Source organism: Hemiscyllium ocellatum, chromosome 8, assembly GCF_020745735.1.
Source record: "Hemiscyllium ocellatum isolate sHemOce1 chromosome 8, sHemOce1.pat.X.cur, whole genome shotgun sequence".
Lineage (NCBI taxonomy): Eukaryota > Metazoa > Chordata > Chondrichthyes > Orectolobiformes > Hemiscylliidae > Hemiscyllium > Hemiscyllium ocellatum.
Genome location: NC_083408.1, coordinates 117589832 through 118166547, shown reverse-complemented (window position 1 = coordinate 118166547; position 576716 = coordinate 117589832). Strand labels below are relative to the sequence as shown.

General features: G+C 45.1%; 3 protein-coding genes across 11 annotated transcripts; 2 read left to right on the top strand and 1 right to left on the bottom strand.

Moving 5' to 3' along the window:
• The first annotated feature begins 17480 nt into the window (after window positions 1-17480).
• Window positions 17481-90024, top strand: tgfb3 (transforming growth factor, beta 3). Of its 3 annotated transcripts, XR_009644947.1 has the most exons (8): window positions 17481-18326; window positions 38964-39124; window positions 55306-55435; window positions 60221-60325; window positions 68454-68646; window positions 70244-70397; window positions 76038-78090; window positions 89849-90024. XR_009644947.1 is itself a non-coding variant. In XM_060828612.1 (7 exons), exons 1-7 carry the CDS (start codon window positions 17981-17983, stop codon window positions 89858-89860), a joined length of 1101 nt encoding a protein of 366 aa, XP_060684595.1. In that variant the 5' UTR covers window positions 17481-17980; the 3' UTR covers window positions 89861-90024. The 3 variants fall into 3 exon arrangements, 2 of the variants coding, with proteins under 2 accessions (XP_060684595.1, XP_060684593.1); XM_060828612.1 differs by lacking the exon at window positions 76038-78090; XM_060828610.1 differs by lacking the exon at window positions 89849-90024 and having other exon boundaries at window positions 76038-78158.
• A 15807-nt stretch (window positions 90025-105831) lies between these two features.
• ttll5 (tubulin tyrosine ligase-like family, member 5) lies at window positions 105832-492254 on the bottom strand. Of its 4 annotated transcripts, none has more exons than XM_060829527.1 (31): window positions 492150-492254; window positions 479775-479999; window positions 463511-463617; window positions 460810-460892; window positions 449543-449649; window positions 447807-447937; window positions 444175-444257; window positions 443262-443331; window positions 438588-438672; window positions 427848-427949; window positions 421319-421410; window positions 418988-419095; window positions 364436-364517; window positions 337461-337522; window positions 328305-328396; window positions 321809-321925; window positions 320622-320713; window positions 316430-316492; window positions 314660-314692; window positions 308521-308675; window positions 306427-306769; window positions 306167-306287; window positions 304966-305112; window positions 301836-301930; window positions 297059-297192; window positions 289057-289461; window positions 287497-287693; window positions 271265-271431; window positions 160736-161000; window positions 134821-135050; window positions 105832-107686 (listed from the first exon to the last, which is right to left on the bottom strand). In XM_060829527.1, the coding sequence occupies exons 2-31, from the start codon at window positions 479840-479842 to the stop codon at window positions 107608-107610; spliced, it is 3915 nt and encodes a 1304-aa protein (XP_060685510.1). In that variant the 5' UTR covers window positions 479843-479999; window positions 492150-492254; the 3' UTR covers window positions 105832-107607. The 4 variants fall into 4 exon arrangements, with proteins under 4 accessions (XP_060685510.1, XP_060685513.1, XP_060685511.1 ...); XM_060829530.1 differs by having other exon boundaries at window positions 160811-161000; XM_060829528.1 differs by having other exon boundaries at window positions 479775-479994.
• A 5932-nt stretch (window positions 492255-498186) lies between these two features.
• vash1 (vasohibin 1) lies at window positions 498187-568912 on the top strand. Of its 4 annotated transcripts, XM_060829525.1 has the most exons (11): window positions 498187-498709; window positions 515924-516012; window positions 523564-523620; window positions 541014-541088; window positions 543425-543806; window positions 544415-544530; window positions 549979-550326; window positions 552509-552607; window positions 555039-555117; window positions 565655-567447; window positions 568724-568912. In XM_060829525.1, the coding sequence occupies exons 1-7, from the start codon at window positions 498437-498439 to the stop codon at window positions 550046-550048; spliced, it is 1062 nt and encodes a 353-aa protein (XP_060685508.1). In that variant the 5' UTR covers window positions 498187-498436; the 3' UTR covers window positions 550049-550326; window positions 552509-552607; window positions 555039-555117; window positions 565655-567447; window positions 568724-568912. The 4 variants fall into 4 exon arrangements, with proteins under 4 accessions (XP_060685508.1, XP_060685507.1, XP_060685506.1 ...); XM_060829524.1 differs by having other exon boundaries at window positions 552509-552582; window positions 565655-568912; XM_060829523.1 differs by having other exon boundaries at window positions 565655-568912.
• The last annotated feature ends 7804 nt before the right edge of the window (window positions 568913-576716 follow it).

Sequence of the window (576716 nt, the reverse complement as noted above, 5' to 3'; positions counted from 1 at the left end):
CAGCCGTCTATCACCACCCTCTGTCTCCTGTCGGTAAGTGAATTTTGGATCCATCTTGCCAAGTTATCCTGGATCCCATCAGTTTTTATCTTCTGTATTAGTTTCCCATGTGGCACCTTGTCAAAGGCTTTGCTGAAATCATATAAACTGTATTATGTTAACTACATAGAACTCATAAGATGGCAGATTTTGGAAAAATACAGATGTAGCAGGGTTGTTATGGGTGACTTCAACATTCCCAATATTGACTAGAACCTCCTTAGTGCAGACGGTTTGGATGGAGCCATTTTTGTCAGGTGTATTCAGGAGGGTTTCCTGACTCAGTGTGTAGACAGGCCGATGAGGGCAGAGGCTAGTTTGGATTTGGTGCTCGGCAATGAGCCAGGACAGGTGTCAGATCTTGCGATGGGAGAACACATTGGTGACAGTGACCATAACTGCCTCACATTTATCACAGCCATGGAGAGGGAAAGGAGCAGTGACCGAGGGAAGATATTTAATTGGGAAAAAGGAAATTATGATGCTATCAGACAGGAGTTTGGAAATACAGATTGGGAGCAAAGGGCACAGCAGACATATGGAGACTGTTTAAGGAGCAGTTGTTGTGAGTGATGCACAAGATTGTTCCTCTGAGACAGGCAAGAAGGGGTAAGATTAAGGAGCCTTGGATGACAAGATCAGAGGAACTTCTCATCAAAAGGAAGAAGGCAGCTTATGTAAGGTGGAGGGAGCAAGGATCTCGTACAGCTTTAGAGGATTACAAGCTTACTAGAAAGGAGCTCAGAAATAGACTGAGGAGAGCCAGGATGGGGCACGAAAAAGGCTTGGCAGGAAGGATTAAGGAGAACCCAAAGGCATTTTACTCATACATGAGGAATAAGAGAATGATCAGGAATAAAATAGGGCCGGTCAGTGATAGCGGAGGGAACTTGTGTGTGAAGTCTAAGCAGATAGGGGAAGCCCTAAATGAGTTTTTTGCTTCGGTTTTCACCAAGGAAATGGACCTTGTTGTGAATGACAACTTTGAGGAGCTGGGATACAGTCTTGAACAGATCAAGATTGGTGAAGTTGATGTGCTGGAAATTTTGGAAAACATTAAGATTGATAAGTCCCCAAAGCCAGACCAGATTTATCCTAGGTTGCTCCGGGAAGCGAGAAAGGAGGTTGGTAAGCCACTATCGAGGATCTTTGCCTTCTCGCTCTCCACGTGAGTCATAACGGAGGATTGGATGGAGGTGAATGTTGTTCCTCGACTCAAGAGGGTAATAGTGATATCCCTTACGTCTGTGGTCAGCAAGGTTTTGGAAAGAATTCTGAGGGATAGGATTTATGACTATTTGGAAATCATAGTGTGATTAAAGGCAGTCATCAGCTGATGCCTCAGCTTATTCAGTTTTTTGAGGAGGTTTTGAGACAGGTAGATGAAGGTTGGGCAGTGGATGTGGTGTATATGGAGATCAGAGCTGAAAATGTGTTGCTGGAAAAGCGCAGCAGGTCAGGCAGCATCCAAGGAGCAGGAGAATCGACGTTTCGGGCATGAGCCCTTCTTCAGGAATGAGGAAAGTGTGCCAAGCAGGCTAAGATAAAAGGTAGGGAAGAGGGACTTGGGGGAGGGGCGTTGGAAATGCGATAGGTGGAAGGAGGTCAAGGTGAGGGTGATAGGCCGGAGTGGGGTGGGGGCGGAGAGGTCAGGAAGAAGATTGCAGGTTAGGAGGGCGGTGCTGAGTTCGAGGGTTGGGACTGAGACAAGGTGGGGGGAGGGGAAATGAGGAAACTGGAGAAATCTGAGTTCATCCCTTGTGGTTGGAGGGTTCCTAGGTGGAAGATGAGGCACTCTTCCTTCAGCCGTCGTGTTGCTATGGTCTGGCGATGGAGGAGTCCAAGGACCTGCATGTCCTTGGTGGAATGGGAGGGGGAGTTGAAGTGTTGAGCCACAGGGTGGTTGGGTTGGTTGGTCCGGGTGTCCCAGAGGTGTTCTCTGAAACGTTCCGCAAATAGGCGGCCTGTCTCCCCAATATAGAGGAGGCCACATCGGGTGCAGCGGATGCAATAGATGATGTGTGTGGAGGTGCAGGTGAATTTGTGGCGGATATGGAAGGATCCCTTGGGGCCTTGGAGAGAAGTAAGGGAGGAGGTGTGGGCGCAAGTTTTGCATTTCTTGCGGTTGCAGGGGAAGGTGCCGGGAGTGGAGGTTGGGTTGGTGGGGGGTGTGGACCTGACGAGGGAGTCACGGAGGGAGTGGTCTTTTCAGAACTCTGATAGGGGAGGGGTGGGAAACATATCCCTGGTGGTGGGGTCCGTTTGGAGGTGGAAGAAATGACGGCGGATGATACGATGTATACGGAGGTTGGTGGGGTGGTAGATGAGGACCAGTGGGGTTCTGTCCTGGTGGCGATTGGAGGGGCGGGGCTCAAGGGCGGAGGAGCGGGAAGTGGAGGAGATGCGGTGGAGAGCATCGTCGATCACGTCTGGGGGGAAATTGCGGTGTTTGAAGAAGGAGGCCATCTGGGCTGTACGGTATTGGAACTGGTCCTCCTGGGAGCAGATGCGGCGGAGATGAAGGAATTGGGAATATGGGATGGCATTTTTTACAGGGGGCAGGATGGGAGGAGGTGTAGTCTAGGTAGTTGTGGGAGTCAGTCGGTTTATAGTAAATGTCCGTGTTGATTCGGTTCCCCATGGTAGACTCCTTCATAAAGTCAGGCGGTATGGGGTACAGGGAGATTTGGCTGTCTGAATTCAGAATTGGTTGGCTGACAGAAGGCAGAGAGTGGTTGTAGATAGAAAGTATTCTGCCTGGAGGTCAGTGGTGAGTGATGATCTGTAAGGTTCTGTTCTTGGGCCTCTGCTCTTTGTAGTTTTTATAAATGACTTGGATGAGGATGTTGAGGGGTTGGTTAATAAATTTGCCAATGACACAAAGGATGAAGGAGTCGTTGATAGAATCAAGGGCTGTTACAGGCTGCAGTGCAACATTGACAGGATGCAGAGCTGGACTGAGAAATGGCAGATGGAGTTCAACTTGGCTAAATGCGAAGTGATGCATTTTAGAAAGTTGAACTTGAATGCTGAATATTGGATTAAAGACAGAATTCTTGGCAGTGTGGAGGAACAGTAGGATCTTGGTGTTCAAGTGCATAGATCCCTCAAAGTTGCCACCCAGTGTATGGGATTTTTCAGAAAGCATATGGTGTTTTGGTTTTCATTAACAGGGGGATCGAGTTTAAGAGCTGCAAGATTTTGCTACAGCTCTTCAAGTCCCTGGTGAGACCATACTTGGAATATTGTGTCCAGTTCTGGTTGCCCTATTATAGGAAAGATACGGAGGCTTTGGAGAGGGTGCAAAGAAGGTTTACCAGGATGCTGCCTGGACTGGAGGACTTGTCTTACAAAGAGAGGTTGACTAAACTCGGACTTTTCTCTCTTAGAGAGAAGGAGGAGGAGGAGAGGTGACCTGATCGAGGTATATGAGGTAACAGAGGCATGGATAGAGTCGATAGCCAGAGATTTTTCCCCTGAACAGGACTGACTGGCACAAGGGGTCATAGTTTTAAGGTGTCGGGGGAGGTATAGAGGAGACGTCAGAGGAAGGTACTTTACACAGAGAGTTGTGAATGTATGGAATACATTGCCAGCGGCGGTGGTGGAAGCAGAGTTATTAGGGACATTTAAGCAACTGTTGGACGTGCACATGGACAGCAGTGAGTTGAGGGGTGCTTAGGTTATGTTATGTTATTTTAGATTTGGATTAATCCTCGGCACAATATCGTGGGCTGAAGGGCCTGTTCTGTGCTGTACTTTTCTATGTGCTATGTTCTACATGAACTTTTAAATTTATTTCTTTATTTTTCTGCTTTATAAGGACTGTAATATTGAAATTATAACTTTATTTCTTTTTTTTTCTATTTTGTACCTAGGTACCTTTGTACCTACAATGGCATCAGGGAATGGTGACATTGTGTACTCTGCACTGTACTCCTACATCCCTGAACTTGAATACACAAGACAATAAAATCTAATTCTAATTCTACTCTCATATGCACACCTGGCCACCTCCTCAAAAATTCAATCAAAACAAATTCTGGTTCTGATCAAACCTTGTCTCTCCAAGTGGAGTTCAATTCTCTCCTTCACTATTTTCTCCAATAGTTTCCCTACCACTGATGTGAGACTCACTGGTCTGTAATTCCCTGGTTTATCTCTACCACCCTTCTTGAAATGTCCTCCAATCCTCTGGCACCTTCCCTGTGACTAGAGAGGAACTAATGAGCTTATAAAGCAGTCAGGGCCATAAGAAACTAAGGAGAGTTTTGGACATAGCCCAGTTAACCTTGCAAGCCAACCTTCCATACACTGACTCCATCTACACTTCCTGCTGCCTCCGAAAGGCAGCCAACTCATTCAAAGGGTTGTTTGTGTGTGGAATGATCTGCTAGAGGAAGTGGTAGTTGCAGGTACAATACAACATTTAAAAGACATTTGGGCAGGTACAGGAATGGGAAAGGTTTGGAGGGATATGGACCAAATGCAGACAGATGGGACTAGTTTAGGTTGGGAAACTTGGTGGGCGTGGGTGAGTTGGACCAAACGGTCTGTTTCCATGCTGTTTCTATGACTCCATCTGGGGAATTACAGAAGGTCAATCGCAAAGCTGCACAGAGACCAGTCACTAGGTTCAGTCACTCAACTTTCCAAGTTGATCGGGGGTGGTGGTGGGGAGCTGTGTGTATCAGCCACAATCAATCCTGGGAGGGGGTCTGCTCACTGAAAGTCAAGTGTGTTTGTCAGGGCCCATCAGGCAGCGAAGTCGGAGAAGTCAGTTATGGGTATTGAAGGGAATGTGCTGGGATACAGAGGACACAGTAATGGGGAATAGGGAATGGGGACAGTAGAGCATTGGAGAACATTGGTTCCTGTAGCGGGAGAGAGACGGTATCATCAATGGTCATCACAACTGCATCTTCAGTATAGGGAGAGTTCAGCACAGTGGGCGGCCTGGCTAAGTTGTAGGGCTGAGGGGGTCATTGTTAGGGGATGATGAAAGAGTTGGATGGGAACATGTGGAAGCTCAGAACTAATGAGAGTGCAAGGAAGAAAGGAAGCTGAGGGTTTTGGGGTGTGGCCTTGGTTATCAGACTGACCCTGTGACTCTAGGTGAAAGTGAGGATTGCAGATGCTGTAGATTAGAGTTGAGAGTGTAGTGCTGGAAAAGGTCAGGCAGCATCCGAGAAGCAGGAGAATCGCCGTTTCAGGCAAAAGCCCTTCATCTGGAATGAGGCTAGGAGCCTCACTGTGACTGTCACTGACCAGTGCGGCCACTGTTGACATCCATCATTATCCAAACTGAATGTGCACAACGGAAATGGCTAATATAACACTCCTGTTTAGGAAGGGAGAAAGGCAGAAGACAGGAAGCTATAGGGTAGTTTCTTTACTCAGAGAGTAGTAGGGGCGTGGAACGGCCTGCCTGCAACAGGAGTAGACTTGACGACATTAAGGGCATTTAACTGGGCATTGGACATACGTATGGATAATAATGGAATGGTGTAGGTTAGATGGGCATCAGATTAAGACCATAAAACCACAAGACATGGGAATGGAAATAAGGCCAGTCGGCCTATTGAGTCCACTCCATCATTCAATCATGGCTGATGGGCATTTCAACACCACTTACCCACACTCTCCCCATAGCCCTTAGTTCCTTACGAGATTAAGAATTTATCAATCTCTGCCTTGAAGACATTTAACATCCCGGCCTCCACTGTGCTCCGTGGCAATGAATTCCACAGGCCCACCACTCTCTGGCTGAAGAAATGTCTCCTCATTTCTGTTGTAAATTGACCCCCACTAATTCTAAGGCTGTGCCCACAGGTCCTAGTCTTTCCACCTAAAAGAAACAAATTCCAAGCATCCACCCTTTCTAAGCCATGCATTATCTTGTAAGTTTCTATTAGATCTCCCCTCAACCGTCTAAAGTCTAATGAACACAATCCCAGGATCCTCAGCCGTTCATCGATTGTTAGGACTACCATTCCAGGGATCATCCGTGTGAATCTCCGCTGGACACGCTCCAATGTCAGTATGTCCTTCCTGAGGAATGGGGCCCAAAATTGGACATTATTCTAAATAGGGTCTAACTAGAGCCTTATAAAGTCTCAGTCGCACATCACTGCTTATATATTCCAACCTCCTTGAGATAAATGACAACATTACATTTGCTTTCTTAACCACAGACTCAATCTGCAAATCACCCTTTAGAGAATCCTGGACTAGAATGCTCAGATCCCTTTGTACTTTGGCTTTATGAATTTTCTCACCGTTTAGAAAATAGTCCATGCCTGTATTCTTTTTTCCAAAGTGCAAGACCTCGCATTTGCTCACATTGAATTTCATCAGCCATTTCCTGGACCCCTCTACGAAACTGTCTAATTCTTTCTGCAGCCTCCCCACCTCCTCAGAACTACCTTCCTGTCCAAATAACTTTGTATCATTGGCAAACTTCACCAGAATGCCCCCAGTCCCTTCATCCAGATCTTTACTATATAAAGTGAACAGCTGCGGCCCCAACACTGAACCCTGCGGGACACCACTTATCACTAGCTGCCATTCCGAAAAAGAACCTTTTATCCCAACTCTGCCTTCTGTCAGACAGCCAATCCTCAATCCATGTCAGTAGCTCAACTCGAAGACCATGGGCCCTCACCTTGCTCAGCAGCCTCCCGTGAGGCACCTTATCAAAGGCCGTTTGGAACTCTAGGTAGATAACATCCACTGGGTTTCCCTGGTCTAACCTATTTGTCACCTCTTCAAAGAATTCTAACAGGTTTGTCAGGCACGACCTCCCCTTACTAAATCCATGCTGACTTGTTCTAATCCGACCCTGCCTTCCAAGAATTTAGAAATCTCATCCTTAATGATGGATTCTAGAATTTTACCTAAAACCAAGGTTAGGCTAATCAGCCTATACTTTTCCATCTTTTGTCTTGATTCTTTCTTGAACAAGGGGGTTACAACAGCAATTTTCCAATCATCTGGGACTTTCTCTGACTCCAATGATTTTTGACAGATTACAACTAACGTCTTCGCTATTTCCTCAGCTACTCCCTCAGAACTCGAGGATGTAGCCCATCAGGGCCAAGAGCGTTATCAATTTTTAGACCTTTTAGCTTTTCTATCATTTTCTCTTTTGTAATGGCTACCATACTCAACTCTGCCCCTTGACCCTCCTTAATTGTTGGGATGTTACTCATGTCTTCCACTGTGAAGCCTGACACAAAGTACTTATTAATTTCACAGGTCAGTGCAACATCAAGGGCTGAAGGGCATGTACTGCACTGTAATGTTCTATGTTCTATAGGCTGGTCAGCCTAGTAAGATCTTAAAGTTCATTATTAAGGAGGATATTGTGGAATACTTGGAAGTTCATGGTAAAATAGGGCTGAGTCAGCCCAAAACATCGATTTTCCTGCTCCTTGGATGCTGCCTGACATGTTGTGCTTTTCCAGCACCACTCTAATCTTGACAGCATCATCCAGGGGAGGTCATGCCTGACAATACTGTTAGGATTCTTTAAAGAGGTAATGATCAAGTTAGACAAAAGAAAGCCAGTGGACATGATCTATTTGGATTTCCAGAATGTTTTGGCAAGGTGCCACACAGGAGGCTGCTAAATAAGATAAGAGCCCATGGTGTTAGGGGAAAGATACTGGTATGTATCGAGGATCAGCTGACTAGCAGAAGGCAGAGAGTAGGGATAAAGGGGTCTTTTTCAGGTGGTAGCCGGTGATGAGTGGATTTCCACAGGGGTCAGTATTGAATTGCAACTACACATGTTATATATTATTATGTGGATGAAGGAACTGAGGGCATTGTTGCTACATTTGCAGATGACACAAAGATAAATGGAGGGACAGGTAGTGTTGAGGAGGCGGGGAGGCTGCTGAAGGATGTGAACAGGCAAGGGGAATGGACAAAGAAATGGCAGATGGAATATATTATGGCAAATGTGAGTTACACACTTTGGTAGGAAGAATAGAGATGTAGACGATTTTCTAAATGGGAAAAGATTTTGGAAATCTGAAGCGCAAAGGGATTTGGGAATCCTATTCCAGGATTCGCTTCAGGTTAGCATGCAGATTCAGTTGGCAGTTTGGAATGCAAGTATAACGTTAGTATTCATTTTGAGACAGCTAGAATACAAGAGCGGAGATGTACTGCAGAGGCTTTATAAGGCTCTGGTAAGACCACATTTGGAATATTGTGAACAGTGTTGGGTCCTGTATCTAAGGAAGGATGTGCTGGCGTTGGAGGGGGTCCAGAGGAGCCCCATGATGATACTCGTGATGAAAGGCTTGTCATATAAGGAGTGGTTAAGGACTCTGGGTCTGTACTCAATGGAGTGTAAAGGATTAAATTAGGCAATTTAGCCCATCAAGTCTGCTTTGCCATTCAATAATCGCTGATATGTTTCTTAACCCCTCTCCTGCCTTTTGCCCATGACCTTTGATCCCTTTACTCATCAAGAACCTATCTTTCTCCACCTTGAATTTAATCCATGACTTGGCCTCCACAGCCCTCTGTACCAATGAGTTCCACAGATTTACCACTCACTGGCTGAAGAAATTCCTCCTCATCTCAGTTCTAAAGGGTCATCCCTTCACTCTGAGGCTGCGCCCTCAGATCCTAGTCTCTCCTACTGGTAGAAACATCTTCTCCACATCCACTGTAACCAGGCCTCTCCGTATTCTGTCAGCTTCAATGACATCCCCCTCATCTTTCTAAACTTCACTGAGTACAGAACCAGAGTCCTCAACCATTCCGATATAATCCTGTATCTTGGGGTTTTATGGCCAATGGCTGCGACCAACCTGCAATGGGCAGAGTTTGTGTTCATTTTCTGACTGAGCATGTGGGCTCCAATTGTAAGTGATGTGAGACTCTTCAAGGACCAGTTGCACAAATCACTTACACAGTTCAGCCTGAAGACATTGTTATCACAGAGTGCTATATGTGGACTGCATGCAATAACTAACTGTGCGATATCAGTCTTGATCACAAGAACACCTGACCATACCAATGGTCATGACAGATTGCTCAGAGCCATCTCTGTGAAGCAGAAGTGATCACGGATGACCTTTCACCTGTCACTTACTTAGATTACTTACAGTGTGGAAACAGGCCCTTTGGCTCAACAAGTCCACACCGACCCGCCGAAGCGCAACCCACCCATACCCCTACATTTACCCCTTACCTAACACTACGGGCAATTTAGCATGGCCAATTCACCTTATCAGCACATCTTTGGACTGTGGGAGGAAACTGGAGCACCCGGAGGAAACCCACGCAGACATGGGGAGAACGTGCAAACTCCACACAGTCAGTCACCTTGAGGCGGGAATTGAACTGGGTCTCTGGCGCTGTGAGGCAGCTGTGCTAACCACTGTGCCACCGTGCCGCCCACCCACAATCCGGGCTGCACAGGAACTGGGTTCTCAATCCCCCTCACATTGAACTGTAAGCATTGCTGACATGTTCTCATTTGTACATTGCCTTGGTGATGCCGGGGGAATGGGAACAAGGTTTCCTTAAACCTTCCCACCCCCCACTTCCAGTCTCCCAGTGTATTTAAGAACATGTGCTGCATGCATTGCAATAGCTACCCTATGTCTAAGGTACATATTATGTGTTGTCTTTTCCAGCGTGCTCCATGTCCCACTGCCTGGAGGACTGCACTAAATGTCACTTGTGAGTGATGTCAATGCTGGTTAATCATTGCACTAACAACCTGCTCTGTTTCTGATATTCCCCGTGGACAGTCATTAGAATTGTGCCTGATGGTTCCACTGTCGCTGCGATGTTACACAGGTACAGAGAAACAAATGTGCCAATAAGCCCATGTGCAGCAGCAACCTCCAGCAGGTAGGACAGCCTCAACATGAAGGGGTCACAGCTGAAGGTCCCCTCAGGAGTTAAGGAGGACCAATGTCTATGGTCCTTGATGCCATTTCCTCCAGATGAGCAAGATGCAGTGTCGGTGCAGACTGAGAATGCCTGGGTCATTGTCACTGAATGATCATAGAATCCCAACAATGTGGAAGCAGGTCATTCAGTCCTTCGGGTTCATACCATCCCTGTGAAAAGATCCCACACAAACCCCCTACCTTAACCCTGTAACCCTGCATTTCCCATGGCTAACCCTGCACATCCCTGGACACTATGGACAATTTCCCATGGCCAATCCATCTAACCTGCTCAGCTTGGACTGTGAGAGGAAACCCACGCAGACCTAGGGAGAATGTGCAACCTCCACACAGATGGTCTGCCTGCGAGTGGAGTCCAACCTGGGTCCCTGGTACTGTGAAACAGCAGTGCTAACCACTGAGCCACCGGGCCACCCTTGTTCTCTCTGGGTTTTTTTTCACTCCTTCAGTCTTTATTTACAATCTTAGTCATCCACCTTTTTATCAAATGTAAGTGATGGGGAGGTGATGGCCTAGTGGTATTATCGCTAGACTATTAATCCAGAAACTCAGGGAATGTCCTGGGGACCTGGGTTGGAATCCTGTCACGGCAGATGGTGGAATTTGAATTAAATAAAAATAAACGTGGAATTAAGAGTCCACCTTGAAATCATTGCCAATTATCTGAAAAACCCATCTGGCTCATTAATGTCCTTTAGGAAAGGAAGCTACCATCCTTACCTGGTCTGCCCTACATGTGACTCCAGACCCCCAGCAATGTGGTTGACTCTCAATTGCCCTCTGAAATGGACTGGCAATAGCTAGTTATACCAATTGCTACCAATTCTCAAAAAAATGAAACCCAAAGCACATGGACTGCAGCGGTTCAAGAAGGCAGCTCATCCCCACCTTCTCAAGGGGCAATTAGGGATGGGCAGTAAATGCTGGCCCAGCCAGCCAGTCCACGTCCCAGAAAATGAATAAAAAACAGCTGCATGTTATTTATCCAATCTACATTCGGACCATGTTGAGTATTATTTGCTCACTTCTTCCATATGGGTTTAAAACCTGTTGGTTCGTATTCATCTTTTAGGAGTACTTTGCTGGATCATATTTATTCCAACATCCTCCAAATTCTTCAACAAAGGCCTTCACAATATCATTGTTTTTAATAATGATTACATTTTTTTATTTCTAAAAAAATGCCTTCCAAAGATCCAGTTACAAGGATCGACCCATCAATTCCACCAAATTTGTTGTGTATATAGTTTGCATCCTGATCATGTCAGATTTGTATACCAGCTCTCCTGAAGGCGCTGACCTGTTAGCGAGCTAGTGCCATGTAGTTTGAGTCAATGATAGCCCATACCCGCACCCCGTGGCTGTGCACTGCCAACATTGAGCTGCTGGAGATGGTCAACATGCAGACATCGAGTGAGTGGCGAGCACGGAACACCGGCCAGTTCAGTGCACTCTCCCAGTGCAATAGGCACCATTACAATGGCCAGGTCTCCAACACAACAGTCGATGCACGCACATCTCTGGTAATCTGGGCTCTACTCATGACATCTCAGATAGCCTCGCCAGCCTGATATAACCATTAACCCACCAATCTGCAGCACACACAAACTCTGCACCTGGCACCCAGTTAATGCCAACTGCTGGCGTGGGTGGGTGCTGTGATCTGGTGGTGTAACTAGCCATCTTATCCCAGTTTTGATACAATGGGCTGCTTGCAAGAACTACCAGTATGACACTCTCAATTCTCCCCTTCCCAATATGTCAATGCTGTTACCAAAGGAGTTTGTGCCAGATCACATTCCCTCATCTCATTTCCCAGTGATGAGTCTCAGCCACTGGGCCTGGCCAAGGTAGCTGGCTTTTCCCCTAGGCACTGGGTGTGACAGACAGTGCTCATCAGGTCATACAGCATGGAAACAGACCCTTCAGCCCAAACAGTCCATGCTGAACATAATCCCAAACTAATGTTATACTGAGGGCACAATATCATAAGGTGACTGACTTCTTCAACAGAAAGGGATTCCATTCCATCTGTTTTCAACTCCCCAAGCTGGTTCAGTGTGGTACGTGCTTGATGTGGGAGGTCAATGACTCTGGTGTGTCTGGCTCGTATAAGTGTGGAAAGTATGTGCACATTCAGCTACTGACAGAGCATATTGCAGAACTGATGAAAGAACTCAAGGACCTTAGGCTCATCCGAGAGAATGAGATCTTTCTGGACAAGGCCTTCAGCGAGGTTATTACACCAATTGTACCAGAAGAGAGCAGACGATGAGAAAGGCAGAGAGGAGACAGGTGCAAGAGACCCCGGGGGAAGTACCTGTCAGGAACAAGTTGAATCTTTTGGAAACAGTAGAGACTGATGACACTACCAGTCGCGAGGCGGCCAGGTCTGTCAATCAAACGTTGGCGTGGAGGCAGAACGGAAGAGTCGGACATCGCACAGAGCCGTGGGAATAGGGGACTCCATAGTGAGAGGAACTGACCGGGGTTTTTGTGGCAGCAGGCAGGACTTAAGGATGGTGTGTTGCCTTCCTGGTCCCCCCAGGTCATCTCCTCTGCACAGAAGCTCTTCAGCCACGTTCTCAAACAGACTCGCTACCACAGCCACATCTCCTTCCTTAGCACCTGCCTACGGAACCGACTGATCCCGCACGGACACAGGATGCCTTCCTTGAAGAAGCTCTCTTCCTCCCTCTACAAGGATCTCAGTGAATCTCTCTCTCACTGCACCCCCCAGGTCATCTCCTCTGCACAGAAGCTCTTCAGCCACGTTCTCAAACAGACTCGCTATCACAGCCACATCCCCTTCCTCAGCACCTGCCTACAGAACCGACTGATCCCGCACGGACACAAGGATGCCTTCCTGGTGCCAGGGTTAGAGACATCACAGACAGAGTGCAGGAAATCCTCAAGGATGAAGGTGAAGAGCCAGAGGAGCTGGTACATGTTGGCACAAATGATGTTGGGAAGAAGAAGAGGAACATACTACAGCGGGACTTTGGAGAACTAGGGAGAAGGCTGAAAAGCAGAACGTCCAAGGTGGTTATCTCTGGTTTGCTTCCAGTTCCTCGGGCTGGTGAGACCAGAAACAGGGAGATAATTGGCTTGAACGTGTGGTTGGGGAACAGGTGCAAGAAGCAAGGATTTAAATGCATGGATCACTGGGGTATGTTTTGTGGTAAGCATAAATTCTACAAGAGAGACGGTTTGCACCTTAATAGGTTAGGGACCAGCATTCTGGCAGGCAGGTTTGCTACTGCAACACAGGTACATTTAAACTAAGTAGCAGCAGGGGGGAGACAAAATGGATGTTTAAGAAGGAAATTAGTGGGAAAGTTAGAACAAGGGAAGTCAAGAAAGACAACTGTATCAATGAGGCAGAAAACTCAGAAAGGGATCATGCTGTAAGGTTGAGTGTAATAGGGGTTGATGGGAAGGGTGAGGGCAGTGACAAATTAAAAATACTGTATATGAACACACGAAGCATTAGAAATAAGATGGATGAGCTTGAGGATCTTTCGGAAATTGGCAGATACGATATTGTGGGGATAACTGAGATGTGACTTCAAGTGGACAGGGCCTGGGAAATGAATATTCAAGGCTACACATGCTATCGTAAGGACAGACTTACGGGCAGAGGGGGTGGGGTGGTCATGTTGGTAAGGGATGATATTCAGTCCCTTGCGCAGGGGGACCTAGAATCAGGGGATGTAGAGTCAGTGTGGATAGAGCTGAGAAATACTAAGGGCAAAAAGACCCTCTTGGGAGTTATCTACAGGTCCCCAAACAGTAGTCTGGATGTAGGATGTAAGTTAACTCAGGAGCTGAAATTTGCCTGTCGCAAAGATGTTACTACAGTTGTTATGGGGGATTTCAACATGCAGGTAGACTGGGAGAATCGGGTATTGGACCTCAAGAAAGAGACTTTGTGGAGTGCCTCAGAGATGGATTCTTAGAACAGCTGATGCTGGAGCCAACCAGGGAGAAGGCAATTCTGGATTTGGTATTGTGCAACGAACCAGAATTGGTCTGGGACCTCGAAGTGAAGGAGCCACTGGGAAGTAGTGATCATAATACAATAAGCTTCAATCTGCAATTTGAGAGAGAGAGGGCACAATCGGAAGTGACAATATTTCTGTTGAATAAAGGGAACCATGGAGCTATCAGGGAGGCGCTGACCAAAGTTCAATGGTGCAATACCTTAGCAGGGATGACAGTGGAGGAACAATAGCAGATATTTCTGTGTATAATGCAGAAGTTGCAGGATCAGTTCATTCCAAAAAGGAAGAAAGATCCTAGGAGGAGGCATGGGCGGCCGTGGCTGATGCGGGAAGTAAAGTTAAAAGAGAAAAAGTATAACATAGCAAAGATAAGTGAGAAAATGGAGGACTGGGAAGCTTTTAAAGAACAACAGAGGATTACTAAGAAGGAAATACGCAGAGATAAAATGAGGTACGAAGGTAAACTGGCCAATAATATAAAGGAGGATAGTAAAAGTTTTTTTAGATATGTGAAAGGCAAAAAAATGGTTAAGACTAAAATTGGGCCCTTCAAGACAGAAACGGGGAATATATTACGAAGAACAAAGAAATGGCAGAAGAATTGAATTGGAGCTTCAGATCTGTGTTCACTGGGGAAGACACAAGCAATCTCCCTGAGGTAACTGTAGCTAAAGGACCTGAACTGAAGGGAATTTATATTTGCCAGGAATTGGTGTTGGAGAAACTGTTAGGTCTGAAGGTTGATAAGTCCCAGGGGCCTGATGGTCTACATCCCAGGGTACTGAAGGAGGTGGCTCGAGAAATCGTGGATGTGTTGTGATTATTTTCCAGAGTTCGATAGATTCGGGATCAGTTCCTGTGGATTGGAGGGTGGCTAATGTTGTACCACTTTTTAAGAAAGGTGGGAGAGAGAAAGCAGGAAATTATAGACCAGTTAGTCTGACCTCAGTGATGGGAAAGATGCTGGAGTCTATTATAAAGGATGAGATTACGGCACATCTAGATAGTAGTAACAGGATAGGTAAGAGTCAGCATGGATTTATGAAGGGAAAATCATGCTTGATTAATCTTCTGGAATTTTTTGAGGATGTAACTCTGAAGATGGACAAGGGAGATCCAGTAGATGTAGTGTACCTGGACTTTCAGAAAGCTTTTGATAAAGTCCCACATAGGAGGTTAGTGAGCAAAATTAGGGTGCATGGTATTGGGGGCAAAGTACTAACTTAGATTGAAAGTTGGTTGGCTGATAGGAAACAAAGAGTAGTGATAAACGGCTCCATTTCAGAATGGCAGGCAGTGACCAGTGGGGTACCGCAGGGATCAGTACTGGGACCGCAACTTTTTACAATATATGTTAATGATATAGAAGGTGGTATTAGCAATAACATTAGCAAATTTGCTGATGATACTAAGCTGGGTGGCAGGGTGAAATGTTAGGAGGATATTAGGAGATTACAGGGTGACCTGGACAAGTTAGGTGAGTGGTCAGATGCATGGCAGATGCAGTTTAATGTGAATAAATGTATGGTTATCCACTTTGGTGGCAAGAACAGGAAGGCAGATTACTACCTAAATGGAATCAATTTAGGTAAAGGGGCAGTACAGAGAGATCTGGGTGTTCTTGTACACCAGTCAATGAAGGTAAGCATGCAGGTACAGCAGGTAGTGAAGAAGGCTAATAGCATGCTGGCCTTCATAACAAGAGGGATTGAGTATAGAAGTAAAGACGTTCTTCTGCAGCTGTACAGGGCCCTGGTGAGAGCACACCTGGAGTACTGTGTGCAGTTCTGGTCTCCAAATTTGAGGAAAGACATTCTGGCTATTGAGGGAGTGCAGCGTAGATTCACGAGGTCAATTCCTGGAATGGCAGGATTACCTTACACTGAAAGACTGGAGCGACTGGGCTTGTATACCCTTGAGTTTAGAAGACTGAGAGGGGATCTGATTGAGACATATAAGATTATTAGAGGATTGGACACTCTGGAGGCAGGAAACATGTTTCTGGTGATGGGTGGGTTCTGAACCAGAGGACACAGCTTAAAAGTACGGGGTAGACCATTTAGGACAGAGATGAGGAGAAACTTCTTCACCCAGAGAGTGGTGGCTGTGTGGAATGCTCTGCCCCAGAGGGCAGTGGAGGCTCAGTCTCTGGATTCATTTAAGAAAGAGTTGGATAGAGCTCTCAAGGATTGTGGAATCATGGGTTATGGAAATAAGGCAGGAACAGGATACTGATTAAAGATGATCAACCATGATCATATTGAATGGTGGTGCAGGCTTGAAGGGCAGAATGGCCTACTCCTGCACCTAATGTCCATTGGATCTGCATGGGTTTCCTCCCCAGTTCAAAGAGGTGCAGGTTAGGGTGGATTGGTCATGGGAAACTGTCCTGTTGTGTCCAGAGATGTGTAGGCTAGGTGGGTTAGCCATTGGAACTGCAGAGTTATGGGGATAGGATGGATCTGGATAGGATGCTCTTCAGAGGGTCAGTGTGGATTTGATGGGCCAAATGGCCTGTTCTCACACTGTAGGGATTCTATGTTATGTTTAACTGATGTGTGATCAGTGGTACCATATCTTCAGCATCTGCTCCAGGCACCCTGGGACATGCAATGATGCCCATGTCCTTGAGAATCCTCATGTTCCAGCTTGGTTTAAAGGTCCGGAGGCCACACAAGGATGGTCACTGAGAGACCTGGCCTTCAGCCAGGGCCCTTGTGGTGGAGAATCCCATGCCTCCCCCAGGGGTGGGGTTTCAATGCTTGAATCTGTCAGGGTTGGGGGAGGAGCGTCCGGCACAACTCAGACACAGCCAGCTCCATCAATCCGACCGTGCTGTGCTCAATGCACATCCACCTGGGAAATCTTCACTCCATTCTGTCCCTGGTCAGAATCACCTTCCTCAGCTGGTACAAGACAGCAGCAGGATACTTACTTCATGGGGTGAGTGAGAAATAGTTGTGTGAGAACGCACTCCAGTTCACAGACAGAATACTCCGAGACTTGCTAAGCTTTCCCAGCAACTTTGTTTCTGATTTCCAGCCTCCAGATTCATTCTTTCTGTATCCTGTCTGTCTGTCTCTCTCCGTCTGGTCTCTCTCTCTCTCTCTCTGTCACTGTCTATCCAATCTGGTCTCTCTCTCTGTCTCTCTCGCTCTGTCTCACTCTCCGTCTGGTCTCTCTCTATGACTCTGTCTCTCTCTCTGTCTATCCGGTCTGGTCTCTCTGTCTCTCTCGCTCTGTCTCTCTTTTTGTGTCCGGTCTGGTCTCTCTCTCTCTCTCTCGTTTTTCTCTCTGCATCTTCTCTCTCCACTTCTCTTTCTCTATGCTCTCTTTCTCTCTGTCCGGTCTGGTCTCTCTCTGTTTGAAGATGGCGCTTTGAGCCGGGATTGAGCTGAATGAACCAAGCCGCCCAGAACGTCACTGAGCCTGCTTATAAAACCCAGCAGGGGGAGAGGAGAGAGGGACAGTGGAGCCGGACTGAGAGGCAGACAGTGTGTGTATGTGTGAAAGAGGGAGAGGAACAGGCTGCCTGCTGATCTCACTGGGGAAGGGGTGTATAAATATCCAGAAGGTTTCTAGATCCACCTTTCCCAAAACAGAGAAAGGGAGAGGCAGAGAGGAGCAAGGAGCGGATCCACACTCGGAGAGAGCGGAACGGCTGGGAAGTTTGGAAGCTGAGTTTGGAAGGATATTGTGGGGAAGCGAGAGAACAGCACAAAGTGTTCCCGGAGCAGGTCCAGAGAGTACCCCGGGGCTGGAGAGTGTGTTCCCGGAGCAGACCCAGAGAGTGCCCCGGGGCTGGAGAGTGTGTTCCCGGAGCAGACCCGGAGAGTGCCCCGGGGCTGGTGAGTGTGTTCCCGGAGCAGATCCAGAGAGTGCCCCGGGGCTGGTGAGTGTGTTCCCGGAGCAGATCCAGAGAGTGCCCCGGGGCTGGTGAGTGTGTTCCCGGAGCAGACCCGGAGTCTCCCCCCTGCCTGGGGCTGGAGCAGCAGCATGTGTGTCCAGCGGTTGGTGCTGCTCTTGAGCGCCGTGGACCTGGCGGTAGTGACCGGGGCACTGTCCACCTGTACCACGTTGGACACCGAGCACATCAAGAGGAAGCGGGTGGAAGCGATCAGGGGCCAGATCCTCAGTAAACTGAGACTGACCAGTCCCCCGGAGGATCCGAGTCCGGCAGAGGTACCAGCCCAGGTTCTGGCAATGTACAACAGCACCCGGGAGTTACTGCAGGAGCTGGCCAGAGACCGGCAGCAAGGCTGTGTCACCCACAACACCGACTTCGAGTACTATGCAAAGGAGCTCTACAAGTTTGATATGATCCAGGGGCCTGCCGTGGACAGTAAGTGTGTGGACATGGGGAAAACGCCCCAAAGTCCCTCTCCCCACCAGTGGGTACAGACCCTAACCCAAATTGGTACACACTCAGCTCATCATGGTCCAAAGTGTCAGGGAGCTGCAGGGAATGTCACACAGGACCTACCCCCTGCATCCAACAGCACCGTTGGGTGCCTCTTGAGTGGGGGTGGGGGGTGTTACTGCTCACTTGGCAAGTGTGAGGATTTTTCTGCACCCCTCTCCCCCCCACACACACACACACAATCACCAGCCCCTCACCCAGGTCTCCTCACACTCCCTCACCCTCTCATTCCCCTAACCTTCCCCTCCCCTCTCTGCCTTGGTCACCCTGTCCCCACTCACTCAGATAATTGGTCAGTCTTGCTGGGTAGTAGCTGGGCATTATGGTGGCCAGGCACTCCCAGCATTCCTAGTGCCAGGGAAAGGCCTCTATCAAAACTGCAGGCCTCATGATGAGAGAAGAGAGCTGGAAGATCCTGATCCAATAGGCTGCCAACAACAATATCATATCTAAGGCCTATGCTGAAAGTCATCACATTAATCATGCTAATGTGATGACTCCACAGGAAAATCATGCATTTCTCGAGCACCTTTTTCCACCTCCGGATATCTCAAAAGTCTTTGCAATCAATGAGGTGCCCTTGGCACCTAGTCATTATTGGTGTGTAGAAGAGGCAGAAGCAGAAATGTGTGCAGCAAGGTCCCACACTCCAAACTGAGAATGACAGGGTATTTCAGCAGAGTCAAAAACTCATCCTGACCATGGTTACCATAGGAACATCTAGCTATTCTGACATAGTTCCTTGGGAATTCTTTAATATATAAATTTATTACAATCACTAGAGGTCAACCAACATTAACTTCCAGCTCTGCCTGGAAATAGTGTCATAGAGATGTACAGAATGGAAACAGACCCTTCGATCCAACCCATCCATGCTGACCAGATATCCCAACACAATCTAGTCCCACCTGCCAACTCCTGGCCCATATTTCTTAAAACCCTTCCTATTAATATACCCATCCAGATGGTTTTTAAATGTTGCAAGTGTACTAGCCTCCACCACTTCTCTAATAGGTGATTCCATACATGTCCCTTTTAAAAGTGCTGTTATTTTAACTTTTTTTCTCCAAAGTTCTGCTGTTCCAAAACAATGCAACAGCATATAAAACAGTGACTGCTGCTCCTGGAATTCAAGGAAATCACCTCCAACACCTAAAATACCTCAAAAAAGGAACAGCTGTTACAGCCAGAATTTTTTCTCATCTTCCATCTTGGATTCCCCAGGATCCTTCTCTGTCATTAATGAAAATATTCAATTTCACACTGAATAGGAGAGTATCACCCATAATCCTCCACCACATACTCCCAGGACAGGAACAACATGGAGTCAGATACAGAGTAAAACTCCCTACACACTACCCCATCAAACACTCCCAAGACAGGGACAACACAGGGGTTAGTCACAGAGTAAAGCCCTTCTCCACTGTCCCCATCAAATACTCCTGGGACAAGGGACAGCACGTGGTTAGATACAGAGTAAAGCTCCCTCCACACTGTCCCCATCAAACACTCCCAGGACAGGGACAGCATGTGGTTAGATCCAGAGTAAGGCTCTCTCTATATTGCCGCCATCAAACAGTTTCAGGTCAAGTGTAGTATTGAATTAAATCTAAGGGATAATGATAAAATGTTTGTTTCTCAGTGAGGATCCTGCATTTGGCCTGGGTAGATTTCTCAGGATTTGTGCCTGATGATTTGCTGGTAAATTATAATATTTTATTAATTTAGTGCAGTGTGTATTCCAGGTGTGAGTTCCTCATAAGAAGGTTCTCAGCCCGAGCTCCTCGTACCCCTTGAGAGATTATGCGTTAACCCCAAGCCCAGTTTATACAGACTGAGTGCGACCCTTCCTGTCACTGTCCCCTCTGTGACAACTTTAATGCTCAGGCCCCAGCAGAGGAACCCAGCAGCCAGCAGAGGGAGCAGACTGCCATCAAACAGAGCTGAGTGTGCCTGGACCATGCTGCTGCTTCATCCTGTTTACAAACAAGCTGTAGCCTTTCTCCCTGCCAAGCTCCAGATAATCAAGGCACCAAGTGCCTCACAGAAAACCCTGGCTCTGAGAACCTGCATGCAAGAATGTATTGACACTTGCATAACTCTCCACACAAGGTCCCTCCCCGATTGAGGAGCTCCCTATATAGCACCATGAAACATCCAAAGGCAATGACACAGTAAACAGCAGCCTGTCCAATTGAAAACTGAATGCACTCCTGTTGAATCCTTGAGCAGTATTTCTCACAGGTTGCCTATTTTGCTTCCTTGCTGACTCCTGACCCAGATCTGCTCCTTGTCTGGGCAGACAGAGTGGCAGAGTTATCAATGCCAGTAATATCCTGAGCGCAAACACACAACTGATTTTGGCTGTTTGCAGGGGTTTTCTGGTCGGGGCTGAATTAGGGGCAGTTTCAATGTTTAGGCTTGAGAGTGGCAGGAATTCTCTGTGTAATAACCTGGGCTATTAACAGTTACAGGAGGCATGAGAAGGATCATGTTAAGCTAAGTGCAATAGTATTGTCACTTCCCTTAGAGAATGCTGGATCTTCACTGGATTGAGGGAGAGGGGCTGTACTTCTGATAAAGAGTCAGTGATTACTGCAACACTGAGTAAGGCTCCTGACCCTGGTCAATGCAACACTCCATCACTGCACTGAGTTAGGCATGATCATTGGGAGCAGTTCGACTGTCATCATTGCTCTGTCACTGGGCCAGAATTCTTCAACAGGAGGTTGTTTATGGTGTGGACTGAAGGAAATTCAGAAAGTGCTGGCAGAAAGCAGTCAGTTTTTGTAACCCGAGTTCAGCTAGTGTACATTCTCTTTGTTAGCACTAGTCAGTCTCCTTCCTGAGCAATGCAATCAGCATAGACTGATTGATCCTTGGGTGGACTGAGCCTAGAGGATGCAAGATCAGATATCCTTGTCAGAAAATGCCCTTAACGCAACTATCATGCTCGATGAATGACCTTCCCTCCATTATAAGGTCAGAAGTGGGGATGTTGGCTGATGATTGCACAATGTTCAGCACCAATCGTGACTCCTCTGATACTGAAATAGTCCGTGTTCAAATGCAGCAAGATCTGGACAATATCCAAACTTGGGCTGACAAGTGGCAAGTAACATTTGTGCCACACAAATGCCAGGCAATGACCATCTTCAACAAGGAAGAATCTAATCGTTACACCTCAACATCATTAAATCCCCAACTATCAACATTCTGGGGTTGCCATTGACTAGAAAATGAACTGATCTAAGCATACAAATACAGTGGCTACAAAAGCAGGTTAGAAGCTAGGAATACTGCAGTCAGTAACCTCCTGATTCCCCAAAAGCCTGTCCATCAACCACAGGGCACATGTCAGGAGTATGATCCAGTACTCCCCAATTGTCTGATTAAGTGCAGCTCCAACAATATTCAAGAAGCTTGACACCATCCAGGACAAAGCAGCTGCTTGATTAGCATCACATTCACCAACACCCATTCCCTCCATCATTGACGCTCAGTAGCAGCAGTGTGTACTATCTAAAAGATGCACTGCAGACATTCACCAAAGAACCTCAGACAGCACCTTCCAAACCAACAACCACTTCCGTTTAGAAGGACAAGTGCAGCAGATACATGGGAACACCATCCCCTGCAAGTTCCCCACCAAGCCATTCACCATTCTAACTTGGAAATATATTGTTGTTCCTTCGGTGTCACTGGGTCAGAATCCTGGAATTCCCCCCTTAAGGGCATTGTGACTTTACCTACAGCACATGGACTGCAGCAGTTCAAGAAGACAGCTCACCTCCACCTTCTCAAGGGGCAACTAGGGACAGGCAATAAATGATGGCCCAGCCAGTGACTGGTACAACCCATGGAGTGAAGTAAAAATATTACTTGTGCGCTTTGTGTGGGTGAAAATCACAGCTCTGTCTAGTTAATGTAACAGGTTACTTAATTTATTATATAATGGTTAAAAAGTAAACCCTGACCCTAAATCTTAACCCTAAATTTACCCTAATTCTAACCCGACGATGACAATTTCATCCTTTGGAAATTTTGACCAAATCCCATGACCCCTTAACACCAGCCGATATCACCCTGGATCATGTAGCTGCTCCTTTGAATTTGACTCTTGAGTACCAGATATTATTCTATTGTATCTAGTCTGCACTGCTATCAAGGTCAGTTACCTTGGCAGTGTGGCTAAGTTGGGACTGTTTTCCTTGGGGAGTAGATTGAGGGAAGATTTGTTCAAGGTATTTCAGGGTCTTGGCAGGTAGAGAGGGAGAAACTGCTTCCATTGATACAAAGATTTCAAGCCGAGGACCCAATCTCTAGTAGTTTGTAAAAGACGCAGGAGGGGAGATGAGAAGCAAGGCATTGCGTGGATCAGGTCTGGAATGTGTTGGGCTGAGAGCGTGGTGGATGCAGGCTTGGATTCCGAAGAGAATTGGATGATCGTCTGAATAGGAGAAAAATTGCACAGCTATAACACCAAAAGACATTGCAGCAGAATGAGGCAATTTGGCCCATCAAGTCTGCTTTTTTGAACTCACCTGCGTGACATGGGCATCACTAGCTGAGCCAGCATTTATTGCCATCACTAATTGCCCTTGAGAAGGTGGGGGTGAGCTGCCTTCCTGAACCATGTGCTGTAGGTAGAGTCACAATGCCCTTAGGGAGGGAATTCCAGGATTTTGACCCTGCAACAGTGAAGGAACAGTGATATATTTCTAAGTCAGGATGGTAAGTGGCTCGGAGGGGAACCTGCAGGGGGTGGTGCTCCCATGTATCTCCCTCCCCTGTCCTTCTAGATTGAAGTGGGCGCGGGTTTGGAAGGTGCTGTCTGAGGAACTTTGGTGAATTTCTGCAGCGCATCTTGTAGATAGTACACACTGCTGCTACTGAGCATCAGTGGTGGAGGGAGGGGATGTTTGTGGATATGGTGCCAATCAAGCGGCTACTTTGTCCTGGATGGTGTCAAGCTTCTTGAGTGTTGTTGGAGCTGCCACCGTCCAGGGCAAGTGAGGAGTATTCCCTCACACTCCTGGCTTGTGCCTTGTAGATTTGGGGAGTCGAGAAGTGAGTTACTCACTGCAATATTCCTAGCCTCTGACTAGCTCTTGTAGCCACTTTTAAAAGAAACTTGATAAGTTTCTGCTCAATTATAACCCACCAGGTTGTTGTTAATGGGGAATCCAATGATGGTATCACCATTGAATATCAAGGGACAGTGGTTAGATTGACTCTTATTGTGGGTGGTCATTGTCTGGCACTTGTGTGGTGTGAATTTAACTTGCCACTTGTTGGCCCAAGCCTGGACATTGTCCAGGTCTTGTTGCATTTGAACATGAACTGCTTCAGTATCTGAGGAGTTGTGAATGGTGCTGAACACTGTACAATCATCAGCGAACATCCCCACTTCCAACGTTATGATGGAGGGAAGGTGATTGGTGAAGCAGCTGAAGATGGTTGGGCCTAGGACACTACCCTGAGGGACTCCTGCAGAGATGACCTGGAGCTGAGATGACTGACCTCCAACAAACACAACCATCTTCCTATGTGCCAGGGCTGACTCTAACCAGCAAAGACTTTGCCCCCTGTTTCCCATCAATTCCAGATTTACCAGGGTTCCTTGATGCCACACTTGGTCAAATTCAGCTCTTTTGTCTGTATTTGAATCAAGGCTGTCATGAGGTCAGGAGCTGACCGGCCGTGGCAGAACACAAACTAGACGTCACTGAGCAGAGACTGTTGATTGTACCTCCCATCATTTTACTGATATCAAGAGCAGACTGATAGGGCAGTCATTGGCCGGGTCGAATTTGTCCTGCTTTTTATGTACAGGACATATCTGGGCAATGTTCCACATTGTTGGGTAGATCCCAGTGTTGTAACTGTGCTGGAACAGCTTGACTAGGGGAGCAGCAAGGTCTGGAGCACAAGTCCTCAGTAATTAGGTTCTCTACAGTAGTGGAAGCAGGCCCTTTGACCCAATAAGTCCACACCACTCCTCTGAAGAGAAACACAACCAAACCCATTCCCCTACCCTATATTTACCCCTGACTAACACTGTGGGCAATTTAGCATGGCCAATTCACCTGACCTGCACATCTTTGGATTGTGGGTGGAAACTCGAACTCCCGGAGGAAACCCACACAGACATGGGGAGAATGTGCAAACTCCACACAGACAAATGGAAATCGAACCCAGAACCCTGGAGCTGTGAGGCAGCAGTGCTAACCACTGACCCACCATGCCACCCATAATATTGCTGGAATGTTGTCAGGGCCCGTAGTCTCTGCAGCTTCCAGAGTCTCCAACTATTTCTTGATTCACATGGAGTGAATTGGCAGGAGCCTGGTCTCTGTGATGCTGGGGACCACTGGAGGAGGTGGAGATGGATCATCCACTCAGCATTACTGGCTATAGATCGCTGCCAAAGCTTCAGCCTTATCTTTTGCACAGATGTACTGGGCTCTTCCTTCATTGAGGATGGGGATTTTTGTGGAGCCTCCTCCTCCAGCAAGTTATTTAGTTGTCCATCACCATTCATGACTGGATGTGGCAGGACTGCAAAGCATAGATCTGATCTGTTTACGGGATCGCTTAGTTCTGTCACTTGCTGCTTATGCTGTTTGCATGTAGTCCTGTCTGGTGACTTCACCAGGTTGACACCTCATTTTCAAGTATTCCTGGTGTTGCTCCTGGCATTGAACCAGGAGATCAATACGATTATTACTGATCTGATCATCTTCAACTCCATTTTTCTGCCTTTTCCCCATTACCCTTGGTTCTGCTTACCGATTCAAAATCTATTTATCTCAGTCTCCAATATACTTAATAACCCAGCCTAAGAAACTCTCTGCAGTAAAGAATTCCAAAGGGTCAGTACATTCAGAGAGAAGAAACTTTCCTCCTCTATCCATCTAGCATAGATAGAAGCTTGGCTGTTTGGCAGAAAGCAGAGTGTGGCAGCTCAGGATGGCAGCTGATGACAAGTGGTATCCCGCAAGGCTCAGTGTTGGGCCCACAGCTTTTCAATTTATACATTAACGATGTAGATGAAGGAACTGGGGGCATTCTGACTACGTTTGCACACAATACAAAGATAGGTAGAGGGACAGGTAGCATCGAGATGGCAGGGAAGCTGCGGAAGGATTTGGATAGGATCGGTGAGTGGGCAAAGAAGTGTCAGAATGGAGTACATTGTGAGAAAGTGTGAGATCATGCACTTTGGTCGGAAGAATAGAGACATGGACTATTTTCTTACATGGTGAGAAAATTCAGAAATCTGCGGTGCAATGAGACCTGCGAGTTATAGACCAGGATTCTCTCAAGGTAAACTTGCAGATTGAGTTGGTAGTTTGGAAGACAAATGCAATGATAGAACACAGAACAGTACAGGCCCTTCGGCCCTCAATGTTATGCTGACCTTTTATCCTACTCTAACACCAAACTAAGCTACATACCCTTCATTGTACTACTTCCATGTGTCTATCCAAGAATCGCTTAAATGTCCCTAATGTCTCTGAATCTATTACCACTGCTGGCAGTGCATTCCATACACCCACTCTCTGTGTAAAGAACTTACCTCAGACACTCCCCTATACCTTCCTCCAATCTCCTTAACGTTATGCCCCTCATGATAGACATTTCTGCCCTGGGAGATATCTCTGGCCATCCACTCCATCTATGCCTCTCATCAACTTGTACACCTTTATTAAGTCATCTCTCATCCTTTTTCGCTCCAATGAGAAAAATCCTAGCTCCTTCTACCTTTCTTCATGCCCTCCAGCCCAGGCAGCATCCTGGAAAATCTCCTCTGCACCCTCTCTTAAGCATCTATATCCTTCCTGTAATGAGGCAACCAGAACTGAACACAATATTCCAAGTGTGGTCTAACCAGGGCTCTGTAGAGCTTCAGCATAACCTTGTGGCTCTTAAACTCAATCCCCCGATAATGAAAGCCAATACATCATACACTTCCTTAACAATCCTATCAATTTGGGTGGCAACTTTGAGGGATCTATGGATATGGACCCCAAGATCCCTCTGTTCCTCCACACCGCCAAGAATCCTGCCTTTCACCCTGTATTCTGCATTCAAATTCAACCTTCAAAAGTGAATCACTTCACACTTTTCTAGACTGAACTCCATCTGCCACTTCTCAGCCCAGTTCTGCATCCTGTCAACCGATCCCTGCGGAACACTGGTCACCGAGCTCCAGGCTGAATATTTTCCATCTCCTACCACCTTCTGTCTTCTATGGGCCAGCCAATTCTGAATCCAGACAGACAAATTTCTCTGTATACTATGCCTCCTTACTTTCTGAATGAGCCTACCATGGGGAACCTTATCAAATGCCGTGCTAAAATCCATGTACACCACATCCACTGCTCTACCTTCATCAATGTGTTTTGTCACATCCTCAAATAATTCAATAAGATTTGTGAGGCATGACCTGCCCTTCACAAAGCCATGCTGATTATCTCTAATCAAACTATGATTTTCCAAGTAATCATAAATCCTATGCCTCATAATCCTTTCCAATCATTTGCCAAGCACAGACATAAGATTGGCTAGTCTGTAATTCCCAGGATTATCCATATTCTCCTTCTTGAACAAGAAAATAACATTTGCCACCCTCCAACCCCTAAGGCGAGCTCAGGGAAGACAGAAACCTCCAGTGGAGCAGAAGGGCAAAAACTTGCTTGATCTTGATTTTCAGTACGCGTACAGACCGTGAAAGCGGGGCCTCACGATCCTTCTGACCCTTTGGATTTTAAGCAGGAGCTGTCAGAAAAGTTACCACAGGGATAATTGGCTTGTGGCGGCCAAGCGTTCATAGCGACGTCACTTTTGATCCTTCGATGTCAGCTCTTCCTATCATTGTGAAGCAGAATTCACCAAGCGTTGGATTTTTCACCCACTAATAGGGAACGTGAGCTGGGTTTAGACTGTCGTGAGACAGGTTAGTTTTACCCTACTGATGTTGTGTTGTTGCAATAGTAATCCTGCTCAGTACGAGAGGAACCACAGATTCAGACATTTGGTGTATGTGCTTGGCTGAAGAGCCAATGGTGCGAAGCTACCATCTGTGGGATTATGACTGAACGCCCCTAAGTCAGAATCCTGCCTAAATGTAACAATACCCTGGCGCCGTGGATCACTGGTTGGCCTAGGATAACCAACTCTGGTTGGTGCGTATTGCCATTCGATTCTGGTCTGGAGTGCGGCCGTATGGGCACTGCCTCTCTCCTTTAATCGCATCTCATGTTCATGGGGAACCTGGTGCTAAATCATAAATGATTCTGGCTCAGGGTTTCGTAAGGAGCAGAGCAGCTACCACGCTGCGATCTATTGAAAGTCATCCCTCGAGCCAACCTTTTGTAAAAATTTTATTTAAAAAAAACAGCACATTGGATCAGTGGTTAGCACTGATGCCTCACAGCGCCAGGGACCCGGGTTCAATTCCTGCCTCAGGCAGCTGTCTGTGTGGAGTTTGCACATTCTCCCCGTGTCTGCGTGGGTTTCCTCCGAGTGCTCCAGTTTCCTCCCACAAGCCAAAGATGTGCAGGTTAGGTGAATTGACCATGCTAAATTGCCCATAGTGTTAGGGGCAGGAGTAAATGTAAGGGAATGGGTCTGGGTGGGTTGCTCTTCGGAGGGCTGGTGTGGACTTGTTGGGCTGAAGGGCCTGTTTCCACACTGTAGGGAATCTAAGAATCATCTGGTACTACTCCAGTGAACAGTAAGGATGCAATGATCATCACCAAAGGCACAGTAATCTCTTCCCCCACTTCCTGTAGAAATCTTGGGTATATCCTGTCTGGCCCAGGGGACTTATCTATCCTTACGTTTTTCAAAGTTGTCAGCACATCCTCCTCTTAACATCAACCTGTTCGAGGATATCAGACTCGCATCTTCCACCTCGGAACACTTCAAGCCAGGGTATTAATTAGATTTCACCAGTTTCCTCATTTCCCCTCCCCCCACCTTACCCCAGTTCCTAACTTCTAGCCCAGCACTGTCCCCATGACCTGTCCTACCTGCCAATCTCCCTTCCCATCTATCAGCTCCACCTTCCCCTCTGACCTATCACTTTCATCCCCACCCCCATTCACCTATTGTACTCTATGCTACTTTCTCCCCACCCCCACCCCCCTCTCGTTTATCTCTCCACCTGGAGGCTTCCTGCCTCTATTCCTGAAGGGCTTTTGCCTGAAACTTTGATTTTGCCTGCTCCTCGGATGCTGCCTGACATGCTGTGCTTTTCCAGCACCACACTAATCTAAACTCTGGTTTCCAGTATCTGCAGTCCTCACTTTTGCCTGTTCAAGGATATCAGCCTGTTTCACACTGTCCTCACAAAAGTCAAGGTCCCTCTCAGTAGCGAATACTGAAACAAAGTATTAATTAAGGACCTCTCCTACCTCCTTTGACTTTAGGCACAAGTTTCCCCCACTATTCCTGATCGGCCCTACCCTCACTCTAGCCATCTTCATGTTCCTCACATAGCTGTAGAATGCCTTAGTGTATTCCTTAATTCTATCCGCTAATGCATTTTCATGCCCCCTTCTCACTCTCTGAAGTCCATTCTTCAGTTCCTTCCTGGCTACTTGAAATCCTCTAAAGCTCTGTCTGATCCTTGCTTCCTCAACCTTAAGTAAGCTTTCTTCTTCCTCTTGACTGGATGTTCTACATCCCTTTCTTGCCACCCAAGGTCCCATCACCCTACCACCCCTTCCATGCCTCAGTGGGACAAACCTATCCAGCACTCGCAACAAATGCTCCCTGGACAACCTCCACATTTCTGTCGTGCATTTTCCTGAGAACATCTGTTCCCAATTTAGGCATCCCAGTTCCTGCCTAATAGTAGTGTAATTCCCCCACTCCAACTGAATAATTTCCCATACTGTCTGCTCCTATCCCTCTCCATAAGTATAGTAAAGGTCAGAGAGTTGTGATCATTGTCACTGAAATGCTCTCCCACCAAGAGATCTGACACCTGGCCTGGTTAGGTGCCAAGCACCAAATCCAATATGGCCTCCCCTCTATTTGGCCAATTGACATATTGAGTCAGGAAACCTCCTGGACACACCTGACAAGAACTGGTCCAACCAAATTATTTGATAGCATTTATTTTGCAAGGACTTGAATAGACAAGTGCAGCAGGTAACCAGGAAAGCGAATGGAATATTGACCTTATTTCAAGGGGGTTGGAGCATAAAAGTAGGGAAGTCTTACTGCATCTGTACAAGGGGATGGTGAGACCACATCTGGAATACTGTGAGCAGTTTTAGTCTCATTATTTAAGGAAAGATATAATTTCATGGAGGCAGTTTAGAGAAGGTTCACTCAGATGATCCCTGTCTCGAGGGATTGTCTCATGAGTAAAGGTTAAAATGATTGAGACTGTACTCACTGGAGTTTTAAAAAATGAGAGGCAATTTCATTGAAACGTATCAAATTCTTAAGGGCCGTGACAGGGTCAATGCTGAGAGGATGTTTCCCCTCATGGGAGAGTCCGGGACCAGAGGATATAGTCTCAGAATAAAGCTGCTCCAGTTTAAGACTGAGATGAGGAGGAATTTCATCTCCCAGATGGTTGTCAGTCCTTGGAACTCCTTAGCACAGAGAGCTGTGGGGGCAGAGTCTTTGTGTACATTTAAGGCTGAGATAGATAGATCCTTGATCATTTGGGGATGAAGGGTGACGGGAAAGGGCAGGAAACAGGATGTGAGGAATGTTAGACTGGCTGTGATCCTACTGAATGGTGGGACAGGCTCAAGTGACTGAGCAGCATCCTCCTGTTTCTATTCTGATGACCTTATGGTTCCCTAAGAATGTTGTAAGTTTAAATAAGGTTGTCTCTTGTTCTTCTAAACTTCAAAAAATACAGGCCCAATCTGCATGGCATCTCCCCATGAGATAGGCCCAATCTCCTCCGTCTCTCCCTAAAGGACAGGCCCAACCTCCTCCACCTCTACTCATGGGCTGGTCCCCCCATACCTGGGATCAGCTGAGTGAACCTTCTCCTCCAATATTGGTCTATCTTTCCTTAGATAAGGGTCCCAAAATTGTCACTCTAGCTAAGGTCTGTGAAGTATCTTTTACAGTTTTCACAAAAGCTTCCCATTTTTGTAATCATTCCCTTTGATTTACCTATTAAAAGCAGAATTTGGATGCTATTTTATGATTTATGGATGAGGACTCCCAGATCTCTCTGTGCTCTAGCTTTCTGAGTCCTTTCCCCATTTAAATAATATTCAGTTCCTTTATTTTTCCAGGCAGTGTGCATATCCTCTCATTTTATTTCATTTACCAAAATTTTGTCCATTTGCTTAACCTTTCCGTAATTCCCACCAAACTGTTTGTGCTGTCCTCCTCACTTACCTTCCCAGAAACTTGGTGAAAGCGAATTCCCTTTCCCCATTCAAGTCATTAATAAATGTTGTAAATAACTGCAGCCTCTGCACTGATCCCTGTGCCACTCCACTAGTTACAGATCGCCATCTCCCTTCTCCAAACTCGCTGTCTTCCATTCGGTCACTGATCTTCTATCCACTCTCCGATCCTACCTCCATCACCCTGACTCCTATCCTACCTCCATCACCCTGGCTCCTATCCTACCTCCATCACCCTGGCCCCTATCCTACCTCCATCACCCTGGCCCCTATCCTACCTCCATCACCCTGAATCCTATCCTACCTCCATCACCCTGACTCCTATCCTACCTCCATCACCCTGACTCCTATCCTACCTCCATCACCCTGGCCCCTATCCTACCTCAATCACGCAGGCTCCGATCCTACCTGCATCACCCTGGTCCCTATCCTACCTCCATCACCCTGACTCCTATCCTACCTCCATCACCCTGACTCCTATCCTACCTCCATCACCTTGGCTCCTATCCTACCTCCATCACCCTGACTCCTACCCTACCTCCATCACCCTGGCCCCTACCCTACCTCCATCACCCTGACTCCTATCCTTCCTCCATCATCCTGGCCCCTATCCTACCTCCATCACCCTGACTCCTATCCTACCTCCATCACCCTGACTCCTATCCTACCTCCATCACCCTGGCCCCTACCCTACCTCCATCACCCTGGCCCCTACCCTACCTCCATCACCCTGGCCCCTATCCTACCTCCATCACCCTGGCTCCTATCCTACCTCCATCACCATTGCTCATATCCTACCTCCATCACCCGGGCTCCTACCCTACCTCCATCACCCTGGCCCCTATCCTACCTCCATCACCCAGGCTCCTATCCTACCTCCATCACCCTGGCCCCTATCCTACCTCCATCACCCTGCCCCTATCCTACCTCCATCATCCTGGATCCTATCCTACCTCCATCACCCTGGCTCCTATCCTACCTCCATCACCATTGCTCATATCCTACCTCCATCATCCTGGCTCCTATCCTACCTCCATCACCCTGGCCCCTATCCTACCTCCATCACCCTGACTCCTACCCTACCTCCATCACCCGGGCCCCTATCCTACCTCCATCACCCTGGCTCCCATCCTGCCTCCATCACCCTGGCTCCTATCCTATCTCCATCACCCTGGCCTCTATCCTACCTCCATCACCCTGGCCCCTACCCTAACTCCATCACCCTGAATCCTATCCTACCTCCATCACCCTGACTCCTATCCTACCTCCATCACCCTGGCTCCCATCCTACCTCCATCACCCTGGCCCCTATCCTACCTCCATCACGCAGGCTCCGATCCTACCTGCATCACCCTGGCCCCTATCCTACCTCCATCACCCTGGCCCCTATCCTACCTCCATCACCCTGACTCCTATCCTACCTCCATCACCCTGACTCCTATCCTACCTCCATCACCTTGGCTCCTATCCTACCTCCATCACCCTGACTCCTATCCTACCTCCATCACCCTGGCCCATATCCTACCTCCATCACCCAGGCTCCGATCCTACCTGCATCACCCTGGACCCTATCCTACCTCTATCACCCTGGCCCCTATCCTACCTCCATTACCCGGGCTCCGATCCTACCTCCATCACCCTGGCCCGTATCCTACCTCCATCACCCTGGCCCCTATCCTACCTCCGTCACCCTGGCCCCTACCCTACCTCCATCACCCTGGCCCCTATCCTACCTCCATCATCCTGGATCCTATCCTACCTCCATCACCCTGGCTCCTATCCTACCTCCATCACCCAGGCTCCTATCCTACCTCCATCACCCGGGCTCCTACCCTACCTCCATCACCCTGGCCCCTATCCTACCTCCATCACCCAGGCTCCTATCCTACCTCCATCACCCTGGCCCCTATCCTACCTCCATCACCCTGCCCCTATCCTACCTCCATCATCCTGGATCCTATCCTACCTCCATCACCCTGGCTCCTATCCTACCTCCATCACCATTGCTCATATCCTACCTCCATCACCCGGGCTCCTACCCTACCTCCATCACCCTGGCTCCTGTCCTACCTCCATCACCCTGGCCCCTATCCTACCTCCATCACCCTGGCTCGTATCCTACCTCCATCACCCTGGCTCCCATCCTACCTCCATCACCCTGACTCCTATCCTACCTCCATCACCCTGGCCCCTATCCTACCTCCCTCTCCCTGACTCCTATCCTACCTCCATCACCTGGCCCCTATCCTACCTCCATCACCCTGGCCCCTACTCTACCTCCATCATCCTGGCTCCTATCCTACCTCCATCACCCTGGCTCCTATCCTACCTCCATCCCCCTGGCCCCTATCCAACCTCCATCACCCTGGCTCCTATCCTACCTCCATCACCCTGGCCTCTATCCTACCTCCATCACCCTGGCCCCTATCCTACCTCCATCATCCTGGCTCCTATCCTACCTCCATCACCCTGGCCCCTATCCTACCTCCATCACCCTGACTCCTACCCTACCTCCATCACCCGGGCCCCTATCCTACCTCCATCACCCTGGCTCCCATCCTGCCTCCATCACCCTGGCTCCTATCCTATCTCCATCACCCTGGCCTCTATCCTACCTCCATCACCCTGGCCCCTATCCTACCTCCATCACCATGGCCCCTATCCTACCTCCATCACCCAGGCTCCTATCCTATCTCCATCACCCTGGCCCCTATCCTACCTCCATCACCCTGGCCCCTATCCTACCTCCATCACTCTGCTCCTACCCTACCTCCATCACCTGGCCCCTATCCTACCTCCATCACTCTGCTCCTATCCTACCTCCATCACCCTGCTCCTATCCTACCTCCATCACCCTGGCCCCTACCCTACCTCCATCACCCTGCTCCTATCCTACCTCCATCACCCTGGCCCCTATGCTACCTCCATCATCCTGGATCCTATCCTACCTCCATCACCCTGGCTCCTATCCTACCTCCATCACCATTGCTCATATCCTACCTCCATCACCCGGGCTCCTACCCTACCTCCATCACCCTGGCTCCTACCCTACCTCCATCACCCTGGCCCCTATCCTACCTCCATCACCCAGGCTCCTATCCTACCTCCATCACCCTGGCCCCTATCCTACCTCCATCACCCTGCCCCTATCCTACCTCCATCATCCTGGATCCTATCCTACCTCCATCATCCTGGCTCCTATCCTACCTCCATCACCCTGGCCCCTATCCTACCTCCATCACCCTGACTCCTACCCTACCTCCATCACCCGGGCCCCTATCCTACCTCCATCACCCTGGCTCCCATCCTGCCTCCATCACCCTGGCTCCTATCCTATCTCCATCACCCTGGCCTCTATCCTACCTCCATCACCCTGGCCCCTACCCTAACTCCATCACCCTGAATCCTATCCTACCTCCATAACCCTGACTCCTATCCTACCTCCATCACCCTGGCTCCCATCCTACCTCCATCACCCTGGCCCCTATCCTACCTCCATCACGCAGGCTCCGATCCTACCTGCATCACCCTGGCCCCTATCCTACCTCCATCACCCTGGCCCCTATCCTACCTCCATCACCCTGACTCCTATCCTACCTCCATCACCCTGACTCCTATCCTACCTCCATCACCTTGGCTCCTATCCTACCTCCATCACCCTGACTCCTATCCTACCTCCATCACCCTGGCCCATATCCTACCTCCATCACCCAGGCTCCGATCCTACCTGCATCACCCTGGACCCTATCCTACCTCTATCACCCTGGCCCCTATCCTACCTCCATTACCCGGGCTCCGATCCTACCTCCATCACCCTGGCCCGTATCCTACCTCCATCACCCTGGCCCCTATCCTACCTCCGTCACCCTGGCCCCTACCCTACCTCCATCACCCTGGCCCCTATGCTACCTCCATCATTCTGGCTCCTATCCTACCTCCATCACCCTGCTCCTATCCTACCTCCATCATCCTGGATCCTATCCTACCTCCATCACCCTGGCTCCTATCCTACCTCCATCACCATTGCTCATATCCTACCTCCATCACCCTGACTCCTACCCTACCTCCATCACCCTGGCCCCTATCCTACCTCCATCACCCAGGCTCCTATCCTACCTCCATCACCCTGGCCCCTATCCTACCTCCATCACCCTGCCCCTATCCTACCTCCATCATCCTGGATCCTATCCTACCTCCATCACCCTGGCTCCTATCCTACCTCCATCACCATTGCTCATATCCTACCTCCATCACCCGGGCTCCTACCCTACCTCCATCACCCTGGCTCCTGTCCTACCTCCATCACCCTGGCCCCTATCCTACCTCCATCACCCTGGCTCGTATCCTACCTCCATCACCCTGGCTCCCATCCTACCTCCATCACCCTGGCCCCTATCCTACCTCCATCACCCAGGCTCCTATCCTACCTCCATCACCCTGGCCCCTATCCTACCTCCCTCTCCCTGACTCCTATCCTACCTCCATCACCCTGGCCCCTATCCTACCTCCATCACCCTGGTCCCTACTCTACCTCCATCATCCTGGCTCCTATCCTACCTCCATCACCCTGGCTCCTATCCTACCTCCATCCCCCTGGCCCCAATCCAACCTCCATCACCCTGGCTCCTATCCTACCTCCATCACCCTGGCCTCTATCCTACCTCCATCACCCTGGCCCCTATCCTACCTCCATCATCCTGGCTCCTATCCTACCTCCATCACCCTGGCCCCTATCCTACCTCCATCACCCTGACTCCTACCCTACCTCCATCACCCGGGCCCCTATCCTACCTCCATCACCCTGGCTCCCATCCTGCCTCCATCACCCTGACTCCTATCCTATCTCCATCACCCTGGCCTCTATCCTACCTCCATCACCCTGGCCCCTATCCTACCTCCATCACCATGGCCCCTATCCTACCTCCATCACCCAGGCTCCTATCCTATCTCCATCACCCTGGCCCCTATCCTACCTCCATCACCCTGGCCCCTATCCTACCTCCATCACTCTGCTCCTACCCTACCTCCATCACCTGGCCCCTATCCTACCTCCATCACTCTGCTCCTATCCTACCTCCATCACCCTGCTCCTATCCTACCTCCATCACCCTGGCCCCTACCCTACCTCCATCACCCTGCTCCTATCCTACCTCCATCACCCTGGCCCCGACCCTACCTCCATCACCCTGGCTCCTATCCTACCTCCATCACCCTGCTCCTATCCTACCTCCATCACCCTGGCCCCTATCCTACCTCCATCACCCTGGCTCCCATCCTACCTCCATCACCCTGCCCCTATCCTACCTCCATCACCCTGGCTCCCATCCTACCTCCATCACCCTGCTCCCATCCTACCTCCATCACCCTGGCCCCTATCCTGCCTACATCACCCTGGCTCCTATCCTACCTCCATCACCCTGGCTCCTATCCTACCTCCATCACCCTGCTCCTACCCTACCTCCATCACCCTGGCCCCTATCCTACCTCCATCACCCTGGCTCCCATCCTACCTCCATCACCCTGCTCCTATCCTACCTCCATCACCCTGACTCCTATCCTACCTCCCTCCCCCTGACTCCTACCCTACCTCCATCACCCTGGCTCATATCCTACCTCCATCACCCTGGCCCCTACCCTACCTCCATCACCCTGGCTCCTATCCTACCTCCATCACCCTGGCCCCTACCCTACCTCCATCACCCAGGCTCCTATCCTATCACCATCACCCTGGCCCCTATCCTACCTCCATCACCCTGGCCCCTATCCTACCTCCATCACCCTGACTCCTATCCTATCTCCCTCTCCCTGACTCCTACCCTACCTCCATCACCCTGGCTCCTATCCTACCTCCATCACCCTGACTCCTATCCTACCTCCATCACCCTGGCTCCTATCCTACCTCCATCACCCTGACTCCTATCCTACCTCCATCACCCTGACTCCTACCCTACCTCCATCACCCTGCTCCTATCCTACCTCCATCACCCTGACTCCTACCCTACCTCCATCACCCTGCTCCTATCCTACCTCCATCACCCTGACTCCTATCCTACCTCCATCACCCTGACTCCTACCCTACCTCCATCACCCTGACTCCTATCCTACCTCCATCACCCTGGCCCCTATCCTACCTCCATCATCCTGACTCCTATCCTACCTCTGTCACCCTGGCCCCTATCCTACCTTCATCACCCTGGCCCCTATCCTATCTCCATCACCCTGGCCCCTATCCTACCTCCATCACCCGGGCTCATATCCTACCTCCATCACCCTGACTCCTACCCTACCTCCATCACCCTGGCTCCTATCCTACCTCCATCACCCGGGCTCCTATCCTACCTCTGTCACCCTGGCTCCTATCCTACCTCTGTCACCCTGGCCCCTATCCTACCTCTGTCACCCTGGCTCCTATCCTACCTCGCGTGTCGGATCTTATCAAACCTCTTCTGAAAATCAAAATATTTTACATCTCCTACTTCCCCTTTATCTATCCTGCTGTTCATCAAAGTACTCTGGTGAATGTATCAGGTTTGATTTCCCCTTCTTGAAGACATGCTGACTCTGCTTGATTCTAATATGTATTTCTAAATGCTCTGCAATTACATCTTTTGTGATTGACTCTTAACACTTACCCACTCAGTAACAGCAGTATGTACCATCTACAAGATGCCCTGCAGAAATTCACCAAAGATCCTCAGGCAGCACCTTCGAAACCCATGGCCACTTCCATCTAGAAGGACAAGGGCAGCAGATACATGGGAACACCACCCCCTGCAAGTTCCCCTCCAAGCCACTCACCATCCTGACTTGGAAATATATCACCGTTCCTTCAGTGTCACTGGGTCAAAATCCTGGAATTCCCTCCCTCAGGGCATTGTGAGTCTACCTACAGAGTGAGTTTGTTTCCATGCTGTACATCTCTGTGATTCTATGACTCTTCTGATAGAATCAATGAATTGACAAAACTGGAAATGGATTTCAGTGCCGGTGAATGTGAGGGCATCCACTTTGTACTTAAAAGGATGAGCCAGAGTGTGTTGTAAATGGTGAGACGCTGCAAACAGTGAAGATCCAAAGTGACTTCCCCATCTGGTACAAAATTTGTTAAACTTTATAAACAGAATGCCAGACTTGTGCTATAGTTGTGCAACACCATGGTCAGAGCAACCCTGGAGGTGCTACCTGTAATTCTGGGCAGGACACCTTCAGTAGAATGGAATCAGGGAATGGCATACTCATACATAGAAGACAGCCATTCAGCAGTTTCATCTGTGCTGGCTCTTTGAAAGGCAACTAGCTTCACTCTTATCTCCTTGTGGGCCAGTTAGCTTAATGGCTTCTTTTATTCATTTTGTGTGGGCCAGCATTTATTGCCCGTCCCTAGTTGCCGCTTGAGAAGGTGGGGGTGAGCTGTCTTCTTGAACCACTGCAGTCTACCTGCTTCAGCCATATTGCTTCCATTGACATCTATTTTTGTGTCATTAATACACTTGTAAATCTGGCTTTCCATCCTGTTGTCCCAGTTGTTGTTGTTGAACAGTATCGAGTTGAAGCTGTAACACGGATCCTGACAGGCACTTCCTGTCAATTCCCGAAACTGCCCAGACTTACAACTTTCTGTCTCCTGTCACACGGCCAATTTCTAAACCTTCATCCTTGCCTTCTGTTCAGCCTACACCTTTAACAATTGTAACTTTTCAAACTAAATTCCAGCCTATAACTCGCTCCTAGTGTCTATTATTTTATATATCAATCCTCACAAATCCCTTGATTAGATTCTAGTCTGTAACTCCCTCCCAGGTATCTGTTATTCTGTATATAAACCACCCTGAACCCCTCGATTAGATTCCAGTCTGTAACTCCCTCCAGGGGCATCTGTTATTCTGTATATAAACCACCCCGACCCCCTCGATTAGATTCCAGTCTGTAACTCACTCCCGGGTATCAGTTATTCTGTATATAAACCCCCCCCCAAACCACTCGATTAGATTCCAGACTGTAACTCGCTCCCAGGTATCTGTTAATTTACATATAAACCCCTTCGATTGCAGTGCACCCTGTAAATCAGACCATTTGAATTCTGTTCTGTATAATTGTTCTGCTTGTGCCCAGTTCGAGGACATGGTCACAATGACACGAAAATGATGGTTTGTTTTTCCAGATGATGTCAGTTCATGCCGTGGGATCACTTCTAAGGTTTTCCGATTCAATGTGTCCTCCATGGAGAAGAATGTTTCCAACCTATTCCGGGCAGAATTCCGAGCTCTCCGTGTTCCAAACACCAGTGCCAAACGGAATGAGCAGAGGATTGAAGTCTATCAGGTAGGGACACCGATGGTGCGCATTATTCCTCAGTCATTGCGTCGTAATTTCTGTGATGAAGATGTTCAGTTGTAAGGACATCACTTCTGGCCTGCTTCTCTCCTACTTAAGCAGATGCTTTCAGTTAGTGCCCAGCAACGGGAACTTTGGTACATTATCCCTTCCTCCCTTCATCATAAGAAGGGTAGGAGGTATATTCTGGGTAATGACCATGGTGGGGAAGTTGCTGGAGAAGGTATTTATATTTAGAGAAGAATGAGCTTCTCAGTGATAGGCAACATGGTTTTGTGCGGGGGAGATTGTGCCTTACCAACTTAATAGAGTTCTTTGAGGAAGTGACCAAGTTGGTAGATGAGGGAAGGGCTGTTGATGTCATATACATGGACTTTAGTAAGGTGTTTGATAAGGTTCCCCACTGTAGACTATTGGAGAAAGTGAAGTCACATGGTGTGCAGGGTGTTCTAGCTAGGTGGATAAAGAACTGGTTGAGCAACAGGAGACAGAGAGTAGTAGTTGAAGTGAGTTTCTCGAAATGGAGAAAGGTGACCAGTGGTGTCCCACAGGGGTCAGTGTTGGGGCCACTGTTGTGATATACATAAATGAGGGCATTGTTGGCATGATCAGCAAGTTTGCAGATGACACGAAGATTGGTGGAGTAGCAGAAAGCATAAGGGACTGTCCGAGAATACAGGAGGGTATAGATAGACTGGAGAGTTGGGCAGAGAAGTGGCAGGTGGAGTTCAATCCAGACAAATGTGAGGTGATGCATTTAGGCAAGTCTAATTCTAGAGCGAATTATACAGTGAATGGAAGAACCTTGGGAAAAGTTGATGGGCAGAGAGACCTGGGAGTGCAGGTCCACTGTACCCTGAAGGTTGCTGCACAGGTGGATAGAGTGGTCACAAAGGCATATAGTATGCTTGCCTTCATTGGACGGGGTATTGAGTATAAGAGCTGGCAGGTCATGTTAAAATTGTACAAGGCATTGGTTTCGGCTGCATTTAGAATATTGTGTACAGTTCTGGTCGCCACATTACCAAAAGGATGTGGACGCTTTGGAGAGGGTGCAGAGAAGGTTTACGAGGATGTTGCCTGGTATGGAAGGTGTTAGCGATGAAGAGAGGTTGAGTAGGTGAGGTTTATTTTCACTAGATAAAAGGAGATTGAGGGGTGACTTGATTGAGGTTTACAAAATCATGAAGGGTATAGACAGGGTGGATAGAGACAAGCTTTTTCCCAGGGTGAAGGGTTCAATAACGAGAGGTCACGCTTTCAAAGTGAGAGGAGAAAGTTGAAGGGGGATACACGCGGCAAGTACTTCACACAGAGGGAGGGGGGTGTTTGGAACACATTGCCAGCAGAGGTGGTAGAGGCAGGCACGGTAGATTCATTTAAGGTGTGTCTGGACAGATGCATGAGTAGGTGGGGAGCAGAGGGATACAGATGCTTAGAGATTGTCCGACAGGTTTAGACAGTGGATTTGGATCGGCTCAGGCTTGGAGGGCCGAAGGGCCTGTTCCTGGGCTGTAAACTTTGTTTGTTGGTTTATAACAAGGGAATTGGAATAATGCAACTTTTAGCCCGATGGAAACATGCAGGATTCACAGTTCCGAAGGAGTCCATTATATTGTATACCCTTCTGCTTGAAACATTTACTCCATTTTCCGAACCATTCTGAAATGGTGTCTGCTTCGGTCCCTCCACCCTGTGTCCAGTAGGTCTGGACTCTAACTGATCTGTTAGCCTCAGTACTGTGTTGGCTGGTGCAGACACATACTGAGATGTCATTAGTTGCAGCTAATCTAACCATACTATATGAGTCAGAAAACACTGGCAGTTTTAGAAATTGTATTGAGTGTAAAAGCTTTGCAATTATCAGTAAAAAATGGCAATGAACCTACAGGAATTATTTGTGAGAAAGATCTGTTTATCAAGTGATGAAAATTTGGCCTGTCTGGGACTCCAATCCATGGTCATTTCTCACTTGGTTTTCAAACCGAGCACCCTTCACCACCTTCCCATGTAATGAGCAATGACCAATGAAAATGCTGACAAAGCCTAAGGCTAACTATCTGAATAAGTGGACTGTCAGTGATGGAGTCCACACAGCCAGTCATCCCAAAATCTATCAGCATGGAGTGGATATTGTACGTGCAGTCTGAGGAGAGAGGAGAAGTGCGAAATGAATATTTTTCCTCAGTATTCACACTGGAAGAAGACAATGTGATCGAGAAGAATACTGAGATACAGGCTACTAGACAAGATGGGATTGAGGTCCATAAAGTGGAGGTGTTAGCAATTCTGGAAAGTATGAAAATAGATAAATCCCCTGGGCCGGATGGGATTTGTCCCAGGATTCTCTGGGAAGCCAGGGAGGAGATTGCTGAGCTTTTGGCTTTGATCTTTATGTTGTCATTGTCTACAGGAATAGTGCCAGAAGACTGGAGGGCAGCAAATGTTGTCCCCTTAAGTAGAGACAACCCTGGTAATTATAGACCAGTGAGCATTACTTCAGTTGTGGGTAAAGTGTTGGAAAAGGTTATAAGAGATAGGATTTATAACCATCTAGAAAAGGATAAGTTGATTAGGGATAGTCAACATGGTTTTGTTGAGGTTTTTGAGATAATGGCAAAACAAGTGAATGAGGGTAAAGCTGTTGATGTGGTGTATATGGGTTTCAGTAAGGGGTTTGATAAGGTTCTCCATAGTAGGCTATTGCAGAAAATACAGAGGAATGGGATTGAAGGTGATTTAGTCACTTGGATCAAAAATTGACTAGGTGAAAGAAGACAGAGGGTGGTGGTTGATGAGAAATGTTCATCCTGGAACTCAGTTACTAGCAGGGTACTGCAAGGATCTGTTTTGGGTCCACATGTTTGTCATTTTTATAAATGACCTGGATGAGGGCGTAGAAGGATGGGTTAGTAAATTTGCAGATGAAACTAAAGTTGGTACAGTTGTGGATAGTGCAGAAGAATGTTGTAGGTTACAGAGGGACATAGATAAGCTGCAGAGCTGGGTTGGCTGGTAGCAAATGGAGTTTAATACAGAAAAGTGTGAGGTGATTGACTTTGGAAGGAGCAACAGGAATGCAGAGTACTGGGCTAATGGTAAGATTCGTGATAGTGTGGATGAGCAGCGAGATCTCAGTTCAGGATTAGTGGTGCTGGAAGAACACAGCAGTTCAGGCAGCATCCAAGGAGCAGCCTGAACTGCTGTGCTCTTCCAGCACCACTAATCCAGAATCTGGTTTCCAGCATCTGCAGTCATTGTTTTACCTAGAGAGATCTCAGTGTCCGTTATTGGTAGAGGGATTGAGTTTCAGAGCCACAAGGTCATGCTGCAGCTGTACAAAACTGTGGTGCGGCCGCACTTGGAGTATTGAGTACAGTTCTGGTCACCATGTTACAGGAAGGATGTGACAGCTTTGGAAAGGGTTCAGAGGAGATTTACTGGGATGTTGCCTGGTATGGAGGGAAGGTCTTACGAGGAAAGGCTGAGGGACATGAGACTGTTTTCATTGGAGAGAAGAAGGTTGTAAAGTGACTTAATAGAGACATATAAGATAATCAGAGGGTTAGATAGGGTGGACAGGGAGAGCCTTTTTCCTCGGATGGTGTTGGCTAGCACAAGGGGACATAGCTTTAAATTGAGGTGATAGATACAGGACAGATGTCAGAGATAGTTTCTTTACTCAGGGGATAGTAGGGGCATGGAATGCCCTGCCTGCAACAGTAGTAGACTCGCCAACCTTAAGGGCATTTAAATGAGCATTGGATAGGCATATGGACGAGAATGGAATAGTGTAGGTTAGATGGGCTTCAGATTGATTTCACAGGTTGGCATAGCATTGAGGGTCGAAGGGCCTGTACTGTGCTGTAATGTTCTATGTTCTATATCTCGGGCCCATCTTTCACAGTCTGAATGAAATATTATCTCCACAGTCCTGCTCACTCACATGTTTGAGAAGAGGGAAAACGTGGGGCTAGTTTACAAATGAGGAATTTAGAGAGCTACAGAGATAGGGCTGGAGAGTGGGACGACAGAGAGTGGGCTGGATAGTTCTTTCAAGAGCCAGTACAGACATGATTGGCCAAACGGCTGCTTTCTTTACTGGAAAAGTCTATAATTTGTTTGACATCAAGGGTTGGGAACTATCTTTGTCTTTAGTGTATTCTGGGGACTGGACTTACTGGGGCAAGGCCAGGATTTATTGTCCATCCTTGTAACTGATCGCATTGCTGTGGGTCTGGAGTCACATGTCAATCAGACTGAGTAAGGGCGGCAGGTCTCCTTCCCTGATGGGGGAATCTGGTGGAGATGGTGGTGGAGATGGTGCCTGGTTTAGTAATTCACAAGGACCAGCCTTACCTGGGGTCATTGGTACACACCCAATTGCAGCTGTTGGTTCGATTCGAAAAAAATAGAACAGAAGAACAGAAAACAGTACAGTACAAAATAAAAGCCCTTCAGCCCACCATGTATGCACCAACCATGCTGCCATTCTCAGCTAATCCCATCTGCCTGCACATACTCTATATCCCTCTATTGTCTGCCTGTTCATATGTCTGTCGAAATGCCTCATAAACTTCCCTAATGTATGCACTTCTCCCACTTTCCCTGGCAGCATGTTCCAGGGACCCAACTACCTGCTGTGTAAAACCCTTCCCTCAGAGATTACCTTAAAACTTTCCCCCTCTAGACCCATGCCCCTAGTATTTGACATTCCTACCCTGGGTAAAAGATTCCGACAATCCCCTTTTCATACCTCTCATCATTTTATAAACTTCTATCAGGTCACACACCTCAGCCTCCAACACTCTAACAAAAACAATCCAAGTTTGTCCAACTTCTCCTTATAGCTAATACACTCCAATCCAGGCAACATCCTGGGAAACCCCTTCCACACCCTCTCCAAACCTCCACATCCTTCCTATAGTGTAGAGACCAGAACTGCACACAATACTCCAAATGTGGTCTAACTAAAGCCTTGTACAGATGTACCATGATTTGCCAACTTTTATACTCAATGCCCCGACCAATGAAGGTAAGTATGCCATATGCCTTCTGTACCACCTTATCCACTTGTGATGCCACTTTCAGGAAACTGTGGACTTGCATCCCAGGATCCCTCTGTATATCAATGGGTCCTGTCATTTACGGGATACTTTCCTCTTTGAGTACCCAAAATGCATCACATCACATTTGTCCAGATTAAACTCCATCTGCCACTTCTCCACTTAATTTTCCAATGATCTGTATCCTATCCTTTGATATCCTTCCTCTTACCCACAATTCCACCAATTTTTGTGTCATCTGCAAACTTACTAATCAGATCACCTACATTTCCCTCCAAAACAGAGGTTCCACTATTGGTCCTGCGCAATACCACTGGCACAGATCTCTCGTCAGAAAAACACCCTTCCATAGCTGTCCTCTGTCTCCTATGACCAAGCCAATTCTGTATCCAACATACCAACTCACCGTGGATCCCAGGTGACTCAACCTCTGAGCCAGCCGATCAAGGGGGACCTTGTCAAATGCCTCTGCAAAGTCTGTGAAGACATCATCCTGTGCCCTACTAGTATTCCAGCTGTGGTTTGACTGTTGCCCTTTATATATGTAGCAAAACCTCCCTACTTTTCTACTCCATTCCCTTTGAAATAAAGGCCAACGTTCCATTTGCCTTCCCTATTACCCACTGAATTTGGATGATAGCTTTTTCTGATTCATGGTTGAGGATTCTCAAATTCCTCTGTGCTATAACTTTCTGCAGTCTTTCCCCATTTAAATAATTTTCAATTCCTATATTCTTCCTGACAAAGTGTATAACATCACATTTCCCCATATTATATTCCATCTACCAAATGTTTGTTCACTTCCTTAACCTGTCTATATCCATCTGCAGATTCTTTCTGTGATTGTCACCACTTGCCACCTATTTTTGTTTCATCTGCAAACTTGACAATAGTATATTCACTTTCCTCTTTCATGAATATAACATAAATAATTGTGGCCCCAGTTCTGATCCCGGTGGCACTTCAGTAGTTACAGATTTCCATTCTGAAAATGCTCCCCCTTCCTTTATTCCAACTCCCTGGCTTCTATTAGTCAATCAATCCTCTGTCCATGCTAATATCCCAACATGTTACTGAATAGCCTAACATGTGGTACCTTTTCAATACTTGCTGAAAATTCAAATATAGTACATCTACTGCTTTATCTAAACTGCTTGTTAGCTCTTTAAAGAATATTAGTAAATGTCTCAGACATGATTTCCTGTTCATGAAGCCATGCTGACTCTGCTGAATGATATTGTGTACTTATAGTTGCTCTGCTATTACAGCCTTTATTTCAGACCCGAACATTTTCCCAAAAACTGAACTGGCCTATAGTTACTGTGTTTTTTTAAAGTTTTCTTCCCTTTTTAAGCAAGGTGTTACACTGGCATTTTTCCAATCTCTGGGACTTTTCTCAGAATCTACGGGCTCCTGGAAGATTTCTACCATGTATCCACTACGTCTTCCTTTAACATCCTAGAATACATCCTATCTGATCCATTTGTTTTTAAAGTACTTGTTCCACTAGTGATAACTATTGTTTGTATTTCATTTCCTCCTTTTTCCCTTGAATATTTCATAAATTTTGGCTGCTATTAATGCCCTCGACTATGAAGACTGATGTAAAATATTTATTCAACCTCTCTGCCATTTCCTGGTTCCCCATTTTCATTTCCCCAGTCTCAGTCTGTGTGTTGTCTTTGGACACTCTCTTTTTTATATATTTAAAGAAGTTCTTGCCATCTTGATATTTCTTCCAAGTTTACCCTTTCCTCATCACTCTTTTATTTTTTTGGTTGTCTTTTGTTGGTTTTTATAACATTCCTAATCTTTTGGTTTACCACTAATCTTTGGTTCGTTGTGTATTTTTTCTTTCAATCTGATGCTCTGCTTAACTTTACTGGTTAACCACAGTTGGAGGAAGGTTTGTGGTGGAGTTTCCCAGGGTTCAGGTATGGGACGCTTGTTTTTCCTGATAGACTTGAATGATTTGGATTTTGGTGTGATGGGGACAGTTTCCAAGGTCGTGGATGACACAAAACCTGGAGGAATTGTAAACTGTATGGAATTTAGTGCGGAACTCCGAAAGAACACTGACAGGTTGGTGGAGAGAGTCAATGAAGTATGAGGTGATACACTTATGTCAGCAGCGCATGCAGAGACACAATACAGAATTCTATTCTAAAGAGAGTGAAGGACCAGCGAGATATGAGTGAATCTGTGCAGAAGGCATTGGAAGCAGCAGGACCAATAGAGAGAGCAGTTAATAAAGCATAGAACCTTTTAAAAAGGGGAACAGATTACAGGAACCAGGTGGTTACGCTGAAATACTCAATATACTTGTTAAACCGCAGCAGGAACATTGTGTACAATTCTGGGTGCCCCATTATAGGATAGTTGTGAACACTGGAAAGAGAGAGAGAGAGAGAGAGTGCAGAACATAGAACATTACAGCGCAGTACAGGCCCTTCAGCCCTCGATGTTGTGCTAACCTGTGAAACCAATCTGAAGTCCATCTAACCTGCACTATTCCATTTTCATCCATATGTTTATCCAATGACCATTTAAATGCCCTTAAAGTTGTCGAGTCTACTACTGTTACAGGCAGGCCATTCCATGCCCCTACTAACCTCTGAGTAAAGACTGGGTTGAGGGATAAGGAACCTCGGTACTGCAGTCAGCATCCACAGCCTCTCAGTATTCTTGTAGTGCCCTCTTCACCATGTCACCCTGTGATCTCCTTGTATGGAAGAAAAGATTTAATAGACTAAATGACCTGCTTAGCCTAATTGGGACTGCACAGTGTCTCAGTGGTTAGTGCCGGTGCCTCATATGTCATGAACCTGGGTTTGATTCCAGCCACTGTCTGTGTGGAGTTTGCACATTCCCCCTGTGTTTGTGTGAGTTTCCTCTGGATACACCACTTTCCTCGCAGTTCAACGATGTGCAGATTAAGTGGATTGACCATGGGAAATACAGGGTCACAGGGATATGGTAGGGCGGTTGGGTCTTGGTGGGATACCGTCAGGGTTGGTATTGACTCAATAGGCTGAATGGTCTGCTTCCACACTGTATGGATTCTATAAATCTAATTCATATATTTGTAAACCAGGTGGTCACTGAAATAACTTCACAGAGACTGATATCTCATTGCCAAGTCACCCTTTATTTACAAGTATGAATACCTGACACTGATCCAGCTCCCTCAGAGCCTGCTCTTAGATTGAACAGAACGTCGGTCAGCCAGGGCTCTCTGATTCGACCAGATTAACAGCCCCAATCAGGGAACTCATATTCTATGAGGCCCACCTGGCTGCCCTTGTTACAATCACTAGATTGTAACAATTTGTAAAATGTTTGCCATCATCAGCTGGAAAATGGCACAGACTGATGTAACCCAAAAGGCAGTCTGGTATATTGGTAAAAACACGAATGGATAACAGTTGTTGCATGCTATACTGGGAATCTGCATTTAATCTCAATTGCAGGTCCATATTTGTGAAGGACAGCTCCCTCCACTAACTTTGTATCTAATTCCTCTCTGTGAGGGACTGGGTATTTATCCAGCTGTGAAAAGTGGTTTACCATTTGTTTAAAATCCCTACAAGGGTGAACTGACCTGTTGTCCTTCACAATCAATACGACCGGTGTTGCCCATACGGTAAGCTGGACTGGTTTGATCTTTCCTTCACTCTCCAGCCTTCCAATTTCTGCTTCTGCTTTTGCCCTGGGTGGGCGTTGCAGAATCATGGAATTGCTTCTTGGTCAATATGCAAGGTGGCCTTGGCCCATTTGACCATCCCTAGACCTTCCTGAGAAACGTCTGGCTGTTTAATTAGGAGTTCACTCAGGCAATCATTTTCTAATTGAAACATGTTGAACTAATCAAGGTCATGGAGTCACAGAGATGTACAGCACAGAAACAGACCCTTTGGTCCAACCCGTCCATGCCAACCAGATATTCGCAATTAATCTAGTCCCATTTGCCAGCATTTGGCCCATATCCCTCCAAACCCTTCCTGTGCATATACCCATCCAGATGCCTTTTCAATGTTGTCATTGTACCAGCCTCCACCACTTCCTCTGGCAACATCCTTGTAAATCTTTTCTGAACCCTTTCAAGTTTCACATCATCTTTCCTATAGCAGGGAGACCAGAATCAAACACAATATTCCAAAGTGGCCGAACCATTGTCCTGTACAACCATAACATGACCTCCCAATTTCTATATTCAATGCACTGACCAATAAAGAAAAGCGTACTAAATGCCTTCTTCACTATCCTATCTACCTGTGACTCCATTTTCAAGGAGCTATGAACCTGCACTCCAACGTCTCTTTGTTCAGCGACACTCCCTAGGACCTTACCATTAAGTGTATAAGTCCTGCTAATATTTGCCTTTCCAAAATGCAGCACCTTGCATTTATCTAAATTAAACTCCATCTGCCACTCCTAAGCCCATTGGTCCATCTGATCAAGATCCTGTTGTAATCTGAGGTAACCCTCTTCGCTGTCCACTACACCTTTAATTTTGGTGTCACCTGCAAACTTACTAACTATACTTCCTATGTTCAGATCCAAATCATTTATAAAAATGACAAAAAGAGTGGATCCAGCACCGATCCTTGTGGCACTCCACTGGTCACAGGCCTCCAGTCTGAAAAGCAACCCTCCACCACCACCCTCTGTCTCCACCTTTGAGCCAGTTTTATATCTAAATCACTAGTTCTCCCTGTATTCCATGTGAATCTTTGCCAACCAATTTCACCCCATCAGGCTTGGACCCCAGCCTTTTATGACACTGAGTAGGAACTGAACCAGCTGCTTCTCAGGTGGGGCCAGGACTAGAATTGTACCCTTAACTTGTAAACGTTCTCAGCCTATCTGTTGTCTTAAGCAAACTTCAGGGTTGGAGTCCAGAATGAACTTTAGTAAAGACTGGTTCCACAATCACTGATATAATCGCACCGGTACTGACCTCCACCCAATCTGGTCACCACTTAACCAGATACTTATTTTGATTGGTTCTGATTTGGATGTTACCAAGCAATTTAAACTATTCCAAACCAGGTGTGGGTGGTGTTTCCAGGGTGTGCACTCTCCTGGATACCGACCTATGAGTCATCTTACTCAATTCAGGCTTACTGAGACTCTTGCTGTCTCGAGCCCACATTTCGGCATCAACTATCACGGATTGTTGGCTGGATCCTGAAGTAAAGTTTGACCATTTGGCCGAGGCTTGGCTTTGTTTTGGGGTTTTGCTGTGGACAGACCTAGAGTCCCTCTGTTCAGGATATGACCTAAGGGAGGCTATGCTTTCACTCAAATGGTGTGCCCCAAGCTCATTCGGATTGGTGAGTGTGTCCACTTCCATTGGAATACCCTGTAACTCAGATGCTCCACTTGCTGCATTTTCTAATGACAAAGCCAGTTTAGATTAGACTACTTACAGTGTGGAAGCAGGCCCTTCGGCCCAACAAGTCCACGCCGACCCGCCGAAGCGTATGCCACCCAGACCCATACTCTTACATTTACCCCTTCACCTAACACAACGGGCAACTTAGAATGGCCAATTCACCTAACCTGCACATTTTTGGACTGTGGGAGGAAACCGGAGCACCCAGAGGAAACCCACGCAGACACAGGGAGAACGTGCAAACTCCACACAGAGAGTCGTCTGAGGCTGGAATTGAACCCGTGTCTCTGGCGCTGTGAGGCAGCAGTGCTAACCACTGTGCCACAGTGCCGCCCACAATCACTAATATAATCGCACTGGTATAGTGATAGTGAGTGTTTGAAGTCTAGTTGGGCTTCAGCTTGTAGGTGCTTTTGTACGGTTGCATTATCAATCCCTCACACCAAATGGTCTCTCAGCATCTCATTAAGGATTAAACCAAAGTCATATGCCTCTGTTAGTCATCTTAACTTCGTCAATAATCCTGAAACAGATTCCCCTCGTTCTCTGCTGAGTAAAACTGATAGCAGGTCAGAATTGAAGGCGGCTTAGCTTTGTAATATTCTTTCACCTATTCCATCAACTCCTAAAAGATTTCTGTATCTAGTGCCTTTGGAAATGTTAGGCTCCTAATAATTGAAAAAGCTGCAGGTCCATAAGCTGTCAGGAGAATTACTTTCTTCTTTTCATCTGCCCCAATGTCATTTGCCTGGATAAAATAATGCATTATTTCCACATAGAGAGGCTGGTATCCCGTCACCAAGTCCCCCTTTATTTACACAGGGGGAGAGCCGTTGACACTGATCCAGCTCCCTAAGAACCAGCTCTCAGAGTGAACAGAACCCATGACACTCTGTTTATATCTCTAAGCCAGGGCTCTCTGATTAGACCAGATAAACAGCCCCAATTATTATAATCACTAGTCACCTCGGGTGGTTTTTATAAAAGATTTGGAGTCATAAACTCATAGAGATGTACAGCGCAGAAACAGACCCTTTGGTCCAACTTGTCTATGCCAATCACATATCCTAATTAATTCTAGTCCCATTTGCCAGCACTTGGCCCATATGGATGTAGGTTTGCTCATTGAGCTGGAAGGTTCATTTCCAGATGTTTCGTCACCCTACTAGATAACATCCTCAGTGGGCTTCTGGGCGAAGCACTGCTGATGATTCCTGCTTCCTATTTATATGTTTGGGCTTCTTTGGGTTGGTGATGTCATTTCCTGTTCTTTTTCTCACGGGGTCGTAGATGAGGTCTAACTCGATGTGTTTGTTGATAGAGTTCTGGTTGGAATGCCATGCTTCTAGGAATTCTCATGCATGTCTCTGTTTGGCTTGTCCTTGGATGGATGTGATGTCCCAGTCGAAGTGGTGTCCTTCCTTATCCGTATGTGAGGATACTAGTGAGAGAGGGTCATGTCTTTTTGTGGTGGATTGATATTCATGTATCCTGGTGGCTAGTTTTCTGGGTGTTTGTCCAATGTAGTGTTTGTTACAAGGTATTTTGTGAATGATATTAGTTTTGCTTGTTTTCTGCATAGGGTCTTTCAAGTTCATTAGCTGCTGTTTTAGTGTGTTGGTGGGTTTGTGGGCTACCATGATGCCAAAGGCTCTGAGTATTCTGGCAGTCATTTCTGAGATGTCTTTGATGTAGGGGAGAGTGGCGAGGGTTTCTGGATGTGTTTTGTCTGCTTGTTTGGGTTTATTGCTGAGAAATCAGTGGACTGTGTACATTGGGTACCTGGTCATTTTGAATACACTGGAATGGTGATTTTCCTCTGGTCTGCATAGTCCCTCTGTGCTGCAGTGTGTGGTGGCTCACTGAAATAATGTTCTGACGCAGCTTTGTTTGTGGGTTTTGGGATGATTGCTTCTGTAGTTCAATATTTGGTCTGTATGTGTTGTTTTCCTTTAGATGCTGGTTTGAAGTTCCCCATTGGATGTTCGCGCTACTGTGACATCTAGGAATGGCAGTTTGTTGTTGTTTTCCTCCTCTTTAGTGAATTTTATGCCAGTAAGGGAATTATTGATGGTCTTGAAGGTTTCCTCTAATTTGTTTTGTTTAGTGCTGACAAAGGTGTCATCCACGTAACGGACCCAAAGTTCCATTTGGATGGTTGGCAGAGCTGTTTGTTCGAGACTCTGCATTACTGCCTCTGCTAAGAACCCTGATATCGGAGATCCCATGGGTGTTCCATTGGTTTGTCTGTAGGTTTTGTGGTTGAAGGTGAAGTGGGTGGTAAGGCATAGGTCCACTAGCTTGATGATGTTGTCCTTGCTGATGAAGTTGATGGTGTTTGATGTATATGTCTTTGGGTCTTCTAATAGTGTAGTCAGTGTTTCCTTGGCCAGGTTGATGTTGGTGGATGTGAACAGGGCTGTTACATCAAAGGAGACCATTATTTCATCCTCTTCTATCTTAGTGTCTTTGATGGCCTTCAGGAATTCTTGGGTGGAGTGGATGGAGTGGCGTGAGCCTTCTAAGTGTTTTAGTCTTTGGCGTAGCTCCTTGGCCAGTCTGTAAGTTGGTGTTCCAGGTAGTGAGCTATGGGTCTGAGGTGGGGGGGGGGGGGGGTTGTGAATTTTGGGTAATCTGTAGAAGCATGGTGTGTTGGATCTGTCTGGTTTCATTTTTTGGAAGTCGGTCTTATTTATTTCTCCAGATTTCTGAAGTTTTTTGAGTAGGGCTGTGATTCGGTTCTCTAGTTGTAGGGCCAGATCTATCGCCACTTGTTGGTAAGTGTTGGTATCTGCAAGTAGTGCGTCTGCTTTCTCAATGTAGTCTTTTTGATTTAAAATGACTGTCAAGCATCCTTTGTCTACAAGTAAGAGAACAATGTTTTTATTTTTTTAAGTCTTTTCTTATCCCTCTAAACCCCTCCTATTCATTTACACATCTAGATGCTTTTTAAATGTTGTAATTGTACCAGCCTTCACCACTTCCTCTGGCACCACCCTCTGTGTGAAAAAGTTGCCCCTTAGGTTTCTGTCCCCTCTCACCCTAAACCAATGCGCTGCAGTTTGGGACACACCCACCCCAGGGAAATGACCGTGACCATTTACCCTATCCATGCCCCTCATGATTTATAAGGTCACCCCTCAGCCTCCGACGCTCCGGGAAAATACCCCCAGCCTCTTCAACCTCTCCCAATAGCTCAAATTTTCCAACTCTGGCAACATCATTGTAAATCTTTTCTGAACCCTTTCAAGTTTCACAACATCCTTCCTATAGGAGGGAGACCAAACCTGCATGCAGGTTTCCAATAGTGGCCTAACCAATGTCCTGTACATCTGCAACATGCCCTCCTAACCCCTTTACTCAATACTCTGACCAATAAAGGAAAGCATACTAAACTCCTTCTTCACTATCCTATTTATTTGCAACTCCACTTTCAGGGAGCTATGAACCTGCAATCCAAGGTCTCTTTGTTTAGCAACACCCCCCAGGACCTTACCATTAAGTGTATAAGTCCTGCTCTGATTTGCCTTTCCAAAATGCATCATCTCACATTTATCGATGTTAAACACCATTTGCCACTCCTTGGCCCATTCAGCCCATCTGATCAAGATCTTGCTGTACCCTCAGGTAACCTCCTTCCAATATTGCTGTCATCTGCAATTGTTCACACAATGACAGAGTCACTGCCCATGCCAGTGATTATTGCTCACCCGTGGGGCAGTTCCGAGTTAACCACATTGTTGTGGGTCTGGAGTCACATGTAGGCCAGACCAGGTAAAGGTAGCAGATTCCTTCCCGAAAAGGGAGGTGTTTACAACAATTGACAGTGATTACATGGTTATTATTAGTCTTGTATTTTAGTCCATATCGTTAGTAAATTCAGATGTTACCATCTGCCAGGGTAGGAATCGAACCTGTGTCCTCACAGCATTATCCTGGGTTGCTGGATTACTAGTCATTTGACATTCACTGTACCACCACATCCTCACAATATCTGTTGGCAGAGAGGCTGGCTATGACAGAAAGCTGAATGAGCTATTTCTGAAATGGTAACAGTAAACAGGTTACAGTGCTGGGAAAGCAATGCCCGGATCCAGTGAGAAACAACCACCCTTGAATGGGATCTTCCCAGGCTCTGGGTGATGGTGAAGTGAGTGGTAGAGTCAGCATGGTGTTCAGTAAGGCCCATCTCAATATTGAGATCATCTCACCACATCTTCACCCGGGTTCAATTCCCGACTCAGGCGACTGACTGTGTGGAGTTTGCACGTTCTCCCCATGTCTGCGTGGGTTTCCTCCGGGTGCTCCGGTTTCCTCCCACAGTCCAAAGTTGTGCAGGTCAGGTGAATTGGCCATGCTAAATTGCCCGTAGTGTTAGGTAAGGGGTAAATGTAGGGGTATGGGTGGGTTGTGCTTCGGCGGGTCGGTGTGGACTTGTTGGGCCGGGGGGCCTGTTTCCACACTGTAAGTAATCTAATCTAATCTAATCTTGTAGCCCTTTCTCAAATGGGGTGGTGAAAGTCTCGAGAGACAGCAGTGAGTGTCCAGCTGATGCTTATTAACGCTTGTTAAACACCTTGCTGACAACCCAGCTCAGCGCAGATAGTGACCTTACCAAACTCACCAAACAAACTAGCCAACAGGAAAACTCCCGGGGCTTCTCGTTAAGCTCAGCTTGCTGCTTGCTGCAAAAGAGCTCAACTAAGTGTGTTATACCAACTGGGTTCCAGGAACATGCCTAACTGGGGGAACCACTAATAGAGACTTTGGGCAACTTCAAACAGTTATTTTACTGATTAACAGTTATTAGCTGATCATGGTTATTAGTTATGGGAAAGAAAAACAGGATGGCAAGGTGGCTCAACGGTTAGCACTGCTGCCTCACAGCACCAGGGACCCGGATTCAATTCCTGCTTCAGGCAACTGTCTGTTTGGAGTTTGCACATTCTCCCCGTGTCAGTGTGAGTTTTCTCCTGCAATACAAAAAGATGTGCAGGTCCAGGTGAATTGGCCGTGCTAAATTGCCCATAGCATGAGGCTCATTATTCTGGGGTAAATATAGGGTAGGGAAAAGGTCTTGTTGGGTTATTCTTCAGAGGGTCAGTGTGGACTTGTTGGGCCGAAGGGCTTGTTTCCATTCTGTAGGGAATCTTATCTCAAGATCTTCCAGTTGCAGACTGAGCACCAACATCTCAAGCATGCTACTGAAGATTCTTCTCATGGACCAGCTTTCATCATGTAAATGACCTTGGTCAGGAGGAGGTCAGGGAAGAATGGCATTGGGCCCAGTGTCCTGACCCAGACCCAGGAAATCGGAGCAAGTCAGTGATGTGAGGAACAACCAATGAAACGTTTGACCTGACTGAGCTACAGCAGTAAGGATCAGTTAACTGACCAGCAAAGGGAGAGAGGGGACCCAAATCTGGGAAGTATTGTGGGAGAGGAAAGTAAGGCACCTGGTAACTAGGCCCGGAAACCAGAGAAAGGAAATGCTGGGAGGGGGGCCAGGGATGTGTGGGAGCATCTGGAGTGCACCAACAAAAACAGGAGAAGAATGAGGAAACCCAGCTAGGGGTCTAGAGTACCAGAGAAAGGAGAAGGCAAATCAACATCAAGGCACAGGGGGATGAGGAAACTTGCAGTGTATGGAAGGGCCGCACACTGATGAGAACAATCTCAGCCAATGTTCACTGTTGGTGTTTCAGATTCTGAAGCCTGATGATCACATTGCCAAGCAGCGATACATTGCAGGGAAAGTGGTCCTTACAAAGGGTATCAGCGAGTGGGTCTCGTTTGATGTCACTGAGAGTGTGAAGGAATGGCTAATTAACAGAGGTGAGTGTTACATCAGCATATTGAGAAAATCAAACAGATATCATTAACGAAAAAAGTGTTCACGAGTCTCATTCTTGACAATTGAAGTTGGATGATGTTGGATCAGAGCTGAAAATGTGTTGCTGGAAAAGCGCAGCAGGTCAGGCAGCATCCAAGGAGCAGGAGAATTGACGTTTCGGGCATGAGCCCTTCTTCAGGAATGTATTCAGGAATGAAGGGCATGACCCCTTCAGGAAGAAGGGCTCATACCCGAAATGTTGATTCTCCTGCTCCTTGGATGCTGCCTGACCTGCTGCGCTTTTCCAGCAACACATTTTCAGCTCTGATCTCCAGCATCTGCAGTCCTCACTTTCTCCTCGATGATATTGGATCATATCTAGGTTATGTTGGATGATGTTTCCTTTCATTTAGGCCTTTGGTGGTTTTTAGGAGCACTGTGTCAGATCATATTGAGATTGTGATGGATAATATTGGGTCAGCATTGGATTGGTTTTTAAAGTCATAAGTCACATGACACCAGGTTATAATCAACTAGGAGAAAGTGAGGACTGCAGATGCTTGAGATCAGATTCGAGAGTGTGGTGCTGGAAAAGCACAGCAGGTCAGGCAGCTTCCGAGGAGCAGGAGAATCGACATTGCAGGCATAAGCTCTTCATCCTGAATGAGGCTTGTGGGCCAAGGGGGCTGAGAGATAAATGGGAGGGGGGTGGGGCTGGGGATAAGGTAGCTGGGAATGTGATAGGTAGATGAAGGTGGGGGAGAAAGTAATAGGTCAGAGTGAAGGGTGGAGCAGATAGGTGGGAAGGAAGGTGGACAGATAGGACAGGTCATGAGGGTGGTGCCGAGTTGGAAGATTGTAACTGGGATAAGGTGGGGGGAGGGGAAATGGGGAAACTGGTGAAATCCACATTGATTGCTGTGTGGTTGGAGGGTCCCGAGGTGGAAGATGAGGCATTCTTCCTTCAGACATTGGGTGGTAAGAGTTTGGCGATGGAGGAGGCCCAGGACCAGCATGTCCTTGGCAGGGTGGGAGGGGGAGTTAAAGTGTTCAGCTACAGGGCAGTGGGGTTGGTTGGTGTGGGTGTCCCAGAGATGTTCTCTGAAAAGTTCCACAAGTTAGTATTCTGTCTCTCCACTGTAGATGTGACTGCATTGGGCACAATGGATGTAGTAAATGGCATGTGCAAATAAAATGCTGATGGATGTGGAAGGCTCCTTTGGGGCCTTGGATGGGGTGAGGGGTGAGATGTGGGCACAGGTTTTGCACTCTTGTGGTGGCAGGGAAAGGTGCCAGGAGGAGAGGGTGGGTTTGTGGGGGCGTGGACTTGACAAGGGAGTCATGGAGGGAATGGTCTCTCCGAAACACAGATAGGGATGGGGAGGGGAATTTATCTCTCATGTGGGGTCTGACTGTAGGTGACGGAAATAGCAGAGGATGCTGTGATGTATGCGGAGGTTGGGGGGTGGAAGGTGAGGACCAGGGGTTTTGGCCTTGTTGCAATTGGAGGGGTGGAGTTCAAGGGTGGAGGTGCGGGAAGTGCAGGAGATGCACTGGAGGGCATTGTCAACACATGGGAGGGGAAATTGCTGTCTTTGAAGAAGGAGGCCGTTTGGGATGTTCTGTGGTAGATTTGGTCCTCCTGGGAGCAGATGCGGCAGAGGCAGAGGAATTGGGAATATGGGATGACATTTTTACAGAAGGCAGGGTGGGAGGAGGTGTAGTCCAGGCAGCCGTGGGAGTCAGTGGGTTTCTAGTGGATGTCCGTGTTGAGTCAGTCACCGGAGATGGAGATGGAGAGGTTTAGGAGGGGGAGGGAGGTGTCCAAGATGGTCCAGGTGAACTTGAGGTCGGGGTGGAAAGTGTTTGTGAAGTTGATGAATTGTTCAACAATATGGCGCCGATACAGTCATCAAAGTAGTGGAGGAAAATGTGGGGAGTGATGCCAGTGTGACTGCGGAACATGGACAGTTCCATATTCCCGACGAAGAGGGCCCATACGGGTGCCCATGGCTACCCCTTTGCTCTGGAGGAAATGGGAGGATTGGAAGGAGAAGTTTTAGAGGGTGAGGACCAGTTTAGCCAATCAAATGACACTGTCAGTGGAAGGGTACTGGTGGGATGTCAGGAGAGGAAGAAAGCGAGGGCTTGGAGGCCCTGGTCATGGCGGATAGATGTGTACCGGGAATGTATGTCCATGGTGGAGATGAGGCGTTGGGGGCCGGGGAAACAAAAGTCATGGAGGAGGTGGAGGGCGTGGGTGGTGTCCCGAACTTAGATAGGGAGTTCCTGGATTAAGGGGGACAGGACAGTTTCAAGGTATGCGGAGATAAGTTTGTGGGGGCAGGAGCAGGCTGAGACGATGGGTCAACCAGGGCAGTCAGATTTGTGAATCTTCAGTGGGAGGTAGAATCGGGTGGTGCAGGGTTCACGGACGGTGAGGTTGGAGGCTGTGGCTGGGAGATCCCCAGAGGTGATAAGTTTGTGAATGATCTGGGAGGTGATGGTTTGGTGATGGGAAGTGAGGTCATGGTGGAAACCAGAGATTAGATCAGAGTGGTGCTGGAAAAGCGCAGCAGGTCAGGCAGCATCTGAGGAGCAGGAAACTCGATGTTTTGAGCAAAAGCCCTTCATCAGGAATAGAGGCAGGGAGCCTCGGGGGTGGAGAGATAAATGGGGTGGGGGGGGGGGGGGGGGGGAGCTGGGGAGAAGGTAGCAAAGAATAGACACTCATTGAGATTCTTGTGGAGAGAGGAGGAGAACTTCTTCAAGGTCGGCATCCTTGCAAGAGAATTCGCAGCAAGGTTAAAATCATCTAGGCAAATGTGAGGACTGTAGATGCTGGAAAACAGCTCCCTGGAGGCTCCGTGTATCCATTTATGATGAAGGGCTTTTTGCCCGAAACATCTATTCTCCTGCTCCTCGGATGCTGCCTGACCTGCTGTGCTCTCCAGCACCACTCTAATTTAGACCCTGGAAGTGAGGTCATGGTTGAGGGGCCAGTAGGAGGAGGGGTCCTCAAATTGATGCCTGGCTTCAGCAGTGTAGAGGTCCCTGCGCCAAACTACCACTGCGTTTCCCCCCACACCCTCCCCTTCTCTGCAGGTTTGATGGTGAGGTTGGGATTGGAGTGGAGGGAATGCAGGGGCTGCACGTTGCAAGGGTTCTATGTTCAGGACACCACTCATGCCCTCCACCTCCTCCACAACTTTTGCTTCCATGGCCCTCAACGGACTATTTTTACCGATACAACTTTCACTGACAACAAGACATTGTTTAGTTGAGGGGGTGAAGGATGTTGTGTGACTTGAAAGGGTTCAGAAAAGATTGACAAGGATGTTGCCAGGGTTGGAGGATTTGAGCTACAGGGAGAGGCTGAACAGGCTGGGGCTGTTTTCCCTGGAGCGTCGGAGGCTGAGGGGTGACCTTATAGAGGTTTATAAAATCATGAAGGGCATGGATAGGATAAATAGACAAAGTCTTTTTCCTGGGGTCAGGGAGTCCATAACTAGAGGGCATAAGTTTAGGGTGAAACGGGAAAGATATAAAAGAGACCTAAGGGGCAACTATTTCACACAGAGGGTGGTACGTGTATGGAATGAGCTGCCAAAGGAAATGGTGGAGGCTGGTACAATTACAGAGATTAAAAGGCATCTGGATGGGTATATGAATAGGAAGCGTTTAAAGGATATGGGCCAGGCATTATGCCCGAAACATCAATTCTCCTGCTCCTTGGATGCTGCCTGACCTGCTGCGCTTTTCCAGCAACACATTTTTCAGCTCTGATCTCCAGCATCTGCAGTCCTCACTCTCTCCTATTTAAACAGGTCACCCTGTTCCCTGGCCGACATCTCTGTCTCAGGGTTGCTGCAGTGCTGCAGTAGCACAAGTTGGAAGAACAGATCCTCGTTTTCTACCTGGGGACCCTACAGCCCTCTGAACTCAGTATCAAGTTCACTTTGTTTTTGATTTCCAGCATCTGTAGTTCTTTCAGTTTTTATGAATGACAGGGTTGTGTATACATGCCAAAAACTCTGTGATTGGTTCTCGGGTAACTAAGCAGCTTGGAACAGGGGACAAGTTACAGAGAAAGGGGACTGTTTCATTCTTTCCCAGCTCAGGAGCAGTCACTCTGTTCTCTGCAGTGAAAACTGACTATTAACCTGAAGAAAACCAGGTTAAGTGATGGAAGGTGTCACCAACATTGCTAGCTCAGCCATATCCTGCTCAGTGACGCCCAGTTTCAGTTGTCTTTCTTACAGCAGCTGTTGTAACCTGTGACTTGGAACCGATAAGTGAGAGGCTTTCCTTATAAAGCTACGTTGTGTCTCTTACCCACCAGTGGAACATCCAGAGGGAGATGACTGAAAGCAGCGTGCTAGCTAGCAAACAGACTACCCCAGTGAGGTGGGGGAGACACAGACTGTCCCAGTAAGGGGAGTGGGGGAGGGGGTGGACACACAGACTGTCCCACTGAGGGAAAGGGGGGGGAACACAGACTGTCCCAGTGAGGGGAGGGGGTTGGTAAGCACAGTGCCCCATTGAGTGGGGGGAGGGTCTAGAGAGAGGGGGGGTCAGTTTTTTTTAAACACAACAGAATCTCAGGCCTTTACGAAGCAGTTAGTCAGAATTCTCTAGGGTGAGTGCTGTAACTGCATGTATCCAGGCAGATTACGTTCCTGGGCTGACCATTATGTTGGATCATGGCACTGTTGTGTTTAGTTTGAGCAGTTTTCTGTTCCACCTTTCTCTGTCCATGGTGGATACTAACAGGCTCTTTGTTACAGACACGAATCTCGGTTTGGAGATTAGCGTTCACTGCCCATGTCACACCTTCCATGCCAATGGTGTCATCTCCAATGAACACGAGGTCCTAGACGTCAAGTTCAAGGGTAAGAGGTTGGAGACTTTAATTTCTGCCTTGATCATTCCCTGTTCATAAATCCCCTATCATTCACTTCCTCAGGTCTGTAATCCTCGTGTTCATCTCCAATCACCAACATGTCAATCAATTTTCCCAGGTTTGAGAGACATTGAGCAAAGGTAGGATCGATGGATATGGAGTGTCGGTGGGATTGAGAGATATGCGCTGATGGAGAGATAAAGGGGAATGGAGGGATAGTGAGATTGAGGGAATGGACTGATGGAGGGATGGAGAGGTAGAGGGAGATAGAGTGATGGCAGGACTGAGGGAGAGGGAGTACGGTGGGTGTACAAACTGACACAGTTTTATCTGACTGAGCTGACTTGATTGTGGTCTCAATTCTACATTCCTGCCTTTCCTGATAACCTTCTAGCCCTTGCTGGAATCATAAATTTACCCTCCTCTGCCTTAAAAAAAATTCCAATACTCGGCTTCCTCTCTTTTCAGAGAGCGCTCCCAAAAAACACATGAACCTGTCAGAGAAAAAAGATCACCTCATTCCCATTTTAAATGGGTGAGCCCTGATTTTTAAACTCTTATCCCTTGTTCTTCATCCTCCCAGAGCCAACATCCCTCCCACATCCACCCGGTCCAGTCCGCTCAGGAGATGTTTGAAATTAATCACCTCGTACTTTTCGGGTTTTCACTGCTCTGCAGAAAACAATCCTAGTTGCTCCCCATTCACCGACCTCTGTCATCCCTGCTCCGATACTGGGAAATGCTCCTTTGCTTCCTCTCCAGGCTGCCATGTCCTTCCTAAATTGTGGAGTCTCAGGTTCCAGACGGTGCTGTAGTGTCCTGAGAGCAGTCAGGGTTGAGAGGAAATCCAACAGATGCATTAGCAAGAACATAATCTCCTGGTTAAAAGGCTGATACCCTCATCAGAGCAGACCCACGCTGATTAGGAAGTTCTCCTCTACATATTCTAGGAATTTTTTATCCTCTTGGGGATAAAAATTAGGGGAGGAGAACAGTAATTAGAAAGTGATGTTATCCTGCATCAATGCTGTCCTATTCCCTCTGTCCTGAACACATGGTAACCCTGAGTCCAGTTCCTCTTCTGTTGTCAGATTGTTGACAGTCTTCCTCTGCAGAAACCATCCTTCCTCCTCATGAGTGCTGAGATAGTCATAGAAACATCGAAAATAGCTACAGGAGTAGGCCATTCGGCCTTTCGAGCCAGCACCACCATTCAATATGATCATGGCTGATCATGCAATCTCAGTGTCTCGTTCCCACTCTCTCTCTATACCCCTGATCCCTTTCACCCTAGGGGCCCAATACAGCTCCCTCTTGAATCTATCTAATGAACCAACCCCAACAGCTTCCTGTGGGAGAGAACTCTCTGAGTGAAGAAGTTCTTCCTCGTCTCAGTCCTGAATGGCCTACCCCTTATCCTTAGACTGAGACCCCGTCTAGACTTCCCCAACATCGGGTACATTCTTCCCACATCTAGCCTGTCCAATCTCATCAGGCTTTGATATGTTTCTGTGAGATTCCATCCCCATTCTTCTAAATGCCAGTGAGTACAAGCCCAGCCCAGTTGATCCAGTCTTTCCCCATCTGTCAGTTCTGCCATCCCAGGAGTCAGTCTGGTCAACCTTCGCTGGACTCCCTCAGGAGCAAGGACGTCCTTCCTCAGACTCAGAGACCGAACCTACACACAATCCTGAAGGTGTGGCCTCACCAAGGCCCTGTGTAACTGCAACAAGACCTCCTTACTCCGATATTCTCATCCTCTTGCTATGAAGGAGAACATGCCATTAGCTGTCCTCACTGCCTGCTGCACCTGCCTGCCAACCTTCAGCAACTGTCCCACCATGACACCCAGGTCTCGCTACAACTCATCTTCTCCTAAACTGCCATCATTCACAAAATAATCTGCCTTCCATTTTTGTGATCAAAATGGATGACCTCACATTTATCCACATTATATTACATTTACCAAGTATCTGCCCATTCAGCCAGTCTGTCCAAGTCACCCTGCAGCCTCTTAGCATCCTCCCCACAGCCCCCACTGCCACCCAGCTTAGTGTCACTGCAAATGGGGAGAAACTGCATTCAGCTCCTTCATCCAAATCATTCAGGTATATCGTATACAGCTGGGGTCCCAGCACTGAACCCTGCGGTACCCCATCATCACTGTCACTCTGAAAAGGACCCGTTTATTCCAATTCTCTGCTTCCTGTCTGCCAGCCAGTTCTCTATCCACATCAATACATTACCTTCGATACTATGAACTTTAATTTTCCGTACTAATCTCTTGTGTGGAACCTTGTCAAAAGCCTTTGAAAATCCAGAAAGACAACTCTACTGATTTGTCCTTGTCCACTTGACTGGTCACATCCTTAAAAGATTTGTCAGGCATGATTTGCCTTTCGTGAATCCATGCTGATTGGGACTGCCTTACAAATGCTTAGTAATTACATCCTTAATGATTGACTGCAGCATTGTCCCCACGCTGATGTCAGGCTCACCAGTCAATAATTTCCCATTTTCTCTCTCGCTGCTTTTTTAAAGAGTGGAGTTACATTAACCACCCTCCAGTCCATTGGAACTCTTCCAGAGTCTACAGAATGCTGGAAAATGGTCACCAATGAATGCATCGCCTATTTCTAAGGCCACTTCCTTAAATATTTTGGGATGCAGAGCGTTAGGCCCTGGGACTTGTCAGGTTTTAATCCTTTGAAATTCATAGAACATAGAACATTACAGTGCAGTACTGGCCCTTTGGACCTCGATGTTGTGCCAATCTGAAGGCCATCTAACCAACACTATTGCATTTTCATTCATATGTTCATCCAATGACCATTTAAATGCCCTCGAAAGTTGGTGAGTCTACTACTGTTGCAGGCAGGGCATTCCACACCCCTATTATTCTCTGAGTAAAGAAACTATCTCTGACATCTGTCCTATATCCATCACCTCTCAATTTAAAGCTATGTCCCCTTGTGCTAGCCAACACCATCCGAGGAAAAAGGCTCTCACTGCCCTATCTAACCCTCTGATTATCTCATTTGTCTCAATTTCGTCATCTCTTAACCTTCTTCTCTCTTATGAAAACAGCTTCAACTCTTTCAGCCTTTCCTCATAAGACCTTCCCTCCATACCAGACAACATTTGAGTAAATCTCCTCTGAACCCTTTCCAAAGCTTCCTGTAATGTGGTGACCAGAACTGTATGTAATATTCCAAATGTGGCCGCACCAGAGTTTTGTACAGCTGCAGCATGACTTCTTGGCTCTGAAACTCAATCCCTCTACCAATAAAAGCTAACACACTGTACGCCTTCTTTACAACCCTATGAACCTGGTGCCAACTTTCAGGGACCTATGTACATGCACACCAAGATCTCTCTGCTCATCTACACCTCCAAGAACCTTACCATTAGCCCAGTACTCTGCATTTCTATTGCTCTTTCCAAAGTGAATCACCTCACACTTTTCCACATTAAACCCCATTTGCCACCTCTCAGCCCAGCTCTGCAGCTTATCTATGTTCCTCTGTAACCTGCAACATCCCTCGGCGCTGTCCACAACTCTACCGCAAACTTTAGTGCCATCCGCAAATTTACCAATCCATCCTTCTACACACTCATCCACATCATTCATAAAAATGACAAACAGCAGTGGCCCCAAAACACATCCTTGCGGTACACCACTAGTAACTGAATTCCAGGATGAACATTTCCCATCAACTACCACCCTCTGTCTTCTCTCAGCTAGCCAATTTCTGATCCAAACCACTAAATCCCCCTCAGTCCTATGCCTCCATATTTTGTGCAATAGCCTAACGTGGGGAACCTTATCAAACCCCTTACTGAAATCCATATACACCACATCAACCACTTTAACCTCATCCACCTGTTTGATCACTTTTTCAAAGAACTCAATAATGTTTGTGAGGCACAACCTACCCTTATCAAGACCATGTTGACAATCCCTAATCAAATTATTCCTCTCTAGATGATTATAAATCCTATTTCTTATAACCTTTTTCCACAATCGAAGTAAGGCTCACTGGTCTATAATTACCAGGGTCATCTCTACTCCCCTTCTTGAACAAGGGAACAACATCTGTATCCTCCAGCCTTCTGGCACTATTCCTGTAGACAATGATGACATAGAGATCAAACTCACAGGGCCAGCAATCCCCTCTCTGCCTTCCCAGAGAATCCTGATAAATCCCATCCGGCCCAGGGGACTTATCTATTTTCACACTTTCCAGAATTGCTAACACCTCCTCCTTATGCACCTCAATCCCATCTAGTCTAGTAGCCTGTATCTCAGTATTCTCCTCGACAACATTGTCTTTTTCCAGTGTGAATACTGACGAAAAGTATTCATTTAGCATTTGCCCTATCTCCTCAGACTCCAGGCACAATTTCCCCCTACTGTCCTTGGTCGGCCCTCATCTTACTCTCGTCATTCTTTTATTCCTTGATCCTATCTGCCAATGACTTCTCCCATCCCCTCCTGCTCTAAGTTCTCTCTTTAGGTCTTTCTTGGCTAACTTGTAACTCTTGAGTGCCCTAACTGAGCCTTCACACCTCATCCTAACATAAGTCTCTTTCTTCCTATTGATAAGAGATTCAACGTCTTTCATAATCCACACCTCCCTCGCTCGACCACTTCCTCCCTGCCTGACAGATACATACATATCAAGGACCTGCAGTAGCTGTTTCTTGAATAAGCTCCACATTTCAATGGTGCCTATCCCCTGCAGTTTCCTTCCCCATCCTATGCTTCATAAATCTTGCTTAATCACATCACAATTGCCTTTTCCCTAGCTATAACTCTTGCCCTGCGGTATATACCTATCCCTTTCCATCGCTAAAGTAAATATAACCAAATTGTTGTCACTATCACCAAAGTGCTCACCGACCTCACCTGGCTGGGTCCATTACCCAGTAGCAAATCAAATTGGTCTCGCCCCTTGTTGGCCTGTCTACAATATTGTGTTAGGAAACCCTCCTGCACACATTGGACAACAACTAACCCATCTAAAGTACTCAAACTATAGTATTTACAGTCAATATTTGGAAATTTAAAGTCCCCCATAACTGTTTCTTTGGCTCCTATCCAGAATCATCTTTGCAATCCTATCCCCTACATCTCTGGAACTATTCGGAGGCCTATAGAAAACTCCCAACAGGGTGACCTCTCCTTTCCTGTTTCTACCCTCAGCCCATACTGCCTCAAGACGGGTCCTCAAACATCCTTTCTGCCACTGTAATACAGTCATAGAACACAGAACATTACAGCGCAGTACAGGCCCTTCGACCCTCGATGTTGCGCCGACCTGTCATACCAATCTGAAGCCCATCTAACCTACACTATTCCATGTACATCCATATGTTTGTCCAATGACGACTTAAATGTACTTAAAGTTGGCGAATCTACTACCGATGCAGGCAAAGCATTCCATACCCTTACTACTCCCTGAGTAAAGAAACTACCTCTGACATCTGCCCTATATCTATCACCCCTCAATTTAAAGCTATGCCCCCTCGCGCTCACCATCACTCTGTCCACCCTATCTAACCCACTGATTGTCCTTGACTAAGAGTGCCACACCTCCCTCTCTTTTACCATCTTCTCTGTTCTTACTGAAACATCTAAATCCCAGAACCTGCAACAACCATTCCTGTCCCTGCTCTACCCATGTCTCTGAAATGGCCACAACATCGAAGTCCCAGGTACCAACCCATGCTGCAAGTTCACCACCTTATTCTGGATGCTGCTGGCGTTGAAGTAGACACACTTCAAACCACCTTCCTGCTTGCCGGTGCACTCTTGCAACCTTGAAACCATATTTTTGACCCCACTACAATCAACCTCCTGGACGCTGGAACTACACTTCAGGTTCCCACCCCCCTGCTGAATTAGTTTAAACCCTCCAAAAGAGCATTAGCAAATTTGCCCCCCAGGGTGTTGGATTTCCCCCCAGGTACCCCTCTGGTTCAGGTGATGACCATTCTGTCTGTGGGAGTCTCACATTGCCACAAAAGAGCTCCAATTATCCAGGAATCCAAAACCCTCCCTCCTGCTCCATCTCTGTAGCCATGTGTTCAACTCCGCGGTTTCCCTGTTCCTCACCTCACTGGCATGTGGCACGGGCAACAAACCAGAGATAAAAACTCTGTTTGTCCTAGCTCCAAGCTTCCACCCTAGCTCCCTGAATTTCTGCCTTAAATCCCCAGCTCTCTTCCTACTTGTGTCGTTGGTGCCTATGTGGACCATGACTTGGGGCTGCTCCCCCTCCCCCTCACGGATCCTGAAGACACAATCACGAACCCTGGCACCTGGGAGGCAACACACCAACTGGTGAGTCTCTCTCTCGTCCCCCCAGAACCTCCTGTCTGTCCCCCTAACTATGGAGTCCCCAATGACTAATCCTCTGCTCCTCTTCCCCCTTCCCTTCTGAACAACAGGGACAGACTCTGTGCCAGAGACCTGTGCCCCATTGCTTACCCCTGGTAAGTTGTTTCCCCACTCCAACAGTATCCAAAACAGTATACTTGTTGTTGAGGGGAACGGTCACAGGGGATCCCTGCACTGCCTGCCTGTTCCCTTTCCGTCCCCTGACTGTAACCCATCTACCTGAGGTGTGACTACCTCCCTGTAACTCCTCTCAATAACCCCCTCTGCCTCCCAAATGATCCGAAGTTCATCCCGCTCCAGTTCCCTAATGCAGTTTTCGAGGAGCTGGAGTTGGGTGACGTCCCGCAGATGCGATCAGCAGGGACACTACTGTTGAACCTTACCCCCCACATTCTGCGGGAGGAACATTCAACTGCCCTAACCTCCATTCCCATTGTTCTAAATTCCCAACGAGACTACTGAAAAATAAAGAATATATTTAAAAAATTATATTAGCAATCCGGCGCACAGAACAAGTTTTTATGGTTCAGGAAGGAGAATGGGTGGGAGGTAGTACCTAAGTAGTGTTTTGGGTAAAGCAATTGCCCAAATAAATTACTTCACTTACTCAGCAGTCCCACGTCTGCTCCTGCTCAGCGTGCGCTCCACCAATCGTGAAGTAAGTTTTTAAAGCACTCATTTCCCATCCCGTCAGCCTCCCTCTCTTTCCTCACTGCTCCTGAAGAAAATGGAGGCCTGACTCTCGAAGTAATTCCCTTTTAAGTGGGAAACCTACCTCCCAGCAGCCCCTGCTCCTCTCCTCCGCTCCCCTCACTGTTCCCAATGAAAGAAATTCCCCAATACCATTTCCTGACTAATAACAATTTCCTTCAGTTGCTCCTTCAACATTGACTCTCTGACCCTGAGCATTTCCTGAAGGCTATTTGTATTCTCCTTAGGGAAGGCAGACCCAAGGTATTTGTTCCCTTGGCTTGAATACCTCTACGGAACCACTCTCAATCCCACGCATAGTTCAGAGGTGTCCCCAGTGCACCATCTCTTCAACATGTCTTCATTTTGTCATAATATTGAAATAAATAAGCACTTGTAAGCTTGAATAAAAGTCTGGTTAGGCCTGACAGGACGGTCTCTTCCTTTTCCCAGAGGGAGATCTGTTGGGATCTGGTCTGCAATCGGGTGGAGAGTGAAATCCTAAAGCAGAGGCATTCTTTGATTTGCTTTATTATTGTCCCATGTACTGAGACAGAGTGAAAAATATTGTATAGTGTGCTATTCAAACAAATCATACCTGACATAAGTCCATCAGGGTAATAGAACAGAATGCAGAATATAGTGTTACAGCTACAGAGAAGGTGCAGAGAGAGAGCAGCTCTAATGTGTGAGAGATCCATTTATTAGTCTGATAACAGTGGGGAATATGCTGGTCCGTGTTTTCAAATTTTGATATCTTCTGCTTGGTGGAAGAGAGTATAACCGGGGTGAGAGGAGAAAGAAGCTGTTTATGTTAGCTACTTTCCCGAGGCAATGTTAAATATATTCCCAGAAAAGAACAGCAGTGTACCCGAACAGAAAAAAGTTGCAAGATAATGGGGCAAAGGATGAGGTACAGGACTAAGTGGTTCAGCCTTCTCAGAGAGAGCTAGCAGGCAGAATGGCGTCTTTGTGTTCTAGAAGATTCTCTCCTGAATGTGCTTTTTGTTTGTCTCCTGTACAGGGATTGATGACTATGAATTCTCAGACAGCGGGGACTTGGGCAGACTGACCAAGCGGAAGGAACCGAAGTTTGTGCACATGGGTCCAACAAACCCACACCTGATCCTCATGGTGTTACCCCCACACCGGCTGGACAGCAACCGGGAACACAGCCATCGCAAGAAACGGGCACTGGACACAGCTTATTGCTTCAGGTACTTCACAATGAAACCCTCACTCATTTGCTCAAATACTCTGGTCAAGAATCAATACTCCGTCTGATTGGTTCAAGTGTTACTGCAAAGAGTTAAGTCCTGAAGTGATTTGAGAAGAGTTATAGCACATCGTTTCAAAAGGTCAGCAGCGACTTGGAGACTACCTGGCCGAGGGATAAAAGTGCCACACTGTCGGAGGGTCAGTGCTGAGGGAGTGAGCACTGTCGGAGGGTCAGTGCTGAGGGAGTGCCACACTGTCAGAGGGGCAGTGTTGAGAGAGTGCCACACAGTCGGAGGGGCAGTGCTGAGGGAGTGCCACACTGTCAGAGGGGCAGTGCTGAGGGAGTGCTGCACTATCAGAGGGGCAGTGCTGAGGGAGTGCTGCACTGTCGGAGGGTCAGTGCTGAGGGAGTGGGCACTGTCGGAGGGTCAGTGCTGAGGGAGTGCCACTCTGTCAGAGGGTCAGTGCTGAGGGAGTGCCGCACTGTCGGAGGGTCAGTGCTGAGGGAGTGCCACACTGTCAGAGGGGCAGTGCTGAGGGAGCGCCGCTCTGTCGGAGGGTCAGTGCTGAGGGAGTGCCGCACTGTCGGAGGGTCAGTGCTGAGGGAGTGTCGCACTGTCAGAGGGGCAGTGCTAAGGGTGTGGCACTGTCAGAGGGGCAGTGCTGAGGGAGTGCCACACTGTCGGAGGGTCAGTGCTGAGGGAGTGCCACACTGTCAGAGGGTCAGTGCTGAGGGAGTGCCACACTGTCAGAGGGGCAGTGTTGAGAGAGTGCCACACAGTCGGAGGGGCAGTGCTGAGGGAGTGCCACACTGTCAGAGGGGCAGTGCTGAGGGAGTGCTGCACTGTCGGAGGGTCAGTGCTGAGGGAGTGCCACACTGTCAGAGGGTCAGTGCTGAGGGAGTGCCACACTGTCAGAGGGGCAGTGTTGAGAGAGTGCCACACAGTCGGAGGGGCAGTGCTGAGGGAGTGCCACATTGTCAGAGGGGCAGTGCTGAGGGAGTGCTGCACTGTTGGAAGGTCAGTGCTGAGGGAGTGTCACACTGTCGGAGGGTCAGTGCTGAGGGAGTGGGCACTGTCGGAGGGTCAGTGCTGAGGGAGTGCTGCACAGTTGGAGGGTCAGTGCTGAGGGAGCGCTGCACTGTCGGAGGGTCAGTGCTAGGGAGTACCGCACTGTCTCAGGGTCAGCGCTGACGGTGCGCCGCACTGTCAGAGGGTCAGTGCTGAGGGAGTGCTGCACTGTCAGAGGGTCAGTACTGAGGGAGCAGTAGCCTGTCAGAGGGTCACTTTGGGGCAATTCCCAACGGGCAATAATTGCTGGCCTCCCCAGTGACAATCTCCAGCGCATCAACCTAACACCAACAGTGATCTCCCACCCACCCAGGAGGACTACTCAGTCAATGGCCACGGGCTGCAGTTGGAGCCCAGTGCTGCTGGGACCATTCAGACCCACACCGGCCAACAAGTGCTTGACAGAGCTGGGGTTCCTGGTTCAGAGGCAGGGTCACTCTATTCTGCACCACAACTCCTCGCTGGCCCATTAACACAGAAACATGCCCCATAAACTGGTGGCCTGATTGGTTTTGTTTTTTTTCAGGAACGATGAAGATAATTGTTGTGTGCGGCCTCTCTACATCGATTTCAGACAGGACCTCAGATGGAAATGGATACATGAGCCCAAAGGATACTACGCCAATTTCTGCGCAGGTCCCTGCCCGTACCTACGCAGCACTGATACCCAGCACAGCACGGTAGGATCTCCTCCGTTACCTGTTAAAGGTAGTGCGTTGTCCTCACCCCACACTTCAACTTCCTTCCAACATTCATTGACGCCCAAAGAGTGGGCCCAGATAACTTGCTTCTGCACCAGAACAGTTCTGTCATTTCCTTTCCCATTTCCTGGTGACTCCTACATTCACTGACCCTTCCCCCAGTTTCTGAAAACGGAGTTGTACATTATAACAATGTGGAGTCGAAGTGAGGAAGCAGGATATTGGGCAGGGCATGTGGGATATTGGGCAGGGCGTGTGGGATATTGGGCAGGGCATGTGGGATATTGGACAGGGTGTGTGGGATATTGGGCAGGGCGTGTGGGATATTGGACAGGGTGTGTGGGATATGGGACTTGGCGTGTGGGATATTGGACTTGGCGTGTGAGATATTGGACCGGGTATTTGGATTATTGGACAGGGCTTGTGGGATTTTAGACAAGATGAGTGGGATATTGGACAAGACATGTGGGATATTGGACTGGGCGTGTGGGCTATTGGACTGGGCGAGTGCAATATTGGACTGGGCGAGTGGGATATTGGACTGGGCGTGTGGGATATTGGACTGGGCGTGTGGGATATTGGACTAGGTGTGTGGGATTTTGGATAGGGCGTATGGGATATTGGGCAGGGCGTGTGGGATATTGGACTGGGCGTGTGGGATATTGGACTGGGCGAGTGGGATATTGGACTGGGCGTGTGGGATATTGGACTGGGCGTGTGGGATATTGGACTAGGTGTGTGGGATTTTGGATAGGGCGTGTGGGATATTGGGCAGGGCATGTGGGATATTGGGCAGGGCGTGTGGGATATTGGACTGGGCAAGTGGGATATTGGACGAGGCATGTGGGATATTGGACTGGGCGTGTGGGATATTGGACGAGGCGTGTGCGATATTGGACTGGGCAAGTGGGATATTGGACTGGGAGAGTGGGATATTGGACTAGGTGTGTGGGATTTTGGATAGGGCGTGTGGGATATTTGGCAGGGCGTGTGGGATATTGGACAGGGCAAGTGGGATATTGGACTGGGCGTGTGGGATATTGGACAGGGTATTTGGAATATTGGACAGGGCTTGTGGGATATTAGACAAGACGAGTGGGATATTGGACAAGACATGTGGGATATATGACTGGGCGTGTGGGATATTGGATTGGGTGAGTGGGATATTGGACTGGGCGAGTGGGATATTGGGCTGGGCATGTGGGATATTGGACTGTGCGTGTGGTATATTGGACTGGGCATGTAGGATATTGGACTTGGCATATGGGTTATTGGACTGGGCATGTGGGATATTGGACTGGGCGAGTGGGATATTGGACTGTGCGTGTGGGATATGGGACTGTGCGTGTGGGATATGGGACTGTGCGAGTGGGATATGGGATGGGCGAGTGGGATATGGGATGGGTGAGTGGGATATGGGATTGGGCATTTGGGATATTTGGCTGGGCGTGCGGGATATTGGACTGGGCGTGTGGGATATTGGACAGGGCGTATGGCATATTGGACAGGGCGTATGGGATATTGGACTGTGCGAGTGGGATATGGGATGGGCGAGTGGGGTATGGGATGGGCGAGTAGGATATTGGACTGGGCAAGTGGGATATTTGACTGGCAAGTGGGATATTGGACTCGGTGAGTGGCATATTTGGCTGGGTGAGTGGGATATTGGACTGGGCATGAGGGATATTGGACTCGGCGAGTGAGATATTGGGCTGGGCGTGTGAAATATTGTACTGGGCGAGTGGGATATTGGACTGGCCGTGTGGGGTATTGGACTGGGCGTGTGGGGTATTGGACTGGGCGTGTGGGGTATTGGACTGGGCAAGTAGGATATTGGACAGGGTGTGTGAGATATTGGACTGGGCGAGTGAAATATTGGACAGGGCATGTGGGATATTGAACAAGACAAGTGGGATATATATGACTGGGCGAGTGGGATACTGGCCATGGCAAGTGGGATATTGGACTGGGCATGTGGGACATTGGACTGGGCGTATGGGATATTGGGCTGGGCATGTGGGATATTGAACTGGGCGTGTGGGATATCGGGCTGGGTATGTGGGATATTGGACTGGGCATGTGGGACATTGGACTGGGCGTGTGGGATATTGGGCTGGGCATGTGGGATATTGGACTGGGCGTGTGGGATATTGAACTGGGCGTGTGGGATATTGGGCTGGGCATGTGGGATATTGAACTGGGCATGTGGGATATTGGGCTGGGCATGTGGGATATTGGGCTGGGCGTGTGGGATATTGGGCAGGGCGTGTGGGATATTGGACTGGGTGTGTGGGATATTGGACTGTGCGTGTGGGCTATTGGACTGTGCGTGTGGGCTATTGGACTGGGTGAGTGGAATATTGGACTGGGCGTGTGGGATATTGGACTAGGTGTGTGGGATTTTGGACAGGGCGTGTGGGATATTGGGCAGGGCGTGTGAGATACTGGACAGGGTGTGTGGGATTTTGGACAGGGCGTGTGGGATATTGGACAAGACATGTGGGATATATGACTGGGCATATGGGATATTGGACAGGGCGAGTGGGATATCGGACTGGGCGAGTGGGATATTGGACTGTGCGTGTGTTATTTTGGACTGGGCGTGTAGGATATTGGACTGGGCATATGGATTATTGGACTGGGCGTGTGGGATACGGGACTGGGCGTGTGGGATATTGGACTGGGCGTGTGGGATATTGGACTGGGCGTGTGGGATATCGGACTTGGCGTGTGGGATATTGGACAGGGTGTGTGGGATATGGGACTTGGGGTGTGGGATATTGGACTGGGCGTGTATGATATTGGACTGGGCGTGTGGGATATTGGACTGGGCGAGTGGAATATTGGACAGGGCGAGTAGGATATTGGACTGGGCATGTGGGATATTGGGCTGGGCGTGTGGGATATTGGACTGGGCGTGTGGGATATTGGACTGGGCGAGTGGGATATTGGACTGGACGTGTGGGATATTGGACTGGGCGTGTGGGATTTAGGAGTGGGCGTGTGGGATATTGGACTGGGCGTGTGGGATATAGGAGTGGGCGTGTGGGATATTGGACTGGGCGTGTGGGATATAGGAGTGGGCGTGTGGGATATTGGACTGGGCGAATAGGATATTGGACAGGGCATGTGGGATATTGGACTGGGGCTGTGGGATATTGAACTGGGCGTGTGGGATATTGGAGTGGGCGTGTGGGATATTGGACTGGGCGAAAAGGATCTAGGACTGTGCGTGTGGGATATGGGACTGTGCGAGTGGGATATGGGATGGGTGAGTGGGATATGGGACTGGGCATTTGGGATATTTGGCTGGGCATGTGGGATATTGGACTGGGCGTCTGGGATATTGGACTGGGCGTATGGGATATTGGACTGGGCATGTGAGATATTGGACTGGGCGTGTGGGATATTGGACTGGGTGTGTGGGATATTGGACAGGGTGAGTGGGATATTGGACTGGGCGTGTGGAATATGGGACTGTGCATGTGGGATATGGGACTGGGCGAGTGGGATATGTGACTGGGCGTGTGGAATATTTGACTGGGTATGTGGGATATGGACTGGGCGATTGGGATATGGGACTGGGCATGTGGGATATTGAACTGGGCTTGTGGGATTTTGTACTGGGCGAGTGAGATATTGGACTGGGTGAGTGGGATATTGGACTAGACAAGTGGGATATTTGAGTGGGTGTGTGGGTATTGGATTGGGCTGTGAGATATATGACTGGGCGAGTGAGATATTGGACTGGGCGTGTGGGATATTGGACTGGGCGAATGGGATATTGGACTGGGCGTGCGGTATATTGGACTGGGCAGGTGGGATATTGGACAGGGTGAGTGGGATATTGGACAGGGCGAGTGGGATATTGGACTGGGCGTGGGGGATATTGGACAGGGATTGTGGGAAATTGGATGAGATGAGTGGGATATATGACTGGGCGTGTGGTATATTGGCCATGGCAAGTGGGATATTGGCCATGGCAAGTGGGATATTGGACTGGGTGAGAGGCATATTTGGCTGGGTGAGTGGGATATTGGACTGGGCATGAGGGATATTAGGCTGGGCGTGTGAAATATTGGACTGGGCGAGTGGGATATTGGACAGGGCATGTGGGGTATTGGACTGGGCGTGTGGGGTATTGGACTGGGCGTGTGGAGTATTGGACTGGGCAAGTAGGATATTGGACAGGGCATGTGGAATATTGGACTGGGCGAGTGAAATATTGGACAGGGCATGTGGGATATTGAACAAAACAAGTGGGATATATATGACTGGGCAAGTGGGATACTGGCCATGGCAAGTGGGATATTGGACTGGGCGAGTGGGATATTGGACTGGGCGAGTGGGATATTGGACTGGGCGAGTGGAATATTGGACTGGGCGAGTGGGATATTGGACTGGGCGAGTGAAATATTGGACTGGGCGTGTGGGATATTGGACTGGGCGAGTGGGATATTGGGCTGGGCGAGTGGAATATTGGACAGGGCGAGTGGGATATTGGACAGGGCAAGTGGGATATTAGACTGGACGTGTGGGGTATTGACCTGGGCATGTGGGATATTGGACTGGGCGTCTGGTGTATTGGACAGGGCGTGTGGGATATTGGACTGGGCATGTGGAATATTGGACTGGGTGTGTGGGATATTGGACAGGAGAGTGGGATATTTGACTGGGCGAGTGGAATATTGGACAGGGAGTGTGGGATATTGGACGAGACAAGTGGGATATATGACTGGGTGTGTGGGATATTGGCCTTGGCAAGTGGCATATTTGGCTGGGTGAGTGGGATATTGGACTCGGCGAGTGAGATATTGTACTGGGCCTGTGGGATTTTGGACTGGACATGAGGGATATGGGACTGTGCGTGTGGGATATGGGACTGGGCGTGTGGGATATTGGACTGGGTGAGTGGGATATTGGGCTGTGCATGTGAGATGTTGGGCTGGGCGTGTGAGATATTGGACTGGCCTTGTGGGATATTGGACTGGGCATGTAGGATAATGGACTGGCCGTGTGGGATAATGGGCTGGGGGTGTGGGATATTTGACTTGGCAAGTGGGGTATTGGGCTGGGCAACTGGAACATTGGATTGAATGAGTTGGATGTTGGGCCACAATGTCCTTCTGGAGGGAATTCCAGGATTCTGACCCAGTGACAGTGAAGGAACGGCGATATATTTCCAAGTCAGGATGGTGAGTGGCTTGGAGGGGAACTTGCAGGGGGTGGTGTTCCCATGTATCTACTGCCCTTGTCCTTCTAGATGGAAGTGGCCGTGGGTTTGGAAGGTGCTGCCTGAGGGTCTTTGGTGAGTTTCTGCAGTGCATCTTGTAGATGGTACACACTGCTGTTACTGAGCGTCGGTGGGGGAGGGAGGGGGTGTTTGTGGATGTGGGGCCAATCAAGCGGCTGCTTTGTCCTGGATGGTGTCAAGCTTCTTTAGTATTATTGGGGCTGGACCCATTCAGGTAAGTGGGGAGGATTCCATCACACTCCTGTCCTGTACTTTGTAGCCTCCAGGATATTAATAGTTGGATTTTCAAGGACAGTGCCATGATTGAATTTCAAGGCGATTCTCTTTCCTTGGAGATGGTCATTGCTGTTTCTTGTCCATTGTAGGTGCTGGGATTGTACAACACATTAAACCCAGAGGCTTCAGCTACACCATGCTGTGCTCCTCAGGACCTCGAACCTCTCACCATTTTGTACTATGTCGGCCGAACACCCAAAGTGGAACAGCTGTCCAACATGATTGTCAAGTCATGTAAATGTAGCTGAGATCCCTCGTGTTGAGTGTCGCTACAGTTGGGTAATGAGGTTTGCATGTTTAGCTGTGCAAGGGTTGTGTCTGAGAGGTGTGTGTGTGTGTGTCTGAGAGACTGTGTGTGTGTCTGAGGGAGCTGTGTGTGTGTGCATGTATGTCTCATAGAGCTGTGCGTGTGTGTCTGAGAGAGCTGTGTGTGTATGTCTGAGAGAGCTGTGTGTGTGTGTATGTGTGTGTATCTGAGAGAGCTGTGTGTATTTGTCTGAGAGAGCTGTGTGTGTGTGTGTCTGAGAGAGCTCTGTGTGTGTGTATGTGTGTGTGTATGTGTGTGTGTGCGCGTGTGTGTCTGAGAGAGCAGTGTGTGTATGTCCGAGAGAGCTGTGTGTGTGTATCTGAGAGAGCTGTGTGTGTGAGTGTGTGTGTGTGTGTGTGAGAGAGAGAGCTGTGTGTGTGTGTGTGTGTGTGTGTGTGGTGTGAGAGAGAGAGAGCTGTGTGTGTGTGTGTGTGTGTGAGAGAGAGAGAGTTGTGTGTGTGTGTGTGTGTGTGTGTGAGAGAGAGAGAGAGAGCTGTGTGTGTGTGGGGGTGTGAGAGAGAGAGAGCTGTGTATGTGTGAGAGAGAGCTGTGTGTGTGTGAGAGAGCTGTGTGTGTGTGTGTGTGAGAGAGAGAGCTGTGTGTGTGTGTGTGTGTGAGAGAGCTGTGTGTGTGTGTGTGTGTGAGAGAGAGAGAGTTGTGTGTGTGTGTGTGTGTGTGTGTGTGAGAGAGAGAGAGAGAGCTGTGTGTGTGTGGGGGTGTGAGAGAGAGAGAGCTGTGTATGTGTGAGAGAGAGCTGTGTGTGTGTGAGAGAGCTGTGTGTGTGTGTGTGTGAGAGAGAGAGCTGTGTGTGTGTGTGTGTGAGAGAGAGCTGTGTGTGTGTGTGTGTGAGAGAGAGCTGTGTGTGTGTGTGAGAGAGAGAGAGAGCTGTGTATGTGTGAGAGAGAGAGAGCTGTGTGTGTGTGTGTGTGTGAGAGAGAGAGCTCTGTGTGTGTGTGTGAGAGAGAGAGAGCTGTGTGTGTGTGTGAGAGAGAGCTGTGTGTGTGTGTGTGTGAGAGAGAGAGAGCTGTGTGTGTGTGTGTGTGTGAGAGAGAGAGCTGTGTGTGTGTGAGAGAGAGAGAGAGCTGTGTGTGTGTGTGTGTGTGTGTGAGAGAGAGAGCTGTGTGTGTGTGTGAGAGAGAGAGCTGTGTGTGTGTGTGTGTGTGTGTGTGAGAGAGAGCTGTGTGTGTGTGTGAGAGAGAGCTGTGTGTGTGTGTGAGAGAGAGAGCTGTGTGTGTGTGAGAGAGAGAGCTGTGTGTGTGTGTGTGAGAGAGAGAGCTGTGTGTGTGTGAGAGAGAGAGAGAGAGAGCTGTGTGTGTGTGTGTGTGTGTGTGTGTATGTGTGTGTGTGTGTGCGCGTGTGTGTCTGAGAGAGCAGTGTGTGTATGTCCGAGAGAGCTGTGTGTGTGTATCTGAGAGAGCTGTGTGTGTGTGTGCGCGTGAGAGAGAGCTGTGTGTGTGTGTGTGTGTGTGAGAGAGAGAGCTGTGTGTGTGTGTGAGAGAGAGAGAGCTGTGTGTGTGTGTGTGAGAGAGAGAGAGAGAGAGCTGTGTGTGTGTGTGTGTGTGTGTGTGTGTGTAATGTACACGTGAGCAGCTTAAGACTGCAAAGCTGCTCTTCTGTTGGTGGAGGCCGGAGAGGAATGGTCCCTGGCTGAACTGGCAGGAGAATCTCGACATAAAGGGGAAACGTCTCAGAAAGAACCTCAAACTGATTCACAGCAGCCCAGAGTGGGATGGAGTGACTGACCGCCCAATCACAGGCCGTGTTCCTGGTTCTTTGAGCTGTGTCCTTGTTGTGGATTTGTGTGGACAGCAAACAGACAGAAGCTGAGGCTGAAGGTGATTAACGTTGTCAGAAAGAAAGGCCAGTGAATTTGCAGAATTCAGAGTGAATTCAAAAGACATTAATTAGTAATTCTTTTTTGCGCTGTGCGCAGTCTTGGGAGAGGGAGGTTGTGGTATTGGTGAGGGGTGGGGTATGGGGAGGTTGGTAAGCAGAGGATTAAATCCCCAAGTTAGTGAGTAGCCAGTGGGAGGATTCCCACAGCCATCTCCAGCCGTGCTCACCAGGGCGAGTGTGTACATGAGGAGCCAGCCGTGTCTACATGTGGGCAGTCGTGTTAACGAGGGACTTGTTTTTTCAAACAAATTGTTAGTCATTTTCACGAGGTGCCAGGCGTGGGCATGAGGGGCCACAATCCCAAACATTCCAGGGAACTTCCAAGAATTCCTGTCCAATCCAGATTGGAATGATGAGGGTGTGTGTGTGTGTGTGGAGGGTGAGGGACGTGGGACTAAAGATCTGCTCACCCATGGCTGGGGTTTTTGGGAAATGATATGGACCTTTTCTGGAACATTCTGTTTCCAGGCAAACTTCATTTCCAGCTGAAAGTGATGATCATCTCCCTGTCACATGACCAACTCCGTACCTTCTGAAATCATTGAATCAGATGTCAAATACTTTGACCGACAGAGACCTCTTCCCCACCCTGACCCACAGGGACCCTCTGACCCATAGCGAGTCCCTCTTCCACCCCCTGACCCACAGAGAGACCCTCCCTCACCCTGACCCACAGAGGGCCAGGGTGGAAGGAGCTACATTTGTTGATAAAACCTCACTAGGTGGGAGAGTGAAGTGTAGAGGATGTAAGGAGTCTAAGGATTTCCGCCTGTTCAGTGACTGACAATGATCTGGTAAATGGAGTACATTGTGGGAAAATATGAAATTGTCCATTTTGGTGAAAGCATGAAAAAGGAAGCAGATTACCCAAGATTACAGAACTCCAAGCTGCTGAGGGATCTGGGTGTTGTGGGGCAGGAATCACAGAATGTTAGTGTGTAGGTGCAGAGAATGTTGTTCTATTGTGAGAGGGATTGAAAGTAAGAGTAGAGAGGTTATTGAGGTTATGCTTCAGTTATACAGGACATTGGTGAGACTGCATAGGGGTACATATTGGCGATACATTTGTATGTATTCCCTATCACTGAGACCCTGACCCACAGAGACCCCCTACACCCCCCATCACTGAGACCCTGACCCACAGAGACCCCTACACCCCCCATCACTGAGACCCTGACCCACAGAAACCCCCTACACCCCCCATCACTGAGACACTGACCCACAGAGACCCCTACATCCCCCATCACTGAGACACTGACCCACAGAGACCCCTACACCTCCCCATCACTGAGACACTGACCCACAGAGACCCCCTACACCTCCATCACTGAGACACTGACCCACAGAGACCCCTACACCCCCCCATCACTGAGACACTGACCCACAGAGACCCCTACACCCCCCATCACTGAGACCCTGACCCACAGAGACCCCTACACCCCCACATCACTGAGACCCTGACCCACAGAGACCCCTACACCCCCCATCACTGAGACACTGACCCACAGAAACCCCCTACACCCCCATCACTGAGACACTGACCCACAGAGACCCCTACACCCCCCATCACTGAGACACTGACCCACAGAGACCCCCTACACCCCCACATCACTGAGACAATGACCCACAGAGACCCCTACACCCCCACATCACTGAGACAATGACCCACAGAAACCCCCTACACCCCCATCACTGAGACACTGACCCACAGAAACCCCCTACACCTCCATCACTGAGACACTGACCCACACAAACCCCCTACACCCCCATCACTGAGACCCTGACCCACACAAACCCCCTACACCCCCATCACTGAGACCCTGACCCACACAAACCCCCTACACCTCCATCACTGAGACAATGACCCACAGAGACCCCCTACACCCCCCCATCACTGAGACCCTGACCCACAGAGACCCCCTACACCCCCCCATCACTGAGACACTGACCCACAGAGACCCCCTACACCCCCATCACTGAGACACTGACCCACAGAGACCCCCTACACCCCCCCATCACTGAGACCCTGAACCACAGAAACCCCCTACACCCCCCCATCACTGAGACACTGACCCACAGAGACCCCCTACACCCCCCATCACTGAGACCCTGAACCACAGAGACCCCCTACACCCCCATCACTGAGACACTGACCCACAGAGACCCCCTACACCCCCATCACTGAGACCCTGAACCACAGAGACCCCTACACCCCCATCACTGAGACCCTGACCCACAGAGACCCCCTACACCTCCATCACTGAGACCCTGACCCACAGAGACCCCCTACACCTCCATCACTGAGACACTGACCCACAGAAACCCCCTACACCCCCCCCATCACTGAGACCCTGACCCACAGAAACCCCCTACACCCCCCCATCACTGAGACCCTGACCCACAGAGACCCCTACACCTCCATCACTGAGACACTGACCCACAGAGACCCCCTACACCCCCCATCACTGAGACCCTGACCCACAGAGACCCCCATCACTGTGATCCTGATGTACCTAGAACAGACTGTATCATTAATCATTCTGAGTGTTGAACGCGGTGGGAATGCAGGCATTAGCAGTCCCCAGTGACTGGGTGTGTATCTCAGTCAGGAATGATGTCTACCTGATGGTTTGATTGTAACAATGCTGCCTCCAGGGAGCCTTGCCCTGACCCTGACCACTCATTTCAGGAGTGTGTTTTGCTGGATGTGTGATGGCCCTTAATTCCCTCAGCACCAGTTTAAAATGGCTCCTGATGACAATACAGAGGAAGAGGATGGCACTCGCTTTATTATCATCTGTTGGACTACTGTCCAGCCAGAAAGGCGGCTGCTTCTCATAGCCATGTTAATGTTTACATTGTGACAGGGGCATTTAATTTATGACTCCAGTTATTTTTAATATTTGGTCTCTCAGTGAACACCCACCGTCTCCTTTCAATCCAAAGTGCTCCAGTCATTAAGAGTTTCCTGGTCCCCACATCCCGAATATACATTTTATTTTTTCTTCTTGTCTGGGATGTGGGTGTCACTGGCTGGGCCAGTGTTTCCTGCAAATCCCAATCTGCCCCGTGATCTGAGAGTCTCACTCATTCCAGACCAGGATAGTGGATGTCCCTCCCTACGGGGTATTAGTGAACCAGATGGTTTCCACTGTAATGTTTGCAGCATCACCAGCTTTGAAGTTCAGATGTTCAGTTTTAGTGAATTCAAATGTCACCATCAGACGCCAGAGCCTCACTCTGAGTCTCTGGGTTATTAATCTACCATCACATCACAGCCTCCCATTCTCCAACACTCCCACTTCTTTCTCTCGTTTTATTTGTGTCTCTTTGCTTCCAAAGTGTTTAACTTGATATATCAACTTGCCTCGCAAGGTTCCAGCTCTTTGCTCTGCTCAGTGTCTCTGCTTGTGACTCCTTTCCCCAGGTCTCTGCACAACTCTCTATTGTCTATTCAGAGCAAGTCTTTGTTTCTGTCAGTCTGGGCGGGGACAGTCTGACCTGTGTGTCTCTCTGTGTCAGTCTCTGAAAGGGAGCAATTTGTTCTTATTTATTACTGTATAGCATATGTGTCTCAGTGACAGCTCCAGTACACCTTGCCTTCAGTAAAAGGAAACATTCATTTTTAAGATATTTTCTTGGAATTGTGAACATCATTAGCGAGGCCAACATTTTGGATGGCCCCTAGATGCCCTTGAGAAGGTGGTGGTGAGCTGACCTCTTGAACTGCTGCAGTCCATGTGATGTAGGGACAATACTGTTAGGGAACAGAACCCAGTGACAGTGAAGGAATGGTGATAGGTTTCCAAGTCAGGATGGTGAGTGGCTTGGAGGGGAATTTATGGATGATAGTGTTCCCATGTATCTGCTGTCCTTGTCCTTCTCGATGGAAATGTTTGTGGGTTTGGAAGGGGCTGCCTGAGGATCTTTGGTGAGTTTCTGCAGTGTATCTTGTAGATAGTACACACTGCTGCTACTGAGCGTCAGTGGTGGAGGGAGGGAGGGGGTGTTTGTGGATATGGTGCCAATTAAGCGGCTGTTTTGTCCTGGAGGGTGTCAAGCTTCTTGAGTGTTTTGGGAAATGCCCCCATCCAGGGCAAGTGGGGAGCAATCCATCACACTCCTGACTTGTGCCTTTATTCCTGATGAAGGGCTTTTGCCCGAAACGTCGATTTCGCTGCTTGTTGGATGCTGCCTGAACTGCTGTGCTCTTCCAGCACCACTAATCCAGAATCTGGTTTCCAGCATCTTCAGTCATTGTTTTTACCTTGTAGATAGTGAACAGGCTTTGAGGAGTCAGGGGTGAGATACTCACGGCAGGATTCCCAGCCTCTGACCTGCTGTTAGAGCCACTGTGTTCATGTGGTGAGTCCAGTTGAGTGTCTGGTCAATGGTAAATACCCAGGGTATTGACAATGGGAAAATTCAGCCATTAATGGTATAAAATATATTCCACCATTAATGGTATAAAATAGCTTAGGTCCTCTCCTTTTAGAGGTGGTCATTGCCTGGCACTTATTTTCTGGAAATGTTAGTTGCAGTCGATCGGCCCAAGTCTAATTAGCATCCAGTCAGGATGCACATGAACACAGATTGCATCTGCGGGTTGTAACTGGTGCTGAATGTTGTCAGTGAACATCCCAACCTTCTGATTTTACAGTGATTTAGGAGCATGAGTCAGCCGTGGTCATTCAGGCCTGCCTGCACTCAGTGAGATCACGATGGATCTACATGTGGTCTCACCCCTCCTTGTCCACCTCCCCAAGACTCCCTGGTTAATCAAAACTCTGTCTAACTCAGGCTTCAAATAATTCACTGACTCAGCTGTAATTAGATTCCACAGTCCCTCGGAGAGAAGACTCTTCTCTTCATTTCCATCTTAAAAGGGAGACTCCTTTGTTTTAAAACTGTCTCCCTTTGCTCTATTCTGGATCAGTGGTGCTGGAAGAGCACAGCAGTTCAGGCAGCATCCAACGAGCAGCGGAATCGACATTTCGGGCAAAAGCCCTTCATCAGGAATAAAGGCAGTGAGCTGGAAGCATGGAGAGATAAGCTAGAGGGGGGTGGGGTGGGGAGAGAGTAGCATAGAGTACCTACCTCCCTTTGTTCTAGTCTGTCCCATAACACAAACATCCTACACTTAATCCCATCAATTCCAGCTCTTAGGTAAAAACAATGACTGCAGATGCTGGAAACCAGAGTTTAGATTAGAGTGGTGCTGGAAAAGCACACCAGTTCAGGCAGCATCCAAGGAGCATTAGCTCTTATCCAATGGATAAAGGCTGTACACAGCAGGAAAAAGGAAATGATTCTCTTCGATCTGGTACTGGTACTGTACAGCACTCAGCTATCAAGGTTCACTAGTTTTCCCTTGTTTCCTGTCAGACTGGCATCATTCTGCGAAGACCCGGTGTCTGATTGGGAAGGGCTGACATTTGTTCTTGGTGGATGAATGTAACTATAGCAACATATAGTATGATTTATTATCAGGAGTGTACCTCCCAGAGATCAGCATCACTCCATTATAATCCAGAATGTGTCTCTTAGTTGCTGCTGCCTTGTTTTGTGGGAATACACTGAGCAGGGACCAGTTGGAAAGTTCGAGGGCAGCTGATTGATTTAGGGGGTGTAATCCCACTCCATTTCCTGACCCTGCTCACCCTTTCAACACCGACCTATTGGGCTCATGTCAGGCCCACCCTCCGTTTGGGTATGAACTGCTTCTGTGTTTTAGGTCACAAATGGTGCAACGTTCATTGACAGTCACAGCACAGAAGGACATTCAGCCCATCATGTCTGTACTGGTCAACAAAGTTCTGGCTGCAATTCCTTTTCCAGCTCTTGATCCATGGGCCTGTAGGTGACAGAGACACAAGAAGGCAAAATCCTGCAGCTGCTGCAAACTTGAAACAAACACAGAGAGTGTGGAGAAACTCAGCAGATCTGCTCCGATGTTATCAAGAGTTTATGACTCAATCATGCTTTCAGGTTCAGACTTCCAGCACTGTCTGAGTGAAAGAAATTCTCCTCAACTCTCCCCTTAGTCTTTTAACTTAAATCTCTCTCCCCCCTCTTTTATTGACCCCTCCTCGAATGAAAACATGCCTTCCTATCCAACCTATTTAGGCCCCTCATAATCTTAGACACTTCTACTAGCCCTCTTGCTCCAAAGTAAACGATCCCATCCGATCTAATCTTTCCTTATAGTTCTGACCCTCCAGCCCTGGCAGCATAAATCCCCTCGTACAATTACACCCTTCCTATAATGTGGTGACCAGAACTGCCTGCAGTACTCTAGTTGTGACTGGACCAGTATTTTGTACAATTCCAGCATAACCTCCCTACTCTGGTATTTCATGTGTTCGCTAATAAAGGTAAGTATTTCATTTGCTTTCTGAACCTGCTGGTAACCTCTCATCTTATTACCCCTCCCAGGTACATTCTGTCACATGTTTTAAGTTTGAATTCCATTTGCCACATCTCTGCCCACCTGACAACTCCGTTGATATCCTCCTGCAGTTTATGGCTATTTTCCTCACTATTACAGATCAATGTTTGTGTCATTTGTCAACTTCCTGATCATTATCTGTTACATTTCAGTCCAAAACATTAACGTACATCACAAACAGTCGGGTCCCGGCACCTTACCCTGTGGAACCTCACTGCAAACCTCCCTCTACCACAACTCTTGCTTTCAGCCTCACTCCATTTTGGATCCAAAGGGTCACTTTGCCTTGGATCCCATGGGCTCTTATTTTCTTCATCAGTCATTCATGAGGAACCCAATCACAAGCCTTGCTCAAGCCCATGTCGACCACCTCAGACGCATTACCCTAATCGACATGGCTGGCTACTTCCTTAATACGTTCAATCAAATCTATCAAACATGACCTTCCCTTAACAAATCCATGCTCTCCCTGATTAATCCATGCCTCTCCAAGTGCAGATCTATTCTGTCCCTCAGAATTCTAATAACGTCCCCACCACTCAGGTTACTCTGACTGGCCTATAATTTCTTAGGTTTATCCCTCCTGCCCTCTTTTAATAGTGGACAATATTAGCAGTCCTCCAATCCTCTGGCACCTGATCTGTGGCCGAACAGGATTTGAAAATTACTGTTAGGGCTCCTGTTGTTCCTCTCTTGTCTCCTCATCAGCTTGAAATGCATCTCATATGAGCATGTAGGTTTATTCACTTTTAAAACTGCTATACCCACTAGTACCTTCTCTCTCTTTCTGTCTCTCGCGGACACATGGGCTCACTGTTAATTTCTTCTAACATTTCACAGTCCTCCACCCTGATGTCAATAACAGTGTTGTCCTTTTCTACTGTGAAGACCATCACAAGGTCTTCATTGAGGATCGTGCCCAGGTCTTCTGGGTTTACACATTGGTTAGATACATGGTCCCTAATGAGCCCTACTCTATCCTGAGTAATTTTCTTGTTCAGGATATAGTTTAAAATTACTCTATGGGTTTTCCTTTCCCACCAATGCTTTCTCATTTGCTTTCTGACTTTCCCTAGCCTGCACTTGGTATAGTCCTCCAGAGGCTCAGCTGTATTAAATGCTCACTGTCTGCCATAAGCTTCTTTGAATGTAGGTTTGCTCACTGAGCTGGAAGGTTTGTTTTCAGACGTTTCGTCACCATACTAGCTAACATCTTCAGTGAGCCACCAGTGAAGCACTGGTGGTATGGCCCACTTTATTTATGTGTTTAGGTTTCCTCGGGCTGGTGACATCATTTCCTGTTCCTTTTCTCAGAGGGTGGTAGATGGGGTCTAACTCGATGTGTTTGTTGATAGAGTTCCAGTTGGAATGCCATGTTTCCAGGAATTCTCGCGCGTTTCTCTGTTTGGCTTGTCCTAGGATGAATGTGATGTCCCAGTCGAAGTGACGTCCTCCCTCATCTGTATGTGAGGATACTAGTGAGAGAGGGTCATGTTGTTTTGTGGCTAGTTGGTGTTCATGTATCCTGGTGGCTAGTTTTCTGCCTGTTTGTCCAATGTAGTGTTTGTTACAGTCCTTGCACGGTATTTTGTAAATGACATCAGTTTTGCTTGTTGTCTGTATAGGGTCTTTCAAGTTCATTAGCTGCTGTTTTAGTGTGTTGGTGGGTCTGTGGGCTACTATGATGCCGAGAGGTCTGAGAGGTCTGGCAGTCATTTCCAAGATGTCTTTGATGTAGGAGAGAGTGTCTAGGGTTTCTGGACATGTTTTGTCTCCTGGTTTGAGAAATTGGCAGACTGTGTTCATTGGGTACCCGTTCTTTTTGAATACACGGTATAGGTGATTCTCTTCGGCTCTTCAATACCTGACGATGTTACCTAGTATGGTGACGAAACATCTGAAAACAAACCTTTCAGCTCAGTGAGCAAACTCGCAACCAGAGCCTCAACCTGAGCTACAAATCTTCTCAAAACTCGCGATAAGCTTCTCTTTATTTCTTCATTTGAACCATTGTTTTCCTGGACAAACCAGGGCTCTGCACTCTCGGTCTAACCCTTTGTCTTTACACAGTTTACCTGCCCTGTCCTCTGGCTATTCCTTCCTTGTATGTCTCCCACTCCTCTGACCCTATTGTATCATTAACTGCTCCCAGTAAACTTGGGCCAAGTTATGTCTTATTTCTTAGTAAATTAGCCTTTCACTATTTTAGGACTTTTATTCCCACCTTTATTCATAAGTTATCCCATAACTTTCCGAAATCTAACTGAGTTATGGTCATTATGGTCAATAACCCAAAATCCCATTTCCCCGTTCCCCCCCACCCAAAATGCCTGCTCCCTGCCTGGGCACATTTCTAAATATTAGGTCCCAATCTTGCCCCTCCCTCAATCAGCTATAAAAGCTGTCCCGATGTAATTTAATAATTTTTCTCCCTCTCTTCTGTGCACTTCCAACCACCCAAACCACTGGGATCACATTAAATCCCCTAGTTACCTCCTATTGTCCTTACATCTCTCTAAAACCTGATTCTATTTTAATCCTCAATCTCTCCCTGACTACCTGGGGGTCTATTGTATATGCCCAACAGTGTGTTTGTCTCTTCTGTGTTTATTACTCCTATCCATATGGCTTCAATCAATAATCCTTTCAAATATCCCTCTCCTCACTGCTCGAATTGATTCATTGTTATTGCAACCTCCAGCTTTTCCCCTCGTTCTCTGTTTTGTATTAACATCCTGTAACCAATTGAGCTCCAATTCTGCCCATCTCACAGCTAGCTCTCAGTTATAGGAACGCAGGAGGTAGCTATCTGTGCCCGATATCTTCCATCAGCTTCACAAATCTCACCTTTTGTCCAGCCTTCACCTCCTTCCCTGGTCTGGTCTCCTCCATGTCACTGCAGGCACCAGTAACGGGGGTGACTCTGAATTGTTCTCTGCTTAACAAGCCATTCAGATCCAGCGCCTTTAGGAGTGGATAACAAATGCTGGCCTTGTCAATAATGCCACATCCCATCAAAGAATACATTTTAAAATAGCCCTGCATGATGCCTTGGGTCTCAGATGATAGCCTAGGAGAAAGTGGGGACTGCAGATGCTGGAGATCAGAGCTGAAAATGTGTTGCTGGAAAAGCGCAGCAGGTCAGGCTGCATCCAAGGAACAGGAGAGTCAACATTTCGGGCATAAGCCCTGAAGAAGGGCTTATGCCCGAAACATCGATTCTCCTGCTCCTTGGATGCTGCCTGACCTGCTGCGCTTTTCCAGCAACACATTTTCATCTCAGGTGACAGCCCTCAAACAAATGCATGTAGTTCTCTTATAATGCCATACTCACTTTATAATAGCATGCAGTGACTGCACCATTTAAACTAGTGGGGCCCAAATCTATATAGCCAATACAGGTAAGCAAAGTTTATATTCTACAAACATCAGTCTAAATTCGGCCATCGTGTTATATCCGATTCATGTTGTAGAAACGTGCTATAGGAGAACCATCTGTACAACCTTTTCCCGTTGTGTGAGGTATAACACCAGCCAGCAGAAGTTTCCTCCCATTTCCACTGACTTCAATTTGTCTGGCTCCTTCATACACAGTCGGCCACATGTTCGGACAGTGCAAGCACACCTTATAAAGGTAAACAATTGATTCATATTTCCCAGACATGCAGGGAATTCAGCGAGGTGAAGTTTTGCAGGTCGCTGAACGAAATAATTCCATTCAGCATTCTCCATACAAGAAAAAGGGTGTGAAATGACAATTGAAATTGGCTGGAACAGATTAAGTAAAGTTGAGTTGGCAGGTTTGAGTTATGAAGCTGACAGTACTGGGCAGGTAAAGGAGTTGGAGTTATTGTCACATTGTCAGAGTGATATTGATAAATTACTTTGAGTAGAGTAACTGTTGTTCTGTCAGCAAACAAGCACACAGCAGGTTCCTTTAAATGACAGCGAGGTTAAGGTCAGTTTGCTTTGTTTGGGGGATTGGCTAAGGCATTGGGAGAACAGCCTGTTGTTATGGTAGAGAATTGTAAACTAGAGGCAGAACCTCATTTTAATGTCACCTCTAATAGATATCAGCTGTAACAATGTGTTACTCTCAGGATTTGTTTAGATTATGTGCCAAGTCCTAGATTGGGGTTTAAATTCACAGTCACCTAATGCAGAGAGGCAAGTATCAACAATGAGTTCTGAAAGGCTTTTTTAAAATATTAAAATTGCATTAAATTAATTCTAGAATTAAAACTATGGGTTTGGGTGAGGCATTGTAGCAATTAGTTCCAAAATACAAATAATGGCAAGTGAATCAGTTACCTACGTTCAGGTAACCTGTCTTGGAGCCTTTAAAGAGTGTTTTTGAAGGAGATTTGCCCAGTGTTAACAGGGCCCTATTTCCCATCCATTCTCTGCCTATGAGAGGCTAGTTCTGACCTGCAATCTGAAACTCCTGCAGTCTCTGATTTATGTACATCCACAATAACCACTTGGGACACAGGTCCAGGATTTTGAACCAGTGACAGTGAGGGAGCAGTTAAATAGTTCCACATAAGCCTGGATGGTGAGTAGTTTGGAGGGATCTTGCAGAAGGTGATGCTCCCCCAGGTTTTACTGACCTTGTCCTTGAAGGTGGTTGGAATGGCACGCTTGGGAGATGGTCCGGAAGGAGCCTCGGTGGGGTCTCTGCAGTTGAATCCTGGAAACAGTGTGCCATTTCAGCTGTGGTGCCCTGGCAGGGAATGTTTACCGTGGGGGATGAACAGTCCCGCAAATTAGCCTGAGCTTGGCAATTCCTGACCGTTTTAGCTGGACAACAGCATTGCAAGTGGAGTGAGGGTGAGCACAGATCAGTTTGAGTTGGGGATCGCGGAGGGAATTTGCCTTTCTGTGGGAGGTTAACTGTTTCAGTAAATGTGTATAAACATTTCGTGTATAAATGGGAATAATAAGAACACAAATCTGTGCAGTTAATCAAGACGGCCAATTGGCAGTGAAATGAGAAACCCTGTCTCGTTTTAATCTGTGTGACGGTGTAGGACAGGACTCTGGATTGGCCTTCGACCTGTCACCCTCAGGCATGTGCAGTTCAACAGAAGAGTTGCACATTCAACCTGATAATTTATTTTTAGTCTATTTTTCCATTAATGAACCAACTTTTTTAAAAAGCAGGTTTGTTGTATGTGAACTAGCTGTGAATAAAGTGTAACTTGGATTAATTTTCCAGTTTTATTTTTGTAGCTCATTTCTTTTCAAAGGTATACATCTGAAACCTGAAACAACGTGAGAAGTGGGAGGGCGTGAAAGGAACCCAGTCCCTGAACAGGACGCAGGCCACGTGTTTATGGGGCACAGAGTGACCACACCCAAAGGATAATAACCCACATTGAGCAAGTCTTCACGCTTTATTCTCAGCTTTTGACTTGCATTTCCTGGACAACCTTCACACAGAGGGGTCACTGCTGGGAGTACAGCCAGCTTACACACAGCATGACCCCTTCAACAGATGAGAACGACCAGATCATCAGCTTGGTCAATGACTGGTTTTGTCAGGGACACCAAAGAAACCAACTACAGGAGAACATCGATTATCCGAATGAGATGGGCAGAGAGTATTTTGTTTTGATAATTGATCGTTCGGATAATCGATCTGATCGTAAACAAGCAATAATTTATGAGTGCCAGTTATCGAACATTTCTCGGTTATCTGGCAATGCTGAGTTGCTGAATGCCGTTTTTCCGGAACCTTGAGATCTTGTTTGGATAATCCGAAATTCGGATAATCAAGGCTGTACTGTACTCCTGTTTGAAATAGTGGCTATGAGTTCTTTTAGATTAACCTGAGAATGTAGACTGGGCTGCAGGTTCAGGTCTGATCTGAAAGGAAGAAATTTTCCCAGCGCAGCACAGCCCTCCCTCAGCACTGACCCTCTGACAGTGCGGCGCTCCCTCAGCACTGACCCTCCGACAGTGCGGCGCTCCCTCAGCACTGACCCTCCGACAGTGCGGCACTCCCTCAGCACTGACCCTCCGACAGTGCGGCGCTCCCTCAGCACTGACCCTCCGACAGTGCGGCGCTCCCTCAGCACTGACCCTCCGACAGTGCGGCGCTCCCTCAGCACTGACCCTCCGACAGTGCGGCACTCCCTCAGCACTGACCCTCCGACAGTGCGGCACTCTCTCAGCACTGACCCTCCGACAGTGCGGCACTCTCTCAGCACTGACCCTCCGACAGTGCGGCACTACCTCAGCACTGACCCTCCGACAGTGCGGCACTCCCTTAGCACTGATCCTCTGACAGTGCAGCACTCCCTCAGCACTGACCTTCTGACAGTGCAGCACTCCCTCAGCACTGACCCTCCAACAGTGCGGCACTCCCTCAGCACTGACCCTCCAACAATGCAGCACTCCCTCAGCACTGACCCTCCAGCAATGTGTTGCGGTCCCTCAGCCCTGACCCTCCAACAGTGTGGGCACTCCCTCATTACTAACCCTCCAACAGTGTGGGCAATCCCTCATTACTAACCTTCCGACAGTGTGGGCACTCCCTCAGCACTGACCCTCCGACAGTGCGGCACTTCCTCAGCACTGACCCTCCGACAGTGCGGCGCTCCCTCAGCGCTGACCCTCCGACAGTGCGGCACTCCCTCAGCACTGACCCTCCGACAGTGTCCACTCCCTCAGTACTGACCCTCCGACAGTGCGGCACTCCCTCAGTACTGATAACACCATAAGATGTAGATGCAGCTGTTACAGATTCATAAACATTTTACAGCACAGATCAAGACCCTTTGACCCAGCATGTCTGTGCTGGTCATCAAACATCTGTCTGGTCTAATCCCATTTTCCAGCAATTGGCCTGTCACCCTGAATGGTGTTTCCAGTGTTCATTTAAATAAATCTTAAATATCTTCAGGAAAACAAATTTCCTCAAATTCCTACCCCCCTCCAAACCTCCTGCTCCTTTCCTTCAAACTGTGCCCCTAGTAACTGACCCCTCTACTGAAAGGTAACTTTCCATCTACCCTCTCTAAATCCCTCTGGACTTTGTACTCTTCAATCGGATCTTCCCTCAGCTTGCTCTGCTTTAAGGAGAACACCCCCAGCCTCTCGAATCTCTCTTTAAAGCTGAATAGTTCCTGTCCAGGAACATCATGGTGAATATCCCCTGCATCCTCTCTCATGCAATCCCATCCTTCCCATAGTGTGGGACCAGAACTGCACAGGGTATGCTAGCTGTGACTTAACTGATGTTATCTACAGCTCCATCACAATCTCCTTGATCTTGTGTTCAGTGCCTTCAGTAATAAAGGCAAGTATCCCATATCCACTTACCTACCTGTCCTGCTGCCTTCCTAGTGCATCCTGAATGCCTGAAGAAGGGCTTATGCCCGAAACATCGAGTCTCCTGCTCCTTGGATGCTGCCTGACCTGCTGCGCTTTTCCAGCAACACATTTTCAGCTCTGATCTCCAGCATCTGCAGACCTCACTTTCTCCTCAGTATAGATGAGTTGGGCGGAAGGGTCTGTGTCTGTGCTGTATGACTCTGTGATTCTGATTCCCTTATACTTCCCAGGATCCTACCATTCACCATGTGCTCCCTGGCCTTGTTAGTCTTCCCAAAATGAATCTTCTCACACATTTCAGGATTTAATTCCATTTACCACTGTTTAGCCTGTCTATATTGTCCTGCAGCTGCTTGTGGTCATTAATGTACGCGACAAACAGCAAAGGATCCAGCACCCATCCCTTTGGTACACCATTGGGCACAGTTCCAATCAGAAAAACACCCTTCAACCATCACCCTCTGCTCCCTGACACTAAGCTAATTTTGAATCACATTTTCCAAATTGCCCAGGATCCCATGAATTCTTAGCTTTTTAACCAGCCTGCCATGTACGAACTTGTCAAAAGCCTTACGGAAGTCCACATAAATCCACTAAATGCACTACCCTCATCTACACACACAGTCACCTCCTTGGAAAAAATCACATTTGTTCGAGATCACTGCCCCCTTACAAATTATCTTTAATTAATCCTTGCTTCTCCAAGTGGAGATCAGTTTTGTCCTTGAAAGTTTTTTCCAATAGTTTCCCAAACACAGAGTTTGGACTCACTGACCTGTGGACTGGTTTATAACTGCCACCCATCTTGAATAGTGGTATCACGTTAGCTTCCCTGTGGCCAGAGAGGATTTGAAAATTAATGTCACAGCCTCTGCAATCTCCTCCCTTGTCTCCAACAGCAGCCTTGGGGACTTATCAATTTCAAAACCTGATAAAACCTTTCATTCATCCCCTGTCAATCCTAATTGTTCGACATAGGTAGGAAGAGGGGTGGGGAGGTCATTCAGGAGCTCAGGGAGTTAGGCTGGAAGCTAAAAGCTAGGACAGACAGAGTCGTCATCTCTGGGTTGTTGCCGGTGCCACGTGACAGTGAGGCAAGGAATAGGGAGAGAGTGCAGTTGAACACGTGGCTGCAAGGATGGTGTAGGAGGGAGGGCTTCAGGTATTTGGACAATTGGACTGCATTCTGGGGAAGGTGGGACCTGTACAAGCAGGACGGGTTGCACCTGAACCAGAAGGGCACCAATATCCTGGGAGGTAGGTTTGCTAGCACTCTTCGGGGGGGTTTAAACTAATTTGGCAGGGGGATGGGATCCGGACTTGTAGTCCAGCAAGTAGGCTAGCTGTTTGTCAGGATGTCCAAGAATGTAGGGAGGCTGTGGAGAAGGTAGCACTGACAGGGAATACTTGCGGACACAGAGATGGGCTCAAGTGCGTATACTTCAACGCAAGGAGTATCAGAAATAAGGTGGGTGAACTTAAGGCGTGGATCGGTACCTGGGACTACGATGTTGTGGCCATCACGGAAACGTGGATAGATGAGGGACAGGAATGGTTGTTGGAGGTTCCTGGTTACAGATGTTTCAGTAAGATTAGGGAGGGTGGTAAAAAAGGAGGGGGGGTGGCATTGCTAATTAGAAATGGTATAACGGCTGCAGAAAGGAAGTTTGAGGGGGATCTGCCTTAGGAGGTAGTATGGGCTGAAGTCAGAAATAGGAAAGGTGCAGTCACCTTGTTGGGTGTTTACTATAGGCCCCCCAATAGCAGCAGAGATGTGGAGAAACAGATTTTGGAAAGGTGCAGAAGCCACAGGGTAGTAGACATGGGCGACTTCAACTTCCCAAATATTGATTGGAAGCTCTTTAGATCAAGTAGATTGGATGGGGCTGTGTTTGTGCAATGTGTCCAGGAAGCTTTTCTAACTCAGTATGTAGATTGTCCGACCAGAGGGGAGGCCATATTGGATTTGGTACTCGGTAATGAACCGGGACAAGTGATGGGCTTGTTAGTGGGTGAGCATTTTGGTGATGGTGACCACAATTCTGTGACTTTCACCTTGGTTATGGAGAGAGATAGGCGCGTGCAACAGGGCAGGTTTTACAATTGGGGGAAGGGAAATTACGATGCTGTAAGACAGGATTTGAGGAGCATAAGTTGGGAGCATAGGCTGTTAGGGAAGGATGTGGTGGAAATGTGGAACTTTTTCAAGGAACAGATACGACGTGTCCTTGATATGTATGTACCTATCAGGCAGGAAAGAAATGGTCGTGTGAGGGAGCCTTGGTTGACGAGGGAGGCTGAATGTCTAGTAAAGAGGAAGAAGGAGGCTTACATAAGGTTGAGGAAACAGGGTTCAGACAGAGCAGTGGAGGGATACAGGATAGCCAGAAGGGACCTGAAGAAAGGGATTAGGAGAGCTAAGAGAGGGCATGAAAAATCCTTGGCGGATAGGATCAAGGATAACCCCAAGGCATTTTATGCGTATGTGAGAAACGTGAGAATGACGAGAACGAGGGTAGGTCCGATCAAGGACAGTAGTGGGAGATTGTGTATTGAGTCGGAAGAGATAGGAGAGGTCTTGAATGAGTACTTTTCTTCAGTATTTACGAACGAGAGGGACCATATTGTTGAAGAGGAGAGTGTGAAACGGACTGGTAAGCTAGAAGAGATACTTGTTAGGAAGGAAGATGTGTTGGACATTTTGAACAACTTGAGGATAGACAAGTCCCCGGGCCTGACGGGATATATCCTAGGATTATGTGGGAAGCAAGAGAGGAAATTGCAGTACCGTTGGCAATGATCTTTTCGTCTTCACTGTCAACGGGGGTGGTACCAGGGGACTGGAGAGTAGCGAATGTTGTGCCCCTGTTCAAAAAAGGGAATAGGGATAACCCCGGGAATTACAGGCCAGTTAGTCTTACTTCTGTGGTAGGCAAAGTAATGGAGAGGGTACTGAGGGATAGGATTTATGAGTATCTGGAAAGACACTGCTTGATTAGGGACAGCCAGCACGGATTTGTGAAGGGTAGGTCTTGCCTTACAAGTCTTATTGAATTCTTTGAGGAGGTGACCAAGCATGTGGATGAGGGTAGAGCAGTGGATGTAGTGTACATGGATTTTAGTAAGGCATTTGATAAGGTTCCCCATGGTAGGCTTATGCGGAAAGTCAGGAGGCATTGGATAGAGGGAAACTTGGCTAACTGGATAGAAAACTGGCTAACCGGTCGAAGTCAGAGAGTGGTGGTAGATGGTACATATTCAGCCTGGAGCCCAGTTACAAGTGGAGTTCCCCAGGGATCAGTTCTGGGTCCTCTGCTGTTTGTAATTTTTATTAATGACTTGGATGAGGGAGTCGAAGGGTGGGTCAGTAAATTTGCAGATGATACGAAGATTGGTGGAGTTGTGGACAGTGAGGAGGGCTGTTGTCGGCTGCAAAGGGACTTAGATATGATGCAGAGCTGGGCTGAGGAGTGGCAGATGGAGTTCAACCCTGCCAAGTGTGAGGTTGTCCATTTTGGAAGAACAAATAAGAATGCGGAATACAGGGTTAACAGTAGGGTTCTTAGTCAGGTGGAGGAACAGAGGGATCTTGGGGTCTATGTACATAGATCTTTGAAAGTTGCCACTCAGGTGGATAGAGTTTGTAAGAAGGCCTATGGTGTATTAGCGTTCATTAGCAGAGGGATTGAATTCAAGAGTCGTGAGGTGATGTTGCAGCTGTACAGGACCTTGGTAAGGCCACATTTGGAGTACTGTGTGCAGTTCTGGTCGCCTCACTTTAGGAAAGATGTGGAAGCTTTGGAGAGGGTGCAGAGAAGATTTACCAGGATGTTGCCTGGAATGGAGAATAGGTCGTACGAGGATAAGTTGAGAGTTCTCGGCCTTTTCTCGTTGGAACGGCGAAGGATGAGGGGTGACTTGATAGAGGTTTATAAGATGATCAGAGGAATAGATAGAGTAGACAGTCAGAAACTTTTTCCCCGGGTACAACAGAGTGTTACAAGGGGACATAAATTTAAGGTGAAGGGTGGAAGGTATAGGGGAGATGTCAGGGGTGGGTTCTTTACCCAGAGAGTGGTGGGGGCATGGAATGTGCTGCCTGTGGGAGTGGTAGAGTCAGAATCATTGGCGACCTTTAAGCAGCAATTGGATAGGTACATGGATGGGTACTTAATCTAGGATAGATGTTCGGCACAACATCGTGGGCCGAAGGGCCTGTTCTGTGCTGTATTGTTCTATGTTCTATGAGTATATGTGCATGATAAAACAGGGCAGAGTCAGCATGGTTTCATCACTGGGAGGTCATGCCTGGCTAATCTCAAAAGAATTCTTTGAGGAGGTAACGAGTAGTTTAGACCAGGGAGAGACAATGAGTGTTACGTCTCTGAACATCCAGAAGGCCTTTGATAAGGTGTCACACAAGAGGCTGCTGAGTAAGAGAAGGGCTCATGGTGTTAGAGGCAAGGTACTGGCATGGATAGAAGATTGGCTGTCTGGCAGAAAGCAAGAGAGTGGAGATAAAAGGGTCCTTCTCAGGATGGAAGTGGTGTTCCGCAAGGGTCAGTGTTAGGACCACAACTTTTCACTTTATACATTAATGATCTGGAAGAAGGAACTGAGGGCATTCTGGCTAAGTGTGCAGATGGTACAGAGATAGGTGGAGGGGCAGGTAGTATTGAGGAGGTGGGGAGGCTGCAGAAAGATTTAGACAGATGAGGAAAGTGGATAAAGAAGTGACAGATGGAGTACAGTGTGGGAAAATGTGAGGCCACTTTGGTGGGAAGAATAGAGACATGGACTATTTTTGAAATGGGGAGAAAATTCAGAAATCTGAAATGCAAAGGGAGTTGGGAGTCCTGGTCCAGTTTCCTTTTTAAGGTAAATTTGCCGATTGAGTCGGTAATTAGGAAGGCAAGTACAATGTTGTCATTGATCTTGAGAGGACTACAATATAAAAGCAGGGGTGTAGTTCAGAGGCTTTATAAAACTCTGGTCAGACCACATTTAGAATATTATGAGCAATTTTGGTCCCCTTATCTCAGAAAGGATGTATTGGCCCTGGAGTAGGTCCAGAGGAAGTTCATGAGAATGATCCAGGAAGGAGGAATGCTTGAGGATTCTGGGACGATGATCCATGGAATTCAGAAGAATGAGGGAGAGGTCTGATGGAAACTTACAGAACAGCCTGGACAGAGTGGATGTTGGGAAGATGTTTCCATTGGTAGGAGAGACCGGGATCTGCCTTAGAGTAAAGGGAAGGCCTCTTAGAACGGAGATAAGGAGAATCTTCTTCAGCCAGAGAGTGGGGAATCTCTGGAATTCATTGCCACAGAAGGCTATGGAGGCCGGGTCACTGAGTGTATTTAAAACAGAGATAGATAGGTCCTTGATTGCTAAGGGGATCAAAGGTTACAGGGAGAAAGGGGGAAAATGGGGTTGAAAAACCTATCTGCCATGATTGAATGATGGAGCAGACTCAATGGGCCAAATGGCCTAATTTCTGCTCCTATGGCTTATGGTCTTCTTATGGTCTATATCACAGTCCCCTCCCTGATTTGTATACCTACACTATCCTTCTCTATGGTGAAGACAGATGTCAAGTACTCATGTAAACATTCAGCTCCACACACACACATTTTGATCCCTAATGGGCCCAACTGTTTCCTGCTTATTCTCCATAATATCCTTATTAAATGCCTTTGGACTTTCCTTAATATTACCCACCAGTGTTTTCTCACAGCCCCTCTTTGCTCTCCTCATTTTTTTTAAAGCAACCCCCTACATTTTCCATACTCCTCCACAACATCCACTGTTTGGAATTTTTGGTATTTACGATGAACTTACCTTTCCCCCCGTTATCCAATCCCGGACATGCTTCTCTGGTCTTGTTGGATCCATCCTTCCCCTTTACTGAAACCTGTTGGCCCTGCACTTTCACGATTACCCTTTTGAATGTCTCCCACTGCCCGGATATGGATTTTCTTGCAAGGATTTTCTCCCAACGTTAACAAAGAACAAAGAAAGTTTACAGCCCAGGAACAGGCCCTTCGGCCCTCCAAGCCTGAGCCGATCCAAATGTACTGTCTAAATCTGTCGGACAATTCCTAAGCATCTGTATCACTCTGCTCCCCACCTACTCATGCATCTGTCCAGATGCAGCTTAAATTAATCTACCGTGCCTGCCTCTACCACCTCTGCTAAGAGAAAGTGAGGACTGCAGATGCTGGAGATCAGAGCTGAAAAATGTGTTGCTGGAAAAGTGCAGCAGGTCAGGCAGCATCCAAGGAGCAGGAGAATTGGCGTTTCGGGCATAAGCCCTTCTTCAGGAGAAGGGCTTATGCCCAAAACGTCGATTCTCCTGTTCCTTGGATGCTGCCTGACCTGCTGCGCTTTTCCAGCAACACATTTTTCAGCTCTACCACCTCTGCTGGCAACGTGTTCCAGACACCCACCACCCTCTGTGTGAAGTACTTGCCGTGTGTATCCCCCTTAAACCTTCCACCTCTCACCTTGAAAGCATGACCTCTCGTTATTGAACCCTTCACCCTGGGAAAAAGCTTGTCTCTATCCACCCTGTCTATACCCTTCATGATTTTGTAAACCTCAATCATGCCCCCCCCCCACCCAATCTTCTTTTATCTAGTGAAAATAAACCTAACCTACTCAACCTCTCTTCATCGCTAGCACCTTCCATACCAGGCAACATCCTCGTAAACCTTCTCTGCACCCTCTCCAAAGCGTCCACATCCTTTAGGTAATGTGGTGACCAGAACTGTACACGGTATTCTAAACGCATCCGAACCAATGTCTTGTACAATGTTAACACGACCGGCCAGCTCTTATACTCAATACCCCGCCCAATGAAGGCAAGCATACTGTATGCCTTCTTGACCACTCTATCCACCTGTGCAGCAACCTTCAGGGTACAATGGACCTGAACTCCCAGATCTCTCTGCCCATCAACTTTTCCCAAGGCTCTTCTATTCATTGTATAATTCGCTCTAGAATTAGTCTTGTCTAAATGCATCACCTCACATTTGTCTGGATTGAACTCCATCTGCCACTTCTCTGCCCAACTCTCCAGTCTGTCTATATCCTCCTGTATTCTCTGACAGTCCCTTATGCTTTCTGCTACTCCACCAATCTTTGTGTCATCTGTAAACTGACTGATCATACCAACAGTGCCCTCTTCCAGATCATTTATGTATATCACAAACAACGTGGCCCCAGCACTGACCCCTGTGGGACACCACTGGTCACCTTTCTCCATTTCGAGAAACTCCCTTCAACTACTACTCTCTGTCTCCTGTTGCTCAACCAGTTCTTTATCCACCTAGCTAGAACATCCTGCACACCTTGTGACTGCACTTTCTCTATTAGTCTACAGTGGGGAACCTTATCAAACACCTTACTAAAGTCCATGTATATGACATCAACAGCCCTTCCTTCATCTATCAACTTGGTCACTTCCTCAAAGAACTCTATTAAGTTGGTAGGGCACAATCTCCACCGCACAAAACCATGTTGCCTATCACTGATAAGCTCATTCTTTTCCAAATATAAATAGATCCTATCCCTCAGTACTTTCTCCAGCAACTTTCCCACCACTGACATCAGGCTCACTGGCCTGTAGTTATCTGGAATATCCCTACTACCCTTCTTGTACAGGGGGACAACATGAGCAACCCTCCAGTCCTCCGGTACCTCACCTGTGTTTAAGGATGTCATAAAGATATCTGTCAAGGTCCCAGCTATTTCCTCTCTCACCTCCCTCAGCAACCTGGGAGAGATCCCATCCGGTCCTGGGGATTTGTCCACCTTAATAACCTCTAGCCTACCCAACACATCTTCCCTACTTATGTCAACGTGATCCAGACTAATCAAACTTCTATCACTAATCTCAAGATTCATCATGTTCCTCTCCTCAGTGAACACTGATGCAAAGTAATCATTCAGAATCTCACCCATTCTCTCAGGTTCGACACACAGCCTTCCTTATCTTTTAATGGACCAATCCTTTCTCTAGTTACCCGCTTGCTTCTTATATAAGAATAAAATGCTTTGGAATTTTCCTTAATTCTGCTCGCTAAAGCTATTTCATGACCCCTTTTCACATGCTTGATTCCTTGTTTAAAACTTGTCCTACTCTTCCGATATTCCTCCAGGGCCTGTTTTGTTCTTAGCTGTCTGGATCTTATGTACACTTCCCTTTTCCTCTTGGCTATTCATACAATTTCTCCTGTCATCCACGGTTCATGAATCTTGCCCTTCCTAGCCTTTGCCTTCAACGGGACATGCCTATCCTGCACTGCCATTAACCTATCTTTGAAAGCCTCCCACATCTCAAATGTGGACTTCCCTTCAAATAGCTGTGTCCAATCCACATTTCCCAGCTCCTGCCTAATTTTGATATAATTGGCTTTGGCCCAGTTTAGTACTCTTCCCTGAGGACCACTCTCTTCTTTGTCTACGAGTATTCTAAAACTTACAGAATTGTGGTCCCTGTTCCCAAAGAAACCCCCACCTCAACTTCTACCACCTGTCCTGGTTCGTTCCCCAGTACCAGGTCCAATATGGCCCCTTCCCTCATCGGATTATTGACATACTGCTCTAGAAAACTCTCCTGGACGCTTCGTACAAATTCTACTCCATCCAGACCTCTGACGCTAATGGAATCCCAGTCATTGTTGGGAAAATTAAAATCTCCCATCACCACTACCCTAATGCCTCTACATCTATTCATAATCTGTTTATCTATTTGTTCTTCTACCCCACGCTCATTGTTGGGAGGTCTGTAATACAGCCCCAACAATGTAACTGCACCCTTCTTATTTCTCAGCTCCACCCATATTCTCCCCATGTCTGCGTGGGTTTCCTCTGGGTGCTCGTTTCCTCCCACAGTCCAAAGGTGTGCAGGTTAGGTGAATTGGCCATGCTAAATTGCCGGTAGTGTTAGGTGATGGGGTAAATGTTGGGGAATGGGTCTGGGTTGGTTGCTGTTCGATGGGTCGGTGTGGACTTGTTGGGCCGAAGGACCTGTTTCTACACTGTAGTAATCTAGTAATCTAATAATACCTCACTACCCAAGACCGCCATTGTGTCCTTCTTTAGCACAGCCGTGATATCGTCCCTGACCAGCAATGCAACTCCACCCCCTCTTTTACTTCCCTCCCTGTCCTGTCTGAAGCATCTATATCCTGGAACATTTAGTTGTCAATCATCATGCCCTTCCTTCAACCAAGTCTCTGTGATGGCAATAATGTCATATTCCCAGGCACCAATCCAAGCCCTAAGTTCATCTGCCTTACACACTATACTCCTTGCATTAAAGTAGATACATTTCAGGCCACCAGTTCTTTTGCGCTCACCTGCTCTCTGCCTGCTCTTCCCTTTATTAATGCTCTCTTCATGATTCTTACAGTCTCCACCTCACTGCCTACTTGTTTTCTCTCTGGTTACCAGTCCCCCTGCCACATCAGTTTAAAACCTTCCCAACAGCAGAAGCAAAAACTCCCCCAAGGACATTGGTTCGGTCTGGTTCAGATGTAGATCGTCCCTTTTGTAATAGTCCCACCTTCCCCAGAACCTGTCCCAATGTCCAACAAATCTCAACCCCTCCCTCTTACACCATCTCTCAAGCCACGTGTTCATCCTGCCTATCTTCTCATTTCTATGCTGGCTAGCACGTGGCACTGGTAGTAATCCCAAGATCACTACCTTTGAGGTCCTCCTCTTTAACTTCTCTCCTAGATCTCTGTATTCTTCTTTCAGAGCCTCATCTCGCTTTCTACTTCTATCGTTAGTGCCCATATGCACCAAGACAACTGGCTGTTCACCCTCCCCTTTTAGAATGCTCTGCAGCCGATCGGTGACATCCCTGACCCGAGCACCTGGGAGGCAACATACCATCTGGGAGTCCTGTTTTCACCCACAGAACCGCCTATCTACTCCCCTGACTTTATCTTATGAAAATTAACCTTCTCCCTATTTCCAGTCCATCTTTGTCTATATTTACCTGAAATCTGTTGACCATTTACCAGGATGTTGCCTGGGCTGGATACTCTCAGTAATGAACAGAGATTGGACAGACTGGAGGAGGGAAGGCCGTGGCCTGGTGGTTATTGCTGGATCGTTAGCCCAGAGACCGGGGTTCAAATCCAGCCATGGTAGATGGTGAAATTTGAATTCAACAAAAATCTGGAGTCTAATCAAGATGACTATGAATAAATTGTTGGGAAAACCCCATCAGATTCACTAATGATCTTCAGGGAAGGAAACTTGCCACTTTTACCTGGTCTGGCCGAGATGTGACTCCAGACCCACAGCAATATGGTGGACTCTTAACTGCCCTCTGGGCAATATGTTGGCCTAGACTGTGATGCTGTCATGCAGTGAATAATCTTTTTAAAAAGTAGAGGGGACATGATTGAGATATCTAAAATGATGAGGGAGATAAACAGGAAGAAGCTTTTTCCTGCTCTGCCATTCAATAAGCCCTATGACTGATCTAAAACCCTCATCTCCACTTTCCTGCCTTTTTCTCCTGTCCTTTGGTTCCTTTTATGGTTCAAAATCTGTTGTGCAGTTTGTTAGTTGATGCTGTGACTTTGCGCTCAGCCAGGCAGAGAGAGAACCACGTGTTTATTGACTAAAAGACTGAAGCTTCCCCAGCAAGCACGACATTGCTAAATGTCACCTTTCTTGCCTGATTGCTATCACTTCCTCCTCTTGGTGACCATGACCCTGACCAGAAACTGTCCCCATCTTGTATAATTTCTATAGTGGGCCTTGACCCCAAGACCTTGTGGTAAAAACAATGACTGCAGATGCTGGAAACCAGATTCTGGATCAGTGGTGCTAGCAGAGCACAGCAGTTCAGGCAGCATCCGAGGAGCAGTAGACTCAGAGACGGAAGTGCCAGTTGTGAGGAGCAGCTGATCTTGCTGAAATAATCCCATGGATTGTATGCCCCTCGGTGTAGTCTGGCTTTTTCAAATTCACTCGTGGGCCATGGGTGTCACTGGCTGGGCCAGCATTTGTTACCCATCCCGAGTGACTCTTGAGGAGATGGGGATGAGCTTCTTGAACTGCTGCAGTTCACATTGTGATCCACATTTATCTCTGTCCAGTGACATTGATTCACAATGGGATATCTGAATTCAATCAGGATCAGTTTTCTCAGTGATATCAGTTGCAGAGGGAATTCCTCATTCAGCAAGATGGGTTTTAAAAATCAATTCAAACAAGTTTGAGCAACAGCTGAAAAACAATATTTTATATCATTCAACAGTTTGCAGCTCCTCACCCAGACCAGTTCTTAGCTGAAGATGAGAATTTGACTCTTCTTTTGCCCCATCCCCTTTTCTGTTTCCTTCCTCACTGAAACCATCGTTATTCACTGCTTTCCACTTACAATGAAAGGTTGGACTCAAACTGCTTCCTTGACCTTTTGGTTTACAGCAGTAGCTTAATCTGCCGTGTTTCTCCAGCATTGTGCTTGGTTTGGTAAATGGATTTTCATCAAATGTTCCTTATTGCTCCTTTAACAAACCAAGAGTTTTCGACACGAATGTTGTGCAGTCCTTGCGCAGGGCTTCAGGTCGTCAAAATCCAGCGATTACGTTGTGAGGGTCAGTGCAGTTCCACGCACCACACATGGCTAATTAATATTCCAGATGTGGATTATTGGGAATCCACATGTGACTAATTGGGAATCCAGATGTAACTGAATGTGATTCCACATGAGGCTAATTAGGAATCCAGATGTGGATAAATGGTTAAATGTATCTATCATCAGGAAATAAAATTAGTGGCAACAGTTTGAGGCGGGTGACCACAATCTACATTTACAGAACTGATCTCCATTCAGCCAACGTTTCTCCAATAATCCCTCAATGGTTGTACCCACCAATAAAATCTGTCAATCTCAGTCTTGCGAGTTCCAATCATCAGCTCAGCTTCTCTTTACGGAACTGTCTTGCGAGGGGAGAGAGAGAGATGGAGTTTCCAATCTCCAGCCCTGTTTCTGTGAAGAAATGTTTCCTGAGATCATCCTGAAAGTTTTGCAGGTAATTTTAATGTTCTGGGTATTCCCAGCAGAGAACATAGCTCTCACTGCTTACAATCTTAAATGCCTGGGTCATTTTCAACATCTCTAAAGATTATGTTTTTATTAAACCCTCCCTCCACAAACCACATCATAGATTAGCTGTTCTTGTCTTTTGTTATTTTCTGCACTTAAATAACTCAGAGACAATGGATGTGTGGAGGCACAGGGGATGGGGGAGTTACTAAGTGAGTATTTTGCATCACTGTTAACTGTGGAGGAGGACATGGAGGATATAGAATGTGGGAAAATAGATGGTGACATCTTGGATTACGAGGAGGATGTGCTACATGTCTTAAACAAGTAGAAGTGGATAAATCCCCAGGAGCTGATCAGGTGTACCCGAGAACTCTGTGGGAAGGTAGGGAAGTGATTGCTGGGCCTCTTGCTGAGATATTTGAATCATTGATAGTCACAGGTGAGGTGCCGGAAGACTGGAGGTTGGCAAACGTGGTGCCACTGTTTAAGAAAAGAGGAAAGGAAAAGCCAGGGAATTACAGACTGTGAGCTTGGCATTGGTGGTGGGGCAAGTTGTTGGAGGGAATCCTGAGGGTCAGGATTTACATGCATTTGGAAAGGCAAGAACTGTAAAGGGATAGTCAACATGGCTTTGTGCGTGAGAAGTCATGTCTCATGAGCTTGATTGATTTTTTTTGAATAAATAATGAAGATATTGACGAGGGCAGAGCAGTGGATGTGATCTATATGGACTTCAATAAGGCGTTCGACAAGGTTCCTCGTGGTACACTGGTTAGCAAGGTTAGATCTCACGGAATACAGGGATAACTAGCCATTTGGATACAGAACTGGCTTGAAGGTAGAAGACAGAGGGTGGTCGAATGCTGTTTTTCAGACTGGAGGCCTGTGACCAGTGGTGTGCCACAAGGATCAGTCCTGCATCCACTTTTCATCATTTATATAAATGATTTGGATGTGAACATAGGAGATATAGTTAGTAAGTTTGCAGTTGACACTAAAATTGCCTGAGAGTGTAACGAGATCTTGATCAGATGGGCCGATGGGCTGAGGGGTGGCAGATGGAGTTGAATTTAGATAAATTTACATCCAGAACCTCAACCTGAGCTACAAATTTTCTCAAAACTCGCTAAGATAAGATAGTGAAGAAGTTGTATGGTATGCTTTCCTTTATTGGTCAGAGTATTGAGTACAGGAGTTGGGAGGTTATGTTGCGGCTGTACAGGACATTGGTTCGGCCACTGTTGGAATATTGCATGCAATTCTGGTCTCCTTCCTATCGGAAAGATGTTGTGAAACTTGAAAGGGTTCAGAAAAGATTTACAAGGATGTTGCCAGGGTTGGAGGATTTGAGCTATAGGGAGAGGCTGAACAGGCTGTTTTCCCTGGAGCGTCGGAGGCTGAGGGGTGACCTTATAGAGGTTCATAAAATTATGAGGGGCATGGATAGGATAAATAGACAAAGTTTTTTTCCTGGGGTGGGGGTGTTCAGAACTAGAGGGCGTAGGTTTAGGGTGGGAGGGGAAAGATATAAAAGGGACCTAAGGGACAACTTTTTCACACAGAGGATGGTACATGTGTGGAATGAGCTGCCAGAGGATGTGGTGGAGGCTGGTACAATTACAACATTTAAAAGGCATTTGGATGGGTATATGAATAGGAAGGGTTTGGAGGTATATGGGCCGGGTGCTGGCAGGTGGGACTAGATTGGGTTGGGATATCTGGTCAGCACAGATGGGTTGGACCGAAGGGTCTGTTTCTATGTTGTACATCTCTATGACTCTAAGATTGCTCAACATAAAGACTCAGATCTGAAAAACATTACATTTCATTTTAATACATTGCTGTAAATTTCTTTCTAAAACAGCGAGGCCTGTCTTGATCAGAAAGAAAACCAAATCCAGAGGGTCTTTACTGAAGCGCTGACAATGGATTCCCCTCTGATCATAAAAAACAGCGAGATATCGCCCAACCACATTATTATATACACACTACTCACACAGGAACACACTTCAAAAATTAAAATGAACAAAGAATCATAAATACCCACATTAAAGTTGCTTTCTGCAGCAAGGTGCATTATACAGTAGTACTGTGAAAAACCTGGGGGTACATTGGAGCTATGGGGAAGGGACCTACTCTCTGCATCTTTTAGCTGTGCAATACCCGTGTAAAATAATGCATGCACAAACACAGTCCTTCCCCTCCAACTCCGAGTGTGAAATGAGGAGTGGGGGACCCGTTCACATGGGAGTGGTCTTGGGAACTGAGAGGTAACTGAAGTAGGCAGAGTTCCCATACCAGAGCAGTGAGTCACGGCAATGAGTTAAAACATTTTAGTCCAGCATAGGGAGAGCTCATTACATATGTAAGGGACACTTCTCAATTCACATCAGCAGACCGGGGAACCCCTCAGCTCCATCTCCCCTCCACTGTTGGATCTTGGTAGACTTGGTGCATGTGGCTTTGAAGTCCAGTACAATCTCCTCAAGAACAGGGCAAGCAGTCAACACTGACCCCTGACCCTGTAACTTCCCCTTCAATCCCTAAGGGCATTGTGGGTCTACCTACAGCACAGTGATTCAACAAGGCAGCTCATCACCACCTTCTCAAGGGGCAACTAGGGACAAGTGATAAATACTGGCCTAGCCAGTGACATCCATGTCCCAAGACTGACTGATAGAAGAATAAGCTACTCTGCTGCTGGGATCCCATGAAACTTAATGTTCTTATCCTATTTTGAACAACAAAAGCACGGACGAGGAACATGCAGACACTGCTGAGGACACTGCACAGTCAGAAATTCTTTAATGATGTAGGGAGATGCCACTCACTGCTCATGGCTCGGCTTTATCAAGGTGTGCAGAACGTGGGGACTCTCAGGAGTAAGCCCATGTATTGGTGCTCCCACCACCCCCAAGCTGTGCCTCTGCTTGAGGTGAGCACTATTTTGTGAGGAGCTATGCTGATGGCCTCAGAGTGGGCAATCCCTGGGCATCTGCAGCCTTCCTTCTGGTGACGGAAACTGTGTATCTCTGAGAATAATGTGTCTCTGAGAATAATGTGTCTCTGAGAATGGCCGGTCTCGACGGGCAGCTTACATGGCTCTCACAAGGTGTAGTGGAGGCAGCACTTGAACAAAATTGAGATGGTGAGTGACAGTGTTGGCTGGGTGTGGGAAACCCTCCTCACTTGGTATGTGCAGGCTCGGTGAGCAGTGGCCCATCTGGAGCAGTTGGCAGTGCTGCCGTTCCTCTGGCAGGAGAACTGAACCTTGCTGCTAGCTCTTTATTTCACAGCGTCGATGGGGCTTTCTGTCAGGCCCAGGCGTGGTGCTGTTGGTCCACAGTTTGTACGTTTCCACACCCTATCACCTCCTCAGTAATTATGCCAAGGCTGCCAATTATTAATCTCTGAGTCCATCTCCACACTGGGAGGTGTTGAGGGGTGTGGGAGAGGGCAGCACTGAAGACAGGTCTCTGATGTGGATTCTATGATCTTTGTATCATTAGATTCCTCAATGTATTTGTACCAGGGGGTTCCTGAGCCCCATGTGTCAATGGATTCATGGAATCTAGTCTGTGAGGATCAGCTGGTCCATTCACTCCTGGGTTCTGACGGGGGTCTCGATGTAAGGTTGATGCTCAGTCTGCTCGGTTTGGCTGAGCTAGAAAAACACAAACAGAACATAATGTTTTCACAAAATACAAACTCGCCAAACTCCAAGCTACACATCAGAAACCCACAATTCACACTGGCAAAAGATCAGAACTGTAGGTCACAGTAGTTGTACATAGAATCCTTACAGGAGAAAGTGAGGACTGCAGATGCTGGAGATCTGAATCGAGAGTGTGGTGCTGGAAAAAGTCAGGCAGCATCCGAGGAGCAGGAGAATCAACGTTTCAGGCATAGCCCTTCATCAGGAATGAGGCTTGTGGGCCGAGGGGGTGGTGAGATAAATGGGAGGCTGGGGGAAGGTAGCTGAGGGTGCGATGGGTAGATAAAGGAGCGGGGAGAAAGTGATAGGTCAGAGATGAGGGTGCAGCAGATAGGGGGAAGGAGGTCAAGAGGGCAGTGCCAAGTTAGAGTCTTGGGACTGGGATAAGGTCAGGGAAGGGGAAATGAAGGAACTGGTGAAATCCACATTAATCCCGTGGGGTTGCAAGATCCAAGGCAGAAGACGAGGTGTCCTTCCTCCAGGCGTCGGGTGGAGGAGGCCCAGGGCCTGCATGTCCTTGGTGGAGGGAGACGGGGAGTTAAAGTGTTTAGCCACAGCCACAGGGTGGTGGGGTTGGTGGGTATGGGTGTCCCAGAGACGTTCTCTGAAATGATCTGCAAGTTGGCATCCTGTCTCCCTGACATAGAGGAGACCACACCGGGTGCAACGGATGCAGGAGATGACATTGGGAGAGGTAGACGTAAATTTCTGATGGATGTGGAAGGATCTTTTGGGGCCTTGGACAGAGGTGAGGGGGGTGACGTGGGGGCAGGTTTTATATTTCTTATGTTGGCTGGGGAAGGTGCCAGATTGGAGTGTGGGCTAGTGGGGGTGTGGACCTGACGAGGGAGTCTCGGAGGGAATGGTGTCTCCAAAACGCTGACAGGGGGTGGGAGGGAAATATATCCCTAGTGGCTGGCTCTGTTTGTGAGTGGCAGAGGGTGTCTTAGGGATTAGTTTGAGGTCCTCTGTTTGTAGAGTATAAAACTGATCTGAAGGAAATTGTGGGTGGAGGGATAAGTAAGTTTGCAGATGTCATGAGGATTAGTGGAGTTGCTGATAGTGCTGACGATTGTGAAAGGATATAACAGGATATGGATAGATTGGAGACTTGAGCACAGAAATGGCAGGTGGGAGTTTAATCCAGACAAATGTGAGGTAATGCATTTTGGAGGATCATATTTAGCTGTATCCTTCAGAATCCCGGGGAGACTTGCATTAGATTAGATTAGATTAGATTCCCTACAGTGTGGAAACAGGCCCTTCAGCCCAAACAAGTCCACACCGACCCTCCGAAGAGTAACCCACCCAGACCCATTCCCCATGTCTAATGCACCTAACACTATGGGCAATTTAACATGGCCAATTCACTTGACCTGCACATCTCTGGACTGTGGTGCTCATTTAAGGTCCACTGAGATTATTTCTGCTTCACAGAGATGCCTACCTTTAGGTTTTAACAATCAATATTTAGTTAGCATTGCCTGTGACCAGCATTTACACCCAACACACGTACCTGGTGCATTCATTTCTCATGTACAATGGTATGACTATAAATGATTTTAATCCGCCCTTTGCAAATGCATATTGATGAAATTACCCTGTGAAGGACAGCCTGGTGGCTCAGTGGTTAGCACTGCTGCCTCACAGCACCAGGTATTCAGGTTCGATTCCAGCCTCGGGTGACTGTCTGTGTGGAGTTTGCACATTCTCCCTATGTCTGTGGGTTTTGCTGGTGCTCCAGTTTCCTCACACAGTCCAAAGTGTGTGGGTTAGGTGAAAATAGCCATGCTATATTACCCACAATTACCACTAAGTTACATATTGTGTAGTTTAGTTGCATTTGCCATGGGAATTGTGGGATTACAGGGATAGGGTAGGGAGATGGGTCTGGGTGAGATGCTTTTCGGATGGTTAGTGTGGACGTGTAGGGCTGAATGGTCTGTTCCCAAACTGAACAGCCTCCTGTACTCAGCAGTGAAGCCTGTTCTTCTCTTCAGTAAACCGGCCCTGGCTCCGCCCATTCCAGGCAAGTCACAGCTAATTTTCACTTTCCTATATCCCATTTAGCGCTTACTGGATCCTGGAGGGTATGCAGGTCACACATAACATCTTGAGTCCCAGGCGCAGCCCGGCCTTCAAACCCTTTATCCTGAAGCTCCATGTCTATTTTTAACACACAGCTTTCGGACAGCTCATCTGTACTAAACCCAGTGTCTCAAACTGGCACAGCCACTCTTGACCTTACCCCAAGCTCTTGCATGACAGTTTAGTTATGTTCACCATCGTGTTGTACAGTGCCCACTGTTGAGCCCATGCTGGTGTGACTCCCTATCTCCCTCCATCCTACACCAGCTTATGTCCTGCCTAGCACTACCAGCTCCTCCGTTTGGATATTGAAGGTTCCCCCTTCATATAAATCTCCTGGATTTCTCACCATAGCCCACATAAGGAGATCACATCCTTTCATCATCCTGAATACTTTGATTAAATCATTCTTTACCTCAACTTAACTCAAGGGAATCCAAGACAAATTTAACCCTTTCAGCTCCAGGATCATTCTAGTGAATGTATGATGCACACAACCCAAGATTAATATCTCCTGCTGAGGGATGAACCGAGACTGAATGCAGTTAATCCTGACAAGCCTTGATCGAGGAACTAGACCACTGACATGTGACTTGAATTCCAATGCTCTTAAGATACAGGCCAACATTCCACTAGTCTATTCAATTATTTAGCTAACCATGCACTAGCATTCAGTGATTTCTATCCTTGGGTCCTTAACAGTTTCTGCTTTTCCACGAGTTGCTGACAGAACAGAGGAAGTCAATCCGGGTGTTCCCCAACTGGAAACCCTGGATAAATCAGGACATACAGAACCTGCTAAAAGCCAGGCGTGAGGCCTTCAGATCAGGAGACCCAGTCAAATATAAGGAATTCAAGTATGACCTTCGCAGAGCCATTAAGACAGGCAAGGACCAATACTGATCCAAACTAGAGACCCAGACAGACACCCGGCAACTATGGCAGGGACTGAATGACATCGCAGGTTCTAAAAAGAGACAGTGCAAGACAGCAGACGATGACCCATCCCTCCCAGATCACCTCAATGCCTTCTATGCTCGCTTGGAGCAGAAGTTTGACGGAGAGGTAACACCTATTCCGACAAGTCCTGACGAACCTGTCCCAACAGTCACTGCATCAGAGGTCAGGTCAGTTTTCTTTCGTGTGAATCCAAAGAAAACGATGGGACCAGATGGAGTACCAGGCCGTGAACTCAGAGCATGTGCAGATCAACTGGCAGAGGTCTTCTCAGACATCTTCAACCTCTCCCTGCAGCAGGTCACTGTCCCTGCCTGTTTCAGGGGGTCAACATCATCCCTGTGCCTAAGGCGACCCATGCAGCATGTCTCAATGACTACCGCCCAGTGACCCTAACTTCGGTGGTCATGAAGTGCTTTGAAAGGCTGGTCATGGCATTAATCAACTCCAGCCTCCCCACTACCCTTGACCCACTCCAATTTGCCTATTGGACCAACAGATCTATGTCAGATGCCCTATCACTTGCCCTTCACTCCTCCCCAGAACATCTTGACACCAAGAACAGCTACATAAGAATCCTACTCATTGACTACAGTTCAGCCTTCAACGCTATTATCCCTTTGAGACTGATTACTAAACTTAGTGATCTCGACTAAGCCCCACTCTCTGCAACTGGATCCTCAGTTTCCTGACCCACAGGCCACAATCAGTGAAGATTGGGGACAATATTTCATCCTTACTAACACTCAACACTGGAGCCCCCAGGGGTGTGTACTCAGCCCCCTACTGTACTCACTGTATACCCAGGACCGCGTCGCTAAATACCAGACTAATATCATTTACAAGTTCGCTAATGACATCATCATATTCGGTCACATCTCAAATGGCAACGAAACAGACGACAGACGGGAGGTGGAAAACCTGGAAAAATGGTGCACTGAGAACAACCTAGCTCTCAATGCTGGCAAAACCAAGGGATTCATTACTGACTTTCGGCAGGATGTCACTCATGCCCCCCAGCACAGAGGTGGAACAAGTGGAGAGTATCAAGCTCCTGGGAGTGGTCATCCACAACAAGTTTTCTTGGACTCTTCATGTAGACGCACTGGTTACAAAGGCCCAACAACGTCTCTTCTTCCTCAGGCAGCTGAGGATATTTGCCATGACGGTGAATACCCTTCCCAACTTTTATAGGTGCGTCATTGAGAGCATTCTGTCTGAATGTATCACTACCTGATATGGCAACTGTACCATTCAAGATCGGAGACGGTTACAGAGAGAGGTGAACTTGGCCCAGACAATCACAAAGGCCAACCTCCCATCTATAGAATCCACCTACCAGGTCCACTGTCAGGGAAAGGCCACCAGCATTCTCAAAGATCCATCCCACCCTGGCAATGTTTTTCTACAACCTCTACCATCGGGGAGAAGGTACAGAAACCTGACACACACACACACACACACACACACACACACACACACACACACACACACACACACACACACACACACACACCAGCCGGTTTCAAAACAGTTTCTACCCCACTGTTAGAATACTGAATGGACTCACAAACTCTTAACATTTGCCTGTCCCTGTGTTTTTGTTTTTTGCCGCTGTTTCCCTATTATTTACTATCGATGCTACTTAACTCTGGGATCTGCCTGTGTTGCTCATAAGACAAAGATTTTCACTGAGCCTTGGTACACGGGACAATAAATTCAATTCAATTCAAATCAATTCAGAACCGTATCTCATCACTGGCTCCAGGAGAGTTACTCTCTCTAATGTTACTCCTGGCTGCAACACTGAACCCATACCTTCACCCCCCCTGATACAATCGATGGGCTTTGGAAGCTGACCATCACCAGGTATTGCCCCCTGACTGAGACGGGCTCTTTTGCTTTTGTTGACCCTGTTAGTGTCAGTTGTAGAATTCTTCAATAAATCAATACAAACCTTTGATTTCAATGTCCACACTTCCAGCTGACACACACAGTAACAGCCGTGTGTACCCTGGATATTACACCAACTCACACACAGTAACAGCCGTGTGTACCCTGGACATTACACCAGCTGACACACACAGTAACAGCCGTGTGTACCCTGGATATTACACCAACTCACACACAGTAACACCCGTGTGTACCCTGGACATTACAGCAGCTGACACACAGTAACACCCGTGTGTACCCTGGATATTACACCAACTCACACACAGTAACACCCGTGTGTACCCTGGACATTACAGCAGCTGACACACAGTAACACCCGTGTGTACCCTGGACATTACAGCAGCTGACACACAGTAACACCCGTGTGTACCCTGGATATTACACCAACTCACACACAGTAACACCCGTGTGTACCCTGGACATTACACCAACTCACACACAGTAACACCCGTGTGTACCCTGGACATTACAGCAGCTGACACACAGTAACACCCGTGTGTACCCTGGATATTACACCAACTCACACACAGTAACAGCCGTGTGTACCCTGGATATTACACCAACTCACACACAGTAACAGCCGTGTGTACCCTGGACATTACACCAGCTGACACACACAGTATCACCCGTGTGTACCCTGGACATTACACCAACTCACACACAGTAACACCCGTGTGTACCCTGGATATTACACCAACTCACACACAGTAACACCCGTGTGTACCCTGGACATTACACCAACTCACACACAGTAACACCCGTGTGTACCCTGGATATTACACCAACTCACACACAGTAACACCCGTGTGTACCCTGGACATTACACCAACTCACACACAGTAACACCCGTGTGTACCCTGGACATTACAGCAGCTGACACACAGTAACAGCCGTGTGTACCCTGGACATAACACCAACTCACACACAGTAACACCCGTGTGTACCCTGGACATTACAGCAGCTGACACACAGTAACAGCCGTGTGTACCAAATTGACCATGCTCCTGTCAAACCTTTGTAACCCGCTGGTTCTATCTCCGTGTGGGACACTAGCACCAGGTACATACTAACACCATCGTGCCAGTTCCTTTCCAGGCCATTCCTGACGTGAAAAACATATCGCCATTCCTTTACTGTCACTGGACCAAAATCCTGGAATTCTCTCCGTAACTGCATTGTGGATCTACCTATACCTGAGGCAGCTCATTCCCATCTTCCCAAGGGCAACCAAGGTTGGGCACTCAGCTCCCAGGGACATTCAACATTCCATAGGAAGCTGCCCTTTTCTGGCAGTCGATGAAGTCATTTGCATGGATACAGTGCTATCTTTTATCGGTTTACTGCTGCTCATATTTCTGGATTTTCTGAATGTGGCCCTGTATTTTTTGTGAACTGTTCTGGGAAAGGTCTGTCCTTGAAGAGTTCATTGCACACTTGCTGCATCCTGCCATATTACCAGCTGCGGAATGGAAACTACGCGTAATCCTCCAGCACTTCCACCTCTCGCTGTAATAAGCGCAGTAAAGCACTGCCACTGAATCCTTGGGGCAGGGAGTGTAGCTGCCTTGTTGTGAGCTCCGTTAGAATCAGGCACCTGACCCCTGCAGTCCCTTTCCCAGCTGCTCCACTGTCATCTGATACCCTGAGACCTCATCTGGGCCCTCAGCCAGCAACTCATTCAATATCCAAGGAATTCCTCACACTGGCACAAGGAGACATACAACACTGAATGATAGACAGAGTAGGCTAGGAAAACAGAGTTCCTTGTTTAACCTTAGGCCATGCCCTCTACAAGTATGGGTGGGAATAGCGCAGCAGTAAGAGTATTTGCTTGCCAAAGATCACTGTTTAAAACCCATCTAAAGGAACAAATCTGGGACACAAAATCTAGTGACCAGTATATGAGTAACCCAAAAAAATCCCCAAAAGAACTGCAATGCTGTGAATCAGAAACAAAAACAGAAATTGCTGGAAAAGCTCAGCAGGTCTGGCAGCATCTGGGGAGAGAAATCAGAGTTAATGTTTCAGGTTGAGGGACCTTTCCTCAGAATTCAGTGACCATTCTGAGGAAGTGTCCTTCGTCCTGAAACATTAACTCTGATTTCTCTGCACAGATGCTGCCAGACCTGCTGAGCTTTTCCAGCAATTTCTGTTTTTGTTTAAGAGTAACCCATTTCACCTTGATCTAAAGATTCCAATCAGATCCAAATGAAGATGGAATGCTGTTATTTACTGCAAGTTGATAAGTCCGGATATTTCGCTGCAGTTGTGAAAAGCGTCGGTGAGGCCACACCCTGGAGCATTGATTGCAGTTATTGGGTCATACAACACAGAAACACACCCTTCAGTCCAACTGTGTTTGTGACGTCCAGGTATCCCAATCTGACCAAGTCCCATTTGGCCCATGTCCCTCTAAACCCTTCTTACTCACATATCCATCCAGATCCCTTTTAAATGTCATTGCACCAGCCTCCACCACTTTCTCTGGCAGCTTATTCCATACACACACCACCCTCTGTGTGAAAAAGTTACCTTTCAGATCCCTTTTATGTCTTTCCTCTCTCACCTTAAACCCATGCCCTCTTGCTTTGGACTCCCCTAACTTGGAAAAGATACCTTGGCTATTCACTCTATCCATGTCCCGCATGATTTTATAAACTCGATAAGGTCAACCCTCAGTTTCTTACGCTCCAGGAATAAAAGCCCCATCTTGTTCAGCCTCTGCCTATATCTCAAACTGTACAATCCCAGCAACATCCAATATCCTGTACAGCCGCAACATGACTTCCCAACTCCTGTACTCAATACTCTGACCAATAAAGGAAAGCACACCAAATGCCTTCTTCATTATCCAACTACCTGCGACTCCACTTTCAAGGAGCTATGAACCTGCACTCCAAGGTCTCTTTGTTCAGCAACACTCCCGAGGACCCTACCATTAAGTGTATAAGTCCTGCTAAGATTTGCCCCACCAAAATACAACACATTTCATTTCCCTAAATTATACTCTATCTGCCACCCCTCAGCCTGCTCTGGTCTCCTTATTTAAGAAAGGTTGTAATTGTGTTAAAAACAGTTCAGAAAAGGTTCACTCAACTGATTCCTGGGATCAGGCATTAACTTACGAGAAAGGGTTAGACAGGCTAGGTCTTTATTTTGGAGTTTAGAAGAACACAAAGTGATTTTATTTCAACATACAAGACCCTGAGGAGCCAGGGCAGGGTGTTCCTCCTTCTGGGAGAAACTATAACACAACATAATCTAAAGAAAGGAATCTCATATTTAAGATAGAAAAGAAGAGCACTGTTTCCTTTTGAAGACCACTAACTTTGATCTCATGTCTGGAAATCAGCTGTTTTGTCCATGTTTGAATCAGCACTGCAGTGAGGGCTGGTGCTGACGATTGCAATGAGAAGCCACTGTTAAGAATGCGGTGGTAAGTAGTTTTCTTGAACTGCTGGAGTCCATGTGTTATAGATGCACCTTAATGGAATTTTAAAACTTTAACCCAGTGATTGTGAAGGTATGTTGATATCTGATGTGTGACTTAGAGGGGAGCTTAAAGATGGTGGCATTCCCAGACGCTTCTTGTCCTCTTCTGCTAGAGGGGTCAGAAACTGCTAAGGGAGTTTTGAGAAGTTGCTGCACAGTATCTTACGGTAACGACTGACACAGGAATCTCACTGCCATTTCCTCCAAGGTCAGAGCCTGACTGCCCTTAATTTGCATCGTAAGGTCCTCCCATATATTACAGTAACCACCCTGCACCCACTCTGTGTTACTGGACCCTCATTAATGGAAGTTTCTGAGTCGGTAATCCCATGTGCGCACAGATTTCCGTCAGTTTGAAAGGACCTGTCACTGAAACCCTGTTACTCAATTTTTCAAGTCCACAAAGGGACAGCTCTCCCTGTGCTGTCGAGGTGGTGCACTGGATTTTGTGCAATTCATTTCAGATCGGCAGGGAGCTAAACGACCATAGGAAAGGAAGGCAGAGCACCGTCCCAGCTCCTGAAAGCAATTCAGAAAGAACGCCAGGACTTCAGAACACTAAAGCTTGCACTGTCCAACCCTGACCAGTCTCTTTCCTTTATATCATTGCTGGGAACCTATCTTGTGACAGTGCCTGGGACATTTTAAGGCTGGACACACAACCTTCAGCATTGTCCCGAACCTAAGCTAATTCATCTGAACATATTTACAAATAGCAATTAACAACTCATGATGTATCCTGACTTTTCCAGCAATCTGTAAATGAAACATGAAAGTTATTTTGCCTCTCCAGCATTTCAAGAATAGTTTCCAGGTTACTGCGAGGAAGCAACGTGGGAAATAATCATGGAGGTATTTTTTAAAAAGAAATTGTGTTTTTTTGGGATGCATCTTAGACTTGAGGGAAGTAGGGATGGTATTTGCAAAGGTTCTGATCTCCATCTTCCAATTTATCACAGATATAGCATCAGTGCAAGTGTTACACAGTGGTTCAAACCAACAGAGATCAAGCCAGCAACAACATGGGAAGTAGTGGCATAGTGGTCATGTCATTAATCTAATAATCCGAAACGTCACACTCATACTCTGGAGACACAGGTTTAAAACCCACCACGGGAGCTGGTAGAGTTTGAGTTCAATAACATCTGGAATTAAAAAGCCTAACAGTAATTATGAACCTACTGTCAATTGTTATTAAAAACTCATTTGGTTCACCAATGATTCTTCCAGGAAATTTTGATATTCAATGGTATTACCATCACCAAATCCCCCCAATATCAACAGTCTGGCAATGCATATCAATCTTCTGGAAGGACAAGGGGCATTTAAGTGACTCTTGGATAGGCACATGGAAGTTAGTACAATGAAGAGTATGTAGGTTAGTCTGATCTTAGAGTAGGATAAAAGGCCATCACTACATTGAGGGCCGAAGGGCCTGTACTGTGCTGTATTGCTCTATGTTCTATGTTTTAGATACTTGGGAACACCATCCCCAGAAGTGCCCCTCTAAGTTATTCACCATCCTGAATTGGAAATATATCGCCATCCCTTCAGTGTCACGGAGTCAAACTCTTGGAATTCCCTCCCCACAGGCACTGTGGATGGAAGTACATCCCAAGGATTTCCAGCAGTTCAAGGAGATAGACCAACAGCACCTTAAAGACAACTGGCAATAAGAAATAAATGCTGTCTCAGCCGACATCATGTGAATGAGGAAATAAATGAACCTTTTCTTGTTATTTTGGTTGACGTATAAACAATGGGCTGGGTATACAAAAATGGTCCTTTGCTCTTTTTTAGCTTACTTACAGCGTGGAAACAGGCCCTTCGGCCCAACAAGCCCATACCAACCTGCCACCCACCCAGGCCCATTCCTCTACACCTAACACTACGGGCAATTCACCTGACCTGCACATTTTGGACTGTGGGAGGAAACTGGAGCACCCGGAGGAAACCCACGCAGACCCAGGGAGAATGTGCAAACTCCACACAAACAGTCGCCTGAGTCGGGAATTGAACCCGGGTCTCAGGCGCTGTGAGGCAGCAGTGCTAACCACTGTGTCACCGTGAATCCCAGAATAATGCTCTGGAATCTTTTATGTTCATCTGAGACATCAGGCAGATTAACATCTCATCTGAAACCCAGCATCTCACAATCTTTTTTAATTTGCCCATGCAAGGTCAGCATTTATTGCCTGTCCCTAATTACCCAGAGGACAGTTAAGAGTCAACTACGTTGCTGTGGGTCTGGAGATACATGTAGGCCAAACCGGATAAAGATGACAGATTTTTTTCCCTAAAGTACATGAGTGAACCCAATGGGTTTTTCCAACAATCTATAATGGCTTCATGGTCATCATTAGACTCTTAAATTCAGATTCTTTATTGAATTCAAATTCCACCATCTGCCATGTTGGGATTTGAACCTGTGTGAAAGGTGCAGCAGGTCAGGCAGCATCCAAGGAGCGGGAGAATCGACGTTTCGGGCATGAGCCCTTCTTCAGGAATGAGGAAAGTGTGTCCAGCAGGCTAAGATAAAAGGTAAGGAGGAGGGACTTAGGGGAGGGGCGTTGGAAATGCGATAGGTGGAAGGAGGTCAAGGTGAGGGTGATAGGCCGGAGTGGGGTGGGGGCGGAGAGGTCAGGAAGAAGATTGCAGGTTAGGAAGGTGGTGCTGAGTTCGAGGGTTGGGACTGAGACAAGGTGGGGGGAGGGGAAATGAGGAAACTGGAGAAATCTGAGTTCATCCCTTGTAGTTGGAGGGTTCCTAGGCGGAAGATGAGGCGCTCTTCCTCCAACCGTCGTGTTGCTATGGTCTGGCGATGGAGGAGTCCAAGGACCTGCATGTCCTTGGTGGAGTGGGAGGGGGAGTTGAAGTGTTGAGCCACGGGGTGGTTGGGTTGGTTGGTCCGGGTGTCCCAGAGGTGTTCTCTGAAACATTCCGTAAGTAGGCGGCCTGTCTCCCCAATATAGAGGAGGCCACATCGGGTGCAGCGGATGCAATAGATGATGTGTGTGGAGGTGCAGGTGAATTTGTGATGGATATGGAAGGATCCCTTGGAGCCTTGGAGGGAAGTAAGGGAGGAGGTGTGGGCGCAGGTTTTGCATTTCTTGCGGTTGCAGGGGAAAGTGCCGGGAGTGGAGGTTGGGTTGGTGGGGGGTGTGGACCTGACAAGGGAGTCACGGAGGGAGTGGTTTTTTCAGAACGCTGATAGGAAAGGGGAGGGAAATATATCCCTGGTGGTGGGGTCCATTTGGAGGTGGCGGAAATGACGACGGATGATACGATGTCTATGGAGGTTGGTGGGGTGGTAGGTGAGGACCAGTGGGGTTCTGTCCTGGTGGCAGTTGGAGGGGCGGGGCTCAAGGGCGGGGGAGCGGGAAGTGGAGGAGATGCGGTGGAGGGCATCGTCGATCACGTCTGGGGGGAAATTGCGGTGTTTGAAGAAGGAGGCCTTCTTGGGCTGTACGGTATTGGAACTGGTCCTCCTGGGAGCAGATGCGGCGGAGACGAAGGAATTGGGAATATGGGATGGAGTTTTTGCAGGGGGCAGGGTGGGAGGAGGTGTAGTCCAGGTAGCTGTGGGAGTCAGTCGGTTTATAGTAGATGTCCATGTTGATTTGGTCGCCCGAGATAGAAATGGAAAGGTCTAGGAAGGGGAGGGAGGAGTCTGAGACAGTCCAGGTGAATTTGAGGTCGGGGTGGAAGGTGTTGGTAAAGTGGATGAACTGTTCAACCTCCTCGTGGGAGCACGAGGCAGCGCCGATACAGTCATCGATGTAGCGGAGGAAAAGGTGGGAGGTGGTGCCAGTGTAGCTGCGGAAGATGGACTGTTCCACATATCCTACGAAGAGACAGGCATAGCTGGGGCCCATGCGGGTGCCCATGGCAACTCCTTTAGTTTGGAGGAAGTGGGAGGATTGGAAAGAGAAGTTGTTCAGAGTGAGGACCAGTTCAGTCAGTCGAAGGGGGGTGTCAGTGGAAGGGTATTGGTTGGTGCGGAGGGCGGAGGGCTTTGAGTCCTTTGTGATGGGGATAGAGGAGTACAGGGACTGGATGTCCATGGTGAAGATAAGGCGTTGGGGAACGGGGAAGCGAAGATCATGGAGGGGGCAGAGGGCGTGGGTGGTGTCCCGAATGTAGGTGGGGGTTCTTTGACTAAGGGGGACAGGACTGTGTCGAGGTATGCAGTGACGAGATCAGTGGGGCAGGAGCAGGCTGAGACAATGGGTCGGCCGGGTCAGTCAGGTTTGTGGATTTTGGGCAGGAGGTAGAAACGGGCGGTGCGGGGTTGTGGGACTATGAGGTTGGAGGCAGTGGATGGGAGATCCCCTGAGGTGATGAGGTTATGGATGGTCTGGGAGATGATGGTTTGGTGGTGGGAGGTGGGGTTATGGTCAAGGGGGCAGTAGGAGGAGGTGTCTGTGAGCTGGCGTTTAGCCTCAGCGGTGTAAAGGTCGGTGCGCCAAACTACTACTGCGCCTCCCTTGTCTGCTGGTTTGATAGTAAGGTTGGGGTTGGAACGGAGGGAGTGGAGGGCTGCACGTTCCTAGGGTGAGAGGTTGGAGTGGGTGAGAGGGGTGGACAGGTTGAGGTGGTTAATGCCGCGGCGGCAGTTGGCTATGAAGAGATCGAGGGCGGGTAAGAGGCCAGCACGGGGTGTCCAGGTGGATGGGGTGTGTTGGAGGCGGGAGAAGGGGTCGTCAGAGGGTCGGCGAGAATCCTGGTTGAAGGCAGCGGAAGAACTGCTCGATGTCTCGCCGCGTGTTGAACTTGTTAATCCGAGAGCGTAGGGGAATGAAGGTGAGGCCCCTGCTGAGGACTAATCTTTCATCCTCAGAGAGGCACAGGTCTGGAGGGATGGTGAAAACATGGCAGGGCTGGGAGCTAGGATCTGGTGTGGGGCTGGAGCTGGGATTGGGGGCGGGGTTAGGCGTGGGGGCGGGGTTAGGCGCGAGGGCAGGAATCAGGGCGGGGATGGAGATTGGGGCGGGTCGGGGTTAGGTGTGCAGACGGAGATCGGCGTGGGGGTGGGGTTAGGTGTGCAGACGGAGATCGGCGTGGGGGTGGGGTTAGGTGTGCAGACGGAGATCGGCGTGGGGTCGAAGACGCATGCGGCATGGTCGTTACAGGATATTTACTATAGACTGACTGACTCCCACAGCTAACTAGACTACACCTCCTCCCACACTGCCCCCTGTAAAAACGCCATCCCATATTCCCAATTCCTTCGTCTCCGCCGCATCTGCTCCCAGGAGGACCAGTTCCAATACCGTACAGCCCAGATGGCCTCCTTCTTCAAACACCGCAATTTCCCCCCAGACGTGATCGGCGATGCTCTCCACCGCATCTCCTCCACTTCCTGCTCCTCCGCCCTTGAGCCCCGCCCCTTCAACCGCCACCAGGACAGAACCCCACTGGTTCTCACCTACCAACCCACCAACCTCCATATACAGTGTATCATCCGTCGTCATTTCCGCCACCTCCAAACGGACCCCACCACCAGGGATATATTTCCCACTCCTCCCCTATCAGCATTCTGAAAAGACCACTCCCTCCGTGACTCCCTCGTCAGGTCTACACCCCCCACCAACCCAACCTCCACTCCCGGCACCTTCCCCTGCAACCGCAAGAAATGTGAAACTTGTGCCCACACCTCCTCCCTTACTTCACTCCAAGGCCCCAAGGGATCCTTCCATATCCACCACAAATTCACCTGCACCTCCACACACGTCATTTACTGCATCCGCTGCACCCGATGTGGCCTCCTCTATATTGGGGAGACAGGCCGCCTACTTACGGAATGTTTCAGAGAACACCTCTGGGACACCTGGACCAACCAACCCAACCACTCCGTGGCTCAACATTCAACTCCCCCTCCCACTCCACCAAGGACATGCAGGTCCTTGGACTCCTCCATCGCCAGACCATAGCAACACGACGGTTGGAGGAAGAGCGCCTCATCTTCCGCCTAGGAACCCTCCAACCACAAGGGATGAACTCAGATTTCTCCAGTTTCCTCATTTCCCCTCCCCCCACCTTGTCTCAGTCCCAACCCTCGAACTCAGCACCGCCCTCCTAACCTGCAATCTTCTTCCTGACCTCTCCGCCCCCACCCCACTCCGGCCTATCACCCTCACCTTGACCTCCTTCCACCTATCGCATTTCCAACGCCCCTCCCCCAAGTCCCTCCTCCCTGCCTTTTATCTTAGCCTGCTGGACACACTTTCCTCATTCCTAAAGAAGGGCTCATGCCCGAAATGTCGACTCTCCTGCTCCTTGGATGCTGCCTGACCTGCTGCGCTTTTCCAGCAACACATTTTCAGCTCTGATCTCCAGCATCTGCAGTCCTCACTTTCTCCTTTGAACCAGTGTGCCCTGAACATTAGCTGGATTTCAGGATTAATGGTCTAGTGATAATTCCACTGGGCCTATGTAATACTTCTCCAGCAGTGCCATAGTGTGTCAGCTTGGATTGCTGCCCTGAAGTCACTGGAGTGGGGCCTGAGGCCGTGGCTGAGCTGGAGAAAGCCTCTCAAGCTGACACTTGAGATGGTCAATATCAAGTTCTTGGAGTGTTTATAATTGAAGAGGCAGACATGTTCTCTATGGCCTGGAAGAATGAGAATGCCCTGTTTCCATGCAGTCTACTACAGCTGTGAGGAAGAGAATGACCAAAAGCCATCCACATCTGCTATTGAGATGGAAAGGTCACCTACAGGACTGGAAAGGAGCTGGCAGTTAGAGGTTAAATGCTTGACCAGGCAGGTGCTGTAATTCCAGGAGAGTGAAGTGTATAACAGATCGTGGTTTACCACAGGGCATCACTCTGCTATTTTCAGATCTCGGAATGGGAGACTATCTGCCACTCGACACCTTTCACGGCTCTGTGTCCATTCAATACAGTCCAGTCTCAGAGTCAGACTCAGATTCAGAATCAGCTGGCTGCAATCCTCTCTCACTGTTTCCTTCTCACAGACCCAGCACCAAGAGAAGCCTTTCTATTCTTAGCTGGCCAGCACAAAACCCTACCTCCCCTTCCTCAATGCTTTTCATTCAGGAGGTACAGTTAGAGTATGAATGCAACACAAATCAGATCAAGAAAGGAACATGTATTCTCAAAGAACTCTCAAATGAATTAAAGTGCAATAACTTTTGTTATGTAGCAAATGTGCCAAATAGTTAAATGGCAAGATTTCACTAAAATAGCAATTTTTAAAAGGTTGCCAGGATTTAGACATTGCTGAATGGGTCGGAATATGCTCCCTGTCTCTGTTTGTCCGTGAGAAGGTGGGGGTGAGCTGCCTTCTTGAATCACTGCAGTCCATGTGCTGTAGGTTGACCCACAATGTCCTTAGGAAAGGAATTCCAGGATTTTGATCCAGCGACAGTGAAGGAACAGTGATATATTTCCAAGTCAGGAGTGACTTGGAGGGGAATTTAGAGATGGTTGTGTTCCCATGTATCTGCTGTCCTTGTCCTTCTAGATGGAAGTGGTTCTGAGGTTGGAAGGTGCTGTCTGAGGATAATTGGTGAGTTACTGTACTGCATCGTGTAAACAGTATACACTCCTGCAACTGAGCATCGGTGGTGGAGAGAGTGAACATTTGTGGGTGTAGTGCCACTCACGTGGCTGCTTTATCCTGGATGGTGTCAGGATGTGGGTGTCAAGGTAAGGTTAGAGCGACAGCACTTCACATCCAGGCTGCATTTGACTGAGTTTGCACAACTAGAATCAATGGGTATCAGGGGAAAACTCTCCGCTGGTTGGAGTCAGACCTCGCACATATGAAGGTGGCTATGGTTGTTGGAGATCAGTCATCTCAGCTCCAGGACATCTCTGCAGGAGTCCCTCAGGGGAGTGTCCGAGGCCCAACCATCTTCAGCTGCTTCATCAATGACCTTCCCTCCATCTTAAGGTCAGAAGTGGGGATGTTCTCTGATGATTGTACAGTGTTCAGCACCATTCACCAACTCCTCAGATACTGAAGTAGCTGTCAGTCTTGCTGAGGGTTAGCAGCACATTCAGTTTTAATTTCAGATTTCCAACATTCACAGTATTTTGCTTTTATTTGAACATTGGATTTTCTGTTTGAGTGTCTTAGCATGTGGCAACTTTACTCATTATTATTTCCCAGGAGCTGGTGTTGCTGGCTGGGTCAGCGTTTAGTGTTCATTTCTAATTGCCCACAGGGCAGGTAAGAGTCAACCACATTGTTGCGGATCTGGAGTCACGTGTAGGCCAGACTGGGTGAGGATGGCAGATTTTACTCTCTAAGGAACCAGATGAGTCTTTACAATAATCAACGTTAGACTCATGATCATCATGAGCGTAGCTTTTCAAACCAGAGTTTCAAACCAGAGAACCAGTGAATTCCAATTGCACTGTCGGCTATGGTAGGATTTAAAAGCATGTTCCTGTGGATGGGAAGCTGGGGCTCTGGATTCTGAAGCTAGTGACATTCCAGCACCTCCTCCTGAAACCATGCAATGTGTTTGGTCAGTGCTGGAAGTTTCACTTTTCCTAGCTTTTAGTTGGATGTTAAGTGAAGGCGGCAGTATTCCCACTCAAACCAACTCAAATGGCCTGGGTTCACACTGGGATGATTAAGCAAACAGAGTGTACCACTGTCTGGCAGAAGCTGGGGCAGGAATATTTTAAACATCAGATGATATTGCTCTCTGTAGTGTTTTCACACATGACAACCCACTAAATAAATCCATGGAGATAGCATTTGTCTCCACTCTATTCCTGTTAGCAAAAAGAAAATGACCCTGACGTCAGTGAGAGTGGTTTCTGACCGGAGTTGTCAGCTTTCCTGACTGGAAGATATCCTGATGAGCCAGCCTGGACTGCAGGAGCATCCGTGAGAAGGCCCACATGCAGCTGCTGGACAGAGGCTGGGGTGGGGGAAATAGCAAGGGACAGGAATGTGATCCCTGATCCCAGGGAGGGAGTCTGACCCCTGACCCCCAAGGATCCAATCTTGGTTGGTTGAGGTACACAGGAGAGGAGGCATTCAAGAGGGCGTGTGTGGGATGGGGCATACAGATGTACAGGAGGTCAAGTGCTCACGGCACTGGGAGGTAGAGGAGTATGGGAGGGGGTATACAATAAAGAAGGGTGACTGGATGTATAGAGGGAGTGCTGAAATGAGGAGGAGAGTAACATGAAGGAGGATGGAAGCTTTGTGCACAGGAGAGTTAATGTACATGTAAGCAGCTTACTATTCACCCCTGGCAGGGTTAGTGTTTACTCAGTAGGACTGGAATCTAATTTCTAGTAAGTGCCTGAACTTCTCTGCATTTTTGTGGTTTGTGCAGTGTGGCAGTGCCTGAGTGTGGGAAAAAGGGAAACGTCAGCACAAAACTGAGCAGACTAAAATGTAAGAGGAGGTAGGGATTCCTCAGGAATGAAAGGTGCACTGCAGCAGCGAATAATGGGGGGTCCTGAAAGTACCCTCAGCAGGAAAGAGAAGGGGGATAGCCCTGGGTTGGGGGACAGGATTTCCTTCAACTACATTCAGAAATACTCTTTCTCAACAAGACTGTTGTATAAAACTCACTCCAAACCCCTGCTTGGTGCCTCTAACAGGCACTGTTAAAGCCTTGTGAGTAAATTAAGGATGTGAACCCCAAACTGCTACTGCCCTGAACTCAATGGTTTCCACTATACATAACATGACAGTGAACTAAGCACCAACATTACAGGAATAAACACCCTCATACATTCGATGCTGAATAACCAACAATGTTGACAGCTGTAAACATTTGTTCTTCTCAATTCTCATCCTCCCATTCACCTCTCCTCCTTATGCTCTAAGCAACCCACATTTTATCCTTTCCAATATTTCATAACCAATGTACATTATTCTCTATAACATACCCAGCATGCACCATTCCTTAGGATGGTGTGTGCATATTCAATATTCAACATACACAATGCATCTTTATAACTGAAAGGGAAGAGTGCACCCACTGAGCCAAGGCTGACACCTACAGTGTACATAAGCTAACACATACTGTACCTCCTATTGCTTACTTACCATTCAGAGTGACACTCAATTTTGTGGACATATTAACATCAGTGACGCATCTAGGCAGCAGGCTGTGTATCAGAAATACAGCCAATACTCTAAATAATCACCTCATCACACTGAGACTACCAATGGAGAATTGTTCCAACTGATATACCATATGGAAGGTAACATTAAGGCTTTACTAATCAGGGTATAGAGTACAAAAGGAAGGAGGTAGGCACCGTGGCACAGTGGTTAGCACTGCTGCCTCACAGCGCCTGAGACCCGGGTTCAATTCCCGACTCAGGCGACTGATTGTGTGGAGTTTGCACATTCTCCCCGTGTCTGCGTGGGTTTCCTCTGGGGGCTCCGGTTTCCTCCTGCGGTCCAAAGATGTGCGGGTCAGGTGAATTGGCCATGCTAAATTGCCTGTAGTGTTAGGTAAGGGGTAAGTGTAGGGGTATGGGTGGGTTGCACTTCGGCGGGTCAGTGTGGACTTGTTGGGCTGAAGGGCCTGTTTCCACACTGTAAGTAATCTAACCCAGAGGTGATGTTGAACTTGTAAAATACACATGTTGGACCTAAGCTGGAGTATCGTGCACTGTTGTGATGCCACATTAGAACATAGAATATAGAACAGTACAGCACAGAACAGGCCCTTCAGCCCACGATGTTATGCCGACTACTGATCCTCATATGTGACCATATGCACGTCCAGCAGTCTCTTAAATGTCCCCAATGACCCTGCCTCCACAACTGCTGCTGGCAACACATTCCACACTCTCACAACTCTCTGTGTAAAGAACCCGCCTCTGACATCCCCTCTATACTTTCCTCCAACCGGCTTAAAACTATGACCTCTTGCATTAGCCACTTCTGCCCTGGGAAACAGTCTTTGGCTATCGACTCTATCTATGCCTCTCATTATCTTGTATACCCCAATTAGGTCCCCTCTCTTCCTTCTTTTTTCCAATGAAAAAAGTCCGAGCTCAGTCAACCTCTCTTCATAAGATAAGCCCTCCAGTCCGGGCAGCATCCTGGTAAACCTCCTCTGAACCCTCTCCAAAGCATCCACATCTTTCTTATAATAGGGCGACCAGAACTGGATGCAGTTTTATAGAGCTGCAACAAGATCTCACGACTCTTAAACTCAATCCCCCTGTTAATGAAAGCCAAAACACCATATGCTTTCTTAACAACCCTGTCCACTTGGGTGGCCATTTTAAGGGATCTATGTACCTGCACACCAAGATCCCTCTGTTCCTCCACATTGCCAAGAATCCTATCCTTAATCCTGTACTCAGCTTTCAAATTCGACCTTCCAAAATGCATCACTTCGCATTTATCCAGGTTGAACTCCATCTGCCACCTCTCAGCCCATCTCTGCATCCTGTCAATGTCCCGCTGCAGCCTACAACAGCCCTCTATACTGTCAACGATACCTCCAACCTTTGTGTCATCTGCAAACTTGCTGACCCATCCTTCAATCCCCTCATCCAAGTCATTAATAAAAATTACAAACAGTAGAGGCCCAAGGACAGAGCCCTGTGGAACACCACTCACCACAGACTTCCAGGCAGAATATTTTCCTTCTACTACCATTCGCTGTCTTCTGTTGGCCAGCCAATTCTGTATCCAGGCAGCTAAGTTCCCCTGTATCCCACTCCTCCTGACCTTCTGAATGAGCCTACTGTGGGAAATCTTATCAAATGCCTTGCTGAAGTCCTTATACACCACATCCACAGCTCAACCCTCATCAACTTTTCTAGTCACATCCTCAAAGAACTTGATAAGGTTTGTGAGGCATGACCTGCCCCTCACAAAGCCGTGCTGACTGCATTTAATCATGCCATGCTCTTCCAGATGGTCATAAATTCTATCCCTCAGAATCCTTTCTAACACCATGCAGACGACAGACGTGAGACTTACTGGTCTGTAATTGCTGGGGATTTCCCTATTTCCTTTCTTGAAGAGAGGAATTACATTTGCCTGTCTCCAATCCTCAGGTACGACTCCAGTGGAGAGCGAGGATGAAAAGATCTTTGCAAGTGGCAAAGCAATTGCATTTCTCGTTTCCCAAAGCAGTCGAAGACAAATCTGGTCCGGGCTTGGCGACTTGTCAATCTTAATGTTTGACAAAACTTTCAGCACATCAGCTTCCTCTATCTCTATCCATTTCAGCATGCACACCTGCTCTCCAAAGGTTTCATTCACTACAAAGTTCATTTCTTTCGTAAAGACAGAAGCAAAAAACTCATTTAGGACTTCCCCTACCTCCTCAGACTCCACACACACGTTCCCTATGCTATCCCTGATCGGCCCTACTCTTTCTTTGACCATTCTCTTATTCCTCACATAAGTGTAAAATGCCTTTGTTTTCTCCCTAATCCGTTCTGCCAAGCCTTTCTCATGCCTCCTCCTGGCTCTCCTCAGACCATTTTTGAGCTCCTTCCTCGCCTGCCTGTAATCCTGTAGAGCTGAGCTTGACCCTAGCTTCCTCCACCTTATGTAAGCTACGTTCTTCCTTTTGGCGAGCAGCTCCACTGCTCTCGTCATCCAAGGTTCCTTTATCTTACCACTTCTTGCCTGTCTCAGAGGGACATATTTATTCATCACTTGCAACAACTATTCCTTAAACAGTCTCCACATGTCTATAGTGCCTTTACCATGGAACAATTGTTCCTAATTCATGCTTTCTAACTCATGTCTAATCGCATCATAGTTTCCTCTTCCCCAATTAAATATCCTCCCATTTTGCCTAATCCTCTCCTTCTCCATAGCTATGTAGAATGTGAGGCAGTTGTGGTCACTATCACCAAAATGCTCTCCCACCACAAGATCTGATACCTGCCCCGGCTCATTTCCGAGCACTAAGTCTAGAATGGCCTCCCCCCTCGTCAGCCTGTCAACGTACTGAGTTAGGAAACCCTCCTGAACACACCTTACAAAAACAGCTCCATTCAAATCTTCTGCTCGAAGGAGGTTCCAATCAATATTGGGAAAGTTAAAGTCACCCATTACAACAACCCTACTACGTCCACACTTTTCCAAAATCTGCCGACCTATGCTTTCTTCAATCTCCCTGCTGCTATTGGGGGGCCTGGAGTAAACCCCTAACGAGGTGACTGCCCCCTTGATGTTCCTAATTTCCACCCATACTGACTCGGTAGGCAGATCCTCCTCGACGATGGAAGCTTCTGTAGCTGTGATACCTCTCTGGTTAGTAATGCTACATCCCCTCCTCTTTTTCCCCCTTCCCTATTCTTTTTAAATGCTCTAAACCCTGGAACATCCAGCAACCATTCCTGCTCCTGAGAAACCCATGTCTCTGTTATGGCCACAACATCATAGCACCAGGTACTGATCCATGCTCTAAGTTCGTCACTTTTATTTTGGTCCCCTTCCAGTTCAGATGCAACCCGTCTTTCTTGAACAGGTCCCACTTTCCTCAGAAGGCATCCCAATTATCTACATATCTGAAGCCCTCCCTCCTACACCAGCTGTGCAGCCATGTGTTAAGCTGTGCCCGCTCCCTGTTCCTCGCCTCGCTATCTCGTGGCATTGGTAGTAAACCTGAGAACACTACTCTGTTTGTCCTGCTCTGCAGCTTCCACCCTAACTCCCTGAAATCCCTTTTTATATCCTCGATCCTCTTCCTGGCGATATCATTGGTGCCAATATGTAACAAGATTTCTGGCTGTGGGCCCCTCCCCTTTTAGAACCTTATACACCCGATCGGAGACGTCCCGGACCCTGGCACCAGGGAGGCAACATACCTTCTGGGAATCCCGATCCTGACTACAAAATCTCCTGTCGATTCCCCTAACTATTGAGTCCCCTACCACGAGTACTTTTCTATTCTGCCCCCTTCCCTTCATTGCCACAGTGTCAGGCTCAGTGCCAGAGAACTGACTGCTATGGCTTTCCTCTGGTAGGTCATCCCCCCCCACAGTATCCAAAACGGTATACTTATTGCTGAGGGGACTGTCCATAGGGGATCTCTGCACTGTCTGTCTGTCCCCTTTCCTCCCCCTAACTGTAACCCATCTATCCTTGTCCTGAGCCTCAGGAGTGACCAACTCCCGGTAACTCCTCGCACTACCCCCTCAGCCTCCCGAATGATGCGTAGTTCATCCAGCTCCAGCTCCAATTCCCTAACAGGGTTTTCATTACAGGGGAGATGGGAATGTATTGGAGAGGGTGCAAAAGTGATTTACAAGAATGCCTCTAGGATTGAGAAATGTCAGTGATGAAGATAGATTGAAGACGTTGGCACTGTCCTCCTGGGAGAGAAGGCTGGGAGGAGATCGGAGAGAGGTTTTCAAAATCATGAGTGGGCTGGACAGAGTAGAGAAGGAGAAACTGTTCCCGCTCGTAAAAAGAATAAGAATAAGAGGGGCAGAGATTTAGAGTGAGGTGCAAACAAAGCAGGGGTGAAACAACCAATTAGGTCTGGAGGGCACTGCCTGGAAATGTGATGGAGGCAGGTTCAATTAATACATTCAAGAGGGCATTGGATGTTTACTTGGACAAAGAACAAAGAACAAAGAAAATGTACAGCCCAGGAACAGGCCCTTCCGCCCTCCAAGCCTGAGCCGATCCAAATCTGCTGTCTCAACCTGTCGCTCAATCCCTAAGCATCTGTATCCCTCTGCTCCCCACCTACTCATGCATCTGTCCAGACGCATCTTAAATGAATCTCCCGTGCCTGCCTCTACCACCTCTGCTGGCAACGTGTTCCAAACACCCCCCACCCTCTGTGTGTGAAGTACTTGCCGCGTGTATCCCCCTTCAACTTTTCACCTCTCACTTTGAAAACGTGACCTCTCGTTATTGAATCCCTCACCCTGGGAAAAAGCTTGTCTCTACCCACCCTGTCTATACCCTTCATGATTTTGTAAACCTCAATCAGTTCCCCCCTTAATCTCCTTTATTCTAATGAAAACAATCCTAACCTACTCAACCTCTCTTCATCGCTAGCACCTTCCATACCAGGCAACATCCTCGTAAACCTTCTCTGCACCCTCTCCAAAGCGTCCACATCCTTTTGGTAATGTGGCGACCAGAACTGTACACAGTGTTCTAAATGCAGCCGAACCAATGTCTTGTACAATTTTAACATGACCTGCCAGTTCTTATACTCAATACCCCGTCCAATGAAGGCAAGCATACTATATGCCTTTGTGACCACTCTATCCACCTGTGCAGCAACCTTCAGGGTACAGTGGACCTGAATTCCCAGATCTCTCTGCCCATCAACTTTTCCCAAGGCTCTTCCATTCATTGTATAATTCATTCTAGAATTAGCCTTGCCTAAATGCATCACCTCACATTTGTCTGGATTGAACTCCATCTGCCACTTCTCTGCCCAACTCTCCAGTCTATCTATATCCTCCTGTATTCTCTGACAGTCCCTTATGCTTTCTGCTACTCCACCAATCTTTGTGTCATCTGCAAACTTACTGATCATACCAACAGTGCCTTCTTCCAGATCATTTATATATATCACAAACAACAGTGACCCCAACACTGACCCCTGTGGGACACCACTGGTCACCTTTCTCCATTTCGAGAAACTCCCTTCAACTACTACTCTCTGTCTCCTGTTGCTCAACCAGTTCTTTATCCACCTAGCTAGAACACCCTGCACACCATGTGACTTCACTTTCTCCATTAGTCTACAGTGGGGAACCTTATCAAACGCCTTACTAAAGTCCATGTATATGACATCAACAGCCCTTCCTTCATCTAACAACTTGGTCACTTCCTCAAAGAACTCTATTAAGTTGGTAAGGCACAATCTCCACCGCACAAAACCATGTTGCCTATCACTGATAAGCACGTTCCTTTCCAAATATAAATAGATCCTATCCCTCAGTACCTTCTCCAGCAACTTTCCCACCACCGACATCAGGCTCATTGGTCTGTAGTTACCCGGAATATCCTTACTACCCTTCTTGTACAGGGGGACAACATGAGCAACCCTCCAGTCGTCCGGTACCTCACCAGTGTTTAAGGATGTCACAAAGATATCTGTCAGGGCCCCAGCTATTTCCTCTCTCACCTCCCTCAGCAACCTGGGATAGATCCCATCCGGTCCTGGGGATTTGTCCACCTTAATAACCTCTAACCTACCCAACACATCTTCCCTATTTATGTCAACGTGATCCAGACTAATCAAACTTCTATCTCTAATCTCAAGATTCATCATGTTCCTCTCCTCAGTGAACACTGATGCAAAGTAATCATTCAGAATCTCACCCATTCTCTCAGGTTCGGCACACAGCCTTCCTTCATTATCTTTTAGTGGACCAATCCTTTCTTTAGTTACCTGCTTGCCTCTTATATAAGAATAAAATGCTTAAGATAACATGGAAGGGAAAGGGGAAAAGTAGGAGCTGGACACTAGGTAATGATGCTCATTTAATCAGCAAGTTCCAGCATGGTACACTCGATCACTTCCTTCTGATTCTGTCCACTGAGGTCAGGAGAGGGTGAGGGGTGCAGCAGTGCCTGGCACTGGGAGCTAATCCTGCAATGTTGTAACTTATGTCTCAGGTTGGATATTATGCCGACCAGATATCCCAACCTAATCGAGTCCCACCTGCCAGCACCCGGCCCATATCCCTCCACACCCTTCCTATTCATATCCCCATCCAGATGCCCCTTAACTGTTGTAATTGTACCAGCCTCCACCACTTCCTCTGGCAACTCATTCCATACACGTACCACCCTCTGTGTGAAAAAGTTGCCTCTTAGCTCTCTTTTATATCTTTCCCCTCTCACCCTAAACCTATGCCCTCTAGTTCTGGACTCCCCATCCAAAAGACTTTGCCTATTTATCCTATCCATGCCCCTCTTAATTTTATAAACCTCTGTATAGTCACCCCTCAGCCTCTGACGCTCCAGGGAAAACAGCCCCAGCCTGTTCAGCCTCTCCCTGTAGCTCAAACTCACCAACCCTGGCAACATCCTTGTAAATCTTTTCTGAACCCTTTCAAGTTTCACAACATCTTTCCGATAGGAAGGAGACCAGAATTGCATGCAATATTCCAACAGTGGCCTAACCAATGTCCTATACAGCCGCAACATGACCTCCCAACTCCTGTACTCAATACTCTGACCAATAAAGGAAAGCATACCAAACACCTTCTTCACTATCCTATCTACCTGCGACTCCACTTTCAAGGAGCTATGAACCTGCACTCCAAGGTCTCTTTGTTCAGCAACACTCCCTAGGACCTTACCATTAAGTGTATACGTCCTGCTAAGATTTGCTTTCCCAAAATGCAGCATCTCGCATTTATCTGAATTAAACTCCATCTGCCACTTCACAGCCCATTGGCCCATCTGGTCAAGATCCTGTTGTAACCTGAGGTAACCCTCTTCGCTGTCCACTACACTTCCAATTTTGGTGTCATCTGCAAACTTACTAACTGTACCTCTTATGCTCGCATCCAAATCACTTATGTAAATGACAAAAAGTAGAGGACCCAGCACCGATCCTTGTGGCACTCCACTGGTCACAGGCCTCCAGTCTGAAAAACAACCCTCCACCACCACCCTCTGTCTTCTACCTTTGAGCCAGTTCTGTATCCAAATGGCTAGTTCTCCCTATATTCCGTGAGATCTAACCTTGCTAATCAGTCTCCCATGGGGAATCTTGTCGAACGCCTTACTGAAGTCCATATAGATCACATCTACAGCTCTGTCCTCATCAATCCTCTTTGTTACTTCCTCAAAAAATTCAATCGAGTTTGTGAGACATGATTTCCCACGCACAAAGCCATGTTGACTATCCCTAATCAGTCCTTGCCTTTCCAAATACATGTACTTCCTATCCCTCAGGATTCCCTCCAACAACTTGCCCACCACCGACATCAGGCTCACTGGTCTATAGTTCCCTGGCTTGTCTTTACTGCCCTTCTTAAACAGTAGCACCACGTTAGCCAAACTCCAGTCTTCCTGCCCCTCACCTGTGACTATCGATAATACAAATATCTCAACAAGAGGCCCAGCAATCAGGTCCCTAGCTTCCCACAGAGTTCTCGGGTACACCTGATCAGGTCTTGGCGAATTTATCCACTTTTATGAGTTTCAAGCACTTCCTCCTCTGTAATCTGGACATTTGCAAGATGTCACCATCCATTGCCCCACAGTCTATATCTTCCATATCCTTTTCCACAGTAAATACTGATGCAAAATACTCATTTAGTATCTCCCCCATTTTCTGCTGCTCCACACAAAGGCCACTTTGCTGATCTTTGAGGGGCCCTATTCTCGCCCTACTTACCCTTTTGTCCTTAATATACTTGTAAAAATTCTGAGGTATTCTGAGGTAAGGTTTAGCAGGTGTATCCATAAAGACTGAGGGAGGTAACACAGATCCATGATATTGGGAGTGTGACAGGCGGGTGGGAGACAGGAGGGGGAGGGTGGAGGGGAGAAGTGGAGGGGTGAGTTTGGGGTGCAGGTGATATCCTCACATGGTCCAAGTACATTAATAGTTACGTTAGCAGAACTATCAGGAGTGAGGGCAAGGTAGGGGATCAGAGTGGATGCTGAGGTTCCTACCTGGATACCCTCTGGGTGAATGCCTTTCTAGTTGACCCTTGCTTGGTACTTGGTGGTGGCCTGGGTGGGAGGAGTGGAGGACCGCTCTCAGAACCCTCCAGCTTCTGTTGGCTGACTGGCCACTGAGTGCAAACTTTGCTGCTCACAGAGGTCTGCCCCCCTGCTGCTAGAGCTGCTGACCATTGTAGGCTAGGTTCCACAGCCTGCGACTGGTTTTCTGTAAGGATTGCCTGAAACATAAGGAACATAAATAAAGTGACAATAATTACACACGGTTATAAACAGTCCACTCAGACATGCACATGTATCAATAAAATGCAGTCATATATAGCTATGTATACAATTACATATAAATGTCACAGAAACACAGGATGCTTACAACAACATCGGAGGCCATTTGGTCCATTGAGATCATGCTAACTTTAGAAATAAGCAATCGACCCAATACCAATGCCTCACCTTTTCCCCCAATACTGAACTTCCTTCTTTTTCATAAAAAATGTGCAAATCTCTTTTAAATAAAAATTGAAAGAACTGTGGATGCTGTGAGTCAGAAACAAAAGCAGAAGTTGCTGGAAAAGCTCAGCAGGTCTGGCAGCATCTGTGGAGAGAAATCAGAGTTAATGTTTCGGGTCAGGTGACCCTTCCTCAGAATCCCATTCTGAGCTATTCCAGCAACTTCTGCTTTTGTCTGCCTTGATTGAAGCTGCCTGTGTGTAATAAGCCCCATCTTCTCCAATCTACCTTCATCACTGAAGTTCCTCACCCCTGGAACCTCTGGAACATGTAAACCTCTAATATGCCCACTCGAGTGCATTCACATTCTCCTGTATTGTAGTGTCCAAAAATAGCCACAATAGTCCACTTGAGAGTGAACAAGTGTTTTATATAAGTTCATCATAACCTCCTTGCTCCTGTCCTCTATACATGATACTGTGTACTTTATGAACCTTTCCCTCTCAACTTGCCCTGTATCTTCAATGACTTATGCAAATACACATAAAGATCCGTCTGGCCTGCACACTCTTTAGAATTCGACCCTTTGCTTCCTCATGTCTCTCATTTTCACTTAGAACAAAGAACAGTACAACACAGCAACAGACCCTTCGGCCCACCAAATCCATGTTGACACATGACTAACCACCTTTTGTTTCTACATCATCCGTATCCCTCTATTCCCTGCCTATGTCTCTGTCAAGATGCCCCTTAACCATTGGTACACAGCTATGCATCAGACAGCGCATTCCAGGCACATGACACCTGCTAAGTAAAAGAAAGCCTCTCATATCTCCTTTTAAGTTAACCCCTTCTCCCTTAAATCTATGGAGCCTAGTGATTGGCATTTGTATCCTGGAAAAAGAGATTCCAACTATCCATTCTATCCATGCTTCTCATCATTTTGTAAACTTCTATTAGGTCGCCCCTCAGGCATTGATGTTCAAGTGAAAATAAATCAAGTTTGTCTAATCTCACCTCATAGCTAATACCCTCTAAACCAGGCAACATCCTGGTAAATTGCTTCTGTACTCTCACCAAAACCTCTACACCGTTTCTGGTAGTGTGGTGACCAGAACTGTATGAACACAGGAAGAGGTGGATGCACAGGAGGCCAGGGTCAAATGAATGTAATGTCGCTGGAGGGCAGAGGGTGCAATGTAACTGTGTCAGGATCTGGTGACATTGGCTTGTTACTGCAATACTCCGCTAGCTCCTGACAGCCTCAGTCTGATGCCTCCAAACTGCACCTCTCGTTACTCCAACTTCAACTTTAATCTCACTACTTCGCTCCCACCCCATCTCTTTGCCTTCCTTGGAACAGTGGGTATAATTTATTGGTAACTATTCGATAGATTGGAAGAATAATGGCCTGCCTCTGTGCAGACACTTTATTTTAATTGGGTGTATGTCAAACTGACAGCAAATCTTTCTGACATACACAGAGCTCTATTTACACATCCAACAAAACAACAGTGTGACTTGGTCACTAGATTATGAATCAGTTCATTCAATGTTTTACAGAGGAAATGACGCAACTGATTGATACCAGGGACATTGATATGGGGGAAGGGATTCACCGAGATACTTATTAAAAGATACAGGAAGTAAACAGAGAACAGAATTGGACTGAATGGGACAATAAGGTTTGTGTGAAATGAGCAGGACTGATTTAGTAGGCTGGAATGGCTCATGTACAAAAAACCAGCAATGGTCAAACGACTTGCTTCTAAGCTGGAATGTTCTATACTTCTCCACTGTTCTAAACTGAACGGAACACATTCCTGTAAATATGAAGCTGCCATTACAGATTCTGTAAAAGCCTTCAAATTCCACAAAGCAAGTTGACTGTACACAACAGAGCTACCCAATGCTGCAGCAACAACATAGCAAACTGCCCGAGATAATCACTGAGCTCAAGGAAGATGAGTACATGTGAAGACAGTTATTCTAACATTGCAATATGGCAAGGCACTGATTGAAGAAACTGATTTTCTAAGTGCAGAGTGATCGACTTTGTTGAATGTGGTAAGGAAGGTTTTGTTTTCAGCTGGGCAGAGATTCGGAACAAGCATGCACCACAGCATCTGGAGCCAGATACAAAGCACATTCTGTTGAGACATGCTGGTAAATGCTGAAGTAAAAACAGACCCTGCTACTGTAAAAACAACACACAAAGGCTGGGGCTCAAGCCAAAGCCCCACAGGCATTCCTACTGCTTTTGTATCAAGATGTCGGAGAGTTAAATCAACACATGCACATGGATAAATCCAACACAACAGCATTCCTGATCACTACCTTTAGATTTGCAACCCCCAGGTTGTAACAGTAACTGCAATTTGAGCTACACAGATATCCAATCACAGCTAGTGCCTGCTATTGGCCATGATGGAGTGCAGCACTGTCAAATGGTCAGTGCTGAGGGAGTGTGGCACTGTCAGAGGGTCAGTCCTGAGGGAGTGCCGCTCTGTCGAAGGGTCAGTGCTGAGGGAGTGCTGCACTGTCGGAGGGTCAGTGCTGAGGGAGTGCTGCACTGTCGGAGGGTCAGTGCTGAGGGAGTGCTGCACTGTCGGAGGGTTAGTGCTGAGGGAACGCCACACTGTCGGAGGGTCAGTGCTGAGGGAGTGCCGCACTGTTGGAGAGTCAGTGCTGAGGGAGTGCCGCACTGTCGAATGGTCAGTGCTGAGGGAGTGCCGCACTGTCGGATGGTCAGTGCTGAGGGAGTGCCGCACTGTCGGATGGTCAGTGCTGAGGGAGTGTCGCACTGTCGGATGGTCAGTGCTGAGGGAGTGCTGCACTGTCGGATGGTCAGTGCTGAGGGAGTGCTGCACTGTCGGATGGTCAGTGCTGAGGGAGTGCCGCACTGTCAGATGGTCAGTGCTGAGGGAGTGCCGCACTGTCGGAGGGTCAGTGCTGAGGGAGTGTCATGAACCTACAGTGTGTATGTGCATTTGAGACAAAATGAGTGCATGTGCATGCATGTGTGTGCGTGTGTACGTGCACGTGTGCAAGTGAGTGCATATGTGAGAGTTTCTATGATGGTAGGGTGATGCCTCAATCAGTGAATGAAAGATTGAGAATGATGTAGACACAATGATTTGTCTTCAGAAAAGGGTCAGAAAGAGTCAAAAGAAAGCTGAAAAAACAACTCATCAGGAAGTGTCATCTGGAGTGCTGCCAGAATTCAGCTTCTCTGGTTTTATTTTCTTCCCCAGTCAAATAACTGTCTGCCTGTTAGCAAGGCCTGGATAAGTAGGAGTCGAAATCCACCATTCAGCCCATCGAGTCTGCCCCACCATTCCACTGGATCATCATTGATTTGATAATCCTCATGTCTGCTTTCCTGCCTTTTCCTTATAATGCTTGATTCCTTGTTGACTGAATTTCTGTCTCTCTCAGCCCTGAATACACTTAATGATCCATCTTTGACATCTCTCTGTGGTAAAGGATTCCACACATTCAGTACCCTTGGAGAGAAAAAATCCTTCCCATCTCTGCCTTAGGTTAGACTCGCCTTTTGCCCAACAATTCCACACCTACCCTTCGAGGAATAACCCACCCAGACCCTTCCCCTCTGACTAATACAGTTAGTAAGTTTGCAGATGACACCAAATTGGAGGTGTAGTGGACAGCAAAGAGGGTTACCTCAGAGTACAACAGGATCTGGACCAGATGGGCCAATTTAGCTCAGCCAATTCGCCTAACCTGTACTCTTTGGACTGTGTGAGGAAACCAGAGCAAACCCACACGGACAGTTGCCCGAGGCTGGAATTGAACCTGGGGGCCTGGCACTGTGAGGCAGCAGTGCTAACCACTGAGCCACCGTGCCGCCCCACGTGAATCCTTACTCTGAGACTATATCCTGTGGGCCGAGCCTCTCCCACAAGGGGAAACAACCTTTCTGTACTTACCTTGTCAAATCCGAGAAGAATCATTTATGTCTTTCTAAACTCCAATTAGTACAAGGATCGGTGCTGGGCCCTCTATTTTTTGTTTTTACATAAATGATTTGGATGCGAGCATAAGAGGGCTACCTTAGATTATAACAGGATCTGGACCAGATGGGCCAATGGGCTGTGAAGTGGCAGATGGAGTTTAATTCAGATAAATGCGAGATGCTGCATTTTGGGAAAGCAAATCTTAGCAGGACTTATACACTTAATGGTAAGGTCCTAGGGAGTGTTGCTGAACAAAGAGACCTTGGAGTGCAGGATCATAGCTCCTTGAAAGTGGAGTCGCATGTAGATTGGATAGTGACGAAGGCATTTGGTATGCTTTCCTTTATTGGTCAGAGTATTGAGTACAGGAGTTGGGAGGTCATGTTGTGAAACTTGAAAGGGTTCAGAAAAGATTTACAAGGATGTTGCCAGGGTTGGAGGATTTGAGCTACAGGGAGAGGCTGAACAGGCTGGGGCTGTTTTCCCTGGAGCGTCGGAGGTTGAGGGGTGACCTTATCGAGGTTTACAAAATTATGAGGGGCATGGATAGGGTAAATAGACAAAGTCTTTTCCCTGGGGTGAGGGAGTCCAGAACCAGAGGGCATAGGTTTAGGGTGAGAGGGGAAAGATATAAAAGATACCTAAGGGGCAACCTCTTCACGCAGAGGGTGGTACGTGTATGGAATGAGCTGTCAGAGGATGTGGTGGAGGCTGGTACAATTACAACATTTAAGAGGCATTTGGATGGGTATATGAATAGGAAGGGTTTGGAGGGATATGGGCCGGGTGCTGGCAGGTGGGACTAGATTGGGTTGGGATATCTGGTCGGCTTGGACGGGTTGGACCGAAGGGTCTGTTTCCATGCTGTACATCTCTATGACTCTAAGAGCATGGGAATTTTAAAAAGAAATAGAGTATAAATTTTTGAGTTATAAATTCACAGTTCATATTTGTTTCTCGTAATTGGTTAAAAACAGTTTGATTACAATAAATTGTTACTTTTCTGTTAATGAAAAGAAAACCTGGAGTGCATATTCCTTTAACCAGAATTACAGATAAAATTCAGCGATTTGATGGTTTAATCAAATTTACAGACTTGTGATAACTTCTGAAATAGTGGGGCTTAATTTTCAGCACACATCTCCTGCCCTGACAATTCACCATCAAAGATTGATGTACACTCTTTCAAACTCTGCTGCTAACTCTGCATAATCCAAGCCTATCGCTTCTGCCAAAATGCAACCTCTCACAGTTCCCTGTATTACATTCTTCCTGATATTTTCCTTCCCACCCTGCTAGCCTATCTACATTGTTTTGAGTTGATTTGTATCATCCTCATTGTTTATCATTCCTCCAAGTTTTATGGCATCTGCAAATTTTGCTCAGTATTCCCAAGTCCAAGTCATTTATGTACAACTTCAGGGACACCAAAAAAAGCCCTTATCAACAATCATTCAGTCTGAAAAATACCCCCTGAGATGAGGAAGAACTTCTTCAGCAAGACAGTGTTGACTCTGTGGAACCCATTTCTGCAGAAGGCTGTGGAGATCAAGTCATTGAGTGCGTTTAAGACAGAGATCAATAGGTACTTGACTAGTTACAGGATCAAAATTGAGTGAGAGAGAGCTCAGAAGAGCCAGGAGGAGACATGAGAAGTTGTTGGTGGATAGGATCAGGGTTAACCCTAAGGCTTTCCACAGGTATGTCAGGAATTAAAGAATGACGAGAGTTAAATTAGGGCCAATCAAGGATAATAGTGGGAAGTTGCGTGTGGAGTCAGAGGAGATAGAGGAAACACTTAAATGAATATTTTTCAACAGTGTTCACTATAGAAAATGAAAATGTTGGCAAGGAACATACAGAGATACTTGCATCTGGACTAGAAGAGATTGAGGATCACAAGGAAGAGGTATTAGAAATACTGCAGAGTGTGAAAATAGACAAGTCCCCTGGGTCAGATGGGATCTATCCTAGGATCCTCTCGGAAGCAAGGGAAGAGATTGACGAGCCTTTGGCATTGATCTTCAAATCATCATTGTCTACAGGAATAGTGCCTGAGGACTGGAGGATAGCAAATGTGGTTCCCTTGTTCAAAAAGGGTAGTAGAGACAACCCTGGTAATTACAGACCAGTGAGTCTCACTTCAGTTGTTGGGAAAGTGTTGGGAAAGGTTATAAGAGATGGGATTTATAACCATCTAGAAAAGAATAATCTGATCAGGGACAGTCAGCTCGGTTTTGTGAAGGGTAGGTCGTGCCTAACGAATCTTATTGAGTTTTTTGACAAAGTGACCAAACAGGTAGATGAGAGTAAACTGGTTGATGTGGTGTATATGGATTTCAGCAAGGCGTTCGATAAGGGTCCCCACAGTAGGTCAGGCAGCATTCAAGGAGCAGGAGATGTGACGTTTCGGGCATGAGCCCTTCTTCAGGAATCAGAAGAAGGGCTCATGCCCGAAATGTCGAATCTCCTGCTCCTTGGATGCTGCCTGACCTGCTGCACTTTTCCAGCAACACATTTTCAGCTCTGATCTCTAGCATCTGCAGTCCTCACTTTCCCTACAGTAGGCTATTATACAAAATGTGGAGGAATGGGATTGTGGGAGACATAGCAGTGTGGATCAGTAATTGGCTTGCTGAAAGAAAACAGAGGGTTGTAGTTGATGGAACATGTTCATCTTGGTGTCCAGTTACTAGCAGCGTACTGCAAGGGTCGGTGTTGGGTCCACTGCTGTTCATCATTTTTATAAATGACCTGAATGAGGGCTTAGAAGGGTGGGTTAGTAAATTTGTGGACGACACTAAGGTCGGTGGAGTTGTGGATAGTGCCGAAGGATGTAGTAGGTTGCAGAGAGACATAGATAGGATGCAGAGCTGGGCTGAGAGGTGGCAAATGGAGTTCAATGCGGACAAGTGTGAGGTGATGTACTTTGAATGGAGTAATCAGAATGCAAAGTACTGGGCTAATGGTAAGATTCTTGGGAGTGCAGATGAGCAGAGAGATCTCAGTATCCAGGTACACAGATCCTTGAAAGTTGCCACCCAGATTGACAGGGTTGTTAAGAAGGTATACAGTGTTTTGGCCTTAATTAATAGAGGGATTGAGTTCTGGAACCAGGAGGTTATGCTGCAGCTGTACAAAGCTCTGGTACAGCCACACTTGGAGTATTGTGTACAGTGCTGGTCACCGCATTATAAGAAGGATGTGGAAGCTTTGGAAAGGGTACAGAGGAGATTTACAAGGATGTTGCCTGGTATGGAGGGAAGGTCTTACAAGGAAAGGCTGAGGGCCTTGAGGCTGTTCTCGTTAGAGAGAAGAAGGTTGAGAGGTGACTTAATAGAGACATACAAGATAATCAGAGGGTTAGATAGGGTGGACAGGGAGAGCCTTTTTCCAAGTATGGGGACGGCAAACACGAGAGGACACAACTTTAAAGTGAGGGGAGATAGATATAGGACAGATGTCAGAGGTAGTTTCTTTACTCAGAGAGTAGTAAGGGTATGGAATGCTTTGCCTGCAACGGTAGTAGATTCGCCAAGTTTAAGTACATTTAAGTCGTCATTGGACAAGCATATGGATGTACATCGAATAGTGTAGGTGGGATGGGCTTCAGATTAGTATGACAGGACGGCACAACATCGAGGGCTGAAGGGCCCGTACTGCGCTGTAATGTTAAAAAAAGGCAGGAGAATAGAGATTGAAGAACGTATAAAGCCATGATCGACTGGTGGGATTGGCCTGATGGGCTGAATGGTCTAATTCTGCTCCTGTATTTTATGATCTTACGGTCAATTATGAGTATATGAATCGGGAGCAGATGTAGCCCTTTGGCCCCTCTATCCTGCTCTCCTGTTCAATAAGATCATGGTTCACTGTGACTGTGACCTCAAATAACCATTCTCATCTACGTGATTACCTTTCAGCTCTCTCACTTCACAGGAATCTATCTGACTTGGTCTTAAAAATATTCAAGGACTTTGCTTTCACCACCTTTTTGGGAAGAGAGTTCCGAAGACTTACCACCAGCTGAGAGACAAAATTTCCACCTCACGGTTTTAAATGGGCAAACCCTGATTTCTAAACTGTGAGCCGCGTTGTCATTTCTCCCAAAAGCAAATAAAAATCCTGTTTCCATCGATCGCTCAGGACCTTTATCTCAGCTACCTTGCCACCCAAGTTAACACTGACCTTCCCGTGCTGCGAGGAGGTTTGCCAAAGAGGTACCTTACAGAAAGTGAAGACAGTGGGTCAGACTCGATGGAATGTCAAAGGATAAGGAGAATGAGCAGGTGGAAGTGAGGTCTGCAGATGCTGGAGATCAGAGTCGAAAGTGTGTTACTGGAAAAGCACAGCAGGTCAGGGAGCATCCTGATGAAGGGCTCCAGCTCAAACTGTCGATTCTCCTGCTCCTCGGATGCTGCCTGACCTGCTGTGCTTTTCCAGCAACACACTTGCGAGAATGAGCAGATGAGCAGAGTCTGACTGGATGTGATATCGGGCAGTGAGAGGGAGAGTAAGACGGCGCTGGAGAGAACATGGTTTCTCATGTCGTGATGAACACTGGGTTTGTTCCTTTGCCCTTGTATCGTACTGGTTTTCTTGTTCATATCATTCAGGAGTGAAATTTATCATTCAATGGGAGTAAGTGCTTTCAGAACAAGCTGACAGAACTCTCCATGCCAAGTAATGCTGTTCAGACCAACAGCAATATATAGAGATTAGCAACAGGAAATATGGGATAGAGTCAACAGGTCAGGTGTGGGGAGAGAGAAACAGTTAGGATTTTGGGACCGTGACCTTACATCACACCTGAGAAAAGTTAGCAATGGTTCGAGCAAATCAAAAGAGGGAGGTGAAAAGATGAACAGAGGAAAGCTCTATAAGAGGGTGGAAAGCAGATTAAACAACAAAAAGTTCTTGCTAGTTTTTTTCCCTCTCTTTATTAATTCCTTTATTTAGCGTTTAGATACCTGCTATTCTGGCCTCATCTATACACACCTTTTCTTGGCCTGACTTATTATTACTCCCTTTAGCTTTTGTAACACAAACATTTTTCTTATTAAATCTCTGCTGCCCTCCACTCTGTCACAGACCCCTGATTCACATCTCTCCTCAGGTCAACTGCTAAAACCTATTGTATTGTGAGTTTGTCTTTGTTCTGATGAAGTTCACAGAGCTGAAACATCTCATTCTGTTTTGGCCCCGAGCTGCTGCCAGGCCCTGATGAGCACTTCTAGGACTTGTACTTCCATCACAGATTTCCAGATTCCATGGGTTTATCACTCTGGCACTATTTGAACCTTTTAACAATTCTTTCATGGGATGTGGGTGTTGCTGGCAGGGCTGGTTAGGGACATTGCCTATCCCCAAACTGCCCTCAAACTGGGGAGGGGGGGTGGGCTCACTCAGCCCTTTCAGAGGGCAGTTACGAGTTGGCCACAAACAAAACCGGAAAGTGCTGGAGAAACACAAGTTTGGCAGCATCTGTGGAGATAGAAACAGCTATCCTTAGTAGCCACACACACAGACGACAAACAACATGAATTCGACTGGGACAACACTATTATTATAGTGCAAGCCAAACAGAGAACAGCCAGGGAATTCCTAGAGGCATGACACTCACCCACTGATTCTATCAACAAACACATCGACCTGGACCCAATATACCGGCCACTGCAGCGGACAGCAACTGACAACCGGAAGCGGCAGAGACAAGCCACTATAAATGCCAGAGGAAACATGACAGAAGCGCTTCACAGGAGGCTCCCAAGCACTGAGGATGTCACCTAGAAAGGGGACGAAACGTTTGCAACAAAAACTCCCAGCTCAGCGAACAGAACCACAACGAGCACCCGAGCTACAAATCTTCTCCCAAACTTTGAAGATAGAAACAGAGTTAGTGTTTCCAACTCATCTTTGTTTTATTGAAGAGTCAGCCACGTTGCTTTGGGTCTGGAGTCACGTGGATGCCAGACTGAGTAAGAAAAGCAGATTTCCTTCTTTTGAAAGAAGGACATTATTGAACCAAATGGATTTATACAACAATCAATGATCATAGTCACCATTACAGTGACCAGATTTATAATTCCAGATTTATAAACTGAACACAAATTCTACCAGTTGCTCTAATGGGGAGTGAACCCGTGGCCCAGAGCATTAGTCGCTAGATTAGCTCTCCTCTAAGAATGCTATTCCTGATGAAGGGCTTATGCTCGAAACGTCGAATTCTCTATTCCTGAGATGCTGCCTAACCTGCTGTGCTTTGACCAGCAACACATTTGCAGCTGTGATCTCCAGCATCTGCAGACCTCATTTTTTACTCCTCTAAGAATGGTCATTATCAAGCTAGGGTTGGGTGATGTGTGAGAAATTTCATCCGGTGGTTATTGTTGCAAATTCAGTCTCGTTAAACATGTCATAAGTACTTCGAGGTGCACTTCTGCTGCCAAGGCTTACAAAGTTTTGGGTTAAATGCTGAGAAATGGGACTACAATAGTGATATGATTGTTTTTGGAAGAAAGTCCTTCACCTACCTGATGAAGAGCTTCCACTCAAAAGGTCAACTCTCCTGCTCCTCTGAGCTTGCCTGACCAGCTGCATTTTTACAGCACCACACTCTTCAACATATGATTGTTTTTGACCATCACAGACTCAATGGGCTGAAGGGCCTTTTTCTATGCTGTAGACCTCCATGACATTCTTCCACCAGTCTCCCCAACACATATCATAGAATGAAGCAACTGTTCCTGGTATCTCTTCCTTGCTCCAAGCTGGACCTGTGCCTCCCTATCTCCCACTCCCTTGTGGGCACTGAGTCAATCATGGACATGACTTCAAATAGTCACTGAGCGTCTACACTGCAGAACATGGTACCTGGATCCACACCCAATGCTAGACTCAGATTGAAAAACTGTTTATTTTTCAGCTCCAAGCAAAACATTCTTATACTTTCAATCCATTACAGAAACTCTCTCCAATAAACTAATCTCCTTGAACTTTGTGTGAGCCAGATGGATGAGTGCCAAAGGGTTGAAAGACAATCATTGAATACTCCAAGATGAATGAACAATGGGAGGTCTGGGGCTCTGTTAGGACATCGTAAACTTCACATTTTCCAATGTAATATTATCCATACTTTTCCTCACAACACTGCTATCCAATATCTGCAATTTCACTCATGGGGGAGGGTACATTCTGGTGTGCACTTTAATGTGGGGGGGGGATTGAGATTGATAACATCAGTGGTACCTCTGATGTATAAATGGGGAGCCGAGAGCATTTTGACAAGGCATAGCTGCCTCTGCGAGCCTGACTCTGTCCACAGAAACTACATTCACCCACAGAATGCTTCATTGCTAAACATGGATTAGCTGGGCTGAGGTCAGTGAACAGCATCAGCAACAGAAAGACTGGTCAACGTGCTGTTTCGCCTTTCTATTCTTGGTCCAGTCTGTTTGAGAATTGCCCGTTCAGCTGGGAGAGAGTGTCCGGCTCCTTCTTGTTCTTTATTCTCTTGTCAGATAGCGTGGAAAAACAAGGAGGCAGAGGTGCCCTTTCATGCTCCGAGTGAGAGAAAGGGGCCGATTGAAACAGTTGACTCACATCCCATCACTCTCAGGGTAAGTTCCTCAAGCAAGGCACAGCTTAAGGTCATAACCTTCAAATAAAAAATTAGTCAGTGGCACTGGCCAATAAGAACATCAATGTACTTACTATTCAGAACAGGAATGCCTCTGCAGTCATGTAGAGATTGATCCCAGAGGAGCCAGAAAAGAATGTATTTTTATTGAATTATATAATTAAATAAAGCAGGGCAAGTCAATCTCAGTGCTTAGAAATCCAAGCATACTCCAAGCTAAGAAGAATGATGTCTTCATGTGTTTCTTTGAGTTTAGGTCTAAGATGAGTGGGGGTGATGTACTAACTTGATTCTCAGCCACTTGTTTCAGAGGTTGTTGCTGAGTGGGGCACTCTCAGCCTGTCAGTATGTTCCAGACCAGAAGGCTGGAGAGGAGCAGCCATGGGCAGAACCCCAAAGGCCAGCAATCTCTGCATGAACACTAGAATTTCTCAGGGTTAAAATAGAACATGATGGAAATGCACAGAGGTTCACATCGCAACTAGCAGAGAAACAACTGGTTCACATTTCTACTCATATACAGATGACCTGTCCCCCTCCCTCTCCCGAAGGGGCTGACTCTCACTGGGGTATGGGGTCTCCCTCCCTCTCCCGAAGGGGCTGACTCTCACTGGGGTACGGGGTCTCCCTCCCTCTCCCGAAGGGGCTGAGTCGCACTGGGGTACGGGGTCTCCCTCCCTCTCCTGAAGGGGCTGACTCTCACTGGGGTACGGGGTCTCCCTCCCTCTCCTGAAGGGGCTGACTCTCACTGGGATACGGGGTCTCCCTCCCTCTCCTGAAGGGGCTGACTCTCACTGGGGTACGGGGTCCCCCTTCCTCTCCTGAAGGGGCTGACCCTCACTGGGGTACGGGGTCTCCCTCCCTCTCCTGAAGGGGCTGACTCTCACTGGGGTACGGGGTCCCCCTCCCTCTCCTGAAGGGGCTGACTCTCACTGGGATACGGGGTCTCCCTCCCTCTCCTGAAGGGGCTGACTCTCACTGGGGTACGGGGTCCCCCTCCCTCTCCTGAAGGAGCTGACTCTCACTGGGATACGGGGTCTCCCTCCCTCTCCTGAAGGGGCTGACTCTCACTGGGGTATGGGGTCTCCCTCCCTCTCCTGAAGGGGCTGACCCTCACTGGGGTATGGGGTCTCCCTCCCTCTCCTGAAGAGGCTGACTCTCACTGGGGTACGGGGTCTCCCTCCCTCTCCTGAAGGGGCTGACTCTCACTGGGATACGGGGTCACCCTCCCTCTCCTGAAGGGGCTGACTCTCACTGGGGTACGGGGTCTCCCTCCCTCTCCTGAAGGGGCTGACTCTCGCTAGCTTATGGGTCCCCATCTCTCCCGAAAGTATTAAGTTTTGTTCCTATAAGATTCAGGTGAGTTAAGTGAGCATGGGAAAACAGGAGCAGGAGCTGGCCAGTAGTACCATGAGCATACTCCACCATTCTACACGCCTGGTCATCCATCTCAATGCCAGATTCCAGCTCTATACTTTCAGTTCAGTGATTTCAGTCTTGAACTAACTTGGTGACTTAGCATTGCAGAATCTCTACAGTAAAGAAAGAAGCCATTCAGCCCATCAAGACTGCACCAACACTCCAAAGAGCAAACCACCTAAATCTAGCCCTTTACCCTACATTTACCATGTCTAACCACCAGACCTGCACAGTTTCACTCAGCTTAAAGATCCATGGAAACTACGAGGCAATTTAGCATGGCCAATCCACCTAACCTGCACATCTTTGGACTGTGGGAGGAAACCAGAGCACCCGGAGGAAACCCACACAGACAGTCGCCCGAGGCTGGAATCAAATCCGGTCCCTGCTAACCACTGAGCCAACACACTGCCCATAGTTACACTGTCCACTGGGAGAGAGAATTCCAACACTTCACCACTGTCTCAGTGAAGAAGTTGCTCCACCCCTCCATTCTAAATGGCTTTTACTGTATTCTGAAATTATATTGTCTCAAAGCCTTCCGGTCAGGGGCAGAACTCTTTCCACATCTAATTGTGCCTAGGCCTTTTAAGAAGTTTCGATGAGAACACATTCTCTTTATCTAAACTGTAGTGAATATAAACCCAGTCTACATTCTCAGGAGTCAGTCAGGTGAATCTCTGCTGCATTCCCTCAATGAAAAGTATATATTTCTTTCGACGAACAAACCAAAAACTAGGAGGGATCCAAATGGAGTCAATCCTGCCCTGCAAAGGTCACAACTAAACCGGGAGCTGCAAATAAATATGTCACATCTACATATTGAAGTAATCTGCTTTTCTCTTTGTTCCGTTACTCACAAAATATGTGGCCTCATGTCCGCACTCCAATGTGTGTTGTTCCTAAATATTCCATCATCTCTGTATTTCCTACTGTACTAGTAGCACGTTTAAGTTTACTGGAGCACATGGCTCACCTATGTTTGAGATGAAAGTTAAATGCCCACTGAATTGAAAACAGGGATATTGGTAAAGGCTGCTGGCTGATGTCCAGGGTGTATGAGATTATGCTGTTGCTGTCCATTAACTGTGAACATGAACACTACAGCTTGGCTCAGCAACAGCCACACACTGTTTCTGTAATCTTTAAACTAAAACTAAAGCCTACACTGACTGACGAGCTCCTCCAGCTGCATTCACCACCACACACACTAGTTGTATGAAATAAACTACTCGCACAGAGCTGGGAAACATCAGAAAGGAAATAAGATTACACACAATGAACAATGACAGTGAACCTCATTTAACAGATAGCTACAACACAACTGAAGTTATAGTAATGGGCACTAGGACAGACAATCACAGGACTCAATACTGAGCTCCTCCACTGCCAATGCAATGTGCTGCAGTTTGTATTATCCAGAAGAGCAGGAACTCTCTCCATAACTGAGACGGAGAAGGGCAGTAATGTCATGGGAACATCATCTCTAATTCCTCCTCCAAGCCACACACCATCCTGACTTGGAAATATATCACCGCTCCTTCAGTGTCGTTGGGTCAGAATCCCAGAATTCCCTCCCTAACAGCAATGTGGGTCTAGCTACGGCAGTTCAAGGCCGCAGGTCACTGTCATCTTCCCAAGGGCAACTAGGGATGGGCAAAACTCTGTCTTTGCCAAGGAAACTGCCAGAAGGTTATTGTTTTAAAACATACTCAAACACCTCAAAATTACTCTGCACTGTTCTGCAAATTGTGGAGGTCACGTAAAGCAGGAGAGATCCTGACACTCAGCACGAAACTGTCAATCGGAAACAGATTTTCCTTTGACTCCCTATTGTTTTTCAAGGGAAAGCAGTTTCCTGGAACGCCTCCGCACATTATTCTGGCTTGAATCCAGCGTAATACTGGTGTAATACTCGGACTCTGTTAAGGAAATGCAATCCTGTGGTTATTTAATAATAAAACTGCACGGGCCAAAGGCTATTCTATAAACACACTTAATGAATTCCAGGTCAGACTGGCGACATACCTGCTATCACGAGCCCACATCGACTCGGCAGCACACGTTATCTGCTGTTGGGAGTCACATGGAAATGTGGATGAATGGTGGGGGCTTGTGTACAAAGAACAAAGAATGTTTACAGCCCAGTAACAGGCCCTTCGGCCCTCCAAGCCTGAGCTGATCTAAATCCACTGTCTAAACCTGTTGCCCACTTCCGAAGCATCTGTATCCCTCTGCTCCCCACCTACTCATGCATCTGTCCAGACGCACCTTAAATGAATCTACCGTGCCTGCCTCTACCACCTCTGCTGGCAACGTGTTCCAAACACCCCCCACCCTCTGTGTGTGAAGTACTTGCCGCGTGTATCTCCCTTAAACTTTTCACCTCTCACCTTGAAAGCGTGACCTCTCGTTATTGAATCCTTCACCCTGGGAAAAAGCTTGTCTCTACCCACCCTGTCTATACCCTTCATGATTTTGTAAACCTCAGTCAGGTCACCCCTCAACCTCCTTTTTTCTAATGAAAACAAACCTAACCTACTCAACCTCTCTTCATAGCTAGCACCTTCCATACCAGGCAACATCCTCGTAAACCTTCTCTGCACCCTCTCCAAAGTGTCCACATCCTTTTGGTAATGTGGCGACCAGAACTGTACACAATATTCTAAATGCGGCCGAACCAATGTCCTGTACAATTTTAACATGACCTGCCAGCTCTTATACTCAATACCCCGTCCAATGAAGGCAAGCATACTATATACCTTTGTGACCACTCTATCCACCTGTGCAGCAACCTTCAGGGTACAGTGGACCTGAACTCCCAGGTCTCTCTGCCCATCAACCTTTCCCAAGGCTCTTCCATTCATTGTATAATTCGCTCTAGAATTAGACTTGCCTAAATGCATCACCTCACATTTGTCTGGATTGAACTCCATCTGCCACTTCTCTGCCCAACTCTCCAGTCTATCTATACCCTCCTGTATTCTCTGACAGTCCCTTATGCTTTCTGCTACTCCACCAATCTTTGTGTCATCTGCAAACTTGGTGATCATACCAACAGTGCCCTCTTCCAGATCATTTATGTATATCACAAACAACAGTGACCCCAACACTGACCCCTGTGGGACACCACTGGTCACCTTTCTCCATTTCGAGAAACTCCCTTCAACTACTACTCTCTGTCTCCTGTTGCTCAACCAGTTCTTTATCCACCTAGCTAGAACACCCTGCACACCATGTGACTTCACTTTCTCCATTAGTCTACAGTGGGGAACCTTATCAAACACCTTACTAAAGTCCATGTATATGACATCAACAGCCCTTCCTTCATCTATCAACTTGGTCACTTCCTCAAAGAACTCTATTAAGTTGGTAAGGCACGAACTCCCCCACACAAAACCATGTTGCCTATCACTGATAAGCTCATTCTTTTCCAAATATAAATAGATCCTATCCCTCAGTACTTTCTCCAGCAACTTTCCCACCACCGACATCAGGCTCACTGGTCTGTAGTTACCCAGAATATCCCTACTACTCTTCTTTACAGGGGGACAACATGAGCAACCCTCCAGTCCTCCGGCACCTCACCTGTGTTTAAGGATGTCACAAAGATATCTGTCAGGGCCCCAGCTATTTCCTCTCTCACCCCCCTCAGCAACCTGGGATAGATCCCATCCGGTCCTAGGGATTTGTCCACCTTAATAACCTCTAGCATACCCAACACATCTTCCCTATTTATGCCAACGTGATCCAGACTAATCAAACTTCTATCTCTTATTACAAGATTCATCATGTTCCTCTCCTCAGTGAACACTGATGCAAAGTAATCATTCAGAATCTCACCCATTCTCTCAGGTTCGGCACACAGCCTTCCTTCATTATCTTTTCGTGAACCAATCCTTTCTCTAGTTACCTACTTGCTTCTTATATAAGAATAAAAGGCTTTGGGATTCTCTTTAATTCTGCTCACTAAAGTTATTTCATGGCCCCTTTTAGCTCACTTGACTCCTCATTTAGGTCTGATCCTACTCTTCCGATATTCTGTTCTTAGCTGCTAGGTGCTGCATATTGGGAAAGCAAGGACTTATACACTTAATGGTAATAAGGTCCTAGGGAGTGTTGCTGAACAAAGAGACCTTGGAGTGAAGGTTCGTAGCTCCTTGAAAGTAGAGTCACAGGTAGATAGGATAGTGAAGAAGGCGTTTGGTATGCTTTCCTTTATTGGTCAGCATATTGAGTACAGGAGTTGGGAGGTCATGTTGCGACTGTACAGGATATTGGTTAGGCCACTGTTGGAATACTGTGTGCAATTCTGGTCTCCTTCTTTTCAGAGCGATGTTATGAAACTTGGAAGGGTTCAGAAAAGATTTACAAAGATGTTGCCACGGTTGGGCTATAGGGAGAGGTTGAACAGGCTGGGGCTGTTTTCCCTGGACCGTCGGAGGCTGAGGGGTGACCTTTTAGAGGTTTATAAAATCATAAGAGGCATAGACAGGGCAAATAGACAAGGTATTCTCCTTGGGGTGGGGGAGTCAAAACCTAAAGGGTATAGGTTTAGGGTGAGAGGGGAAGAGTATAAAAGAGACCTAAGGGGCAACTTTTTCACACAGAGGGTGGTACGTGTATGGAATGAGCTGCCAGAGGAAGTGGTGGAGGCTGGTACAATTGCAACATTTAAGGGGCATCTGGATGGGTATATGAATAGGAAGGGTTTGGAGGGCTATGGGCCGGGTGCTGGCAGGTGGGACTAGATTGGTATTGGGATATCTGGTCAGCGTGGATAAGTTGGACTGAAAGGTCTGTTTCAGTGCAGTACATCCCTATGACTCGATAATTCTCTGCGAGCAGCATGAAGGGAAATGATATATTGGCCATCATTGGAAGAGGATCAGAGTTCATCAGTGGAGATGTCTCACTGCAGTGGGGAGGTGGGGGGGGAGTCTCACTGCAGTGGGGAGGTGGGGGGTGTCTCACTGCAGTGGGGAGGTGGGGGGGGAGTCTCACTGCAGTGGGGAGGTGGGGGGTGTCTCACTGCAGTGGGGAGGTGGGGGGGTGTCTCAGTGCAGTGGGGAGGTGGGGGGAGTCTCACTGCAGTGGGGAGGTGGGGGGGGGAGTCTCACTGCAGTGGGGAGGTGGGGGGGTGTCTCACTGCAGTGGGGAGGTGGGGGGTGTCTCATTGCAGTGGGGAGGTGGGGGGAGTCTCACTGCAGTGGGGAGGTGGGGGGTGTCTCAGTGCAGTGGGGAGGTGGGGGGAGTCTCACTGCAGTGGGGAGGTGGGGGGGTGTCTCAGTGCAGTGGGGAGGTGGGGGGGTGTCTCAGTGCAGTGGGGAGGTGGGGGGTGTCTCAGTGCAGTGGGGAGGTGGGGGGGTGTCTCAGTGCAGTGGGGAGGTGGGGGGTGTCTCAGTGCAGTGGGGAGGTGGGGGGAGTGTGTCTCAGTGCAGTGGGGAGGTGGGGGGTGTCTCAGTGCAGTGGGGAGGTGGGGGGTGTCTCACTGCAGTGGGGAGGTGGGGGGAGTGTGTCTCAGTGCAGTGGGGAGGTGGGGGGTGTCTCAGTGCAGTGGGGAGGTGGGGGGTGTCTCAGTGCAGTGGGGAGGTGGGGGGGGTGTCTCACTGCAGTGGGGAGGTGGGGGGAGTGTGTCTCAGTGCAGTGGGGAGGTGGGGGGAGTCTCACTGCAGTGGGGAGGTGGGGGGTGTCTAAAGTCTGGTTGAAGATTTGTAGCTCTGTGTTTTTGATGATTACAAAGATGCCTAAGAGATAGACCACGGAACGAGGACATGCCACAACCAAAAGGACTAGCCACACTACCATACGTCAGGAGCGTCTCAGAACTGACAGCCGGACTACTGCGACCCTTAGGACTCATAACAGCACACAAGCCAACTTCCACACTCAGACAACAACTCACTAGAACAAAGGACCCATTAGCCAGCACGAGCCAAACTAACGTAGTTTACAAAATACCATGCAAGGACTGCACAAAACACTATATAGGACAAACAGGAAGACAGCTAACAATCCGCATCCATGAACATCAGCTAGCCACAAAACGACACGACCAGCTATCCCTAGTAGCCATACACTCAGACAACCAGGAACATGAATTTGACTGGGAAAACACTACCATCATAGGACAAGCCAGACAGAGAACAGCCAGGGAATTCCTGGAGGCATGGCATTCATCCACAAACTCCATTAACAGACACATGGACCTGGACCCCATATACAAACCACTACAGCTGAAACTGACACCCGGAAGCGGCAAGAACATCCATCAACAGACACATCGACCTGGACCCCACAAACAAACTACTACAGCTGAAACTGACACCCGGAAGCGGCAAGAACAAACACTATAAATACCGGAAGAAACATCAAAGCAGCGCTTCACAGGAGGCTCCAATAGCACTGATGATGTTCCCTAGCCAGGGAACGAAACGTTTGCAGCAAAAACTTCCAGCTCGGTGAACAGAACCACAACAACGGACACCCGAGCTACAAATCTTCAACCAGACTTTAAACACTTACGGGCGAGAAACGCTGAGACAAGCCAGGAGATGGGAATCCTGCGCTAACCGCCTAAGCGCAACACATGAACAACTCCGGTTCCTCCACGAATGCAGAAAAAATCAAATCCTGCCACAATGTGTCAAGTACAGACCTCCAGTAAATAATCCACAAGCCAGGGAAACAGCCAAGAAGAACGGATTCAGGATGGTCCAGGTAATGATCACAGACGCTCACAACCGACTGCACAAATACAAGCAAGAAATTGCGCGCCAAAAGTCGTTAATTTTAAAAACCACTAATCAGGAATGGACCCGGACCATAGAACAGGCTATCACTGTAGGACAGAACAGGACAACACTTCGCAAAAAAATGGCACTAAAAGAAAAAATGGACAAACTAACCCACAAACAGGAGGACACTACAACACACACCTGGGTTAAAAACCTCTCCCACAGACAGCTCACAGACATGGAAAGAACTATACTGGCCAAGGGACTCAAATACAACTACAGGGATGCCAACACAGCAGACTTCCTAGCAGCACTAGAATGCACACTCAGGAACAATGGACTGACAGAAGAGACACAACAAACAGTGAGACAAACGGTTGTACCTATGATGATAAGAAAACGACATACACATAATCTCAACACCAAGGAGAGGGAAGCACTGAAAGCATTGAAAAATGACAAGAACATAATCATACTACCGGCAGATAAAGGCAGAATGACGGTCATCTTAGATAAATCAGACTACATCAATAAAGCACAACAACTACTCGCAGACACCAACACCTACCAAATGAAGGATTCCGACCCCACACCACAACTCACCAATAGAATAATCAACACACTAAGGAATCTACAAAAAAACGGACAGATAATCAAAGCGGACCAGCAAAGAATGAAACCTGAAAGCAACAACACCCCCAGATTCTACGGACTACCCAAAGTACACACACCAGACATCCCACTCATACCCATAGTATCACTACCAGGGACACCAGCATACAAACTGGCCAAAGAACTACAACAAAAACTGAAACACCTAGTCAGCGGATCCAAACACTCCATACAATCAACACAGGAATTCTTGGACATCATCAGGAATACACACATAGACAAAGAAGAAACCATGGTATCATTCGACGTGACGGCACTGTTCACATCAATTGACAAAACCCTAGCCAGAGAAACAATAGCCAACCTACTGGACATACATAACAGAACACAGGAGGCCGAACCTATCAACAAGGACGGCATACTTAAACTACTAGACCTGTGCCTCACCACACACTTTACATTCAACAATCAGATATACGAACAAATCAACGGAACACCCATGGGATCACCAATCTCGGGACTCATAGCAGAGGCAGTTATGCAAAGGTTAGAACATACAGCCCTACCACAAATCCAACCCAAACTCTGGATCAGATACGTCGATGACACCTTTGTAATCATCAAAAACACAGAAATAGAAAAAACACACCGAATCATCAACGCCACACTCACAGGAATCCGATTCACGAGAGAAGAGGAAAAGGATAGCCAACTCCCATTCCTAGACGTGTTAGTAGAGAGAACACCCAACGGAGAATTCACCACAAGGGTACACAGGAAACCAACACACACAGACCAAGTCCTAAACTATGAAAGTAACCACCCCAACACACACAAACGAAGCTGCGTCAGGACACTATTCAAAAGAGCCACAACACACTGCAGTACACCAGAACTGCGAAAAGAGGAAGAGGAACACCTATACAAGGTATTCGCCAAAAACGGATACCCACGCAACTTTATCACCAGATGCCTAAGAGATAGACCACGGAACGAGGACATGCCACAACCAAAAGGACTAGCCACACTACCATACGTCAGGAGCATCTCAGAACTGACAGCCAGACTACTGCGACCCTTAGGACTCATAACAGCACACAAGCCAACTTCCACACTCAGACAACAACTCACTAGAACAAAGGACCCATTAGCCAGCACGAGCCAAACTAACGTAGTTTACAAAATACCATGCAAGGACTGCACAAAACACTATATAGGACAAACAGGAAGACAGCTAACAATCCGCATCCATGAACATCAGCTAGCCACAAAACGACACGACCAGCTATCCCTAGTAGCCATACACTCAGACAACCAGGAACATGAATTTGACTGGGAAAACACTACCATCATAGGACATGCCAGACAGAGAACAGCCAGGGAATTCCTAGAGGCATGGCATTCATCCACAAACTCCATCAACAGCCACATCGACCTGGACCCCACAAACAAACTACTACAGCTGAAACTGACACCCGGAAGCGGCAAGAACAAACCAATATAAATACCGGAAGAAACATCAAAGCAGCGCTTCACAGGAGGCTCCCACAGCACTGATGATGTTCCCTAGCCAGGGAACGAAACGTTTGCAGCAAAAACTTCCAGCTCGGCGAGCAGAACCACAACATGAGGGGAGTCTAACTGCAGTGGGGAGGTGGGGGGGTGTCTCACTGCAGTGGGGAGGTGGGGGGTGTCTCACTGCAGTGGGGAGGTGGGGGGAGTCTCAGTGCAGTGGGGAGGTGGGGGGAGTCTCAGTGCAGTGGGGAGGTGGGGGGAGTCTCACTGCAGTGGGGAGGTGGGGGGGGTGTCTCACTGCAGTGGGGAGGTGGGGGGTGTCTCAGTGCAGTGGGGAGGTGGGGGGGTGTCTCAGTGCAGTGGGGAGGTGGGGGGTGTCTCACTGCAGTGGGGAGGTGGGGGGTGTCTCAGTGCAGTGGGGAGGTGGGGGGTGTCTCAGTGCAGTGGGGAGGTGGGGGGGTGTCTCAGTGCAGTGGGGAGGTGTCTCAGTGCAGTGGGGAGGTGGGGGGGTGTCTCAGTGCAGTGGGGAGGTGGGGGGTGTCTCACTGCAGTGGGGAGGTGGGGGGTGTCTCAGTGCAGTGGGGAGGTGGGGGGTGTCTCTGGATTCTTGTTATCTCATTTCTGAAGACTTCCCATTTTCCAGCCGTCCCTTTACCTGCGAACATCTGCCCCCAATCAGCTTTCGAAAGTTCTTGCCTAATGCTGTCAAAATTGGCCTTTCTCCAATTTAGAACTTCAACTTTTAGATCTGGTCTATCCTTTTCCATCATTATTATAAATCCAATAATATTATGGTCGCTGTCTCCAAAGTGCTCCCCCACTGACACCTCAGTCACCTGCCCTGCCTTATTTCCCAAGAGTAGGTCAAGTTTTGCACCTTCTCTAGTAGGTACATCCACAAACTGAATCAGAAAATTGTCTTGTACACACTTAAGAAATTCCTCTCCATCTAAACCTTTAACACTATGGCAGTCCCAGTCAATGTTTGGAAAGTTAAAATCCCCGACCATAACTACCCTATTATTCTTACAGATAGTTGAGATCTCCTTACAAGTTTTTTTCTCAATTTCCCTCTGACTATTGGGGGGGGGGTCCATAATACAATCCCAATAAGGTGATCATCCCTGTCTTATTTCTCAGTTCCACCCAAATAACTTCCCTGGATGTATTTCTGGGAATATCCTCCCTCAGCACAGCTGTAATGTTACCCCTTATCAAAAATGCCACTCCCCCCTCCTCTTGCCTCCCTTTCTATCCTTCCTGTAGTATTTGTATCCTGGAACATTAAGCTGCCAGTCCTGCCCATCCCTGAGCCATGTTTCTGTAATTGCTATGATATCCCAGTCCCATGTTCCTAACCATGCCCGGAGTTTATCTGCCTTCCCTGTTAGGCCCCTTGCATTGAAATAAATGCAGTTTAATTTATTAGTCCTCCCTTGTCCCTGCCTGCCCTGACTGTTTGACTCACTTCTGTTCTCAGCTGTACCCGTCTCAGATCAATCTTTTTCCTCAGTACCTCCTGCATCCCACCTCCCCTACATTACTGGTTTAAATCCTCCCGAGCAGCTCTAACAAATCTCCCTGCCAGTCCCCTTCCAATTTAGGTGCCAGCCGTCCTTCTTGTACAGGTCACTTCTACCCCAAAAGAGATTCCAATGATCCAAAAATGTGAATCCTTCTCCCATACACCAGCCATACATTCATCTGCTCTATCCTATTCGTACTAGCTCGTAGCATTGGGAGTAATCCAGATATTATTACCCTTGAGGACCTCCTTTTTAAATTCCTGCCTAACTCTCTGTAATCTCCCTTCAGAATCTCAACCTTTTCCCTTCCAATGTCGTTGGTTCCAATGTGGACAATGACCTCCTGCTGGCCCCTCTCCCCTGTGAGAACATTCTGCACCCTCTCTGAGACATCCTTGATCCTGGCACCAGGGAAACAACACACCATTCTGCTTTTTCGCTGCTGTCCACAGAAACGTGCCTGTACCTCAGACTACAGAGTCCTCTAACACAGTTGATGTCTTGGAATTTGACATACCCTCATTGCAATAGAGCCAGTCTCAACACCAGAAACTTGGCTGTTCGTGCTATGTCCCCCTAAGAATCCATCACCCCCTACATTTTCCAAAACAGCCTACTTGTTAGACTCTTGCACTAACTGCCTACCTCTCTTACCCTTCCTGGAGTTAACCCATCTATGTGACTGTATCTGAGACTTTCCCCCCTTCCTATAATTGCCATCCATCACATACCGTTGCTATTGCAAATTCCTCATTGCCTCTAACTGTCTCTCCAACCAATCCATTCAATCTGATAGGATTCGCAACCAACAGCATTAATTGCAGATATAATCCACAGTGACCTGTAAACTCTCCTTGAACTCCCATATCTGACAAGAAGTGTACATCACTCGACTAAAGGCCATTTTTGATCCTTCACAATCTACAGACCCAGAAAATAACACCGTCTTATTCCTCTACAAAACACTGCTCCAGATTAAAACTAGTCACTTATCTGCTTCTGTGCTGTGACTGCGCCCAAACAGTCCCTCCAAGAGCAGTTGTGAATTTCACTGCTTGTTGATTTTCCCAGACGCTGTCCGATGTCCAGCGAATTCAAACAGCAAAGGCAGTGACTGTGCAGGTTCACTGTGGTGCCAGTTTCTTTCTCTCTCTCTCTCTCTCTCTCTCTCCTGCACTGACCTCACCATGTGCTTCCTTTGGCTGGACCTCTCCCTTTAAAACTGCTGTTGTTTTGACTTTTTTCCTCCAAAGTTCCAAAACAATGCAACAGCAAATAAAACACACAACACCAGGTTATAGTCCAACAAGTTTAATTGGAAGCACACTAGCTTTCGGAGCGATGCTCCTTCATCAGGTGATAGTGGAGGGCTCAATCCTAACACAGAATTTATAGCAAAAATTTACAGTGTGATGTAACTGAAATTATACATTGAAAAATTAATTGTCTGTTAAGCCTTTCATCTGTTAGAATACAGTGTCGCTCCGAAAGCTAGTGTGCTTCCAATTAAACCTGTTGGACTATAACGTGGTGTTGTGTGATTTTTAACTTTGTACACCCCAGTCCAACACTAGCATCTCCAAGTCATGGTAAATAAAACAGTAATTGCTGTAAAACAGTAATTCGAGGAAATCACCTCCAGTACCTAAAATACTTCAAAAAAGGAGTAACTGTTGCAGCCAGAAATGTTTCCCATCCTTCATCTTGGATTACCCAGTGTTCTTGAAACCCCAACTTCCTTTTATCTTGAAGGTAAATGGATAGCTTAAAAGCACAGTTGTTTATAAATGAGCTGAGATGCTGACTATTTTGCTGGGACTGTGAGATCTAGCCTCTCCACTGTTAACACAAAAGCGATTTCCGTTGTTTCAAAGAGTAAACACCTTGCAGCTTGAAGCCCCCTTTACACTGCAGTGTGAAACCACCCAGGCTTGGTGTCAGGCAGACTGCAGAGTTAGGATCATTCTCATCAACCAATATTAAAATATAACCATCACATAAGGCTGGGAATTGAAACAGTAACCCCAGACCCACCTCGCCACCAGGTTTGGCGCTCTGGCCCAACTGCTTGTTTCCCTGGTGCCGATTATGCTCTGCCCACTCTTTTACCTGCTGCCGGGCACGACTGGTATCCAGGAGCTGTCGGGAGTGCTGCTGTTGCTGTTGGAGATGTTGGAGTGCGTACTGAAGTTGCTGGCTCCCTGATGTGGGCTGGTATCTCTGCCTTGGAGTCACTCCTGTCACTGTGTTATATGCACACTCGACCTCCTGATCCCAGCTCAGGTTATCCACAAAACCCCTGTGTATGTGCATGTGAGAGAGACAGAGACATTACCATGGTTAGTAATTGGCCAGATCTGGGAGAAGAGACAGTAAGTGTGAATGAATTAAAGTATGTGTTTATCAATTCCGCTCTCCCCCACCCCTAACAATACTGCACCGCATCATGGCATGGCAATCAGTAACTGCCTTCACCATCACCCACACCCTGAGAAACCTTGTTGGTGATGAGGTGTGGGTGTAGTTCAGTGGGGTGGGGGATTGGTGGGGGAGATTACTAAGTGGTATCTACCAGCTGGGCAAGGTTGGATGGAATAGTCAGAGATTGAGTGAATACATCCTTCCCCTGCCCCTTCTGATGGTCAGGAATTGACACAGGATCGAGAAAAGGAAATCTGAAGTAAAATTCAATTTCAGGAAGTGGGTGTCACGGCAGGGTCAAGTTTTCTGAGCCAGAGAATCATGTTTCCAAACCCACCCAAACTTGAAGAGTCACTTCAGCACAAACTTGGGCCATAGAATCTGAGCACAATTATACCATTCAGCCCATCAGGTCTGGGTCCATTATTTGATTATGGCTGATTTGTTTCTCAATTCCTTTCTCGCGACTTCTTTCTGTAATCTTTCATTCTCTTACGAATCAAGAACCTATCTATCTCTGTCTCAAATATACTTAGAGTGTCTGACTGGTATTCCTCATGTAATGTTCCTCTTCATTGCACAACAGCACTGAGTTAGCAACTGCAATAAGGTACAGGACCCCTCCCTCTCCTGAAGGGGCTGACTCTCACTGGGGTACAGGGTCTCCCTCTCTCTCCTGAAGGGGCTGACTCTCACTGAGGTACGGGGTCTCCCTCCCTCTCCTGAAGGGGCTGACCCTCACTGGGGTACAGGGTCCCCCTCCCTCTCCTGAAGGGGCTGACCCTCACTGGGGTACGGGGTCTCCCTCCCTCTCCTGAAGGGGCTGATCCTCACTGGGGAATGGGGTCTCCCTCCCTCTGCCGAAGGGGCTGACTCTCACTGGGGTATAGGGTCCCCCTCCCTCTCCTGAAGGGGCTGATTCTCACTGGGGTACGGGGACTCCCTCCCTCTCCTGAAGGGGCCGACCCTCACTGGACTACGGGGTCCCCCTCCCTCTCCTGAAGGGGCTGAGTCGCACTGGGGTACGGGGTCTCCCTCGCTCTCCTGAAGGGGCTGAGTCGCACTGGGGTACGGGGTCTCCCTCCCTCTCCTGAAGGGGCTGAGTCGCACTGGGGTACAAATCTGGACAATATCAAGGTTTGGGCTGACAAGTGGCAAGTAACATTCGTGCCACACAAATGCCAGGCTATGATCATCATGAATAAAAAACAACCTAATTACCACCTCTTGATATTCAATGGTGTTAGCATCACTGAGTCCCCTACTGCCAACATCCTGAGAGTTATCTTTGACCAAAAACTTAACTGGACTCATCACATAAACACAGTGGGTACAAGAGCAGGTCAGAGGCTGGGAATCCTGCAGTGAGTAACTCACCTCCTGACTCCCCAAAGCCTGTCCACCATCTACAAGGCACAAGTCAGGAGTGTGATGGAATACTCCCCACTTGTCTGGATGGGGGCAGCTCCAAGAACACTCAAGAAGCTTGACACCATCCAAGAAAAAGCTGCCTACTTGACTGGCACCACATCCATAACCATCCTTTCCCTCCACCACCAATGCTCAGTAACAGCAGCATGTACCATCTACAAGATACACTGCAGAAACTCACCAAAGATCCTCAGACAGCACCTTCCAAACCCATGATCACTTCCATCTAAAAGGGCAGGACAGATAGATGGGAACACCACCCCCTGCAAGTTTCCCGCCAAGCCCCTCACCATCCTGACTTAGAAATATATCACCGTTCTTTCACTGTCACTGGGTCAAAACCGTGGAATTCCCACCCTAAGGGCATTGTGGGTCAAACCACAGCACATGGACTGCAGTGGTTTAAGGAAGCAGCTCACCCCCACCTACTCAAGGGACAACTAGGGACAGGGAATAAATGCTGGGTCAGCCAGCAACACCCACATCCCACAAAATAATAAGTTAAAGATCCCCTACTCCCCTGAAGATGATGACTATCACTGGGGTACAGGTTCCCTCTGCTCTTATGCAGGTCAAATAGCAGATAATGGCATGATTTAATATTTTACCTGAAAGACAATACCTTGATCCTTTAGTCCTGATTTTAACACAGCAGAGCGCTACCTCAGGAAAACGGCTAATGTGACACCCCTACTCAAAGAGGGGGAGGGAGGCAAAAAGTAGGAAACTATATTACGATTAGCTGATTAATATCTACCATTGGAAAATACTGGAATCTATCACTAAGGAAGTAATAGCAATGCATTTTGAAAATCATAATCAACATGGCTTAATTAGATTAGATTACTTACAGCGTGGAAAGAGGCCCAACAAATCCACACCGACCTGCCACCCACCCATACATTTACCTCACACTACGGGCAATTTAGCATGGCCAATTCACCTGACCTGCACATCTTTGTGACTGTGGGAGGAAACCGGAGCACCCGGAGGAAACCCACGCAGACATGGGGAGAATGTGCAAACTCCACACAGACAGTCGCCTGAGTTGGGAATTGAACCCGGGTCTCAGGCGCTGTGAGGCAGCAGTGCTAACCACTGTGCCACCGTGCTGGCTTCATGAAAGTGAAATTGTGCCTGATTAATGTATAAGAGTTTCTCGAGGAAGTCTCAATGAGAATGATACAGGAGAACCATTGGATGCCATTGAGTGTTCCAGCACGGAATCAGACCCTTCGGTCCAACTCGTCCATGCTGACCAGGTATCGCAACCTGACCTAGTCCCATTTGCTAGCATTTGGCTCATATCTGTCTAAGCCCTTCCTATTCATGTACACAACCAAATGCCACTTAAATGTGATAATTGTACTAGCTTCCACCGCTTCCTCTGGCAGTTCGTTCCATACATACACCACCCTCTGTATGAAATCGTTATCCCTTATGTCCCTTTCAACTTTTTCCCCTTTTACCTTAAACCTATGCCCTCTAGTTTTGACTTCATCCCAAGGAAAAGAATTTGGCTATTTACCCTACCCATGCCCCTCATGATTTTATAAACCACTATAAGGTGACCCCCCCTCAGCCTCCAATGCTCCAGGGAAAAAACCCCACCTATTCAGCCTCTCCATACAGGTTAAACCCTCCAACATTCTTATACATTTGTTCTGAACCCTTTCAAGCTTCACAAAATCTTTCATATAGCAGGGAGACCTGAACAGAATGCAGTATTCCAAAAATGGCCTAACCAATGTCTTGTAAGCCACATGACATCCCAATTCCAATACTCAATGCACTGATCAATGAAGACAGATGTGCCAAATGCCTTCTTCAGTACCCTGTCTACCTACAACTCCACTTTCAAAGAACTGTGAACCTGCAACCTCGGTCCCTTTTTCCAGCAACTTTCCCCAACACCTTACCATTAAGTAATTTGTTTTTCCAAAATGCAGCACCTTGCATTTATCTAAATTAAACTCCATCTGCTATTCCTCAGCCCACTGGCCCATCTGATCAAAGTCCCGTTGTACTCTGAGGTAACCTTCTTCACTGTCCACTATACTTCCAATTTTGGTGTCATCTGCAAATTGCTAACCATCCTTCTGATTTTCACATCCAAATCATTTACATAAATGACAAAAAGCAGTAGACCACAGGTCACAAGCTTTTAGTCCATAAAACAACTTCCATCAATAATCCCTGTCTCCTACCTTCAAACCAGTTCTGTACCCAGTTGGCTAGCTCCCCCTCCTGTCTTCCATGTGATCTAACCTTGCCAACATTTACTGCTCTGCCTTCATCAATCTGCTTTGTTACTTCTTTAAAAAATTAAATCAAGTTCATGAGAGGTGCTCTAATTGAAACATTTGGGATTTTTAATGGGCTTGACAGGGTAAAGTTTGAGGGGATGCTTCCCTCTCATGGGAGAGTCTAAGACCAGAGGGCACAGTCTCAGAATAAAGGAGCACCAATTTAGGACTGAGATGAGGAGGAATCTCTCCTCTCAGAGGATTGAGGGTCTTTGGAACTCCATGCTACGGAGAGTCGTGGAGGCAGAGTCCTTGTGTATATTTAAGGCTGAGATAGATTCTTGATCAGTAGGGGAATCAAGAGTTACTGAAAAAATACAGTAAAGTGGATATGAGGAGTGTCGGATCAGCTGTGACCGAACTGAATGGCGAAACTGGTGTGAGGGACTGAATGGCCTGTTTCTGTTCGTATTTCATGTGGTGCTATGGTGTTAGAACTGACCCTCTGATGGTGGGGTGCTGCCTCTATCTGCGTGGCACTCCCACAGTACCTGTACTGACTCTCTACAGTTTGGCACTCCTGTTGTACTGATCCTCCAACAGTGCGGCACACGTCCTGTACGGACCCATCAACAGCGCAGGACTCCCTCAGTATTGACCCTCTGACAGTGCGGCACTCCCTCAGTACTGACCCACCAACAGCGCAGGACTCCCTCAGTACTGATCCTCTGATAGTGCAGCACTCTCTCGGTACAGACCCACCAACAGCGCAGCACTCCCTCAGTACTGATCCACTGACAGTGCAGCACTCCCTCAGTATGGACCCACCAACAGCGCAGCACTCCTCAGTACTGACCCCCTGACAGTGTAGTGCTCCCTCAGTACTGACCTCCAACAGTGCGACACTCCCTCAGCGCTGACCCTCCGACAGTGCGGCACTCCCTCAGCACTGACCCTCTGACAGTGCGGCACTCCCTCAGCACTGACCCTCCGACATTGCCGCACTCCCTCAGCACTGACCCTCCGACTGCGCGGCACTCCCTCAGCACTGACCCTCCGACAGTGCAGCGGTCCCTCAGCACTGACCCTTCGACAGTGCCCCTCCCTCAGCACTGACCCTCCGACAGTGCGGCACTCCCTCAGCACTGACCCTCCGACAGTGCGGCACTCCCTCAGCACTGACCCTCCGACAGTGCGGCATTCCCTCAGCACTGACCCTCCGACTGTGCGGCACTCCCTCAGCACTGACCCTCCGACTGTGCGGCGCTCCCTCAGCACTGACCCTCCGACAGTGCGGTGCTCCCTCAGCACTGACCCTCCGACAGTGCGGCACTCCCTCAGCACTGACCCTCCGACTGCGCGGCACTCCCTCAGCACTGACCTTTCGACAGTGCGGCACTCCCTCAGCACTGACCCTCCGACAGTGCGGCACTCCCTCAGCACTGACCCTCCGACTGTGCGGCACTCCCTCAGCACTGACCCTCCGACAGTGCGGTGCTCCCTCAGCACTGACCCTCCGACAGTGCGGTGCTCCCTCAGCACTGACCCTCCGACAGTGCTGCTCTTCCTCAATATGGCTCTAGATAGGTGAGTCTGAACTATAATAAACTGAATTCCCTGAAATGATGTTTAAAATATCACATATGAGCATGAGACAAAGAGTGTTCATGATTGAATCAACTGTACAAATATTTTTGGGATCTTTTTGTTCAGTGTAGTGAACCATGAGTGGAAGCTGAGCATCTAGAATGGGGAATCCAAGACTTTAATATTTGGTGATGTTTACCCCATCTCCCCACCTACAAATCTGTCTTATCTCCAGTCCCCCTGACCCTATCATCTGGTGACGTTTAGTGCTTGGCTTTTATTATTGTTCTGAATCAATGTGGTAAATATCGGGGCGGGGGTGGTGAGAGTGCAGGGTTGCTTTCCTTTTTGCTAACATACCCACACCTGTACCCACTCTTGATGGGCAAGTCTTTTTTTGGAACATAATCTCAAAACAAAATCACCGTCACAGAAAAGTTGAGAAACAAAGGACTCCGGAGCTTCTAACAAGAGTGAGTTTTTCAGATGGAAAAAGCTGCTGAGAAGACAAAAGTGTGTTTCCTGTGCCAAACATATTGAACTGGTTTAGAGACCGATCTATGAGGAAACCATGGGATATTACTTAAAGTGATTCAAGAGAACGGGCTGCTTTTGAACTCACTGAATTCCCTGGCAGGTATGATGTGTCAGCAACATGGAATCATAATTCTCCTATTTGTTTCTCTTTCATCAGAAGGCAGTGGGGAAGGGGGGGGCATGGGAAGGGAAGGATTGGGAAGTGGAAGTACAGATGGGAAAAAGTAAGAGAAACAGAATGAAGAGAAAGGGGGTGGGGGTGGGGAGTGGGCTAGGGGTGTGGGGAACTGGGGAGGTGGGCAACAAGGGGAAAGGAGAATGAAGGGCTATGGGAATAAGAGGAACACAGGGGAACTGAGGTTTGTTGAGGAGGAGAGGAAATATGAGTAGAGAGTGGGGGGGGGGTTATTGGGGAAAAAGGGATGATTTAGCTAGAATGGGCAAAGAAGGAAGAGATAAAAGAGAAGAGGAAATAGGCAAGAGGAGAGAGGGAGAAAGGAAAGAGAGAAGGGGAATGGTGAGGGGAAAGAGAGTGGCAGTTGGTAGAGGATAAAGAAAAGGAAGGCTGGGGGAGGGGACTGGGCGAGAGAGAGGAGGGAGGGATTGTGGGCTGTGGATGGAGATTCAAAGAGTTGGCTGGTGCTCACGTTGTGTGGAATATAAACTTAGTGTATGCAGAGGACTGGCAGAGGGCCAGGATTGCTGTCAGTAAGTGAAGTGGATGGAATGCAGTAGGGTTTTTTTATACTTCATTTCTGTTATTATAACAAATGGGCGTTTGAGGCCAAACCTAACACACTGAAAAGTTAGTGCATCCAGGGCCTAGAACAAACTAATTGTGAGGTGATTCATTCTTTATGACTTTAACAGACACCCCTTCACCCCACTCCCCCATCACTGCTTCCTTTCTTTACATAAGTGAAAATTGCAAATTCCATACTTAAATCTTTTAGTGAAGAACCAATTTTAAAGAGACAATGATTGTTTGTTTTCTTTTTGCTTTCTTCTGAGCAGCTAAACTTGTGCCTTTCTGTTAAAGCTGGTCCCCTTGTCATCAGCCCCGAGGTAGTGATAGTTGATTCTGGGTGTAAGGATCCAGGGTTGGCTGAACTGAGCTGGAGGCTCCACACAAAAAGGACTGATGGAGTTCTTTTTTTAATATTAAAACTTTGATGTCTTTCCCTTTTAAAGAAAATCCAAATGAAACCCTGATGTGAGGGCCTTGGGTCAGTAACTTTGCTTGCTCAAAAAACAAAAAAGGGAAAAGTGCAACAGATTATGGGAAGTTGTCAGTAACGTACTGTTAAGTTGTCTTGGATATAAGCTCTCCGGCATCCAATTACCTCCCTACTGATAAATACTGCTTTCTTGTAAATTAAACAAATGAACATTTCAGTCACGTGTGAATATGTTCAGTAGTATTTCTTGGGGCTACATATCTATACCATTTCAAAAACTTTACATCTACATACATAGTCTGTCGACATTTCCATAGTAAGTTTCTCCCTTGATGCTGAGAATGGAAATTCCCAGTATAACTGAGTGTAGTCCAGTGCCAGCACTGGCAGAAGGTTGTCACTGCACTATCACAAGTTTACATGGGTACTTTCCATTATAAATGAGAACACAGGGGTCCATGAAAACAAGGACAGAAGGTATGAAACTAAAATTGGGGGTGAATACCATCGGAGGGATCTGAGTGGAATTCTCATCTGGGCCCACATCCATTCCATATCCAAAGGCTCCACAGTCTTCATTCTTCATCTGCCATTCTCCAGCTGGTCACTATTATGTTAAACATTTTATGTCTGTAAACATTTGTTGTTAGAATTTCTCTATCTAAATGTACACCTATGTTTGTACCAGAGACTTGCCCTGCTTGTACAGCACTGTGCTACCAGCCCTGTTCCATTGCAAGGGAAGTTAGTTGCAGCATAACATAATTACAGAAATATGCAAACGTTACATCAGAGAAAGAGATCATTTGGTCCAACTAGATTATGGTGATGTTTACCCTTTGTCTGGCCAAATAATTTTCACTGTATTTGTGGGCATATGGAGGCCTGCCTGTGTGTGTGTGAATATCTGTATCTGCCCATACTTACGGTTATAGCTGTGTATATCTGCGCCTGTCTATATATATTCATAGATTTGCAGCCTGTCTGTCTGTGCACACCTGCCCCAGAGTCTCGGCCTGGGCACAAATATATCAGCTCAACTGGTCCTCCTGCTTGTGAGTCAGCACATGACCATGTGGAATCTATGTGTGTGTGTGTGTGTGTGTGTATCACTGTGCTTGGCTGCATTCTACGTGGTATGACGTCAAATACAGTGGGTATCCAAGAGACTTGGGAGTTTGGGGTCCACAGATCTTTAAAATGCTAATTCAGGTGCAGAAAATAATCAAGGAGGTTAATGAAACATATACAATATCCTAGCTCCACCTGGGAGTACCGTGAGCAAATCTGGTCACCACACCTCGGGGAGGACTGACCTTGGAGGGAGTACATTGTAGGCTTACAAGAATGATAACTGGAATTCAGGGATTCAGTTAAGAGGAGAGACTGTACAATTAGAACCTGACATATATTCCCCTCCGCTCCCTTGTCAGCTTTCACACTGACCATTCCCTCTGGGATACCCTAGTCTACTCTGTCACTCCAACACCAACTCCCCCCCAAAGCCCCCACCCCACCACAGCCCCATGGAACCTGGCCCTGAAATCACAGAAGTCTTAACACCTGTCCTTGCACCTCCTCCCTCCTCAGTACCCAAGGCCCCAAATACACCTATTTTACCTGGACTTTACTCAGTCTAAGCTACTATATTCGCTGCTCATAATGCGGTCTCCTCTACATTGGGGAAACCAAGTGTAGACTGGTTGACTACTTCACAGAACACCTACATTCTCTCTGCATTCTCACGCGATGAAACAAAGGGATCGGTTAAAGTGTGTCTGCTTTAACGCAAGGAGTGTGAGAAAAAAGGAAGATGTACTTAGAGCATGGATCAGTACTTGGGGCTATGATGTTGTGGCCATAACGGAGACATGGGTTTCACAGGGACAGGAATGGTTTCTTGATGTTCCAGGGTTTAGAATGTTTAAAAAGAAGAGGGAGGGTGGAAAAAGAGGAGGGGGTGTAGCATTGTTAATCAGAGAGTGCATCACAGCGACAGAAACGAAGGTTGTTGAGGAAGGTTTGTCCAGTGTCAGTATGGGTGGAAGTTAGGAACAGCAAGTGAACAGCCACCTCATTGGGGGATTTCTACAGACCAACTTATAGCAGTAGAGAGATTGAAGAACTCATAGGTGGGCAGATTCTGGAAAAATGCAAAACTAGCAGGGTTGTTGTTATGGGTGATTTCAACTTTCCCAATATTGACTGGAACCTCCTTACTGCAGATGGTTTGGATGGAGCCATTTTTGTCAGGTGTGTTCAGGAGGGTTTCCTTCTCAGTGTGTAGACAGGCCGATGAGGGGAGAGGCCATTTTGGATTTGGTGCTCGGCAACGAGCCAGGACAGGTGTCAGATCTCGCGGTGGGAGAACACTTTGGTGACAGTGACCATAACTGCCTCACATTTACCACAGCCATGGAGAGGGAAAGGAGCAGTTACAGAGGGAAGATACTTAATTGGGGAAAAGGAAATTATGACGCTATTAGATAGGAGTTGGGAAAAACAGATTGGGACCAATTGTTCCACAGGAAGGGCACAGCAGACATGTGGAGACTGTTTAAGGAGCAGTTGTTGTGAATGATGAGACAGGCAAGAAGGGGTAAGATTAAGGAACCTTGGATGACAAGATCAGAGGAGCTTCTTGTCAAAAGAAGGCAGCTTATGTAAGGTGGAGGGAGCAAGGATCTAGCACAGCTTTAGAGGACTACAAGCTTACTAGAAAGGAGCTCAGAAATAGACTGAGGAGAGCCAGGAGGAGGCACGTAAAAGGTTTGGCAAGAAAGATTAGGGAGAACGCAAAGGCATTTTACTCATATGTGAGGAATAAAAGAATGATCGGGGAGAAGGAAGGGCTGATCAGGGATAGCGGAGAGAACTTGTTTGTGGAGTCTGAGCAGATAGAGGAAGGCCTAAATGAGTTTATTGCTTCGGTTTTCACCTGGGAAATGGACCTTGTTGTGAATGAGAACTTTGAGGAGCTGGGATACAGTCTTGAACAGATCAAGATTGGTAAAGTTGATGTGCTGGAAATTTTAGCAATCATTAAGATTGATAAGTCCCCAGGACCAGACCAGATTTATCCTAGGTTGCTCCGGGAAGTGAGAAAGGAGGTTGCTAAGCCGCTGGCGAGGATCTTTGCCTCCTCGCTCTCCATGTGAGTCATACCGGAGGATTGGAAGGAGGTGAATGTTGTTCCTCGACTCAAGAAGGGTAATAGTGAAATCCCTAGTAATTACAGACCAGTCAGTCTTACATCTGTGGTCAGGAAAGTTTTGGAAAGAATTCTGAGGGATAGGATTTATGACTATTTGGAAAAGCATAGTGTGATTAAAGGCAGTCAGCATGGCTTTGTGAGGGGCAGGTCATGTCTCACTAATCTTATTGGGTTCTTTGAGGAGGTGACGAGACAGGTCGATGAAGCTCGAGCAGTGGATGTGGTGTATCTGGATTTCAGCAAGGCATTTGATAAGGTTCCCCATGGTAGGCTCATTCATAAAGTCAAGAGGTATGGGATACAGGGAGATTTGGCTATCTGGATGAGGAGGTTGAGGGGTGGGTTAGTAAATTTGCAGACAAGACAGATGTTGGAGGTGCTGTTGATAGTATTGAGGGGTACTGCAGGCTGCAGCATGACATAGACAGGATGCAGAGCGGGGCTGGGAAATGGCAGATGGAGTTTAACCTGAACAAATGCAAAATGATGCATTTTGGAAGGTGGAACTTGAATGCTGAATATAGGATTAAAGACAGGATTCTTGGCAGTGTGGAGGAACAGAGGGATCTGGGTGTGCAAGTACATAGATCCCTCAAAGTTGCCACCCAAGTGGATAGGGTTGTTAAGAAAGCATATGGTGCTTTGGCATTCATTAACAGGGGGATCGAGTTTAAAAGCCGCGAGGTTTTGCTACAACTCTACAAGTCCCTGGTGAGGCCACACTTGGAATATTGTGTCCAGTTCTGGTCGCCCTACAATAGGAAAGATACAGGGGCTTTGGAGAGGGTGCAAAGAAGGTTTACCAGGATGCTGCCTGGACTGGAGGGCTTGTCTTATGAAGAAAGGTTGAATAAGCTGAGACTTTTCTCTCTGGGGAGAAGGAGAAAGAGAGGAGACCTGATCGAGGTGTACAAGGTAATGAGAGGAATAGATAGAGTCAATAGTCAGAGATGCCAGGGCAGGATTGACTGGTACGAGGGGTCATAGTTATAAGATATTAGGAGAAAGGTATAGAGGGGACGTCAGAGGAAGGTACTTTACGCAGAGAGTTGTGAATGCATGGAATGTGTTGCTAGCTGTGGTGGTGGAAGTGAAGTCATTAGGGACATTTAAAGCAACTGCTGGACATGGACCTGGATAGCAGTGAGTTGAGCGGTGCTTAGGTTAGTTATTTCATTTTAGATTTGAAATAATCCTCGGCACAACATCGTGGGGCGAAGGGCCTGTTCTGTGCTGTTCTTTTCTATATTCTATGTTCTATGGTGCTTTGAGTTCATGTATCTCTGGACATTGGAGTGTGTGTAGGAAAAAGAAACAGTGAAACTCCCAGCTAACCTTGGAGGAATCTGTGTGGGAGAGCTCACAACACAGGGACAGATAAAGGCATAGATTTTAATGTGAAACCTTGCTGTAAGTCTTCAGTGGTGAGTAGAGTGGGGTCTTTCTTGATTATATGTTTTATTGAGATTCGTCTCTTGATTAAATTTTAAAAATATAATCCAGAAGTACTAAGTTAGCCTGGGGCACTGTTTGTTAGTGCAAAAGGATGGTGCTATTTTCTGGGTCTGTAGCTTGTGAAGGAGCAAAGATGGCCTTTAGCAGAGTGATATACTCTTTCTATTTATAATCCCAGATATAATTTTTCTGGGAGTTTAGAGAGAGTTTCCATGTTACTGATGATCATGTCTGAATGAAATGTCTTTGGTTGCGAATCCTATCAGATCGCATGGATTGGTTGGAGTGGCAATGAGAGGCAATGAGGAATTTACAAAAGCTAGGAGGTGTGATGGATGGCAGTGAAAGGAAGGGAGAAGAGCCACAGACACAGTCAGGTAGATGGGTTAACTCCAGGAAAGGTAGGAGGGGTAGGCAGGTAGTGCAGGAAACTTCTGTGGCTATCCTTATTTCAAACAAGTATACTGTTTTGGAAAATGTAGGGGGTGATGGACTCTCTGGGGAATGTAGCAAGAGCAGCCAAGTTTCAGGTATCAAGGCTGGCTCTAATGTAATGAGGGGTATGTTGGGTTCCAAGCGATCAGTTGTGATAGGGGACTCTCTTGCTCAAGGCATAGACAGATATTTCTGCAGTGAATAATCAGAATGGTGTGTTGCCTCCCTGGTGCCAGGATCAAGGATGTCTCAGAGAGGGTGCAGAATGTTCTCCAAGGGGAGAGGGACCAGCAGGGGGTCATTGTACACATTGGAACTAATGAATAAAAAGGAAAAAGAATGAGATTCTGAAGAGAGAATATAGAAAGTTAGGCAGTCATTTAAAAAGGAGGTCCTTGAGATTAATAATATCTGGATTACTCCCAGTGCTACGAGCTAGTGAGGGTAGGGATAGGAGGATACAGCAGATGAATACATGACTGAGGAGCTGGTGTATGGGAGAAGGATTCACATTTTTGGATCATTGGAATCTCTTTTGGGCTAGAAGTGACCTGTACAAGAAGAACGGCTGGCACCTGAATTGGAAGGGGACTAATATACTGGCAGGGAGATTTGCCAGAGCTGCTAGGGACGACGTCATTAATTGGTGTCTGGACTGACACCAATTGTTAAAGTTAACCTGAGAATGTAACTTTTAAAAAAAGTTTTGTAATTTACATATGAAAGAAGTGAAACTATCATGGTCATTCTAACAGATGAGAGACTTAACAAACAATCAAGGTATTTTTCAATGTATAATTTCAGCTACATCCCACTGTAAACTTTTGCTATAAATTCTGTGCCTTACAATTGTGTCTTCCACAACCACCTGATGAAGGAGCGTCGCTCCGAAAGCTAGTGCTTCCAAATAAACCTGTTGGACTATAACCTAGTGTTGTGTGATTTTTAAATCCGAGACTGGTACAGTTGAGAAAAAGAGCGAGTCAAACAGTCAGGGCAGGCAGGGACAAAGCCAAGAACAAGGTAGAGTGATAAATTAAACTGCATTTACTACAATGCAAGAGGCCTAACAGAGAAGGCAGATGAACTCAGGGCATGGTTAGGAACATGGGACTGGGATATCATAGCAATTACTGAAACATGGCTCAGGGATGGGCAGGACTGGCAGCTTAATGTTCCAGGATACAAATGCTACAGGAAGGATAGAAAGGGAGGCAAGAGAAAAGGGGGAGTGGTGTTTTTGATAAGGGATAACATTACTGCTGTTTTTAGGGAGGATATTCCTTGGAATACACACAGGGAAGTTATTTGGGTGGAACTGAGAATTAAGAAAAGGATGATCACCTTATTGAGAAACAAATTTGTAAGGAGATCTCAGCTATCTGTAAGAATAATAGGGTGGTTATGGTAGGGGATTTTAACTTTTCAAAAAACTGGGATTGCCATAGTGTTAAGGGTTTAAATGGAGAGGAATTTGTTAAGTGTGTACAAGACAATTTTCTGGTTCAGTATGTGGATGTACCTACTAGAGAAGGTGCAAAACTTGACCTACTCTTGGGAAATAAGGCAGGGCAGGTGTCTGAGGTGTCAGTGGGGGAGCACTTTGGGGCCAGCGATCATAAATCTATTCATTTCAAAATAGTGATGGAAAAGGATACCAGATCTCAATGTTGAAGTTTTAAATTGGAAAAAGGCCAGTTTTGACAGTATTAGGGAAGAACTTTCAAAAGCTGATTGGGGTCAGATGTTCGCATGTAAAGGACAGCTGAAAATGGAAAGCCTTCAAAAATGGGTATCTTTCAGTAAAAATGAGTATTTTATTCAGTTTAGAAACAATTTGGGGTCGGCACAGTGGCTCAGTGGTTAGCACTGCTGCCTCATAGCACCAGAGTCCCTGGTTCGATTCCAGCCTCAGGTGACTGTGTGGAGTTTGCAAATTTTCCCCGTGTCTGCGTGGGTTTCCTCTGGGTGCTCAGGTTTCCTCCCACAGTCCAAAGATGTGCAAGTCAGGGTGAATTGGTCATACTAAATTGCTCGTAGTGTTCGGTGCATCATTCAGACGGAAATGGGTCTGGGTGGGTTACTCTCCGAAGGGTTGGTGTGGACTGGTTGGGCAGAAGGGCCTGTTTCCACACTGTAGCGAATCTAAAGAAAAATGAGATAACGAGAGTCCAGAGACTGTACCTTCCTGTTAGGGTGAAAGCAAAGGCTGATATGTGTCAGGAAAGCTGGATGACTAGAGAAATTGATGATTGCTTAAGAAGAAGGAAGCATATGTCAGGTATATATCAGGAGAGATTGAGAGAATCCTCAGCACGGTGGCTCAGTGGTTAGCACTGCTGCCTCACAACACCAGGGACCCGGGTTCAATTCCCGCCTTGGGCAACTATCTGTGTGGAGTTTGTACATTCTCCCCGTGTCTGCATGGGTTTCCTCTGGGTACTCCAGTTTCCTCCCACAATCTAAAGATGTGCAGGCCAGCTGAACTGTCCATGCTAAATCATCCATAGTGTTAGGTACATTAGTCAGGGGTAAATATAAGACAGGGGAATGGGTTTGGGTGGGTTACTCTTCAGCAGGTCGGTGTGGACTCGTTGGGCTGAATGGCCTGTTTCCATAATGTAAGGAATCTAATATAATAATAAGAAGAGAGTATAAAGGCAGTAGGAGTATACTTAAGAGGGAAATCAGGAGGGCAAAAAGGGGATATGAGATAGCTTTGGCAAATAGGTTTAAGGAGAATCCAAAGAGATTTTATAAATACATTAAGGACAAAAGGGTAACTAGGGAGAGAATAGGGCCCCTCAATGATCAGCAAAGCAGGAGCGCAGGAGATAGAGGAGATACTAACCAAGTATTTTGCATCAGTCTTTACTGTCGAGAAGAATATGGAAGAAATATAATGTGGGGAAATAGATGTGAGGTGCTGCATTTTGGAAAAGCAAATCAGAGCAGGACGTATACACTAAATGGTAAGGTCATAAGGAGTGTTGGAGAGACCTTGGAGTGCAGATTCATAGCTCCTTGAAAGTAGAGTTGCAGGTAGATAAGATAGTGATGCTTTCCTTTATTGGTCAGAGCATTGAGTACAGGAGTTGGGAGGTCATGTTGCGGCTGTACAGGACATTGGTTAGGCCACTTTTGGAATACTGCGTGCAATTCTCGTCTCCTTCCTATTGGAAGGATATTGTGAATCTTGAAAGGGTTCAGTAAAGATTTACAATGATATTGCCAGGGACGGAGGGTTTGAGCTATAGGGAGAGGCTGAACAGGCTGGAGCTGTTTGCCCTAGACCACAGAGGTTGAGAAGTGACCTTATCGAGAATTGTAAAATCATGAGGGGCATGGATAGGATAAATAGACGAGGTCTTTTCCCTGGGGTGAGGGAGTTCAGACTAGAGGGCATAAGTTTAGATTGAGAGGGAAAAAATGTAAAAGAAACTTAAAGGGTGGTGCATGCATGGAATGAGTTGCCAGAGGAAGTGGTGGAGGCTGGTACAATGACAACATTTAAAGGCATCTGGATTGGTATATGAATAGGAAGGCGAGTTTTGAGAAGATTTGTAGTTCAGGTTGAGGTTCTGGATGTAGGTTCACACGCTGAGCTGGAAGGTTCATTTTCAGACGTTTTGTCACTATACTAGGTTACACCTTCAGTGAGCCTCCGGATGAAGCACTGGTGCTTTGGCTGCTTTCTATTTATGTGTTTGGGTTTCCTTGGGTTGGTGATGTCATTTCTTATGGTGACACCATTTTCTGTGGTAATGTCATTTAAGGTTCTTTGTCACGGGGGTGGTAAATGGCATCCAAGTCAATGTGTTTGTCGATAGAGTTCTGGTTGGAATGCCATGCTTCTAGGAATTCTCATGCATGTCTCTGTTTGGCTTGTCCTAGGATGGATGTGTTGTCCCAGTCAAAGTGGTGTCCTTTCTCATCTGTATGTGAGGATACTCGTGAGAGAGGGTCATGTCTTTTTGTGGCTAGTTGGTGTTCATGTATCCTGGGTGGCTAGTTTTCTGCCTGTTTGTCCAATGTAGTGTTTGTTACAGTTTTTGCACGGTATTTTGTGAATGACGTTCGTTTTGCTTGTTGTCCGTATAGGGTCTTTCAGGTTCATTAGCTGCTGTTTTAGTGTGTTGGTGGGTTTGTGGGCTACCATGATGCCAAGGGGTCTGAGTTCCGAGATGTCTTTGATGTGGGGGAGAGTGGCTAGGGTGTCTGGACGTGTTTTGTCTGCTTGTTTGGGTTTGTTGCTGAGATATTGGTGGTCTGTGTTCATTGGGTACCCGTTCTTTTTGAACACACTGTATAGGTGATTTTCCTCTGTTCTGCGTAGTTCTCCTGTGCTGCAGTGTGTGTTGGCTTGTTGAAATAATGTTCTGATGTAGCTTCATTTGTGGTTGTTGGGATGATTACGTCTGTAGCTCAGTATTTTATCCGTATGTGTTGTAGGCCAAGGAGCTACACCAACATTTCGTAGAAGACACACGCTACTCCATCCACCCCACCCAAGTATTCCTGAAGACCATCAAAGACACCAAGATAGAAGAAGATGAAATAATGGCTGCCTTTGACGGAACAGCCCTGTTCACATCCACCAACATCAACCTGGCCAAGGAAACACTGACTACACTATTGGAAGACCCAAAGACACATACATCAAACACCATCAACTTCATCAGCAAGGACAACATCGTCAAGCTAGTGGGCCTATGCCTTACCACTCACTTCGCCTTCAACAACAAAACCTACAGACAAACCAATGGAACACCCATGGGATCTCCGATATCAGGGTTCTTAGCAGAGGCAGTAATGCAGAGACTCGAACAAACAGCTCTGACAACCATCCAACCCAAACTTTGGGTTCGCTACGTGGATGACACCTTTGTCATCACTAAACGAAACAGAATCATAAGATGATGAGAGGCATGGATATGGTGAATGCACTCAATCTTTATCCCAAAGTTCGGGAATCAAGAACTAGTGGGCATTAGTTAAAGGTGAGAGGGGACAGAATAAAAGAGAAATTGAGGGGCAACGTTTTTAGACAGAGGGTGGTACGAAATGGAATGAGCTGCCAGGGGAAGTGGTTGAGGCAGGTACATTAACAACATTTAAAAGTCATTTGGGCAAATACATGGATAGGAAAGGATTTGAAGGACATGGGCCAAGTGCAGGGAAGTGGGATTTGTGTGGATGGACAGTTTGGTCCGTGCTGGAGAACTTTATGACTCTGTAACAGTTAACATTGAGAAAACCTAGAGGAGTCCAGAGGCTAGCTGGAGGAGAGAGAATGAGAGAGAGAATTGATGCCTTAATGCATTTTAAAGACAAGAATTAGTATTTTAGATTGGAGAGAATGTTACTTCCATTCCTCTTTGCCCAATCTGATGCCCTCATCTCAAATAATTTATCAAACAAAAACAGAAATTGCTGGAAAAGCTCAGCAGATCTGGCAACATCTACGGAGAGAAATCAGAGTTAATGTTTAGGGTTGAGTAACCTTTGCTAAGAACTGATGGTAGCTGAAATTTTTTTTTATGCAGAAGGTGATGTGTGTTTAGGGGGGAGGGGAAGAGGGAGTGTACAGAGTAGGTGGGGATAGAGCCCAGAGAGAGAGAGAAGAATAGTTGATCAGACAAAGGAGTGGATAATGATCTGGCTAGGAGGGGGACTAACTACTAATGGGAACTGTTCGTGGTTAACCATAGGTTGTGTGTAATAGCAGACTGTGTGATAACAAGACCTGGTGTATGGGGGCTGGGGTAAGGACATGGGAGAGCTCAGCTTTTCCAGCAAGTCCTGTTTTTGCTTCTGATTTATAACATCTGCAGTTCTTCCAGTTCTTATTAAATAATTTCTTGTCCAATATGCCTGGATATCTGGCTAGTTAGAGTCATACAGTGAACCTTTCAGCAAACCAAATGTCACACAATGTTATTTCAGCATGCTTAGCAAGTCATCTTTAACTTAAACTGAATATTTCTGCTTGACTGGGTCTATGGCGGGTGGTGAGGAAACCATCAGGAGGGAAAAACCTAACTGATCTGGCCCTCACCAATCTGCCTGTTACAGATACATCTGTCCGTGACACTACTGGTTAAGAGTCAGTCATTCGGGAAACAAATACAGCCACTGAGCATATTCTCCATGGGGTTGCATTGCATCATCACCATGCAGAACTGAACAGACTTCAAATAAATTAAGCAGCTCAAAAGTGGGCATCCACAAGGCACTTCGTGCCTTGGGCAGCAGATGAACTGTACTCCAGCGCAATCTGAAAGCTCATGGCCTAGCATATCCCCATTCCACCGTTACCATCAAGCCAGGGAATTAACCCTGGTTCAAACTATGCCTGGTTCAAGGTGGGCATGTCTGCACCAGGCATAAAACTGAGGTGAATCTACAATACAGGCCTATTGTATTCCAAACCGGAGATGGACAATCAAAGCTCTGCAGTCCTGCTATAACCAGGTGTCATGAGAGAGTCAACGGAACACAGTGGATTGGTTGCGGCTTGGACATATTTGAAAGACAATATCTATCATCAAAACATACAAATATCCTGCAGCTCTATGACTAATTCTCTATGAGCTTCATTTCTGATGAAGAGCTTTTGCCCGAAATGTCAATTCTCCAGCTCCTCGGATATAAAGTCATAGAGATGTACAGAACGGAAACAGACTCTTCGGTCCAACCCGTCCACGCTGACCAGATATCCCAACCCAATCTAGTCCCACCTGGCCCATATCCCTCCACACCCTTCCTATTCATATATCCATCCAGATGCCTTTTAAATGTTGCAATTGTACCAGCCTCCACCACTTCCTCTGGCAGCTCATTCCATACACGTACCACCCTCTGAGTGAAAAGGTTGCCTTTTAGGTCTCTTTCATATCTTTCCCCTCTCACCCTAAACCTATGCCCTCTAGTTCTGGACTCCCCACGCCAGGGAAAAGACCTGTCTATTTATCCTATCCATGTCCCTCATGATTTTATAAACCTCTATCCAGTCACCCCTCAGCCCCAGCCTGTTCAGCCTCTCCCTATAGCTCAAATCGTCCAACCCTGGCAACATCCTTGTAAATCTTTTCTGAACCCTTTCAAGTTTCACAATATATTTCTGACAGGAAGGAGACCAGAATTGCACGCAATATTCCAACAGTGGCCTAACCAATGTCCTGTACAGCCACAACAAGACCTCCCAACTCCTGTACTCAATACTCTGACCACAAAGGAAAGCATACCAAATGCCTTCTTCACTATCCTATCTACCTGTAACTCCACTTTCAAGGCTTTTTTAGGATGCTGCCTGATCTGCTGTGCTTTTCCAGCACCACACTCTCGACTCTGATCTCCAGCATCTGCAGTTCCTCACTTTCTCCCATTGTTACCAATCAGATAAACTGCTGGAGCAAATTTGAATGCAAGTTATTGGAGGAAAGTGGATGTGATATTCCCAGAGCAATGAGATTGGTCAGTTGGGACTACAAGATTTTTCTTGTCCTGTACTCTCCTGACGGTGGGACACCAGCATCTTTTCTTCAGCCTTTATTCCTAATTGTTGAACATTCCGTGGATGCACAGAACATTGCTTGAGTTTTCCATTGAGGGTGGAGTCAGGGCTGGGAGCCGTGGATGAGTTGACCCATACCATCACTCCTGGGGAAAACACTCCGTGTATTTTGCAGCTTAGATTGAATGGAAAATGTGGAGTACCAAACTGCAAAACGAGTGATTCCTACTGCTTATGGCTCATACCCAAAACATTCAGGAAAGCATGTTAAGAGAAAAAAAACCTGCAGAAAGCTCTAAATGAAGCTCATAGAGAATTAGTCATAGAGCTGCAGAATATTTGTATGTTTTGATGATAGATATTGTCTTTCAAATATGTCCAAGCCGCAACCAATTCACTGTGTTCTGTTGACCCTGTAATGACACCCGGTTATGGCAGGACTGCTGACCTTTGATCTGATCTGCCCTGTCTATTGCATTGTCCATCTCCGGTTTGGAATACAATAGGCCTGTATTGTGGATTCACCTCAGTTTCATGCCCGGTGCAGACATGCCCACCTTGAACCAGGCAGATTTTGAACTAGGGTTAATTCCCTGGCTTGATGGTAATGGTGGAGTTGGGATATGCTAGGTCATGAGGTTTCAATTGTGCTGGAGTACAGCCCTCATTCCTGATGAAGGGCGTATGCCTGAAATGTCGATTCTCCTGCTCCTCGGATGCTGCCTGACCGGCTGTGCTTTCCAGCGCCACACTCTTGGTCATAATTGATAACAATGTCCATTCATTTGCCCCCAGGTAACAGCAGCATCCAAACTCAGCACTCTCCGGCACTGTTGCTAAAATCACTGCCATTGTTGCATGACAATCCATTCCATATTTCCACCACCATTTGTGTAAAGGTGGTACATCTAAAGTACAGTAACAACATTTCTGTTCTTCCACATATGATGTTAATTGGTCTACAGGATCAGCCATAATCATAGTGAATGGCTGACCAGGCCCTTAGAACCCATACAGCCTATTCCTGCTCCTAGCTTCTCTGATTCTTCGGAGAATCTGTGATAATGTGAAATACGCTGGAGTGAATTAAATTTAGAAGGTCATTTTGAAGGTGTATCTCTTTCTGCCTGATTTCCCTGCCTGTTGATCCTTTATATGTTGGGTGGACAGACCAAGGTTTGCCCCAATCATATTTATCCTCCTGTAGCCTTTTGGGTCGATAAGATCCCCCGAGCCCTTTCTCCTGCGTTGGTAAACATTTGCAGCAACTGCAGCCTCTCCCCATAACTGCAGGACCTAATCCCAGCTGTCAAAACAAGCTGGCCATTTTCATGTGAGTGAGACTGTGTTTCTTTTAAACCATGTCTGGACTCAGACAGTAAGAAAGAAGCGAATAAGATTATACGTTGAAGACAAGAACGTTTCATTTTCCCTAAACTCTGGTCGGAGCGCAGCTCAAGCACTGTGCCCACTCTCCTTCCATCGACCAGAATAGGAGCCCATTCCATGATGGGAAGTTTTGGAATCATTGGACCAAGTGATCTGTTCCCACATATCATCTGCCATTTCTCAAATTACTCACATACCTGTTTTTTGTCCCAAAAAGCTATTTTTTGTTATGTAAGAGAGTGATCGATGAAGCGAAGGTCACTTTGGAGTAGCGTTCTGTGAAAACGTGAGCCGTGCCTTAGAGTGAGAGTCAGCGGGAAGAGGGGGCACACCACTGTCAAGGCCCTGCCTGAATGGTAGACTCTCACTGGGAGCCATGAAGGCTGTGGTTTAGGGTTGGCCTGGGTATTGGTTCTCTCTGAATTGTGGCACTGTATTTATCAGCACCTACGTGGAGACCAGCCCATAGTCTGAGTGACAGCAGCTGAGCGTGTCAGCCTCTCACTGAAACCCCAGGGGCCCAGAGCTCAGACCCAGTTGAACTTTCAACCTCGCGTAGCTTCTGTGAGCCAGAATTTTTTTTCCCCACCCTTCAGCCATGTTCCCAAAAACCCACTCTGTGGAAACATAATCCTTTTGTTTTGTGGAATTTCCTGTCGGCCTTTCCAAAAAAATATTCTCCATTTGCTCCCTGGAAACACTGCAGTTTAAGCAGTTTTCCTGAACGCTTTTTTCTCTTCTGCCTTCAGCACAGACAGAATGTAATTTGCACCTTCTGTTCTTCCCCTGCTACCACCACCCCCTGGTCCCCCCTGCACCCTGATCACCCTGCAACCTACCCACCACCCCCACACCCCTGCCAGGGTGTCTGGAGTAACCATTATGTGACAGCTTCCAGCTAATCACTCTCATTCCCCTCCCCCGCTTTCTCCCTGACAGAATCCACAGCTTCGGCCCTCAGCCATCGTTTCGCTGCACCACCCCCTCACCCCGTCTTGTGCAAGTCTAGACAGTGACAGAGAGAAAGTGAAGCGAAGGCGATTTGTCTGCATGTTTTCACTCTACAAACCTGAGCTCATCAAACTCTGCTGCCCATATCATAACTCGCACCAGAATTCACTCACTCATCACTCCCGTGCTCCCTAAACTAAACTGGTTTCCAGGTTGTTCATGCCTCAAATTTAAAATTCTCATTCAAATCCCTCCATGTGCTTATTCATGGGCAGCAAGACTCTCTAACCTTCCTCAGTTTATGACAATCTGACTGCAGCTCAGCTCTATGAAGTCATTAATAAACATACTTTCCCAGATGTCTTTTGGCCGGTCTCGTCTTCCCGTCTGGTGGTGTCCATCTGACTGCCATTCTGGAACAGCCACCAAGTGAAGTATCATCCTGATAATGTCGGTTATTTCTCTATTCTCACCATGTTGCAACAGTTCTCTTGGTACCTTGGAATCCCAGACTTGACATACATCTGTACACTGCTGACATTGTCTCTGCTGATAGTGTCAGGCTCCCTGTACCACCATTTCACGTGGGGACACCTCCCAACATGTATGTGGGAGGTATTCATGTGACTCAGTCAACGTTGTCTACCTCATACGCTGCAGGCAAGGATTTCCTGAGGCATGGTACATTGGTGAGACTGAGCAGATGCCACAGCAACAGATGAAGGGGCACTGCACAGACAGGAGTGTTACCTCCCAGTTGGAGAACACTTCAGCGGTCCTGGACAGTTGACCTTGGACCTTCGGGTGACCATCCTCCAAGGCGGACTTTGGGATAGGCAACGACGAAAAGTGGCTGAGCAGAGGCTGATAGCCAAGTTTGGTACCCATAGGGAGGGCCTCAACCGGGACCTTGGGTTCATGTCACACTACAAGTGACCCCACTACACCCCCTCTCTCTCTTTCTTTCTCCCTTACAGACACAGTTAAAAATCACACAACACCAGGTTATAATCCAACAGGTTATTTGGAAACACTAGCTTTCGGAGTGCTGCTCCTTCATCAGGTGGTTCCAAATTAACCTGTTGGACTATAATCTGGTGTTATATGATTTTTAATTTCATACACCCCAGCCCAACACAAGCACCTCCAAATCATTCCTACAGATGTATGGAATCCTCCTAGCTTCTGTATCCCAACACCCTCAAACGAAGCTACATTAGAACATTATTTCAACGAGCCAACACACACTGCAGCACAGAGAAACTACGCAGAGCAGAGGAAAATCACCCAAACAGTGTATTTACAAAGAATGGGTACCTAGTGAACACAGTTCACCGATTTCTCAGCAACAAATCCAAACAAGCAATGAAAAATATGTGTGTGTGTGCATGTGTGTGTAGGGCAACTTTTCCTTTTCTTTATATGGTACGCTGACAGACACATCTCACCATAGCTTGGCACGGTACTCTGAAACTCTTTGCAGAGCCCAGCCCAGCCCTTCCATCTGTAGCATGGTCCATATTTCCTCCCTAAACCTCTGAAGGAAGGAAGGAAGGAATCACTATGTACCTGGGCACCTTTGTACCTAAGATGGCACCATAAATCACAACTTGGAAACTTTTCACTGTATTTATGTGAGTACACATGACAGTAAAGCTAATTCCATTCAATTCGATTCACCATGTAGGTATCGACCTCACTGACAAGGTTTTCTCCTGTGCTCCTGATTTCTGTACATTGAAAAGGTGACCCATCGTATAAAATGAGTTACCACTCCAAAGAAGCCCCATTTGTCAGAAGGTGGGTTACTGAGGTTTCTGAGTCTGTGCATGTGCTCACGCTTGTGGATGTGATGGGGTGGGCAGGTGTCTTTATGTGTGGGTAGTTAATGTAGTCCGTGTGTTTGTGTACTAGTATGATAGAAGTCACACACTATATAGTATATCTCTGTATGTATGTGGGAACTTACAGCGTACATTCTATGTGGATGTGTATCAATGTCTGCAGTTGTGAGAAGTCATCCTGTATATAGTCAGACTGTGCACTGGGTGTTTTGTATGGCGTAGGGGATGTTTGTGTGTGCAAGTTACACAGTGTACAGTATTTCTTTGCATTCATGCATGCACGTGTGTGCTGTGTGAGTGTGTGTGTCTATGTGTGTACAGAATATTACAGTGTACAGACTGCGTGTGAGATGAAAATAAACAATGTTAAGGTTTAGATGTGGGCAAAGAAAATGATGCTCTGAGACACTGAATACAAGGCCAATATGACATTTGCTAGCTCTCAGATTATTATTTCAGCAATGACTTTTCCAAAGTGCAAAGCCAAGTTGCCGTTTACGCCCATGGTTTTTCCTAAATCATTATAAGATAATAAACTACATTCAAAGAAAAATAAATGTTGAAGCATATCAGATCAATATAAACCTGTGACCAACATTGCAGGAATTTGGCTTCCTGAGCTCAATGCTTCCGTTACAGATTGAAAGCTCACCACAAAAATTTCAATTGTACTCCATGTGCAACACAGAATGCCTGGTGAATACTCAATATAATGCTTGAATAGAAACCAGCAGCCAGTGTGTACGAGAAACCAGGGAGAAGGGGTAAGACCAGCAGCTATTGTGAACAAAACTGAGAGAAGAGATGACAGCAGCAGCCAGTGCTGGCTGAGTGAGTGACATGGCGATTTTAAGTTTGCTGATGTCACTCAATTATTTAAGAACAGTGAGAGACAGCGAGTATAAATATCTCAGATTAACATTGGTTGTGCAAAACTGCTGAAATCACTTTTTCACTACAGAGTATTTAAATTGAGCTAGCCAGGAGGAGCCACTTTTGATTTATTAGAGGTAAGTCATCTCTGCTTAATCTTTTTATTGTCAGGAGACACTCTAACTAGGAAGTTTTTGTGGATGCCATATGGAAAGACAGAACACAAAGAAGTCACAGAGAATACATACAGAACAGAAACAGACCCCTCAGACCAACCAACCAGCTTACCCATCGAAACTAGTCCCTGCGTTTGGCCGATGTTCCTCCAAACCTTCCCTATTCATTTACTCATCTTTTAAATGTTGTAACTGTACCTACATCCAGTACTTACTCTGACAGAGCATTCCACACACAAACCATCCTTTCTAAAACTTTCTCTGCTCACCTTACAAGGATGCTGTGTAGTTTTGACCTCCTCAGCCTAGGGAAAAGACCTGTGCTATTCACCTTATCTCTGCCCCTCATGACTTTATAAACCTCAATATGGTCACCCCTCAATCTCCTATGCTCTGGTGAAAAATGTCCCAGCTTATCCAGCCCATTTTTATAACTCCAACTCCATTCCCAGCAACATCCTGATAGATTGTTTCTGAACCGTCTCCAATTTAGTAATATCCTTACTACAGCAGGGTGACCAGAACTGCACACAGTACTCCAGAAGAGGCCTCACCAACATCCTGTACAACCTCAACATGACAACCCAACTCCGACACTCAAAGTCAACAACGAAAAGAGAAATTGCTGGAAAAGCTCAGCAGAACTGAGGAAGGGTCACTCGACTTGAAACATTAACTCTGATTTCTCTCCACAGCTGCCACCAGACCTGCTGAGCTTTTTCAGCAATATCTGTTACAGCATCTGCAGTTCTTTTGGTGTCTATACTCAAAGGTCTGAGCAATGAAGGTAAGTGTGCTAAACGACCTCTTAACCACCCTATTTGTATTCCTGATGAAGGGCTTTTGCCCGAAACGTCAATTTTCCTGCTCCTCGGATGCTGCCTGACCTGCTGTTCTTTTCCAGCACCACTAATCCAGAATCTGATTTCCAGCATCTGCAGTCATTGTTTTTACTATATGTCTGTGATACAAACTTCAAAGAATTATGTACCTGAAACACTCAGTCTTGCTGGTCTAAAACACTACACAGGGCCCTGTCAGTAATTGTATAAGCCTGCCCTTGTTTATTTTTACTAAAATGGAATATCTCGCAGTTATCCAAATTAAACTCCATCTACCACTCCTCAGCCCATTGACCCAATTAATCAATAACTCTTTGTACCCTGAGATAACCTTCTTCACTGTCCACTACACCATCAATTTTGGTGTCATCCACAAATTTACTGATTATGCCACCCATATTCTCATCCAAATGTTTATAGAAATAACAAACAAAAGCAGACACAGTACCAATCCCAATGGGACAGGCCTCTGGTCCGAAAAATAACTCTCCACCACCAGTAGGAGAAAGTGAGGACTGCAGATGCTGGAGATCAGAGCTGAAAATATGTCGCTCTGATCTCTGAAAACGTCGACTCTCCTGCTCCTTGGATGCTGTCTGACCTGCTGCGCTTTTCCAGCAACACATTTTCAGCTCTCCACCACCAGTGTCAAGCCAATTTTGTATCCAGTTGGTAAGCTCTCCCTGCATCCACTCTCTGCATGGAAAAGTTGCCCCTTAGGTCCCTTTTAATTGTCTCCCCTCTCTATGGCTTCATGAAATCAAAGCTGACATATTTATAAAAGATCTTTGAGGAAGTAGCCAGCAGGATGGATAAAGGGGAAGCAGTGGCTATGGTGCATTTGGATATCTAAAAAACATGAGATGAAGTACCACGTTTCAGACCACTAAGGTAAGAGCCCATGTTGTTGGGGGTAGTATATTAGCATGGATAGAGGATTGGTTAGAAGGCAGAGAGTTGGGATAAATGGAAAATTTTCAGGATGGTAGTCCTTAACTAGTGGAGTGTCACAAGGGATCAATGCTGGGGCCACAGTTATTTACAACACAGTACATATTAATGACTTGGATGAAGAAAATGAGTGACACAAGAACAGGTGGGAAGGCAAATAGTGGGGATGACATATCAGTCTGCAGAGAGATACAGACAGATTAAGCAAGTGGGAAAGAACTTGGCTTTTGAAATATAATGTGGGAAAATATGACATTATGTACTTTGGCAAGAAGGAGAGAAGAGTGGAATATTATTTAAATGGGGAAAGACTGCAGTGAGCTACAAATCGAGGGACTGTGGAGTCCTGGTTAGAGGACTTGACTGGAAAGGTTATTTCCCTCTGTGGGACAGTGGAGGACTAGAGGGAATACTCTCAGAATGGGGGGGTCACATGCTTAAGACATCAATGATGAGGAATTTCTTCTCTTGGTGGCTAGTGAATCAGTGGTACTCTTTACAGTTGAGTCTGTGTTGTTAAGTACATTCAAGTCAGAGAGAGACAGATTTTTAATCAGTAAGGGAATTAAAGGTTATGGCATCAAGGTAAGAGGGTGGAATTGAGGATTATCAGATCAGGCATGATCGATCAGAGATAAAAAGCGCAACAAGGAACGGTACAGTGCCTGATCTGGCTCTTTGGAAAGAAGCTGGACAATTGCTTGATGTGGCAGTTGGGGAACATTTTAGTGATAGCGACCATAACATGGTATGGTTCAAGATTGTTCAGAAAAAAGATAACCTACTAAAAAAAGGCTTTGGACTGGGGAAGGCAGATTTTACAAACATTAGGCAGGATTTAGCCACAGTTAACTGGGAACAGCTTCTTCTAGGTAAGTCTACAGCAGAGCAAAGGGGGGGGCGGTGGTATTCAAAAAGGAGCTGGGGAGAGTACAAGGCCAATATGTACGTTTTAGAGGGAAATGTAGAAGCAATGAGTTCAGAGAATCCTGGTTGTCTAGGACAATTCAGGAACTGGACAAGGAAGAGGAGTAGGGTCTTTAGCAAATCCAAATGGAACAATTCAGCCGTAGTCCTAGAGGAAAACAGGAAGTGCAGGAGGGAACTTGAGAAAGTAATTAGAAGAGCGAAAAGGGGACATAAGAAAGGACATGCAATCAGGATTAGGAAGAGTCCTAAGTTATTTTATAAATACATTAAAGGGAAGACATTAGCCAGAGAAAGAGTAGGGCCCATTAGGGACTAAGGGAGCAACTTGTGTGTGAAGTTGCAGGAAGGGTGTTGAATAACTACTTCTCTTTGATCTTTACTCGCAAAAGGTTCAGAGTTCAGGAAAATTGACTGTGAGTAACTTGCACTGATCAACATAGGAAATGGAGAGGTTTTGGAGGCTCTGTCGGGCTTAAAAACGTACAAATCCCCTAGCCCGAATGAATTGCAGTTCAGCAACCTCCTTTCTCGCTTCCCGGAGCAGCCTAGGATAAATCTGGTCTGGCCCTGGGGACTTATCAATCTTAATGTTTTCCAAAATTTCCAGCACATCAACTTCACCAATCTTGATCTGGTCAAGCCTATATCCCAGCTCCTCAAAGTTCTCATTCACAAGGTCCATTTCCTTAGTGAAAACTGAAGCAAAAAACTCATTTAGGGCTTCCCCTATCTGCTCAGACTCCATGCACAAGTTCCCTCCGCTATCCCTGATCAGCCCTACCTTCTCCCTGATCATTCTCTTAGTCCTCATGTATGAGTTAAAATGCCAATGAGTTCTCCCTAATCCTTCCTGCCAGGCCTTTTTTGTGCCTCCTCCTGGCTCTCCTCAGTCCATTTCTGAGCTCCTTTCTAGCAAGTCTGTAATCCTCTAAAGCTGTGCTAGATCCTTGCTTCCTCCTCCTTACGTAAGCTGCCTTCTTCCTTTTGACGCGAAGCTCCTCTGTTCTTGTCATCCAAGGCTCCTCATCTTACCCCTTCTTGCCTGTCTCAGAGGAACAAATTTATGTATCGCTCGCAACAACTGCTCCTTAAACAGTCTCTGCATGTCTGCTGTGCCCTTTCTGTGCAACAATTGCTCCCAGTCTGTACTTCCCAACTCCTGGCCTCTCCCCTCGTCAGTCTGTCTACATACTGAATCAGGAAACCCTCCTGAACACCCCTGACAAAAATGGCTCCATCCAAACCGTCTGCAGTAAGGAGGTTCCAGTCAATATTGGGAAAGTTGAAATCACCCATAACAACAACCCTGCTACTTCTGCATTTTTCCAGAATCTGCCCACCTATGAGTTCTTCAATCTCCCTACTGCTATTAGGGGGTCTGTAAAAAACCCCCCAGTGCGGTAGCTGTTCACTTGCTGTTCCTAATTTCCACCCCCATACTGACTCAGTAGACAAACCTTCCTCAACAACCTTCGTTTCTGTCGCTGTGATGCACTCTCTGATTAGCAATGCTACACCCTCTCTTCTTTTTCCTCCCTCCCTCTTCTTTTTAAATGTTCTAAGCCCTGGAAAATCGAACAACCATTCCTGCCCCAGTGAAACCCACGTCTCCGTTATGGCCACAACATCATAGCCCCAAATACTGATCCATGCTTTAAGTTCATCACTCTTATTTCTGACACTCCCTGCATGAAAGCAGGCACACTTCAACCAAACTCTTTCTTTCATCACGTGAAAAACCTTCCTGATAGATTCACTGTATCCTGTCACTGCCCCATCTACAACTACCCCCCCTCTCAGATATGTAGCTCTGGCTCCCAACCCCTTGCCAAACTAGTTTAATGTGTGGATGAGGGAAGTTTGATTGATGCAGTTTATATGAAATTGAAAAGGTCCCATATGGGAGATTGATTCAGAAGGTTAAACGGGATGGAATTCAGGGAAATTCGGCAAGATGGATCAGAAATTGGCTTAGTAATAGGACACAAAGGGTATTGGTAGAAGGTTATGTGTGTGACTGGAGGACGGTGTCCTATGGTGGACATAAGGATTGGTACTGAGACCCTCATTCTGTATATACATGAATGATATAGATGAAATGCGGGGAAATGTTAAGCAAATTTGCAGATGACACCAAGATTGCTACGTGGTTAATAGTGAAGAGGATGGCTATAGGTTACAGAAAGGTTTAGGTAAAAGTGAGGACTGCAGGTGCTGGACATCAGAGTGGAGAGTGTGGTGCTTCAAACGCACAGAAGGTCAGGCCTCATCTGAGGAGCAGGAGAGGTTACGCTTTGGGCAAAAGCCTTTCATCAGGAATGAGGCTGGGAGCCGAGGGGGTGGTGAGGTAAATGGGAGGGGCGGTGGGGCTGGGAGCCGAGGGGTTGGTGAGGTAAATGGGAGGGTGGTGGGGCTGGGAGCCGAGGGGTTGGTGAGGTAAATGGGAGGGTGTTGGGGATGGGAGCCGAGGGGATGGTGAGGTAAATGGGAGGGTGTTGGGGATGGGAGCCGAGGGGATGGTGAGGTAAATGGGAGTGGGGTGGGGCTGGGAGCCAAGGGGGTGGTGAGGTAAATGGGAGGGGGGGTGGGGCTGGGAGCCGAGGGAGTGGTGAGATACATTGGAGTGGGTGGGGCAGGGTGCCGAGAGGGTGGTGAGGCAAATGGGAGGGGGTTGGGCTGGAAGCCGAGGGGGTGGTGAGGTAAATAGGAGGGGGCATGGGGCTGGGGGGAAGGTAGCTGAGAGTGCGGTAGGGAGATGGAGGTGGGGTAATGGGGATAGTTCAGAGAGGAGGGTGGTGCGGATAGGTGGGAAGGAAGATGGACAAGTAGGACAGGTCATGAATGGGAAGGTTGGAATTGGGGTAAGGTGGGGGAAGGGGAAATGAGGAAACTGGTGAAATCCACATTGGTGCCCTGGGGTTGGAGGGTTCCGAGGTAGGAGATGAGGCATCCTTCCTCCAGGCGTCGTGTGATTAGGGTGTGGCGATGGAGGAGACCCAGTACCTGCATGTCCTTGGTGGAGTGGGAAGGGAAGTTGAGGTATTCAGCCACGGGGCTGTGGGGTTGGTTGGTGTGAGTGTCCCAGAGCTGTTCTCTGAAGTGCTCTGCAAGAAGACATCCTATCTCCCCAGTGTAGAGAAGACCGTATCAGGAGCAATGGATACAATAAATGACATTGGTGGATGTGCAGGTGAAACTTTGATGGATGTGGAAGGCTCCTTTGGGGCCTTGAATGGAGGTGAGGGAGGAGGTGTGGGCGCAGGTTTTGCAATTCCTGTGGTGCCAGGACAGGGTGCCAGGAGGGGAGGGTGGGTTGGTGGATGGCGTGGACCTGACAAGAGAGTCGCGGAGGGAATGGTCTTCACAGAAAGCGGACAGGGGTGGGGAGGAAAATGTACCTCTGGTGGTGGGGTCCATTTGTAGGTGGCGGAAATGGCAGAGGATAACGTGATGCTAACCACGGTTGGTGGGGTGGAAGTGAGGATCCAGGGGTGTTCTGTCCTTGTTGCGATTGGAGGGGTGGGGTTCAAGGGCAGAGGTGCGGGATGTGGATGAGGTGTGCTGGAGGGCATCTTCAACCACATGAGAGGGGAAATTGTGGTCTCTAAAGAAGGAGGCCATCTGGTGTGTTCTGTGGCTGAACTGGTCCTCCTGGGAGCAGATGTGGCGGAGACAGAAGAATTGGGAATAAGGGCTAGCATTTTTACAGGATGTAGGGTGGGAAGAAGTGTAGTCCAGGTTGCTGTGGGAGTCAGTGGGTTTGTAGATGATGTCAGTATTGAGTCAGTCACTGTTGATGGAGATGGAGAGGTCCAGGAAGGGGAGGGAGGCGTCTGAGATGGTCCAGGTGAACTTAAGGTCGGGGTGGAACGTGTTAGTGAAGTTGATGAATCGTTCAACCTCCTCATGGGGACACGAGGTGTTGCTGAAGCAGTCATCAATGTAGCGGAGGAAAAGGTGGGGAATGGTACGGGTGTAACTGCGGAAGATGGATTGTTCCACGTAGCCAGCAAACAGGCAGGCGTAGCTGGGGCCCCATGTGGATGCCATGGCTACCCCTTTGGTTTGGAGGAAGTGGGAGGATTCAAAAGAGAAATTATTGAGGGTGAGGACCAAATGAATGAGAGTGTCAGTGGAAGGGTACTGGTGGGGATGATAGGAGAGGAATAAACGCAGGGCTTGGAGGCCCTGGTCAGGCTGGATGGAGGTGTAGGGGGGCTGGATGTTGGGGGCCAGGAAAACAGAAGTCTTGGAGGAGGTGGAGGGCATGAGTGGTGCCCTGAACATATGTGAGAAGTTCCTGGACCGGGGGGATAGGACAGTACCGAGGTAGGTGGAGATGAGTTCGGTGGGGCAGGAGCAGGCTGAGATGATGGAATGGCCGGGGTAGTTAGGCTTGTGGATCTTGGGAAGGAGGTAGAATCGGGCGGTGCGGGGTTCCTGAACTATGAGGTTGAAGCAGTGGGTGGGAGATCTCCTGAGGTGATGAGGTTGTGTATGGTCTGGGAGATGACGGCTTGGTGATGGGAGGCGAGGTTCTGGTCGAGGGGGTAGTAGGAGGAGATGTCTTTGAGTTGGCACCTGGCTTCAGCAGTGTAGAGATCAGTGCGCCAAATTACACACACACACCCCTGCCCTGTTTGCTGGTTAGCTGGTGAGGTTGGGGTAGTGGAGGGAGTGGAGAGCTGCTTGTTGTGAGGGTGAAAAGTTGGGGTGGTTGAGGAGGGTGGACAGATTGAGGTGGTCAATGTCCCTATGGCAGTTGGAAATAAAGAGGTCGAGGGCAGGTAACAGACCAGCACGGGGTGTCCAGTTGGATGCGGGTCTTTGGGAGGTGGACGGGAGTCTTGGTGGAAAAAGTGTAAGCCTGGGGGTGGAGGCAACGGAAGAAGTGTTCAATGTTACATCATGCGTTAAATTTGTTGATCCGGGAGTGGAGGGAGATGAAGATAAGGCGCTTGCTGAGGACTGATTGTACAGAAAGATATAGATGAGTTAGTCAAACGGGCAGACCGATAGCCAATGGTATCTAACCCTAATAAACGCAAGGTGATGCACTTGAGAAGAAGAAGCAAGATGAGGGAGTATTTCATGAACGACAGGACACTGGGTAGCTCAGATGACAGAGGGATCTTAGGGCAATTATTCACAGATCCTTGAGTCGGCAGAGCAAATGAATAAGATAATTAGGAAGGCACTAAAACAGAAATTGCTGGAAAAGCTCAGCAGTTCTGGCAGCATCTTTGGAGAGAAATCAGAGTTAGTGTTTCTGGTCCAGTGACCCTTCCTCATTTATGACTCCTTATTTAGCTAAGAAGGCCTATGGGACACTTGCTTTCATCAGTTGTAGCATACAGTATAGGAGCCAGGAGAAGTAGTGCTGGCCAGGCCATAGCTGGAGTACTGTGTGCAGTTCTGGTCACCTCACTCCAGGAAGGATGCGATAGCACCAGAAGGGGTATACAGGAGGTTCACCAGGGTGAAGAAATTGAACTATAAGAAGAGAAGAGTTAGGCTTGGATTGCTTTCTTTAGAGCAGAGAAGATTAAGGGGGGATAATGATTGAGGTGTACAAGATCATGAGGGGTGTGGACAGGGTGAATAGAGAGCAGCTGCTCCCCTTGGTTGAGAAGTGGGCGGCACGGTGGCACAGTGGTTAGCACTGCTGCCTCACAGCGCCTGAAGACCCGGGTTCAATTCCCGACTCAGGCGACTGACTGTGTGGAGTTTGCACGTTCTCCCCGTGTCTGCGTGGGTTTCCTCCGGGTGCTCCGGTTTCCTCCCACAGTCCAAAGATGTGCGAGTCAGGTGAATTGGCCATGCTAAATTGCCCGTAGTGTTAGGTAAGGGGTAATGTAGGGGTATGGGTGGGTTTCGCTTCGGCGGGTCGGTGTGGACTTGTTGGGCCGAAGGGCCTGTTTCCACACTGTAAGTCTAATCTAAGTCAATCACAAGGGGGCACACTTTTAGGGTAAGGGGCAAGAGATTCAGAGAGGATTTGGGAAAAAGACATTTTCACTCGGGTGGTGGGAATCTGGAATGTACTGCCTGGGAAGGGAAATGGAGGCCGGAAACCTTACAACCTTTAAAAAATATTTGGACAAACATTTGAAACATCATAACGTTCAAGGATGTGGGACAAATGCACGATTAACGTTGCTTTAGTGCTGGTTATGTCAGTGCAGATTCGATGGGTAGAAGGGCCTTTTTGCACGGTGTGAGTCTATGAATCTAGCTATGGTGACATTGATTGGCTAAGCAGACTCAATGGGCTGAATGGTCTACGTCTGCTCTGCAATCCATGGTCTTTATTACCTGTCTATCTGTCTACCTGCCTATCTCTCACTAAGCCAGGGGTCCCTGCAATCAGGAGCGGGAACCTTGGCTGATTTACTCCATAACCTCTCTCTCTCTAACCCAGGAGACAACAAGTAGTAATCAGGAGTAGCAACACTGATTTTCCTCACGCACTGACCCATATTCAGCCTGTTCAGAACAGGAGACAAAGGGACAAAAATAAAATAGGGAGTAGAAACAGAAATGCCTTAAGATTCAGGACGGGATTACCATTATCTATCCTCCATGGCACAGATTTTCTCCCATTACTTCAACAGTGTTAGGCAACGTGGCTTTTGCACTATATTATACCCACATTACTTTGGGATTGGTGCCACAGCTGGGAAACACCAATGTTCTGTGTGCAATCTGCAAGGTGTCAGAGCACCACGGACTCTCTTCAATATGCTCAGTGACTGAAATAGTGCAGGGCTGGAAAGTGCTGACACACTTACTTCAAGTATACTTCCCACTGGCTGTGCTGCCTAACCTAGACTGTGCTGGACTGTTAGTGCAGTGTTGGGGTCAGGCTGGGGTCTGTTTCTCGCAGCACTGAGGAGCATTGTGCTGCCGTTCTTTCCACAGACAGTGTGGCTCTGTTTCCTGCACTTCACTGAGAAGAGACAGCAGCACTCCCCCCATTCACCCTCACACAATGAGCTGGCCAGCAGAGCAGCACAGGAAAAATGCACACAGCAGATACCAGTTCATTTTCTCTCCTTCGATGGGCACTTTGAATTTCCACTAATCATTTCCAGCTCCTCGACATAATGCAACAAAGATCACTTGTGGATTTTGAGAGAGAGAGAGAGAGAGAGAGAGAGCAGGGTTCCACTTATATATGTGCCCACAATGCTCACAAGACTAATAAACAGCAGCTTCACTGCTACCAAGGCACACGGTCCTTCTCCACAAACATTTAACTGCTCACTCACCAAGTTTAAAGCTTCCCAGAAAAAAGGAACTGGTCATAACTTGTAGCATGAAATATAAATGAGTTGTCACCTAGTTCATCTATTCCTGTCACCATCCCTTGAGAGCAAAGTCCCAGTCCCATATCCTCTCTATCACCAGGAGTACCTACTTTCACCTTCATAACATTATCTGCTTCCTCCCTTACATCAGTTCATCCTTTACTGAATCCTCATTCATGCCTACATACCTTTCATTTTACCATCATCTTCCTAGGCACATGGGTGATAGTAAAATGAAGGATATTTGCTTAGTTTGATCTGGGTTGGCACAATATCAAGGGCCAAAGGGCCTGTACTGTGCTGTACTGTTCTATTCTCTATGCCAACACTAATTTTAGACTCAGTTATTCCAATGCATTCCAGGCTGCATCTCACATTCCTTCCTCACAAATTTGACATCAGCCAAAACTCTGCTGTTGTGTTCCTATTCAGTCCCATTCACCATCACCTCTGTATCTGTGCTTTGTGACACCGGCTACTGAATTTAAGCATTCTCATCCTTGTTTTCAAATCTCTCCGTGGCCTTGTTCTTTCCTAACTCTGCAGTCTCCTACAATCCAAAGATCCTCCACCACCAGATGGATTAGGTAGGCTGAATGGCTAGTTGCTTTGCTGTGAATTCTGTGTAACTCAATCACCTCATTAGCTCAGTCTCATGTGTTTGTCTTTTTAAGTTTCTGTGAATCATCTTGCACAATTCTCTTCATGAAAAATAAAGTAGAAATGCAAGATCCAAGAATTGGGTAGAGCAGCACAGGAAAAATGCACAGAGCAACTTGGCTTTTGCACTATATTATACCACGCTGCATTGGAAGCATTGGGTGGAGCACCTCACCTTCTGATTAAGCATTTCTTATAGCCCTCTAGATTCGATACTTCAACAATTTCAGAACATCATCTCTGTTCCCTTTATTATCAGGCACTGGCTGCTGGTGATTACTCTGCTTAGAAAAACAGGTTGTTATAACACCAGAACCAGTTGCTCCTCCAAGAACATTTTGTGTTTTTAATGGTCTCATTATCATCTCCTTTCCTGATGAAGAACTTATGCTTGAAACGTTGATTCCCCTGCTCTTCAGGTGCTGCCTGGCTGGCTGTGCTTTTCCAGCGCCACACTCTTTGACTACTATCTCCATTGGCCTTGTATCACAGACTCTTCTCATTTAATCTTTTCTACCTCCCACTCTATCACAAACCCTCTCTTTTGTTCTTTCCTCCCTTTCCACTTTTTCCAGTTCTGATGAAAGATTTCTTTCTCCATTGATGTTGAGTAATTTCGAACATTTTCTGTTTTTATTTTTGATATCCAGCATTGACAGTCCTCAGGTAGACTGAAACCAGGTTGAGCGGGCAGGTGGGCGGCACAGTGGCACAGTGGTTAGCACTGCTGCCTCACAGCGCCAGAGACCCGGGTTCAATTCTCGCATCAGGAACTGTCTGTGTGGAGTTTGCACGTTCTCCCCGTGTCTGTGTGAGTTTCCTCCGGGTGCTCCGGTTTCCTCCCACTTTCCAATGAACTGGCCATGCTAAATTGCCCGTAGTGTTAGGTGAAGGGGTAAATGTAGGAGAATGGGTCTGGGTGGGTTGCTCTTCGGAGGGTCAGTGTGGACTTGTTAGGCCGAAGGGCCTGTTTCCACACTGTAAGTAAGTAATCTAATCTAAATCAGCATACAGCAAGGATGTCACCTGGAGGCTTGATTTTCATGGAAAATAAGAGCAGGAGTAGGCCAGTTAATCCCTTGAGTCTGCTCCTGTGATCATGATATTTGGAGGAGGCCCAGATTTGAATCCTGCCATGGATTTAAGTGTCTAACGATGACCATGAAGCCACTGTCGATTGTCAGAAAACCCCATGTGGGGAAGGACCATCCTGACCCGGTCAGAGACAAAAAAACTGCAGATGCTGCAATCCAAGGTAGACAACCAGCTGGCTGGAAGAACACAACAAGCCAGGCAGCGTCCAGAAGTGGAGAAGCCATAGAGTCATAATATAGAGTTTGCTTTCTTCACTGCCAGCTGCACCTACATGCTTACCTTCAGTACCTCGAGCAGGAGGTCACACAGGTCTTATTGTTGGACATTTCCATCTGCCTTCCTGTTTGTGCTCCCAGAGTGGATAACCTCACATTTAGCCACATTAAACTGGATCTGTCATGCACTTACCTACTCACTCAACCTTTCAAATTACACTGCAACTTCTCTGCATCCCCCTCAAGCTCACCCTCCCACCAGCTCTGTGTCATCTGCAAATGCTAAGAGATTACATTGAGTTCCCTCATCTAAATCAATAATGTACCTTGTGAATAGCAGGGGTCCTAGTACTGTTACCTGTGGTAACCCACTAGTCATACTTACACAGCATGGAAACAGACGCTTCAGCCCAACTTGTCCATACCGATCAGGTTTCCCAATCTAAAGCAGTCGCATTTGCCTGCACTTGGTCCATATTTCTCTAAACCTTTCCTATTCATATATCTGTTCAAATATCTTGCTGTAACTGTACCTGCTTCCACCACTTTCTAAAAAATTCATTCATTGGATGAGGGTGTCACTGGCTAGACCAGCATTTATTGCCCGTCTCTAATTACCCAGAGGGCAGTTAAGAGTCAACCACATTACTGTGGGTCTGGAGTCACATGTAGGCCAGACCTAAAAGGGAGTGAACTGCATGAGATTTTCCTGACAATCAACAGTGGCTTCATGGTCATCTTTACATTCTTAATTCCAGATTTTTATTGAACTCAAATTCACCATGGCAGAATTTGAACCGGTGTCCCCAGAACATTATGTGGATCTTTGGACTAACAATCCAATGATAATACCGCCAGGCCGTCGCCTTCCCATTTCTTCCTTAGGGAGTTCATGCCACATAGTCACTGCTTGCCATTCAGAAAGGACTCATTTATTCCTATCCTTCATTCCCTGTCCGCTAACCAGTTTCTGTCCATCTCAATACACTAGCCCAAATCTCCTGACCTTTAATTTTACACATTAATTTCTTATGCAGGACATTGTCAAAAGTCTTCTGAAAATTTGTTATGGACCAGGCCAGACCTCTCAAAACATTTGAAGAAAGTAGCCTGGACTCTAACTTTGCTAGTTGTTTTAAGTAGGTGTAACACAGGTTTTCCAGAAGGGATGCAGCTGGTCAAACCTCTCAGTTTTAAACAAAACAGAATTTATTGACAAGATTATGGAATAAAAAACAAACTAATGAGAATGGAATATAGAATACTTTAACCTATCCGAAAACCCAACAGATTATCCCAACTTAATGATGCTGTTCTACTTGTAAAAATCCACATAAACACCTCTTGGCAAAAAAGGTAAAATCAAATACAGGGTCTTACAGAGGAGGTGTCAGAGGGAGGGAGAATCAGCATAGACCTGACTATTTGGGTCCAGCAGATTCACAACTGGCTGCTTGTTCAAACCAAACCAAACCAGAGAAAAGTTGAGCTAGGAGAACTGGCCCCTCTCCTTTCATGGTACAAGTGTCTTTTTTAAAGCTTGAAAGCCTTCTGCCTGAGGCAGCATCTGTTAGCTATAATCAAATTAGCCCTAAAACCCATCCAAGCCAGACCTTTTGAAATCAGTGCTTTTATGACCTCTCTGAAAAAAAATGCCAAGGACAGCATAACCTTGTTAAAGGAGCAGCAATGTCAGAAGTTCAAATAAACCACATCTACTGGCTGTCCCGATCAGTTTGACTAGTTACATCCTAAGAATTCCAGTCGTTTTAGCTAGCATGATTTCTCTTTTGTAAATCCCAGTCTGATTCTACTACTTTTTCGAAGTACACTGCTATTAAATCCCTGATTAGAGACAAAACAAATCTGCGAATGCTTGAATCCAAAGGAGACAGGCAGAAAGCTGGAAGAACACAACAAGGCAGGCAGCATCGGGATGGAGAGGAACACAGCAAGGCAGGCAACATCAGGAGGGAGGGGAACACAGCAAGGCAGGCAGTATCAGGAGGGAGAGGAACACAGCAAGGCAGGCAGCATCAGGAGGGAGAGGAACACAGCAAGGCAGGCAACATCGCGAGGGAGAGGAACACAGCAAGGCAGGCAGCATCAGGAGGGAGGGGAACACAGCAGGGCAGGCAGCATCAGGACGGGGAGGCAGGAGGCTGGAAGAACACAATAAACTAGGTAGCATCAGGAGGGAGAGGCAGGAGGCTGGAAGAACACAGCTCGCCAGGCAGCATCAGGAGGGAGAGGGAACACAGCAAGGCAGGCAGCATCAGGAGATGCAGAAATTGACATTCAGGGCCGGGGTGGGTACAGGGAGAGCTGCAGGTAAAGGGGCTGGTTGGGCGGGATGGTGCCAGCGCTGTGGCAGTGAGAAAGGGACTTACTGAGTGTAAGTCTGAGGGAGGCAGAGAACGTCTTCAAAGTGGGCATCGTTTGAAGAGACTTCGCAGTGGAAGAAACTTGGCAAGGGGAAGTTTGGAGGACGGACCTCGATGTCATAAAGGCTGAATGTCAACTCTCCAACATCACGTCCCACCTCCTGCTTGTCCACGACCACACTGTGACCCATCAGGCCAAAATCATCCGCATCGTTCATGCCCTCATAGCCTCTGGTGATTTCCCCTCCACTGCTTCCAAACTCAGAGAACCCAGCCCCGCACTCACCGGTTCTACCTGCTCCCCAAGATCCACAATCCCAACTACCCCAGCTGACCCACCATCTCGGCATGCTCCTGCCCCACCAAATTCACCTCATCCTATCTCAACTCCCTCCTCCCCCACTTGGTTCAGGCACTTCCCACCTGCATCCACGATACAACCACGTCCTCCACCTCTTCAGCAACTTCCAGTTCCCTGGCCCCAGCACTTAATCTTCACGATGGACATGCAATCCTTATACACATCCATACCCCACAAGGCTGGCCTCCCGGCCCTCCGCTTCTTCCTCTCCAACAGACCCAACCAGTTCCCCCACCACCAATACCCTCCTCTGCCTCGCCAAACTGGTCCTCACCCTCAACAACTTTTCCTTTAACTCTTCCCATTTCCTCCAAATCCAGGGGGTGGCCATGGGCATTCGGATGGGCCCCAGCTACACCTGCCTATTTGTTGGCTGTATCGAACAGTCTGTCTTCAGTACCTACACAGTCACTGTGCCCCAATTTTTCCGCCGTTACATCGGTGACTGCATCGGTGCAGTGTCCTGCACCCAGGCTGAACTGGAGCAGTTCATCGATTTCGCCCACAACTTCCACCCCACCCTCAAATTCACTCGGTCCATCTTGGACACCTCCCTCCCCTTTCTGAACCTCTTCATTTCCGTCTCCAGCAACAGTCACCTGATGGATGTTTACTACAAACCCACAGACTCCCATAATTACCTGGACTACACCTCCTCCCACCCAGTATTCTGCAAGAACTCCATCCTGTTCTCCCAATTCTTCCATCTCCACTGCATCTGCTCAGATGAGGAGACAATCCATTCTCAAGCATCCCAGATGTCCGCCTACTTCGAACAAGGTGCTTTTCCTCCCTCTGTCATCCAGATAGCCCTCCGTCACACCACCTCCATTCCCCGTTCCACTGCTCTAAACCCCCCCCACTCCAAACCCAATAAAGACAGAGTGCCCCATGTCCTCACCAAGCACCCTACTAGTCTTCACATCCAACATGCTGAAAATGTGTTGCTGGAAAAGCGCAGCAGGTCAGGCAGCATCCAAAGAGCAGGAGAATTGACGTTTCGGGCATAAGCCCTTCTTCAGGAATCCAGAAGGGCTTATGCCCGAAATGTCGACTCTCCTGCTCCTTGGATGCTGCCTGACCTGCTGCGCTTTTCTAGCAACACATTTTCAGCTTTGATCTCCAGCATCTGCAGTCCTCACTTTCTCCTCTTCACATCCAACATATCATCCTTAAACACCTCCACCAACTCCAACTAGACCCCACCATCAAGAACATTTTTCCCTCCCCACTCCTCTCTGCCTTCCATAAGGACCGTTCCCTTCGACAGTCCTTAGTTAGCACTACTCTCTCCACCAACACCCCCCCACCCCCACCAAACTCCCAGGTACCTTCTCCTCCAACTGGAGTAGATGCAAAATGTGCCAGTATACCACCCCTCTCACCTCCATCCAGGGCCCCAAACAGTCCTTCCAGGTGAGACAGAGGTTCACCTGCCTCTTCTCCAACTTAGTGTACTGTATCCGGTGCTCCCACTGTGGTCTGCTCTACACTGGGGAGACCAAACGAAAACTTAGGGAATGGTTCACCAAGCAATGCAGCTGGGCCCACAGCGGCCGACCAGACCTCACAGTCACTGCCAAGTTTAATTCCCCTTCTCACTCCCTTTCCAACATGACCATCCTTGGCCCCCTCCATTGCCACAATGAACCAAACCACAGATTGAAGAAACAACTCATCTTCCGCCTGGGCAGCCTACAGCCCAGAGGATTCAACACTGAGCTCTCCAATTTCAAATTATCTCCCTTCCCATCCCCCAACTCCCTTCCCAGCCCTTCCCCCTCCCTTCCACTCCTTCCTGCCACCAACTGGATTCATTCCTCCCACTGACCAACCAGGTTGTACCCTCCACCAGTCTTCACCTATCACCATTTCACCACCCTGCCCCTGTAACGCCCTTTATCTGCAGCTCCCATTACACCCACGCCCAGTCCTGAAGAAAGGTTGACTTCTCCACCTCCTGATGTTACCTGGCTTGATGTGTTCTTCCAGCCTGCTGCCTGTCTACATTACGTCCTTGATAACAAACTCAAGTATCCTCCCCACTATTGATGTCAGACTCTGTTTTCTCTCTACCTCCCTTTTTAAATAGAGGGATTATATTAGCTACCCTCCAATCTGCAGCAACTATTCCAGCGTCTACAGAATCTTGAAAGATGACCTTCAAAACATCTGCACTACCTCTTGGGGCACTTCTTTAAGTAAAAAGTGAGGTCTGCAGATGCTGGAGATCAGAGCTGAAAATGTGTTGCTGGTTAAAACACAGCAGGTTAGGCAGCATCCAAGGAACAGGAAATTCGACGTTTCGGGCCAGAGCCCTTCCTGATGAAGGGCTCTGGCCCGAAACGTCGAATTTCCTGTTCCTTGGATGCTGCCTAACCTGCTGTGCTTTAACCAGCAACATATTTTCAGCACTTCTTTAAGTACTCAGGGATGTAGGTTATCAGGCCGTGGAGACTTATCTGCCTTCAATCAATTATTTCTTAAATTTGAAGCCTCTGAAATTCCCTCTTTAAACCTCTCTGCTGTTTTCTTCTTTTAAGAGGGTCCCTCAAACCAAGATTTGGAGGTGCCGGTGTTAGACTAGGGTGTACAAAGTTACAAGTCACACAACACCAGGTTATAGTCCAACAGGTGGTTGTGGAGTACACCCAGAATTTATTGCAAAAGTTTACGGTGTGATGTAACTGAAATTATATATCGAAAAATATCTTGATTGTTTGTTAAGTCTCTCATCTGTTAGAATGACCATGATAGTTTCACTTCTTTCATATGTAAATCACAAAACTTTTTATACAAGTTACATTCTCAGGTTAACTGTAACAATTTGTTATGATTGCTTGTTAAGATTTAAAGTAGCTGTTGAAAAGAAAGGGGAGGGGGTGGGGGTGATGTACTGCAGGGATCAGGAGAATTTTATTTAGATAGTGAGTTGCTATGATATGGAATGTGCTGCCTGAAAGGACAGTGGCAGCAGAATCAATAGTAACTTTCAAAAGAGTTTTGGGTAAATAACTTGAAAAGGAAAGATTTACCGTGATGGGGGAGGGGGACATTCGGAAAGCAGGAGTTTAATTGGCCTCCTTCTGTACAGAAGGAGTTGACTTTTTTCTTTATGTCTTTGGAGGTTTCGCCACACTCTTCATTCTCCACCCACCAAGACAGCCACAAGCGCACTGTTCCAAGTCAAGAAAACACTAATTTGCAGGAGTGATTCTAACGTTCAGATATTTTCAGGGAAGGGTTTTGAGTTGTAAATAGCCCAGAACCACTGCTCCTCTATGCTGCCACTGGGTACATAGCATCATGGACTCTGGGTAATACAAAGACCAGCTTACAACTGTGAGGGGCTGCTGCATCAAAACCCCAGGCGAGATACCAAACTGAAGCTCAGTCTGCCCTCCACCTCTTAGAGGTAGCATATTGGTGTGGATAGAGAATTAGCAATTGGGCAGGAAACAGCAAGTGGGAATAAGGGATTCTTTTTCAAGTTGGCTACCTATGACCCAGTGGAATCCACGAGCTCAGTGCTGGGACCACAACTGTTTACAATATACCTTAATGACTTGGAGGAAGGAAGTGAATGCACTGAAGCTAAATTTGCAGTCGATACAAAAATAGGTGGAACTGCAAGTTGCGAAGGGAATATGAACAGTTTGCCGAGATAAATTGATAGGTTAAGTGAATGGGCAAAAACCTGGCAGATGGAACACAATTTGGGAAAATGTGAAGTTCATTTTGGAAGGGAATACAAAAGAGCAGATTATTATTTAAATGGAGAAATGCTGCAATATAAAGGGATTTGGGGCTGGCACACAGATGCAGCGGGGAATCAGTAAGGCAAATGGAAATATTTCAAGGAGGTTGGAGTATAAGAGTGGGGAAGAGTACAAGGTGCTAGTGAGACCACATCTGGAGCACTGTGAGCAGTTTTGGTTCCATATTTAAGGAAAGATATCACATAATTGGAAGCAGATCAGAGAAGATTCACCAGGATGATCTCTGGTATGGCAGGATTGTTTTAGGAACAAAGGTTAAACAGGTTGGGACTCTGCTCACTGGAGTTTACAAGAGTGAGAGGAGATTGCATTGAAACAGTTCAGATTCTTAAGGGGCTTGACAAAGTAAATGCTGAGAGGATGTTTCTCCTCATGGGAGAGTCGAGGACCATAGGACATAGTCCCAGGATAAAGGGGCACCAATTTAAGACTGTGATGAGGAGGAATTTCTTCTCTCAGAGACTTGACAGTCTTTGGAACTCTTTTCCACAGAGAGCTGTGGGAGCACAGTCCTTGTGTATATTTAAGGCTGAAGTAGATCCTTGATTAGTTGGGAATCAAGGGCTAAAGTGGACATAAGGAATCAGCCATGATGCTATCAGAAAGTGGAGCAGCTCAAGGGGCCGAATGGCCTACTTTCAAAAGTATTTCTTATGTTGTTATGGTCTCTCTCAACTGAATTTAAAGGATCACATGGCTACTATTTTTAAGAGCAGGGCATTTTCCCTGCAATGTTCTGTGATATTTATCGTTCAACTAGAATTACTAAAACATATTTATATGATTATTTATCTGTTTGCTGTTTGTGAGATGTTGCTGTGCCTGAGTTGACTGCCACGTTTCCAACATTGCAATAGTCAGTCACCTCAGAACTAATTAATTGGCCGTCACATTCCCTGGGATACCCTGAGGTGATGAAAGGTACTATATTAATGAAACACTTACTTTCTGCTTTTAGCAGTATGATCTAATCTTACGTGGCAGAGTAAAAGGAGGAAGAAATACACTGAATTTGCAGGTTTTTGACACATAATCATTGAGTTTTCCAGTGAATCAGCTTCACTGCAGCAACTCTCTATACATTCACAATGTCTCTGACCAGGTCATGAACACAGAAAGGGCCAGAAGGGAAGGGCTTGTTGGGTTCATGCACTTCTGTGACCTTATCCTGAATCAAGCAGTGATTGGATCAAAGTATTCTTTGCTCAGTATTAGAGCTCCCACAAAAAGAAGGTTGGTCATTTTTAATCAGTCCTGTACTGATTGGAACAAGGTCAGATAAGTGGACCTCACAGAATATGCTTTACCTGATTGAGGCTGTTAACCTGGTCCAATCAGAGAGCCCCAGCTGACAGATATAAACAGGAGATTCTCACACCTACACACACATACCATGGGTGCTAGGGAAAGGGAAGAAAAAAGAAACAGGAGTACATGAAAAAAAAGAAAGAAAAAAAATAAAAAAAATAAAAAAATTTTTAAAAAATAAACAGGAGATTTCTGAAGACCTCCTCGTGGGTCTGTTCCTGGGCCTGGCCAAACTGGCCATAAACAGGTCCAGGCAGCGGGCCGTGGAGGGGGTTGTTAGGGCCGACTGCCTGCCCCTCTTCCGCGGTTACGTTAGGGCCCGGGTGTCCTTGGAGAAGGAGCACGCGGTGTCCACCAACACCCTGGAGTTGTTCAGGGAGAGGTGGGCGCCGCAGGGAGTGGAGTGCATCATTTCCCCCTCCAACGCTATTTTAATTTAGTCCTTGCCCTCCCCTTCACTGTTTTGATCACACAGCATTGCCCTTTGATGTGAAGGGCACTGCTTGTCACAGGCCACTCGGGTGTTTTCCTACTTTTCCTGGTGGTGGAAATTGAATAAAGATTTGTACACCTTGTCTCTCACTGTGTCTCACAGCTGCACACACACACCATGGGTGCTGGGGTTAAAAATAATAAGCACTACCGCAGTTAGGCGGTAGTGTGGGGGTTAATAAAAAAGAGAGAAAAAAAGAAAAAAAAAGGAAAAAAAAAATAAACAGGAGTGTCGCAGCATCACCCTTTGATGTGAAGGAAAAAAAAATAAACAGGAGATTCTCACACCTACACACACATACCATGGGTGCTAGGGAAAGGGAAGAAAAAAGAAACAGGAGTACATGAAAAAAAAGAAAAAAATAAAAAAATAATAAAAATTTTAAAAAATAAACAGGAGATTTCTGAAGACCTCCTCGTGGGTCTGTTCCTGGGCCTGGCCAAACTGGCCATAAACAGGTCCAGGCAGCGGGCCGTGGAGGGGGTTGTTAGGGCCGACTGCCTGCCCCTCTTCCGCGGTTACGTTAGGGCCCGGGTGTCCTTGGAGAAGGAGCACGCGGTGTCCACCAACACCCTGGAGTTGTTCAGGGAGAGGTGGGCGCCGCAGGGAGTGGAGTGCATCATTTCCCCCTCCAACGCTATTTTAATTTAGTCCTTGCCCTCCCCTTCACTGTTTTGATCACACAGCATTGCCCTTTGATGTGAAGGGCACTGCTTGTCACAGGCCACTCGGGTGTTTTCCTACTTTTCCTGGTGGTGGATATTGAATAAAGATTTGTGCACTTTGTGTCTCTCACTGTGTCTCACAACTATACACACACACACCATGGGTGCTGGGATAAAAATAATAAGCACTACCGCAGTTAGGCGGTAGTGTGGGGGTTAATAATAGAAAAAAAGGAAAAAAAATATTAAAAAAAAGAAATAAACAGGAGATTCTCACACCTACACACACATACCATGGGTGCTAGGGAAAGGGAAGAAAAAAGAAACAGGAGTACATGAAAAAAAAAGAAAGAAATAAAAGAAAAAAATTTTTAAAAAATAAACAGGAGATTTCTGAAGACCTCCTCGTGGGTCTGTTCCTGGGCCTGGCCAAACTGGCCATAAACAGGTCCAGGCAGCGGGCCGTGGAGGGGGTCGTTAGGGCCGACTGCCTGCCCCTCTTCCGCGGTTACGTTAGGGCCCGGGTGACCTTGGAGAAGGAGCACGCGGTGTCCACCAACACCCTGGAGTTGTTCAGGGAGAGGTGGGCGCCGCAGGGAGTGGAGTGCATCATTTTCCCCCTCTAACTCTATTTTGATTTAGTCCTTGCCCTCCCCTTCACTGTTTGTTCACACAGCATTGCCCTTTGATGTGAAGGGCACCGCTTGTCACAGGCCACTCGGGTGTTTTCCTTCTTTTCCTGGTGGTGGATATTGATAAAGATTTGTACACCTTGTCTCTCACTGTGTCTCACAGCTGCACACACACACCATGGGTGCTGGGGTTAAAAATAATAAGCACTACCGCAGTTAGGCGGTAGTGTGGGGGTTAATAAAAAAGAGAGAAAAAAAGAAAAAAAGGAAAAAAAAAATAAACAGGAGTGTCGCAGCATCACCCTTTGATGTGAAGGAAAAAAAAATAAATAAACAGGAGATTCTCACACCTACACACACATACCATGGGTGCTAGGAAAAGGGAAGAAAAAAGAAACAGGAGTACATGAAAAAAAATAAAAAAATAAAAAAATAATAAAAATTTTAAAAAATAAACAGGAGATTTCTGAAGACCTCCTCGTGGGTCTGTTCCTGGGCCTGGCCAAACTGGCCATAAACAGGTCCAGGCAGCGGGCCGTGGAGGGGGTTGTTAGGGCCGACTGCCTGCCCCTCTTCCGCGGTTACGTTAGGGCCCGGGTGTCCTTGGAGAAGGAGCACGCGGTGTTCACCAACACCCTGGAGTTGTTCAGGGAGAGGTGGGCGCCGCAGGGAGTGGAGTGCATCATTTCCCCCTCCAACGCTATTTTAATTTAGTCCTTGCCCTCCCCTTCACTGTTTTGATCACACAGCATTGCCCTTTGATGTGAAGGGCACTGCTTGTCACAGGCCACTCGGGTGTTTTCCTACTTTTCCTGGTGGTGGATATTGAATAAAGATTTGTGCACTTTGTGTCTCTCACTGTGTCTCACAACTATACACACACACACCATGGGTGCTGGGATAAAAATAATAAGCACTACCGCAGTTAGGCGGTAGTGTGGGGGTTAATAATAGAAAAAAAGGAAAAAAAATATTAAAAAAAAAATAAACAGGAGATTCTCACACCTACACACACATACCATGGGTGCTAGGGAAAGGGAAGAAAAAAGAAACAGGAGTACATGAAAAAAAAGAAAGAAATAAAAGAAAAAAATTTTTAAAAAATAAACAGGAGATTTCTGAAGACCTCCTCGTGGGTCTGTTCCTGGGCCTGGCCAAACTGGCCATAAACAGGTCCAGGCAGCGGGCCGTGGAGGGGGTCGTTAGGGCCGACTGCCTGCCCCTCTTCCGCGGTTACGTTAGGGCCCGGGTGACCTTGGAGAAGGAGCACGCGGTGTCCACCAACACCCTGGAGTTGTTCAGGGAGAGGTGGGCGCCGCAGGGAGTGGAGTGCATCATTTTCCCCCTCTAACTCTATTTTGATTTAGTCCCTGCCCTCCCCTTCACTGTTTGTTCACACAGCATTGCCCTTTGATGTGAAGGGCACTGCTTGTCACAGGCCACTCGGGTGTTTTCCTTCTTTTCCTGGTGGTGGATATTGATAAAGATTTGTACACCTTGTCTCTCACTGTGTCTCACAGCTGCACACACACACCATGAGAAAAGAAAAAAAAAAGAAACAAAAAAAATTACCCCCTGTGATGTGAAGGGCACTGCTTGTCGCTGGCCGCTTGGGTGTTTCCTTTAGAGAAAAAAGAAAAAAAATAAACAGGAGATTCTCACACCTACACACACATACCATGGGTGCTAGGGAAAGGGAAGAAAAAAGAAACAGGAGTACATGAAAAAAAAAGAAAAAAGAAAGAAAAAGAAAAAAAATAAAAAAAGAAAGAAAAAAAATTAAAAAAAATAAAGAGGAGATTTCTGAAGACCTCCTCGTGGGTCTGTTCCTGGGCCTGGCCAAACTGGCCATAAACAGGTCCAGGCAGCGGGCCGTGGAGGGGGTTGTTAGGGCCGACTGCCTGCCCCTCTTCCGCGGTTACGTTAGGGCCCGGGTGTCCTTGGAGAAGGAGCACGCGGTGTCCACCAACACCCTGGAGTTGTTCAGGGAGAGGTGGGCGCCGCAGGGAGTGGAGTGCATCATTTCCCCCTCCAACGCTATTTTAATTTAGTCCTTGCCCTCCCCTTCACTGTTTTGATCACACAGCATTGCCCTTTGATGTGAAGGGCACTGCTTGTCACAGGCCACTCGGGTGTTTTCCTACTTTTCCTGGTGGTGGATATTGAATAAAGATTTGTGCACTTTGTGTCTCTCACTGTGTCTCACAACTATACACACACACACCATGGGTGCTGGGATAAAAATAATAAGCACTACCGCAGTTAGGCGGTAGTGTGGGGGTTAATAATAGAAAAAAAGGAAAAAAAATATTTAAAAAAAAATAAACAGGAGATTCTCACACCTACACACACATACCATGGGTGCTAGGGAAAGGGAAGAAAAAAGAAACAGGAGTACATGAAAAAAAAGAAAGAAATAAAAGAAAAAAATTTTTAAAAAATAAACAGGAGATTTCTGAAGACCTCCTCGTGGGTCTGTTCCTGGGCCTGGCCAAACTGGCCATAAACAGGTCCAGGCAGCGGGCCGTGGAGGGGGTCGTTAGGGCCGACTGCCTGCCCCTCTTCCGCGGTTACGTTAGGGCCCGGGTGACCTTGGAGAAGGAGCACGCGGTGTCCACCAACACCCTGGAGTTGTTCAGGGAGAGGTGGGCGCCGCAGGGAGTGGAGTGCATCATTTTCCCCCTCTAACTCTATTTTGATTTAGTCCCTGCCCTCCCCTTCACTGTTTGTTCACACAGCATTGCCCTTTGATGTGAAGGGCACTGCTTGTCACAGGCCACTCGGGTGTTTTCCTTCTTTTCCTGGTGGTGGATATTGATAAAGATTTGTACACCTTGTCTCTCACTGTGTCTCACAGCTGCACACACACACCATGAGAAAAGAAAAAAAAAAGAAACAAAAAAAATTACCCCCTGTGATGTGAAGGGCACTGCTTGTCGCTGGCCGCTTGGGTGTTTCCTTTAGAGAAAAAAGAAAAAAAATAAACAGGAGATTCTCACACCTACACACACATACCATGGGTGCTAGGGAAAGGGAAGAAAAAAGAAACAGGAGTACATGAAAAAAAAAGAAAAAGAAAGAAAAAGAAAAAAAATAAAAAAAGAAAGAAAAAAAATTAAAAAAAATAAAGAGGAGATTTCTGAAGACCTCCTCGTGGGTCTGTTCCTGGGCCTGGCCAAACTGGCCATAAACAGGTCCAGGCAGCGGGCCGTGGAGGGGGTCGTTAGGGCCGACTGCCTGCCCCTCTTCCGTGGTTACGTTAGGGCCCGGGTGTCCTTGGAGAAGGAGCACGCGGTGTCCACCAACACCCTGGAGTTGTTCAGGGAGAGGTGGGCGCCGCAGGGAGTGGAGTGCATCATTTCCCCCTCTAACGCTATTTTGATTTAGTCCCTGCCCTCCCCTTCACTGTTTTGATCACACAGCATTGCCCTTTGATGTGAAGGGCACTGCTTGTCACTGGCCACTCGGGTGTTTTCCTATTTTTCCTGGTGGTGGATATTGAGTAAAGATTTGCACACTTTGTGTCTCTCATTATGTCTCACACCTGCACACACACACACTATGGGTGCTGGGGAAAAAAATAAGCACCACCGCAGTTAGGCGGTAGTGTGGGGGAAATTAAAAAAAAGGAAAAACAAAAATATATAGAAAAAAAGAAAAAAATAAACAGGAGATTGGGTAAAAAAAAATAAAAAAAAATTATTATAAAAAAAGAAAGAATAAACAGGAGATTAACTTTATGATTTTGGCATTGTCATCTTTAGTCAAAGACATCAAAGCCTTTGCTTCAGTTTGGAGGATAGAAAACTCTAGAGAAAAAAAAATAAACAGGAGATTCAGCATCTCCTCAGTTTAGGGGACTGACTCTGTGCTGGTTGGTGTTACAGTTGGTTTCTGCTTCTCTCTTTTCTGGAGGGGGAAAAAAAACCCTGATTCCTGAACTGGCATTCCTTTTAGTGAGGGCTGATTGTTAAACTCCTGATGCACATAATGCCGGAGGGTGGGTAGGCTGTTCTGAGCACAGTCGTCCCGATAAGGGGTAATCGGGATGGGCTGTCCGAGAGGTGGTCGAAAGGTGTGCCAGGATAGCCCACTGGTTGGAGGCACAACAGGGTGGGTGAGAGCCAGAAGGGGGGTAGCCATCCTCAGCGCTGTCACCCCGGGCAGGTACCAGGGTGGGCTGTCCCAGGGGTGGTCGAAAAGTGTCAGGGTGGACCGAGAACTGGAAGGTGGGTAGGGGTGGGCTGCCTGAGTGGTCGGAAGGTGGGAGGGGTGGGGGCTTGCTGGGTCTGTATTGTCTGCACTTTTGTATGTAACCGTATTGTCTAATGTACAATGTCGTTGTTGATGTCTCTTTATATTTTTGTGAAACTGGGATTTGAGGTTTGTCCTCATGTCCCTGTAAACTGTTTGAACGGTGGGGTTTGGGGCCTGGCTTTGCTGCTCCTCTCCCTTGTGAAATTGCTGTCTCTTGTATACAGCTGTAAATGTAACTTTGTTGTTAACTGTTTTTGTAATTTTGTTTAATAAAATAAAAAGATAAACAGGAGATTCAGTATCTCCTCAGTTTAGGGGACTGATTCTGTGCTGGCTGGTGTTAGTCAGTATGTTACTGTTGGTTTCTGCTTTTATTTCTGGGGTGGAAACCTGTATCCTGAACTGGCTGAATTGTTTGGCTGATTTGTTAACTGGCATTCCTCTTGGTGAGGACTGATTTGTAAAACTCCTGATGCCCATAATGTGTTTCAGGTAAAACTCAGTTCTCATGAGGGGATTGTTGTTTCACTGGCTGGTTATAGCCTGTTTCTCTCTTTCTTTGCACTCCTTTTTGAGAAAAGGACAATGTTAACTTTATGGTACGGCTTAGCCCTTGGCCTCTAGTTTGCTTTTTGAATGTGTCTTCACTTTTTATTGGTTGGACTGAGCCTTTATGGAAGACATTCTACCAGAGGAGCTGTTCCTGTGGGGAGGCCTAGCCCTGGGACTGGGCCTCTGAAGATTGAACACCTGTGTGTGTGCTGGGAGGTGAGCAGTTGCTGTATCCTGGAGTTTGGGAGAACACCTTTTCCTTCCAGAGTGGATCAAACCCCTGTGAGTTAACTGCACCTGTACAATGTTCCTGTGAGTGGGCCTGGTTATCCAAGGCTGGGCCAGGACTCCATGGAGACTGAACAACTGTGTGCTGTGGGGTGTGCATTTGCTGCCTTCAGGAGTGGACTTTGCGGACTCTGTTTTTAGCAACGGACTCTGCAGTTTGGAGCAGACTCTATATTTCTGACAATGTACGTCATATACTGGAGTGGACTCTTCCTAGAAAGGTCTTCTATATTTTGAAGACTGTATAGATTTGGACTGTGTACCAGAAAGGACTCTGTTTTTTTGGTAATTAACTGTATTGTGGTGTTTCCTGGATCTATCACCCGCACTGTCTTGTGTGTCCCTGGGTCTGGCAGGCCTTACTGTGAGCTGGGAGGCTCATGGGGTAAAAACAATGACTGTAGATGCTGGAAACCAGATTCTGGATCAGTGGTGCTGGAAGAGCACAGCAGTTCAGGCAGCATCCAAGGTGCAGCGAAATCGACATTTTGGGCAAAAGCCCTTCATCAGGAATAAAGGGCTTTTGCCCGAAACATCAATTTCGCTGCACTTTGGATGCTGGGTGGCTCATGGGTCGTCCTGAAAGCTGTCACCCTGAGAGCCAGAGGGTGGGTAGGCCATCCTGTGAACCTGAAGGGTGGTAGGCTGTCCCAAAAGCCAGAGGGTGGGTAGGCCACCCTGATGCCAGTCACCCGAGAGCCAGATGGTGGGTAGGACGTTCTGAGCGCTGTTGTCCCGATAAGGGGTAATTGGGCGGGCTGTCCTAGAGGTGGTCGAAAGGTGTCAGAGCAGCCGAGCACCAGAAGGTGCATAGGGGCGGGCTGAGATCCGAAAGGCTTGTGGGCTACCCTACACGTTGTTGCCCCAGGGAAGGGGGTGGGCTCGCCTGGAGGTGGCCAAAAGGTGCGCCAGGATAGCCCACTGGTCAGAGGTGCAACGGGGTGGGTGAGAGCCCAATGGTACGTAGGGGCAGACCAAGAGCCAGAAGGCGGGTAGCTGTCCTCAGCGCTGTCACCCCGGGCAGGTACCGGGGCGGGCTGCCCCAGAGGTGGTCGAAAGGTGCTGAGGGTGGTTAGTGAAGCCGGAAGGTGGATAGGCCGTCCTGACTGCTGTCACCTTGGGTGCGTACAGGGGCAGGCTGTCCTAGAGGTGGTTGAAAGGTGTGTCAGGGCAGTCCGAGAACTGGAAGGGGCAAGGGGTGAACCGAGAGCTGGAAGGTGCGTAGGGACGGGCTGCCTTAGAGTGGCTGGAAGGTGGGAGGGACAGGGGCTTGCCAGGTCTGTATTGTATGCACCATTTATGTAACTGGATTGTCCTTATGTGAAACTGGGATTTGAGGTTTGTCCTCATCTCCCTGTAAACTGTTTGAACAGTAGGGTTTGGGGTCTGGCTTTGCTGCTCCTCTCCCTTTGTAAAATTGCTGTTATTTACTGTTTTGTAATTTGTTCACTGTAAATGTTCACTGTTTTTTGTAAACTGTTTTGTAATTTGTTTAATAAAATATTATAAACAGGAAAAATAAAAATAAACAGGAGATTTGGTCTCCTCAGTTTGGGGGACTGACTGTGTTGACTGGTGCTACAGTCAGTGTTACTGTTAACCTGGTCCAATCAGGAAAGCCCTGGCTGACATATAAACAGGAGATTCAGCCTTCTCAGTTTAGGGGACTGACTCTGTGCTGGCTGGTGTTACAGTCAGCATGTTATTGTTAGTTTCTGATTCCCTTTTCTCCTCTGGAAGGGGAAACCTGATTCCTGAACTGGCTGAATTATTGAGCCAGTTTGTTAACTGACATTCCTTTTAGTGAGAACTGATTGTTAAACTCCTAATGCATATAATGTGTTTCAGGTGTAACTCAGTTCTCATTAGGGGATTGTTGTTTCACTGGCTGGTTACAGCCTGTGTTACTCTTTTTACTCCTTTTTTTGAGAAAAGGACAATGTTACTTTTATGGTAGGGCTTAGCCCTTGGACTGTAGTTTTCTTTGCTTTTTGTATGTATTTTCACTTTTTAATTGGTGATTGGACTGAGCCCTGTGGAAGACATACATTCTACCAGAGGAGCTGTTCCTGTGGGGAGGCCTAGCCCTGGGACTGGGCCTCTGAAGATTGAACACCTGTGTGTGTGCTGGGAGGTGAGCAGTTGCTGTATCCTGGAGTTTGGGAGAACACCTTTCCCTCAGGAGTGGACCAAACTGCTATAAGTGAACTGCACCTGTACAATGTACTGTTCCTGTGAGTGGGCCTGGCTCTCCAAGGCTGGACCAGGACTCTGTGGAGACTGAACACCTGTGTGCTGTGGAATGTGCATCTGCTGCCTTCAGGAGTGGACTCTGCCCTTGGTTGTGGACTCTGTGTTTTTAGTAACTGACTGCAATTTGGAGCGGACTCACTTACGACCATATACGTCGTATACTGGAGTGGACTCTCCCTGGCAATGGATTCTATATCTTGAAGAATCTAATGTATGAATTTGGACTGTGTACCAGAAAGGACTCTTATTTTTATTGTGGTGTTTCCTGTATCTATCACCTGCACTGTCTTGTGTCCCTGGGTCTGGCAGGCCTTGTCGTGCGTCACCCTGAGAGCTGGAAGGTGGGTAGGCCATCCTGTGAACCTGAAGGTTGGTAGGCTGTCCTGAAAGCCAGAGGGTGGGTAGGCCACCCTGATGCCAGTCATCCCGAGAGCCAGATGGTGAGTAGGCTGTTCTGAGCGCTGTCGTCCCGATAAGGGGTAATCGGGACGGGCTGTCCTAGAGGTGGTCGAAAGGTGTCAGAGCAGCCGAGAGCAAGAAGGCGCGTAAGGGCGGCTGAGATCCGGAAGGCTTTTGGGCTACCCTACACGCTGTCGTCCCAGGGAAGGGGACGGGCTGCCCTAGAGGTGGTCGAAAGGTGTGCTAGGATAGCCCACTGGTCAGAGGCGCAACAGGGTGGGTGAGAGCCCAATGGTACGAGAGCCAGAAGGCGGGTAGCTGTCCTCAGCGCTGTCACCCCGGGCAGGTACCGGGGCGGGCTGCCCCAGAGGTGGTCGAAAGGTGCAGAGGGTGGTTAGTGAAGCCGGAAGGTGGGTAGGCCGTCCAAACCGCTGTCACCCCGGACGGGTACTGGGGCGGGCTGTCCTAGAGGTGGTCGAAAGGTGTGTGAGGGCGGACCGAGAACTGGAAGGGGCACGGGGTGGACCGAGAGCCAGAAGGTGGGTAGGGGCGGGCTGCCTTAGAGTGGTTGAAAGGTGGGAAGGGTGGGGGCTTGCTGGGTCTGTATTGTCTGCACTTCATGTAACTGTATTTTTTAATGTACAAATGTTATTGTCACTGTCTTGATAAATGTGGAACTGGGATTTGAGGGTTGTCCTCATCTCCCTGTAAAATGTTTGAACGGTAGGGTTTGGGGCCTAGCTTTGCTGCTCCTCTCCCTTGTAAAATTGCTGTCTCTTGTACAGCTGTAAATGTTTATTGTAAACTGTTTTGTAATTTGTTTAATAAAATAAAAAAAATAAACAAGAGATTCAGCCTTCTCAGTTTAGGGGACTGACTCTGTGCTGGCTGGTGTTACAGTCAGTATGTCACTGTTAGTTTTTGCTTCCCTTCCTTTTTTTTTGGGAGGGGGAAACCTGATTCCTGACCTGGCTGAATTATTATTGAGCCAGTTTGTTAACTGGTATTCCTCTTAGTGACGACTGATTGTTAAACTCCTGATGCACAGAATGTGTTTCAGGTGTAGCTCAGTTCTCATTAGGGGATTGTTGATTCACTGGCTGGTTACAGCCTGTGTGTTACTCTTTTTTTTTTCTCTCTCTTTTTACTCTTTTTTTGAGAAAAGGACAATGTTAATTTTATGGTAGGGCTTAGCCCTTGGACTCTAGTTTTCTTTGCTTTGTGTATGTGTCTTCACTTTTTTATTGGTGGTTGGACTGAGCCCTGTGGAAGACATACATTCTACCAGAGGAGCTGTTCCTGTGAGGAGGCCTAGCCCTGGGACTGGGCCTCTGAAGCCTGTGTGTGTGTGCTGGGAGGTGAGCACTTGCTGTATCTTGGAGTCTGGGAGAAGATCTTGCCTTCAGGATGGACTAAAACCCTCAGACTTGACTGCCCCATTACAATATACTGTGTTCCTGTGAGTGGCCCTGGCTCTCTAAGGATGTGCCAGGACTCCACGGAGATTGAACACCTGTGTGCTGTGCATTTGCTGCCCTTGGGAGTGGACTCTGCCGTTTGGAGTGGACTCCATTTTGGACAATGCACCTCATAAACTGGAGTGGACTTCTGGGAAGACTCTATTTGGATTGTGTACCAGAAAGGATGCTGTTTTTCAGTAATTAACTGTATTGTGGTGTGTGTTGGGTCTATCACCTACACTGTCTTGTGTCCCTGGGTCTGGCAGGTCACCCTGAAAGTTGTCACCCTGAAAGTTGTCACCCTGAAAGTTGTCACCCTGAAAGTTGTCACCCTGAAAGTTGTCACCCTGAAAGTTGTCACCGCAGCAGAGAGCCAGAAGGCACATAGGGACAGGCTGAGACCCAGAAGGCTTGTGGACTACCCTGCATGCTGTTGTTCCTGGGCTCTCCTAGAGGTGGTTAGAAGGGGTCAGGATAGCCCACTGGCCAGACAGTACATCGGGGTGGGTGACAGCCCAATGGTATGTCGGGGCAGACAGTGCCAGAAGGCAGGTAGCTGTCCTCAGTGCTGTCACCCCAGCCAGGTACTGGGGTAGGCTGTCCTAGAGGTGGTTGAAAGGTATGTAGGGATGGGCTGCCTTAGTGGCTGGAAGGTGGGAGGGCTGGGGGCTTGCTGGGTCTGTAATGTCTGTACTTTCCTGTGTAACTGGATTGTCTCATGTACAAATGTCATTGTTATCTTTTTCTAGTTTGAAACTGGGATTTGAGGTTTGTCCCTATTTCCCTGTAAGCTGGTTGAACAGTAGGGTGTCGGGTCTGGTTTTGCTGCTCCTCTCCCTTTAAAATTGTATACAGCTGTAAATGTTAACTGTTTTTCTGTAAACTCTTCTGTAATTATTTTTTTTAGGTTAAATAATCAACACCTGCACATGCACAACTATGGGTGCAAGGGCATAAATAAGCACTACGGAAAAAGGCAGGCCTGTCAGGGAGTCTGTTTACTCTGAGGGAGATGGATCAGTGTCAAAGACTCTTCACATCTAAATAAACAGTGACTTGCCGATGGGAGACCAGCCTCCATGGGGTTATTTCACTGTAATGAATATTGCTGGAAAAAAAGCTTGAATCATTGTTTGTTGTTTATGTTAAGATATTTAATTACCCAAAAAATAAAGTCAAGGACTTTCCACATGCAAATAAAGGGTGACTTGTTGATAGGATACAGGCCTCTGGAGTTATTTCAAGTACCACAGTGTAAGTTGGTACAAAATGGTTTGCAGATCAGTTGCAACATTGTCCTATTTTGCCACTTCCAATCTTCTGACTTATGACTGAGGCATTTTGTTGCAATGTAGCTGAAGAAGTTTAAGCCTGCACTTAAACAGGGAACAACCTACTCTGGGGAGAGTATAGGGAGTTGTTCTCTGTATGACTACCCTCAATCGCAGGGTTATAAAGAGAGAACTACTCTGTATGATAGTGAGTTGTGCTTCCAATCTCATCCATCACGAGTATACTTCTATCTCCGTCACATCTTAGACTTTGCACTGAAACTTTTCCTTTGTCATACCTGGACTTGAGTATTTGACTATTCTCCTGCCACTTTTGTCATCCTCTGCAAAATTTATCTCCTCTAAAACTTTAAGATCTGGTGGGGGATTAAAAAAACCTACTCTCCTATCACTGCTGTACTCAACAACATACCCTTACCCCAACATCTACATTCCCCTGCTCTTCACACATTCCCTCCACACTGGATTCTACCAGTGACACTGTACCTTCAGCTGCCTGACATCTGGAATGTGAGGCCACCTACGCCCCCGCCCCCAAAACCCGTCCCATACTCTGCTTCCTTAGGACCTTTCAAAACCCATCTCTTTTCACTTCTAATATTTCTTTCTTTGTCTTGCCACCCCCAAAATATCTGCCAATCATCATGAATTGGTACATTCCCTAAAGCATAGTCTCTACCAATTAGAGTCCACTTGCTAAACCATCAAACACTCTGGTTTTCCTCTTGAATTTGTATTCTTGCAAATTGGTCTGATACCACATGAGCTTTTCATCTCAAAATGAATGTTTTGTTTTAGTAATACTCATTACCCTGCTTAATCACCCACCTTCTCTCCTTCAGACTTAATTATATATGGCTGGAAAACAGCCTCCAGGTTCAGAGAAAGGTGAATTTCACTTACACAAACAGCTAAATGCAATCTATAAGGATGACAGAACACTCTTTCCCAGCCTGGAACTATCAGGGTAAAGACTGTATCCTTCTGTTTTGATTGGGATTGAAACTATTTCAGTAGGGGAAGGCAAGTTTTTAACTACACAAACTTACTCAGAACCCACCACATCAGTGAAAAGATGCCTTCATCCTTCAAATGTCAGTGCGACACACAGAGAACACAGAGTCCGCAGCCTTGCACATCACTGTGATAATAAGGTCAGCTCATGGGGCTGAGCCTCTAACAAAATTCATCACCGATCAGGGATAGTGTTCCCTTCTCTTTATTCAGGGTTGCAGTTCAGCTCTCACTGGTGAGAGTGAAGGATTAATACCCTGAACCATGAAGCCTCTCAGAACTAAGACATCAAAGACCCGAACACTTCACTGGATTTAACTCCAGTCTCTTTGTAGACAGAAGCTAACTGGTTGACCTGATATGTTTTAAATCAGTGTATCATGGCTCAAAGAATGTTTTATCCAGGTTCAAAGAATATGCTGATCTTTTCTTTACGATTCAACCATAATCTGCTTAAGAAATCTTCACTTTTATCCAAAACTATAAAATCCACCTGTCACTCAGCTCTACAATAAGATGCTGTGTTGGTGGGAAACTAGCTCATTCTCTCTGTGAGGTGCACCTTCCAACTGACTTTCTATGCACTGTCCACTAACTAGATAAATCTATGAACTGCAGGACTAACACAAGCAATTTACATAATCTCAGTCTATTTAAAATCAACCCATTGAGCCCTGTGTCCATTGTTATATAGCATAAGCAGAAGTAGGTGAGATATACCCATGGGGCACATTTATGTTCTCAGTGATACAGGATTAGGGATACAGTCTAGCAGCATGCTCTCTTCACTGATCTTACTGTCTTTTGGAGTTGACAGTGAGGGATTTGCCACAACACATCTTTTCAAATTAACAAAAATATAAATGACTGCTATTAATCTACTGATGGGGTGCGGGTGTTGCTGACTGGGCCCAGCATTTACTGCCCATCCCTAGTTGTGCCATGAGAAGGTGGGGCTGAGCTGCCTTCTTCAACCGCTGCAGTGCATGTGCTGTAGGTAGATCCACAATGCCCTCAGGGAGGGACAAGGTCAAAAATGAAATGACATCAGTTATAGTCCAGTTTGAAAATGCAAGCTTTTGGTGTGAAAGAAGAAGGAGCGAGGCTCTAAAAGCTCGTGTTTTCAAATAAATCTGCTGGCTTATAATTTGGTGTCGTGTGATTTTTGATCTTGTCCAATCCAGTCCAACACTGGCATCTCCACATCTTAGGGAGGGAATTTGACCCAGCGACACTGAAAGAACAGTAATGAACTTAAAAGACTCCATACAGACAACGAGCAAAACTAATGTCATTTACAAAATACCGTGCAAGCACTGTAACAAACACTACATTGGACAAACAGGCAGAAACCTAGCCACCAGGATACATGAACGTCAACTAGCCACAAAAAGAAAAGACCCTCTCTCACCAGTATGCTCACATATGGATGAGGAAGGAGACCACTTCGACTGGGACAACACATCCATCCCAGCACAAGCCAAACAGAGACACACACGAGAATTCTTAGAAGCATGACATTCCAACCGGAACTCGATCAACAAACACACGGACTTGAATCTCATCTACCACCCCCTGAGAAAAAGAACAGGAATGGCATCACCACAGGAAATGGCATCACCAACCCGAGGAAACCCAAACATATAAATAGAAAGCAGGAAACACCAGTAGTGCTTCGTCCGGAGGCTCACTGAAGATGTTACCTAGCATGGTGACGAAACATAGAACATTACAACGCAGTTCAGGCCCTTCGGCCCTCGATGTTGCGCCGCCCTGTCATACCAATCTGAAGCCCATCTAACCTCCACTATTCCATGTACGTCCACATGCCTGTCCAATGACGACTTAAATGTACTTAAAGTTGGCAAATCTACTACCGTTGCAGGCAAAGCATTCCATACCCTTACTACTCTCTGAGTAAAGAAACTACCTCTGACATCTGTCTTATACCTATCTCCCCTCACTTTAAAGTTGTGTCCCCTCGTGTTTGCCGTTCCCAAACTTGGAAAAAGGCTCTCCCTGACCACCCTATCTAACCCTCTGATTATCTTATATGTCTCTATTAAGTCACCTCTCAACCTTCTTCTCTCTAATGAAAACAGCCTCAAGTCCCTCAGCTTTTCCTCATAAGACATTCCTTCCAGACCAGGCAACATCCTAGTAAATCTCCTCTGCACCCTTTCCAAAGCTTCCACATCCTTCTTATAATGCGGTGACCAGAACTGGACACAATACTCCAAGTGTGGCCATACCAGAGCTTTGTACAGCTGCAGCATAACCTCCTGGTTCCAGAACTCAATCCCTCTATTAATAAAAGCTAAAACACTGTATGCCTTCTTAACAACCCTGTCAATCTGGGTGGCAACTTTCAGGGATCTGTGTACCTGGACACCGAGATCTCTCTGCTCATCTGCACTCCCAAGAATCTTATCATTAGCCCAGTACTTTGCATTCCGATTATTCAGTCCAAAATGAATCACCTCACACTTGTCCACATTAAACTCCATTTGCCACCTCTCAGCCCAGCTCTGCATCCTATCTATGTCTCTCTGCAACCTACTACATCCTTCGTCACTATCCACAACTCGACTGACCTTAGTGTCGTCTGCAAATTTACTAACCCACCCTTCTAAGCTCTCAACCAGGTCAGCAGTGGACCCAACACTGACCATTGCGGTACAACCCTCTGTTTTCTTTCAGCAAGCCAATTACTGATCCAAACTGCTATATCTCCCACAATCCCATTCCTCCGCATTTTGTATAATAGCCTACTGTGGGGACCCTTATCGAACGCCTTGCTGAAATCCATATACACCACATTAACCGGTTTACTCTCATCTACCTGTTTGATTACTTTGTCAATAAGATTCGTTAGGCACAACCTACCCTTCACAAAACCGAGCTGACTGTCCCTGATCAGATTATTCTTTTCTAGATGGTTATAAATCCTATCTCTTATAACCTTTTCCAACACTTTACTAACAACTGAAGTGAGGCTCACTGGTCTGTAATTACCAGGGTTGTCTCTACTCCCCTTCTTAAACAAGGGAACCACATTTGCTATCCTCCAGTCCTCAGGCACTATTCCTGTAGACAATGATTTGAAGATCAATGCCAAAGGCTCGGCAATCTCTTCCCTTGCTTCCCAGAGGATCCTAGGATAAATCCCATCCGGCCCAAGGGGACTTGTCTACTTTCACACTCTGTAGTATTTCTAATACTTCTTCCTTATGAACCTCAATCTTTTCTAGTCTAGATGCAAGTATCTCTGTATCTTCCTCGCCAACATTTTCATTTTCTATAGTGAACACTGTCGAAAAATATTTATTTAGTGCTTCCCTTATCTCACCTGACTCCACACACAACTTCCCACTATTATTGTTGTGGTTCTGTTCGCCGAGCTGGGAATTTGTGTTGCAGACTTTACCCCTGTCTAGGTGACACCCTCAGTGCTTGTGTTTGTTGATAGAAATTGACCTGGACCCAATATACCGGCCCCTGCAGCGGACAGCTGGAACTGACAACCAGAAGCGGCAGAGACAAACCACTATAAATGCTGGAGGAAACATCCCAGAAGTGTTTCACAGGAGGCTCCCAAGCACTGAGGATGTCACCTAGACAGGAGATGAAATGTCTACAACATAAATTCCCAGCTCGGCGAACAGAACCACAACAACGAGCACCGGAGCTACAAATCTTCTCACAAACTTTGAATTCCCACTTGATTGGCCCTAATTTAACTCTTATCATTCTTTAATTCCTGACATACCTATAGAAAGCTTTAGGGGTAACCCTGATCCTATCCGCCAACAACTTCTCATGTCTCCTCCAGGCTTTTCTGAGCTCTCTCTTTAGGTCTTTCCTGGCTTCCTTGTAACCCTCAAGCGCCCTGAGTTTTCACATTTTGTCCTAACATAAGCCTTCTTCTTCCTCTTGACCAGAGATTCTACTTCCTTCGTAAACCACGGCTCCCGCGTTCTATATCTTCCTCCCTGTCTGACAGGTACATACTTATCTAGGACACACAGGAGCTTCTCCTTGAGAATGAACCTTCCAGCTCAGCGAGCAAACCTACATCCAGAACCTCAACCTGAGCTACAAATCTCAAAACTCGCGAACAATAATATATTTCCCTGTCAGGATTGTGAATGGTTTGCAGGGTAGCCTGCAGGGGTGGTGTTCCTGTGTATCTGTTGCCCTCGTCCTTCTTGATGGAAGTGGTCGTAGGTTTGGAAGGTGCTTTCTGATAATCTTTGTGAAGTTCTGCAGTGTATCTTGTAGATGGTACACATCATCCTGCGTGTCCACCCATGCTGAACTGGTTTCTTAACTGAAGTAATTCCATATACTAACCATGCTGACCCAAAGCCACCCAACTACCCTTTCTAATCCCACCTTCCTGCACACAACCCCACAGCCCTGCAGCTTACAGCACTTAAGGTACAGATCCAGGGACCTTTTTTAGGAGTTTAGGGTCTCTGCATCCACTACCAGCTCAGGCAATGATTTCCAGACACCCACCGCCCTCTGTGTAAAAAGGCTTTTCCCCACATCTCCTCTAATCCTCCTGCCTTTTAGTTTGAATCAATGACCCCTGGTTTTTGAACTCTCTGCTACGGGAAATAGGTTCCTCCTGTCATCTCTATCCCTCACAATGTTGTATCCCTTAATCATGTCATCTCTCAGCTTCCTCCGTTCCAAGGAAAACAATCCCAATCTCTCCAATCTCTCCACATAGCCACAATTCTCCAACCCTGGCAATATTCCAGTAAATCTTCTCTGTACTTTATCCAGGGCAATGACAGTCTTTCTGTAATGTGGTGATGAGACCTACACACAATACTCTTGTTATAGCCTCATCAGTGCAGATTTGTCCTGCCTTTTGTATACAGGACATGCCTGGGCAATTTTACCCATTGTTGGGTAGATGCCAGTGTTGTAGCTGTACTGGAACAGCTTGGCTCAGAGTGCAACAAGTTCTGGAATACAGGTCTTCAGTACTATTGCTGGAAGTGGTCAGGGCCTATAGCCTGTATAGTAAGCATTTCTCGAAAGCTCATGGAGCAAATGAAATTGGCTGAAGACTGGCATGTGTGTTTCTGAGGACCATTGGAAGGGACTGAGATGAATCATCCAATTGGCACTTCAGGCTGAAGATTATTGCGAAGTCTTCGGCCTTACCCTTTGCATTGATGTGCTGGGCTCTTCCATCACTGAGAGTGGGGATACTTCTGGAGCTTAGTCCAGTGAGTTGTACATCTTTTAAATTAAATTGTATTAAGCATGAAATAATGATACACAGACATACAAAGACCAAAGAACAAAGAAAATTGTCCAAGTCTGAGCTGATCCAAATGTACTGTCTAAACCTGTCAGCCAATACCTAAGCATCTGTATCCCTCTGCTCCCCACTGACTCATGCATCTGTCCAGAGGCATCTTAAATGAGTCTACCATGCCTGCCTCTACTACCTCTGCTGGCAACATGTCCCCTCTGTGTGAAATACTTGCCGCGTGTATCCCCCATAAACTTTTCCCCTCTCACCTTGACCACGTGACCTCTTGATATTGAAGCCCTCAATCTGGGAAAAAGCTTGTCTCTATCCACCCTCTCTAATCCCTTCGTGATTTTGTAAACCTCAATCAGGTCCCCCCTCAAATCTCCTTTTTTCTAATGAAAACAATCCTAACCTACTCAACCTCTCTTCATTGCTAGCACCTTCCATACCAGGCAACATCCTCGTAAACCTTCTCTGCACCCTCTCCAAAGCGTCCACATTGTTTTGGTAATGTGGCGACCAGAACTGTACACAGTATTCTAAATGCGGCCGAACCAATGTCTTGTACAATTTTGATATGACCTGCCAGCTCTTATACTCAATACCCCGTTCAATGAAGACAAGCATACTATATACCTTCTTGACCACTCTATCCACCTACAGTATAGTTCGCTCTAGAATTAGACTTCCCAAAATGCATCACCTCACATTTGTCTGGATTGGACTCCATCTGCCACTTCTCTGCCCAACTCTCCAGTCTGTCTATACCCTCCTGTATTCTCTGATAGTCCCTTATGCTTTCTGCTACTCCACCAATCTTCGTGTCATCTGTAAACTGATTGATCATACTAATAGTGCCCTCTTCCAGATCATTTATGTATATCACAAACAACAGTGACCCCAACACTGACCCCTGTGGGACACCACTGGTCACCTTTCTCCATTTCGAGAAACTCCCTTCAACTACTACTCTCTGTCTCCTGTTGCTCAATCAGTTCTTTATCCACCTAGCTAGAACACCCTGCACACCATGTGACTTCACTTTCTCCAATAGTCTACAGTGGGGAACCTTATCAAACACCTTACTAAAGTCCATGTATATGACATCAACAGCCCTTCCCTCATCTATCAACTTGGTCACTTGTGGAAAATACATGTGTGGAAAATTAGCAAAGAATAGTTTATACACAAACATACATTTGTCACTGTGACATAGAGGCTTTTTTGCTGCAGTTAAGCAGTGGCAACTCCATGCACACTGCCTCTTATATTATTGACCTGGACGCAGGCGTAGAGAATACTATATCCAATTTCATGAATGACACTAAAATAGATGTGAAGGTAAGGTGCAATGAAGAAATAAGAAACTATCAAATAGATACGGAGAAGTTAGGAGAATGGGCCAAATTTTGGCAAACGTTTATGTGGCGAAATGTGGTCAGAGGAACAGAAATACTCAGTGCAGAAGGATCTGGGTTTCCTAATGCATGAATTAGGAATTAATAACAAAGAGAACAAAGAAATGAGAAAATTTACAGCCCTGGAAAAGGCCCTTTGGCCCTCCAAGCCTGAGCCGATCCAAATGTACTGTCTAAACCTGTCGGTCAATCCCTAAGCATCTGTATCCCTCTGCTCCCCACCTACTCATGCATCTGTCCAGACGCATCTTAAATGAATCTACCGTGCCTGCCTCTACCACCTCTGCTGGCAATGCGTTCCAAACACCCACCACCCTCTGTGTGAAGTACTTGCCGTATGTATCCTCCTTAAACGTTTCACCTCTCACCTTGAAAGCGTGACCTCTTGTTAATGAATCCTTCACCCTGGGAAAAAGCTTATCTCTATCTACTCAGTCTATACCCTTCATGTTTTTGTAAACCTTAATCTCCTTTATTTTAGGGTATAATTTTGGTCACTTACTTGAAAAGGGATGTAATTGCATTGAAGGCAATTCAGAGAAGATTCACTGGATTGATTCCAGGGATGAGGGGTCTTGTTTTTTTTTAAGACAGATTGAGCAGTTTATGTCAAATCTCTCTGGAGTTTTGAAAATTGAGAGGAGATCTGATTGGGATGTACAAGCTGCTAAAGGGGATTAATGAAGTAGACAGACAGAGGATGCTTCCTTATGTGGGGCAGTCTAGAAGAAATCATAGTTTTATGGGATTTATCCTTGGATTCTCTGGAACGCCAGGGATGAGATTGCCGAGTCTTTGGCTTTGATCTTTATATCGTCATTCTCTACAGGAAAAGTATCAGAAGACTGGAGGATAGCAAATGTTGTTCCCTTGCTCAAGGAGGGGAGTAGAGACAACCCTGGTAATTATAGACCAGTGAGTCTTACTTCAGTTCGAACATAGAATATAGAACAACGCAGCGCAGAACAGGCCCTTCCGCCCCCTAGGTTGCACCAACTTGTGAACTAATGCAAGCCCATTACCACACACTATCCCATCATCATCCATGTGCTTATCTAAGGACTATTTAAATGCTCCTAATGTAGCTGAGTTAACTACATTGACAGGCATGGCATTCCACGCCCTTACCACTCTCTGAGTGAAGAACCTGCCTCGAACATCTGTGTTAAATCTATCACCCCTCAATTTGCCCCCTCATACAAGCAAATGTGAGTAAAGCATTGGAAAAGGTTATAAGGGATAGGAATAAGTTGATTAGGGATAGTCAACGTAGTTTTGTGAAGGGAAGGTCGTGCCTCACAAATCTTACTGAATTCTTTGAGAAGGTGACCAAACAGGTGGATGAGGGTAAAGTGGTTGATGTGGTGAATATGGATTTCTGTAAGGGGTTTGATAAGGTTCCCCATGGTAGGCTGTTGCACAAAATACAGAGGCAAGAGATAGCAGTTTAGATCCGATATTAGCCAGCTAAAAGAACACAGAGGGTGTTGGTTGATGGGAAATGTTCATCCTGCAGTTCAGTTATTAATGGTGCACTGCAAGGATCTGTTTTGGGTTCACTGTTGTTTGTCGTTTTTATAAATGACCTGCATGAGGGCACAGAGGGATAGGTTAGTGAATTTGCAGATGACACCAAGGTTGGTACAGTTGTGGGTAATGCCGAAGGATGTTGTAGGTCACAGAGGGACATAGATAAGCTGCAGACCTGGGCTGAGAGGTGGCAAATAGAGTGGAAACATTTGAGGTTATTCACTTTGGAAGGAGTAACAGGAATGCAGACCACTGGGCTAATGGTAAGATTCTTGGTAGTGCAGATGAGAGCAGGGATCTTGGTGTCCCTGTACATAGATCCCTCAAAGTTGCCACCCAAGTTGATAGGGCTGTTAGGAAGGCATGTGGTATGTTAGCTTTTATTGGTAGAGAGATCGAGTTTACAAACTATGAAATCATGCAGCAGGTGTACAAAACTCTGGTGTGGCTGCACTTGGAGTATTGTGTACAGTTCTGGTCACCGCATTATAAGAAGGATGTGGAAGCTTTGGAAAGGCTTCACAGCAGATTTACTTGGATGTTCCCTGGTATGGAGGGAAGGTCTTACGTGGAAAGGTTGAGGGACGAGAGGCTGTTTACGTTAGAGAGAAGGTTGCGAGGTGAGTTAATTGAGACTTATAGGATAATCAGAGGGTTAGATAGCGTGGACAGGGAGAGCCTTTTTCCTCAAATGGTGACGGTTAGCACGAGGGGAAATAGCTTCAAATTGAGGGGTGATAGATATAGGACAGATGTCAGAGGTAGTTTCTTCACTCAGAGAGTAGTAGGGGCATGGAACGCACTGTCCGCAACAGTAGTAGACTCGCCAACATTAAGGGCATTTAAATGGTCATTGGATAAACATATGGACGAGACTGGAATAGCGTAGGTTAGATGGGCTTCAGATTGGCTTCACAGGTCGGTGCAATATCAAGGGCCAAAGGGCCTGTACTGTGCTGTAATGTTCTATGTTTTAAGATAAGGGATAATACATTTAACACAGAGCTGAGAAGGAATAACTTCTTTCAAAGGATTGTTAATCTGTGGAATTCACTACCCTAGACAGCAGACCCTAGACCCTAGATGCTGGGAGATTGAATAAATTTAAGGAGATAGACAGATTGTTAACTAGTAACAGTTTGAAGGGTTATGGGGAGTGGGCATGCAGGTGGAGTTCAGGCTGAGATGTAATCAGCCATGATTATACCAAATGGCAGAGAAACTTGAGGGCTCAACTGCCTACTACCAGTTCTTCAATTTGAAACCATTTTCGCAAACGTCTCAACCCCAACTCGCCTTGAAACACTCTCTGCACTGGCCTGTTACACCGCTCACACTTGCCAAGTTTGCTACTGCAGTAAATGACATCTTGTCAAACATCAACAATCTGCCCTAACATCAACACATGACGTTTAAACTGAGAAAGAGCACTGATATTAACATCACAGGTACTCCCTCACATACGGATCAGCAGAAAAAGTTGGAGAGAGGGGAGAAACATTTGTGGAGGACATAGCACACGATTTTCAGTTTGAATCGCAAATAAAGAAAGAAGCAAATATTCAACAAAAATCTCATGCTCAGTGGAGTGCTGGGTGATCCTTCAGAGAAACAGGCCTGGAGTCACTCCTAATAAACATTCCAACTGGCAAAGCTTTCCACTTGAGTTAAAAAGATTAGATTATGAAGCCCAGTTGCAAGGTCATCAATTCCTGCTTAAAGCTGCTTTACACAAGCCTAATTGAAAACCATAAAAGAAGCAAACTACATTAAAAGGAGAGTTAAAATCTGCAACTAAACTATTTGATTCAAGCAACCTTATGTTCACTGGAATGAAGAGTCTTTAGGTCCAGACTGCCAGGGTAGGTACTCTAACATAGTTTGTTACTGGACTAGTAATTGAGGCGCCTGGACTAGTAATCTGGACAAAGGCGTTCCAATCCCACAAAATAGTCAGGGAATTCAAGTAAATAAATCTGGAATCTAAACAGTGGTGACAGTGAAATGACCAGATTGCTACAATAACCTGTAACTAATAACCTTTACTCACTTAGGCATTTCAAAACTGTGACAAAAATGCCAATCAGTCCATCTAATTCTTTCATCTTTAATAGTTTTGTGATATATGCTAATTCCATTTCTCTCTCACTGTGAAGGGCTGATTCGCAGTGCTGAGGGATAGTGCATAGGGCAAGTGCAACTCCCCATATTTACACTTAGACAGTAAGAAATGGCAGGATATTTTGTCATCGCAAGGTGCATCATAGGTGGAGCGTGAAGTAGCAGTCAAGAAAGAGAAAGAAACTAAGCTGCACTGCCAGATCACTTGCGTTTCAGGCCAGATTTGGAGCACAATACACCACTCAGTCAGTCCTAAAAGAGATGTTCAGTCATGGTCATAAAGGCCACATTGAAGCCAGGTTGGCAGGTTATGGCACTGAGAGCCAGCCAGGAATTATAGGGTTAAGTGAGGAGCAAAAACTACAGCAGGATACCCATTTTAAAAGGAAGCAAACAAGAGAACCTGTGAGGGAGGTGTTCAGTCATGTTTATATGTGGATAATAGATTTCCAGTGGCAAGTTACAAACTAGAATTAAATTCAGGGATTGCTTGATTTATGTATTTATTGTCACATGTACCAAAGTACAGTGAAAAATTTTGTTTACAAGCAGTAGAGGCATATCAAAGTAAGCAAGGATGTACAGATCAAAAGGACATAGACAGAGGTATATTTGTGACATTGCACAGAGTGTGCACCAGGCAAGATCAACGTTAGCAAGATCAATGTTATTTGAGGCTACAAAGTCCATTCATCAATTTAATAACAGCTGGGAAGAAGCTGTTCCTGAACCCGCTGGTGCGTGTGTTCAAACTTCTGTATCATCTGCCTGGCGAAGAGGTTGGAGAAAAGCATGGCTGGGGTACAAAGAACAAAGAAAATTTACAACCCAGGAACAGGCCCTTCAGCCCTCCAAGCCTGAGCCGATCCAAATCCACATGTCGCCCAATTCCTAAGCATCTGTATCCCTCTGCTCCCCACCTACTCATGCATCTGTCCAGACGCATCTTGAATGAATCTACCGTGCCTGCCTCTACCACCTCTGCTGGCAACGCGTTCCAGACCCCCACTGCCCTCTGTGTGAAGTACTTGCCGCGTGTATCCCCCTTAAACTTTCCACCTCTCATCTTGAAAGCGTGACCTCTTGTTATTGAATCCTTCACCCTGGGATAAAGCTTATCTCTATCTAACCTGTCTATACCCTTCATGATTTTGTAAACCTCAATCAGATCCCCCCTCAATCTCCTTTTTTCTAATGAAACCAAACCTAACCTACTCAACCTCTCTTCATAACTAGCACCTTCTACATCTGGCAACACCCTTGTAAACCTTCTCTGCACCCTCTCCAAAGTGTTAACATCCTTTTGGTAATGTAGCGACCAGAATTGTACACAGTATTCTAAACGTGGCCAAACCAATGTCATGTACAATGGGTGTGATGGGTCTTTGGTGATGTTTATTTTTAAGAAAAGACAAGCCAGGAGTGAGCAGGGATCAAAAAATACAGAAGAACAGATACTTGAGGGGAGGTCTTATTTAACCTCTTTGCGGCTCAACCATGGCTAACAAAGAAACTTTGGGGCTGATGAAGGGCTTTTGCCCAAAACATCAATTTTCCTGCCCCTTGGATGCTACCTGACCTGCTGTGCTTTTCCAGCACCACTGTAATCTAGACAAGGAAAATTTGGGATCGTATTATCACTTCCACATAAACACAGTGGCTACAAAAGCAGGTCACAGGCTAGGAATACTGCAGCAAGTAACTCACCTCCTGACTCCCCAAAGCCTGTCTACCATCTACAAGGCACAAGTCAGGAGTGTGAGGGAATACTCCCCACTCGCCCTGGATGGGTGCAGCTCCAACAACACTCAAGAAGCTCATCAAGGACCATCCAGGACAAAGCAGCCGCTTAATTGCACCACAAACACACACATCCCCTCCCTTCACCCCTGACACTCAGTAGCAGCAGTGTGTACCATCTACAAGATGCACTGCAGAAAATCATCAAAGATCCTCAGGCAGCACCAATAACCACTTCCATCTAGAAGGACTAGAGCAGCAGGTACAAGGGAATACCACCACCTTCAAGTTTCTCTCCAAGTCACTCATCATCCTGACTTATCGTCATGTCTTCAGTGTCACTGGGTCAGAATCCTGGAATTCCCTCCCTCAGGGCATTGTGGGTCAACCCACAGCACAGGGACTGCAGTGGGTCAAGAAGGCAACTCACTCCCATCTTCTAAAGAGGCAAATGGGGACAGGTAATAAATACTGGCCAAGCCAGCGATGCTCATGTCCCACAAATGAATTTTTTAAAAAATTGATCCATTGAATGAGCATACAAATTAGCCAAAATGTGTAGCAGACCGCAAATTGGCAGCATTTTAGATTACAGCAAAGGAATAGAAAGGGATTGATTAAGAGATGGGAAATAGAGTCTGAGGGTAAGCCTGAGGGGCACAAGCAAAGTGATTGTAAAAGATTCATAGACATGTGAAGAGAGAAACAGTAGTGAAGGATAGATGTTCGGCACAACATTGTGGGCCGAAGGGCCTGTTCTGTGCTGTATTGTTCTATGTTCTATGTTCTAAGACAAATGTAGGTTCCTTACAATCAGAAACATGTTGAAGAACACAGGGTTTAGTGAGAGGAGGAATTGAAAGAAGTCAGTAGTAGTAGGGAAATGGAATTGGGAAAATTGATGGTATTAAAGCTCAATAAATCCACATGGTCCAATAATTTACATCTCAGAGTAAAAATAGTGGATGCACTGGTGTCCATCTTTCAAGTTTCTGAAAACTCTGAAACAGTTCCTACAGATTGGAGAGTGGCTAATGCAACTCCACATTTTAGAAAGGGAGTTAGAGAAAAACCAGGAGTTATAGACTAGTCAGCTTGACATTGGTCGTGGGGAAACTGCTACAGTCTATTATAAAAGATTTGCTGGCCGAGCATTAGGAAAACAGTGGCAGGGTTGGACAGAGTCAGCACAGATTTACAAAAGGGAAATCATGCTTAGCAAATCTACTCCAATTCTTCGAGAACGTAACTCATAGATTTGATAAGGGGGAACCAGTGGATGTGGTTTATTTGGATTTCAGAAGGGTTTTGTCAAAGTCCCACAGAAGAGGTTAGCGTGTAAAATTAAAGCTCATCGAATTGGAGGTGGTGTGCTGATATGAAGTGACAACTGGTGGGCAGACAGGAAACAAAGACTAGGAATAAATGGCTCTTTTTCTGAATGGTAGGCAGTAACTAGAAGGGTATTGCAGGGATCAGTGTTCAGACATATTCACAATATATATTAATGATCTAGATGATCATTTGGGTGGCACGGTGGCTCACAGTGCCAGGGACCCAGGGTCAATTCTACCCTCAGGCGAATGCCTGTATGGAGTTGGTACATTCTCCTTATGTCGTTTCCTCCGGGTGCTCTGGTTTCTTCCCACAATCCAAAGATGTGCAGGTCAGGTGAATTGGCCAAGCTAAATTGCCCACAGTGTTCAGGGGTGTGTAGGTTAGGTGCATTAGTCAGGAGAAAATGTAAAGTAATAGGGATAGGCGAATGAGTTTGGGAGGGTTACTCCTCCGAAGGTCAGTGTGGACTTGCTGGGACTAATGACCTGTTTCCACTGCAGGGATTCTATGAATGAGGGAATTTAATATAATATTTCCAAATTATCGGGTGACTCAAAGCTGGGTGGGAGGGGGAGGTGTGCGGAGGTTGCTGAGATGCTACAGTGTAATCTGGACAGGCTGTGTGAATGGGTGAATGGATGGCAGATGTAGTATAATGTGGACAAATGTGAGGCTGTCCACTTTGGAGCAAAAACAGGAAGGCAGATTATGATCTGAATGGTGGTGGACTGGGAAAGGGGGAGGTGCAATGAGACCTGGGTGTCCTTGGACACCAGTTGCGGAAAGTAAACATGGGGGTGCAGCAGGTGGTGAAGAAGACAAATGGTATGTTGGCCTTGATTGTGAGAGGATTCAAGTACAGTACTTTGTGAGTTTGAAGCATTGTATGCAGTTTTGGCCTCATTATCTGAGGAAGGACGTTATGGCTATTGAGGGAATGCAGTGAAGATTTACAAGTCAGATTCTAGGGCATCATTTAGGATGATCAGCTACAATCACACTGAATGGCAAAGCAGACTCCAAGGGCCAAATGGTGACTCCCTGCTCCTCTTTTCTATGTTTCAATCTGTGTTAGTAGATGGGTGTAGGGGGACGAGAATACTGATGAGTAAATGGAGGTGGAATAGCAAGGTGAGTTTACCATTGTGTGTGGGGTAGTTGCAAGAAAGTTCGAAATTTAATAGATAAGGTTGAACACTGAGGGACATGACCTAATAGCTATTTAACAAGCTTTCTGTATAAAGGTATGCAATACTGGAGGATTCCAGATTGACAACTAGTGCTGCTTATTCCTCTAATACTTATTAATATCCAAGAGAAGTGCTTAGCTGTTTCGACACAATCTTATTTTTAGTATAGTGCTAGCATGCACCACATTGGTCTCTAACCAACATCTTTATTAGTTTCACAAAGATGGGAAAGAATCTACTGAGAAAGAGTACTTTTGAGTTAGACGTTACTTTTGCACTGTACCAGAACTCCTGCTGCTGTCTGGCACCAAGTTAGGACAAATTGGCAGGCAGTGGCACAATCGATCAGTCAGCGCTGCCAAGAATCTAGCCCCTTTCACACAAAAACACTAATTCATGAACCAAAGGAGCTATTTCCATTTATATCCTATATATATATTTATATCCTAGAAAAGTAACTAAGGTGTCAGATAGGAATTACAGACCCTTGTTACCATGGAGACCTCTCAACTCATTGAGGATCACTGTAGATTTCCTAACCTGTACTGAACATTCTCCCCTCTATAATCTGATCTTTAACACTGCATTTGCATAGAAGTATCTGGGTAATTTGCAGATGGAGAAATCTCAAACTTACTTTATTCTTTGCATAAATGAGAACTGGCCATTTGGATACAGAACTGGCTCAAAGGTAGAAGATAGAGGGTGGTGGTGGAGGGTTGTTTTTCAGACTGGAGGCCTGTGACCAGTGGAGTGCCACAAGGATCGGTGCTGGGTCTTCTATTTTTTTGTCATTTACATAAATGATTTGGATGCGAGCATAAGAGGTACAGTTAGTAAGTTTGCAGATGACACCAAAATTGGAAGTGTAGTGGACAGCGAAGAGGGTTACCTCACATTACCACGGAATCTTGGAGCAGATGGGCCAATGGGCTGAGAAGTGGCAGATGGAGTTTAATTCAGATAAATGCAAGGTGCTGCATTTTGGGAAAGCAAATCTTAGCAGGACTTACACACTTAATGGTAAGGTCCTGGGGAATGTTGCTGAACAAAGAGACCTTGGAGTGCAGGTTCATAGCTCCTTGAAAGTGGAGTCACAAGTAGATAAGGATAGTGAACAAGGTGTTTGGTATGCTTTCTTTTATTGGTCAGAGTATTGAGTACAGGAGTTGGGAGTCATGTTGTGGCTGTACAGGACATTGGTTAGGCCACTGTTAGAATATTGCACGCAATTCTGGTCTCCTTTCTATTGGAAAGATGTTGTGAAACTTGAAAGGGTTCAGAAAAGATTTACAAGGATGTTGCCAGGATTGGAGGGTCTGAGCTACAGGGAGAGGCTGAACAGGCTGGGGCTGTTTTCCCTGGAGCGTCGGAGGCTGACGGGTGACCTTATAGAGGTTTACAAAATTATGAGGGACATAGATTGGATAAATACACAAAGTCTTTTCCCTGGAGTGGGGAGTCCAGAACTAGAGGGCATAGGTTTAGGGTGAGAGGGGAAAGATATAAAAGAGACCTAAGGGGCAACCTTTTCACACAGAGGGTCGTATGTGAATGGAATGAGCTGCCAGAGGATGTGGTGGAGGCTAGTACAATTGCAGCATTTAAGAGGCATTTGAATGGATATATGAATAGGAAGGGTTTGGAGGGATATGGGCCGGGTGCTGGCAGGTGGGACTAGATTGGGTTGGGATATCTGGTTGGCATGGATGGGTTGGACCGAAAGGTCTGTTTCCGTGCTGTACATCTCTATGACTCTATAAGTGTCAATAACCTGAGAATTTGTGGCTGATAGTGCCACCCAACAGGGAGACTGTCACACAGTTCTGAAGGGGACCACTTCCTTCGGGGGAAATTCCAGATTCACAGCAAGAGGGAGATGGGAATGCTCTACTCCAATCCCATCTGTGAAACTAAAAGAAGGTGAGGAGGAAAGAGTGAACCAAATAGGGTAAATGGACTGAATCAGTCAGAATCACAGATCTGTACAGTACAGAAGACTATTTAGCCCTTCAGGTCTACGTCGTCTGTTGGGTACAGCTACCTACACTCTTTACCAGCCGTGCAACTTTTATCCTTTAATGATTAGTCCAATTCTTTTTCAAATATTATGACAGAACCTGACCCACTGTCAGAAGCACATTCCAGATCACAACTACTCGGTCCTTAATTACAACTCTCGCCATTTCCCCTTTGCTTATTTTGCCAATCAACTTAAATCAGGCCTTTGAGTTGACAAGCCTTCAGTCGCTGGCAACCACGTAAATAAAGAGAAACTATTAAAACTTTCACAATTTTGAACACCTCCATAACATCTCCACTAAATCATAAGTAAAAACTAAAATGCTGACAATACTCAGCAGATCTGGCAGCATCTGTAGAAAGAAAAACAGAGTTAATGTTTCAGGGCAATGGCTTTTCATTAGAACTGGGGGAAAGAAGTAAAAAGAATGCAAAGGGATGGTCGATTAAATTTAGAAGGCATGAGACATTAGAAGATGAAACAGATGGAGACTAATGGGTCAATAAACAAGCCAAGAATATATGTCCAGAGAAAGAACAAAAGGACCACCACCCACAGCTGCTGTCAAAACAAACAGAAATGAATGTAATAAAAAAGTGGCACAGGTTAGGATCTGGAATTATTGAACTGAACATTGACTTTGGAAAGCTGTAATGTGAAAAATTCAAATGTGCAATGTTCCTCAAGCATCTTCGAGAGTTACTGACAGGAAACAGGTCAATGTCACAGAAGTTAAAAAGGGGCAAAGAATTAAAATGACAGGAAACTGGAAGCTGTCAAGTAAGAGAATGGGGAATCCTTGCTTGAGTAAAAAGGTCACATTGGAAATGCTGAAATGGATCCTTCGGAGAGTTCTCATTTATCACTTAGGCACTTTATAGCCTTGAGGTCCCAATATTGAATTCAATAACTTCAGAAACTGACTGCTTTACTTCTGATTTCAATTTCTATTCATTTTCCCCTCACCACTCACAGCTTTGTTTCTGTCTGTTTACTTTGCATTGAGTTGAGTGAACCAATTCCCTCTCTTTCACATCTTAATTTCAGCCCTGCCTACAACTCTTCTTTTCTTTCTCCATCAACAAATGGAGAGTGAGTTGGCTGACTCTAAGATTCGAGTCCTGAATCTTACTAGGGGAAACTACGATGGTATGAGACATAAGTTGGTTATGATGGATTGAGAAGTGTTATTGAAAGGAATGACAATTGATAGGCAATGGCAAACATACAAAGCGAATTGTTCGTGCCTGTTAGAGGCAGGAGTGCAAAACAAACAGCATTCAAAGCATGGCTTGCAAGGGAAGCCAGAGATAGTCTAAGATACAAACAATCGGATTCCAAATTAGCAAGAAAATATAACAAACCTGAGGATTGGGAACAGTTTAGAAGTCATCGAAGGAGGACCAAGGGATTAATTAAGAAAGGGAAAATAGAGTATGAGAGTAAGCTTCCATGGAGAGGAAGAATAGACTATAAAAGTTTCTATCGGTATGGAAAGAGATAAAGATTGGTGAAAACCAGTGTAGGACCTTCACAGTCAGAAATGGAGGAATTTATAAAGAGGAACAAAGAAATGGTTAATGTACTAAATTCAACCTTCACTTCTGTATCCACAAAGGACGACCTGAATAATGAACAGAAAAGATGGGAAACACTGAGTTTAGTGAGAGGGAGAGACTGAAGCAAATCTATATTAGTAGAGAAATTTGTTTGAGAGGGGGAAGTTTGAATCAGATGAAACAGTATTTCAATTGAGTAAAGGAAATGACAAAGACATGAAGGAGGAGCTGGCCAGAGATGATTGGAATGGTAGCCTAGCAGATGACACAAAGCTGGATGCGAGGGTAAGGCGTGGAGCAGAGATGTTGCAGTATGATTTAGGCAAACTGAGTAAGTGGGCAAATATATGGTAAATACTGTACAATGTGGATAAATATGGGTTATCCACTTTAGTAGCAAAAACAGGAAGGCAGATTAACATTTGAACAGCTGTAAATTGAGAAAGGAGGATGTTCCATGAGATCTGGGTGTCCTCATGCATCTGTCGCTGAAAGTAAGTATGCAGGTGCAGCAGGCAGTAAAGAAGGCTAACTGTAAGCTGGCCTTCAGAGTGATAGGATTCAAATACAGGAACAAGACTGTCTTGTTTAAATTTTACAGGGTGTTGATGAGGCCATATCCAGAATATTCTGTGCAGTTCTGATCATCTTATCTGAGGAAAAATGTTCTTGCTACAGAAGGAGCACAGGGAAAGTTTACCAAATTGATTCCTAGCATGGGAGGACTAATGTATGAATAGAGATTGAGTCAATAGGATTGTATCCATTTTAGTTTAGAAGAATGAGGGGATCCTCATCAAAGCCAATAAAATTCTAACAGGACCAGGGCAATTTAGGTGCAAAAAAGGTTGTTCCTGAGGGTGGGGGAGTCCAGAACTAGCCATCATAGTTTTAAGGATAAGCATTGAGGTGAGGAGAAAGTTCTTCACCCAGAGAATGGTGAGCCAATGGGATTCACTGCCACAGAAAGTGGTTGAGGCCAAAACACAGTATTTTCAAGGAGGTAGATACAGCTCTTGTGGTTAAAGGGTTTGAGGGATATGGGGGAAGGTGAGATTACATGTTTGGGCTCATTTATCAGCCTTTAATCCCACACAAAATGGCAGCAGCTCAAGGAGAAGGTCTATCATCTCCTTCTCAAAGGTTAAAAGAAAGATTTTTGTCATGGACCACTGAAAATTGATGATCTATGCTAACAGACCTGCAGTCTGAAATTTGGTACATAATCAAGATTCAAAGAGAAGGTCTCACCACCTCCTTTCTCAAGTACAAATAAGAATTGCCAAAAGTTTTCATCCAAGAGGGAATAAAACTCACAAGTTCATTGAACTGTGAATCTGAACTGAGTAAGAGGCAGCAGCTTCTCACTTTCTGCGGACATTCAGAATTTGACAAGAATCAAAGAGCCAGCTTTAATCCATTTAGCAGAGGACAAAGAGCAGCCATTGTTATGGAATAATGGGAAAATTACGGAGTGAAAGATGGAAGTGACAAACAAGGTTTTAGTAAAATAACTGTACAATTTGGAGGTATGATGGGTTGGTTCTCACGCTGGAATTGAATAAACTGCTGGGATTAATCATGCGATTGATTTCTGCCAATTTGCTTGATTTCTTTAGTTTAACAGAAAGTAACTCTGCTATTTCAGCTAATTTTCTCATTAATCCTATTATCCTTGTCCGACAGATACTCTGTTTGGAGACTAACAGTCCTGACTAGACTGGAAAGGCCACTTCAGCAGCAATACCTGTGCAAATGGAAAGGCAAGTGGAAGTTAATCTCTGATGTCTTATTTCTTTCCTGTTTGAGAGAGCAGCACATGTTTCAATGTAATTCAATTAAATTATAGTGACTACTGCGAGAAGAACAGTGGAAGACAGCATCAGCAGTATCACAAACATTGCAGTGCGACTTCCTCTGGCAATGGCTTCACTCTTTCTCTGCATCACTGCTTTGCTCACTCCACAGTACTCTGTTATAAAACCAACAAAACAGGTAACTGAAGCAAAGGGTTTCAGCTGTAGAGAGAGGCTGACCAGGCTGGGGCTATTTTCTCTGCAGCGTTGGAGACTGAGGGGTGACCTTACCGAGGTTTAAAATCATGAGGGGCATGGATAGGGTGAATGGTCAAGATGTTTTCCCTGGGGTGGGGGAGTCCAGAACTAGAGGGCATAGGTTTAAGGTGAGAGGGGAAAGATATAAAAGGGACCTAAGGGGCAATTTTTTCACAGAGAGTGGTGCATGTATGGAACAGAGGAAGTGGTGGAGGCTGGTACAATTGCATTTAAAAGGCATCTGGATGGGTATATATATAGGAAGACTTCAGAGGGATATGGGCCAAGTGCTGGCAAATGGGGCTTGACTTATTGAGGATAATTGGTCAGCATGGATGAGTTGGACTGAAGGGTCTGTTTTCTTGCTGTACAACTCTATGCCTCTATAACTCTGGAGATGTCAAACAAACAAAAACAGGAAGTGCTGGAGAAACTGAGCAGGTCTGGCAAAGTTTGTAAAGACAGAAACAAGAGTTGACGTTTTGAATCCAGTGACCCTTCTTCAGAACAGCAATTTCTGTTTTTGTTTGAACAAGATAAGGAGTAAGTTACTAACAGCAAGATCAGTTTTCCACTAATGGAAAGGTTCAGGGTAATTATCACTGATTTCAGTGGTGCAGGACATGTTCCATGATAAAGCAGCTGCAGGGAATGTATTTGGATTTTTAGCAAGTGTGGGATAAGATACCACATTGTGGGGGTGGGGGAAGGGGGGAGGAGGTGGTGTTTGTTGACAATGGTAAGACACCGTACTAAAGAAGCAGAATATTGCATGTCAAAAGCTAGTTCTTGCTATGGGATAGTTTTCAGCAGAAGGGATATGTAGAAAACAGGAGGAGCAGCAGGTCACTCAGCCCTTCATGTCTGCTGCACTATTTAATTACAATCAACCAACTCAGTCCCATGTTCTGGCTTTCTCCCCATTACCTTTGATCTCTTTCACCTTAAGAACTATATTTAACTCCTTCTTGAAAACATTCAATGTTTTGGCCTCAACCACATTCTGATGCAGAGTATTCTACTGGCTCACTACTCATCTCAGTGCCCAGTATGTTTAGACCGTGACCGCTGGTGCCGTACTCCCTGGTCACTGGGAACATCCTTCCTCATTTACCATGTCTAGTACTTATAGGTTTCTATGCGATCACCCCTCATTCTTCTAAACTCCAGCGAATATAGTTCTAACTGATCCTGTCTATCATTATGCATCAGTCCTGCCATCCCAGGAATCAGTCCGGCAAACCTTCCTCTATAGCAAGAATATCTTTGCTCAGACATACTATTACAGGTGTGGTCTCACCAAGGCCTTGTATAATTACAGCAAGACATCCCTGGCTCCTGTACTTGAATCCTCCCACAGGTGAATAATTATGAAATGTTGGCATATAATGCTACTAGTTAAAACTCTAATCCCCTTCCTAAATTCCTCTACACACACAAATTGACAAAAATCACTGGCACTATGTGTGAAGGGAGAAACTGGGAAAATAATTCGATGGCCCCTGTGTACTGTGTTCGCTGGGATAATCCTTTAACTTGTTTGGTCTTGCTGTCACTTTCTAAAAGGAGGCACAGAGCAACTGGTTCACAAATTCTTAAGTCTCTGACTTATTAGTAAAAATCAAGTTTAGAGCAAATGATGTGAAAAATAAACGGACTTTCTTTAGGTTTCAGGAATTTTCTAATGCAGAGAGATAAACTACCTGACTCCTCGAGGTCTGAAAGCTTCTGGCAATATCATTCACAAGTATCTTATAGAGTTTATAAAATCATGAGGGGCATGGACACAGTAAATAGACAAGATTTTTTCCCTGGGATGAGTAAGTCCAAAATTAGAGGGCTTAGGTTTAGGGTGAGAGGGGAAAGATTTAAAAGGCACCTAAGGAGCAACTTATTCACAGAGGGTGGTGCCTACATGGAACAAGTTGCCAGACAAAGTGAAGGCTGGTACAGTTACAACATTTAAAAGGCAGCTGGATGGGTATATGAATAGGAAGGGTTTAGAGAGATATGGGCCAAGTGCTGGCAAATGGAACGAGATTTACTTAGGATATCTGGTCAGCATGGACAAGTTGGACTGAACGGTCTGTTTCAATGCTGTACGTCTCTATGACTCAAAATACCCAGCAGCTAACCACACAGTTGTTGGTAGATAGATATTCTGTGTCATAGACAACTGGTCACCACTCCATAAATCAATCAGATAATTGTTGCCAGCCAAATCTCACTTTGCACACAACCAGCCCATTTATAACCAACTGATTGAGCAAAGCAGCAGTGTAAACACCACTTGCAATGAGTTTCAGAAACTTAGTTTTACAACTCTTTACAATATCCTGTGATATGGACCAAAGGCATGAAAATGAGATGGAGCATATGTCAGGCATGATGTAATGGAATAAAGGGAATAGGCTGCAGGGAGAGGAACACGGGTACAATATTGACTGGGACCCTTTTAGTGCTGGGGCTTAGACAAGCAGAGTTTGTTAGGTGCAGCCAGGACAGTTTCATGCAACAATATGTTGAAAGTCCAACTACAGAAGGAGATATACTAGACTTGTATTGGGGAATGAGCCTGGCCAGGCGATCAAAGTTTCAGTGGGGAAGCATTTTGGGAACAGTGATCATAATTCTCTATGTTTAAAGGTACATATGGATAAGGATTAGACTGGTCCTCGGGTGAAAGTGTTAAATTGTAGGAAGGCTAATCACAACAGTTTTAGGCAGGAACTGAAGAAATTAGATTGGGAGCGGCTGAGGATAAATCCACATCTGACATGTAGGAATCTTTTAAAGGCCAGTTGGTCAGAGTTCAGGACTAGCACGTTCCTGTGAGGATTAAAGATAATGACAGTAAGATTCGGGAACTTTTGATGCTAAGAAGTATTGCAAGTTTAGTCAAGAAGGAAAAGTTAGCATATATAAGATTAAGGAAACTGAAGTCAGACAAGGCCCTTGAGAAGTATAAAGGAACCAGGAAAGAACTTAATCAAGAAATGGGGAGGGCTAGATGAGGCTATGAAATGTCCTTAGCAAGTTGAATTCAGGAGAAATCCATGACATTTTGTATATATATATTAGGAGCAGGAGGATAGTGAAGGAAAAGGTAGGTCCACTCAACAACAATGGAGGGAATGTATACATGAAGCAAAAGGAAGTGGGTGAGGTTCTTAATGAGTACTTCGCACTGGTATTCACCAAGGAGAAAGACATGGATGACGGCATGCTTAGAAAGGGATAAGTTAATATTCTAGGATATGTCAACATTAAGAAGATGGAGGTAATAGCTGTCTTCAAAAACATTAACATTAACATAGACCATAGAACATTACAGCGCAGTACAGGCCCTTCGGCCCTCGATGTTGCACCAACCTGTCATACCAATCTGAAGCCCATCTAACCTACACTATTCCATGTACGTCCATATGCTTGTTCAATGATGACTTAAATGTACTTAAAGCTGGCAAATCTATTACCGTTGCAGGCAAAGCATTCCATATCCTTACTACTCTCTGAGTAAAAAAACTACCTCTGACATCTGTCCTATATCTATCACCCCTCAATTTAAAGCTATGCCCCCTCGTGCTCACCGTCACTATACTTGGAAAAAGGCTCTCCCTGTCCACCCTAACTAAGCTCTGATTATCTTATATGTCTCTACTAAGTCACCTCTCAACCTTCTTCTCTCTAACGAAAACAGCCTCAAGTCCCTCAGCCTTTCCTCGTAAGATCTTCCCTCCATACCAGGCAACATCCTAGTAAATCTCCTGTGCACCCTTTCCAAAGCTTCCACATCCTTCTTATAATGCGGTGACCAGAACTGTACACAATACTTCAACTAGGGCCGCACCAGAGTTTTGTACAGCTGTAGCATAAGCTCATCGTTCCGGAACTCGATCCCTCTATTAATAAAAGCTAAAACACTGTATGCCTTCTTAACAACCCTGTCAACCTGGGTGGCAACTTTCAAGGATCTGTGTACCTGGACACCGAGATCTCTCTGCTCATCTGCACTCCCAAGAATCTTATCATTAGCCCAGTACTTTGCATTCCGATTACTCAGTCCAAAGTATATCACCTCACACTTGTCCACATTAAACTCCATTTGCCACCTCTCAGCCCAGTTCTGCATCCTATCTATGTCTCTCTGCAACCTACTACATCCTTCGTCACTATCCACAACCCCACCGACCTTAGTGTCGTCTGCAAATTTACTAACCCACCCTTCTATGCCCTCATCCAGGTTGTTTATAAAAATGACGAACAGCAGTGGACCCAACACCGACCCTTGGGGTACACCACTGGTAACTGGATTCCAGGATGAATATTTCCCATCAACCACCACCCTCTGTCTTCTTCCAGCAAGCCAATTACTGATCCAAACCGCTATATCTCCCACAATCCCATTCCTCCGCATTTTGTACAATAGCCTACTGTGGGCAACCTTATCAAACGCAGGTAAGAACGCAGAATTAAAGCAGATAAGTCATCATGGCTTGAGGGATCTATCTCAGAGAGGTTGCCCCACTATAGCAAGAATATTATTAAACTGGAAAGGATGCAATAAAGATTAACAAGGATGTTACCAAAACTGGAGGGTTTGAGTTATAAAGAGAGGCTTGATGGAGTGGGACTTTTTCCATGGAGAGTAGGAGGTTGAAGGAAGATCTTATAGAAGTTTATAAAATCAGGGGGCCATAGTTAAGGTGAATAGCCAAGGTCTATCTCCCAGGGTAGGGAAAAGATAGAGGGCGTAGGTTTAAGGTGAGAGAAGAACGATTTAAAACGGATGTGAGGGACACCTTTTTCACACAGAAGATGGATCAAGCTGCCAGACAAAGTGGTAGAGACGAGTACAATTACAACATTTAAAAGACAATAGTGCTGGTACACAAACAGAAGTTTCTGGAAAAGCTCAGCAGGTCTGGCAGGATCTGTGAAGAGAAATCAGAGTTAATGTTTCTGGTCCGATGACCCTTCCTCCAGACCCGAAACATTAACTCTGATTTCTCTTCACAGATGCCGCCAGACCTGCTGAGCTTTTCCAGCAACTTCTGTTTTTGTTTCTAATTTACAGCAACTGCAGATCTTTCAGTTTTGACTTGGACAGGTACATGGATCGGAAATGTTTTGAGGGATAAGAGCCAAATACAGGCAAATGGGACTAGCTGAGTTTGGGAAACCTGGTCAACGTAGACTGATTAGGCCGAAGGGTCTGTTTCCATGCTGTATGACTTAATGATACTATAAAAGTTGACCAAAACTGCGCTGAGTACTACAGGTGTGGCCCACCCAAACTTCTAAAAAAAATAAACAAAACATTACTATTTCTTTACTCAAATCCTCTTGCTATAATGGCTTATGTTCCATTAACCTTCCCGGTGACTTGTTGTACCTGTCAACAGATTAACAACTTAACCTGTTGCTAAGCTTTCAGTCACTTAACAACAAGGCCACCCAGGTCCCTCTATTCACCGAAATCTAATCTCTGGCCTTTTCTGGAATATTCTGTCCATCAGTTTCTCCAGTCAGAATGCATCATTTCACATTTTTACACATGATACCCCACCTCTTGTGTTCTCACCCAGTCACTGAGTCTGTCCAAATCCTCCTGAAGCTGTATACTTTCTTCACAACACACATTCCTGCTTTGCTTTGTATCATCTGCAAATGTGGTGACATTGCATGTTGTCCTCAGGTCCAGCCCATTGATATATACATTGTGGCAACTGGGGACAAGGTACTAATCCTTGCTATACTCCACCAGTCACACGAGAATGACCCAATTGTTAGCCAATCATTCTTTCATGGCGAAAGTGAGGACTGCAGATTAAGGGCTTTTGCCCAGAACATCAATTTTCCTGCTCCTTGGATGCTTTTCCAATGCCACACTCTTGAATCATTCTTTGATACCTATATATTACCTTCCATACCATGTGTTTTAATTTTTCTAATCAGCATCTGTTGGAGACATGATCAAAACCATTATGAAAATCTAAGTAGACTATGTCCATTAGCTCTCCTTTATCAATTTTGTCAGTAACATTTTCAAAAAACTTCAACAAGTCTGTCAGACATGATTTCCCATTCTCAAATCTATGCTGACTATGCTCAATCAGATCATTATTATCCAAGTGTAAATTTATCAAATCCTTCATAATAGATTCTAACATATTCCCTATCACTGATCGAAGGCTAACAGCTCTGTAGTTCCTTGCCTCTCTCTCACTCCCTTCTTAAATAGTGGGTGACATTTGCTACCTTCCAATTCTGGAATCTATAAAATTTTGGAAAATAATCACCAATTATTTCGATAGCAACCTTCTTCAACATTCAGAGATATACCTCAGTTCTGGAGTATATCAACCTCCAGCCACAATAATTTCTCCAGTTCAGCATTGTTCCTCATGCTAATTTCCTCCACCCATTCCTGTGACCCTGGCAGGAAGCTGTATGCTGTATATCTAAAATCCAAATCCTGTTTGGTAAATACACTGATAAATCAATCAATTAAAAAAACTCCTCAATTAACTATCAGTTACAAACTGTGAATGGGCTGTGCAGAATGGTTCCATTCAAATCCATTCTAAATGTATATTGTTGTTGACAGTGATGGTGAGGGGAGGGAAGATAGTGGAGAGTGGGCGAAAGAGCTTTGATTGCAAAGGAATGGAGTTACTGGACCATTTTTTCAGGATGCCCAAGTTAAGCAGGCTAAATAATGGCAGCCTGACTAATAATGACTTTCCACATTTCTGCAGTGAGCAATGCGGCAGACCACAAAAAGGCAAAAGGCCAATTTCTACCACATCAGGGAAATAGCAGCACATGACAGCTAACCCAGTAAGGCTAAGCACAAGCTTTATTGAGTTCTAACTTTTACCTCCATGGCCTTAGTTTCAAAGCAATGCAGACAAAGTAGATAAAGATCTCAGTTTTCAAACAGGCAAGTAAACCCTAACCCAAATTAGTTCATCAGTTTCAACAAGGTTCCTCAAGTGCTCATGTCCACAACTACTCAATTCACCACTTGTTTTAAAGAGACCTACAGAGCAAACAGGGTCATCATCCAGGACCACTGTCTACGCTGTGAAGCAGCACAGCTAGAGGATATCCAGGCACCTGTGGTGAACCACACCTACCTGGAAGTGTTTGATGGGGACAGTGTAGAGGGGTCTTTATCTGGTATCTAACCCCATACTGTCCCTGTGCTGGGAATGTTTGATGGGGGACAGCACAGAATTAGTTGTCTTCTGTATCAAACTCCATGCTGTACCTGTCCTGGGAGTGCTCAATGGGGACAATATCAAGAGACAGTTATTTTTATGTTAGAAGAGTATTAGTAGCTTTACTTTACTCTGTATCTAACCTGGTGCTGTCCCTGTCCTGGGAGTGTTTGATGGGGGACAGTGTAGAGAGAGCTTTACTCTGTATCTAACCTGGTGCTGTCCCTGTCCTGGGAGTGTTTGATGGGGGACAGTGTAGAGAGAGCTTTACTCTGTATCTAAACCCGTGCTGTCCCTGCCCTGGGAGTGTTTGATGGGGACAGTGTAGGGGGAGTTTTACTCTGTATCTAACCCCGTGCTGTCCCTGCCCTGGGAGTGTTTGATGGGGACAGTGTAGGGGGAGTTTTACTCTGTATCTAACCCCGTGCTGTCCCTGCCCTGGGAGTGTTTGATGGGGACAGTGTAGGGGGAGTTTTACTCTGTATCTAACCCCGTGCTGTCCCTGCCCTGGGAGTGTTTGATGGGGACAGTGTAGGGGGAGTTTTACTCAGTATTTAATCCCACGCTGTCCCTGTCCTGGGAGTGTTTTGGAATAAGAAAACAACCTACTTCCCTTAAGAACTGCGATTTCACCAGAACTCGATGTGTGATGATCTAAACCTCCCTCCCCTTGTGACAACAGAGGTTTGCTCCAGCGTGTTGAGTATCTACAATTACTCTGATTTTTAATTTAAAATAACACGTTAGCTTTCTGCAGAAATACCACACATAGCAGTTCCATGAAATCTTGGGGAAACCTGATAGATGTTTCCTACAAAAATCCTTCTCATTCTGCAGGGACCTCTTGTGTGCCGTATAAAACCTTTCGGCTGAATTGAGACAAATTGGCAGCCAAACATCGTGTCTCACTATTTCCACATAAGCTGCAATGTACGGCAGACACAGAGTGGAATCACACACATTTTCAATCCCGTGTACTCACACTATTAAGCACTGAAACTATGTGCTCTTAAAACCATTTCATGTAATCTAACAAACTGATCATTTTAAGAAGGGGATTTGAGTGCAACTGTTAAGAGCTGTGAGCTGTCTTCTGTAAGCACTGTCGTCTCTGTGGTATAGGTACACATTCAATGCTGTCAAGGAGGCAATTCCAGCATTTTGACCCAGCTGCAATGAACAACAGCTCATAAAATACCAAACCAGAATGCTATGTGACTTCAAGGAGAATTTGCTTGCATGTGCTGCCCTTGTTCTTCTAGGTAGCTCAGAACACAAGGTTACAAGTTGCTGCTGAATGGGAGTTAAAGAGATGGTGCAGTTGACAAGAAAAAAAACTGTCCCTGAATGATCTGGATAAATTGAGAAATCCATCAACCCCAGGAATGCAATTTTGATCTTAGTTCAGAAAAAGCATTGGGCAAAGAGAGGACAGAATGCTATGGGTTTCAGCCAGAGGAGATAATTCAGTTATAATCACAGAAACAGACTTCATTTGCCACTTAATGAGATCATGGCTGATGTGATAATCCTGAACTCCATTTCCTGCCTTTTCTCATAACCATTGCTGATTAGAAATCTGGGTATCTCAGCTTTGACAGTCCCCTTGTAAAGAATTCTACAGATTCACTACACACTCAGAGAGAAAAAAAATCCTCATCTCTCGCCTTAAATGAGCGACTCCTTATTCTGTTTATTCATAGGATGGGGTTTTGCTGGCTAGGTCAGTATTTACGGCCCATCCCTAATTGCCCAGAGGGCAGTTAAGACTCAACCAGATTGCTGTGGGTCTGGAATCACATGTAGGCCAGACCAGCTAAGGATGGCAGTTTCCTAAAGGATGTTAGTGAGCCAGATGGGTTTCCCTGACAATCGACAATGGATTCATGGTCATCATGAGACTCTTACATCCAACTTTTAAAAAAAAAATAAAATCCAAATTTCACTCTCTGCCAGGGCAGGATTTGAACCATGATTCCCAGAACATTATCTTGGTCTCTAGATTAATAGTTAACTGGTAACACCACTAGATCATCACTTCCCCCTACCCTGACAATATGCTCTCTGATTGCAGAATCTCCCACAAAAAGAAACAATCTTTCCACATATATCCTATCAATTCCCCTCGGAGCCTTGCATGTTTCAATAAGGTCTCCTCTCAGTCTCTGAACTTCGATGAGCACAAGCCCAATCTACTCAACCTCTCCTCATAAGACAGTCCCTCCACACCTGGTATCAGCCCAGTGAACTTTCTCTGGACTGGCGCCAATGCCAGTATAACTTTGCTTAGATAAGGGGCCCAAAACTGTTCATCGTATTCCAGCTGTGGTCTGACTAGAGCCTTGTATAGTTTTAACAGGACCTCCCTATGTTTATACTCCACTCCCTTTGAAATAAAGGCCAACATTCCATTTGCCTTTCTATTACCTGTTGAACTTGGATGCTAGTTTTTTGGTGATTCATGCACTCGGACTCCCAAATCTCTCAGTGCTGCAGCTTTCTGTGGTTTCCCGAATCTCTCTGTGCTGCAGCTTTCTGTGGTCTTTCCCCCTGGCTGAAGGGGCAATGCACAGCAAGAAAAGGAAAGACAATGCAAGGCAGAAATGATGTGAGTATTGAGGTAGGTTCAGAGTGAGTAAGTAAAAACAATGACTGCAGATGCTGGAAACCAGATTCTGGATCAGTGGTGCTGGAAGAGCACAGCAGTTCAGGCAGCATCCAACGAGCAGCGAAATCGACGTTTCGGGCAAAAGCCCTTCATCAGGAATCTGGCTTTTGCCCGAAACGTTGATTTCGCTGCTCGTTGGACGCTGCCTGAATTGCTGTGCTCTTCCAGCACCACTGATCCAGAATCAGAGTGAGTAAGTGCCAAGACAGCAAGTGAAGCTGGAGGTGCATATCCTTAATAGGTATGTATCTGTCAGGCAGGGAGTACGTGGTCGAGCGAGGGAGCCGTGGTTTACTAAAGAAGTTGAATCTCTTGTCAAGAGGAAGCAGAAGACTAATGCTCAAACAGATCATTGTTCATAGCAAACGGCCCGGCTCTCAGGACAACTCCATACAACCCTGTCAGGGTGGACGCTGCAAGACGTGTCAGATTGTGGACACAGATACCACTATTACGTGTGGGAACACCTCCCACCTTGTACATGGCAGGTACTCATGTGACTCAGCCAACATTGTCTATCTTATACGTTGCAGGCAAGGATGCCCGGAGGCATGGTACATTGGGGAAACCGAGCAAAGGCTACGAAAACAGATGAATGGGCACCGCACAGCAATCAACAGACAGGAGGGTTCCCTCCCAGTTGGGGAACACTTCAGTGGTCCAGGACATTCAGCCTCAGACCTTCGGGTGACCATCCTTCAAGGTGGACTGCGGGACAGGCAGCAGAGGAAAGTGGCCGAGCAGAGGCTGATAGCTAAGTTCGGTACCCGTAGGGAGGGCCTCAACCGGGACCTTGGGTTCATGTCACATTACAGGTCATCTCCATTGCACTACACACACACACACACACACACACAGATATATTGTGTGTGGTGAATTTGTACTTGCAGAGTTACATTGCACTTTGCTCAAAAACTGCATGCATTAATGTAGAGCTCTGAGCTCAAAAAAACATCATGGCATAGACAGAGAACACAGGGGACTAACACCTTCAACATATTGTCTAGCTATCACCATTGTTAACAGCTAACCCAAGAATGCAACTTTAAAAAGAAGGGTTTTGTGATTTACACATGAAAGAAGTGAAACTATCACTGTATTCTAACAGATGAAAGGCTTAACAGACAATCAATTTTTCAATGTATAATTTCAGTTACATCACACTGTAAATTGTTGCTATAAATTCTGTATTAGGATTGAACCCTCCACTATCACCTGATGGAGCGTCGCTCCGAAGGCTACGGTGCTTCCAATTAAACCTGTTGGACTATAACCTGGTGTTGTGTGATTTCTAACTATGCTAGAATGAGATGTGAAGGCTCAGTTAGGATGCTTGAGAGTTACAAGTTAGTCAGGAAAGACCTAGAGAGCTAAGCAGAGCCAGGAGGGGACATGTGAAGTCATTGGCAGGTAGGATCAAGGGAAAACCCTAAAGCTTTATACAGGTATGTCAGAATAAAAGTATGACTAGAGAAAGATTAGGGCTGAAAATGTGTTGCTGGAAAAGCGCAGCAGGGCAGGCAGCATCCAAGGAGCTTCCTGAAGAAGGGCTTTAAACGTCGATTTTCCTGCTCCTTTGATGCTGCCTGACCTGCTGCGCTTTTCCAGCAACATATTTTCAGCTCTGATCTCCAGCATCTGCAGTCCTCACTTTCTCCTACAGAAAGATTAGGGCCAATCAAGGTTAGTAGTGGGAAGTCATATGTGGAGTCCTAGGAGATAGGGAAAGTGCTAAATGAATATTGTACGTCAGGAGTGGCACAATGGTTAGCACTGCTGCCTCACAGCGCTAGAGACCCGGGTTCAATTCCCACCTTAGGCAACTATCTTTGTGGAGTTTGTACATTCTCCCCGTGTTTGTGTGGGTTTCCTCCGGGTGCTCCGGTTTCCTCCCACAGTCCAAATATTGGCCATGCTAAATTGTGTTAGGTGAATGGGTCTGGGTGGGTTGGTCTTCGGAGGGTCAGTGTGGACTTGTTGGGCTGAAGGGCCTGTTTCCACACTGTAAGTAATCTAAAAAAAAGTAATCACATTGGAAAAAAGACACTGTTGACGAGGAGAATATTGAGATACATGCTACTGGACTAGACAGGATTGAGGTTCACAAAGACGAGGTGTTAGCAATTCTGGAAGTGTGAAAATTGTTAAGTCCCCTGGGCCTGATGGGATGTATCCTCTGATTCTCTGGGAAGCCAGGGAGGAGATTGTACAGCCTTTGGTTTTGATCTTTAAATCATCATTGTCACAGGAATAGTGACCGAAGACTGGAGGATACAAATTAGACTAGATTAGATTACTTACAGTGTGGAAACAGGCCCTTCAGCCCAACAAGTCCACACCGACCCGCCGAAGCGCAACCCACCCATACCCTTACATTTACCCCTTACCTTACACTACGGGCAATTTAGCATGGCCAATTCACCTGACCCGCACATCTTTGGACTGTGGGAGGAAACTGGAGCACCTGGAGGAAACCCACGCAGACACGGGGAGAACGTGCAAACTCCACACAGTCAGTCGCCTGAGTCGGGAATTGAACCCGGGTCTCAGGCGCTGTGAGGCAGCAGTGCTAACCACTGTGCCACCGTGCCGCCCACAATGTTGTTCCCTTGTTCAAGAAGGGGAGTAGAGACAACCCTGGTAATTATAGACCAGTGAGCATTACTTTAGTTGTGGGTAAAGTGTTGGAAAAGGTTATAAGAGATAGGATTTATAATCATCTAGAGAGGAATAAGTTGATTAGGGATAGTCAACATGGTTTTGTGAAGGGTAAGTCGTGCCTCACAAACCTTATTGAGTTCTTTGAAATGGTGACTAAACAGGTGGATGAGGGTAAAGCAGTTGATGTGGTGTATATGGATTTCAGTAAGGTGTTTGATAAGGTTCCCCACGGTAGGCTATTGCACGAAATACAGAGGCATGGGATTGAGGGGGATTTAGTGGTTTGGATCAGAATTTGGCTAGCTGAAAGAAGGTGAGGGTGGTGGTTGATGGGAAGTGTCCATCGTGGAGTTCAGTTACCAGCAGTGTACCGCAAGGATCTGTTTTAGGGCCACTGCTGGTTGTCATAAATGACCTGGATGAGGGCGTAGAAAGATAGGTTAGTAAATTTACAGATGACACAAAGGTTGGTACAGTTGTGGATAGTGCTGAAGGATGTTGAAGGTTACAGAGGGACAAACTGCAGAAATGGGCTGAGAGGTGGCAAATGGAGTTTAATGTAGAAAAGTGTAAATGATTCACTTTGGAAGGAGTAACAGGTATAAAAAGTACTGGGCTAATGGTAAGATTCTTGGTGGTGTAGATGAGCAGAGAGATCTCTCCATGTACAAAGATCCCTCAAGTTTGCCACCCCGGTTGATAGGGTTGTTAAGAAGGCATATGGTGTGTTAGCTGTTATTAGTAGAGGGATTGAGTTTTGGAGCCATGGGGTCATGCTGAAGCTGTACAAAACTCTGGTGCAGCTGCACTTGGAGTATTGTGTACAGTTCTGGTCACCTATTATAGGAAGGATGTGGAAGCTTTGGAAAGGGTTCAGAGGAGCTTTACTAGGATGTTGCCTGGCATGGAGGGAAGATCTTATGAGGGAAGGCTGAGAGACTTGAGGCTGTTTTTGTTAGAGAGAAGAAGGTTGTGAGGTGACTTAATTGAGACATATAAGATAATCAGAGGGTTAGATAGGGTGGACAGCGAGAGCCTTTTTCCTCAAATGTAGATGGCTAGCACAAGGGGACATAGCTTTAAATTGAGAGGTGATAGACATAGGACAGAGGTCAGAGGTAGTTTCTTTACTCAGGGGGTAGTAGGGGATTGGAAAGCACAGCCTGCAACAGTAGTACACACACCAACTTTAAGGGCAATTAAATAGTTATTGAACAAATATATGGATGAAAATGGAATAGTGTAGGATAGATGGGCTTCAGATTGGTTCCACAGGTTGGCGCAACATCGCGGGCCGAAGGGGCTGTACTGTGCTGTAATGTTCTATGTTGTAGATACAGTCTGGTGTAGTCCCTGAGCTGCGGTCTATCCCTGAGCACACAGTGTCCTTATTGCAGCATTACAGTGACAGTTGCCAGTGCAGCACTAAGGTGCAGCATGGAAGTTAGAAATGTCCTATAAGTGGATCATATATGTACCATAAAGGTACATAAAGGCTGGCACATGTTGAATGCCAATGTCCAAGGATGAGTCGTGTGTCAATGAAGCATGGCCAAAATATTGGTGCCCAGTGTGCAACTGAGAGATATTTGGGAGCAAGCAGCAAGCTGAGCTTAACGAGAAGCCCCGTGAGTTTTCCTGTTGGCTAGTTTGTTTGGTGAGTTTGGTAAGGTCACTATCTGTGCTGAGCTGGGTTGTCAGCAAGGTGTTTAACAAGCGATAATAAGCATCAGCTGGACACTCACTGCTGTCTCGAGAGTTTCACCACCCCATCTGAGAAAGGGCTACAAGATGTGGTGAGATGATCTCAATATTGAGATGGGCCTGACTGAACACCATGCTGACTCTACCACTCACTTCACCATCACCCAGAGCCTGGGAAGATCCCATTCAACATTTCAAATCTGATTTGACACTTCTTCAGAACACGAGTCATATTGAATTCCAAAGCAGCATTTAAGAAGCACTTGGACGAATACATGAATAAAAAGGGATTTGGATTCTGTAAGTGAAGACAGTTTTAGTATGGAAGGGCAAAATGTGTTGGCACCAGCTTGGAGGGCCGAAGGGTCTGTTCCTGTTTATTGTTCTTTGTTCTTTCTTCAAAAAGTTAACTCTGTTTCACTCTTCACAAATACTGCCAGACCTGCTGAGGTTCTCTGGTTTTTGGTTTATTTCAGATTGCCAGCATGTGCAGTGTTCTGCTTTTACTTCAGCCAGTTCAGTTTTTTGTAGCATGATCTGGCCACAAAAGAAGCAACAGATCTTAAGCCATTGCCTCTTGCTTCACTTTACATTGAGGATAAAACTGCAAGCAAGTAAATGGTCGAAAGCAAAAACATTGCAACTTCCTAGCTTAAATACTCAGAAGGAGTGAATCCAGGAGAAAACACTTGGTAAGGGAAGAGGGAATGGGATTTGGGGGAAATGTTGAGACAAAACAGACTATTTGGGACAATCATCTCAATTGGTGGTTCTTCTCTTGACAACCAACAAAAATAACTCACATTTAAATAGGACCTTTCACTATCTCAGGGTCACTCGGACCTCTCTCCATTCAATGAAGACTTTTTTGATGTGTAGTCAGCTGTAATATTGGAAAGTGACAACCAATCTGTGCACAGCAAACTCCCACAATATGGTGATATGTTAATGAGCAGATATCCTGATGTTGCTGGAGGGTTAAATATTGGCCAGAATACCTGGAAGAACTCCCTTATTCTTCTTCAAAAAATGTAATGAGATCTTTTATGTCCACACGAAGGGGTGGGGTGAGCTGGAGAACGCAGCCTTGGTTTAGCACTCATCTGAAAGATGGAGAAAGCATTCTGTCAGTACCACCCTGGAGTGTTAGCCTGACTTATTTTCTCTGATATTTGGAGTGTGACTTGGCTTTCTGACTCAGAGGAAATGCTGCCAGACCTAATTCTGTGTGTGTGTGCCAGTCCTCTTCCCACCATCCCATTCAAAGGAAAACCCACTGGAAATACCCAATAGACCTGACAAGGTGTGAAATGAGAATGTGCAGTTGGATGTTGTTGATATAGCATGATTCAAGCCATTCCCAAAGTTAAGCTGCCTTTTCTTTCTCAGGTGCTGTCAGAGTTGTTGTACATTTTCAGAAGTTTTTGAAACTGTAGCCAAAGGATTCTTTTTTCCTTTTCTCCTCTGAATCCAACCTATGCACTGGCTGCATTCTTGTGAACTGTATGCTGTTGTAATCTCCCACTGCGTATATGTTTGATTTGCAATTCAAGTTTCAGCGTGAGATCAGCAAGCTATTTTGTTTCAGGCCTAGGACTACAATAAACAGGGCAGGCATCAGTTCATCAGTTCTGTAAAGGACAAGGCTGGGCTGTGGACACAGGATTACCAATACCATCTGTTGAAAACCTGCAGCTCACGGCACATTCCACAGATCAGGAATGCCCCAGGTCACGATTAATTTGAAAGGTGTGCCTTCCTCCTGGCACACGGAATGCATTCCACTGGCGTCAATGATAGCAGGCTGCTCCAGACCCATTATCTAATAACTTCTCCACATAGTTCACATTCCAGCAAGCCCCGTCAAAGAAGGATCACTGTTAGCTTTGGCACCCAGTGCTGGATTCAAACATACACAGCAGTAGCAGCAACAGCAGGAACAAACTCTGAAGACACCTTCCTTTATACTCACTAATGCCTTACCAAGGATGCTTCTTACTGTCAACTGGCAGGGAGGGTAAGAGGAAAAAGGTGATTTCCGCCTGCTTGCAGTTCTCTAGCTAGCACTGAGTCCAAACGTTTGAAGAATTGGACTCAATGATCAATCTTCTCACCGTCTGCCCTACCCTACTCCCATCCTCTTCCCAAAAACATCCAATACTCAGGACCACTCAGGCTCACTCTTTATGAGCTTTGGCTTGTCACTGAACTGCTGTCCGAGTGTGAGAAATGGATAAAATAATCATGTGTGGAACAGTGCTGCTGAGAGGCAGCTGTGGGAGGAAAGGTACAAAGAAGGAAACAGGAGGGAAATGGAACAGAGGACAGGAGAGAAACGGCACATGGGCGGGGTGTGAGGGGGGGTGGGGGTAGAGAGAGATAGGGAGATGAGGGAATGTGGGAGCAGGAGAGAGGGAGAGAGGGGAGAGAGATATGTAGGAGGGAAGGAGGTAGAGGGAAGGAGAGCACAAACTGAAATAAGGAGCCAATTCTTTGTTCACTTGCTTCTGTAAATTAACTGGTCAACTTGACTCAGCACCATAACAGCATCATCATTCAAGCTTTAATAGCGCTGCCAGTAGCAAAACCATCATTATAAGGGCAGTGCAGAAGCTAGGTACCTTGCACTTAGTCATTGCAGCAATTTAATATTCAAGATGCAAGTGCACCTCCAAGCCACACACCATCCTGGTTTGAAAATATATCGCTATTCCTTCATAGCCACTGGGTCAAACCCCAACAACTCCCTCCCTAACCACACTGTTGGTGCCCTTACACCTCATGGACTGCAGTAGTTCAATGCACCTCTTCCAGGGCAAGTGTAGACAAAAGTGCCAATGAAGCCCATATCATGACAATGAATGCAAGACGGATCCAGGAACAGGTAGATAATACTGAAAAAGAAGTAAACTATAGGAAATTCTTTTACTCTGATATGTCCCTTTGAGCTTCTGCCAGTGAAGAATGGCAGATAAAGGTGTAATGCAGCTTTTCAATTACTGTTTTCTATCCACATCAACCTTAAATTAATATAAACAACTACACTGCACAGTTAGCAGGCATCTGAAAGCGTAGAGGCTAATCAGAAATCTAATTATATTTGGCCCAACAAGGCTGGAATTGAACCTGGGACCCTGGTGCTGTGAGGCAGCAGTGCTAACCACTGAGCCACCGTGCCACCCCTTGAAGGCAAAGAAAGAGTGGAATATTCAGACGCCGCCAGTTTGACTTTTGGCATGTGTAGGAGGAAGTGAGGACTGCAGATGCTGGAGTACCAGAGTTGAAAAATGTCGTGCTGGAAAAACACAGCAGGCCACGCAGCATCCGATGAGCAGGAGAATCGACACTTCGGGCATAAGAAGAAGGGCTTATGTCCGAAATGTCGATTCTCCTGCTCCTCAGATGCTGACTGGCCTGCTGTGTTTTTCCAGCATGACATTTTTGGCATGTGTAGATTGGTGTCACCAAACACAAACAGATTTCTCTGTTATCTTTGAAAATATAGGTTAATCGGCAAAGACAAGCATTCTTCGGTAGGCTGAACCACGGCACCATTCTCTCACTGGACACACAAGAAGTTTTCCAGAACTGGGAGAGCTGAGCTGGAAAGTTCCTTTTGTTCCCCAAGCTGACCATCAACTAGAAAATCCAATCAAACACTCTCCAAAAGCAGAAACTGCAACATGATTGTCATAACCCCAGGAAGGGGCTCTGCAGTAAACATGCAATTGGCACAGGACATGTGGTTAAAATAAATGCTCCACTGTTCTTTTATTGGCACTCATTAAAAAACATTCAGGAATCCAGAACCGTTCAAACTCAGGTCCACAGATATTATTAAGTATGAAGTCACTGTAACAACAAAACCAACAAATCTCACCCGTATATATCAGCCGAAGGTAGCCATAATTCATTGACCAAAGTCGATAAAATATGAAGCTGGAAAATGCACTGCAGCTCATGCAGCATCACAGCAGCAGGGCAGTCAGCCTTAGAGGCCAGGACCTTTCACCAGCCCTGACCTGCAGACCTCATTACCTCCATGATTGATTGACTGTTCATGCACTCAGTCACTCTAATGCATGCTGGAGAGAAAGTGAAGGAAATGTTGAGTGAAGAGAAGATCAGGCAACACTAGAATGCTTTCCCATGTCAATTGGCCAGGCTGATATGTGAAGATTGGTCATTTGTGCATGGCAAGGAGCACTTCTTGAAATGCAACACCTCCCCTGCCAGGCACCTGCCCATCACTGGACACACGTACAGACAGGGGGACTGGGAAAGAAAGGAGGAGCTTTATTTGTCAAATTGACAAAATCTCCCAAAAATTAATCACACTTGATATAATATGAAAAAATATTGGAAATATACAACCAGTGAAAGATAAAGAGGTTAGTGCTTCAGGTTATATAAAATCAGTACAGTTTTTTTCTCTTTCTCTGTATGTGCCCAAAGAATGTCTGGATATTCTCTAATGGTATTTCAGGTTTCCAGTACTGATGGTTCTCTTAAGAATGGAGCTTTCAATGATTGCAGTGAGATTAAATAGTTCAGAAGCTTCCATGATAACAGAATAAGGTTTACTGTTTAATTCCTGGGTTACCTCTAACCATTTGGGACAGCTCCCTTGGTCACAAATCCTGTGCCAGTCAGAATGCCACATATCATTAGGTTGCAAATTCCCAACTCTGAGCCTGGTCATGAGATCTAAAATCCAGAGCTGTGAAATTTAGCAATATGTATTCCTGGTGCAGCTCGGAATTTATCTGTTTTCCTTCTCTTTGTCCACTCTCCATTACCATCATTTCCTCTCTCCCAAAGTCTTTTCCCTTTGGTTCCATTTCACTTCCATATTCTTCTTCTTGAAATACCTACCTACTTTTCATTTGAAAGCCATTATGGGTTAGCTCTTACCAAGTTTCTGGTCAGATACTCCCTGACTCAATATCCCTCCCTGATCTCTTTAGTCATCCTGTTGATAATACTGTACTTCCATCCTCTGGTTAGTGACTGAGTGACCAGTTTTATTCCTTATTCACCTCAACCAACTTTCTCCACAATCTGTTTCACTCAATTCAAAGCAACAGAAAGAAAGGCAGAGTCTGTGAGATCAAAATTATATTCTTGATAAAGCTATGTGTCAGTTTAGATGAATAACATTTCATTTTTGATCTCATTTGGGCAAAACATAAAGCTTCCAAGTTGGGGATGCATAAAAACTTTCTTGAGGATTTGCAAGTCTGTAAGAAAGTGCTTAACAAGCAGGCACTGTATTCTGGATGGTCAGTGAAGCTGGAGCAAGGTAATGGACAGTGACGGATTTTTTCTTTATTCCTTCATAGGCTGTGGACTCAGCTAGTAAGGCCAGCAACTGAACAAAGAACAAAGAACATTACAGCACAGGCCTGCGCTGAATTGTCACCTATCATTATTTGCTTTTCTACTGAGCTTGCTAGGCCATTTCAAAGAGAAATTAAGAGTCAATCACATTAATATAAGCCTAAAGTCATATGCAGACCATGTAAGGAGTCAAATTTCCTTTCCTGAAAGGACATCAATGGAACAGATCAGATTTTAATAATAATTGATAATGGTTGAATATCCACCATCACTGAGACCACCTTTATATTCCAATTTACTAAATAAATCCAAATTCCATCAGTGCCATCCTGCAATTTGAACCTACATCCCAAGAACATTTGATTAGGTCTCTGGCTTACTAGTTCAGTGAGAGTAACACTATGCTACTGACTGCCACCTTCCAACTCCCCAAACAATGTGGGAGGATAAGTGTGAGACAAAAGGAAGAAGTGCGGTGTGGCCACTAAGTATGTTGAGGGAAATGTGTATGGAGAAGCAGAAAGTGTCATGAATAATGGTAGAGTGGTTAATAAGGTTAGATCACATGGATCCAGGAAGAGCTAGTCAATTGGATACAAGCTTGGCTTGAAGGTAGGAGGCAGAGGGTGGTGGTGGAGGGTTGTTTTTCGGACTGGAGGCCTATGATCAGTGATGTGCCACAAGGATCGGTGCTGAGTCCACTGCTTTTTGTCATTTATATAAATGATTTGGATATGAATATAGGAGGCATGGTTAGTAAGTTTGCAGATGACACCAAAATAGGAGGTGTAGTGGACAGTAAAGAAGGTTACCTCAAAGCACAACAGGACCTTGATCAGATGGGCTGATGGGCACAGGAGTGGCAGATGTAGTTTAATTTAGACAAATTAGGTTTTGCACCATGGTAAGAGAAACCAGGGCAAGTTAATGGTAGGGCCCTGGGGAATGTTGCCAAACAAAGAGACCTAGGGGTGCGGTGCATGGTTTGTTGAAAGTGGAGTCACAGGTAGACAGGGTGGTGAAGAAGGCATTTGGCACGCTTGCTTTCATTGGTCAGAATATTGAGTATACGAGTTGAGTCATTGTGTTGCAGCTGTACAGGACATTGGTGTGGCCACTTTTAGAATACCGCATACAGTTCTGGTCACTCTTCTATAGTAAGGATGTTTTTAAATCTGAGATATTGCAGAAAAGATTTACAATGATTGTGCTGGGACTGAAGGGTTTGAGCTGAAGGGAGAGGTGGTATAGGTTGCAGCTTTTTTCCCTGAAGTGTCAGAGACTGACGGGTGACCTCATAAAGGTTTAGAAAATCACAAGGGGCATGGATTCGGGGAATAGCCAAGGTCTTTTCCCTCGGGTGAGGGGAGTTCAAAATTGGAGGGCAGAGGTTTAAGGTGAGGGGGAAAGGGTTAAAAAAATTATCTGAGGGGTAGCTTTTTCACACAGAGGTTGGTTTGTGTATGGAATGAACTGCCAGAGGAAGTGATGGAGGCTGGTACAATGACAACATTTCAAAGGCATCTGGATGGATATATGAATAGGAAGGATTTAGAGGGATATGGGGCAAATGCTGACAAATGGAATTACATCAGATTGGGATGTGTGGTCGGCACAGATGAGTTGAACTCAAGACTGTGGTGCTGAAAAAGTACAGCAGGTCAGGCAGCATCCGAGGAGTAGGAGAATTTTATCCCTCAGCCCCCCAGAGTACAGGCCTCCTTTCTGATGAAGGGCTTTTGCCTGAACCATCAATTCTCCTGCTCCTCGGATGCTGCCTGACCTGCTGTGCTTTTCCAGCACCACACTCTTGACTACATATTACATCTTACAGGTCTACTGGGCAGGTAGGGCCTTCATTTCATGTCATAACTAAACGGCAATGCCTATCAAGCTAGTACATGATCTCAAATCCCAGAGCAGGACCGGAATTCCAATCCTCTGATTGATGTGAGTGTGGCCCAAACAGCCAGGTTGCTAGTGCATGGAGGAGGTGTGGGTGACTGGTTATAACAGTAAATTGGACAATGGCCTCTCTCTTATCCTGTAGGGACCAAGTTGTACAAGGAAAGAAAGGTCTTGAGATGAACCTGTGATTCAAATTGTTATAAAAGAGACTTTATCTTTGGACTTAAACCTAATGAAGAAGGTAGAAGTAGGTTGCATATGGGTCTGGTGCTGTAATGATGAGAGTTGCCAGTAATGTGCAGCAGACACAGTTCAATGGAAACAGGACTCAACAGTAATAATACCATAACAATCAAAATAACCTACTTTCATCTCAGTGACTCTGATTCCACACACCCCCTCACCACCTCCCCCACTCAGGACTGCCTTAAAACTGGGCCAGATATGAGAGGCGCACATGAAATATTGAGACTGTCAGTTTGTACATTTACAAAAACAGATGTACACATGCACAAAAACACACACAACCTCCCCCCGCACCCCCCCACACACACACAAACAGAAACACACAGCTCCTCAGCAAGCTACAGACACTGAAACAGACACATACAAAAACACTCAAACTAATTCAAACAAATGCACTCTGAAACAGACACACAAATCTGCACATAACTTTAATTGATATGACACCATTAATGTAGTAAAACACCCAAATATCTTCAAAAAGGTGCAAACTGACATGCACATAGCCATTATAAAATTAAAAACAAATATACACGCATTCTTAGAACCAACTGCACACCCGTACATATGCAGATGTATGAGGTCACTGTAAGTGGAGAAACAGCCACACAATCTAGCGTTTGCACTCAGCTGGAGTATCTGATTTCTTTTTGAATGTGAAACTTTTAAACAAACCAGACACAATTGTTTCAGACAATAAATTCATGCCAAAAAAGAACGATTTTTTTTAAATCTCAAGGACTTAACCAGACTGATTTCTTTCACATTTTCTAGACATGTCATGGCACTAATGTAGTCTGACACAGAGCAGTTGACACCAAATTAAAATGGAAGTCTTCATTAAGAGGTGGCAGCCATCACTCAGTTAGTTACAGATCTGGCTGAGCCAGAAATTCTCTGTTATCTGAATGCAAGCTCCACACCAATGACTGAAGCAAAGCCCTAAAGCTGACACTGCTGGCAAGAAGTGCTATGCTGGACATCATGGTACTGACTACACTTCAAAAGTATTTAATTGGTTGTAAAATGCTTTGGGACATCCAGAAAGACACCACAAAAATTCAAGTTCTTTCTGTAAAAGCGTAGGAGCAGATCATGTGTCTCAGATTGTCAGGTGAAGTAGCATAAACCACCAAAGAAAAGAGGTGAGGAGGAGATGGACAGAGTTCCCTTTACCCACTCCACCCTCTGCAATTTTTGAACGAGCAGGGAAAGGGGTTGTCAGCAGGGTAGACCCTGTTATTCCAAAGGGCATTCAATGAGTCGGGAGGAATAAGTTGGATATGGAGAAGTGCTTGCTTGGAACAGAACCATTCTGACTTTCTTCCCAATCACAGAATCATAGAATGCTGGAATGTGTTCCAACATTATCTAAGTTAACATCATTTAATCCTTGCTTTTCAAAAAAGACATAACAATCACATTGCAGTAAGTATAGCACCAGTTCAGCCAAAGTCCTGCGGAAACACTGAGACCTTTAGTAAGCAGCATTTAAAGTAACGGGTTAAAATCTCTTTAAACAGCCATGAGGGAAACTCATACTGACACAGTAAGATTCCACGCTGTCATTTCATGGCAGCGTCCAATTCATTGCTTCAAATCAGAGCTGATAGTTCAGGCCACATGAAATCAATGATTTGGTTTTGGAATGAAGCCATATTTCATACAGATTCTGAGCCACCATATCACATTTTATTTCAGAGGCACAAATACACAGGGAGCAACAAAATTACAGGACTTCATGTAAGAAGCTGAGTTTCACATGGACCATAGAAATATTAACAGGTGTAGGCCATTCAGCCCTCAAGCATGCTCCACTATCCATTAGGATTATGGTTGTTCCATGTAACTAGTCCACATGTGGAACAGGTGAGTGAGGAGGTGAATACAGAACTCTGAGGACTAACATTTACATATGTTCGGTAGCCATTTAAACTGGGTACTCCCTGCATCTTTAATTGGCCTCACTGACCGAGAACCGAAGTTTAAAATCCAAACACTGCATTAATGGACACAGAGGGGGAACCATACTCCCCAAAGAGGCATACGTTTTCATTATTAGCTACTTGTGTGGTCAAATAATGACTCAATTCTTTTGTTATGAGGAGAGTCAGATGGCAGCATCATCAAATTACACGTCAACTCTAAAACTGAGTGCAAGGGCAGCAAAAAAAAATTAACCCTTAAGTGATATTTCTATATCAGTTCAGAGCTTATTCCATTCCTTAGAATGATACAGAACTACAGCGAGCAGCAATATAGCTTGGTTCAGTAAGTTTGGGAAAACCTGCATTGCACAAAGACCTAGCCTCTCCTCATCTCCTTAACCTCCTTCAGCTCCTACAGCCGTTTGAAATTAATGCTGTGGTATCATGTGTATCCCTTGCATCCTTCATTCTGGTATTGGCTGCCATACCATATTGCTGTGAAACTCCCCTGCTGAACATTTTCATCTCAGCACCTCTGTTCATATACGCTGGATTAATCGGTAGTGGGTTCAAGCCCCATTTGAGCAGGTAATTCAGTCTAACACTCTCAGTGCAATACAGTGGGAGTGAAGTACTCACATGGTTATAGCATTTATATCTTATCCACTGTTGCTTAAATTAATTACTTTGTAATTTAACAGTTTGCAGGATCTAGTTATGCACAAATTAGCTGCTGTATTTCGTAATTTATAACATTAACAACAATTAAAAATTATGCCTCACTATCTGGACAGTGAAAGGTGAAATTCACCTCTTTGACCATGTCAATTGGTCTAATTTGTTTTGAAAACACTCTTGTGAAGCTCCATGAGGTATGTTCTGTGGAGTAAAGATGTGATAATGATAAAAGCTGTTGCACCGCTTGATCAGGTTGAAGGTCAATCTCTTGTTTTGTTATTCTCTTTCCAAGACCATCAGCTCTCAGCATTTGCTACTTTAATAAATTGAATTCCAAGAATAGTGCCTCTGGCTGTGAGGAGTGCTCAGGAATTCTGACCGCTCATTCTTCTGCCAGGAACTTGGTGGAAGTTGGAGATGGGAGCTGGGCTCAGAGCTGTCACCTGGTAAGCAGGGGAGGGGAGGGTCCTCTGGGGCAGCTGATACCATTCTTCCCCTTCAAGAAGCTCACTTCAAATCCAAAGCAGAGAGTAAGCAGAAACTCCGCCCTCACACACACGCATCCACACACAGGGTGGATCACTAATCCACACATAGGGGAAGAGGTTTCTATCAAACTTCTACCTAATGTCAACCTAATAAATCAGCCATTACAATCCCTCCATCCTGATATTGGGCCCCTGAGAGAATGACACAAGCAGAGATCAGTGGTCTTGAAGCCCATTTAATCCGTCTGCTATTAATTTGGGAAACTGAGCTGGACACAGTACTGGCTGAATATTTTATTGAGTCATCTCTTCCTGCTTCCGCCTCCACAACAACAATTTGCATTCATAAGGTACCTTTAACATAATCTAAACATTCGAAGGTGCTTCACATGAGCGTTATAAAACAGAACATAATTCTGTATCACATAGAGATACGTACCAAGGCAGGAGACTGACAGTTTGGTTAATGAAGTAGGTTTTAAGGAACATTTTGGTAGGAAAGACAGCTAGAAAAGTGAAGAGATTTAAAGGGAGAATCCCAGGCCTTGGGGCCAGGGCAGGTAAAGTTATAGTCACAATTGGTAGAACAAGACATGTAAGGGGCACCAGTGGAGAGGAGTGCCACCTCACAGGGCAATGGATGAGATTACAGAGATGTGGATGGGTCATCAAGGACTTGAAAACAAAGTCGGGAATTTTAACATCAAGGCATTCCTGAAAAGGAAACCAATACAGGAGAAGTGCAGTGATAATGAGTGAATACGACATTGTGGAAACAAGGACATAGCCAACAGTTTTGGATAACTTAAAGGTTACAAGAGAGAGCAAAAAGAGGAGAGTTAGCCAGGAATGCATTGGCACAACCAGGCTTTAAAGCAGTCAAGGCAACTAAAAGACTTTCAGCAGAAGATGGAATGAAGCAGGGGTGAAATTGGATAATGCAATGGTGGTGGTAATAGATGGTTTTAGTAATGTGTGTATATGTAACTGAATGTTCATCTTTGGGTCAAACATAAAGCTAAAGTTGCAAACAATCCAGTTCAGCCTCAAACTGATTCAGCCTCAGACAGCTGCATAGAAAGGAATGGAATTGGTGGCTGTAGTCAGAGACAATGGCTTTGATCTTCCCCACATTTAGTTGAAGAGGGACAAAAACAGAGGTGATAGTGAGAGATCGGGAGGAGAAGCCATTACAGGTGACTCTTTGACTATGATTAGAACCATGCAAGTGGAAGCAGCTTGGTGAGGTTGGAAAGGTGGGAGGAAGTCAGCAAGGCCCAAGCATATCAAACTGTGCAGACAAATCGAGAAGGATGAGGAAGGACAGTAACCTTTGTTACAGTTAAAACCAACAGAGATTTTAAAAGAAGTCTAATTCAAATCTGCATTCACCATTGTAAATCAACTATACATCTTGCCTGGCTTAATACAAGGAGAGAAATTTAGAATTACCCATTGCGTGGATATTTTACCCTGCCTCAGCCAAATACACTTTGCAAAACCTCTGAGGGCATGTTACCACTGCCTAATAGTCAAAAATGGGAAGGTTCAAGCGACTGTGTGCCTAGGGTCATATGGGTTCAGTTTCCCCTACTGAAGGATGCATTAGTGTGGGAACAATTTAAGAAATCTGTGCCCTGGGCTCACTGAGTCTCCCTGGCATGTTGACACATAATTTGGAGCACCACATTGCAGCTGCTCGTGAGCATTAGAGGAAAGCGGTCTGCTGCTTCACTTTGTGCCCTGATTATTGGACGAGACAGTGTTAGCACATCACCAACAGCTGGCACAGTCCAGCTGGGGGTGGGGGTATGAGAGGGGGTGCAGTGCAATTTAATGCTTCAGCTAGTTTGCAGATCATTCCTGTCAGTTCACGTTACAGTTACACTGGAGCCAAATTTTACAAACTGGAATTCAAATTGCATCATTGTGAGTATGAGTCTGGTGCTTCCACATAACATCCAAGAGAGAAAGCACAAAAGGAGAGATAGATAGAGCATGAGAAAAAGTGAGACAGGGCATGAGGGAGGTTGAGAAGTGGGAGACAGCAAGGCACAGAAAATGTAAGATACATTATTAGGAGGACATGATGTGAGAGCATTGAGGGAGTAAGGAACAAAACAGCACAATAACAAGAAAACAGCATCAGGAGAAAGCCTGCAAGTGTGTAACAGTGATTTTCAGAGCTATCTTCAACACTATTAAGTTAAATCTACTAGGTAGGGAGGGGGAAATTATACTGCTATTAGATAGGAGCTGTGGAGTATAAATCAGGAACAATGCTTGGCACAATATCATGGGCTGAAGGGCCTGTACTGTTCTATGTTCCAAATCATTTCCTCACCATATTTGCAACCTCATGGCCTGGCATATTACACACTCTAAAATTACCAGACAGCCAGGAGATCAATCTAGTTCAAAGAAGAGTGCAGGAGGGCATGCCAGGAGCAGCACCAAACTGGTCTAAAAATGAGATGTCAATCTGATGAAGCTACAACATGCATGCCAAGTAGCAGAAGCAGCAAGTTACAGACAGAGTTAAATGATTCCACAACCAGCAAATCAGATCTACATTCTGCCGTCCTTGCATATCCGGTCATGAATGGTGGTGGCCAATTAAACAATCACCGGAGGAGGATCCACAGATATTCTCATCTCACCGATGTGGGAGCTCAGAACATCAGCGGAAAGCTGAGGCTGAAGCATCAACAACTGCTCAGCTATAACCTGCTCAGTGACACCCAGTTTGAGTTTTGCCAGGGTCAATCAGCTCCTGACCTCATTACAGCCTTGGTTCAAACATGGACAAAAGAGCTGGATTCCACTTGGGAGGTGAGAGGGACAGCCCTTGACATCGAGGCTGCATTTGACCAAGTTATGGCATCAAGGAGCCCTGGCAAAACTGGAATCAATAGGTATGAGGGGCAAACTCTCGGCTAGTTAGAGTCATACCTGCCACAAAGGAAGATAGTTGTGGTTGTAGAGGGTCAGTCATCCCAGCTCCAGGACATCTCTGCAGGACCCCCTCAGGGTAGTGTCCTAGGTCTAACAATCTTCAGCTCTTCATCAATGACATTCCCTCTGTCATAAGGTCAGAAATGGGGATGTTCACCGATGATTGTACAGTGTTCAGCACCATTCACAACTCCTCAGATACTGAAGCAGTCCGTGTTCAAATGCAGCAAGATCTGGACAATATCCAGGCTTGGACCAATAAGTGGCAAGTAACCTTCACACCAAACAATGCCAGACAATGACCGTCACCATTAAGAGACACTCTAACCACAGCCTCTTGTCATTCAACGGTATTACCACCACTGAATCCCCCACTGTCACCATCCTTGCGGTTACCATTCACCAGAAACTCAACTGGACTCACGACATAAACACAGTGGCTACAAGAACAGGTCAGAGACTATGGATACTGCAGCGAGTAACTCACCTCCTGACTCCCCAAATCTATGCAACATATATGGCACAAATCAGGAGTGTGATGGTATACTCCCCATCTGCCTGGATCGGGGCAGCTCCAACAACACTCAAGAAACTTGACACCGTCCAGGAGAAAGCAAGCCACTTGATTGGCAACACATCCACAAACATCCACTCCCTCCACCACTGACACTCAGTAGCAGGAAAGTGCATAACCTCATACTTACCCCCTTGTATTCCATCTGCCACTTCTTTGCCTACTGTCTTAGCCTGTCCAAGTCCTTCTTAGCCTCCCCAACTCCTCAATCTGTCCTTCCACCTGTCTTTGACTTCACAACAAGATACATAAGAATTCTATGTGTTATTCAGCAAACTATAGACATGTTTAGGTTGATAAGTTGCAAGTGACTTATCCAGCATGTAAGTGTCAGGAAATGAGCAAGACAGAATCTAACCGTTGCCTTGTGACATTCAACGACATTACAATTACTGAATTCCTCTCCGCCTCTCAACAGCCTTTTGTGAGGCTTGGAGGTAATCTATTTGTGAAATTGAAAGTGATGTGCAAAAGAAGCAAGGACAATGTGAGGAAAAAAAACCCATTTCCTCATACAGCAAATAGTCATGCACTGCCTGGAAAAGTGGTGGAGGCAGGTTCAACTGAGGCATTCAAGTGGGCATTGGATAGTTATTTGGATACAAATTGTGTGCAAGAGTATGGGGAAAAAGCAGCAGACTGGTACTAAGTAAAGATGCTCAGTTGAAGAACCAGTGCAGGTACGATGGGCTGAATAGTCTCATTGTGCACTGAAACATTTATGATTCTGTGAAGAATACACCAAGATTAGAATGACCAGGAAGGGTTTGAGTTCTGAGGAAGGGTCACTAAACCAAAATGCTGAAAATGTGTTGCTGGAAAAGCGCAGCAGGTCAGGCACCATCCAAGGAGCAGGAGATTCGACGTTTCGGGCATAAGCCCTTTCTCAGGATGCCTGAAACATTGATTCTCCTGCTCCTTGGATGCTGCCTGACCTGCTGTGCTTTTCCAGCAACACATTTTCAGCTCTGATCTCCAGCATCTGCAGTCCTCACTTTCTCCTCACTAAACCAAAACGTTAAGTCTGATTTCTCTCCACAGATGTTACCAGACCTGCTGAGTTTTTCAAGTAATTTCTATTTTGGTTCTGATTTCCCGCATCTGCAGTTCTTTTGGCCTAAATATTTAAAAGTGCCAATTTGAAATTCTATTATAATTTTAACTATCACCAATTTCTCAAATGTCTCAGATCCACCTCACTGAAAGTTTCCTAGTGCACTATAAATCGTCTTCTAGCATTTCTCTGCAGTTACACTAAAACATGTCAGGATTTGTTTTTAGCTGAATATATCTAGCTTTTAATACAATAAATGTAACTTGAGAAAACCACACCCTGGGTGCGTTGCTTAGTCCATAGACACCCATGTTGAGCCTCCATAATTTACCTTCTCTATCACCAGTTTGTTTTGGAGGCTTGAAAAGTACTTCTCTTTGAAATTGCTCCTATTTCAAAAATGTTCCTCTGCCATGAATGAATTTACATTGATGTGACTGCATTGCTAAAGGTGGTTGGAAAATCCTTGAATTTACTTTGCCAACTATCAGAAAAAACTGCTTGCACTGCCTAGTCACACAGTTGTTCTTCAAATCCCGCGCTAAAAGTCTGACATTAGCTTTCAAGGTGCTATTAGGAGATATGTCCTCCGTAGACATCCACTCATGGGGTAATGCTGAATGCTTTTAATTGGCATCTTCATGTGTACATCAGACTCTCTCCAACTGACAAATTATTTCAGTTTTGCCATTACCAATTCACCATCTAACTCAAATGTCACTAGAACTTCTCTATTTTCAGGTCTCCTACCACTTGACACACTTTTCATCTGTTCTTTGGTCTTTGATCTTGTTCCCTACTAAGGCTTGGTCCCTATCCAGACCACCATGACTCAACCTGTCCCTCCTGTTACCAGACTTCCTATCACAAGTTTGGATTTTTTCCTTGGGCTAAGTTCATCCTTAAGCCCACTGTTTGAATTTATCCATATATCTTAGGAGAATGTCCACATATTCTTCACTGTTCAGTTGTTCAGCTTCTAGTTTCAAGAAACATTTGCAACTGCTCTTGCTTATGGTGGACAGGAAAGCAAATAGAAATTGTTTGAAAAGCTCAGCAGGTCTGGTAACATCTGTGGAGAGAAATCAGAGTTAACGTTTTGGTTTAGTGACCCTTCCTCAGAACTCAAACCCTTCCTGGTCATTCTAATCTTGGTGTATTCTTCACAGAATCATAAATGTTTCAGTGCACAATGAGACTATTCAGCCCATCGTACCTGCACTGGTTCTTCAACTGAGCATCTTTACTTAGTACCAGTCTGCTGCTTTTTCCCCATACTCTTGCACACAATTTATATCCTCACAAAACAGTGACAGGAAATTGAATCCAGACACCTTATACCTGGTTATAGTAATCAATGTCATTTCCTAGGCCCAACCATCTTCAGCAGTTTCATCAATGTCCTTTCCTCTTTAATAAGGTCAGAAGTGGGGAAGTTTGCTGATGTTTACATAATGTTCAGCACCATTCATGACTCATAGATACTGAAACAGTCCATGTTCAATGCAGAAAGACCTGAACAGTATCCAGGCTGGCATGTGGCTACTAACATTTGCATCAGACAAGTGCAAAGCAATGACCATCCCCAGTGAGAGTAACTCTTACCATTGTCCTTTGACATTCAATGAAGGTACTATCATGGAATCCCCCACTATCAATCAGTCACCATTGATCAAAAACTGAACTGGAACAGTCATATCTATACTACGGTTACAAATACAGTTCGGAGGCTGGAATCCTGCAGCAAATAACTCACAGCCTGACTCTCCACCATCTATAAGATACAACAAGAAATGTTTTGGAATACTCCCCACTTTCCTGGCTGAGTTAGCTCATGCTGAAGAAGCTTGACACCTTCCAGGAAAAGACCGCTTGATTGGCACCACATCCACAGTCACTCACTTCAACAAAGATGCTCAGAGCAATAGTGCGTACCGACTACAAGGTGCACTGTTGAAATTCACTTTGGCCTACAACAGCACCTTCCAAATGCAAGAACACTACAATTTAGAAGGACAAGGGTAGCAGATACATTGCAACAGTACCATCTGTAAGTTCTCCTCCAAGCTACTCACTATCCTGACTTGGAAATATATCACTTTTTCTTTCGTGTTGCTAGGTCAAAATTGTGAAATTCCCTCCCTAAGGCATTGTGAGTCTACCTACCTCAAATGGACTTCAGCAGTTCAAGAAAGCAGTTCACTACCACCTTCTGAAGGACAACTAGAGATGGGCAATAAATGTTGCCAGCCAGCAGCACAACATCCCATGAATGAATAAAAGAAAAAACTCCATCTTCTCAAGGGCACTTAGGGAAAGACAACAAATAACGGCCTTTGATATTGACTCCAAAAATGAAGTAACCCAGGTAGAACACACTGGGGCATTGGTACTTGCGAATGTTTGATATGATTAAGCTAACCTGGCATCACAACCTTTGAAAATGCTGAACAACAAATCCATTTGGGAACCTTTTTTTCTTCAGACCTTACCGGGAGGCTGTAGATGCGATTCTGTCACCACACCCAGAGCTGGGAGCTTGAGAGTCAAGGTGGGCAGCGTGTATCGAATCCAAGTTTTTGACTGATGACTGGAAGCCCGGTGTCGTAAACATATTTCCTCTGCTCATTGCTCCACTTGCCAGGTTCATGTTGGATAGCTGTGAGAGAAATTAAAGCAGCAATCATGGGGTGGGGGGGGTCAATATCATCCATTCTGATTGCAATCTTACCTGTCACAACGGCACATACCTGCATCCGTGCACACAGCCTGCATTTTGAATAATAAAAAGAAACTGCACACAATAAAAAGAGCCAAAATGGGTACCTCTCTGAGAGAAAATGGATGTGATGCTCAGGAGAAAAAATGTTTAGAATACAGAGTAAGAGAAGCTGTTTTTCTTCCCCCAGAAGGGTGTAAGGTTGTAAAATTCACCACCAGAGTTAGGAACTAAAACAGAGATCATGCCAACAGCTTTTTAAAATCAAATTGATGAGTCAAATTGCCCAGGATAGAAGCTCTTTGTGGTGTAGACTACTTGATCAAGATAGTCAATTCATCTCACAGTCTTGAAATTTGTCTTACCCAATGAAATCATGCCCAGGCTCAATCACTCAGATGTCTAGGTTTACAAGCCATTTAACACGTAGATACAGAAAGAAAATTGAAACATTTAATGGAATTCTGGTTTTTATATCCAATCCAGCTTTACAAAGCCCTGGCTATACCAGATCTTGAGTCACTGTGAACAAGATTACTAGTCAGTATAGGCACGATGATCGCCCCTCCCCCTAGTCCCTCCTCCCTACCTTTTATCTTAGCCTGCTTGGCTCTCTCTCTCTTATTCCTGATGAAGGGCTTATGCTCGAAACGTCGAATTCTCTATTCCTGAGATGCTGCCTGGCCTGCTGTGCTTTGACCAGCAACACATTTGCAGCTGTGATCTCCAGCATCTGCAGACCTCATTTTTTACACGATGATTTTGTGCCCATTGATCTCGTTTTCTGGTCTCCTCCCAATTGGGAAACTAGGTCTCTACATTTAATCCCTTGAACATTTTCTTTTTGTTATTATTTGTTCATGGGAGATGGGTGGCACTGGCTGGACCAGCATTTCTTGTCCACCACTAACCTCCCTGGAGAAGGGGATAGTGGTAAAATCACAGAAACATCACTTCTCAGCCTTCTCTTTTTAAGAGAACAGAGACCCAGCCAGTTGAACCCATTGAAGGGTTAAAATCATAAGCCTTATCCAATAGGGATCAAGGGCACCCATACAACAGTCTGCAGGCCAGGCCTGTGCTTATTCTGTCAGCCACGTGCAAAGATATACAGCTGAGACATCTAGTGGCAGAACTCATGTGCACCCAAACTCTTACGGAGGCAAGGTGTGAGTAGGTGCAGTGGAGGGATATTAGGACAAGATAGGAGATGAGGTGGAGAGACAGGATGAGAAGCTGGGAAATACGGTTGTGGGATATGAGAAGAAAGATAGATGGGGTTGATCTGCAAAAGAAAATAACTGAACTAATTGTTTCTAGTGACCTTTGTCTGTTTCTGTTCCGAAACATTTTTTTTATTTGAGAGGTTTTTTTCCTTTTAGTCCAGCACAGTTGTAATCTTTAATCGCATCACCATGCAGAGACGCTTACTACCATACATTAAAAGATAAAAAATATTAGGGGTTAATCGTATAAAAAAGCTTGCTACAATGAAAAACCACTTGGCTCATTATAGCTGCTCTTTGCTTAATTCATAAATGGACCCAGAGCTGAAAATGTGTTGCTGGAAAAGCGCAGCAGGTCAGACAGCATCCAAGGAGCAGGAGAATCGACGTTTCATGCCCGTAACATCGACTCTCCTGTTCCTTGGATGCTGTCTGACCTGCTGCGCTTTTCCAGCAACACACTTTTCAGCTCTGATCTCTAGCATCTGCAGTTCTCACTTTCTCATCATAAGTGGACCCAGCCTGCTGAGAAGTGGACAGTTTCCTCTGAGTCAATGTGAATCAACCAATAATATCCCTTGAGGTTCTCAGTTCCCTTTTTTCAACAAGAAGTCCTTCTGCAAGGTATTAGTTGATCGCAAATTAACCACTTTTACTGGCAGTCAGTTCAGATTTGGAGTGTTAGGATGTGGGTTTGTGCCCACAGCTATCTGAACGGTGAACTCCCAATATTAAATATGTGGCTGTGGGAAGGTGCCAAGTGAAGGTTAGGTAATACCTCACAAGGAGGAAGGAAAACCAAGAGGAATCAACAAGTCCATTCCTGGCACCTTCTAGTAAAGGTTACAGAGAATCCTCTCATCAAAGGAAACAGGAGGCTGCGACAGGAAAAGGAAGGGGAAAACATAATGAACATTATTACAAGCAGGATATAAGTACCAAGCCCATGCGAAAATAGGAGAATTTATATAATTTCGCACAAGAATTTCATAAGCTTTAAATTGACTTGAAGTGCAGTGACATCATTACATGCATAATGACTAACTGCTTTGTACATAGCAAGATCTCAAGTGCAGCAATGAAAGGAAAGAAGCACTTAGTCTGTTTTCGCTAACATTAATCTGGATGGAATCATAGACTCACACAGCACGGAAACAGACCCTTCAGTCCAACTCGTCCATGCTGACCAAGTTTCCCAGACTAAATTGGTCCCTTTTGCCTGTATTTGCCCATCCCCCTCTAAGCCTTTCCTTTCCATCTACCTGTCCAAATATGTAACTGCTCCTGTTTCTACACTTCCTCTGGCAGTTCATTCCACATACAAATCACCCTTGGTATGAAAAGGTTATCCCTCATGTTCCTTTTTAGTCTTTCTCCTCTGAACTTAAAAAACATGTCCTCTAGTTTTAAATTCTCCTACCCTAGGAAAAAGACCTTTGCTATTCACCTTATCCAGGTGCCCCAAGATTTTATAAACCTCAATCTCCTTTGTTCCAGTGAGAAAATATTTCTTGTAATTCAATCCCTCACCAATTTAATAATATCCTTCCTTTAGTCCAGAATGTTGGCTCTTCCACAAAATACTGGCCCAGTGTAGCACGAAAAAGGTCAAGGTGCAGGTCCACATCCTGTGTTGGCCAGTGTACCTATTCATCCTGGAAACCAGTTGATACCTAACCCCAATGTGGCTTTGGATCATTTATCTCCACCTGAGGGGTCAGGCTAGAGTTTAACATTTCATCCAGCACTGCACAAGTGTGTCAGCCTAGATTCTGGGCTCAAACCTTAACAGTGAACATAAAAATATGAGATGTAGGAGTTGGAGTTAGTTATAGAGCCCGGAATCATACAGCACGGAAATAGACACTTTGGTCCAACCAGTCCATGCCAAACATAACCCCAAACTAAACTAGTCCCATCTGCCTGCTTCTGGCCCATATCCCTCCAAATCTTTCCTCATCATAGACTTATCAAAATCTCTTTTAAACATTGTAATTGTACCCACATCCACCACTTCCTCAGGAAGTTCATTCCTCACACGAACCACTCGCTGTGTAAAAACTTTTGCCTCCGTGTCTTTTTTTAAATCTCTCACACCTTAAAATTGTGCCCCCAGTCTCGAAATGCCCCATCCTAGGGAGAAGACAACTACCATTAACTCTATCTATACCCGTCACTATTTTATAAACTTCTATCCAGGTCATCTCTCAGCCTGCTCTGCTCCAGTATAAAAAATTCCCAGCCTATTTCTTAATAACTCAAACTTTCCATACCTAGCAACATCCTGATCAATCTCTCCTGAACCCTCTCCAGCTTAATAATATTCTTCCTATAACTAGGCAACCAAACCTGGATACATTAGAAGGGGCCTCACCAATACAACTTCAACATGATTTTCCAGCTCCTATACTCAAAGGACTGAGTAATGAAGGCAAGTGTGGCAAGCACTTTCTTAACCAGCCTGTCTATATGTGAAGCAAACTTCAAAGAATTAAGTACCTGAACCTCTGGGTCTCTCTGTCTGGTCTTTCAAATTTGCTCCATCCTGCACTTTTTTGCACTATCCCTAGAGGAGGAAAGGGTTGTGGGGGTTCTGGGAAACTTCTATATCCAGTAGGTTCTCAGTCCAATTAGTAAGGTGACATAGCTCCTGGGGAACGGAGGAGGTCAAGCGGACCAAGTATTTGTAGGGAGAGTGCTTGGGCAAGAATGATCATTGAAACATCGCAATGATTAAACAATAATTAAAAGAATGTAACACAAAATCTAATTTGAAATTGGAAGAAGGCTAACTTCAATGGGATGAGAGAAGGTCCACCCAGGTATAATGGTACAAAGACAGAAAAAAATGGAAAAGGAACAACGGGCACCCTTTTGGATGACTTCAAGTATGTGGAAGCAAACAAAGGGATGCTGTCCGGGATCGCATTGTAACAGTCAAGTCTATAAATAATGAAGGTATGAGTGATGGTTTCTGAAATAACTCCACGAACGCTAGTGTACCATCAACAAGTCACATGACTTTACATGACACTAACCCTGCTTGCTCAGAGCTAGCTCCTAGAGTGAGCAGAACCCCAGACACTCCTGTTTATATCCGTCAGCCAGGACTCTCTGATTGGACCAGATTAACAGCCCCAATCAATGATAGCCACGTGGCTTACCTTCTTCTGATCACTATGTCTCTTCCCTTCTTAGTCCTGGGATGGAGGCCCATTGTTTTTCCTGTTGCTTTCCTGGGGCATTTTCACACCAGGTCCAGATTTACTGACTCGACCTTGGACATTGGTGGTGTGTAACGAACCATAGATTGCCTCTTGTGCCCGGAGCATCTTGGCCGAAACTCATCTTCTTCAGGTGATAACGACGTCAACACTGTGTCATCTGCCATGTCCATCACATCTTCAGAAGTTCCTTCAATGCTAGGCAGAGGGGGAGAACCCACAGTTTCTGACAGCCTTTCCAGATGTTCTGAGGGGCCGGGTATGTTTTGTCTCTGCCCTGTTTGTGAGATTGCAGTTTCCATGTGGCCCACGTGCTTGTTCAGGGCCGTCTCACCTACTTGAACTTTGTACGTCATGGGACCTGGCTTAGTGCTGACCATGCGTTTTAACCAGGCAGGGCCATTCCCATGGTTCCTGCACCAAACTCCGTCCCCTGAAGTAAACTGTCTCTCTTGCTTAGGGGAGTCTTGTGCCCATCACTGCATTCCTGATGCCATTTTACCCTCCTACCCCAAGGTCCAGGAAGATCAGATTTAACCTGGTGAGGAGTCTTCTCCCCATCAGAACTCTTCTGGAGCTGACCCTGGAGTTACATGAGGGATAGTCCAATAATCAAACAGGAACCGGGACACTTCGGTATTGAGAGAAGCTGCCAGCTATTTCTTTAAGCCTGCCTTCTAAGTTTGGATTGTTCTTTCCACCAGACCATTGGCTGATGATAATTTGAAGCTGTCCTTATATGTCAAATACCAATTGACTTTAGGATATACTCTAAGTACTTGCTGGTAAATGATGGCCTGCGTGTACTGCAAAAGATGCTCACAACATTTCAATCGTCATCCCCATGTTTGGTGAATGAACTCTGTGCATGTCCATCCACAATGACCACTGTGCCCATGAAAAAAATGGCATAGTTGATGGGTAACTGAGTCGAGGGTTTACCCAGCCATTCCCATGAACATTGGGAAGCTGCAGGCAGTGGTTTTTGTCCTTGTTGGCACTCTGGGCACTGCCCCACCAATGTGGCCATGTGAGCATCCAATCCAGGCTACCAGACATAACTTCTCGCCAAAGCCTTCATTTTGGATGACCAGGTGGAGTTCAGTCAATGTCTGAATTCAGGACAATCACTCTTGTCCCCCATGATAATATACTGTTCTCTACGGTGACTTGGTCTCACTGGATTTAGAAAGGTTTCAATTCTGGTTTTTTCGGCCATTTTGTTTGCCCCATCACCACCAGCTGTTTTAGTTTTCCAGGACGGGATCTTCTTGTGTCCGCAGTCTGATATTGTCAGCAGTGATCTGAAGGGTGTCGAGAAAGTTAATAACCAGAACAGCCTCTTCCAGTAGCGGCACCACTCCAGTGGGGGTGTTTCGGCCAGCAGAAGGTTGCATTTGCCACTTGACCTCCCGGATGATATTCCAACTTGTAAATGTACACATTCAGAATAAGAGCTCATTGCTGAATTTGACTTGAAGTTATGGGCAGCAGACCATATAGATATCCATCTCTAAATCACCGTAGCAGGGGCTTGTCATCTGTTACTATTACAAATTACTTCAGTAAATGCATTGGTGGAACTTTCTCACACTAAAGAGGGGATTTTAACTTTCCAAACATAGACTGGGTCTGCCATAGTCTTAAGGGTTTAGATGGAGAGGAATTTGTTAAGCATGTAGAAGAAAATTTTCTGATTCAGTATGTGGGTGTACCTACTAGAGAAGGTGCAAAACTCGATCTATTCTTGGGAAACAAGGCAGGGCAGGTGACTGAGGTGTCAGTGGGGGAGCACTTGGGGGCAAGTGACCATAATTCTATTAGCTTTAAAATAGTGATGGAAAAGGATAGACCAGATCTAAAAGTTGAAGTTCTAAATTGGAGAAAGGCCAATTTTGACGGTATTAGGCAAAAACTTTCGAAAGCTGATTGGGGACAGATGTTTGCAGGTAAAGGGACGGCTGGAAAATGGGAAGCCTTCAGAAATGAGACAACGAGATGCCAGAGAAAGTATATTCCAGTCAGGATGAAAGGAAAGGCTGGTAGGTGTAGGGAATGCTGGGATGACTTGAGAAATTGAGGGTTTGGTTAAGAAAAAGAAGGAAGCATATGTCAGGTATAGATTGGATGTCAGGATGAACCGTTAGAAGAGTATAAAGGCAGTAGGAGTATACTTAAGAGGGAAATCAGGAGGGCAAAAAGGGAACATGAGATAGCTTTGGCAAATGGAATTAAGGAGAATCCAAAGGGATTTTATAAAATATATTAAGGATAAAAGAGTAACCAGGGAGAGAATAGGGCCCCTCAAATATCAGCAAGGCAGCCTATGTGTGGAGTGGCAGGTGATGGTTGAGATACTAAATGAATATTTTGCATCAGTGTTTATTGTGGAGAAGGACATGGAAGATATAGACTGTAGGGAAGTAGATGGTAACCTGGATGGAATTTTGTTCACTGAGCTGGAAGTGATAATATTCAGATGTTTCATCACCATACAAGGTAACATAATCAGTGAGCCCTCTGGTGAATACTGGTGTTATGACCCTCTTTCTATTTATGTGTTTAGGTTTTCTTGGGCTGGTGATATCATTTCCTGTGTTGATGATGTCATTTCCTGTTTTTTTTCTGAAAGAGTGATCGATGGGATCCAAATTGATGTGTTTGTTGATAGAGTTCCGGTTAGAATGCCATGCTTCTAGGAATTCTCATGTATGTCTCTGTTTGACTTGTCCTAGGATGGATGTGTTGTCTCAGTCAAAGTGGTGTCCTTCCTCATCCGTATGTAAGGATACTAGTGAGAGTAGGTCATTTTTCTTGTGGCTAGTTAACATTCATGTATCCTGGTGGCTAGTTTTCTGGGTGTTTGTCCAATGTAGTGTTTGTTACATGGTATTTTGTGAATGATATTAGTTTTGCTTGTTGTCTGTAAAGGGTCTTTCAAGTTCATTAGCTGCTGTTTTAGTGTGTTGGTGGATTTGTGGGCTACCATGATGCCAAGGGGTCTGAGTAGTCTGGCAGTCATTTCCGAGATGTCTTTGATGTAGGGGCGAGTGGCTAGGATTCCTGGACGTGTTTTGTCTGTTTGTTTGGGTTTGTTGTTGAGAAATTGGTGGACTGTGTTCATTGGTACCCATTCTTTTTGAATACACAGTATAGGTAGTTTTCCTCTTCTCTTTGTAGTTCCTCTGTGCTGCAGTGTGTGGTGGCTCCTAAAAATAATGTTCTAATGTAGCTCTGTTTGTGGGTGTTGGGATGATTGCTTCTGTAGTTCAGTATTTGGTCTGTATGTGTTGTTTTTCTGTAGGCACTGCTTTTAAGTTCCTCATTGACTGTTTGCTCTACTGTGACATCTAGGAATGGCAGTTTGTTGTGGTTTTCCTCCATGTTTGTGTATCTTATGTGAATTATTCATGCTTTTTTTGTGAATGATACAGGCAACAAGCAAACCAAATGTCATTTACAAAATACCTTGCAAGAACTGGAACAAATTTTCAAACATAAAGATATTGATGAAATGTCCTGACTTCAAATATGACTCCCAATTCTTCTTTCTCTATCTGGGCATATTTACACTCTGGTGGGGAGCTGGGTACTGCAGATGCTGGAGATCAGCTTAGAGTGGTGCTGGAAAAGCAGGTCAGACAGCATCCAAGGAGCAGGAAAATCAACATTTCAGGCAAATCAATGGTTCAATTTTGCCCAGAACGTCTAATATTTACACTCTGCACTTGCCAAAGTTCTGCATGTACACGCTATTGGGCATTCCTCTCCTTTGCGCCAAGTATGAGCTAAGTTGACCCCAGTACTGTATGGGGAGGCATTGATCGTCAATACCAGATCTCATTTGGGATCATAGAATGCCAACACCTTAGAGGGTGATAGTTTTTCCTGTTCTTCACAGAAAGCGGGGGCTTGATCATGTGACCATTTCCAAGGCTGACCCTTTTTTAGGAGTTGATACAAAGATGCCAGAAATGAGGCCAGGTTATGTATGAACTTGCCATAATAATTCACTAGCCCAAGAAACGACCTAAGCTTTGGTGCAGATGTGAGAACGGGGGCACCTTTGATTGCTCTCACTTTATCTTCCAACGGTCATATTGACGCTGTAGCCCAAATAGGTCACTTGGGGTGTCTGGAACACACATTTTTCCCTTCTAAGCTGTATGCCTGCCTGGGAGAAATGTCTAAGCACTATATCCAAGTTCTCTAGGCGCTCCTTATTAGTTTTCCTTGTTATTGCAATGTCATCTAGATAAATCGCAACCTAATTTAGACCTTACAAACCATTCTTATCATCCACTGAAAAATCAAACAGGCTGCCAATACCCCAACTGGTAATCCTGTATTTTGGTAATCCTGTATTTTGGTAATCCTGTATTTTGGTAATCCTGTATTTTGGTACAATCCCTTTTGGGTATTCATTGTAATGTACTGCTGGGAATCCTTTTCTAAATGCAATTTAGCAGGACGCATGTCCTACTTCTGAAGGACAGCCCCCTGCCAGCTTTGTGTATAAACCCTCTATGTGAGGGATTGGGTATTCATCCAGCTGGGAAAAGTGATTTAAAATCCCCACAAAGGTGAACCAACCATCGGGTTTCACAATCTGTACAACTGGTGCTGCCCATTCCACAAACTGTGCAGGTTTAATGAGTCCATTGCCAATCAGCCTCCTGATTTCTGCCTCTACTCTTGCCCGTAAGGCCAATGGCACTGGATGAGTTTTGCAGAAACATGGGATTGTTTGCTGGTCAACATGCAACGTGGCCTTGGCCCTTTTGACCATCCCTAGACCTTCCTGAAAAACTTCTGGGTATTTTATTAGGACCTCATTCAAGCTGCCATTTTTGAATCAAAAACTGTTGAATCTTTCTTAATCAAACTCAACCCACCTCCATTAAGCTTGGGCATGAGTCTCTTACTACAATCAGTGGGAACTGAACCAGCTGCTTCTCATAAGAGACCGGAACTGATGGTGCTCCCTTAATCTTTAACACTTCCCCAGTACAGGGTTCTCAGCCTGGCTGAGGTCTTACACAGGAGAAAGTGAGGTCTGCAGATGCTGGAGATCAGAGCTGAAAATGTGTTGCTGGAAAAGCGCAGCAGGTCAGGCAGCATCCAAGGAACAGGAGAGTCGATGTTACGGGCATAAGCCTGAAGAAGATGATTCCTGAAGAAGGGCTTATGCCCGAAACGTCGAATCTCCTGTTCCTTGGATGCTGCCTGATTTGCTGCGCTTTTCCAGCAACACATTTTCAGCTGAGGTCTTACACAAACAGAATTGGATCTGTAACAGTTCCCCAGTACAGGGTTCTCAGCTGGGCTGAAGTCTTACGCAAACAAGAGTTGGAGTCCGGAGCAAATTTTGGTAAAGACTGGTCCCATAATCACTGATACAGACACAGTGGTATTGGCCTCCATTACCACTGGGTGACCATTTAACCAGATGTTTATTTTGATTGGTTCTGATTTGGATGTTGCTAAGCAATTTATTGATCCAAACCAGTTTAGGTGGGCTTTCCACGCTGTGCACTCTCCTGGATACTGGCCATGAGTTCTCTGACACGGTTCAGACCTTGTGTGACTCTTCTATTGTCTTGAGTCCGCAAACCGGCAGCAATTACAATGTCCTACTGGCTCAGATTCTCGAAAAAACGTTAACTGTTTTGTCCGAGGCTAAGCTTTGTTTTGGGGTTTTCCTATGGGCTATTCCCAAGGAATAGAGTTGTCACAGGATCAAAGACAATAACTTTGGTTTTCCAATGTTTAATTGGAGAATATTCCTGCTCATCCAATACTGAATATTGGACAAGTGATCCAAAAATAACAAAGGAATCAAGAAAGATGGTAATAAGATCAACAGCTACATAGAAACATCGAAAACAGCAGCACGATTAGGCCATTCTGCCCTTTGTGCCTGCTTCGCTATTCAATAGGATTATGGTTGACCATCTGACTCAGTACCTTGTTCCCATTTTCTCCCCGTGCCCTTTGATCCCTTTAGCTCTAAGAACTACATTTAACTCCTTCTAGAATTTGGCCTCAACCGCTTTCTTTGAATCTAGATTAGAGTGGTGCTGGAAAGGTACAGTAGGTCAGGCAGCACCCGAGGAGCAGGAAAATTGACGTTTCAGGCAAAAGCCTTTCATCAGGAATTCAGGTTTTTGCCTGAAACGTCGATTTTCCTGCTCCTCGGATGCTGCCTGACCTGCTGTGCTTTTCCAGCACCACTCTAATCTTGACTCATCTCCAGAATCTGCACTTCCACCTGCTTTCTATGAATGACTTTCAAAATGAATGTTGCACTTTGCAGCTGAAGTCCATTTAAAAGTCCACATCACTGTTGTCTTTGCTATTTTTTCTATATTTTTTTCAAAGAATAGGTTAGCAGAGCATAATATATTCAGCAACTAAGTATTAAAAATAAAAATTAGACAAAATGGAAAATAACAGCTAAATACCGAATCACCCATTTTCCCACCACCCTCTTTTACATTAGATTAGATTAGATTAGATTAGATTAGATTACTTACAGTGTGAAAACAGGCCCTTCGGCCCAACAAGTCCACACTGACCCGCCGAAGCGCAACCCACACAGACCCATTCCCCTACATTTACCCCTTACCTAACACTACGGGCAATTTAGCATGGCCAATTCACCTGACCTGCACATTTTTGGACTGTGGGAGGAAACCGGAGCACCCGGAGGAAACCCACGCAGACACGGGGAGAATGTGCAAACTCCACACAGTCAGTCCCCTGAGGCGGGAATTGAACCCAGGTCTCTGGCGCTTTGAGGCAGCTGTGACATCCTCTTTGAGAATGAGACAGCAAACTGCTTCTTCCTTAAGAACTGAGATGATTCAGAGAGAAATTGGTTAGTTCTGTTTAAAACAGCCCCACTAGTGGCAGGATGTTAATGGAGTGTTACCTGCTGGGGACTGACATGGATCAAATGGACATTAATTGGCATGGTGATGAAGGAACAGTCCAGTTGATGAGTTGTGCTTTTATCAGAAGAAACTGCTGGGGCTGAAAGGCACATTATACAACCATTCAGTTAATCTAAATCAGGCAATTACATAAATCTCCCCCTTCACTTTTGACCTGCAAACCACACTCAATGGATGATATCTCATTAATTAGAATATCAACTGATTTACTTCTCTTGTATCCATAACATTCAGATGCCCAAGATTGACAAGAAGATTAAAGCACTATCATGTCCGGGTGGGTTCCTCTTCAGAGGGTCGGTGTTGAGCCAAAGGGCCAGTTTCCATACTGTAGGGAATCTAATCTAATAAAGCTATCTACCAAAATACAATCAAGACCGCCAGCCAGAGATCCATTAACCAAGTAACATTACAGTTAGCTGTTGCCAGACAACAGCCCACTTAAAATGAAGTTTATAGAATCTGGGATCAGATTTCACAGGCTCAGAAAGACAGATGCACAGACAGACAGTAAGTAGGAGATAGCAAATGACATGCAATGGGTGATTACAGAAAGTAACTGCGAGACCGGGACTAAATGAAACAGAAGCAATACAGCTGGGTTGGAACAGCTGAGAGATAGAGACAACAACCCAGAGAAGCAGCAGCAGGTGAATCTGGTGAGCTCCTGATGCACTCCGTCTCCTGAATACTTAAGGTGCAATCTTTACCCCTGAACTCAAACCTCCTTACAATGAAGGATAACGTACTATTTGCCTACACCTGCATGTGAGCTCTCAGTGATTCACATACAAGGTCACTGTGAGGTCTCTTTGGATATCCTCGCTTCCCAACCATAGCAGAAATATTCTTCCTTTCTGTTTTTTCCAATAAAGTGGATAAACTCACATATGTTCACACTATATTATATTCTATCTAACATATTCTTGCCCGTTCACAGCCCACCAAATTATCTTGAAGGTTCCTTTACATCCTCCCCATGGCTCACATTCCCACCTAGTTTTGTGTAGCAGCAATATTAACAATATTTGGTTCCCCACTTGCAAAACAGACAGCTTTCACATGGCACAATCGCACAAGTGAGCAGATGTTGCTGAGTTCCCCTGCTCTTCCTTGAAACAGTGTCCACGGGATATTATAGGTTCAACCAGGACAGCAGATGTGATGGTTCTTCAGTACCCCACTGACATTATTTGGTTGAGCCTCTGGAACTGCACTTGAACCCTCAACAATCCTGTCTCAGTGGCGAGAATGCCACCACAGGAGCTACAGGGTGAAGTAGGGTGATTGAGCTGTAGGTAAATTCTTAAAGGTAAAGAAAAACAAAACATAAATTTGCAAAGTCATTCTGTTATGTGCCATTGAAAAGGTAATTGGATTCTCCAATACTGAGCAAAGTGGACTCTGTAACCTGCTATTTTTTTACATTGAAGGTATTCACAAAATTTTGTGTGGTCTTATTCCATCTCTCGTTCAATCCCTTGAATTGAGAATAACAAGGTGAGTCAGTGCTGGGAGGGCACACTCTTCATACCTCAGCTCATTCATTGCATACTTCCAGGCGAGTACTGGGAATCACAAAATGCTGCAGCTCACCCCAGATTAAACACATTAGGAAACAGACCACACATGCTCTCAATTTGCTAGATGATCATTGTGTGCATGCCACAGACCACTTCAAAGGTTAGTTCATGATTTATCATTTCACAATACAGCCTCTTTCACAGAAACCACTCATTAGTCAATTAGTTTTGTAGCAAGAAGCCAAGTCAGCCTGGCAGGAATTTCTGCACATCTTTTCGTTTTAAACAGCCTTCTCACCCATGTTTCATGGGCACCAGCCAAGTGTCCAATTTTTCATATAGTGCACATTCAGACAGTCAATGTCATTAGGATAATCAACGGTGGAAGGGGTTGTGGCCTAATCTGTTCTAGTCCTGGCCAACACTCCATCAGGAGTCATTCATCAGTGTTCTGTATTAGGGTGGTCAGAGCAGGGTGAGCTGGAGGGACAATGTTAGGTTTCACACGAGCATATGAGTTAAGGAGAGCAGAAGCCCCCGACCCTTCAAGCCCGATCCACCATTCAAGAAGATTAGGACTGATTTAATAACTTCATATTCCCACCCACGCACAATAACCTATCATAGTATGGGAATATATTGTATGTGTGTGTGTTTGTGTTCAAATCAACACTCTCTACATTTAACTAGAACACGGCATTTAAAGAAAACATACTGTATCCCAGTGTTATACAGTGACAGACCTGTCCTCACCAGTCCTGTACCCTAGTGTTATACAGTGATAGACCTGTCCCCCATCAGTCCTGTACCCTAGTGTTATACAGTGATAGACCTGTCCCCCACCAGTACTGTACCCCAGTGTTATACAGTAATAGACCTGTCCTCACCAGTCCTGTACCCTAGTGTTATACAGTGATAGACCTGTCCCCCACCAGTACTGTACCCTAGTGTTATACAGTGATAGACCTGTCCCCCACCAGTACTGTATCCCAGTGTTATACAGGGACAGACCTGTCCCCACCAGTACTGTACCCCAGTGTTATGCAGCAATTGACCTGTCCCCACCAGTACTGTACCACAGTGTGATACAGCGACAGACCTATCCCTACCAGTACTATATCTCAGTGTTATACAGTGACAGACCTGTCCCCCACCAGTGCTGTACCCCAGTATGACACAACGACAGACCTATCCCCACTAGTACTGGACCCCAGTGTGATACAGTGACAGACCTATCCCCACCAGTTCTGTACCGCAGTTTGATACAGGGACAGACCTATCCCCACCAGTACTGTACCCCAGTGTGATACAATGACAGACCTATCGCCACCAGTACTGTACCCCAGTGTGATACAATGACAGACCTATCGCCACCAGTACTGGACCCCAGTGTGATACAGTGACAGACCTATCTCTACCAGTACTGTACCCCAGTGTTATACAGCAACAAACCTTTCCCCACCAGTACTGTATCCCAGAGTTACACAGTGATAGAACTTTCCCCAACAGTACTGTACCCCACTGTTATGCAGCAACAGACCTGTCCCCCACCAATAATGTACCCCAGTGTTATACGTAAGACCATAAGACATAGGAGTGGAAGTAAGGCCATTCGGCCCATCGAGTCCACTCCGCCATTCAATCATGGCTGATGGCCATTTCAACCACACTTACCCGCATTCTCCCCGTAGCCCTTAATTCCTTGTGACATCAAAAATTTATCAATCTCTGCCTTGAAGACATTTAGCGTCCCGGCCTCCACTGCACTCTGCGGCAATGAATTCCACAGGCTCACCACCCTCTGGCTGAAGAAATGTCTCCGCATTTCTGTTCTGAATTGACCCCCTCTAATTCTAAGGCTGTGTCCACGGGTCCTAGTCTCCACGCCTAACGGAAACAATTTCCTAGCGTCCACCCTTTCCAAGCCCTGTATTATCTTGTAAGTTTCTATTAAATCTCCCCTTAATCTTCTGAACTCCAATGAATACAATCCCAGGATCCTCAGCCGTTCCTCATATGTTAGACCTACCATTCCAGGGATCATTCCTGTGAATCTCCGCTGGACACGTTCTAGTGCCAGTATGTCCTTCCTGAGGTGTGAGGACCAAAACTGGACACAGTCCTCCAAATGGGGCCTAACCAGAGCTTTATAAAGTCATAGACCTGTCCCCACCAGTACTATACCCTATGGCTATAGTGATAGACCTGTCCCCACCAGTACTGTACCCCAGTGTTATACAGTGACATCCGTCCCCACCAGTACTGTACCCCAGTGTTATGCAGCAACAGACCTGTCCCCACCAGTACTGTACCCTAGTGTTATACAGTAATAGACCTGTCCCCACCAGTACTGTACCCTAGTGTTATAGTGATAGACCTTTCCCCCACCAGTACTGTACCCCAGTGTTATACAGTGATAGACCTGTCCCCCACCAGTACTGTACCCCAGTGTTATACAGTGATAGACCTGTCCCCCACCAGTACTGTACCCCAGTGTTATACAGTGATAGACCTGTCCCCACCAGTACTGTACCCCAGTGTTACACAGTGATAGACCTGTCCCCCACCAGTACTGTACCCCAGTATTATGCAGCAACAGACCTGTCCCCACCAGTACTATACCCTAGTGTTATAGTGATAGACCTTTCTCCCACCAGTACTATACCCCAGTGTTATACAACAATAGACCTGTCCCCCACCAGTACTGTACCCCAGTGTTATACAGTGATAGACCTGTCCCCCATCAGTACTGTGCCCCAGTGTTATGCAGCAAAAGACCTGTCTGCACCTGTGCTACACAGGAACAGACCATTTCCCACCAATACTATATCCCAGTGGGTTATACAATGACAGGCTTGTCTCCAACAGTGTTGCCTGTATTATTATACACATGAAAATACCCTCTGTACACACAACAGAAGTTAAGGTATTAAGAATGCAGATCCACTACTTGGTCTTGATAGATTGAGTGACTCATTTAACTTTGATGTATGAATTTGTTCAGCTTACAAACAGATCATGCCACAGTCTGTTAGCTTTTTGCTGGAGGACTGATCTTCAGTTCGGTATTACCTACCTGCTGCGTTAGAATATTGAGATGATTCGAGGCAGAGTATTGCCGAGCTCTCTGCTTTGCTGCCAAGCGCTGAAGAATGATCGAGATGGCTTCATGGTTCACGTCTTCACTTGGAGTGGGTTGGTGGTCACCTTCCCCCAGTGTGCCAACCATTGCTGCTGATTGAGGCAGTCGACTGAGGCATCGAACACCTGATCCTGAGGAGAGGCAGGGCCACAACATGAGTCTTTCTGTGATGGAGTGCTTTGTGTGCTAAGGCCTGTAGCTAAAAATAGGCATATAAATAAAAGTACTGAAGATGCTAGAGATATGAAATAGAAACAGAAACTCCTGGAGAAGTTTCTCTCTTCACAGACATAACCAGATTTGCTAAATTTGTCCAACACTTTCTACTTTGATCTCAGATCTCCAACAGCTGCAGTGCTTGGCTTTTATATGTCTATTTTGACATTGGTACCTCCCATATCTTGCAAGGTCGTACAACTACTGACACTATCAATACCTTACATTTAAAACAATGATTGACTTGATCAACAGTCTGAGAGCAGGAGTCACTCAATCTCTCTCAGCCTGACATTGTGGGGGTCAGGATCTCTGAAGATGTTTGAACTCAAATTCAGCCTTTTACCAACAAGAGGGAAGGGAAGAAATGAAGGAAGTGGGTCAACAGCAGATCTCAGCTGGAAACCAACCACCAGTCTAGTAAAGACAGGCTCTGATGTTAGTACAGGAGTGAGCCTCTACAATGGATTCAATGAACAAGGAGGAGGTTGGACCATAGGAGGTTTGGCCCGATAATGTCAAGTCCATGACCCTTTCCAACTTCACGGGCATTTCCATTGGGCAGAAGAAGTGGTTCACCCTGGTGAGACCTTCATTACCACCTACTAATAACAGAAGGCTACTCCAATACCCTCAGGTCTTTCTTCAGTCAATTCTTCAGGTATTTTGTTCTAGGTACTAAGGACAGCATTCAAACAAAATTAAGAAGATCAAAGGAAGAATAATAGTCCGGTACTGTATTTAGATTTCAGTTCGTTTAAGCTCAGATCCTTGAGCTATTATTTTTCAAAAAAGTGGGTTTCCTATGTAAAATGTGGGTGGACAGGGGAACTGAGGGAAGGCTGAAGAGCTAGAATGCCTAAGCAGAGTCACTTGTACAGCCACATTCAAATGGTGAAACATTGCGACTGTACCTCATCTGAGCAAAGTATTATTGTGAACAGATTATTATCTCTAGTGGGGTTATAATAGCAGGCATGGTGGGATACACATTCATGCAGACCTAACTACCTGTTACATTGATTAGCTCTTCAGGAACATTTTTAATCATTGTAATTCATGTTCACATGCTAATGCCTGTAAAAAGGGCTAGCAAAGTGACCAATCGCTCACTACTGAGCAGAGCTTTCAAAATGTAGACACCACCAGTCACAACAGTCAGCAAAGAAAGAAAGCCTTGCACTTCTAAATATATAATTATTCTTGTATCTATATCTTGGGAAAATGAACTGGAAGGGAACAGACAGACATTGCTTCCACAGTCCTGCACACACTCACCAGCTGTGGCCGAGGTCGGGCGGGATATTTTCCGACTGTAGATCTGTGTAGCTGCTTGGAAAGATGATACTGGAGTAATTGGGAGAGTGCTGGAAGTGGGCCGCTGGATCGTGCCTGGGTGCAGGGGGTGGCGAGATGGCAGGGTAGCTGAACCCAGTCTGCTGGCCCCTGTGCCAGTCCTGCCCACTACCTCAGCCAGCGAGGTAGCTAGATCTTGAGTTGGAGTCGCGCAGGTGGGTAAGGAAGTGGGCATGGGCTGGTAGCCTGCTTGCTGTAGGGCTGTGTGTGGAGGGTGAACATGATAACTGGAGACGTCCTGCATCGAGTGGTTTTCTGTACAACAGAACCTGCCATCACCAGAACCATCTGATTTACATGAATTTCTCTCGTTGAGTACAGCTGGTCCTGGAGAATAGGAGAGAGTTATGGATAAATCAAAGTTAGACTATAAGGTGTAGTAACAGAAGTAAGCCATTCAGTCCATCTCCATTCAATGAGATCATGGCTGATCTGATAATCCTTAATTCCACCTTTCTGTCTTTTCTCCAGAAACCTTGATAGCCTTACTGATTAAAAATTTGTCATCTCAGCTTTGAATATATTGAACATCCCAGACAAACCTCTGTGGTAAATAATTCCATGGATTCACTGTCCTCCATGGGAGAAAAGAAATTCCTCCACAATACTGTCTGAAATGCGCCACCCCTTATTCAGAGACAATGCCCTCTGGTCTGAGACACTCCCACAAGGGGAAACCATAGGTTTCTATAAGGTTGCATGACATTCTTCTACATACCAATGAATATAAATCTAGTGAACCTTCTCTGGAATGCCTACAATGCCAGTATATGCTTTTTTCTTAGAGAAAGGAGTCAAAACTGCTCATAGTATTTGACTGGGCTCTCATGGGAGTCATACAGATCTGCAACATAGAAAAAGGCTCTTCAGCTGCTCAACTCTGTGCTCATCAAAAACATCCACCTAACTATTCTAATCCCATGTCCCAGTAATTGGCCTACAGGCTTCTGTGCCTTGGCATTGTAAGTGTACATCTAGATAACTTCTTAAAATGTTATGAGGATTTCTGCCTCAACTATCCTCACAAGTGGTGCGTACCAGGCTAGTGCCTTGGATAGTTTCACCAAGATTTTTCTATGGATATTCTCCATTCCCTTTGAAATGAAGGCCAAATTTCCACTGGCCTTCTCTATTGCTGGCTGAATTTGATTTCTGTGATTTATGGACAAGGATGTCCAAATTCCTCAGTCTTTCTCTATTTAAATAATATTCAGTTCCTTTATTTTTCACATTTTCCCAAGTTTTTGCTGACTTGCTTTACTTGTGTATCTCCCTCTGCAGACTCTTTGTATCCTCACCATTTGTCTTCTCTCTCCAATAATTTGAACAGGTCTTCACTGTCCACTCTATCCAAGCCTTTTTTTTAAAACTGATGTGGTTTTGTTCACATCAATTAAAAAGCCCCTCAGCATCTTGTGTACCATGGAAACCAACCTTAGCTTCTCCAATCTTTCTTTGTAGCTGCAATTTTCAAACCCTGGCAACATTCTTAAAAATTTCCTCTGTACACTCTCTAGAGATATTTAACTCTTTTCAATAATTGTGGTAAGCAGAATTTGACACAAATTGTCAGCTGTGGCCTAACCAGCGTTTTATGTTGTTGCAGCATTACATCTTTGCTCTTGTATACAATACTTCGCCTACTGGTGAAGAGCATCTCATATACCACATATCTAACTGTCCTGCTGTCATCAGGGACCAAGTCTCGATCCCTCTCAATATCCTCCTGTTTATTATGTATTCCCTTGCTTAGCCTTCCCTGCCCAAATGCATAACCTCGTAATTCATTTGCCACTTTCCTTCTCAGTCAGCCAAACCATTGTTATCGTCTTGCAGTCAACCGCCATCCTCTTCACCTTCAACTGCCAGGCCATTCTTTTCTGCCATCTACAAATTTCCCAATCTTGCCTCCTAGATTTAAATCTAAATCATTAATACATACCACAAAACAGTATGAGACCCAACACTGTGCCCTGTAGAACACCACTGGAAACCTCTTTTCATTTACAAAAGCATCTGTCAACCACTGCCCTTTCTTTCCCAGCAGTAAGTCAACTTTGGGTCCAACTCACCTCATTCCTTGTACCCCATGAATGAGGTCAGTTGGACCCAAAATTGACTTAGTGCTGGGAAGTTTTCTTAGCAGTCTGCAATTTTAGCCTTTGTCAATTGTCTTCTCAAAATCTATGTAGAAAACATCTATGCCCTCATCAATTCATCTTGTTACTTCCTCAAAAAATTCAATTATGTTAGTAAATGACCTTCCTCTTACAAAATCATGCTGTGTCCCCCTGATGGTCTCTGTCCCAGCCCCTAACCCCGCCCCCACCCCCAGCTCCAGGCCCACACCAGGTCCTAGCTCCCAGCCTTGCCAGATCTTCACCATCCCTCCAGATCTCCCCCTCTCTGAGGATGAAAGATCAGTCCTCAGCAGAGGCCTCACCTTCATTCCCCTACGCCCTCGGATCAATGAGTTCAACACGCGGCGAGATATTGAACAATTCTTCCTTCGCCTCCGCGCCTACTTTCACAACCAAGACTCCCGCCCACCCTCTGATGACCCCTTCTCCCACCTCCTACACACCCCATCCACCTGGACACCCTGTGCTGGCCTCTTACCCGCCCTCGATCTATTTATAGCCAACTGCCGCCGCGACATTAACCGACTCAACCTGTCCACCCCTCTCACCCACTCCAACCTCTCACCCTCAGAACGTGCAGCCCTCCACTCCCTCCACTCCAATCCCAACCTCACCATCAAACCGGCAGACAAGGGAGGCGCGGTGGTAGTTTGGCGCACTGACCTGTATACCGCTGAGGCCAAACGCCAGCTCGCGGACGCCTCCTCTTATCGCCCCCTTGACCACGACCCCACCTCCCACCACCAAACCATCATCTCCCAGACCATCCATAACCTCATCACCTCAGGGGATCTCCCATCCACCGCCTCCAACCTCATAGTCCCACAACCCCGCACCACCTGTTTCTACCTCCTGCCCAAAATCCACAAACCTGACTGCCCCGGCCGACCCATTGTCTCAGCCTGCTCCTGCCCCACCGAACTCATCTCCGCGTACCTCGACATGGTTCTGTCCCCTTTAGTCCAAGAACTCCCCACTTACATTCGGGACACCACCTACGCCCTCCACCTCCTCCAGGATTTTCGCTTCCCCGGTCCCCAACTCCTTATTTTCACGATGGACATCCAGTCCCTGTACACCTCCATCCCCCATCACGAAGGACTCAAAGCCCTCCACTTCTTCCTTTCCCGCCGCACCAACCAATACCCTTCCACTGACACCCTCCTTCGACTGACTGAACTGGTCCTCACCCTGAATAACTTCTCTTTTCAATCCTCCCACTTCCTCCAAACTAAAGGAGTTGCCATGGGCACCCGCATGGGCCCCAGCTATGCCTCTCTCTTCGTAGGATATGTGGAACAGTCCATCTTCCGCAACTACACTGGCACCACCCCCCACCTTTTCCTCCGCTACATCGATGACTGTATCGGCGCTGCCTCGTGCTCCCACGAGGAGGTTGAACAGTTCATCAACTTTACTAACACCTTCCATCCTGACCTCAAATTCACCTGGACTGTCTCAGACTCCTCCCTCCCCTTCCTAGACCTTTCCATTTCTATCTCGGGCGACCGACTCAACACAGATATCTACTATAAACCGACTGACTCCCACAGCTACCTGGACTAGACCTCCTCCCACCCTGCCCTCTGTAAAAACTCCATCCCATATTCCCAATTCCTTCGTCTCCGCCGCATCTGCTCCCAGGAGGACCAGTTCCAACACCGCACAGCCCAGATGGCCTCCTTCTTCAAGGACCGCAGAATCCCCCCAGACGTGATCGACGATGCTCTCCACCGCATCTCTTCCACTTCCCGCTCCTCCGCCCTTGAGCCCCGCTCCTCCAACCGCCACCTAGACAGAACCCCACTGGTTCTCACCTACCACCCCACCAACCTGCGCATACAACGTATCATCCGCCGTCATTTCTGCCACCTCCAAACGGACCCCACCACCAAGGATATATTTCCCTCCCCTCCCCTATCAGCGTTCCGCAAAGACCACTACCTTCGTGACTCCCTCGTCAGGTCCACACCCCCCACCAACCCAACCTCCACCCCCGGCACCTTCCCCTGCAACCGCAGGAAATGTAAAACTTGCGCCCACACCTCCTCCCTCACTTCCCTCCAAGGACCCAAGGGATCCTTCCATATCCGCCACAAATTCACCTGTACCTCCACACACATCATCTATTGCATCCGCTGCACCCGATGTGGCCTCCTCTATATTGGGGAGACAGGCCGCTTACTTGCAGAACGCTTCAGAGAACACCTCTGGGACGCCCGGACCAACCAACCCAACCACCCCGTGGCTCAACACTTTAACTCCCCCTCCCACTCCACCGAGGACATGCAGGTCCTTGGACTCCTCCACCGGCAGAACATAACAACACGACGGCTGGAGGAGGAGCACCTCATCTTCCGCCTGGGAACCCTCCAACCACAAGGGATGAACTCAGATTTCTCCAGCTTCCTCATTTCCCCTCCCCCCACCTTGTCTCAGTCGGTTCCCTCAACTCAGCACCGCCCTCCTAACCTGCAATCTCCTTCCTGACCTCTCCGCCCCCACCCCACTCCGGCCTATCACCCTCACCTTGACCTCCTTCCACCTATCACATCTCCATCGCCCCTCCCCCAAGTCCCTCCTCCCTACCTTTTATCTTAGCCTGCCTGGCACACTCTCCTCATTCCTGATGAAGGGCTTATGCCCGAAACGTCGAATTTCCTGTTCCTTGGATGCTGCCTAACCTGCTATGCTTTAACCAGCAACACATTTTCAGCTGTGTGTCCCTGATTTCAAAGTAACAGCTGATTCTAGTAAGTTTCCCACCACTGAGGTCAGAATGCAAGGCCAATAACTATTTGGCATATCCCTTGCACCCTTTTAGATTGACATTCACACCAATCCTCTGTGGTAGTAAAGACAGTAAAGATTGAAAAATGATTCTCAGTGCATCTGCAATCCCTTCTGTGAATTCCATCAATAGCCCGGGAAATAATTCATCCAGTGCTGGGTCATTTATCCATCTTCAAGGATGTCAGTCCGTCATGTACTTCATGTGCTTATTTTATCTAATATTTCATAGTCATCCTCTTTAACAGCCTACATCATTCTTCTCCTTTTTAAAGACAGAGACACAATTCTTATTAAGAATCCCACCCACATCTCCTGCCTTCGCACATAGGTTTCTGTGTGCATCTCTGATTGGCCCAACCCTTTCCTTAGTCATCATCTTGATCTGAATGAATTTTGGATTCTGCCTACTAATTTTACCAGCTAATATGTTTTCATTCTCAAACAAAACAAAGAACTTAGGATGTTGGAGATCTGAAACAAAGCCAGACTGCTGGTGAAACTTAGCAGGTCTGGCAGCATCTGTGGGAAGAAAGCAGACTTAATGTTTCGAGTCTGGTTCTGATGAAGAGTCACTGGACTCAAAACATTAATTGTATGTTCTCCTCACACATGCTGCCAGACCTGCTGGGTTTTGCCAACAATTGTCATACCCTCGCTTTCATTTCCTAATTTATTTTATTACTTCACCCTGTACTTTGATACTCCTCAAAGCTTCCTAACGTTTTACTGTTTTCAATCTCTACTCTGATACTTTATTTTACTCTGTATGCTTCTGGTTAACCAGGGGACTGTAGATTTAGCAGTACTACCCTTTTTCTTGGTGAGGCCACATTTATACTCTCTCCATGAAATCTCGCTTCTAAATGCCTCCCACTGTATCACCACTGCCTTTCCTTCATTTGTTGTCCCCATTCCACTTTTGCCAATTAACTTCAGAGCTTTGCAATGTTTGCCATCCCCCAATTTTAACCTTGTGCTCCTGTTTTATCTTTATCCCTTTCCATAACACTGTTAAATCTGACTGTTTCGTCATCACGAACTCCAGGATGGTACTGCTTCAGCCACCTGCCCAGCTTCATTCTTGAGACAAAATTGTGAGTTGGCTTCTTTCTCATTGGGCTTGTTACATGCTAACGAAACAGTGCTCTTAAATGCAGTTCAAGAACTTCGATACCATATTTGGATCCCTGTTGATTTCTGGGTCTCTGCAAGTCATTATTATTACTGACCTGTTGCTTTTACACTCAGAAATTTGCCTATCTATTTGCTTCTTGAATTTTCTCCTACTATATTTTATGTGGATGTCAGTATGGATCAGTATTTCTTGCCCATTCCTAATTGCCCAGAGGTCAGTTAAGAGTTAACCACATTGCTGTGAATGTGGAGTCATGTGTCGGCGACACCAGGTAAGGATGGCAATTTACGTTAACCTAAAGAACATAAGTGAACCAGACGGGTTTTAGTGTCAGTCAACAGTGTTTACATGATTGCCATTTGGCTAGCTATTATTAATCCCAGAACTTGACACCTCTCACAATCGGTGATCTCAACACCACCCTCACCTGATGTTACCTCCTCTTAACGAATCTACTATTTGTTTCAAACATCCACATTCTCATCACTCTCAGAGAAGAGGCTTCTCCTGAATTCCCCACTCGATGTCTTGGTGCCTATTTTACTTTGATGGTATCTAGTTCTGTTCTTCACCACACTGTATTTACACTAACAAAATCTTTCATAATTCTACAGATCTCTCTCCCCTTTGTCACCCCTTTCTCTTCTTCCAGATGAGACTTTAAACTAAGGTCTTATCTGCACTCTCAAATAGGCATCAAAGATTCCATGAAACTATTTCTAGAAAAGGATGAGCATTTACCCTGGTGAGCTAGATTAATGCTTACTTCCCAACCCAAAAAATATATATTTGAGGGACTTCATGTGTCAAGTTGTTTGTCGTATTTCCTAAATTGTAACAGTGATTCATTTCGAAACTGCTGGAAAGACAGAAAATGGAAAATAGCAGCAGGAGTAGGCCATTTGACCCTCTGAGACTGCTCCATCATTTAATATGATCATGGCTGATCATCCAACTCAGCTGTCTGTTCTGGCTTTACCCAATATTCTTTGATGCCTTTAGTTCCAAGTGCTGTATCAAACCTCTTCTTGAAATGAGACAAAATCTTGGCCTCGACTGCTTTCCATGGTCGAAATTTCTCCTCATCTCAGTCCTAAATGATGTACACAATATACTTAGACAGTGACTTAACTGTAAGTCACTTTAAGAGGTCCTGAGATTTTGAAAAAAGGTATATAAATGCAAATATTTTCTTTGTCTAGATAAAAACCAAAGCCTATGCAATTTGAGATACAAGTATTTGAAGTATTGGAGTTGCTTTGTGGGGAAGGTTGCTATTATAACATGATCAGTATACGTTTTCCCAGAAGCTGAGGGGCAACCTTATAAAAGGTCTACAAAATCATGGGGGGGGGGGCATTGATAGGGTGAATAGCTAAGATCTTTTTCCTCAGGAAAGGGGAGTTCAAAGCTAGAAGACATAGGTTTAAGGTGAGAGGGGAAAAATTTTCATGCAGAAGGTGGTGCATGTATGGAATGAGCTGTCAGAGGAAGTGGTGGAGTTGGATACAATTACAACATTTAAAAGGCATCTGGATGGGTATATGAAGAGGAAGGGGTAGAGGGATATAGGCCAAATGCTGGCAAATGGGACTAGGTAAATTTAGGATATTTGGTCGGCTTGGAGGAGTTGGTCTGAAGGGGCTGTTTTCATGCTGTACAGCTCTATGACTCCAGAAGTGATTCTCATTATAAAAAGGAAATTATGAATAAATTTAAGAAGGAAAATATTGACAAAAATATTGCATAAACATACAACAGGAAGTAATATTCTGTAGATAAACGGAGTTAAGAGACCCTGCTAAATAATGTTAGTAATGTATTTTTCACTTGCCAGCTGTAGATGGATACCTACCTTTTGTGGACTTGGTGCTGTTTTGCTGCATACCGATGCTCTGGTTCCCATTCCTGGTTTGAGTCCCCAGGAAGACACTGGCTGATTTGTTTTTACGTGTGTAGGTTGTGAGCAGTTCCTCCAGATCATTCTCACTGAAAATTAGTTTTAACATTAGAGCAAAAAATTGAAAGAACTGCAGATGTTGGAAATCAGAAATAAAAAGAGAGATTTCTGGAAAAGCTCAGCAGGTCTGGCAGCATTTGTGAAGAGAAATCAGAGATAATGTTTCGGGTCCAGTCACCCTTCTTCAGAATTTAGGAGGATAACTGGACCTGAACGTTAACTCTGATTTTTCTCCACAGATACTGCCAGACTTACTGAGTTTTTCCAGAACTAAAAAAACATAAAAAGCTGCAAAACATGTCTTCCCCTCAACTTCACATAAGGAGAACCACAGTCCAATTTAACCCTCTCCAAACACGGCTCCTGAGTATTCATCTAAGTTCCCTCCTGAAGCGGGCCTAATGGGTTAATCAAGTTCCTCTGTTCTCTTGTTTGATAATTCTATGTTACCAGCTGCTGCCTTATTTCGACCATCATTGCCCTTTCTTCAAAACTGCTCCACAACCTACAATGACTTAAAACCATCTACAACGACCAACTCAAGCTATCAGCTATCAGCTGTGCTGAAGGAGAGCACTATGAAAGACTCGAGCAGTGAGGTAATCTGGGCAGAGCTCAGAAATAGGAAGGATGCGGTAACAACGTTGAGTCAAGATTAGACTAGTGCTGGAAAAGCACAGCAGGGCAGGCAGCATCCAAGGAGCAGGAACATCAATGTTTCGGGCAAAAGCTCTTTATCAGGATTGACATGAAGGGATTTTGCCTGAAACGTCGATTTTTCTGCTCCTCAAATGTTGCCTGACCTGCTGTGCTTTTCCAGCACTACTCCAATCTTGACTCTAATATCCAGCATCTGCAGGACCCACTTCTGCTAAGTAACAATTGTTGAGACTGTACTACAGCCCTCCCAACAACAAACGTGAGACAGAGATACAAAACTGTAGAGAGATCATAGAAAGACGTAGGTGTAACAGGGTGGTGGTGAAATGAGATTTTAATTTTCCCACCATTGACTGGGATTCACTTAGTGTTTGAGGTCAAGATGGAGCAGAATTTGTAAGGAGCATCCAGGAAGATTTTCCAGAGCAGGTATGTAAATGGTCCAACTCAGGAAGGGGCCATACTGGAGCTGGTGTTGGGGAATGAGCCTGGCCAGGTAGTTAAAGTTTCAGTAGGGGATTACTTTGGGAATAGTGATCAGAATTCCATAACTTTTAGAATACTCGTGGACAAAGACAAGAGTGCTCCTAAAGGAAAAGTGCTAAATTGCAGAAAAGCCAACTGTACCAAAATTCAACAGGAACTGGGGAATATAGAATGGGAGCAGCTGTTTGAAGGTAAATCCACATTTCATATGTGGGAGGCTTTCAAAGAGAGGTTGATTAGAGTTCAGCAGAGATGTGTTCCTGTGAAAATGAGGGATAGAAATGGCAAGATTAGGGAACCATGGATGACAGGTGAAATTATGAAACTAGCTCAGAGGAAAAAGGATACGTACATAAGGTCTAGGTGACTGAAGACAGATGAAGCTTTGGAAGAATATCGGGAATGTAGGACCAATCTGAAACAAGGAATTAAGAGGGTTAAAAGGGGTCAAGAGATATCCTTAGCAAGCAGGGTTAAGGAAAACCCCAAAGACTTTTATTCATACATAAGGAGCAAGAAGGTAACTAGGGAAAGGGTTGGCCCATTCAAGGACAGAGGAAAGATATGTGTGGAGTCAGAGAAACAGGTCAGATTCTAAATCAGTACCTTGTATTGGTATTCATCCAGGAGATGTACAGCATGGAAACAGACCCTTCGGTCCAACCCATCCATGCCGACCAGATATCCTAACCCAATCTAATCCCACCTGCCAGCACCTGGCCCATATCCCTCCAAACCCTTCCTATTCATTTACCCATCCAAATGCCTCTTAAATGTTGCAATTGTACCAGCCTCCACCACTTCCTCTGGCAGCTCATTCCATACATGTACCACACTCTGTGCGAAAAAGTTGCCCCTTAGGTCTCTTTCCCCACTCACCCTAAACCTATGCCGTCTAGTTCTGGACTCCCAGGGGAGTCTGGACTTTTCCTGGGAAAAGACTTTGCCTATTTATCCTATCCATGCCCCTCATAATTTTGTAAACCTCTAAAAGGTCACCTTCAGGGAAAATAGCCCCAGCCTGTTGAGCCTCTCCCTATAGCTCAAGTCCTCCAACCCTCGCAACATCCTTGTAAATCTTTTCTGAACCCTTTCAAGTTTCACAACATCTTTCCGATAGAAAGGAGACCAGAATTGCATGCAATATTCCAACAGTGGCCTAACCAATGTCCTGGAGGATGTTGAGGTTAGGGATAGATCTTTGATTATTCTAGGTCAAGTCGGCATAAGGAGGGAGGAAGTATTGGATATTTTAAAAGGCATTAAGGTACATGGGATCTACCCCAGGTTACTGAGGGAAGTGAGTGAGGAAATAGCTGGGGCTTTAACAGATATCTTTGCAGCATCCATGAACATGGGGGAGGTCCCAGAGGAATGGAGAATTGTTAATGTTGTCCTCTTTTTTAAGAAGGGTAGCAGGGATAATCCAGGCAATTACAGACCTGTGAGCCTGATGTCAGCTGTAGGGAAGCGATTGGAGAAGATATGTGGGATAGGATATATACCCATTTGGAAGAAAATGGGCTTATCAGTGATAGTGTGCAAGGAAGGTCATGTCTTAGAAACCTAATAGAATTCTTTGAAGAGGTGACAAGGTTGATTGATGAGGCAAGGGCTGTAGATATCATATACATGGACTTCACTAAGGTGTTGATTAGGTTCCCCATGGTATGCTGATAAAGAAAGTGAAGTCACATGGGGTCCTGGGTGTTCAAGCTAGATGGATAGAGAACTGGCTGGGCAACAGGAGACAGAGAGTAGTAGTGGAAGGGAGTTTCTCAAAATGGTGACCCATGATCAGTGGTGTCCCACAGGGATCTGTGCTGGGGCCACTGTTGTTTGTGATATATATAAATGATTTGGAGGAAGGTGTGGGTTGCCTCATTAGCAAGTTTGCAGATGACACTAAAAGTGTCAGAGTTGCAGATAATGAAGGAGACTGCCAGAGAATACAGCAGAATATAGATAGATTGGAGAGGTCGGCAGGGAAATGGCAGATGGAGTTCAATCCGGGCAATCGAGGTGATGCATTTTGGAAGATCCAATTCAAGAGTGAACTATACAGTAAATGAAAAAGTCCTGGGGAAAATTGATATACTGAGAGACCTGAGTGTTCAGGTCCATTGTCCCCTGAAGGTGACAATCAAGGTCAGTAGAGTGGTCAAGAAGGCATACGGCATGTTTCCTTCATCAGACAGGGTTCTGAGTACAAGAGTTGGCAGGTCATTTTACACTTGTATAAGATTTTGGTTCGGTCATATTTGGAATACTGCGTACAGTTCTGGTCGCCACATTACCCATGGGACGTGGAGAGGGTGCAGAGGAGGTTCACCAGAATGTTGCCTGGTATGGAGGGCGCTAGCTATGAGGAGAGGTTGAGTAGATTAGGATTATTTTCATTAGAAAGATGGAGGTTGAGGGGAGACCTGACTGAGGCCTTCAAAATCATGAGAGGTGTAGACAGGGTGGATAGCAAGAAACTTTTTCCCAGAGTGGGGGACTCAATTACTAGGTGTCAAAGTGAGAGGGGAAAAGTTTCGGGGAGATACACGTGGAACGTTCTTCGCGCAGAGGGTGGTGAGTGCCTGGAAGGCGTTGCCAGCGGAGGTGGTAGGGGTGGGCACAATAGTGTCATTTAAGATGTATCTAGACAGATACATGAATGGGCAGGAGCAAAGGGATACAGATCCTTAGAAAATAGGCGGTAGGTTTAGATAGAGGATCTCAAGGGCCAAAGGGTCAGTTCCGGTGCTGTAATTTTCTTTGTTCTTTGTTCATTCCTGTTCCTCATTAAAGTTCTGGAGGTTTGATGTTTTCAACCTGAAAAACCCCACACTTCATGCTCAAATATCTAACTTTGGTCCAGGCCATAAAAACAAGAAGTTCAAAGAATCCGAGGATAGTCTCTTGAAAGAGGTGAGGAGCACAAACTGGAATGAAGGAGATGGTTATTGTCTTGTCACTTCTGAAGGATCATGATCACTGTGTGTCTTCTGTGCTTTTCAATCTCTTGAAAATGTCGCTGGGCCACTGAGTGGGAATGGCTGATGTGGACTTGGACTGGGCAGCAGTGGGACTGGGCAGCAGTGGGACTGGGCAGCAGTGGAACTGGGCATACAGTGGTACGGTTGAACAAGCAGAAGCTTTTGAAGAATGAGGATACTGGGTCAAGAGATCATATTTTTCCTTGACTTCTGTTGGGGTTGGCTGAAGCTCAACATCAAAGTTAGCAGACTACAGGCAGGACCAGAGAGCCTAACCCTAAACCTCATCTCAGGATTCTCAAGTAATACTTTTCATGCCCCAATATTTTCCAAAATCCCCTCTCCAAAGACAAACAAAAGAATCTTCTTGGAGTTGAATTTGAGAAATGACCTCACATTGGGCTCGGCACGATAGAAGTGAATGACATCACCCTCACACCATGTAGAGTCCTTGGGTTGAGCAGCCTGTGAATCAGGAGACTGCAATCATTTCCAAGTCCCCATTATCCACATCAGTGTAATGTATTTTCCATTCCTCTCACCTGGCTTTACTGACAAATACTTGGAATTCTTCCTGTTGGATGCAGGTCTCCGGCTTTGGATCCATCTGGCTTCTCTTAATAATTCGATCTGTTTCCTGCATTTAAAATTCAGAATTTGGTATGACAAGCTCCCAGCATGATTATTCAACTTTGCATTTTATTTCTGCGGACAATCTACAACTTTTATTCCACTGTATTTTCTCGCCACTCACACCTCCATCCAGAGTGCGTTAGGTTCAAATCCCACTCCAGAACCTAAGCATGTTAGCCAGGTTGACACTTCTATTGTAGTGCTGACGGAGGGCTGCACTATCAGAGGCACTTGTTGTTCGATAGGACATTTAATCTGTCATCTCATAAAACATTCCAGAATTTTATGATCAGAATTCAGAGGTAACCTGATCAAAGCTCCTTTCATTTGTCGTACATGCAGAAGCAGATTAACTGGTATTCAGCTCACTGCTGTTTCTGAGAATTTGCGATTGAACAATGGTTGCTACATCCAAGCACATAACAACTATAATTGCATTTTAAAGTCTGAAACATTTGAGAACTCAGGTGTCGGAGAAACATGATTAAGTACTAAGTAAATTTAACTTTCCTTCATTAATTACAACTGGAAAAACAAAACTTGGCTTGCCTTCTCCCCTAACTCTCCTGCAGCCTGTCTCAGAGGAAATAAGGAAAGAATGAACAAATAGTAAATAGAAAGAATGACCAATTGAGAGAGCGAGAGAGACAGACAAGAGAGAGAAAGTGAAGGAGAAAGAAAATATCAGACAGAGAAAAAGTGAATGAGAGTGAATCATACTTTTGGAACTTTTTGAAGTTCTGGTGAAACATTATTTTGTAAATTTGGTGCTGAGAAAGGTAAGAGATATGAGCACTGGGACATGGAACAATTTCCATTTAGACTTTGAGTAAAGTGAGCTTTACTATTTTCCAGGAATGTGGCTAAGGCGAACACCCCATACTGCACCACAGTGACATTTTTCCAATCCCTGCATTAGTAATCATGTGGTGCTGTCTGTGATTCCCAGTTTCAGTTGAATTAACATGAGTTTTCTCTGTAATGCATCGTGGCCCACAGAGAGCTGTTCACCAAGCAAGGAAGGTAATGGTTAGACTTCAGCAGTGTGCTGTGCACAGGTTTGCTCAGTGTGTTTCCACAGGGACATGGGACCCAGGAGGTTGCTTCAGAGATTGGAGTAAATGTAAGGGGTCATTGTGCTTCTAGTGCTGGGTATAATATCTGTTGCAAGCACAGTGCCAGAGAATTCTTTAGCGTACTGTATCAGTTACTTAGTTGGCATCTTATTTGCAATTTCATATAAATGTTTGTCATTTTCATAAATGACCTGGAGGAGGGGCAAGAAGGTTGGCTGAGCAAGTTTGCGGATGATACGAAAGTCGGTGGAGTTGGTGACAGTGAGGAAGGATGTGGCAGGTTACAGCGGGATATAGATAAGCTGCAGAGCTGGGCAGAAAGGTGGCAAATGGAGTTCAATGTCGCTAAGTGTGAAGTGATTCACTTTGATAAGAGTAACAAGAAGGTGGGGTACCGGGCTAATGGTCGGATACTTGGTAGTGTGGATGAGCAGAGGGATCTTGGTGTCCAAGTACACAGATCTCTGAAAGTTGCCACCCAGGTAAATAGTGCTGTGAAGAAGGCATATGGCATACTGGCTTTTATTGGTAGAGGAATTGAGTTCCGGAGTCCTGAAGTCATGTTGCAGTTGTATAAGACTCTGGTGCAGCCGCATCTGGAGTTTTGTGTGCAGTTTTGATTGCCATACTATAGGAAGGATGTGGAGGCACTAGAACGGGTGCAGAGGAGGTTTACCAGATGTTGCCTGGTATGGTAGGAAGATCGTATGAGGAAAGGCTGAGGCACTTGGGGCTGTTTTCATTGGAGAAAAGAAGGTTTAGGGGTGACTTGATAGAGGTGTACAAGATGATTAAGGGTTTAGATAGGGTTGACCATGAGAACCTTTTTCCACGTATGGAGTCATCTATTACGAGGGGGCATAGCTTTAAATTAAGGGGTGGTAGGTATAGGACAGATGTTAGGGGTAGATTCTTTACTCAGCAAGTCATGAGTTCATGGAATGCCCTGCCAGTAGCAGTGGTGGACTCTCCCTCTTTATGGGCATTTAAACGGGCATTGGATAGGCATATGGAGGATAGTGGGCTAGTGTAGGTTAGGTGGGCTTGGATCGGCGCAACATCGAGGGCCAAAGGGCCTGTACTGCGCTGTATTTTTCTATGTTCTATGTAAAATGCCAGTTGCCAATTTAATAATAGTAGAAAAATGAGGAGGCCACTTAGCCTCTTGCGTCTGTGTCTTGTATCTTGATCTCAATTCAATGTACCCATCTTTCTTCCATATCCCTGGATTTCCATATCCAAGAAGAGAACCTGTTGAGGTCAGTCTTGGAATCTCCAATTCATCACTATCAAACACAGCCTCATGGAGTGGGATTGGCATCATAATGACAATGACTTCGAGTCACAGAGTCCTACAGCAAGGAGACAGGCCCTTTAGCCTAAACTGGTCTATGCCAACTAAAAAAAAACTTGCATTTTGTTCAGAAATTTAATGCATTAAAACATTCCAAAAAGTTTCAGAGCATTGTAAACAAAAAAAATTACAATATATAAGGCGATGAACAAAAGTTTAGGCAAAGACAAGGAGTTTAAGAATACCTTAAGATGGGAAAGTGAAGAAAGGTACAATGGTTCAACTATTTAACTATTGGGCTGAGGTATCTGAAGGCACAGCCACCAATATTTAAGTGATTAAAATAGGGATGCTGAAAAGACTAGAATTACTGAAGCAGATGGGCCCAAAGGGTCTGTTTCCGTGCTGTAAGCTCTATGACTCATGCTCTTTTCTGCAAAGATCACATCAATCCCTCTCACTAGAATGTCCTCTGCTACCAGTACACTCCTCCTTACTGTAGAATCGTCTCCTGTACCACAGTGTCCTTACCAGTTGGTTTATCCACACCGCAGCCCTCATTCTCATTCAGACTGCAAATGTTTTTGCTCTGGTCTAAAGTGGTATCCATAAACTCCCACATCTTGTTTCCAGACTCTAAGTTCAAGATTGTGTTTGCCTGACCCTTACCTTATTGTAGCTGCGGATGAAGACCCCGAGTTGCTGTGCCAGCATGTGTCGACGCTCAGAGATCGGAAGGCGACGACTGGGCAATGTCACCATCACCGACTGCTGGAGATTACTGGCTGCTCGCTTCAAAAACCTGATCACCAGATCCTGTCCGAGAACAAGATGGCACTGTCACTAGGACCCAGGGCACAACCATTCTTTGGCAAAAACTTGCCGACTATTAAAACAAGTTTCTAAAGCAACATTGCCTTCCCTAACGTGAGTGTCTTAGGATCAGGATCGGACGTTCCCTGAACACTCTGCCCAGTGTGATCTCCGCAAGCATCTTCTTACATACAGTTAGGAATTCAACCAATGGAGAACTTATCCCAGGGTCCCAGTGATTCCAGTTTGGTCTTGATGGCAAGGGGAATCGTTCTCTCCCCTCCCTCTGGAATTCAGCTCTTTTGTCCATGTTTGAACCAAGGCTGTGATGGAAACAGCGTGGGAGTGCTCTTTCCAGAAGCCAAAGTGAGTGTCAGCAGGTGCTGCTCGATGGCACTGCTACCAATAACTTCCATCGTGCTGGGAGCCTAGTCATACATTCAGCTCTGAGTGAGTGAGTCATAAATTTGTGTTTAGATAATGAGAGCAGGGGATCCAGATCAAAGACAGGGGAAAGTGAGTTCAGGTAAAGATCTGCCATGATCTAAGTAAATGGGGAAAATGCTTAAGGGGCTGAATGGCTCCCCCCACCCCGTTCCTATGGGTTGTACGAAAGTGGTGGAGCTTGGATCAGACATTCCCAAGACACGTGCTGTCTCGTTACAGATGGCTGGACAAATTACAGAGTAGGGAGCTGTGGCCGACCACTAAGAAAAAAGCTGAAGGGTGGCAATGAGCAAAGCAGTAAGTAAATCTGCAGCTTCAGGAGGTGTTCATTAACCAGTCTGAACCACTGTATGTCTTGCTGCATTATATAACTCCATGCTGTCAAGCTGAATATGTAACCATTCCCTGAGATTTTGTTCCTGACATAATCTCCAGGCTAACAATAAACACTGGGTGCACGTGGAAGTTCTTGATCTGACCATTCATGTGAATCCTGAAGTTATAATTCGATTAAAACTCAAATGTTTATTTTCTGTTAAGATGATGCTCATGGTCAGTTCCTTTTTTTTAGCTTCTTACATAAACCCAGAAGCAGCCACAATGTGGTTACCATTTGCTCCTCCTCCTGGTCAGTGAGTGTGGTGGGTTCACTCTGATGGAGACGCTCCCTGAGCAGCCGGAACTGCACACGCTGCAGATAGGACGCGAAGGCCAAGCGTGCCTGTACCTTACTGGGGAAACAGATTGAAGATGAGCACAGCATTAGATTCAGTAATACAACAACTGGCACAATTCTTCAAACCCAAAGTACTGTTGTCAATGTTAAAAAAACCACAAAGAATGCAGACATGTTGACTACTTAGCACCAACCTTAGATTGGCTCCTTGCTGTATCATCTCAAGGAGGTTAACTTTTGGTTGCTTGCTGTTTTCTTCCTCTTTGGTTTGAGTCAAAGATTGCCCCTGACCAAGCATCTGTTTGCCAACAACCTCCCGCTCAGTGAGTTCCAGTTGTTCCTGCATTCCCTCATTATTGACTCTTAAGTCTTTTGAGATTGGTTCCTGAGCCAGGGCTTGGACAGGGCAGGTATGATCACTATTTTCTGCTTCATCCTCTGATATTTCCTCATCATCCTCTGCTTCCTCTTCCCCTTCACCCTCAGCTTCACAACCAGCACTGCCAGAAGAAGCAACTGCAATTTTGTGCGAGGACCCTGAAATGTTAAACAGATCTCAAAGTTTCACCTGAGATGTGGAAGCCCAAAGACAAAAAAAGGCATGTTTTCTTGATTTGTATTATATGTTTTCTTGCCCGTTTATCCTCTCCTCTCCTGAAGGGACTGACCCTCACTGGGGTACGGGGTCCCCCTCGCTCTCCTGAAGGGGCAGACTCTCACTGGGGTACGGGGTCTCCCTCCCTCTCATGAAGGGGCTGACTCTCACTGGGGTACGGGGTCTCCCTCCCTCTCATGAAGGGGCTGACCCTCACTGGGGTACGGGGTCTCCCTCCCTCTCCTGAAGGGGTTGATTCTCACTGGGGTACAGGGTCTCCCTCCCACTCCTGAAGGGGCTGACCGGCACTGGGGTACGGGGTCTCCCTCCCTCTCCTGAAGGGGCTGACTCTCACTGGGGTATGGGGTCTCCCTCCCTCTCCTGAAGGGGCTGACCCTCACTGGGGTATGGGATCTCCCTCCCTCTCCTGAAGGGGCTGACTCTCACTGGGGTATGGAGTCCCCCTCCCTCTCATGAAGGGGCTGACTCTCACTGGGGTACAGGGTCTCCCTCCCTCTCCTGAAGGGGCTGACCCTCACTGGAGTACGGGGTCCCCCTCCCTCTCCCGAAGGGGCTGACTCTCACTGGGGTACGGGGTCTCCCTCCCTCTCATGAAGGGGCTGACTCTCACTGGGGTACGGGGTCTTCCTCCCTCTCATGAAGGGGCTGACTCTCACTGGGGTACGGGGTCTCCCTCCCTCTCCTGAAGGGGTTGATTCTCACTGGGGTACAGGGTCTCCCCCCCTCTCCTGAAGGGGCTGACCCTCACTGGGGTACGGGGTCTCCCTCCCTCTCCTGAAGGGGCTGACCCTCACTGGAGTACGGGGTCCCCCTCCCTCTCCCGAAGGGGTTGACTCTCACTGGGGTACGGGGTCTCCCTCCCTCTCATGAAGGGGCTGACTCTCACTGGGGTACGGGGTCTTCCTCCCTCTCATGAAGGGGCTGACTCTCACTGGGGTACGGGGTCTTCCTCCCTCTCATGAAGGGGTTGATTCTCACTGGGGTACAGGGTCTCCCCCCCTCTCCTGAAGGGGCTGACCCTCACTGGGGTACGGGGTCTCCCTCCCTCTCCTGAAGGGGCTGACCCTCACTGGGGTACAGGGTCTCCCTCCCTCTCCTGAAGGGGCTGACCCTCACTGGGGTACGGGGTCTCCCTCCCTCTCATGAAGGGGCTGACTCTCACTGGGGTATGGGGTCTCCCTCCCTCTCCTGAAGGGGCTGACCCTCACTGGGGTACAGGGTCTCCCTCCCTCTCCTGAAGGGGCTGACTCTCACTGGGGTACGGGGTCTCCCTCCCTCTCCTGAAGGGGTTGATTCTCACTGGGGTACAGGGTCTCCCTCCCACCCCTGAAGGGGCTAACCCTCACTGGGGTACAGGGTCTCCCTCCCTCTCCTGAAGGGGCTGACTCTCACTGGGGTACAGGGTCCCCCTCCCTCTCCTGAAGGGGCTGACCCTCACTGGGGTATGGGGTCTCCCTCCCTCTCCTGAAGGGGCTGACTCTCACTGGGGTACAGGGTCCCCCTCCCTCTCCTGAAGGGGCTGACCCTCACTGGGGTATGGGGTCCCCCTCCCTCTCCTGGAGCTGCTGCTCTCAGTGTACCAATTGTAGTAGAACATTATTGGGACATTACTGGGAGAGTCAATGAGTCTTGCTACAAATTGCACACAGATGCTTAGATAACTAACCAGCACCTTTTCCCAATGCTGTCTGTGCAGCATGTTGGTTCTGCTTCCTTCTCTCTTCCAGTGACAGCAGTTTCCTCTCGTATTGCTGAACATGGTTGTGAGCCTCTACAAGTAACACCTCTGTGCGGACAGGCCCGTGATTGCTCTGCGTTACACCATTGCTGAAAGGGAAGGGAGTAGATAAAGAAAAATGCAGAAATATTCATATCCTATAAAAAACAGAGTATTGATAAAATGGACAGTGTTACTTTTCAGGAAGAAAATTCTGAACTCTTTAATACAACAAATCAAACTTGTCTGTGTCCGGAAACAACTATGCTGACCCTCTATATCGGCAGTAATAAGGAATCTCCATCTCTTGGGGAGACATCTCCTCAGTTCATACAATGTAAAGTTAATAACACAATATCTACAAAGCAGAATCAGAATAATCATGGTATCACAGAGCCATTAATCAACATTATTACAGGATTGCCAGAGTATTACAGGGCTCTTAATCAGCAACATTACAGCACTAATACCTGAATATTATTATAGAGCAATTAACCAACATTATTACAGCAATCACGCAGAGTATTACAGAGTTATTAATGAGGATTATTGCAGCAATCAGATTACGATATTACAGAGCTACAAACCACCATTTTGATAACATTAATATCACAGAGCTACTGATTAGCATTAGAGCAGCACCAACTGCAGGGCATTGAACAGCAATAATCAGCATTATTATAACATGTGTGAAATGATAACATATGCATCTGATTGACAATATCAAATATCTATTTCATATTTATTATGTCCTGGCACAGTCTGACTTTGTTTGCAAGTGGATTCTGATTGGTCCAGAGAATTAATGCTGATTGACAGTTAACTGCCACACTTTGACTGTATTTTAAAACAGGCAGGTTGACTCTGATTGGTCAGGACATTGTCCCAGAACTAAGCTGTTGCTGAGTTGAAACAAACTCATGTGTGTCCAATGACTCTTCATCAGAAATGACAGAAGCTTGGAAAAAATGGTATTTATGCTGAAGACAACGAATGGAGGGGGAGAAGGGGAGAGATGAGTAGGTAGGTAGGTAGTAGATAGATAGATAGATAGATAACGCAGAGAAAGAGAGATATGAAAGGGATAGGTAAACAAGGAGATAATGGATAGCTGGCCAGGACAGAAGAAAAGCTGAATAAGTGATGATAAGAGTTAAGAGTGGGAGAAAGAGGGTGACTGTGCTAAAGATAAGTCATGTCACAATAGGATTGGGTGTAGGTATGGGTAAAAATAAATCATAGAAGGATGGAATCAGACTCTAAAAGTTATTGAACTTGATATTGAATCTGTGAGGCTATAGAATCCCCGAGTAGGAAATGAGAGGTAGTTCTTCGAGTTGAGGCTGAGATCTGCTGGAGCACTGCAGCTACCTGTGAAAGAAACTGTCGGGGGGAACATGGTGGTGTGTTGAAGTGGTAGGCAAATGGAAGCCCGGGGTTATTTTTGTGGACAGAGCATAGCTGTTATGCAAAGCAGTCACCCAGTGTACATTTCACCTCCCCAGTGTAGAGAAGACCACATGCAAACAGTAAATACAGTTGACTTGATTGAATGAAGTGTAGATAAATTGCTGCTTCACCTTAAAGGTATGACTGAGGAGGGAGGAAGTAAACAGGCAGGTATCACACCTTCTATGATTGAAAGGGAAGTTGCCGTGGGAATGTGAGGAGATGTCGGGGATAGAAGAGGAATGGACCAGAATATCCTGGAGGACCAATGTCCATAACAGTCACCAACCTCATCTCATCCGGTGATCTCGTGTTCCAGCCCCCAAACCCCGCACAGCCTGCTTCTACCTCCTTCCCAAAATTCACAAACAGGACTGCCTGGGCAGAGCCATTGTTTCTGCCTGCTCCTGCCCCACACAACTCATCTCTTCCTACCTCAGTCGAGTTTTCTCCTCTCATTTACATCCACAATTGTTCTGATGCTTTACACCAGTTTCAGGATTTCCAGTTTGTGGGTTCCAGCTGCTCCTTTTTCCCACGGATGTCCAGTCCCTTTCTACGTCCATTCTCCATAAGGATGGTCTCGGGGCTCTATGCTTCTTCCTGGAAAAAAGGCCAAACTGTCCATCCTCCCAGCGCCCTGCTCCACCCGGCCGAGCTTGTCCTCACCCTGAACAACTCCTCCTTTAACTCCTCTCACTTTCTCCAGGTCACAGAAATGACCATGGGCACCCACATGGCTCCCAGTTATGACTGTCTCTCTGTGCAGTATGTGGTACATTGCTTATTTCAGTCCTACTCTGGCCCCAGCCACAACTCTTGCTTTGGTAGATTGATTACATTACCAGTGCTGTTTCCCTCCCTCATCCAGAATTAGAAAAATCTATCAATGTTCCTTCCAAGATCCCACCCTGCTTTCACCTTTATCTGGTCCATCCCTAACTCCTCCCTTCCCTTCCTTGACATCTCTGTTTCTATTTTTGGGGATAGACTGGCCACCAATATCCATCACAAATCCACCAGCTCCCAAAGTGACCTGAACTGTACATCCTCACACCCTGCATTCCTTGAATCAGCCCATCACACTCTCCCAAATTCTCCTCTGACGATACTACCTCCCACAGGGGACCTCGATCTACGTTTGTTGTCAACTGAGGAATTCCCACCACATGGCTGACAGGGCTCTCAGACATATCTGAACCATCTTCTGCACTTCCGTCCTCACCTCTTCCCTTGCCTTTCCACCCATAACAATGACAGGGTCTCCCTGGTCCTTATTTAGCACTCCACCAGCCTCTCCACCCAAAGGTCTGTAAGCCACCATTTCTGTGATCTTCATCAACCAGACACATATTCCTCTCTGCTCCCTTTCCATGTCAGCATTCTGCAGGAACCATTCCCTCTGGGATACTCTGGTCCATACCTCCTCTGTTCCCAACATCTTCCTAAAGCACCTTCCCATACAATTGCAGAAGGTGTAACACCTGCCCAATTACTTCCTCCCTCTTCATGATCAAAGATCCCAGACACATCTTCCAGGTGAAGCAGCACATTACCTCCCTGAGGTAACAGTGGCTGAAGGACCTGAACTGAAGGGAATTTATATTTGCCAGGAATTGATCTTGGAGAGACTGTTAGGTCTGAAGGCTGATAAGTCCCTGGGGCCTGATGGTCTACATCCCAGGGTACTGAAGGAGGTGGCTCGAGAAATCGTGGATGTGTTGGTGATTATTTTCCAGAGTTCGATAGATTCAGGGTCAGCTCCTGCAGATTGGAGGATGGCTAATGTTGTACCACTTTTTAAGAAAGGAGCAAGAGAGAAAACAGGAAATTATAGACCAGTTAGTCTGACCTCAGTGGTGGGAAAGATGCTGGAGTCAATTATAAAGGACGATATTACGACAAATCTGGATAGTAGTAACAGGATAGATCAGAGTCAGCATGGATTTATGAAGGGGAAATCATGCTTGACTAATCTTCTGGAATGTTTTGAGGATATAACTCTGAAGATGGACAAGGGAGATCCAGTGGATGTAGTGTACCTGGACTTTCAGAAAGTCTTTGATAAAGTCCCACAGAGGAGTTTAGTGAGCAAAATTAGGGTGCATGGTATTGGGGGCAAAGTACTGACTTGGATTGAAAGTTGGTTGGCTGACAGGAAACAAAGAGTAGTGATAAACGGCTCCATTTCAGAATGGCAGGCAGTAACCAGTGGGGTACCGCAGGGATCCGTGCTTGGACCGCAGCTTTTTACAATATATGTTAATGATATAGAAGATGATATTAATAGTAACATTAGCAAATTTGCTGATGATACTAAGCTGGGTGGCAGGGTGAAATGTGAGGAGGATGTTAAGAGATTACAGGGTGACCTGGACAAGTTAGGTGAGTGGTCAGATGCATGGCAGATGCAGTTTAATGTGGATAAATGTATGGTTATCCACTTTGGTGGCAAAAACAGGAAGGCAGATTACTACCTCAATGGAATTAATTTAGGTAAAGGGGCAGTACAGAGAGATCTGGGTGTTCTTGTACACCAGTCAATGAAGGCAAGCATGCAGGTACAGCAGGTAGTGAAGAAGGCTAATAGCATGCTGGCCTTCATAACAAGAGGGATTGAGTATAGAAGCAAAGAGGGTCTTCTGCAGCTGTACAGGGCCCTGGTGAGACCGCACCTGGAATATTGTGTGCAGTTCTGGTCTCCAAATTTGAGGAAAGACATTCTGGCTATTGAGGGAGTGCAGCATAGGTTCATGAGGTCAATTCCTGGAATGGCGGGACTATCTTATGTTGAAAGATTGGAGCAACTGGGCTTGTATACCCTTGAGTTTAGAAGACTGAGAGAGGATCTGATTGAGATGTATACGATTATTAAAGGATTGGACACTCTGGAGACAGGAAACATGTTTCCGCTGATGGGTGAGTCCCTAACCAGAGGACACAGCTTAAAAATACGGGGTAGACCATTTAGGACAGAGATGAGGAGAAACCTCTTCACCAGAGAGTGGTGGCTGTGTGGAATGCTCTGCCCCAGAAGGCTGTGGAGGCCCAGTCTCTGGATTCATTTAAGAAAGAGTTGGATCGAGCTCTCAAGGATAGTGGAATCAAGGGTTATGGAGATAAGACAGGAATAGGATACTGATTGAGGATGATCAGCCATGATCATGTTGAATGGTGGTGCAGGCTCGAAGGGCAGAATGACCTACTCCTGCACCTATTGTCTACGTGCACTTCACTCAATCTGGTCTACTGCATTTGCTGCTCACAATGTGGTCTCCTCTACATTGAAGAGATGAAATGCACACTGGATGACTGCTTTGCAGAAGATCTACACTTTGCCCACAAAAATGACCTGAGCTTCCAATTGCCTGACACTTCAACACACCACCATGTTCCCATACCAACATTTCTGTCACAGGTAGAAAAACAGGAGGCTGGAAGAGCACAACAAGCCAGGCAGCATCAGAAGGTGGAGAGGTCAACGTTTCGGGTATAACCCTTCTTCAGGACTTCAGGTTTCACTTGAAACATTGACTTCTCCACCTTCTGATGCTGCCTGGCTTGTTGTGTTCTTCCAGCTCCTGCTTGTCTACCTTGGATTCCAATATCTGCAGGTTTTTTTTGTCTCTAACATTTCTGTCACAGGCAGTATTCAGTAAGCCTCAATGTAAGCTCGAAGAACAACATCAAATTTTCTACTTGATGACCCTACAGCCTCTACGTCACAACATCAAGTTCAATAACTTTAGAGCCTGAGTTCATCTTTCCATGTTTTCTTTTACCCAGTCCTGTTATGACATGGGTTGCCTTTAGTACATTCTCACCTACTCCTATGGGTTGCATTCAGGTCTGAGGAAGATTCACTGAACACAAAGCATTGGGTCTGATTTCTCTCCACAGATGCTGCCAGATCTGCTGAGCCTTTCCACTGATTTCTGTTTTTGTTTTCGGTACTGCTTACCTATTCTATCCTACTCTTAACTCTTAGTATCACATTAAGCTCTTCTCCTTTCCTGGTCTGCTATCCTTTTTCTCCGTGTTTACTACCCCTTTTATATCTCTCTGTCTCTTTCTCTCTCTTGGCTCCATCTCCAACTCTTCACACACCTCATCTCTTCCCCTCCTCCCCAACTTTAGCTACAACATAAATGCCATTTTTCCTAGCTGCTAACAGTTCTGATGAAGAGTCACTGGGCTTGAAACATTAACTCTAATTTCTTTTCACAGATGCTGCCAGGCGCGCTGAGTTCGCCAGCAATTTCGTTACCTCGCAAATGTTGTTCAATTGCAGAATCAGATCTAATGTTGAACGCTGCGTTGCATGTATTGCAAAGGCAAGCTAATTAAATAGATGACAGACATTTGCTGGTTCATTTCTCGGGGAATTGCCCTGACCAATCAAGAGTCACCTTGCCTGGTTTAATCATGGCAAAGCCTCTACTATTCAGAGTTCACTTGCCAACCCCTTTCATGGAGAATAAATGTTGATTTTTCCCTTGAAATGGTATTTCTAGTGAATTGTTCTGATGAGTGCAAGATAAAAAGCTTCATCAAAATGTGTATTTTTCAGTAACACTTAACAAGAGCTTTTGCTATTTACTCAAGAGACTTTGCCACATTTCACGGCACTGAGCCAATTCCTTACCGAAGTTTTAACGAGGTAGCAAGTTTCTTCTTCCTGAAAATAGAAATAAAAATAGAAATCATGTCACAGAACTACTGAGGTAACAGCTCAAAATGCTCAGCCAAGAAAACTAACACGGTTGGCTGAATTTCACCTAAGCTACAGGAGTTCCATCATAGGAGCTGAAGACAGGGTGTTACACTACTTTACTGCACAACAGGACCAAGGCTGCATTTTGCAGACTGCAGTAAAGTGCTGCCAGCCTTAGCTACAGGTACCATTGCTGAAGTTGCATTTGGAACAGGAACATGCCCTAGCCAACTTTAAGTACATTTAAGTCGTCATTCTACAAGCATATGGACGTACATGGAAGAATGTAGATTAGATGGGCTTCAGATTTGTATGACAGGTTGGCGCAACATTGAGGGCCGAAGGGCCTGTACTGAACTGTAATGTTCTGTGTTTTATGAAGTAGGGTAAATGGGGAGCTGGGAGCCAATTAGTGTAGTCTCAGGAAGGGCAAAGAGACCCTAAGCAGCATTCCCTCTAATTTTTATTCTTCTGCACAGACCTCGTGTATGTGGCTGCAGCTTCCTGAACCATGATCTACATCGCCACTCCAATGGCCATGTTCAGCACATTCTCGCAGCCTAGAGGCACTGCTGGCCCCAAAGAGAAGGCAGCACAGATGTCAGGTGCGTCTATTGCCACTGGGGAGGTGCCTCAGCAGGACACGGACAATAGACAATAGGTGCAGGAGTAGACCATTCTGCCCTTCGAGCCTGCACCACCATTCAATATGATCATAACTGATCATCCTTAATCAGTATCCTGTTCCTGCCTTATCCCCATAAACCTTGAATCCACAATCCTTGAGAGCTCTATCCAACTCTTTCTTAAATGAATCCAGAGACTGGGCCTCCACTGCCCTCTGGGGCAGAGCACTCCACACAGCCACCACTCTCTGGGTGAAGAAGTTTCTCCTCATCTCTGTCCTAAAGGGGATACCTCTGCCTGTAACATAGAAGCCCACTAATTTGTATCGCAGTTTCCCTAAGCAGGCCTCTCACCAGCTGGAAGGATGCCCACAAAGGCAATGAGACGTCCTTCATTTGTCATTTAATTCATCCAAATGGGATTCCTTTCCTGCTACTGGCAAATTGACGTGCACTAGAAGACGACAAACACCATGATGCCCTCCCATATCATTTTGCTTGTCATTCCCCTCCCAACCTATCCCCTGGTAAAAGCCTTCCCTAATGGTCTGTTCATAATCACAGAGCTGTAGGGCCAATCAAAATCTGGACTGGTAATTCATTCACTAGACAATTTGATAAATAACAGTGCCTCTGGGCGAGGGAAATGTCTGCTGGTATTCCTTTTCCACAGTGATGCCTGTGAGATGATGCTCCGCTTTCATTTCTTCAAAAATCATTTCTTCTCCTGAGAGTCAGCCCCTTCACGAGAGGGAGGGAGACCCCGTACCCCAGTGAGGGTCAGTCCCTTCAGGAGAGGGAGGGAGACCCCGTACCCCAGTGAGAGTTAGCCCCTTCAAGAGAGGGAGGGAGACCCCGTACCCCAGTGAGAGCCAGCCCCTTCAGGAGAGGGAGGGAGACCCCGTACCTCAGTGAGAGTTAGCCCCTTCAGGAGAGGGAGGGAGACCCCGTACCTCAGTGAGAGTCAGCCCCTTCACGAGAGGGAGGGAGACCCCTTACTTCAGTGGGATTCAAAGTACAAATGGAGCAGAATATGAGTAACTTGTCGCTGTACTCCTCCCAGCAGTGCCCTTACCTGCCTGCAAAAAGACGTGTGGCCAGCACATAGTTCAGCGTGGTTTTATGCTCTAGAAATTGCCTGGTGAATGAAATACAGTGTTAGGAAGGCAGTAAACAATAATTGGAATTATTCATTGCAGATTCATAAACCTCTATTATCAATTCATCATAGGCCTGGCATGGAATCATTCAAAAACGTGTCTCTATTTCTAAGTACTTATGAGGCTTTTACTCATTTCATTCTCACCTTTGGCATTGATGTTTAAATCGTCATTGTCTACAGGAATAGTGCCAGAAGACTGGAGGATAGCAAATGTTATTCCCCTGTTTAAGAAGGGGAGTAGAGACAACCCTGGTAATTATAGACCAGTGAGCCTTACTTCAGTTGTTGGTAAAGTGTTGGAAAAGGTTTTAAGAGATAGGATTTATAATCATCTAGAAAGGAATAATTTGATTAGGGATAGTCAGCACGGTTTTGTGAAGGGTAGGTCGTGCCTCACAAACCTTATTGAGTTCTTTGAAAAGGTGACCAAACAGGTAGATGAGAGTAAACCGGTTGATGTGGTGTATATGGATTTCAGCACGGCGTTCGATAAGGTTCCCCACAGTAGGCTATTGTACAAAATGCAGAGGAATGGGATTGTGGGAGATATAGCAGTTTGGATCAGTAATTGGCTTGCTGAAGGAAGACAGAAGGTGGTGGTTGATGGGAAATGTTCATCCTGGTGTCCAGTTACCAGTGGTGTACCCCAAGGGTCGGTGTTGGGTCCACTGCTGTTCATCATTTTTATAAACAACCTGGATGAGGGCATAGAAGGGTGGGTTAGTAAATTTGCAGACAACACTAAGGTCGGTGGAGTTGTGGATAGTGACGAAGGATGTTATAGGTTACAGAGAGACATAGATAAGCTGCAGAGTTGGGCTGAGAGGTGGCAAATGGAGTTTAATGCGGAAAAGTGTGAGGTGATTCACTTTGGTCGGAATAACCGGAATGTAAAGTACTGGGCTACTGGTAAGATTCTTGGTAGTGTAGATGAGCAGAGAGATCTCGGTGTCCAGATACACTGATCCTTGAAAGTTGCCACCCAGGTTGACAGGGTTGTTAAGAAGGCATACAGTGTTTAAGATTTTATTAATAGAGGGATCGAGTTCCGGAACCATGACATTATGCTACAGCTGTACAAAACTCTGGTGGGGCTGCACTTGGAGTATTGTGTACAGTTCTGGTCACCGCATTATAAGAAGGATGTGGAAGCTTTGAAAAGGGTGCAGAGGAGATTTACTAGGATGTTGCCTGGTATGGAGGGAAGGTCTTATGAGGAAAGGCTGAGGGACTTGAGGCTGTTTTCATTAGAGAGAAGAAGGTTGAGAGGTGACTTAATAGACACATTTAAGATAATCAGAGGGTTAGATAGGGTGGGCAGGGAGAGCCTTTTTCCAAATATGGTGACGGCAAACACGAGGGGCCATAGCTTTAAATTGAGGTGTGACAGACATAGGGCAGATGTCAGAGGTAGTTTCTTTACTCAGAGAGTAGTAAGGGTATGGAATGCTTTGCCTGTAACGGTAGTAGATTCGCCAACTTTAAGTACATTTAAGTCGTCATTGGACAAGCATATGGACGTACATGGAATAGTGTAGGTTAGATGGGCTTCAGATTGGTATGACAGGTCGGCGCAACATTGAGGGCCGAAGGGCCTGTACTGCGCTGTAATGTTCTATATTCTATGTTCTATATGGAAGATGCTGATAAGACCTCTCAATGTTAAGGAATCAGATTTTGGCCTTTCCCTATTGTGACCATTCAGATTGTGGCTTACGCAGCCTCTTCAGACGGCTTTAAAAAATGGACTGCAGCCACAGGCAGATGGCACAAGAGTTGGCAGATAGGTGAAGAAGTACATTATCCAAGCAGCTACAGACAGCTGTCAGCTCATGACAGTTCTCCTGCCAGGATTCATGAAGGAGTAGCATGTATGGTTATCCTAGCTTTAAAACTCGGGCAACAATACCAATGCTGACAGACTGAGCCATTTCAGTAAATGAAGAAGACAAACATATGAAACATAAGCAAGAGTTGGCCATTCTGGTCCTCAGGCCTGCTGTGCCATTCAATTGGGGCATAGCATGCTTGTAGCAGGATTGTAACCTCACATCTACATTCCTGCCTATTGCTGGGAGCATTTCAACCCTTTGCTAAACAAGAATAGATCTATCTCTGCCTTAAAAATATTCAAGACTCTGACTTCACCATCTTTTGAGGAAGAGAGTTCCAAAGACCTACGGCCCTCTGACAGAAAAAAGAATTATCTCACCTCTGTTTTAAATGGGCAACCCCTGATTTTCACACAGTAATCCCTCGTTATAGTTTCTCCCAAAAGATGAAATATCATCTTTACTGTCATCCTGTCAAAATCTCTTAGGATTTTTTTGTTTTAAAATAGTCACTGCTTTCTCCTGAATTCCAACAAATATTCGAATGTGCTCAAGCCTTTCCTCATAACATAAACCCCTCCCATAACAACCAGTCCAGGTACTAATCTGCTCATCTTCTCTGAACTGCTTCAAAATATTTACATATTCCCCTGCACAATACTCCAGATGTGGTCTCATCAGTGCCCTGTGTAGCTGCTTTTGAATCTAATACTCCTGGTGAAAAATGATCATTATCTATTAGCTTTCTAATGACTTGCTGTACCTCCACGCTAGCACCACACAGCTCAGCAGTTTCTCACCATTTATACAAGATGCTTGTTTTTTATTCTTCTTGTTAAAATGAAGGAATGACTCCAGTAGATTGGTAAAACATGATTTCCTTTTCACAAATCATTTTGGCTCTTATTACCTTCATTTATTTGTGTGCCCTACCAGAACCTCTTCAATAATAGCTTCTAACATTTTCCTGTGACAGATGTTAAACTAACTGGCCTGCAAGTTCATGCTTTCTACCTCCCCCAATTTTTGAGTAAAGAAGTTACCGTCACTATCTCCCAATCTAGTAGGATTTTCCCTAATCAAAGGAGTCTTGGAAAGTTAAGGGGTCGGTGCTGGGCCCATTACTGTTTGTTATCTATATCAATGATTTGGATGAGAATGTACAAGGCATGAGTAAGTTTGCTGATGACACTAAAATAGGCAACATTGTGGAAGGTTATCAGAAATTGCAGCACGACGTTGATCAGCTGGGGGAGTGGGCCAACAAATGGCAAATGGGGTTTCATATAGGTAAGTGTGAGGTCTTGCATTTTGGAAAGTCAAATTAAGGTAGGGGTTTTATGGTGAATGATAGAGCCTGAGGAATGGAGTGGAACAGAGGGATCTTGCAGTTTAGGTGCACAGTTCTCTAAAAGTAGAATCACGAGTAGACAGGACAGTGAAGAAGGCTTTTGGCACACTGACCTTCATCAGTCAGGGCATTGAGTATAGAAGTTGGGAAGGTATGCTGCAGTTATATAGGGTGTTGGTGAGGCTGCACGTGAGAGTATTATGTTCACTTTTGGTCACCTTGTTATAGGAAGGATGTTATTAAACTGGAAAGCATGCAGCAGAAATTTACAAAGATTTTGTTTGGACTCAATGGTCTGAGTTATAGAGAGAGGGTGGTCAAGCTGGGACTTTTTCTTTAGAGTGTAGGTGACTGAGGGGGAAACCTTAGAGAGGTGGATAAGATCATGACAGGCATGGACAGGGTGAATGCGCTCAGGGTTGGGGAATCGAGGACTAGAGGGCATCAGTTCAAAGGGGAAAGAACAAAAGGGAACCTGAGGGGCAACCTTTTTTACACAGAGGGTGATACACATACGTAATGAGCTGCCAGCGGAATTGGGTGAGGCGGATACATTGACAACATCCAAAAAGCATTTGGACAAATACATGGATAGGAATGGTCTGAGCCTAGTGCAGGGAAATGGACTTAGCGTGGACAGACATTTTGATTAGCATGGACCAGTTTGGGCAAAAAGGGCCAGTAGGACTCTTTGACTCTATAACTCTATGACCAATGATCTCACTAGCCACATGTTTAAGGATCATAAATGAACAATAAAACTTGGACACATGCTGATAATAGAGAATATATACCTTTTCATCTTGGACCTCTGTTTAACAAATAGGTGGATCGGGGCTTATAGAAAGACATTAAAACAGAATTTTTTCATATATCCGCATTCCCTTTCCACAATACATTGGAGTTGTTTTTCTTGGCTCACCCATAAAGTTCCCAGGTATTAGCAGTGGGAAATATCCGTATAAATCCCCCTTTTCTTTCATTCTCTTCCATTGTACGCCGCACAACTTTTATCTGCAAGGACAACAATGCATCAGGAGTGACAAAAGCTGGAGAGATATCATCAGCCCCACATTTCCTTTAATCCACTAAAGAGCTGTTTTTTTAGGAGATTTAGAGTAAGCCGGAGTTATGGTTTCAAGGTGTCAATGGGGATGATCAATGCCGATCCTGCAAGGCAATCACAGTAAGGTCTCAAAACCCAGGGATCACGGGGCAAACATGTGAGAGGAGGAATGCAGGTGTTTTTTTGTGCAATGGTGCTGAATGTTACTAAAGCAAAGTTTGCAATTGGAATTTAAATTCCGATCAAATGTGATTGTGATTCCATTCAATAGTAAGCCAAGCCTAAATGGCTGAAAGGCAGGACAGACTCAAGGGGCAAGAACATAGTATTTATCCAGAACTAAATAGATGGGAGTCAAACTGTGGAGTAAATTACAAGGAAAAGGTAATGAAGCAGACAATAAGAGTGGGTTCAGGAGACAGTGTGTTACTGGGAGATGAGACTGAAGAAAAGAGTGGGAAGGTGAGTTTGAGAGGGTCTTGCAAATCCTTTCATCTCATTTACTCACCCTCACACATCTTTTAATCCCATCTCTCATTTCAAACACATATAACTGTGTTCACACTAATTATCTGAATTGGAAACCTCATCTGTTTTTTGACTCTTCCTGTTATAAATGTAGCATTCAATAGCACACAGCAAGATTTCCAATCATTTTGATTCAAAGCATTAACTCTGCTTCTATTTCCATAGATGCTGCCAGACCTGTCGGGTTTCTCCAACACTTTCCACTTTATACTTGGAGAATGATCCTGCTTTTCTTTGAATAGTGCTTTGGGATATATGTCCACCTAAACATTCACATTTGGACTTGTTTTAATGCCTTCTGCAAAAGACTTGTGTCACAACTTACTGCTTAGTACTATATTGGAGCGACAGTCTGGATTATGTCCAGGTTTGGGGCACAACCATCTCAATCAAAAGCCAGAGTTTGATGACTTAGATAAACAAACGCACTTAAGTTAATTTCCCTCCCAGTATTTACTGTTCTGTTGTGACCAGCATAAATCCACAGAAATTGTATCTAATTCCTCATCTCTCACCTCCTCCATAGACAATTGCAGATTGCTTGATCCTTGTGCTCCTAATGGTCTCTCCTTGCCCGATGAAGTCTTGCCTTTTACCTCAGAATCATTTGCAGACATTGACCTCTGTTGATGCTGTAAGATTTTCAAAGATACAAAATGTTTGATCTAATGTGAAGAGAGTTCAAATGTGAAAATATGTATGTCTGACTATTTATGATGATTAAAAATCAGGTTGTCCTGATGGCAATGATTAAATACATGGTAAAAGTTATAATGTTGGTGCAAAATACAAAGAAACTGTTCATGAAAATCAATACCAGAACCCGACTGTCCATTTAAACTCCTTCTATGTGAAAAAGTGATTTATTTGTACTACTTCCAATTTTATTTATGCTTTTGGTGTTCACAATGTTGTCTCTGCTCCTGAGACTGAGTGACTTGATTGCTCAGACCTTTGAGTGTCGGAGTTGGAGTGTCATGTTGAGGTTATACAGGATGTTGGCGAGGCCTCTTCTGGAGTACTGTACGCAGCTCTGGCCACCCTGCCATAGGAAAGGTATTATTAAATTGGAGAGGGTTCAGAAAAGATTTAACAGAACGTTGCCAGGAATGGAGGGTTTGAGTAATAAAAGTAGGCTGGATAGTCTGTGACTTTTTTCACTGGAGTGAAGGAGGTTGAGGAGATGACCTTGTAGAGGTTTATAAAATCATGAGGGGCATAGATAACATTAATAGCAAGGGTCTTTTCCCTCGAGTGGGGGAGTTCAAAACTAGACGGCATATTTTTAAGGTGAGAGGAGGAAGTTTAGAAAGGACATGAGGGGTTTGTGTGTTGAATTAACTGTCAGAGGAAGTGTTGAATGTGGGTACAACATTTAAATGACATTTGGATAAGTACATGAATAGAAAAAGTTTGGATGGATGTGGGCCAAATGCAAGCAAGTGGGACTAATTTAGTTTGGGAACATGCCGTTTGGCATGGACAAGTTGAACCGAAGGGTCGGTGCCCATGCTGTTTGACTCTTATGACTGCTTTGTGGATAACACTCATTTAGTCCGCAAACATGACCCTGAACATCCAGTTGCTTCTAATTCTCCAGCTTGCTCTTACTCTGATCTTTCTGTACTTGGCCTTCTACAATGTACCAAAGAACCACTAAACAAGCTAAATTAACAGCAGTTTCTTTCAGCTCAGCATCCTACAGCCTTCTAGATTCAACACTGAGTTCAATTTTCAACCATAACCCTTGCTTCTATCTTGTTCTACACTTATTTTGCTACTTTGGTCTCCTTTATTTAATCCCTTTGTTTTGCATTCAAATTGCTGCTATGCAACTATTCACAGCTCATTCTGGAAACAATTTTTGTTTTTTATTGAATAAAACTGTCCCGAACTTTTGTACAATAAAACCTTTTGTTATTTAGTCTCTCCTGTCACCTATCACTGAATGGTTATAACACAGAAGGAAACCATTCAACCTATTGTGCCTGCAACAACTCTTCAAATAAGCCATGCACATAGCACCACTGCCAAAACCTTCTCTCAAATTCCAGCTAATCATCCTATTGCTTCTTGAATGCCATATTTGAAGCTGCTGTCATCATTCTATCAGGCAACACATTCTAGATCTTGACCATTCCTTGTGAATTAATCTAAATCAGTGCTCTCTCATTCTCAATTCTCCCATCAATGGAAAACACCTGCTACGTCCAGACCACTCATGACTTAACTGAGGTGTTCGCAATCTCCTCTCAACCATGTCTTCTCTAAGGAGAACAATCCCAACTTCTCCAATCTATCCTTATAACTGAAGTTTCTCAACCCTAAAGCCATTTTCACAAATATTTTTGGCAGCCTCTCTAATGCCTTCACATCCTTCCTAAAGAACTTGATACAATATTCCAGCTGAAGCCAAACCAGCATTAGGTACAAGTTTAATTTAATTTTTTTGTCTTGTATTCTGTGCTCCTATGAATAAAGCCTAGGAGCCTGTATGCTTTGTTAACCATTCTATCAATCGGTCCTGCCACTTTCAATGACTTAACCACATTTATACTCCGGTCCTCTGTTCCTGCACCTCTTTCAGAATTGTTCCCTTAGTGTCTCTCCAAGTCCTTCCTGCCAAACTGCAATACTTCACACTTCTCTGCACTGAATTCCATTTGCCACATTCCCACCCATTCCACTAAATCATTTGTGTTCTTTTGAAATTCTACACCGTCCTTCTCACAGTTCACAATACCTCCAGATTTTGTATCATTTGAAAATGCTCAATTTGCACCCTATACACCAAATTCCAGATCATTAATATGCATCAAAAAAAGCAAGGGTACCAAAACTGACCCTAGGGAGCTCCACTACAAATGTTCTCCATCCTGAAAAATATCCATTGACCATTACTCTGTTTCCTATTACCCGGCCAATGTAGGATGGGTCCTTTCATTTCAGTCACTGTCCTTTACCCCAACTTCCATTGCTGAAAAGCTTATATTTCTGCCCTTTTCCAGTTCTAATTAAAGCTCATCGACTTGAAACTGTGATTCTTTCTCTTCACAGATGCTAACCGAAGTTTCTCCAGCATTTCTGATTTAATTTTAGATTTTCGGCACACCCTATTTTACTTAAATCTAATTGGTCCACAATGACCAAGTGATAAATTAATGTAACATTTTTGTTTTGTTCTTTCACTGGGCGTGGATGTCGTTGGTTTGCAATTGCCTGTCCCTAATTGCCTTCAGGAAGGAAGGAGTGAAATACCTTCTTCAGCCACAGCAATCTTTGCTATTTTGATGAAAGTTCCAGGAGTGAAGGACAGGTGATCTTGTTCCAGGTCAGGATGGTGTGCAACTTAATGGCGAATTGTAGTACACTGACCCTATCCTCGGGATGTTAGAGGTTGTGGGTTTCGAAGGGGCTGCTGAGGAAGCTCAGCCACAAACAGCCCCTCCATCCCGAACCCAGGTCCCCAAGGGAAGGACAGATCCAAAATACCTTACGTCGCAAGAAATATATGGCAGCAACAAGAAGGATAGATTTATAGCTTCATTGTAAAAGAAGCAAGAGAAGGCCATTTGGCCCATCGAATCTGCTCCACCATTTATTAAGATCATGGCTGATCCATCCAATGTCTCAGGTCCTCCCACCTGCATTATCCACATAACCCTTAATTCCCCTACTATGCAAAAACCCATCCAACTGTGCCGAGAATATACTTAATGAAGCTGCTTCTACTGCCTCCTTGGGCAGAGAATTCCATAGATTCGCTACACTCCAGGAAAAGCAGTTCCTCCTCACCTCTGTGCAATCTACTTTCCCCTAATCTTGAGGCCATGTCCCCCAGTCCTTGTCTCACCCACCAGCCGAAAAGAACAAATATCAGGACACGTTTACTATGAACAAAGGCTGAGATTGTAATTCTGGCCAGTGATCCAGGTGCCTTTGTCAGCCTTGTTTCTACATGTTACAGGCTTGTGCTGAGAGTTCTGGTGAAAGTAGGCATGCGACTTGCTTACTCGCCACCAGAAAGAAAGGCTCTCATCTGCAAATGCAACTGCACCTGTTCTTGCTCTTTGTTCTTTGATTTAATGAGAGCCTTACACACAAATGACAGTGGATGAATGGCTCACAAATGGGCAATCTGCCAGAGATATTCTATCCCGCCACTGACAAAACCTATGAATTTCTGCTGAGTGAGCCTTCAGATTGTATATCTCATCACCAATAATTGGGCTGACTTCACACATTTTCTAAGCATCAGTAACTTGCGATCTCAAGTGATTATTGGTGTCATTTTCCAAAGTATTCAAACCTTGAAACATGTTTCAATTTCATGGATCAGCGTGAAATGGCGACAGTCTGGCTCTTTGAAGTGGAATCGGGTTTAGATGGACAGCGTTTCAAAGCATTAAGGCAATAAGCTAATCCATCACTTGACGAGATGGAGTTAGTGCTGGAGTTTGAGAGTATAATGACTGTTGGAAAGTGAAATCTTTCATTATTAGAACGTTGAACAGTACAGCACAGGAATGCGCCCTTTCGCCCACAATGTTCTGCTGAACATGACGCCAAATTAAACTAATCCCTTCTGCCTGCCCTTGGTCCATATCCCTCTATTCCTTGCATATACATGTACTTACCTAAAAGTCTGCCACCACCACCCATAGCAATGCGTTCCAGACTTCTGCACTCTGTGTAAAAAACTTGCATCTCACGTCTCTGTTGAACTTTCTCCCCTTACCATAAATGCATGCCCCCTAATTTTAGACATTACAACTCTTGGAAAAAGATTCTGACAGTCAACCCTAACTACGCATCTCATAATTTTATAGACTTCTATCAAGTCTCCCCTCAGTCTCCACCGCGCCAGAGAAAATAACCCAAGTTTTCCTAGCCTCTCATTATACCTCATACCATAATCCAGGTAGCATCCTAGTAAATCTCTCTGCACCTTTCCAAAGCTAAAATGATTATTGTTTGCTGCAGGCCAACAGTGCCTTACAAAGGAGAAGTTTTAATTCCATTCTTGGGATGTCAACTTAGATCTCATCAGTGTGGTGGGCTTCTTCTTCGTAATAATCTGGGTACAACTGAACATTTTTCTGGACCACGTCAGAAGGGCAATTAGAGTCAACCACATTGGCATGGAACTGAAATCCCTGTTGGGTAGATGTGATTGAGATAAAAGGTTTCCTTTGTTAAAATGAGCAACAACTCAAATTTATATAGCACCTTTTACAGAGTAAAATATCCCTAGGCCCTTCACAAGAAAGTAATCAAAGACAAAGCCACAAAAAGAGATATTAATCAAGGTAACTAAACATAAAACCGTTCTAAACAGGACCTTTTAAGGAGCACCTTAAAGGGGGATACATCAAAAACTTGTACATAACTTGTGCCCAATGTATTAAAAAAATTCCAATGCAACTCACAGGAACAATACAAAATAAAAGCAAAATACCACACATAGTGGAAATTTGAAATAAAAATGAAAAATGCTGCAAATGCTCAGAAGCATCTGTGGAGAAAAACAGTTTTGCAACTCATCAGGATTACTTAGACAACATCTTCCAAACCTATGACCACTTCTATCTAAAAGGACAAGGGCAGCAGATAAACGGGAACACTACCCATGCAAGTTTCCCTCCAAGCCACTCACCATCCTGACTTGGAAATATATTGCTGTTCCTTCAGTGTCACTGGGTGAAAATCCTGGAATATCCTCGCTAAGGGCACTATGAGTCTACCTACACCAAGTAGACTGCAGCAGTTCAAGAAAGCAGTTCACCACCACCTTCTCCAGGACAACTAGGAACGGGTAATAAATGTTAGCCCAGCCAGCAATGCCCAACTTTTCACATTATGTTATGTTGCATAGTTTGAAACGGAGGTTATCAAAGTGTGACACTGGGACACATGTCCCAGTCATCAATGTTTGAGAGATTAAAATCAGGGGTGATTAAGAAGACAGAATTAGTGGAATGTGATCAGAAAGATTACAGAAAGATTGAAGGGATTATAGAGATAGGAAGAGGAAAGCCATGGGAGGAATTTGAAACAAAATTGAGACTTTTAAAATCAAGGCATTGCTTGGCAGGCTCCAGTGTAGGTCAGGGGAGCTCAGAATGATAGATAAATGGGACTAATTACTGGTTAAGACACAAGCAGAGTTTTAGATAATCTCAAGAGACAGAGAATTTAGAGAAACAATCTCAGATCTTGGGGCCAACGCACCTGAATGCTTGGCTGGCAATAATGGGACAATTAAAATCAGAGATGCTCAAAGCCACAATTGGAGTAAGCACAGAAATATCAAAATGATTGTAGGGTTGGAGGAGCTAGAAAAGACTCAGCCAATTAAACTGAAAATGTTTAAAATTGTAACACAGCCAAACAAGAAGCAAATGTAGATAAACGATCACAGGCATGATGGGTGAACAGGACTTACTAAGTTCCAGATTATAGATGGTGGAACATGGAAGGCCAATTTGACCACCAGTAGAATTGTTGAGTTGAGAGATAACGAAGATTCGATGAGGGACATTAGTGAACCATTGGCTTTTTACAATAACCTTAAAGCTTCATGCTCACTTGCATTTACGTTCAGGCTAAATAAACTTGTGAAAGAAAGGCAGAAAGAGGATTATGAGAGTGCAGTTAGAGGGGTGCATCCATTGGTTGGGCTGAATGGCCTGTATCTCTGCCATTTGTTTGATATAATTACAAATACCTATCAGTTTCCCATAAGCAGCAATATGATGAACTTCCCCGTTCTTCCTTGAATTGTACTGAAGGACCTGTTAAATCCACCTTGGATTAACACCTCATCTGACATATAGCACCAGTACTGAGTTTCAGTACTGTTCATATCCTAGAATGGAACTTCAGTCCAAAATCTGTTGTCTCAGAGGAAAGAGTGTTGTTAATTCAGCCAAAGTTCATACTCAATTTAGTCATGGCCCTTCCCCCACCACTCACAAAATTACACACATGCTCCATCGGATAATATTTTACCAGAGCTCTGTGGGACTTAGGTCGAGCGCCAAGATCACTACTGCTTTTCACTGGTCTGCCTTGCCGGACAATTGGGTTCTGACAGACAAATCCTGTTGATGCAAACAAAAATCAGATATTATTTGCAAATAGATGAATAAATGGCACCCGGTCCAATAATGCCTCCATTTTAAAGTTCCCACCCATGTTTACAAATCTCTCCTTGGCATTAATCCTTCCTATCTCTACAACCTCCTCTAGCCCTAAACCCCTGGGATCATGCTCTCCTCTACTTCTGGCCTTTTGCAAATCCACAATGTTTTCTCCATAAAAAAAGTTATTCATAAAGTTTGTAAAAGCACATTCCAAAATGTTTCAATCTAAACATTATAAATTATCAACACCCATCCCATTTTCTTCATCTCTGATAAAAACGAATAACGGACATAGCGCTGATCCCTGTGGTATGCCACTGGACACCAGGCTCCAGTCACACAGACTATCACCAGTGAGCCATTTTGGATCCATCTTGCCAATTAGATCCCACATGCTTTTACCTTCTTTATCACTTTCCCACATGGGACCCTGTCAAAGCCCATGCTGAAATCCATCTGATCTACATTAACTGCCCTACCATCATCTCACATCTGGTCACCACCTTGAAACATGCAGATAAATTTGTGAGGCATGGCCTCCCTCTGACAAAGCCATGCTGACTAACTTTAAGGAGAAAGTGAGGACTGCAGATGCTGGAGATCACAGCTGAAAATGTGTTGCTGGAAAAGCGCAGCAGGTCAGGCAGCATCCAAGGAGCAGGAGATTCCACGTTTCGGGCATAAGCCCTTCTTCAGGAATGGAAGGGCTTAAGCCCGAAACATTGAATCTCCTGTTCCCTGACTAACTTTAAGCAAACCTTCTGAATGTATTAGCAAGTTTTGAGAAGATTTGTAGCTGAGGTTGAGGTTCTGGATGTAGGTTTGCTCGCTTAGCTGGAAGGTTCATTTCCAGACGTTTTGTCACCGTACTAGGTAACATCTTCAGTGGGCCTCAGATGAAGCACTGTTGATAATTTCTGCTTTCTATTTATATGTTTGGGTTTCTTTTGGTTATTCTTTTTCTCAGGGGGTGGTGGATGGGGTAGAACTTGATGTGTTTGTTGATAGAGTTCTGGTTGAAATGCCATGCTTCTAGGAATTCTCGTGCATATCTCTGTTTGGCTTGTCCTAAGATGGATGTGTTGTCCCAGTCGAAGTGGTGTTCTTCCTCTTCCGTATGTAAGGATACTAGTGAGAGAAGGTCATGTCTTTGATAGCTAGTTGATGTTCATGTATCCTGGTGGCTAGTTTTCTGCCTGTTTGTCCTATGTGTGTTTGTTATCATTCTTGCACGGTATTTTCTAAATGACATCAGTTTTGCTTGTTGTCCGTACAGGGTCTTTCAAGTTCATTAGCTGCTGTTTTAGTGTGTTGGTGGGTTTGTGGGCTACCATGATGCCAAGGGGTCTGAGTAGTCTGGCAGTCATTTCCAAGATGAGAGTGGCTAGGATTTCTGGGTGTGTTTAGTGTGTTTGTTTGGGGATTTTCCTCTGCTCTGCATAGTCCCTCTGTGCTGCAGTGCGTGTTGGTTCATTGAAATAATGTTCTGATGCAGCTTTGTTTGTGGATGTTGAGATGATTGGTTCTGTAGTTCAGTATTTGGTCCGCATGTGTTGTCTTCCTGTAGACGCTGGTTTGAAGTTCCCCCATTGGCTGTCCGCTCTACTGAGATATCTAGAAATGGCGATTCCTCCTCTTTTGTGAATTTTATACCACTAAGGATATCATTGATGGCCTTGAAAGTTTTCTCTAATTGCTTTGTTTAGTGATGACAAAGGTGTCATCCACGTGGCAGATCCAAAGTTTGGGTTGGATGGTTGGCAGAGCTGTTTGTTTGAGTCTCTGCATTACTGCCTCTGCTAAGAACCCTGATATCGGAGATCCCATGGGTGTTCCATTGGTTTGTCTGGAGGTTTTGTTGTTGAAGGTGAAGTGGGTGGGAAGGCATAGGTCCACTAACTTGACGATGTTGTCCTTGCTGATAAAGTTGATGGTGTTTGATATATGTGTCTTTGGGTCTTCTAATAGTGTAATCAACGTTTCTTTGGTCAGGTGGATGTTGATGGATGTGAACAGGACTTTTACTTCAAAGGAGACCATTTTTTCATCCTCTTCTATCTTTGATGGTGTTCAGGAATTCTTGAGTGAAGTGGATGGAGTGGTGTGAGTCTTCTACTAAGTGTTTTTGTCTTTGGTGTAGTTCCTTGGCTAATCGGTATGTTGGTGTTCCAGAGTATTCTCTGTTTCTCTGAATTTTCTCCAATAGTTTCCCTACCACTCATGTGAGACTCATTGGTGTGTATTCCCTGGTTTATCTCTAACGCTCTTCTTGAACAACATTAGAAGTCCTCCAGTGCTCTAACATCTCCTTTTTGACCAGAAAGGAATTAAAAATTTGGGTCAGAGCCCCTGTAATTTCCTCCCTTGTCTCCTACAACAGCCTGGAATACAACTCATCTGAACCTGAGATTTTTCCACTTTTAAGCCCACCAAAACCTCTTCACTCCTTAGATCAAATTGCTCATGAACTGCATCATGCCTCTTCCCAAATTCTGTAGCTACATTCTCCTTCTCCTGAGTGAAGACAGATTTGAAGTACTCATTTAAGATCCTACCTCTTGTCCTCCAGCTCCATGCACAGATCACCCCTCAAGCCCAAATAGGAGCAACTTGCTCCCTGATTATCCTCTTCACCATAAGCTTAAAGTGGCTTTTATTACAGAAAAGAAAGAACTCCTGAGCTAGTAGATTTCTAAATTCTTAGGTTAGGGAAGTCTAAAACTAGAGAGCATAGGTTTAAGATGAGAGAGGAAAAATTTTAAAAGGGCCTGAGAGGTAACTCTTCCACACAGAGGGTGGTGCATGGAATAAGTTGCGAGATGAAGTGATGGAGGCTGGTACAATTACAACATTGAAAAGTTAAAAATCATGCCACACCAGGTTATAGTCCAACAGGTTTAATTGGAAGCACACTAGCTGTCACCACCACCTGATGAAGGAGCGGCGCTTCGAAAGCTAGTGTGCTTCCAATTAACCTGTTGGATGGACTATAACCTGCTGGCATGTGGTTTTTAACTTTGTACACCCCAGTCCAATACCGGCATCTCCAAATCATAACATTGAAAAGGTATCTGACTGGCAAGGGTTTAGAGTGATATGGGCCAAGTGCTGGCAAATGGGACTAGGTAAGAGATTTCTTCTCTCTATCTTGTCACAGCCCCAAGTTGTTGACCACTTGGGATCCAATCGCATAGTTATTTGCAGGGAGAAGGCTGCTATTGATAAATGGTCATTGGTCCACAGACCAATCAGTGATTTATTGCCAGCCAAAGCTACTTTCATACCCATCCCACGGCTCCAGCTCGCCTGCATATTATGACTCAGCTACAATTGAAACCATCAGCAGTGTCAACAGTGCTTACAATGTGGGTCAGGTTACTTGCTTTCAAAATATACAGAAATCCTCCTGTAATCTTTGGTTTTAAAAATTTGTTTCCCATTTCAGTCCACAATTTAAAATACAGAAAAATAAAAAAGAGATTGTCTTTACAATCTGGTCCAAATTCACTTCTCCTGGCTCATTCTCCTAGCATACTGTACCTGCTGATGTCTAATGCAAACGGGTCTGCAAATTCCACTATAGCTTCTTTTTTTCCCTTAGCTCTGCATGTATATCCAGCACCACATACCACTCCATGCCCTGAGGACCTCCTGCAGATGATTCAAGTCTTTGGTCAGAGCCTTCAGCTGTACCCAGCCTTTTCATCAGGGCTTTAAACACTTTTTTATCTTGATCCTACCTTCAACCTACTTATGAAGTGACGGAGGCACACAGGACAGAAACAGACTCTTTGCTCCAACTCATCTTCGCCGGCAAGACATCTCAATCTGATTTCCTCCAATTTCCAAAGTTATTCTTCAGGTCCTTTTTAAATTTTTCCCCTCTCACCTTAAACCTATGCCCTCTCGAGGAGTCCCCTACCAGATTAAAAAGATCGTGGCCATTCACCCTATACATGCCCCTCAGGATTTTATAAATCTCTATAAGGTTACCCTCTCTGTTTCCAACACTGCAGTGAAAAAGCCCCAGTCTATTCAGCCTCTCCCTAAAACTCAGTCCCAACAATACCCTTGTAAATCTTGTCTGCACCCTTGGCAACACTCCCCAGGACCCTACCATGAAATGTGTAAGTCTTGCCCTGGTTTGCCTTACCAAAATGCTACACTTCACATTTATCTAAATTAAACTCCATCGGCCACTTCTCAGCCCATCAGCCTATCTGATCAATGTTCTGTTGTACTCTGAGATAATCTTCTTCACTGTCAAATACACCACCTATTTTGGTGTCATCTGCAAACCTACTAACCTTGCCTCCTATAATCACATCAGAATCACTTATATAAGTGACGAAAAGCAATGGACCCAGCAATGATTCTTGCAGCGCCCACAGGTCACAGACTTCCAATCCATAAAGCAATTCTTTACCGTTTGTGAGAAGATTTGTAGCTTGGGTGCTCGGTGTTGTGGTTCTGTTCGCCGAGCTGGGAGTTTTTGTTGCAAACGTTTCGTCCCCTTTCTAGGTGACATCCTCAGTGCTTGGGAGCCTCCTGTGAAGCGCTTCTGTGCTGATTCCTCCAGCATTTATACTGGTTTGAATCTGTCGCTTCCGGTCGTCAGTTGCTATCTGCTGCAGTGGCCGGTATATAGGGTCTAGGTCAATGTGTTTGTTGATAGAATTTGTGGATGAGTGCCATGCCTCTAGGAATTCCCTGGCTGTTCTCTGTTTGGCCTGTCCTATGATAGTGGTGTTGTCCCAATTGAATTCGTGTTGTTTGTCATCTGAGTGTATGGCTACTAGGGATAGCTGGTCGTGTCGTTTCGTGGCTAGTTGGTGTTCATGGATGCGGGTTGTTAGCTGTCTTCCCGTCTGTCCTATGTAGTGTTTTGTGCAGTCCTCGCATGGGATTTTGTACACTACGTTGGTTTTGCTCATGCTGGGTATCAGGTCCTTTGTCCTGGTGAGTTGTTGTCTGAGAGTGGCTGTTGGTTTGTGTGCTGTTATGAGTCCTAGTGGTCGCAGCAGTCTGGCTGACAGTTCAGAAATGCTCTTGATGTATGGGAGTGTGGCCAGTCCTTTGGGTTGTGGCATGTCCTCATTCCGTTGTCTTTCCCTAAGGCATCTGTTGATGAAATTGCACGGGTATCCGTTTTTGGTGAATACCTTGTATAGGTGTTCTTCTTCCTCTTTTTGTAGTTCAGGTGTGCTGCAGTGTGTTGTGGCCCTTCTGAATAATGTCCTGATGCAACTTCGTTTGTGTGTGTTGGGGTGGTTGCTTTCATAGTTCAGGACTTGGTCTGTGTGTGTGGCTTTTCTGTATACCTTCGTGGTGAATTCTCCGTTCTGTGTTCTTTGTACTATCCATTGTACCAGCCAGGGAATTCCTAGAGGCATGGCACTCATCCACAAATTCTATCAACAGACGCTTCAACCTAGACCCTATATACCGACCACTGCAGCAGACAGCAACTGACAACCGGAAGCGGCAGATTCAAACCAGTATAAATGCCGGAGGAATCAGCACAGAAGCGCTTCACAGGAGGCTCCCAAGCACTGAAGATGTCACCTAGAAAGGGGACGAAACGTTTGCAACAAAAACTCCCATCTTGGCAAACAGAACGACAACAATTCTTTACCGCCACCCTCTGTCTCCTACCTTCAAGCCAAGTTTCTATCCAATTGACTAGCTATCCCTGGATCCCATGTGATCTAACCACATTAATCACTCTACCATGTAGAAAGCTCTGCTGAAGTCTATATAGACAATGTCTACCACTCTGCCTTCATCAGTTTTCTTTCTTACCTCTTCAAAAAAGTCAATCAAGTTAGTGAAACACGATTCCCCAAGCACCATGTTGACTACCCCTAATCAATCCTTGTCGTTCGAAATGCATGTAAATCCTGGCCCTCAGGGTCTGCTGCAACAAATTACCCAACACTGACCTGAGGCTCACCAGTCTATAGTTCCCAGGCTTTTCCTGGTTCAGTGGTTAGCACTGCTGCCTCACAGCACTAGAGTCTGTGTGGAGTTTGCATATTCTCCCTGCGTCTGCGTGGGTTTCCTCCAGGTGCTCCAGTTTCCTCCCATAGTCACAAAGTTGTGTGGGTCAGGTGAATTGGCCATGCTAAATTGCCCGTAGTGTTCGGTGCATTAGTCAGAATGAAATGGGTTTGGGTGGGTTACTCTTCGGAGGGTCGGTCAGGACTTGGGCTGAAGGGCCTGTTTCCACGCTAGGGAATCTAATCTAATCTAATCATCAGTCACCCTCCAGTCTTCTGGCATCTCAGTTGTGGCTGTGGATGATACAAATATCTCAGCAAGGGGTCCAGAAATCTCTTCCCTTGTTTCCCACAAAGTTCTGAAAAATACCTGATCAGGCCCCACCTTTATGTGGTTTAAGACCTTCAGCACCTTCTCTTCTGTAATATGAACACTTTATAAGACATTTCTATTTATCTCCTCAAGTTCCCTAGCTTCCACGTCTTTCTCCACAGTAATACTGACCTAAAATATTTGTTTCGTATCTTATCCATCTCTTGTGGTACCGCACATTGACAGGCACATTGATTTTAAAGGGGCCTTCCGTCAAACATACTTTGTGATAGGAACAGGAGAAGGTGAATCACCTCCTTAAGCCTGTTCCATCATTCAGTTAGATCGCATCTGACCTTTAACTCCATTTTCCTGCCTTTGTCCCTTCTCACGTGATGCTAATGCCCAATAAATACAAAAGCATCTTAGCTTTTACATCATCCTTGGCACTCACACCATTTCAGAGATTCCAGAGTACCGCGACTCTTTATGAAATTTCACACTCAAACAGCCCAGCTCAAATTTAAAAATTCTGTCCTCCCACTATCTCTCCCAATTCCATTTTCTAGATTTTGCATTTCTCTTCCTGATTGGTACCCCTCCCCACACCCCACACCCCACCCAACCACCCCCCCACAATCCCAAGTACTTTGCATAAATTCTTCCTCTTCATCTTCAGCGGTCCCTCAAAACCAAAACAACGTTCCTTCCATTTTTCCACATACTCATACAGACACAATACTACTGTCCTCCACCAGGGGACTTGCCACCCCTCTCTCCCGCATCACTCAACCATCCACCACCACCTACTGCCCCTACAACCCATGTTCCACCCCCACCCCACATCCAAGTGTCCCACGCTGGTCCACCACCACACAACTATGCATCAACAACTCACCCCTCTACCAACAAAATTGTTAGCATATGATGACAATATTTCAAATCACTTTACTATCAGTCAGCTTCCATAGTCAGTCAACAAGGAGGTTTGCTTTTGAGATTTTGGAGATATGTAGCTCAGGTTGAGGATCAGGTTGTAAGTTTGTTTACTGAGCTGGTGGAAGAAAGTGAGGACTGCAAATGCTGGAGATCAGATTGGGAGAGTGGTGCTGGAAAAGCACAGCAGGCCAGGCAGCATCCGAGGAGCAGGAGAATCGATGTTTTGGACATAAGCAAATCCTGATGAAAGGCCTATGCCTAGAATGTCGATTCTCCTTCTCCTTGGATGCTGACTCACCTGCTGTGCTTTTCCAACACCACACATTCATCGCTGGCAGATTTGTTTTCAGACATTTTGTCACCATGCTAGGTAATATCATCAGTGAGTCTCCGATGAAGCGTTGGCATTCTGTCCTGCTAGCTGTTTATCTGTCTCGGTTTGTTGCGGTAGGTGACATCACTTCCGGTTCTGTTACTGAGAGGTTAGTAAATGGGATCCAAATCTGTATGTTTATTAGTGGAGCTCTGGTTTGAAGCCAGGCCTCGAGGAATTTCCATGCACGTCTTTGTTTAGCCTGTCTCAGGATGGATGTATTGTCCCAGTCAAACTGAAGTCTCTCTTTGATTGTGTGTGTGGATACCAATGATAGTTGGTCATGTCATTTGGTGACTAGTTGGTGTTCATGTATCCTGGTGGCTAGTTTCCTGCCAGTCTGTCCAGTGTAATGTTTGCTGCAGTAGGGTATTTTGTATCTAACGTTCGTTTTGCTGGTTGTTGGTCCTATAAGTTCATCAGGAGCTGTTTCAGTGTGATGGCAGGATTGTGGGCTACCGTGATGCCTAGGGGCCAGAGTAGTCTGGTCATCATCTCCAAGATGTCTTTGAGGTATGATAGGGTGGCCAGTGTCTCTGGGCATGTTGTGTTTACTTGTTTAGGTCAGTTGCACAGGAATCGGCAGACTGCGCTTATCAGGTACCCGTTGTTCCTGAATACGGGGTCCTCCTCCTTGGCTTCTCGTAGTTCCTGGGTACTGCAGTGTGTTGTGGCTCATTTAAATAATGTCCTGCTGCAGCTCCATTTGTGGATGTTTGGATGATTGCTCTTATAGGTAAGTATCTGGTCTGTGTGTGTCTTTCCTGTAAATGCTGGTCTGTAGCTCTCCATTGGCTTTGTGTTCTACCGTGCGTCTAGGAAGGGGAGTCTGTTGTTGTTCTCTTCCTCTTCGGTGAACTTTATACTGGTACGGATGTTGTTTATCTGTTTGTGGGTTTCTTCTAATTTGTTGTGTTTCGTGATGACAAAGGTGTCATCCACATAGCGGACCCAAAGCTTGGGCTGGATGGTGGGAACGGCTGTTCGTTCTAACCTCTGCATAACTGCTTCTGGTAAGAGTCCTAATATTGGTGATCCCATAGCCGTCCCATTGATTTGTTTGTAGATCTTGTCATTGAAGGGGAAGTGGGTTGTGAAGCACAAGTCTACTAATTTGAGACTGGAAGTGATATCACCCACCACAACAAACCGAGACAGATAAACAGCAAGCAGGAGAGAACACCAGCGCTTCACCCAAAGCGCACTGATGATGTTACCTAGCATGGTGACAAAACGTCTGAGAACAAATCTACCAGCTCAGCAAGCAAACTTACGACCTTAGGTTTGCTATGTCATATAAATTCCAAAGTAATTGTTCCCTGCAGTTTGCTGTCGGGGTCAAAGCCTTTTTCAGAGGTGAGTAAAGGAACGGATTGCTCCCATGAAACGGGCACTCACCCACTAATGTGAACATGTCAGACAGCAGGCTTGCTTTGATCTTCAAATCCAAGGGTGCATCACTATTGAGAAATAGAAAATTCAGTCAGGAAGCGGGTCCAAACTCTCAGATTCCTTGCTGTACAAGCATCAGTGAAATGAAACCCAGTTAGAATGTACAGCACAGAAGCAAACCCTTTGGCCATTGTGTCTGCTAGCTGTTTAATCAGAACTAATGAATTACATTCCAACTTTTCAAAAGATTATGAATATGAGAATAAGCACAGGAGAAAGCATTCGGTCCATTTGCCTATCTTCTCATTATGCTAGCTTGTAGGTGATCTGCACTAAGCTCCATTTACCTGCATGTGCCTCATTTAATTAATATTAATATCCTTATCCAATAAAAATCATAGTTTTGAAATGTTCATTTGACCCAGAAGTCACATCCTAATATTCACATACTTCTATTTCAAATAGTTAGCCAATTCCCATTTAAGCAATGATCAAATCTCTACCCTTGACTAACGTGGGAGTAAGTGTTGACAAGGGTAGATGGGAATGTGGTCTTGAGGCCACAATCAGATAAACCACAATGTTATGAAATGTCACAGCAGCCAAGAGGGATGAAATGGGCCTGTTCCTGCTCCTAAATTGTGTGCTGGTATGTGTCTGATTAGTGGAATCCATCACTATTTATTGTGAGCAATTTGTGCTGGAAGCCAGCATTTTGAGATAATGTAGCACTAAGGGTTCACTTAGCTGTAAGGATGCTGCAATTGGCTATTTCAAAATGTTAGCAACGTTTAGTTATGTCTCGCAATAGGGGAGGGGCTTATTGTAACATTTTTGGTAAGGTGCTCAGGACAGTTGAGGGTAATTGAAGAGGAGTTCAGAGCTTGAAGTTAGAGAGAGAAAGAGGGACAGATGGAGACTCCATGTCAAGACTGCAACTGAACAACACAGATTCTTTGAAGGGTACATAGTGTGCAGCCAAATAGAGCCCCTGTATGGCTCATTACTGTTATAACTCAATGAATGCTTCTAGGAATTAGTAGGTGATTAGTAGTAATCTTTAGAGCCAGGAGTCAGAAGAAGTCCTGAAGAGCTGAGAAAGTGGGAAGATCACCTGCCCTGCCTCTGTATTGAGGGAAGCTGTGAGATGACCAGAAGAAGCCAGCAAGACCACTTCACTGCAGCTGAGAGTGTGGGGGGTTTAAACTGAATATGATCACAGCTCAAGGGAAAACAAAAGGGCAGGATTGACTCAGTGAGGCAAGCTGTCAGTGAAGATCTGGAGTTATGCTGTGAACGAGTGTTGGAGTGCAGTTTCTGGAGTGCTGGAGAGCACAAACTTAGGAAACAAGGGTGATTAAATAGAACAGGAGCAGGAATTTAGAATAACTTCATTTAGAATAGCCTTTAATGTCACATATACTCGAAGAGTAGATTAGATTCCCTACAGTGTGGAAACAGGCCCTTCGGGCCAACCAGTCCACAACAACCCTCCGAAGAGTAAGCCACCCAGACCCATTTCCCTCTGACTAATACACCTAGCACGATGGGGAATTTAGCTGTAAGGAAACCAGAGCAGCCCCACGCAGACACGGGGAGAATGTGCAAACTCTACACAGACAGTCACCTGAGGCTGGAATTGAACCTGGGACCCTAGTGCTGTGAGGCAGCAGTGCTAACTCCTGAGCCACCGCACCGCCCCAAAGTATCATGAAAAGTTTGTACGTCACCAATGACAGAGCCGACTTAAATACAAAAGTACAGTTTCTTTAATTACAAGATCTCAGACAATAGAGAAATAAATTGTCCAGCATTACAGAAATAAAAGTTCAGTACCACAGACCACATTGGCTCCTAGCTCTCTGGACCATACCAGCGACACACCACGGCATGCTGGGAAGCTTCTAGGGCAAGAGACTGCCACACCAGGCCAGGAGGCCGTTGCACCAGGCCAAGAGTTGTTGCCAGACGGCTGGGTATAGTCGCCAGAGGCCAGGAGTCATCAGAGGCTGTGAGAGAAGAAGAAATAAAAGCACTAAAAGGAAGAAAAAGAGAAGAAAAAGAAGAACAGGCGGAGCGGACAAGCTCCGGCTGGAGTGTCTACTCTGCTGCCATCTTGTAATTGAGGCAGTCCATCATGGAGCAATTCTTGAGATGGAGTTTCAAGACCAGATCAGCAAAAATGAAGAATTATAATCTCTTATAAAGTTGAATGAGCTTTAATGACGCACTGTGTCAGTAACATCCGATGAAGATGGGCATCATTGTGAAATCCATGGGATCTGTCTTCATCACGTTTTCTACATGGCATATGCTAAATGAACAGTGATCACAACTGATTCACTATACATATAGTTAGTGACTTGGCCAGTAGTTATTGCCCATCCCTAATTGCCCTGAGGGCAGTTACCTGTCAACCACATTGCTGCGGTCTGGAGTCACAAGTAATTAAAATCTGATTGAAGATTTGTAGCTCGGGTATCCGTTGTTGTGGTTCTGCTCGCCGAGCTGGAAGTTTTTGCTGCAAACGTTTCGTTCCCTGGCTAGGGAACATCATCAGTGCGGTGGGAGCCTCGTGTGAAGCGCTGCTTTGATGTTTCTTCCGGTATTTATATTGGTTTGTTCTTGCCGCTTCCTGGTGTCAGTTTCAGCTGCAGTGATTTGTATCTGGGGTCCAGGTCGATGTGTCTGTTGATGGATGTTCTTGCCGTTTCCGGGTGTCAGTTTCAGCTGTAGTGGTTTGTATATGGTGTCCAGGTCAATGTGTCTATTGATGGAGTTTGGGGATGAATGCCATGCTTCTAGGAATTCTCTGGCTGTTCTCTGTCTGGCTTGTCCTATGATAGTGGTGTTTTCCCAGTCAAATTCATGTTGCTGGTTGTCTGAGTGTATGGCTACTGGAGATAGCTGGTCGTGTCGTTTTGTGGCTAGCTGATGTTCGTGGATGCGGATTGTTAGCTGTCTTCCTGTTTGTCCTATATAATGTTTTGTGCAGTCCTTGCATGGTATTTTGTAAACTACGTTAGTTTGGCTCATGCTGGGTATTGGGTCCTTTGTTCTAGTGAGTTGTTGTCTGAGCGTGGATGTTGGCTTGTGTGCTGTTATGAGTCCTAAGGGTCGCAGTAGTCTGGCTGTCAGTTCTGAGACACTCCTGACGTATGGTAGAGTGGCTAGTCCTTTTGGTTGTGGCATGTCCTCGTTCCGTGGTCTATCTCTTAGGCATCTGGTGATAAAGTTGCGTGGGTATCCGTTTTTGGCGAATACCTTGTATAGATGTTCCTCTTCCTCTTTTCGCAGTTCTGGTGTACTGCAGTGTGTTGTGGCCCTTTTGAATAGTGTCCTGATGCAGCTTCGTTTGTGTGTGTTGGGGTGGTTACTTTCATAGTTTAAGACTTGGTCTGTGTGTGTTGGTTTCCTGTGTATCCTTGTGGTGAATTCTCCGTTGGGTGTTCTCTCTACTAACACGTCTAGGAATGGGAGTTGGCTATCCTTTTCTTCTTCTCGTGTGAATCGGATTCCTGTGAGTGTGGCGTTGATGATTCTGTGTGTTTTTTCTATATCTGTGTTTTTGATGATTACAAAGGTGTCACCAACATATCTGATCCAGAGTTTGGGTTGGATTTGTGGTATGGCTGTATGTTCTAATCTTTGCATAACTGCCTCTGCTATGAGTCCCGAGATTGGTGATCCCATGGGTGTTCCGTTGATTTGTTCGTATATCTGATTGTTGAATGTAAAGTGTGTGGTGAGGCACAGGTCCAGTAGTTTAAGTATGCCGTCCTTGTTGATAGGTTCGGCCTCCTGTGTTCTGTTATGTATGTCCAGTAGGTTGGCTATTGTTTCTCTGGCTAGGGTTTTGTCAATTGAAGTGAACAGTGCCGTCACGTCGAATGATACCATGGTTTCTTCTTTGTCTATGTGTGTCTTCCTGATGACGTCCAAGAATTCCTGTGTTGATTGTATGGAGTGTTTGGATCCGCTGACTAGGTGTTTCAGTTTTTGTTGTAGTTCTTTGGCCAGTTTGTATGCTGGTGTCCCTGGTAGTGATACTATGGGTCTGAGTGGGATGTCTGGTTTGTGTACTTTGGGTAGTCCATAGAATCTGGGGGTGTTGTTGCTTTCACGAGGCTCCCACCGCACTGATGATGTTCCCTAGCCAGGGAACGAAACGTTTGCAGCAAAAACTTCCAGCTTGGCGAGCAGAACCACAACAACAGTCACAAGTAAGAACCACAGATTTCTTCCACAAAAGGACATGAATGAACCAAATGGGTTTTACAACATTTGACAATGTTTGGAAACTTTTTATTCCAGATTTTTATTGATTTCAAATTTCACCATCTACCATGTTCTGGATTACTAGCCCAGTGACATTATCACTGCACAACTACCTCTCCTTTAAATCAGAAGGACAATGGATGTGTAGAAATGAAATTGGCTGAGGGACAAAAAGTCAAAGTTGTGCTGAATGGTTGGTGTTTATGGGGTTGTTTATTCTGGTTTGTTTCCATGAAATCCTTCCATGGCTTTGCCTCTTCCTATCCCTGGAAATTAGTCCAGCTCCACAGGTGCTCTTCTAATTCTAGAATCTTGTACATTCCCAATCATAACTGCTTCATCACTGGTGGCTATGCCTTGGTCCCAAGCTCTAGACTTCCCTCCCTACACGGTTTTGCCTCACCATCCCACCTTTCTCCTTTGAGGCACTCCTGAAAACCTAGCTCTTTGACCAAGCGTTTGGTCATCTGACCCAAAATCAATATTGCTGTGAAGCACCATGAGAAGTTTCATTACATTCAAGATCTAGAGTAATACAAACTAATGTAAATATTGGATGAAAGTATAAGTGATGTCTCCTTGGGGGTCAGTATTTACCAACTGCAGCAGTTCAAAAAGGGAGCTCAGCACCAGTTTCTCAGGGCCAATGATGGATGAGAAGTAAATGGTGACACATCCATTAAGTCCAAAAATGAAGAAAAACAAAATCACTGCTCTTTATATTAATACCTGGATCTTGGCACACTAAGCGCAATATCACATTTGCAGAAGGCAAGAAAACTGGACGGATAGTAAAGAATAAGGAAGACAACAACAGATTTCAGGAGGACAAATAGACAGAATGCTGATACTGAGTTAATGTAGAGAAGGATGAGGATACATTTTAACAGAAAGAATGAAGAGATAATAGAACCGAAGTGGTTCAATTTTAAAGGAAATGTAGGAACAGGAATCGGAAAGATATCTCCAGGAAGCCTTGAACACAGCAGGACATGTTGAGAAGGTTGTTAGGAAAAAAACATAGAAGCATTAGTTTTTATAATACAGGAAAAAAACACAAAAGTAGAGACATTATCCCAAAACATCATAAAATACCGGTTAGATTTCAGCTGTAGGAAGGCTTTTCAGTCCTGGGAAGGGTACAGGGGAGATCTCGAACAGAATCAAGAACGAGGGACTTTAATTATGTCCAAGAATTGGAGAAGCTGTTCATAGAATAGAGAAGGTTAATAGGAGATTTGTTAAGAAATCAGTAGGGGGAAACTGTTTCCATGTCGGGGAAGGCAGTGATCTGAGGACAGAACCTGCAGATGATTAACAGAAACCAGATGAGATATGAGGAAACATGTATTACACAATGAGTTAGGTGATGATCTGAAAGGGTGGTCAAAGCAGATTCAATCAAACTTTCAAATAGAGAATTAGATGAATACTTGAAAGAAAAAGAATTACTGGCGTATGAGGGAAAGAGCATAGAATGGAATTAAACTCCATCAAAACCTACTATGAGCACGATGGTCTGAATGGCCTTCTGTGCTGTCCCATTTTGGATTTCTATGAAGAGCTGCTTGAATTAAAGCTGCCCATATTCTATTAATCCAGTGTGAGGAACACTTCTTTGAATTCTTCCAGACTGTGCCCTCCACAATGGCTAACTTGTCAATCATAGGAAACAGTGTTAAACTATTTGGCTCTCAAAATTTTAATACTCTGCTGGATTTTCAATTAACCTCCTGTGTCTCAGAACAAACTGTTCCAATGTTTCAGGGGTTCATCATAATTATAACTTTTCACCCCTGGAATCACCTCCATTGTGCCCTGTGTGTCTCTGATGTACTTTCTCTGAACATCTGTACTACTGAAACTTCACCAGATACAATAATTAATTAACTTTGTTGTAAGATTGAAGATAAAGAGTTGAGGTTAAAGATTCTGGGGTGGGCGAATATAAATCACAGCACGATATGAAGAAAGCTTGTCCAAGTTAAATACTGAGAAAAGCTGCCAAATTGAATTATAGATCAGCAATGCGATAGAAAGGATGCAAATTAAATGCATACCAAGGAGGAAAAATCTGGAATGTGCCAAAGTTGGGACAATGAGACATTAGTTCAAATTTGAAACTAAACACAAGAAGAATGTACCAGAGTTAATCAGACTCAGAGTTATTCTGACAATTACTCTAAGGAAAGATGTGCTGGCATTGGAGGAGGTCCACGGGAGGTTCACAGGAATGATCCAGGTGATGAAAAGCTTGTCACGTGAGGAGCATTGAGGACTCTGGGTCTGTACTCAATGGAGTTTAGAAGGACGACAGGAGGCCTGGACGAGTGGGCATGGAGAGGTGTGCGCTAGTAGGAGAGATTAGGACCTAAGGCCAATGCCTCAGGGTAAAGGGATGACCCTTTAGAACTGAGATGAGGAGGAATTTCTTCAGCAAGAGGGTGGGGGCCCTTTGGAACTCTGTGCAGCAGAGGGTGGTAGAGGTCAAGTTATTGAGTGCATTAAAGACAGAGATTGATAGAGCAGACTAAATGGGCTGACTGGTCTAATTCTGCTCCTAAATCTTATAGTTTTATGGTCTTAATTAAGAAAGAGATCCAACTGTTTATTAGAATCCTGACGGAATCTGGAGAAGGACTACCAAAAGCTCGAATTAGTGTCACTGGAACGTACAACAAAAAAGGAGAAATCTAGCCCAGTGTGTCTATATGAGCTCTAATATCACTCATCAGCTCTTTTCTGGTGGTTCTTCATATCTCCTTTTGAAACAGATTCACAAGAGTGTTATGGTGTAGAAGGAGGCCATTCAGCCCATCATGTCTGCACTGGCTCTTCAAATGAGCAACATTATCTACTGATAATTTCCTGTTTCTTTCCCCCATACCCTCATACATTAAAGGGCGACCATGGAGTCAGTTTAAGTGGGTTCAGTTACCTATGGTTTACTGCAGCCTGAACATATTATATGGAACATTCCAGAACCAGGGAGCTTCCGGGGAGGTAAATGTCCCATTTAAATGAATGGGTTCACTACTATCCAGGGTTTTGGGCTTTTGTGGTAGATCTTGGAACATATTCTCAGTGAGTACTGGGAGGGGGTGGGGGGTTGCTGTATTTCTATTTAAATAATCATCCAATTGTCTCTTGAATGCCTCAATTGAGCCTGTCTCCACCACACTTCCAGGCAGTGCATTCCACATCCTAACTACTCGCTGTGTGAGTATTGACTAAATTCACTTCAATACTAATAATACAGGAGAAATAATCAGTAAAGGGATCAAGAGTTATGGAGAAAAGGCAGGAAAGTGGAGTTGAGGATTATTAGATCAGCCATGATATCATTGGATGACAGAATGGACTTGATGAGCCAAAACAGAGTCACCTAGGGGTTCAGACACATAATTCTTTGAAGTTTACATCACATACAGATAAGGTGGTTAAAGATGGCAATCAGCATGTTTGCCTTCATTGCTTAGACCTTTGAATATACAAATTGGCACATTATGTTGAAGATGTACAGGACACTGGTGAGGCTTCTTCTGGTCCAGTGTCTAGTTATGGTTTCCCTGTTATAGGAAGGATATTATTAAACTAGGGAGATTTACCAGGGTGATGCTGGGAAGGGAGGGTGTGAGTTATAAAAAGAGGCTGGATAGGCTGGGAAATTTTCTCACTGGAGTGTAGGAAGTTGGCAGGTAAACTTATAGAGGTTTATAAAATAATGAGAGGATAGACAAGGTGAATGGCAGGCGTCCTTTCCCGAGGGTAGGGGATTTCAAGACTAGGGGACTTATTTTTAAGGTGGGAGGAGAAAGATTTAAAAAAGACATGAGAGACATTTTTTTACACCGAGTGGTTTGTGTGTGGAATGAACCTCCAGTGGAAGTGGTAGATGCAGCTCCAGTTACAATGTTTAAAAGACATTTAGATAAGCACACGAATGAGACTGTTTCAAGGGATATGGACCAAGTGCAGGGAGGTGGGACTAGTTTACTTTGGGATTATGGTCTACATGAACTGGTAGGAGCAAAGGGTCTGTTTCCATGCTATATGACTCTATATGTTCCTTTGTCTTATAGTCTCACAAAGTCAATAAATGTGGATAGTATGGATTTTAATAAGCATTTTATTGTACAACTTACAAGCAATTTTCAGAAAAAGCAATGGAACATGGAATAAGGGGGAATGTGACCATATTGTTCAAAACGGTTAAAGGCAGGAAGCAAAGGTCAAGGTGAGTGGAGAGGTTGAGTGGTAGGAACTGTACTGCAACTGTTTAAACAAACCATTTGGCTTTAGGAGCTGAGGCAATTATTTAAATCACAAAAATAAAACTTGAATTCAGATGCAGCAAGTGATTGGGAAAGCAAATGGAATGTTGTCTGGTATTACAAGGGGAATGGAGTATAGACTGAGGGAAGCGTTGCTACAGCCGTCCAGGACCACATCTGGAGTAAGATGCCTTACTCAAGGAAGGATATAATTACACTGGAAGTGGTTCAGGAAAGGTTCATTCTACTGATTCCTAGGATGAAGGAGTTATCTTCTGGGGAAAGGTTAAACCTATATTCCTTAGAATTTAGAAAAATGAGATGTGATAAGATTGAAACACACAGCATTCTGAGGGAACTTAACAGGATGGATTTGGGAGCATATTGCCCCTAGTGGTGGAGTCTAGAACAAAGGTACAGACTTTAAAACTAAGGGGTCTCCATTTAAGATGGAGATGAGGAGGAATTGCTTCTCTCAAAGGATCATTAGACTTTGGAATTGTATTTCCTAATGAGCAGAGGAGGCTGGACCATTGAATATGTTCAGGATTGAGTTAGACAAATTTTTGATCTGGGAGTTGACAATCCTGGGGGGGTGGTTGCTGGGGAGAAGATAGCAAAGACTACAATAGGTGAATGGGGGTGGGGATGGAGGTGATACGTCAGAGGGGAGGGCGGAGTGGATAGGTGGGAAGGGAAATTGGCAGGTAGGATAGGTCATGGAGACAGCGCTGAGCTGGAAGGTTGGAACTGGGGTAAGGTGGGGGGAGGGGAAATGAGGAAACTGGTGAAGTCCTGGGGTTGAAGTGTTCCGAGGCGGAAGATGAGGCGTTCTTCCTCCAGGCGTCGAGTGGTAAGGGAGCGGCGGTGGAGGAGGCCCAGGACCTCCCTGTCTTTGGCAGAGTGGGAGGGGGAGTTGAAATGTTGAGCCTCGGGGGAGTGGGGCTGATTGGTGCGGGTGTCCCGGAGATGTTCCCTGAAGCGTTCTGCGAGGAGGCGTCCAGTCTCCCCAATGTAGAGGAGACCGCATCGGGAGCAACAGATACAATAAATGATATTGGTGGATGTGCAGGTAAAACTTTGATGGATGTGGAAGGCTCCTTTGGGGCCTTGGATGGAGGTGAGGGAGGAGGTGTGTGCGCAGGTTTTGCAGTTCCTGTGGTGGCAGGGACGGTGCCAGGATGGGAGGGTGGGTTGTAGAGGGGCGTGGACCTGACCAGGTAGTTCCAATCATCCCTTTATGATTTCTTCTCTCCTGATATTAATTTTCTAATGTAATCGCCCCATTTCTATAACCCTACCTCATTGCATAAAATTCTGGAAATTGTCCTTACTCTTTAACACTGTACCCATATACAAAGTAGTGGTTCAAAATCCTCTTCTGGGAAGTGAATTTCGTAAGAACAAGGGTGAGAGACAGACCTTTCTTTCAAAGTGCTGCATCTCTTTATTATGAGATTTTTAATCACCAACTCATTCTCCAATTGCTAACAAATGTCACTAGCCCAGAATTTTTCCTGCATGGCTGAACAATAAGTAAAAATACTGTGAAAGCAAATATTGGCTTTTCAACTGTGGATGCTGAAACATATTTAAAATTCCAAATACTTGAAATAAAACAAATAAAGAAGTACTTGAAATTGTGAAAGCAAAAGAATTCTGAAAAGCAATATTCTAATATGAAAATGTTGAGGATTTCACCAATTTGATCTGAACTGAAAAATTTTATTGAATTTAATTTCACAGTTAGTTACTGTGGAAATCAAGCTCCTGACCTCTGAGTTGCCTAGTGTTCCAAAAAACGTTTGCATTTTTAGTTTGTAACATCAACACATAACATTTTCCCATCATGTTAAGTGGGCCTGAAATCAACAAATCATTAAGTACAAAAGAATTGAAACTCCCAAAACTACATGAAATGTTTCCACATAAATGTATGAAATAAACAGGAAGCAAGCCAGGGGTAGTTGATTAATTAATATGAACCAACTTCTGCATCAAGGATTCAAAAACAAAATTTAAAAGGCATGCATGGATATGCGTTTCATTATTTGACATAATGATTGGAATTTTTCCAGGAGTTACCCCTGCTCTGCTGCCATTGCCTTATACCTCACTGCACTTCCACTGAAGTTAGGAACAGAGCAACCCCAGTGAAATCTCTGGCCAATGTCAATCGCAGGAGACTTTTATTCTGATCGAAGGCACACATTGATCAGTGATAAAGAATGAAAAATCCACCACACAACCCTCACCATATTAGCTTCCTTGCCATGTTTTTGAAATTCACTTCCTACTGTGGCATTCATCCGCTCACTCAAAATGTTTTTCCATTTCACAATTCGATTAGTTAATTGCTGAAATCTGCGTTGCCTCATCCTTATTCACCATAAGACCATAATGGAAGTAAGGCCATTCGGCCCATCAGGTCCACTCCACCATTTAATCATGGCTGATAAGCGTTTCAACTCCACTTACATGCCCCCTTCACGTATCCCTTAATTCCTTGCGAGATCAATAATTTATCAATCTCTGCCTTGAAGACATTTACCGTCCCAGCCTCCACTGTGCTCCAGGCCACAGGCCCACCACTCTCTGGCTGAAGAAATGTCTCCTCATTTCTATTCAAAATTGACCCCCTCTAATTCTAAGACTATGCCTAAGAGTCCTAGTATCCTGCTTGATGGTAACAATTTCCCAGCATCCACTCTTTCTAAGCCATGCATTATCCTGTAAGTTTCTATTAGATCTCCTCTCAATCATCTAAACTCTAATGAATACAATCCCAGGATCCTCAGCCGTTTATCGAATGTTGGGCCAACCATTCCAGGGATCATCCGTGTGTATCTCCACTGGACACGCTCCAATGCCACTATGTCCATCCTGTGGTGCCCAGAATTGGACACAGTATTCTAAATGCGGCCTAACAAGAGCTTTATTAAGTCTCAGAAGCACATCGCTGCTTTATATTCCAACCCTCTTGAGATAAATGACAACATTACATTCGCTTTCTTAATCACATACTCAACCTGCAAGTTAACCTTTAGAGAATCCTGGACTAGCAGTCTCAGATCCCTTTGTACTTTGGCTTTATGAATTTTCTCACTGTTTAGAAAATAGTCCATGCCTGTATTCTTTATTCCAAAGTGCAAGACCTCGCATTTGCTCACCTTGAATTTCATCAGCCATTTCCTGGACCCCTCTACGAAACTGTCTAAATCTTTCTGCAGCCTCCCCACCTCCTCCGAACTACCTGTTGTCCACCTAACATTGTATCATTGGCAAACTTCACCAGAATGCCCCCAGTCCCTTCGTCCAGATCATTACTATATAAAGTGAACAGCTGCAGCCCAACACTGAAGCCTGCGCGACACCACTTGTCACTTGCCAATCCAAAAAAGAATCTTTTATCCCAACTCTCTGCCTGTCAGTCAGCCAATCCTCAATCCATACCAGTAGCTCACCTTGAACACCATGGGTCCTCATCTTACTCAGCTGCCTCCCGTGAGGCACCTTATCAAAGGCCTTTCAGAAGTCTAGATAGATAACATCCACTGGGTTTCCCTGGTCTAACCTACTTGTTACCTCTTCAAAGAACTCATCCTTAACAATGGGAGAATTGTAGAATTTTACTTACAATCGAGGTTAGGCTAATTAGTCTATAATTTTCCATCTTTTGTCTTGATCCTTTCTTGAACAAGGGGGTTACAACAGCGATTTTCCAATCATCTGGGACTTTCCCTGACTCCAGTGACTTTTGAAAGATCACAACCAATGTCTCCGCTACTTCGTCAGCCATCTCCCTCAGAACTCGAGGATGTAGCCCATCAGGGCCAGGAGATTTATCAATTTTTAGACCTTTTAGCTTTTCTCGCATTTTCTATTTTGTAATGGCGCCAGTTCTGTAACCGCCTCAAATCCAAATCTGTCATACACAACATGTGCCATACTGACCTTCGTTAAATCAAAGCTTTTCCTGGCAGCTAATATTTACCACAACCTCTCATCAAACACCTTCACCACAAATCTAGGCAAAGCTCAAATGTCAATAACGTCAGGGTACCAGTGGGTCAGGTGAATGTAAAAGGTCACACATTGCTTTTTCAAAAGCAATAGGGATTTCTCCCAGTATTTGACCAACATTCCTCCCTCTGTGTTATGATCAGGTCATTCAGATCATTTTGAATAGTGCATTAAACATTACTATATAAAAGTGATGGTAAGAGAGGAATTCTACAGGCTCAGGCTCCAGTTCCATGTGATCTGAAATCACTAAGACAGCTCTTTATACACATGAGCTTTGACAAAGGGTCAGTTAAACTCGAAACATCAGCTCTTTTCTCTCCTTACAGATGCTGCCAGACCTGCTGAGATTTTCCAGCATTTTCTCTTTATACACATGTTTAATAAGAAGGTGATGGCACAGTGGTAGTGTCTGTGGATCAATACTCTAGAATCCCAGATTAATATCAAAGACTAGGATGGCATTTGGTGAAATCCAACAATTTCTGTTTTTGTTTCAGCTTGCTTTGTTAGTTTTTTTTAATTGATTAGATTAGATTAGATTTACAGTGTGGAAACAGGCCCTTCGGCCCAACAAGTCCACACCGACCCGCCGAAGCGAAACCCACCCATACCCCTACATTTACCCCTTACCTAACACTATGGGCAATTTAGCATGGCCAATTCACCTGACCCGCACATCTTTGTGACTGTGGGAGGAAACCGGAGCACCCGGAGGAAACCCACGCTGACACGGGGAGAACGTGCAAACTCCACACAGTCAGTCGCTTGAGTCGGGAATTGAACCCGGGTCTCAGGCGCTGTGAGGCAGCAGTGCTAACCACTATGCCACCGTGCCGCCCACTACTATGCCACCGTGCCGCCCACCCACTATGCCACCGTGCCGCCCACTCACTATGCCACCGTGCCGCCCACCCACTATGCCACCGTGCCGCCCACGGTGCATTCTGTGCATTCCATTTGAATGATTTTCAAATTCATTTCAGAAACACCTGGTTGTTTCATGAAGCAAAATATAAAGTCGTTACACTAATCCTGTTCATCCCTGGGAGTGATATCCAAGAGACTGCAACTGTGAGGGTACCCCCTACAGTTACAGTGGCAACAAATGCTGCCCAAAACTATTTAATGACGGCTTTCACTACCTCTTGCGGAAGACCCTCAAAGAAAAAAAATTCTGTTCATCTCTATCTTAAACGGGCAAGCCTGATTTTTCATCAGTGACCCCTTGTTCTAGATAGGAAATATTCTTTTTACATTCACCATGATGTCTCAGAATCTTATATATTTCAATCAAGCCACTTCTGAGTCTTCTAAACTCCATCAAATACAAGCCTCATGTGTTCAATTTTTCCTCACAAGACAACCAGCCTGTTCAGGGTAACAGTCACATTTACATTCTTTGTTAATAAGTGCCCCAATATAATCTTGCAGATGTGGATTCCTGCTTCACTGAAATATAACATCACCAGCTTAGCATTCAACTCCCCTCATAATAAATAATATCCTATTAGCTTTCCTAATTACCTATTACATTGCTGTATTATTTTCCAATTCTAGAACTCTCTGATCACTTCGCATGTCACAGTACTGCAATGTCTCACCAATTAGGTAACGTTTTTACTATATCGTACCTGCCAAATGGAAAATTTCACTTTTTCTATTTATACTCCACTTGCTGGAGCTTTGCCTACTCAGATATCCCTTTGTCACCTCCTATGTCCTCTTCCACAACTGACTCTTCCACCCACTTTTGTGTCTTCAGCAAATTAGTAACCAGATCTTTGCTTGCATCATCCAAGTAATTTATATCAATTCTAAGAGGTTCAGCCTCCAACATTGATCTTTCGGAAAATGACTTATTGCATTTTGTCAACCAGAAAAAGACCCCACTTATACCTTACCCCTACTTATGTCCCTAATGACTCTGCTTTCACCACCACCACTGCCAACGTATTCCACACACTCACAACTCTCTGTATAAAGAACCTACTTCTGATGTCTCCTCTATACCTCCCCCAAAAACCTTAAAACTATCACCCCTTGTGCCAGTCAGTCCTGCCCTGGGGAAACGTCTCTGGCTATTAATCCTATCCATGCCTCACATTACCTTGAATACCTTGATCAGGTTATATCTCTTCCTCCTTCTCTCCAGAGAGAAAAGTCTGAGCTTAGTCAACCTCTCCTTATAAGACAAGTCCTCCAGTCCAGGCAGCATCCTGGTAAACCTTCTTTGTATCTTCTTCAAAGCCTTTGTATCTTTCCTACAATAGGGCAACCAGAACTGGACACAGTATTCCAAGTGTGGTCTCTCCAGGATCTTGTAGAGTTGCAGCAAAACCTCACGACTCTTAAACTTGATCCCCGTTAATAAAGTCCATAACACCATATGCTTTCTTAATAACCCTATCCACTTGGGTGGCAACTTTGAGGGATCTATGTATTTGAACACCAAAATCCCTCTGTTCTTCCACACTGCAAAGAATCCTGTCTTTAATCCTATATTCAGCGTTCAAGTTTAGACCTTCCAAATTACATCACTTCACATTTATCCAGGTTGAACTCCATCTGCGATTTCCCAGCCCCGCTCTGCATCCTGTCTATGTCATGCTGCAGCCTGCAGTACCCCTCAATACTATCAACAGCACCTCCAACCTTTGTGTCATTGGCAAACTTACTAATCCACCCCTCAACCTCCTCATCCAAGTATAAAAACTACAAAGAGCAGGGGCCCAAGTACAGAGCCCTGAGGGACCCCACTCAACACTGACCTCCAGGCAGAATACTTTCCATCTACAACCACTCTCTGCCTTCTGTCAGCCAACCAATTCTGAATCCAGACAGCCAAACCTCCTTGTATCTCATACCTTCTGACTTTATGAATGAGCCTACCTTGGGGAACCTTATCAAATGCTTTGCTGAAGTCAATGTACACCACATCCACTGCTCGACCATCGACCTGTCTTGTCACCTCCTCAAAGAACTCAATAAGATTAGTGAGGCATGACCTGCCCCTTACAAAGCCATGCTGACTGCCTTTAGTTACTCTTTGCTTTTCCAAATCGTCATAAATTCTATCCCTCAGAATTCTTTCCAAAACCTTGCTCACCACAGACATAAGGCTGACTGGTGTGTAATTGCCACGAATTTCCCTATTACCCTTCATTTGCCTCCCTCCAATCTTCTGGTACGATTCCTGTGGAGAGTAAGGAGACAAAGGCCTTCGCCAGGTTAGCAACCTCCTTTCTTGCTTCCCGTAGCAAACTAGGATAAATCTGGTCTGGCTCTGGGAACTTATCAACCTTAATGTTTTCCAAACTTTCCTGCACATCAACTTCATCAATCTTGATCTGTTCAAGCCTGTATCCCAGCTCCGCAAAGTTCTTATTCACAACAAGGTCCTTTTCCTTAGTGAAAACCGAACCAAAAAACACATTTAGGCTTTCCCCTATGGACTCAGACTCCACGCACAAGTTCCGTACGCTATCCCTGATCGATCCTATCTTCTCCCTGATCTTTCTCTTATTCCTCAAGTATGAGTAAAATGCCTTTGGGTTTTCCCTAATCCTTCCTGCCAAGCCTTTTTTTGTGCCCACTCCTAGCTCTCCTCAGTCCATTTCTGAGCTCCTTTCTAGTAAGCCGGTAATCATCTAAAGCTGTACGAGATCCTTGCTTCCTCCACCTTACGTAAGTTGCCTTCTTCTTTTTGACGAGAAGCTCCTTTGTTCTCGTCATCCAAAGCTCCTTAATCTTACCCCTTCTTACCTGTCTCAGAGGAACAACTGTGTGCATCACTTGCAACAACTGCTCCTTAAACAGTCTCCACATGCCTGCTATGGCCTTTCTGTGGAACAATTGCTCCCAATCTGTACTTCCCAACTCCTGCTGATAGCATCATAATTTCCTTTTCCCCAATTAAATATCTTCCCTTGGTAACTGCTCCTTTCCCTCTCCATGGCTATGGTAAATGTGAGGCAGTTATGGTCACTGTCTGGCTCATTGCCGATCACCAAATCCAAATGGCCTCTCCCCTTGTCGGCCTGTCTACATACTGAGGCAGGAAACCTCTTGAGCACACCTGACAAAAACGGCTCCATCCAAACCGTCTGCACTACGGAGGTTCCAGTCAATATTGGGAAAGTTGAAAAAACCCATAACAACAACCCTGCTGTCTCTGCACTTTTCCAAAATCTATAGGCCTATGAGCTCTTTTATCTCCCTACTGCTATTAGGGGGTCTGTAGAAACCCCGCAATGAGGTGACTGCTCCCTTGCTGTTCCTAACTTCCACCCATACTGACTCAATAGACAAATCTTCCTCAACAACCTTAATTTCTGTAGCTGTGATGCACTCTCTGATTAGCAACGCTCTACCACCTCCTCTTTCTCCCTCCTCCTTTTTCTTTTTAAATGTTCTGAAACAGTTAGCAACCATTCCTTCCCCTGTGAAACCCAAGACACAACATCATAGTCCCAAGTACTGATCCATGCTCTAAATTCATCACTCTTATTTCTGACATTTCTTGTGTTAAAGCAGATACACTTTAACTGATTCCTTTGTTCCATCACAAGAAAAACCTTCCAGATAGATTCACTACATCCTGTCACTGTCCCATCTACAACTACCCCCTCTCAGATGTGGAGCTCTGGTTCCTACCCCCCTGCCAAACCCTCCTGAACCACACAAGCAAATCTCCCACCCCGGACATTTGTGCCCCTCCAGTTCAGGTGTAACCCATCCTTCATGTCCAGGTCTCACCTTCCCCAGACGGTATCCCAATGGTCTAGGTATGTGAAGCCCTCCCTCCTGCACCAGCCTCGCAGCCATGTGTTAAGCTGCATTCACTGACTGTTCCTCACCTCACTATCTCGTGGCACCGATAGCAAACCTGAGACCACTACTCTACTCGTCCTGCTCTTCAGCTTCCAACCTAATTCTCTGCATTCACTTTTCAGATCCTCAATCCCTTCCCTGTCTATGTAATTGGTGCCAATACGTACCACGATTTCTGGCTGCTTGCCCTGCCCCTCCAGAGTCTTTTAAACCTGATCGGCGACATCCCGGACAATGGCAACATTCCTTCCGGGAGTCTTGTTCCTGACCTAAAATCTCCTGTCAATCCGTCTAACTATTGAGTCCCCTACCACTAGCGCTTTCCTATTCTCCCCCCTTCCCTTCTGAGCCCCAGTGCCAGGCTCAGTGCCAGAGACCTGACAACTATGGCTTTCCCCGGTAGGCCGACCCCACCAGCAGTCTCCAAAATGGTACACTTATTGGTGAGGGTAACAGCCACAGGAGATCTCTGCTCTGCTTATTGGTTCCCTTTCTGCCCCCTGACTGTAACCCAGCTGTTCTTATCCTGTGTCTAGGGAGTGACCACCTCCCTGTACATCCTCTCAATTTCCCCCTCAATCTCCTGGATGATCCGCACTTCATCCAGCTTCAAGTCCAATTCCCTAACTCGGCTTTCAAGGAGCTGGAGTTGAGTGCACTTTTTGCAGATACGGCCAGCAGAGACACGTGTTGTGTCTCCCACCTGCCACATTGTGCAGGAGGAACTTGCAACATGCAATATGTTAAACTCTACAGTCAGCTTCTACCTTCCTCAACAGCCTTCAGAGTCACAGAGTAATAGAGATGTACAGCACAGAAACAGACCCTTTGGTTCAACGCATTCATGCCAACCAGATATCCTAGTCCCATTTTTCAGCACCCCGCCCATATCCCTCTAAACACTTCTTATTCATATAACCATCCAGATGCCTTTTAAATGTTGTAATTGTACCAGTCTCCACCACCTCCTCTGGAGCTCATTCCATTCACGCATCACCCTCTAAGTGAAACATTTGCCCCTTTGGTCCCTGTTACATCTTTTCCCTCTCACCCTAAACCTATGTGATCTAGTTCTGAACTCCCCCACCCCTGGGAAAAGACCTATCTATTTCTATGTTATGTAATCTTACTACAAATGCTTCTACAATTTTAAACTTTAGGAGTGGAATAGACGATAACCATGTATCTGACCCTCACCAAACAATCACCAAACTGGAGGAAAGCCAGGAAATTTAAAATGGAACAGTAGATTTGTGAAATGTTAAATACAGATTAATAATTAGATTTTTGCAAAGAGATTAATACTCACTTTAATCCCAGTGGTGGAGTAAACACCAATTTTTTTTTGAAAATTCAGTCATGGGGTCAGGGCATCGCTGACTAGGCCAGCATTTATTACCCATCCCTAATTGCCCAGAGGGCAGTTAAGAGTCACCCACATTGCTGTGGTTCTAGAGACACGTAGACCAGACCGAGTAAGGATGGCAGCTTTCCTCCCTCATGGACATTTATGAACCAGGTGGGTTGTTTTTCGAGAGAAAAACTCCTAGAGAGTGAAAAAGTTTGAAAAAAGTACAAGCAAAAGAGCACCTCCCTCCCCAACTCCCCTAATCACCAAACTCCAAGCCATACTCTATGTTCTGTCACAGTGAAATGTTTGGCTTCCTATGCTGCTGAAACAAGAGTGCGAGCTGATCACAATTACAGAAAAAAAAGGTTTCAGCTGCTTTCTGAATTACTTAACTTCAAGTGGAGGAAAGCCAGGAAATTTAAAATGGAACAGTAGATTTGTTAAATGTTAAATACAAATTAATACTTAGGTTCACACTTACACACCAACTACCAGCATCCAGATGCCCTCTCCTTGTTTAAAACTAAAGTTGTGCTGCTGATCACTTTTAAATTGATGCATGTGAAAACTAAAAGGAACCTACAAACGAGGGTACACTAATTCTTCATTCATAGACCACCTGAGGACATGCTCTTTGTGGTTGTGATAAAGTCACTTAAAGCTTGAAAGATGCAAAGTCTAGGTGCGGTCAAGGAACACAGAGGTTTCGGAGTACAAATACATCAATCACTAAAGGTTACACCACAAACAGGTTCACAACACCGTAAAAGAGAAGCTTTCAAATAACTTGCACTCAAAGGTGAACCATTTCTCTCTCCACAGATGCTGCCAGACTTGCTGAGGACTCTCTTTTTATCTCATCAAAAAGCAAGTCAAGAACCAGGCCTTAATTCTAGCCAGGTGGCATTTAAAATCCAGGAGGTTACGTTAAATCTTGGCAAGACCACAGGAGTACTGTATGCAAATGCAAAAACACAGACAGCGTGCAGGGAAGACTGAGAGAAACATATGGATAGACCTATTAGAAAAGGATAAACAGGCTCAGTCTTTTTCCCTCCAAAGAAAGAGAGATGACCTAACCAAGATGTTTAAAATAACCGAGTGCACACATAGAGGATATTTCCTCTTGTGACTATCGTCTCTGGTAACTAGAGGCTATCAACATGAGAATGGGAAATATCCAATAGGAACTTAGGAGAAGTCTCTTTATTCAGAAATTATGTTGCACCTAACACAGGGAGTAGTGAAAGTTTGGATGCATTTCAGAGGAAACTAAATAAACAGTGAAGGGAGAAGGGAATAGAGGGTGACAATGATGGATATCTGTGAAGAAATATAGAAACAGGCCTGAGTGGAGTGTAAAAAACATGATGGATTGGCTGGGCCCAACTACTTCCAGAAGGCATTCAATAAGTACCTCGCAAACAATTAAGTCACAAAGGCCATGGTTTTGGAAGCTGTACACTGACGGGTTCTATAAGGAACAGAGCTGGAAACACAACTGCTTACAATATACTTTCATGACTTCAAGGAAGGAAGCCAAGTTTGCAAACAACCCAAAAATAGGTGGAAAGTTAATTTGCAAGAGGAATACAGACAGTTTACAGGGAGATATTGATAGGTTAAGTAAGTGGAGACAAAGTTAGCAAATGGAGTACAATGTGGGAAAATGTGAAGTTGATCATTTTGAGAGAAAAACAGAACATATGATTTAAGTGCAGAAAAACTGCATTTGGGATACTTTTTACAAAATCACATAAAGCTAGCACACAGGGGCATCAGGTAATCAGGAAGGCTAATGGAATGTTGTCCCTTATTTCAAGGGGGTTGGAGGAGCGAAGTCTTACTGCAACTGTAAAAGGTGCTGGTGAGCCCACATCTGGAGTACTGTGAGCAGTATTGGTCTGTTATTTCAGGAAAGATACCATTTCATTGGAGACAGTTCAGAGAGGTTTCACTAGGATGATAAAAACCAAAAGAACTATGGATGCTGAAAATCGGAAATAAACACAGAAATCAAGAGTTAACATTTTAGGTCGAATGACCTTCTGACGACGGATCACTGGACCGGAAAGATTAACTCTGATTTCTCTCCACAGATGCTGCCAGATTTGCTGAGCTTTTCCAACAATTTATGTTTCTGTTCACTAGGATGATGTCTGGTATGGAGGGGTTGCCTTATGAACAAAGGTAAAACTGGGTGGGACTCTAATCACTTGAATTTAGAAGAATGAGATGTTATCTCATTGAAACATGCAGGATTCTCAAGGGGCTTGACAGGGTCTTTTTTATTCACTCATGGGATGTGGGTGTTGCTGGCTGTGCCCAGCATTTATTGCCCGTCTCTAATTGGCCCTTAGAAGGTGGTGGGGAAAGTCGCCTTCTTGAACCCCTGCAGTGCACCTGCTGTAGGCTGATCCACAATGCCCTGAGGGAGGGAATTCCATGATTTTGACCCAGTGACACTGAAGGAACGGAGATATATTTGTAAGTTAGAATGATGAGTGACGAGGTGGAGGGCATACAGGGAGTGGAGAGTGTTACCCTTGTCCTTCCAAATGGAAGTGGTTATGGGTTTGGAAGATGCTGTCAAAGGATCTTTGGTGAATTTCTGCAGTGTATCTTACAGATAGTACACACTGCCGCTACTGAGCCTCGGTGGTGGAGGGACTGAATGTTTGTGGATGTGGTGCCAATCAAGTAGGCTGCTATATCCTGGATGGTGTCAAGGTTCTTGAGCTGCACCCATCCAAGCAAATGAGAAATATTCCATCACACACCTGATTTGTGCTCGGTAGATGGTGGACAGGCTTTGGGGACTCAAAAGGTGAGTTACTTGCTGCAGTATTCCTAGCCTCTGACCTGCTCTTGTAGCCACTCTGTTTCTGTTGAAGTCCAGTTGAGTTTCTGCTCAATGGTAACCCCCAGTATGTTGATAGTTGGGGGAACTCAGTGATTGTAACACTATTGAATGTCAAGGGGTGGGGGTTAGTCAGTTTCTTTTGGAGATAGTCATTGCCTGGTATTGGTGTGGCACAATTGATACTTGCCAGTTGATAGCCCAAATCAGGATATAGTCCAGATTTTGCTGCATATGAACACGGACTGCTTCAGTACCTGAGGAGTTGCAAATGGTGCTGCACATTGCAAACATCTCCACTTCTAACCTTACGCTGGAGGGAAGGTCATTGATGAAGCAGCTGAAGATGGTTAGGCCTAGATCACTACCCTGAGATGTCCTGCAGTTGAGATGACAGACCTCCAACAACCATAACAATCTTTCTATGTGCCAAGTATGACTCCAAACTGTGGAGAATTTGCCCAGATTCCTACTCATCACAGTTTTGTCTATATTTGAACCAAGGTTGCAATAAGATCAACTGTTGAGTGGCCCTGTCGGAACCCAAACTGAGCCGGTTACTGCTGAGCAGGTGCTGCTTGATAGCGCTGTTGGTGATACCTCCTATCATTTTCCAGATGCTCAAGAGTAGTCTGGTGGAATGGTAAATGGGTTGGATATGTTCTGCTTTTCAGGTATAGGACATAGCTGGGCAATGTTTCATGTTGTCGGGTAGATACCCGTGTTGCAAATGTAGTGGAACAGTTTAACTAGGGAAACAGCAAGAGGCTGTGGGTCTGGAAGCATATATAGGCTAGAATGGCAGATTTCCTACCCTGAAGGGCATTAGTGAGCCCAGATGATTTTCTGCGCCAAAAAGTAGATTCAACATGCCAGATATTTTTATTGAATTCGAATTCCACAATCTGCTGCGGTTAGATTCAAACCCTCGATCCCTGAACATTCATGGAGTTTCTGGATTCATCATCTAGCAATAATACTACTAGGCAATTACCTCGCCCAGGGTAAATGAGAGGTTATTTCCCTCATGGGAGAGCGTAGGACTAGAGGGCATAGTCTCAGAATTAAGGGGCACCAATTTAAGACTGAGATAAAGAGGAATAACTTCTCCCAGAGGATTGACAGTCTTTGGAACTCCTTGCCACGGAGCACTGTGAGGCAGAGTCCTTTTGTATATTTAAGGCTAAGATAGCTAAGATTTTTGATCAGTAGGCAAATTAAGGCTTATGGGGAAAAGGCAGGAAAGTAAATATGAGGAATGTCAGATCAGCCTTGATCCTCTTGAATGACAGAGCAAGCTCGAGGGCTGAATAGCCTACTCCTGGTCCTGTTTCTTATAGTCTTAATGGCCTGATTCTGTGCTGCATCTCCATTTCATTTTATGTAATCTTACCGTGCCACTGGGACACGATAATGCAATACCACAGCACCAAACTGCAACAACACCACTGCAGTTAAATCAATTGCTTCTTTTTGCAATTTCATACTCTGCAGCGTGATGATGGAACTGCTGAGGTACAGGACACTTGCCAGTGTCAGGATCTGGGTCAAAAAGGTCAGGTGTAAGTTTCCCAAACAGCACGTCTGTTTCAACCATAGAAAGGTAACCCAACTGCGTCAGCATTACACTTTTCCATTTCTTACACCAGCCCTGAGTATACTCTCTGACCAAAACTGATAACTTGGTGCTACATTAAGAGTACTACAATTTTTCACTGATGGTCCATTTACAGATAGTTTCCTTTGCAAGCTGGATCGGGAGTCTCGCGTGGTGTGTTGCCTGCCCGGTGCCAGGGTGCAGGACATCTCCGACCAGCTTGAAAGGATATTGGAGCGGGAGGGGGAGGATCCAGTTGTTGTGGTCCACGTAGGCAAAGCTAGGGTGGAGGACCTGTTTGGGGATTATCAAGCACTAGGAAGGAAATTGAAGTACAGGTCCCCAAGGGTCATGATCTCCGGATTACTGCCCGAGGCACGTGCGAATTGGCATAGGGATAAGAAAATTAGGGAAGTAAACACGTGGCTAAGGGATTGGTGTGGGAAAGTGGGATTCCATTTCATGGGGCATTGGCATCAGTTTTGGAATGGGGGGATCTGTACCGTTGGGACGGTCTCCACCTGAACCGATCAGGTTCCAATGTTCTAGCGAAGAGGATAAATAGGGTGGTCAGTAGGACTTTAAACTTCTGAGCTGGGGGAAGGGAAAGTGAAAGCGACAGGGAGTATGGAGTTACATGGAAAGATAAGCAGGAGGATAGCATATGTGCAGGTGGATTTAACCTCGAGGCAGATTAGGAATGCAGCAAAAAGGAAGGATAACTTAGGACATCTTATGACTTCCAATATCTCTAATGATAAGAATGTTAGCATTAAGGCACTTTACCTGAATGCTCGTAGCATTCGTAACAAGTAGATGAACTAACGGCACAGATCATCGTGAATGATTATGATGAGGTAGGCATCACAGAGACTTGGTTACAGGGGGGTCAGGACTGGCAGTTAAACCTCCAAGGATTTTCAACTTATCGAAAAGACAGGGAGGCGGGCAGAGGGGGTGGGGTTGCCTTGTTAGTTAAGAACAAAATTAAATCTATGGCACTGAATGACATAGCGTCGGATGATGTGGAGTCTGTGTGGGTGGAATTGAGGAACCACAAAGGCAAAAAAACCACAATGGGAGTTGTGTACAGACCTCCTAACAGTGGTCAGGACCAGGGTGCAACATGTACCGGGAAATAGAGAAGGCATGTCAGAAAGGCAAGGTCACGGTGATCATGGGGGACTTCAATATGCAGGTGGACTGGGTAAATAATGTTGCAAGTGGATCCAAAGAAAGGGAATTCATGGAATGCTTACAGGATGGCTTTTTGGAACAGCTTGTCATGGAGCCCACAAGGGAGCAGGCTATTCTGGATCTAGTGCTATGTAATGAACCAGGCTTCATAAAAAAATCTTAAAGTAAGGGAACACTTAGGAAGCAGCAATCATAATATGGTAGAGTTCAGTCTGCAGTTTGAAAGAGAGAAGGCAAAATCGGACGAAAATAGACTGGAAGCAGAGCCTAGCGGGGAAGACAGTAGAGCAAAAATGGCAGGAGTTTGTGGGTATAATTGAGGACAATGTACAGAGGTTCATTCCCAAGAAAAGAAAGATTATCCGGGGAGGGATTAGACAGCCATGGCTGACAAAGGAAATCAGGAAATCTATTAAAGAAAAAGGGAGATCCTATAAAGTGGCCAAGAGCAGTGGGAAATCAGAAGATTGGGAAGGCTACAAAAACAAACAGAGGATAACAAAGAGAGAAATAAGGAAGGAGAGGATCAAATATGAAGGTAGGCTAGCCAGTAATATTAGAAATGATAATAAAAGTTTCTTTCAATACATAAGAAACAAAAGACAGGCAAAAGTAGACATTGGGCCACTTCAAACTGATGCTGGAAGCCTAGTGATGGGAGATAAGGAAATAGCAGGAGAACTTAACAAGTACTTTGCGTCAGTTTTCACAGTGGAAGACAGGAGTGATATCCCAAGGGAGTCAGGGGGCTGAGTTGAGTATGGTTGCCATTACAAAAGAGAAAGTGTTAGAAAAGCTAAAAGGTCTTAAAATTGATAAATCTCCTGGCCCCGATGGGATACATCCTAGAGTTCTGGGGGAGGTGGCTGAGGAAATAGCGGAGGCGTTGGTTGAGATCTTTCAAAAGTCACTGGAGTCAGGGAAAGTCCCGGATGATTGGAAGATGGCTGTTGTATCCCCCTTGTTCAAGAAAGGATCAAGACAAAAGATGGAAAATTATAGGCCAATTTGTCAACCTCTGTTGTTGGTAAAATTCTAGAATCCATCAATAAGGATGAGGTTTCTAAATTCTTGGAAGAGCAGAGTCTGATTAGAACAAGTCAACATAGATTTAGTAAGGGGAGGTCGTGCCTGACAAACCTGTTGGAATTCTTTGAAGAGGTGACAAGTAGGTTAGACCAGGGAAACCCAGTGGATGTGGTCTATCTAGACTTCCAAAAGGCCTTTGATAAGGTGCCACACGGGAGGCTGCTGAGCAAGGTGAGGGCCCATGGTGTTTGAGGTGAGCTACTGGCATGGATTGAGGATTGGCTGTCTGACAGAAGGCAGAGAGTTGGGATAAAAGGTTCTTTTTTGGAATGGCAGCTGACGACAAGTGGTGTCCCGCAGGGTTCAGTGTTGGGGCCGCAGCTGTTCACATTATATATTAATGATCTGGATGAAGGGACTGGGGGCATTCTAGCGAAGTTTGCTGATGATACGAAGTTAGGTGGACAGGCAGGTAGTACTGAGGAAATGGGGAGGCTGCAGAAGGATCTAGACAGTTTGGGAGAGTGGTCCAGGAAATGGCTGATGGAATTCAACGTGAGCAAATGCGAGGTGTTGCACTTTGGAAAAAAGAATAAAGCATGGACTACTTTCTAAACGGTGAGAAAATTCGTAAAGCCAAAGTACAAAGGGATCTGGGAGTGCTAGTTGAGGATTCTCTAAAGGTAAACATGCAGGTTGAGTCCGTGATTAAGAAAGCGAATGCAATGTTGTCATTTATCTCAAGAGGGTTGGAATATAAAAGAACAGTTGTGCAACTGAGACTTTATAAAGCTCTGGTTAGGCCCCATTTGGAGTACTGTGTCCAGTTTTGGTCCCCACACCTCAGGAAGGACATACTGGCACTGGAACGTGTCCAGCGGAGATTCACACAGATGATCCCTGGAATGGTAGGTCTAACATACGAGCAACGGCTGAGGATCCTGGGATTGTATTCGTTGGAATTTAGAAGATTAAAGGGAGACTTAATGGAGACGTACAAGATAATACATGGCTTGGAAAGGGTGGACGCTAGGAAATTGTTTCCGTAAGGCGAGGAGACTAGGACCCATTGGGCACAGCCTTAGAATTAGAGGGGGTCAATTCAGAACAGAAATGTGGAGACATTTCTTCAGCCAGAGAGTGGTGGGCCTGTGGAATTCATTGCCGCAGAGTGCAGTGGAGGCCGGGACGCTAAATGTCTTCAAGGCAGAGATTGATAAATTCTTGATGTCACAAGGAATTAAGGGCTACGGGGAGAATGCGGGTAAGTGGAGTTGAAATGCCCATCAGCCATGATTGAATGGCGGAGTGGACTCGATGGGCCGAATGGCTTTTCTTCCACTCCTATGTCTTATGGTCTTATGGTCAGAAACAAGCCAACCTCATTTCAATTGGGATTAAAGCCAAATAACTGGAGATTTGCATCTCACCAATTTGGTTAAATACAAATCCAGGAAGAAGAAGGGAAATATCTGAATCATCCTGTCTTCTCAAGTGCAAACTTTAATGAAGCAAAACCAATGTTAATTGCTGACTTACCATGCCAGGGACGGTGATAGATTAACTTCCAGCAGCCAGGGCTTGAGATTGGAGTCAATTAGGACATCAAAGCCATACAGCTCTGTTAAAACATAAAGCACACCTTTGTAAGAGCCCACACCCATGCTGATGATGCTGAATCTCAACAGATCTGAGCTTGCATCAATTCATTGTCAGGATGTTGTTGCATACTGCAGCCCACATTTAATCTGCACACCTGCAGTAGCTATACAATCCAAGACATTGAGTAGAGAACTTCAATGGATTTGAACTACTAACATTCATTATTAATACTGAATGGGATCCAGCATAACCAGCTTTGAAATAAACAGAATTTTAACCCAGTTTAATCTTTAATATCTTAGCAAATTTCCCAGGTTAGTTTTTTATTTCCTTAAAATGAATCAACTCCCACAAATTAACTGTTTCTCCAACATGAATTTAGCTCAATGGGGAGTATTTGTTGGGCAAACATCAATAGAAAGAATGAAGGCCAGGAATACAGTCATCTAGTTCATTGCGATGTACAGCACGGCAACAGACCCTTCGGTCCAACCCATCCATGCCGACCAGATATCCCAACCCAATCTAGTCCCATCTGCCAGCACCCTGTCCATATCCCTCCAAACCCTTCCTATTCATATACCCATCCAAAAGCCTTTTAAATGTTGCAATTGTACCAGCCTCCACCACATCCTCTAGCAGCTCATTCCATACACGTACCACCCTCTGTGTGAAAAGGTTACACCTTAGGTCTCTCTTATATCTAGCATTAGAACAAAATTGTAAATCACAAGGCATCTATTATCTTCCATTGCACTTATAGAGTTGCACTACAGTTTATAGAGTTATGGGAGGTTTAGGAAGCAAGGGGTATAAATTTTTTTTAAAAACTAACTTGGAAAGCTAGACTATTTTAGAATATTACCACCAAAGTGCGTAGCTTCACCAAAGAGGATTCTACTCAGCATGTTACGTATGGCTAGTCAAACAGCTGAAAACAGTTGTTTGTCTACAGCAAGAAAGCTAGTCCTCAGGGTCATCTGTCATTTCTGATTTCAGGCAGGTCAGAATACAACTCGGTTCCATTACCAATGCTACTAACTCCAGTTACAGTTCAGTAATTGCCACCTTATTCTGTACTGCCCCAAGCCAAGCTACTCCAAGCTACAATGCTGCCATCCACATGGCTACATGGAAAATTGCCAGGTTAGGTCCTCTACACTGGAAGCAGGACAAATCCAAACTGATCAATTAATATCTTAGCAGTTGACTCTTGATTGGCAGTAAAGTGGTGGACAAGGTCATCAACAGTGCTATAACAAGCAGCACTTGCTTAGCAATAACCAGAGCAAAGCGGTTGATTCTTCACTGACCTCTGGGTAATAAATGCTGGCCTGGTCAGCTATGCCTTATTCCATGAATGAATAATTAAAATAACCTGCTCACTGACGTTCAACTTAGTTCCCGTAGCGCCACTCAGCTCATGCACTCTATAGGAACTGAGAAACAGGATTAGTCATTCAGTCCATCGAGCCTGCACTGTTATTCAACATAATCAAATACTTCAATGCCTTACCACGCCCGCATCCCAGTAGCCTTGTACATCACTGCTAATTACAAATCCATAAATCTCTAACTTAAACACACACAAAAATCTGAGCATCCACAGCTCAATTACAAAGGTTCACAACCCTCTGAGTAAGAAAAGAATTCTTCTAATCTCAAACTCATTTGGCATCTCCCTTATTATTACATAATGTCCCCTAGATCCAGACTCATACTTCAGATGTAGTCTGAACTAGATTTTATACAATCAAAGCAAGGCTTCACTACTCTTGTAAAGTCAGAGATGCACAGCATGGAAATACACCCTTTGGTCCAACACGTCCATGCCGAACAGATATCCTAGATAAATCTAGTCCCATTTGCCAGCATTTGGCCCATATTCCTTGAAACCTTTCCTATTCATTTACCCATCCAGATATCTTTTAAATTTTGTTTTTTCGACAGCAGTTGAAATTGGAGAAGCGACAGCGGGGACCAGAGGACCGATGGGAGGGTAACTTTAAAGTATAAAAATTTACCTTGAGTTAAGGCAGAGCGCACACTGAGCAGGAGCGGACAGAGGACTGTTGGGTAAGTGAGGCTTAACATTTGGGCGGTTACTTTACCCAAAACACTACGTGGGTAGTGTCTCGTACCTATCCTCCTCCTCAAACCAAACAAAAAAGGTTCTGTGCCCAAGATTGGTAAGTGGACTATTTTTTTTTAGTTTTCAGTAGTCTCATTTGGGAACTTAGAACAGTGGGAATGGAGGTTAGGCAGTTGAATGTTCCTCCTGCAGAATGAGGGAAGTAGGGGTCACCAGTGGAGTCCCTACTGATTGCATTGTGGGAAGTGCACCCGACTCCAGCTCCTCGAAAACCGTGTTAGGGAACTTTGGATCATTCAGGAGGGTAGAGGGGGTTATTGGGAGGAGTTACACGGAGGTAGTCACACCTCAGGTACACGAAGAAGTGGACAGAAAGGAAACTGGCAGGCAGTGCAGGGATCCCCTGTGGCCGTCCCCCTCAATAACAAGTATACTGTTTTGGATTTTGTTGGAGGGCATGACTTACTAGTGGTAAGCAATGGAGCACAGGTCTCTGGCAAGAGTTTGTCCCCGTTGTTCAGGAGGGGAGGAGGAAGAGGAGCAGAGCATTAGTCATTGGGGACTCCATAGTTAGGGGGACAGAGAGGAGGTTCTGTGGGAATGAGAGAGACTCACGATTGGTGTGTTGCCTCCCAGTTGCCAGGGTTCGTGATGTCTCCAATCGTGTTTTCAGAATCCGTGAGGGGGAGGGGGAGCAGCCCCAAGTCATGGTCCACATAGGCACCAACAACACAGGTAGGAAGAGAGATGGGGATTTAAGGCAGAACTTCAGGGAGCTAGGGTGGAAGCTTCGAGCTAGGACAAACAGAGTTGTACTAGCGAGGTGAGGAGCAGGGAGAGAGAGGAGTTGAACATGTGGCTACAGGGATGGTGCAGGAGGGAGGGTTTTGGAATCTTGGATAATTGGGGCTCTTTCTGGGATAGATGGGACCCCTATAAACAGGATGGTCATCATCTGAAACAGAGGGGTATCAATATGCTGGGGGGAAATTTGCTAATGCTCTTCGTGTGGGTTTAAACTAATTCAGCAGGGGGATGGGATCTGAAACTGTAGTTCGAATGTACAGGATGTTGAGAGTAGTGAGCATCCGGAACAAGGTGGATGAACCTGCAGCATGGGGTGGTACCTGGAACTTTGATGCTGTGGCCATTTCAGAGACATGAGTAGTGCAGGGACAGGAATGGTGTGGCAGGTTCCTGGATTTAGATGTTTCAGTAAGAACAGAGAAGATGGTAAAAGACGACAGTAGTACGGTGGCAAAAAGGAACGTTTGAGGACTCCTCTACTGAGGTAGCATGGGCTGAGGTTAGAAACAGGAAAGGAGTAGTCACCTTGTTGGGAGTTTTCTATCGGCCTCTGAATAGTTCCAGAGATGTAGAGGAAAGGATAGCAAAAGTGATTCTCGATAGGAGTGACAGTGACAGGTTAGTTGTTATGGGGAACTTTAACTTTCCAAATATTGACTGGGAATACTATAGTTCAAGGAATTTGGATGGGTCAGTTTTTGTCCAATGTACGCAGGAGAGTTTCCTCACACAATATGTAGACAGGCCAACAAGGGGAAAGGCCACATTAGATTTGGTACTGGGTAATGAACTTGACCAGGTGTTAGACTTGGAAATAGGCGAGCACATTGGTGATAGTGACCACAATTCGGTTATGTTTACTTTGGCGATGGAAAGGGATAGGTATATAACGCAGGGCAAGAGTTACTACTGGGGGAAAGGCAATTATGATGTGATTAGGCAAGATTTAGGATGCATAAGATGGGGAAGGATATGCAGGGGACGTGCCCGACTAAAATGTGGAACTTATTCAAGGAACAGCTACTGCGGGGAGGAAGTTGTCAGACGAGGGAGCCACGGTTTCCAAAGGAAGTTGAATCTCTTGTCAAGAGGAAGAAGAAGGCTTATGTTAGGATGAGACATGAAGGCTCAGTTAGGGCATATGAGAGTTACAAGTTAGCCAGGAAAAACCTAAAGCAAGATTTAAGAAGAGCAAGGAGGGTACATGAGAAGTCATTGGCAGATAGGATCAAGGAAAACCCTATGGTCTCTATAGGTATAACAGGAATAAAAGAATAACTAGAGTGAGATTAGGGCCAATCAAGGACAGTGGTGGGAAGTTGTGCGTGGAGTCAGAAGAGATAGGTGAAGTGTTAAAGGAATATTTTTCATCAGTATTTATGCTAGAAAAAGACAATGTTGCTGAGGAAAATACTGAGCAACAGGCCACTAGGTTAGATGGCATTGAGGTTCAGAAGGAGGAGGTGTCAGCAATTCTGGAAAGTGTAAAAAGAGGTAAGTCCTCTGGGCCAGATGGGATTTATCCTAGGATTCTCTGGGAAGCCAGAGAGATCATCGAGCCTTTGGCTTTGATCCTCATGTTGTCATTGTCTACAGGAATAGTGTCAGAAGACTGGAGGATAGCAAATGTTGTCCCCTTGTTCAAGAAGGGGAGTAGACACAATCCTGGTAATTATAGACCAGTGAGTCTTACTTTGGTTGTGGGTTAAGTGTTGGAAAAGGTTATAAGAGATAGAATTTATAACCATCTCGAAAAGGATAGTTTGATGGGGGATTGTGGTGTATATATAGATTTCAGTGAGGCATTTGATAACGTTCCATATAGTTCAAGGATATTAACCCTACCCCTCTAACCACAACAAGCACAGAACCCCTCTGCTCCTCACCTTCCACCCCACCAACCTCTAAATACATTGCATCATCCTCTGCTATATCTGACACCTAAAAACAGATCCTAGACCCCATCACCAGGGATATATTTCCCTCCCCACCCCTATCCACTTCCATAAAGACCGTTCCCTCTGTGATTACCTGGTCAGGTCCACGCCCCTAACAAGCCACCTTCCCCTGCCACCGCAGGAACTGTGAAACCTGCGCCCACACCTCCCCCCCTCCACCTCCAATCAAGATCCCAAAAAAGCTTTCCACATCCAGCAGAGTTTTACCTGCACTTCCACACGTGTTACCTACTGTGTCCGTTGCTCCCGATGCAGTCTCCTCTACATTGGGGAGACAGGCGCCTCCTTGTGGATTGTTTCAGAGAATATTGTCAGGACACCAACACCAATCAACCTCATTGCCCCAATGGCCGAACACTTCAACCTCCCACTCTGCCAAGGACATGCAGGTCCTGGGCCTCCTCCATTACCAGTCTCTTACCATCTGAAGCCTGGAGGAAGAACGCCTCATCTTCCACCTCGGGACCCTTCAGCCCCAGGGCATCAATGTGGATTTCACCAGTTTCCTCATTTCCCCTTCCCCCACCTTACCCCAGTTCCAACCTTCCAATTCAGCACTGTCCCCATGACCTGCCTCATCTGTCCATCTCCCTTCCCCACCTATCTGCCCCACCCTCATCTCCGACCTATCACCTATCCCCTACCACCATCCACCTATTGCACTCTCAGCTACCTTTCCCCCAGCACCACCAGTTTCCTATTTATCTCTCCACCCCCGAGGCTCCCAGCCTCCTTCCTGATGAAGGGCTTTTGCTCGAAATGTCGATTTTCCTGCTCCTCAGATGCTGCCTGACCTGCTGTGCTTTTCCATCAGCACACTGTTGACTGGCAAAATGGGCCTTTCTCCAATTTAGAGCTTCAACTTTTAGATCCAGTCTACCTTTTTCCATGACTATTTTAAAAATAATAGAATTATGGTCATTGGCCCCAAAGTGCTCCCCCACTGACACCTCAGTCACCTGCCCTGCCTTATTTCCTAAGAGTAGGTCAAGTTTGCACCTTCCCTAGTAGGTAAATCCACATACTGAATTACAAGATTTTCTTGTACATGCTTAACATATTCCTCTCCATCTAAACCTTTAACACTATGGTAGTCCCAGTCTGTGCTTGGAAAGTTAAAATCCTCTACCATAACCACCTTATTATTCTTACAGATAACGGCTTCTCAATTTCACTCTGACTATTCAGGGGTCTACAATACAATCCCAATAAGGTGATCATCCCTTTCTTATTTCTCAGTTCCACCTGAGTAACTTTTCCGGGAACATCCTCCCTCAGTACAGCTGTAATGACCCTTCCCCTCCTCTCTTGCCTCCATTTCTATTCTTCCTGTAGCATTTGTATCCAGGAACATTAAGCTGCCAGTCCTGTCCATCCCTTAGCCATGTTTCTGGAATTGTTATGATATCCCAGTACCATGTTCCTACTATGCGCTGAGTTCATCTGCCTTCCCTGTTAGGTCTATTGCATTGAAATAAATGCAGTTCATTTTATCAGTCCTACCTTGTTCTCTGCTTTGTCCCTGGATGCCCTGACTGACTCGCTTCTTTTCTCAACTGTATCAGTCTCAGATTGATCTCTTTCCTCACTATCTCCCTGGGTCCCATCCCACACCTTACTAGTTTAAATCATTTTGAGAGCTCTACCAAATCTCCCTGCCAGTATATTAGTCCCCTTCCAATTCAGGTGCAATCCATCCTTCTTGTACAGGTCACTTCTACCCCAGAAGAGATTCCAATGATCCAAAAATATGAATCCTTCTCCCATACACCAGCTCTTCAGCCATGTATTTTCTGCTATACTCTCCTATTCCTGCCCTCACTAGCTTGTAGCACCGGGAGTTAATCCAGATATTACTACTCTCGAGGACCTCCTTTTTAAATTCCTGCCCACCTCTCTGTATTCTCCCTTCAGAATCTCAACCTTTTCCCTTCCTATTCCGTTGGTACCAATGTGTACAATGACCTCCTGCTGGGCCCGCTTCCCCTCGAGAACAATCTGCACCTTCTTTGTAGTTGGGCCGAAGGGCCTGTTTCCATACTGTAGGGAATCTAATTTAAAAGTGCATAAGAAGTGCAAAACATGCATTTAGTGGAATAAAAGAATGATAATTAACAGACATGCAATTCGAAACCATGCAAAGAATTTCAGATGGAAAAGAGTCCGACTATACAGTGTTCAGGAGCCTGATGGTTTGGGGGACGAAACTATTGCACAGTCTGGCCATGAGAGACCGAATGCTCCGGTATCTTCTGCCAGATGGCAAGAGGGAGAAGAGTTTGAGTGAGGGGTGTGTGGGGTCTTCCACATTGGTCTTAGCCTTTCGGATGCAGCATGTGGTGTAAGGTCTGTAATGGAGGGAAGAGAGACCCTGATGATCCTCTCAGCTGTCCTCACTATCCGTTGTAAGGTCTTACAATCTGAGACGGTGCAATTCGTGAACCAGGCAGTGGTGCAGCAGCTCAGGGTACTCTCAATGAACCCTTTGTAGAATGTAGTGAGGATGGGGGGTGGGAGGTGGGCTTTCCTCAGCCTACACAGAAAGTAGAGACACTGCTGGGCTTTCTTGGCCAAGGAGCTGGTGTTGAGGAACCAGGTGAGATTCTCCGCCAAGTGGGCACCAAGAATTTTGGTGCTGTTCACAATCTCCATTGGGGCGCCGTTGATGTCCACAGAGAGTGGTCGCTCCGTGCCCTCCTGAAGTCAAAAACCATCTCTTTCATCTTGTCCACGTTTGGAGACAGGTTGTTGGCTCTGCAGCAGTTTGTTAGCCACTGCACCTCCTTTCTGTATGCTGACTCCTCATTCCTGCTGATGTGATCCACTACAATCGTATAATCAGCAAACTTGATGATATGATTCGACTTATGTATTGCTGCACAGTGGTGATGTCAGCAAGATGAACAGCACTGGACTGAGCAAGCAGCCTTGGGAGGGGGTAGAGGTGGGGGCGTGCTTTGTGTGATGGTGTTGGAGATGCTGGTCCCACTTTGGACAGACTGAGGTCTCCCAGTCACGAAGTCCAGGATCCAGGTACAGAGGGAGGTATTTAGGCCCAGCAGACTCAGCTTTCCAATCAGGTGCTGAGGAACAATTGTGTTAAATGCAGAACTGAGTCTATGAACAGTAATCTGATGTAGGTGTCCTTCTTCTCCTGGTGGGCGAGGGACAGATAATTTAAAAGGAAAAATGTGCTGGGCTATGGGAAAAGAGCAGCACGGTGGGACTAACTGGCTAGTTCTTTTGATGAGAAAGCACAGCATGACGGGTTGATTGGTTTCCTTCTGTGCTGCAGAACGCAATGATGACATCTGATGATCAGAATTTCTCTTCAGGATACCACCAATTCCCCTTGCACAAGTGTCATTACAATTAGCAGTATATAACGTGCATGTGGCATTTGGCTCAGATATGCCATCTTTACCCCAGCTGGCAAAGAGAATGCAGAAGCCATCCTGAACTAACTCTCCAGCCCATCTCCAACCTGCACCTGTGGGAAGTGCCTAGCTACCTGTGTGCTTACATCTAGGCAGTGACTGACCTAGACTCCTAAACCCCCTACTCAACCACAACAGCACTGAGTCTCTATGTATGAGTCTCATCCATTCTGCCCAATGTAAATCACCCTGCCCACTGTGGCTCTGCCAACAGTTATACTGTCATTCCATTAGGCCCAGCTGCTATGCAGATCAGTGTGAAAACGGATTTTTGAGTGATGGTTTAATAAAGTTCTCACTAAAGGCTTTGGTTAAATAGCAATGTTTCTTTAACAAGTTTCTTGCAAGAAAGAATCAGTTGGAGATGTGGAGTGAAGAGGGAATGCATGGTGGACATTCAAATTTATTATTTTGAAACCACAGCTAATTCTGCTCATTCATGAGGTGCAAATTATTACAATCTGACTTTTGTTTATAATGAATAAAATGCATTCAGTCTCTGGACCCAAGTGATATAATGTGGCAGCCTGTTTATCTGCCATTGGTGTCAAAGCACAGTGGCTGCCTGCTCCAGCTCCTGAGGGAACAGAGAGCAGTGCTTTGTTCTCCCTGCACTATTTCTCAGCGTGTTCTTTTACAGTGTCTTTAACCAGGCACCCCAAAGCCGCCTTCTGCAGCAAGCGGCCTCCTACATACAGCCAACTCAGCCAGCTGAAAGCCTTTTTTTTTGGAAAGCTCCCTTATTCAACTTGAGTTTGGCGCCGGAGAGGCCCAGACCACACTGAGCTGGATCCCAGCTTGGGAAGAAGCGGAACAATAACCCTCTTATCCTTATCCATGTTCCTTAAAACAAACACTCTTTCCTCACCATTAAACAGCACACCCTCGCACTGCCACTTAAGGTCTCTATTAATTGCTGGCTGCGAGCATACGAATGCCACCAGATGCAAATCTGTAAAGAAACACTTTAACTCTTTCTTGGTAAATATTCTGAAAAGAAGAAAGTGAGGACTGCAGATGCTGGAGATCAGAGCTGAAAATGTGTTGCTGGAAAAGCGCAGCAGGTCAGGCAGCATCCAAGGAGCAGGAGAATCGACGTTTCGGGCATAAGCCCTTCTTCAGGAAAAATATTCTGAAAGGCATTTTTATAAGTTATTTCACGATGAGTATATTCTTAACAAAGCCAGTTTTTATTGCCCATCCCCATTTAGCCAAGAGAATATCACAGAGTTACAGCAGCTCAGCAGGCCATTCAGCCAACTCAGCCTTTGCCAGCATATTGTAATCCACTCGGCCCCATTCCCCCTCTATCGCTGTTAGCACGAAATTGCATTTGCCTCAAGTTCTGTGGCCTTGTTGAAATGCTACAGTCCCATTTGGGGTAGGTATATCTACAGTGCTGTTAGAGATAATTCCAGGCTCTGACCCAATGATAGGGAAGGAATTCCAATATCATTTCAAATCAGGATAGTGTATGACTTTAAGGTGGTCAGGTTCCCACAAACTTGAAGTCCTTGTCCTTCTGGGTGGTCGAATTCACTGGTTTGGAATGTGCTGTTGGAAGAGCTGCTGCAGTACATATTGTAAATGTTGCTACCGTGCATCAGTGTTCAAAGTGAGGAGAGGGATGTCAACCAAATTGTTATTTATTCAGATTGTGTTGGGCTCTTTGAATTTCATGAAACCCAACATCAGCTTTTTTAATTTTCTTTTTATTTATTCACTTGTGGAATGTGGGCATTGTTGCTGGCCCCAGCATTTACCGCCCATCCCTAGTTGTGCCTTGAGAAGGTGAGGGTGAGCTGCCTTCTTGAACCGCTGTAACTTGACCCACAATGACCTCAGAAGGGACTGCCAGGATTTTGACCGATTAAGATTTGGTGAATCTTATTCCCTCACACACTCGTGCCTTGAGATGATTCAGTGATGGTAACATCATTTAAAGTCAAAGGCTGATGGTTAGATTATCTCTTATTGGAGATGGTTGTTGTCTGGTACTTGCCACTTCTCAGACTGACTGGATGTTGTCTTGCTGCATAATAACATACAATTGCAATTGCGAATGGCACTGAGTATTGTGGAATGATCAGGTGGATGGAGGGAACGTCATTGATAAAGAACTTGAAGACGGTTAGGCCTAGGACCATGCCCCGAGGGCCCCTGCAGAGATAAGAGTTCGGTCCTGGAGCTGAGATGATTTGTCCTTCAAAGACATTATTGAACCAATTAAGATTTTTGGTGATCCAAAGTTTTGTGATCACTGATGCCACATACAGCTTTTTTAAACAGTCTAAATCCAAACATTTTAACCATCAGTGGTTATAAACCAACATTCTCTGGATTATCAATCCAGTAACAGAACCAACTCCGCCCATTAACCACTAGACTAACATGTCCAATATCCAATAGCACACTGAGCCCAACAATCACTCAAACATTGCATCTGTTAATCATGAGAGCATTAGGGTAATGTTCCCAAACTAACTGAGGTTCTGCCTTCTTAACCTTGCCTCAGATGTGGTAATCCTCAGGTTAAACCACTGCCAGTTACCTCTCTTTTTAATGAGAGAACAAACCTGTGGTCCTCTGGGACTGTGGCAAATTTACTTACTTAGGAGAATGTACACATCACTTCCTGAACTCTCACCTCTGTGTCAAAGGATTGTAGGCCAAACCTTACTTCACTAATTGATCCAGACTGATGGCATGGTGCAGAGGAAAGGAACATTCCTGCTGCCGGGGCTAGTCCTCAGTGTAGTGCTGGAGGCCTGTCCCTCTACTGGATCTGGTACTCAATGCAGTGCTGAGAGCTTGTCTCCCTGGAGGAGCTGGTCTTCACTGTCATGCTAAGGGGGATCTCCCTGTTGGAGCGGAACCTCCGTGTAGTGCTGAGGCTGAAGGAGATCCCATTTTCGTATTTAGCTATATATTAATGACATAATGGGATAATTTGAGTTTTGCCAATTTTTATCTTTTGACACAAACTTAAAGAGAGGTTTTGGCCTTTATGTGGCCTCTGAGATCTTTTTATGCACAGAATGGCTAGTTCATTGAGGATGTTCTGGTAAGAGTATAATTCACACATAATGGTGCAAATTATCTCAAGAGGGTTGGAATGTAAAAGCAGTGATGTGCTACTGAGACTTTATAAAGCTCTGGTTAGGCCCCATTTAGAATACTGTGTCCAATTTTGGGCCCCACACCCCAGGAAGGACATACTGACATTGGAGCGTGTCCAGCGGAGATTCACACGGATGATCCTTGGAATGGTAGGCCTAACATACGATGACCAGCTGAGGATCCTGGGATTGTATTCATTAGAGTTTAGAAGGTTGAGGGGAGATCTAATAGAAAGTTACAAGATAACGCATGGCTTAGAAAGGGTGGATGCTGGAAATTTGTTTCTGATGGGGTACTAGAATTGTAGGCACAGTCTTAGAATTAGAGGGGGTCAATTTAGGACGGAAATGAGGAGACATTTCTTCAACCAGAGAGTGGTGGGCCTGTGGAATTCGTTGTCATGGAGCTCAGTGGAGGCCGGGACGTTAAATGTTTTCAAGGCAGAGATTGATAAATTCTCGATCTCACAAGGAATTAAGGGATATGGGGAGAGTGTGGGCAAGTGGCGTTGAAACATCCATCAGCCATTTGATTAAATGGCGGAGTGGACTTGATGGGCTGAATGGCCTACTTCCACTCCTATGTCTTATGGTCTTTGGGTAATAATGCAAAACTGATGATATTGGGTCAACCATCCAATTTCATTTCCATTGGGAAAGATGCACAAAAGCCACCTGATCTGATATTGCATATTTTAAACAGCCAACCAAAATTATAATTCTCCCCAATGAGTTGCATTGCTATTCAGTAACTGTGCAGCCAAACACCCTTGTCAGCTGTGCTCCAGTAATAGCAAAGGATAAATGAGAATGTGTTAGGCTAGGAATTGAAGGTGCGCTGGACCTAGGAGAACTTGAGGCTCTTCTTCAACAAGGGCCTTGGATCTCCTAATCGCAAGATGGTCAGATACTGAACGTGAAGGACAGTAACTCTGTCTATGCAGCACTCCCTCTGGACTGCCTGGATCACATGTTCATGTCTCAGATATGCAGTCCACACTATCCACAAATCACAGAATTTCAGAGTATTATGTAGTATTTCAGGAGCCATAGGCCATTTGATTCAACAATTTCACAGCAGCGTACATGCTCCTTACTAGCTTCACAAAACCAAAACACAATGTCGACAATAACGGTAATTTTAGACATGAATATAAAAGTGAGCAGTGCAGAAGGAAGACCAAGAAGAACAATTGGAAACTCGAACTGCAAATTACTGATAACATTGATGCTAGAAATCTTGAGGACTCATCTTTCTGCATGGTACTAAAGATTGGTCTGAAGAATACATTCAAAAGTAGTAAAATAAATATGACATCAATAACTCACATGAAGAAATCAAGAATTCCAAAGCTGATGGAGCTGGACCCCAGAATGTGCTGCTACTGATCAGAATCATGCAGAGTTATTTTAATAGACTGTTCAAAATAGTTTCACAACCACAAGTCAGGATGCCAACCAGCAGAACATTATAATCATACAAGGCTCCAATTAAAGTTTTATGAACAGTAACTACCACACATTGCTTCCATATCCCACAATACAACTAGGGCGTGTGAACTCCAGCTGGTAAACTTTGCAGTAAATCCTGGCCTATAACAAATATGACAAACTTAGAGCTGAAATCCAGAGGTGAGATGAGAGTGACAGCCCTTGACATCAAGGCTGTATTTGATTAAGTGAGGCTTCAAACAGCCCTAGCAAAACTGGAATGAGTGGGAATCAAGGGCAAACTCTCCACTGGTTGGAGTCATACCTGACAGGTAGAGAGATGGTCGTGGTTGTTGGAGGTCAGTCACCTCAGCTCCAGGACATCTCTGCAGGAGTCCCTCAGGGGAGTGTCCTAGATCCAACCATCTTCAGCTGCTTCATCAATGACCTTCCCTCCATCATAAGGTCACTGATGATTACACAATGCTCAACACCATTCGTGACTCCTCAGAAACTGAAGCAGTCTGTGTTCAAATGCAACAAAATATGGACAATATCCAGGCTTGGGCTGACAAGTGGCAAGTAACATTTGTACCACACCAAATGTCAGGCTATGACCATCAGCAACAAGAGGCAATCTAACCACCGCCCCTTGACATTCAACGGCGTTACCTACACTGAATTCCCAACTATCAACATCCTGGGTGTTATCATCGATCAGAAAACCAACTGGACTCACCAGATAAACAGAGTGGCTACAACAGCAGGTCAGAAACTAGGAATACTCCAGCGAGTAACTCACCTCCTAACTCCCCAAAGCCCATCCAACATCTACAAGGCACAAGTCAAGAGTGTGATGGAATACTCCCCACTTGCCTGGATAGGGGCAGCCCCAACAACACTCAAGAAGCTCAAAGCCATCCAGGAATTCCTTCCATAATGGCATTGTGAGTTAAACCACAGCAAGTGGACTGCAGCCGTTCAAGAAAGCAGTTTCCCACCACCTTCTCAAAGGGGCAACTAGGGATGGGCAATAAATGCTGGCCATCAGAGATGATCACATCCCACAAAATGAATAAATAAACATTTTTAAAATATGAGATGATGAGACATAGGAGTAGAAGTAGGCCATTCAGCCCATCGAGTCGATTCCACCTTTCAGGGAGATCATGGTTGATCTGATAATCCTCAATTCTACTTTCCAGCCTTTCCAGCTAAACCCTTGATTCCCTCACTGATTAAAAATCTGTCCGTTTTTGCCTTGAGCCTATTTAATGATCCAGCCTCAACAGTTCTCTGTGATAAAGAAATCCTTAAAATCACTACCCTCTGAGAAGGGAAGCGATTGCTGGGCCCCTTGCATAGTTGTATCATCAATAGCCACGAGTATGGTGTTGGAAGATTGGAAGTTGGCTAATGTGGTGCCATGATTTAAGAGAGACTATAACGAAAAGTCTGGGAACTATATACCGGTGAAACTACATCAGTGGTGCGCAAGTCATTAGAGGGGACTCTGAGGAACATGTGCATTTGGAAAGGCAAGGACTGATTAAGGATAGTCAGCATGGCTTTGTGCATGAGAAATTGTGTCTCACTAACTTGACTGAGTTTTTGAAGAGGTGACAAAGATCAGTAGATGTTGTTTATATGGACGTCAGCAAAGTGTTAAACAAGGTTCTGCATAGTAGATTGGTTGATAAGGTTAGATCACATGGGATTCGGTGGAGCTAGCCAACTGGATACAAAATTGGCTTGAAGATAGGAGACAGGGTGGTGGTAAAGGGTTGCTTTTCAGACTGGAAGCCTGTGACCAGCAGTGTGCCCCGAGGATTGGTGCTGGGTCCACTACTGTTCATCATTTATATAAATGATTTGGATGTGAATGTAGGAAGTATATTTAGTACATTTGCAGATGACAGCAAAATAGTTGGTGTAGTGGACAGCGAAGGAAGTTATTTAAGAGAACAACAGGACCATGATCAGATGGGCCAATATAACAGATGGAATTTAATTTAGATAAATGTGAGACGTAACATTTTGATAAGGCAAACCAGGGCTTTATGTGCTAACTTAGTATTAACTTATGCAGTTAGAACATAGAACATAGAAAAATACAGTGTAGTACAGGCCCTTTGGCCCTCGATGTTGCGCCGATCCAAGCCCACCTAACCTACACTAGCCCACTATCCTCCATATGCCGATCCAATGCCCGTTTAAATGCCCATAAAGAGGGAGAGTCCACCACTGCTACTGGCAGGGCATTCCATGAACTCACGACTCGCTGAGTAAAGAATCTACCCCTAACATCTGTCCTATACCTACCTCCCCTTAATTTAAAGCTATGCCCCCTCGTAGTTAATACTACGGCCCTGGAAAATGTTGTCGAAGAAAGAGAACAGTTGCACAGGTGCACAGTTCCGTGAAAATGGAGTCACAGGTAGACAGGGTAGTGAAGAAGGGGTTCGCATGCTTGCCTTCATTGGTCAGAACATTGAATATAAGAGTTTGGATGTTATTTTGCGGTTGTACAGGACATTGGTGAGGCCAGTTTTGGAATACTGCATATCATTCTGGTAGCTGTTCTATCGGAAGAATGTTGCTAAACCTGAGAGGGTGCAGGAAAGATTAACAAGAATGTTGCCAGGATTGGAGGGTTTGAGTTATATAGAGGCGGAAATAAGCTGGGGCTAATATCCCCTAATATCCCTGGGGTGTCGGAATCTGAAGGGTGACCTTATAGTAGTTTATAAAATCACAAGGGGCATGGATATGGTGAGTAGACAAGGTCTTTCGCCTACAATGGGGGAGACTAAGAGTAGTGGACACAGTTTTAAGGTGAGAGGGGAAAGATTTAAAAAGGGGGGTAACTTTTACACACATAGGGGGGTGTGGGCATGGAATGAGCTGTCAGAGGAAGTGGTGGGTGTTGGCACAATTATGACATTTAAAAGGTATCTGGATACATATATGAATAGAAAGGGAGAGGGAAAATGGCTAAATATCAGCAAATGGGACTAGGTCAGATTGGATATCTGGTCAGTGTGGATGAGTTGGACTGAAGAGTCTATTTCCATACTGTATGACTATATGACACTTTATGGTCTCACTGAATAGCAGATAAGGCTGGAAGGGCTGGATGGCCTCCTTCAGTTTGGCTTGATTTAATATAATACCGTTCTCATAAATTCCCATTTCTCAGTAACACCTTAAAGCAAATCCAAATACTCTAGGATGCAGCGACTGCCTCTGATTCCACCCCTAAACTTGACTCTGGTTGATACCTCTGATTTGGCTTCCTGCCTCCACCTACTAACTCCGGACTCCTCCTTGCTTTCTCAACCCCAACTCCATGTCCACGAGTCCTGACTCATCCACAATAATGCATACAATCACATCTCTCCATCCTTGAATCCATGACACTCTTTTCACACTTGCATATTATGGCCTACACCTACAAAGTTTCCAATTTACTCAGAGAGGCCAATTTGCAATGAGCTCACCATCAGTGCAGCATTACAGTAAAACCAGGAATTTAACTCTGATGTTACCCAAGGACTTTTCAGCACTCTTAACTGCACACTCATCTGACTCTTAAAATTATGACTGTTGATTTTATAATTTTGTAAAAAATTCAAAATCTTTTTTCTCAATAAAAATATTTACAAAACAAAAGATTATGATTGAAAGCCCCATTCCAGAAGTATTAACACAGAAACCTAGCAAAGAGAAGCAGGAGTAGGCCACCTGGCCCGTCACACCTGTTCTGTCATTCAATATGATAATTCAAATCAGTCTTCTGTTCCCACTTTCTCCCTATACCCTTCGATCCCCAAGGCTTGAAGAACTAGATCTAACTTCCTCTTGAAAACATTCAATGTTTTCACTTGAACTGCTTTCTGTAGCAGAAAATTCCACAGATTCACCACACTCTGAGTGAATGCATTTCTCTTTACCTCAGTTATAAATGGCCTCTCCCTCATGTGACCCCTGGTTTCAAACAATTACACGCAAAAAATGAAAAATGTGAAATGATTGGGCAAGAAGAAAGTGATGTCAATTTCACTGGACCAATACTATTACAGAGTAAAATAAAAGTAGCAATAAATGCATTTAAAATTGGAATAGGATCAGTGTTGTGAACTCTGCAAGGCAAAGGTCAGGACTGCAGATGCTGGAGATTAGAGTGGTGCTGGAAAAGCACAGCAGGTCAGGCAGCATCCAAGGAGCAGGAAAATCAATGTTTCGGGCAAAAGCCCTTCATCTGCTGAATGTAATACTGTAAACTTTGTAATTCTCTGGCACCTATGAGACGAGGAGTGTGCCATTTCATCAAATTCTCTGAATAATCAAGAGGTCCAATGATCAATGTAAAAATACTCACTAAGTAATAGAAACATAATAGAGGAGGTATACACATCACTGTTATACTTTGTTTACAGCTTTAATCATTTAAATAATAATGTATTTTTGCCTTAAATAAAACTTGTTGATTGACAGCCTTCTCACTCACCCCATCATTGTGGTAGATCGCAATGCTTGTGGTGTTTGAGAAGAAATTGACTCAAAATGGAATTAATTGCTGATATTTCATGTGACCATTCAATTGAACAAGTTTATTCACAATGAGGTTAATAAATTTAAAGATTATAATAATTGGAGAGAATAATAGCGTAAACTTTGTGATATTTGAGGTACCTCTATATAATTTTGCTAGTTTGTCAAGTGTGCTTATTCATAAGGTGCCAGTTAAAACAAAGTTGGCTGTATACATAACTCTTTTGGATGAAAATGTTGGTAGTTTGATTAGTACTTTTGCAGACAACATGAAAGTTGGTGGAGTTGTGGATGGTGAGGATGGTTGCCAAAGGATTTAGCAGGATATCGATCAGTTGGAAAGTTGGGCAGAGAAGTGGCAGATGGAGCTTAATCCAGACAAGGGTGAGGTGATATATTTTGGGAGGTCGAATGCAGGAGGAAAGTAAAGGGCAGGATGGTTAGGAGCATTGACATACAAAGGAATCTTGAGGTGGAAGTTTACAGCCCCCTGAAAGTGGCAACACAAGTGGAAAAATGGATAAACAAGGCATATGGCATGCTTGTCTTCATCAGTAAGGGCACTGAGTGTAAAAGTTGGCAAGTCATTTTGCAGACTTCAGTTAGACCAAACTTGGAGTATTGTGTGCAGCTCTAGTTGCCACACTATGGGAAGAATGTGGAGGCTTTGGAGATGGTGTAAAAGAGATTTACCAGGATGTTGGCTGGATTGGAGTGTATCAGCCAGAAGGAAAAGTTGTACAAACTTGGAAACAAAAATAGAAATTGTTGGAAAAGCTCAGCAGGTCTGGCAGCATCTGTGAAGAGAAATCAAGGATAACATTTCGGATCCAGTGACTCCTCCTCAGAACAGGACCAGTCATTGGACTCAAAACAGACACTGGCACACCTGCTGAGCGTTGCCAACAACTTCTCTTTTTGTTTCTGATTGACAGTATCCACAGCTCTTTCAGATTTTATTCGACTGTTTTTGCTACTGTGTTGGAGGCTGACGGGCAACCTGATGTCTGTAAAATTATGAGAGGCATAGAACACGTTGGAGTTTTTTTCTCAGGCTGGAAATGTCAAATATTGGGGGGGGGGAGGTTGCAGGTTTAAGATTAAATTAGATTAGATTACCTAGAGTGTGATACCTTCGGCCCAACAAGTCCACACCGACCGCCACCCACCCATACCCCTATACTTACCCCTTCACTTAACACTACGGGCAATTTAGCATGGCCAATTCACCTGACCTGCACATCTTTGGACTATGGGAGGAAACCGGAGCACCCGGAGGAAACCCACGCAGACACGGGGAGAACGTGCAAACTCCACACAGTCAGTCGCCTGAGGCAGGAATAAGATAAGAGGCAAGATTAAAGGAAATGTGCAAAGCAAGTTTTTTTACAGAAGGTGGCAGCTGCCTGGAACATACTGCCAGGAAAATGTTAGAAGCAGGTATGATAGCAACATTTAAAAGGAATTTAGACAGACACATGAAAGAGGCAGGGAATAGAGTGATATGGACCATGTGCAGCCAGTTGGGATTAATTTAGAATGGCATCCTGGCAAGTGGCATACACAATGGCCCAATGAGCCTGTTTCTGTGCTGTACTGTTCTATGTTTTAAAAGCTGCTGGAATTGATAAAATACCTGCAGTATTGATTCAATACATCTCAAAGAACTTGACGCAAATGGTTACTGTGTAACAAGACAATGGCTAGAGGTTTTCTGGTAGCTAATGATGAACACTCACAAAGAAGTCAAAGACATGCCAATGTTCTGACTTTCACACAACTATTTAGCTTGTCCAAGTATTGAATGTTATGTTGAGAACTGTAACAAAGGGTGGGAAAGCAGAGAACGACATTAAAGATGACCAGCTTGTATTCCAGCGTGGAAGAGAATGGCAGAAACCTTCAATACTGTAAGATTAATGAGTGAAAAGTTTGAAATTTCATCAGAAATTGTATATTTGTCATGTAGAATTTGAGAAAGCTTTCAATTAGGTTGACTGGATTAAGCCCCTGACATGCTATAAGACATTGGGAAATGGGGAAAGGGAGGTGGGGGGAAGAGATTGATAGAGAGAGAGAGAGAGAGAGAAAGAGAGAGAAAGAGAGGTGGGAGAGGAGAGGATTCACAAGAAACTTGTGGGTGAGAATATATGGAAGAGGAGATAGACAAGAGTTATATATTACCAGTAATGTTCACTATCAGTGTAAAAACAATGATCAAAGAAGAATTTGAAGACACAGAAAATGCTATTAAGACTGGTGGCCAAAGGAAGACACTAGTTAGATATAGAGGTGGCAAGGCACATAAGGATTACAAGAAACAGTTTGGTAACAGCAGGCAGAAACTTTGGAATGAATGTGAACACTGGCAAAATCGTAATACGCACATTTCAAATGACCAAAGACATAGACAGAAAGAACTAGAACTGGTGCAAATATTCAAGTATTTAAGAAGCATAATATCGCCAGATGGAAATTGTAGCAAAGAAATAACAAGGATGGCAGTGGGAAAGGCCTTATTTAGTAAGAGACTGTGCTAACTGGAAAGCTGAATAAACTGCTGAAGAAGTGACCTGTAAGGAGCTTGATTTAGAGTGTTCTATGGATGTGAGACTTGGACCTTGAAGAAGGAGACCCACTGACTAAATAGCTCTGAAATGTGTTTTGGAGGCAAATAAAAAGAAATAGTTGGACAGTGAAAGTAACAAATGGTGATGTGCTGTGAAAAGTGAACAAAGAGGAAAATTTATTGAACATAATTATGGACAGAGTCTGAATTGCACACATCTTATGACAAGCAGACAAAAAAGCTGTTATGAAAATAAGATTTTAAGGGAAAGAGGAAGATGAAGCAGGGGATCATCAAGGGCACAGGATAAGACTATGATACAAGGACCTGCCCTTGGCAAGGAGGGAGGAGGAGGATGATCAAGATATGAGCAAAATATCAAGCCCAACACGTCAATGCATACTGAGAGGTGCTGCATGACCAGAGATGCCACCTTTCCTGTGACACATTAATCCCCAACTTCTCTCTCAGTGGATGGAGACGATCTCTTTACAATATGCTGAAGAGGAGCAGGGAGAATTTGTAGTTTTAGTTTCAGAGTTTGTAGACAAAATAGCCAATATTTATCCCCCAACCAATACTATAAGCACAGACAACTGCCACTGACGAGTGCTTGCTATGCATATATTACCTGGCAACATTTCCTACATTCCAAAAATGACTACAGTTCAGATGTAATTTGTTGCATATAAATCACTTTTGTATAACCTGAGATTAGGATAAGCTCAACAGAAGTTTTCAATTCTTCCACAATCTCATTCTAATTTATGCAAACTTGAGCAGGCCCAGCCCAGTATATCTTTATACCATGGGCCCACATCACAACAAAGAGCACCACTCAAACATATGGCTGGAGAAGTGCAATATATGGGTTAAACTGTTGAACAGCTTCAGCTGACGCAGTGTGAATGTTGAGATACCGACACAAATGGATCTCAGGCTCAGAATTTAGCATGTGGACGATAGTCTGACTTGAACGGGCACAGCCACAGCCACAATGTGAGCTGTTCCTCGTGCGTTCCACTTATGAACCAAGTGGCTTGCCTTCACTGATTAAGAGTTGTCTATCTTTTCTAGGAAAGATTAAAACCTGAAACTTCACACTCTCGGGTCATTACCAGATTGCAATTGTAGCTGTTTATACTCAAACCTGAAGGTGAGCCATCAGTAGGTGAGATTGTGTCTGTTTGTAGAGTAAAAAGTGAGGTCTGCAGATGCTGGAAATCAGAGCTGAAAATGTATTGCTGGTTAAAGCACAGCAGGTTAGGCAGCATCCAAGGAACAGGAAATTCGACGTTTCGGGCCAGAGCCCTTCATCAGGGCTTCCTGATGAAGGGCTCTGGCCCGAAACATCGAATTTCCTGTTCCTTGGATGCTGCCTAACCTGCTGTGCTTTAACCAGCAATACATTTTCAGCTCTGTTTGTAGAGTGAATGGTGCATTCCAGTAGGGGCTACAGGATTTCAGATGGGTTTATTTGAGACCCTGTGTCAATGTGAGTGCTTTATCAGCCGGTGGTGTTCTTTGCAGATATAATTTGTTTTTCAGACAATAGGAGCTTCAGAGTGCGTAAAAGTGGAAAAACACTCAACCAGTGTTCGTCTCTATGTCTCAAATATCACCTTTGTGATCTATGTGGCAACTCTTGAGCTGGGTTGAACAACAGTATCTGCTGCTGGTTAGACAGAGTGAGTGTGGCAGCGTTATATTTGTTGACTCTTCTGTGCAGGTGGTACCCACCAGTTTCCGGATGAAATTCACTCTCATCTTACCCTTAGCCTCAGTGTTCTCGAGGTACTGCCAGTTGGGTCAGTGTATGTTCACCAGTGATGCCAAAATATTTCCCACTGAGTCAGAGAGCACAGAACTGGACATAAAGATCTTCCCTGCCCTTCAAGGTGTTCAGGTCTCGATTTTATGAAGTAAGCTTCCAGTGAACATGCATCTCCAGTGAGTGTTTTTTTTTATTCACTCACAGGATGTGGGCATCACTGGCCAGGCCAGCATTTACTGGAGTTTCCTAATTGCCTATAGGACAAGTCAAATGCATTTTTGTAGCTCTAGAGTGACATATAGGCCTGACCAGGTAAGGATGGCAGATTTCCTTCCCTGAAGGGCATTAGTGAATCTGATGGGTTTTTCCAACAATCAGCAATAGTTGCATGGTCACCATTAGATTCTCAATTTCAGGCTTTGATCGAATTCAATTTCCATCATCTATCATGGTGGGATTTGAATGCATGACTGAATTAGCTTTATTGTCATGTGCACTCAAATGAGTACAGTGAAATGTTTGCAATGTCATCACTTAGCGATCCATCTTAGGTATGTTACCTAGGCACAGGTACTCAGGTATAGAGAGCTATTTCCTACTCTTCATTGCTATTATCAACTCTATGACTCAGTTCCGTAGAAACTGCACTGTACTCATGACATTTACTCAATTTCTTTCGCCATACATGCAGCCAGATCTGCTGAGTTTCTGTGTTTGTTTCAGATTTCCAGCATATTTTTCTTTTACTATTATCAGCGGTTTTACATCTCAATGTCACCTTCACACCACTATCAGTCCGTTGCCTTCTGGCCTGAGCTCCCCCCCCCCAATCTAAACTGGGGATGTTTGCCGATGATTACACAAAGGCCAGGTTATGACCATCTTCAACAAGGGACTAACTAACCACCACCTCTTGACATTCAATAGTGCTACGATCACTGTCAACATTCTGGGAGTTATCATTTATCAGAAACTTAACTGGACTCACAACATAAACGCAGTGGCTACAAAAGCAGTTCAGAGGTTAGGAATACTGCAGCAAGTAACTCACCTCCTGACTGCCCAAAGCCTGTCCACCATCTACAAGGCACAAGTCAAGAGTATGATGAAATACACCCCACCTGTCTGGATGGGTGTAACCCCAACAACACTCAAGAAGTTTGACACCATCTAGGACAAGATTAGAGCGGTGCTGGAAAAGCATAGCAGGTCCAGCAGCATCTGAGGAGCAGGAAAATCGACGTTTCAAAGGGCTTTTGTCCGAAATGTCAATTTTCCTGCTCCTCGGATGCTGCCTGACCTGCTGTGCTTTTCCAGCACCACTCCAATCTTGATTTTAATCTTCAACATCTGCAGTACCCACCTTCACCTACCTTCCAGGACAAAGCAGCCCGCTTGATTGACACCAGTTCCACCAGCATCTACTCCCTCCACTCACAAACACTTTCATCTAGAAGGACAAGGGCAGCAGATATATGGGAACACCACCCACCTTCAAGTTCCTCTCCGAGTCACTCACCATCCTGACTTGGAAATATACCGCCATTCCTTCACTGTCACTTGGTAAAAGTCCTGGAATTCCTCCCTAACCACAGCAGGTGGACCGCAGAGGTTCAAGAAGGCAGCTCACCCGTCCCTTCAACAGGGGCAACTAGAGAAAAAAAAACTCAATCCTCTTCTCCCTTTGTCAACAACATAAAAACCATCATTTTCCAGCCTCCCTTCAGTTCCGAAGAAGTCATTGGATTCAAACCATTAACTCTGTTTCTCTCTCCACAAATACTGCCACACCTGCTGAGTTTTTCCAGCACTTCCTGTATATGTTAGTTCCAACTTGTTACCCTGGACTTGGGTGCTGTCAGAACATAAGCATGTCAGAATATTACAGTGCTCTCCATTGCTTCTTGTGTCTAAAGGCTTAAGAAATCTGGAAGAGTATTGATAGACTACGTCAGGGCTTTTGTTACGGTCTCTTTCTTTGCTGACCCTTACCTGAGAACTGATTTGTAACTATGAAGAAATGGCAAGCAGTGTTAATTCTGGGCCAATGGGGTGGTTGCTTGGCTGCACCCAGATGTAGTTGTTTTACACTTTTTATGGTAATTGCACAAAGTCAATATGGACCACTGTTTCCCACCATGTTATGAAGGACCTTTCATCAAGGACTCCAGTTTTTTTTAAAAACTCTTCGTGGGATGTGGGCAGTACTGGTAACACCAGCATTTATTGCATGTGAATTGAGTGGTTTGCAGAAACAATTCAAAATGGTGTTGAGAGAAGATTGTGGTTGTAAGTTTGCTCCTTTTTTTGAGATTTTCTCAGTGCTGGAGCTCATTTCCTTGCTTTCTTAGAGCAGTAATTACTGATTTTATAAGTTTTGCACTGTTATTGAAACTTTAAAAAATTATCAATAGCTACCACACTTTAAATGAGCTGCCAGAGGAAATGGTGGAGGCTGGTACAATTACAGCATTTAAAAGGCATCTCGATGGGTATACGAATCGGAAGAGTTTAGAGGGATATGGATCAAATGCTGGCAAATGGGACTAGATCGGTTTAGGATATTTGGTCTTCATGGACTGAAGAGTGTGTTCCTGAGCTGTATAACTCCATGACATTATTTCAGGGAACAGTTAAAAGTCAACCACATGACTGTGAATCTGGAGTCACTTGTATGCCAGACTGGGTCAGACTAACAGATTTCCTTCCCTAAAAGCCATCAGTGAAGCAGGTAGACATTTACAATAGTCAATGATTGTTTCATGACACTATTTCTGAGATTAGCTTTATATTCCAGATTTATTTATTGAATGTATATTCCACCAGTTGCCATGGGAACACAAGACTCCAGAGAGGTAGTCCTTGGATTATTAGTCCAGACACATTACCAAGATGCCACCATATCCCATAGAAGAGCTATGTCAATTTGGGGTCTTCATATCCCCCATATTCTGTAAGGAGCCACTTTCCAGTTGAATTCTATTTTCAAGTATCAGACAACAATGACACCTGCTGAATCAAGGCTAAGAAAGGCACATGCCCGAAACGCCGAGTCTCCTGCTCCTTGGATGCTGCCTGACCTGCTGTGCTTTACCAGCAACACATTTTCAGCTCTGATCTCCAGCATCTGCAGTCCTCACTTTCTCCTCTTCAATCTTACCATGTACTGTTTTAGTTGGTGCTGTCTGTAGGCAAATATTGGCCAGGGAACAAGGAGAATTCCATCTTCTTATTTAATAATGTGGCATTGCTAGAGATGAATCATGCCTTTTTACCTTAAATATTTTGCATATGTACAAGTGCAGGCACTGAAAATACAAGTTGTACAGGTTGAAACATGCAAGAAATATTTCCTTTACCCTGTCCATATTTGCAGGTACAGGAGCTGACAAAGCCAGTTATAATTAGACAGGAATGAATTCTGAATATTAGAACAGTATGTATTTATCTACTTTTTGTTATTCTGAACTACCTACCAGGGACCAGTAACCTTTTTCTTACCCTGGAAACAAAGCTATGACTGCCTGCATATTAGCAAAGGAGGCACCAGGAGAAAGTGCATATCAAGTTAAAGACACCAAATTGCACTTTGTTCTTACAATTTTCTGCTGTTGGGCTTTTCCCCTCAGTTGTTTGGACTGTGCGCAGTGTGAAATCTACAAATATTTTATTTTGAAGTATAAATCAGGAAAATTAATGTTTGGATCTGGCTGTTGTTGCAGAGAACAAACAGGTTACATTGCAAAAGCTAAAGTGAAACAGCCTGGTGTTCACTTTTGGTTGCACAAGTTCAAGTAACTTATGTGGATTTTGGATTTAATACGTTTGTGAGACACATTGGCACCATGTGTCGTTCAATTAAACATTGGCCCTCTAACAGTTTTTGATTTAGTAAGTTGCAATTTATCACAGAATGGGGAGATGGGTCAGTTGCACTCTATAAATCAAGACAGGTCTCTCTCTCTCTCTCTCTCTAAAATGCAGAAATATTCATATCCTATAAAAAACACAGTAGTGATAAAATGGACAGTGTTACTTTTCAGGAAGAAAATTCTGAACTCTTTAATACAACAAATCAAACTTCTCTGTGTCCGGAAACAACTATGCTGACCCTCTATATCGGCAGTAATAAGGAATCTCCATCTCTTGGGGAGACATCTCCTCAGTTCATACAATGTAAAGTTAATAACACAATATCTACAAAGCAGAATCAGAATAATCATGGTATCACAGAGCCATTAATCAACATTATTACAGGATTGCCAGAGTATTACAGGGCTCTTAATCAGCAACATTACAGCACTAATACCTGAATATTATTATAGAGCAATTAACCAACATTATTACAGCAATCACGCAGAGTATTACAGAGTTATTAATGAGGATTATTGCAGCAATCAGATTACGATATTACAGAGCTACAAACCACCATTTTGATAACATTAATATCACAGAGCTACTGATTAGCATTAGAGCAACACCAACTGCAGGGCATTGAACAGCAATAATCAGCATTATTATAACATGTGTGAAATGATAACATATGCATCTGACTGACAATATCAAATATCTATTTCATATTTATTATGTCCTGGCACAGTCTGACTTTGTTTGCAATTGGTTTCTGATTGGTCCAGAGAATTAATGCTGATTGACAGTTAACTGCCACATTTTGACTGTACTTTAAAACAGGCAGGTTGACTCTGATTGGTCAGGACATTGTCCCAGAACTAAGCTGTTGCTGAGTTGAAACAAACTCATGTGTGTCCAATGACTCTTCATCAGAAATGACAGAAGCTTGGAAAAAATGATATTTATGCTGAAGACAACGTTTGGGAACATGGAGGGGGAGAAGGGGAGAGATGAGTAGGTAGATAGAGATGAAACACAGAGAAAGAGAGATATGAAAGGGATAGGTAAACAAGGAGATAATGGATAGCTGGCCAGGACAGAAGAAAAGCTGAATAAGTGATGATAAGAGTTAAGAGTGGGAGAAAGAGGGTGACTGTGCTAAAGATAAGTCATGTCACAATAGGATTGGGTGTAGGTATGGGTAAAAATAAATCATAGAAGGATGGAATCAGGCTCTAAAAGTTATTGAACTTGATATTGAATCTGTGAGGCTATAGAATCCCCGAGTAGGAAATGAGAGGTAGTTCTTCGAGTTGAGGCTGAGATCTGCTGGAGCACTGCAGCTACCTGTGAAAGAAACTGTCGGGGGGAACATGGTGGTGTGTTGAAGTGGTAGGCAAATGGAAGCCCGGGGTTATTTTTGTGGACAGAGCATAGCTGTTATGCAAAGCAGTCACCCAGTGTACATTTCACCTCCCCAGTGTAGAGAAGACCACATGCAAACAGTAAATACAGTTGACTTGATTGAATGTAGTGTAGGTAAATTGCTGCTTCACCTTAAAGGTATGACTGAGGAGGGAGGAAGTAAACAGGCAGGTATCACACCTTCTATGATTGAAAGGGAAGTTGCCATGGGAATGTGAGGAGATGTCGGGGATAGAAGAGGAATGGACCAGAATATCCTGGAGGACCAATGTCCATAACAGTCACCAACCTCATCTCATCCGGTGATCTCGTGTTCCAGCCCCCAAACCCCGCACAGCCTGCTTCTACCTCCTTCCCAAAATTCACAAACAGGACTGCCTGGGCAGAGCCATTGTTTCTGCCTGCTCCTGCCCCACACAACTCATCTCTTCCTACCTCAGTCGAGTTTTCTCCTCTCATTTACATCCACAATTAGAACATAGAAAACTACAGCGCAGTACAGGCCCTTCGGCCCTCGATGTTGCACCGATCCAAGCCCACCTAACCTACACTAGCCCACTATCCTCCATATGCCTATCCAATGCCCATTTAAATGCCCATAAAGAGGGAGAGTCCACCACTGCTACTGGCAGGGCATTCCATGAACTCACAACTCGCTGAATAAAGAATCTACCCCTAACATCTGTCCTATACCTACCACCCCTTAATTTAAAGCTATGCCCCCTCATTATAGCTGACTCCATACGTGGAAAAAGGTTCTCATGGTCAACCCTATCTAAACCCCTAATCATCTTGTACACCTCGATCATGTCACCCCTAAACCTTCTTTTCTCCAATGAAAACAGCCCCAAGTGCCTCAGCCTTTCCTCATACGATCTTCCTACCATACCACGCAACATCCTGGTAAACCTCCTCTGCACCCGTTCTAGTGCCTCCACATCCTTCCTATAGTATGGCGCCAAAACTGCACACAATACTCCAGATGCGGCTGCACCAGAGTCTTATACAACTGCAACATGACCTCAGGACTCCGGAACTCAATTCCTCTACCAATAAAAGCCAGTACGCCATGTGCCTTCTTCACAGCACTATTTACCTGGGTGGCAACTTTCAGAGATCTGTGTACATGGACACCAAGATCACTCTGCTCATCCACATTACCAAGTATCCGACCATTAGCCCAGTAATCCATCTTCTTGTTACTCTTACCAAAGTGAATCACTTCACACTTACCTACAAAGAACTCCATTTGCCACCTTTCTGCCCAGCTCTGCAGCTTATCTATATCCCACTGTAACCTGCCGCATCCTTCCTCACTGTCAACAACTCCACCGACTTCCGTATCATTCACAAACTTGCTCACCCAACCTTCTAACCCCTCCTCCATAAAAATGACAAACAGCAATGGTCCCAAAACAGATCCTTGCGGAACACCGCTAGTAACTGCACTCCAATATGAACCTTTACCATCAACTACTACCCTCTGCCTTCTTCCAGCCAGCCAATGCCTAATCCAAACCTCTAACGCACCCTCAATGCCATTCCTCCGTATTTTTTGCAGTAGCCTACCATGGGGTACCTTATCAAACGCCTTACTAAAATCCATACACACCACATCTACCGCTTTCCCCTCGTCCATCTCCTTAGTCACCTTCTCAAAGAATTCAATAAGGTTTGTGAGGCATGACCTGCCCTTCACAAAACCTAATTGTTCTGATGCTTTACACCAGTTTCAGGATTTCCAGTTTGTGGGTTCCAGCTGCTCCTTTTTCCCATGGATGTCCAGTCCCTTTCCACGTCCATTCTCCATAAGGATGGTCTCGGGGCTCTATGCTTCTTCCTGGAAAAAAGGCCAAACTGTCCATCCTCCCAGCGCCCTGCTCCACCCGGCCAAGCTCGTCCTCACCCTGAACAACTCCTCCTTTAACTCCTCTCACTTTCTCCAGGTCACAGAAATGACCATGGGCACCCACATGGCTCCCAGTTATGACTGTCTCTCTGTGCAGTATGTGGTACATTGCTTATTTCAGTCCTACTCTGGCCCCAGCCACAACTCTTGCTTTGGTAGATTGATTACATTACCAGTGCTGTTTCCCTCTCTCATCCAGAATTAGAAAAATCTATCAATGTTCCTTCCAAGATCCCACCCTGCTTTCACCTTTATCTGGTCCATCCCTAACTCCTCCCTTCCCTTCCTTGACATCTCTGTTTCTATTTTTGGGGATAGACTGGTCACCAATATCCATCACAAATCCACCAGCTCCCAAAGTGACCTGAACTGTACATCCTCACACCCTGCATTCCTTGAATCAGCCCATCACACTCTCCCAAATTCTCCTCTGACGATACCACCTCCCACAAGGGACCTTGATCTGCGTTTGTTAATAACTGAGGAATTCCCACCACATGGCTGACAGGGCTCTCAGACATATCTGAACCATCTTCTGCACTTCTGTCCTCACCTCTTCCCTTTCCTTTCCACCCATAACAATGACCGGGTTTCCCTGGTCCTCACTCAGCACTCCACCAGCCTCCCCACCCAAAGGACTGTAAGCCACCATTTCTGTGATCTTCATCAACCAGACACATATTCCTCTCTGCTCCCTTTCCATGTCAGCATTCTGCAGGAACCATTCCCTCTGGGATACTCTGGTCCATACCTCCTTTGTTCCCAACATCTTCCTAAAGCACCTTCCCATACAATTGCAGAAGGTGTAACACCTGCCCAATTACTTCCTCCCTCTTCATGATCCAAGATCCCAGACACATCTTCCAGGTGAAGCAGCACATTACCTCCCTGAGGTAACAGTGGCTGAAGGATCTGAACTGAAGGGAATTTATATTTGCCAGGAATTGATCTTGGAGAGACTGTTAGGTCTGAAGGCTGATAAGTCCCTGGGGCCTGATGGTCTACATCCCAGGGTACTGAAGGAGGTGGCTCGAGAAATCGTGGATGTGTTGGTGATTATTTTCCAGAATTCGATAGATTCAGGATCAGCTCCTGCAGATTGGAGGGTGGCTAATGTTGTACCACTTTTTAAGAAAGGAGCGAGAGAGAAAGCAGGAAATTATAGACCAGTTAGTCTGACCTCAGTGGTGGGAAAGATGCTGGAGTCAATTATAAAGGACGATATTCCGACACATCTGGATAGCAGTAACAGGATAGATCAGAGTCAGCGTGGATTTATAAAGGAGAAATCATGCTTGACTAATCTTCTGGAATGTTTTGAGGATATAACTCTGAAGATGGACAAGGGAGATCCAGTGGATGTAGTGTACCTGAACTGGTCAAATGATATTGTCGCTAAAAGTAAAATGAAATTGAGAAAGTGACTTCATTCTATCATCTTAGTTTGGACTCTTAACTCAGAATTTGTGCCTTGTTGCCTACATTTTCCAGAGCTGAAAGCGTGTTGCTGGAAAAGCACAGCAGGTCAGGCAGCATCCGAGGAGCAGGGAAATCGACGTTTGGGGCCAGGAGCCCTTCATCAGCCTACATTTCACACCCATGTTAACTCGGCAGAATTGTGTGTCCAATTTGTGAATGGGTGTGTGGATGTTTGGATAAAAGGGGGGTATAGTTGAAGCCTGCATACTGATACGAGTTAAGAATGAATATATTATCCTGGAATCTCTTTTGCAGCCACAGTTGAAACCACTATAATTATTGTATTTCCACACATTTACCTCCTCCCCAGTACAGCACAGCCAACTATGATGCAATGAATTTGGCTGTTGCTGCTCTTCCCTGAAAGGCCAATCCCCTCAACAGTATCCAAAGTAGTATATCTGTTTTGCAGAGGAATAGTTACAGGAGGTTCTTGTACTACTTGCTTACTCCTCTTACACCCATTCCCTTTCTGCCTGTGGAGTCCTAACCTATAGTGTGATTATCTCTTTATATACGCTCATCACAATTCTCTCAGCTTCACAGATGTCCCACCTTGGATGTGGGGACTAAACGTAATACTTCCAAATTTACAGGTGGCACAAAGCTAAGTGGGAATGTGCATTGCAAAGAATGTGTAAAACATTTTCTGGAGGATTTAGACGCATTTCATGATTGGGCAAGAGCATACCAGATGGAATGGAATGTGGAGAATGTGAGGATATCCTCTTTGGAAACAGATTGAAGAGTATTTCTGAAATGATAAGAGATTGGACAGTGTAGCTGTACAAAGGGACTTGGGTGACCTTGTCAATAAGTCACTGAAGGCTAACATGCAGGGGCGGCAACAGTTAGGAAGGCTAATGGAATGTTCATCTTTGCCACAAGAGGATTTGAGTACAGGATTAATGAAGTGTTCCTTCAGTTGTATCACAGCATGGTTAGACAGCACCTAGAGGACTGTGCGCAGTTTTAGTCTCCTTATCTCAAAAGGTTCACCAGACTTGTTCCCAGGATGGTGGGACTGTTTTATGAACAGAGATCAGGCAAACAATGCTGTATTCTCTAAGGTTTTTTAGAGAATGAGAGATGATCTCGTTGAAACTAATAAAGTATTTGGAGGGATAGACAGGGTAAGATGTTTCCCCTGATTGGGACGTCGAGAGCTAGGGTCTCCAATTTTAAAAAAAGAACAATGCCATCTAGTTGCTTAGAAGGCTATGAATTATTGGAAACCTATACCTTGGAGGGCTGTGGAAGCTCAGACTTTGGGTAGGTTTAAAATAGAAGTCGATAAGTTTTATCGATTGGTATAAAGGATTATGAGTATAACATGAGTAAACAGTATTGAAGAATTCAAATGATACAGCAGGCTTGATGGGCTGAATGGCCAATCGCTGTTCGTATGTCCTCTACAGTACTGATTGGAGCGCACAAATGAATATCTTCTGAAAATTTAGAAATTGCACATTGATTCCAAAGTCCAAATCATTAAGGTCAGTTGTAGACGTGGCTGGTGCACCAGTGGAATACCACTTCTCTCCTGCATTTTAAATTATTGTTCCTTTTTCTCCCCCACCATCATATTTCTGTCTGCAAGGCAGCTTGTATTCCATTCTATCATTGTCCCCTAACTAATCTTCATTAACCTATTAAGGGACACCTGATCAAAATCGAGATTAATTTGTCATTATCAACTGTCCCATGATTCTAAGATGACATTAACCAGTGTTGTCATTTGCTGCCATTGGTCTTCATGTGAACCACAGTTGCTCAGATAAATAGGGCAGGATGCTGATAAGTTAGTGGAGTTGGAAGTGTAGCTTCTCCTTCCTTTTCTTTCCTCTACCTCCTCATTAAAATGAGGTGATTCTAATCATGGGGCAGTTTTACGGCAAGTAGATACCATTTTGAACATCTGAACAATTACAGCAACTGCATTCCCATTCTCTACTCAATCTATAACCTCCTCAAAAGTATCAATTAGTTGGTCAAGCAGTGACCTTTTGAAACCTATACTGAGTGTTCATTGCAGGATGTTAGGATGGTAGCATCTGGGCCAGAAACTCATAATTCAAGTCCCACAGTGCAGCCAAACAAATTGCTTAGCGATCTCTAAATCCTTCCGTTACACTTATGGGACACAGTAAGAGTGAGAGAGTTTCCTAATTGTGTGGGAACCACAGCATAACAATCTCCCCAAGATAAAAACCTCTATGTGCTGATTCTTCTCATTCTGTTCAATACATTTTTCGTTTCTTAATTTGCATAGCAATGCCTCCACTATCTCTTCCCCGATTCTTTTAAAGTTGGCATTGCACTTTTACTACCTGGCTGGCAACCTGAGGTCTCAAGTTCAAATCTCACCATGGCCCACTGTAAGACTGAATTCTAAAAATCTCATAATATTTGGCCATCACCAGAAATGTAAGCCTGAAAGTTGCTGGAATAGTTGCCTAAATAGAGTCGATGAGGCTAACACTGTTGGTATGTACCTGGACTTTCAGAAAGCATTCGATACATTCCCAAAAAACAGATGTCTGAGAAAAGCTAAAGCTCATGGAATAAAAAGGACAGTAGCAACAGTCTGGATACAGAATTTACTGAGGGACAGGAAAAAGAGAATAACAATTAATGGATGTTTTTTAGGCTGTTAGAAGGTTTGTCGTGGTTGTAATTACAACTTTGCTTTTCCTGATTCATATTAATGATCTAAGATTTGGAGTACAGGGGACAATTTCAAACTTTGCAGTTAACACAATATATTGAAACACTAACATGTGAGAATGCCAGTGTTGAACTTCGAAAGGACATAGACAGGTTGAAGTGGGTGGATTGGTGTCAGAGTGTGGTGGAAAGTTGTTGTTCAGACTGGAGGCCTGTGACCAGTGGAGTGCCACAAGGATCGGTACTGGGTCCACTACTTTCCATCATTTATATTAATGATTTGGATGTGAGCAAAGAGGTATAGTTAGTAAGTTTGCTGATGACACCAAAATTGGAAGCGTAGTGGACAGTGAAGAAAGTTACCTCAGATTACAGCAGGATCTTGATCAGCTGGGCTAATGGGCTGAAAGTGGCAGAGTATAATTTAGGTAAATGTGAGGTGCTGCAATTTTAGGAAAGCAAATATAGCAGGATTTTTTACACTTAATACTAAGGTCCTAGGGTGTGTTGCTGAACAGAGAGACCTTGGAGTGCAGGTTCATAATGTAGAGTTGAAGGTATAGGATTTCCTTTATTGGTCAGAGTACTAAGTACATGAGTTGGGAGGTCATGTTGTGGCTGTACAGGACATTGGTTAGGCCACTGTTGGAATATTGTGTGCAATTCTGGTCTCCTTCCTATTGGAAAGATGTTGTGAAACTTGAAAGGGTTCAGAAAAGATTTACAAGGGTGTTACCAGGGTTGGAGGATTTGAGCTAAAGGGAGAGGTTGAACAGGCTGGGGCTGTTTTCCCTGGAGCATCGGAGGCTGAGGAGTGACCTCATAGACATTTATAAAATCATGAGGTGCATGGATAGGATAAATAGACAAAGTCTTGTCCCTGGGGTGGAGGAGTCTAGAACTAGAGGGCATAGGGTGAGAAGGGAAAGATATATGTGGGTGGCACGGTGGCACAGTGGTTAGCACTGCTGCCTCATAGCGCCTGAGACCCGGATTCAATTCCCGACTCAGGCGACTGACTGTATGGAGTTTGCACGTTCTCCCCGTGTCTGCGTGGGTTTCCTCCGGGTGCTCCAGTTTCCTCCCACAGTCCAAAGATGTGCGGGTCAGGTGAATTGGCCATGCTAAATTGCCCGTAGTGTTAGGTAGGGGTAAATGTAGAGGTATGGGTGGGTTTCGCTTCGGCAGGTCGGTGTGGACTTGTTGGGCCGAGAGGCCTGTTTCCACACTGTAAGTCTAATCTAATCTAATCTAATATAAAAGAGACCTAAGGGGCAACTTTTTCACTCAGAGGGTGGCACATGTATGGAATGAGCTGCCAGAGGAAGTGGTGGAGGCTGGTACAATTGCAACATTTAAAAGGCATCTGGATGGGTATATGAATAGGAAGGGTTTGGAGGGGTAGGGCCAGGTGCTGGCAGGTGGGGCTAGATTGGGTTGGGATATCTGGTCGGCATGGATGAGTTGGACCGAAGGGTCTGTTTCTGTGCTGTACATCTCTATGATTCTATGATACATTTTGATAGAACACGGAGAGACATTATCAGATAAAGGTTGCAACCCGAAAGGGTGTGCAGGAGCAGAGGTAACTGAGGTATATGTGCATAAGTCATTAAAGGTGACAGGATGAGTGGAAAGCATGGTTAATAAAGCAACCAGTACCTTAAGCTTTACAAATAGCAGCACAGAATATTATAGCAGGATTGTATGTTGAAATTGTGTAAGATACGAGTTAGACCTCAAGTGAACGATTGTGTACATTCCTAAAGCCACACTTTAGGAAGAATGTGAACACATTGGAGAGAGTACAGCAGAGGATTATAAGAATGGTTCCAAGGATGAAAAACTTCAGCTTTGAGGATGGACTAGAGATGTGCAACTATTTTCCTTTGACAGAAGGCTCCATACAAGTTTTAAAAATCTTAAGAGCTCTAGACACAGCACATACGGAGATTCTGTTCCCATTTGCAAAAAAAGCAAGAGGGCACAGATTTAAAGTGACCACAAAAATGAGTAATGTGATGTGATAAAGGTTCTTCACATAGAAAATAGTTCAAAGTTGGAATGCGTTGTCTGAAAGTGTGGTAGAGATAGACTCAATGAGGTACTCAAGAGAGTATGAAATGATTACTCTAAGTGAAATAATGTGCAGGGTTACACAGCAAAGACAGGAAATTGCATGAAGTTATATTGCTTGCTTAGAGAGCTGGTGCAGACAACATGTAGAATGACCTCTCTCTCCATCGGGCCAATTCTGAAATTCTGGGACCATGGCTAAAAAGCAAACTGCAAATGGGTTTTCTGGTTTCAGCCAGTATGGGCCCTGATGACTCCAGTTCCAACTGACCATATATGATTAACTTCTAATTACCTATTGTGGCTTGCAATGGCTTCTGAGATACTGAGGACAAATGGAAGAAAAATGGGAGAAGTGAAAGAGACGATTGGGACTGAGCTCTGAGTACAGTTTCATGCTGTTTGATCAATGCTAAATTAGCCCACAGAGGCTTCTACCTCAAGTCGACAAAATTTGATGGCTGTCACAGAATGACTGTGTCACAAGCGAAGCATTCTGGGTGGAGGAAAAGGAGTGGATTTCTCATGACATAATTTTAAAAAGATGCAGTCCTCTGCTGTTAGATGTAGTCCTGCTTTCCAGGCTGAAGCTTAAGGAAACCAAGGCAATGTAGAACTCCCCACCATGAGTACCTCTCTGGTGATGGATTGTGTGTGTGCTTGTGAGCAATGCAAACCATATTTTGAGTAAAAAGGACTGCTCTGCAGGAGCAAATTCAGTTTGATTTACAATCGTCTGGTGAGACCAGTGCAAACTTATTTGTGCTTGTGGGTTGGTTATGAGATCATTCTTGCTTGCACAATATAAATCCTGCCAGAGTTATTCCCATTGAGTATCCTCTGTTATCCAACACAGGCGAGAAGCTGACATCTGATGGCATCAAAATATAGGGAACTTCAGTCCTCCACTTTGAACAGGCACAGAAGTGCTCTGTGCTGTCCCTTTCATTTCTGGGATGTTTGACAAACTTTGCAGCACAAGATGATAATTGGTATCTGCTGGTGGCAGCTCCTTCCTAATGTAAGACCCATTGCTGAATTACGAGCAGAGGGAAAGAGGGAGAGCATTCTGCTTCTCCCAGTTACTGGTATGTGGGCGGCACGGTGGCACAGTGGTTAGCACTGCTGTCTCACAGTGCCTGAGACCCGAGTTCAATTCCCGACTCGGGCGACTGTGTGGAGTTTGCACATTCTCCCCGTGTCTGCGTGGGTTTCCTCCGGATGCTCCGGTTTCCTCCCACAGTCCAAAGATGTCCAGGTTAGGTGAATTGGCCATGCTAAATTGCCCATAGTGTTAGGTAAAGGGGTAAATGTAGGGGAATGGGTCTGGGTGGGTTGCGCTTCGGTGGGTCGGCGTGGACTTGTTGGCCGAAGGGCCTGTTTCCACACTGTAAGTAATCTAATCTAATCTTGTATTTCTGTCAGGATTTGGTCAGTCCATAAGTTAATTTCAGCTACCAAACATCTATCGATGCTTTTATCAAACAAAATCAATTGATCTCAGTTTTGAAATCTAATTGGTTCCCAGGATCCACTATGGGAGAGAATTCCAGATTTCTACTCTGCCTAGCAAAGTGCTTCCTGTTTATATCACTGAATGGCTTGGCTCGCTTTAAACTTATGCCGCCTTACTCTGAATTCATTCACCAGAGGAAGTAGGGTCAGTAAAAATAAACTATCAATTCTATTTAACATTTTAAACACCTCAGTCATATCACCCCTTTGTTCTCCTAAACTCTACAGACTGTGATCCCAGTATTTGCAACCTGAATTAAATTTATTTTCATGATTCAATCCTCATTACACCCTACAGTGAAAACTGTAATGCAACCCTTCCAAAGTCAATCTCACCTTTGTGAGGTGTGGAGTCCCAAGTAAATCTCGTACTCCTGGTGAGCTACTTTGTACAAGAGGCTTTGTATAAATCAGGTTTACTTTCCTTCCCCAACCCTTCTGAGATAAAGGCCACATTTTCTTAGCCTTTCTCATTGGTTTTTGTGCACATCTATAATATTAAAGGGAGTTGGAAGCTCAGGTAACCACGTGACTTGTTTCTCAACAGTTCCTAACTTCACACTATTTCAAAAAGCTCCAATTTCCAATTTGTATTTGGTTTAGGGGGGAATGACTTCTCTGTTGAACTGAATTTGCCAAAACGTCTGTCGATTAACAAGGTCTTATGATGCTGCCACTCCCAATTTAATATCATCTTTAATCTTGGGCATGCATATCTTCATTCGTTCATCCAAGATATTAATAAATATGATGGTTAATAGACAAAATAATATGAAGGGTCCTTAGGGAACATAGTGCTAATATGGTATCCACTTATAGTACTTATGTTGCAGCAATTCCAGTCCCTTTGGACAGATTGCTGGAAGGGTGGAGAGGAATAAAACCAGCTAAAATTCCCATTCATTGGCACTGGCCAGCAACACTGGGCTTTGTTTCTTCAGGACTTGGACTGAGTTCAGGACAGGGGTGCTGTTTTTCTGGGGACCTATATGAGTTAATTGATTGAATGTTTTGAACACCAGGTTTATTTTTCCCTGTTGCAATGTTTTTGCTGATCTGTTTACGGTTATCCTCTGTGAGATAGTGACTAGCAATACCTACGTCTTAATATTGTTTCTGTCAAGTTCAACCCCCTTAACGTTTTTGGCTGGGAACATAATAACTGCTGCAGCTGCTTCCAAACTGATCCAAGAAAACAGTGAATCCTGTCAGCACTGAAGCCTCACACACTGCTTCCCCTAACCTCCAGTGTGGCACTTCACTTCAACACAGTGTCATTATCTCCAAACATACTGTTGACATCCGGAAGTTCATTGTTTCAAATTCTGTGTTAAAGCTGAGCAGTATTAACAATAGCAGAAAAGAAAGCCTTTTGCTTGAAGCATTAATTCAGCATGTGTAGCAAGTTTAACTTGACACTGTCCCCATCAAAAACTCCTAGGACTGGGACAGGACTGAGTTTGATATGAAACAAACAGCCCTCTACTCACAAACTGAAAGTAAAGTTCTCCGTACTCCTTTAAATGGGAGAGCAAAGCTCCCCTTACACTATCCCACAAACAATCCCATGGCAGGAACAGCATGGGTTTAAATGCTGAGTAAAGTTCTCTCCACATTGTCCCCATCAAATACTTCCAGGACAGGAACAGCACTGGGTCTGATGCAGAGTAGAGAATCCTAGACTCTTTTAAATGGGAATTAAAGCCCACTCAATGCTGTCCCCATCAAATACTCCCAGGATAGGGACAGCAAGGAGTTAGATACAGAGTAAAGCTTCCTCTGCATTTTTCCCTTGCATAGCTCCCAACTCCAAGTTAAGATGATTGTCTCTCCAGCACACCTTGTGGTCAATTTTCATTTTGATAACTAACATCAGCCATCCTGCGATTTCAGTGAGTGAGGTGGGACGGAGACAACAACCTTCCTGGGTTGCCCTTGTTGAAGCAGGTTTTCTAATATGAAACAAATGCTGTTAAGCTGACTAAGCCCCAACCACAAAACCTCTGGTCAAAGCTGTAAAAAACTCTACTTGAATACAGATTCTCTTGTGGACAAAGCTGTGAGACAGGATCAGCAAAGAGAAGATCCCAGCTCAGCATTAAAGGCAAATCCTGGACAAAGCATGAATTGCTGCCAAAAGAACTCTTTGTGGACACAGCCACCCTGTAAGAAAAACCCAAAAAGACTCTAGAAGACTTAAAGTCAAATATCTCTTGCTCCATCTCCAGCAAAAGAGATAAACCAAGGATTACAAATCATTTGCCTACTCAATAACCTGTGACCTGATAAAACTCAAATCAACTTGTGGTGCACTCAATTGCATATGACATTGGAGTCCCTCACCAGCAACTATAGCACTGCTGGAGAAAACCTGCCAGTCTAGTGATGGATCTAACACTTGTACATGAAGCAAATTCACCTGGAATGTTTCATTCCACATGATGAAAGATGGACTACATACCTGATTGTTGCTCCATTAACCCACAATAGTGCTCCCAAAAAGTGTTGCCTATCTCCCCCACTCCCAGCATCGCCAGCTCCTCACTTGCTTGAGCCTCAGACTACCATCCATGAACCAAAAGTCATTTCCAGCGGGATGCCACTATCAGACACATCGTCCCCTTCCTTCCTGTGTCACCCTTCTCAGGGACTGTTCCCTCTAGGGCATATTGGTCCACTCCTCCTTCACTCCCAAACCACTCCCCCTCCACAGCCTCACGCTACCTTCCCCTCCAACCACACAAGGTGTAACACCTGCCCATTTAGTTCCTACCCCCTCAGTATCAAAGGGCCCAAACATGTCTTCCAGGTGAAGCAGCATTTTTCCTACCCTTCACTCAATCTAGTCCATAGGTAGTTCCCCTATAAGACCATAGTTGTGCTCCAGCGAAACCTCACAAGAGAAGTACTGGGGCCTATCGGAAAAGTAGGGTTCGGGGCAGGCCAGCAAAAAAAATCACTCACAATCGCTCAAAAATCAACCAAAAGTCTCACGGAAGTATAGCACAGCCTGAATGAAGGTTCAAATCATATTTATTAAAGGAACAAAAGTCAATTTAACATATTACATTGAAAACTATTATTAATGCAGAGACAGGGGGGTCACCATCACCATCACCAGCAGCAGCAGCACTTTCAGGTGTAGTTGTAGTTCGCGAGTTTTGAGAAGATTTATAGCTTAGGTTGAGGCTCTGGATGTAGGTTTGCTCACTGAGCTGGAAGGTTCATTTTCAGACATTTCATCACCATACTAGGTAACATCTTCAGTAAGCGTTTGGACAAAGCACTGCTGATGATTTCTCCTTTCTATTTACATGCTTGGGTTTCTTTGGGTTGGTGATGACAAGCACAAAGAACAAAGAAAATTTACAGCCCAGGAACAGGCCCTTCGGCCCTCCAAGCCTGAGCCGATCCAAATCCACTGTCTAAACCTGTCGCCCAATTCCTAAACATCTGTAATCCCTCTGCTCCCCACTTACTCATGCATCTGTCCAGACGCATCTTAAATGAATCGACCGTGCCTGACTCTACCACTCTGCTGGCAACGTGTTCCAGGCACATATCACCCTCTGTGTAAAGTACTTGCCGCGTGTATCCCCCTTAAACCTTCCACCTCTCACCTTGAAAGCATGACCTCTCGTTATTGAATCCTGGGAAAAAGTTTGTCTCTATCCACCCTGTCTATACTCTTCACGATTTTGTAAACATCAATCAAGTCCCCCCTCAATCTCCTTTTTTCTAATGAAAACAAACCTAACCTACTCAACCTCTCTTCATAGCTAACACCTTCCATACCAGGCAACATCTTCCTAAACCTTCTCTGCACCCTCTCCAAAGTGTCCACATCCTTTTGGTAATGTGGCGACCAGAACTGTACACATTATTCTAAATGCGGCCAAACCAGTCTTGTACAATTTTAACATGACCTGCCAGCTCTTATACGCAATACCCCGTCCGATGAAGGCAAACATACTATATGCCTTCTTGACCACTCTATTCACCTGTGCAGCAACCTTCAGGGTACAATGGACCTGCACTCCCAGATCTCTCTGCTCATCAACTTTTCCCAAGACTCTTCAGTTCATTGTAATTTGCTCTAGAATTAGACTTTCCTAAATGCATCACCTCACATTTGTCTGGATTGAAATCCATCTGCCACTTATCAGCCCAACTCTCCAGTCTATCTATATCCTCCTGTATTCTTTGACAGTTCTCACATTTAGAGTCATAGAACATAGAACAGTACACCACAAACAGGCCCTTCAGCCCACGATGTTGTGCTGACCACTGATCCTCATGTGTGCACCCTCAAATTTCTGTGACCATATGTATGTCCAGGAGTCTCTTAAGTGTTCCCAATGACCCTGCCTCCACAACTGCTGCTGGCAACACATTCCATGCTCTCACAATTCTCTGTGTAAAGAACCCGCCTCTGACATCCCCTCTATACTTTCCTCCAACCAGCTTAAAACTATGACCTCTTGTGTTAATCATTTCTGCCCTGGGAAACAGTCTTTGGCTATCGACTCTCTCTATGCCTCTCATTATCTTGTAGACCTCAATTAGGTCCCCTCTCCTTCTCCTTTTCTCCAATGAAAAAAGTCCGAGCTCAGTCAACCTCTCCTCATAAGATAAGCCCTCCAGTCCAGGCAGCGTCCTAGTAAACCTCCTCTGAACCCTCTCCAAAGCTATCACATCTTTCTTATAATAGGGCGACCAGAACTGGATGCAGTTTTATAGAGCTGCAACAAGATCTCACGACTCTTAAACTCTATCCCCCTGTTAATGAAAGCCAAAATACCAGATGCTTTCTTAACAACCCTGTCCACTTGGGTGGCCATTTTAAGGGATCTATGTACCTGCACACCAGGATCCCTCTGTTCCTCCACACTGCCAAGAATCCTATCCCTAATCCTGTACTCACCTTTCAAATTCGACCTTCCAAAATGCATCACCTCGCATTTATCCAGGTTGAACTCCATCTGAAACCTCTCAGCCCATCTCTGCATCCTGTCAATGTCCCACTGCAGCCTACAACAGTCCTCTATACTGTCAAAGACACCTCCAACCTTTGTGTCATCTGCAAACTTGTTGACCCATCCTTCAATCCCCTCATCCAAGTCATGAATAAAAATTACAAACAATAGAGGCCCAAGAACAGAGCCCTGTGGAACACCACTCCCCACAGACTTCCAGGCAGAATATTTTCCTTCTAATACCACTCGCTGTCTTCTGCTGGCCAGCCAATTCTGTATCCAGACAGCTATGTTCCCCTGAATCCCATTCCTCCTGACCTTCTGAATGAGCCTACCATGGGGAACCTTATCAAATGCCTTGCTGAAGTCCATATACAACACATCCACAGCATAGAGATGTACAGTCATAGAGATGTACAGCACGGAAACAGACTCTTCGGTCCAACCCGTCAATGACGGCCAGATATCCCAACCCAATCTAGTCCCACCTACCAGCACCCGGCACATATCCCTCCAAACCCTTCCTATTCATATACCCATCCAAATGCCTCTTAAATGCTGCAATTGTACCAGCCTCCACCACTTCCTCTGCCAGCTCATTCCACACATTTGTCCAGATTAAACTCCATCTGCCATTTTTCTGTGCATGCCTCTAACTGAAATATATCCTGTTGTATACTTGGGCTAGTTCCTTGCACCTTCTTTGCAGAAAACTAACAAAAATTTTGAAGTTCTCCCTATTATCATTATTTTCTAATAACCTACTGTCTCTGACAGTGACTGAAAAACTGAACAATTAGCGTGCCAGCAGCTGATATCTTCAGTTAAGAAATGAGGGGACTTGGAATGGAGAAGATCAGAAAACAGAAGCAGCAAAAGATCGTATCAATGAATCTTGTGGACTGGTGCTACTGAACTGTATCCTTATGCTTTCTGCTACTCCACCAATCTTTGTGTCATCTGCAAACTTACTGATCATACCAACAGTGCCCTCTTCCAGATCATTTATGTATATCACAAACAACAGTGGCCCCAGCACTGACCCCTGTGGGACACCACTGGTCACCTTTCTCCATTTCGAGAAACTCCCTTCAACTACTACTCTCTGTCTCCTGTTGCTCAATCAGTTCTTTACCCACCTAGCTAGAACACCCTGCACACCATGTGACTGCACTTTCTCTATTAGTTTACCATGGGGAACCTTATCAAACACCTTACTAAAGTCCATGTATATGACATCAACAGCCCCTCCTTCATCTATCAACTTGGTCACTTCCTCGAAGATCTCTATTAAGTTGGTACGGCACAATCTCTCCCGCACAAAACCATGTTGCCTATCACTGATAAGCCAATTCTTTTCTAAATATAAATAGATCCTATCCCTCAGTACCTTCTCCAGCAACTTTTCCACTCCTGGCATCAGGCTCACTGGTCTGTAGTTACCTGGAATATCCCTACTACCCTTCTTTTACAGGGGGACAACATGAGCAACCCTCCAGTCCTCCGGCACCTCACCTGTGTTTAAGGATGCCACAAAGATATTAGATTAGATTAGATTAGATTACTTACAGTGTGGAAACAGGCCCTTCGGCCCTACAAGTCCACACCGACCCGCCGAAGCGGAACCCACCCATACCCCTACATTTACCCCTTAACTAACACTATGGACAATTTAGCATGGCCAACTCACCTGACCCGCACATCTTTGGACTGTGGGAGGAAACTGGAGCACCCGGAGGAATCCCACACAGACACGGGGAGAATGTGCAAACTCCACACAGTCAGTCGCCTGAGGCAGGAATTGAACCCGGGTCTCTGGCACTGTGAGGCAGCAGTGCTAACCACTGTGCTGCCCAGGGCCCCCGGGATAGATCCCATTCGGTCTTGGGGATTTGTCCATCTCAATAACCTCTAGCATACCCAACACATCTTCCCTACTTATGTCAACGTGATCCAGACTGATCAAACTTCTATCAATAATCTCAATATTCACCATGTTCCTCTCCTCAGTGAACACTGATGCAAAGTACTCATTCAGAATAACACCCATTCTCTCAGGTTCCTTCATTATTTTTTAGTGGACCAATCCTTTCTCTAGTTACCCGCTTGCTTTCTCCTTAATTATGCTTGCTAAAGCTATTTCATGACCCCTTTTAGCCCACTTGATTCCACGTTCAAGACTGGTCCTACTCTTCCGATATTCCTTCAGGGCCCATTCTGTTCTTAGCTGCCTGGACTTTATGTACACTTCCCTTTTCCTCTTGGCTAGTCGTACGATTTTTCCGGTCATCCACAGTTCATGAATCCGATGGTGATGTCATTTTCTATGGTGATGTCATTTCCTGTTCTTTTTGTCAGGGTGTGGTAAATGGAGTCCAAGTCAATATGTTTGTTGATAAGAGTTCCGGTTGGAATGTCATGCTTCTAGGAATTTGCATACGTGTCTCTGTTTGGCCTGTCCTAAGATGGATGTGTTTTCCCAGTCGAAGTGGTGTCCTTCCTTATCTGTTTGTAAGGATACTAGTGAGAGAGGGTCATGTCGTTTTGTGGCTAGTTGATGTTCATTTATGTTCACAAATGTTCACATGATGTTCACTAAAACAGCAGCTAATGAACTTAAAAGACAACAAGCAAAACTAATGTAATTTACAAAATACCGTGCAAGGACTGTAACAAACACTACATTGGACAAACAGGCAGAAAACTAGCCACCAGGATACATGAACACCAACTAGTCACAAAATGACACGACCCTCTCACACTAGTTTCTTTACATACACATAAGGAAGGACATCGCTTCGACTGGGACAAAACACCCACCCTAGGTCAAGCCAAACAGAGACACACACGAAAATTCCTAGAAGCATGGCATTCCAACTGGAACTCTATCAACAAACACATTGGCATGGACTCCATTTACCACACCCTGAGAAAAAGAATAGGAAATGTCATCACCACAGAAAATGGCAACATCAACCCAAAGAAACCCAAGCATATAAATAGAAAGCAGGAATCATCAGCAGTGCTTCGTCTGGAGGCCCAATGAAGATGTTACCTAGTGTGGTGACAAAACGTCTGAAAATGAACCTTCCAGCTCAGCGAGCAAACCTACATCCAGTAGTTGTAGTTACAGAGGTGGATGGCTGTGGTTGATTGTCTTATGACTGTTTCTTGGACATTGGTTTAGATTGTGTGATATGCACGTACAAGAACAAATTAGAAAGACAAATGGTGCGCAGAAGAGTGATGCAGTCCTGCAGGAATTATACAGGCCTTATATAGGAATTATACAAGAATGCTCTTGTGTCAGAGGGACAGCAATGAACACTCGTTAGTTTAATTTTTAGATTGAAGCTGCTCAAGTATTAGTACTGTATCTCTCACATTCTCAGATGGCAGCTGACATTGGCACATGCGCAGAACAAAGCATGTGAAACGATCGCCACTGGAATCGCACTTCTGTGAACAGAGGTAAGTACTCTCAAATATACTGTTCCCTCATTCTTATAGCCAAATTGCACTGCTGAAACACACTTTAAATGAGAACTACCAGTACAGTATTCACTGCTCACAATGTAGTCTCCTCTACACTGCGGAAATTAAGCATAGACTGGGCAACAGCTTCACAGAACACCTGGCCGCAATAAAGACCCTGACCTTCCATTTGCCTTCCACTTCAGCACATCACCTTGTTCCCCGGCCAACATCTCTGTCTCAGGCTCACTGCAGTGGTTCAGAGAAGCTCAGCACAAGCTGGAAGAACAGCTCCTCATTTTCCACTTGGGAACTCAACAGCCTTTTGGGCTCAATATTGAGTTCAACAATTTTAGGGTTTGAGGCTCTTTCACGAGCTTACTCTGGCCCTCACACACCAGGCCTTGTTATCACATGGTCTGCTATTGCACACCCCCATCGTTAGCCATTACATATCCACTAATAAATTTTCATTTATTGTTATTCACTCCTTCATCTGTCCATCTATTCTTCTCTCTTTTTGGGCTCTATCTGCACCTATCGCTAACTCCTTATCCCCTCCCCCTAACCTACCTTCTGCATAAAAACCAACCTGTTCCTAGCTGCCATCAATTCTGAGGAAGGGTCACTGAACCAAAATGTTAATTCTGATTTGGGGCTTTGAGGAGTCAGGAGTTGAGCTGACAGGGCCTTCAGCTGGGTCTGAACCCTCTCCTCAGCGCCTCTCTTCTTATAGTAAAACACTCCAAAGTATTTCAGAGATTAGGATTAATGATCAAAAAATTTTAATACTGGAGTGAAACAAGAAAGGAGCCCAAAAGGTTTGGTGGGGGCTGGTATGGGTTACTCAGAGAAAGGCACAATTGCGAACGGTTGGGCAATGGAAATGTATGTCAGAGATGACGGACAAAATTGGGGTGGGAGATGTTACAAGAATAAAGAAAGACAAGACCTTGAAGGAATTTGTAAACTACCCTTATTCCTTTCAGGCTGGCCACAAGCTCTCTTGGTTTGAAGCACAGCTGTGCTGTTCAGCTGCTGCCTGTGCTGTCTTTTGAAGCTCATACAGCTTAAAAAACAAATCTAAATATTGACACTGAGCAGAGGACAGGTGGAGAATTCAGGCTCCAGATCAATGATTGCGTTTCTATCCCTTTGATTTTTAATAAATACAGTTACATCTATTACCAACTGGAGCTGATCGGCCATGGTGTTGTATTCTGCTGCAAGGGGGAAGCTGTCTCATTTTAAGGACATGAACTCTAATAGCTCCTAACTAAATATAGCTTGTACTGATTGGATGAGACAAAAATATTCTGACTCCTGTATCATCAAGGTATTTCCTGTTGCTACGGCAGCTTAGGCAAATGACTATTTTTTGAAGTATGATACTGAAACTTTCCAATAGACAGGTGCAACAGAGAGGTACTATTTTTACTGGTTAGCAGATCCTAGGCGGCATTGCTCACATTACAGCAGAGTTTACAATGACAGGAACGTAATAGCGTACAACATATAACAGATCAGTCTGTCACCACACTGGAGCCGAGATGAAACTAGACTACCTCCTTCAGTCTAATTGCTGTGTGCTTTCAAAACTATTTCCTTCATCAGTATGTTGTCACTAATTTACAATATCGATAATATACTGCACTTGAAATGGTTTAAGATATTTGAAATATACTAAGGTGATTCTATATACTGTAAATGCAGGTCTCCCTATCTTTAATCACCACCTGTGGTTCATCTATATCTCCAGATCATGTGGCCATGCTGCAACCTAAATATATCTCTGCAAAGACCATGTACATGTTATCACCTTTTAAATAGCACACATTCAAAGATAAATCACAGTTATCATGCACTTAAATAAATTATTCATACACTTCTAACAAAACATTACAGATCCTTTATTAGTATTGCCCAGACTCCCAATTTGTGAGAGAAACTGGCCAATCTGGAATTCAATGGCATTCCAAATCCTTCTCTCTGGTGAAGGCTGCAAATAGAACGTTGCTATCCTGGAGCATTTCACCAGACTCGCCTGTACCTGGTAAGTGGTTGAGGATATCAGTGTGTAGCAGAAATAGCCAGTTCAGACCCCATACCCACGTGACATTTTTGCCTCCAAAGCAGAAAGCTTCAAATCTTGGAGACTTGAGCCCACCCACAATGTAGAGGGCACCTCAGTGCAGTTCTGGGAAAGAGACTGCCAGAGCTGCCATCTTGCAAATGAGATGTTAAACTATGTGCAGCACATTTAGCAGCATGGGCCTCATAGGCACAATAGCCAGCTGCTGTGCTCTAAGTACCTTGTAACTTCATATACCTATGTCATATCTGTTGTCTCAGGTGGATATTAAAAATTTCAAAGCACTACTTAAACAGTAGGGGAACACTCCTGTGTCCTGGTCAATAAGCTTGCCCTGAGCAACAGGTTATCTGCCATAACCCCATTGCTGCTTGTGGGAACTTGCTTTATGCAAATTGGCTGTTGCGCTTCCTACATTACCAAAGTAGAACATAGAACAATACAGGCCCTTTGAGCCTTGATGTTACAGAGTCATAGAGTCATAGAGATGTACAGCACGGAAACAGACCCTTTGATCCAACCCATCAATGCCGACCAGATATCCCCTCTCAATCTCGTCCCACCTGTCAGGACCCGGCCCATATCCCTCCAAACTTTTCCTATTCATATACCCATCCAAATACCTCTTGAATGTTGCAATTGTACCAGCCTCCACCACATCCCCTGGCAGCTCATTCCATACACGTATCACCCTCTGTGTGAAAAAGTTGCCCCTTAGGTCACTTATATCTTTCCCCTCTCACCCTAAACCTATGCCCTCTAGTTCTGGACTCTCCGACCCCAGGAAAAAGACTTTGCCAATTTACCCAAACCATGCCCCTCATAATTTTGTAGACTGCTATAAGGTCACTCCTCCGCCCCTGACGCTCCAGGGAAAACTGCCCCACCCTGTTCAGCCTCCCCCATAGCTCAAATCCTCCAACCCCAGTAACATCCTTGTAAATCTTTTCTGAACCCTTTCAAGTTTCACAACATCTTTCCAATAGGAAGGAGACTAGAATTGCACACAATATTCCAACAGTGGCCTAACCAATTTCCTGTACAGCCGCAGCATGACCTCCCAACTCCTGTACTCAATACTCTGACCAATAAAGGAAAGCATACCAAACGCCTTCTTCACTATCCTATCTACCTGCAACTCCACTTTCAAGGTGCTATGAACCTGCACTCCAAGGTCTCTTTGTTCAGGATGTTGCACTGATCTTTTATCCTGCTCCAAGATCAAACTAACCTACATACCCTTCATTGTATTATCTTCCATGTGCCTATCCAAGAGTCGCTTAAATGTCCCTAATGTATCTGACTCTACTATCACTGCTGGCAGTACATTTCATGCACCCACCACACTCTGTGTAAAGAATAGTGATTACATTTCAAAAGTACTTCCGTAGTTGTCAAACACAAAAGCATATCCCAAGGTTGCAAAATGCAAGTCTTTCTTTCCTTGAGTGTAAAGCCCTAAAACAATGCACTAGTCTAACAGTGGCTCTTATGTAAAATACACAGGCATAGTATCAAAGACTCAGAAAATACACTCATTTCAAACTCAAAATCTCATCCTCCCTTAAAGCACAGCAGGAAAGGATCTGACATATTACTACACCAGACACACAGACAACCACATTCTGTGATACAACCCAGAGTTCCTTTGCCACTCTCAACATTTTGCTACTCGTGAACAACACCCCTGATAAAAAGAAATAAAATTCCAAAAACAGGAAAGCAATGGGAAGCGTAGCCTCAGATAGCAAATACAATTTAAAAGGGAAAGACAGAGTAACAATGTTGCTAACTTAAAAGAAAGGGAAAGGACTATCGGGGGTAATTAACGGGGAGGAGAAAGGTTTGGCTCCAGTAAAAGGAGGTCGAAAAATACAAGCTGCACTTTGTTTTAGGTTGAATAACCATCAATTTATAAAAATAAATTAATAAAACCTTCAAAAAGTAAAAAGGAATTTGCCAGCAGTTTATAAAATAAACAAACATTTGGACAAAAGTGAAGCAGAGAAATTCCTGAGCCAGGTTTGACCATTTTGTTTCGAGGACAAAGGGTGATATTGGCCTGAAAGAGTTTCAAAACAGCAGGGCAAGCAAGCTTAACAGTTTGCTGAGAAATATCTTCTTCCACAAGTTGTTATTCAAGTTTTGAAGAAACAGGCCAGCTTGTCTCCATGCAAGGCAAGTTAATCTGAAGCTGCACATTCCAAGTAAACCATCTGACACTTGGCTCCCACCCAGAACCTGACAGGGGTTTTCTTCCTCCACATTTATTTACCTTTTCCTTTATTAGACTTTTCTTTTCCAAAGGGCTGTGTTATGTGCACTAGCAGGATATAAAGTTTTGTCCGATTTGACTTTGCTTGACTCTGGCTGTCCAGTGCCCTCACAAGCTGTCTGCCCTCTCCTTTGAGGATGGGACACAAATATTCATGCTCACCCACACGCTTGCAAACAATCTCACACGGGTATTAGACACTGGAGAGTGGGTTACTCTTCTGCATAGAAACATAAGAAATAGGAGCTGGGGTAGGTCATTGGACACTTGAACTTGCTCTGTCATATAACAAATTTATGGCACATCATCAACCTCAACTCCATTTCTGTGTAAACCTCATATTCCTTGATTGCCTTAGATTGCAAGACAACACTCAATGACAAGGGGAGCAAAATTTTCTGATGAAAGCGATCTGAAGAACCAGTTCCCAGCTGAAAGACTAAGATGGCAAAATTTCACATTTTAGAACATTTACTATAATAAATGACAAAAGCACTATTGACAAAGCACATTTGCCTACAAACAAAGTATAATTTAAAACAAGAGAGGACAATCACTCCTTTAAGCTTATCACAGCAGAAGCGTTACTTGATTCAAATTGTTAACTCTGATTTGTCTCCACAGATTTTGCCAGACCTCCTCAGTTTCACCAGCATTTTCCAAAATTTTGTTCACACCCAGGGACGATAGTCAGATTCTCTCTTGTTGGAGATGGTCATTGCCTGGCACTTGTTGGGTGATAACGTCACTTAAACTTTTCAGTCCAAACCTAGATATTGTCCAGATTTTCTTGCCTTTGGGCATGGACCACTTCACTATCTGAGTCGTCATGAATGATGCTGAACATTTGCAATAAATAGCGTACCACCCATTTCTGACGTTAAGATGGAGGAATGTTTATTAATAAAGCAGCAGAAGATAGTTGGGCCAAGAACACTACTTTGAGGAACTCCTGCAGTGTTGTCCTGGAGGTGAGATATTGACCTTGAATAATTAACAACTTGCTATGTGCTAGATATTACAGTGTGGATTTTTCTCCATCCATGAATAGCTGTGGTCCCAACACTGACACCTGCAAAGCTCCACTAGTCACCGGCTGCCATCCTGAAAAAGATTCCTTTATCCCTACTCTCTGCCTTCTGCCAGTCAGCCAATCCTCTATCCATGCCAGTACCTTACCCCTCACACCTGGACTCTCTTCTTATCTAGCAGCTTCCTGTACAGCACCTTATCAAAGGCCTTTTGGAAGTCCAAATATATCATATCCAATGGCTCTCCTTTGTCTAACTTACTCCATACTTCAAAGAGTTCTAACAGATTTGTCAGGCATGACGTTCTGCTGATGAAACAGTGCTGATTCAGCCCTATTTTAACATGCATTTCAAAGTATTCCACAATGTCATCCTGAGTGATGAGTTCTAAAACCTTACCAACAACCAAGGTCAGGCTAACCAGCCTACAGTTTCCTGTTTTCAGCCTCCCTCCCTTCTTAAGCAGGGATGCTATATTAGCCACTTTCTAGTCCTCGAAAACCCTCCCTGATTCCAGTGATTCCTGAAAGATTACAATCAATGCCTCTACAATCTCCTCAGCCATCTCCTTCAGAACTTTGGAATGTAGTCTATCTGGTCTGGGTGGGTTATTCACCTTCAGACATTTCAGCTAAATCTCTAAGGTCACACCTCAGGCTCCGACACTCCAGGGAAAACAGCCGCACCCTATTCAGCCTCTCTCTAACAGCTCAACCCCTCCAACCCTGGCAACATCTTTGTAAATCTTTCTGAACCCTCGTGTTTCATCTTCTCCCCCTTGCTGCTTTTTAGTTGTCCTCTGCTGGTTTTTAAAGGCTTCCTAATTCCTCTGGCTTCCCACTAATCTTCACCACACTGTATGCCTATTCTTTTGTTTTAATGCTGTTCCTGACTTCCCTTGTCAGCCATGATTGTCGCATCCTCCCCTTCATATGTTTCTTCTTCCTTGGGATGAATCTCTGCTGTTTAATCTGAATTACCCCCAGAAACTCCTGCCATTGGTGTTCTACCATCTTCCCGCCTTGGCTCCCCTTCCAATCAAGGAGGAAGTGAGGACCGCAGATGCTGGAGATCAGAACTGAAAATGTGTTGCTGGAAAAGCGCAGCAAATCAGGCAGCATCCAAAGAGCAGGTGAGTCGACGTTTCGGGTATGAGCCCTTCTTCAGGAATTCCTGAAGAAGGTCTCATGCCTGAAACGTCGATTCATCTGCTCTTTGGATGCTGCCTGACCTGCTGCACTTTTCCAGCAACACGTTTTCAGCTCCCCTTTCAATCAACTCTGGCCAGCTCCTCTCTCATGTCTTTGTAGTCCCTTTACTCAATTGTAATACGTTACATCCGATTCCAGGTTCTCCCTCTCAAACTGCAGGGTGAGTTCCTTAATATTATGGTCGCTGCCCCCTAGGGATTCTTTCACCTTAAGCTGCCTTATCAAGTTTGTCCCATTAAATAGCACCAAATTCAGAGCTGCCTGTTTCTTAGTGAGCTCTACCACAAGCTGCTCCAAAAAGCTATGATGTAGATATTCCACAGTTTTTTTTTCTTCAGATAGGCTATCAACCTGATTTTCTCAGTCCATCTGCATAGTGAAGTCCCCACTAGTTCTATTTGGAGCCATTTGTTGTGATTTAATCATTTTCACTAGCCATTGGAAACTTAGCCCCTGCTACCACCTGCTAGCTGCCCTTGTGCTTGGCTTGCCTGTGCTGAATCCTGCTGGTTTTGCTTACTGCTGGAGTTTTCCATGAAGAACTGTCCATGCATGTTCTGTCAGATTGTCCCCTATGGCTTACAGGTCTTTGCCTGAGATAGTCAGTCTTGCTTTGGCTTCCTTTCTATATCTCATTTCAGCTCCGCTTCCGTTGCCTCTCATTTACTTTTATTCTGATTTATCCTCAGAAATGCTTCGCACCCTTATTTTACACTTTATGCATCTGCCAGATTTGACTGTCATCAATTCAACGTGTTTGCTACCACCATCTAAATGTGCTTAGTTGGATAAGGTTCATTTCCAGATAGTTTGTCACCCTACTAGGTAACATCTTCAGTGGGCCTCAGGCAAAGCACTGCTGAAAAACCCTGCTTTCTATTTATATGTTTCGATTGGAGATGTCATTTCCTGCAGTGACGTTATTTCCTGTGATAAAGTCACTTCCTGTTCCTTTTCTCAGGGGGTGGTAGATGGGGTCTAACTCGATGTGTGTGTTGATAGAGTTCCGGTTGGAATGCCATGCTTCTAGAATTCTCGTGAATGTCTTTGTTTGGTTTGTCAGATACACACTTCAAGTTAGACCACATCTAGCACTCCCTGAGAAAAGGAACAGGAAGTGACTTCACCACAAGAAATAACATCATCACAGGAAATGACATCACCAACCCAAAAAAACATATAAATTGAAAGCAGGATTTTTCAGCAGTGCTTCGCCTGAGGCTCACTGGAGATGTTACCGAGTGTGGTGACGAAACGTCTGGAAATGAACCTTCAAGCTCAGCGAGTAAACCTACTTCCAAACCTCAACTTGAGCTACAAATCTTCTCAAAGCTAACTTAGTTGGATAAATAGCCTGGGTTGCTAAGACCTGTTCCATGTTCATCTCTAAGTACATTATACAGAGAACAGAAAGAAATCCCTGATGACCATCTTGGAGTAAGTCCTTCTCCACACTGGCTCTTCATGGCCAGGCTTCACTTCTTGTAACATTATCGACTAGCTGTTGAAAGGTGATGCCTTATATCACAGAGTGAGAGACACAAAAGAGAGGGAGGACAATTAGCTCAGAAAGAGAGGGGTAAAAGGAAAGAGAGCATTTGTCTTACAAGCAGAGTGAGCAACACACACTAAAGCAAATGACATGCAAACACACAAACACAGACTGAGCAACACCACATACAGATAGACGCAGCAAGCAAGGCCTACCAAGAGCAATAAAGAATGCGAGGCAGAGAAGGTCATTGAGACGGCAAAAGACAGAGCATGATCACAAGGACAAGAGACACACAGCCATGAACAGAGAATGAAAGACAACAGAGTGAGAGGGTGAGCAATAGACAGATAGTGTGCGGGTGTGAAGCTGAGACACAGCACCACTGAGACACAGGGAGACAGAGTAGTAATAATCATGTTTATAGCAGCTATTTTAATACCCCTTTTTACAAACCAGGTGACCCTGCCTTACTATAGCACAACTTTTATTACCTATAAAATGTATATACATCTGAAAAAGAAAGAAATTACATGGAAAGAGCAAGAAACTAGGAATAATTAAATGGATAGCTCTTTGAAGGAGTCTGCACAGATTCAATTGGGCAAATGGCCATCTCCTATAACCTAATATTTTATAAAAATTCATTTACAGAATGAGGGCATCATTGGTTAGGCCAGGATTCATCGCCCATCCCTAATTGCCCAGAGGGCAGTTAAAAGTCATTCAAATTGTTGTCTGTCTGGAGTCACATGTAGGCCAGACTGGGTAAGGATGGCAGCTTCCTGCCCTAAAGGACATGAGTGAACCAAATGGGGATTTTCCTGACAATCATCATTAAACTGGTAATTCCTGATTTTCATTGAATTTCGGCCATGGCAGGATTTCAACCCAGGTCCCCAGAACATTACCTGGGTCTCCGCATTAATAGTTTCATAATAGTCTAACATTAGGCCATCATAGAGTCATAGAGATGTACAGCACAGAAACAGACCCTTCGGTCCAACCCATCCATGCTGACCAGATATCCCAACCCAATCTAGTCCCACCTGCCAGCACCTGGCCCATATCCCTCCAAACCCTTCCTATTCATATACCCATCCAGATGCCTCTTAAATGTTGCAATTGTACCAGCCTCCACCACAGCTTCTGGAAATCCTGGTAAAACTCATGGATGTTCTTATTCTTAAGAAAGAGAATTTCTGGTGAAAACCCACAAAACCACAAGAATCATTATAAATTTACAATCCACATTCACAAGAAAATAAACTTACCAAAGCAGTTGCCTCTGTGGGGCACAAACATTTTGGAAGCAGAGGCAATGTGAAGCTCGGCTGCAATCAGTGCTTTAATGATAAGGTCCTCGATCTGAGCCATCAAAGCTGCAGGAAGAAGGCCCCATTGTAAACAAGCTCCCTCCAAAGGTTAGACCACACATTACCAAGTTCCACAATTAAAACATACTAGAAATATTACTACTGCAGCACCTGATAAGACACAAATCTGAACACATTAAAATTCATCCATGGGACATGGCAGGAAGTATTATGCAACCCTATACAATTGGGTTGCTTGCTGAACTATCGCAGATGAAATTCATGAATCAACCACACTGATATTTGTCCAGAGTCACATGTAGGCCAGACAAGGTAAAGACGTCAGATCTCTTTCCCTGAAGGACATGAGTGAACCAGATGGGGTTTTTGAACAATCTAGAGGTTTCATAACCACCTGACTAACTTTTTATTCGAGGTTTTCACTCTCTGCTTTGGAAGGACCTAACCCAAGCTCCAGTCAGTTATCCAGCTGCACACTGCAAAAAATCCAAGCAGTTTGCCAATTAATATCCATCCTGGAAAGTTTTATTCTGAGCTTTTTTGGGTTATGCAGAACTCTCAGGCACAGTGTGTAGCATCATCCAAGCAGACTTGGTGTGTACACAGCCTCTCAGCTGCAATGTAAAGGGCAAGTCAATGATCAGATCCTTCAACCAGCTGCTAACTTCAATACCCTCTGATAGTCAGTAAATAGGGACTTAGCCTGGCTTCCAAATTCAAAATCTCTCCCATCAACAATGGCTGGGCAACCTTCCAATCTATTCACAATGTAAATTAATAACTTGGATGTGAGGGTTAGAATGTATTATAGCCAAGTTTACAGATGACACTAAAGCAGGTGGGACAGTAAAGGGCAATGAAGAAATAAGCAATTTACAAATGGATATGGAGAGGTGAGGTGAATGAAGTTGAATAAGTATGAAGTTGCTCATTGTGGGTTTGAGAAATAGAAAGGTTGTATATTATCTATATGAAAAGAAACTTCAGAGTGCTCCAGTTCAGTGGGATCTAGGTGTCCTCGTGCATGAATTGCAGACAGTTAGAGTGCAGGTACAGCAGGTAATAAAGACAAATAGAATTTTGGCATTTGTTGCTAAAGGAATGGTGTATAAAAATAGGGAAGTGCTACAACTGTAGTGAGACTGCACCTGCAGTACTGCATACAAAGTTGGTCCCCTTACATAAGGATGGATGAAATCTCATCGGCACAGTTCAAAGAAGGTCAGTAGAGTAATTCCAGTTATGAAAGGCTTGTCTTGAGGAGAGATTCAGCAGTTTAGGATTATTCTCAGAGTTTAGAATGATAAGAGGTGATCTACTTGGGGTCGCTATAACCTGGTACTGTATGATTTTTGAACATCATTTATGAAGTAGCTGAAGAGGGTTGGACCTTGGGCATTTACTCTGAGGAACTCCTTTCAGCATGTCCTGAGACTGAGATAACTGATCTCCAACAACATATTGTTTTGTGCCAGCCACTGCAGAAATTTAGCCCTTCATTTCCTTCGAGTTCCGTTTTATTGCAGGCTCTTTGATGCCACACTCACTCAAATTTGCATTTATTAATTTAGTTGAAAGTTCCCAAATTGTCATGAAAGCACTTGAACCCATGTCTCCAGCCATTTAGAGTGGGCATCAGGATTACTAGTCCACTGACCCTGCTACCACTCCCCATAACGGTCACATTGTTATTTGTGGGACCCTGCCACATATGATTTGCTAAATATGTTACAACAGTTAATTCAGGAATTCATTCGTAATAATTGGGTGCAAAGGAACTTTGGGAGGTCTTGAAAATAAAGAAACACAGGCACAACAGTAGGCCATTCTAGATGATTCTACCCAATTGCTATATTCCCGTTCTAGTTCTAAATGCTTGATATAATTAGCATCTAGAAATCTATCATTCTCAATCTTGAACTTACTTAACGACTGATCTTCCCAAACCCTCTGGGGCGGAGAATTCCAAAGATTTACCATCTCCTGAATGAAGAGGTTTGTTCTCATCTTAATCTTGGATAGCTTTTATTCAGAACTGACCAAAGGTTCTACACCACACAGAAATATTGTTTCTGCATCCACTCTGTCTTCAAAACCACAAATATATACAGGTTGGTTCTCTATTTAAAGGATAGGATGGGTAGATCTTCAAACTCAGATCCCATCAATCAAGAAAGACAAAGTGGCGACAACCAGAGGATAGAATTGTAAAAGCTCTTCAATAAACCATGTGACTGAGCTAAAGAGCATGGAACAGATACCACTTACCAACTGTGTCCATTCCTTCCTGCTTCAGGTACCGCAGCATAGCACTCATGCTCCACTTATTCCCATAATCCTCCACATCTGGATCATCACAGCTGGAAGAGATAACACCAGGGGCACTGATTATACCACTCACACTCAGACTGTTTAAATTGCCCTCTACTCATAGAAAACAGAACATTTACTTCATAGAATCCTGACATGAGGGGACAGGCCATATGGCCCAATAAGTCCACACCGATCCCACATAGACCCATTTCCCTGCCCTATTACTCTACACTTTCCCTGACTAACGCACCTCGCCTACACATCCCTGAACACACTATGATCAATCCACCCTAACCTGCACATCTTTGGACTGTGGGAGGAAACCAGAGCACCCAGAGGAAACCCACACAGACACGGGGAGAATGTGCAAACTCCACACAGACAGTCACCTGAGGCTGGAATCGAACCCAGGTTCCTGGGCTGTGAGGCAACAGTGCTAACCATTGAGCCATCGTGCCACCCTTACTTCTGTAGTTTTTTTCATAAATTCAAGACTGGAATGGTGGGACTCTTATGAGGAGAGTGTGATGGAATAAATAGTCTTCACCTGTGTGGTCAACTGCAATCCAGAGATGTAGAGTAAGGGCTGCAAAGATGGTTCTCAATAGGAGCGAGAGCGAGAGCGACAGGGTAGTTGTTATCGGGTCTTTAACTTTCCAAATATTGACTGGGAATACTATAGTTCAAGTTCTTTAGATGGGTCAGTTTTTGTCCAATGTGTGCAGAACGGTTTTCTGAAACAGTATGTAGACAGGCCAACAAGGCGCGAGGCCCATTAGATTTGGTACTCGGTAATGAACCCGGCCAGGTGTTAGATTTGGAGGGAGGTGACCATTTTGGTGATAGTGACCACAATTCAGTTATGTTTACTTTATTGATGAGAAGGGATAGGTACATACCACAGAGCAAGAGTAACAGCTGGGGGAAAGGCAATTATGATGCATTAGGCAAGATTTAGGATGCATAGAATGGGGAAAGAAGCTGCAGGGGATGGTCACAATAGAAATGTGGAGCTTATTCAAGGAACAGCTACTGTGGGTCCTTGATAAGTATGTACCTGTCAGGCAGGGAGGAAGCTGTCAAACGTAGGAGATGTGGTTTACTAAGGAAGTTGAATCTCTTGTCAAGTGGAAGAAGAAGGCTTATGTTAGGATGAGATGTGAAAGTTCAATTAGGGCACTTGAGAGTTTCAAGTTAGCCAGGGAAGAACTAAAGAGTGCATTAAGAAGAACCAGGAGAGGACATGAGAAGGCGTTGGTGGATAGGATCAGGGAAAACCCTAAAGCTTTCTGTAGGTGTATAAGAGATAAAAGAATGACTAGATTAGGGCCAGTCAAGGACAGTCATGGGAAGTTGTGTGTGGAATCAGAAAAGATAGGAATAGCACTAAATGAATATTTTTCGTCAGTATTCACTCTGTAAAAAGACAATTATGTTGAAGAGAATACTGAGAAACAGGCTACTGAACTAGATGGAATTGAGAGGGAGAAAGTGAGGTCTGCAGACGCTGGAGATCAGAGTCAAGATTGTTGCTGGAAAAGCACAGCAGATCAGAGGAGCAGGAGAATCAATATTTCGGGCCAGAGCCCTTCATCAGGGGTGGAGATAAATGGGAGGGGTGTGGGGGAGGGGAGAAAGTAGTTAAGAGTGCAATAGGTGGATGGAGTGCAGGTAAAGGTGATAGGGCGGAGAGGAGGGTGGTGCAGATAGGCGGGAAGGAAGATTGACAGGTGGGACAGGTCATAAGGACAGTGCTGAGCTGGAAGGTTGGAACTCTGGTAAAGTGTGGAGGGAGGGGAAATAAGTAAACTGGTGAAATCCAAATTGATGCCCTGGGGTTGAAGGGTCCCAAGGCAGAAGGTGAGGCGTTCTTCCTCCAGGCGTCAGGTAGTGAGGGAGTGGAGATGGAGGAGGCCCAGGACATACATGTCCTCTGCAGAGTGGGAGGAGGAGTTGAAATGTTTGGCCACAGAGCGGTGAGGTTGATTGGTGTGGGTGTCCTGGAGATGTTCTCCAAAGCGCTCTGCAAGAAGGTGTCCAGTCTCCCTAGAGTAGAGGAGAATGCATCAGGAGTAACAGATACAATAAATGACATGTGTGGAAGTGCAGGTGAAACTTTGATGGATGTGGAAGGTTCCTCTGGGGTCTTGGATGGAGGTGAGGGAGGAGGTGTGGGCACAGGTTTTGCAATTCCTGCAGTGGCAGTGGAGGGTGCCAGGATGGGAGGGTGGGTTGTAGGGGGGTGTGGACCTGACCAGGTAGTCACGGAGGGAACGGTCTTTACGGAAAGTGGAAAGGGGTGGGGAGGGAAATATATCCTTGGTGGAGGGGTCCATTTGTAGGTGGCGGAAATGTCAGTGGATGATGCAATTTATGCGGAGGTTGGCGGGGTGGAAGGTGAGGATTGTGGGGGGGGGGGGGGGGGGGGGTTCTGTCCTTGTTGTGGTTGGAGGGATGGGTTTCGTGGGTGGAGATATGGGATGTGGATGACATGCATTGGAGAGCATCTTCAACAAAGTGGGAGGGGAAATTTCAGTCTTTAAAGAAGGAGTCCATCTGGTGTTTTCTGTGGTCCTCCTGGGAGCAGATGTGGCGGAGGCAGAGAAATTGGGAATATGGGATAGCATTTTTGCAGGAGGTTGGATGGGAAGAGGTGTAATCCAGGCAGCTGTGGGAGTCGGTGGGTTTGTAAAAAATGTCAGTGTTGAGTCAGCCATCGTGGATGGAGATGGAAAGGTCTAGGAAGGAGAGGGAGGTGTCAGAGATCGTCCAGGTGAATTTGAGATCGGAGTGGAATGTGTTGGTGAAATTGATGAACTGCTCAATTTCCCCGCGGGAGCACAAGGTGGCACCGATGCAGTCATCAACGTAGCAGAGGAAGAGGCTGGGAGTGGTGCCGGTGTAACTCCAGAAGATGGACTGATCTACATAACCGACAAAGGGACAGGCATAGCTGGGGCCCATACGGGTGCCCATGGCTACCCCTTTCATCTGGGGGAAGTGGGAGACTGGAAGGAAAAATTGTTGAGGGTGAGGACCAATTCAGCCAAACGAATAAGAGTGTCAGTGGAAGGGTACTGGTGAGGACATTGGGAGAGGAAGAAACAGAGGGCTTGGGGGCCCTGGTCGTGGTGGATGGAGGTGTAGAGGGACTGGATATCCATGGTGAAGATGGGGCATTAGGGGCCAGGGAATCGGAAGTCTTGGAGGAGGTAGAGGGCGTGGGTAGTGTCCCGAACATACGTGGGTCGTGAGATGGAATGGAGGTTCACAAGGAACATGTGTTAGAAGTTCTGGGAAGTGTACAAGTAGATAAATCCCCTGGGCCGGATGGGATTTATTCCAGGCTGGGAAGCCAGGGAGAAGATTGCCAAGCCTTTGGCTTTAATCTTTATGTCATCATTGTTTACAGGAGTAGAACCAGAAGACTGGAGGATAGCAAATGCTGTTCCCTTGTTCAAAAAAGGGGAGTAGAGACAACCCTGGTAATTATAGGCCTGTGAGCCTTACTTCGGTTGTGGGTAAAGTGTTGGAAAAGGTTATAAGAGATAGGATTTATAATTATCTTGATAGGAATAAGTTGATTAGGGATAGTCAACGTGATTTTGTGAAGGGTAGTTTGTACTTCACAAACCTTATATTGAGTTCTGAAATGGTGACCAAACTGGTGGAGGAGGGTAAAGCAGTTGATGTGGTGTGTATGGATTTCAGTAAGGCTGGATGGTAGGCTACTGCACAAAATATGGAGTCATGGGATTGAGTGTGATTTAGAGGTTTGGATCAGAAATTGGCTAGCTAAATGAAGACAGAGGGTGGTGGTTGATGAGAAATATTCATCCTGGAGTTTAGTTACTAGTGGTATACTGCAAGGATCTGTTTTGGGGCCACTGCTGTTTGTCATTTTTTTAAATGACCTGGATGAGGGCATGGAAGGATGGGTTAGTAAATTTGCGGATGACACTAAGATTGGTAGAGTTGTGGACAGTGCCAAAAGATATTGTAGGTAACAGAGAGACATAGATAAGCTGCATAGCTGGGCTGACAGGTGGCAAATGGAGGTTAATGCAGAAAATTGCGAGGTAATTCACTTCGGAAAGAATAACAGGAATGCAGAGTACTGGGCGACTGGTAAGACTCTTGGTAGTCTAGATGAGCAGAGATCTCTGTGTCCATGTACGTAGGTCCCTCAAAATTGCCATCCGGGTTGATAAGGTTGTTACGAAGGCATACGGTGTGTTAGCTTTTATTAGTAGAGGGATCAAGTTTCAGAATCACAAGGTCATGCTGCAGCTGTACAAAACTCTGGTGCGGTCGTGCTTGGAGTATTGCGTGCAGTTCTGGTCACCTCATTATAAGAAGGACATGGGAGCTTTAGAAAGGGTTCAAAGAAGATTTACTAAGATGTTGCCTGATATGGAGGGAAGGTCTTACAAGGAAAGGTTGAGGCACTAGAGGCTGTTTTCATTAGAGAGAAGGAAGTTGAGAGGTGACTTAATTGAGACATATAAGATAATCAGAGGTTTAGATTGGATGGACAGTGAAAGCCTTTTTCCTCAGATGGTGATGGCTAGCACAAGGGGACATAGCTTCAAATTGAGGGGTGGTAGACATAGAACAGATGTCAGAGGTAGTTTCTTTACTCAGAGTAGTAGGAGCATGGAACACACTGCTGGCAACAGTTGTACACTCACCAACTTTAAGGGCATTTAAATAGACATATGGATGAGAATGGAATAGTGAAGGTTAGATGTGCTTCAGATTGGTTTCACAGGGTGGCACAACACTGAGGGCCGAAGGGTCTCTACCGCGCTGTAATGTTCTGTGTAACTCTGAAACATATAAAATGGTCAACATCTTATTTGAGGGTGTTTGAGAATAAATGCATGTGGGAATCATTTAAAGACAAGTTGATTGTCAGAATATTATGTGCAAGAATTGGGATGTCATGTTGACACTGTACAGCACATTGGTGAGGCCACTTTTACAATACTGTATACAATTCTAGCCCCTCCTCTATAGGTACAATGTTGTTAAACTTAAGAGCGCGCAGAGAAGATTTCCAGGGATGTTGCTGGGACTGGAGGGTTTGAGTTCAAGTGGGAGACTGAATAGGTTGGGGCTTTTTCCCCCTGGAGCACTGGAGGTTGAGGGGTGACCTTATAGAGGTTTATACAATCATGAGGAGCATAGAGAGAGTAAATAGAGGTCTTTTCCCCAGAATGGTAGAGTCCAAAACTCAAATGTATATGGTTACGGTGAGAGAGGAAAGAGTTAAAAAGGATTTGAGGGGTAACTTTTCACACAGAGAGTGATGCTTGTATGAAATGAGCTGCCAGGAGGAAATGGTGCAGGCAGGTACAATTGTAACAATTAAAAGGCTACTGGATGGGGATATGAATGGGAAGGGTTTAGAGGGATATGGGCCAAGTGCTGTCAAATAGGACTAGGTCAGCATGGGATGTCTGCTGAGAGTGGACGCGTTGGACCAAAGGGTCTGTTTCCATGCTGTCAGACTAAATGATCAGAATTCAGGACCATGAACAACTGGACCATCTTTTTTAAGGTGTCACTTGAGAAATAAATATTGGCCAAGACACTAACTGCTTTGCTGCTCTTCAAAACATGTCACAAGATCTATACCTAAAGCCTCCATTTAATACCTCATCCGAGACATTGCAGTCTCAGAAGAAGGGTCAGTGTGGATCTTGTTTTTTTTTTGGAATGGGACTTGAACTCAGACCTTCTAACTCCAAGGTGAGACACTGCCCACTGAGCCAGAACACGTACTGTAATTTCCCCACATCAACAGACAGGATTAGGTACTTTGCTGTTACTGCCTCACAATTTGTCTTAATAAATCTATGTCTTTAGGATTATCTAAGAGAGTGATAGTGTTCACATTCACAATCAGACGATAATATAGCAGAGGAAACCATCCAGCGCCTCATGCCTGTTCTTTCACAGTGCTATCCGATTAGTCCACTACTCTGCTCCTTCCTGGAACTCTGCAAACATGTCCTTTTCAAGTATCCAATTCCATTTCAAAATTCCTTCCAAATCTGCTTGTACCCCCTTTCATACAGTGTACTCCAAAAACTCACTGTGAGAATGAAAATGTCATATTCTCATTTTGCTTCTTGGTGTCCTCCCAATTATTTTGAGCCTGTGTCCTTTCAGCACTGACCCTGATGTCAGGAAACAATATAAATGAAAGACCTTTTACTGTTTACTGTTAAGGTAGAATTATAGCAATTTTACTTTTAATTGTATGTGGAACATGATCATTGCTGGCTGGCCCAGCAGTTACCGGCTATTCATGTTGGAGAAAGTGCTAGTGAGCTGACTTCTTGAAGCACTGCAGTCCATGTGCTATGAATTTGGAATTAGAGTAATGGTGACTACTAAACCAGCATTGGGTTAGATACAGATTAAATCTTCTGCACTGTGCCCATCTGATATTTTGCGATACACATTCAGACATTACCTGACATAGTCTTGGCTTTTCTTGTTGATGCTGTAGTTGGTTAGATGCATGAACTGGTTTTTGATATTCTTTGTTGCACGGTCATACTTCACAGTAGCGAACCTTTTAAGAAGAAAACAGCATTTGGCGTCACATTCCCACATTGATGAGGTGGAGGAAATGCATACAACATTGTTCCACTAGTTCCTGACTCAAAGAAGGGAGAAAGGGAAGAGTTCCCAACAAACTGACTCCATCCATCAGCTCTGGTAGGTGTAGGAGATCATTTACACAGCATAAAATAAGTTTGAAACATCCAGGACAAAGCAGCCCATTTGATTTTCTTTTATTATTCTTTGTTCATGTGATGTGGGTCCCAATTGCTTGATCACATTTTTAGCCCATCCCTAATCATCCATTAAGCGGCACTTAGGAGTCAATGATATCACTATGGGTCTGGAGTCACATATAAATCAGACCTGGTAAGGGTAGCAGATTTCTTTCACTAAAGGAAATTAGCAGAGGTTGTCATGGGAGGAAAGTCCAGGGCTGAGTCCTGGATCAGAGGCAGGTGTAGGGGGAGAGTCCAGGGGTGAGTCCTGGATCAGAGGCCGGTACAGGGGGAGAGTCCAGGGGTGAGTCCTGGATCAGAGGCCGGTACAGGGGGAAGAGTCCAGGGGTGAGTCCTGGATCAGAGGCAGGTGTAAGGGGAGAGTCCAGGGGTGAGTCCTGGATCAGACGCAGGTGTAAGGGGAGAGTCCAGGGGTGAGTCCTGGATCAGAGGCAGGTGTAAGGGGAGAGTCCAGGGGTGAGTCCTGGATCAGAGGCCGGTGTAGGGGGAAGAGTCCAGGGGTGAGTCCTGGATCAGAGGCCGGTGCGGAAGGAGAAATTCAAGCCAGAGGCCAGGGTAGGAGGCAAGTCCTGGACTTGAGGCTGCTGTAGCAGGGGAGGTGAGGCCCTTGTGGACTGGAAGCAAGGATTTGAAGCCCAGTCTGGTCTGGAAGCTCAGTACTGGCACAGACTGGATGAAAAGGACAGCATTTTGAGTAATTTTTAAACATTATTTTCCTCTGCTGGACTTTATTATTCTTTAAAACCTTAAAACACCTAAGTATCTGTACCTAAGTATCCTGCATTGAACATGGCAGCATAGGCAGCAACATTGCAAACTTTTCACTGCATTTATTCAAGTGCACAGGACAATAAAACTGATTCCAAATTCTAGTGAACCAGATGTGGTTCTGTGGTGATATGACTGTCATTAGGCTAGTTTTTCATTCTGTTTTTTATTCTTCATTTAATTCAAATTTCACCATCTGCCATGGTGGGATTAGAATCCAAGACCCCAAAACATCAAACTGCAGTTTGGAAGTACTAGTTCAGTGACATGACTACTGCCTTTCTGAGGCATCCACTCCCTCCATCACTGACACTCAGTAACAGCAGTGTGTACTATCTACAAATGCACTGCAGAAATTCAACAAAGATCCTTAGACAGCACCTTCCAAACCCACGATCACTTCCATCTAGAAGGGCAAGGGTAGCAGATAAATGAGAATATCACCATCTGCAAGGTCCCCTCAAGTCACTCACCATCTTGACTTGGAAATATATTGGCATTCCTTCAATAAAATCCTGGAATTCCTTCCCTTAGAGCATTATGGATCTACCTACAGCACATAGATTTCAATGGTTCAAGAAAGCAGCTCACCGCCACCTTCTCAAGTGCAACTAGGGACAGACAAGAAATGCTGGCCAATGAGCTATACCTCCATCCCACAAGTGAATTTTAAAGAAGCTCTACTTTCAAACTTCCTTCCTGGATACTGGTAATGAATTAGTCTAAAACCAAATAGAGGCTTCAGACAAGGTAAATTATAGATTCAAATGCTGCACGACTGAAACCTGTTAACACAGCACAGGGCAGAATCTAGGCATGAGTGGCTCAGCACCAAAGAGGAAGATCCTGTACCTTACCTACTAATCTCATTGATTGCATGCTTTCAGGCAGCTTTCACACATACACGCTGAAACCCAACTTTAACCCTCTCCCATCAAACCTTAGCCCACATGCTGCTATCATGAATCAGCAAAAACCTTTTCAGTTCAACAGTGGCAAAACTGAAATCAATCTGTAGACAAGCGTGAAATATGCCTACATTCTCCAAATTCAAGAAAATTAAGAGGTGATCTCATTAAAAAGTATGAAATTCCAAGAAACCCTGTCCAGGGTTATGAGGTCAATGTTGTGTGCATGGTCTTACACTGACATTTGATAAAGTGCTACTCAACAGATTCTTGAGCAAAGTTAGAACTTATAGAATGAAAATGATTATAGCAACCTGACTTTGAAAAAAACGAAAATAAAAAAAATGGGTGAGTGATAGTTAACAGCAACAACAAATGGATGCTTTTCACACGGGAGCAACATTTTGTGCTTGTGTTTGAGCCTGTTTTGTTTTATATACTGGGGTCTAACCTCTAGTTATTTTACAACCCACAGTTCTGAGGAAGAGTCACTCAACCCGAAAGGTTAACTCTGATTTCTCTCCACGGTTAGCACTGCTGCCTCACAGCGCCAGGGACCTGGGTTCAATTCCCACCTCAGGCGACTGACTGTGTGGAGTTTGCACGTTCTCCCCGTGTCTGCGTGGGTTTCCTCCGGGTGCCCCGGTTTCCTCCCACAGTCCAAAGATGTGTGGGTCAGGTGAATTGGCCATGCTAAATTGCCCGTAGTGTTAGGTTAGGGGTAGGGGTAGGGGTATGGGTGGGTTGCGCTTCGGCGGGTCGGTGTGGACTTGTGGGGCCGAAGGGCCTGTTTCCACACTGTAAGTAATCTAATCTAATCTAAAAAAAATGCTGCCAGACCTGCTGAGCTTTTCCAGCAATTTCTGTTTCTGTTTCCAACTGTAATAAGTTGCCTAAAGTAATGTTGTTGAAATCAATCCAACTATGTGCAATAATTCCTTATGTACAATTTGATCTACACATACAGTCCCTCTGCAGTTTTTGTTTTAAGAGCTTCCGCTCTTGAACTCTTATTGTTGGACACTGTATGTTATCACCATTTTGTATTCTTCTGATATTAATCTCATCCCTGTTCACGATCCTTGTTCTTCCCAATACTCATAACTTAGATCTTCATGTACACTGCACAATTTTAAAACATGCAGATATGAATCCTGGAAGCACTGTAAAACGTGTGAATGTTAGTATAGAAATTCAAAAGGACACAGACATACTGATGGGAGGCAGAAGTGAGGGCTGCAGATGTTGGAAACCAGAGTCTAGATTAGAGTGGTGCTGGAAAAGCACAGCAGGTCAGGCAGCATCCGAGGAGCAGGAAAATCAACATTTTGGGCAAAAGCCCTTCATCAGGAATAGAGGCAGGGAGCCTTCAGGGTGGAGGTATAAATGGGGTGGGGTGGGGCTGGGGAGAAGGTAGCAAAGACTACAATTGTGAATGGAGTGGGGATGGAGGTGATAGGTCAGAGGGGAGGGTGGAACGGATAGGTGGGAAGGGAGATTGGCAGGTAGGACAGGTCATGGGGACAGTGCTGGGCTGGAAGGTTGGAGCTGGGGTAAGGTGGGGGGAGGGAAAATGAGGAAACTGGTGAAGTCCACAATCATGCCCTGAGGTTGAAGTGTTACGAGGCGGAAGATGAGGCATTCTTCCTCTAGGCGTCAGGTGGTGAGGGAGTGGCGGTGGAGGAGGCCCAGGACCTGCATGTCCTCAGCACATTGGGAGGGGGAGCCTTCCATATCTATCAAAGTTTTACCTGCACATCCACCAATATCATTTATTGTATCCATTGCTCCCGATGCGGTCTCCTCTACATTGGGGAGACTGGACGCGTCCTCACAGAGGAACATCTCCAGGACACCTGCACCAATCAACCCCACTGCCCCGTGGCCCAACATTTCAACTCCCCCCTCCCACTCTGGACTTCACTAGTTTCCTCATTTCCCGTCCCCCCACCTCACCCCAGTTCTATCCTTCCAGCCCAGCACTGTCCTCATGACCTGTCCTACCTGCCAATCTCCCTTCCCACCTATCCACTCCACCCTCCCCTCTGACCTATCACCTGCATCCCCACCCCCATTCACCTACTGTACTCTTTGCTACCTTCTCCCCAGCACCACCTTTCCCTCCCCATTTATGTCTCCACCCTGGAGGCTTCCTGCCTCTATTCCTGATGGAGGGCTTTTGCCTGAAATCTCCTCGGATGCTGCCTGACCCGCTGTGCTTTTCCAGCACCACTCTTATCAGAACACTGATGGTGGTCAGTGGCAGATGAAATTTAATGCAGAGCACTGTGATGAAGTCATTTATTTTGGCAAGAACATCAGGAGCAGAAGCACCTGGATATTTGTGTACATTCCATCGTTGAAAGTAGCAGAAAAGGTTTTGCTTTATTCATTCAGAGGACATGATAGCATTAGGGTTGCTTATTTATTGCCCATGCCTTAGTGCCAGAGAGTAGTTAAGAGTCAACCACTTTGTTGAAGTCACGTTTAGACTGGACCAGCTCAAGATGGTAAAACGCCTTCCTGACAAGTCCTTAATAAACTAGATGGGATTTTATGACAATCGACAGCAGTAATATGGCAACCATTAGGTCAGTCCTTTATTCCAGATTTCTTTTTAATTCAAATTTATTTTGGTAACAATTTCTGCTGTGGTGGGATTTGAATCCATGTTCCCAGAACACTGGCCTGTTGTTCCGGATGGCTACTCCCTTGACATTACTACTATGCCACTTCCTCCCCTGTGAAATCAGTTAATGGAGCTTACAAACTCATGGGGTTTCATAATACGAGCGGACAGTACAAAAACAAAATAGAGATATTGAATTTGTAGGTCAGCAGCAACTGCAGCATTGCATCCAATTCTGGGTGTCACAATTTAAGAAGGATGTGAAGATATTATAGAGGTACAGAAAGTTTCATGAGAACAATCCCACAGATGAAAACCTTCAATTACATGCATAAGTTGGAAAAGGTGGTGGTGTTCTCATTGGAAAAGAGAAGAGAGAGGAGATTTGGTAGAGGAGCTCAAAATCATAAGGGACCTAGACCAGTTAGATCAAGAGAAACTACTTCATCAAAACATTCAAGAGGGAATTTTGTCACTATCTGAAAAAATGAAATGTGCAGCCCAAAAGAGAAAAGGCAGGGGAGTAAATGTCTCCTTGAGAGAGCTGGCAGAAACAACAGGCTGAATGGTCTCTTTCTGAGACTCTGGGCTGATGCTCAGAATCGGTTTTCCCATGGTTGAAGAGTCTGGAACAGGTGTCACATTCTCAGAAGCAGAGCTGGGAAGAAAAATTTCTGCTCTCAGAGGGTTGTAAAGTTTTGGAATACTCTATTCTAGATTTCTGCAGATGCTCAACCATTTAGCATATTCAAAGCCAGAGAAATAGATTTGGGAGCTGAGGCAATCAATTTATATGGTGAGCGTGGGAAATTGCAGCTGATGTAAAGGCTCAGCCACGATTCTACCAAACAGAGGAGAAGGCTCGAGAAACTGGATTGTTTACTCGTACTCCTGTTCAAAGTACGGAAAACCCAATGTGCACAGAGAGAGAATACGGAGGAAATGGAGAAGGGGAGATAAACTTCAGGGGATGGAAGCAGACTAGTCAAATTCCTGAGAGCAGATAGCTCCAGGGACCAAGAACTAAGCAGCATATGCAATGCTTTTCATTGCAAATCGAGGCACGCAGGGAGCTGACACAGCCGACGCTGTGCTGCTTGTTTGACCAAATTTATCTGTTAGACAGTCAGGGCACGCAACGAACAAGGGAAGCAAACAGAAATACAGTGGATACACAGGAATGGATAGGCAGGAGAACTGAAATGTGATACAAAGTACTTGTCAACTAACGAGAAAAATCAGCTCAAAGTCACTGTCCAGCCAAGGTGATATCAAGAGCTTATTTTGCATTTTAAAGTCCTGAGTGCCTGCATACATTCCTTGGGACTGTCACTGCCCTGACATTCCAGAACACTGTCTGAATGCACCCCAAACCCTGCTCTTTGGGTGAATTACTGCAAACAAATAGCTGTGCCAATTGGCACCCATGAACCTGAACTGAGCTGCCACCTAGTGGTAAACATCATTACTACTTAAAATAAATTAAAGGGTCACCAGACTCAAAATGTTAATTCTGTTTCCTCACCAGAGATGCTGCCAGACCTGTTGAGTTTCTCTAACACTTTGTGAACTTCTATCATTACTATTTATGTAACTAGATTTTGGTCCTGCTGCTCACGTAGTCCCACTCAGCTCTGGTCAGCTTTTGTACCATCACTGTACCCCCTCAAAAGTGCTGCGAAAATGCTTCAGTTTTTCACAATTAGCCTCAAGCAAGAGACAATGGCAGCCCATTAAATATAAACAGGAATGAGATCAGTGAGGTCTAGAAGAGCGAGTACAGGGTCAAATAACAATTAAGACAGGATTGACATTCAGCATATTCTGAGAAAATTGGACTTGGAGGATTATCTTCTCTCAGAAGAGCAGTGAGTCTTTTGGACTTTTCCCCAAAGTGACAGAAGCTGGTCCACTGAATATTTTTAAGGTATTCAGTGCTTACCACTGGTTAGTGAGAAAGCACAGTCAGCTTAGCCTTGACCTCCATGAATGGTTGAGCAAGCCTGAAAGGCCAAATGACCCTGTCCTACTCCTAATTCATCAGTTTGTACATTTGCATTTTTAAGGAGAAAAAGGAATATGTTATAGTGTGGGTCAGGTGAGGTTTAGGCAAATGATCAGCTGTGACCTGACTGAAGGGCAGAGCAGGTTCAAGGAGCAGCTATGACCTATTCCTCCTCCTATTGCTGACACAGCTATAAACAGCATCATCTCTCTCAACCATGAAACTTACAGGTAACACCTCAACTGTGACTGCAGCATCTCCAGACTGAAAGTTATAGGTTCCTGTCCTGCTCTGTATCTTGGTCTCTCAATCTAGGCCGATACTCCAGTATAGCAGAAAATAACTGCAATCCAACCACACTACAAGATGTGGAGCATTGCAGGGCACTGAGGGCATGCAATTGAAATGCAAGTTCCTTCTTTTAATCAATTACTTTTGAAGCATGGTTACATTGGATCATGCTGTTCTCAAATGCTGCAAAACACAACAATGAGATAGATAGACTTTTATTAAACAAAGGTATTAAGGGATGCAGAGTTAGACCACAACTCAACCATGATTGTATTGAATGGTAGATCAGGCTTGAGGCACTGAATGGCCTACTCCAACCTTCCTGTGTTCTGATGTAACAATGCACAAGATAAATGAACAGTATGTCTATTTTCTGACTTTGTTGAATGAGGGGGAATGTTTGGCAGGGCACTGAGCTCTGTGAATCTATGTTGAATCATTTAAAATGCATTAAATACTTTTAATGCAATCAAACATTGAAGGCCGGAGTCATTCATTATCTTTACAAATATACAGTCTGTCTACTTGAACAGAGAGGGGGGATTCCAAGAACTCTCAGTGTCAAATATCCATGGAAACTGTTACATCAATTCTCGTCAATCAAGGTCCTCAGCAGACAACATGTGGATGGTGAGTGAGGTTTCCTACAATAGGACAGTATGCTGATGGAAGGAAAATCCACACACTACCCTCGAACGTTCAGCAGCCTTTACAAACTGCTCTCAGCAGACCAAGTTCAAAACCCTTGGCAAAACGTTTTTCCAGATTGTTCCACACAAAAAAAACAAATTCCACTTTTGCAGTCATGTGCTCAGAAAACTTCTTGAAATGAAAATTAACAACAAAAAAAGAGAGTATGCAAAAAAAACTGATTTGAATCAAACCAAGGCAAAATTTGAGTGCAGTCGCCATCAAGTGGCCCATTCGTGTAAGGTACATGACAATATATTCACCAAAAGACAGTCTGTAACAAACTACAACCATCAGATGACGGGTTATTTTATACAGGTTTAAGAAATCATGTGTGGCATGGATAAGGTGACGAGCCAAGGTCTTTTTCCCAGGATAAGCGAGTCCAAAACTAGAGGCCATGGGTTTAAGGTGAGAAGGGAAAGATTTAAAAGGGACCTGAGGAGTAACTTTCTCACACAGACTCAGAGTCACATGGCAGGGGAAACAGACCTTCAGTCCAACCAGTCTACGCTGAACATAATCCCAAACTAAACTAGTCCCACCTGCCTGCGCTTGGTGCATATGCGTCCAAACATTTCTTATTCATGTAATTATATAACAGGCATTTGGATGGGTGTATGAATAGGAAGGGTTTAGAGGAGTATAATGCAAACACTGGTAAATGGAACTAGATTAGTTTAGGATTCCTGGTCAACGTGGACAAATTGGACTGAAGGGTCTGTTTCCGTGCTGTACATCTCGAGGACTCTATCTGAATATCTTTTAAACATGGTAACTGTACCCGCACCCACCACTTGCTCTGGAAGTTCATCGACATAAAAACTACTGTTTTTAAGATAGTTGCTCCTCATGTCTCTTATAAATCCTTCTTCTCTCATCTTAAAAAATGCCCCTTAGTCTTGAAATACCCCCCAGGGAAAAGACACCTGCCATTCACCTTATCCATATGCTTCATTATTTTATAAACCTCTATAATTTTTTCTTCACCTTGGAACCCCTTTAACTGTTGTTTTTCCATAGTTGTACACTGTCCGTTGCTGTCCCAGAGCACTACTATTCAAATAATTGCCCTGTAATTTTGCCATATTCTCTTGCTGTGTAGGCCCATGTTTCCCCTCTCCCAAATCCTCAACTATTTCCCCACCCCAATTAATTTTAATTCCCCTCTACAGCCCTAGTTATGTGGTTCACCAGGACACTGGCCCAATACAAGTGAAGCCATTCCACCAGAACAATTCCCTTCAACCCAAGAACTGGAGCCAGTGCTCCATGAACTGAAATCCATTACAACTGGACCAATCTCCGAGGCATTCGCTTAACTCCTTGACTTTATTTACCCAATTCCAGTTTGCCTGTGGCTCAGGAAGTAATCCAGTTTATTACGTTGGGTTTTTTTTTCAACAAACCCTCCATTTCAGTCTTCCCAAAGTCACTATATCAATGTGGACAGCACCTACTGAATCCCTCTACTTCCTCTGCAAATTCTGAGTGACACGACCTTAACCTTGGAACTGAACAGGTAATCAGGATTCCGGTTCATGCCTGCAGAGAACAGTATCTATTCCCCTATTAGACCTAATCCCCTGAATCCCTACCATTACAACATAGCTATTTTCTTCCCCAACTTGAATGGCTTCCTCCCTGTATTCCCCATTCTCGTCAACACAGCTTGCAAGAACCTTGCAACTGCTGGACAACTGCAGGACCAAAGGATCCATGGGTTCCCATGTGTACCTCACAACCTCCCGATCCTGATTACAAACCAATTCTAAATGAACTAATCTGAAGGGTGTGACCACCTCTGGAACAAACTGTCCAGGTAACTTTCCCCTTTCTGATGTGGCACTATCATTCATTATTTGTTAATTGAACGAATCTCTCCTCATTTTGTTCTTCTCACAGAGGTTGGTGAACTTGTGGAATTCTTAGTCACAGAGGGCTATAGAGGTTGGATTGTTAAAGACTATAAAGTCATATATAAGAGCAGAATTACGACACTCTTTCCATCAAGTCAACTCCACCATTCAATCCTGGCTGATAGGCTTCTCAATCTCATTCTCCTGCCTTCACCCCATAACCCTTGGTCCCCTTACTAACCAAGAACCAATCTACTTCTATCTTAAATACATTCAATGGCCTCTACAGCCCTCTGCGGCAAGGAGATTCACAGAGTCTCTACCCTCTGGCTGAAGAAATTCCACCTCATCTCAGTTCTAAAGGGTTGCTCCTTTACTCTGAGGCTGTAGTGGAAATATCATCTCCATGTCCACTCTACCAGGCCTCTCCGTATTCTATAACTTTCAGTCAGAACCCCACTCATCCATCTAAACTCCATTGAGTACAGGCTCAGAGCCCTCAAAACTGCTACTCATCCTATGAAAAGCCCTTCATCCCCTAATCATTCTTGTAAACTTCTTCTGGACTCACTCCAAGGTCAGCACATCCTGCCTAAGATACAGAACCCAAAACTGTCCACATGATCCCAAATGCAGTCTGACTAGAGCTTTATACAGCTTCAGCAGTATCTCCCTGTTCTTGTATTCTAGCCCTGTTGAAATTAATGCCAACATTGCATTTGCTTTCCTAACCACCAACTTAACCTGTGTGGCTACCTAAAGAGAATCCTGAACTAGGAATTCCTAAATTTCTGAAGTCTTTTCCCATTTAGAAAATAGTCTACACTTCTATTCTTCCTATCAAAATGTATAATTTCACACTTGGCCACAATACATTCTATTGGCCACTTCTTTGCCCACTCTCCTAGCGTGTCCAAGTTCTTCTGCAGTCTCCCCACTTCCTCAACACTACCTCAGCCTCCACCTATCAGATCGTAAGATTTTTGATCAGCAAGGGATCAAAGGCTATGAAGCAAAGGCAGGAGAAAGGAGTTGAGGATTATCAGATCTTTTATGATTAATTGAATGGCAAAGCAGACACAACGGGCTGAATGGCCACCTCATGTGTCTTATGGGACCATCTGTTTTCCTCTTGACTCTGGAAGCCCCTGCCTTAAAATGGCATTATATAAATGCAAGTTGTTAAGATAACACTGTCAGACAGGACACGTGCACCTTCTAATCATGTATAATTGATACAAATATTGGAACTTTCCTACCTTGTCAATCCTTCTTCATATAGATAAACCACCAGAGGATCGTAGGATGTCACTAAGACATACAATCGCACATCAAACTTGAAATCTGTAAATGGCAAAAAAAAAGACTCCACAGGTGGTCACACTATCAGTGACATAGAATCAAAGTACAGAAGAGGCCCTTCAGTCCATCAAGTCTGTACCACCAAAAATATACTACTACCTACACTAGTCTCACAGCCTTGAATGTTCTGAGACTTCAAATGCTCAGCCAAGTACTTTTTAAAGGTTGTGAGGTTTCCCACCTCAACTACTCTCCCAAGCAGTGCACCCCACCATCCTCTGGGTAAAAACTTTTTTTCTCAAATCCTCTCTAAACCTCTGCCTTTCATTTTAAAATTCTGCCCCCTTGTTACTGATTCACTAGAATGCCCCCAGTCCCTTCATCCAGATCATTAATATATAAAGTGAACAGCTGTAGCCCCAACACTGAACCTTGAGGGGCACCACTTGTCACCGGCTGCCATTCCAAAAGAGAAACTTTTATCCCAACTCTCTGCCTTCTGTCAGACAGCCAATCCCCAATCCATGCCAGTAGCTCACCTCGAACACTATGGACCCTCACCTTATTTAGCAGCCTCCCGTGAGGTACCTTATCAAAGGCCATTTGGAATTCTATGTAGATAACATCCACTGGGTTTCCCTGGTCTAGCCAACTTGTTACCTCTTCAAAGAATTCTAACAGGTTTGTCAGGCACGACCTCCCCTTACTAAATCCATGCTGACTTGTTCTAATCTGACCCTGCACTTCCAAGAATTTAGAAATCTCATCCTTAACGATGGATTCTAGAATTTTACCTACATACGAGGTTAGGCTAATCAGCCTATAATTTTCCATCTTTGTCTTGATCCTTTCTTTCTTGAACAAGGGGGATACAACAGCAATTTACCAATCATCTAGGACTTTCCCTGACTCCAGTGATTTTTGAAAGATCGCAACCAATGCCTCCACTATTTCCTCAGCCACTTCCATCAGAACTCTAGGATGTAGCCCATCAGGGCCAGGACATTTCGCAATTTTTAGACCTTTTAACTTTTAAGTACTTTCTCTTTTGTAATGGCTATCATACTCAACTCTGCCCCTTGACTCTCCTTAATTGTTGGGATGTTACTCATGTCTTCCACTGTGAAGCCTGACACAAAGTACTTATTAAGTTCTTCAGCTATTTCATCATCTCCCATCAGTAGGCTTCCTGCATCAATTTGGAACGGCCCAATCTCTACTTCTGTCTCTCATTTGTTTCTTATGTATTGAAAGAAACTTTTACTATCATTTCTAATGTAACTGGCTAGCTGACATTTCTTCAGCCAGAGAGTGGTGGCCCTGTGGAATTCATTGCCATGGAACGTAGTGGAGGCCGGAACAATAAATGTCTTCAAGACAGAGATTAACAAATTCCTAATCTCGCAAGGAATTAAGGGATACGGGGAGAGTGTGGGTAAATGGTGTTGAAATGCCCAATAGCTATGATTGAATGGGGAGTGGACTCGGTGGGCCGAATGGCCTTACTTCCACTCCTATGTCTTATGGTCAGTTATGGTGTTATGGCCAATCTTTGTGACATCCACAAACTTATTTAGCATCCGATACCACATTATCATCTCCATCATTTATGAATATCACAAACAGTAAGGGACCCCACATCAATCTCAGTGGTACACCCACTGCACACCGGGCTGCAGTCACGCAAACAGCTTTCTACCACCACCGTCTGTCTCCTGTCACTGAGCTAATTTTGGATCCAACTTGCCAAGTCACCTTGGAGGAGAAAGTGAGGTCTGCAGATGCTGGTGATCAAAGCTGAAAATGTGTTGCTGGAAAAGCGCTGCAGGTCAGGCAGCATCCAAGGAGCAGGAGATTCGACATTTCGGGGATAAGCCCTTCTTCAAGAATTCTTAAGTCACCTTGGATCCCATGAGCTTTTACCTTCTTTATCAGTTTCTCATGTGGCACCTTGTCAAAAACTTTGCTTAAATCATATAGACTGCATCAACTGCACTACTCTCATTTAACCACTTAATCGCCTTCTCAAAAATTCATATTCTTTAACCATGACCTCTCTCTGACAAAGTTATGTTGACTACCCCGACCAAACACTGCCTCTCTAAATAGAGATTCATTTTCCCCTTCACTGTTTTCACCAATAGTTTTTCTATCACTGATGTGAAATTCACTGGTCTGTAGTTCCCTGGTCTATCTCTACCATTCTCCTTGTAAAATGGAACTACATTCACTATCCTCCAGTCCTCTGGAACCTCCCAAGTGGCCAGACACTTGGGTCAGGGCCCCTGTAATTTCTTCCTTGATCTCCTACAACAGCCTAGGATAAAACTCATCCAGACCCAAGGATTTGTCCCTATTAAATCTAGGCAGAAGTGGGTGCTGCAGATGCTGGAGGTTAGAGTCAAGATTAGCATGGTGCTGGAAAAGCACAGCAGGTCAGGCAGCATCCGAGGAGCGTGAAAATTGACATTTCGGGCAAAAGCCCTTCATCTATTAAATCTGCCAAGCCCGCCAATACCTCCACACTTGTTACATCAATCTGCTCAAGAACACAGCTAACGCAGCTTCCCCTTGCTGCAGAGTGATAGACTTAGAACACATTTGGCTCCAAGATGAAAGATTGTAGGTTCTACCTGTAAGAGGAACAACAGAAGTCCAGTGTGGCAATCTGAGCAACAGGTGCCTATCAGCTTCTACACAAGAACATTTTGCCTAGTTAGGTTTGCCTGGTTTACCCAACAACCATTCCTCAACTGATCCTGCATCCAAAGAGCACTGAGGGTCTCTATCTTCATTGCTGGCTGTTGAGATATGTTGTGATCTCAGCAGGGGCTAATGTCAAAGATAACAAGATGGTGTTGCAGGTAACATAGTAGCATGAGTAAAGAATTGGCCAGCTGACAGGAAACAGAGTTAGGATAAATTGGTTATTATTGAGTTGATAAGCTAGAACAAGTGGAGTATTGGACAATCCTAAAGTGGTATCTGGCTTGCAAGCTCATGATTAATTTTTGCCTTGGTTATGCATGTAAACAAATATTCAGGCGCCCAAGTCATGATTTTCAGGCTTCAAAAATAGAACTAACTCCTTTCCTTATTAACCCTCTCAATACAGAAATACAAAATCAAACTCAAAGCTGTCCATGTTAGTACCCAAGTTTACAAATAACTTAATATCATAAACTTTCATAACATCAGTCAAAACATAATTCAATGTTCCTGAAGGTTTCTGTGTGTATTTGCATAAAGCATAATCAAACAGATTAGTGATTTCATTGTGCACAGAATATACACATCCTCTGTAATGTTCTACTGGAGCAGTTATGAAAAAAAATTAAGATATACAATTTAATATGGGATATTTGAGAGTGTGAATGAGAAAAGACTGCTTCAGTAACATGGGGTCAATTATTTAAGATTAATATTAGGAAGGGATTCAGGAGGCAGTTTGGAAGAAACGTCTTTTCATATAGAATTGTTGGGTGCATGGAGTACCATCGCACAAGGATTAGCAGAAGTAGGGCATTACTGCACCACTAAGGGAAATCTAAGATTTACAAGAAACAGTATCCTGAAAGTGCAAACCATAGATTATTTTTAGCACCAGTCTATCAAAAAGCTGAAACAGAAAAGATCAAAAAAAAGTTTCCTTTCGGTGTGAGCAAAAAAAAAACAAGCTTTGATATAATATTTTCAGAGAAATGTGAAAAAAATGGAGGTGAAATCAAGGAAGAAGATGCATGAAGAGAAAGCTCAAACTTGTTCATGATAGTGGCTTCTGAGGAAGGTCCTAAAGTAAAAGAGATAGAGATATTGGAGAGGAAATGTTTAAGGAGAGAATTCCACATAAAGAGATCTGAGCATCTGAAAGTGGAGCAAAAGGAGGAGGATAAATAAATGAAGGCAGAGTCAAGTGAACAAAGAAGTCTGTGTAAGATATGTAGGGCTCACAAAGTTTACAGAAAAGAGAGTGAATCAGTGTAAAGTTCAAGATGGGTAGCAGGGAGGTTGTGTTTGATGTTATCAGCATAGATGTGAAAACTAGCCTCAGTAATCAGAGATGTCAAGAATCAGCCTGCTATAAAGAAGAGACAGCCACTAAGGATGAATCAAACTCAGGGGAATTATGGGGGGGATGGACAATAAATACAGACTGTACCAGAAACTATCACAGTGCAAAAATGAATAGGAAAAGAGAGGAAAGCAATGTATAATGCAACATAAACAGAGAGTTCAGTGAGTAGTATTATCTTGAGAAACAATTTAGTATTAGCTCAAAACAGCACATTGTTATAACTGGCCTAGGTTACAGAAGGATATTCAACAAAATCAGACAGCAGAGTCCTCATTCATGTGGCTACATCGTATGGTGCTTTTCGAAAGCAGTTGCAGGAGGCAAAACGAAAATCTAACTTTTGGGGAGAAGTGTTGGCCATTGATCATGAAGACATTAACAATGAAAGATAGAACATTACTCTTCCCTGAGTGAGCCATATGAATCCATATGCATGGGAAATAGAGTGGGAACAAAGCAAGCATTTTATCAAGTATTTGCAATTTAAGAACACCAAGAAAGGATGACCAAATAAAGCCGGAAAGTTCAGTGTATGCTATTAAAATATAATACTTACCATCAATTAGCAGTGGAGAGCGGATGTAACGTGAAACTAAGATGCTCTCATCTGTTGTAATCTGGTTAGGCTAAACATCAGAAAAAAAAATAAGGAACAAGATTTGAGTGTAATACAGTGGAACGCTGGTGAGCATCTGGTGAAGTAGATGTCAGGAAACTACCATTTAACATTTGTTGCTTAGGATCAGAAACTACGGCATTCTAATGCAAGCCCCAAAAGGTAATCCCTAGTGTTACAGTGATTGAGTTATGAAGTAGTTCTGCAGAAATCTCCTTCTTCAGGTTAAAAGATTGCGATTGAGACACAATTTTACCAAAGCACAGAAATGGGAAATCCTGAGTTACCAGCTATTGCTCAAACCTCACACTCTCACCTTTTCTGGGCAACCTTTATTGTTCAAATGACATTACCAAAACAAATCACCGGATTATAATTACATTGCTGCTTGTGGAAGCGTGCTGTGCACAAAATTAGCTCCCATATTTTCTGAATTACAGGAGTGATTACTCGACAAAGAGTATCTCACTAACTGAGAAATATTTTGTGAAGTCCTGCAGCTGCAAAATATTGAACGAAGAAGTTGCAGGATCAAATTTGGGCAAAGTTTGACCAAGTGTACCCACAGTCAATCTCACGTTCATAGTCATCGATCATCCATAAAGATGGACTGTTGACATGGTTCAAAAGTTGGAACAGCAGGAAGGCATACTCATCAGCATTAGGTCATGTTTCACCTCCAAAGGCAATGATTTTGAGATATAATACAGATTGTGGCACTCTCAATTCCATCCAGTTGGGACAGAATTCAAAATTCGGTAAAATCTAAATCGTGATTTACTGACCATTGGAGATCAGGATCACAACAGCTGATATGTCATCAGCTTTCCCATACTTGTCAACAAAGACTTACATTTGTGACCAAGTACACTCCACGGCCTCGAGAAGATGCAACTGGTTTGACAATCCATGCTCCTTTATCCTTTGTATGTGCAGCTTGAAAGAAAATTGATAATTATTAACAAGTTCTGATCAGTTCCATGTAGAGCAACAGAATCAATAGAATTCTAACTTCAATAATAAGGCAATTTAGTTAAGTGTCCCAGGGCTGACCCCAACGGGACCCAGCCACACTTCAGGAGGCAGTGTCCATTCACAACCACGTATGGGAAATGTAACTCAGTTAGGAACTGGTGTATTTGATGGAACCTCAAGAGGACCCATTCCAGTTCCTCAGTCAGAGCTGACCTAATTGAAGTTTTCACAGTTGACACATTGTGAAGTGATCTCGTGTTCAATTGTTCAGAACTCTCAGTTACCAGATTTATCCAAGGCTAATCTGCGAAGCGAGAGAAGAGGTTGCTAAGCCACTGGCAAGGATATTTGCCTCCTCACTCTCCACGGGAGTCGTAAGAGAGGGTCAGAAGGAGGTGAATATTGTTCCTCTTTTCAAGAAGGGCAATAGGGAAATTCCTGGCAATTACAGACCAGTCAGTCTCACGTCTGTGGTCAGCAAAGTTTTGGAAAGAATTCGGAGGGATAGGATTTATGACTATTTGGTAAAGCATAGTGTGATTAAAAGCAGTCAGCATGGCTTTGTGAGGGGCAGGTCATGCCTCACAAATCTTATTGAGTTCTTTGAGGAGGTGTCAAGACAGGTCGACGACGGTCAAGCAATGGATGTGGTGTATATGGATTTCAGCAAAGCATTTGATAAGGTTCCCCATGGTAGGTTCATTCATAAAGTTAGGAAGTATGGGATACAGGGAGATTTGACTGTCTGGATTCAGAATTGGCTGGCTGATAGAAGGCAGAGAGTGGCTGTAGATGGAAAGTATTCTGCCTGGAGGTCAGTGTTGAGTGGGGTCCCACAGGGTTCTGTACTTGGGCTACTGCTCTTTGTAGTTTTTATAAATGACTTGGATGAGGAGGTTGAGGGGTGGGTTAGTAAATCTGCAGATGACACAAAGGTTGGAGATGTCGTCGATAGTATAGAGGGCTACTGCAGGCTGCAGTGCGACATAGGCAGGATGCAGAACTGGGCTGAGAAATGGCAGGTGGAGTTCAACCTGGATAAATATGAAGTGTTGCATTTTGGAATGCTGAATATAGGATTAAAGACAGGATTCTTGGCAGTGTGGAGGAACAGAGGGATCTGGGTGTGCAAGTGCATAGATCTCTCAAGGTTGCCACCCAAGTGAATAGGGTTGTTTAGAAAGCATATGGTGTTTTGGTTTTCATTAACAGGGGGATCGAGTTTAAGAGCCGCGAGGTTTTGCTGCAGCTTTACAAGTCCCTGGTGAGACCACACTTGGAATATTGTGTCCAGTTCTGGTTGCCCTACTATAGGAAAGATACAGAGGCTTTGGAGAGGGTTCAAAGAAGGTTTACCAGGATGCTGCCTGGACTGGAGGGCTTGCCTTATGAAGAAAGGTTGAATAAGCCCGGACTTTTCTCTCTGGGGAGAAGGAGGAAGAGAGGAGACCTGATCAAGGTACACAAGGTAATGAGAGGAATAGATAGAGTCAACAGCCAGAGACTTTTCCCCAGGGCAGGATTGACTGGTTTGAGAAGTCATAGTTTGAAGGTATTAGGAGGAAGGTATAGAGGAGACGTCAGAGGTAGGTTCTTTACACAGAGAGTTGTGAATGCATGGAATGCGTTGCTAGCGGTGGTGGTGAAAGCAGAGTCATTAGGGACATTTAAGCAACTGCTGGACATGCACCTGAATAGCAGTGAGTTGAGGGGTGTGTAGGTTAAGTTACTATATTTTGCATTAGGATTAAATCTGGCACAACATCGTGGGCCAAAAGGCCTGGTCTGTGCTGTACATTTCTATACAAATAAACATTGAGGCATAAAAATAAAAATGTTGAGTAAGTTAGCAGGTAAGGTTACTAAAGTATACAGCACACACATGATGAAAGAACATATATGTTAGTCTTGAGTGAGATTCAATCTATGCAAACAGCAAAGAGGTTGTGATAAGCTTTGTCTATAATTTGGTAAGACAGCGGGCATGTATGTGAAGTTGAAGCCCAAGATCAGACATAATAATTTTGGAGATCATTTTGAATGGTGGAGCAAGTTCAATAGGCTAAATGATCTATTCCTGCTCCTATGTGTTTTTAAGATTTTTGGACTTCCTACCTGTTCCTTTTCACAAAAGTGGGTTATGACAAAAATACCTCGCCATTTGCTATCCACATGGCATCATCACTAGTGCATAGAGCACGGTGTGACTAGTACTGGAGTCACAGACCATAAAACAAAGCAGCAGAATGAGGCCATTTGGCCCATCAGGTCTGCTCCACCGTTCAATCATGGCTGATATGTTTCTTAACCACATTCTCCTGCCTTCTCTCCATAAACCTTGATCTCCTTACTAATCATGAACCTATCTCTGCCTTAAATACACTCAATGGTTTAGCTTCCAAAGCAGCCTTCTGTGGCAATGAGTTTCACAGAGTCATCATCCTCTGGCTGAAGAAATTCCTCCTCATCTCAATTCTAAAGGGTTGTTCCTCACTCTGATACTTTGTCCTCAGGACCTAGTGTCTCCTACTAATGGAGATATCTTCTCTATGTCCACTCTATCCAAGCACTCTCAGTATTCTGGAAGTTTCAATCAAATCCTCCGTCACCCTTCTAAACTCCATCAAGTACAGACACAGAATTCTCAAGCGCTGCTGATACGACAAGCCCTTTAGACAAGTCCTTCATCCCTGAGATCATTCTTGTGAACCTTCTCTGGACCCCTCCAACATCAGTATATCTTCCTTATATATGGGGCACAAAATTACTCACAAAATTCCAAATGTGGTCAGTCTAGAGCCTTGTACAGCCTCAGCAGTACGCCTCAGCTCTTGTACTCTAAGGATAGGGGGTGTGCAGCAGCTTTCTAAACAGTGAGGTCCTGAAAGCAGCATACTGAAATACTCCGCAGAGATTTGAAGTTAACATTTCTTGGAAGAGGGGCTGTTAGGGATAGAGAATACCTCTTTTTCACAATAAACAAGGAGCCACTCATGTTTGTTTAACCTAACAGCAGAGACTGACAATCGGGTAAAAATTGCCGGTCCCTTTGGCAGCACCTGGAGCACAAAGTCAAGACCAGGTATGTTTACATCACACTATTCCCTGTCAAAAGTGCTTGTTTTTACCATATTCAGGATGTGGACAGGGTCAGGGTTAGTTGCCCAGAGGTGATGGTGGTTGGCTGAACCAACAGCTGCAGATTGGTATGAGTGTACTGTTCAACCATTTCAGGGGTTCGTGCTGGTTTATGACTGACGACTCATATAGGCCTGAATCAGGTAAAATTGGCAGTTTTCCTTCTCTGAAGGGAACTGAGCAAGTTTGGGTTGGTTACAAAAATCTGATCATGATCATTTTTACTATTTTCTGACTTGTAAACCAAATTCAAATTTTCAGGGTTCCATGGTGGGATTCGATGTCACGGTCTCTGGATTGCTGTTTCAGTGACACATTTACGAAGTACCACAGGTCTGACATCAGGATAAGACAAAAGTGCAAGATCCTTACTCCATAATTCCTGGTACTCAGCAGGGAGGATGTACGCCTGAGGTACAATGTTGAAATGCCTGAAACCAAACGTTTGCTGCATGCGTTGGATATTTTTGTACAGCCGATCCTTCCTGGTCAATTCATAGGATCTGAAACAAAGAAAATTGAATACTGTAAATAAAGAAAAATATAAAAGAAAAATCAGCACTTTCTAAGTATTAAATCATGGGTATAATGAGGACTGCAGCTTGTCTCAAATGGCAGATTTTCCATAACTCACATGAAGTTGCTCACAGAACTACACAGTGTCTCAATCACAATTGTTATGGACCAAGGACATGTCAGCAAGCCCAGAGGTCTGCACTTACTCACTCCAAATCAGCATTTCATTCAATGGCACTCCCCTGCTCATTGTTCCACATCAAGTAACAGTCCAACCCCCTTTAGAATGCTTTGATCAGACCAGTCTCCACCACACTCTTAGCCCATTCCAGAGCTTAACTATTTGGCTACGCGAAAAATTACTTTCTCATATCACATTTGTCTTTATTTTACCACCTATTTTAAATCTCTGCCCTCTTATTCGTGATTTTTCACAATTGTAACAGTTTCTCCCTATCTACTACCTTCATGACCTTGAACACCTCCACAAAATCCACTCTCAGCCTTTAACATCTCAGATGATAATCGAAGGTCCTAATTAACCTCTGAACTTCTCCTTCAGAACTGAAGATCCTCATGGAATTATTCTCATGAATCTTAACTGAACTCTCTCCAATGTTTTCACACCAGAGCTTCTTCCTCCCCAACTCCCACACCTTTCCTGGGGTTACATTTTTGATTTTCAGGGGCTATTTTTCATTCTCACTAACTCCTTGAATAGGTGATGCATTCACATATTGACATTACCTTCTGTATTTCTATCAATATGTAGGATATTTGAACTTACACAGAGAAGAATTCATCAATACTCTCAATGATTATCAATTCCATTAAACTTAAAGCCACAACACACAGGAAAGCATTAGTTTCCTTGATAGCACAATATCCAAAATGGCACAGGAGAATAGGCACAACATAGCAAAGTTTTGCTTCCCCCCAAAATAATTGACATACATTTGTACAAACAAAAAGATATGACCCTACACCTTCAGCAATTCATTGAGGTCGCAGCTAAATGCATTTCCATCATTTATTTTTAACAGGTATTTCCTATCCTTCTTACTGCATCTTAGATCTCAATTGTTAAATTTAACAGTTGGCAATGTTCATTACAGTAGTATCCACCGCAAACTTCCTGAACATATCCAGCCTTAAACTAGAAATACCACTTTAATTTGCAGGTATTTCACTTTGCCAGTCTTTCAAGATCCCCGAGCTCCAAGTTAATGGAACAACAGGATTGAGCCTGTTCTCTCTTCCGCTCCCTTTTGTCTGCCTCTCTTTCCCAACTTCCTTGCAGACACCCTGTCGCCTAGGTTGTGGCTCCCTGCTTACGCCAGCCCGACTGTGGCATTTCCCCCACTGACTCCCCACTTCTTCCTTGCCTGCCTTCCTTGCAGCCCGGTCTCTCCTCACCAGGTTCCAAATGCCCCACCCATCTCAGGGTGTAGGAAAGATGCAGGAGGACTCAAGGAAACACTGCATTAGAAATTAAGATCACCCAAAACAAATAAATTCAACTTGGTTGTAAATAAAACCACAATCAAACAAATAAATCAAACTTTCAAAGAAACATCACTCCAAATATATACCTGGGGAAGTGGTTGACTTTTTGAAATTCCAGCAGTGAGCGTAATACATAAGGTTTAAGATGAGAACCTGTCCACATCAGGTTGAAATCATTACTGTTGGGATGCACCTGTAAGGAAAAAAGGAAGGTACAAATGAATGAGTACCAAGAATTGGCTTTGGAAACTTTGTATTATTAAGGAGTGGTATGTCAATGCGAGTGGCCTACCTACATTAAACATATTATCAACATCAAGTCATACTTTTCATTCCTTGATGGGATGTGGGAGTCGGTGGCAAGGCCAACATTTATTCTCATTCCTAAGTAGTTAACAGGACATTGGGCAATTATTTGGATAGAAATAATGTGCAAGGATATTGGAGAAACGCTAAATAATGAAGCTCATTTGAAGTGGCAGTGAGGATAAGATGTGTTCAATTACCTCATTCTGAACTGTAGGACTTTTGGTGCTGTAATTATATTTAAGAAAGAAATAGATATATTTCTAGATGCTAAAGGTTTAAAGGTTTCAAGGGTATGCGGAGAGAGCAAGATCAGCCATGATCGTGATGAATGGTGGTGCAGGCTCCATCTGCCGAATGGCTGACACCTGCTTTTTGTTTCTATGGCAATAGTTTGCGGGCAGGTGAAGGCCCAGTGGTACTGTCACTAGACTGTTAATCCAGAGACCCAGAGTGTGTTCTGGAGACCTGGGATGGAATCCCACCATAACAAATGATAGAATTGGAATTCAATAAAAATCTGGAATTAAGAACCATGCAAACCACTGTCAATTGTCAGAATAACCTATCTGGTTCACCAATGTCCTTTAAGGAAGGAAAATGCCAGCGTTATCTGGTCTGGCCTACATGTGACCCCAGACTCACAGCAATGTGGTTGACTGTTAACTGCCCTCACGCCAATTAGGGATGGGCAATAAATACTGGCCTGGTCAGCACTACCCTCATCCCATGAATGAATAAAAACAAAGGGAGGTGTTAGGAAGGATTCCAACCAGCAAACAGCTTCTCCCTTCGGTCCCATTAAAGAGTCTTCCTAGGGCTCCTTGATATGACATATGCATTGAGTAAAAAGTGAGGTCTGCAAATGCTGGAGATCAGAGCTGAAAATGTGTTGCTGGAAAAGTGCAGCAGGTCAGGCAGCATCCAAGGAATAGGAGAATCGACGTTTCGCGCAAAAGCCCTTCATCAGGAATGAGGAAAGTGTGTCCAGCAGGCTAAGATAAAAGGTAGGGAGGAGGGACTTGGGGGAGGGGCGATGGAGATGTGATAGGTGGAAGGAGGTCAAGGTGAGGGTGATAGGCCAGAGTGGGGTGGGGGCGGAGAGGTCAGGAAGAAAATAGCAGGTTAGGAGGGCGGTACTGAGTTCGAGGGAATCGACTGAGACAAGGTGGGGGGAGGGGAAATGAGGAAACTGGAGTTCATCCCTTGTGGTTGGAGGGTTCCCAGGCGGAAGATGAGGCGTTCTTCCTCCAACCGTCGTGTTGTTATGTTCTGGCGATGGAGGAGTCCAAGAACCTGCATGTCCTTGGTGGAGTGGGAAGGAGAGTTAAAGTGTTGAGCCACGGGGTGGTTGGGTTGGTTGGTCCGGGCGTCCCAGAGGTGTTCCCTGAAGCGTTCCGCAAGTAGGCAGCCCGTCTCCCCAATATAGAGGAGGCCACATCGGGTGCAGCGGATGCAATAGATGATGTGTGTGGAGGTACAGGTGAATTTGTGGCGGATATGGAAGGATCCCTTGGGGCCTTGGAGAGAGGTAAGGGAGGAGGTGTGGGTGCAAGTTTTGCATTTCCTGCGGTTGCAGGGGAAGGTGCCGGGAGTGGAGGTTGGGTTGGTGGGGGGTGTGGACCTGATGAGGGAGTCACGAAGGGAGTGGTCTTTTCGGAACGCTGATAGGGGAGGGGAGAGAAATATATCCCTGGTGTTGGGCTCCATTTGGAGGTGGCGGAAATGACGGCGGATGATACGCTGTATACGGAGGTTGGTGGGGTGGTAGGTGAGAACCAATGGGGTTCTGTCCTGGTGGCGGTTGGGGGGGGGCGGAGCTCAAGGGTGGAGGAGCAGGAAGTGGAGGAGATGCGGTGGAGGGCATCGTCGATCACGTCTGGGGGGAGTCTGCAGTCCTTGAAGAAGGAGGCCATCTGGGCTGTACGGTATTGGAACTGGTCCTCCTGGGAACAGATGTGGCGGAGACGAAGGAATTGGGAATATGGGATGGCGTTTCTACAGGGGGCAGGGTGGGAGGAGGTGTAGTCCAGGTAGCTGTGGGAGTCAGTCGGTTTATAGTAGATGTCCATGTTGATTCAGTCGCCCGAGATAGAAATGGAAAGGTCTAGGAAGGGAAGGGAGGAGTCTTGAGACAGTCCAGGTGAATTTGAGGTCGGGATGGAAGGTGTTGGTAAAGTTGATGTTCAACCTCCTCGTGGGAGCACGAGGCAGCGCCGATACAGTCATCGATGTAGCGGAGGAAAAGAAGGGGGGTGGTGCCAGTGTAGTTGCGGAAGATGGACTGTTCCACATATCCTACGAAGAGACAGGCATAGCTGGGGCCCATGCGGGTGCCCATGGCAACTCCTTTAGTTTGGAGGAAATGGGAGGATTGGAAAGAGAAGTTGTTCAGGGTGAGGACCAGTTCAGTCAGTCGAAGGAGGGTGTCAGTGGAAGGGTACTGGTTGGTGCGGCGGGAAAGGAAGAAGCGGAGGGCTTTGAATCCTTCGGGGATGGAGGTGTACAGGGACTGGATGTCCATCGTGAAGATAAGGCGTTGGGGACCGGGGAAGCGAAAATCATGGAGGAGGTGGAAGGCGTGGGTGGTGTCCCGAACGTAGGTGGGGAGTTCTTGGACTAAGGGGGACAGAACCGTGTCAAGGTATGCGGAGATGAGTTCGGTGGGGCAGGAGCAGGCTGAGACAATGGGTCGGCTGGGGCAGTCAGGTTTGTGGATTTTGGGCAGGAGGTAGAAACGGGCGGTGCGGGGTTGTGGGACTATGAGGTTGGAGGCGGTGGATGGGAGATCCCCTGAGCTGATGAGGTTATGGATGGTCTGGGAGGTGATGGTTTGATGGTGGGAGGTGGGGTCATGGTCAAGGGGGCAATAGGAGGAGGCGTCCGCAAGCTGGCGTTTGGCCTCAGCGGTATAAAGGTCGGTGCGCCAAACTACTACTGCGCCTCCCTTGTCTGCTGGTTTGATGGTGAGGTTGGGGTTGGAGCAGAGGGAGTGGAGGGCTGCACGTTCTGAGGGTGAGAGGTTGGAGTGGGTGAGAGGGGTGGACAGGTTGAGTCGGTTAATGTCGCGGCGGCAGTTGGCTATAAATAGATCGAGGGCGGGTAAGAGGCCAGCACAGGGTGTCCAGGTGGATGGGGTGTGTAGGAGGCGGGAGAAGGGGTCATCAGAGGGTGGGCGGGAGTCTTGGTTGTAAAAGTAGGCGCGGAGGCGAAGGCGGCGGAAGAATTGTTCAATATCTCGCCGCGTGTTGAACTCATTAATCCGAGGGCGTAGGGGAACGAAGGTGAGGCCCCTGCTGAGGACTGATCTTTCATCCTCAGAGAGGGGGAGATCTGGAGGGATGGTGAAGATTCGGCAAGGCTGGGAGCTAGGACCTGGTGTGGGACTGGAGCTGGGAGTGGGGGCGGGGTTAGGGACAGGGGCGGGGACGGAGATCGACGTAGGGTCGGGGTTAGACGTGGTGAAGGAAGTCGGCGTGGGGGCGGGGTCACGCGTGGTGACAAGAGTCGGCGTGGGGGCAGAGACACCTGAGGCGTTGTGGTCGTGCACGTTAGTGATGTCAGTGGGGGTGGAAGTTGCTGCGGCGACGGCAAGCGAAGGGGCGGAAATGGTTGTGGCGACGAAAGAACCGTTGTCATTCCCGATAGCCGTGGGGGTCGCGAATCCGTCAGCGATCTTCCTGGCGATCGTGGAAGCAGTTGTCTGGGCGGCGATCGCGGAGGCTGCGAGGTCGGTGGGGGCAGAAGTGACGTCACTATCGTCGTCGGCCATTGGTGCCGCGGGCGCTGTAGCGGCCGCGTGTGTAATGGCGTCCGACAGATTGCAGAGGCCGATGGAAGATTCTGGAACAGTTGAGGAACCACGAGTGTGGGGGTAAGTACATGAAAGTTTGCGGTACTTACTGTCTTTAATTTCCAATATGGCTGGGAAGAACTGTTTGTTTAGTGTATGGATTCTTCTGTAGATGAAGAACAGTAGAGGTCCTTTGCAAGTTTGTGAGAGTGTTGTCCTGAGCTGGGGTAGGGCTGATTGCAGGGAATGTAGGTAGCGACGCATGGCTGCAAGGGTGGAGCGGAGGATCCGGAGGGAGGTCTGTTGCTGGAGGCTTCGGATTTGTTGTAAGTACAGGTTGTCCTGGTTGGGTCCAAATTTTGTTGGTTGGAATGTAGTCCGGAGTCCGTGCGGGATCAGTCGGTTCCGTCGGCAGGTGCTGAGGAAGGAGATGTGGCTGTGGTAGCGAGTCTGTTTGAGGACGTGGCTGGAGAGCTTCTGTGCAGAGGGGATAACCTGGAGTGTGCAGTGAGAGAGAGACTCACTGAAATCCTTGTAGAGGGAGGAAGAGAGCTTCTTCAAGGAAGGCATCCTTGCAAGAGGATTCGCAGTAGGTTAAAATCTTCGAGTAAAAAGTGAGGTCTGCAGATGCTGGAGATCAGAGCTGAAAATGTGTTGCTGGAAAAGCGCAGCAGGTCAGGCAGCATCCAAGGAGCAGGAGAATCGACGTTTCGGGCAAAAGCCCTTCATCAGGAATGAGGAAAGTGTGTCCAGCAGGCTAAGATAAAAGGTAGGGAGGAGGGACTTGGGGGAGGGGCGATGGAGATGTGATAGATGGAAGGAGGTCAAGGTGAGGGTGATAGGCCAGAGTGGGGTGGGGGCGGAGAGGTCAGGAAGAAAATAGCAGGTTAGGAGGGCGGTGCTGAGTTCGAGGGAATCGACTGAGACAAGGTGAGGGGAGGGGAAATGAGGAAACTGGAGAAATCCGAGTTCATCCCTTGTGGTTGGAGGGTTGACATATGCATTGATCATGCATGAGGGATCTGCTAGCTGAACCAGTCAGAGCTCCTCTGCACACCAATTCTTCTCCCTTTCTGTTTCTTTTTCATTCCTCTTTGTAGCAATTTTCCTCCCCAGCGCACGGCCCTGTCCTTATGGAGGGTGGAGTCAAGGCAGACAGGTCATGACACGAACCCGGCAGGAGCACAGCGTGGGGGCCGAGTCCCATGGGGACGGTAGACCGAGCACGGGCCGTGTCCCACGGGGACGACAGGGCGAGCACGGGCCGTGTCCCACGGGGACGACAGAGCGAGCACGGGCCGTGTCCCACGGGGACGACAGAGCGAGCACGGGCCGTGTCCCACGGGGACGACAGGGCGAGCACGGGCCGTGTCCCACGGGGACAACAGAGCGAGCACGGGCCGTGTCCCACGGGGACGACAGAGCGAGCACAGGCCAGGTCCCACGGGGACGACAGAGCAAACACGGGCCGTGTCCCACTGGGACGACAGAGCGAACACGGGCCGTGTCCCACGGGGACGACAGAGCGAACACGGGCCGTGTCCCACGGGGACGACAGAGCGAACACGGGCCGTGTCCCACGGGGACGACAGAGCGAGCACAGGCCAGGTCCCACGGGGACGACAGAGCAAACACGGGCCGTGTCCCACAGGGGTGAGAGAGAGAGCTCAGGCAGTGTCCCACGGGGACGACAGAGCGAGCACGGGCCGTGTCCCACGGGGACGACAGAGCGAGCACGTGCCAAGACCCACAGGGACGACAGAGCGAGCACGGGCCAAGACCCACAGGGACGACAGAGCGAACACGGGCCAAGACCCACGGGGACGACAGAGCGAGCACGTGCCAAGACCCACGGGGACGACAGAGCGAGCACGTGCCGTGTCCCACGGGGACGACAGAGCGAGCACGGGCCGTGTCCCACGGGGACAACAGAGCGAGCACGGGCCGTGTCCCACGGAGACGACAGAGCGAGCACGGGCCGTGTCCCACGGGGACGACAGAGCGAGCACGTGCCAAGACCCACAGGGACGACAGAGCGAGCACGGGCCAAGACCCACAGGGACGACAGAGCGAACACGGGCCAAAGAGCGAACACGGGCCAAGACCCACAGGGACGACAGAGCGAACACGGGCCAAGACCCACGGGAACGACAGAGCGAGCACGGGCCAAGACCCACGGGAACGACAGAGCGAGCACGGGCCGTGTCCCACGGGGACGACAGAGCGAGCACGGGCCGTGTCCCACGGGGACGACAGAGCGAACACGGGCCGAGTCCCACAGGGGTGAGAGAGAGAGCTCAGGCAGTGTCCCACGGGGACGACAGAGCGAGCACGGGCCATGTCCCACGGGGACAACAGAGCGAGCACGGGCCGTGTCCCACGGGGACGACAGAGCGAGCACGGGCCGTGTCCCACAGGGACGACAGAGCGAGCACGGGCCATGTCCCACGGGGACGACAGAGCGAACACGGGCCGAGTCCCACAGGGACGACAGAGCGAGCACGGGCCGTGTCCCACGGGGACGACAGAGCGAACACGGGCCGAGTCCCACAGGGGTGAGAGAGAGAGCTCAGGCAGTGTCCCACGGGGACGACAGAGCGAGCACGGGCCGTGTCCCACGGGGACGACAGAGCGAACACGGGCCGAGTCCCACAGGGGTGAGAGAGAGAGCTCAGGCAGTGTCCCACGGGGACGACAGAGCGAGCACGGGCCGTGTCCCACGGGGACAACAGAGCGAGCACGGGCCGTGTCCCACGGGGACGACAGAGCGAGCACGTGCCAAGACCCACAGGGACGACAGAGCGAACACGGGCCAAGACCCACGTGGACGACAGAGCGAGCACGTGCCAAGACCCACAGGGACGACAGAGCGAGCACGGGCCAAGACCCACAGGGACGACAGAGCGAGCACGTGCCAAGACCCACGGGGACGACAGAGCGAGCACAGGCCAGGTCCCACAGGGACGACAGGGCGAGCACGGGCCGAGTCTCACAGGGACGACAGAGCGAGCACGGGCCATGTCCCACGGGGACGACAGAGCGAGCACGGGCCGTGTCCCACGGGGACGACAGAGCGAGCACGGGCCAAGACCCACAGGGACGACAGAGCGTGCACGGGCCAAGACCCACAGGGACGACAGAGCGAGCACAGGCCAAGACCCACAGGAACAACAGAGCTAGCACGGGCCGTGTTCCGCAGGGACGACAGAGCGAGCACGGGCCGAGTCTCACAGGAACGACAGAGCGAGCACAGGCCGAGTCTTACAGGAACGACAGAGCGAGAGCGGCAGCTGAGCAAGTCACAGCATGGAGGTAGCGTGGTCTTGTTGTCGGCCTGACGAGCACAGACTCATGTTGGAGAGGGCCTGGATCTTAAGTACTTCATGGTCTTGACAATATAGGCTATTCCATTCCTGCGAAGCAAACTGCACTGGGCAGTTCGTGTTTCCTGAATAGACAGCAGTCACCTTTCTCAGAAAGTGTCATATGGAGACCTAACCACTGGTAAGCAGAACAAATATTTCAAAGGTCCCCTCAGGAAATCCTTCTCAATGTTTCACATTGACCATTACCAACGGGAATACAGCCCACAGATCATGTTTGGAAATGTTACATTACTGGGGGTTACAGGGACCCTTGAGACTGAGTAAAGAGAAAAGGAAGAGAGATCTAATCAGCCCCAGCACCAACTCCGCCTTCACTTGCACCCACTGCAGGAGAATGTACCTGTCATGGAAAGGCCTGACTAGCCATCAGTGAGCTTGCAACCAATTATCACAGCATACCTAAAATCTTAGTCAATGCAGAAATATTAAGACAGAGACATCATACTCAATAAAATATTGTACTCATGTAAAGGGCACTCATTCTCATCTCACCGTGGTAATTCAGTATTTTTTTCTCCATGTTTAGATCAAGGCTGTAATGTCATCAGGGGATGAGTACAGGCAGAGCCCAAATTGAATGTCAGGGAGCAGGGTTTTGACAAGTGTTTGGCTTCAGATTGACTTAATGGCAGGAGACAGAGGGTGATGGTGGAGGACTGTTTTTCAGTCTGGAGGCCTGTGACCAGCAGCTTTCCACAGGGATCGGAGCTGGGTCCACTTTGTTTAACATTTATTGGTTATGAAAATGTAGAGTGTACTGTGCCTTTGTGAAACACAAAGTGTCCTGAACAAGGTAAAAATATAACACTTGGTCGAAACAAATAGCTGGAGTTATGTTGCCATGGAACAAAAACAAATTTAATTTGGCCAATCAGTTGAAATTATGCCCCAGATACCAAAATCAAATCAAATTTGAATTTTACTGTTTGGGATGACATCAAACCAATGGAATGATCCTATGTTTGGGGCTATAAAACAGAACATTTGAACAGTCAGGGAGAGAACAACTAAGAGCAGCCAAGCGATCACCGACATAAAGACAGCCAGCTAACTCTCCGAAAGGTACCTGTCCACAAGACATTCGTGCAGCAGAGGACCGAAGAAGTAACGACCCAGAAAAATACAGCAAAAAATCTACAAAGGAGAATCGACAAAGCTGACTGGTTTTGAAATATGATTTTTTTTTTGTAAATCTTAATCAGGTTTTTTTATAAAATCAGACCAGTATTGTAGAGTGGGAGATAAAAGGTAGATTTAAGAGAAAGGAGTTGTAAATAGTTGTTTAATGTTTTTGTTTGGGCTTATAGAATAAAATTGTTAATTTTTACTTTAAATAGTGACCTCTGGAATAGTTCTTTGCCTCTCAAAATTTAATAGGTTACGGTCAGTTTCTCTGTGTGTCGGGTTTAAATTAGCAGAGGGGTTTATCCCATGTCGCAACAATATAAAATAATTTAGATATAATACACAAAGCTAAAAATCACAACACCAGGTTATCATCCAGGTTACAGGACACAGAATTTATAGTAAAAGATCCAACTGTCGTACAACTGATGCAACGTATTGGTCCCATCAGTTGTACGACATTTAGATCTTTTACTATAAATTCTGTGTTCTATAATCCTGCCCCACTAGCGACCTGACAAAGGGCAGCACTCTGATAGCTTGTACTTCCAAATAATCTTGGACTGTAACCTGGTGTTGTGATTTTTAGCTTTGTCCACCCAATCCAACACAGGCACCTCCACATCAATATACAAAGCATAGTTAGTAATTTTATGGATGACACCAAGATTAGTGGTGTAGTGGACAGTGAAGGAGGTTATCTAAGATTAGAAACAGATCTTGATCAATTGGGTCAATGGGCTGAGGAGTGGCAGATGGAGTTTATATTGGATAAACTCTAGGTATTGTATTTTGGTAAAACAAACAGAGACAAGACTTATACAATTAAAAAGAGGGCTTTGGGCAGTGTTGTAGACCAGAGACCGAGGGATGCAGGTACATAATTCTTTGACGTTTGCATCACAAAAAGATAGGAAGCCTAAGAAAGTGCTTAGCACGCTTGCCTTCATTACTCAGACCTTTGAATATAGGTGCTGGGGAGTCATGTTGAGGTTGTACAGGATGTTGGTGAGGTATCTTCTGGTGTACTATGTCCAGTATATAGGTTCCAGTTATAGGAAGCTGGAGAGGGTTCAGAAGAAATTCATGAGACGTTACTGGGAGTGGAGAGTTTGAGTTATAAGGAGAGGGGGGAATAGGCTTGGACTTTTTTCACTGGAAAAGAAGGTTGACAGCTGACCGTATAAAGGATTATAAAATAAAAAGAGGTATAGGTAAGGATAATGGCAGGTATCTTTTCCCTAGGTAGGGTTTTTCAATACCGGGAAGCGTATTTTTAAGGTGAGAGGAGAAAGATTTAAAACAGACATGAGTGGCTTTTTTTTTAAAAAGAGAGTGTGGTTCATGTGTCGTATGAACTTCCAGAGGAACTGGTGGATGCGGATACAGTTACAATTTTTAAAAAGACATTTAGATAAGTAAATGAATAAGAAATGCTTGGAGGGACAGGGGCCATGTGCAGGCAGGTGGGTCTAGCTTGGTTTGGGAATATGCTCGGCATGGACTCCTTGGACCGAAGAGAGTGTCACCAAAACAAAATCCACCACCATCACAACCTGGGGATACTATTGTCCAGAACTGAACTGGACTTGCCATACAGATACTGTGGCTGCAAGCACAGCTCAGAGGCTAGAAATCCTGCAGTGAGTAAATCATCTCCTGACTGCCCAAAGCCTGTCCACTGACAAGAGTCATAGAGTTATAGAGATATACAGCATGGTCCAACTTGTCCATGTCGACCAGATAACCTACCCTAATCTAGTCCCACCTGCCAGCACTTGGCTCATATCCCTCCAAACCCTTCCTATTCATATACCCAGCCAGATGCCTTTTAAATGTTGCAATTGTACCAGCCTCCACCACATCCTCTAGCAGCTCATTCCATACACACACCACCCTCTGCGTGAAAAAGTTGCCCCTTAGATCCATTTTAGACAAGACACAAGCCAGGACTGTAATGGAATACTCCACACTCTCCTGGATGAGCACAGCTCAAAAAATGCAGATTTTTTCATATTTTGCCAATGTGAGGCAAAACGTGAGTAACTATAGACTGATTAGCCTAATGTGTACTGTTGGAAAAACATTGGAATCAATTATTAAGGAATTAATAGCAACACCTTAGGAATTCACAATCTAACCAAATGGAATCAGCCTGACTTCATGAAAGGAAAAGCTTGTCTGTAGTATTTGTGTCTGTACTATTCCTATTTTTATGGTCTATTGGTCCAACAACATTTATGAGATTTGACACCATTCAAGACAAAACAATCCACTTGATTGGCACCACAAACATTACTCCCTCCACCATCGAGGCACAAGAAGGCAGCTCGCCACAACCTTTTCAAAGGCAACTAGAGCTGAGCAATAAAATGTTGGCCCAACCAGTGATGCATGGACATCTCATGGAGTGATTGAAAAAACACTTCCAGGACAGGTACGACATGGAATTAGATACAGAGCAAAGATTCCTCTAAAACCCCTATTAAACCCTCACCAAGAAGGCATAGTATGAATTAGGTGAATAAATTAGTTTCCCTTGAGTTGATGTCGCATCCTCTCCTAGTTAGCTGGAGCTCTTGAAGCACAACTGAAACACTATGGGCTCTGTACAAATTCTGAAGCTTGTCAACTAAGCCTTTGAAACCCTGGCATTTCAGCATTTTGGTCTTTGTATCACACAGTCATCCATAGGTCTTCAACTTAACAAACATTATCTTATAACAAAGCAAAGTGAACATACCTCATGGAAGCCATGCACCGTCAGAATGCTACGTACCAGCCTGCTCTCAGTGCGCACAATCTTGTACGCCAAGTGGTAGCGTTCTACAAGAAAAGGCATACATCACAATCAATTAGCTCTGATACAGTTATATGGCTGCATTAATTAATGCTAATTCAGTCTCAGCGTTTAATCATAGGAGGCAATGAAGCTTCAGTGACCTGGCCTCCACAAACTTATGCAATGAAGAATTCCAGAGTCACCATTCACTTAGTAAAGAAATTTCTCTTCATTTCAACCCTAAAATGGCCAACCCTCTATCAAGAGACCATGACCTTTGCTCTGGATGACCTTGCCAGGAACATACGGGCAACTGTACACAAGTGAAATATTGTCCCAATCCGAACAGCCCTGACAGAATTGTTAAAATTTCAATGTGATCCCCTCTCATTATTCCAAACTCCAGTGAATACTCTCATGATAAAACAGATCTGCCATCCCAGAATAAATCTAGTGAACCTTTGCTGCACTCCCAATAAATTCTTTCTTGGGCAAGATCAAAACTGCACATAATTATGCAGATGTGCTCTCAGCAAGGCCCTGTAAAGGTGCACCAAGGTCTCCTTCCACCTGTGCTCAAACCCTCTTGCACTGAAGGCTAACCTACTGCTTGCCTTCTGTACCTGTGTGCTTGCTTTCAGTTACATTCTCAATTTACCATAACTTTAATCATTCTCTTGTTTTTCCTACCAAAGTGGATTCCTGCACACTTACTCAACCTGTCTAAATTGCCTTTAAGATTCTTCACAATATCCATACTACTCACAATCCCAGCGAGTTTTATGTCATAAGCAAGCTGAGAAGTAACACATTTAATTGAATATTTTGCAAATAGTCGGGGTTCAAACACTGCTCCCACTGTTCATCACCTTCCAGATTGGAGGAAATGGGCTACGTAGGTGAATGCTTTTTTTCTATTGTGTGGTTTCTTGTAGAATGACGTTTATTGTCAGGTATACTGATAGGAGTGCAGTTAAAAGTTTAAATGGTTGTCACTTACAGCACCATCTTAGGTACAAAGGTACCTAGCTACAGGATCTTAGGAAAATAATTAGAAAAATAAAGTCCGAAGTTCAGCAATACACTTCCGAAAGCAGGTTTCACCAGAACCTCTCCTCCAGACCACGCTGGGACCGAGAGCGAGAAAGCGAGCAAGCATTGGGGTAATGGAGCAGATCGAGGAATACTATGTTACGGCTGCAGAGAAAGTGTACAGAGACCAAGATCAAAATTAAATTTAAAATTTGAGAGATCCATTCAGAAGTCTAACAACAGCTGGGAAGAAGCTGTTCTTGAATCTGTTGGTCCATGTGTTTAAGCTTTTGTATCTTCTGCCTGACAGAAGAGGTTGGAAGAGATTATAACCAGGGAAGGAGGAGTCTTTGATTGTGTTGGCTGCCTTTCCGAGGCAGCAAGAAGTGTAGATGGAGTCAGCCGATGTAAGTCTGGTTTATGTGACGGACTGGGCTGTGGTTTCTTACAGTCCTGGGCACAGCAATACCAAGTGATGATGCATCCAGATAGAATGCTTTCTATGGTGCAGCTGCAACAATTGGTAAGAGTCTTTACGGACATGCCAAATTCCCTTAGCCTCCGTGAAAGTAGAGGGGTTACTGTGATTTCTTGACCACTGCATGAACATGGGTGGACCTCTTGTTTTGCTGGCATTGAAGTCAAGATTGTTATTTTCACACCACATCACCAAGCACTCTCTCTTTCCTGTATTCTGTCTCATTATTGTTTTAGATCTGGCCGATAACCGTAGTGTCATCAGTAAACTTGTAGATGGAGATAGGGTGAAGTTTGATCACACAATTATGGGTGTACAGGGAGTATGGGAAGGGGCTGAGTACACAGCTTGCAGGACACTGGGGTTGAGGATCGTCATGGAGAAGGTGCTGTTGCCTATTCTCATTGATTGTGGTCTGTGGGTCAGGAAGTCAAGGATTCAGTTGCAGAGGGTGGAACAGAGACCTAGGTCTCAGAGTTTGGAGACGAGTTTACTTGGGATAATACTGTTGAAGGCAGAGCTCTAGTTAATGAGTTTGAGCCTGATGTAAGTATCCTTGCTATCTGGATGTTCCAGGGATGAGTGTAGGGCCAGGGAAATGACATCTGCCGTGGACCTTCTTGTATTCCTCAGGTCTCAGAATCCTATACAACGGAATGTAGGGACAGAGAAAAAAGTAGGCAGAAAATATTAAAAGGAAGAGGTCAAAGAGACTAAAGCCACAGATGGAGAGATTTCTGGGAAGGCTTTGAAACTTGGGAATACAAGTATCAATGTGAAGGGCTCTTTTTTTCAAAGACTTTTTCAAAGCTTTTGACAGTAGAACAGATTTTAATTTTGAAATGCTTATGATATCCAAGAAATATACATATGAAAATTAAACCAAGAATTTTGATAAAGATAATAATATTCACAATATCAAGTGCTGATAGATTACATCAGCTCACTGCACAATGAAACTACTAAAAGTTTCTGAAACAAAAATTCCATACATATATACTCTATCCATAAACACGGCAGAAAGAGCCTTTTAAGCTTACTGTTCTTATTCTGGAGAAGTCTTCTGCCAATTACAGAGAAAGACAGCTTAGCTCACTCTGCAATGGTCAGACAAGTGTCTGATTAACCCGACTTCACAGTAATCCTACATACCTCCAATTAAGCGTAAGGTGCTGTCCTTTGTTACAATACCATCTGCATAGAAAACCAAGGTAGGTACCAGCCGATTGATGCCTGTCCACAGTATGCATGGGTGGTCCCTAGAAAAGAAAACTCATTTCAGAATAATGCAAACTTTCTCCATTAAACATTCCACCCCACACCCTAGGATAAACAGAGGAGAACACCATTCAACCCATCACATTACCTCTCCATTCTAATTCCATTTCTCTCTTTTCTCCATATACTTTTAAGTTTGTCCTCAGAAACAGAGATTTTACAGGAAAGAAAGAGGTGATTTGGTCTTTCAAACTGCCCTGGTTCATATCTGGTGTCACTTAAAACTAACATCACAACCATGTTGCTCAGTTACAAGTGTAATTTAGTCTTCCCTGAAAAGACACAATAGTCTCTGCTTCAGTTACCTCCTGTGACAACTATGCCAAAAGCATGCCATGCTCCGAAACATAATAAAATTCCCTTTTTTCACATACTCATGCTGCTTGAGAACTGTAGCAGACAGTTCCTTCACTGTCATTGGGTCAAAGCCCTGGGGTTTCCTCATTTCCCCTCCCCCCACCTTGTCTCAGTCCCAACCCTCGAACTCAGCACCACCTTCCTAACCTGCAATCTTCTTCCTGACCTCTCCGCGCCCACCCCCACTCCGGCCTATCACCCTCACCTTGACCTCCTTCCACCTATCGCATTGCCAATGCCCCTCCCCCAAGTCCCTCCTCCCTACCTTTTATCTTAACCTGCTGGACACACTTTCCTCATTCCTGAAGAAGGGCTCATGCCCGAAACGCCAATTCTCCTGATCCTTGGATGCTGCCTGACCGCTTTTCCAGCAACACATTTTCAGCATAAATATTTGGGACATGACATTACTAATTATTAATTAGTAGAGTCAGCTTGAGACAGGAGACTATTGTTATAGATGGAATAGCTAAATATCTAATCATGACAGGTTAGCCTGGAATGGAAGATCACTGTAGCAGAGGTGATAATAAATATCTAACCATATCATTAGGAAAATATTAAGTAGGGTCTGGAATGAAAGACCATAGTTGCAAAAGTTAACACTAAATATCTAGTGTGACATTAGAATAACATTAAGTAGAATGTACAACAAAAGAGATAATGGGAACTAACATCACTGGTTTATTGTGTAGCGTTTAGGGCGGCACGGTGGCACAGTGGTTAGCACTGCTGCCTCACAGTGCCAGAGACCTGGGTTCAATTCCCACCTCAGGCGACTGACTGTGTGGAGTTTGCACATTCTCCCCGTGTCTGCGTGGGTTTCCTCCGGGTGCTCCGGTTTCCTCCCACAGTCCAAAGATGTGCGAGTCAGGTGAATTGGCCATGTTAAATTGCCCGTAGTGTTAGGTAAGGGGTAAATGTAGGGGTATGGGTGGGTTGCGCTTCGGCGGGTCGGTGTGGACTTGTTGGGCCGTATGGCCTGTTTCCACACTGTAAGTAATCTAATCTAGAGTGAGGTACTTCGATTAATATTGTTGGACATACTGATAAGCTAACAGAAACATGATTTAAAAAAAATATAAAAATCCACGGACCCCGAGGTTCGGGGACATTCGAGAATCTGCTTTTTGAGTGTCACAGTTTTTGTTTGCAAATAAAAGACCTACTTCTTGAAGAACTCTCTGCGTCTCCTGGTGATTCTCTGCATTTTCTCCACAACACACGCTGTAGAACTCTACGTCTAAAGTGCAGGACTAGAAGCAGACCTACTGCTCTCATTCAGGCCTAACCACAACTTCACAAAGGCTCAACACAGTCTCCCTGTTTTTGTACTCAGTTTCTCTCTTTATGAAGCCCAAAGTTGCTTGAACTTTGCAAATTATTCTCTCAATGTGCTCTGCCACCTTCATAGACACACACATCAAAAAAAACAGTCGAGAAACTTACTACTGATTGTCACTGGACCCCCCAAGGTGCCGTTCTACAGACATGAGTTTAGAGACAAAGGTTTGAATTCTACCATGGCAGAGGAATTGGCATTCAGCCCATCAAACTTTCTCTGCTGTTCAATACAATCATAGCTGGTCAAACACATCAAATGATTTTACCCACTCCAAACCCAATATGTTACTGGGAATCAGAAATCTATCAATCTCCATCTTGAACATGTTCAAAGGCTGAGCCTCCACAGCCCTCTGTTAGAGAATTCCAAACCTTCAGAACACTGAGTAAGAATAAAATTCTCATCTTAGACCTGGCATTCCCTTTTATTTTAAATTTCAGCCACCTGGTTGTAGATTTTGCAATCAAGGAAAATAACCTTACTTGTGTTGATTTTAAAACCAACATCCCAATCATTCCTCCCCACAGAAAGATTAGCGAAAATCAGAGATTTCTCTCCGCCAAAAGGCTGCAAGGGTCCTAGGTTAATGGAAGCTTTCACGGTAATGATTAATATATGTATATCAAAGGCTCCCAGTAATGGAAAAGTAAATCCTACAATTATTTCATGAGAAACAGGGAGGGGTCGATTAATTAGCATTGGCTAGATGATATTTCTCAAGCACAATTATGGAAAAAATTAATCAAAGCAGAGTCTAAATCTCTCCAACATTTTATTCTCCTTAGTTCTCTACCCAAATCATCTGAGCAGCCAGAGTGTGCTGGGGAGGGGATTGGGGTCTGGTAACAATAGAAGAGAACAAGCCCAATTTTTTTTAGGCAGTCTATTTACATGGGATTCAAGAATACCTCAGAGGTAGCAATCAAGTACAGGATCCCCAATTGGCCTGCTTCTCTCAGTAGCTCGAAAGCACTGAAGCCAGTTGCCATAAAAAGTTTTATAAAAGGTAAGAGAGGGAGGCAAGTTTGGAAATTGCACTCCTGGAAAATGAGGCTGGAGAAATAGTAATGGGAACAAGGCGATGACAGAGGAACTAAATAGGCACTTTGCATCAGTGTTCACAATGGAAGACAACAATAGCTTACTACAACTTCAAATGAGTCAGGAGACAGAAGGAGTGTAGTAGCTATTGCTAAGGAGAAGGTGCTGAGGAAGCTGGAAGATTTGAAGTTGGATAAATCACCGACCAGATGGGCTACACCCCTGGAGGAGACAGCTGAGGAGATTGTGGAGGCACTAGTGGCGATCTTTCAGAAATCACTGGAGTGAGGGAGGGTCCCAGAGAACTGGGAAATGGCAAATGTAACATCCCTATTTAAGAATGGAGGAAGGCGGAAGATGGGAAATTATAACCAAACCTCAGTCACAGTAAGATTTGAGAGTGTATTATTAAGGATAAGATTGTGGAGCACTTGCAAGTGCATAATAAAATAGGGCTGAGTCAGCACACTTTCTCAAGGGGAAGTCATGCTTGCCAAATCTTTGAGGAGGTAAAGGAGAGCCAGCAGATGTGACCTACTTGAATTTCCAGAAAGCTTTTGGCGAGGTATCACATATGTGGCTGCTATGAAAGATAACAGTCCATGATGTTAGGAGCAAGACACTGGCATGGATAGAAGTTTGGCTGACAGGCAGAGGCAGCGAATGGAGATAATGAGGTCTTTCTTAGGATGGCAATGGGTAACTAGTGGAGCTCCACAGGGGTCAGTATTGGGTTTGCAACTATTCACTTTATACATTAATAACCTGGACAAAGAAATGAAGGGTATTGTTGCTAAGTTCGCAGAATACGCAAAGACAAGTGAAGGAACAGGAAGTGTTGTGGACACAGAAGACTGCAGAAAGACTTGGACAAGTTAGAAGAGTGGGCAAAGAAGTGGCAGGTGAAATACAATGTGAAAAAGTGTAAGCTTATGTGCTTTGATAAGAAGAAGAGGCGTAATCTATTTTCTAAATGGGGAAAGGCTTCAGAAATCTGAAGCACAAAGGGACTTGGATTCTCTCAAAGTCAACATGCAAGTTTGGAGATCCAAGATGGCGACGACCCTGCAAGTCTAAGCCTGTAGTGATCTGCCCAAGACTCAGGCAAAGTGGGCTACCCGCCTCCACCACACCTGCCAAACCATTTAAAATAACTTTTATTCAATAGTTAGTTGTTTTGCATAAAACTTAAGTAGTTTGGTGCTTTGTTAAAATGGCTAAGGGAAAGAATGTCTACAGCTCGCAGCAGGCAGGAACCCCTCCCCCACCCTCCCCAGCTGCAGCAGAGGTGCTTGCAGCCGCCCCAGGAGACTTACCTACGGTGGTGAGCCTTGTTGCTGTAATTACCAAGCTGGAAGAGAAGATCAACATCTTTATAGAGGAGTCCCGAAGCAGGTGGGAGTCGCTCTCAGTTGCAAAAGCACGACCGAGATATTGAAAAAATTAAACATCGTGATGGAGGGGCGGAGCTAAAGGCCGCGACCTCAGAAGCTGCTGCACAATCGGCCGTGGGTCAGGTCCGGACTCTCGAACTTTGAGTGCAGGCCTTAGAAGATCACATCGACAACCTCGAGAATCAGGGTCGTCGAAAAAATATTTGTTTGCTGGGCCTTCCTGAACAGGAAGAGGAAGGCCAGCTTGCAGCGTTTTTGGAGCAGTGGCTCCCCCAGAGGTTGAAGCTGGGGGCTGGATCCGACCACGTGCAGGTAGAGTGGGCCCACCAGGTTGCTATACACAGGCCCGGATCGGACCAGCGCCCCCGCCCAGTCCTGTTCCGGCTTCAGTGTTACAGAGAGATGCAAGTGCTCCTGGAAGCCTCCAGAATCCTCGGGAAAGATACCCAGGCCATGACATATTAGGGATCTAGGTATTATGCTGTTTCAGGATTTTTCCCCAGCTTTGGTCTGCAAGAGGAGGGCGTTTAATGAAACGAAGAAGCGTCTAAGGGACTTTAAACATCCAGTACTCCTTGCACTACCCAGCAATGCTGCATTTTAACCACGAAGGATCCGTCTATAACTTCTGATTGCCAGAAAAGGCCAAGGAATTTTTGGACTCTCTTAAATAGATTGTAAGATTTAATCCGTGTGGTTAATGATGGTGTTCTGCCCCTGTCTCCCGGTTTACCCCTTTTTTCCCCCTTATTTCCTTTACTGTTTAATATCATGACTTGGGGGGGGGTGTAAAGGTAGGGGGGCTTATTTGTTCTCCACTATTCGATTTCCTTTTTTTTATAGGCCGGGCGGTTTAGTTGAATCAGGAGAGGTAAGGGAGGTGTTTGCTTTGTCCTACCTTATTTCTTTCTTTTAGAGCGGGGCTTTTTCCCCATTTTTTTGTGTTATTATACTTAGTCATTACCTGCTGAGACTGGAACTTTGTAGTTTTATATGTTTATACATGGTATTATCGTGACTAAATGTATCTAGGTGTTGGTATGGGTGGGGGGGGGGGGGGGGGGGGGGTAGGGTACTCACCGTTAACTTTAGCTTTATAGTACACTTGAATTTTTCTATTTTATTATGGGGTGCCTGGGTTGAGGGCAGGGCACTGGTTAGGAGAGGATACAATGGGTTTTCGGATAGGAAGTGATGCCCCCTAGATGCAAAAGGGACGATGTTTTTTTTATTTAGAAATAGTTTTTTATTATATTGGCGTGAGTGTATTAAAGAATCTCTATTTTTGTGAATTTTCTATGGTCTATGCTCGGGGTGCTTTAGATAGGGTTCCTTTCCTGGGGGGTCTCGGACTTGCCTAGACGATCACAGTTAGTCATTTGATTAAATGGTGCACCTGGATTGTCAAGGGAAGTAATTTGCCTATCAAAAGGAAGAAAATACTATCAAACCTCAAAAAAGAAAGGTTGATATAGCTCTCTTAGACGAGACACATTTACTGGATAAAGAGCACCTTGAAATTACAACAGGGTGGATTTGATCAGTCCTTCTTTTCATCTTTCAGTTCAAAAAGTAGAGGAGTAGTCAGTCATTTTCATTCGGAAGAATCTCCCTTTCAAAATCTTAAGTCAGATAAAAGATGAATCTGGACAGTACATACTGATTAAAGCCCTTATAAATGGGGAGGAATATGGGATTTTGAATCGGTATTGTCCCCCGACACATCCTTTCAAATTTATAATGGAAGCATTCTCCAAACTGATGGCTTTCGGGGCTCGTTACACAATTATAGGAGGAGATTTTAATTGCATTATGGACCCGGAGATAGACAGGATACCCAATATACTGCAGGTATATTCCCCAGATCCAGCCAATTGGCGGATTTGAATAAAAAGCTAGGATTAGTACATGTGTGGATGTGCCTCCACTCGCATGGCAGAGATTTTTCTTTTTATTCGAACCCACATAAGTGTCACACTAGAATTGATGTGTTTTTTGCCCCCTCGACCTTTTTGAATTCCATATTATCCTGCAAAATAGGTAATATAATAATTTCTGATCATGCTGCAGTGTATATGGAAATCAAGACTAGGAAAAATGAGACGGTCCCCGACATTGGCGGATGGATTATTTCCTAATGAAGGATAGTAAATTTGTAAAATATTTCTCTCAAGAATTCAAAACCTTTTTGGAAATTAATTCACGTATGGCTAGTAACCCGTCGATGATGTGGGAGACCATTAACGCTTATGCGCGGGGTCTGATCATTTCATACTCGGAAAAAACCCAGAAAAAACAAAAGGGAGAACAGCATCTACTTGAGGCTCGCTTAAAGGCAGCTGAGACAGCGTACGTCAATAGGTCCTCTGTTGCATAATTACAAAGGATTACAGCCTTTAGGATAGCCCTGAATACCACGCTTACCCAAACGGCAAAGAGGGAAATATTATTTGCAAAGCAAAGATTACATGAATATGGCGATAAGCCTGATAGATACCTAGTGTTTCTCGCAAAGCAAAAAAATGTCCCTCAAGCTATCACGTCGATCAGGGAAAGTGCTGATACTTTGACTCACGATCATAAAAGGATCAACACAATCTTCAGAAAGTTTTACTTCGATTTGGATAAATCGCAGGATTGTGAAGATAGAGCCAAGAAGATGAAGTCCTTTTTTAAAAGCCTGGCCTTTCCGGACTAAACCCCAGAACAGTGTCGATCCTGAATGCTCCCCTAACAATCCAGGAAGTACTTGATGCAATCAAGCAGCTTCAGAGCGGTAAAGCACCTGGTCTAGATGAATTTCAGGTTGAATTCTACAAACAGTTTACAGGAATCTGGCTGGTCCACTCATGGACATGTACAATCACTCATATGGTCAGGGCTGCCTCCCGCCTTCGTTGACAGAAGTGAATATTTCTCTCATTCTCAAAAAGGAAAGGACCCAGAAGACTGCGCATCATAAAGACCAATATCTTTGCTAAATGTAGATTCTAAAATTCTTTCTAAAACATTAGCATTGAGGCTGGACAGAGTAATGCCATATATCATAAAAGAGGACCAGACGGGGTTTACCAAGAGCCATAGATCATCTAATAACATTAGAACGGTTTTGAATGTGATTCAAGTCTGTCTTCAGAAAAGAATACCGGGAATAGTAGTCTCGTTGGATGCTGAGAAGGCATTTGACAGGGTTGAATGGTCATACCTGTTCTATACACTGAAAAGGTTTGGCGTTGGAAAGGTATTTGCTAAATGGGTCTCAACATTGTATACTGACCCCAAAGTAGCTGTGATCCCCAATGGTTTAGGCTCGGATAGCTTCAGTGTGGGTAGGGGCTGCCGTCAGGGATGTCCTCTCTCACCGTTACTATTCATGCTAATAATTGAGCCACTAGTGGATGCTATACAGGCTGATTCTAATACAACAGCCCCAAGAGTTGGCATGGGTAAACATAAAATTACCCTTTATGTAGATGATGTTCTCCTTTTTCTTAGTAATCCTTTGATGTCCGTGCCCCGCCTGATCCAAGTTATTAATTTATTTAGTGCATTCTCAGGTTACAAATTTAATTTCTCAAAATCGGAGGCCATGCCGATTGCTGGTCTTGTTAGTCTGTCCCACTTATTGGACACATCTCATTTTCCCTTTTGGTGGTCTCTGGAGGGTTTTTTATATTTAGGTGGTTTCATCACCCCAGTATTTGGTCAGCTGTACAAGGTCACTTTTGTGCATCTACTGGAAAGGATAAGGCAGGACCTTCAACGTTGGGGAGAGCTTCCAATTTCCTCCCCTGTTTCTTATACCCTATGAGAATGCTTCCATTGATGCTGCCGTGGCTGGAATTGCACAAATTATATGGTTGGCTTGGTTCTTTCTTCTGGAATTATTGACGGCCCCTCATTAAGTTAAAGAAGCTGCAGCTTCCACAAGCAAGGGGAAGGCTGGATTTTTCAGACTTTAGGAAGTATCAACGCAGTTCTCTTTTAAGCCACATAGCCAATTGGGTCTCGTCTGACCCGCAATCAATCTGGCTGGACATCGAGACTTCTCAAGCAAAGTGTCCTCTTATTAACCTCTTATTTTTAGATAAGATGAAAGTCATTATGGACCATTGTAAAAACCCTATCGTATTAAACACAACATAAGCCTGGAAGATAATGCAGCAAAACGAGGGTAATTCACATAAAACCTCCCGTTATACTCCTATAGTGGGGTTTTCAACCGGGGCTCTCAGACACCACATTCAAATCCTGGACGTCCTGGGATATCTCCTGTTTAGGGGATCTGTTTGATGAGGGGGTCATGATGTCTTTTGAACACTGCACCAGAAATTTGGACTACCTAGTGGAGACCACTTTCGATACTTCCAAATTTGAGATTACATACAGAAGAAGATCAGATAGGGAACAAAGTCGGAGGCTGAGGGGTGACCTTATAGAGGTTTACAAAATTATGAGGGGCATGGATAGGGTAAATAGACAAAGTCTTTTCCCTGGGGTTGGGGAGTCCAGAACTAGAGGGCATAGGTTTAGAGTGAGAGGGAAAAGATATAAAAGAGACCTAAGGGGCAACTTTTTCACACAGAGGGTGGCACATGTATGGAATGAGCTGCCAGAGGAAATGGTGGAGTCTGGTACAATTGCAACATTTAAGAGGCATTTGGATGGGTATATGAATAGGAAGGGTTTGGAGGAATATGGGCCGGGTGCTGACAGGTGGGGCTAGATTGGGTTGGGATATCTGGTCGGCGTGGAAGGGTTGGACTGAACGATCTGTTTCCATGCTATACATCTCTAAAAAAACAGGTGGAGACTGGAGACTGTAAGAATTATGAAGATAGTGTTAATAAAAGGGAAGAATAGGCAGAGAGCAGGTAGGCAAAAAAGAACTGGTAGCCTGAAATGCATCTACTTTAATGCATGGAGTATAGTGTATAAGGCAGATGAACTTAGGGCTTGGATTGGTGCCTGGGAGTATGACATTATTGCCATCACAGAGACTTGGTTGAAGGAAGGGCATAATGATTGGCAACTAAATGTTCCAGGATATAGACGCTTCAGACAGGACAGGGAGGGAAGTAAAAGAGGGGCTGGTGTTGCATTGCTGGTCAGGGACAATATCACGGCTGTGCTAAAGGAGGACTCTATGGCGGTCGTAGGTATTGAGGCATTATGGGTGGAGATGAGAAATAAGAAGGGTGCAGTTATATTGTTGGGGCTGTATTACAGACCTCCCAACAGTGAGGTAAAAGAACAAATAGATAAACAGATTATGAGTAGATGTAGAGGCATTAGGGTAGTGGTGATGGGAGATTTTAATTTTCCCAACATTGACTGGGATATACTTAGCGTCAGAGGTCTGGATGGAGTAGAATTTGTACGAAGCGTCCAGGAGAGATTTCTAGAGCAGTATGTCAATAGTCCGATGAGGGAAGGGGCCATATTGGACCTGGTACTGGGGAACGAACCAGGACAAGTGGTAGAAGTTGCAGTGGGGGATTTCTTTGGGAACAGTGACCACAATTCTGTAAGTTTTAGAATACTCATAGTTAAAGAAGGGAGTGGTCCTCGGGGAAGACTACTAATGTGGGCCAAAGCCAATTATATCAAAATGAGGCAGGAGCTGGGAAATGTGGACTGGACAGCTATTTGAAGGGAAGTCCACATTTGAGATGTGGGAGGCTTTCAAAGATAGGTTAACAGCAGTGCAGGATAGGCACGTCCCGTTGAAGGCAAAGGATAGGAAGGGCAAGATTCGTGAACCGTGGATGACAGGAGAAATTGTATGAATAGCCAAGAGGAAAAGGGAAGCATACATAAGATCCAGACAGCTAAGAACAGAACAGGCCCTGGAGGAATATCGGAAGAGTAGAACAAGTCTTAAACAAGGAATCAAGTGGGCGAAAAGGGGTCATGAGATAGCTTTAGCGAGCGGAATTAAGGAGAATCCCAAAGTATTTTATCCTTATATAAGAAGCAAGCAGGTAACTAGAGAAAGGATTGGTCCACTAAAAGATAATGAAGGAAGGCTGTGTGCCGAACCTGAGAGAATGGGTGAGATTCTGAATGATTATTTTGCATCAGTGTTCACTGAGGAGAGGAACATGATGACTCTTGAGATTAGAGATAGAAGTTTGATTAGTCTGGATCACGTTGACATAAGTAGGGAAGAGGTGTTGGATATGCAAGAGATTATTAAGGTGGACAAATCCCCAAGACCGAATGAGATCTATCCCAGGTTGCTGAGGGAGGCGAGAGAGGAAATAGCTGGGGCCCTGACGGATATCATCCTTAAACACTGGTGAGATGCCAGAGGATTGGAAGGTTGCTCATGTTGTCCCACTGTGCAAGATGGGTAGTAGGGATATTCCGGGTAACTACAGGCCAGTGAGCCTGATGTCAGTGGTGGGAAGGTTGCTGGAGAAGGTACTGAGGGATAGGATCTATTTATATTTAGAGAAGAATGAGCTTATCAGTGATAGGCAACATGGTTTTGTGTGGGGGAGATCGTGCCTTACCAACTTAATAGAGTTCTTTGAGAAAGTGACCAAGTTGATAGATGAAGGAAGGGCTGTTGATCTCACTTACATGGACTTTAGTAAGGTGTTTGATAAGGTTCCCCATGGTAGACTAATGGAGAAAGTGAAGTCACATGGTGTGCAGGGTGTTCTAGCTAGGTGGATAAAGAACTGGTTGAGCAACAGGAGACAGAGAGTAGTAGTTGAAGGGAGTTTCTCGAAATGGAGAAAGGTGACCAGTGGTGTCCCACAGGGTCAGTGCTGGGGCCACTGTTGTTTGTGATATACATAAAGGATCTGGAAGAGGGCACTGTTGGTCTGATCAGTCAGTTTGCAGATGACACAAAGATTGGTGGAGTAGCAGAAAACATAAGGGCCTGTCAGAGAATACAGGAGGATATAGATAGACTGGAGAGTTGGGCGGAAAAGTGGCAGATGGCTTTCAATCCAGACAAATGTGAGGTGATGCATTTAGGCAAGTCTAATTCTAGAGACAACTATACAGTGAATGGAAGAGCCTTGGGAAAGGTTGATGAGCAGAGAGACCTGGGAGTTCAGGTCCATTGTACCCTGAAGGTTGCTGCACAGGTGGATAGAGTGGTCAAAAAGGCATATAGTATGCTTGCCTTCATTGGACGAGGTATTGAGTATAAGAGCTGGCAGGTCATGTTAACATTGTACAAGACATTGGTTCAGCCGCATTTAGAATACTATGTACAGTTCTGGTCACCACATTACCAAAAGGATGTGGACGCTTTGGAGAGGGTGCAGAGAAGGTTTACGAGGATATTGTCTGGGATGGAAGGTGCTCGTTATGAAGAGAGATTGCGTAGGTTAGGTTTGTTTTCACTAGATAAAAGGAGATTGAGGGGGTCCTGATTGAGGTTTATAAAATCATGAAGGGTATAGACAGTGTGGATAGAGATGAGCTTTTTCCCAGGATGAAGAATTCAATAACGAGAGGTCATGCTTTCAAGGTGAGAGGTGGAAAGTTTAAGGGGGATACACGCGGCAAGTACTTCACACAGAGGGAGGGGGCTGTCTGGAACACGTTGCCAGCAGAGGTGGTAGAGGCAGGCACGGTAGATTCATTTAAGATGCGTTTGGACAGATGCATGAGTAGGTAGGGAGCAGAGGGATACAGATGCTTAGGAATTGACCGACAGATTTAGACCGACAGATATTTGGATCAGCTCAGGCTTGGAGGGCCAAAGGGCCTGTTCCTGGGCTGTGAACTTTCTTTGTTCTTATGGCCTTAACCATTGGATAGAAAGACAGGAATTTGGAAGGGGTCTAACGCACAAGGTTGCTGACTACTAACTCAACCCTCAGACATATGTCTAATTGACCAAAACCTAAGCTGAGGTTCTTCCATTCATTTTCAGTCAACACTAATGCAATTTCATCAACAAGAAACCAAACAAACTGTGAGAAAGTCACCTTGTTCTCCCTTTTTATTTGTACTCTTGATCAACAGGGCTTTACCTCATTTTTCTACTCTTGATTCTCCTGCAGACTTGTGTCATCTCATTTTGCTTTTATTTGAATGTGCACATGTTTAGGTTATAGTTTAATCCACTATCGTAATTTTGTTAATAATCAATTGATGCCCATCCTTAACGCATAGGTTTGTTTCCAATAGACAAGTTATTTTATTCAGTAAATTCAAAAACAAAATCTGGTGAAAGTCTTTTTTGTCTTAGACAATAGTAATGAAGAGAAACAAATTGATCACTTTTGTGACAATTCAAACATTGATATTTTTGGTCGAGAGAGTGGTGCTGGAAAAGCACAGCAGGTCAGGCAGCATCCGAAGAGCAAGAAAATCGATATTTCGGGGATAAGCCCCTCATCAGGAATCTTTTTAATAATGACATTTTTGGCACAGCTCATGAAGTAGTGGGGCTTAGGGAATCGTAACAGCATCTATAGTATATGTCACCATGAAGTTGTAAACTCTTCAGAGAATCAGATGTTGCTTTTCAAAAGTTCAAACAGACATTATTCAGAAATTTCACATATCATTACACCCAACTGAACCCCAAGCATAACAATGCTACATCTCAGCAATTCTCATTGGGGAGACTCTGAAATGTGTAATGCTGAACAAGATGTAAAAGTATACCATAGTTGCATTAATGGTGTATCAGTAGAAGGCAGAGATAATACCATCATAGTTTTACCATACCATAGGGCTGCCCTCTCACTACAGACAACTGGTGACGGTTTTTCAGTGGTGCTTGCATCAGACACCAGCCTTCAGCCAATTTGATTCACTACACCTGATGTCAAGAAATGGTTGGAGCTTCTGGAAACTGCAAAGGCTATTGGCCCTGACAACATTTTGGCAATGTTGTATTGAAGACTTGTGCTCCATAACTTGCTAATACCTCAGCCGAGCTCAAGTTACAATACTGGCATTTATCAACAAAGTGGAAAATTGCCAAGATATGTCCTGTACACAAAAAGGAGGATAAATCCAAACCGACCAATTACATCCCATCAATTCACTCACGATCATCAGTAAACTGGAAGGTGTCATCAACAGTGCTATCAAGCAGCACGTGCTCAGCAATAATCTGTTCAGTAATGCCCAGTTTGAGTTCCTCCTCACCTCATTTACACCCTGGTTCAAACATGGACAAAATGTAAGTAGGTGGGTTCGTAAGTTTACAGATGATACAAAGGTCAGTAGGGTTGTGGATAGTGTAGGAGGTTGTCAAAGAATATAGATCAGTTGCAGATATGGGTAGAGAAATGGCAAATGGAGTTTAATCCGGCTAAGTGTGAGGTGCCGCAATTTGGGATATCAAATGTTAAGGAAAACAATACAGTTAAATGACAGGACTCTGAACACCACTGATGTTCAGAAGGATCTTGGGGTTCACATCCATAGCTTTCTGAAAGTGGCGACACAAGTAGATAGGGTGGTAAGAAAGGCATATGGCATGCAGAGGAACCTCAATTATCTGAAGGACACGGGCGGGCAGTATTTCATTCAGTTAATTGAATTCCGGATAATCAAATGTTTGATAACATAGTTTAGCCAAGCATCAGGACCTTGCGATCTTGCCAGATAATCCGAAATTCGGATAAGCAAATGCCAGATAATCGAGGTTCCTCTGTACTTGTCTTTATTGGTTGGGGAATAAAATACAAGAATCAGGATATTATGTTGCAGCTTTATAAGACTTTGGTTAGCCCATACTTACAATAATGTGTTCAATTCTGGTTGCCACATTACTGGCAGCACTGTAGCTCAGTGGTTAACACTGCTGCCTCACAGCACCAAGGACCCAGGTTCAATTTCCACCTCGGGCGACTGCCTGTGTGAAGTTGGCACATTCTCCCTGTATTTTCATGTGTTTACTCCACATGCTCCAGTTTCCTCCCACAGTGTTAGGTGTATTAGTCAGGGGTCAATGTAGGGAAATGGGTCTGGATGGATTACTCTTCGCAAGTCTGTGTGGACCTGTTGGGCCAAATGGCCTGTTTCCATACTGCAGGGAATCTAATCTCATCAAGAAGGATGAGGCAGCTTTGGAGAGGGAGCAGAAGAGGTTTACCAGGATGCTGCCTGGCTTAGACAGTATGAGTTATAATGAGATAAGCACATGATTACACAAGGAATGGACGGATAAGGACCAAGGCCAGGCATAAGGGATTAGTTTCATTTGGCGTCACATTTCGCACAAGATTTTGGGGGGGGGGGGGGGCGGGGCCCGTTCCTATGCTGTACAGTTCTATGTTCTAGAAGAGTGAATTCTAGAGATGCAGTGAGAGTGACAGCCCTTGACATCAAGGACACATTCAACTGCATGTGACACCAAGGAGTTCTAGCAAAAACCTAGAAACAATGGGTGTTGGGGGCAAATTTTCTGTTGAGTGGAGTCAGATCTGATACATAGGAAGACGGTTGTACTTGTTGGAAGTCAGTCATCCCCACTCCGGGACATTTTTGCAGGAGTTCCTCAGGGTAGTGTCCTCAGCCCAACTATTTTCAGCTGCTTCATCAATGACTCTCCCTTCATCAGAAGTACGGATGCTCACTGATGATTTCACAATGTTCAGCACCGCTCGCAACTCCTCTGAACATGGACTGCTTCAGTGTCAAATGGCCAAGAATCTGGACAATATCCAGGCTTTGGTTGACAACTGGCAAGTAACATTTGCACCACACAAATGCTGGGCAATAACCATCTCCAATAAGAATCATCGTACCACTGACCCTTGACCTCAGTGGTGTTATCATCACTGAATTTGCCACTATTAACATCCTTGGTGTTGTCATTAATCAGAAACTCAACAGGACACACCACATAAACAGTGACAAGAGCAGCTGAGAGTTTAGCAATCCTGTGGCAAGTAACTCACCTCCTGACTCCTCAAAGCCTGGCCACCATTCACAAGGCACAAGCCAGGAGCGTGATGAAATACTCCCCACTCACCTGGATGATACAGCTTCAACACCACTTAAGAAGCTTGACATCATTCAGGATAAAGCAGCCCGCTTGATTGACACCAGACCTACAAGATCCACTCCCTCCAACACTGATGCTCAGTAGCAGCAGTCTGTACTATCCACAAGATACACAGCAGAAAGTCAGCAAAGATCCGCAGACAGCACCATCCAAACCCACAACCACTTCTATTGAGAAGGACAAGGGCAGAAAGTTAATGGGAACACCACCAGCACCTGCAAGTTCCCCTCCAAGCTCCCCACCATCCTGACTTGAAAATATATTGGCATTCCTTCACTGTCACTTGGTTAAAAATTTCAGATTTCAAAGGAATTCCATCACTAAGGGCAGATGTGATTCAACCTACACCAAGTGGACTGCAGCGGTTCAAGGTGGCAGCTCACCATCACCTTCTCAAGGGCTACTAGGTACGGACAATAAATGCTGGCCCAGTCAGTGACACCCACATCCCCACAAGTGAAGGAAACAAAACCTGAGGGTCACCATGCCTCTGGTGAGGGAGAGGTTGAAGAGCAGAATATTTTGTGGTAACCTCAGCCAATGCAGGAATTGGACCCACACTGTTGACATCACTCTGATTCACAAACCAGTCAACTGAGCTTCATGACATTCAGCATGGTGTATTGTTACAGTGAGTCACACTCGAGATGCCTCACACTAACTTCAACAAGATATGTCAACAGGAAGGTTACTGAAGTTCATTTATTTGCATTTTCAGCATTGATAGGAGGTGGCACCACACAAGAAGATGGGAGAAACTGGAAAGCTATGCTAGTGCAGAGGGTGATTTCTCAAAATTAGAATTAAAACTGCATGAACTTTGGAAGAATCTAACTCTAATTCCAGAGAAGTGGAAATAATGGCACAATATGGAGATGATGAGGTCAGAGTCAGAGGAAAAAAATTTAGTGGAAGGAAAAGGATGTAGAGTAGAAGGAAGTTACACCAAGAAGAGGGAGGACATGGTGGAATTTAAATGCTTCTGATATGAAGTTCACTTACTCATGCTCCTCCTCATCGGATGCTGTGGAAGAATTTTCTGGTACGTGACTAACGGCAGGCATTCCCATTCAGCTCCAGCTCCAGCTCCAACTCCAACTCAAGACTAAACAACTTCACGTGATGCACTTGGACCACTAAAGGTGTCACCTTCTTGGTAGACCCAACAAATCCATCCTGCTCCACTTCAGACCACTCCTCACAGGGTAATCCATTCAACCATCTTCACTGTGAAACAAAAAAAAATACTAGGTAATGACATTTTAAGAAGCATGTATAGCCATGTCCTAAGTAATAATTACCTCTCCTGCCTAATTCTACTAGTTTTGCTGTCTTCACTGAATTAATCTGAATTTTCTATCAGATGCTGACTTGTTTTGGGCATTTTCAGTGTTTGATTGCAAAGTTCCAACATTTATGAATGTCTTTTTGGATGAACTAAAATGCTGCAAAACCAATCTTTCTGAATAATTATCTATTGAAAAAAACAAGCAGGACTATGGGGTAACAAAGAGAGTGGTACCAGATGAACTGCTTTTACAGACAACTGACAATAGGCCAAATGGGCTCCCTTTGTGTTATAACCATTCAATGATTTACAAGGGAAAATGGATTATTATTTAGTGAGGACCTATTTTACCATCTCCATTTAGTTACAATTTTGAATTGCATTGAATTAGCTTTATTGTCACATGTACTCAAATGAACACATTGAAAAGATTACAAGTCACCATTTACGGCAGCATCTTACGTATAATGGTATATAGCTTCACTTAAAATCTTTATTAATAATTACTATATCACAATGTTTTTAAGTTGCACAGTTCACGAGTAAGGAGGACAGAAAAACTAGGAATTATAGACTGCCATTTGAATTCTCATGCAAAGACTGCACACAATCAATTTACATTACCGTGCCAAATAACTAGCCATACCGTGGCAACCAACCTGGTAAAGTACCAAAGTTTAGAAGGAAAAGGCTTACAATCTTGTAGTGCACTTCAGAACGACTGGACATATGAAAGTGCTTTACTTAAGCTGTATGTGGTATTCAAGAAAAATATGAACCAAAGAGAGGAATACAAAGTACTGGGCTAATGAAAAGATTCTTGGTAGTGTAGATGAGCAGAGGGATCTCTGTGTTCATGTGCATAGATCCCTAAAAGTTGCCAACCAGGTTGATGGTGGTGTTGTTAAGGAAGCTTATGGTGAATTAGCTTTTATTGGTAGAGGGACTCAGTTTCGGAACCAAGAGGTCATGCTGCAGCTGTACAAAACTCTGATGCGGCTGCAATTGAATATTGCGTATTGTTCTGGTCACCACATTATAGGAAGGATGTGGAATCATCGAAAAGGGTACAGAGAGAATTTACCAGGATGTTGCCTGGTATGGAGGGAAGATCTTATAAGGAAAGCCTGAGGGACTTGAGGCTGTTTTCATATGAAAGAAGGAGGTTGAGAGGTGACATAATAGAGACATACAAGATGATTAGAGAACTATATGGGTTGGACAGTGAGAGCCTTTCTCCTTGGATGGTGATGGCTAGCACGAGGGGACATAGCTTTAAATTGAGGGGTGATAGATATAGGACAGATGTCAGAGGTAGTTTCTTTACTCAGAGAGTAGCAGGGGCATGGAACACCCTGCCTGCAACAGGAGTAGACTCACCAACTTTCAGGGCATTTAAATGGTCATTGGATAGGCATATGGATGACAATGGAATAGTGTAGGTTAGATGGGCTTTGGATTAGTTTCACAGGTCAGTACAACATCGAGGGCTGAAGGGACTGTATTGCGTTGTAATTTTTTATGTTAAATGTTCTATTACACATTAATCAAGGATGGCATTTGTGCAATAGTTAAAAGTATACTTTGCTCAGGAAATCAGGATTTGGAACTGGTGTTGATGGAAATAAGAAATAGTTGTTTGAAGAGCCATTATTGAGAAGGGTCTACAGGTGCTCTAACAATAACCACAATGTGAGACAAAGCATACAAGAATAAATATCAATTGTCTGTGTTAAAACATCAGCAATAATCAAGGTTGATTTTAGACTACCTACAAGCTGGGAAAATCAGATTGGCAGTAGTAACCTGTTTGAGGCATTTACAGATAGTTCAAGATAATTCCTTGTAGCAGCATGTTTTGGAAATGATCAGGGTTATATTGGACTTTGTATTGTGCAATGTAACAGTATTAATTAACGACCTCAGTGTAAAGACTTGCGTAGATAGCAGCCACCACAATACGCTGACTTTTATATTCAATGTGATTTAAACCTAAATAAGGGCAACTATGTCAGCAAAAAGCTGATCTGACATACTAAGCAAGAGAACAGATCAACAGAGTCACTCTGACAGGCATTTAAGTGGATATTTCAAAGTACTCAGAATAAGCATATATTTACAACAAAGAAAAATTCTAAACGGAGGACCCACCATCCATGGCTAACTAGAGAATTTAGGGGAAGCATCAAACTTAAGCAAAGACTATACACATGTGCAAAGATGACTGGCAGGTCAGATGACTGATCAGCACTTAAAGAACAGTAGATAATGAATAAAAGGTTACTCAAGATAGAAAAAAGTACGAGAGGACACTAGCTCTGAATGTAAAATGGGTAACAGTTTCTCCATTTAACCAGAAGAGTGCTGATCCTCCAGAAGGTAAGAATTGTAATTCAGTAGCAGGTAATAAGGAAATTGCAAGTAAAATAAATGAATATATTGCTTCTGTTTTCACAACAGAGAAAACAATAAAACATGTCACGACTCACCAGAGTAGCAAACTGGAAATCAAGCCCCATTATTCCTGGAGATGTCACAAAGTTAAATATTTTTTAAAATGTAAATTCCTCAATTTACCTGATTTTCAGACCCAGTTTTGAAGAAAGCATGGGCCAGGTTTCTGTACTAACAAGAATTACAATTTATTATAAATAAATAGGCTCTGGTTACAGGTAAACAATTATGTGCCATCAGCACATAACTCTACTAGTTAAAATGCTAATTTACTTAAACACACACACTTAGGAAATAAAAACATGGGTATTACGGACAGAGGTGAAAACTGGGAAAGCAGCACAGTGGCCCCTATACACATGATCGTTGACAGGATTCTTGTGCTAATCAGAATGTTTCCTCTTGGCCTTCTTCCCCAGGTGCTTCTACTAGTTTGCAGAAGGCACCAGGTTTCCAGGTCATTTGTAAGTCACCGCTATAAACCAACTGCAGAAGGCAAGGTAAACTGGTTTTCATCAGGCTTAAAGAGGCTTTTACAGTGTAGAAATCAGAGACAGGCCCTGGGCTGTGGAGATCTGATGTCTTCTCAATATCATGTTCTCAGCCCAAAGCTGTTCAGCTACCTGAGAATAAGTCATGTAGTTGTTGGCACACAGAAGATCTTTATCATCAGTAACTGGTCACTCGTCTGCAGACTAATCAGGCAAATCTTCATTTGTTAAAACCCGTGGCTCTAGCTGTCTTTACCTTCTTCTACTACTTATTATCCACAGCTAGTTTTGAATATTTTGGCCCCTTACCTAAAATTATATTCTGATATTGTAAACAGTCCAAAGAAGGTTCACTGGGTTGATAACAGGTATGGAAGGTCTGTTTCATGAGGTGATTAGAACAGTCATCATTGGAATTTAGAAGAATGTGAGTTGATCTTATTGAAACATACAAGATTCTTAGTGGTCTCAATAGAGAAGACAAAATTCCAGAAAAGTTGTTGCGAAAACAAAAACTCATAGTATAGAGGGTAACATATTAGCATGGACAGAAGGTTGGCTGTCGTGTTGTCAGTAAAATGAAAGGCTGCACCAGAAACCTACGATGGCATGGGAGAGAATTGAATATCCACTACAATAAAAAGCTTTTACTTCATGGTGAAAGATCAAAAGTACAGCAGAATGAGTCAGTTAGGAGAGAGACAACAGGGGCTGAAGCAAAGCAGAGCTGTAAAATGACCAGTCAAGCAAATGAAAACGACTCCACTACTCAGGGAGAGGTCTTGGAGGCATGTCAATCATTCAGTGAAAGGGATCAATGCCTTGCTAATAGAGCAGGCACTGTGATACAACAAAAACATTAAGTGAACACACAAATCATGTAAAGGAGTAAGTTCATTTAAGTGCCATAAAAATAGAAACTTACACACTCATTGGTGCTCTTACAGGTTTATAGATAGGGACACAGCGACCAACAATCATTATATTCCCCAAATTTCATTTAAGTTACTGACAAAAGTAATCGATCAAACCAAAGAGGATATGTTTAAAAGAACAAGTTTCATACTGAATGAAGCTAGAGTTATTCATTATCCAGTGTCAACAGCACCATGCAAGTCTGAGGGTAGCAGCATGGGAATTAAAATGAATCAAATGTCAGAAACTGCAATCTAATGCAATTAAAACGGAATTTTCTATATCATCTTGGTTACAAAGAATCAGAAGGCAAGGATGGAAGAGCCTCAATCAATAACCAAAAGAAAAGTGTACGAAACAACAAGTACAAATTACGTCATAAGAGAGACAGCATGTGTAGAGGATAGCACTATGAAAGCAGAAGCCAAAGTTGTGCAGGGGAAGAAAAGCAGCACAGTGAAAGGCACCAATCACACATGTGGCTGCTGCTCAGTTCCTTACTCCTGAGTAAGGTACCCTGTCAGACCAGTTACCCACGGACCAGCCCCATTGCAAGATCTCTGTATACCCTTCTGGAATCTATGGAATCCATAATGAAAACTGATCCAGATGTCATGTTTTGTCACAATACTAGGTAACACATCATCAGTGAGCCTCCAGATGAATCACTGGTGTTAGTGACTCAATTTCTATTTATGTGTTTAGAGTTCCTTGGGTTGGTGGCGTCATTTCCTACAGTGATATCATTTCCTGTTCTTTTTCCCAGTCAGTGTTAAGTGGGGTCCAAATCAATGTGTTTGTTGGTAGAATTCCAGTTGGAATGCCATGCTTCTAGGAATTCTCATGCGTTTGGCTTGTCCTAGGATGGATGTGATGTCCCAGTCGAAGTGGTGTCCTTCCTCATCCATCCGTGAGGATACTAGTGAGAGAGAGTCATGTCTTAGTGTGGCTAGTTGGTGTTCATGTATCCTGGTGGCTAGTTTTCTGCCTGTTTGTCCAATGTAGTGTTTGTTACAATCCTTGCAAGGTTTTTTGTAAATAACATTAGTTTTGCTTGTCAGTATATAATCTTTTAAGTGTAGTAGCTGCTGTTTTAGTGTGTTGGTGGGTTTGTGGGCTACCATGATGCCAAGAGGTCTGAGTAGTCTGGCAGTCATTTCTGAGATGCCTTTGATGTAGGGGTGAATGGATAGGATTTCTGGGCACGTTTTGCCTGCTTGTTTGGGTTTGTTGCTGAGAAATCGGCAGTCTGTGTTCGTTGGCTACCTGTTCTTTTTTAATGTGCTGTATAGGTGATTTTCCTCTGCTCTTCATAGTTCCTCTGTGCTGCAGAGTGTGGTGACTCATTGAAATAATGTTCAAATGTAGCTTCGTTTGTGGGTTTGGGATAATTGGTTCTGTTGTTCGACATTTGGTCTGTATATGTTGTTTTCCTGTAGACACTGGTTTGAAGTTCCCCATTGGCTGTTCGCTCTACTGTGACATCTAAGAATGGCAGTTTGTTGTTGTTATCCTCCTCTCTAGTGAATTTTATGCCAGTAAGGGTATTATTGATGGTCTTGAAGATTTCCTCGAATTTGTTTCGTTTAGTGATGACAAAACGTGTCATCCACGTAGCGGACCCAAAATTTTAGTTGGATGGTTGGCAGAGCTGTTTGTTCGAGTCTCTGCATTGCTGCTTCTGCTAAGAACCCTGACATTGAAGATCCCATGGGTGTTTCGTTGGTTTGTCAGTAGGTTTTGCTGTTGAAGGTGAAGTGGGTGGTAAGGTATAGGTCCACTAGCTTGACAATGTTGTCTTTGCTGATGAAGTTGATGGTGTTTGATATATGTATCTTTGGGTCTTCCAATAGTGTAGCCAGTGTTTCCTTGGCCAGATTGATGTTGGTGGATGTGTTGGATCCAACAAATCACACCTCTATGGACTACCCAAAATTCACAAACCAGGAGCCCCCTCAGACCTATAGTCTCACTGCCTGGAACACCAACTTACAGACTAGCCAAGGAGCTACACACTTAGTAGAAGACTCATGCCACTCCATCCACTCCACTCAAGAATTCCTGAACACCAGAGATATCAGGATAGAACAGGATGAAATAATGGTCTCCTTTGACATAACAGCCCTGTTCACATCCAACAACATCAACCTGGCCAAGGAAACATTGACTGCACTATTAGAAGACCCAAAGACACATATATCAAACACCATCAACTTCATCAGCAAGGACAGTATTGTCAAGTTAGTGGACCTATGCCTTACCACCCACTTCACCTTCAACCACAAAACCTACAGACAAACCAATGGAACACCCATGGGATCTCCGATATCAGGGTTCTTAGCAGAGGCAGTAATGCAGAGACTCGAACAAACAGCTCTGCCAACCATCCAAATGAAACTTTGGGTCCGCTACGTGAATGGCACCTTTGTCAGCACTAAATGAAACAAATTAGAGGAAATCTTCAAGACCATCAATAATTCCCTTACTGGCATAAAATTCACTAAAGAGGAAGATAACAACAACAAACTGCCATTCCTAGATGTCACAGTAGAGCGAACAGCCAATGGGGAACTTCAAACCAGTGTCTACAGGAAAACAACACATACAGACCAAATGTCGAACAACAGAACCAATTATCCCAACACCCACAAACGAAGCTACATTAGAACATTATTTCAACAAGTCACCACATACTGCAGCACAGAGGAACTACGAAGGGCAGAGGAAAATCACCTATCAAAATCACATTCAAAAATCACATTCAAAAAGAACAGTTATCTAATGAAAACAGACCACCAATTTCTCAGCAACAAACCCAAACAAGCAGGCAAAATGCATCCAGAAACCCCAGCCACTCTCTCCTACATCAAAGACATCTTGGAAATGACTGCCACACTACTCAGACCTCTTGGCATCATGGTAGCCCACAAACCCACCAACACACTAAAACAGCAGCTAATGCACTTAAAAGATTATATACTCACAACAAGCAAAACTAATGTCATTTATAAAATACTGTACAAGAACTGTAACAAACATTACATTGGACAAACAGGCAAAAAACTAGCCACCAGGATACATAAATATCAACCACACACAAAAAGACATGCACTCTCTCTAGTATCCTTACATACAGATGAATAAGGACACCACTTCGAGTGGGATAACACATCAATCCTAGGACAAACGAAACAGAGACATGCATATGAATTCCTAGAAGCATGGCATTCCAACCAGAACCGTATCAACAAACACATTGACTTGGTTCCCATTTACCACTCTCGGAGAAAAAACACAGGAAATGACATCACCACTGGAAATGATGTCACTGCAGGAAATGACATCAACCCAGGGAAACCTAAATACATAAACAGAAATTGGGTTACTAACACCAGTGCTTCACCAGAGGCTCACTGATGATGTTACCTAGTATGGTGACAAAACATCTGAAAACGAACCTTGCAGCTCAGCAAGCAAACTTACATCCAGAACCTCAACATGAGCTACAAATCTTCTCAAAACTCTCTGAAAACTGTTCTAATGAACAATGATGAACCTTCCTGCAATCATACCTTCCAAACGTGTGATCGCCACGATCCAGAAGAACAAGGGCAGCAAGTACATGGGAGCACCAAACCTGCAAGTTCCTCTGTAAGTCGCACACCATCATGACTTATCATTATATCATCATATTTCCAAGTTGCTGGGTCAGAATCCTTGGCCAGTAAGAGACCCAGCTGTATCAGCGAAGTGGGCCCAAAGCAGGCCGTGGTGGAGTTAGGTTTGGGCCATTGCAGTACCTGATGCTATCGATGGCATCTGCACTGGTGAGGTCCAGCAAGGACTCATGGTGACAAGGCTATCAGTAGAGGTGTGATGGTGCCAAGGAGTGATGTCTTCTGTTCCGGTGGCAGCAGCGCAATGAAAGGGACTTATGCCTGGCCAGCAGGCCCAGGGCACTTAAAAAGTGTTCAACCTCACTGTCCTTTTTGTTAAAATTTTTTTGCCCATATATTCTATGTTTTGTCGTGGTTGTGGGTGTGTTCACATGACTGGGAAGTTGATTTGCGGACATTTCATCCCCTGTCTAGGTGACGTTTTCAGTGTTTCGGAGCCTCCTGTGAAGTGCTGCTGTACTGTCTCTTCTGGAATTTATTTGGTTCCATCCCTGCTGCTTCCAGTTGTTCACTGTAGTGGCTGGTATATTGGGTCTAGGTCTATGTGCTTGTTGACAAACAAGGCGACAAGAACATGCCATGACCTAATTCACTAGCCACGTTACCTTATATAAAAACGTCTTGGAACTGACAGCCAGACTTCTCCAACCGATCCATGACAGCCCATAAACCAACAGCCACACTCAGACAACAACTCACAAGGACAAAAGACTCTGTACCCATCACGTGCAAGACTAATTTACAGGATTCCATGCAAAGACTGCACAAAATACCATATAGGGCAAACAGGCAGACAACTAGCAATCAGCATCCACAAACACTAACTAGCCACTAACCACCACAACCAGCTGTCCCTAGTAGCCATACACACAGATGACAGGGACTATAAATTCAACAGGGACAACACAACGATCATTGAACAAACCAAACAGAGGACAGCCAGAGAATTTCTAGAAGCTTGGCACTCATCCATGGACTCTATCAACACATTGGTTTATTGAGTCTCAGTCAATCACTACAACGAACAACCGGAACCGGTAACCGGAAGCAGCAGGAACGGAACCAAATAAATTCCAGAGGAGGCAGTACAGCAGCGGTTCACAGGAGGCTCCAAAGCACTAAAGATCTGCAAATCAACCTCCCAGCTCGGCGAATATACCCACAACCACAACAACCAGACCCGAGCTCCAAGTCTTTACACAAAACTTGAATTTGACATTTTGGTTTATTTTTCTGAGATTTAAGATGGCACCAGAGAGTGGTGACAGCATAAAACACTTCTCACAGTATTTTGTAGCAAAATACCAAGTGGCAATAAATAAATCAAATCAAATCATTGCGATAAAAACAATCATCTCAAAAACTGCACCACCTCAAAGTCAGAGCCCAGTCATCCTCCCCATGCAATGAACGATGTGCAGTAAATTTAGCTTCATCAGTGTAGCCCACAAACCATTAAGTTAAAACTGAAGAGCTTTGAAATACCATAGAAGGAGCTCAAAAGTTAATATGATGCAACAATCACAGTGTAACAAAGTTAGATGAAGAAACAAGACAGAGACTTTGGAAGAACAATAATGATTCTTTTTTAAAATGTCACCATGCCCTCACATGCAAGCATTCTCCCTGGATATATTTAGGGCATCATACATACAAGCAGAAATTTGTTCAGTGACTGCAAACAAGACAAATCAGAAAACTGTTGTGCTGACGTACAAATGAAAGGGATGAAGCAGCAGATATCTTACAGGGTTATCCAAAGTGTTTGCTGGTAGATCTAGGTAACGGATGACTATAATCATTGTAGAACAGTTTTGAAGACAGGTATTCCAGCACCCCATTAAGGAACCAACTGTCAGAGTTACAATGGCATAGGAGATGGCCATTCAAAATCCTGGAACTTCCTTCCTCATAGCAACGTGGGTGCCCAATGTCCACATGAATGTGTGTGTGAGTGCATCGTGTGGTGGGGTGACCTCTGGTGTGACATGAACCCAAGGGCCCAGCTGAGGCCACCCGCATGGGTACCGAACCTGGTTTTCAGACCCTGCTCAGCCACTCTGCATTGTTGCATATCTGCCTTGGAAATAGAACCAGTCTGATTCAAAATTGGGTTACGGAGACTTTAATCTCACACCTTTAATGCATTGTCTGAGCTGAGTATCACTTTTTTTAATAAAACCATACATTATCTTCAGAATGTGGCTTGAAAGACGTTTTGGGGTGGTGGTTGGGGGGGGGTTGGAAGGTGGTGACAGCTTGAGTGAGGGAGCTGAGTCAGACCCAGCTGAGGGCTCTGTCAACTATGAATTCTCAATTGAGGAAAAAGGTGGACATTTCAGAGGCCCTCTTGTCGAAGCTAGCGTCATCAGAACACATCCAATAGAGGAACTGAGAGAATAAAATAGAAATTTTACAGGACTGGCAAGATGGCAACAGAGTAGGACACTCCAGCTGGAGGTCCACCTGTTCTTGTTCTGCTTCTCTTTTGGAGTTTCTTTTTCAAACTTTTAACTCTTAAACTTACCCAGAGAAGAATGTGGGGGCCAAGTCCCAGACCAGAGGCCAGCATGGTGAGGAGAGGTCCTTGCAGACTGGAGGCAAAGCCTCAGGTTTTGAAGCCCAGCATGGTTTGGACACTTGGCCCAGTGCAGTCTGGAGGTTAGATGCTGGCATGGACTATGGTGAAGTATACTGTATTTCAAGTACATTTTAAAAACTTTTTATTAGGCCAGATTTTTATTTATTATTCTTTTATACTAAATATTTAAGTATCTTGTATGTAAGACGGTGCCGTAAGCACTCATTCAAGGCAAGTGACAATAAAGCAAATTTAATTCCATTACAGGAAATAGGATGTGAGGATGTCTAGTCAAGGGGAGCCGATGAGATTGTAATGGATTTGGTGACCAGTCTATCCCTAGAAATAGAAACAGAGATGTCAAGGAATGGAAGGCAGGAATCAGAGATGCATCAGGTGAAGTTGAAAGCAGAGTGAAAATTGGAAGCAAAATTTATAAAGTTGTCCAATTCCAGACAAGAGAAGGAAGCAGCACTGATAATGCCATTGATATACCAGAGAAAGAGTTGTGGATGGAAGCCAGAACAGGACTGGAACAAGGAATGTTCCATGTGCTCATAGGAAGGATGTGATTGCACTCGAGAATTGTAGAAGTGATTGACCAAGATGTTGACTGGCCGGAGTTCTAGCTCAGCTGCGAGCAGAGACTTGTTTTCCTTCGACCTAAGAAGGCTGAGGGGAAGCTGTACAAAGATCTGAGGGCCATCTACAAGGTGCATAGGGCTGATTCCTGAAGGCTTATGATCGAAACGTCGATTCTCCTGCTTCTCGGATGCTGCCTGATCAGCTGTGCTTTTCCCGCACTACACTCTCGAGTGTGCACAGCCCATCAAGTATATTCCACGTTTCAATGTAATCATGATTTGTGTGATAACTTTCAAAGAAACTAACACAAATACAATGGTGGTTCTGGATTAGTGGTGCTGCAAGAGCACAGCAGTTCAGGCAGCATCCAAGGAGCAGTGAAATCGACGTTTCGGGCAAAAACCCTTCATCAGGAATAAAGGCAGTGAGCCTGAAGCGTGGAGAGATAAGCTAGAGGAGAGTGGGGGTGGGGAGAAAGTAGCATAGAGTACAATGGGTGAGTGGGGGAGGGGATGAAGCTGTCACCATGACTTGTCCGGACTGGTCCAACCTGCCTATCTCCTTTTCCACCTATCCATTCCACCCTCTCCTCCCTGACCTATCACCTTCCTCTCCTCCCCACTCACCCATTGTACTCTATGCTACTCTCTCCCCACCCCACTCCCCCTCTAGCTTATCTCTCCATGCTTCCAGCTCACTGCCTTTATTCCTGATGAAGGGCTTTTGCCCGAAACGTTGATTTCGCTGCTCGTTGGATGCTGCCTGAACTGCTGTGCTGTTCCAGCACCACTGATCCAGATGAAGGTGATAGGTCAGGGAGGAGAGGGTGCAGTGGATAGGTGGAAAAGAACAGGCAGATAGGACAAGTCCGGACAAGTCATGGGGACAAAGCTGAGCTGGAAGTTTGGAACTAGGGTGAGGTGGGGGAAGAGGAAATGAGGAAACTGTTGAAGTCCACATTGATGCCCTGGGGTTGAAGTGTTCCGAGGCGGAAGATGAGGCGTTCTTCCTCCAGGCGTCTGGTGCTGAGGGAGCGGCGGTGAAGGAGGCCCAGGACCTCCATGTCCTCGGCAGAGTGGGAGGGGGAGTTGAAATGTTGGGCCACAGGGCGGTGTGGTTGATTGGTGTGGGTGTCCCGGAGATGTTCCCTAAAGCGCTCAGCATTGAAGGATAAGTCTAACCAATGCCAAAGCTGGGTCAGGCAAATTGGGTTTGGATCAATGGCAGCATGGGCTAAGTGAAGCTCCCAGTTTGTTTCTGCACTGAGCCGGATCCCGGGCCTACCCAAACCGCCCAGCCTGGACCCAACTTCACCCGACTCACTTTCCAATGAGCATTGACAGGAGTGGGTCAACCCAGGCGGGGCAACCCTCCTGATCTCTTTACCTGAGCTGGTGTCTCCTACTTGCCGCGGATGTCAGATCGATCCTCCTCCTGGGACACTCAGCGTTGCCGTATCCACAGCTTCACACCGTCTCCCTTGGTAACTGCAAAAGCCTCACAGCAGCGTCCCCTTACCAACCGACCCGCCCGCCAACGCCAACGCGCCTGCGCCACACCTTTGCCCCCGTTAACGTCATTAGGCGCCTGCGCTGAAGCCTTCTCCCCGCCCACTGCATGCTGGATGTCCAGTGTGCGGTTGCGCAGTACACGGGCCCGGCTGAAGGGCGGCAACGCGCCTGCGTGAGAGCCCAAACCCCGCCTTCTTTAATTTTCGCCCGCGATCGTCCAGTTTTGAATTTGTTTGTCAACGGGCTGCGAGGAAAGTCGTGATTAACAATGTGCAGCTAATCTGAAAACAGGTCCCTGAAGAGAGGGACACAGAAATACCTCAGTCAAGCACCTGAGCTGCGGAGCTGATAAATGTGTCGCTGGAATCTAATCAGGTCAGGCAGCGCCCAAGGAGCAGGTTCGGACATAAGGCCCTTCCTTCTTCAGGAACCTAGCCCGGAGTCCGTGCGGGGTCGGGCTGTACCGTCGGCAGGTGCTGAGGAAGGAGGTGTGGCTGTGGTAGCGAGTCTGTTTGAGGACGTGGCTGAAGAGCTTCTGTGCAGAGGAGATGACCTGGGGGGTGCAGTGAGAGGGGGACTCACTGAGATCCTTGTAGAGGGAGGAGGAGAGCTTCTTCAAGGAAGGCATCCTCGCCAGACCATAAGACATAGGAGTGGAAGTAAGGCCATTCGGCCCGTCGAGTCCACTCCGCCATTCAATCATGGCTGAGGGGCATTTCAGCTCCACTTACCCGCATTCTCCCTGTAGCCCTTAATTCCTTGTGACATCAAGAATTTATCAATCTCTGCCTCGAAGACATTTAGCGACTCCACTGCACTCTGCGGCAATGACTTCCACAGGCCCACCACTGTCTGGCTGAAGAAATGTCTCCGCATTTCTGTTCTGAATTGACCCCCTCTAATTCTAGGGCTGTGTCCATAGGTCCTAGTGTCCGCACCTAACAGAAACAATTTCCTAGCGTCCACCCTTTTCAAGCCATGTATTATCTTGTAAGTTTCTATTTGATCTCCCCTTTATCTTCTAAACTCCAATGAATACAATCCTTAATGATGGATTCTAGAATTTTACCAACGACCAAGGTTAGGCTAATTGGCCTATAATTTTCCATCTTTTGTCGTGAGGATTTGCAGTAGGTTAAAATCAACTAGGAGAAAGTGAGGACTGCAGATGCTGGAGATCAGAGCTGAAAAATGTGTTGCTGGAAAAGCGCAGCAGGTCAGGCAGCATCCAAGGAGCAGGAGAATCGACGTTTCGAGCAAAAGGCCCTTTTTCAGGAATGAGGAGGGTGCACTTGAGCTGCAACGAGGCCAAGAGAAAGATGGGGAATAAAGGAATATAATGTTCAGAAATAGCCAATTGATGGGACTAGACATTGGTGTAAACAATCCCATGGCCGAGCTGTGATGAACAACTAATTAAATCGAGCGAGCCGCTGGGATTTCCCTTTGTTCGTCGTTGAGGTGTAATAAGGAGCCCAGGTTCCCTAGAACCGGATTTGATTGATCCAGATTCACTGGGTTTCACTGATGAAGGGCTTTTGCCCGAAATGTCGATTTTCCTGCTCCTCGGATGCTGCCTGACCTGCTGTGCTTTTCCAGCACCACTCTAATCTAGACTCTGGATTCTCCCTTGGCCCAACTCGTCCATGCCGACCAGATGTCATAAATTAATCTAGTTCTATTTGCCAGCAGTTGACCCATGTCCCTATAAACACTTCCTATTGATCTGGATTCACTGGGTCCCCTTTAACCAGATTACATTGGTCTGGATTCACCAGGTCCCCACTAACTGATTGTACTAATCCAGATTCACCAGGTCCCCTTCCACCAGAATGCACTGATCCAGATCTATCAGATCCCCATCAATCAGATTGCATTGATCCAAATTCACTGGGTCCCTTTCAAATGGTTTACACTGATCCAGTTCTTGAATCACACTGATCTGGATTTGATGGATCTCATTTGTCCTGTGGTAAGGTGATGGCCCCGTGGTATTATCGCTGGAATGTTAATCCAGAGACCCAGGAAATGTCTGGCGACACGGATTAGAATCTCTCCATGGTGGATGGTGGAATTTGAATTCCATAAAAAATCTGTAGTTAAAAGTCTAATGATGACCACGTCAATTATTGGGGAAAAAACAATTTGGTTCATTAACGTCTTTTCAGTAAGGAAACTGTCCTCTGTACCTAGTCTGGTCTACATGTGACTCCAGACTCTCAGCAATGTGGTTTGGTTGACTCTTAACTGCCATCTGGAATGGGCAATAAATGCCAGTTTAGCCAACGATGCCCTCAGCCCATGACTGAGTAAAAAAGATCACCATCCATTGAATCCATTGGTTCACTGGTAACTAGATTACACCGAACCAGATTCGTTGGGCACTTCCAAACAGATTGTGATGTTGTTTATCACTTCACTCAAATTACTCTGATCTGGATTTCGCTGGACCCCTGTAACATTAAGACATTAATCTAGATTTACTGGAAAGTCTTCAATCCCAATTGGATTAATTCTGAGTTGAATTAATAGAGACCGCTCCAAACCTGACCAGAAAACAACTGATTCTGATTTACTGAGTTTCCTTATGCGCGGATTACAATGATCAGATTTACTGGGACCCAGTCTCACCAGATTACACATATCAGGCATAATTTGGATAATGCTCTATTTGGATTATACCAGGACCCGCTCCTACCCGGAACACACCGATCCCATTACAGTGGGACCCATTCGATCAGGATTATACGTGAAACCCACTCCAACAGGATCACTCCAATTCAGATTATATCAGGACCCAATAAATCTAGATTGCACCTGGTACTCATTGTAACAGGGTCACTCCGATCCAGATTACAGTGGGACCCGCTCTAGGGATCCAGATCAGTGGGACACAGGTTACACAGGGACCTGCTCTAATGATCTGGATAGCTAGAACAGGTCCTGGTGTAATCTGTGTCATTCCAGTGTATTCCGCATCACTCAGATTACAGGACTCGCTCTAGTGATCAGGATCACTCCAACACAGATTACACTGGGACCTGCTCTAGTGATCCAGATCATTCAGACACGGATTACACCAGGACCCACTCTAATGATCCGGATCAATCAGACACAGATTACACCGGGACCCGCTGTAGTGATCCGGATCACTTAGACACGGATTACACCGGGACCTGCTCTAATGATCGGGATCACTCGGACACGGATCACACCGGGGCCGTCTCTAATTTTTTTTAGATTAGACTTACAGTGTGGAAACAGGCCCATCGGCCCAACAAGTCCACACCGACCCGCCGAAGCGCAACCCACCCATACCGCTACATTTACCCCTTACCTAACACTACGGGCAATTTAGCATAGCCAATTCACCTGACCTGCACATCTTTGTGACTGTGGGAGGAAACCGGAGCACCCGGAGGAAACCCACGCAGACACGGGGAGAACGTGCAAACTCCACACAGTCAGTCGCCTGAGTCGGGAATTGAACCCGGGTCTACAGGCACTGTGAGGCAGCAGTGCTAACCACTGTGCCACCGTGCCGCCCACTGAATGATCAGGATCACTCGGAACGGATAACACCAGGGCCCGCTCTAATGATCGAGATCATTCGGACACGGATTACACCGGGACCTGCTCTAATGATCGGGATCACTCAGACAAGGATTACACCGGGACCTGCTCTAATGATCAAGATCATTCGGACACGGATTACACTGGGACCTGCTCTAATGATCGGGATCACTCAGACAAGGATTACACCGGGACCCGCTCTAATGATCAAGATCATTCGGACACGGATTACACCGGGACCTGCTCTAATGATCAGGATCACTCAGACAAGGATTACACCGGGACCCGCTCTAATGATCCGGATCACTCGGACACGGATTACACTGGGACCTGCTCTAATGATCGGGATCACTCAGACAAGGATTACACCGGGACCCGCTCTAATGATCCGGATCACTCAGACGTGGATTACACCGGGACCCGCTCTAATGATCCGGATCACTCGGACACGGATTACACTGGGACCTGCTCTAATGATCGGGATCACTCAGACACGGATTACACCGAGTCCCGCTCTAATGATCCGGATCACTCAGACACGGATTACACCGGGACCCGCTTTCATGATCCGGATCACTCGGACACAGATTACACCGGGATCCGCTCTAATGATCCGGATCACTCGGACACGGATTACACCGGGACCCGCTCTAATGATCCGGATCACTCAGACACGGATTACACCGGGACCTGCTCTAATGATCGGGATCACTCAGACACGGATTACACCGAGTCCCGCTCTAATGACCCGGATCACTCAGACACGGATTACACCGGGACCCGCTTTCATGATCCGGATCACTCGGACACGGATTACACCGGGATCCGCTCTAATGATCCGGATCACTCGGACACGGATTACACCGGGACCCGCTCTAATGATCCGGATCACTCAGACACGGATTACACCGGGACCTGCTCTAATGATCGGGATCACTCAGACAAGGATTACACCGGGACCTGCTCTAATGATCTGGATCACTCAGACGTGGATTACACCGGGACCCTCTGTAATGATCGGGATCACTCGGACACGGATTACACCGGAACCCGCTCTAATGATCAAGATCATTCGGACACGGATTACACCGGGACCTGCTCTAATGATCGGGATCACTCAGACACGGATTACACCGGGACCTGCTCTAATGATCGGGATCACTCAGACATGGATTACACTGGGATCCGGATCACTCAGACACGGATTACACCGGGACCCGCTCTAATGATCCGGATCACTCAGACATGGATTACACCAGGACCCGCTCTAATGATCCGGATCACTCGGACACGGATTACACTGGGACCCGCTCTAATGATCGGGATCACTCAGACACGGATTACACCGAGTCCCGCTCTAATGATCCGGATCACTCAGACACGGATTACACCGGGACCCGCTTTCATGATCCGGATCACTCAGACACGGATTACACCGGGATCCGCTCTAATGATCCTGATCACTCGGACACGGATTACACCGGGACCCGCTCTAATGATCGGGATCACTCAGACACGGATTACACCGGGACCTGCTCTAATGATCTGGATCACTCAGGCACAGATTACACCGGGACCCGCTCTAATGATCGGGATCACTCAGACGTGGATTACACTGGGACCCTCTGTAATGATCGGGATCACTCAGACACGGATTACACCGGGACCCGCTTTCATGATCCGGATCACTCAGACACGGATTACACCGGGATCCGCTCTAATGATCCTGATCACTCGGACACGGATTACACTGGGACCTGCTCTAATGATCGGGATCACTCAGACAAGGATTACACCGGGACCCGCTCTAATGATCCGGATCACTCGGACACGGATTACACTGGGACCTGCTCTAATGATCGGGATCACTCAGACAAGGATTACACCGGGACCCGCTCTAATGATCCGGATCACTCGGACACGGATTACACTGGGACCTGCTCTAATGATCGGGATCACTCAGACAAGGATTACACCGGGACCCGCTCTAATGATCCGGATCACTCGGACACGGATTACACTGGGACCTGCTCTAATGATCGGGATCACTCAGACGTGGATTACACCGGGACCCTCTGTAATGATCGGGATCACTCAGACATGGATTACACTGGGATCCGGATCACTGAGACACGGATTACACCGGGACTTGCTCTAATGATCCGGATCACTCGGACACGGATTACACCGGGACCGGGCGCAGGCAGTGACGTAATGCTTCGGGCTGATCGCGGTCTGCGCATGTGTATCTCCGCCCTTCAGTCCATTCTAACCAATGGTGGAGCCGCAAGGACCCGAGGGGCGTGGTCATGACGCCAGCGATGTGACCGAGTGGATACAATGCGAGGACTCGGGGCGTGAGGGTGGGAGCGGCGCTGGGGGTAGCCCGGACCCAGTAGGTCCGTCATGGAGGGGTATTGTAAGGGGCAAGGCACTTCTCTGTACATACTACTCTTCATTGATGTTTAATCCGTTCACACGCCCTTCATTCTTGCACCGAATCATGTTGATCTGTGCACTCAGTTTATTGTCCAAGTAAGTCGGCTCAGCGGGGAGGGTTTCTTTCATTTAAAAGTAAAAGCATTAGCAATGCCAGGGGGGAGAGGAGATGCTTCCATTGTTAGGAGGCGCTCAGCCAGCGTGGGACCTGTCAGCGTTGAAAGGAATATCCAAAGAGATGAGGACCAGGGCGAGGATGGTGATGAGGAATTCCGGGATGAAGGGGTTCCTTTCTACATAAACCGAGGGGGGCTCCCTGTTGATGAGGCCACCTGGGATAGGATGTGGAAGCACGTTGCGAAGATCCACCCTGAAGGAGAGAAGATGGTGCAAAGGATTCGAGGAATGCCATACCTTCCCAAGGTGATTTCTACGTCCTAAACATGAAATTGTGTATTGTTACTATTAGCCTTCAACATTTAAACCCTTTGGTGGGTTTTGATCAGTTTGAACAATGCAATGATGTGGATTTAAGTACTCAATGAAAAGTCCAAACCAAATTTTTAGGATATATGTTAAAGTGGGGGCTTCTGTGTTCAGTTTTATGCTGCTTTGGTCTGTAACAAAGCTTCAAGCTGTCCTTGTTTTTTTAAATATTGCTCGGTTTAAATGGTGGTGATTGACTTACTTAAACTGTCATGACAGTTTTTCAGCTGACTTTTTTTTAAACTTGATGGCTGAATTGGAAAGCTTTGTGACATTGTGTTCTTTTACAGTCTGACATCCTGTGTTTTTCCTTGGCTTTCAGCCAAGGCATAATGAAAATCCTTGTCTGTCTTGCCCGCTTCTGGGTCTTTTTTTGTGTACTTTTCCAAGACATCCACCTCCCCCCTCCATTTAGTAAAGTTTTACCCATTTTCTGTTCCTTCATCCCTCTAATCCAGGAATCTTTGTGTTTGTTGAAATGCCAGCTCAAAATCCCTGCTGTGCTCATCCATTGCATAGCAGTGTTTTCTGTTAGTTTCTGAATTGAGCTCACAGTTCAGTCCAGACAGCAACAAATTTTCTCTTGTAAATTGCATATCTTTAGGCAATTCCTCTGCAGTTGCTAACTTATGTTTCTGCATGATAATCACTATTTCAAGAGAAGACTGAACCTTCAGAGGCAGGAACACCCAGTTCAAAATGTACTAGCTGTTTAACAAAGAGCTCCAGTTGTAGTCTGCTGTTCACCAAATGTGAATTCATGAGCATTTATTATTTCTGTGTCCAGTAAAATGACATCAATGTTTAAAAGAATTCTATATGAATTTACTTTTATGTTTGCTGTAAACCATCTGGATGGCAATTAGCATATTATTCACTGATAATTGTATTGAAGCTTCTTGTTGGGATTGTGATCACATAGTGATGAAAATATCATTGTGGGCAGAGCAATGGTCCATTAAATTTCATGAAGACATTGTAAAAGTACCTAGCACGAGGAAACAAAGTGTATGTGGACTCCATGAATGATGGTGTAATACCTGAAGGTAAACTTAGAGTCTAGACCCAACATAGTTTGTCGACCAGATCCAGAGTGATGATCTGTTTGAACATATTAACTGGAAGTCTTGTACTAGTCAAAATAAGTCATGAACAAACTGCTAGGCTGTGCCCTTGAGCACTGTGTCCTGGTCTTACAGTAGAGACAGTGTAACAGTGAGGCTATTGTGCTTTTTTTTTATATTCACTCGTGGGCCCTTTGCATAGCTGGCTGAGCTATATTTATTGCCATCCCTCGCTGTCCATGAGAAGGTGTTGGTGAGCTATTTTCTTGAACCGCTGCAGTCCATGTGCTATAGGTACACCCACAATGCTCTTGGGGAGAGAATTCCATGATTTTGACCAGCAACAGTGAAAGAACCAGCAATACATTTCCAAGTCAAGATGGTGAGTGGCTCTGTGGGGAAATTGCAGGAGTCCTTCGAGATTGAAATGATCATTGATTTGGAAGTTGCTGTCAAAGGATCTTTGAATTTTTGCGGTGTGTCTCGTGGGTAGTACACGCTGCCACTACTGAGCGCCGATAGTGAAGGGAGTGGATGCTTGTGGCTGTGGTACCAATCAAGTGCCTTCTTTGCCCTGGATGATTTCAAGCTTCTTGCCTGTTGTTGTAACAGCACTTATTCAAGCAACTGGGGGGTATTCCAACACACTCCTGACTTGTGTGTCGTTGACCCCCCAAAACCTGTAAACTGTCAAGAGATGATTTACTCACTACAGTATTGCTGGCTTCTGGTCTCTTAAAGCCATTGTATTTGTATGGCAAGCCCCAAGCTGTTGATGCTGGGGCATTCGGTGATTGTAACATCATTGAATGTTAAGGGCTGTTTTAAGTTTGTCTGTTTATTGGAGATTGTCATTGCCTGGCATTTGTGTGATGCATATTTTACTTGCAACGTTTCAGCCCAAGACTGAGCATTGTGTAAACATAGCAAACATCCTTAAGTTGTCTGACCTTCATGATGGAGGGAAGGTTAGTGATGAAACAGCTGACCTTGGTTGGGCACAGGACACACCAGGTGTATCAAAAAGGATGGGGAGAACAGGGTTTAGTGAGAGGGAAGAACTGAAAAGAGTCTGCTCTAGTAGAGAAATGATGGGCCTGAAACTCTATCCCGGAATATTTTTAAGGAAGTGATCCTATAAATAGTGGATACATTGGTCGTTATTCTCCAAGATTCTTTTAGACTCTAGCTACTCTCAAATACTTTTCCAATATACAACGCACTTCTGGTTTATTTGGATTTTCAGAAGGGAGTTTCTCGAAATGGAGAAAGGTGACCAGTGGTGTTCCACAAGGATCTGTGTTGGGGTCACTGTTGTTTGTAATATACATAAATGATCTGGAAGAGGGCAGTGTTGGTATGATCAGTAAGTTTGCAGATGACACAAAGATTGGTGGAGTAGCAGAAAGCATAAGGTACTGTCAGATAATACAGGAGGATATAGATCGACTGGAGAGTTGGGCAGAGAAGTGGCAGATGGAGTTCAATACAGGCAAATGTGAGGTGATGTATTTAGGCAAGTCTAATTCTAGAGCAAATTATACAATGAACAGAAGAGCCTTGGGAAAAGTTGATGAGCAGAGAGATCTGGGAGTGCAGTTCCACTGTACCCTGAAGGTTGCTGCACAGGTGGATAGAGTGGTCAAGAAGGCATACAGTATGCTTGCCTTCATTGGACGGGGTATTGAGTATAAGAGCTGGCAGGTCATGTTAACATTGTACAGGACATTGGTTCAGCTGCATTTAGAATACTGTGTACAGTTCTGGTCGCCACATTACCAAAAGGATGTGGACGCTTTGGAGAGGGTGTAGAGAAGATTTACGAGGATGTTGCCTGGTATGGAAGGTGTTAGCTATGAAGAGGGATTGAGTAGATTGGGATTTTCTTCGCTTTTTTTTTAAAAAGAAAGTAGATTGGGGGGGAGGGACCTGATTTGAGGTCTACAAAATCATGAATGATATAGACAGGATAGATAAAAATAAGGTTTTCCCAGGGTGAGGGATTCAATAACAAGAGATCATGCTGTTAACGTGAGATGAAAAATTTAAGGGAGATACACACGGCAAGTACTTTACACTGTTGCAAAGATGTTACTACAGTTGTTATGGGGCTTTCAACGTGCAGGTAGACTGGGAGAATCAGGATGGTGTTGGACCTCAAGAAAGAGACTTTGTGGAGTGCCTCCGAATGGATTCTTAGAACAGCTGATGCTGGAGCCAACCAGGGAGAAGGCAATTCTGGATTTGGTATTGTGCAACGAACTAGAATTGGTCAGGGCCCTCGAAGCGAAGGAGCCACTGGGAAGTAGTGACCATAATACAATAAGCTTCAATCTGCAATTTGAGAGGGAGAGGGTACAATCGGAAGTGACAATTTTTCAGTTGAATAAAGGGAACTATGGAGCTAAGAGGGAGGAGCTGGCCAAAGTTCAGGGATGACAGTGGAGGAACAATGGTGGATATTTCTGTGTATAATGCAGAAGTTGCAGGATCAGTTTATTCCAAAAAGGAAGAAAGATCCTAGGAGGAGGCATGGGTGGTCGTGGCTGACGAGGGAAGTTAAGAAACATATAAAGTTAAAAGAGGAAAAAGTATAACATAGCAAAGATAAGTGGGAAAACGGAGGACTGGGAAGCTTTTAAAGAACAACAGTGGATTACTAAGAAGGAAATACGCGGAGGAAAAATGAGGTACAAAGGTAAACTGGCCAATAATATAAAGGAGGATAGTAAAAGTTTCTTTAGGTATGTGAAAGGCAAAAAAAATGGTTAAGACTAAAATTGAGCTCTTGAAGACAGAAACAGGGGAATATATTACAGGGAACAAAGAAATGGCAGAATTGAATTGGTACTTCAGATCTGTGTTCACTGGGGAAGACACAAGCAATCTCCCTGAGGTAACAGTGGCGGAAGGACTTGAACTGAAGGGAATTTATGTTTGCCAGGAATTGGTGTTGGAGAGACTGTTAGGTCTGAAGGTTGATAAGTCCCTGGGGCCTGATGGTCTACATCCCAGGGTACTGAAGGAGGTGGCTCGAGAAATCGTGGATGCGTTGGGGATTATTTTCCAGAGTTCGATAGATTCGGGATCAGTTCCTGCGGATTGGAGGGTGGCTAATGTTACACCACTTTTTAAGAAAAGTGGGAGAGAGAAAGCAGGAAATTATAGACCAGTTAATCTGTCCTCAGTGGTGGGAAAGATGCTGGAGTCTATTATAAAGGATGAAATTACAACACATCTGGATAGTAGTAACAGGGTTAGTCAGAGTCAGCATGGATTTATGAAGGGGAAATCATGCTTGACTAATCTTCTGGAATTTTTTGAGGATGTAATTCTGAAGATGGACGAGGGAGATCCAGTAGGTGTAGTGTACCTGGACTTTCAGAAAGCTTTGGATAAAGTCCCACATAGGAGGTTAGTGAGCAAAACTAGGGCGCATGGTATTGGGGGCAAAGTACTAACTTGGATTGAAAGTTGGTTGGCTGATAGGAAACAAAGAGTAGTGATAAACGGCTCCATTTCGGAATGGCAGGCAGTGACCAGTGGGGTACCGCAGGGATCCGTGCTGGGACCGCAGCTTTTTACAGTATATGTTAATGATATATAGAAGATGATATTAGCAATAACATTAGCAAATTTGCTTATGATACAAAGCTGGGTGGCAGGGTGAAATGTGATGAGGATGTTAGGAGATTACAGGGTGACCTGGACTGGTTAGGTGAGTGGTCAGATGCATGGCAGATGCAGTTTAATGTGGATAAGTGTATGGTTATCCACTTTGGTGGCAAGAACAGGAAGGCAGATTACTACCTAAATGGAATCTATGTAGGTAAAGGGGCAGTACACCAGTCAATGAAGGTAAGCATGCAGATACAGCAGGTAGTGAAGAAGGCTAATAGCATGCTGGCCTTCATTACAAGAGGGATTGAGTATAGAAGCAAAGAGGTTCTTCTGCAGCTGTACAGGGCCCTGGTGAGACTACACTTGGAGTACTGTGTGCAGTTCTGGTCTCCAAATATGAGGAACGACATTCTGGCTATTGAAGGAGTGCAGCGTAGGTTCACGAGGTCAATTCCTGGAATGGTGGGATTACCTTACACTGAAAGACTGGAGCGACTGGCCTTGTATACCCTTGAGTTTAGAAGACTGAGAGGGGATCTGATTGAGACGTATAAGATTATTAAAGGATTGGACATTCTGGAGGCAGGAAACATGTTTCCGCTGATGGGTGAGTGCCGAACCAGAGGACACAGCTTAAAAGTACGGGGTAGACCATTTAGGACAGAGATGAGGAGAAACGTCTTCACCCAGACAGTGGTGGCTGTGTGGAATGCTCTGCCCCAGAGGGCAGTGGAGGCCCAGTCTCTGGATTCATTTAAGAAAGAGTTGGATAGAGCTCTCAAGGATTGTGGAATCAAGGGTTATGGAGATAAGGCAGGAACAGGATACTGATTAAGGATGATCAGCCATGATCATATTGAATGGTGGTGTAGGCTTGAAGGGCAGAATGGCCTACTCCTGCACCTATTGTCTATTGTCACTGAGGGTGGTAGGTGCCTGAATGCGTTGCCAGGAGAGATGGTAGAGGCAGGCACATTAGATTCATTTAAGGTGCCTCTGGATAGATGCATGAGTAGGTGGGGAGCAGAGGGATGCAGATGCTTAGGAATATATGCGACAGGTTTAGACAGTGGATTTGGATCGGCTCAGGCTCGGACGGCCGGAGTGCCTGTTCCTGGGCTGTAAATTTTCTTTGATCTTTGTTTTGACAAGGTCCCACATAAGAGAGATTCCCACCTAAAGGGAATATTCAATGAAACCTGGTTGTTCTCGAGCAGGAGGCAGTGAAGGTAAGTATGCAGGTCCGGAAGGCAATAAAGAGGATTTGAGTACAGGAACAAGGATGTCTTGCTACAGTTATACAGAGTATTCAAGAAGATTTGTAGCTCAGGTTGTGGATAAGTTTATTGACTTGCTCGCTAAGCTAGTAAGTTTCATCACCATCCTGGGTAACATCATCAGTGTGTCCCCGGTTAACCGTTGGTGTTCTGTCCTGTTTGCTATTTGTGTCTGGACCTACCGAGTTTGGTAGTGTCATTTTCCAGTTTTGTTGCTGGCTCTGTTTCTTAGTGGTTGGGACAAACCTTTAAAACTGAGATGAGGAAGAATTTCTTCAGCCAGAGGATAGTTAATAATCTGTGGAAGTTCTTGCTGCAAAGGGCTGTAGAGGCCAAGTCATTGAATGCATTTAAGGCAGATTCTTAATTAGTAAGGGGATGAGGGATTATGGGGGGGAATGGTGTTGAGAAACATATCAGCTCTGGTCAAATGGCAGAGCAGATCTCACACTGGCCCAGGTCTGCTCCTGTATCTTATGGTCTAATTTTAAAACTTGGATCCAAAATTGACTAGGTGGTTGGAAGCAGAAGATTATTGTCAAAGGGTTTGATTTGTGACTAGAAGTCTGTGACCATTACACACTCCTGGTTTGGTGTTGGGTCTCTTACTGTTTTGTGTGTACATTAATTATCTAGTCATTAATGTAGGTCGTATGATTAGAAAGTCTTACAAATGACACAAATTGATGTGGTAGAAAGAATGAAAGCAACTTTAGACTACAGGATGACATGGAAGACCAGTCAGAGTATCAGAGCGGTAGCTTAACCTCAGAAATTAGAGGGGAGTGGGCCATTCAATTCCTCAAGCCTGCTCTGCCATTCAGTAGGATCATGACTTAGCTGATATTCCTTCCACCCACTTTGTCACATTTTCCATAATCCTTGATTCCTTCACTGGAGACGGTTACAGAGAGGGGTGAACTTGGCCCAGACAATCACAAAGGCCAACCTCCCATCTATAGAATCCGTAGATGGATCCTATTGACAGCCCCGCTGTCAAGGAAAGGCCACCAATATGCTCAAAGATCCATCCTACCTTGGCAATGTTTTTATATAACCTCTGCCATCGAGGAGAAGGTACAGAAACCTGAACACACACACACACACACACACCAGCCGGTTTCGGAACAGTTTCTACCCCACTGTTGTTAGAATACTGAATGGACTCTCAAACTCTTAACATTCGCCCGTACCTGTGTTTTTGTTTTTGCCTTTGCCACTGCCACTGTTTACCTATTATTTACCATCTCTGCTACTTAACTGTGATCTGCCTGTATTGCTTGCAAGACAAAGCTTTTCACTGTGCCTCGGTACACATGACAAAGATTCTTGACCATTGAATTGAATTCAATCTATGGAGAAAGTGAGGACTGCAGATGCTGGAGATCAGAGCTGAAAATTTGTTGCTGGAAAAGCGCAGCAGATCAGGCAGCATCCAAGGAGCAGGAGAATCGACATTTCAGGCATAAGCAACACACTTTTCAGCAAGAATTTATCTATCCCAGCCTTAAATATACAAAATGACTTTGCACCTACAGCATTTGTGGCAAAGAGTTCTAAGACTCTCAACCCTCTTGAGAGAAGAAATTTCTCTTCATTTCAGTCTTATATTGGCATGCCTTTTTTCTGAGACTATGCCCTCTGATGGTTGAGGGGGGACATCCTCTCAGCATTAATCCAGTCAAGTGCCTTAAGAATCCAAAACGTTTCCATTAGATCACCTCTCCTTCTCTAAGTTCCAGTGAGTGGAGTCCCGACTTGCCATTCCATTTTTTTTTTGTTTGCAGATTTGACTACAATACATTGGCTTCTTCCCTCCAGGAACCCAACTCTAATGGTTGCCAACTTGGAAAAAAAAACCCTTATCACATTTTGCTGTTTCCTTCCCATTAGCTAATTCTTTATCCATGCCAATAAACTATCTCCAACAGGCATGGACTCTTATGATGTAACCTTTTTTTGTGAAGTACTTTGTAGAATTCCTTTTTGAAGTCCAGATACAACACATCTACTGGTTTCCCTCTATCCGCTCTGAGACTTCCTCAATGCACTAATGAATCAATCAGATGTGATTTCCCTTTCGGGAAGCCGTGCTGACTCTGCTTAATTAGATTATGATATTTCAAATGTGCTCCTTTACCTCATTTAGATTTATTATTATAGAATCCCTAAAGTGTGGAAGCAAGCCATTCAGCCCATTGAGTCTACACTGACCCTCTGAAGGGCATTCCACCTAGACTCATCTCATCCCCTCCCATCATTGTTATCTCCTTAATACTTATTGCATATTAGCAAATGGAATTTAATCCTAAAAAGAGTGAGGAGAATTAAATGCAAGGTAGTACATGTTGAATGCTAGGAGTCTGTGATGTACAGAGGAACTTTGGTGTGCATCCCCACATATCCTTGAAGTCAGCAGGACAGGTAGATAAGATGGTGAAGAAGGTATATGGGCTTCTGAAGAAGGGTCACTGGACCTGAAACGTTAATTCTGATTTCTCTCCGTAGGTGGTGCCAGCAATTTCTGTTTTTGTTTGCGTATGGGATACTTGCCCATATTAGTCAAGGCATTGATTACAAGAGCAATTAAATTTTATGGTGGACCTCCATATAACATTAATTACAAGGGGCATGGACAAGATGTAAAGAATTTTGTTAGAATACATGAATATTTGATGACTGGTGTGGACCCAATGAGCCATGGAGTATCTTTTTATCTGTGAGCCTTACTCTGGTTGTGGGTAAAGTGTTGGAAAGGGTTATAAGAGAGGATTTATAATCCTCTAGAAAGGAATAAGTTGATTAGGGATAATCAACATGGTTTTGTTGAAGGGTAGGTTGTGCCTCACAAACCTTATTGAGTTCTTTGAGAAGGTGACCAAACGGGTGGATGAGGGTAAAGCAGTTGATGTGGTATTTATGGATTTCAGTAAGGGGTTTGATAAGGTTCCTCATGGTAGGCTATTGCACAAAATATGGAGGCATGGGATTGAAGGTGATGTAGTGGTTTGGATCAGACATTGGCTAGCTGAAAGAAGATAGAGGGTGGTAGTTGATGGGAAATATTCGTATGGGAGTTCAGTTACTAGTGGGATACCACAAGGATCTGCTTTGGGGCCGCTGTTTGTCATTTTTATAAATGACCTGGATGAGGGCACAGAAGGGTGGTTTAGTAAATATGTGGATGACACACAGGTCAATGGAGTTGTGGATAGTGACAAAGGATATTGTAGGTTACAGAGAGACATAAATAAGCTGCAGAGCTGTGCTGAGAGGTGGCAAATGGAGTTTAGTGTGGCAAAATGTGAGGTGATTGACTATGGAAAGAGCAACAGGAATGCAGAGTACTGGGCTAATGGTAAGATTCTTGGTAGTGTGGATGAGCAGAGAGATCTGTGTCCACATACATAGATCCATGAAAGTTCCCACCCAGGTTGATAGGATTATTAAGAAGAAATACGGTGTACACTTTTATTTGTAGAGGGTTTTGAGTTTTGGAACCATGAAGTCATATTGCAGCTGTACAAAACTCCTGGTACGGCCTTACTTGGAGTACTTAGTCCAGTTCTGGTTACCGCAATATAGGAGGGATGTGGAAGATTTGGAAAGGGTTCAGAGGAGATTTACTAGGATGTTGCCTGGTATGGAGGGGAGGCCTTGCGAAGAAAGGCTGAGGGACTTGAGGCTTTTTCATGAGACAGAAGGAGGTTGAGAGGTGACTTAATTGAGACATATAAGATAATCAGAGGATTAGATAGGTTGGACAGTGAGTCTTTTTCCTCAGATGGCAATGGCTAGCACGAGGGGACATAGCTTTAAATTGAGGGATTATAGATATAGGACAGAAGTCAGAGGTAGTTTCTTTACTCAGGGGGTAGTAGGGGCATGGAATGCACTGCCTGTAACAGTAGTAGACTCGCCAACTTTAAGAGCATTTAAATGGTCATTGGGTAGGCATATGGAAGAGAATGGAATAGTACAGGTTGGGTGGGCTTCAGGTTGGTTCCACAGGTCGGCACAACATCGAGGGCCGAAGAACATTACAGTCTCTGTTTTCATGCTATAAGAACTCTGCTTTGAAGCCACACTCAGTTAAATATGACTGTTACTCTCACCTCACCTCTGGAATTCAGCGCTTTTGTCCATGCTTTAACCAAGGCTAACGAGATCAGGAGCTGAGTGGCCCTAGCAGAACCCAAACTGAGCATCATTGAGCAAGTGCTGCTTGGTAGCACTGCTGATGATACCTTCCATCACTTTACTGATAGGGCGATAATTGGCCAGTTGATAGATTCGGTTTATAGCTGCACTAGAACAGCTTGGCAATGTGTGCGGCAGTTATTAGCACAGTCTTTAGTACTATTGCCAGAATTTTGTCAGGGTTCATAATGCAAAAATTATCTACTGCCTCTACCCATTTCTTGATATCGCATGGACTGAATTGACTTGGCTGAAGACTAGTATCTATGATATTGAGGTGGAGGCCAAAATGGAGCATCTACTGAGCACTGCTGGTTGATCATGGTTGCTTTCGCTTGTTTGGACGTGCTAGGATCTTCCATAATTGATGATAGGGATTTTTTTTTTGGAGCATCCTCCTTCAGAGAATTGTTCAATTGTTTACTACCATTTCTGAATAGATGTGACAGGACTTCAGAGTATAGCTCTGACCTATTGGTTGTGGAATCATTTAGCTTTGTCTAACAGTTGCAGCTTACACAGTGTGAACACAAGTAGTCTTTTTTTAGCTTCATCAGGGTAATACCTCACTTTTATATATGCCTGTTGCTGCTCCTGGCAAGCCCTCTTGTACTCTCTGGTGAATCAGGGCTGACCCTTGCTTGATCATAATGGTAGAGTTGGGATATGGCAGGCCTTGAGGTTGTTGATTTGCTAGATCTGTTTCAAGTCTGTCCCATTTAGCACAGGGATAGTGCTGCACAACGTGATGGAGGGTATTCTTAACGTGAAGATGTGACTTCCCCATAAGGAACACGTGCCCTCATCAGCTTCCAAAATTGAATTCCTAACTGATTGAAAAGAGATGAGACATTAAAACAAATTTTAGTCATCCCTCTTTTGGATGTAAAAGATAATGCAAACAATTTGAACTGGTTGGCAAATGTACCGAGTGATATGCCACAAGGATGAGAAAAGGTGGCCAAGAAAGTACGTTGTGAAGAGGATATTGTTACATCAGAGGCTGAACCCCTCTGTTAATTAAAACCAAAAAGTTCACTTCGCCTTATCTATTAAAAGTGACGGGGCGTGAAAGAGAACTTCTAATTTCCACTATTTAAAGAACGTTAACAATTTATTTTCCTAACGACACTAAACAAAATCTATTAACAAATCCAAGCCCCCTTTTTCTTATTTAGTTACTATCTGACCCCAAAATGCTGTACTAGTTATACAATTATTAAACATTACATTTAATTTAATCTCAAGTCCACACAGACTTCAGCCTTCTGTCTGCTGATCTCCCTGGGTTGTCTTTTTTTTTGGCTGCTTTTATAGGAAAAGGTACCTTTTGATTGAGAGTGCCTTCTTATTTCTTCAAGAGCAAAATGTTAGATCTCCGGCTCTACGGCAGTTGCTCTGCTGTTTAGTGGCAATTGCTCTGGCCAATTTACAAAATGCCCAGGTTTTATACTCCCCAACATTGTACCCTTTTGCTGGCCCAATGTTGTCAACAATAAATTCAAACTCAATTGGATTTTTGTTATCCTGGGCATAATTTAAAATTAATTAGTGAAATTTGAATTGTTGTCAAAACAGCAGCCAAAACTCAGGTACTCATTTAACAGCCAATTGTTACATGTATGTGTTTTGGAACAGCCCGGCTCCTGGCTGTTCTGTTCTGCAGCTGTGGCTGCACTTTAAATTTACTTTAAAATTCAGAAAACACTTTTTCTCTCTTCAAGTGAACATACACTCTTTTGACTTTGTAACCCTCCCCCTTAAGAAAAAAATGAACCATAATGAGAAGATGGCTTCATTATTTTTTGTCTCTAATTCTTACTATGAAATATGTGTGTTATTAATCTAAGTTATGTCTCTCAAATTAATTCTGCACACCTATATAAGATTGGAATTGATACAGTCCAATCTTATCTACACCTTTTCATTTAAATCCGCGATAACGTGTCTGCAATCATATTTTTAACAACCCGCAACATGTACAATTTGTAAATTTGTAACCTAAGACTCCAATGAAATAGTCTTTTTTTGTCTTTAGGTGAACATACACCCCTTCAATTTTGTTGCAATATAAGGAATCTGCAAATTAGTGTTGATAGGTTAAGTGAATGGGTGAAGATCTGGTAAATGGAATATAATGTGGGAAAATATTAAAATGTTTGACAAGAATTTAAAAATGTTCTAAATGGTGAGAGTTTGCAAAGAATGTGCAAATTATTAGGAGAAGTAGGGCTCTCAGTCCCTTGAGTTTATCACACCATATCCCACCTATCCCAATAATTGAGCAGATGAAAGGTTATCAAGACTTCTGAGATCTGGTATCCCAGTACATGAATTGCAAATGCTCACCAAGTAACGACGAAAGTAAATAGAATCTTTGTATTCAACTCCTCTCGTAATAAATAATAAGGGGAGACTGCATCTGGAGCACTGTGTACAATATTGGTCTCTTTTGTTTTCACGAAGAATTTACGTGTCTAATACCATGACTGATGGGTTGTTTTATGGGGATGGGATAGCCTTGCATTATCTGGAATAAGAACCAACTTAATTGAAACTTCATCCTGAAAGTTTTGACAGTGATATGGAAGGAATGTATCCTTTAGTTGAGGAACCTAGAAGTAGGGGCCACTGTTAAAAGTAAGGGTTGTCCATTTAAGACAGAGAAAAGACCTCATCTCTGAGTTTAGAGTCTTTGGAACCCTTTCTTTCAGTCCTTTAAAGGTGATGGAAGCAGAGTATTTGAATCTTTTCAAGGCAGAGGTAGATAGAATATTGATAAAGGGGTGAAAGGTTATGACCCTTCATCAGAACCAGTGGAGGGAGCTTGCCAAAATGCAGACTCCACCAAAATCGCTTTGTAATGAATCACCTGATCATGAGAAAGGGAGGCAAGAGAGGAGGGGGAGTGGCCTTTTAGATAAGGGATAGCATTACAGCTGTACTGAGGGAGGATATTCCTGGAAATACATCCAGGGATGTTATTTGGGTGGAACTGAGAAATAAGAACGGGATAATCACCTTATTGGGATTGTGTTATAGACCCCATAATAGTCAGAGGGAAATTAAGAAATAAATTTGTAAGGAGATCTCTGTTATCTGTAAGAATAATAGGGTGGTTATGATAGGGGATTTTAACTTTCCAAACATAGACTGAGACTGTCACAGTGTTAAAGGTTTAGATGGTGGGGAATTTAAGTGTGTGAAAGGAAAGTTTTCTGATTCAGTATGTGGATGTACCTACTACAAAAGGTGCAAAACTTGACCTACTCTTTGGAAATAAGGCAGGGCAGGTGACTGTGGTGTCAGTGGGGGAGCACTTTGGGGCCAGCAACCATAATTCTATTAGTTTTAAAATAGTCATGGAAAAGGATAGACCAGATCTAAGTTGAAGTTCTAAATTGGAGAAAGGCCAATTTTGACAGTATTAGGCAAGAACTTTCGAAAGCTGATTGGGGGCAGATGTTTGCAGGTAAAGGGACGGCTGGAAAATGGGAAGCCTTCAGAAATGAGATAACAAGAATCCAGAGACAGTATATTCCTGTCAGGGTGAAAGGGAAGGCTGGTAGGTATAGGGAATGCTGAATGACTAAAGAAATTGAGGATTTGGTTAAGAGAAAGAAGGAAGCATATGTCAGATATAGACAGGATAGATCGAATGAATCCTTAGAGTATAAAGGCAGTAGGAATATTCTAAAGACAGAAATCAGGAGAGCAAAAGTGAAATAGTTTTGGCAAATAGAATTAAGGAGAATCCAAAGGGTTTTTACAAATACATTAAGGACAAAAGGGTAACCACGGAGAGAATAGGGTCCCTCAAAGATCAGCAAGGCAGCCTTGGTGTGGAGCCGCAGGAGGTGGGGGAGATTCTAAACGAGTATTTTGCATCAGTATTTACTGTGGAAAAGGACTTGGAAGATATGGAATGTAGGGAAATAGACGGTGACATCTTGAAAAATGTCCAAATTACAGAGGAGGAAATGCTGGATGTCTTGAAACGCATAAAAGTGGCTAAGTCCCCAGGATATGATCAGGTGTAACCTGGAACTTTGTGGGAAGCTAGGAAAATGATTTGCTGGACCTCTTACTGAGAAATTTGTACCATTGATAGTCACAGGTAAGGTGCCAGAAGACTGGAGGTTGGCTAACGTGGTACCACTGTTTTAACAGAGCGGTAAGGACAAGCCAGGGAACTACAAACCAGTGAGCCTGACATCAGTGGTGGGCAAGTTGGTGGAGGGAATCCTGAGGGAAAGGATGTGCATGTGTTTGGAAAGGCCAGGACTGATTAGGGATAAAAGAGGTAAAAACAATGACTGCAGATGCTGGAAACCAGATTCTGGATTAGTGGTGCTGGAAGAGCACAGCAGTTCAGGCAACATCCGAGGAGCAGCGAAATCGACGTTTCGGGCAAAAGCCCTTCATCAGGAATAAAGAATGCTGTGCTGATTAGGGATAGTCAACATGGCTTTGCACATGAGAAATCATGTCTCACAAACTTGATTTGAGTTTTTTGAAGAAGTAACAAAGAGGATTGATGAGGGCAGAGCAGTAAATGTGATCTATATGGACTTCAGTAAGGTATTTGACAAGGTTCCCCATGGGAGACTGATTAGCAAGGTTAGATCTCATGGAATATAGGGAGAACTAGCCATTTGGGTACAGAACTAGCTCAAAGGTAGAAGACAGGGTGGTGGTGGAGGGTTGTTTTTCAGACTGGAGGCCTGTGGGGTACCACAAGGATCGGTGCTGGGTCTACTACTTTTCATCATCTTGTATAAATGATTTGGATGTGAGCAATCACGGTGGGCGGCACGGTGGCACAGTGGTAGCACTGCTCCCTCACAGCGCCAGAGACCCGGGTTCAATTCTTGCCTCAGGCGACTGACTGTGTGGAGTTTGCACGTTCTCCCCGTGTCTGCGTGGGTTTCCTCCGGGTGCTCCGGTTTCCTCCCACAGTCCAAAGATGTGCAGGTCAGGTGAATTGGCCATGCTAAATTGCCCGTAGTGTTAGGTAAGGGGTAAAGGTAGGGGTATAGGTGGGTTGCGCTTCGGCGGGTCGGTGTGGACTTGTTGGGCCGATGGGCCTGTTTCCTCACTGTAAGTAATCTAATCTAGTAAGTTTTCAGATGACACCAAAATTGGAAGTGTAGTAGACAATGAAGAGGGTTATCTCCGATTACAATGGGATCTTGATCAGATGGGCCAATGGGCTGAGAAATGGCAGATGGAGTTTAATTCAGATAAATATGAGGTGCTGCATATTGGGAAAGCAAATCTTGGACTTATACACTTACTGGTAAGGTCCTAGGGAGTGTTGCTGAACAAAGAGACCTTGGAGTGCAGGTTTATAGCTTCTTGAAAGTGGAGTCGCAGGTAGATAGGATAGTGAAGAAGGTGTTTGGTATGCTTTCCTTTATTGGTCAGAGTATCGAGTACAGGAGTTGGGAGGTCATGTTGCGGCTGTACAGGACAATGGTTAGCCCACTGTTGGATTGTTGCGTGCAATTCTGGTCTCCTTCCTATCAGAAAGATGTTGTAAAACTTGAAAGGGTTCAGAAAAGATTTACAATGATGTTGCCTGGGTTGGAGGATTTGAGCTATAGGGAGAGGTTAAACAGGCTGGGGTTGTTTTCCCTGGAGCGTCGGAGGCTGAGGGGTGACCTTATAGCGGTTTATAAAATCATGAGGAGCATGGATAGGATAAATAGACAAAGTCTTTTCCCTGGGGTTGGGGAGTCCAGAACTAGAGGGCATAGGTTTAGGATGAGAGGGGAAAGATATAAAAGAGACCTACGGGGCAACTTTTTCACACAGAGAGTGGTACGTGTATGGAATGAGCTGCCGGAGGAAGTGGTGGAGGCTGGTACAATTGCAATATTTAAAAGGCATCTGGATGGGTATATGAATAGGAAGGGTTTGGCGGGATATAGGCCAGGTGCTGGCAGGTGGGACTAAAATAGGTTACGATATCTGGTCGGCATGGACGAGTTGGACCAAAGGGTCTGTTTCCGTGCTGTTCATCTCTATGATCATGTTGTTGTTTTATGGGAGCTTCCTGTGTAAAAGGTACCACATTCCCTCCAGTTCAACAGCAACTATGCATCAAATTGGCTATGAAGCATTTGGAAGGAGGGAGTTTAGTCTTAAAACATTGATTGTGGCCCAGTCATTCAATGAACTATACCGAGGTTTGTTCAAGTTTGCAATCCTCTGCTTTGAAGGAACAAAGATGAGCACCATATCAGGTTGGTGGCAGGGAAATTGTCACGTTGGAGAATTTCAAAAATCAACATTTCTGTTCTACTTCAAACAGCAAATGCTGAAGATCACAGCTTTTGTTATTTCAGTACAGATTCCAGCATCTGCAGTAATTTGCTCCACACTTCTGTTGTACTTTTTTCTTTCAAGCTTTTACTCAAAGATGTGCAACTGAGGAATTGCTTCCCACTTCCACTGTTTATGCTGAAAAGCTTCTTTATTGTGACAATAAATGTTATATTTAGGTAATAATGGTATCATCCAAGGCTCCAAATCACTTGCAGATAGTGACTTTTCTAATGCTAATTTTCATAGAGTGAAAGATGAGTGTCCTTTTTAACCTTGCCTTGCCTCTCTACTATAAGCATGCCAACTTTTACTTGGATGTAGTTTCATGAGTTCATTCTCCAATACTTTCCAATCTGGCACTTTGTGTATCAGCTTGGGGAATGACTGTTCACAATTAATCCAGCTGCTACCATTAAATTTAACCCTACCATCACTTAAAATCTGATCACTTGCATTTAGAGGAATCCTACTTGTATTTTCCTTTCTTGCAGAGTGATACTGATGTCATTGTAAATTAGCAAATACCATGGATTCGTCTTGGGATATTCTGCAAGCATGAATATGCAGGCAATGCCATTAACTACTGCACACTGGATAACTCTGAATGTTTGTTTATATTTTTAAAGATATTAGTTTTTTTGTATTTCCTGTGCTTTCAGGTTCCAATGCCATGTGTGCCTACATTTCAGCTGTCTACGCTTGTACCTGACCGTCTGGAAGCCATACAGAGATACACCAGGGAATTGCAGTATCCTTCCGAACAACAGGAATGCTGGAGTGCTCTAATGGGTTTTTGGTCTGCAGGCCATGTCTCTTCACAATGGATAATGCAAGATGCCAGAAACAAACCGAATCCAATTAGATTTTCTTTCTGAAATATTAATTGGACTATGCTCAGCATGTTCTGAAACAGCATGCCTGAAGTGGATCCTCTTATTATTCTTAAATAAATATCATGTGCAGCCCCCACCATTAAGGGTGTATAAAAAGGAGCAAGCTGTTTATCCTTTGTTCACGTTAGTAGGTAGGGCGAAGCAAAATGTGAGGGAGCCATCCTGTTATTGTTGAATAATGATGACATCCTAGAGATGTACAGCATGGAGACAGACCCTTCAGTAGTGGACCAGATATCCGAATTAATCTAGTCCCACTTGCCAGCACTTGGCCCATATCTCTCTAAACTTTTCCTATTCATATACCCATCCAGATGCCTTTTAAATATTGCAGTTGTACCAGGCTCCACCATTTCCTCTGGCAGCTCATTCCATACAAGCACCACACTCTGTGTGATAAAACTGCTGCTTAGATCCCTTTTAAATCTTTTCCCCCCTCACCTTAAACCTGTGCCCTCCAGTTTTGGATTGTCCTACACTAGGGAAATGACCTTGGCTATTCATCCTAATCATGCCCCTCATGATGTTATAAACTTGTATAAAGTCACCCTCAGCCTCCAATGCTCCAGGGAAAATATTCAACCTCTTCCTACAGCTCAAACCTTCCAACCCTGGCAACATCCTTGCAAAACCTTTCTGAACCCTTTCAAGTTTCGGAACGTACTTCCTATCTAGGGCAACTAGTTTTGAGTGCAGTATTCCAAAAGTGACCGAACCAGTGTCCTTTACAGTCACAACATGCCCTCCGAACTCCTATATTAAATGCACTGAAAAATAAAGGCAAGTGTACCATATGCTTTCTTCACTATCCTATCTACCTGCCACTTCACTTTAAAGGAACTATGAGCATGCACTCCAAGGTCTCTCTATTCGGCAACACTCCCAGGACCTTACCATTAACGGTATAAGGCCTGCCCTGATTAGATTGGTTTGCCTTACCAAAATGCAACACCTCACATTTAAAGTAAATTCCATTTGCCCATCTCGTCATGGTCACGTTATACTCTGAGGTAATCTTTTTCGCTGTCCACTGCATCACCAATTTTCCTGTTCCTCTTTTGTTTTAATTATTCCTGACTTTTTGACAGTGATGATATTTTCCTTAAAAGTAGTTTTCATCGCAAATGAAAGTTTGCATATTTTCGTGTTGACGTAGACAAATGTGGCACTGCACGTCAGCCTCCCATAGACAAGAAGAAGGTGAAGTTTAAAAACCTGCCAAGTTTAGAGCTGCTGCAGATATCTGCTGAGGCATGATAGTGTAATTCCCTCCTTTTTGAATGGCCTGATTCTCTACAATTGACCATTGAACCTGTTACTGGTAGTTGGAACCAGAATTATAACAAACAAACTTATTTGTATACTGGACATGATCTCCATGTGAAATGTCTGAACCACTTTAAATTTTCCCATGGTGAATTAATTCTCTTTAAAAATGTGGAAAAGCAGCATCAACACCCAAATTCTCTAATTCCCTTTTAATCAATCAAGACTGAGCCAGACATGTTCTTAATCTATAGGGGAGTTAAGGATTATGGAGTCGGGCTGGTGCAGGTAGGAAAGTGGAATTAAGGCTGTGTGGAGGTTGTGCATTGTCCTGTGTCTGCATGGGTTTGCCAAGTGCTCTGGTTTCATCCCATAGTCCATAGATGTGCAGGTTAAGTGGATTGGCCATGCTAAATTGCACATAATGGCCAGAGATATACAGACTAGGTGGATTAGACATTGTAAATGCAGGGATAAGGTTGGATGGTGGAATGCTCTTTGTCGGGTTGGCGCTGATTCGATGGGCCAAATGGCCTCTATCTGCATTGTGGGGATTGTACGATTCGATGATCAGCTGTGATCTTGTTGAACGATGGACCAGGATTAACGACTTTAATGGTCGGAGGCTGAATTGCTACACACGATGCTACAAGACTCCTCCAATCCCCTTGACTTTTTTTTACAACTGGCAATCAGAATTGTGCACAGTTCCAAAATGTGGTCAAATTGAGGTTCACAATAGGTTAAGTATTGTTCTTCTGGTTTTAAATTCTGTTCCTCTAGAAATAAAACTTTTTTTTATTGGTTTTGCTAACTTGTAGCACAGCATTTAGTAATGGGTGTGTTTGTACTTTCAGAACCCTTTGCTCCTCCATCCAAACCTAACATTGTACCCATTCAAATGATATAATTAGTGACTTCTATTCTTTCAAACAAAATCTTAACTCACATTTGCTTGGGTGAAATTTAGATACTTGCAGTGCAGTAGTTACAATTTTTCTACACTGTTTCCTCATAAAAGAAATTAACAAACACTGTCGAAACAAGGTATTTTTCCACTTCAAATCAAACTGACTTTTTAATTTTTAATTTCTAAATATTCTAATTTAATTATTCCACTATTTTGCTTAGCAGCTGTAATAAGCTAATTGCTCTATAATTCCCTGGACTCATTCTGCTTACCTTCTTTAAATATAGGAATATATTACCTGCCAGTTCTCTGGCACTCCTTTGGGGCAGTACAGTGGCTCAGTGGTTAGCACTTGTGCCTCTCAGCACCAGGGACCCAGGTTCAATTTCTGCCTTGGGTGACACATTCATCCCGTGTCTGCGTGGGTTTCCTCTGGGTGCTCCTGTTTCCTCCCACAGTCCAAAGACGTGCAGGTCAGGTAAATTGGTCATGCTAAATTGCCCATAGTGTTAAGTGCATCATTCAGAGAGAAATGGGTCTGGGTGGGTTACTCTTCAGAGGGTCAGCGTGGACTTGTTGGGCCGAAAGGCCTGTTTCCACACTGTAGGGAATCTAATCACCACTGGGGCAGCATGGAGGCTCAGTGGTTAGCACTGCTGCCTCACAGCACCAGGGACCTGGGTTCAATTCCTACCTCAGGCAACTGTCTGTGTAGTTTGCACGTTCTCCCTGTGTCTGTGTGGGTTTCCTTTGGGTGCTCTGGTTTCCTCCCGCAGTCAAAAAGATGTGCAAGTTAGGTGAATTGGCCATGTTAAATTGTCCATTGTGTTAGGTGCGTTAGTCAGAGGTAAATATAAGGTAGGGCAGTGGGTCTGGGTGGGTTACTGTTTGGAGGGTTAGTGTGGACTAGCTGGGCCAAATGGCCTGTTTCCATACTGTCTGGAATCTAATCTAAAGTACTCCCTTTTTCTGGTGAATTCTTAAATATGTGTAGTCATGTCTCATTGTCTACTTTCCTAGATTCTTTTTAAAACCCCTGTATACAAACCATCAGACCAGGGATATTATTCTGTGATTGTTGGTATTCACTATTGCTGTATTATTGTTTGAATGCGCTTTTCTACCTGTTGTATCTCCCTGATAAATACCAAACAAAATAATTATTTTATTTCTTCCCCCTTTCTATTGCTACCTGAGGCATTACCCTTAATGGCCTTACTTGCATTACAGCCATCCTTTTTGATTGATATGCCTGTAAAATATTCTACTTTTTGTTTTATGCTCATTGATAATTTAATTTCCTAGTTCTCTCTGCCTTTTTTAATTGATTATTTGGCTTCTTTCCTAATCTTTTCATTTTCTATCTCCTGCGCTCAATTGTTTCCTTATATCATTATTCATCCATGGACTGCCACTGCTGTTTAAGTTTTTGTTTTCTTTTAACTTTTACATGACTGTGCTGAACACCATTTTAAACGTTGCCTTATGTTGATTGACATCATTGATTATCAACATTGCTGTCTCTTTTATATTCCCATGTTCTATTAACAGTCCCTCAATATCAGCTTTCTGCTTAACCTGCTTTTTCTTGTATTCTGTCCTCTAACATTATCTGAAGTGTATTCTGTTGTAGTCACTATCACCTAGCTTTTCTCCAAATATGGCTCTTTTGGTAAGAGGTATCCAGATTATACTCAAAAAAAATTTTGTTTTCTTTCTTTATCTTCCCCATCATGTGGTGAGTAAATATCAGACTCAGTAAATTTACTCTTTTAAGGTTAGCTTTTGTTGCCAGTTCCTAATTGCCTTTGAACCGGATGTAATGCTAGGCCAGAGTCAACACATTGCTATGGGGCTGGAGTCACACATAGGCCAAACTAGGAAAAGATAGTAGATTTCCTTTTCTAAAGAACATTATTAACCAAGTGGGTTTTTACGACACGATAACTTTATAAGACTTGCTTTCAATTCCAGAGTTTATTAGTTAATTTTAAATTCCACTAGAGTCATGATGGGATTTGAACAGTGTACCTGGAGCATTAGCCTGGGCCTCAGAATTATTAGTGTGGTGACAGGACCATGACGCCACCGTCTTCCCTGAAATACCATTTGGTTATTTATGGAATTAGATGTTCTATAAGAATGTGATTAGACAATATAGAGTCTCCATAATGGTTACCCATTCAGCTCATGTGTGCTGGATCTCTGAAGAAGATTGCCTACTGCTGCTCCCTTGCCTTCTCCCTGTAGCCCTGTATATCCATCCTTTTTAGATCATGATTTGGATGATCCTTGTGATCTGGATCCTGTAGTATGCTTTGATTAAACCACATTCTCACATCAATTCATTTTAACTTCTTTTTGCATCCTTTCTAACATTCCATCTTCCCAAACGTGTAATGCCAGATTACCATAATCCAGTTAAAGCCGGACCAATGTTTTATGCCTGCTTAATGTAGTGTTTAATATAACCTCCTTGCTTTTGTACTCTTTCTGATAAAGCCTAGGATGCTGCATGCTTTGATAATAGTTCTTCCAATCTGTCCTGCCTCTTTTAGAGTCATAGAGATGTACAGCATGGAAACAGACCCTTCAGTTCAACCCGTCCACGCCAACCAGATATCCCAACCCAATCTAATCCCTCCTGCCAGCACCCGGCCCATATCCCTCCAAACCCTTCCTATTCATATACCCATCCAAATGCCTTTTAAATGTTGCAATTGTACCAGCCTCCACCACTTCCTCCGGCAGCTCATTCCATAGACGTACCACCCTCTGTGTGAAAAAGTTGCCCCGTAGGTCTGTTTTATATCTTTCCCCTCTCACCCTAAACCTATGCCCTCGAGTTCTGGACTCCCCGAACCCAGGGAAAAGACTTTGTCTATTTATCCTGTCAATGCCCCTCATAATTTTGTAAACCTCTATACGGTCACCCCTCAGCCTCTGACACTCAAGGGAAAACAGCCCCAGTCTTTTCAGCCTCTCGCTATAGCTCAAACCCTCCAACCCTGGCAACATCATTGTAAATTTTTTCTGAACTCTTTCAAGTTTCACACCATCTTTCTGATAGGAAGGAGACCAGAATTGCACACAATATTCCAACAGTGGCCTAACCAATGTCCTGTACAGCTGCAATGTGACCTCCCAATTCCTGTACTTAATACTCTGACCAATAAAGGAAAGCATACCAAACACCTCCTTCACCATCCTATCTACCTGTGACTCCACTTTCAAGGAGCTATGAACCTGCACTTCAAGGTCTCTTTGTTCAACAACACTCCCTAGGACCTTACCATTAAGTGTATAAGTTCTGCTAAGATTTGCTTTCCCATAAATACAGCACCTCGCATTTATCTGAATTAAACACTTTCTGCCAGTTCTCAGCCCTTTGGCCCATCTGGTCCAGATCCTGTTGTAATCTGAGGTAACCCTCTTCGCTGTCCACTACACCTCCAATTTTGGTGTCATCTGCAAACTTACTAACTGTACCTCTCATGCTCGCATCCAAATCATTTATGTAAATGGCAAAACATAGAGGACCCAACATCGATCCTTGTGGCACTCCACTGGTCACAGGCCTGATACAAATAAGCCCTCTTGTCCCTCTGCTACTGTACAACCATTTAGAATCATCCTCTTTATTTTATTTAGCTATCCACGTTCATCCTACCTGCATTTATCTGTATTAACTTACATCTACCATTTGTTTACCCATTACAACATTCTGTCTGTCCTTTTAAATTTCTTCATTATCTTCCTCATTGCAATGCTTTCAGGTTTTGTGTTGTACACAAATTTGAAATTGTGCCCTGTACCAAGGTTTTGGCCATTAATACCTATTTGAAAGAGCAAGGATCAGTGCATTGACCACAAGGAATTTTACTAGAAACCTTCCTCCATGCCAAAAGGGAACCACTAACGACCACAGTCTTCTGAAACGCAGCCATAAGTGTAAACATGTTACAACTGTTCCTTTTAGTCCATAAGCTTGTACTTCATTTGTATTTTATCCTGTTACTTCTTCCAAACAGGCATTTGGAAGCCTGTTAGCAGCATTACCCTCCTCAACTCTCCTTTTTTCCTCATCAGAAGCAGATGTTTGTTAAACTTCAGCAATGTGATCGATTCTTAACAGCACTTTTGGAATCGCTTAGCAAGTCACTGAGTTGTTTCAAAATGGGCACCAAGCTTGAGGAAAACAATGAAACTGCCTTGCATAAACCTAGGTAGCAGAAACAATCCAAACAAACCACCCTATCATCCCAGCAAAGCTGTCCTTACAGTTGCAAAACATTCATTTAATATCCAAACCTGCCCCTTGTCTCTATGCATAAAACTCATTTTTAGTTCCCATTTGGCTCCATTTGACATTTTAACATCTTTTTCATTACTTATTTGCCTATAGAAAACCTTTGGATTCCTTTTTCAGGTTAGCTACCAACTTCATCTCATACTGTCCTCTTGCTGCTTTCATCTGTGTTCAGCTCCTCTCTCCACACTTGGCCTGATTTTCCGTTGGAGTCTCCATCGCGAGTCTGTCATAAGCAACCTGTTGTCACCCAAGTGATTGAATTTTTTTTTGTCGCCCTAACTTTTCCCTTTGTGAGAATATACATTAATTGAGCTCTATCCCCTTTTGAAAGTAGCCCATTGTCAGTTACAGTTTGCCTGCTAATCTTTGCCAATTTATTTCGGTCAGAAGCAGACAGCGCACATTGATTGTTCCTTTGCTAATGTAGCATTTTAGAAGATGCAGAACACTTCATATCGGATGCAAACTGCAATTATGGGTTAATGGATTTAAACACTGCTGTCCTCAGCTAGTGAATGGTTAGAACACTTAGACTAACACGCTTCATTTCACGTTCTTTGGAAATGCAATCACAATTAAAAACAGCTTCTGTTTTAAGGATGACACCAGCTGCTTTGTAGAGTGCTGTTGTTTGAGGACACAGTAGAAATTTCTCTTCACTACTGCCTGGAGGCTTGGTAGGGAGGGATGTATCAGTGTAGGTGAGCTTTGAAGACCTTGTCAGATTGATTTCATTTGTCCAACATTCAGACAAAAAGAGACCTGTCGAATTATTGATTCTGCATTATCATATCTCTCCCAGCAGTCGACAGTAGACGGTTGCAGAACTCCATATTCTGTAGGTTCTCTTGTGTCTGCTTCCCTTCAGTGATTCCTTTTCATGCATGTTGAATTAAATTACTTAACCATCCAATCCAGGTACAATCACACTGGAACACAATTTTTTGAGATTAAGAAAAATCGACCTTTAACTGGGTAAGTAGTACTGATCAGTTATCATTGAGTTATGACCCTTTGGTCAGTTCTGTGCTGTCGGCATGTTAGAGCAAACCTGTTCAATGTGCCAGCCTTGTAAGTAATCACTACAAGTCAGCCATAATTTTCTTCCTGGTTTGAATTTGTTTGAAGTGGTATAAAATGTTCTTTGATAAATTTCAGAAAACAATGGTAAATGGCTTTATACTACGTACAAAGCTGTCTTTTATAGGACTGGGGATATAATGTCTAACAGAGGATGTTACAACTGAGAGTGTTGTACTGACATTAGGGTTTCTAATAAAGAGAATATTATATTTTGAACAATGAAGAGGAACTCATGCATTTGTCACAGAGTCATTCAGCACGGAACCAGAATCTTCAATCTAACTAATCCATGCCGTTCATAATCCCAAACTAAACTAATCCCACCTGCCTGCTCCTATCACATATTCCTCCAAAGCTTTCCTATTCGTGTCCTTATCCAAATGTTTTTAACTGTTGTACCTGTGCCCATATCCATCACTTCCCACATTTCACACAGCCCAAACCATAATGGAAGCCAAACTCCCATCCATGGACTCCATTTGCATTCTTGTTACTGCAGGAAGGCTGCCAACGTCATCAAAGACCCTTCCCACCCCGGTAATGCTCTCCTCCAACCTCCTCCTTCAGGCACAAGAAGCTTGAACACACGCACCAACAGGTTCAAGAACATTTTATTCCCCACTGTTATTAGATTGCTGAATGGACCTCTCTAATTTCAAATCTAATGTTGATCTTGCTTTTGACCACCTACTTGTCGCCATAACTTTGTATGTCTCACTCTGTCCAAGCACTGTATGATCTGTATGTTCTTGTATATTATGATCTGCCTGTACTGCTCTCAAAACAAAACTTCACTGTACTTGGGAACATGTGCCAATAATACATCAAATCAGGAAATTCATTCTATGCATGAACTACTCTGTGTAAAAACAATTTGCCCCCATGTGTGTTTTTTTAAGATTAGATTACTTAGTGTGGAAACAGGCCCTTCAGCCCAACAAATCCACACTGACCCTCCGAAGAGCAACCCACTCAGACCCATTCCCCTACATTTACCCCTTCACCTAACACTATGGGCAATTTAGCATGGCCAATTCACCTGACCTGTACATTTTTGGACTGTGGGAAGAAACCAGAGCACACAGAGGAAACCCACGCAGACACGGGGAGAATGTGCAAACTCTACACACAGTTGCCTAGGTGGGAATTGAAGCCAGATCTCTGGCGTTGTGAGGCAGCAGTGCCATCCACCGTGCTGCCCCAAATCTTTTATAAATCTCTCTCTCCCCTTGCCTTAAAAATATGTCCCCTAGTTTTCACTGGCTACTATACCACCAATTTTGGTGTTATCTACAAACTTATTAACTATGCCATCTATATTCTCATTCAAATTATTAAATAAATGACAAACGAAAGAGCACCCAGCCCGGATCCCTGTGGAACATTGCTGGTGACAGGCCTTGTGCCACCACTGTCTGCCTCCTGCCGTTACGCTAATTTTGTATTCAATTGGCAAGCTCACACTGAATCCCATGTGGCCTAACTTTCTGATCAACTGCCTCTAACTACTTCCCTTTTCCTTGAGCTGACCAGATCAAGTTTCCCTCCATGTACCCAACCTAGGCCTGAACTGACATCTTTCTCCAATTTTCTGCAGTTCTCCTCTTGCCTCTTCCAAGTTTATCTTAACTATGAGACCCATCTCTTCTTTCCACCCCACAGCTACTAAACCACTAAACTCTCACTTCCCCATCCAGGATCCCATGTTAATTGATACCATTAGTGGTTCTATCTCCTTAGGTACTGCCTCTCCTTTAAATCTAAGGGCACCACTTTCTCTCTACAAATATGTATCCCTTAGTCCCTCCATCTTTGTAAATGTCTGCCCCTTTCTCAACCTCCCTGTCCTCTCAAACATGTCAAAACTCAAATACTTGTCTATCTTTACGGGCGGCACGGTGGCACAGTGGTTAGCACTGCTGCCTCACAGCGCCTGTAGACCCGGGTTCAATTCCCGACTCAGGCGACTGACTGTGGAGTTTGCACGTTCTCCCTGTGTCTGCGTGGGTTTCCTCCGGGTGCTCCGGTTTCCTCCCACAGTCCAAAGATGTGCGGGTCACCTGAATTGGCCAGGCTAAATTGCCCGTAGTGTTAGGTAAGGGGTAAATGTAGGGGTATGGGTGGGTTGCGCTTCGGCGGGTCGGTGTGGACTTGTTGGGCCGAAGGGCCTGTTTCCACACTGTAAGTCTAATCTAATCTTTCTTGGAACTCCAGATTGCCATCCTTGCCACTATACCAAAACGGTTTTTTCCTAAGTCACAAATAACAACGTCACAACATGCCTTCTTGATTTGTCTGAAACCATTAATATGGTCCTCTAGCTATCCATTGTCATTCAGATGTATGGAACTTCGTTCTACTGGTTTTATTCATAACTATCTGATTGTAGCAAGGCATTCAGCTGCAATACGTTCTCTTCCTGCTGCTGTGCAGTTATATTTGATATTCCAAAAGATCTAACCTTCACTCCCCCTCTGTTTCTTATCTGTACGTCATCCCTCAGCTACATTTTGTTTCCATTTCTTCATGAGATGTAAGTATCATTGGCAATGCCCACATTTATTGCTTATCCCTTGATAAATTGATGGTGAACCACCTTTTTGAACCATTGCTGCCCACCTGGCCAATAGAGTTTCAGTACTTTGACCCAATGACCACGAAGGAGGAGCAACGTAGACCCAAGTCAGTATGTTGGGTTTCTTGAAGGAGAATTTGCAAATTCTGGTGTTCTCGGTCTGACGCCCTTATCCCTCTCTGTAGAGGTGGTTGCTGTAGAAGGAATTACGGCAGTGCATCTTCCAGATGGCACACTGGGAGTTGGTTATAAGTGGGTTTCTGATCAAGCAGATTGCTGTGTCCTGAATGATGTCAAACTACTTCAATATTGTTTGGCCCTCTCCTTGGCCACTACCTAAGCACAGCAAGGCCATTTGCAGCCTTGATATAATTTTTCATCCTGGGATGAGCATTCAGTCTTTTAACTGAATATTGGTAACATGGATTGAACGTTCCTTAGTGCAGCCTGCTGCTGACTTCCTCATCCCAGCCTTTCATCACCTTTCGATTTGATTCCAATTTCATGCCCTTACTCTCATTGAATTTCATTCATTTACCACGTCCATGCTCACTGACACTAGTAAAGATAAAGTTGCTATGGTCCCAGAGGACCATAGGGCTGCTGTCTCATTAAAGAGAGAGGAAAATGAGTGGTGGTGATTTAACCTGAGGGCTACCAAGCTTCAAGTGAGGGGAGCAGTTGAGAAGGCAGGGCCCTTCAAGGTAACCTTAACCAGTGCAGGAATTTAACCCACACTGATGGCATTGCTCTGCATGGCAAACCAACTGTCCAGCCACTTGAACAAACTGACCACACCCTTCTCCTTCTCACCCCACTCCCTCCCCCAATCTTCACTGGCTGTCAGTTAAGCAACATTTTGGTTTTTAATACCCTCAAATTTGTTTCCAAATCCTTTCATGACTACCTCTCTTGACCATCTCCTTCGGCTCCACAACATGTTCAGATATCTTTGCACCTCCAGTTCTGGCCTTTTGACCGTCAGCAATTTTTCAATTTCTTCACTGATAATCGATGTGCTTTCAGCTGCCTCAGGCCTAAGGTTTGAAATTCCCTTCCGAAACATTACTGCCTCTTTATCTCTCTCTTCAAGGGACTCATTCCATGTTCCTCTTGGTTAAGCTTTCAATCGTGCGCTTTCATATCCTTTTAAAATGGCTTGGTGTCTTTTTTTTTTGTTTTATGCTTATGGGAAGTATATTAGGATGATTTATTATGCTCAAACTACTGTACAAACACTAGTTATTGTTATTCTAACCTCAAGTCTCATTTTGATGGTCAGCAAAACAAATCCATCTAATGGAGTGAGGTATCCAACTGGAAGAGGAATTGTAAACTGCAAAATGACACAAACCATTGTGGTTATGGTGAGAGCTTTATAGTGGAGTTGGAATGCAAGTGAGGCTGTTACAACCAAGCACCTTAATGGGAAAGATGTCTATAGCAATGTCATAACTAAAACCTTTGGGGTAACAACAATGACAGTACATCAATCTTATGTTTTTATTATAGCAAAAATGACGAACTTTGAAAAGTACCACATCAGATTTGATCATCTTGATCACTATCTTCATTGGAGAGGGAGGGACATCATGTTTCTGATACTGGACTAACAATCCAGAGGTTGAGTTCAAATCCCACCATTGGAAATTATTAACATTTCTATTTAGTAAGTTGGTAATTTAAGACTTAGTACCAGAAAAATGATAATGTAATCTACTGTTGGAAAGGAAGACTTAACCTGTAGTTTCAGTCCCACACTGAGTTCACTGCTTCAGGTAGCTACATTCAATCCATATACCAAGGGCAACTTTTTAAAAAAAAACGCTGATGGGGCCTGACTTCAATCCCCTTGCAGGAATGGTGAATGTCTTCGACAGATCTGATGTGGCCTCTGAGATTTGTCAGTAATATGTCCAACCTTACTTTAGGACAGACTGTCCTATCTATTTACCTGTTAACTGAGAACTACTTGTCCAACTAAGTCAGCAAACAGAGGAGAGGATCCATCAAGTAATAAGTGATTCAGTTTTCAGTTTTAAGGAACCAAATACTAAAGGGAAGTAGGGAATTGAGGTGGGATGGAAAGAGATCAAAGAAATTGAAAATTGGCTGCAGTGATAAAGAATGTAATATTAGTCTTCTGGTCAAGAAGAAGAAGAAGGCTTATGTTAGGACAAAATGGTGAAAACACAGCTTTAACCAGCAACACATTTTCAACTGTGATCTCCAGCATCTGCAGACCTCATTTTTTACCCCAAAATGGTGAAAACTCAGGGCGCTTGAGGGTTACAAGGAAGTCAGGAAAGATCTAAAGAGAGAGCTCAGAAGAGCCTGGAGGAGACATGAGAAGTTGTTGGTGGATAGGATCAGGGTTAACCCTAAGGCTTTCCACAGGTATGTCAGGAATTAAAGAATGACGAGAGTTAAATTAGAGCCAATCAAGGATAATAGTGGGAAGTTGTGTTGGAGTCAGAGGAGATAGGGGAAGCACTAAATAAATATTTTTCGACAGTGTTCACTATAGAAAATGAAAATGTTGGTGAGGAACATAGAGATACTTGCATCTGGACTAGAAGAGATTGAGGATCACAAGGAAGAGGTATTAGAAATACTACAGAGTGTGAAAGTAGACAAGTCCCCTGGGCCGGATGGGATCTATCCTAGGATCCTCTGGGAAGCAAGGGAAGAGGTTGCTGAGCCTTTGGCATTGATCTTCAAATCATCATTGTCTGCAGGAATAGTGCCTGAGGACTGGAGGATAGCAAATGTGGTTCCCTTGTAAGAAAAGAATAATCTGATCAGGGATAGTCAGCACGGTTTTGTGAAGGGTAGGTCATGCCTAACGAATCTTATTGAGTTTTTTGACAAAGTGACCAAACAGGTAGATGAGAGTAAACCAGTTGATGTGGTGTATATGGATTTCAGCAAGGTGTTCGATAAGGTTCCCCACAGTAGGCTATTGTACAAAATGTGGAGGAATGGAATTGTGGGAGACCTAGCAGTTTGGATCAGTAATTGGCTTGCTGAAAGAAAACAGAGGGTTGTAGTTGATGGAAATTGTTCATCTTGGTGTCCAGTTACTAGCAGCGTACCGCAAGGGTCGGTGTTGGGTCCACTGCTGTTCGTCATTTTTATAAATGACTGGCTGAGGGCGTAGAAGGGTGGGTTAATAAATTTGCAGACAACACTAAGGTCAGTGGAGTTGTGGATAGTGACAAAGGATGTAGTAGGTTGCAGAGAGACATAGATAGGATGCAGAGCTGGGCTGAGAGGTGGCAAATGGAATTTAATGTGGACAAGTGTGAGATGTAAAACCTGTGCCCATACCTCCTCCCTCACCTCTATCCAAGACCCTAAAGGAGCCTTCCACATCCACCAAAGTTTTACCTGCGCATCCACTAATATCATTTATTGTATCCGTTGCTCCCGATGCGGTCTCCTCGACATTGGGGAGACTGGGCGCCTCCTAGCAGAGCGCTTTAGGGTACATCTCCGAGATACCTGCACCAATCAACCTCACTGTCCTGTGGCCCAACATTTCAACTCCCCCTCCCACTCTGCCGAGGACATGGAGGTCCTGGGCCTCCTTCACCGCCGCTCCCTCACCACCAGACGCCTGGAGGAAGAACGCCTCAGCTTCTGCCTCGGAACACTTCAACCCTAGGGCATCAATGTGGACTTCAACAGCTTCCTCGTTTCCCCTTTTCCCCCCCCCGCCCCCCACCGCATCCTAGTTTCAAACTTCCAGTTCAGCACTCTCCCCGTGACTTGTCCGACCTGCCTATCTTCTTTTCCACCTATCCACTCCACCCTCTCCTCCCTGACCTATCACCTTCATCTCCTCCCCCACTCACCCACTGTACTCTCTGCTACTCTCTCCCCACCCACCCTCCTCTAGCTTATCTCTCCATGCTTCCAGCTCACTGCCTTTATTCCTGATGAAGGGCTTTTGCCCGAAACGTCGATTTCGCTGCTCGTTGGATGCTGCCTGAACTGCTGTGCTCTTCCAGCACCACTGATCCAGAATCTGGTTTCCAGCATCTGCAGTCATTGTTTTTACCAAGTGTGAGATGATACACTTTGGATAGAGTAATAGGTATGCAAAATACTGGGCTAATGCTAAGATTCTTGGGAGTGCAGATGAGCAGAGAGATCTCGGTGTCCATGTACACAGATCCCTGAAAGTTTCTACCCAGAATGACAGGGTTATTAAGAAGGCATATACAGTGTTTTGGCCTTTATTAATAGAGGGATTGAGTTCCGGAACCAGGGGGTTATGTTGCAGCTGTACAAAGCTCTGGTACGGCCACACTTGGAGTATTGTGTACAGTTCTGGTCACCGCATTATAAGAAGGATGTGGAAGCTTTGGAAAGGGTGCAGAGGAGATTTACAAGGATGTTGCCTGGTATGGAGGGAAGGTCTTAGGAGGAAAGGCTGAGGGCCTTGAGGCTGTTCTCATGAGAGAGAAGAAGGTTGAGAGGTGACTTAATAGAGACATACAAGATAATCAGAGGGTGAGATAGAGTGGACAGAGAGAACCTTTTTCCAAGTATGGGGATGGCAAACACGAGGGGACACAACTTTAAAGTGAGGGGAGATAGATATAAGACAGATGTCAGAGGTAGTTTCTTTACTCAGAGAGGAGTAAGGCTATGGAATGCTTTGCCTGCAACGGTAGTAGATTCGCCAAGTTTAAATGCATTTAAGTCGTCATTGGACAAGCATGTGGACGTACATGAAATAGCGTAGGTTAGATGGGCTTCAGATTAGTTTGACAGGGCGGCACAACATCGAGACCGAAGGGTCTATACTGCGCTGTAATGTTCTATGTTCTATATGATATAAACATCCCCTTGCGTTTTTGGTCGTGGGATGGTATAGCAATGGGTAAGATCAACATTATTGCTCATCACTAATTGTCTTTAAGAAACTGGAGGTGATTTGGCCCTTTGAACTGCTGCAGTTTAATTGATGTAGCAATATTACTGGCGTTATCAATAGTAAACTAAAACTTTTCTTTTAAAAATTTAATGAGTACATTAATGCTCCACCATTCAATGATGGCTGATAGGTTTTTCAATCTCATTTTCCCCCCTTTCTCCCTGTAACCTTTGATCACCTTGGCAATCAAGAATTTATCTATCTCGGTTTTAAATATGCTCAACGACCTGGCCTTCTTTCTTTTTACCAAAATGCACTACATCAAATTTTTCCAAATCAAATTCCATCTGCCGCTCCTCAGCTCATTGACCCAATTGATTAAGAACCTTTTGTAGTCTTAGATAACCTTCTTCATGTCCACTACACCACTATCTGCAAACTTACTAACCATGCTGCCAATATTCTCATCCAAATCATTTATATAAATGACAAACAAACTTAGACCCAGTATCAATCCCTGTGGAACACCGCTGGTCACAGGCCTCCAGTTGGAAAGACAACTATCCACCGCCACCCTCTGTTTCCAACCGTAAGGTCAATTTTGTATCAAATTGGCAAGCTCACCCTAAATCCCATGTGATGTAACTTTACTAATTAGTCTATCATGCAGAGCCTTGTCAATGACTTTACTGAAGTACTGCTCTGCTCTCATCAATCTTTTTGATGACTTCATTAAAAAATTCAGTCAGGTTTGTGAGGCATGATTTCCCTTATACAAAACCATGCTGACTATGCCTGATCAGTCCTTGCCTCTCTAAATGCACGTAAATCCTATCTTTCAGAATCACCTCCAACAACCTACTTACTACTGATGTCAGACTCCTAGACCTGTGGTTCCCGGACTTCTCATTACAGCCTTTCTTAAGCAATGGCACAACATTAGCCACCATCCAGTCCTCCAGTACTTCACCTGCATTTAAAGATTATCCAATAATTCTGCTAGGGGTCCCGTAATTTTCTCCCTAACTTCCCACAACAACTTGATCATTAACTTGATCAGGTCCTGGAGATTTATTTACCTTAGTGTTTTCTAAGACCTCCAGCACTTCCTCTTCTGTAATGTGAACTGATTTTAAAATGTCAATATTTATTTCCCTGTGTTCTCTAGCCTCCATTTCTTTCTCAACAGTAAAAATCTCTTGCAAAATATTCATTTAGTATCGCTCCCATCTCCTGAGGTTCCATACAAAGACTACCCTGTTGATCTGTAAGGGGTCCTACTCTCTAGATGCTGTTTTGCACTTAGTGTACTTGTAGAATCTTTTCAGATTATCTTCAACCTTATCTACCAAGCCTATCTTATATCCCCTGTTCGCTTTCCTTCTTAAGAATACCCCTACACTCTTTATGCTCTTCCAGAGATTCCGTTGATTTCAGGTGTCTATGTCTAATATGATTTTTTTCATTCTTGACTGGAACCTCCATGTCTTTATTCATCCATTGTTCCCTAACCTGACCAGCTCTTTGCCTTTCACTCTAACAGGAACATAATACCTCTGAACTCTCATTATCACTTTTGAAGGCTTCCCACTTGTCAGTCATCCCTTTACCTGCAAACTGTTCACTCCAATCAACTTTTGAAAGGTCTTGTCTCACACCCTTAACATTTGCCTTGCACCAGTTAAGAATTTTAACTTTTATAGCAGACTTATCTTTCTCCATTATTGTCTTAACACGAACGGAATTACGATCACTAGTCTCAAGTATTCCCCGACTAACTCTTCAGTCATTTGCCCTGTTTTAATTCCCAAAGAAAAGCCAAGTTTTTCTCCTTCTCTAATAGGAGCATTTACTTATTGATGAAGAAAATTTTTTTGAAGACATTTTAGAAAATCCTCACCACCCAAACCTTTAACACTATGGCAGTCCCAGTCAATGTTTGTAAAATTTAAATCCCTTATTATCACAATCTTCTTATTCTTAAATATATTTGAGATCTCTCTGCAAATTTACCTCTCAATTTCCTGCTGACTGTTGGGAGGCCTATAAGACTATCCCATCAAGATGATCATCCCTTTCATATTTCTAATTTCAACCCATATATTTTCACTAAATAATCCTTCAGCTTATTAACAGTAATGTTTTTCTGAATCAAAAATGTCACTCCCCCTCCTCTCTTTCTATTCTTCCTGTAACAGGCCAATTAGCCTGACCTCAGTTATTGGTAAGATTTTGGAGTCCATTGTGAAGAATGAGATTTCTGAATACTTGGAAGTGCATGACAAAATAGGGCAAAGTCAGTATGGTTTCATCAAGGGGAGGTCATGCCTGACAAATCTGTTAGAATTCCTTGAGAAGATAACAAGCAGATTAGACCAAGGAGAGCCAATGCATGTTATCTACCTGGATTTCCAGAAGGCCTTTGATAAGGTGCTACACAGAAGGCTTCTGAGTAAGATAATAGCCCACGGTGTTCAAGGTCAGATGCAGGCATGAATAGAAGATCGGCTGTCTGGCAGAGCAGAGCAGAGCAGGGGATAAAAGGGTGTCTCAGGATGAAAGCTGTTGACTAGTAGTGGTCCACAAGGGCCAGTGTTGGAACTACAACTTTTCACTTTATACATTAATGATCTGGATGAAGAACTGAGTGCATCCTGGCTAGGTTTACAGATGATACGAAGGTAGGTGGATGGGCAGGTAGTATTGAGGAGGTGGGAGGCTGCAGAAAGATTAAGACAGGTTAGGAGAGTGGACAAAGAAGTAGCAGATGAAATACAATGTGGGCAAGTGTGTGGCACTTTGATAGGAAGAATAGAGACATGGACTGTTTTCTAAATGGGGAGAAAATTCCGAAATCTGAGGTGCAAAGGGACTTGCGAGTCCTAGTCCAGTTTTCCCTTTAAGGTAAACTTGCAGATTGAGTTAGTAGTTAGGAAGGCAAGTACAATGTTGACCTTCATCTTGAGAGGACTAGAATATAAAAACAGGGGTGTACTTCTGAGGCTTTTTAAATCTCTGGTCAGACCACATTTAAAGCGCTGTGAGCAATTTTGGGCCTCATTTCTCAGGAAAGATGAATTGGAATGGGTCCAGACGAGGTTCACGAGAATGATCCCAGGAATGAAAGGTTTAACATATGAGGAATGTTTGAGGACACTGGGATTATACTTGATTGAATTATCGAAGAATGAGAGGGGATCTGATTGAAACTTATAGATTACTGACTGGCCTGGACAGAATGGATGTTGGGAAAATGTTTCTCTTGGCAGGGGAGACGAGGACCTGAGGGCACAGTTGAAGAGAAAATAGATGACCGGAGATGAGGAGAAACCTATTCAGCCAGAGAGTGGTGAATCTGTGGAATTCATTGCCACAGAAAACCGTGGAGGCCAGGTCATTGAGCATATTTAAAACCGAGATAGATAAATTCTTGATTGCCAAGGTGATCAAAGGTCACAGGGAGAAAGGGGGGAGAATGAGATTGAAAAACCTATCAGCCATCATTGAATGGTGGAGCAGACTCAATGGGCCGAATAGCCTAATTTTCTGCTCCTATGGCTTATGGTCTATCTAAAACTTGGAAAATTGAACTGCCAGTTCTGTCCTTTCCTCAGCCAAGTTTCAGTAATGTCTGTGACATCCCCAGTCTCCTGTTCCCATACGTGCTATGAGTTCGTCTGCCTTACCTGTATGGCCTCTTGCATCGAAATAAAATGCAGTTTAATTCTTCAGAGTTACTTCATTTTCTGACTTGCTCTTGTCTGTCTCTTCTAATTAACTTGCTCTTTTCTGAATCAGATACATCCTCATTTTTCTTTCTATTTTCACAGTTCCTTAGGAAGGCACCTCCCACAAGGTTTACAAGCTCCTGAATTAGAACTAGCAAATCTCCCTGTCAGGATATTAGACCCTTTCCAGATCAGGTGAAACTATTGCTTTGATTTATTGTTTTGCAAGCAGTACAGGCAGATCATAGCAAACAAGAACATAGAGATCAAAGGGTACTTAGAAAGAGCGAGGCATACAAGATACACAGCAAAGGAGATGCAGAAAACAAAATCAACATTTTTTGAAGTTAGAGGTCCATTCATCAGTATAATAATGGCTGGGAAGAAGCTGTCCCTGAACCTGTTGATGCATATGTTCAAGCTTCTGTATCTTCTGCCTGACAGAGGGCATTACTAGGGTGGGAGGGGTCTTTGATGTTGGTAGCCTTTCAGCAGTAACAAGAAGTTTAAAGGGAATCCATGGATGGGAGGGTGAATTCCATGATGGTCAGGTCTGTGCACACAACGTTCTGTAGTTTTGTACAGTCCTGGGCAGAGCAGTTGCCATACTAGGCCATTATGCACATGGACAGTATGCTTTCTGAGGTGCATCTGCAAAAGTTGCTGAGGGTCCTTATGGACATTCCAAATTTCCTGAGCCGCCTGAGGAAGAAGCATTGTTGTGCCTCCTTGATCGTTGCATCAACATGAGAAGCCCTGGGCAGGTTGTTGGTGATCACCACTCTGAGAAACTTGACGGCCTCAACCATTTCCTCAGCTCTGATGTACATAGAGGCATATCCTCCTCCTTTCTTCCTGAAGTTGATGATCATTTCTTTTGATTTGCCAACATTGAGAGTGAGTTTCATTGCACCATGACATCACACCCTCTGTCTCCTTCCTGTATTCTGACACATCATTGTTGGATATCTGTTCTAACTCAGGGGTGTCATCAGCAAACTTGATCATTCGGAATTTGGCTACACAGTTGTGGGTGTAGCAGTACAGTAGGGAGGCCAAGAACATGTCCTTGGTGTGCTCCAGTTGTGAGGATTATAGTGGAGGAGATACTATTGTCTATCTTCACTGATTGCCGTCAGTGGGGCAAGAAGCCGAGGAGCCAGTTACAGAGGGTGGAGCTGTGACCTCGGTCTCAGAGTTTTGAGATTAGTCTGTAGGGGATTATGGTGTTGAAGGCGGAGCTGTAGTCAATGAGTAGGAGTCTGTTGTAGGTGTTCTTATTGTCCAGATGTTCCAGGGATAAGTATACGACCAGGGAAATGGTATTCGCATTGGACCTGTAGGCAAATTGCAGGGGATCGAGGCAAACTGGGAGGCTGGAGTTCATGACCAGCCTCTCGAAGCACTCCGTAATTATGGAGCCATTGGACGGTAGTCATTATGGTATCTTTCACGTGCTTTCTTGAGTACTGGGATGGTGGTGGTTTTATTGAAGCTGTTAGGGACTTTGACCTATAGGAGGGAGAGCTTGATGATATCAGTGAATACCTCCTCCAGCTGGTCTGCGTAGGGTCTATGTGCTCAGCCAGGGATCCCAGCCAGCCTGTTGCCTTCCTTGGCTTGTCTCCCAGGAGGGCTTATGCTCGAAACGTCGAATTCTCTATTCCTGAGATGCTGCCTAACCTGCTGTGCTTTGACCAGCAACACATTTGCAGCTGTGATCTCCAGCATCTGCAGACCTCATTTTTTACTCGAAGATTTTTTGTCTCCCAGGAAGACCAATTTGCCGTTTGCAGCAATGACAGTGGACACAGTTGTGTCCAGGCCCTCAGGGCAGGTGACACCGTGCTGCTGGCAGTCTGCTCAAATTTAACAGAGAAAGTATCGAGTGCATCAGCAAGGAATGTGTTTTTATCTGCTATCTTTCTCCGCTTCATTTTGTATCCCATTATGTTGTTTAGACCTCATCCCAGGTGGCTTGTGTCTGGGATGGTTTGGGCCTCTAACTTGGCCTAGTACTGCCTCTTGGCATCTCTGGAACTGTGGTAATGTAATCACTGTTAGTGTGTTTCTCTGCTGTGTTTTAGTGCTTCAGTGGGGATTCTATCTGCTCCATGTTCTTTCATTGTTAAATGGCCTTTTCTACCTTCTGTTGTGTTAGGTTGTGCTAAGGTATTGTATGTAGCATGCTGCAGAATGGACTCAGTGTTTTCAGCCTGAGTGTCAGTGTTTCTGAAGGAGATCCTCAAAGTGCTTCTTCGAGGGACTCCAACTGCCTCTCTCTGTCTCTGAGCACCTTTCAATTTTTGGTCGGCAGTAGAGTGGGGTCCTGTGGCTATAGTTAGTCTTCACTGTGCTAAAGAAAGCATGCATGTACTGGAATTGCTGGATCTACTGTGCTTTCTCCAACATCTGTTTTTGGATTTTATTTTTGTGTGTCCGTGACCTTCAGCTATCTAGACAGCTGCTTGTGGTTCTCAAATTGTGTTGTTCTTTCATGTTCAGAAATGGTTGGCTCTTGAGGCCTATCAGCTCCTGGGTCTTCTAGTTATTCTCATCAAACTACTCTTGGTGTTTCATGGTCAAGTGACCAAACATCACTTCACAGGTGCTAATAATGGAGTCTTTGAGGGCAGACTCTGGATCACTGGGAATCATCAGGTTGGCAGCGAAGCACTGGTTCATTTGGGCTTTAAACACCTCCAGCGTTATTAATCCTGATGACAGACCAAATTAGCTAATGTTTCATCCAGCATTGATCCAATTCAGGCCCAGGTGATATGTACACCTTTGTTCATTTGATACCTGTACATGGTGAGGGTATTACCATGAGGCATTGTACTCATCTTTTTGACACAAAGAAAGTCCTGGTTATGATAAGGCCATGTTCTAAGCCATTTGTTAGGAGCAGGGTATCATTGCTGTTGCAGATTATTCCTCCTCAGAAGTTTATTGTCCTTTTGGTTCAAAGGTTATCAGAAAGGATCAGTTTGCTGCCCGTTAGGACTCAGGCTAGGGGCTGTTCGGAATTGCTGCAGCATTCCTCTTTAGATTCCTCTGTAGCATCCAAGTTGGGGGCATACATGCTGAAGACCATAGCTCACTGGTTCTGGGCAAGAATTAGCCAAATGGTCATGAAGCAGTTGTTTATCCATTAAAGGGAATCTCTAAGATGGCCATCTGGTCCATTTTTAATGGTGAAGCCAGTCGGTTGAGGTAGCACGCTTCATTGGTTTACCTTTTCAGAAGAATGTGTAACCGCCACCTTGTTCGTTGAGATGGTCTTCCCCTGCCTGCCAGATCTCCTTTTTTTAAGGACATAAGTGTCAACACCAAAACATCTAACCTCCCAGGCAATGATAGTAGACCATTCCAATCTGTCGCAGTTGGGGCTATCCATAAGCGTCCTGATGTTCTAAATTCTGAACTTCATTTTGAAGGATGAAAGATGACTGTGTGTGAATTAAAAACATAATGAAGAACAAAGAAAATTACAGCACAGGAACAGGCACTTTGGCCCTCCAAGCCTGAGCCAATTACTTCAATGTGGGGTGGCCATTGTATACCAGCTCACACACAGGGTTGGTCTTATATAGTGGCAAGTATGTCTAAGACGATTGAAGACCGTCTCTGCTGTGTGGGCCTAAGATATACAAATATACATTCCTCAATATTAACCAAATAACATTGCCCCAAAAGCAACTAAATAAATTAGAAATAAAATTTAAATGTAACAAGAAGGGGAAGTCTCATGTTAGTTCTTGTGTTTGGACTGAACTGAGATAATAATCAGTATTGACAATTGTGGCTAGACTAATTATTGTGAGAAAGATTCCTCTTCAGTCTTTGAATCTGCAGTTAGCTTCCTGCAAGTGAGTATGGAGGTCAGCCAGAAGAATCTACTTTTCATTGAGCCATTGCAACACAGCAGGAAGCTTTTGGGCCACCATATGTCTTGTGGGGGTAGGCTGAACCAGAAAACAAAGAATGGCCTACAGCCTGGAGTTTTCTAGCATGCTGGAATCAGTACGATTCTTAGGGTGGCCTGAGTGTGGGGCTGCTCTCCTTGCTCAACTAGACCTGAAGCTAGGGCCTCATTCACCCACACTGTTCCAACCATTTGAAACTGCAGCAAGGACCCCACACACAGTCCTAGAATCCCTACAGTGTGGAAATAGGCCATTCAGCCCATTGAGTCCACACCAACCCTCTGAAGAGCATCCGACCCAGACCCACCCTCCTACCCTACCCTATCTCAATAACCCTGTATTTCCCATGGACAATTCACCTAGTCTACACATCTTTGGATGATTGGAGGAAATCGGAGCACCCAGAGGAAACCCACACAGACACTGGGAGAATGTGCAAACCCCTACACAGACCTGAGGGTGGAATTGAATCCGTGGCCCCGCCACTGTGGGGCAGAAGTGCTAACCACTGAGCCACCGTGCTATTCATGGGCACTGTGCCCATGTATTCATTTTGTTTCATAGCTGGATGCATCATGCACAAGCTTTACAGAAGATTAAACAGATCTTTCACAGGTTATTAATCTGTGATACAGGGAGCAAGAAATCAGCCAGCTGTGTGTGGAGTATATTTAGCCATAAGAGTTTGGAGAGCTGAATAGACTTCACAAGAAGGGGTAAAGTAATGTACAACTATAGGCCGAACCACTGACATTAAACTTCATATACTCTATATACCCATACTTTACTCTCCCAAATCACGGTTAACCTCCTCCTCCACCTCCTTTAAGCTCCCCCTTAAAATCCACCTCCATATCCACAACTTTTAGACTTGACTATTCCTTGGGACTGAATTGAGCTGTTGAAGTATATTATGAAAATGAACCATTCGGAGATGTTATGATAAGCTATGGTATTACTTAATTCTTTCACAGCAGACATTTTATTTTCCCTGAACATGTAGGGTACAGCTCGATGAACTCTGAAAATTACACTCCGACTTTGAAAAGACAGGCTGATGAATAATTTCACAAAGTGACTGCTGTTATGTGAGAGTTCCTTCAAGCCCGAAATGCTTTAGTATGTAATGGTTTTAACTAGCAGAGACTTCTTGAGTAAACAATTTGATGTTTATTGCGTCAGTGCTATTTACAAATGACATGAATGTAACCTTTATAACGACAGAGACTGGTAGGAATATACTAGTCCCAGGTATGTCTCCTACAACGTCCTTCTTTACTCTGTTCAAGGCTCTTTGATATAACTACAGTGTGTGGTGCTTACTCCATTCAGTAAGGTTTTAGCCCTTCCACATACGACAATGGAAGCTAATGAATTTAAATTGCTATCTATTAACTTCAAAAATGACTGCTAATCAAACATTCTTGAAAGTATGGCAGATAATATCTGGATTTCAAATGAACAGTTTGACTTTTTCCCGTAATCCTAGTTGCATTATATCCATTAAATGTTACATTATTGCATCAAGTTAGGCAAGAATGATTACATCAGAAGTCACATGACACCAGGTGATGGAGTAGCACTCCAAAAACTTGTGGTTTCAAATAAACCTGTTGGACTATAACCTGGTGTCATGTGACTTCTGACTTTGTCCGACCCAGTCTGACACCAGCACCTCCACATCAGGAATGATTGCAATCAAGGGTTTTTATTTTGCTATCCCTTGTGGATTAAGCAAAATCTGATTATATTTAATCTTAGTAAGTACCGTGAGATTGATCTCCGAATTACTGGCATTTATTCACATGAGCATGCTCATATGCAAGCTTTTGCAAAGATCCAACAGTCAGAAATGGGAAAGCTGCAACACATCTCCTCATGATTTCATCGTGAATCAATTCACTTCCAAGCTCTGGCTTTGTAAATGCTTTCACTTCCTATCATTTGTGAGAATTTCTGATTGACTGGGAATTACACTGAATCTGATTGCCCTCTGAGTTTCAGCAATGTAAGGCCAGAGATTATAGGCCAGGAAATCCAGAGAAATAAATTCAAGATAAAGTGATGTAAATCCCTAAGTGGGTTCATGTCACCCAAGCACTTGCTCAAAATCATTTGAAGTATTAAGTTGGTTTTAAAAGCTAACATTTTTATTTCTGATTTTACAGCCTGATGGATCTAGCACGAGAAATGATTCGCGAGTCTCTACCAATCAAATGCTTGGAAGCTGTGATTTTAGGGATGTATCCTTTCCTGCGCAGAATCATTGAACAATAAGTTAGAAAATCTGTTCTGAAGAATAATCACATTGGACTCCAAGCATTAACTCTGTTTCCATAGATACTGTCAGACCTGCTGAGTATCTGCACACTTGCTGTTTTTAGTTAAGATCTCCCACATCCGCAGTATTTTGCATTTATTTGATTTTATTTATTATTATTGAACTGAGATAGTGTTTTGCGTACTAACCAGATGAATCATACCTTACATAAGTACATCAGGTTATAGAACAGAAGATAGTGTTGCAGCTACAGTAAAGGTGAAGAGAAAGATCAGTTCTAATATACGAAGGGTCTGTGTGTAAGTCTGAAAACAGCAGGGAAGAAGCTGTTCTTAAACCTGTTAGTATGTATTTTCAAAGTTTTGTTTCTTCTGCCCGAAGGAAGATAGTGAAAGAGTGTATACCTAGGGTGGGCGGGGTCTTTGATTATGTTGGCTGATTTCCCGAGGCAGTGGGAAGTATAGCTGGATGGAAGACTGGTTTTCATAATGGACTGGGCTGCGGTCACAACTCTGTAATTTCTTACAGTCTTGGGCAGAGCAGTTGCCACAGTGTGATGCATCTGGATAAGATGCTTTCTATGATGCATCTATAAAAGTAGGTAAGAGTCATGTGGACTTGCTGCATTTCTTTAACTTTCTGAGTAAGTAGAGACATTGATGTGCTTTCTTGGTTGTAGTGTTGATGTGGATGGACCAGGACAGAGTGGTGATGATATTTACTCTGAGGAACTTGACGCTGTCAACCATCTCCATTTCAGCCCCATTGATACCCACAGGAGCTTATTCCTGATGAAGGGCTTATGCTCGAAACGTCGAATTCTCTATTCCTGAGATGCTGCCTAACCTGCTGTGCTTTGACCAGCAACACATTTGCAGCTGTGATCTCCAGCATCTGCAGACCTCATTTTTTACCCACAGGAGCAGGTCCTCCACCCTGCTTCCTGACCAGCTCCTTCATTTTGCTGACTTTGAGGGAGAAATTGTTGCCCTTACACCATGCCACTAAGCTGTCTAACTCTTTCCTGGATTCTGTCTCCTCATTGCTTGACATCCACCTCACTATGGTGGTGTCATCAGCAAGTTTGTAAATGGAGTTAGAACTGAATTTGGCCACACAGTCATGAGCGTATAAGGAGCATTGTAATGGGCTGAGTATGCAGCCTTGCGAGGCACTAGTGTTGAGGATTATTGTGGAGGAGGTATGGTCACTTATTCTTATTGATTGTAGCCCGTGGGTCAGGATGTCAATGATCCAGTAGTAGAGCAGGGGAGCAGAGTCCTAGGTCTTGTAGTTTGGAAATGAGTTTAGTTGAAATTATGGTTTTGAAGGTGGAGCTAAAGTCAATAAATAGGAGTCTGATATGGGTGTCCTTGTTATCCAGGTATTACAGGGACAAGACTAGGAAGATGACATCTGCTGTGGACCTATTGTGACGGTATTTATGCAGAAAATTCAAGTTTATTGTCACAAGGAAGGCATGAGGACCCCAAATGGCTTGATGCAATTCTAGGCACATTTCTATTCATAACAAATAGTGCAAAGGTAAGGAAGTGAGTTCCGGGCCTCCACAGTACTCTGTCGGATATAAAAACAGCGATGACATTGAAGATCCTCTGAGGTGAGCTGGAGTTAGTTAGTTTAGTTTAGTTTTAATTTGTTATAAAGCTGCAAAGTTTGGACATGTTTTTGGAGATTTTATTGTTTGATCTTAAGCCTCCGATTACATCCTGCTTTGTACAGGTTCAATCATTTGAAATGCTTGGTGTACTCATTTTACATTGGCTTGTCATTGTAGACTGCCAGTACAGCACCCACCCAAGGCCTAATGCCATTGTTATACCCCAGCCCACAGGTGAGTGACAATGAGAGATAACCTCAGGGGAGGGCTTTATCACAGTGTTAGATCCTTCATTTCAGGCACAGAGTGCCTTTAAATGAAATCATCATCTGGGAGAGCACAAGCAACTCTGCACAAGTTTATTTATCGTGCTGTCCAGAAGGCAAACCCCCTGTTCACTGCTGGTTAATACCAGCAGGAGGATAAGGCTTTTAGAGTGAGTATTATTTGTTCACTTAAGGGCTTCAGTTAGAGTAGGAAGATTATGCATGAGCTTTCCCATCAGAGAATCCCTACAGTGTGGAAAGGAGAGGATCCACACCCAATACCCTCCGATCTGATTAAATGGCCCTCTGTTGCCAAACACATCATAGGGGAGCGCACAAAATTCTGCCATCAATATCCTAAAATCCTGGTGAAGGCATGGTCCTGTGATTTTCCTTAATTTTTGTGGTCAGTTACCTCACCAACAATATGCCTGGAGTAGAGAGGTTTCCCATTAGCTTCAAAACTGAATTCTCAGGGAATTACTTCCGCCACATAGTGCTTGGAATCCACTATGCTGGACGCTTTGGAACACTGGGCATGAGTCGACGTGAGGACTTGATGTTCAAACCCCCAGTGTGCAGGACTTTAATTGATCTCCTCTCAGAGTTCGAGAGTTCCTACAGAAAATGCTGGCATACGCTGAAGAAAGTCAAGATTGGACAGTATGTGTCCCATGACCCCCACAGTGTGGAACAGATTGAGTGGAAGCATTCAGTCCTTGACATAGAAAAGCTAAGTCGTGAGGAACTGCGCAAGGAGCTGGAGAGGCATACTCGGGACATGCGACTGAAGGTAAGGAACTGGCTGAGAATCCCCGTCAGATGCTGCCCACTCTAAATATGGAGTGTGTAATTATTGGGAAGAGTGCCTTCTTTAACTGATCCTGGGGAATTATGGCCATGTTATGGCTTGGAAGCCAAATAAAACAGACTCCTTAGGTTATTGGAGATTGTAGGGAAGGGGAGTGAACTTCCAGCCACCAAGTAGTGAGGGGAAAGTATACAACTCTGGCGAAGCTGGTTATGTTAACAGGAAAAAAGAACAAAGGTCTAAACGCCTACACTGTTCTTTTAACGGTGTTTATTGATCCAGTTTCAGAGTTTAAGACAGTTTGCTCTTCATAATCATGCTTAGTTGATACAGAAAGAGAAGCCTATTGTCAAATACTATCTCTAATCCCCTCATTGATGCCAAGGCATCAGATTTGGGAAGAGAGAGGTGAACCTGAGAGAGAAGATGCATGATTTTTTTTAAAAAATGAATATCCTGTAATTACTGCCAGGCTTTACAATAGTGGGAAGTTCCATTTTAAGCCTGGAAAGTCCAGAAGTCAATTCCGTGATAATGACATACCTCATTTCTTCCCTCCTCAACTCCCCCGTCCCACCCATTTGTCTCAGGTTATGAAGGGAACAGCCGCACCATCATCCCCCACCCGTGACCGGAAGAAGGATTCATCATCACCCCATCGCAGTCAGTCAAGCCCGCATCGCAGGAATGGCCACAGTGAGAGACGGTAAGAATCCTCCATTGTCTAGCTGCAACAGAACAAGCCTAGCCAATTAAGTCCTGAATTAAGCACAATTTGATTTGATTTATTATTGTCGAAGTGACAAGTACTTTTTTCCATGCTAACCAGACAAATCATACCTTACATATGTACATCAGCGTAATGGAGAATATAATGTTACAGCTATAGAGAAGGTGCAGAGAGACATCAGTACTAGTATGAGAGTTCCATTCATAAGTCTGATAACTGCGGGGAAGAAGCCGTTCTTAAATCTGTTGTATGTTTTCAGACGTTTGTATTTTCTGCCAACCCAACCTTCAAATCTGTATGATTAAACCTGCTGCTGAAGCGTTTCTCATCTTCATACTAAAACCGGAATCAAAAACCAGTCTGCTTTCCAAAAATAGTTGATTTCTGTCTTTTAGTTCATACACTGGTTTGCTCTTTATCCTTTCTAATCCACCCCGATTACTGGGGAAAACCAGCCTTTTCTTTATTTAAAAAAAAATTAAGGAATTCCTAAACACAGTTGTACAGAAAGTGGTTGTTTCCATTCAAAGTCATAGAAATGTACAGCACAGCAACAGACCCTTCCATCCAACTCATTCATGCTGACCAGATATCCAAAGTAAATCTAGTCCCATTTGCCAGCATTTGGCCTATATCCCTCTAAATCCTTCCTATTCATATACCAATCCAAATGCCTTTTAAATGTTGCAATTGTACCAGACTCCACCACTTCCTCTTGCAGCTTATTCCATACATAGCACCACCCTCTGTGTGAAAAAGTTGCCCCTTAGGTCCCTTTTAAATCTTACCCCTCTCACCTAAAACCAATGTCCGCTAGTTCTGGACTCCCCTACCCTGGGGAAACCTTGTCTATTTACCCTATCCATATGCCTTGTGATTTTTATAAACCTCTATACGGTCACCCCTCAGTCACTGTGCTCCAGGGAAAATAGCCCCAGCCGATTCAGCTTCTCCTTATAGCTCAAATCCTCTAATCCTGGCAGCAGCCTTGTAAACCTTTTCTGAACCCTTTCAAGTTTCACAACATCCTTCCTATAGCAGGGAGACCAGAATTGCACACAATATTCCAATAGTTGGCTAACCAATGTCCTACAGCCGCAACATGACCTCCCAACTCCTGTACTCAATACTCTGACCAATACAGGAAAGCATACCAAACACCTTCTTCACTATCCTATGTACCTGTGACTCCACTTTCAAGGAGCTATGAACCTGCACTCCAAGGTCTCTTTGTTCAGCAACACTCCCCAGCACCTTACCATTACATGTATAAGTCCTGCCCTGATTTGCTTTACTAAGATGCAGTGCCTCACATTTATCTAAATTAAACTCCATTTGCCACTCCTTGGCCCATCTGATCAAGATCCTGTTGTTCTCTAAGGTAACCTTCTTTGCAGTCCACTACACCTCCAATTTTGGTATCATCAGCAAACTTACTAATTATACCTCCTATGTTCACATCCAAATTATTTATATAAATGACAAAAAACAGGGTAGTTTGCTAGTGTCACTTGAGGGTATAAACTCTTGTGGCAGAGGTTGGGAACCATATCAGTAGGTCAGCAAGTGAAATGACCAAAGAGGAGTTAGAGACTAAGGCCAGTCAAAGGATGTGGAGGCTTTGGAAAGAGTACAGGAAAGGTTTACCAGGATTGTCTGGGTTGGAGAATGTTAGCTACAAGGACAGATTGGGCAAACTTAATTTACTTTCACTTGGATGTCAAAGTCTTAGGCAAAACCTGTAGAAGTTTACAAAATGATGACAGGCATGGACAGAACGGATAGTTGGGAGTCTTTCTTTCCAGGTTAAAAGTTGAAAGGGTTCAGAAAAAAATTCATAAGTATGTTGCCAGGGTTGGAGGATTTGAACTATGGGGAGAGGTTGAATAGACTAGGGCTGTTTTCCTTGGAGCGTCTGAGGCTGAGGGTGACCTTATAAAGTCATGTGGGGCGTGGATAGGATAAATAGACAAAGTCTTTTCCTTTGAGGTGAGTGTGTCCAGAACTAGAGCACATAGGTTTACAGTGAGAGGGGAAAGATATAAAAGAGACCTAAGGGGCAACTTTTTCACGCAGAGGGTGGTACGTGTATGGAATGAGCTCTGAGAGGAAGTGGTGGAGGCTGGTACAATGCAACATTTAACAGGTATCTGGATGGGTATATGATTAGGAAGGGTTTGGAGGGATATGGGCCGGGTGTTGCCAGGCAGGACTAGATTGGGTTGAGATATCTGGTCAGCATAGACGAGTTGGAGGGTCTTTTTCTGTGCTGTACATCTCAATGAATCTAATTACTAGGAAACATAGGTTTAAGGTATAGAAGGAAGATTTAAAGGAAATATGAGGCAATTTTTTTTTGCATAGCACGTGTTAAGTGCTTGGAACGAACTACCAGAGGAGGTGATAGATGCAGACACAATAGCAGCATTTAAGAGGCATCTTGATACATACATGATCAGGCAGTGTAGAGAGATATGGAGCATGTATAATTTATTAATTTGTGTCCGTGCAGTCTTGGTGGGTCTGTTCCTGTGCTATACTGTTTTTTGTTCTTTGTATCTGTTGTTAACACATTTGCACCAGTCAATTTAGTCATCATTATACAGTTTTAGAAGAATTGCAATGGTTAAAAGAAATTTTTAAAAAGTTCATGCAACTTTCAACTTGGCAGAAATATTATGACATATTGCCAGCTAATTAAACTTATGCTCCCTATGAACTAAGCAGAAAGATGGCCAACACCACAAGCCTCTCTGATGTGAATAGTGTTTTTTGAGGCCAAGAGGTGTTTGTCTGCTGGAAATGATTGTATTTTCAAATAGTTCTTCATTGGCTGATGGACCACACAATGTTGCAAAATGACTTCAACCCTCTTCGAACCTTTCAAGGCCATGGCCAAGCATTCGGTGTGAAAACCGTTTCCATCTTCAGCACTGACATGAGAACCAGTTGCAACGTCTTTGCCTTAACATTAGAACTCCTCGAGAATTTTACTGTTGGTTAGTAAAGGTGTGTGACTGTAATTTTGGATGCATGCCTCAAATCATTGAAGGTGGCAGGAGAGTGGTGATAGCAGAAAATAAAGCAAACAGTGTTCTCAGTTTTGTGAACAGGGACAGGAGCAAGAAGGTAATGTTAAATTTGTACAAGGACTCTACATGATGGCGGCGATCCAGTAGAACTGCCAAGGATGTCTCTGCATAACAGCCAAGGTGTATTGGTGTTTTTTGCCATCCCAGGCCAAATCCTATGAGAGGTTGTTGATTTAAAGCCTTAGAAATGCATATTTGTTAATATTTGGAAGTGGGAAGGATGCCAAAGGGAAAACGAGCAAGCAAACAGCAGCAGGGAGGCCACTCCCCTGCAGCACCAACCACACCAGAGACTGCAGCAGCGGCCTCTCCCGAGAGACTTAACGGACTCGCAGAAATTGGTGGCAGTGATTGCGAGACTTACCATGAAGGTTGAGGCTGCGATCAAGGAGATCCGTGTCCGGATCCAACCCATCACGTCCATGCTGCAAAAGCATGAACAGGAGCTCCCAGGACTTCAGGGCGTGGATGGAGAAGGTGGAGGGTCAAACCACAGCCTCTGAAGTGACAATCGGGTCCTCGTCCGGATGGATCCAGGCCCTGGGCCAGCAAGTACAGGCCTTGCGAGATCTGATCACTACCTCAAAAATCTAGGTCGATGGACAAATTTACGGATTATTGGGTTCCCGGAGGGTGAAGAAGGTGGACAGCCAGTCAGCTTCTTTGAAAACTGGCTGCCGTAGTTCCTGGGCCTTCAAATAGAGTCCAGCCGGCTGCAGATTGAAAGGAACTATCAGGTGGTGGTGCACAGGTTCTGGCCGGTACAGTGCTCCCGCCCAGTCCTAGTGCACATCCTCACACACAGGGGTAAGCAAAGAGTGATAGAAGCCTCCAGATCACTGAGGGAAGACCCACAGGCACTGCTGCACAATGTGTCAAAATTATGTTTTCTCAAGATTTCTCAGCAGCTGTAATTAGAAAGAGGAAGTCCTTCGATGAAGTCAAGAGGCTGAGGAACCTGGGCATTCAGGACTCCATGAGGTACCCGGCAGGGCCTCGTTTCAACCATGAGGATTCAGTTTATACATTTGACTTAGTGGATAAAACCAAGGTGTTTGAAATAGTCTGGTTGATCTGAAGAATATGGTTAATGTTCGTCCTCTCTTCCTTCTTTCCCTGTACCCTTTTTTTCACTTTCCCTAATAATTTTACTTTTTAAAAAAAAAGTCTTGGAATATGTTGTTCCTATTATATTTTTATAATTGAATTTTATCATGGGGAATTTTATGGGTGCCCTTCGTTGTTTTCCTCTTTGGTTTTGTTCTTTTTCTCTTTTTTAGTCATAATTGGGGTTGACACGGAGCCGGGAATGGGCGCAGTGCTTATCCTGACTTTGTCTTCTTTTGTTGATTTAAGGATCATCTCCTTGTTTACTTAATTATTTTTGTCTAAGGCCGGATACAATCCAGGCTTAAGGGGGGATGGATGGGTAGGGTGAGTGCCCCCTATGGACAGGGGGGAGAGTCTCCCCTTCAAGGTTTTACAGTTAGTTTTTTAATGTAGTTTTTTTTGGTAGCAATAATCGTTTGTAGTTATGTTAAAGATGCCAGATTGGTTATATAGCGTTAATTTAGATCAGCCATGCATGGCAGGATGCACTCTGACTGAATGCTTGCTCCTCTCCAACTATTCGAGCTGGGGAATATCTCTGTTGTGGCTGTACAGGACATTGGTTAGGCCACTGTTGGAATATTGTGTGCAATTCTGGTTTCCCTCCTAGTGGAAAGATGTTGTGAAACTTGAAAGGGTTCAGAAAAGATTTACAAGGATGTTGCCAGAGTTGGAGGGTTTGAATTATCGGGAAAGGCAGAATTGGCTGGGGCTGTTTTCTCTGGAGTGTTGGAGGCTGAGGGGTGACCTTATAGAGATTTATAAAATCATGAGGGGCATGGATAGGGTAAATAGACAAAGGCTTTTCCCTGGACTGGGGGAGTCCAGAACTAGAGGGCATAGGTTTACGGTGAGGGGGGAAAAGTTTAAAAGGGACCTAAGGGGCAACGTTTTCACCCAAAGGGTGGCGCAATTATGGAACGAGCTGCCAGAAGAAGTGGTGGAGGCTGGTACAATTACAACATTTAAAAGGTATCTGGATGGGTACATAAATAGCAAAGGTTTAGAGGGATATGGGTCAAGTGCTAACAAATGGGACCAGATTAATTTAGGATATCTGGTCTGCATGGACAAGTTGGACTGAAGGGTCTGTTTCTGTGATGTACATCATTGTGACTCTATGACTCTTAGCAGTCTCCTTGAGAGCTGTTTTTATTTCAGTAACAGTATTTCGTTTCTCCTGAGCCATTGAATGTTTCATAATGTTTTCCTTATTTTCCAGATCTTCGGGAGAGAAGAAAACAACAGAGCAAAAAAACCTCAATGATGTGGGATACCAGATCCGTGTGTGAACATTCCGCAGTGCAGTCCAAGTGTGACCATTGCGTTGTACAGTTTGCAGAGATCTTTCTCGAGTCCGTAGAAGGACTATCTGTGCACTGAACTGAACTCTCAGAATCAGAATGAAAGATGCCGTAGAGTATTTGGAAGTAGTGGCCAGCAGTATTAAACCAATTGTGACTTTTTACATTTTTTTGTTACATATTTTCTCTAATATGTTTGATAATCTTTCAATTGGAATGAGTTAACAGCCCGTTAGAACACTTTAGATTGTGCTGACAGCTGAAAGGTAACACATTTAATAATACATTATCCCAACCTTTTTGTGGTGGTTGAGAACCCTATTTGGACAGTCTGAGACATGTAGAATTTTTCAATCCGCGTACGGTTTTCAAAAGGTTTGGGGTGTAAACAAAATACTGAGCCATACAGACAAGGCAAAGCCTAGACTTTATGCCTAGTCTGTACCGATCTTGACCAGGGATCAAATAGGTTCACTTCAATTGCTCACCTCCCAGGGTAGAAGAATCGACCAAGATTCCTATTCTGCTCACTGTCTGGTGATCCTGATGTACTACATTGGGTGAGGGCAGGGTTGGACATTTTCCTTTTTGCAATCAAAAAGCTTCCCAATATTCAGTGCAGGAGAATTAATGTGAAGATTGGCCACCGCAGCAAGGTATCAGAGAGTGACCAGTGGCTATGGAAATCATATCTCAGCAAAACCTGAGCCTAAATGCTCCCCATGCAACACCTCACCAAAGCGTCAAAATTAAAGTCAAAACCCAAATACACCTCCATCACCCTCCCCACTCAGTAATTCAAAATCCTTGGAGTTTAGTCACAAAGGAGGCTGTTGATATTTTCTTTCCCATGTTTCTACATCACAAGGATCCAGTTACATTGACCTCATTTCATGAGAAGGAACTGACTTTATTAACCTGCCTAGCTTGTACTTCAGAGCTTTATAGTGCATTCCCCTCAGCAAAATGTCACAGCTTGACTTATCTCCTCTTAAGAACTAGTGAGTTGGGAGTGCATTTTGAGTTATGTGACCAGGTCCAAAATACATCAATGACTGTTTGTTTGTTTTGTTCCATTTCATGAGAGAACCCTTTTCTTACCTCAAGAGAGCAGAGTATTTTGAAGTGATATTCTTTTATACAATAAGAGGAAAAATTATTCATTGACCCTCCCCCACTTCACCCTGTCTATAAGTAAATGGTTGCCATTTACTTATGATATGGAGGTGCTGGTGTTGGTCTGGGTTAGACAAGGTCAAAAATCACACGACACCAGGTTATAGTCCACCTGAGACAGGAGCACACTTTGAATGCTAGTGTTTTCAAATAAACCCGTTGGACTATAGCCTGATACTGTATGATTTTTGACCGAAGTAAATGACACCATGCTGCAGGCTCCCTGACTCTGTTTGGTGCTGAGGTTTGTTGCTCAGTCAGCTTTGCATCTACTGATAATGTTGGACAGATAAAGATTGTTTTGTTCCTGCCGGTTTTCTGTGTTTCCATGACCTGCAGGATTCACATTCACTAAGCATATTAAAATCTAGAGTAAAGGCAACCATGTGAACGATGATTGTTATTAAAACTCATCTGGTCTTTTAGGGAAGGAAATCTGCCATCCTTACCTGGTCTGGCTACATGTGACTCCAGACCCACAGCAACGTGGTTGACTCAAAACTGCCCTGTGGGCAATAAACACTGGTCTAGCCAGCAACGCTAATATCCCATGAAGGAATAAAAGAAAAGCACTTCTAAATTTTATATGTTCCCTTTACAACTCAGTATCCAATTTTATTTATAAGATTTCTGTTTTATTAATGATGCAGAAACTGTCTTGACCATTTTAGTTTTATTAAACATGGTTTTATTTATTTTGAATATTGACATTATCTCTTTCCTTTCTGTTTTTTTCTTTATCATCTTTTGTACTGAACTGAATTATAAATTGTGATTGAAAACATTATTTTCATAATTGGGAAATGTTAGGCTCACTGATCCCATCACTATTTTTTAAACTCTCTGAACCCATATTCTTGCAATTTTTCCTCCAGAAACACACCTAATTGTCCCTTAACTCTGGGAGTACTAGGCAGGACACAAAGTGCTATACCCTCAAAACCAAATCAGTTTGACATTCTCCAAATGTCTGTCTGACTCTCGCCTCCGGAGAATCCGTTGAGTGGTAAATAGCTTACGTGATGCAACATGTGAGAACACTCTGCTCTGTCTATGTAGTAAAATATAATGGGCATTCTGATATCTCACCCCTTTTAATCAACTTAGCCACTACTTGTAATGAATATTGTCAATTTCAGGTTGTTATGACATTACTAACTGGACATAAATTAGCATAGCACATTTAAATTAAGAATGTTACTGAAGTTTTAACTTACTGTGATTTTAATATATTTAAAATTATAGATCTGATTTCAATTTTTTTTTTGAAAGGCCAACTTTCACATTGAAAAGTGAAGCTAGAGAAAGACTCCATGAAAATCTCCAGAAGTACAGAAAACAAAACCGTAAGATATGAAGACAGAGCTTTGAGTGAGTCGTCATATGCTGTTTCTGCTCAAAGCTGAGTGGGAGGAATTTAATGCCTCCCCCGCAGGAGCTTCATGGCGGGCTATCATTTAATCAGCAGCGAGGATAGTGGATGGGGACCCTGCTGTCCCCCTCCATTTTACCTTCACTTCAATGAAGCCCATAGCCTCAACTTCTGTGGATAGCTAACTTCCCTTCAGCAGATTGAAGCCCTTAGGCAGTCAATGAATGCACATTCAGCCCCTACAGCCTGCTCAGCAAGATGATTGCTGGTGGCTTCAACTCCACATTCCCTCCAATCTTTGATCGTTTTTAAATCGCTTGTCAGTCACAAAACAATCTACCTCTACTTTTAAAATACTCAATAAATCTGACTCCACCAGTTTCCAGAGAGTTCCAAAACCTCTCCATCTTCTAAGATAAATATTAATGTAATCTTAATTGATGTCTTAAATGGGAAACCCTTATTTTTAAATTGTGCCCTAGTTCTAGTCTCACCCACAGGAGGAAACAAACTTCTGGTATCCTCCCTGTCAAGTCTCCTCAGGATCTTTTTGTGTCAATGAGGTCACCTTTCGTGCTTCAAAACTCCCAATGGATGTAGGCCCAACCTTTCCTCATAAAATCCCTCCATCAGTCAAATCAACCTTCTCTGAACTTCTTACACATTTATATCCTTCCCTAAATAAGGAGACCAAAACTCTGTCCAGTCCACTGAAGTGCCTTATCCTGTCAGCACCCCTGACATTAACAGAACGGCAGGCAGGGCCTCACCATGTGATGACCACAATGAGCAAGCCCATGCAGCATCACTTGTTGACCCCCATAGGAGTATTCTTGTACAAAGGCACTCGATTTCTGATCAAAGAAACAGGAAGAAGAGAGGATGCTGAGAGTCTTACTGCCAATACCTCATCTGTCTATCAGTTGTGGACTGGAATCCAGTGACAATAGCTTGCCTCCAAGTGGCAGTTTCCATCACTTCACTGGTAGCACAGCTGACCCAAAGGGGCTTCCAGCCTCTCTTTTGCCAGGAACCCTTGTGGGGTAGAATCTCTGTGCTCAGGGGGACCTTGATCACTTAGACGGCCAGCTGCTCTCCAGGTTGTGAGTAGCTCTGAGGGGAGTGAACCTGTGGAACTCTTTCCACAGAGGGCTGATGAGGCTGGGTGATTAAGAATATTCATGGCTGAGACAGACAGATTTTTAATCAGTAAGGGAATCCAGGATTGTGGGGGAAAGGTAGGAAAGTGGGGGTGAGGATTCTAAAATAAACCATGATCTTATTAAACAGCAGAACTGATTTGATGGTTTGAATGGCTTGTTTCTGCTCCGACAGACTTTTCAGTCATATGTGCCTGAGAGGTACTTAATGCAGAGGGTTTTCCTGATGAAAAACAGTGTGCTACTCCTGCTCACTCTTCAGACATTGGGCAAACCCCCATCACCTCTGTTAAATCCCACCTGGTGACTCAGATGAAAACATTTAAATTTCCACAAGCACAAGCTAGAATCTCCTCCAGAGCTTTGTGTTAGAAGATCGAGAACTGAATAATAACTGATCTCAGATGCTGAATTTAATTATGTTGCAAAGGAAGCATGAAGTGTTCTGTGAGAAGTAGACTGCATGGGTACAGTAAAAAAATGTATTTCTCAATTTAATGTGATAAACAGAGGGATGCAATTTTGGTTAAAATCTGTAGAACTTGAATTGAATTCAACATGTACTTCAATTCTGCCCTCTTTCTGATGTGTAAAAGGGCCCATTCATGGTTCTCCTTGCTCAAGATATTGTGGTAACGAGACCCCAACGCAGTGCTACTACATTTGCTGAAGTACCTCATCAAGCTGTAACAATTGATGTAGGGAGTGCGTGGAGCATTGTGATGTGGAGGGACATTGAGAGTTGAAGTATGTTTGTTGAGGACAGTGTAGAGGGAGCTTTGCTCATGTACCTGTCCTGAGAGTGCTTAATGGAGACAGTATAGAGGAGACTTTTTAATGCTGTATGTAACACTGTGCTGTCCTGTTTGGGAGTGTTTAATGGTGTGGAGGGAGCTTTACTCTGTATCTGACCCCGTGCTGTCCCTGTCCTGGGAGTGTTTGATGGGAACAGTGTATAGAGGGAGCTTTACTCTGTATCTAACACCATGTTGTCCTGTTCTGGGAGTGTTTAATGGGGATGGTGTGGAGGTAGCTTTACCCTGTATCTAACTGATTATTTTCTGCTGGACCCAGGCAGTTTTTGTCTTTGTTGCATGGAAATCCCAAGGCCAGTTGATGTATTTTAACTATGATGTAGATGGACCTGTGATATCACTGTAGCAGTTGAATGGATGTCTTCCTTGCTGGGTCACTTGGGTTGCTTCTATCAAGTGAAGTGCATAATGAATGTTCAGCCTTTGAAATTTGAAGCATTTCTTTCCTTTCACAGCATGGGAAATAGTCTCCCAGAGAGAGCACTCTATTAACAACAGGACCTGATGAAAATATGGTTATGTACAAGATTAAGGGTAAGTACAAATGGTGATTGAATGTTATCTGGAAATGATGTTTCCTGAACTGTTGCATGCCAGGGTAGGCAGCCAATCAGAATAAATCATGTATCACACGTGGTTAGATCCTGTTGTGATTTAACCTTTGGCACAGCTCTGTTATGGAGTCTAGGGTAGAGTTGACTATAATGATAGCAGGAGGAGGTTAAATAGGGTAAAACATAGATGCTTTTCTGCTGTGGATTGTATTGAAGCTATAAAAGCTGATTTGAATGGGCTGATTAAGTCTATGAAGGAATTTTACAAGTTAGCCACAGACAGAAATAGGCTATTCAGCTCAATGCCGAAGCTCCATGTGAGCCTCCATCATCTGACCTCATACGGACAGCTTTCTGTTCCTTTCCTATTCCTGAATATAGAACAGTACAGCACAGAACAGGCCCTTCGGCCCACGATGTTGTGCCGAACATTTATCCTAGATTAAGCACCTATCCATGTACCTAACCAATTGCCGCTTAAAGGTCACCAATGATTCTGACTCTGCCACTCCCACAGGCAGCGCATTCCATGCCCCCACCCATGTCTGGGTAAAGAACCTAGCCCTGACATCCCCCCTATACCTTCCACCCTTCACCTTAAATTTATGTCCCCTTGTAACACTCTGTTGTACCCGGGGAAAAAGTCTCTGACTGTCTACTCTATCTATCTATTCCCCTGATCATCTTATAAATCTCTATCAAGTCACCCCTCATCCTTCGCCGTTCCAATGAGAAAAGGCCTAGCACTCTCAACCTATCCTCGTTCGACCGATTCACCATTCCAGGCAACATCCTGGTAAATCTCCTCTGCACCCTCTCCAAAGCTTCCACATCTTTCCTAAAGTGAGGCAACCAGAACTGCACACAGTACTCCAAATGTGGCCTTACCAAGGTCCTGTACAGCTGCAACATCACCTCACCACTCTTGAATTCAATCCCTCTGCTAATGAGCGCTCCACCTGAGTTGAAAATGTGTCGCTGGAAAAGCGCAGCAGGTCAGGCAGCATCCGAGGAACAGTAGAATCGACGTTTCGGGCATAAGCCCTTCAGGCTTATGAACATTGACCCCAATATCCCTCTGCTCCTAATCCTGTATTCCGCATTCTTATTTGACCTTCCAAAATGGACAACCTCACACTTGACAGGGTTGAATTCCATCTGCCACTCCTCAGCCCAGCTCTGCATCATATCTAAGTCCCTTTGCAGCCGACAACAGCCCTCCTCACTATCCACAACTCCACCAATCTTCTTGCTTTTCTATCTTCCCCTTTAAATGCTTTTCTGTTTTTCACACTTGTGGTAATGCGGTGCTTATTCTCACCATTCAGTGGATAAACATTTCTCCTGAGTACCTCCTGGATTTATTAATGACTCACTGTTATATTTATGGCTCCAGTTCTAAATGGATCCATAACTGAAAGCACCATTTCTGCATCTATCCTTTCAAATCCTCTTAATGCTAAATACCTCATCACTATTTTCCCATGAAACAAATCCTGCCCTTGCAGTTAAGCCCTCAGCCTGAGAGGATAGACCTGAAGCCCAGTGTTTCTTTCCTGATAGCTCAGTAGTCACAAGTGAATCTTTCTGCACCTTCTCCAAGACTTCGATATCCTTTTTATAATCTGTTCACAGTAGACCAAATATGATATTACCAAGATTCTGGAGAAGTTTAAACGTAACTTCTCTGCCTTTCAATTCTGTCCTACAGGGAATAGACCACCCCGCACCACCACCACCAATTTCTTGGTTCGTTTAATTCTTTGACTTTGTTAATTTGTATTGTTACTTTTAATAATCTGTATAATCAGTATTCCCAAATTCCTGTGTTTGTTTGCTTATTTGGATAAGTGCAATTCTTAAATGAAATGCCAGCCTTTAAAATAACATGGAACAGTAGCTCCTACAGCCCAACCTTCATCTTTGAGAGAAGCAGCAATGGCATGAGCAGAGGGGCAGTGGCCACTTCCTCCTCACTCATCTGCTGTTGGTGCTGCTGCATGGAATAGAGTGCATTAATATGGATCTCCAGTTCACAGGAGGTTATAACCCCCCCATGGGGTATGCAAGCAAATCAAGTTTGACTACCAATGCTGAAAGGTTTGGAGGGCTAGGAGCAGGCAGGTGGGACTAATTTAGTTTGGGATTATGGTCACCATGGGCTGGTTGGACCAAAGGGTCTGTTTCCGTGCTGGATGACTCTATAACTCCTAAGCACCAACCTGTGTAACAGATCATTGCTGTCATATCTTGCCCAGTGAGCCAGGTGGGCACACGTTCACATTGAGGATCAAAGTCACCACAGCCTTGCGTTTCTGTGTCATTAGCTCCCTCCAAAGATCTATTCGTGATGTGCAGGGTGTCGCAATCTGCAGCATACAGGATGCATCTCCCAGGTGATCAATGCGATGTTTGCCATCTACATGCAATCCTCCAAACATTTATCACTACAATGATTTCCACTCCAGTAATGTTTAGATGCTATGTTACTGAGATGATCACACTTGTCTGTGCAAGAAGACCTGGAAACTGCCATAATGACTTGATTATAAGCTGGCCATTGTTCTTCACATCTCCAAACAATGACAGATGGTGGCTCCTTGGAGACTAGTCCCACCTTCTAAATGTTACCAGTAAATGTGACGATCTGACATAGTTTTGAGCACCCAAGTAATTTATCTTGCGGAACCACCGTTCTTCCAATTACTTTTATGTTGTGTAATCAATGTGGCTTCAGAAAAGCTTGAGGCAGCTTGCTCGTTCCCCTGCTCTACGTGCTGAGGTACTCATCATCGATTTTCTCTTCATTTTGGAGCCAGTGAGGATGCTGCTAAACATTGACAACCTGATCCTAGCAGGGGCAAACTTCATCATGAGCAAATGAGCTTCTGACTTGGGGTGGGGGCAAGGGGAGAAGTGTAAACACGTCGGGCAGAAGCCCAGTTTTCTTTGTTTGAACCCTTTCTCCATCTTTCTTCGTGCCTATGTCAGTAAAGAGCTGGAGATTACTAGCTGCAATTCAGTGCAGCACAATGACCTTAGCAAGGCCTTCCTCCATTTTGGTTACACCATCAGACTGAATGTGAAGGCCAACAGCGAGTCTGGTTATGTACCAATGGTCATTCATTTCTTGGAGGTGGACATGAGTGCAAAGGTCTGAGACATTTTGACATTTGTTTTGGAGATGGATCATTCCAATCTCTCTCCAATGGTGCATGTTGCAGTTTGAAATACTGATCGATCTTTGCATAGTTTCTGTCTCCAATTCATGGAATGATTTGAATGATTATTGCACAGAAGGGGACTATCAGTCAGTTGAGCCTGTATTGATTCCAGTGTCCCACCATCTTTCCCCTCTCCTTGCAGCCTGCTAATTTTTGCTTCATGTGTATATCTAACCCACGAAACACATAAAAGAAATCTTCTTCCACTATACTTTCAAGCAGTTCAGTGCATTCTAGATCATAACCATTTGCTACAGTGGGACAATTACCAGGTCTTTATAAACCTTTCTACAGTCTGAAAAACAGTCATTCACCACTATTCTCTGTTCCTCTCATACTAGCTAATGTTGTCGCCATGTTGTTGTCCCTCTTATTCTATGTGCTTCAACTTTGCCATGTGACTCTTCAACAAATCCATTTTGAAGTCCATAGACACCATAATCAAACAAATTGTATTTTATTATCCATCTCTGTTATCTCACCAAAAACTCAGCCAAGTTTGTTAAATTTGATTTCCTTTCAGCAAATCCATGCTGGCTTTTCTTAATTCAACTATGATTGTGCAAGTGATTGTTAACTTTTAGCCAGATCATCATTCCTGAAATCGTTCCCATACAGGGCTAAACTGACTGGCCTGTAATTACTGGATTTCATCTTGCTTCCCCTTTTTGAACAAGATGTGCAATTCTTCTCTGGAACAGTTCCTGCAACTAAGGAGATTGGATGATCATGATCAATTGCTCTGCAGTTTCCATTTTTCCTTTCCTCATTATCCTTCAATCATCTGATCTAGTCCTGGTGACCTTTCACCTTTACATACAGCCATTCTTCTTAACATTTCCTCTCTTTCGAATGTTAGCTGATCTCATTTCGCAATCACTTCCTCTTTCAGTATGACGTTGGCACCAGTCGTACCGATTATAGGGATTTTGAACAAACGGTAAACTGCTTTTCTCAGCTGGATAAATACTCAATCCCTCACATAAAGGATTTATACACAAAGCTGACAGGGGGCTGCCCTTCATGAAACTGGATGTGAGTCTATGTATTTACAATTGTGATTAGATGAGGATTCACAGAAGTAAGTTACAATTAATACCCATAAGTGTTTATACCAGTATACTAAACTGTCATTTAGGGTCTCATCAACCTGTGCCATTTTTCAGCGGACGATGGAGAGCATTTTACCACAGGTAAAATTTATCTGGATGACCTGCTAATAACAGGAAAGACCTGTGAGGAGCACTTCCAGAACTTGGACATAGTCCTCAGGTATTTCTGCCAGGCAGGCATGTGCCTTAAAAGGGAAAAATGCTTGTTCCAGTCACCCCAAGTGACCTACTTGGGCTCCAGAGTGTACACGACTGGGTTACACACGTTGGAAGATAAAATTAGGGCAATGCAAGATGCCCCGGCTCCGTTTGTACCGGAGCTCTTTCCTGGGGCTAGTGAAGTTTTAAGGAAAATTCATCTGTAACTGGGCCCCTATCCTGGCATCTTCCCATTAACTCTTACAAAAGGGTCAGCCTTGGAAATGGTCACATAGCCAAACAACAACCTTCAGGGAATGGAAGAAAGTGCTATCGTCTTCCCAAGGTGTTAGCACACTGTGATTCTAAACAAGATCTCATATTGGCATGTGATGACTCCCCATGCCTCTTATGGGGTAGTGTTAGCTCATAGGTGGCTGAAGGGAGAGGGACAACCGATAATGTATGCATCCAGGACTTTAGCTAATGCAGAGTGTAAGTACGCCCAAATACAGAAGGAAGGTTTGGCAATCATATTTGGAGTCAGGAAGTTCCACCAATACCTTTACAGACGTGTATTTATAATAACAAACCACAGACTCTTGTTAAGTCTACTTAAAAAGGACAAGGCAATGCCACCTATAGCTTCAGCCCAAATTCAACAGTGGACGTTCATTCTAAGTGCATGTAATTTGGGACTCTGTCTAGGAGGCCAAGTAGTGAATGCGGATTCATTGACCCATCTCCTGTTGGCAGATACACCAGCTGAAAATGTGTTGCTGGTTAAAGCACAGCAGGTTAGGCAGCATCCAAGGAACAGGAAATTCGACGTTTCGGGCATAAGCCCTTCATCAGGAATGAGGAGAGTGTGCCAGGCAGGCTAAGATAAAAGGTAGGGAGGAGGGACTTGGGGGAGGGGCGATGGAGATGTGATAGGTGGAAGGAGGTCAAGGTGAGGGTGATAGGCTAGAGTGGGGTGGGGGCGGAGAGGTCAGGAAGAAGATTGCAGGTTAGGAGGGCTGAGTTGAGGGAACCGACTGAGGCAAGGTGGGGGGAGGGGAAATGAGGAAACTGGAGAAATCTGAGTTCATTCCTTGTGGGTGGAGGGTTCCCAGGCGGAAGATGAGGCGCTCCTCCTCCAGCCGTCGTGTTGTTATGTTCTGGCGGTGGAGGAGTCCAAGGACCTGCATGTCCTCGGTGGAGTGGGAGGGAGAGTTAAAGTGTTGAGCCACGGGGTGGTTGGGTTGGTTGGTCCGGGCGTCCCAGAGGTGTTCTCTGAAGCGTTCTGCAAGTAAGCGGCCTGTCTCCCCAATATAGAGGAGGCAACATCGGGTGCAGCGGATGCAATAGATGATGTGTGTGGAGGTACAGGTGAACTTGTGGCGGATATGGAAGGATCCCTTGGGGCCTTGGAGGGAAGTGAGGGAGGAGGTGTGGGCGCAAGTTTTACATTTTCTGCGGTTGCAGGGGAAGGTGCCGGGAGTGGAGGTTGGGTTGGTGGGGGGTGTGGACCTGACCTCGTCAGGGAGTGGTCTTTGCGGAACGCTGATAGGGGAGGGGAGGGAAATATATCCCTGGTGGTGGGGTCCGTTTGGAGGTGGCGGAAATGACGGCGGATGATACGTTGTATACAGAGGTTGGTGGGGTGGTAGGTGAGAACCAGTGGGGTTCTGTCTTGGTGGCGGTTGGAGGAGCGGGGCTCAAGGGCGGAGGAGCGGCAAGTGGAGGAGATGCGGTGGAGGGCATCATCGATCACGTCTGGGGGGAATCTGTGGTCCTTGAAGAAGGAGGCCATCTGGGCTGTGCGGTGTTGGAACTGGTCCTCCTGGGAGCAGATGCGGCGGAGACGAAGGAATTGGGAATATGGGATGGCGTTTTTACAGGGGGCCGGGTGGGAGGAAAGCCTATGAAAGGCTGGTATAATGTTCTTAGTCATTGGGGATGCCCACTCGAAGTGGTTGGGGTCTGCATAGAGTCATTTGTCAAACACAGGGACAACAATAGAAAAACTGTGCTGATCTTTCGTAATACATGGCTGTCTGAAGTATTGGTCAAAGGTAACGGGCCATGGTTGCACTCAAGTATTTCCTGAAGTTAAATGGTATGAGTCATACAGGACAGCTGCATACCACTTATCATCCAGTGGTCTGGCAGTAACAGTAGTTCACACTTTGAAGACGGGCTTAAGGAAACAGCCTACAGTTTCACTAGATACCAAACTGTCCCAGTTCCAATTTAAGGAGACCCCTCACAGAACTACAGGGACAGCTCCAGCAGAGTTGCTAATGAGGAGAAGACTCTGCACCAAGTTAAACCTGATCTTCCATGACGAGGAGGAGAGTGAAAAGGCATTAGGAACGCCAATGCTGGACACTGGATCCGCTAAGCGAGAGAGATGGTTTACTTTAGAGGGCAAAGTTTAGTGTACAAACCACAGGAATGGTCCTGTGTGGGGAAAAGGCATAGTCGACTCCAGGTCAGGTCTTGTGATGTATGAAGTTCAGATAGTGCAGTGGTCCTGAACAAGCACCTGACTTTAGGAAAACTACAAACTCGCAAATGGTGTGGGAACAAAATGTGTCCAGCTCCTCGGCAGTCCTTCTGACTGTTCCAGAACCCGGGCTCTCTGTCAAGCATTAAAAGTACCATGGAATCAGAGATGGATATGGTGAATGTTGAAGCCTCAATGCCTTTGCTGACTGAAGAGGCATTGAGTTTCTTCCGAGACGCTTTGGGTGCAAGAAGCAAGCTAATGTGCATTGCACACCGGCCATATCACAGGGAGTGTTGGCAGAACCTGACCTAGTGCATAAACACCCCAGGAGGAGCTACAGAAAGAAGAATTGGCCTCTGTCCTGGGACTCAGAGTGGGAGGCATGTAGTGATTGTAATGTGGTCAGCTAGGTGGACCTCCAAATGTGAGTTCCTTGATTGGGGCTGTTAACTCGGTCCAATCAGGAAGCCCTGGCTGAAAGATATAAACAGGAGTGTCCGAGGTTATGCTCACTCTGAGAGCTGGTTCTGAGGGAGCTGGATCAGTATCAAGGACTCTCCATGTTTAAATAGAAAATGACTTGGTGACAGGATACTGGCCTCTGTGGAGTTATTTCAGAAGCAGAGTCTTTGAATATTTTTAACGCAGGGTTGGACATTTTCTTTGTCAGTAAAGGAGTGAACATTATTGGACTAAGTAGGATTGTGGATCATTCAGGAAGTTATGGAGTGGTGGAACAGCCATGAGTGGCCAAGCGGTCGTCTTCTGCTGCTCCTATTTAATTTGTGCGTATACGCATTAATAGTACATGAATAACAATAAGAGTAAATATGTAACCATTTCCTTCAAGAACTTAAAGGTTATTCAAGCACAACCGTCATTGGAATCCATGGTTATAGTTCTTTCTCTTATTTTCAGGTTCTAGACGATTCTCTATTATGTTCTTAAGAATGGCTTTATCTTTCCTAGCACTGATATTGTTTACAACACCCTTAACATGTTCCTATTGCCTTTTCGTCTGTGTAAGAATCATATTAGCACATACGAGTTATAGTAGAGATTACATGACGGTGGAATGAAGAAGTGGGTAGGTATGCTGGAGAATGGGATCGAATGTACACAGGCTGTGGAAGGAGAATTAAATGAATGAAGTCCATTAAGGATCAATTCCAGGAATAATGCTAAATGCAGGGAAGCAGCCAAAAAGAGAATTCTTTAAAAATCAATAGTACAATCGTCATAGTAAATCTGTTAAGACTTTAGTGTCCTTGGAGTAAGAGAATGTGTATCTGAGTTCAGGTAGGACCCACTCGAATTAGAGTGCCGATTGAGATTGTATGTTGGACTGAGGCAGTGCGCCATTTTGATTTACTGTGAAATGCCTTTCAGTCCCATGAGGAATCATATTTGAAATAAATTATTTATGTATTTTAAGGCTGCTTTAAGAAACTGAATATTCTATGGAATGCTGAATACAGGTGGTTTAGTGCCCATAGTGAGAAAGCTTTTTCTGACCACAATGTTCAACATTGCTCAACCTTTTTCTAACACAAATACAGTTAGGTATGTTTTCTTTTCTCCACTCCCCTCTATAGCCCTCAGACAGAAATAGTCTTTAATTTGGTGATATCACTGTATTCTGCTGTGAAATATGTATGATTAGTTGGTAATTACAGAGACGCGCTTACAAGGAAACTGAATCTGAATATCCGAGGTTGCTTGACATTTAGAAAAGACAGGAAACTGGGAAAAGTTGGTGGAGTAACCCTCTTAATTAATGACAGCATTAGTACCATACTAAAAAAAATGACCTTACTTCTAAAATTCAAAATATAGAAACCGTTTTAGGTGGGACTATGAAACAGCAAGGTTCAGAAAGCTTTGTACAGATCATCAGATGACATGATAATGCAAATCACAATCTAAATCAGGAAGTTAGATGTGTGTTTAATAAGAGTAACACAGTAATCATGGAGTGCTTCAATTTCTGTGTAGATTGGGTAAACTTTATTAGTATTAACGTTGCAGAGAATTATTTACTTATTTTATCTGCAAAATAGTTTGCTGAAGCATTATGTTAATGAATTAATAGGGAACACCAATTTTGGATCTAGTGCAATCAAAAAGGGCTAACTAATCTTGTTTCAAAGGAATCTTTAGGAAAGAATGATCATAATAGAATATAATTTTACATTAAGTTTGGAACTGGCATAGTACAGTTGGAAACTAGGGTCTTTAAAATGGAAACATTAAGGTTATTGGGGAAATTGGTAATGGTGAGTTGATCAATTCTGCTTGATAGCTGAAAATGTGTTGCTGGAAAAGCGCAGCAGGTCAGGCAGCATCCAAGGAGCAGGAGAATCGACGTTTCGGGCATGAGCCCAAATTCAGGCTCCTGAAGAAGGGCTCATGCCCGAAACATCGACTCTCCTGCTCCTTGGATGCTGCCTGACCTGCTGCACTTTTCCAGCAACACGTTTTCAGCTCTGATCTCCAGCATATGCAGACCTCACTTTCTCCTACGATGGTTGATAGGCAATGGGTAACATTTGAAAAGCTCAATTACATAGTTTGCAACAAAAATGCATTCCTTTAATACATAAAAATCAATAAGGAAGTGTTCCAACTATGGCCAATCAATCAAAGATTGCATTTGATCAATGGTAAAGCTCTATAAAGTCACCAAAAAAAGTAAGACTAAGGATCAAGTGGATTTCAAAATTCTGCAAAGGAAGATCAAGGAAAGGATAAAGACAGAAAATAGAATGAGAGTAAACCAGCAACAAAACATAACAATGAACTTCAAAATCTTCTATCAATATATTCAAGGAAAAAGATTAATGAAAACAAATATCAGTCCAGCACAAGCAGTCGGGAGAACTTGTAATGGACTATAAGGAAATAGTAGAGAAATTAAACAAATGTCTATCTTCACATTGAAAAATACTAAAATCTCAATTTAAGGGGAGTCTATGAGCTATTGCAGGAATTGCAAGATATTCATATTAGTAAGACAATAGCATCAGAGAACTTAATGAGACTTAAAGTGGATCAATTTCCTGGACCTGATGATCTATATTCCAGAGTATTGAAAGAAGTGGCAGCAGAGATAGTAGCTGTAACCGAAAAAGAGAAAATGCTGGAGAATCTCAGCAGGTCTGGCAGCATCTGTAAGGAGAGAAAAGATCTGACGGTTCGCGTCTAACTGACCCTTTGTCAGTAGCAGATAGTAGACGTGTTCATTATCAACTTTTGAAGTTCGATAGACTCTAAAATGTTTCCTGCATTGGAAAGGCACACCTATGGCCATTGTTAAAGAGATTGTCCTAATGTCAACAATAAGGAAAATGTTAGAATCTATAATAACAAATGCGTTATCATGACTGTTAGGAAATAGAAGTCTGGGCAGAAGGCTTTCTAGAGGTCCCACACAAGATGTTTACAAATGAAATTAGACCAAATATGATTGGAGAGAATAAACTGGCATGGAGTAAGAACTCAATAATGAACCAAAATAGGAGAAATAAATTATCATTTTCTGATTGGCAGGCTCTGGCTCACGGAATACCAACCACAAGAATAGGTGTAGATGCCCCACCTATTCACAGTCTATATCAACAGTTTGCATGTGGGATCTGAAGATATTACTTCCAATATTGGAGAGGACACAAACCTAAATGGAAATGTGAGTTGTGAGAATGATTCAAGAAGCTTCATGGGGATTCAGAGAGGCGAAGTGATTGTATTCCATCTACCAATTTATTTTCTTGATGTAGCAGAACTTTAGGTTACTTACTTTAGCAGGAAACACAGAAATACAAAATATTTTTGAAATAGTGAGAGGCTGGAAATATTGTGTCCCTGATAAGAGTGCAACAGAGGTTCACTAAATTAATTGCTGGATTCTGAATGGATTCCTCTATGTGGAAAGGTGAGATAGGCTGTTCCTGTATCCTCTGGAGTTTAGTAGAATGGGAGGTAATTTCATTCAAATGTACGAAATACTTACAGGGCTCATCAGGGTAAATGAGGAAAGATGTTTCCCCTGGTTGCGAGTCTAAATCCATGCCAAAGTCATTTGGGATTTATATGAGCAAGAATTCCTTCACTGGAATTGTTGTGAGTCTTTGGAATTATCATCTTTGGAGTACTGTGGAGGCTCAGTTGCTGAGTATGTTCAAGACCAAAATGGATTCATTTGTACAGATTAAAAGCTTCAAGGAATGTAGGGATACTACACGGAAATGGTATTGAATTGGAAGATCTATCGTGATTTCATTGATTTCTTTGATTGGCCTCCTGCTTTTATTAAACACTGATTTATCAAACAAAACTCCCTCACCCCCATCCACCCACTAATTCAGTAACTGTGACAATGCCTCAGAAATATAACATTTTACACTCTTCACTGTTCCCCACCTCAAAAAAGTAAAAGCCTCAAATACTGGCAAAGGTTCTAGGTTTCACTTATAACCTCTCAGCTTGGCATGGCAGTGGTTGGGCAGAGGTGGTTTCAGTCAGAGCTTGTTGATTGTCAGTGCTTTGCAAGCTATTTTCAAATTCACTAGTTGAACTATGAGAGACTGGTGAGGCATTGGAAAAACAATTGTGGGGGGGGGGAGGATGATCAGTTAGTAAAAACAGTAATGTTTGGATCGTCACACTATAGCTACATTTTGAAGTCTAGAGAACAAGTCGTAGCAGTATGTTGGTCACCAGTTTTACTGCATGTTCCTCATGGGATGGCACACACAGTGAATACTGCTGAGACATTCACCTGATGTACACAGTCATTGTCTTTTTATGTATAATGCTTCAGGTGATTGATTTACTAATGCTCTGCCCATTTGCTTGTCTAACTGGCTCGATCGTCTAATGTATTTGATTATGTGACTATGTCTAATATTACTGCTACCCCCTCTCTGGTTCATTTCTGATACCTCATGCAAGATTAATTTTCATACATTAACTTTGAAATATTAGCTTTGTAAGGGTTAAAGGAAGGGTCAGAGATCAATTATAGTTATTCTTGATTTAGACTGAGATGATCCGTTCTGCATTCCCACAGAAATTCATTAATTGGAGCCTAATGAGCAAAACTGCTGCCTGAGCTCCAGCCTGCAGGACAGGGATCAGGCTTTGGGGAGTAGGGGAGTTAGGTGAGCCAGTCAGCTACAAAGTCTGCCCACTCCTATGCTGTACATTTAGAGAAATTGTGGTCTGCTCATCTTTCAGATTTTCTTCTTATTTATGCTTCCCTTACGAGAGGACACATTCTGTGATAATGCCCTTTTGGTTCTCCCATTGCTTCCTGCCTACTCACCAGACAGTGAGGGAACAAGGTTTGTATTCCTTTCTTGTTCAATTGTGGATATCCAGTCCACGGACTATGTCCTTAGTGCTGTAATTAAAGGATTTACAGTAGCTTTCCAAGCTTTGCTGAGGCACTTGGTTCAATGCTAAAGATTAAGTGAAACCTTGTTCAGAAAAATCACACAGATAAACTGAACACAACCCTTTTTTTGAATGAAAGTAGATTCTGGTGGACAATGTCTTTCACATGAAAGGTTAAACCAAAGCCCCACTGGTTGAGCATAAAACTTCCAGTCGCAGTTTTCAATGAGGAGGAAAGTGCTATCCCAGTATCCAAACTAACATTCCTCTCCTCACAGCTTAGTAAAACTACAATGTAACGGTCATTCATTATATTTGTGGAGCCTTGCTGTTTTAAATAACTTAAATGACTGCATTTTTCTCTCTGTAGTAGTTAGAGGGCCTGAGATAAAGGAGGAACTTCTCCCTTCCCACAATAAAGCATGCTCTGTAGCTTGATTCTAAATCCAAGAACGATGGATGTTTGCCAACCAAAAATAGTGAAGTATAGGGAACCAAACGCATGGATGGAATTACAGAATGGTTATAGTTCAGAAGAAGATCTCCTTGCCCTTGCTGACTGTCTAAATGTGTTCAGTTACTTCCACTGCCTGACTTTTCCATATCGTTCCGAACCATTCTTCTCTTCAGAAAATGATCCCGTTCTCTTTTCAAAGCTACAGTTGAATCTGCCCACACCACATCCTCACCATTAACTGCACAAAATAAATGTTTTCCACATGTCGGAGTTGAAAACAGATCAGCCATGATCTCACTGAATGGTGGGACATGCTTGAAAGTCTGAATGACCAGGTCTTGTTCCTAATCCTTAACGCCTGACAGAAAGAAGGTGCTGTATTAATAACTAAGTGTTGCCGAAATGAAACTCCCACAACTATTTTTAGCTCTCCCTCCGAGTTGGTGAGATTATCTCATTAATTAAAGATTTCTAGATTCAGGTATGTCTGTGGACTGAATGTCTCCTTGAAATGCTTGTTGTGACAACTCGGTCTAAGTGAGTGCCGTTTCACAGTTCCATAATTCAAAGCCAGTCATGTCAAAAGAGAACTTGCTGTGGCATCGCAAGGTTGACACTAAAAGATTTATATAAAAAAAAGGACAAATGCTGGAATTACACAACAGGTCTGTCAAAATCTGCAAGAGAAAGCTGCTTAATTTTCACTTGAGTCTACAAGTTTTGAAAGCTCGTGTTTGTTACTCGGTGGTACATTTTTTTCTATCTAGATCAAATTTGAGAAAGTACGAAGTGAATGACTTTGGCTGTTGCAGCTGTGAGCTTCAACTTGTGTGTCTGTGAAAATCCTGACATTCTTTTAAAAGCCAGTGTACACTTTTTTTGATGAACAATTTGTATTTACATTTCTATTTTGTATGATTTAAGTGTAGCCAATAAATATGTAGATGAACTCTGAACCTAGTCTCTGGATAGTTCATTAAGCGACCAAACTGCGCGCACAATATTGCATGTGGTGCCACATGTTGTCAGTGAGTGACTTATACACATTCAGCCTTTTCCTTGCTAGTCTGGCTGTGTAGATGCATGCACCACTGAACCAGTCAGGTGCAGAAACCCCAATGGGATGCCACCACTTCCTTGCACATTCTGACTGAGCTGACCTAAATAGGAGAAAAGACCAGGGGAGGTCTCCAACTCAAGCAAGATCAGGCTGTCGGGAGGCATGATGGATTGTATTCAAACAGCCAATGCTCATGGAACTATACCCTGAACAATTAATGAATACAGGACAGCTGTGCACAGTTTTAATTTCCTCCTTTAATAAAAGTTGATGAGCAATTCAAAGAAGACTCTCTTGATGAAGCATCTGGAATGAAAGGGTATCCTGATGAGGAAGCATCTTCCCTTAGTAGGACCAGAGGCCGAACAGGAAGGTAAATTTTAAAAGATATAAAAGCTTACCTTGTGTATAGGCAGTGTGCACACTAAGCAGGAGCGAACAGGGGGCTGCTGGGTAAGTTAGGCTTTATATTTGGGCGGTTACTTTACCTAAAGCACTACTCGGGTAGTGTCTCCCACCCATCCTTCTCCTCCTCTAACCAAACAAAAGGTCTATGCACTGGATTAGTAAGGTAACTAGTTTCTTTTTTTTCAGTAATCTCGCTGGGAATTTAGAACAGTGGGGATGGCAATTAGGGTACTTGAACGTTCCTCCTGCAGAATGTGGGAGGTAAGGGTCACCACTAGTGTCCCTACTGATTGTATTGTGGGAAGTGCACCCAACTCCAGCTCCTCGAAAACCGCGTTAGGGAACTGGAGCGGGATGAACTTCGGATCATTCGGGAGGCAGAGGGGGTTATTGAGAGGAATTACAGGAAGGTAGTCACACCTCAGGTACATTAAGAAGGTAGATGGGTTCTGTCTGGGAACAGAAAGGGGATAGGCAGTGCAGGGATCCCCTGTGGCCGTTCCCCTCAACAACAAGTATACTGTTTTGGATACTGCTGGGGGGAGGGGATGACTTACTGGTGGTAAGCAATGGAGCACAGGGCTCTGGCACAGAGTCTGTCCCTGTTGTTCAGAAGGGACGGAGGAAGAGGAGCAGAGCATTAGTCATTAGGGACTCCATAGTTAGGGGGACAGAGAGGAGGTTCTGTGGGAATGAGAGAGACTCGCAGTTGGTGTGTTGCCTCCCAGGTGCCAGGGTTTGTGATGTCTCTGATCATGTTTTTGGGATCCATGAGGGGGAGGGGGAGCAGCCCCAAGTCATGGTCCACATAGGCACCAACGACCTAGGTAGGAAGAGAGATGGGGGTTTAAGGCAGAAAGTCAGGGAGCTAGGGTGGAAGCTTAGAGTTAGAACAAATAAAGTTGCTGTCTCTGGTTTGTTGCCCGTGCCACGTGCTTGCGAGGTGAGGAACAGGGAGAGAGAGGAGTTGAACATGTGGCTACAGGGATGGTGCAGGAGGGAGGGTTTGGATTCTTGGATAATTGGGGCTCTTTCTGGCAGTTGGAACACTACCAACAGGACGGTATTCACCTGAACCAGAGGGGTGTCATTATCCTGTGGGGGGGGGGTGATTTTCTAATGCTATTTGGGTGGGTTTACACTAATTCAGCAGAGGGATGGGAATCTAATCTGTAGTTAGAGTAAACGGGAGGTTAAGAGTAGTGAAGTCAGAACTAAGATTTCAAGATTACAAGAAGGTGGCAAGCAAGATGTTGGTTTGAAGTGTGTCTACTTCAATGCCAGGAGCATCCGGAATGAGGTGGTGAACCTGCAGAATGAGTTGGTACCTGGGACTTCGATGTCGTGGCCATTTCGGAGACATGGATAGAGCAGGGACAGGAATGGCTGTTGCAGGTTCCTGGATTTAGATATTTTGGTAAGAACAGAGAAAATGGTAAAAGGGGGGGAGCTGTGGCCTTGTTAGTCAAGGACAGTATTACAGTGGCAGAAAGGACCTTTGAGGACACATCTAGTGAGGTAGCATGGACTGAGGTCAGAAACAGGAAAGGAGAGGTCACCCTGTTAGGAGTTTTCTATAGGCCTCCGAATAGTTCCAGAGATGTAGAGGAAAGGATAGCAAAGATGGTCCTCTGCAAGAGCGAGAGTGACGGGGGAGTTGTTATGGGGGACTTGAACTTTCCAAATTGACTGGGAATGCTATAGTTCAAGTACTTTAGATAGGTGAGTTTTTATCCATTGTGCGCAGGAGGGTTTTCTGACACAGTATGTAGACAGGCCAACAAGGGCTGAGACCACATTAGAATTGGTACTGGGTAATGAACCCAGCCAGGTGAGGTAGGTGAGCATTTTGGTGATAGTGACCACAATTTGGTTATGTTTGCTTTAGTGATGGAAAGAGATAGTATATACTGCAGGGCAAGAGTTATAGCTGGGGAAAAGGCAATTATGATGCAATTAGGCAGGATGTAGGATGCATAGGGAAGGAAACTACAGGGATGGGCACAATTGAAATGTGGAGCGTATTCAAGGAACAGCTACTGCGTGTCTTTGATAAATGAACACCTGTCAGGCAGGGAGGAAGTGGCCAAGCGAGGGAACTGTGATTTACTAAAGAAGTGGAATCACTTGTCAAGAGGAAGAGGAAGGCTTGTGTTAGGATGAGATGTGAAGGCTCAGTTAGGGTGCTTGAGAGTTGCAAGTTAGCCAGGAAGGACCTCAAGAGAGAGCTAAGAAGAGCCAGGAGAGGACATGAGAAGTTGCTGGCAGATAGGATCAAGGTTTTCCTTGATCCTATCAGTATATCAGGGATAAGAGAATGACTAGGGTAAGATTAGGAGAAAGTGAGGACTGCAGCTGCTGGAGATCAGAGTCAAGAGTGTGGTGCTGGAAAAGCACAGCAGGTCAGGCAGCATCCAAGGAGCAGGAGAATTGGTGTTTTGGGCATGAGCCCTTCTTCAGGAATGACATGATTGAAGGGCTTATGCCTGAAATGTCAATTTTCCTGCTCGTTGGATGCTGCTTGACCTGCTGTGCCTTTCCAGCACCACACTCTCGACTAGATAAAGATTGGGGCCAATCCAGCATAGTAGTGAGAAGTTGTGCCTGGAGTCAGAGGCGATAGGGAAAGCGCTAAATGAATACTTTTCGTCAGTATTCACATTAGAAAAAGACAATGTTGTTGAGGAGAATACTGAGATACAGGCTACTAGACTAGATGGGATTGAGGTGCATAAAGAGGAAGTGTTAGCAATTCTGGAAAGTGTAAAAATAGATAAGTCCCCTGGGCCGGATGGGATTTATCCCAGGATTCTCTGGGAAGCCAGGGAAGAGATTGCCGAGCCTTTGATCTTTATGTCGTCATTGTCTACAGGAATAGTGTCTGAAGACTGGAGGATAGCAAATGTTGTCCCCTTGTTCAAGAAGAAGAGTAGAGATCACCCTGGTAATTACAGACCAGTGAGCCTTCGGTTGTGGGTAAAGTGTTGGAAAAGGTTATAAGAGATAGGATTTATAATCATCTAGAAAAGAATAAGTTGATTAGGGACAGTCAGCACAGTTTTGTGAAGGGTAGGATGTGCCTCACAAACCCAACTGAGTTCTTTGAGAAGGTGACCAAACAGGTGGATGAGGGTAAAGTGGTTGATGTGGTGTATCTGGATTTCAGTAAGGGGTTTGATAAGGTTCCCCACGTTAGACTATTGCACAAAATATGGAGGCATGGGATTGAGGGTGATTTAGTGGTTTGGATCAGAAATTGGCTAGCTGAAAGAAGACAGAGGGTGGTAGTAGATGGGAAATATTCATCCTGGATTTCAGTTACTAGTGGGGTATCACAAGGATGTGTTTTGGGTCCACTTGTTTATCATTTTTATAAATGACTTGGACGAGGGCACAGAAGGGTGGGTTAGTAAATGTACTGGTGACACTCAGGTCGGTAGAATGGTGGATAGCGATGAAAGATGTTGTTGGTTACAGACAGACATAGATAAGCTGCAGAGCTGAGCTGAGAGGTAGCAAATGGAGTTTAATGCAGAAAAGTGTGAGGTGATTCACTTTGGAGGGAGTAACAGGAATGCAGAGTAGGGCTTGTGGTAAGATTCTTGGTAGTGTGGATGAGCAGAGAGATCGCGGTGTCCAGGTACGTAGATTCTTGAAAGTTGCCACCCAGGCTGATAGGGTTGTTAAGAAGGTAGGAGAAAGTGAGGACTGCAGATGCTGGAGATCAGAACTGAAAAATGTGTTGCTGGAAAAGCGCAGCAGGTCAGGCAGCATCCAAGGAGCAGGAGAATCGACGTTTCGGGCATGAGCCCTTCTTCAGGAATGAGGAAAGTGTGTCCAGCAGGCTAAGATAAAAGGTAGGGAGGAGGGACTTGGGGGAGGGGTGTGGGAAATGCGATAGGTGGAAGGAGGTCAAAGTGATGGTGATAGGCCAGAGTGGAGGTGGGGGCGGAGAGGTCAGGAAGAAGATTGCAGGTTAGGAGGGCGGTGCTGAGTTCGAGGGATTTGGCTGAGACAAGGTGGGGGGAGGGGAAATGAGGAAACTGGAGAAATCTGAGTTCATCCCTTGTGGTTGGAGGGTCCCTAGGAAGAAAATGAGGCGCTCTTCCTCCAGCCGTGGTGTTGCTATGGTCTGGCAATGGAGGAGTCCAAGGACCTGCATGTCCTTGGCGGAGTGGGAGAGGGAGTTGAAGCGTTGAGCCACGGGGTGGTTGGGTTGGTTGGTCCGGGTGTCCCAGAGGTGTTCCCTGAAACGTTCCGCAAGTAGGCGGCCTGTCTCCCCAATATAGAGGAGGCCACATCGGGTGCAGCGGATGCAATAGATGATGTGTGTGGAGGTGCAGGTGAATTTGTGGCGGATATGGAAGGATCCCTTGGGGCCTTGGAGGGAAGTAAGGGGGAAGGTGTGGGCGCATGTTTTGCATTTCTTGCGGTTGCAGGGGAAGGTGCCAGGAGTGGAAGTTGGGTTGGTGGGGGGTGTGGACCTGACAAGGGAGTCACGGAGGGAGTGGTCTTTTCGGAACGCTGATAGGGGAGGGGAGGGAAATATATCTCTGGTGGAGGGGTCCGTTTGGAGGTGGCGGAAATGACGACGAATGATACGATGTATGTGGAGGTTGGTGGGATGGTAGGTGAGGACCAGTGGGGTTCTGTCCTGGTGGCAGTTGGAGGGGCGGGGCTCAAGGGCAGGAGCGGGAAGTGGAGGAGATGCGGTGGGGGCATCGTCGATCACATCTGGGGGTAAATTGCGGTCTTTGAAGAAGGAGGCCATTTGGGTTGTATGGTCCTCCTGGGAGCAGATGCGGCGGAAACGAAGGAATTGGGAGTATGGGATGGCGTTTTTACAGGGGGCAGAGTGGGAGGAGGTGTAGTTTAAAGGGGGCAGGGTGGGAGGAGGTGTAGTTTACAACTGACCGACTCCCACAGCTACCTAGACTACACCTCCTCCCACCCTGCCCCCTGTAAAAACGCCATCCCACACTTTGCTCAAAAACTGCATGAATTCATGTAAAACTCTGTTTTCTCACTTTTTAGATTAGAATCAATCTAAACATCATGGCATAGACAGAGAACACAGGGGGCCAACACCTTCAACATATTCTGGATTAGTGGTGCTGGAAGAGCACAGCAGTTCAGGCAGCATCTGAGGAGCAGTAAAATCGACATTTCGGGCAAAAGCCCTTCATCAGGAATAAAGGCAGAGAGCCTGAAGGGTGGAGAGATAAGTGAGAGGAGGGTGGGGGTGGGGAGAATATAGCATAGAGTGCAATGGGTGAGTGAGGGAGGGGATGAAGGTGATAGGTCAGGGAGGAGAGGGGGGAGTGGATAGGTGGAAAATAAGATAGGCAGGTAGGACAAGTCATGGGGACAGTGCTGAGCTGGAAGGTTGGGACTGGGGTGAGGTGGGGGAAGGGGAAATGAGGAAACTGTTGAAGTCCACATTGATGCCCTAGGGTTGAAGTGTTCCGAGGTGGAAGATGAGGCGGGAGGGAGCGGTAGTGAAGGAGGCCCAGGACCTCCATGTCCTTGGCAGAGTGGGAGTGGGAGTTGAAATGTTGGGCCACAGGGCGGTGTGGTTGATTGGTGCGAGTGTGGAGATGTTCCCTAAAGCACTTTGCTAGGAGGTGTCCAGTCTCCCTAATGTGAGGAGACCGCATCGGGAGCAACGGATACAATAAATGATATTAGTGGATATGCAGGTAAAACTTTGATGGATGTGGAAGGCTCCTTTGGGGCCTTGGATGGAGGTGAGGGAGGAGATGTGTGCGCAGATTTTGCAATTCCTGTGGTGGCAGGGGAAGGTGCCAGGATGGGAGGGTGGGTTGTAGGGGGGGCGTGGACCTGACCAGGTAGTCACGGAGGGAACAGTCTTTGCGGAAGGCAGAAAGGCATGGGGAGGGAAATATATCCCTGGTGGTGGGGTCTGTTTATTGTCCAGCTAACACCAATTGTTACAGTTAACCTGAGAATGCAACTTTTAAAAAAGGTTTTGTGATTTACACATGAAAGAAGTGAAACTATTATGGTATTCGAACAGATGAAAGACTCAACAGACAATCAAGGTATTTTTCAATGTATAATTTCAGTTACATCACACTGCAAATTTTTTGCTATAAATTCTGTGCCTTAGAATTGTGTACTCCACTATCACTTGATGAAGGAGCGACGCTCTGGAAGCACACTAGCTTTCGATTAAACCTGTTGGACTATAACCTGGTTGAAATGTTGGGCCACAGGGCGGTGTGGTTGATTGGTACGGGTGTTCTGGAGATGTTCCCTAAAGCACTTTGCTAGGAGGTGTCCAGTCTCCCCAATGTAGAGGAGACCGCATCGGAGCAACGGATACAATAAATGATATTAGTGGATGTGCAGGTAAAACTTTGATGGATGTGGAAGGCCCCTTTAGGGCCTTGGATGGAGGTGAGGGAGGAGGTGCGGGTAGAGGTTTTATAGTTCCTGTGGTGGCAGGGGAAGGTGCCAGGATGGGAGGGTAGGTTGTAGGGGGGGGCGTGGACCTGACCAGGTAGTCACGGAGGGAACGGTCTTTGCGGAAGGCAGAAGGGGTGGGGAGGGAAATATATCCCTGGTGGTGGGGTCTGTTTATTGTCCAGCTAACACCAATTGTTACAGTTAACCTGAGAATGCAACTTTTAAAAAAGGTTTTGTGATTTACACATTAAAGAAGTGAAACTATTATGGTATTCGAACAGATGAAAGACTCAACAGACAATCAAGGTATTTTTCAATGTATAATTTCAGTTACATCACACTGCAATTTTTTTGCTATAAATTCTGTGCCTTAGAATTGTGTACTCCACTATCACTTGATGAAGGAGCGACACTCCAAAAGCTAGTGTGCTTCCAACTAAACCTGTTGGACTATAACCTGGTGTTGTGTGATTTTTAACTTTGTAACTGAAGTAGAGCACCTGTTTAGTTTGGCCACTGAGTTCTTGGATATGGACCAGTCCACCAACTGTAAGCAGGTCTGTGGAAGCCCTTGCGTTACCTCATCCCAACCTTTTACAGTGGGTCCTCTCGCTCCAGTGTCTGCTTGTAATCCAGGAGGAGAACCAAAACACGGACGGGGAATGGAGTGGGAGTATCTTTGATGGTTGTACGCCATGGTAGCACCTTTTTAAGGTTGGCCTGGTGAAGTCTCCGGCTGCAAGGAACAAGACTTGGGGTATTCTGCCTGAAAACTGTAGCACTGTGTACACCCTGCACTTCCTCCTGGGGTGAGATGTAAACCACTAACAGGATGGCGGGGGCTGAACGCGTGGCAGGGAGTA

What these genes read in the sequence shown, in the direction of transcription:
- tgfb3 (XM_060828610.1), top strand. Translation starts at nt 17,981, where the DNA reads ATGTGTGTCCAGCGGTTGGTGCTGCTCTTGAGCGCCGTGGACCTGGCG. An exon ending in CCTAGACGTCAAGTTCAAGG is followed by an intron (nt 60,326 to 68,453) that starts GTAAGAGGTTGG and finishes TCTCCTGTACAG; the next exon opens with GGATTGATGACTATGAATTC. An exon ending in CTGATACCCAGCACAGCACG is followed by an intron (nt 70,398 to 76,037) that starts GTAGGATCTCCT and finishes TGTCCATTGTAG; the next exon opens with GTGCTGGGATTGTACAACAC.
- ttll5 (XM_060829527.1), bottom strand. Translation starts at nt 479,842, where the DNA reads ATGGGAATGCCTGCCGTTAGTCACGTACCAGAAAATTCTTCCACAGCA. An exon ending in GTATTTGTCAGTAAAGCCAG is followed by an intron (nt 297,193 to 301,835) that starts GTGAGAGGAATG and finishes ACTAATTTTCAG; the next exon opens with TGAGAATGATCTGGAGGAAC. An exon ending in ATCGCATCTACAGCCTCCCG is followed by an intron (nt 161,001 to 271,264) that starts GTAAGGTCTGAA and finishes GCACATACACAG; the next exon opens with GGGTTTTGTGGATAACCTGA.
- vash1 (XM_060829524.1), top strand. Translation starts at nt 498,437, where the DNA reads ATGCCAGGGGGGAGAGGAGATGCTTCCATTGTTAGGAGGCGCTCAGCC. An exon ending in AGATACACCAGGGAATTGCA is followed by an intron (nt 516,013 to 523,563) that starts GTATCCTTCCGA and finishes CATCCAATCCAG; the next exon opens with GTACAATCACACTGGAACAC. An exon ending in AATGGCCACAGTGAGAGACG is followed by an intron (nt 544,531 to 549,978) that starts GTAAGAATCCTC and finishes CTTATTTTCCAG; the next exon opens with ATCTTCGGGAGAGAAGAAAA.